The sequence below is a fragment of the Pseudorca crassidens genome, chromosome 12 (assembly GCF_039906515.1).
Source record: "Pseudorca crassidens isolate mPseCra1 chromosome 12, mPseCra1.hap1, whole genome shotgun sequence".
Taxonomy (NCBI): Eukaryota; Metazoa; Chordata; class Mammalia; order Artiodactyla; family Delphinidae; genus Pseudorca; species Pseudorca crassidens.
Genome location: NC_090307.1, coordinates 83959551 through 84431619, shown reverse-complemented (window position 1 = coordinate 84431619; position 472069 = coordinate 83959551). Strand labels below are relative to the sequence as shown.

Sequence of the window (472069 nt, the reverse complement as noted above, 5' to 3'; positions counted from 1 at the left end):
TGAAAAGGTAAATGTGACAAAGTGTAAATCATTGGTGACTCCGGGTGAAACATATAGGAACATTCTTTGTACTATCACTGCAACTTTTATGTAACTTTGAAATTATTTCAAAATAAAAAGTTGCTAAAATAACCTTTACACAGAAAAAAGTAGAACTGATTACATTAGGCCTCCTACATTTTGTTCAATTATCTCTTTTTTTTTTTTTTTTCAGCCGCACCATGGCTTGCGGGATCTGAGTTCCCCAGCCAGGGACTGAACCCCAGCCACTGCAGTGAAAGCGCCAAGTCCTAACCACTGGACCGCCAGAACACCAGGGAACTCCTGCCTCAATTATCTCTTAAGTAAACATTTCTAACACTGATGCAAGAAAAGAAAAAAGAGAGAGACACAGTAACTAGCTGCAACACACAATCTTTGAATTTTAAAAATAAAAAACTGGGCTTCCCTGGTGGCGCAGTGGTTGGGAGTCCGCCTGCCGATTCAGGGGACGCAGGTTCGTGCCCCGGTCCGGGAGGATCCCACATGCCACGGAGCGGCTGGGCCCGTGAGCCATGGCCGCTGAGCCTGCGCGTCTGGAGCCTGTGCTCCGCAACGGGAGAGGCCACAAGAGCGAGAGGCCCGCGTACCGCAAAAAACAAAAACAAAAAAACAACAGCTTTAAAAGACATTATTAGGGGACTTCCCTGGTGGTCCAGTGGCTAAGACTCCACGCTCCCAGTTCAGGGGGCCCAGGTTCCATCCCTGGTTGGGGAACTAGATCCCACATGCATGCCACAACTAAGAAATCCGGCATGCCGTAACTAAGACCTGGTGCAGCCAAATAAATTAAAAAAAAAAAAGACAATTGGTGAAATTTGAATATGGACTTCATATTATAGTGTATGGTTATTAAATTTCCTTAGTAAGATAATGGTATTGTGATTATATTAGAAAATCTTATTCAAAGGAAATGAATGCTGAAGTGTTTAGAGGTTCAGTGTCATGATTTCTGAAACAAATTTGCAAGTTGCTCAGGAAAAAAAGCTATACACACATATGTATGTATGTATGTATAAAATGAGAGAGCGAGAAAAAGAGGCAAAGTAAAATTTGAAATTTATTTTTCCAAAAAAAAATTGTTTTCCTATACAGTCGGAAACCAGAGCTATTGTTTAAGTCACTATATTAAGTTGTTATTATTATAATGGACCTAGATCCTGTCCCTTCATATGCTTTCATAGCTCTCAAAGCCTTTCCATCACCTCCACCTCTGCTCTCATCTCACCACCCCAGATTTCCGAGGCCCCTCAACTTGTCTCAGCTGCCAGCTGCCGCTTCCATCCGTTCTCCACACAGCAGCCAGAATAACCTACCCAAGGAATAACATGGTCACTCCGCTGCTTAAAAGCTTTCAATGGCTTTCCAGCACCTTTTCTTATCCCTCAAGACCTTTCTGATCCCTGCTTGACTTTTGACCCCCTACGCCCGCCCCCAACACACACACCTACACACACACACATCCAGCCACACTAAATTGCCAGCAGTTTCTGGCACATTTATTGCTCAGTCTCTCTCAGCACTGGGTCTTAGCACCTGCTCATCCCTTCTCTAGGACATCATCTCAGGTCAGGCTGGTTTCAGCTCCTCCTTTAAGATCCATCCAGCTCTGGACTTCCCTGGTGGCGCAGTGGTTAAGAATCTGCCTGACAATGCAGGGGATACAGGTTCTAGCCCTGGTCCAGGAAGATCCCACATGCCGCGGAGCAACTAAACCAGCGAGTCACAACTATTAAGCCTGCGCTCTAGAGCCTGCGCATCACAACTACAGAAGCCCGCGTGCTACAACTACTGAAGCCCGAGCACCTAGAGCCCGTGCTCCACAACAAGAGAAGCCACCGCAATGAGAAGCCTGCACACCGCAACGAAGAGTAGCCCCTGCTCGCCGCAACTAGAGAAAGCCTGCGCACAGCAACGAAGACCCAACACAGCCATAAATAAATAAATAAAAATAAAATAATAGGATCCATCCAGCTCAAACATCACCTCTCCTGGGAATCATCCTCTAACCTGCTCCAAACCTGGACTGTTTACTGCACTTTCCATCTGGTATCATAAATGCATGTTTACCTGTGTGTCCCACGCACTGAGGACTCAGAGGCTGTGAACTGAGGCTTAGCTTCAGATATCTGGCTGAGTGTTTAATCAAGGATTCTAAGGGAACACACGGAGAGAATAATCGGCTCCTTCCCTATTCCGATTGTTCTGGTTCATCTTTTTTTTTTAATTTTTATTGGAGTATAGATGATTTACAATGTTGTGTTAGTTTCAGGTGTACAGCAAAGTGAATCAGTTATGCATATACATATATCCACTCCTTTTTTTTTTTAGATTCTTTTCCCATATAGGCCATTACAGAGTATTCGGTACAGTTCCCTGTGCTATACAGTAGGTCCTTATTAGTTATCTATTTTATGTATAGTAGTGTGTATATGTCAATCCCAATCTCCCAATTTATCCCTCCCCACCTTATCCCCTGGTAACCATAAATTTGTTTTCTACACCTGTGACTCTACTTCTGTTTTATAAATAAGTTCATTTGTACCTTTTTTTTGAGATTCCACATGTAAGCCATATCATATGATATTTGTCTTTCTGTGTCTTCAGCGTACTTTACTCAGTATGGCAATCTCTAGGTCCATCCATGTTGCTGCAAATGGTAATCTTTTGTTCTTTTTATGGCTGAGTAGTATTCCATTGTATATATGTGCCACATCTTCTTTATCCATTCCTCTGTCGATGGACATTTAGGTGGCTTCCATGTCCTGGCTATTGTAAAGATTGCTGCAATGAACATTGCGGTGCATATGTTCTGGTTCGTCTTACCTGCAGTGGCCACAGGCAGGCAACATAGCCTTTGTTTTACAAAGCTACCAAGATGTAGGAGAACTTAAATTGTTTGCCTCTTCCAAACATCCATACCTTCCTCATTTTCATTTCAGAACAAGAAGGAGGCCAGGAGAAAGGGAATTGGGAAGTAGACCCGAGAGCTACCCACAAGACCTGGGCAGTCACAATCATATTCCCCGCCTCCAGCACCCTGCAGATCTTCCATATTTTCCCTCTGCCCTGGCCTACTGGGAGCCAGGCAAACTGGGAAGTCAATAACCCTCAGTACCTGCATCTATAAATCAAGAGGCTGGACTCCAAGTTCTTTTTTGGGGGGGGCGGGCCACACCCCGAAGCTTGATCTTAGTTCCCCGACCAAGGATCAAACCCGGGCCCAAGGCAGTGAAAGCATGGAGTCCTAACCAGTGGGCCACCAGGGAATTCCCTCCAAGGTCTTAACTGGTGGCAGGTTTGTGTGAGTTGGCTCACTGAGAGTTTTAAGAATTTTAGTTGCCGAGTCAGTTCAGGGCCCCATCATGAAACAGCGAGCATACTCAGAAGGGTATTTAAGGTATGTTTAATGAAAAGGTTATTTACAGAGTCACCGGCAAGTTTAAGGGAGCAAATAAGGGATAATGAAACCAGCTAGGACTGGCAACAATGGGGTGGGCTATCACCCTCAGATCTGAAGGGGCAAGGGGAGGGAGCAGTTTGGGATCCCAGAGAGGGTCGTAGCCACCCATAGGAGTGTGGTCTTCAGTAGAGGAACACAGCTAACGTTAAAAAAAATCTGAGGACTTCCCTGGTGGTCCAGTGGCTAAGACTCCATGCTCCCAATACAGGGGGTCCGGGTTCAATCCCTGGTCAGGGAACTATATTCCAAATGCCGCGACTAAAGATCCCACAGGCTGCATCTAAGACCCAGAGCAGCCAAATAAATATTTAAAAAATAACCTCTGGCAGAGGGGGCTCCCCCACCCCCCATCTCCCCACTGCCAGTCTCCTCCCGTCTCCTCTCATCTGCTGGAGCCTCTGATTGCCGGAGAGCAAAGGGGCTTAGGGCGTAGAGTAAGACAGAGAGCGAAGAGCCTTGGAGGGGCACACAGAATATCCAGCACAAATGCCAATACTTAAACATTGGGGAAAGTAAGGTGCAGAGAGCCACATAGTGCATGATACTGTTTTCATACAACAAAGTCATTTCCCCCTTATATGTGCCCGTAATATGCTTGTATATGATTGCCTAAGCATGAAGCAAGGTAGGGGATTATACATGTGAGATCGTTAATATTTAGTAGCTGGGCAGAGTAGAAAGGGCAGGAGAGAAAGCAATTTAGAAAATAGGATATTTGCTAATATGAATTCAGAGTAATTTAACACAGGAATAATTGTTTAAGAGCACAGAACTGTAACTTCAAGTGAGATAGATCATTGTAGATGCTGTTTCTAATGGCAAGATTTTGGCAACAACCTAAACATTTGGTTCTAGAGTTGGTTAAAATAATCACGACACAGCCTTTCAAAGAAACACACCCACACTTATGATCAACACAGGTATTTACTACCATGAACAGTGTTTACAAAATATACACAAAATGTCACAGAAAAGTATCATATGTTTATACATTTTTAGAAAGTGGTCTGGGTGGATATGCCCGAATTGTCCATGGTGGTTTTCTGTGGTTGAAGGATTATGAATGGGTTAGTTTTCTGTACTTTCTTTTTCCTTTTTTCTCTTTTTTTTTCACTTTTAATTATGTGTATGTTTTTCTATATCAACTTGCATTAATTCTGTTACAAAAAACAAAATAAAATATATATCTGAGCTGGTTAAATAGGTGTGGTCAGTTTGTGAAAATTCAGAAAGCCATATACTTTTTGCATTTTTCTGTGTATTATTAATCTTTGATAAAAATACTTTCTATCAATATCAAAAAACACACTCATAAAAAATGTTAGGGGCTTCCCTAGTGGCGCAGTGGTTGAGAGTCCGCCTGCCGATGCAGGGGACACGGGTTCGTGCCCCGGTCCGGGAAGATCCCACATGCCGCGGAGCGGCTGGGCCTGTGAGCCATGGCCGCTGAGCCTGCGCGTCTGGAGCCTGTGCTCCGCAACGGGAGAGGCCACAGCAGTGAGAGGCCCGCGTACCGCAAAAAAAAAAAAAAGAAAAAAGAAAAGAAAGAAAAATGTTAGAATACAATTATTTTTATTGAGATGAAAGCCACATGACATAAAATTAACCATTTTAAGTGAACAATTCATTTCGTACATTCACAACGTCGTGTAACCACCACCTCTATCTAGTTCCAAGACATTCTCATCACCCCAAAAGGAAAACCCCATACCCATTAAAAGTGACTCCCCAGTCCTCCCTCCCCCCAGCCCCTGGCACCCACCAATCTGCATTCTGTCTCTATGGATTTCCCTATTCTGGGTATTTCCTATTAATGGAATTAAAACAATTTTTCGGGGGGGGGCACACCGCGAGGCTTGTGGGATCTTAGTTCCCCAACCAAGGACTGAACCCAGGCCCTTGGTAGTGAGAGTGCGGTGTCCTAACCACTGGACAGCCAGGGAATTCCCCAAAACAGAACAATTTTTAAATCAATGGATTTCACATAAAAATTCAAATTTCCAGCTTCTCTTGAACAAAATCTGGCCAAACTAGCCCACATCCCCACAGGGGATAACTGGCTGTAGCTGAGTAATCATCACTCTTGTCGACAAGGCGTGAGCCTACGACTCCACAGTTCCACCCAGCTCTTCTCTCTTCTACGTCACTCTCCTGGCTTCTGGGGCATTTGGGTTTCAAGACCCAGGACTAATGACTACTCAGAACCCCCCGCCTTTTTTAAAAATATATATTTATTTATTTTTGGCTGCATTGGTTCTTCGTTGCTGTGCGTGGGCTTTTAATTTTATTTTATTTTTTATACAGCAGGTTCTTATCAGTTATCTATTTTATACATATTCATGTACATATGTCAATGCCAGTCTCCCAATTCATCCCACCACCACCACCACCACCACCGCTGCTTTCCCCCCTTGGTGTCCATACGTTTGTTCTCTACATCTGTGTCTCCATTTCTGCCCTGCAAACCGGTTCACCTGTACCATTTTCCTAGGTTCCACATATATGCATTAATATACGATATTTGTTTTTCTCTTTCTGACTTACTTCACTCTGTATGAGTCTCTAGATCCATCCATGTTTCTACAAATGACCCAATTTCATTCCTTTTTATGGCTGAGTAATATTCCATTGTATATATGTACCATATCTTCTTTACCCATTTGTCTGTTGATGGGCATTTAGGTTGTTTGTGGGCTTTCTTTAGTTGTCGTGAGCAGGGTCTACTCTTTGTTGCAGTGCGTGGGCTTCTCATTGCAGTGGCTTCTCTTGTTCCGGAGCATGGGGGCTTCAGTAGTTGTGGCAGGCAGGCTCTAGAGCGCAGGCTCAGTAGTTGTGGCGCACGGGCTTAGTTGCTCCGTGGCATGTGGGATCTTCCCGGACCAGGGCTTAAACCCGTGTCCCCTGCATTGGGGGGCAGATTCTTAACCACCGTGCCACCACGGAAGCCCTCAGACCCCTTTCATCTGTAAAAATCTTGAAGATCTCCAGATGCAGGGAGACACACCAGAAAAAAATGAGAAACTTGGACTGGGAGTAGAGGGAATGAATCCCAACTCTACCACTTATAGTATGAGCCACTTAGCTTCTCCAAGCCTCAGTTTCCTTAACTGTAAAATGGGTATAATAATAACACCTACTTCATAGGGCTGTTATATTAAATGCAAAGCATTGGACACATGGTCACTTCTGTTCCTATAGGTACCAAAGACTCATAAGAGCGCTCCCTAATATTCAGAAATGGAAAAAGGGAGTTCAGAGAGGTTAAGCAATATGTTGAAGGCAACACAGCAAATCGGAGGCCAAAGCTAACTCCCCTATTGCCCTTGTGAAGAATGAAAGTCAGTGTTCTGAACTGAAGGGTGTCAGATGTTCAAAAGTTTAGGGACTTTGGATGGTAGGGACACAGGTTCAGTTCGAAAGGGATCAATGGCTGATCTTGAGTAACTGCACCCTGGGCTTATGCAAATAATGGAGCAACTGACGAGATAGTTGTTTGGCCAGAGAGGAAAGAGAAAACCCTTTGATGTGCCCTGGGCCCTGATGTCATAGCAGTTGCTCCTCCTCCAGGGCCACTGATGTCCTCTGCCCTTTCCCCAGTCATGGGGGCCTCCCGCCCCCTAAACCTCAGGCAAGCAGAGCAGAGCAGTTCCTACAGGCTCAGGAGAGCCCACTGTGAATTCTTCAGGAAGTTTGTAAAAAAATTTTTTTAAATACCAGATTACTTAAAATTAAATTACGTATATTAAAAATTACATTAAAAAGCAGAAAAAAATTAATATAAACTTACATCTAAATAAACTATCATGAAAACAAAGGTAATAAATGCTCAAATCTCATCATTTCCTAATTATTTCACTACATTTTAGTACTACCTAGGCTTTTGCCTATTTTTCTGTGTGATATGTTACTACTTATACTGTTCTCAACTCCAAGTTCAAACTGCCTTACGTTGGTAGTTTGAAACTGGCCATAGGGGTACTTATACCACAGAATTCAGCAACTGCTACAAACTAATGCTTAATTGTTGTATTGACTGTCTAGGGCAGGGGTGAGCAAACTATTGGCTCTCTGTCCAAATACGGATGCTTGTCTGTTATTTTGGTTTTTTGCTCACAGCCTGGTTTTTGTTTAATTAATTAATTTTTAATTTATTTTTGGCTGCATTGGGTGCGTGCAGGCTTTCTCTAGTTGCGGCAAGCAGGGGCGAGTCTTCGTTGCAGTGCACGGGCTTTTTTTTTTTTTTTTTGGCTGTGTTGGGTCTTCACTGCTGCCCGTGGGCTTTCTCTGGTTGTGGCGAGCGGGGGCTACTCTTCATTGCGGTGCGCAGGCTTTTCACTGTGGTGGCTTCTCTTGTTGCGGAGCACGGGTTCTAGGCGTGTGGACTTCAGTAGTTGCAGCACGCGGGCTCAGTAGTTGTGGCTCGAGGGCTCTAGAGCGCAGGCTCAGTAACTGTGGTGCACAGGCTTAGTTGCTCTGCGGCATGTGAGACGTTCCCGGACCAGGGCTCGAACCCATGTCCCCTGCATTGGGAGGCAGATTCTTAATCACTGAGCTAGCAGGCAAGTCCCGACAATTTATTATTTGGGCAAGTCTTCATCTTATTGAGTCTCAGTTTCCTCACCTGTAAAATGGGAGAAATAATAGTGAGTTGAGAAGATAAAATAGGCACAGTGCTTGGGAGTGGCACACCCAGTGGGGAGAGGCAGGGGGTGCTGCCCACCCCAGGTGCAGGTAGCAAGGCTGGTCATGGAATGGGTTCTCCAGAAGCAGAGGCTGAGACAGAGTTTGGGGTACAAGATGTTTTTAGGTGTCAACACCAGTGAAATGAAGGGGGGAAGCCAGACTGGGGAGAAGGAGTAGTCAGTGGTGGAGGCCCAACAGGCCTTGGCCAACCCCAACCAGGGGCTCTGGAAACAGACTTGTGGGTCTTGAGTTGTCCCCCACTGGGCTGAAAGGGCCACCTTTCCACCCCTGCCTTGTTCAGCCACCAGGTGTGGGCTGCCCTGGGAAGAGGCGACCTCGGGCAAAGTCCGTGCAGCTGCGGGAGATCCCATAGGAGCTGATAGCCAGCCACTCCCCCCATGCCCATCCCCGCACTTGGGCAGCAAGTCCTTCCTTGAAGGGAGGTGGAACAGAATATCTATCTCCATGCCTACCCCAGGGCTGCACTGTCCATAGAGAATTTTAAAATAATAATAAAAACTGCTAGAAGTCTGTTGACTTTATCATTTTGTGCCAGCAAATCTCAACAATATCAATGCCAGTGGCTGAACAGACAACTGCCACTGCCCCCCACCTTGCTTCCTGATATTGAATAAGTGCTCATAGACAGTGTTGTTGTTGTTACTATTATTCTTAGTCTTAGTCTCTTTGTGTTAGTCAGGATTAGTGGTTGTAAATACCAGAAATCCAACTCAAAGTAGCTTTAACAAAGGAAGGGAATTTTTTTTTTTTTTTGGCCATGCCGCGCAACATGGGGGACCTTAGCTCCCCAATCAGGGATTGAACCCATGCCCCCCTGCAGTGAAAGCACGGAGTCTTAACCACTGGAGCATCAGGGAAGTCCCAAGAAGGGGAAATTTTGGCTCACCCAGAAGCATGCCTGAAACAGGTCACTCAGATATCAGGAATCTGTCTCCTTCTCTCATCCTTGCTTTTGCTGTGCTGGCTCTATACACAGGCACATTTGCCCTCCATGGAGTCAGACATGGGCACCACAGCACCATTCAATTAGCTCAGAAAACCCAGAGCTCAGAGAGAGGCTCTTTCTCAAGCAAAAGTCCCAGGGCAAACCCACATTGGCTGGCTGTGGTCAGGCACCCAAACCTGAACCAATCACAGAGATTCTCATTGGCCAGTCTTGGCTCACATGCCCCCAAACCACATGGACAGAGAAGGGAAAGGGATGGTTCCTCAAAGGAAAAGTGAGATGCTGTAGTTAAAGGAGGAATGGATGCTGGAGAGGCAAAACCAACAAAATCCAGGACACTGCTCAACGCCCCAAAGCCAAGCACAGAAGACAGCCTTCTGTCCTGGGCACATCAGACGCTGGGCACCCATTGCTTACACAGTTTGGGACACTGAGACTCAGAGAGGAGCTGGAAGTGGCCCAAGATCACATTGTCTCCAGAGCCCAGGGATCCCGTATCCCATGCCATCAACTCTCTGGACCCTCCAGGCCACCACTGATGCCTGGTGATAAAGCTGCCTGTCACCCCAAAGCTCAGGCACGTGGGCTCTGTGCCCCAAGAGATAAGAACCAGACCCACCCAGCTGGCCCTGCCCCACTGCACTAGCCCTGATAACAGCTGGGGACCCTGGCCAGCCCTCACACCCTCTGTTCCCCAACTGTTATTTCAGCCCTGTTGGGGAGTCTGTGGAGCCTGACAGAGGATGGGGAGGTTCTATCCACGGGCTTGTGCCTCTGAATCCTCATTAGTTCTGTCTGTTTGGGAGTCTGGAGTTGTAGATTCTAGGAAACAGGGCACAGGGCTGTTTAACTGTTTGGGGGTCCAATTTTCAAATGTAAAAAAAGCCTTTTGGTTTATTTATGTTCCTCAAATATAATAAAGAATCACAAATAGGCCACTGGGCCACTCCAGTCCAAGCACAGCAGCTATCCACAGCTTTTCCCTGTGCTGACCTTGAGCAGAAGCCTTTAAAGTCCTGATGATGTTGCAACTCTGCTATAAAATCTTCAAAAGCTCTTCATTCTCTCAAAGATAAAGCCCAAGCCCCCTAACCTGATATTTGAGACCCTCCCACATTCCTTATAATAATAAGCATAATCGGTAACTGTTAATGGAGTCTATCGTGTGCCAGGCATCAAGCAAAGCACTTTACGTACACTAGCTCAGATGATCCTCGTAACAACCCTATGAGGGAGGTACTACTATAATTCCCATTTTACAGATGAGGAAACTGAGGCTCAGAGAGGTGAAGTGACTTGCCCAAGATTGCTCAGCAGGAGTCCCCACCTCTGCCTACACCAGGGCTTTGCTCCCCGCTAGCCTGTCCACAGAGCCCCCCTGCAGGCCTGCAGTGCTCCTACCTCCCTCATATCCCCTCCCTGCACCCCCGCCAAGCCAACCCTTCCCAGTCAGCCACACGCCAAAGGAAGAGGAAGTTTCTCCAGGGTCCAGGAGGCTGGTTTGCTCCTGCTGCTTGAAAATGGGATTAGGGGTCATTCCCAAAGCATTTTCCAAAAACGACGACAGCATGGTGGGAAGTGGCTAGCATATAGACTTTGGAGAGAGTCAGGCTTGGGTTCAATTCTCAGTTCTGTCACTTTTTAGTTGTGGTCTAAAGGACACGCCTGTAAACCTCCATTTTCCAATCTGTAAAATGGGGATGATAGCCCCTATCTCACAGGGTTGTTAGAGGATTTAATAATTAAAGGGCATAGGGACTTCCCTGGTGGCACAGTGGTTAAGAATCTGCCTGCCAATGCAGGAGACACGGGTTCGAGCCCTGGTCCGGGAAGATCCCACGTGCCACGGAGCAACTAAGCCCGTGTGCCACAACTACTGAGCCTGAGCTCTAGAGCCCGCGAGCCACAACTACTGAGCCCGTGTGCCACAACTCTGAAGCCTGCGCACCTAGAGCCCGTGCTCCACAACTAGAGGAGCCACCGCAATGAGAAGCCCACACACCGCGACGAAGAGTAGCCCCTGCTCGCCACAACTAGAAAAAGCTCACGCACAGCAACGAAGACCCAACGCAGCCAAATATAAATAAATAAATTCATTTTAAAATAAAAAAAAGAAGAATCTGCCTGCCAATGCAGGGGACACAGGTTTGAGCCCTGATCCAGGAAGATCCCACATGCTGTGGAGCAACTAAGCCCGTGCACCACAACTACTGAGCCAATGCACCACAACAAAGAGTAGCCCCCGCTCGCCACAACTAAAGAAAGCCCACGCTCAGCAACGAAGACCCAACGCAGCCAAAAATAAATAAATTTATTTATAAAAAATAAATAAATAAAATAAAAATAAAGGACACAGCACTTAGCATGCTTAGTCTAGTGCCTGGCACATAAAACAAAGCGACCAGAAAATCTGAGTTTTTGTTGTTCTTATTATTATCTTTTTTTAAAGTGCTCTGCTTCCAGAGGTGACAATTTGAGACAGATCACACTCCTTCAGCTGAAGATCTTTTAAGTTAAAAAATCAGCCCCCCTCCTTAGATACAACACCAAAAGAAAAAATAGATAAGTCAGACTTCACCAAAATTAAAAAATTTTGTGCTGCCCATGATTCCAGCAAGAAAGTGAAAAGACAACCCACAGAATGGGAAAAAATATTTGCAAATCATGTATTTGACAAGGGACTTGATTCCTGAAAAGGGAATACATAAGGAACCATTACAACTCAGTAGTAAAAAGACAAATAATACAATTAAAATGTAGGCAAAGGATATGAGCACATATTCCTCCAAAGTAGGTATGCAAATTAAAAATAAGCACATAATAATCAACATCGTTAGCCATTAGGTAAATGCAAATCAAAACCACAATGAGGGGACATCCCTGGCGGTCCAGTGGTTAGGACTCCGCGCTTCCACTGCAGGGGGCATGGATTTGATCCCTGCTCGGGGAACTAAGATCTCACAAGACGTGCAGTGTCGGGGGTAAGGGGTGGGGGAAACCACTTCAATAAGAGATGCAACAGCTAGAATAAAAAAGGTAGATGACAACAACTGTTAGCAGAGGATGTGGGGAAATTGGAACTCTCATGCATTGCTGGTGGGAATGTAAAGTGGTGCAGCCGCTGTAGAAAACAATCTGGCAGCTCCTCAAAATGTTCAACACAGACTTACTCTATGACCCAACAATTCCACTCCTAGGTATATCCACAAGAGAAATGAGAACGTATGTCCACACAAAAACTCGTATGCTAACAGTCCTAGCAGCATTATTCATGACAGCCAAAAATCAACTCACCAATTGATGAATATGGATAAACAAAAATGTGGTATATGCATATGATGGAATAGTCAACCATAAAAAGAAATGAAGAACTGGCACAGGCTACAACATGGATGCACTTTGAAAATATTGGCTGAGTGAAAGAAGCCAGTCACATAGGACCACATATTGCATGAGTCCATTTATATAAAATGTTCAGAATAGACAAATTCATACAGACGGAAAGCTGATTAGTGGTCTTCTAGGGTTAGAGGGCAGGGAAACTGGAGAGTGACAGCTAAGGGGTATAGGATTTCTTTTTGGGGATACGGAGAATGTTCTGGAAGTAGGTAGTATTGATGCTTGCAGAACATTGTGAATATACTAAGTGTCATTGATAGTAAATTTTACATTATGTGTATTGCACCACAATAAATTGTTTTCTTTATTGAAAGATAATATCCATCCTGAAAGTACACAAATCTTAGGCACACACATCTCAATGAATGTTCACAAAGTGAACACACTTTGTAATCAATATTCCCAGCACCCCAGCAACCCTCATTGTGACCCTTGTGGTCACTGTCCTCTAAAAGGGCTTTAAGGGAGTTCCCTGGCGGTCCAGTGGGTGAGACTCCGCACTCCCAATGCAGGGGGCCCGGGTTCGATCCCTGGTTGGGGAACTAGATCCCACATGCCACAACTAAAGATCCCGCATGCTGCAGTGAAGATCCTGCATGCCGAAACTAAGACTGGGCGCAGCCTAAATAAATAAATTTTTTAAAATAAAAATAAAAGGACTTTAAGAAATAGAAATGACCTCCTTCCCTGCTCCCACACACCTCCCTCCTCTTCTTAGAGGCCATACTCATTTGGGAGTTTCTTGTTTTGTTTTCTGGACTTACCTACTCACTGACAGCTTATTATGAAGGACAAAGACATTTTTTTTTTTAAGAAAAAGGACTTTTTCACACCAACTTTGCGCCTTTCCACTCCCTGCTTCCATACAACTTATTTTAGTTGGGTTTCAATTGCTTTTATTGCTTTAAATAAAATTCTAGGGACTTTCCTGGCGGTCCAGTGGTTAAGGCTCCACGCTTCCACTGCAGGGGTCACAGGTTCGATCCCTGGTCAGGGAACTAAGATCTCGCATGCCTCGTGGTGCAGCCAATAAATAAATAAATAAATAAATAAATAAAATTCTGAAACTTCTGTTTGAGGTAACATGTTTAGAGAGCATAGCATAAACTCTTCTCTTTGTAAGATGAAGGAAAGTGTCTCTAAGCCCCTACTTTTTTTTAAGTTGCAAGTTTTTTAAAAAATAAATTTATTAAAATTTATTTAAATAAATTTAAATTGGCTGCGTTGGGTCTTTCGTTGCCGTGCGCGGGCTTTTCTCTAGTTTCGGCCAGCAGGGGCTACTCTTCACTGCAGTGCACAGGATTCTCATTGCGGTGGCTTCTCTTGTTGCGGAGCACGGGCTCTAGGCGTGCGGGCTTCAGTAGTTGTGGCTCGTGGGCTCTAGAGTGCAGGCTCTGTATTTGTGGCACACGGGCTTAGTTGCTCCTCGGCCTGTGGGATCTTCCCGGACCAGGGCTCGAACCCGTGTCCCCTGCATTGAGGCAGATTCTCAACCACCAGTGAAGCCCAGTCCCTACTTTTATATTGTCTTGTAACCAAGACTCAAGTCTTGTTCAATTTGTCAGTCAGCTGATTTTAAAGAGTTAATAAGAAGTGTTAACAAACTCTGGTAGACCAATGCTACGAAACTCTTCTCAAAAATGAAAAGAAATACAGTCCACATAGAGGCACCAACATGGAGGACCCTCAAATGCATGATGTTGAGTTAAAGAAGCCAGGCTCACAAAGCTGCTTGCTGTCTGACTCATTTATACGACATGCTGGAAAAGGCAAAATTATGTAGACAGAAAGTAGATCAATGGTTATCAGGGAATGGGGTGGGGGAGGGATTGACTATAAAGGTACACAGCGGTGAATGGGGGGGTGGGTATGTTTCTGGGTAATGGAATTGTTTTATATCTTGATAGTGGTTGACAGTCACGTGACTATATGTTTTCAAAACTCATAGAACTGTACGCTGAAAAGGGCGAATTTCACTCTATATAAATTACACTTCAATAACTATGACCCTCAAGAAGCCATTTTAAAACTTCTGAAATCATGTAAATCATGCAAATATTTTGTGCTGCCGAACCAGAAGGGAAATTAGACATGAAGAGAAGGAAATAAACTACAGCCTGGGCTGCTCCCCAAAGAAGAGGATTCCAAAGGGCAAGGCTGAACTGGTTCTCTTTATTTAAATTCCATTTGGGACTGATTCACTTTGCTGTACACCTGAAACTAACACAACGTTGTAAATCAACTATACTCCAACTACACTTAAAATCAACAAATACTTAAAGTTATAAAACTTAAAAATAAATAAATTCCATTCAGTGGCTGACAATCAATGACATGTTTTACACTGTGGAAAATTCAAATAAACTGAAAGAACAAAATTTTAAAAGATCCATAAACAGTGTTTTTTTTCTACAAATGGTAAGTTATAAAAAGTTATAAAAGGCACTGTTCTGTGCCTTTTTTTTTTAACTTAACAATGTATCTTGAAGGTATTTCCCCACCACTAGATAGAAAGTTTTTCATTCGTTTTATAGTTACTTAATGTTTCCTCGTATTTAACCAACCCCCTGTTGATGGACATTTAAGTTGTTTACAGTATTTTCGATGATGGCAGATGAACCAAGACAAATGAACAGGCTTATAAATGAGGGTGGGGATTCACGTGGGTAGTATCTATAGCGTGAGATCTTATGCCTTTTTTTTTGTTTTTTTTTTGCCATGGACATCTTTGGAAATCCTGCGAAGCCTCTGCCTGGTACAATGTACCAAAACTCCGGACTCCCAGAGGCAAGCAGATGATCTGCATAAGCCACATTGTGGAGTTTAAACCTGATGAGCTTCTCTTCTCAGTAGTTTGTCAATTACTCCTCAATAAAGCTGGGGTCGGGGGGAACAGCAGCTTCTCTTCTGCTGCAGCAAAACCAGAGAGCTGTGTCCCAAGTTCAGGAGACAACCGAAGCCCTCCCATGCCCTTTTTGTCATGTTGGCCTTAGAACACAAGCTGAGTCCCTCAAGAATATGCAAGTCATGGCAAACTGTCTCTAAAGTCAGATGTGATTTCACAGGAGCTCATTAGCAACTAAAGACTGTTTCCAAACCTCAAAAGTGTATCTCCATTTAGAGACTGGCTCTCTTTTTCACTGTCTCCTTTTTATTCTCAGAAGGATCCAATAGGCAAAAATCATAGTAATAATTGTTCTGTTTCCGATACTCAAAGAACTCAAATTCCAAGCTGCCCATGTGGCAAAATGCAAGAAAGTTTTGTCCCAGGGATGCTTTTTTTTTTCTTGCAGCTCTCCCTAATGATGATCCTTCTCATACTTACGAAATTATAATCATGTAACATTTTATATCTGCTTTAATCGTACATACATATGTAATAGCTATAAAACACAAAGCCATTAAAAAAAATTCCTCCCCCTTTATTTTCATTGCAAATCTATTTAAACCCCTAGCAATAAATTCAACATTCACGGCAGGGGCGGGAGGGGGGCAGGGGGTCGGGTGGGCGAGGCTGTGGCAGCAGCAGCTAGAGCATCCCCCCCTGCCCTTTTTTCCCCTCTGGTTTAACTAAAGCTTTTCTCCAGCTCTGGGAACAGATTTAACTTTTTTCTTCCCCCTTAGAGGAAAAACTAATGCAAACTTTCAACATCTGGGGGGCCACCTAAAGCTCACCTTTGGGAACGTTTGGGCTGTTCTTCCTCCTGTCTAGAGGAGAGAACAAAAAACCAAAGGCAACACCCACACTGGGCATTTCCCCCTCGTTTTGGTCTGTGCAGCCTGGAGAAACCACGGGGATGCAGCTAGTCAGCTCTTTTGGGGCTCCATCTGTTGCCGTCAAACCCCAGAGGTAATTTTTACCTCACAACAGGTTCGGCTGTAGTTAAGCTGCTATCTCACACTGCCGGCAACTCCACAGCCACCCAGGCATCAAAGGCTGGTCAACCATCCCGGGAGGCCACGCAGGCCACCCGAAGGCAGGTACTGAGTGCTCAGCAAGGTCTTCAGAAAGGAGCTCAGGGCCAAGGCCACCTTGGTCATGGTCATGAGGAAGAAGAGAGACAGTATTACACAGCTAGGAAACTCACATTCACATCTTAGGAAGGACATCCCTTGCAAATCCAACCTTCCTTTCCCAAAACAGTATTTCTGCCATCTTTCAGTGAGTCGAGGGTCTGTCAGGAGAATCCCACGGCTGCCACCACTGTGTCAGGGGTTCCCAATACCACCCCCAAGTCTGATGATGTATGAGGAAGGATCACAGGACCCAGCACATAGTCATACTCACGGCTAAGTTGTATTACAGCAAAAGGAGCAAACTCAGCCCAGGGAAAAGAAGTGTGGGTAAGGTCCAGAGGAAACCAGGGGCAAGATGCTAAGGGTCTTCTCCCAGTGGGGTCGCACAGGATGCACTTATTTCCTCCAGCAAGAGGTTATGAAGTGTTTACCAGGGAAGTGGGCCTGAGCCTTAAGCTCCAGGGTTTTCATGGGAGGCTGGTCACGAAGGCACCCACTGCACAGCACGTACCAACATCCCAGGCTCCCAGGAGACAAGCAGGTGTTCGGCAGAAGCCACACTGTCTGTACAGTTTAGGCCTCTTATCATTTCTGGGGATGGTGGGAACCTTCCTGAAACCCAAGTTCCTCGATGCCAACCAAGGCTCAACCTCGCAAGCAGGTCTTTCTACAAACAGCAGCCTCAAGCCTGCTGTGTTCACCCTGTTCTACACACCAGGGCACAGTGGAGGGTGAGTCAGTGAGCCCAGCTGAATAGTGGGCTCCTTGAGCTAGGCCTCTGGAACCCAGCTCCTAGCTCAGGAGGGGCGTGAACTGGCCACTCGGGAACGAAGAGCCCAGACAGCCACACCCACCCGCCGCTAACCTCTTCTCCAACTGGGCCCAGCCTGAGAGGGAGCATCTGGGAGGGGACACGGGGTCTCCAAAAACTGGGTCCTGCGGGCCCCCCTCCCCCACCCCTGCCCACAGATGGGGGAGGCACCTAGGGGTGTATCCCGAGCGTGACTGAGACCCACAGTGTTTCCGGGAGCAAAGTCCAGAAGGTAGGAGGGACGAAGACAACAGCCCTGGCCAGCTGAGCCGGACACTTGCCTTTGGCATCCAAGGCTGCTGCTGACACGCTTCCTTGATTCAGCAAACACTGACTGTGCCGAGGACACAGGCCAGGCCAGGTTCCGTGAGCGGGGGTTTGAGTCAGCTGCCGAGGTCCCCCTCACCCGGGACGGGAGGGCTGCGCGGAGACACCTGCCCACCGTGGAAACTTCTGGCCTGTGAGCGCCACTCTGGGCCACTTCCACCCCCATTTTCTCCGTTGGAAACCTAGACCCGGGAGACCAAGGTGGGCACTAAGGGCAGGCTGGCCCAACAGGGGCAGGATAAGGAGGTGGGGCCTCCTCGCCTGCCTCCAGATTTGCCCAGAAAACAGAGAAAAGGAAAAAGGTGTCTGGACTGCTGGAAGGGGATCCAGCTTCAGAAGCAAATAGGCCAGAGCTTGGATCTCTGTTCTTACCAGCTCCACAACCCCAGGGACATATGTTCCCTCTCCGAGCCTTGGTTTCCCCATCTGTCTAGTTGGGGGATCAATATCTCCCATTTGTCTAGAAGGCAAGACAGAGGTGAAAAGTGTGGGCTCTGGAGTTAGAATAGCCTGATTCCCATTCCAGTTCTACTCTGCCACTTGCTAACTGGGTGGCTTAGGAAAGTTCTCTGATTGTCCTGGGCCCCACCTCGGGGGTTGCTGACTAAAGCTGACCCATGTCAACTAAGCAGCTGAACCTCTGACCTGGGGCTGGGGAGTTCTGAGAGGGCTTCCTGGAAGAGGTGGAAACTTGAGAGTGGCCCAGGGGACCTAGCAGGTTTTGCTGAGGAGGGTGGGGAGGGGGACTCCTCCCTGCTACAAGCCCCTCTCTGCTCCCTGGTTGGTAGGGAAAGACATGGGAGGCAGGGAGGGAGGAGGGGAGGAAGAAAAGAGGGGAGTAATGTCAGGCACCTTCTTGCTGTTTGTCAGTTTTTCTCATATGAGAAATGAGAATGTTGGATTGAATGATCCAAGAGGTCATAACTTGCCAAGATTATGTTTTTCTGTATTAAAAAAAAAAAAGGCTTCTCACACCAAAAGCAAAAGCAAAAATAAACAAGTGGGACTAGCATCAAACTAAAAAGTTTCTGCACAGCAAAGGAAACCATAAACAAAATGAAAAGGCCACTTACTGAGTGGGAAGAAATATTTGCCAATCATATATTTGATAAGGGGATAACATCTAAAATATACTGAATATAAAGAACTCATAACTCACTAGCAAAAAAACAAATAATCGGATTGAAAAATGGGCAGAAGATCTAGACATTCTTCCAAAGACATACGTACAGATGGCAAACAGGTACATGAAAAGATGCAGAACATCACTAATCGTCAGGAAAACGCAAATCAAGACCACCATAAGCTATCACCTCACACCTGTTAGAATGGCTATCATCAAAAAGACAAGACATGGGCTTCCCTGGTGGTACAGTGGTTGAGAGTCTGCCTGCCGATGCAGGGGACACAGGTTCGTGCCCCGGTCCGGGAAGATCCCACATGCCGCGGAGCGGCTGGGCCCGTGAGCCATGGCCGCTGAGCCTGCACGTCCGGAGCCTGTGCTCCGCAACGGGAGAGGCCACAACAGTGAGAGGCCCGCGTACCGCACAAAAAAAAAAAAAAAAAGACAAGACATAAGCATTGGCAAGGATGTGGAGAAAAGGAAACCCTTGTGCACTGCTGGTGGGAATGTAAATTGGTGCAGCCACTATGGAAAACAATATGGAGATTCCTCAAAAAATTAAAAGTAGAACTATGATCCAGCAATTCTACTTCTGGGTATATATCAAAGAAAACAAAAATACTAACTCAGAAAGATATCTGCATCCCCATGTTCATTGCAGCATTATTTACAATATCCAAGATATAGAAGCAGCCTAAGTGCCCATCAATGGCTGAATGGATAAAGAAAATGTGGTGTGTATATATATACACAGTGTAATATTTTTTCAATATTTATTTATTTATTTTGGCTGCGCCAGGTCTTAGGTGTGGTATGCAGGATCTTTAGTTGCAGCACCTCAGATCTTTAGTTGTGGCATGCGGGCTTCTTAGCTGCAGTATATGGACTCAGTTGTGGCATGCATGTGGCATCTAGTTCCCCGAGCAGGGATCGAACCTGCGGCCCCTGCAGTGGAAGCGCAGAGTCTTAACCAATGGACTGCCAGGGAAGTCCCATAAACTTTTTTTTTTTTTAGTTTAAATAAATTGGAAAGAAAACCTATGAGTTATTTATAATTAGGACAAAATAAATATTACTCTCAAAAGACAACAACAACAAAAACGGCTAATGCAGGACATTTAGGGAGCCAAAATGCAAGAGGGTGGGGTGGGGTTGGCACAGTCCCTGGCTGAGACTGCCAGCTTCAGGGTCTTGGAAGAGTTTCCAGGCAAAGAGGATAGTTGATGAAGTCAGTTCCCCAGGAAGATGTCTCAGCAACAGAGTTTCTGGGGACGGACGTGGAGCTAGAGGCAGGGGGCTGTCCTGGAGCCCTCAGGTAAATGCCACAGCTGGCCAGCAGTTACCACTCCATCTTCCAGGAAAGTGAGCCTTGAGGATTCGGGTATGGGGGATGCTGGGGAGGAATCCAGGCCTTCCTCCTCCCAGGGCCGTAAGCTCCCCCTTCCCACCACTCTGGGCCAGGAGTAGGGCCACAACCTCTTTCCCAACACCCAGGCTGTGGCAACGCCAAGGCCTCCCTATTCTCCATCAGCCCCCCACGCAAAGCCCCAAAGAAACATAACTAATCATAACCAGCATTAACAGAGATTTTACTGTGTGCCAGATTCTATTCCAAAAACTTATGTTTATCTCATTTAATGCCCCGCTACACTACTATTGTTCCCATTTTACAGATGGGAGACTGAGGCTTAGAGGAGTTCGGTAACTTTCCCCAGTCACATAGTATGTAGACCTCCAGGATCCAAACCCCCACACCCATGCCTCTAACCACTAATGAATACAAGCTTTTTACCTAAATATAAACCATACACTTGCTACGCAAACAAGTGGCTGGCTTCAAGACCAGTCCCTAATCCCCCTCAAATTCTCCCTGAATAAGAATGCTGGAGCCACCTCTGCACCCAAGCTGGCCTTGGCTTCTCAGCTTTGGATTCTGGAGGGCAAAGATCGCAGTCCCAGCCCAGGGTCCTGGAAAGAATGTGCCCTTGGCTTCTGGCCCCGGCTCTGCCCCCAACTGGCTGGTGGCCTTGGGCGAGTCACTCCCCCTTTCTAGGCCTGACAGCATCACCCTGTCCAATGAGGCCGTGCCTGGATCAGAGGCTTCCAGGCCTAGGAGCTTCCAGGATCACCTCCCACCCCCAGGAAGGCCAGGAGGCCAGGGGCGGGACTTGCTGGGTGTTAAATATTTCTGTCCAGCACTCTGCTGGCCTCTCATCCCAGTCTTCCCAGGAGGAAGTGTGACCAAGATCAGTCATGGTAAGAGCCTGCCTGGAGCCATGGCAGCTTTTGCCAACGGCCACGGATCTGGAGTGAGATTTCCAGAAGCACCTTGTGTCCAAGTTTCCATGTCTTACTGTCCTTTTCTTTCTCCTTAGACGACTTACAGCAACAAAGGAGAGAAGGTAAGCAGGAGGGGAAATGTGGGGTCAGGGCCCCGGGAGACCGGGATGCTAGCAAAGAGCAGAAGAGGAATAATAGCTACAAGGGTTACGTGACGTTCTGGATGCACACTCAAGTTCATCTCTGCCCCCGCTGCCACGTCTAGACTGAGCTGGACTCAACCTTGCCCTCCTAAGAAAAACTTTTACCTCTTCTTAAATTCCTGCCAATCCCTTAATCCTGTCTGGAAGTTCTTTCTAAGGTCTAACTTAAATCTGTGTCGCTGCAGCATAAGGCTGTTTCCCCCTGTGAAACTTGGGCAGGCCTCCCAGGGGAGAGGGGGGCTCACCAATCCTGAGCCCACAGGAGCTCAGTTTCTACATGAGAAACCTTTCGAGGCTTGGCAAGCCTTCAGGGCAGCAGGGTGGGGCGGGCTGGCTTCTCCTCAGTTCTTGGATTGAGGGTGGGACAAGGGAGGTGGCTAGGGGACACCTCTCCACTTGCACTTTTCTAGACCCACTTCTAGGGACTAAGCCTTGCCCCTTCTCTTCTTCTGCAGCCTGAGAGAGGCCGATTCCTCCACTTTCACTCCGTGACCTTCTGGGTTGGCAACGCGAAGCAGGTAAAAGCTGGGCAAGGTGTTGGGAGTGGATAGAGGGCAGGCAAGGGGGCCTCTAGGACAAGGGCAGGTCTCCAGCTGGGTCTGTGATTGGGCCCTGGGACGGGAGGATCAGGGCCAATGTTGGGAGAGTCCCAGGATGGACAGTCACTCTTTGGATCCTAATTACACAATCAGGGCCACGGATCCCAGTGGGAAACTTACCTGAGATCAGCGTGGGCCAGGGACCAGGCTTTCTTCCCAGGAGGATCTCGGCAGCTGGGGCAACAGGGCAGATAGGCTTGGGGGACTGGGGGCCTGCCCCTCGACCCTCACGGGCCCGTCTGCAACTCTGTGATTCAGGCTGCGTCGTACTACTGCAACAAGATGGGCTTTGAACCCCTAGCCTACAAGGGCCTGGAGACAGGTTCCCGGGAGACAGTCAGCCACGTGATCAAGCAAGGGAAGGTGAGTCTCCGCCCAGGACCCTACCCATCCAGGAGGGCCATCTCTCTCCCTGCTGGTCTCTGAGCTCCCTGACAGCTCTGGCACCTCTGGGTGCAGGAGGCCAGGAAGCCCTTCCTCCAGGCGGCCCAGTGCTCTTCCAGGCTGCCCGGTGTGGTTAGCGGAGCGTGCACTGAGGTCAGCCTTCACTGGGCCCTCCACCGGCACCTTCGTACGACATGCAACAGGGACCTTCTTGGTTTGGTCTACTTCTCGGCCTGGCCCGACGCTGGTCTCACAGACGTTCAGGAAAAGTTGGCAAAGGCCTCAGACGTCAGACTGGAAATCTAAGCAGTGCCCTGGTCCATGGATCCCTGGGGCTCTCCCCAATGGGAGGCTTGACTGGCAGCTCATCCCAAGGCCCCAGGAGGGTCTGTCACGGGAGAAGCCCCCATCCCTCAGGACCAGAGGGGAAGCTAAGGCTGAGAAAGGACAGGAACCCAGGGTCAACAGTCCTGCCTGGCTGGGAAGAGGGGTCTTGTCCTAATGTCCCACCAGGGGTATCTCACTGGTGGGCAGGGAGGGGGGCCGGGGATGCACCTCTAGAAGCTCACCTGAGCCACCAGCCACACCTCCCTTCTCCTCTACATCTTAGATTGTGTTCATCTTCTCCTCTGCCCTCAACCCCTGGAACAAAGGTGAGGGGGCCCCAGAGGGTTCGGGGTGCCAGGGAGTGGAGACATGGTTTTGTGGGTGGGGGCTAGGGACACAGGGGTGGATCAGGGTTCAGGGAGGGGCCATGACTCCAGCGCCACCTGCCTCCCCTGCCGGCCACAGAGATGGGCGATCACCTGGTGAAACATGGCGACGGAGTGAAGGACATTGCCTTCGAGGTGGAGGACTGTGACTACATCGTGCAGGTGAGGCCGCACCTGGGCTGGTGTGGAGACGAAGCAGTAAGGCTCAGCCTGCCCTCTGTCTGCGACAGGGACCCCCATCAGTCAGGGCTGGAGGACACTGCCACGCTGGAGTGATGTGCCCAGATGTTGGCTGACACACACCTGAGTTCCAGTGACACCCTGCCCCTTAGTAGCCGTGCAACCTCTGTCTGAGCCTCAGTTTCTGCATCTGTAAAATGGGGATAACCACCTACCTCACTGAGTTGTTACAAAGAGGAAACGAGGTCACAATTATCATTTCTTGGGCCTGACTGTACCAAACGCTGTATTCAAGAGGCAGTTTAGATGTTCAGAGTGTAGATTCCAGAGGCAGACTGCTGGGTCTCTATCTTATTAGCTGTGTGACTTCAGGTGAGTGACTTAAATTCTCTGTGCCTCAATGTTCTCATCTATAAAATAGAGACAATTATAGTGCCTTTCATGTAATGTTGCTGTGCAGATTAAAGAGGCTAGTACTTACAACAGTGCCTGACATGTGATAAGCATAGACATGCAGTAATAAGGTTTTGCTAAATATCAAATACATGATTCATGCATGTAAGGCATTTGACAGAGGGTGTGACACATAGTAGGTGCTCAATAAATGTCAGCTTGTATTTGTCTTATCCAACCACCCTTTTTACAGATGAAGAAACTGAAGACTAGAGAGGGCGAAGGGCCACAGAGTGAGTTAGCATAGGACAGGCAGGACAGACCCCCACCCCCACCTGGTTTGTCTTAAATAGCCCCAGCTCTGGGCCTGGACCTCAGTTTCCCTATCTGCCAAATGGGCATGAGCCATGGGTGTCAAGGGCAACAGCTAAAGTTCGCTGGAGTTCCTGCCTGGGGCTGGAAAAACTGGAGGAGGCTGCGGCAGGACCACGCAGAGAGGATCCAGCAGCGGCAGCCAAAGGGTCCAGCACTGAGGGTCCAGCACTGACCACCTCCCCACCCCATCTCCTCTGCAGAAAGCCCGGGAACGAGGCGCCAAGATCGTGCGGGAACCCTGGGTAGAGCAAGATAAGTTTGGGAAGGTGAAGTTTGCTGTGCTGCAGACGGTGAGTTAACCTCAGTGCCCCACCTCTCTTGCTGTCAGCAGCCACTTAGATCCCAGGACCCCCCTCCGCAGCCCCTGACCCCATTATACCATCCCACACTTGTGCCTCAAAGTGCAGACATTCTCCCTGGACCCTGATCTCCTGTATTCTTGGCTGGTGTGCAGAGGCTGAGGAGGGCTACCAGTCACGCCTCTGGGCTTCCCTTCCTCCCCAGTGGGGGCTGATAGCATGGGGATGCAAGGAAGGAGATGGGTGGGTCTGGGGAAGGAGGTGGAAGGGAAGCCCTGCCCCACTCAAGCTATGTGACTTTGGGCAAATCACTTCACCTCCCTGGGACTCCGTTTAAATGAGCAAGTTACCACCTGCGTGGCCCACCTGTGTGATCTGCCACACGCTAATTAACCGTTCTGTGCCTGTTTCTTCAGCTATAACTCCTCCCACGGTCATTTAAAGGATCAAATGAGATGATTTGTGTATAGCACTTAGAACAACAGCGCTTGGCATATCACAGACACGCAGCAAAGATTACCTGATACAATCATAGGTCCTTCCTCCTCAAGATTTAATACAACTCAAAGATTGTTAGAATGATTGAAAAGGCCCTTCCATATAATTAGATCCAACACCCTCATCATCTTCATTCAGGCAACACATTTTAATCGAGCACCTATTATGTGCCAGGACAGCATCATGAGCAAAATGGCATCCCCGCCTCCACAGAGCTTCTGGTCCTGTGGGGCAGACAGACTGTCAAATTCCCAAATGTCAGACTGCAATTCATTTTGGAAAGGGGAAGTGACTTGCCCAAAATCACACTTGGAGTTAGGGCCAGGTCTGGGTTGGAACCCAGGGCTGTGTTGGCACCATGAAATGCAGCCTGGCCTCAGCAGGGGTGGGACCTCAGGCTGTTCGCCACCCACAGTATGGGGACACTACCCACACCCTGGTGGAGAAGATGAGCTACACCGGCTGCTTCCTGCCTGGATTCGAGGCCCCAGCATTCGTCGACCCCCTACTTTCCAAGCTGTGAGTGCCCCTTGGGGCAAGGGTGGGGTGCCCTCTCTTCCACGCAGAGGGGACAGAGCATCTTGGTCCCTGCTGGGGAGCCCCTGAGCATCCCAGGATGGCTTGAAGAGGCAGCATAGAGGCCAAGAGCCTAGGGTCTGGAACCCAACTGCCTTGGTTCAAATCCCAGCTCTGTCACTTACTAGCTATTTAACCTTGGCAAGTTATTTTTCTAAGCCTCAGTTTCTTCATCTGTAAAATGGGGCTAGTAACAGTGCGTGAGTTGATGCAGATAGTGTGTCTATAGTAAGTGCTATGGAAATAATGAGCAGTTACTGTTATTGAGGGGCTGGTGGAAGGAAGAGATTTAGGGAGTAGCCTTCTCCTCACCCCCTAACTGCCTCCCTCTCCCAGGCCCAACTGCAGTCTCGAGAGAATTGATCACATTGTGGGAAACCAGCCTGATCAGGAGATGCTGTCTGCCTCAGAATGGTGAGTCCCTGGCCCAAGCCCTTCCCACATGTGTGACAGGCCCACTCCCAGGTGTTGTCAGGAAATAGAGCACGAGGTGGGGCCAGGTTAGTCTGAGGTCACTGATTCATCTGTTCCCTGAAAAAGTGTCACCATGGAGACCAGAGGATTTAAGGCCCAAAGTGACCCACCGGTCTCCCTCTGAGGAACCTTGGGGAATCAACACAGGGGGTGTCACAGTCCAGGGAGGCTTGGAGGAAGGCTGTCACTACCCAAAGAGCATGTGTGTGCAAATTAGAAGCAAGTACCCTTTCTCAAAAGCACCTCCATCTGTTGGAGCGGTGCCATGTATACGGATCTTGTTATCAGATGCTTTACTTCCACCTAAAGGAAAATTGTCATAATAAAGGTACAAACCTATGATGTGCGTGATGTGAAAGGTGGTACCCTTTTTGGAGCCTGCTCAGGGAACAAATTCTGGAAGGTGGAATAGGGGCAGGGGGCAGGTCCCAGGCCAACATCAGAGCCATTGTGCCAGATGTTCCGGCCACCCCCCACAGGTACCTGAAGAACCTGCAGTTCCACCGTTTCTGGTCCGTGGATGACACGCAGGTGCACACGGAGTACAGCTCTCTGCGGTCCATCGTGGTGGCCAATTACGAGGAGTCCATCAAAATGCCCATTAACGAGCCAGCGCCGGGCAGGAAGAAGTCCCAGATCCAGGTGGGGCCTCCCTCGGGCCCCGGGGGCCTTGGCTGGGGAAGAATGAAGTAGGGAAGAGGTTTGAGGGCTCTTGCAGGGGCAGGGGTGTGGGTGACGGGGCCACTGACAATGGTTTCCTTGCTCCCCTCCCACAGGAATATGTGGACTATAACGGGGGCGCTGGGGTCCAGCACATCGCTCTCAAGACTGAAGACATCATCACAGCGGTTAGAAGCCCATTCCTGGTCCTAATTCACCTCCCATTCAGCTCCAGAGCCAAACTCTGCAAACTGAGTCAGAGGCTGGGGATGGGGGTGACGAGTGGCAGTCCTGGGTCCCCTTCGTCAGCCCAGATGGCTGACAGGGCTCCCTTACTGGCTCGTGCCATTCATGTGCAGGCATAGTCCCACCCTAGAGAGTTTGGTCTCTCTGCTACAGAAGTAGCAAGTGCCAGAGTAACAAGAAGCCTGGGCTCTAGACCTGGTTCTGCCAGTAACATACTGTGAGTCTTTGGGGGATTCAACCCCCTCTCTGGGCTTCAGCTGCATCAAATTGAAAATGAGGATATTAAGCTACAAGATCCACTAGATCCTTTCATCTAAACTAAATGTCCTGAGTCTATGGCTCCAGCCCTTGGGGAGGCTGGGTCCTACCTGTTCTTAATGTGGCAGTACGACCAAGTGGACAAGAGCCTGGCCTGTCCCATTCAGCCCTGGCCCAACCAAGAATTCACCATGACCATGGCAACTTCATTCATTCATTCACGCAATAGATGCTTATTGATCACCTACTATGTGCCAGGCACTGTTTCAGGTACTTGGGACACATTAGCCAACAAGACAATAGTTTCTACCCTTACGGAGGCACAAAACAAAATTAGTAAAATATCTCTGTTAGATGGCAGTGAGTGCTCTAGAGGAAAATCAAGCAGGGCCATGGACGAGGGAGGGTGAAGGACATTTTTTTTTTTTTAATTTCAAGTTTTTCTTTTTCTTTTTTATTTATTTATTTTGGCTGTGCCAGGTTTTAGCTGCGGCACACGGGATCTTCGTTGTGGCACGCGGGCTTCTTAGTTGCGTCATGTAGGATCTAGTTCCCTGACCAGGGATCGAACCCAGGCCCCTGCACTGGGAGGGCAGAGTCTTACCCACTGGACCACCAGGGAAGTCCCAGGACTTTGTATATTTAAATTAGGCGGTCACCAAAGTCCTGGCGCTAAGAAGGAGACATTTAAGAATGCAGAAGACATTGGGCTTCCCTGGTGGCGCAGTGGTTGAGAAACTGCCTGCCGATGCAGGGGACACGGGTTCGTGCCCCAGTCTGGGAAGATCCCACATGCCGCGGAGCGGCTAGGCCTGTGAGCCATGGCCGCTGAGTCTGCGCGTCTGGAGCCTGTGCTCCGCAACGGGAGAGGCCACAACAGTGAGAGGCCCGTGTGCCCCCCCCAAAAAAAAAAAATGCAGAGGAGAGAGGAAGCAGTGGAAATCTGGGGAAAGCGCCCCAGGAATAAGGGACATCCAGGGTAGAGGAAGGTTAAAGGAACAGCTGGAACAGAATGAACAAGGAAGAGAAGGGTAGGAGATGCGGTCAGAAGGTAGGAGTGGGGGCAGATAGTGAGGACTTTAAATTTGACTCTGAGACACCACCGTTGGTAAGCAGAGGAGTGACATGATTTGACTTGTATTTTAGTAAAATCCCTCTGGCTCCTATGTTGAGAATAGATATTAATACTTAATCTCTCAATGCCTCAGTTTTCCCAGCTATGAAATGGGGAGAACAATCATCTAAATGTCTCAAAAGATTAGTGCATCAACATAATGAGACAGTACATAGAAAGTGCTCGAGAGAGGCACGTAGTGAGGTCCCATAAATGTTAGTGATTGCTGTTCTTCCATCGGGACCCACAAGGCCCAAAGAAGGAAGGGGATGAGGTCACACTGCATCCTGGCAGTTTGGGGAAGCTGGAGTAGGGACCCTGCATCCTCCTGGCCCAGCACTTCCCCCTGGCTGGGAGTGTTGAGCATGGAGAGAGGATTGACCTTGACCCTGCTCTGAGACAGATTCGCCACTTGAGAGAGAGAGGCATGGAGTTTTTGGCTGTTCCGTCCACATACTACAAACAACTGCGGGAGAAGCTCAAGTCGGCCAAGATCCGGGTGAAGGAGAATATTGACGTTCTGGAGGTAAGGCCTCGAACAGGATCCTCAGTCAGCCGAGAACAAGCCCTGAGTTCCATCTTGCCTCACAAATGCTGTCTCAACCTTGCATCAGGCACTGGGATGCAGCCAGGAAAGCAGACCAGGTCCCTGCCATCATGGAACTTGCATTCTAGTGAGAAGACAGATGACAAATAAACAACACAAACACCATTGGAGAGAGAGAGAGAGTTGGTGCTGTGCAGAAACTTAAAACAGGCTATGACAGAGAGTGATCTGGGGCTGCTACATAGGAGGCAGTCAGGGAAGGCCTCTCTGAGGAGGTGACATTTCAGTGAAATCAAGATGATGAAAGGGAGTTGGCTGTGTGAAGACCTAGAGAAAGAGCAGTCCTGGCAGAGGGAACAGCAAGTGCAAATGTCCTGAGGTAAGAGCAAGCTCTGAGTATTTGAGAAACAGAAAGAGGGCCAGAGTGAATGAAAGGAAGTGTTTGAGGAGTGGCCCAGGTCAAAGAGGTAGGCAGGAGCCGATTCCTCTGGTAGGCTATTTAAGAGTTCGGATTTTGTTCTTCTGTGGCCAGAAACCATTGGAGGTTTTTCTGGTTTTGTTTTTGACATCTTTATTGATATTTAAGGCACAAAACATACATCATTTTTTAAAATACACAATTCAGTGGTTTTTGGCTCTTCACTGTATTACGCAGCCATCATTGAAATCAATTTTGGAACATTTTCATCACTCTAAAAGGAGACCTGAAACCTCTTAGAAACCACCTCTCAATCTCCCCATTCCACCTCCTCACCCTCAGCCCTAGGCAACCACTGATCTTCTGTCTCTATAGAGCTGCTTTTTCTGAACATGTCATATAAATGGAATCACATAATCTTTTGTGACTGGTTTCTTTCACTCAGCATCATGTTTTCAAGGTTCATCTGTATTGTAGCACGTGTCAGTACTTTGTTCCTTTTTATAGCTGAATAATATTCCATTGGATGAATAGACCACATTTTGCTTACCCACTCATCAGTTGATGGACATTTGCTTCCACTTTTTGGCTATCATGAATAATGCTATGATCATCTGGGTAACAAGTAGCTGTGTGGACATACGTTTTAATTCTCTTGGGTAGATACCTAGGAGTTAAATTCCTGGGTCGGTCATATGGTAACTCTACTTCTACTTTTTTTTTGCCGTACGTGGGCCTCTCACTGTTGTGGCCTCTCCTGTTGCGGAGCACAGGCTCCGGACGCGCAGGCTCAGCGGCCATGGCTCACGGGCCCAGCCACTCCACGGCACGTGGGATCTTCCCGGACCGGGGCACGAACCCGTGTCCCCTGCATCGGCAGGCAGACTTTCAATCACTGCGCCACCAGGGAAGCCCCACTGGAGAGTTTTAAACAGGGGAGTGAGATGATCTGATTTTGAAAGACCCCTGAATGTGAGGAAGATGGATTGTAAGGAGGCAAGAGCAGAAGCAGGGAGAGCTGTGTGGGTGCTACTTGGGTGGTCCAGGCCAGCCTTGGGTGGCTAACACAGGGGCTGAGGCGGGAGGTGGAGGTGTCTGGAACTGCTGCAGAAAAGGGTCTTTTCTTGGCTTTGGGGGTGCAGGAGCCCCCCCAAAGGGGGCTTTCTAAATATTTAGGCCTTTCTAAATATCCCACCATTTCAGGCTAGAGGGGCCAGCCAGCCTCCCCCTTACCCAGTCCCCTGTCTCCCACCTAGGAGCTGAAAATCCTGGTGGACTACGACGAGAAAGGCTACCTCCTGCAGATTTTCACCAAGCCCATGCAGGACCGGCCCACGCTCTTCCTGGAAGTCATTCAGCGCTACAACCACCAGGTACCACTAAGGACCGCCTGTCCCCAGCGGTTGGCTTTCTGGGTCCGCAGCTCACCTCCTTTCTCCCGCTCCAGGGTTTTGGAGCCGGCAACTTCAACTCACTGTTCAAGGCCTTCGAGGAGGAGCAGGACCTGCGGGGCAACCTCACCGACATGGAGACCAACGGGACTGTGCCCGGCATGTAGGCCGCTCTGGTGCCGCCTGACCCACCGAAGCCCCGCCCACCTGCCGGCGCACGGTGGGCCACGCCCCCTCGTCCTGGAACGCGCCCACTCCACAGGCCCTGAACAGCGAGCGAGCCCTCCTTACTGGCCGCTCCCTTTAGACCCCGCCCACCAGCCGCCTCCGGGACCTCCCACACACACAAGACTCCGCCTACCTCCTAACTCGCCCTCTCGGTTGGGCTGTTCAGTCTCCCGCCCTCCGGAATAAAGCGGACTGGGGTCCAAGGCGGTGTCCACGTGTTTGTGCCGGGCTGGAGCAGTGAGGTTCTTTGGCCGCCAGGGGGAGCTCAGGGCGGCAGCACTGTAGGAGACATCCGCGTTAGGAGTTCAGAGGCTGCGGGAGCCGAGGAGGCGCCGGGGGCTAGCGCTGGGCTGAGTAGGACCGCGCAGGTTGCGGGGAGTTCTGGAACCAAGAGGTGCAGAGGGCCTACACGCTAAAGGGAAAGACAGACAATAGCGTTTTGTAGAGTGGTAAATGCTATTAAGAAAATAAAGCGGGTGATGAGCTCGTGTAGAGGTGAAGGTGGGAGGAAGGACTAATGTCGATCGAGGGAAGGCCCCTCTGGGAGGTGACATTTGGGAGCCAGCCATGGGAAAATCTGGGGAAAGAGCATCCCAGGAAGAGGGTACAGCAAGGGTAAAGGCCCTAAGGTGGGACAAAGCTTGGCAGCATCCTGTCTGATGGCGTTCTGATCTCCAAGGATGAGCTGTACCCAACTTTGCTGCCCTGAACCCAAACCTCTGGACTTAGGAAAGTGTTAGTCCAGGGACTTTGGGGCATCATCCTCGCTCAGCACCCATGGCACATGGTTCCTGGTGTGAGAGCTGGTAGAAGGGATCTGCGCCCCTCAGCTTCTGCCCTCTACCAGCAGCACGGCAGACACCAGTGCCTACTCCCCCACACCCCCTGTGCAGCTCTACTCCCCCCAACCCTGCTCCAGACGTGGACTCCATTTGAAGAGAGCCTAGTTCATACTCAGGTGTGAATGGCCCTTGCAAAAAAGAGTGACACAGTTGGGAAAGGAGCTACTGGTCCTAAAACAGAAGGAAAATTTTCTTCAAAACTGGAGAAAAGGAGGTGGGGGCAAATAGGACCTCTTCTGCTTCTGATTTTGATTTTTTCTTTCTCTGCTTTTCTTTTTTTTCTTCGTTTTCTTTTCTTTTTCTTTCTTTTTTTTTTTTTTTTTGGCTGCACCGCACAGCCTGTGGGATCTTAGTTCCAATCAAGGATCGAACCCTGGCCCTGGGCGGTGAGAGTGCGAAGCCCTAACCACCGGCCGGCCAGGGAATTCCCTACTTCTGATGCTTGACAACCCTCCCTGGGGAGGAGTCAACTCAGAACTAGAAGCAGATGGATCTCAGTGTAAGAAAAAAAAATCGGAGTTGTTGTAATGGAGGAATTGGGAGGAATTTTTCCACCCCCCTCAGGTTATAGAAATCAGGGCTTCTAGGATCATGAATTCAGAAATGAAAAGAACAGCAGTGAGAAACCAGAGGAACAACGGCAGGTCCCAGGCCAGTGCTGCTGGCCAAAGATACCCTCCCTCTATTTTCCCATGGTTCATGCAAAGAAGGGAAATTCTGTAACACAGGGGGCTGCAAACTGGTAGCTCACGGGCCAGATCTGGCTCACAGATGTATTTTATTTCGTCTGCCTGATTTTAACAAATTCGAGTCAACCTTTCAGAAGGTCAGGATATTTCACATACAAACTCTACGGTTCTGGTTCCACCTGGGACAACCAGGCAGTTCTGGCCTTGCCTTCCTGTGCAGTGACAACCAGCTGGCACAGGGCAGTAGGTGCCTCTTCAGATGGGGCATGGACAGAGCCGACCCTCATTAGCTGAACACAGACTAGGGAGCCCCACTACCTGGTCAGCCGCTTACTAGCTGTGTGTGGTCTTGGGCAAGCTACTTGATCTCTCAGTGCCTCGGTTTCCCTTGTCTGTTAAATAAGGATAATACCTCCTAGCGCTACTGTTTTTTGGTGGTTGTTTTTTGTTCGTTTTGTTTGTTTGTGGCTGAGTGGTATGCAGGATCTTAGTTCCCCGACCAGGTATCAAACCCCGGGCTCCCTGCAGTGGAAGCACGGCGTCTTAACCGCTGGACCGCCAGGGGAGTCCTGCACTACGGTGAGTTTGATATCAAAGATGTTTAAAACTGTTGCTGGCACAGCCTCAGTGCTATGTGTTTGCTCTTGTTATTTCTAGAGAGGGGCCTGGATGAGGGGCTCTCGCCCAAGTCTACCTGGCACCTGCCCCTCTCCAGCACAGCCCCGTCTGCTCTGACGCAGACGTGTTGAGTTGAGGCTTCGCTTTGGCCCCCACAGCAGAAGCAGTGAAGAGAGGACTTTCCCTGTGGGACTGAGGGACAGAGGGAGGTGGATGCATTTGAATACCGTAGAAGAACCATCAGCCTTGGTAGCTGGGGGAAAGGAGAAGCCCAGGATTTCCAGCCTTTGAGCTTAGGTAACCAGCGGCAGCAGTTGTGGGTGGAGGCGTGGGATAGAAACGCCATTGATCGAGGTGGAAAATACAGCAGCAGGTTGGAGAGGAAAGCTGAAGGAAACTCAGATTGGCACGTGTGTTTCTTTGGTGAGCCTTGGGCTGGACGCCCTGGGTTGTCCCTGTGCTGCCCTGCAAGGCTCTGCAGCGTTTGCCTCCCCCACTCCCCCACCAGGTCTACCTCTCAGAGCTCATTTGCTTTACTCACCCTTCCCCGTCACTCAGCTGCAGCTACACAGGCCTCCTTGCTGGTCCTCAAGTACACCGGGCAGTCTTCTGCCACAGGACCTTTACACTCACTGTTCCTTCTGCCAGGAATACCTTTCCCCCAGGTCTCCACAGGCTAACTCCCTATCTCCTTTGACCTGGGTCTCCACAGGGCTGACTCCCTTTTCTCCTTTGAGTTTTGTTCACATGTCAGGTAAGTGGGCTTCCCTGACCACCCTGTTTAAAGTTTCGCCTCTCTCCCACTGACACCCACTTCTCATAGCTATTTTTCTCCTTATCATAGCATTTATTCTTCATGTTTGCCTGACTCACCCACAAGGACACAATCACCGTGAAGACAGGAAGTACGTTTTCTCCACTCCTGTAGCCCCAGTGCCTAGAGGAGTACCTGGCACATAGTAGGTGCTCAATAAATATTGGTTGAATGAATAAGCGAATGGCCAGCAGCTGCCCCTACCTTCTCTTTTCTGGCCCTGCCTGTCAACTCCTTTTCTGTTCCCACGAATCCAACTCTAGTGGTGTCCACCTGTCTGGATGGACAATTCCAAGAAAACAGCCCACCAATGAGACACCTCCCTTGCCTTCATTTCTTTGCTCGCAAGTAAGGCTGCAAAGAACGTCCTTGTACAGTATCCTTGCCTGCTCATGGCTCTCAGGTTCAATTCCTGACAGTGGAACATTTGGGCCAAGAGTTTATGTGCATTTTAAATATTGATCATTAACATGTAATTTTTCCTCCTAAAGGTTGCAGCAACTAATGCTTCCACTAACGGTGCGTAAGTGCCCCTCACCCCGCGCTCACCAACACTGGTATCTGCCACTTGACAGGGGAAGTGGTATCGTGGTATAATTTGCGCTTCCTTAGTAAGAAGTGAACTTCTTTTCAGTCACGCTGCTTTTTGCTGAGGTTCTGAGCCTGTCCTTCTCAAAGATAAGTGGACATCGTCTAACAAACTCTCCGTGGGTCCCTCAGTTACCCCACCACTGGATCAGGCAGAGTTGAGACCTATGGGGCACAGAACCTGTGGAATACCCACAACACTGCATACATTTAATTCTTCTCAACTGGTGACTGTTTTATCAGCCCCCTCCTGCCTCACAGACCGGAGTGATGTCCCCTTAGTGTTAATCATTTCTGAGGAACCACCTTTCCAAGATCTTCTAGTAATAGAAATAGGATATTTGATCTTGTTTCCTTTAATTGTAGACCATTAGCAGTGTTAGATACCTAAGGCTTTAAGAAGAGTTCTAGAAGGAAAACTTGAAAGCTGTGGAAGGTCTAGTCTGACTATAACTTGTCCCAGTTCAAAGAATCCACCTACAGGCTTAGAGTTTAAGAACAGCTGGTCTTACAGTGCTGTATGTCAATTACAGCTCAATAAAAGTGGAAGAAAAATATATATAGGTTTTTAAAAAAGCAGATGGTCTGAATGTACCACACCCCACCTAGCTCCTTCCACCCCTACCCCTGACTACCGGAGCACCCGCTCCTTAGCGAGCAGGGTGTGCCCCCAACAGAAAGAAAGAAGGAGGAGAAGAGAGAGGAGAGCAAGGGAGATGGCGTATCTGTAAGAAAAGTCAGTATATTTATGGTTTGCTTTATAAAAGTTACTATAATACAATGGTACATAGTATTGAATTCACAAAAATATGAACAAATATTTACAGCAAGACACACCCACAACGGAAACACTTCTCTTCAAAACAAGTTACGTACGATGAGAATCTATATGCACAAACATCCCTAAAACTTATGGGTTCTCTTCTTTGCTGGAGGAGGGAGGCGGCGGGGGGCAAGGACAAGAAAAAGAAAAAGCAGAAACCCCCAATTCTTCAAAAGCATTTTCATTTTTCAATGAAAATGAAGGCATTGAAAGAAAAATGAGTTGACACATTTCTGGCTATTGCAAGCCATTTCAGGGGTGGGACGGGGGGGTGGTGGTTCCTGGGGACAGGGAGGGTCCAGGCCCTTGCTCGCCCGTAGGGAAGGCTGGTTGGGCAAGGTGAGGCCAGAGTGAGGGCTGAGGCAGGACCCTGGACCCTGGTTTCCTCACATTACCCCTGCCCCACTTCTTTTACGGGAGGAGGCGACAGACTGAAGACAGCCCCTTGGGGGCTCCAGAAGTAACTTAAATCGGCCATCTCTACAAAGTACACATTTCCTCATGTGAAAAATAAATATTTCCTCAGTTGCACAATGAGGCAGAAAACCGCAAAAGGAAGAGAAGGTTGCCGCTGTGCCCAGGTCCCCCTCCGTGTCTTAATGCCACCGATTTCATGAAGATTGAAACCGGTGGGCATAGTCTCAAACAGAGAGGGCATGGGGTAAAGAAATTGAAAAAAAAAAAAGAAAAACACAACAAAACCACCAACGACAAAAAAAAAAGAGAAAAATAACAATTCTTTGTACAGAATTTACATGATAACAAGCTTGACACAAGCTGAGATACCAGAGGCTCCGGGCCTGCATCTGCAGGGTCGGGGCAGCCCCGCCGGGAGCTCTCCCGTCTTGGTGAGGATGACTCCTGGTCACAACAGTCACTTTCCATAAATTATTTACATGCCTTCTTTGCTTTCTGGGGTGCGGGGGACTTGCTTGTGTGTGTGTGTGTGTGGTTTTTTTTGGAAGTACAAAGAAATAAGCAAAAAAGTCTTCCCACATGTTTCTACAAGAAACAATGTTCCCGAAAAAAAGTCCTTTATGGCAGCCTATGTACAGAAATCTGTTCTGAACTTCAAAAACCTATTTTTTCCCCCTTTGTTTTGATTTTATACACGCACAAGAAAAAAAAAAATCCGTGGAAAGGAACTCTAAAGATGATGCCAAGGGTTAAAAAAAAACCAAAAACCTGTCAGACGTAGATCTGAGTTTTTAAATCTTTTCCAAGATTTTCCTTTCTCTGGGAGAAATAAATCTTCTCACTCTGAAAATAAATATGCTCTTGACTTCTTGGGGCGAGGGGCTTGCTGGCAGGGTGAGTCAGGCTACAGGCTGGGGGCGAGCGGGTGAAGCTTATAAGCAAACAAAAATACGCCACACGCGCATTCGGTCAGGCATTCGGTCAGACACCCGTAGTGGCGGGACTCAGGACCCGCCTGCCCTGGTGGGAGGTGCTTCTCTCCCCTGGGGGTGAAGGTGAGGGCAGGAGAGGGTAAGTAAACACAACCCTTCCAGCTCCCCCCAGCCCCCGCCCCCCCGCTGGCATTCGAATGAGAAAGTAAACACTGAACCCAAGATTTTGGGGGTGGAGGGGTGTGGGGTGGCAGGGAGAGCCCCAGGGGAAATTCCTGCCTGGGACCAGCGTGGCTCCACCAGGGTCTGCTGGGGGAGGGGGGAAGGTACCCCCAGGCTGCTGGGGAAGGAACAGACTGGAGGGGGGTCGGAAAGAGGGGGGTCTTCTCACTGAGTCCGCCGCCGGCAGAGAGCGGGCCTTCCGTAGTGTTCTGAGGTCAAAGCCGCCTGGCCCGACCCCCCTCCTCTGCAGCACCTGGCCCGGCGCCCGGGCCCGGAGGGTTCCAGAACGTGGACCGACACACCATCAAACCACGCAGCCCCTTCCTGGGGTCCCCACTCTCTGATTCTGCCTTCACATTTCAATGGTTAAAGCGTCTTTTCTCATGAAGAAGAAGAAAAGAATGAGAAGATGAAAACAACGTAGCAGCATTCATGGGAAGAGGCTGACCGGAAAGGGAAGGCTGGACAGAGAAGACAGAGAGAAAGAGGTGGAGGAAGGGGAGACGCCGGGGAGGTAGGGGGGTGGGGGGAGACATTTACACCGGAAACCAAAGTCCCGAAAGGAGCATTTCTTTAAAAAAATGAAAGAGACATGGGCTGAGAGACAGAGAAGCCCTTTCCCACTGAGGGGCCGGAGCTGCGGTGGGTCCTGGGGGTAGTGTTGGGGGCGCCAGGCCCTGGCACGGCTGCTGGGTAGAGGGACAGCACCTGAAATGGGGGTGGGAGGTGGGGTCTGGCCCCGGGGCCAGGGGTCCACGCTCGGGCGCCGGGGGCGGCTGACATCCCCAGGCACCGGGCCTAGTTGAGGGTCCCCCGGCAGTTCTCGGAGCCGCAGAGGCAGGGGATCTTGACGTCCTCGATGGGGAACTTGTAGTCGTAGGTGATCTCCTCGTTGACATTGATGTGCTGCTTCGAGTAGATGACGATCTTCTTCTGCGACTCCACGGTGATGACCTTGGCGTAGCAGTTGGGCTGTGGGTGGGATGTGGGGGGGAGGGTGAGCCGACCCACCTGGGACCCCACCCGGGCCCTCCCTGACCGCAGTCCCCCAAACCCGACCGAGCCCCGTGCTCAAGGCCTGATGTACTGGCCGCATGACCCCACTGCCCACTGGCCACCTGCCCTAGGCCTCGGCTCCCCCATCTGGCGGACCAGGGCCCCCTGTCTCTGATATTAAATAAGAATCATGATTGTCATAATAATAAATTTTGCAGGGAAATATCCAATTTACTTTTATACCGCAGGTGATCCCCAAATTTATGTTTCTAGCCCAGGCCCTACTTCTGAGCTCTAGAGAAGGGGTCAGCAAACTCCGGCCCCCAGCTGCCTGTTCTTGAAAATAAAGTTTTATTGGCACACGCTCATTCACTACATATTGCCTATGGCTACCTTTGTTACAATGGCAGTTAAGTAGTTGCTATGAGATGGTCTGGGCCACACGGCCAAAAATACTTACTACCTGGTCCTTTACAGAAAAGGTTTGCCTGCCTGCACTCCAGGCCCCCAGATCCAACTAGCTGCTCCATATCCACCTTTTGGCAGCTCAAGGAGACAACTTTGAGTCAGTAAACTCAGACCTAGGGAGCGGCCATTCCACGCACCCAGTCCCCCAAGCATCTGCCCCCCGCCTCCCCTCTAGCAGTGCTGGATCCAGCCCACCACGCCCAGCGGCTTCTGCCTCAAAGGGCCTCTTGATTCTGTCATCACTTGCCTGGACTGCAGCGGCTCCCGCTGCCTCTCTGAACTCGGAATAACTCCTAACCCAGCTGCCAGGGAAATGTTTCCAAAGGGACAGCAAATCCCGTCACCCCAGGGCAATAGCCGGCCTCGGCTTTTAGAGAAAGTTCTCAGCTCTGCTTACAAGGCTGAGTGACCCAGCCACCACCAACCCCGCCAACCTCATCCTCTCACCCTGCCCTCTGCCCCCTACCTCATCTCACTGCCCCTCAAACAGGTGTTCTCCCTCCCTGCCCCAGGCCTCACCTCACTCACTCATTACTGCACCCGGGTAATTCCCTCTTACCCCTCAGCTCTCACAGGAGACGCACAGCGAAGTCCCTACGGGCCCCAGGGTATGATCAAGTCACAGTCATGCGAGCTGGCACGTACTGAGCGCCCGCTGTATCTGCACAGAAGGCCTGCCCTCGGTAACCCGCTTGGTCCTCCCAACACCCCACGAGGAGGGACTGTTATCATCCCAGTTTTACAGATTAGGAAACTGAAGCACCGAGACATGAAGTGACCTGCCTACAGTCGCTCACTAAGTAGCAATGCCAAGACCTGAACCTACAGCCAGGGGTGCCTGTCCTCCATTTGAAGCTCCCCGTGCTTATATTCACGAGAGGACCACCCTTGTTATCAACGCCCACCTCCACACCCAGACCTGTGCCATGTCAGCCGTCAGTAGCCGAGTGTGACTCTTTAAGTTAAATTAAACACTCAGTTTTGGGGGCTTCCCTGGTGGCGCAGTGGTTGAGAGTCTGCCTGCCGATGCAGGGGACACGGGTTCGTGCCCCACTCCGGGAGGATCCCACATGCCGGGGAGCGGCTGGGCCCGTGAGCCATGGCCGGCTGGGCCTGCGCGTCCGGAGCCTGTGCTCCGCAACGGGAGAGGCCACAGCGGTGAGAGGCCCGCGTACCGCAAAAAAAAACACTCAGTTTTTTAGCCACACTAGCCACGTTTCAAGCGCTCAACACCACACGTGTATATCAGTGGACAGCAAGGATGCAGAGCACTTCCGTCACTGTCGAAAGTTCTACTGGCCAGCAATGCCCCAGAGGCATCGAAAACGCCCAGCACGGGGAAGGAACTCTGTTAATACCAGCTGTATGGACCATGTCACGAGCACCTCTGGTCTCATTATGCACATTTTGCAGATGAGAAAACTGAAGCTCAGAGGAGAACGGCTCCTTGGATAAGGCCTCACACCTCCACCTCCCTCCCCGCTATCCTTGTGGGCCCCGAGCTCGGGAAGGAGGCCGCGCCGGTTCCTGTGCCCTCCGGTTGTAGGTCCTCCTGGCACAGCAGCAGGGGCGGCTGCCCCGAGCCGGGCACTCACGTTGCAGCTGTGGTTGATGAAACGCGCGAAGTTGCCACACTTGGTGGCGTCGATGATGGTGTCGTGGTCCACCCGGAACATGTAGCTGCTACCGATGCCCTCGTCCTCGTAACGTTTCTCCCGCATGTCCGCAATCACCTGGCCAGGAAGAGGCCTCAGTCTGGGCGGGGCTGGCCGCAGCCCCACCCCGACACCTGTCCTGGCCGGCAGCGCTTACCTGGCGGATGTTCTGGCCCACGTACTCGATGACCATCTCGTCGGCTGCGATGGGCTCCATGGCGAACAGGCCCCAGTCGTGAATGTGACTCTTGCAGAATTTGAGCTTTTTCTTCCGGAACTGGGGGAGGGAAGGGGATGGGGGTGAGAGCCCTGGTTCCGGATTCTGTGGCCGCCCCGGCCGCCCCAGGTGGGGCCCAGCCTCACCTTGAGCTGGTTGAACTTGAGCAGGTCACTGTCACAGCTGCCAGTGAAGGAGGACAACAGGCGGCGCTGCTCGGAACGCCGCTCCGAGCCGGCCCGTGTGGAGGCGTGAGGCTGCGCTGGGATGCTCATGCCCTGTGAGGATGGGTACAAGGATGGGGACGGCGGGTGACGGATCAGAGAGGGGCGCGGCCGCCTGGGGGAGCTGGCCACAGGGAACCCGCATCCCCGTCTCATCCTTGGCAACCCCACCGTGAGCTCTGTGGCCCTAGCTTCCCAGCTTCCTTGCTCCGAGCTTCCTAATAGCCACCTCTCCTCTACGGGGTCCTTCCCGTCGGAATCTGAACGTGATCAAGTTCCTCTAATCTTAAACAAGACGACGCAGCGTTCTCTTCACTCTTGCTGTCGTTTCCCTTCTCAGCTAGATTTGAAAGCATCTCCGCTTTTTGGACAGAGATGGTGGGTGTCTGTCTACCTAACACCCCGTGGCTTCATTCAAAATCACGGTTCTTCCCAGCAGCCTCGCATCCCTTCCCTCTCTTGGCCTCCCTCTTCCTCTGTCCCCACCATTGACACCTGGAGCTTCACTCCCCTCCAGATGTTCTCCCGGGTCGGCTCACCCCTGCTGTGGCCTTTGGCTAACATTTCCATCCTCATGATGCCCAAATTTAGGTCCCCAGACCAGACGTCCCTCTCCCAAGCTCTCTACTGTACCCATATATCTAACCGTCCGCCAGACCTCACGACCTGGATGTTCCACAAACCCCGAAACTCAAACCATCCCAAAGTGGGGGTCCCACCTTCCTTCTCACCTCAGTGCTTGGCATCCAGCTACGCAGTCCCCAAGGCCGGACCCAGCAGCGTCCCACCCCATTCTGCCTCCTGTAACCAGTCAGGCCCCCCAGTCCCATCCATCTGACCTTCTAATGTTCGAATATTCCTGAGAGTCTTTCAAATGCATCTTCTTTTTCCCACACGGCCCCCCATGTCCAACCTACCCAATTTATTTCCTTAATTTCAAGAAGAATGAAGGAAACTTCTGGAAATGCAACTCAACTCTGTTCGTATCCCTGATTAAAACCCTTCGGAGGCTCTCCCCTACCCGCCCCTCACCTCACCTCTCACACTTGAGCACCCAGGGGAGTGGCACGCTTCGTGCTCCATGCACCGGCCCCTCTGGCTCCACAACCGCTCCCGGTGCCTGACACCCCCTCCAGGAGGGCCCCACCCTCTGCGCAGCCCGGGAGGCTCCGGGGTGTCCAGGCCCCGATGGCCGTACCTGGGTGTCCGTGGGGGGCTCGTCGGTGCTGGCGCGGCTGCTGTTGAGGTATCTGAGCTTGTCCTTCTTGTCGATGGTGTAGAAGCCCTCACTGCGGGCGCAGCCTGTCACGTGCTCCCGGATGCCGTCGTCCCGTTTCTTCTTCTTAGCTGAAGAGAGGCTGGTGGGTGGGTGTGGGTCAAGGGCCACATGGACATTCTCGGAGAGCCCCTCCCAGTCCTGCCTGGAGACCCGCCCTCCCGGGCCTGGCCTCTCCACCCTCAGACCCATCTGCAGGAGGCTGAGGATGCCCAGCTCCACAGCCCACACCTACACCACTTCCCTGCACCTGCCCACTGGCCAACTCCACCGTGGTCAGAACTCTGACAGGTACCCAGCTGCATGGCCTTGGGTGTTTTTTTTTTTTTAAACCACCCTCTGCCTCAGTTTCCCCATATGCAAATTGGGGATGACGATGCCCCGTGGAATGACTACAGATGCTTAGGCTGCTTAGCAGAGTTCCTGACACAGAGTAAATAAACTCAATAAACTCATTTGGTACAACAGGGATAAAAGCAGCGCCAACTTCATAGGGTTGTGGTAACAACCGACTGTGGCGTGGCATCGTGGCTGAGAACGCAGATTCTGGAGCCACATTTGCCTGGGTTCAAATCTCTACTCTGCTACTTCATAGCTGTGTGACTTCGGGCAGGTAACTTAACCTCTCTGAGCCTCGGCTTCTTCAGATGTAAAATGGGAATAATAGCAGCCCCTACCTCACTAGGCTGTTGGGAAGATTAAATTAGGCGATGAGAGGGAGCCAGGGAGAGTGAACCTTCTGTCAGCCCCTGCTTCTGTCATGTTGTACAATCACATTGTTACATTTAGCCCCCAGACCTGCCAATTCTGGCACAGAGGGCAGTGTTTAAAAGTGCCAGTGATGACTCTGTACAGAGCCTGGCACGGTGCCGGCATAGACACTGCTCCGTAAGTGACAGTGATGTGCGCTATCCTGGGAGGTGCAGCCCCCCCACCCTGCCTGGCAGGATATAGGGATGGTAGACCCAGAGCGTGTCATTGAGCCAGTCCATGCCGTTGTCCTGCTGCAGCAGACGCTCGTAGGTGACACACAGGAAGCGGATGTCCTCCTCGTCGATGCCGCCATTCCAAATGTCATACAGGATGGTCATCTCCTCAAATTCTGAGCGGGGCCGAAAGAGGGGCTGCGGCGGTGAGAGCTCGGGGGAGGCTGAGGCCACCAGGTCCTCGTGGCGCTTCTTCGGTGGCCGGCGCCAGGGCCCCCGCACCTTGGCCAGGTCCATGAACTCCTCGGTGACCTCGTCGCGCCCACGGGGACCCGGAGGGATGGCCTCAGAGGGCCACTGGTTCTCTAGCTCCTTAAAGGGCAGCTTGGTGGGCTCAACAGGTGGCGGAGGTGGGGGCGGAGGAGGCTGGGGGGGCAAGGGTGGGGGGGGAGCCGGGATCCCCGCGTTCCGGAAGTCCAGGGTCACGGTCCGGGGGTCGTGGGTGCTGGGGAAGACAGGGGTCTGTGGCTGGCCTGGCAGAAGCAGGAGGTCCCTGCCCAGGGGGGGCCCTCCTGGCGCCCGGACCAAGGGCCCATCCAAGGAGAGCACAGCCGGCGGGGATCGCCGGGGCCGGCCCGGCTTCCTCTTGATGGGGGGTGGGCAGGGGGCCAGCGGAGCAGGCAGCAGGGGTGGCAGCTGGGTGGGGGCCCGAGTCTGGGCCCGCAGGACGGGTACGGGCAATGCCAAGGGCAGGGGCAAGGGCAAGGGCAGAGGGAGCGGCAGGCCTGTCTCCAAGAGCACAGGGGAGGCCAGGGGGCCAGACCGGTCATCACGCCGGCCAGCTGGGAGGGGACAGACAGGCAGGAGCAGGGGCCCACCAGGCTCAGGGAAGGTGGGTGTGAAGCTGAAGTCCCGGCCAGGTGTCCTCGGGAGGCCCCCGCTGCTCAAGCCGGGGGATGGGGATGGGTAGGAGAAGGGGCTGCCTGGCAGCTGCGGGGAGCTCAGGGGCAGGCCACTGCTGCCCCCCGACGGCAGGGGCTCCCCACTCGGTGTGGCCGGCACGGCCTCTGCGCTCTGCGACTTGGCCAAGCTGCCACAGAGGCCTGGAGTACGTGGGGGCTGGTCCTCATGGGGAGGCTCCAGAGGGACTGTTGGGAGCGGGAGGTCTGGGGTCTCGGGCTCTGGTGGTGGGCTGGGTGGCCGGGGTGGTCGAGCGGGCGGCAACGGTGGCTGCAGGGGTAAGGAGAGCAGCGCGGGGGGCGCAGGCTCCGCTTCCAGGTTGTTCTCTGCAGAGAGGTGGGCAAAAACCAGACCTTTATTATTTGATTCAGATGTCCCTCAGCGCCCTACTCATGCTGCCCTACTATGCACTTGACACGTCTCTGGGTATGCACTCATACCCTCTGGGTCCCTAGGGGTTCTGTGAGTATATGGACTGTCCTCCTCCAGCTAAGCCGCTCAAGGACCGCTCAGCACCCGGCCCAGTGTCAGGCACACAGTAGGTGTCTGATAAATGTTGGTGGAAGTAAATCAAAGATGCAGGAGACATGGTTGTAGCCCTCAACACTGTCTTTAGAACGGTGTTCCTGTGAACCGGGAACATCCCATGGACCAAAAAAATGAGCTCTATCAAATAAAATCCAACAAGTCTCTTTGCTGCAGGACTTTTCAGAGCCTTTAAGGTTTTCTCTTAGCATTTATCTCTACTGTCACAGAATACATTTTCTAACTTATCTGCTGTCATCCATCACCCTGCCCCAGAGTGTAAGCCCCAGGTATTTTTGTCTGTTTGGTCCACTGTTGTATTATCAGTTCATAAAACAGTACTGGGGATGACAATAGAGGCTCAATTAATACGTTTAACAATATTCAAAGACCTGTGGTTCTATAGCCAAATAACACAGAATTAAACAAAATACAACGGGTTTCTTTTCTCAAGGACTATTACCGGTACAAACTAACCACATGTGGCTATGTAAGTTTATACTAATGAAAATGAGACAACGTCACAAATTCTGTTCCACAGTGGCACTCTCCACCTTTCAACTGCTCTTAGCAACACGGTGTCTAGTGGCTACAGTATTGGACAGGACAGAGAGAGAACGTTTCTATCACCGCAGAAAGTTCTATTGGACAGCACGTTTCTATCACTGCAGAAAGTTCCATTGGACAGCGTTGTTAGAGCCTTTAACATGCTTTGTGCAGCTCCACCAAGATGGTGGAGGGGGCAGCGTCCATGGCCTCTTCTCAACTGGCCCAGCACCCCGAGGCCTTCTCTGCTGCTTTCTGTCACTGAAATGACCATACACACCTGCATGCACCCACACGCCCTCTCCTGGGAGCATCTCATGGGACTAATTAATGGTCCAAGGACTAAACCCCAGGGAAATACTGACAGAGGAATGGTGACAGCAGCAGACCCCTCTGGGATCTAACAGGTGCCAGGCTCCATGCTGGCACGTCATAAGTCATCTCACTCTGTCCTCCCATATGACCTCATAGGGGAAGCACAACACACGGATCCCATTTTACAGATGAGGAAACTGACTAGTTAAGGTGAAGTGATTAGTATAAAGGAGGCTGGGCTCACTCTCACGGTGAGGACATCCTGCTTCCATGCCCACCACCCTCCCAGGGGCTGCAAGTGTTACCTGGGGTGGGCTCCGGGGATGGCAGGGGCCGGGCCTCCATCTCTCCAGCAGGGGGCTCTGGAGACAGCAACCTGGCCCCTTCCTGGTTCAGGCCTGGCTCGTCGGGGGGCTCCTTGCAGCCAGCCAGCTCCTCGACACCCACAGGCAAGGGAGGCTCTTCCAGCATAGGGGTCCGCGCCTCGGAGGCTTCGTCCTCAGCCTCGATGTCCACCTCCTCTTCTGGGACCAGCGACTCCGTCACGGGTGCTCCTGTGGCCACGTCCTCAAAGTCCTCGTCAGGGGCAGCGGGAGCCACGCTTTCTTCTGCAGCTGCCTCCTCCCCTTCCGCCTCATCTTCCTCCCCTGCTGCCAGTTCTTCTTCATCTTCGGAAGGTGATGAGGAGGACCCGGAGCTTGATTCGAAGTCAGAAGACTCAGAGCTCTCACTGGAGGACTCAGCTCCAGCCTTGGAGGTGGCGATGCTCACTGTCTCCTCTGGGCGGGGGACACAGGCAGGGGCGCTGTCATTATCTGCTGTGCTCCAGCCAGGTACTTCACCAAACGTCTCACAACTGGCGGCACTGGGCTGAACATAGCCCTCAGGTGTGTGTGTGTGTGTGTGTGTGTGTGTGTGTGTGTGTGCGTGTGTGCGTGTGTGCGTGCGCGCGCGTGCACGTGTCGGTACTAACTAGTCATCACGTTTTTTTAAACTGAGGTGAAATCCACATAACATAAAACTAACCGTCTTAAAGTAAACGATACAGTGGTATTCAGTATATTCACAATGTGGATAACTAGCCCTTGTCTAGAAGAAGCCCGTTCCCTTTAGCAATCACCCGTCTATCCACTGTCCCCTAACCCCAGCGACCACTAGTCTGCTTTCTGTCTCTATGGATTGACCCCTTCTGGACACTTCACGAGAAAGGAATCATAGGGCATGCCCTGTTTGTGCTTTACTGAGTTCACACTTCAAAGTCAAGAGATCTGCCCCCAGAGTATAGCTGACCATTGCACGGGCTCTGCGCTCTGCAGAGGAACCCCGGGCTGGGCCGGGAGCCCCGCTCACCTCCATCTGAGTCCCCTTCTTCCTTCTCACTCATCTCCGACAGGGCTGCGTCCTCGTCGTCATTCTCAGACTCGTCCCTGTCGTCGCTGTCTTCATCATCGTCATCCTGGGGGGGGAGGGACGGAGGAAAGGTGAGCCGAAGGGCCTCCTCCCCTGGCCCAGCACCCCAGGCCTCCCCAGCCCGAACGGTACCTTATCGGACAGGGATGAGGTCGAGGAGGAGGAGATCTGGCTCCTGGGGCCTTCCTCCTCCTCCCCCTCCTCCTCCTCCCCCTCCCCCTCCTCCTCCGCGCTTTCTCGCTCCTCCTTGTCGGAGGCTGAGGATGAGGGCGAGGTTGTCGAGGACTCCGAGGACGAGGACGCCGACGACGATGAGGACACCGACAGCGACTCCTTCTCGTCCTCCTCCCCGCCACTGTCCAGCTCCAGGGGCCGGGCTGGCCGCCGCCGCACACCCACGCCCTTGGGGTCCCGCTTGGCGAGCTCACAGGGGGCATCCGCCATGTCGCGGTCCCGCTCCCGCTCAGACTCTGTGGGGAAGGAGGGCTGTCAGAGCTGGGCCAGGGGCGCGGGAGAGGAGGAGACCCCAGCACCCGGCGAGCGGAGGGGCGCAAACCTTCATCCTCCTCATCCACGGAGGCTGAGGGTCGCAACCGCTTCTGGTCGCCAGACGAGGCAGTGTCCGGCGGCTCTTTCCTCTTGACCTTGAAGGAGGGCAGGCGGATGGCCCCACGCAGCCCAATGCTCAGGCCCAGGCCCTCGTAGCCCAGGCCCTCGCCTTTGCCCCACGACTCCAGCAGGCAGGAGGCGATGCGGTCCTTGGGCTTCGGCCTGTCTTCGTCCTTGTGCTCACCGGACTTCACCGGGGTCAGCGAGGCCTGGGGTGCAAGAGAGGAGGGGGAGGTGACCATGGTTACGGCGCTGCCACCAGCCCTGTCCCCTGAGCAGCCTGCCGTCCTCTCAACAGTGACAGCCACGTGGTAACTGGGCACTTCCTTTCCTGGAACCTACCTCATTTTGTGCCGACTACTCAGGACGCCCTCAGGGCCCCACTCTGCCTCCCTGACCCTCGGCTTCCTCACCTGCAAAGCGGCTACTACAGCTGCCCGCACCGGAGCAGGGACCCTCGCGCTTTGGAGGTTGGAACCCAAAAGGAACGCATTGTAAGTACACACCTGTGTCATCGACACACTGCTTTCACAAAATAACACTCACACTATTCTGCTTTGGGGGTCTGGGTGGCGGTGTTTCCAGTACGTGCCTGGGGAGGAGAGAGGCTGCCTGGCCGGGTCTCTGCCGCCCACCCACCTTGGCCATCCGCTCCTTCTTGTCCCACCACTCGTCGAAGGCCCGGAAGGCCACCACCTCCACCATCTTGCGGTTCAGGTCCCGCTTCATGATGGCCTTGAGCTCTTTGAGCACCACCAGCAGGACACCGTCCACCGTGGCCTTGTGCGGGTCCTCCTGGCGTGGCACATAGCCTGGTGGTGGCACTGACGGGTCAAACTTGGGCAGGGGTGGCCAGGGCTGCCCGCGGCCGGGGCCAGTGTTGCTAAGGGAGAAGGGGCCCCGGTAGGGCGGCAGGTTGACGAACTGCAGCCCAGCGGAGGCGGCTGCGGCTGCGGCGGCCATGAAGGGCGGGTAGGGGCAAGCGCCCTGGCCCGTCATCAGACGGCTCAGCATTTGCGTCTGCATCTGGAAGGACATGGGCATGCCGCCCCACTGGCCGCCCAGCACATGGCTCATGTCCACCTGCATCACGGGAAACAGCCCCGGTGGGAAGGGCGGCAACGGCGGCAGAATGGGCGGGGGTGGGACACCGGGCGGTGGTGCTGGCAGCGGTGGTGGGGGCACTGTCACAGCGGGGTGGGCTGGGGGCGGTGGGGGCGGTGGCGGGGGCAGAGGAGGGGGCATGGGGAAGCCAGGCTGGGGCGGGGGGGGCGGCGGGGGCGGGGGCAGTGGTGGGAAGCCAGGAGGCGGGGGCAACGGCAAGGTCGGGGCCAGCACAGAGGGAGCTGCCACAGCCCCCGTCCCGGGGGTCACCACCATGGGCTTGGGGCAGTCAGCGCTGGTGATGGGGGCCAAGGGCATCTCATCATCTGAGATCTCCATGTCCTCCCCCGAGGACTGCTGCCCCTGCAGGGAGAGCAAGGAGAGAGAGGTGAGGGTGAGCCCGGGTGGCCCAGCAGGCTCCCAGATCCCCCTGCTGAACACCCGCAGGTCAGAGAAGAAGCCTTCTACAAGACAGAGAGAGCAACGTGGCTTCCGCAGCTCTGATCCTGGTCCCCTCCCTTGCCAGCCACGTGGCCTCAAGCAAGTCGTTTAACCTCTCTAAGCCTCAGTCTCCCCATCTGCATGATGAGCACCACAGTACCTGCCTCACGGGGTTATCATGCAGATTCACTCATTCATTCATTCAACAAACATTTGCTCAGCACCTGCTGTGTAGCAGGCACTGTTCCAGGTGCTAGGAACACAGTGGTGAACAAGACAGACGAAATTACTGCTGTCTTGGAGCTGAACTTCTGGAGGGACAAGGCAAAGGATAACTAGGAGGAATGTGAAATATATAGTCCTTCATGGAGAAAAAGAAAGCTGGGAAGGGGAGTGAGGTGTGAAGAGGGTAAAAGATTGTTTCAATTTGAGAGACTCTGTTTCAATTTGCATTCAGAGAAGATAATACTAATAGTTGAAACTTCTCTAGCCTTTTCTACAGGCCAGGCACCTTTCTAAGCACTTTACGTACCTTAACTCAGTTAATCCTCAGAACAACCCTGTAAAGTAGGTCTGTTATCACCAGTTTTAGTGATGAGGAAGTTGGAACACTTGAGAGCTTAAGTAACTTGCCCAGGCCACACAACCACTAAGAGATGGAGCCCGGATTTGAACCAGGAAGTGGCTCACTAGCCTTTGTTCCCAGTTGGCCTGTAGTCTTCACTGTGGCAGAGAGGGCCTGGCAGAGAAGGTGACACGAGCAGCGGGGGCGTTTAGCAGTAGTGAGGGTGCACGAATAGGAGGTATGTCTTTACGTTTTTCCTTAGTTACTCTTTTCATATAGTCTTAGTACGGGCCGCGGTGGGGCTGAGTGTTGTCAGCACATAATATCTCGTATTTCTCATCCGCACCCTAACCTCACAACGTAGGGCTCTAGTCCAATCCCTTTTGACAGGTGAGGAAACACACTCAGAGAGCTATACATAAATCACTGGCCCAAGAGGCCCAGCCAGTCAGAAAGCGGGCTGGGATGCGAGCCCAGGGTGCCTGCTGAGCGAGGCGTCAGGGGGTTGTTGTGGGAATCCAGGACCGTGGCACCACGTGAATGGGAGGAGTCGAGCATGACCTGGCTGTGAAACGGGAAAGGACTTCTTTTCATTCAGACATGGGGCTTTGGGGAGGTGGATGCAGAGGCCTGGAACTGGAGGGGGGCACGGGGTCCACAAGGTAGAGGTGGAGCAAGAAGGCAAAGCAGGGGTAGGGCGAGGAGGGATGGGCTACCCCCAGGCTCTTGTGTCAGGACCCAAGGCGAGAAGGGGGCTCAGGCCCTGGCCTGGATGAACGTGGCTGGGAAGACAGAGCCTTTGTAGGTTGCCAGGGAGTGCATTTGAAGGCTGAGGGGGCAGGGTCTGTGCAGGCTGTAAGGTCAGAGGTCAGACGTACAGGTGAGGGAGGCTTCAAAGGGAAATGGGGGGCGGGGGAGAGAGAAGAGGAAAAGCAAACCTAAGGCAGAAGAAAGCCCCCGCTTTTGCTCTGTCCCCTCTACAGACACACACACTCTGCCTCTCGGGGTCCCACACACATGCTGAGGGAGGCTCTGGCAGGCTCAGCCTGATACTCAGGGACAGCGCCAGATCAGTCCTGGACAGCGCCCAGCAAGGCAAGCGCAGCACGCATAGGGTTAACGCCGCCACGGCTGCCAGCCAATCACAAGGAGACCCTGATCCAGCCCAGCCCGCGGCCCTGCCCCTCCCTCCGCCCCTCCCGCGTCCGGGGGCGGGGGGGGGGGGGGGGCAGAGAACCGGCGGGAACTGGCGGCTGAATATTCGGCATCAGCTCCAGCCGTGCCTGGAGCTTCCCAGGTGGCACCTCACTTAAGCCGAGATTAGTGTGAGGCAGCTACTCTCACTATCCCATTTCACAGATGACGAAACTGAGACTCAGGCGGGGAAAGTAACTTCCCTAAGGCCACATGACCAGTAAGTGACAGGGGTGGGGCTCAAGACTTAAGGACTGGAGCCGGAACTTTTAACTATCAGCCTCTGTGAAGAAAGGGAGTGTCCCCCTGTGCTGCTCTCCCATGTGGTCAGCCTAGGCTGGGATTCCCTCGGGTTCAGGCCGGAGGAACCCGGGAGCTGCTCTCCCGACTGTCAGCAGGGGGCTCCCGAGGGCCATCTTGGAGGTTATCAGTACTCCCGGGCTTCCCTGGGCTGATGTCCCGGGGCATCCCCGACCCCAGCTCTCTGGGCCTCAGTCTCCCCTTTCCTACAGTGACACCGTGGGAAAGCTCATTCCCTCTGGCTCCTCTGGGCTTCCCGGCCCTGGATCAGCCAGTGAGCATGGTTAAATAAACATCCCCTAACCTCCGGCAGGAGAGGGAGGGAAGAAGGGAGGATGGCAGCAGGGCCAGCAGCCCCCCCACCTCTGCACACCTGTCAGCTCTCCCTGCCTGAACCCCTTAGCGCCAGAAACCACTTCCCCAGAACAGCCTGGAGGCCCCCAGGAGCCCCAGCCACCTGCAATCCCCTCCCAGGCAAGCCAAGTTCCTCTCTGTTCTTCCCTGAGGCGGCCACATCGGCCTAATCAAAGGACTCGGGGAGGAGGGACCCTCCTCCCTACCGCCCACGGGGGGCGAAGAGCTGTGTCTGAGCTCCTGCTGTTCATGCCTGCCAGGCCAGAAGGGCCAGGGCAGGTGCCTGGACCAGGAGGGGGGAGGAGCAGAGCCAAGGAAGATGGCGGAATCCTCCCCCAAGGGAATGTGGCATGCAGCAGCACCCACCCCAACCCTCAGGCTGCAGTGAGACCCCAGAGGAGGATCTCTGGGTGGGCAGAGGGTGGGGGGTGGTCAACTCAGCCTGGTTCTGGCTGTGGCCCTCCCCCGGGCTAGCCCTTAACTCCTTCAGTCCTGGACGCAGGGGGAGAGGGAGGAGGAACATTTCAATGTCCTCCCTGCCCACCATGGTTTCCCATCTCTTCAGAGGGCACCAGGTTCTAGGAGACAGTGCTCCAGAGCTGCCACCTGACCTAGCTCAGCAGAACACTCTGGCTGATCCCTCTTCCCAAATCTGCCTGAGTGTCAGGACCAGTCCTGATCAGGTCCCAGCCTCCCAACAGAGAAGGAGGCCCCAAACCATCACCACAGTCCACCTCTCTGGGATCTCAGCAAACTCCAACCAAAGAAGCTCAAGTCAGAATTTATCCCCAGAAAAAGGTCTTGACTTCCCATACCTAGCAAGGAGAGCAACAGATCTAGGTCATGTTTCCCTTTTCACCAAAGCTGCTAGGGAGCTCAGAGCAAACCAGCTGCTCAGTCATAGCCCCTGGTGCTTTTCGTATTCTCTTTTCATTCTCTTTTTATTTGTGATCTGTTATTTTGGCTGCCCTAGCCCTGCTGCTTCTGTGTCTTAGCTAGTTATCTGACGGGGAGAATGTTTCAAGGAGGAAAGAGGGAGCCACAAGACAGACAAAACCAATCCCAGACAGAGATGGACAGACACCATGGTACCTCATCCATCTTCTCTGAGGTGGGGGTCCTGTCTCCAGCCAGGTCCAAGGCCACCTCAGTTGTCTGACCCAGAAGACCGGTAGGGTCTGGGGGGCCTGGCTCGGGTGGGGGCCGGGGCCCCAGGCCCAGGTCAAGCTCATCATCCTCATCCGAGTCGGGCAGTGGTGTGGGACTGATGTCCTCCAGGCCGGTGCTGGATGGGCGTGAGGAGGGTGGTGTGGGGCCTCGAAAGCCAGGCTGAGAGTTAGCGCCAAAGGGGGCCAGTGGGGAGAGCTGGGAGGAGGAGGAGGAGATAGGGCTGCCCTCCATCTGCAGCTCCGTGTCTGAGTCCTGCTCCCGAAGGAAGGGCAGCTTGGTGCGCTGCTCCTTCAGCAGCATCTCGATCCGTGAGTCCAGGCTGTCGTGGGGCTTCTCGGGCCCTGCAGGCGACGACTCCAGCGTGGGCGTACCAGGACTGTCACAGGGCTCAGGGCTCCAGCCGAAGGTCGGCCGGCCGCCCAGCTCCATGCTGTTGGCATCAGGGGGCGGGGGTGCAGGTGGCGTGCCTGGCTTCTCCTTTGTCAGGGGCTCAGTGGGCGGCAGGGGCGGGGGCACAGGTACTCTCCGGAACTCCACACTGTCACGGGCCCCAAAGGGGGTTGCGGCAGCGGGCTCCTCAGGGGGCGGGGGGAAAGGGGGTACAGGAGTCTGATATGGAGAGAAAGCCGACTTGAATGTGACTCCAGGAGCGGAGGCTGCTTGGGTAGGCGGTGGAGTGTGGGCAAACGTGGCTGAATCCTGTGGCTGGGCCTTGAATGGAGGGCCACTGCCGCCCCCACTGCTGCTGACTGCCCCGAATGGGAGGTCCACGGAGCCCCTGAAGGTGGCTGTGGCCCCTGCCACTGCGGTGACTGCAGAAGAGTTGTGGACATAATGATGCTCGTGGCGGCGGTTGTAGGCGTCCGTGAACTTGCTCTCGTGGCGCCGAGCCTTGAAGGTCACTGTGGGGTCCTGGCTGAAGAGGTAGGAGGGCGTGGGCTGGCGGCTGGAGTAGCTGGAGTCCTGCGAGAAGGGGGTGCCCAGGCGCGGCGTGAGCGGTGTGCCCTGTCCGTAGGAGTTGGGCGTGTCCAAGCGGCAGCTGGAATAAGCAGTGTCCTGGGAGAAGGGTGTCCCACCACTATTGGGGGTGACAGAGGATGAGCCAGAGCCACAGCCTGCAGACAGGCCACCATCTTTGAGGCGCTTCAGGGCATCTGACAGCTTGAGAGAGAGAGAGAGAGAGGTCTGAGATCACTGGGGGGAAAACATGCAATAGAATGGGACTGTTTTCCCCTCTCACTCCAGTTACCGGGGAGCTCGGAGCCAAACTGGTCACTCTAGAGCTGCAGCATAGTGAACGGAAGCAGCGGTGGCAGAGGGAAGGGGGGAGATTTAAGAGGAGTGTCTGGATGGTCCTCACCTTCTCTAATCTTGGGGTAGCCAATTATCCTCAGAGAACCTTGAGGGTTTTTCCTAATCCCTAAAGCAGAGTAAAGATAAGACCCTGACATCTTGGTGTGAACTGGGATTTCCTTCCTGCCCCAGGCTGTCAGATATCAAAGACCTTCCAGGTAGAGATAGCAGACGATGGTCTTGGAAGTGAGGGGGCGGCCAAGGGCCTTGTCCCTCCAACCTCTTGATGTTTTAGGGTTTAAATAGTGTAACACGTAGGGCTTCCCTGGTGGCACAGTGGTTGAGAGTCCGCCTGCCGATGCAGGGGACACAGGTTCGTGCCCCGGTGCGGGAGGATCCCACATGCCGTGGAGCGGCTGGGCCCGTGAGCCATGGCCGCTGAGCCTGCGCGTCCGGAGCCTGTGCTCCGCAACGGGAGAGGCCACAACAGTGAGAGGCCCGCGTACCGGAAAAGAAAAAAAAAAATAGTGTAACACGTAAAGTGCCTGATAAACAGCTGACCAGCAAGTAAGCAAAGACTGTTCACTCTGGAAAAGCTATTCCAGAGGGTGGCTGGGTTGATGCTGGGGTAGGAGCTGGGATGAGAACCTCCCCATGAGATGGTGGTCCAGGTGAGGTCCTGGGAGGCGGTGGGTGGGGAAGGAATCCATCTTGCTCTGGAAGGAGGGACTTGAACTCGGCTTTCTGGGGGCAGGGGTAGAGGGGTGCACGGGACACCAGAGACTAGGACCCTGGACACAGCAGTGTTTCAGCATTAACGTGGAAAGCACGTGGACTCTGGATCTCTGGGATGGGAATCCCAGCGTGTGCAGAGAGAGGGCTGGGGGCCGTGCCAGAGGACAGCTTTGGCAAACAGGGCTTTCAGACCCCCTGCTGGAAGCCTTGGTGGGCACAGCCAGGCTCCTTTCCTGGTGTCTGACACTGGAGATGGTGAAGTGGGGTGGGGGCCAGCCACATCAAGGGAGCTGGTGATGGGGTGGGGAGGCGGGGAAAGGACTGACAGCCATAAACCCACCTGCAGGGTCTCATTCACGATTGGAGAGACAGCATCCAGCTCGCCCACTGGGAGGGTTTGGGGTGTGTATCGGCCCGTGACCAACAGTTCGTAGAACCGCATGCGGGTTTCCCCTGTGGAAAAGGCAAGGGAGGGAGGACTCAGTGAGGCTCCAGGATGGGGCAGCCCGCACAGGTGGGCATCCTTGTAGGGCCCCTGTGCCTGGGGCCCCTGTGCCTGGGACCCCAGGCCTAGGGAAGCTAAGTAACCCTGACCAAGTTCCCACTTCTCCCTCTTTGTACCTCACTCCGGAGTCCGATCTGTTCAATGAAGCTCCTAAACTGTATGATTTTTCTGATCCTGAGATTCAGAATTTAATGCCTCGTGGCGCTGGGACTCCCCCAAATACAGAAATGCCAGCCTCAACACAAAGCCCCTTCCTGTCACCTGGGCCATGCCACCCAAAGAAAGGGGTAATCCCCATCCTCTCACCTTCCCACTTAACATCCAGGGCCTTGTAGCAAGTGAAGAGGAAACCCAGTGACACAGGAGTGACAGTTGTGTTGTTAACTCTCTCAGGTGCCTGTCAGTTTGTAAAATGCACTCTAGTACTGCGTTACTGTGAACTCCACAAGGTCCTCCCCCGGCCCACTGAACCACTCTGGTAACCCTCCACCCCAGCCCCACCCCCTGGCAGAGAGAGGCCTCTATAGACCAGGGGCCAGATTATCTATATTTATAGAGCCCTCTGAGGCAGCTGCTTACATATGCAAAGGAGACGCGTTCCTTGAGCTACTCTTTACCGGTCTCTTTCTTGAAATACAAACTTGGTGGCAGTCTCTAAGGGCCTTTTCTTTTTTTCTTTTTTCTTTTTTTTTGCAGAAATGAAATTTTGGTGAGGGCTGACTACTCCTTAAAATGGGCATGTGATGGGAGAGGGGCTCTACATTTGATTCTCAGGGAGAGGTCAGCCTGCAACCACCCAAGGGGTCTCCCCAACAGACTTGAGAAACTAGAGAAGGGGGGTGAAGGGCGCTGTGACTGGAACAGGAACCTGGCTTGTGCCCTGAGGAACCTCAGAATTAGGCACAGGTTTGGCAAGAGTTTATAGGATAACTGTGCCCACCCAGAAGCAGTATCCCTCCGCATCCCCAAGCAAGGTCTTAGAGACAGTCAATATGTGCTCATTATTAAAGGCGAAAAAGAAAGGATTACATTTTCCAGTCTTGGGTTTGGTGTGCCCGGGTTGCCCCTAAACCCCGTGCTCACGAAACCCTTGGAAGCCACTCACCTAAACCCTCCCATGCAGGGTCTCCCAGGGGACGTCCCAGGGGCTCTGGACCCAACAGTCCCTGCCCAGTCACAGGGCTGGCTGGGCCTCAGAGCACCGGGCACTTTCTTCTGTATTGGTACGAACTTCTCTAGAGAGGTCACAGGCAAACTTTAGGGGATGCCCTAGAGTCCTGCCAGCCCCCCAGCCAGCACGGAGGAGAAGCCTCCCAGGACCCTGAGGGTGGGAGGTATGGCTTCCCCAGCCCGGCTCTCCCAGCAGCCGCTCAGAGGCTCGGTGAGCACAGAGCGGGATTCCGATGCTTGGGAGGTGGTGCTGTCTCTTTAAGAGAGAGGAGGGAAGACAGTGTCAACCCTAGAGCACCGGGAGCAGCCCGCCCAGCTCCAACGGGAGCATTATCAATGAAACCACACTCTGGGCCCAGATTGGTTCCCACTTCCAAGGGGAAGGGGCGGCCTGTGGGGGAGGGGCACTCCAGATCCCTGGAGGACTCTCTTTTTAGTGGAGGGACTTACTCTTTGGATATTTAAAGGCGTTCTAGTGGCTCTCCGTCAGCGCCCCCACCACAAATAAACGAACCCTGCTTTCTCTCCTAACACAGACGGCAACACTGGGGACTGCCTAAACCCAGGCCACCAGGGCTCCGCGCGGGGCCCGAGGGGGTGTCAGCGGTGGGGAAGCCTCCGGGTGGTCCCTTGGGGTTCAGTGGCCAAGGACCGGCACATTTGGTAAATTACAGCTTGTCTCCTAGCAACAGACAACACATTTGGCTCCACGTGACTCTACCCTCAGGAGGGGGCAAAAGAAAAGGTTGTAGGGGGCACCTAAGGAAGAGTGAGGGGCTCCCCAACACTGCAAGAGGGCCTCTGGGAGAGGAGGGGGTCACACTGACAGGTCCTGTGGCTCCTCCGCGATGGCTGTCCTGAGCGGGCCTCCACTCACCTTTGGTGTCCAGCTCCACGTGGATGATATTGCCCATGACCGAAGTGCTGTGCAAGTGCTGAACCGCCTCCTTGGCTCCCCTGACCGTGGCAAAGACCACTTTGGCGATGCCCAAGTGCTTCTTGGTCTTGGGATTGTACAAAATCTCCACCTCCTCCACCTCCCCATACTTCTTGCACATGTCCCTCAGGAAGTTTTCACGGATGTTATCATTCAGCTTGGCAAATGTCACCTGCTTCGGAGGCACCGGGCCCACATAGAACTCATCGATCTGGCAGGGGACGAGGGGGAAGGGAGGTTGAGAACACTGAAACCGAATGGAAAACACAAAATTCCCCACTTGCCCGCCCTTTGAAAACAATGAAAGGTAAAAAATAAAAATTTTTTTTTGGAAAAAAAAATGCACGCGGGCGGGCCCGGGAAGCGGAGGATTAAATCGTTTGGAACGTGGAAGTCCTCTGGGTTCGAAAGGAAAGGGGAAAAAGAAACAGTTTCTCTTTCCCCACCCCCTACTCTATCCTCCTCTCCCTGCTGCCAGCGCAGGGGCGACCCCTTGGGCTAGGAAGTTGTACCCCTAAAGCCACAAGGCTGGGAAGGGGGGCGGGTCCCAGGGCCGAGCCCTTGGGCTGGCAGGAGCCAGGTGGGGACCCGGAGCCCCCAGCTGGGCGGGCAGGATACTGTATCAGCGCCTTGATTACAGTTTCACCGAGTGTTATTCTGTTTACAGTAGCCGAGAGGGGACACCCCTCTCTTTGCCATCTCCCCCTCCCCGCCAAAACTTCCCAGGCCCCGGACGGCGGGAACTCAGAATCCGGCTGGGCTCGGTCAAGACTGGCGTTATTTTCGAATTCGGGGCTTGGGGAGGGGGGTCAGGGGCGCGGGGCAGGGGGAGGGGCCCTACTTTGAATTTGGGCACCGACAGCTCCAGCTCCTTGTTTTTGGTCCAGATCCCGACGACCCGGGGATCTTCGACAATTTCCACCGGGCGGTTGCTGGACATCTGTGGGGAGGAAGCGGTGGGGGGGGACGTAATGGGTGGCCTGGTCCAACTCCCCAGGGACAGGGGCAAGCCCCCCCCCCCCCCCGCCCTTCTCCAGGCACTTGTCAAACTCCAGGACTACGGACCCGGCTGACAGTTGGCCGGGTGGTCAGGAGGGGGGTCCCCGGGCCGATCGGACCCTTCCGCCCCCACCCTCCTCGCCACGGCTCGGAGGGTGGGTGCGGGCGGCGGGGAGGCGCGCCGGCTACTCACCGCCAGGCTGAAATGCTGCCCATCGTAGCGGTACAGTTTATGATGCCCCTTTTTCAAAGCCGGGTCAATCATCAACTTGTAACTTCTCCAATGGTGGTTCCTCCTCTCGCCCGAAGGGCCGGGCTGCGGCGGGGGCTGCTGGTGGTGGTGGTGGGGGGGGTGACTGTTCTCCATGCCGTTAACCCAACCTGAAAACGAGCAAGTTGTTGTCGTCTCCGCCGCGGTGGCGGCGGCGGCCGCTTCTACACACACGCGAAGGAATCAAATCGTCCAGCCCCCACCCCCTCCCACCTTACCAGCGCGCCCCAAAAGGAGCTGTCTCGCTGGCTCCCCCCAAAATAAGAATGGAGCGAGAGAATAACCCTTCCGGAGAATTAGGCGCCCGCCCGCTCGGCCACCATCTCGGGGCGGCTGCGAGGGGCTCCCGGGGGCCCTTGGTGCAGACTGGCGGGGCCCGGGGCACCCGGAGGACCCGGGCTCCGGCCCATGGTACCCGCCCGGCCGCCCGGCGTGGCGCTAGCTCGCTCGCTCCGCCCGGCTCGGGCGCGGGGCTCGCGGCAGGCCTGGCGCCGCCCGCCCGCCCGACCGCTCGGCCGGAGCGGGGGCCGGGGCCGGGGCTGGGGGCTGGGGGCTCGGGCCGCCCGGCTGCCGGCAGCGGCCTCTCCCTCCCCGAGCCGCGCTTACATCCCCGCCGGGCGCCGGCCTCCCTGCGCCGCCAGCCAGTACATGGTGTCCCCCGCGGGAACCGAGGCCGGGGCGGCCGGACTGGGGGCCGGGAGGGGGGAGCGCCGCCGCCGCGGCTGCCGGGCCCGGAGCTGCTGCCGCCGCCTCTGCTGCTGCTGCTGCTGCTGCTGCTGCTGCTGCTGCTGCTGCCCGGGAGGCGGCTGGCGGCGGAGGCTCGGCTCCCAGTAGCCGCACATCCCACAATACACCGCTAAGGAGCCCGACCCGAGCGCTCACCCTCCTCCTCTTCCTCCTCCTCCTCCTCTTCCTCCTCCCCTCTCCTTCCTCGCCGCTTCCCCAGGCACTCTCCCGGCGGCGGCAGCTGCGCCGCCAAAGCCCCGGGCCCCAGCGGCCCCCCACCCCTCACTCTCGCGCTCCCACACTGCCTCCCCCCTCCCGGGGGGAAGGCCTTTTAATTTATTTATTCTGCTGGGACTTAGGTGGGGGGCTTGGCTGGCGGGGGAGGGGGTCTCCCCGAGCTCTACCTCCCGCGGCTGGGGTTACCCTCCGAGCCGCGGCCGCCGCGGCGTGCGCCTGGGGCCTCCAAAACTGTTTCCAAACTGCCAAAACCGGAGGTGGGCGCGTGGGGGCTCAGGGGAAAGGGCTGGGTTTTGGGGTGTGTGTCTGATTGTGTGTTTGGACGCTGGGAGCCGTGAGGGGCGGCAAGGAGGCTCCAAGACGAGTTGCAATCGAGGTATCTCGGCTCCGGCTTCCTCTTCTGCCCCGCGACCCCCTCCCCCCAGAGCGGAGCTGGGGAAGGGAAACCAGGATTTTAACCAAATTAGCATTCACATTCCTGGGAGGATGCAGCCCTTGCCTGGACCTGGGTGATAGAAGCTTCTTTCTGTTTTTATTTTTGGAGAGGAGCGCCCTGTAATTGTGAACACATGCTTCTCTCCCCGCACCCCCCCTTCCTCCAGTCACCGACGAAGGAGAGAGTCCCCCTTTTTTGCATTTATCTTTCCTTCCCCTTTCTTTATTAAAGGTCCGGGAGTGGCGGCGGCCAATCAGCGCGCGGCTTCCATTTTGTGAGTTCAACTCCAAGGCTCCCGGGCTTCGCGAGGACGCGTTTGTAGCCCCCTCTGCCTCTCCTGTCGGGCGGCCGAGGCGAGGAAGTCGCCTCGCTGGGGCTTCGTGGTGGTGTATTTCACATTGGGGCTCTTTTCGGGGTTTGTAATTTGGCCGTGGGTAGGTAATTGGCTGGAGCAGGGCGGCAGGGTGCGGCAGCCAATCAGCGCGCGGCTTCTATAGGGCTTGAGTTATTAGACGCTGCTCTCAAAACATCCTTCATCAGACACCAAGGAGAGGCCAACAGATGAGGGGAGCCATTTTTCTGCAATGGAATTAAATGGCCAAGTGGGTTTTTCCTTTGTTGCAAATGGGGAATGTTTTTCCTTTGACTCCACCATCCAGTTCAGGACGCCTCAGTGTTGTGTTTAACATTTGTCAACAGGCTAAAGGACTCACAATTGGAAGAATGAAGAAGACTTTTTAAAAAGATCTGGATTTTTCCTTATGACTTGGAATCCATCTTTGTCTTGTATAACTAGGTCATAGCACACCATTAATGTCAGCAGTTAACAATTTTGAATTCCAAAAAACCTAAGTAAACGACATATTTAATTTTTTTCCTCTTTTTTTTTTTCTTGGGTGGGTGGGGGGAGCTTGGAGCTGTCTTAATCTGTATTCTCTTGACTGAACAATAAATTTTTATATATATATAGTTTCCTCTATTAAACACTTAAACCTGGCCATCTTATTAACTCCTTCTGCTCTCTTTTTAACAAGGTAATGTTTTAAATGTATAGTTTTAGGACTAGCGAAATGGCAGCAACAAAAAATTGTAAGCAGTCGTTACTCTTTTAAGTTTTTTAAAAACCTTTTACATTGTAAGTACCCAGTCCATTCTGTCCTTACGCAGTGCAGTTTTCATTGTTAATGTTGCTGAGATGTCCTTAATTTTCTGAACCTTCATCTGCATGTATGTCTTTGTCGCTCTTGTCTAACATAAAACAGTTAAAATGCTTTTAGACGATTTTGCTTTTATACAGCTAGGGTTTTAGCTTTAAGCTTTTGAAAATGTTTATAGCAATAAATGCTAGTCAGCTTTCTTCCCAGTAACATGTACACTTTCTTTGAAAATCTATTTGAAGAAAAACATCTCTGTTTTTCTCGTCTTGGTAGGGGGGTGGGTGAGGGAAAGGAAGACCTCTTTGTGTAAAGAGACTAAAGCCGTCACAGGAAACTAGATTAAAACTGGAAAACAAGTCCTAGCTGGTTCGAGCCAAACACCATCGTTAACTCGGGGGTATTTTCTATGGTGGTTGGGATGGCCGGTGCGTCTTTTGCCTTTTGTTTGATTTGACTGTGTATTTTCGCCTTTTGTCTCTTAATGACGGTCACACCATTGCTATATCCAGAGCAGTAAACAGTCCTCAGCGAAGCCGCCTTTTGCCAACCCAACCCTGGAAAATTTGCAGAAGTGGAAGGAGCTGAAAATGCCATGAGAGTGTAACTTTAAAAAGGTAACAACAACAAAAAAGACACCACCACTACTCCAAATATTCCCAACTAAACAATCCCCCTAAAAGATATTTTTTACAATAACACCTCCAAAACCTCCGCCCAGCTTGATCTTCCAGACTCCATGGCACCGGGCTGAGCGGGTAAGTAAAAACAACAACAACAACAACAACAAAACTGCCTTTTACCCCTTCGAGGAAATGTTTTTTCGAGCAGGCCAAGGGCTGCAAATGTTTGGGAGCTGAGGGGAGAAGGTTTCAGGAGCTTCATGTTTGGCAGCCGGATCGGGAGGGGTGGGGGGGTGGGGACGAGGAGGGCTCTTCAGACCCTTTTGCCCCTTCTGCCCCGGAGGCGAGAGGAAGGTCTCCCCAGCGACGTGGGGCATCCACGGAGCCGCCTGCGCTCGTCCTCGCTTTTCTAGGTCTGAGCCTTGGGGGGAGAAGAAATTGAAGTGCTTTGGGGAATGGGGGCACAAAAGCCGAGGAAGCCTCTCCTTCCGGGCCTGGGGTCTCTTTCCCTTTTGATTGTGGGGGTCTCGCCCTCCGAAGCCGGCTTTTCGGGGCTCCGGGGTGCGCCTGCGCTTCCTGAGCGAAAAAGGACAAAAGGCCGGCGTCCATGTTGGCACCATGACGCAGCATCTCTCCCGCCTGCAGCCCGAGCGCTGCCTGTGCTCCCGGCCGCGCTCGCTCCTCCCTCCCAAACACGAGTTTTATTTTCAGGTTCAGAGCAGAGCCGCCGGCTGGGCCGGGGCCGAGGCCGAGGCCGGGGCAGGAGCCAGGGCGGGACTGCGGGTGGCTAATGGCGGCCGCTTTCTTCCTTCCTCCCTCCTTTCCCGGTTGTCGTTGGGAGCCCGGAGCAGGCGGCGGCCCCTCGGCCGGGCCGGGCCCCGAGAGCCCGCAGGACACAGCGCCCCGGGTCGAGGGGTGGTCACGGAGGCCGTTTTGGGGGCCGCGGGCCTGGGGGCGTCGCGCGCCGCGGCTTTCGCGCTCGCCTCTGCCGGGCGAGGCGGTCAGACGGGCGCCATTTCGCGCGCCGCCCGCGGCTCGGGCGGTGGCGGCCGCCGCGCGCCAGGCGGGAGGAGGGAAGGAGGCGGCGGGGCCGCGGGTGGGGGGAGGGGAGGCCGCCGCGGCGCCGCCCGCGTTCCAGGCCTCCGCCTGCGGGGACGCCCCTGGCCCGGGGAAACCTCGACGAAGAGCGCGGGTTCCGCAACGTCCTCGGACCCCGCTCCCGACCTGGGGGCCCCCGGGGGCACGAGGAGGCCGGCGCGGTCGCGAGGTCTTTTCTCTTCTCTCCCGCGCGGGAGCCAGTAGCAAAGGGCCACCGGGCCAGTCGGGGCCTCGAGGCCACCCCCTGACCCCGACCGGCTCCTCCAGAGGCCGTGGACTTATTCCCTGCGGCCCGGCCCTGATCCCAGGCCGTCCCTGCTGCCCACCCCGAGCTTCGGCGCCCACGTCCGGCTTCCAACCGCCCTTTGATAGCCGAGCCCGAGGGGCAGGTGGGCCCCTTTTGTCCCCACTTGGGGCGTGAGGCCCTCACGCTGGCCGCCGACGTCCCTAGGTGGCCGTCCAGGCACAGCCGGCCAGCCGGCGCTCTGGAAGGTGGGGTGGGGTTTGGGGCCTGGGAAAGCCGAGCGGGCCTTCCCCGGGATCCGCAGAGGCGGAGGGCTCTGGGGTAAACCCTCGCATCTCCGGCCCTTCCTGGGGGAGGGGATGCGGACGGGGCGGGCCTTTGGAAATGCAGATGAGCCGCCGCCTGCTGCTCGGCGCCCCGGCTGAACCTTGGTGATTCATCCACACCCCCCTCCTATTCATTCTGGAGTGAGGGCTGCCTTGGCAGCTGGGAAGGGGGGAGAGGCATTTGTAAGGCTCCCCTTCCCTCATGGAGACCGTATCCGGTTTGTGGCCATCGACGCCCTAAAACACCCTCCGATTTTTCCCCCCAGGATCATGACCGGAGAAGGGGCCCGGTACCCCCAGAGTGGACCGTCCTCCTTTGGACAGAAGCAGGCCTAGTTTGACAGTCCTCCCACCAAGGTAGGTGTGAGCCCTTTCCCAGCCTGCGAGAGATATTTGGGGGGCTTTGGCCTGGAGCCCAGGGAGGGCGGGCACCCCAAAGCTGCTAGTCTGGTTCTGCAGCCCTTCCCCCCCACAGATGTGTGGGACTGAAATCGGCTGCCTGCTGGGCCTGCTTGGTCCATCCATCCCCGCCTGTCGGCTTCCGTTGTCAGGAGTTTGGGGCGTGCAATTCTTTGCCATATTTAGGAGCATAGGAGAGGCTGCACTTGCATGTATTAGGTTGGCCCAAAAGTTAGTTCGGGGCTTTCCTTAACATCTTACAAAAGCCCGAACGAACTTTTTGGCCAACCCAATATTTCCCAGTTGTGTGTTTGGTGGGTGGAGTGCCCTGGATGCCTCTTCTGAAAGACACAGGCAGCTGCCAGGAAACCGGGCCCGGCCCTGGCCCTCCCTTCCGGCCTCCGCTGGGGGCGTGTGGGGTGACTGTGTGAGCTGGCCTCTTCCCCTCTGATGTCTGGCTGCTAGGGAGGTGAAGAACAGAAAGACCTGAGATCTGGGCCAGCTTTCTTTAAGAAAGAGGTTTCTTGACTCTTCCCCTTCCAGGGAATTCCCACGATTCCACCTCACCCAGGCCCCCCCCCCCACCAAAAAAAAAAGAAAAGAAAAAGAAAAAGCCCTGTTTGTAGAACGGGAGAAACCCGGATTTGAAACCTGGCTAGCCATTTCACCTGCTGTGACCTTGCGTAAGCAGCACAGATCCTCAGCCCCAGTTTCACCATCTGCACAGATGGGTCAGTGATTGTCAAAGTTGAGAGTGCAGCCGAATCACACGGCTGGCTCATTAGAATCGACTCCGAGGCCCGGTCCTTGAGTTTCTCATTCAGTAGGTGGGGCCTGAGAGCTTGCATTTCTAACAAGTTCCCAGGTGATGCTGATGCTGCCTTGTGGAGACATTTTGAGAACCTTTGGGCCAGGTAACACCTGGGGTGTTGTGAGGATCCAAGCATGTGCTCTTGGAACCCCGAACTATTTCTTGGTGCGGAGGTGTCGCTTCGTAGAGATGGCAGCTCTCTCCTTATTCTCCTTACGCAAGCTGACAGCATGCAGTTTCCCATTCTCTTTATCTCCAGGAAGCTCCGCAGTTGGAGACAGTGCGGCCCTTGATCTCTGACCCCTCTCCCACGTGATCTTTAGTTTGTGATTACTTTGATGAGCCATTTGGGTCCAGGTGCTGCTGATTGCGCCGCCTCCCCCGTTCGGGCCGAGGCTTGACTTCCGGGTCTAATAGGCTCTGCTCACTTTTATCCCGTCCTTCAGTTTGGGGGCTGGAGTGAGGACTGGGGGAGCCGTAGGGCTTGACCCAGAGGTTTTGTTGGGGGCGTGTTGGTGCTTAATCGAGGGAGGCTCTAAGGCAGGCAGCTGTGGGTTTGACTCTCCCCTGTGCTGGTTGACCTTGGGCGAGTCTCCTGTGTAAAGTGATGATAATGAAGCCTGCAGTAAAGGGTGGAGGGCGGATTAAGTGCGATTAAGGGGGCCGGCCTCACAGGCTTCACACCAGTTGGCCCCCCTTCGGAGGTGGCTGCGGGGGGTGGGGCTGGGCTGTCCGAGAGCTCCTCCCCCACCAGCCCACCTCGTAGCACGTGGCACAGCCTCAGGGCAAAGGGGAAGGCTGACATTCTGCAGGCTGGGAGCCAGCTCCATTTTTACTCCAGTGTGTGAGTTGGGATGGTGGCTTTTCCTCAAGTCCACAGGCTGTTGTTCCATGATGGGTCATGGTTTGGGGGGTTCCCCCCACCCGGAGAGTAACGTGACTCACCCAAGGTCAGGAGGTCACCACCGGCAGTCAGGATGAGATTCCAGGTGTCTTCCAGCCCAGCACCTGTGTGCATGGCACCCCCTCGCCCCAGCTGCTGGGTTATTCTGGGCTCCTGCCAGTGCTAGCTGTCTGCTGGCGTCACCGCCTGGGAGCTGGGAAAGCTATTTGGTTGAAAGTAACCAGCGTGGTACTCTTAGGTCCTTCTGGCTGTCATGCCTTGGCGCCATGAGGGTCTCCAGATAAGCTGGATTTGGTCCATGCTGTCTTTTGCTGGGGGGCAAGGGGTGCAGCCGACCACACCTGGCACCAGACTCCCTTCCCCCTACCCAGGGTGAGCACTTTGTAAAAGTTGGCGAGGCTCACATTATTAGTATCATACGAGCCTTTCCCTCCTTCCACAGTCTGCCCCAATCCGGCGGTTTAAATTCGGCTCTGCCATTGATGAGTTCATTCAACTCCCTGGATTCTCAGGTGACCTTTCTGCCCCCTGAGGGTGTCCTGCATCCCTTCTGATAGAGCCCTTGGGGCTCCACGGGGCTGGGGTCTTTATCTCCCGTGGGCGTTGGATAGTTAAATAATTGATTTAAACCTCTCCCTCCCAGCAGCAGCTTGGAGGGTTACAGCCAGTTCCTCCACTCCCGCCCTCGGAACAATTAGGGAACAATGAGGCGCTCCATTGTGGTCCGGGTGTGATTCTTGGAAGGGAGAGGGGTCCCGATGACCTGGAAGGATCGTACCCCTCCCCGCTTCCTTTTTTCACCCCCTCTTTCTAATTTCTTTGTCTGGCACGCCAGTACCTCCTAGGTGAAGGGAGGGGCGGGGCAGCCTATCAGTCCTCAGACTGGTTCCTCTGCCGAGAGCGTGGCTCCACCCACCGGTCGCCCAGCAAGTTCGGGGCGGGGCTGCTCCTGGCGCCCAGCCGGTGGAGCCTGCCTGAAGAGGGCCACGCCAGCGGAAGGGCGGCCGGAGGTGGCCGGACCTGCCTTCCTACTGGACGCCAGGGGCCCGCCCCTTCCGGCCCGTTGGGCGAGAGCCGAGGCGTGGAGTACGACCTTTTGGACCCCCTGGGTGGAAACTGAACCTCTGCCTGGACTGTGGAGATGGGCACCCTGCCATCTCAGAGGCCGCCTGGGTCCAGTGCTGTCTCCATCTGGCCAGTGACCTCGATGAGTTCCTACCCCTCCAGGAGTCGTGGTCTCTCCTGTGAATCAGGAGGAGGAGGTTGGCAGATAACCTTTGACCTGTCTCTGAGTCTGGCTTTGTGGAGGTAGCTCTTTGTACTCTGGTGGTGACTCCCCTGAGCCCACCACCACATGTTGAGCCTGGAGAGAGTCCTGGGACAGGGATAGACAGCCTTGATCCCCCAGGCTGCGCTGGGCCACCTCCCATCCCTGGGGCCCCAGAGGATGGTCGGTTACTTCTGTCTCACGTGGGGTGGATGACCCCTCAGGTGTGTAGTGACCTCCCAGAGTATGCTGAGGCACCAGGGAAGTGGAAGCCATTAGCATTGTCGTTAACGTCCCCGTCCTGACCTGTGCTGGCCAGACCTTGCCCTGACAAGACAGAAGTGGATCTGGCCCTACTTCTCTCTTGTGGTCAGTTGGCCTCACTAGATCCCAGGCCTAGATGTGAGCACAAATCAGTTCACCCCCGCAGATGCCACCTGCCAGCTCCCCTAGGCTTCTGTGTCTCAACAGCTTTGTGGCAAGAACCAGTTTAAAGAATTTTTTCTTACCCTCCTAAATCTCTCCAGGAATTCCTGGTGAATAGAAGAATGGCATGGGTCCTCGGAACATTTTGCAGGTAAGGGAGTAGGGCTCCCCGGGCCTGTGGGTGTTCCCAGTGCCTCAGCTGGCCTGCCCTGGCACAGCACCTCCAAGGAAGCTCCGAGCAGCTAGCCTGGCTGCCGGGTATTTTTAGCTACAGATCCAGCCCCTACACCACCACTGGAGCCAGGTCCAAATCAAACACGCTCCAGGCAGGGTGGGGCTGGGGCTCTGTGCCAGCCTCTCAGCCAGGCAGGGGTGGGTGGGCAGGCTGGGGCCAGTGTCAGCTGTCCTGCCTGGACCTGGGCCGGCCTGGGAAGACCTGCTTTCGTGTAAGTCATTTTTTCTGTTATAAGTTGAAATCCATTAGTTAGACAGAAAAGGTGGAAACCGAGGTCTGAGGATTTTGAGGAAAAGTTAAGTGCCCTCTCCCTACGGGCTGGAGCAGTTCCCACAGTTTGCTCAGAATGGGCAAACTCTAAGTGAGTTCTCTCAAGGCCCTTCCCAGATGAGGTAGTCTTACTCTCCCAGTCACTCCCTGAGCTTCAGGGTATCTGATGTGAGGTCAGGCCTGTGCCTGGCTCAAAGGTAAGTGGTCCTCCCCTCCCTCAAAGCCCTCTTCCATCCTCCCTCTCCCTGAGTGATGGCTTCCTCCCCCTCCTCTTCTGCCAGCCCCAGGCTGCCACTGTGTAGAGATGGCCCCAGCTCTGTCCTCACCAGCCAATCACAGCTCCCCCCTGGTCACCGGAAAGAGCTTTGGCTGGGCTCCTCTGTTCAGAGCCTCTGTCTGACACCCATCTTGAGCCTGATAGCCAGGCCCCTGTGATCTAACCCTCACCACCTTGACAACCATGTCTGGTCTCCCTCCTCATGCCCCAGCCACTGCCAAACCTGATGGGGTTTCCAGCCACCATGGATTTACTCAGGCTGGGTACCCATCCTACTTCCACTGGCCCTTCCTGCCAGCACTGCCAAGCTTAGTTCATGTGTTGCCCAGCTCTCAACTTCCTCTGAACCCCACGGGGGCTCCGGTGTCTGAATTGTTCTCGTCTCGCAGACTCCTTTAACTGCTTCCCCCAGGACTGAGTTCCTCAAAGGCAGGAACACAATTGCCTCTCAATAAACGTGTGCTGCAAAGAAGGAATGAATGAATTGCTGTATATTTGTCTAGGGGTGCTTGACCCAGCAGATGCCCTCTGGCCCGGTGACAAGAGTAGGGCTTTCCGCTTAAGAACCTGGAGCTGGGTCTTCTCTTCCCAGCTCTGGGCTCTTTGGGGGCTTCCTGGGGCAGTCTCTGCTGCCATCTGGTGGCCAGATTATGCCTTGCAGTCTCTGAAAACGTTGACCAGGCATTTATGGTGCCAGGTTGACGATTTCCTTTCCGAAGTAAAATTTACCTGATCCTTGCTGAGTACCTGAAAGTGGGGAATCTTCTGGGTGGGATGAGGGCAAGAAAATCCTGAATCCTGCCAGCCCTTCTCTGAGGAAACTGTCAGATGTCCTACCCCAGCTGGGAAAGATTCTGCTCTCTCACCTAGCCATGTCCCAGTGCCTGCCTGGTACATGCCTGATCCTGGGGGTCCCTCTGCCACTCCTGACCACTGGCCTGGTTTGTGCAAAAGACAGTCCAAGGGAGGGAAGGGGTGGGAGGCAGGGGTGGTTTTGCCCAGACGCCCTGATAGTACCTGGCCAGAGTGAATGCTCAGTAAATAGCAGTTTGGGTCCGGGGGTTGAGGAGAAAGCTTGGGATGAAGGATATGTGGCTGCTGGCTGGAGAACACAAATTTCTTGGTGGGAGCAGGGTTATCAGTCTCCAAAGTGGACGGAAGGGGGCCCAGCTGATCTCAACTAGATTTACCTTGACCTTCCCCTTCCCCTTCTCGACGGCGTCTTGCTTGGTTCCCACGCCTCTGGGCCTTGCTAGAAAGAGGTTCCCGCCCGCTTGGTTTGGGGCCAACCCTCGAAAGGGTTCTGGGGCCACTCACCTGTTACCAAAGTTGCCGCGCCGAGGCCATCGCTCGGCAGAGGGCGCCAGATCTCCACCTTTGGGAGGTGGGGTGATAGGTAAGCGGAACCGCTATTCCCCAACCCACACACGGGCTCACTCCCATAGGGCCAGACCACGTGGGCAGACAGGACCCCTATGCCAGGATCTTTCTTGGAACCACCGACGCTACCTTCTGGGGGAAAACAGGTCAGAGTGGACTTCCCCGAGGCCACATAGTTGGGGCGGGGAGAAGCTGGGGGGCTTTTCCCAGAGCTTGAGACCAAGGCTCCTCGAACCCGAGGGCTGGGGGGCAGTCCGCCAATCAAAGAGACCCTGCCCGATGGAGGAGGCCGAGTCGGCCAATCAGAGGGTCCCTGCCTGAAGACAGAGACTGCCAATCAAGGGTGCCAGGCGGGAAGGGGCGGAAACTATCAGATCTTGCTGGTTGGGGTGTGGGGGGCGCCGTGACTCGCAGGAGAGATGGGAGCTGCGCTTGCCGCTGAGCACTCCGTTTCTCAGTTGCCTCAGTTTCCCTGGGAATGAGAGGTGAAGACTCTGGGCCGAGAGCCTAGCAGGAAGGAAATAGTCTGGGAGGTCGACCCCGGCTGGCTGCCTGGCGGAGGAGGTGCCGGCTTCGAGGGCGGGGCTTCTCTTAGCCCCGCCCTAGGGGCCAGCCCGCGCCCCGCCCGCCCCGGATCGCTCAACCTTAGCGCTCTCCTCAGGGCGCCGCCGCCAGTGCTGCCTGCTCCCGGCTATGGACAACCCTGGGGCCCCAGCCCCGACTGCCGCCCCGGGCCCGGGCAAGAAGCAGCTGAAAATCGTGGTTGTGGGCGACGGCGGCTGCGGCAAGAGTTCGCTGCTCATGGTGTACAGCCAGGGGTCCTTCCCCGAGGTGAGGCCCGCCGGGGGGCTGGAAGCAGGCTGGGGGCGAGGGAGACGGGCTTGGGACCACTGGGGGTGAGGGACAGACCTCAGCCTGCGCCCCGAACCCGGACCCCAGGTCCCTGGCGTCCTGCGCACGGAGAGGCGGCCGTCACCCCGGGGCACCCCCTCGGGAATTCCAGAGCCCAGCAGAGTGAGGGGGGCTGAGCCGGATGGGGTGAAGGTGGGGGTGGGGATCCAGTCGGGCCCTGGGTCCCTGCCGCACCTCTTAAGAACCAACACTGCCCGTTCTCCGACAGCACTACGCCCCATCCGTGTTTGAGAAGTACACGGCCAGCGTGACCGTGGGCAGCAAGGAGGTGACCCTGAACTTATACGACACCGCCGGTGAGTGCGTCTGCGCGGCGAGGGTCCTAGGGTCCGCCAGGAGCGTTTCCCCTGAGGGGCATTCCCCGCCGGGCATCCCCGCCCGCCCTTCTGCCTCTCCCGGGGCCCTGACATCCCGTCACTCCTGGAGGCCGCGGAGGGGCGCTGGCTGGGAACCGGTTGACCACCGCCTGACTGGGTGGTGCTGGAGGCCGACAGAGGCGCCCCATCTGTAAAAGGAGGGTATTTGGAAGAGGTGAGTTCCTGAGCCACCCTCTTAGCGCTGATGTTCTGAGGGCTCACGGGTTCCTTCCTCTCCTATGGCTCTAGAAAACCGTGGGCTTTGCTTCTGCTTATTATGGTTCCAGGATTTCGTGTTACATGCTGTGGTCTCTTAGGATTCCGTGGGCTGCAGATTTGAGTCCCCTGGTGCTAGGGTTCAGTGGGCTGCATTCCTGGGTCCTATGTTCTAGAATACTTTGGGCTATAGATCAGAGCCTGTGACTCCAGGATTCTGTGGCCAACAGCCCTGAGGCTCTAGGGCCCTAGAGCTACACATTCTGAGTCCCATGTGTCTGGAATTCCATGGACTATGGTGCATGACTCTGAATTCTATGGTCTATAATTTGGAGCCTGTGGTTCTAGGATTCTGTGGCTACCGTTCTGTTTCTTCCTGGCACTGAAGAAGGAACAGAGCTCTAGGGAATGTAGGTTCTCTCTGCCACCTGCAGCTCCTAAGGCAAGTGTATTTATGCTAGTTGCGTCACAGTCATCAGCGTTCCTATTGTTGGGGGATGGGTGGAGGAGCACAGCCAACGGGAGGATTTGGGTAACACTGCTGGTACTGGTACCCTTGGGGAGCTTCCATCCTGCCCTGACGCCCCTCTGGGCTGAATCAACTTTGGGGAGCAAAGCTCAGGATCCCAGCTGGGGCCTCACCCAGCCTCTGTGACTCAGTGTTCAGTAATTTGCAGGGGACTATGTCATCAGGTGTCCCTTCCCCTGTCGGCCAAGCCTTGTATGTATGAGGTCAAGTCTTCCAGCTGGTCTTGGATAGGGCCAAAATCCAGGACCACCCCCTCCTGCCCACCGCTCCATAAGGCTGCCAGTGACATCTCTCATTCCACTCTGGAGAGGTTCAGGAAAGGGCCTCTCCCAGCCCCAAACCCCTCCTTCATTCCTGACTTTGCCATATGGGTGTGTCCCCCCTATAGTGGCCTCTAAGGGCCCTCTCTTGTTGGATGAGGGCCCTGCAGGGCTGCCCCCAGAACAGGGCCATGCCTCCAGCCCCTTGAACTGGGAAAGCCAAAGGCGTCTGAGGAATTCCCAAGGGCGTGGCCACAAGAGCAGTAAAAATCGTGGTGTGTCTGGGACACTTTCAGTTTCACATGTTTCCTGTCCGGGACCCAGGTGGGGGCAGGTTCATTAACCCCACTTTGTGGGTGGAGTGCTGGTGGGGCAGGGAGAGTCAGAGGGAAGATTTCACTCTCTTCCTTCCTCTGCCCTCAGGGCTTCACCGCAGCCTCCCTCATCGGACCCAGAGTAAGGATCACTTCTGGTCTTTCTGGCCTCACCCAGAGAAAGATGCTCAAAGAACTTATGAGCGTAGATTGTCCTGTAGAGGTTCTGGAAAGCTTCTACTTGGTATAAGGAATGATTTTCACTAAGAGCTACTGTGGGAGGGATGGGGAGAGCTCCTTCCCAAATCACCAGGAGCAGTGACCACTCAGGGCGATGATTACCTGTCCACAGCTTCCTGCCACATGCTTTGGAGTCAGACCTGGGCTTTGATGCTGGCCCCCCTGGCTGCGTGTCAGTGGGGGCACCTAGGCCTCAGTTTCCTTCTCTGTAATCAAGGCTAAAATAGTTGTGAGGATTACATCAAATTCATGTGACATGCAGCACTTAGTGCAGGGCCTGGCTTTTGCAAAGGGCTCACTGTCATTGTGATTTTTTTAACCTCCTGCCATTCAGGCCCAGGCCCCAGCCCAAGCCTATTCTTTTGAACCCGCTGCCTGCAGAGCTCTGTGCCGGCCCCCACCCTCTGCTTTCCCAGCAGGACTGTTCCAGGCGGCAGAAAAGCAGAGCTGGGGTTTGAACCTCTCAGTGGCATCCCTGGGGGAGTAGACTGGCCTCACAGTCAGCAGGATGGCCCAGGAGGGATATTCTGGGGGGAAGAAACGTGGCTGTTCCCTCAAGGGTGTCCCGCTGTGACTTGGGAAGCCCCACTGTCAGGAGGAGCATGAAGGAAAGCCTGGGTCACTCCTCTTCCACACGCCAGTGCCCAGTGTGGTGCTTGTCCTAGAGCGAGGCTTGTGGAATGAATGAATGAAAAAGAAACCTGGGTGCAGAGACACCCCTGGAGAAGGTCCTTTGTGATAAAGGTGATGAGATTCGTCTCTCTCTCTGGGGTGGACAGATATCCGAAAAAAGTGGCAGAAAGAATGGCCAGGTGATCAACTAGAAAAAGATAGAGACAAGGGTGAAGGGAGTGGCCCAGGTAGAGATGAGTAATGGTGGTTTTATTTATTTATTTATCTATCTGTTTATTTATTTATTTATGGCCCCGTTGGGTCTTTGTTGCTGCGTGTGGGCTTTCTCTAGTTGCGCGAGCAGGGGCTACTGTTCGTTGCGGTGCGTGGGCTTCTCACTGCGGTGGCTTCTCCTGTTGTGGAGCACGGGCTCTAGGCATGCAGGCTTCAGTACTTGTGGCTCGCGGGCTCAGTAGTTGTGGCTCACGGGCTCTAGAGTGCAGGCTCAGTAGTTATGGTACACGGGCTTAGTTGCTCCGCGGCATGTGGGATCTTCCCGGACCAGGGCTCGAACCCGTGTCCCCTGTACTGGCAGGCAGATTGTTAACCACTGTGCCACCAGGGAAGCCCCAAGTCTAGTAAAGGTTATGGTAGAAGGTTCTAGAACCTGATGGGCTAGACCCTATGGTGGGAGGTGGGGGGCAGGGGAGCGAGCATCTTTCCAGCCAACCAGTGGTGCTCAGAGCTGTGGGATGGGGTGCCCCCCCCCCAGAGGCTGAATTTCTCCACACCCAGGACCTCAGCCACAGGGGTCCGTGTGGGAGGAGAGTCTGGCTACTTGTCTCCGTCCTGCGGAAGCAGTTACAGACACCACTGCGGCGGGAGGGTGGATGGAGGGGTGATGGAGCTCTCAGTGCAGTGCGCAAAGGTGAAGGGGGCGGGCGCTGTGAGCACCCATTGCCCTAGCAGCTCATCTGCCTGCCCAGACACCCTCAGAGGCAGGAAGCTGCGGTGAAGTCTGAAGTTTCCTGGGCAGAGAGAGGGGAGGTGGGGGCGAGGTGGGATGTTAAGACACCAACCGGAGACAGAGCTATCTGGGCTTTGGGGTGGGGCATCACAGGACTGGCTGGAGTTGCCCCGGGAGGTCGGGGAGCTGTGGTCCCCTTCCCAGCCAGAGATGGGAACAGTAGGAAAAGTGGGGCGCAAAGAAGTCGCTGAGACAGGAATCACGGACAAGAGGGGTGCCTAGGAGCCAGGAGCCCTGGAGGCGGGGGAGCTGACGCTGTGGGTCTATGGCGCATGCGTGGTCTGAGCTCCAGACCGCGGTTAGGAGACACAGGTGGGCGGGCCCCAGTAGCACTAGTAAAAGTGGGTTCCTCTTCTGGCAGCTTCCCCTTCTCACGCTGCCTGCACCCCTCCCTCCCCTGACCAACACCCCGGCCAGAGATGGGAACCACGTGCCCTGTAGATGTCCTCTGGCAGATTTGGGGACCACTGTGGCCCAATGACACCCTCTCCTCTACCCGGCACCAGGTCTTAGAGACCATGCCCCCGGGAAGATGACTGTCATGGCAGAGCTTCCCACAAAGGAAATAACGCTCGCGTGAGCCTCACTTCCTCAGGCCCTGCGGCACCGCCAGCTTCAGGAAGATGGGCAGCTTCCGGGGGAGCTGTGGATCAGAAGACCTTTCCTCTCCAGAAGCAAATGTGTCCTTTTGCACATAACCCGAGGGGCTTTTTTTTTTTTTTTTTTTTTTTTTGCGTTATGTGGGCCTCTCACTGTCGTGGCCTCTCTCGTTGTGGAGCACAGGCTCCGGACGTGCTGGCTCAGCGGCCATGGCTTATGGGCCTAGCCGCTCCGCGGCATGTGGGATCTTCCCGGACCGGGGCACGAACCCGTGTCTCCTGCATCGGCAGGCGGACTCTCAACCACTGCGCCACCAGGGAAGCCCTCGGGGGGCTTTTTTAACCTCTCAAGCCCATCTGCAGAGGCCAGAGTGGGACCCCTGTTCGCCTCTGGGCAGATGACTTTGCCCCCTTTAAGCCTGGGCATCACTGTGAGTAAATGGGGAGGGTAATTGTATCACCTAGTGGATGGGAGGCCTCCTAGAGCTCGTGGGTCCCAAGATCTGCGGTTAGAATCCCCCACCCAGGTCCCCATTCAGTTTCTATTTCAATAGTAACCGCAGGCCCACACCTTTGCCCAGCATTGCTCAGCCTACAAGTCCTTTACTTCCAATATCAAGGGCAGGGTTATCACCCCCTTTTTCAGATAAGGAAACTGAGGCCCAGAGAGGGAAGGTGCCAAGATCATGGAAAATGAGTCTGAGTGGAGCTTGGCTCTCCTGACTCATAGGGGTGGGGTGTCCAGGACACTCCACTCCTCCCAAGGAGCCATGAGGTCGACAGCACCCAGAAGTCCATAGTCTGCAGGCGTGGTCCCTATGTGGAGGCTCACACTGAACTCCTGGGGAAAGCTGAGCCAGGCACAGTCAAGTCAAGAAGACAACTGGGGGCTTCCCTGATGGCGCAGTGGTTGAGAGTCCGCCTGCCGATGCAGGGCACACGGGTTCGTGCCCCGGTCCGGGAAGATCCCACATGCCGCGGAGCGGCTGGTCCTGTGAGCCATGGCCGCTGAGCCTGCGCGTCCAGAGCCTGTGCTCCACAACGGGAGAGGCCACAAGGTGAGAGGCCCGCGTATTGCAAAAAAAAAAAAAAAAAAAGAGAACTGGGAAGAGGCGATGGGATCTGGGCTGGCTACCCATCCTCTCCCAGAGTCCCTCCCTCTCAAGATCCCCTTGTTGGCAGCCTTTCCTCACTGGGTCAGGGTTGGGGCTTGTAGAGTGAGGACAGCTCCCTATCCTCTGGGGTGGATTGAGAGAGAAGCACCCCAATAGTTCTACCTATGGTCTTCTGTCCTTTATGAAGCTTCCCTTTGGCTGTGTGACGTTGGGCAAGTCACTTCACCTCTCTGTGCTTCAGTTTCTGCATCTGTAAATTGGTGATAACAATAGCAGTAGTGGGAATTCCCTGGCGGTCCAGTGGTTAGGACTCCGCGCTTTCACGGGCAAGGGCCTGGGTTCAATCCCTGATCGGGGAACTAAAATCCCACAAGCTGCATGACTCGACAAAAACAAAACAAAACAAAACAAAACAAAAACGGTAGCCAGTAGTGAGGAATCATAGTGAGGAGTGATGAGTCTATGCAGGTAAAGGGCTTTGAATGGGGCCTGGCATGTGATGAGTGAGAGCACGGCCAATAAATATTGTTGATACTAACCATTTTTACTGTTATTATCGAGGCTCACCTGCTCCTTACATACGCATTTCACAGATGAGGAAACTGAGGTCCAGAGATTAATTCCCAATTAGGAAGGCTTCCCGGGAGGACTGGAGCTTTTACAGCGTCTGGGCAGGAAACTGGCCTTGGAGCTGGGAACCCGTTGGTGCTTCAGCTCACAGGGAGCCTGTCAGTGACCTTGAAACCTGCAGCCCCACCCCCAGCCACGTGGGCTCCTAACAGGAAGAACTTGCCCGCCCAGCTTCCCGGGGGGGTGTGTGGGGGGGGCGACTGCTTAAATTAACACGGGTGGGACTTCCCTGGCGGTCCAGTGGTTAGGAATACGCGCTTCCATTTCAGGGGGCACGCGTTCGATCCCTGGTCGGGGAACTAAGATCCCGCGCGCTGCGAGGTGCGGCCCAAAAAAAAAAAATTAACGGGTGATGGAAGTGAAATGCCCTTGCAAACCTGAAAGCCATAGAGATGATTATTCCACTTTATTCACCGGCTCGTTTGTTCATTCGTTCATTCCCCAAATGTTTATAGAGCCTGTGTGCGCCAGGTGATCTAACAGTGAGGAGTACAGAGATGGCCTGTCCTCAGGGTCTTACGTGCTCATGAGGGACATCTCCCCCCACAAACAAAAACAACTGTGATGTCAGGTAGTGATACTTGCTAGGAAGAAAAATAAAGCCATAGCTGGTCATGGGACAGACTGCAAAGGAGGCTCTTGTTTCAGAGCAGTCTGGAAAGTTCTCTTGGAAGAGGTGACATTTCTGCAGAGACCTGAAGGAAAGGAGGGAGTGAGCCATGCTATTACCTGGGAAGAGCCTTCTAGAAGAGGGAACAGCAAGGGAGAGGCCCTGAGCCAGGAGCAGGCTTGGTCTGACTTCCTCATTCAACCCACTGCAGTCTGGCTCCGCCCTCATCAAGCTTGCTGCAGTCAGCACAGGCCCTAATTGCAAAGCCCAGTGGCATGTCTCAGCCCTCGTCTCTGCTAAGTCTGACAAGAGATGAACAACTTCTCAACCACCCACCAGCCAATAGTGACTGGACACCTACCCTGTGCCAGGAATGATTTTTAGACAGACATGGACCCTGCCCTCAGGGTGCTTACAGTCTCCCGGGAGACAGGCGGTAAACAAATGTGTGAGTACAGGCTGTGGATGGACTTTGCGTGGTGAGGGAAGGCCTCTCTGAGGAATCAGCCGGGCAAGATGGGAGGAGACGTCAGAACACCGTAGCCCCATTTTACAACTGCTTGTCTCCCCCTGCCGTGTTTCTAAAAGGGAATCAGAGTGTATGTGAGGCCAGAATTCTGAGCCGCATCATTACATCGTAGAGGCCCAGAACCTGTTTTTGCACACTACAGAGCAGAATAGAGCATTGCTGCGTATCAGCAGAAGGAACGCTGGCCTTGGACTTGAATGAATGTGGAGTCAGGCCTGGCTCTGATTCGGTGACCTCAGAGGGGTCAGTTCACATCTCATGTTTCTTTATATGTAAATGGGAGTATTCATAAGATCCCTGACTAGCACATCAGGCAGGTGGTTGTTGTCAAGGTTTCCTTTTTTTTGGCTGCGTTGGGTCTTTGCTGTTCTTTTTCTTTTCATGGGTCTTCGTTGCTACGCGCAGGCTTCCTCTAGTTGCGGTGAGCGGAGGCTACTCTTCATTGCGGTTTGCAGGCTTCTTCTCACTGCGGTGGCTTCTCGTTGCAGAACACAGGCTCTAGGCACGTGGACGTCAGTAGTTGTGGCTCGCGGGCTCAGTAGTTGTGGCTTGCGGGCTCTAGAGCGAAGGCTCAGCAGTTGTGGTGCACGGGCTTAGCTGCTCCACGGCACGTGGGATCTTCCTGGACCAGGGCTCAAACCCGTGTCCCCTGCATTGGCAGGTGGATTCTTAACCACTGCGCCACCAGGGAAGTTCCTGTAAAGGTTTCTTAATCATTTATAGGCAAAGGCACTCTAAAAAGTGTGATGGGAGTTCCCCAGTGGCCTAATGGCTAGGATTCTGGGCTTTCTCTGCCAAGGGCCCAGGTTCAATTCTTGGTTGGGGAACCAAGATCCCAAGGCCGCGCGGTCGCCAAAAGAAAAAGTGTGACGTATAAGGTGGCATTACCAGTAAGTAGTAGAGAGAAGGCAAGTATCTTGAAAAAGGAAATACTGTGGATGGTCAGTCTGAATGTTTAAAAATGAAATGCTAGGAAGGAAATGGGGGAAAAAATGAGGGAAAAGCATTCCAGGTGTGGCACAAGAGCTTGATAGGTTTGAGAAACAGCAAGGAGGCTGCCTTGGTTGTACTGCAGCGAGTGAGTGGGGCAGGAGGAAGGGGGATGAAGTCGAGACTGGTGGGCAGCAGGGTCATGTGGACCACTGGGAGAGGCTTGGATTCTCTGCAAAGGGCAGTAGGGAGCCACTGAAGGTGTTTCAGTTGAGGGGAGAGGGGTGTGATTTTACTTGTGTTACCATCCATCCAGCTGCCAGGTGGATAATGGATTGAGGGGCAGCAGGAGGCCAGGGAGGAGGTGGCACAGAAGACTGACGGTGGCTTGGATGAGGATAGTGCCATGCCATCCAGCAGAACTTTCTGCAATGATGGAGATGTTCCACACCCGCACTGCCCATTACGGTAGCCACTAGCCCCGTGGGGCAGTTAATTACTTGAAATGTAGCCAATGCAACGGAGAACCTGAATTTTTAATGTTAATTAACTCAAATAGCCACATGGGGCTAGTGACTACCCTATCAGAAAGATGTGGACAAAGGTCAGGAGAGGGGACATGTATGGGAAGGGGAGATGGGCTGGAAGAGCACGTTGGGCCGGTTTCCCACCATCTTACAAGGATCTCTCCAGCTTTCTGGTAATGAGGGCAGGAGGGCCTGAGTCTGCGGGGCCCTGACTACCCCTCACCCCTTCTCCAGTGTTGAGGGAACTTTGGCTGAGTGACAGCACAGACAGTCCTCCCGGCCCAGCCATCATTAGATCTGGGTTCCCAGTCACTGCACACCATCAAGGATCCCTGGGCTGAGGAGGGCCAGTGGGAAAGGAGATGGCGGCCGTGTCCTGTCATCAGCAGGGGTCTGGGAGCAGGATGTGTCCTGTTTGTGCTCTTGGGAGAGGCTGCTTGTCCTGAGAGGCCTTTGGCACGGAGGGATCAGAGGGCAGGTGGCACCTCCCTGGCACCCACAGGCTAGAGGATGGGGCAGGAATTCCTGGGCTCTGAGTTCTGTGTTCCCTGGAAGGTAGTCACCGCCTGGGTCTTTCTGCAGAGGTGGCCAGGGGTCGCCATAGGGCCTGAAAGACTCTCAGTTCTCACTGTGGTAGTTTTAAACAAAAAATAGGGCATGACAACCACGCACAGTGTGTGATCCCGGGCCTGCTTCTGAACTAGGGAAAAAAATACTACAGGACATTATTGGTGAAATCTGAATACAGCTTATGGATTGGATTAGAAGAGTACAATGTCAGTGTTGGTTTCTGAGTTTCATACTTGTCCTGAGTAGGTGAGAGGACGTCCTTGTTCTTAGAAAAACCGCATAGGAACTCTCCCGTGGGGGTGGGGGTGGGGGCGGGGGAGCCGAAGGTCTGCAGTTCCTTCTCCCATGATTCAAAGTGTATATATACAGATAAAGCAAGTGGGCAAAACGTAAGGCCTCGGTGAATCTGAGTAAGGGAGTTCTGTGCTCTCTGTTGTAATTTTTCTGTAAGTTTGAAATTGTCAATATAAAAAATTACTAAAAAAGTTTTTTTTTTTAAACCAACCGTCGCCCAAGCCCAGCCTTGGGTTCTGATTCAGGTGGTGCTGGGAGGGACCGAGTGTCAGAAGTTGTCAGTTCTTCCTGGTGAGTCTGGTATGCAGAGGGGTTGACAGCCACTGTGCCGAGTGGACCTGGATGGGCGCACGGTCTGTCACCTCTAGCATGCCCCCACCCTCCTCCTAGTGTTGGCAGGAATGGCAGGAGGAGCTCAACCAGAGGCCATGCACCTCTCAGCCGGGGGGGGGGGGGGGGGGGGCGGGGGGCGGGGGGCGCACTCCACGGTTGACTGCAGTGTCCTGGGCCTACCCAACCCCACTGGTCTGAAACTTCAGGGAGGGGAGGCTTCACTTCAGATTTGGCTTCAGAGTCTGCGCTATTAACCTGAGCACCAGGGATAAGGATGGGAGGGAGGGGTGATCATCACTGGCATGATTACTAGCAGTTTTTCCAGCACTTACCCTGCAATCAGGCCTATCTCTGATCACTGCATGGCTATTTTTTTTTTAATATTTATTTATTTGGTTGTGATGGGTCTTAGTTGCAGCAGGCAGGCTCAGTTGCAGAACGTGGGATCCTTTGTTGTGGCACGTGAACTCTTAGTTGCGGCATACATGTGGGATCTAGTTCCCTGACTAGGGATCGAACCTGGGCCCCCTGCACTGGGAGCGTGGAGTCTTATCCAGTGTGTCACCAGGGAAGTCCCTGCATGGCTTTTATCTCGTGTAGGACTGCGGGCTGCCACCTCTGTTTTTTTTTTTTTTTTGCGGTACGCGGGCCTCTCACTGTTGCGGCCTCCCCCGTTGCGGAGCACAGGCTCCGGACGCGCAGGCCCAGCGGCCATGGCTCACGGGCCCAGCCGCTCCGCGGCTCGTGGGATCCTCCCGGACCGGGGCACGAACCCGTGTCCCCTGCATCGGCAGGCGGACTCTCAACCACTGCGCCACCAGGGAAGCCCGCCACCTCTGGTTTACAGACGGGAAACCGAGGCCTAGAGTCTCTTGCCCAGGAGACCCCCAACCCCTCATGCATCGGAGCCCAGACAGGGGACTCAGGTAGAGAAGTAAGTGGTACCTCCCTGACCTCCACCTGCTGTCTGGTTTCAGGGCAGGAAGATTATGACCGGCTGCGGCCCCTGTCCTACCAGAACACCCAGCTCGTGCTCATCTGCTATGACGTCATGAACCCCACCAGCTATGACAACGTTCTTATCAAGGTAAGGCCCCTCTCCCAGCCTGCCTGCCTCTGGAGGAGGGGCTACGGACGGGGCCCCAGCCCTGATGCCCACCCTCTCCTTCCACAGTGGTTCCCGGAGGTCACCCACTTCTGCCGTGGGATCCCTATCTTGCTCGTTGGCTGCAAGACAGACCTGAGGAAAGACAAGGAGCAGCTGCGCAAGCTCCGGGCGGCCCAGCTGGAGCCCATCACCTACACGCAGGTGGGCCAGGGGCCCCTCCCCCGCCCCGCTCCGCTGCACCCCATCGCCAGGAGCCCAGGACACAGCCATGGCCAGAAAGCCTCCCAGGTCTTTGGCCTCTGCATTTGGTGTGCCTTAGCAGCCTTTCGGGAGCTGAAGCCAGCAGGATTCTAAAAATAATGATTTTCTTTTTTTTGCCGCCCCGAGCAGCTTGCAGGACCTTAGTTCCCTGACCAGGGATTGAACCCAGGGCCACGGCAGTGAAATCACCGAGTCCTAACCACTGGACTGCCGGGGTTAAGAATAATAATTTTTAGATATTAATAATGATAGGCCACTTGCCTGAGCACTTTACATTACTTACCTCATGTAATCCTTATAACCTTGAGGCAGGTACTATTAGCGCCCCCCATATTACAGAGGAGAGATGGAGACTCAGAGAGGTTAAGTAGCTTGCCCAGGGTCACACAGCTAACCTGAAGTGGAGCCAAGATCCCATCCCAGTCACTCTAGCCCCAGAGCCTGAGCCCTTAACCACCACCCTGTCCCATCTCCCCAGAGGCCTGGAAGGGCAGGCCTGCGTTGGAAAGCAGGGTTCCTTTCATGAGCCTGACCAAACCCTGCGGCCTTCTGGGTAAGGCATGGCAGAATAAAAGGAACACGAAGGAAAACTAATGAAGTTTAATAAAAAGGAACAGGCATTAATAAATTTGTGTTAGAAATACTGTTTTTACTCTAATAGCCAGCTCAGTTGCCCTAACTGCGCTTTTGGGAAGAGCAGGGGAGAGAAGCACGTAGGAAGCCCTTTTGTCTTGAGGCCTTCAACTCTCCTCACAGGCCTCGCAGACACAACACACCACCCCAGTTCTCGGCTGAAGTCAGCCCCCGTCTCTGCCTGAGTTCAGGGGAAGCGTGGGCAGGAGGCCAGGACAGAGCTCCCAGCAGCTACAGCCCACAGGCCACACCACACTGGCCTTCATGGTCCATCCGCACACACTGGGGAGTGCTGGCCCTGGGGTGAAGCATCCCCACACCGAGGCCTCCGCCCCCAGCAAGCCCCCAAATCTGTGAGGGGTCTCACAGGAGACCGCATGCTCCAGGCCCCTCGTCTAATCGCGGCCCCTCCCCCCACCAGGGCCAGAGCGCCTGCGAACAGATCCAAGCTGCCCTCTACCTGGAATGTTCTGCCAAGTTTCGGGAGAACGTGGAGGACGTCTTCCGAGAGGCCGCCAAAGTTGCCCTCAGTGCTCTGAAGAAAGCACAGCGGCAGAAACAACACCGCCTGTGCCTGCTGCTTTGACACCTCCCGGCGGGGCCCACGGCCCTCACGATAGAACTGAGAGGACGCAGGTCCCCAGCTCCAGACTACTGCCCGGATCCTGCACCCTCCCCAGCTCTCGAAGGGCACTCGGAGTCGGGCGTCTCCAGGGCCTGGTGTCTGGAGCCTGTGGCCAGGCTCTTGGAACATTCTGGAACTCTCTCCTTTCCCAGCTGGGGCTCTGACCACGAGCTCCCCTCCAGCCTGCATGGTGGTGGTGAGCGAGGGTGCTGGACTCAGTCCCTCTGTACCCTGGAACTAGCATTTGTCCCCAGGACTCAGGTGTGCCCTCATCACTACCAACCCCCAGCTGTGTGTCCCCTTCTGCACACCCAATAGGTCCTCAAAGCCTGTGCTTGAGATGAGAAATGACGTCTGGTATGAGGATAAATGTGGACTTGGCAGCGTTCCACACGGCCCCCAAGCCTGCTCTCCCCAGTCACCCGCCTCCCTGGTTTCCTGAGATAGGCACGGCTGCATCCTCCAGCTTCTTGCTTCCTCCCCGCAGGAACTCAGGCACCAGGATGGGACCGAGGCCTATCACAAGAACACAGGCCTCAGCCCCAAACGTGGGGGGCCAGCACCAGCCCCCTCCCTCCTCCCTGCCAAACAGAGGACTTAAGTCTCAGCCCTCGGCTTGGCCGCCATCTTTCCAGAGCTGGACGCACGTGAGGCAGAGAAGAACCTCTCTCAAAAAGCAAAAAGTATTATCTGGCTGATCCATGTGACCCTCGCTCAGTGTCTCCTCACCTGCAACCCCTCCGCTCGCCACTACTTGCCAGAAACCCGAGATGAAAAGTGACACCAGCTCCGAGTGATCTTGGGCAAGTCAGGTCTCTCTACAGACTGTCTGCAGAAGGACGGCACTGGCTCATTTAAAGAGTCATCGAGCTCCCGTCTCTCGCAGCCTCCAATTCTGCCAAGATGTGGAGATCTGGAACCAAGGCCATCCTGGCCTCCTGCGAGAACAGACTTGATTAACCCCCAGTGCAGATTCACTGAACCTCCTAGAAGGTCTGGGGTCAGGGGCCCAAGAGTTTTGAAACAAGTGCCCCAGGTGATTCTGATGCCCCAGAGATTGAGAGCTGGTGGCTCCTGAGTAAGCCCAGGGATCAGCGTTACCTAAGATGAGATAATGGCTTCAGGTGGTCCTGCCATCCCCGGTATCTCCTGCCTCAGCCTCCTCCGTTGCCCAGTGCTTCAGCGCCCACTAGGCCTGAGAAAGAGACTTCTGAAGTCTACCCCACCCCACCTAGGTTCCCCAAGGCCCTGCCGCGCCCTGGGGAATCAAGAGAGCATTCGGTCCAAGGCTCCGTGGACAAATGATGGTCTCGGACAGAGGTCCACAAACCACAGTCTGTGGGCCAAATCTTTATTTTTGTAAATAAAGTTTTAGTGAAAAACAGCCCATTCGTTTACGCGTTGGCTGCTTTTGCCCTCCAGTTGCAGACTAGACTAGAGTGAGAGACCATCTGGCCCTCACAGCCTAAAATGTTTGCCATCTGGCTCTTCACAGAAAAAGTTCGCCAACTCCTAGTCTAGGGCAAACCCAAGTGCCTAAGGGGCCAGATGGGAGACCCAAATGAGTGAAGTAGGGCAGGGATGAAAGGGAGTGGTGGGGCCTGTGGCAAATTAGAAAGCAAGCACCCCACCCTAGACAAGGCAGCTCAGCCCAGCTAGATGCTGCTCTGTGGGAATGTTTCTAGATCTTTCCATTTCTCTAGGGAAAGTGGAAATCTGGATTTTTATGTGGAATCTTACTGGGGGGAGGGGAGGGGAGGGGAAATTTCATACTTTAAAAGTTTAAACCCCTTTGACACCCAGAGCATGATTAGGGACACCATCTATGTACTCTGGTCGACAGGGATTTCTAAGTAAGTCGTTAAGGACGGCTGAGGCTCATATGAGAAGACGCAGAAAATGTAGCCAAACTGTTCGCTTCTTCACCCTCCCCACAGATACAGAACCTAACGTGAGGTGACCAACAGACCTGCCCTGGCCTCTAGAGTGTGGCCGCCGCCTCGAAGTGAGCCTGCTCAGACGCCCCCCACGGTCCAGAAGCTCTGAGGTGAAGGGAGGAAGCCTGAGCGTGGGTGACCTCCACGCTGGCTTACGTCCCAACCATTGCCGAGGGGCTTGACCCCACGCCCTGAGTGCTCACGGAGAGAATCTGGGAAGGTGGGCTGAGGGGTGGGAGTCATGAAGCCCCCAAAAGTGGACCCAAACTTTGAGAGGAAAAAAAAAAATAGCCCTCACACCAGCCAGACGATGCAGGGGCGCCCTCTGGTGGTGACCCTCAGAAAACCCTCCCGCCTCAGGCCAAGCCCTGGGCCTGTGGGAGGCAGGGCCACCTGGCGGCCAGCAGGCTGAAGACTCAGGAAGCACAAAGAGTACGAGGCACAAAGACACGGACAGCGGTTCTCCGAGAACCTGAACACCCGCGCGGCGGACGCGCGGAGGCCGGGAGCTTACGGCAGAAGCGGTGCCCCGGGGAGGGCGGCTCCCCGGAACACGGAAGGGCTTCCTTCCACCCGCCTGGGACTCAGTAAGTAGCAGGTCAGCGGAAACCCAACCCCAGCGAGGCACGTCCGAAGCCCAACCTGAAGGGCTCAAACGACAGGATGGGGGACAGAGGGGGACCCTGAGGCTAAGCCTCCCCCACCCCCCAGGAAGACTGACGCAGTCTCGCGGAGAGCAGCGGGGTAAGAGGGCGGCAGATTCTAGGGAAGGGGGTGCGCCGATATTAAATATGTCATAAATAGGGAGGCTGGGACGGGCTAATACTGCACGGACAGGTTGGGGTCACATTCCTCTTGTCCGGCCGGGGACCGGGGCCTCGGCTCTGCTCCCAGCGATGCCGCTGGCCCCTGAGGTCACTGCTGCCAGTGGCCACTGGCACTGGTTGGGAGGAACCCGGCAGCGAGGGTGTCGCCTGGGATCCCCTGCAGTCTCAAAGTCCGGGGGTCGAGGGGCGCCGGCCCCGTGGCTCACGGCTTCTTGGCCTCGCTTCTGTTCTTCTGGAGTTTGGTGTGCACGACTTTGAGTGTGGTCAGGAAGTTGCCGAGGAAGAGGACAAGGAACGTAAGCGCCAACACGAACACCTGGGCGGGCGGCATGCAGAGAAAGGGGTGCCCAGGGCAGGGAAGGCGAGGCAGAAAGCACAAGAGAAAGAAGGCAAAGGCCGCGCCGGTTTGGGTCAGCTCTCCTTGCTGAAATGCCCCCCGCGCCCCCCGGGAGCTCAGAACCCCCTTGGCACAAGCTACCTGCGAACTGCAGCGTTTGCCAGCAGAAGGCAGAGATCTGGGCTAACTGGGTGAAGGGTGTGAGTCCTACGGGGTCAGGCAGAGTCCTGGGGGGCTCCTCCCGTGGCCCCCCTCCTAGCGCGAACCTCCTTGGGTTTCTCAGACCACTGAGGGGCTCCCTGGTCTCCCGAATTCCCTCCCACGGTCTCCCAGGCCCCAGTTGCAGCGAGCTCTGGACTGCAGGGCCCTACAGGGCAGGCAGGGGGCAGGGGGAGCTGAGGAAGGAATTCTCCCTGAGCGGCCCCAACCTTCCTCAGGAAACCCCCAACCAATGCGCACACACGCTCCACACACACACCACAAAACACACACACACACACACACACACAAACACCATACCTGCCATTCTCTGCATTCCTCGTGGCTGGAGAGCTCAAATAACGTGATGGCATTGTAGAGCTGCCAGAACTGCAGAGAGGGGAGACAGGCACTGCTCAGCCCACCGGAGTCCCCTGGAGACCCACGTGGGAAAGCCCAGGGAGAGCGCCAAGCCCCCCAGCTTCTGCTGTCAACTGCCCTTGAGACACTGACAGCCCCCCCCAAAATGAAACTGGGGCACCCCGCCTGGGGTTGGGCGTGCTGGTGCCAAGGGCCGATTCTGGCTCTTGCCTTTGGCATCCCTGGACACTGGGGCCGTCTCAGCCCCAGGACCCCGTGGGGCCCAGCTCGGGGATGGCTGTGAGAGAGGGAGAGCCCTGAAGACCTTCTGTTCCCAGGAGGTCTGCCCAGTGTCGGGGATACCCACAAACTCCAGGGGGACTCACGTGGCCACAGAACAGGAAGGGCAGAAGGAAGGTGAGGCCTCGCCACATCCAGGACTGAAATCCTTCTGTGGGGAGGAAGGAGGGAGCGAAGGGCCCGTGTGAGGTGGCCCAGGCAGGCCAGTCACTCTGAGATTAGCCAGGTTCAAACGCACGGATGGGGGAGGGGCACAGCCCTCACCTCCTCCAGGTGGGTGAGCGCTCACTAGGAAAGTAACCCAGGAAAAAACATGCAGAACACCTGCCACCAGGCCTGACTGCCCTCACGCCTCAAGTCACTGTGAACCAAGTGGGCTGACAACTCTTACAGAACACTGATGTGCCGGCACTAGCTTTCTAGTAATTTCTTTAATTTGCACGGAATTTTGCATTTTATAATTGGCTTTTGCATGCATCACTTCAATCGAGTCTTGATGAAATAGAGCCTACTGTGCAGAGTAATTCGATGGAAATGACCATCTTAAAAGATAGAAGATTTTTATTAACCACACTTTCCCCTGAAAGTTTAGATGAGGAGTCTCCGATTTTTCCTAATGGGGCACCCACCTTGCTGAGTGAAAGTTAAGCACACATAAATTGCATAAGTGTAAAAACATTAGACTAAGATTATGTACATCATAAGACACAGACAAAAAATATCCATTTAAAAAGAAGCTAGAGGCCAGCATCCAGGGCCTGGCCCACAGCTGGTCTCGCACTTGTCAGCTGAAATGGAATCCCACGACGAATTATGAAAAGCAACTGTGTTAGTGTATATATGTCAAACCAAAGAAAAAAAAAGAAAAGCAACTGGGGTGAGGTCGGCAGACTGGCTTCGCGTGTGGCAGGTCTTGTCAGGTTCTTACTGGCACCTGTTCCCAGTGAGGAGTGCAGGGCGAGGTCTGGGGGAGCAGGGAGGGCCGGTGCTTGCCCCTCCACCCCCAAGGCTAGGCTACTCACCCACCGTGAGGTCCAGGTGATTCCTCTCCCCTAGGGCCCGCAGCCGGTAGAGGCAGCCCCTCTGGTAATAATATTGCAGGAACTGGACACAGCCTGCAGGGGGAGCCCAGCGCCCAGCTCAGGGACTGGAAGACCCAGCGACACCTCCACTGCAGGCTGGCAGGTCTCCATTGCCCAGAGGGTACAACCTCCTCCCACCCCCAACACACACACACACACACACACACACACACACACACACACACACACACACACACACACACACACACACACACACACACACACACACACACACACACACACACACACACACACACACGTCTGAACCTGCTTTTATTCCTTCAAAGAGAGCTCAGGTTATCTGAGACTGCAACTAAGCCCCAACTAGGCTAGAAACTTCTGGAGCTTTCCTAGGCATGCAGTTGGCACTCATCAGATGCTTGTTGGAATGGGAGCTGTGTGCTCCCAGCACCAAGACATGAAAGAGACAGTTCCATACAATGGGGTACTTCGTAGTCACTAAAAATTAAGGAGGCAGAATTCCGTGTTGACGTGGAAAAATACCCACGATAATTGTTAACAGAATATAAACTAGGTTATAAACAAAGCTGTGTAGAGGGATCCCATGTTTGTAGACTACACATAATGCAGTATATGTGTGTATATATATATATTTATGAATAAAAATGTTTGAAAGGACATAGATCAATTAACACCCTAAGGGTGGAATTATATGTAATTATATGTAATTTTCCTTCTTGGCTTATGTTTGTATTTGCCTGTAAGCAGGGTTTTATTTAAAAATTAAATTGTATTTTTTGAATAGGTAATATGCACTTGGCATCAGATTTAAGGGGAACAAACAGTAAAGAGTAAAACTCTCTCCCTGTCCCCCAACCACCCAATTTCTGCTTCTCAGAGGTAACCCCTCGTTGTATATAAATCCAGAGCTATTCTTAAATGAGAAAAAGAACATAAATTTCCATTTTGAGGAAAACAGAGTTAGTGCCCCCAACACCCCTCAGTTCCTGAAGGGTACAATTGGTCCAGTTCTGATCCAGGGAAGAAAAAGGCAGTGGCTGGAGATCCAGGGCGTGGGTGTGGGTCAGACATTGCTCTCTTAAGGCCAGGGGCTGGGCGGCAGGATGGAGTTGATGGGGGGTGGATGGCTCCTTCTGGATTTCTGGGACCCTCCCCTGTCCCTGGCCGACCAGGGACTTCCCCCAGTCTCACCTCCCTTCCACACAAGACACACCCTTCACAAAACAGACTCCATCGGTGAAAGCCACACCAAGCCTCCCCTGAATCCAAGCAAGAGACACTCACTCTGGAAAATGGAGAACGCTAAAAACTGATCGCGAAACTTCTGATAAATCAGTCCGTTAGGCCTGCAGAGAAGGGAGGGAAAAGCAAAGATGAGCCCCCGCTCTGAAATCATTTGTTCATCCCCACCCCATCTCTGTTCCAACCAGAAGAGAAAAGAAGATTTAAAACCCAATTCTACCTTCTTTATCACCATGTCCCTGGGGCTGGACCAGGTAATTTCCATCACTGCTTTAATCCATTCTACAACCAGGGGAGTGCAGGCAGGCATCTTGAAGCCTAAATTCCCACCGATTCCCCCTAACCCTCCATCAGTCACAGCCTCGTCCCTGTGCTTGTTCTGTCCAGACTCGCTTGCTGTCACCCCGGCCAGGAGGCAGACAGGACGTTCCTCGGAGAAGTCCCCAGCCGACTTGGGGTGTCCCTGCAGCCCCGTCGTAAGCTCACGCTTTACGTCATGGCCCAGATGTCAGGCCATAAGGCCCCTGCATCTGGACCCCTCAGCCACCACCAGTGCTCAGTTCACTGGCTCCTTGGGGAGAGTGAGCAGAGGCCCTGGGGCACAGCGGGGGACACTCACCAGGTCAGCATCACTCCAGACAGGAACGTGGACACGTAGTGGTGAGACACCCACCAGCCTTTGATTCTTAAAAGAAGAGAAGGAAAAGGAGCTCAGGCCAGGAGAGAAACGCAAGTGTCTCCCTGCTTCCCAGCCTGTGTCTGCGGGGGGGTGCCCTGTGACCCAGAGACAGCTCCTTGGAGGAAGAAACGTACCCACGCCAGGACTTCTCTCTTTCTGTCCAACGAGATGCACAATCACACAGAGACCCAGAGAGGCACTCGGGCCTCCAGCAGCTTCCCACTACCCTCAGAACACATCCCTAACCTCCTCATGACCCCAAGCCCCGCCTCCCCGTCCCCCCTCCCCCCACCCTAAGAGCCTCCAAGCATCCTTTTCTTTGATCAGGCCCCTTGCTTCCTCGAGGTCTATTATGGGCTGAATTGTGTCCCCCCCCCCAAATTCCTACGTTGAAGTCCTAACCCCAGTACCTTAAAATGTGAGTATATTTGGAGACACGGCCTTTAAAGAGGTAATTAAGGTTAAATGAGGTCATAAGGGTGGGGCCCTAATCCAACAGGGCTGGTGTCCTTAGAAGCAGAGGAAGAGACACCAGGGGTGAGTGGTCTCAGGAGAAACCAATCCTGCTGGCACCTTGATCTTGACTTCTAGCCTCCAGAGTCGTGAGAAAATAAATTTTTGTTGTTCCAAGTCCCTTAGTCTGTAGTATCTTTTCATGGCAGCCCGAGCAGACTAACAAAGTCTTTGAACTTGTTGTCCTCTCTGCTCCAAGACCTTGGCCTGCCTGGCTCCTGGTCCAAGTTCAAATTTCGGACCAACTGTCACCTCCTCCAAGAGGCCTTCCCTGCACCTTATCTAAAACAGCTAGACAGGGGCAGAACAGGAATAAAGACGCAGACGTAGAGAATGGACTTGAGGACACGGGGAGGGGGAAGGTTAAGCTGGGACGAAGTGAGAGAGTAGCATTGACATATATACACTACCAAATGTAAAATCGATAGCTAGTGGGAAGCAGCCGCATAGCACAGGGAGATCAGCTCGGTGCTTTGTGACCACCTAGAGGGGTGGGATAGAGAGGGTGGGAGGGAGACGCAAGAGGGAGGGGATATGGGGAATATGTATATGTATGGCTGATTCACTCTGTTATAAAGCAGAAACTAACACACCATTGTAAAGCAATTATACTCCAATAAAGATGTTAAAAATAAATAAATAAAACAGCTAGACAGCCCCGATCTGTAACACACTACCCTGCTTCATTTTCTTCATGGTGCTCATGCTATCTGAAATTATTTTCTTCTCATTTGTTTCCTGAACCCCGTTCCCTGCTCAAAAGAGCAGGGATTTTGTCTGTTCATCTGTGACACCTGGCTCAGAGCAGGTGCTCAGTAAGCGTGTTGAATAAACACAGAACACTCGCACACGTTTATGCAGAGCTGTAGCTACCTACGTTACCCCACACAGATGCAGAAAGACAACGGGCTGTACACGCTGCATCTCGCACCATCCCCGACGCAGCTTCTCTCTGGGAGCCCCATGCCCTAGGCTCATCTGCTCCTCCGTCTACAGCAGGCCCTCGCCCCAGTCAGTCCAGAAGCTGCGGGAACCGTGCCGTCAGAGCCCAGCGGTCCCCCAGCTCAGGGCTCTCACTCCACAGCAGGACAGGGAACCTGGCTGTCACCCGCTCCGCGGTGTCACAGGCAGCCCTTATCCTTCGAAGTCCCCGAGTGTTTCAGGCCTCTGCTGGGCTCCCCGGCCCCTCTCCAGGAGCTCAGTTATCGGAACATGATGTGGCAGCAATCTGCCCTGTCAAATGCACCCTGGGATGCCAGGAATTGGGACCTCGAGGCATCCACGTGGGAGTAGCACTCAACCTTTGTCTTTCCAGAACTCTCTCGGGAGAGAACTAGAGTGCAGCCAAGTGGGGAGATGGGGTCCAGGGAGCTCCTGCTCACCAAACGGTGGCACCTGAGGGTCTGCTGGTTTGGGGGACGAGCTGCTGGATTAGACTTTTCTTTGGAACTAAAATCATCCTGCAACTTGCTTTCTTGTCTCGACTCCCAGGCAGCTATCTGTGGACCTGTCACTGACTTCTTAAATGCGACACGACATTTCAGGATGTGGCTCTGCCGTTCCTGAAATGTTGCTATCATGCTCCATGATGCCACGACACACTGTGGAAGCCCCCCCGTGCGATGACGCTGTTTCTCCACGGCAGCTACCAGGAAGTACGCAGGATGGCTGGGTCGGTGGGCACGTGCGTGGTTACTTCTCAAATTACCCTCCAAAACGGCTATCCCCATTTACACTCCCATCCTCAGTAGAGCCTGTCGAGCTCCCCAAACCCTCACCAATGCTGGGTACCCAGTTTTAAAATTTCTCCCTGTCTTATTATGTGATGATTGGTGTGTCGTGGAGGCTTTAATCTGCATTGTCCTCATAAGTGGATCTGACTGCTCTTAAAACCTTCCAGCCCGAACACAGACATCATAAAAGCAGGAACAGCATCTTACCCCTGTCTTCTCTTTGCAGCCCTTCAACAGTTCTGGCCATTAAAATAAACAGAAAGAAAGAAATGAAAGGGGCCTCCCTGGCGGTCCAGTGGTTAAGACTCTGTGCTTCCAATGCAGGGGGCATGGGTTCGATCCCTAGTCAAGGAACTAAGATCCCACATGCTGCAGGGTGTGGCCAAAAAAAAAAAAAAAGAAGTTCTGGCCATAAACTGGGGGTTAAGGCAATGGCCTGTGGATGCCTGAGGGGCTGTGCTGAGGAGCAAGGTTTTAGGTGGCTCTTTATTACCAGCACTAACAGCATCAGGTAAACAGTAGGTACTCAAGAAATGTTGAAACGAAAAAAGTGATGTCCAGGAGGTGCAGCTGGTCTAGATGCCACCAGCACAGAGGTGACAGGAGACTGATGCAGGTGCCACGGGAGTTCACGGGACAGGATGAGACATCCGTCCACTTGTTTGTTCCCAGTCTCCCCTTCCCTGTGTCCCTGTCTTGCCCGTCAAGAGTCTACAAGGACCCTTGGCTCTAATTTTCTGACTGAAAACACAGCTGGCCCCATCCTTAGCCTTTCAGCTTGAAGAGCTACCAAGAAGTTTCTGCAAGCCCCGGAGGCCTGGCAAGCCCCACTGTCCTTTGTCCTACCCGCAAAGGTCCCTTGAGAAATGCCCTCTCTCTGTACAGGAACGGCTGGAGGCAGACACAGGCTCTGGGCCACAAGCTTGCCTGGGCAGCAGCTTTTAATTTCACAGCTCACTGTGCCCAGAGCCCAGCGCTGACAGATGCCACCAATAAACCCAGCTCAGCGGCACTGGGAGAGGCTAAAAATGGCCTCTTCCCCAGCGCGCACTCAGCAGCCCCATGGTCCATCTGCACACCCCAGGGTTCTGGGCTGGTTTCGTTCACATGTGTGTGTCTATATGACAGTGTTACTGTGATGTCATTCAGACACTGTACAATTCACCCATTTAAAGTATACAACTCAGTGGTTTTCAGTATATTCAGAGTTGTGCAAACACGACCACAATCAGTTTTGGGACATTCTGTATCACCCGTATCACCCCGGACAGAAAGCCGCACCCGTTAGCAGTCACCCTCTGGGCCCGTTCTGCCACAGAAACGAAGCCTGCAGGAGCCTGTGGGCTTTTTAAATGAGCAGACGGTAGATGCCCCAGGAAGGGTGGCACACTGCATGGCCAGCATGTAGGGACAGCACGTCCTGGTATCTGGGGATTGTGGCCGGAGAGCTCCCTTCAGGGCCCTTCAGCCATGTGTGCATAAGACCTGGGCACCAGTCACTATTCAACCCCTGGCTGGCTTTGAGCTTCGGGTCAATCTGGGCGGCTGGGGGAATGGCTTCTACACGGAGGCACCCTCTTGCCCCTGCCACCCCTACACCTCTGTATCCTAGGAAAGGCCCTTATAAAAACCCATCAGATCTAGGCATTGGTGGGTTGGCTTGCCAGAAAAGCCAGCGTGATTCCTGATTCATTATTCATTCTGGCCCGGAACTAGGGCAGAGGACATCTGTTTTGCCTGCCTGTCAATCACTCCCTATTCTGGTTCTCCCCCTTATCGTTCCTTCGGGGAATCACCTCACCCCCACTCTCAGTCTGGGTGGCTCAGTGGAGCTAAGATAACTGGGCACATCACCCAGAGCCAGCCAATCAGGGCCCTGCATCCCTCCAGCCACAGTGATTGGGGCAGGGATGAGCATGTGACCTGCACCTAGCCAATTGGAAGTCTGTCTCAAGATCACCCCTAGGCCAGTAGAGGAAAGATGCTCTTTCCTCCCGGACTGCTGATCTGGTAGAATGCTGGCCTGGGCTGCTGGGAGCCAGTGAAGGAGATAACAGAATAAGGAGAAGGAGGGGGGCTGTTACATTGTTTGAGCCCTTCTGACCTCCTTGAACGATTCATATGCTCCCATAAATACCCCTCATGTTTACTCCTATCAGGTGGTTTTCTGTCATTTGCAAAATTTGCAAGGGAGGTTGACCTGCTTATTACACTAATTGAGCTAATGAGCTACATCTCACATGGGAAGCATCAGACACAAACCAAGGGTGGCTCCAGCCCATGATGGGGGGCACCCTCCCCACACCCCACCTCTCCAGGCCTTCTTCCCCCAATACACCCCTAATTCAGGTCTCGGATGCAACTGGGAACAGGACGAAAAAGGCCCCGTCAGGCCAAAACTTGGGCAGCAGGCCTCCAGGAAACCCATATGGCTCAGTTCCAGCTGTCTTTCGAACACAGGTATGGCCCCAATGACCTTCCCCTCATTGCAGAGCTTGGGTTCAATTCATTTCTACATAGACCCTGGGGTGTTTACTGGGTATCGACTGTGAGCTCCAGAGGTAGCCCTGAGACGCTTCAGAAATAAGAAAGGTAGTATTCATACCAATCCGGACCCACTCCCTCTTCCTCACTGTGCTTTCTTGAAAGGGTTTCTTAGCTATTCCCTAATAAGTGCCAAGTGTGAGGGGAAACCTCACAGGCATCTCCCTTGCCCGCCCCCAGGAGAGGAATCAGCTCTGAGAAGGAGCTGGGGGAGGATGGAGGCTAAATACGCAACAGATGTTGAGGATGAGTCACAAGTTTTAATCACCCAGATTCCATCCACCTGCCGTGCCTCCCTCCCCCACAAACTGGCCACAACTCCCACAGTCATTCCAGAAAACGAGACACCTTTACGGGCCCACCCCACTCATTCCACACTCCCACCACCAACACATCTGTTGTCCCATCAGAGCACAAGCCCTAGGGAGGCCCCAGAAAAGGCCCCATTAAAGTGTCAGGAAAGTGAGGGGGCTTTGGAACCCCACTTTCCCCCTTCAGCCCTCCTCCCTGTTTTCTGGGTGTGCCCCACACTTGCAGGCACCTCCACTCAGTCCTGCTCCCTCCTCTCGGGGACCACCACCCCCTCCCCAACCACATCCACAGAAAAAAGTGACCAGGATAACTCTTACTAAAGTGTTAGTGACTGTTAGAGATGTAGCATGTCCCTGAACACTCTTAATATGAGTCCAGCAGAAGGAGGAAACTCCAAGGCCGACAGCAAGCCCAGGGATGCACAAAGAGAATTAGTAACAAGAAAGCCTGGCCCATTGTCCTGGGCCCATTTCCCCACTATGTACTACTCTGAGTCCCCTCCGACCCCACCCAAAAGCTGGAAGACACTATTCACTACAATTAAGGAAAACTACAAATGTTATTTATTTGGTAAGATTTTCTACTTCAGTGTTTCCCAAAGCATGGGGCATGTACCACCAAGTTTTAGATGGTACCTGAGTGTAACACTAGATGATACTGAATCACGTGGTGAGAAGTCATGTTTTCTCTTCTTTCCATTCTCCTGATTAAGTCAAGGAGAGAGTCTCAGTTAAATGCTAGGACACCTTTAATGCCTCTCGAGATCTGCTCATCTCCCTTTTTACACACATACACACGCTGAAGAGAAATAGCAGGCCTCAGGAAGGAAGATTACTGACTTCAATAAATTAGACAATGAAAATGAAAATCTATTTTTACACTATTTCCTCTTTCCTGCAATTGATGCTGCTTTTCCACATATGGTGGTGAAATAGTTCCCTTTTAAAATAAATTAATGTTTATTTAAGTAGAAAAAAAAAAAGGAAGGATGGATTTAAAATGTGAGAAAATTATCATCCAGGTGATATTGGACATGGTAAAAATGGTGTGCATGGGACAAGAATGAATGCAGTTTGAGAAACACTGATCTTTTCTAAAGGGCTACATGCTACAGGGCTGCATACCTAAGAACTGCTGTTCCCCTGGTCCTTACCTCTTGGCTCTACGTTCAGGGTAAGGCCCGGCAGGGCAGGGATATGCCATAAGAGACCACTGGGCAGAGAAGTAAGATGGTGGCAAATTATTTGGGGGTTTGGCAAACACCCCAATCTTAAACACACAGCTCCTGGCCGTTCCTTACCAGCCCCCAGGAAGGAGGAAGTGGGGAGGGGTGGGAGGTTGTTACTTTTTGTTTCAGGAAAAACGGACAAGAATGGTGTGCAGAGGTTCAAATGGACACCCCCAAAAGGCATCCGACCTGTGGAAAATGGGTCCTGCAAGTGGCAAGTCGTGGATCTTAACTCAGTCCCGAGACTCTCACTGCCCTGTGAGAGGACCATCCACTTTTCTCACCAGAATCCATTCAACCTTCTGGTGACAGTACCCTGATTTTCCTCTGCGAAACCATTCCTCTCCTGACACTCAGCTTCTAGGCTTTCATTGACAGCCCTGGGGGTGGGCACAAGGCTCACAACCAGCCAATCACAGCGGCGCATTCGCTGGCCACAGCGATTGGTTCAGAGATGGGCACGTGATCAGTGAGTGCCAGTAGGACCCAGTGAGACTCTTGGAAGAGAGGAACGTGCCCTATTTTGCTGGGAATGCTAGAAATAAAGATGTGAGCCTGGAGCGGCTGGGGGCTCCTACCTGGAATCTGAGAATAAAAACAGCACAGTAGAAGGCAAAGGTGAGAGACAGAGAGACACTGGGTCCTGATGACATTGTCTGAACACCTGGATTAAGCCTTACCTGAAGTCAGTGCCAATGGACCCATTCCTTGATATGAGAATATAAATTTCCTACTGTGTTAAGTAGTACATTTGAGTTAGGGTTTCTTGTAAGCAAGAGACTGAGCACAGCAAATGAGGTGCAGCAGCCGATACCGTTTTCCTCCTCCCTGGGTCTGAACGGTCATGAATACCCCACCCCCACAAGGAGGAAGGGAACGCAAGGCGAGGGTGACAGCCCTCACCTCCATGACAGATTTCCCTTTGGCTCCCCCATACCCGCCACAAAGCTGGGCCCCCAATTACCTCGAGCCGTTGCTGATGAGAATACTCTCCCGAATCGTCAGGGTGCAGTAATACCATACCAGCAGGAAGTTAAAGACTTCGTCTGTCACCCTGGCATAGAGAAACAGCGCCCGGGAGGGGGGGCAGGCATGAGAACCAGGGACGGCTGTCCCCGCCACCACAGCTGGACAGCAAACCAGGATGAGAACCGCCCACAGAGGCATGCCTCCAGAAACCCCCAGTGACCCCGGGAAGGCGGCGGCGTGTCTTCTCTCCACCTAGAATGCCCATCCCCCCGCCACCTTTCTACATGAATCCTACCCGCCCTTAAGGCTCTAGCTGAGGTTTCCCCTCCTTCCTTGACCGCTCAGCCCACGACAACCTGTTTCCCTTCTAAATTTGACATCTGTCTGATATGAAATTTCCGGTGGGATGACAAGAGAAGGACTTTAAGCAGGAAACCTAATTTGCAATTTTAAACTATCTGCAGTGTTAACTCCAGTGTAAACTCCTTCCATCCCCTTAAACCGTCTGTAAACTTTGCTGCACATACAAAAAGATGAACTTAAGAACTCCCTGGGCTTCCCTCGTGGTACAGTGGTTAAGAATCCTTCTGCCAATGCAGGGGACACGGGTTCGAGCCCTGGTCCGGGAAGATCCCACATGCTGCGGAGCAACAAAGCCTGTGCGCCACAACTACTGAACCCGCGTGCTGCAACTACTGAAGCCCGCGTGCCTAGAGCCCGTGCTCCGCAACGAGAAGCCACTGACCGCAATGAGAAGCCTGCGCACTGCAACGAAGAGTAGCCCCCGCTCGCCGCAACTAGAGAAAGCCCGCGCGCAGCAATGAAGACCCAACACAGCCAAAAATAAAATAAATAAATTTAAAAAAAACCCTGCCTCCTCTACAGTGAGCAGAACAGGCCTTAAAGGCAGGCAGAACATGGCAGCTAGAGTCGTGCTGTGCCCTGGTCAGAGGGGAGAGCCTTAGACACGCTGTGCGTGACCTTGACTGGCCTCAACTTTGCCATCTGTACAATGGGAAGGTTGACCCCCTCCATGAGCATTCCTGGGTGAAGGATCCTGGGACAGAGCCAGCAACAGACAGCCCCTCAGAGGGCTCCCCCGCCACTGGCTCTCTCTGACGGGCCCTCGATAAAGCCTCTATCTTTGACCCCAACAGGAAGCAGCTCTGTACCTCCTGCTGTCACACAGATCCATTTGTCGTGGGAACAGAAATGACTGCATGGGGAGGGAGAACACCCCCGATCTCCTCCATTCTATCCCTGAACTGGGAGATCCTTTTCCCCAACTACAAAGGCCCTGGGAGGGAAATGGGAGGATACAACTTTAACAATAATAAAAGACGTTGGGAGGCGTCTGGGAGAGTCTGTAAGAATGAAGATGAGAGACTCCTAATTACTTAAATGTGTAAAGTCCCCAAAGAAGAGATGACAGTTGAGTAGGGCCTTGAAGGTTAAATATACGGAAATGTGCTTTCATTAGTGTTGATAATAACTAAATTTGACCTGTTGAAATGGATACTTGTACCTATTATGCTCACTTATATTGTTCCACTTTTTATTTATTATTTACTTATTTATTTGTTATCTTTTGGCCACGCCGTGTGAGGCATGTGGGATCTTAATTCCCCGACCAGGGATCTAACCTGCGTGCCCTGCATTGGAAGTGTGGAGTTCTAACCACTGGACCGCCAGGGAAGTCCCATGCTCCGCTTTTTATTTTGTAGACAATTATAGCACAAATGCTACATATTGCATAAATGTGTATATTAAAATATCTGTTTAAATCTTAGACCAAATAATCAATTTGATATACTAAATGCTATCTTTAAAAAAGACATTGGAAGGTGTCTTTTAAGCTATGTGACCCTGTTTCATGGTCACAGATGACAGACTCTCAGCCCCGCTGAACCACTGCCTGCAGAGGTAGTCTCGGGAGGGTCAGGAACAGACTCTGGAGACACGGGGTCCGAGTTCCAATCCAGTCTCTGCCTCTTCCCAGCTGTGGGACCAAGGACAAGTCAGTGATTCTCCCGTGCCGTCACCTCCCCATCTGTGAAGTGGGGAGAGTCACAGCACCTCCCGGGTAAGCTGCTGTGAGCATCAGCTGAATTTAGAACAGTGCCTGCAGCCTAGGAAGAGCCATGGGTGTCCCCTGTCATAATAATTTGGGAAGCACCACAGGGCGCCCAGAGTCCAAGAAATGAGTCTCATATGCCTAACTCTGAGGAAATCAAAGGCCTACTTGACTTGAACAGGAAACAGGGGAGTGAAGATGGCCTCCCACTGCAGAGGGTCACTTAGATATCTCCAGACAGGAGGCAGCCCCAGAAGCGAGCGGTGGTTACCAGCATAGTTTCCACTGGTCCCTTCCTATATCAGTAAAGAGAGGAGTGAAAATAGTTTTATGGCCCTGGCACGTTAGGGACATGCTTGAGGTGCTGGTCTCAGTCTGCCCTGCCAAAGTGTTTGAGTTTCCTGTTGCTGCTGTAACAAATGAGCACATACTTAGTGGCTTAAAGGAACACATTTATTCTATTACAGTCCTGGAGGTCAGAGTCTGAAATAGGTCATCAGGTCAGAGCCGTGTTCCTTCTGGAGGTTCCAGGAGAGAATCCACTTCCTTGCCTTTTCCAGCTTCCAGAGGCCGCCCGCATTCCCTGTCTCATGGCCTCACATCACTCTGACCTCTGCTTCTGTCATCACATCTCCGACTCTGACCCTGCTACCTCCCACTTACTAGGACCCCTGTGATTACACTGGGTCGCCCGGATAATTCAGGAGAATCTCCCCATCTCAAGACTCTTAACTGAATCATCTGCAAAGATCTTCTGCCATGTAAGGTCACGCGTTCGCAGGTTCTGAGGACTGGAACACGCACATCTTTGGGGACCGTTATGCAACCTGACACACTAGGCGAACACTAACTACTGGGAACTTGCAACGCTGCAGGCATTTTACGTGGACGATCTCTCTGGACCCTTGAACAACCCCACAGGGCTGGCTCTCATGGCAGGTGCATGTACCCCACCCATTCCCATCTGCATGGCTTCCAACAGCCAGAACGTGCAACTCCTGGTGCGCCTAGAGGCTTTCTCAGGCCACCAGAGCTCACCCTGCTGGTGCCAGAGGCAGAGCAGGAGGGCAGGGGGATTAACACTCTCTGGGAGTCAATCCTTCCTAGACTGACAGCAGTCGGAGAATAAATACCACCTGCTCCTTCGCCCCTCGGGTGGGATAAGTGAGACACATCCTTCGCTGTCCCACAGTTCCCCAGCAGCACTGAACTCCAGGTGCCCACAGGATAACCCTTCCTTGTCTCACTTCCATTCCCCTACCAGTGTTTCCTAGGATCACCTCCCAAATAAACTATGGGCACTCAAATACTTGTCTTGTGGGGGTGGTTCCTTCTGGGGGAACCCAAACTAAGACAGTACTACTTCCCATTTTACAGATGAGGAAACAGGTTCAGAGATGAGCTGCCCATCCAGGCCCCCTCGCCTGCCCTATTTTTAACCCACAGAAGGCGTAGTGGGCTAAACAGTGTCCCCCCCCCCCGAAATTCATATCCACCCAGAACCTCAGAATATGACCTTATTGGGAAATAGGATCTTTGTAAATGTAATTTAGTTAAGATGAGGTCATACTGGGTTACTTTTTTTTTGGCCATGCCGCATGGCTTGCAGGATCTTAGTTCCCCGACCAGAGATTGAACCCGGGCCCTTAGCAGTGAAAGCGTGTTGTCTTAACCACTGGACCGCCAGGGAATTCCTGAGGTCATACCGGGTTAGGGTGAGCCCTAAATCCAACGACTGTGTCCTCATTAGAAGACCATGAGAGAGACACAGGGAAGATAGCCACATGACGACGGAGGCAGAGGCTGGAGTCAGTCTTGAACCAAGGGAACGCCAAGGACTGCCGGTCACCGTCAGAAGCTGGGAGAGGCAAAGGAGGATCCTCCCCTAGAGCCTTCAGGGCGAGCACGGCCCTGCCAACTGTGATTTCAACCTTGATTTCAGCCTTCTGGCCTCCAGAACTGTGAGAAAATATATTTCTATTGTTCTAAGCCACGCAGCTTGTGGTGCCTTGTTACGACAGCCCCAGGAAATGAATACAGAAAGGGATGGGAGACATGGAAATGCCAGGCCCTCAGTGAGCCTTAGATCTCGACAACACACCACAGGTTTGTCCTTTGAGGGCCCTAGAGGCCCCAGGGCAAGGCAATCTGGTTGCACATCAAGAACTTCTACCCCTTCCAGGGGGCATGTGAGCAGGCGTTACTGGCGTGAGCAGCCTTTGCCCTCCAGGGAAATGCGCCAGGCCTGAGGCAGCAGGCCGCCACGGGCCCAGGGCCTGAAAGAGCCTTTGTTTGGACACTCAAGTGGGCAGACCAGCAACTGGACTCCCAGCCAAGCGCCTGTCAGGAAATAAACCCTTGACACGTGGGCCAAATGCCCAAGCCACACTTGGGGAGAAAAGCCAGGGCCAGAGAGAGGAACGAAACCCCCGGGGCAGCGCAGCCTCAGCTCACTGGCCTCATCCTATGCTAACAGGGCAGCCGGCACTCTCAACCACAATGCTGGGTGCCTGGCACTGGGCAGAGCCACGCACTGTGTTAACACACTGAATTGTCATGACAACCCAGGGAGGCAGGGCCTGGTGTCATCCTCGTTTTACAGATGGGGAGACTGAGGCATCCAGAGGAAGCTGCCCATGGCAACAGCCAGTAAGTTTCAAAGCCAGGATTCAAACATGGGCAGTCTGTGGTCAATCTATTTCCTTCTTTCTTTTCTTCCTTTCTTTTTATTTCCTTCCTTCCTTCCTTCCTTTCTTTCTCCCCACCCTACCCCCCACTGCCTTTCTCTTTGTAACTTAGATATAATTCACATACCATAAAATTCACCCTTTTAAAGTATAAAACTCAGTGGTTTTCAGTATATTAACAGAGTTGTGCACCCATCACCACTATCTAATTCCAGAACATTCTCACCACTCCAAAATAAAAACCCATGTCGCCCTGAGCAGTCACTCCCCGTTTCCCCTCCCCCCAGCCCCTGACAACCACTAATCTGTTCTCTGTCTCTATGGTATCTGCCTATTCTGGACATTTCAAACAAATGGGTTCATATAGTAAGTGACCTTTCGCATCTGGCTTCTTTCACTCAGCATCATGTATTCAAGATTCATCCATGTTATAGCATGTGTCAGTACTTCATTCCTTTTTGTGGCCAAATAGTATTACATTGTATGGGTGGACCACTTGGGCTCTTTCTTAACTACTACGTTAAAAGGTCGCTTCAGCAGCCGTTTAGTAGATACTTGTTGGACAGATGTAGGGCAGACAGGACTGCTATTTCCCATAAGAAATGGTCCTTCCTGGGCTTCCCTGGTGGCACAGTGGTTAAGAATCCGCCTGCCAATGCAGGGGACACGGGTTCGAGCCCTGGTCCTGGAAGATCCCACATGCCGCGGAGCAACTAAACCCGTGCGCCACAACTACTGAGCCTGTGCTCTAGAGCCCGCGAGCCACAACTACTGAAGCCTATGCACCTAGAGCCCATGTGCCGCAACAAGAGAAGCCACCGCAATGAGAAGCCCGCGCACCGCAACAAAGAGTAGCCCCCGCTCGCCACAACTAAAGAAAGCCCGCGCGCAGCAACAAAGACCCAACGCAGCCAAAAATAAATATATTTAATTTTTTAAAAAATGAAAGAGAAAAAAAGAAATGGTCCTTCTTTACCCTACACCTTATCACACCAAATGCTGTAGATGCAAGAGAGACCTTGGATCCCTCTCTCATGGCCCTCTCCTCACCCCCGTATGCCCACACACACACACCACCACACCCCATCACCTGTAGTGAAGGATAAATCGACATGCCACAGCACCCAGGAGCAGGATGATGGTCAGGTAGAGCTTGAACTTCTCATACTCATCCTTGTAGGCAAATCTGCAGAGACAGACACCCCCAGGAAAGGTCACATAACTATAGCCCACCTGGGGGAAGGACCCTGACCCCATCAGATCTTGACCTGCTGATCACACTAAGGGAGAGACTTTGAATTAACGGTGATGATTAGTTAGGGAAAGAGGGCCAGTGTGCAAAGCTTCATGTCCCTGGACTCCTGGCTTAAGGTTCCAAGCCTGTGATGGGCAGGAAGCAGAGGTAGGGTCTCCTCCCCCAACCAGCTACTTCAGTGGAAAAGCCACGGCTCCATTTCCCCTGGTAACTGATGGATTTGGGGTGGACAGGACTGGACTGCCTACCTCCCAGGAGGAATGTGTGTAACAAGGCGTGGAACGGAGCAGGGGCCATTTCTCATGGGAAAGTGGCAGTCCTGTCCACCCCAGGTATTGACTCTGTGAAAGGAAGGAAGGAAACCTCCCCCAGGTGGTCTACCCACTGAGGAAGAGACCTCAGAGTCTCGTCCAAAAGACCAAAGCCAGACTCCCAACTGTGAATGTTTTTTTACTTATGCAAAAATACTAGCTTGGTCCCATTTCTCCTGAGTTGCAAGAGCAAGATGCCTGGATTCTGTAAAGCCAAGTGGAGGGTTGCCTGGGATACTTACTTGGCCTGGTTGCTGAGAAGGGTCACATTCACATTGCCGAGAACCAGATTTAAGTAGAGCCTGGAAGGAAAGACCTGTGAGGGTCACCATGTTAACAGCCCCAGGAGTGGTCCCCAACCAAAAATATCCAAGCTTAATAAGCATAGCACTGAGCACCGGATATTAGAAAACAGGGTGCTAAGCTCAGCAGTGAAAGCCTCACGTGGAGCGAGAATGAAAATGATTAAGTAGAGAACACGACAGCTGTGACATGACCTTCATGATTAACCCATTTCTCCCCATTTCAGCTGGCTTAGAGACCATATTTCCTAGCCTCCCTTGCAGCTAATGTGAGCACGTGACTAAGCTCCAGCCAATGAGGTGAAGGCATGTGTACAGTTTCTAGGTCAATTTAAAAAGGGTTCTTCCTAAGCATACAAATCTTAAGTATACAACATGATGAATTTTTATATATTTACATATCCATGTAACCAACACCCAGATCAAATAAAATGCTTCTAGCTCCAGGAGGTGCCCTCATGCCCCCTCCTGGTCAGTAAACCGCCCCCCCACCGCAAGGATGCCCACTGTTGTGTTAGCTTTCCCTGTTTCTGAACTTCACATAAATGTATACAATGTATTCTCTTTTATGTCTGGATTCTTTCCCTCAATAATAAGTCTGTGAGCTTCATCCACATTGTCTGCATCAGTGGTTCCTTCTTTCCCGTTGTGTATATTATTCTATGGAGTGGAGGTACCCAATGTAATTATTCATTCTACTGTTGGTGAACATTTGACCTGTTTTCAGTTTTTGGCTATTATGAATAGAGCTGCTGTGAATGTTTTATTTTTTTTTTTAACTTGAGATATATATATATATATATGAACAATGGAATACTACTCGGTCATAAAAATGAAATGTCATTGGCAGCAACATGGAAGGACCTAGAGATTATCATACTAAGTGAAGTAAGTCAGACAGAGAAAGACAAATATCATATGATATCACTTATACGTGGAAACTAAAATATGATACAAATGACCTTATTTACAAAACAGAAACAGACTCACAGACATAGAAAACAAACTTATGGTTACCAAAGGGGAAGGGGTGGGAGAGGAATAAATTAGGAGCTTGGGATTAGCAGATACAAACTACTGTATATAAAATAGATAAACAATAAGGTCCTACTGTATAGCACAAGGAACTATATTCAATATCTTGTAATAACCTATAATGGAAAAGAATATGAGAGAATATACAAATGTGTGTGTATAAAAATGAATCACTTTGCTGTACACCAGAAACTAACACAACATTGTAAATCAACTATACTGCAATAAAAAAAATTATGATTATATTATGTACATATGTGTGTATATACATATATATTTTCATCCCCCACTTCCTTCTAGAATGTAAGCTTTGAAAACGCAGAAACTTTGACTTATTCGGAGCTTTATCCACTGTACATAGAATGGTGCTGGGCACAAAGGAGATGCTCATGAAACTTGTTGAATAAAATAAATATTAAAAAAAATTTTAAAAATAAAGTATGCAACTTAGTGGTAATCATTTTGTAATGTACAGAAATATCAACTCACTATGTGTACCTGGAACTAAAAAAAAAATAAATAAATAATAAAGTGAGCTCATAAAAAATTTTTTAATTAAAAATAAATTATAGGGCTTCCCTGGTGGCACAGTGGTTGAGAGTCCGCCTGCCGATGCAGGGGACGCGGGTTCGTGCCCCGGTCCGGGAAGATCCCACATGCTGCGGAGCGGCTGCGCCTGTGAGCCATGGCCGCTGAGCCTGCGCGTCCGGAGCCTGTGCTCCGCGACGGGAGAGGCCACAGCGGTGAGAGGCCCGCGTACCGCAAAATAAATAAATAAATAAATAAATAAATAAATAAATTATACAATTTAATGGTTTCTGATATATTTATAATGTTGTGCAACGATCAGCATCACCTAATCCCAGAACATTTTCATCACCCCCAAAAGAAAGCCCATACCCACTATCAGCACATTCACGACTCCCCCCAGCCCCTGGCAACCACTAATCTACATTGCATCTGTATGGATTTGTCTATCCTGGACATTTCGTATAAATGGACTCATGCAATATGCAGCCTTTTGTGTCTAGCTTCCTTGCTGTGAACATTCAGCACCCATTTCCACCATACACACACACACACACACACACCCAGGAGTGGAATTTCTGGGTCGTATGGTATGTATGTGTTTGGCTTCAGTAGGAAATGGCAAACATTTTTGTAAAAAGGGATCTGCTTGCCCTCTGCTGCCTGACTCTTCCCTGTTTCCTGAAAATGAGATGGTGTGAGCCAGCTTTGGCCATGTAGCTGAGGACAACTCCCCAAGCGGGGGTGAAGTAGTAAGTTGGAAAAGGACCCTGAGTCCCTAGGTGACCTTGGGAGCCCACCACTCTCGGCCTTCAGGAGTCCACTCACCTCTGGACTGTTGTGTGTAAGAGACAAAAACCACGCATGTTTGAGCCATTGTGCCATTAGGCTTCTGTTACAATAGCCTGTACTCTAACACACTAATAAAGGTGCAAATAAAGGGTTATGAGATCTCAGGGGAAGAAGGGTTAATTTCACAGAAGGAGAGAGAGGGGGTTGGAAAGGCTTCACTGAGGTGGTAACATGTGAACTGGGCTTTGAAGGATGAGTAGAAGTTTGAGAGGAGAAAAGGGAACAGGAAAGCCTTCTTTCTAGCTATGAGTAAATTCTAGGGGCATTTCCCGTCTGGTGTACCTGGAGCAGAGGTGTGAAAAGACCATCCATTTTTCCCACCTAACATATAGTCCCCACTTCCTAGAAGGGCAGTACAATTTCCCTTCAGAGAATCACTTTTCCCCTAGGCTCTAGGGTAAGGCACATGACCCAGGTTCAGCTAAGGTGGTGCAACTTCCCGATTGGGTCAATAACGATCATGTGACACAATCTAGGCCAATAAGAATCAGTAACAGGACGTTTCCCAGAACTACTAAAGAACAAAGAGGCATTCTCTACTGGATTTGCTAAGTGGGTAGGATGCAAACCCAGAGCTGCTGGGGCTAGCTTGTAGAGAAAGCCTGCCTAAGAATAAAACTCATACACTGGAAAAGAGAGTAAAAAGAAAGCTAAATGAGAGACACAGCCTAACAGTATCATTTGAGCAGCAGGATCCAGCCATACCTATAGATACACCTGGACTTTACAGTTACAAGAGCCAATAAATCCCCTATTTTTAATTAAGCAACTCTGAGTTGGGTTTTCTGTCATTTACAGTCCAAGGACTCCTGACTAATGTTAACATGCACAGAGGACTAGGGAGATTGGAGCTGGGAAAGTGGATCTGAGCCACACTCTAAAAGAAGGTTATGCTGTTTCATTCTGTAGAAAGCTATCGCCACCCAAAGCCTAGAGTTTTTAACCAAATACAGCAAAAAAGAAGACAAGAGGAAGGGCTCTGGTAGAAGGCTCTGACTTAGGGCTAGGCCAAACCAGGAAGAAAGTCAGGGTGCTTCCCAGGACGTACTTTTAGCTGCCCACATCAAGTCATGATACAATATTGCAAGGATCTCTCTCTGGAACAGGGTGGCGGTGATGTCACTTGGAAGGAGATGGGACTTCTCTGAAGGAGGAAGATGGAAAGAACACAAGCTCTAGAGTCAGAATGTCTAGTGTTCACATCCTGGCTCAGTCACACCCGGTCTGAGCCACCTGGGCAAGATATTCCCTAATGTCTCTTCTCTGAACCTTGAAGGATGCGGATTCATGGACCTGACTCACCAGGTTGTTGAGGATGAAGTGAGTGACATCAGGAGAGCCCCCAGCACGATGCAAGGCATACAGCACGCTCTCCATAAATGTTTGTTCTCTTAAGAGAGAACACCTTTCCTCTGGACCCCAGGTGGCATCAGGAACGTGGCAGATCCCGGGAACCAGATCTTTCATCTTGTTCCTTGAAAAAGCCCTTCCAGGAATGTCACTACCACACGGGAGGGGCTGAGGTCCCCTCCTGGGTCCATGGAGAGATGTGTAAGGAAGGTTCCTTCTCTTTCCTGCCCTTGTTCCCTCCTTTTCACCTCCAACTCAAGCCCCAACAGGGAGGCAGGAGTCACACAGACCAGGTGCTCCAGGCCGGGGCATCTGCCCACAGCGCTGGGGGTTGGGGAGTAGGTCCCCAGCTCCTACCCGTTCTTCTTGGGCAGGTAGGCCTCCATGTCAAAGAAGACGTTCTGCCGCTCCTTGACGTTGGCGCCCAACTGCTGAATGAGCTCTGCCTCCTCCCGACTGGTGTGGCGCTTGTACCTGTGGTCAGAGGTGTGGGCGTAAAGAGAAGCAGGGGCGTTACACAGACTGCAGGAAGAATCTGGAAACTCTGGGTACCGCCCTCCCATCTTGCCATCACAATGCTTCTCACAACCTCAGTCCTCCACCTGTATTCTCTGCGTTTGATGCTGACTCCCTGCTAGTCTTGTGACCTTGGGAATGTCCTTCAACCTCTCTGCCTTATTTTCCATACCTCAAACACAGGGATACATCCCATCAGTCTTACCTTATAGACAATATCAATGTGAGAATAAAGTGAATAAGTGCAATGTTAAGCATTTAGAATACCGGACACAAAGTACAAGTTCAATGGATATCTACTGGCAGTACTACTTTCCAGGCTACTCTATAGGAACAACCTGAAGATTACTAAGAGTACAGACAGGAAGGATGCTTTGAAAGTATAATCAGTCAACCAACCAAGGTCTGACTGTTATTCTTTGGTGACACTTAATCTCAAAACCAGGAAAGCAAGTCATAGACACTCTCAGAATAGCAGGGCTCCTTGGTGTAAGAACATAACTCACGGGTCAACCTTCTAACTCAGTGGTTCTCAACTGGGGAAACCTGGGATGAGAGCACTTCCCAAACCATGAAGACACTGTCTGGGAACATTTTGGTTGTCAAGACAGGGGTAGAGGGTTCTACTGGCATCTAGTGGGTAGAAGCCAGGGATGCTGCTAAACGTCCGACCATGCACAGGACAGCCCCCAACAGCAAAGAATTATCAATAGTGCCACGACTGAAAAATCCTAGACAGATGAAAGACTCTTGAGTCCTGTCATCAGTAAGATGTGTTTTTCCAAGGGTGGTGATGTCATTACATGGAACCATCCACACTCTACACCATGACTAATGGGCCTCCATTTCCAAAATGGTCAGTCAAGGATAGGGGTATAATCAGTAACCGTCCCAAAAACTGTCCACCAGGGAAAGGAAGAATTGACCAGGATTCCAGAATTGTCACAAACTCTGGAATGGAGGCCCAGCTAAGTGACCTGGGACGAGCCACTCAGAGCATGTTTTCCTGCCTCCCTGGGGGGGGGTCACAGTATCCAGTGGACGCCTTCACCTGCAGGGGATGAGAGCACTTCTCAAGCCGTGAAGACACGGGATTAGGAAGTGAACAGGTGATCCTGGCCTCAGGAACTGAACTAAGTCATGAGCTCAAGCATATCCCCACCAGGGATGCCAGACTTCTCACCCCCTCCACCAGAGAGCCCAGTGAGGAGTGAGCTCCCACACCCATGAGAAGGATACTTGCTATTTACCTGCCCAGTAGGACTTATTAGAACACCTTTCCTCTGGGGAACTATGCCTCATCCTCGCCCCATCCCGTATGGTTCAAGTAGGGCTGTCCCACCCCCCAGGTCCATAAAGTGAACATATGACCAAGTCTTGTCCAACCAGAGTCTCAATGACTGGTTTGCAGACGGGTACGTGACCAATTCCAGCCAAGTTCTGGGATCATGCCCAGAACTTCTGCTGGTGTGGCCGAGCCAGGAGGAAGAAAGGCTGGAGGATAAAAGCCTGGCACTGCTGGTGGCCATCTCAGTGACCATCTCAGCCAAAGTAAAGCCAACCTAGAGGAAGGCAGAATTTAGAGGAAAAAAACAGATTCCTAAAAACACCCTTTGACCCCTGGATCCAGTGATGCCTGAAGCCACTCCTGGTTTTTTCCATTAAAATTTCCATTCTCTGCTCAAGCCGGGCCAGTTTTGAGTTGGGATTCAGGGGAGCCTTTGAGTTGCAGCCAGCCTACCTCTGGAGCGTGCGCTTCAGGTCCTTCAGTCGTGTCTTCTGCTTGCTGATGGAGCTGCTGCACGAAGTCTGGAGTGCGGTCAGCTCCTCCAGCTTCTGCCTGTAGATCCTGTGAATATCCTAAGGGACGGAGCAGCCCAGGTAGCGTGTGCAGGAGGACATAATGGGGTCATTTTTCAGTTTGCTTGTGTCTGGGGATGTGACTACAGCAATCACAGTTTCACAGTTAAGATGATACAACTATGGATACCAAGGGAGAAAGGGGTGGGGTGGGAGGAACTGGGAGACTGGGATAGACACTTACACATTACTGATACTACGTATAAAATAGACAACTGATGGGAACATACTGTAGAGCACAGGGAACTCTACCTACTACACTGTGGTAACGTAAATGGGAGGGAAGTCCAAAAGGGAGGGAACATCTGTATGTGTATGGCTGATTCATTTTGTTGGGCAGTGCAAGCTAATGCAACATTGTAAAGCCACCATACTCCAATAAAATTAATTTTTAAAAAAGAGAGAGAAAAAAAAGATGATACAACTACACCTATCAAAGATGTGGCTTATAAAATTGGGACTGGATTTGGGGAAGGCAGCACAGCACAGCACAGCATTTCTGTTATAAGGAACTACTGTTTTTTCCTGTGCAGGTTCCATCCTTCCTGATGGGAACAGCAACCAAATATGCCTTTGAGAGGTCAGCCACCTCTTGTCAAGTTTTAATCCAGATGGTTTGAGTAGAGCTAACAGTTCCCATGCCAAGAGTGGTCATGTGATCCAGGCCTGGCCAATCAGTATCCTCCAATCCCCTGGCAACTGATTGGTTCAGAGGTGGATACATGACTCAAACTGAGCCAATGAGAGTCAGCCCTGGGACTTTTACCTAGAAGTATTGGTTTAGTGATGCCTTCTTTCTCCTGGGTTTGCTAATCTGGTAGAAGGTACACCTGGGGCTGCTGAGTGGAGAGAGCCTGCCTAAGAATGAAGCCAAACGGAAAACAGAATTGAGACATGGTAAGAGACAGCATTCTCATAGCACCATTTCAGCCCCTGGATCTAACTGAGTCTGAATGTAATGCTACCTGATACTCTTAGTTACATGAATTAATAAATTTCTTTCCAGTTAGTCCAGTTTGAGTTGGGTTTTTGATCCTGGCAATGAAGAGAGCTCTTGCTAAGTCAACTAAGAAAAGGACACACCTCTTCCCTTAAAGCCAACCCTCCTTACCCCAGGCACAGTCACTCCAATACACTCAACATCTCATTCCTGGAAATAACCATTCAGGGCCATAAGGCCAGAGGAAATACAAGAGACTTCACCCCAATGCAGGGAGAATGGAACACAGTAATTTCTCGACATTGCTGCCACAGCACACCTCCCCCCAAATAATGCCATATGCAGGGAAACGACCAGTTTCTTCTAGAGTTTGATAATCTAAGACAAATACCAACAATCTGGAGAAAACAATATGGGGGATGGGGACCATAAAATTAAAAACAATAATGCAATGAACATATTTAAAGTGGCTGTTTGCTTGGGTGGTAGAGAATTGTATTAGCAGAGAGACAGAGAAAAAGAGGACGGTCAGACAGGGAGGCCACAGCCTAAACTCTCATGTCTGTCAAGCAGGTTCCTAGATATGAAGGTTAAACCAGAAAATAAGGAAAAAGTGAAGGCCCAGAAGTGAACAGATAGCAATTCAGAGCCACATGGAAGAACGCTGTGAGCAAGACCCCCTTGGCCCCCAGAAGAGAGGGCTCAGTCCCCTGGACTTATACAGTTTCCTCACTCCTTCCCGGGCCCCAAGAGAGGAAAACTGTGTCTCTTTTTTAATTTAACTTTTTATTTTTAAATAATCTCAAACTTCCAGGAAATTCCCTGGCAGTCCAGTGGTTAGGATACGGTGTTTCCACTTCAGGGGGCCTGGGTTCGATCCCTGATCAGAGAACTAAGATTCCACAAGCCGCGTGACGTGGCCAAAAAATTTAAAATAAAATAAATAATCTCAAACTTCCAAAAGAATTGTAAGAGTACAAAGAACTCCCCTATACCTTTCGCCCAGATTGACCAACTGTTAGCATTATGACATATTTGCTTTATTCCCATGTGTGTGTGCGTTTATGTGTGTTGGGTGTATTCTTTTTCTATATCAGGTAACAGTAAACTACAGCCCACGGGCCAAATCTGGCCCCCTGATTTTGTATGGGCAGTAAGCTAGAAATAATTTTTGCCTGGTTGGAAAAGATCAAAAGAAGAATACTTCGTGACACGTGAAAAGTACATGAAATTGAAACTTCGGTATCCATAAATAAACTTCACTGGAGCACGGTCCTGCCCATTCATTTATATATTGTCTGTGACATCACAGCAGCATAGCAAGAGTAGTGTGACAGAGACCACATGGCCCGCAAAGCCCAGAATCCTCACTACTTGACCTTCTTGCCAAAAGAGTTTGTCTACTCCTGTTCTAAACCATTTGGGAGTTAGTTGCAGACAACAGGCTTCTTTACTCCTAAATACTTTAGTGCATATTTCCTAAGGACATGACATTCTCTTATACATTCAGTTATCAAATACAGAAAATATAACTTTGATACAATACAATACTATCACCTCCAATACCATCCAAATTCAAATTCAAATTTGGATGCTAACTATCTCTTGAAGGCAATTTCCCCCCAGACCTGGACCCGATTCAGTTTGATGCCCTGTATTACTATTCATATCACTTTGGTCTCCTTTAGTCTAGACCAGCTTCTCAACTTCCGTCTTTTGTGACATCGGCATTTTTAAAGAGTTCGGTCCAGTTGTTCTGGAGAATGTCCCTCCACCTTGGTTTGTCTGATATTTCCTCATGATTGAATTTTAGTTATGCACCTGGGACAGAAATGCCAGTAAAGTGACGCTGGGCCCTCAGCGTCTCCCATCAGGAGGGACGTGGTGTCTGTGATGTTAACTTTGATTGCTTGGGAGAGGTGGTGTCCACCTGTCTTCTCCACTGTACAGTGACCAGCTTTCTACCTGTAATTAATAAGTAATCTGTACAGAGAGAGGCTTCAGTGCCAAAACAGTCCTCAATGTTCAACCAATATTTGCTGGTAACAAAGGAAACCCTCCAGAACTGGACGAGGAGGATGGGGGCAGAGAGACCCCCCAACTAAGCAGCCTTTGAGAATGTGGGGTCTTTGGACTGAGAGTCCCCAGCAATGCCAGCTGGGCCATGCCACCTCCTGGCACTCTTTGGTGTTGGGTCCCACCACAGCACGAGAAGACCAAGACTGAAACATCGGCAGCCCGATGCTTACCAGGCCTTCAGTTTAAATTAATATTTAATTTCACAAGTAAACATGAAGACATCATCCTCGTTAAAAATTAAAACACTGCAGCTATGGCTAGAGTCGGCTTTGAATATACCCCTATCCTGTCTTCTCCCACTTCTCCAGAAGTAACCACTGTTACCAGTTTCTTCTAGATCTTTTTCTATGTATTCTTCCAGACTGTATGTATCTATGTATTTCTATATTCCACATAGACCTATTTCTATATACACACACTTAACTATGTATACATATATATGAAAAATACACACTGTTGCAAAAACTAATTGCCCCTAATACTTATTCTCCTTTGCATCCTTTTAATAACAAGACCCTACTGAGTGGTAGCCAGGCATGTGGCTGTCCAGCTACAGACATTTCCCAGCCTCCCTTGCAGCTAGGTGTAGCAATATGACCAAGAGTTAGCCACTGGGTTGCAAGCAGAAGTGATGTAAGTTCTGAACCACATTTTTTTTTTAACCATTACACCTGCCATTTCTAGCTATTCAGTTTTCACATGTCAAGCCAACATTTTCTGCCAAGAATAACTGAACCACATTTTTATAAGGAATGGCTCGCCCTCCGCTCTCTCTTTCCCTGGCTGGCATATGGCAACAATGGATCCAGTTACCTTGAAACCAGAGATGGAAGCCACATAATACAAATGACAAAGCCCACTGTGCCCTCCTCAGCCAAACGAACCTGGATCCCGGGTGACCTCATGTGACAGGGCTTCCCACCTGTGACTGTTTTACAACAAGACCACCAAGGCTTTAGCACTCCTCACATAGAGAAGTGGGTTCTCTGTTCCCTCTCATTAAAAGTAGGCTTATGGCTGATTTGACCAATAAAATATGTCAAAATTACCCAAAAAGCAAACAATCTGATTAAAAAATGGGCAGAAGATCTGAATAGACATTTTTCCAAAGAAGCCATACAGATAGCCAACAGGCACATGAAAAGATGCTCAACACTGCTAATCATCAAATAAATGCAAATCAAAACCACAGGGAGATATCATCTCACACCTGTCAGAATGGCTGTCATCAAAAAAGACCACAATTAACAAATGTTGGCGAGGATGTAGAGAAAAGAGAACCCCTGTGCACTGTTGGTGGGAATGTAAATTGGTGCAGCCACTGCGGAAACAGTATGGAGGTTCCTCAAAAAACTAAAAATAGAACTACCACATGATCCAGCAATTCCACTCCTGGGTATATATCTGAAGAAAATGAAAACACTAATTAAAAAAGATATAGGCACAGCAGCATTATTTACAATAACCAAGATATGGAGGCAACCTAAATGTCCGTCAACAGACAAATGGATAAAGCTGTGGTATATATATATATACAGTGGAATACTACTCAGCCATAACAAAGAATGAAATTTTGCCATTTTCAACAACATGGATGGACTTGGAGGGTATTATGCTTAGTGAAATAAGTGAGACAGAGAAAGACAAACATGGTATGATATCATTTATATGTGGAATCTTAAAAAAATAAAACTAGTGAATATAACAAGAACAGACTCACAGATACAGAGAACACACTAGTGGTTACCAGTGGGAAGAGAGAAGGGGGAGATGGGCATGATAAGAGTAGGGGATTAAGAGGTACAAACTGCTATGCATAAAATAAATAAGTTACAAGGATATATTCTAGTAGAGAATGGACTTGAGGACACGGGGAGGGGGAAGGGTAAGCTGGGACGAAGTGAGAGAGTGGCATGGACTTACATGTACTACCAAATGTAAAATAGATAGCTAGTGGGGCAGCCGCATAACACAGGGAGATCAGCTTGGTGCTTTGTGACCACCTAGACGGTGGGATAGGGACGGTGGGAGGGAGATGAAAGAGGGAGGAGATATGGGGATATATGTATATGTATAGCTGATTCACTTTGTTATAAAGCAGAAACCGACACACCACTGTAAAGCAATTATACTCCAATAGAGATGTTTTAAAAAAAAAGGATATACTGTACAACACAGGGAATACAGCCAACATTTTATCATAAGCATAAGTGAAATATAACCTTTAAAAATTGTGAACCACTAGGCACTTCCCTGGTGGCTCAGTGGTTAAGAATCCGCCTGCCACAAAAACAGAAATATACATCAATGGAACAGGAGAGAAAGCCCAGAGATAAACCCACGCACATATGGTCACCTCATCTTTGATAAAGGAGGCAAGAATATACACTGGAGAAAAGACAGCCTCTTCAATAAGTGGTGCTGGGAAAGCTGGAGAGCTCCATGTAAAAGAATGAAATTAGAACATTCCCTAACACCATACACAAAAATAAACTCAAAATAGATTAAAGACCTAAATGTAAGGCCAGACACTATAAAACTCTTAGAGGAAAACATAGGCAGAACACTCTATGACATAAATCACAGCAAGATCCTTTTTGACCCACCTCCTAGAGAAATGGAAATAAAAACAAAAATAAACAAATGGGACCTAATGAAACTTAAAAGCTTTTGCACAGCAAAGGAAATCATAAACAAGACAAAAGGACAACCCTCAGAATGGGAGAAAATATTTGCAAATGAAGCAACTGACAAAGGATTAATCTCCAAAATATACAAGCAGCTCACGCAGCTCAATATCAAAAAAACGAACAACCCAATCCAAAAATGGGCAGAAGACCTAAATAGACATTTCTCCAAAGTAGACATATAGATTGCCAACAAACACATAAAAGGATGCTCAATATCACTAATCATTAGAGAAATGCAAATCAAAACTACAGTGAGGTATCACCTCACACCAGTCAGAATGGCCATCATCAAAAAATCTACAAACAACAAATGCTGGAGAGGGTGTGGAGAAAAGGGAACCCTCTTGCACTGCTGGTGGGAATGTAAATTGATACAGCCACTATGGAGAACAGTATGGAGGTGCCTTAAAAAACTAAGAATAGAACTACCATATATGACCCAGCAATCCCGCTACTGTGCATATACCCTGAGAAAACCATAATTCAAAAAGAGTCATGTACCACAATGTTCATTGCAGCTCTATTTACAATAGCCAGGACATGGAAGCAACCTAAGTGTCCATCAACAGATGAATGGATAAAGAAGATGTGGCATATATATACAATGGAATATTACTCAGCCATAAAAAGAAACGAAATTGAGTTATTTGTAGTGAGGTGGATGGATCTAGAGTCTGACATACAGAGTGAAGTAAGTCAGAAAAAGAAAAACAAATACCATACGCTAACACATATATATGGAATCTAAAAAAAAAAAAAGATTCTGAAGAACCTAGGGGCCAGACAGGAATAAAGACGCAGACGTAGAGAATGGACTTGAGGACGCGGGGAGGGGGAAGGGTAAGCTGGGAAGAAGTGAGAGAGTGGCATTGACATATATACACTACCAAATGTAAAACAGATAGCTAGTGGGAAGCAGCCACATGGCACAGGGAGATCAGCTCGGTGCTTTGTGACCACCTAGAGGGGTGGGATAAGGAGGGTGGGAGGGAGACGCAAGAGGGAGGGGATATGGGAATATATGTATGCATATCACTGATTCACGTTGTTTTACAGCAGAAACTAACACAACAATGTAAAGCAATTATCCTCCAATAAAGATGTTAAAAAAAAAAAAAAGGAATCCACCTGCCAATGCAGGGGACGCAGGTTTGAGCCCTGGTCCAGGAAGATCCCACATGCCGCGGAACAACTAAGCCTGTGCACCACAACTACTGAGCCTGCGCGCTAGAGCCCGTGAGCTACAACTACTGAAGCCCACGCGCCTGGAGCCCATGCTCCACCACAAGAGAAGTCACCACAATGAGAAGCCCACGCACCACAACAAATAGTACCCACCGCTCACCGCAACTAGAGAAAGCCTGTGCACAGCAATGAAGACCCAACGTAACCAAATAAATAAATAAATAAATTTATTTTAAAGAAAGTTGTGAACCACTATATTGTACACCTGAAACATATAGTACTGTTAAGTCAACTATACCTCAATTTTTTTTAAATGGCAGAAGTGACACTATACAATTTCTGAGAAAAAGTCACGGAAGGCCACGTAGCTTCTGCCTTATTTGCTGGAACACAAGCTCTTGGAACAAAATGTTCAACTACCCTGGGGCCACCATGCTGCATGGAAACCCTAACCACATAGAGAAGTCACATGGAGGCAGTCTGATCAATAGCCCCAACTAAGACAAACCTTGTTATTCCAGCTCAGGTCCCAGACATGAGGGTCAAGAAACCTCCAGATGATTCCAGCCCCAGCCATGTGAGTTACTCCCAGCCATTCACGTCTTCCCAGCTAAGGCCACTGACCTCATGGAGCACCGTCAAGCCATCCCCACCATGCCCTGCCTAAACTCCTGACCCACAGACTCTGTGAGCAAAATGCAATAACTGTTGCTTTATGCAGCAACAGATAACTGGAACACCACTCACCCTGGACCACATCCCACTCTGAACTGTTATGCGAGAAAGAAAGAAGCTACCTCATTTAAACCCTTTTATTAGGATACCTCTTTGCTACAGCAGCATAGCTTATACCCTAAAGCACATACTTCTGATTTTTTAAAATATATTAACAGTATCAGAATATAGATATGATTTCACAACTTTCTTTTCTCACTCAACAATATGTCTTATAGATCTACCCACATAAGAATATATAGATGTATTTCATTTTTTTTAGACCTGTGCAGTACTTCATGCTGTGGACATACAATAGTTTATTTAGCCATTTTCCTATCACTGGGTGTTTAGGTTGTTTCCAGTCTCTGACTATAACCGACAATGCAGCACTGAATAATATCCTTGCACTGTCTCTCTGGGGAAATGTGCAAGTGTCTCTGGGGAAGAGAAGTAGAATTGCTGGGTCACAGGGTACAGGCTTGATTTTAGTTTTAACAGATCTTGGCAAATTGCCTGCAAAGTGACTGTGACAATTTACACTCCCACCCACAGCATATGACAGCTGTCCTCCACACCTCACCAAGCAACACTCACTGCTATCCCGACTTTTTTTTTTTTTTGGTCACCCTGCAAGGCCTACGGGATCCTAGTTCCCTGACCAGGGACCGAACCTGTGCCCTCTGCAGTGAGAGCACAGAGTCCCAACCACTGCACTGCCAGGGAATTCCCCCCACTGACTTTCTTAAGGGCACTTTTCCGATGCTTCACTGGTGATATTTTCTGCCCAATCCTAAGGCATCAGACTGAGTAGGGATAGGAAGTCCATGGCCCTTCCCATAATTTTGTCCCTTGGCACATACAATCATTCCTGATCCCTAAGAGTTCTCAGTCTCTCTCTCTGCCATTGGCTAGAACCACTTCCCAAGGGAGATCTGATACTGGAGACCACACGTCCAGTCCACCCTGCCCTCGGCTCCAGGCTCAGGATTTGCCAGTCTTGAGGACAACGTGGGGTCTGGGGGGCTGGAAACAAGGCCCTTAGTGTGACACGCTCTCCATCCCCAGGGCACTCCTTGCCCACGCCCAGTCTCTGCTGATTCTACCTCATGCCAGTCCCACAAGCAGCAGGAAAGATTATCAACTCATTTCTTGGATTCTAAATTTTTTCCAGACCTGCTGTCTCTCAGTCTTTTTTCAACTGTGGCAAAAATATATAACATAAAATTTACCATGTTAATCATTAAATTAAAAAAAATTTTCTACTTGTAACAAAATACACATAAAATTTACCATCTTAACCATTTTATGTGTACAACTCAGTGGCATCTAATATGCTCACATCACTGAGTAACCATTACCACCATCCATCTCCAGAACTTTTTCATCATTGCAACTGAAACTCCAAACCTGTCACACAATAATTCAATTTCCTGTTCCCCCCCCAGCCCCTGGCAACCACCACTCTACTTTCTAGTTCTATGAATTTGACTCCTCTAGGTATAAGTTGAATCATACAGTATTTATACTTTTTGTGCCTGACTTATTTAGACATATCATCATGGCTCCAAGGTCCATCCAAATTGCAGCATGTGGCAGAATTTCCTTCCTTTTTAAGGCTGAACAATATCCTGCAGTATGTATATACCACATTTTATCCACTCATCTGTTGATGAACACCTGGGTTGCTTCCATCTTTTGGATATTGTGAATAGTGTTACTATGAACACGGGTGGATAAATATTTGTTCGAGTCCCTCCTTTTAATTCTTTTGAGTATATAATCAGAAGTAGAATTTCTGGATCATAAGGTAATCCATGTTTAACTTTTTCAAGGAACTGCCATACCGTTTTCCAGAGAGGCTGTACCATTTTACAACAGCTGTCTCTTTTTTTTTTTTTTGGCTGCGCTGGGTCTTCATTGCTGCGCGCAGGCTTCCTCTAGTTGTGGCGAGCGGAGGCTACTCTTTGCTGTGGTGCGCGGGCTTCTCATTGTGCAGCACGGGCTCTAGGCATGCAGGCTTCAGTACTTGTGGCACTTGGGCTCCGCAGTTGTGGCTTGCAGGCTCTAGAGCGCAGGCTCACTAGTCGTGGCGCACGGGCTTAGTTGCTCCGCGGCATGTGGGATCTTCCCGGAACAGGGCTGGAACCCGTGTCCCCTGCATTGGCAGGTGGATTCTTAACCGCTGCGCCACCAGGGAAGTCCCCACAGACCCTCAGTTGGACTTGTGCTTTGAGACGTTTTTTCCAGGAACAGGAGGATGAGCCACACTGAGGCAATCCAATCCTGCCTTTCATCCAGCCAGCCCTGTGTCCTTGAATGCAACTAGTCGCCAGATGGAAGCTTTCTGTTGTTTTTGCCAGCTCAGCAGCTGTTCCCTTTCTGGTTAATGTCCCTATGGTTTCTTTGGAGATCCATCCCTCCCCAACACTCAGTCCATGAGATCTGGCTAGGAGCAGGTTTACCCCAGGTTCCAGGGCAAATGACCCAGGCCTGGCCAATCAGAATATCAGCCTCCTGACCAGGCTGGCTGACTCAGGGACGAGCATTCAAAACCAATGAACCTCAGTGGGGGGCTTTTATCAGAACTGTTGGAAAAAAAAAAAAAAGAAACTCTCTTTCCCCTAGTTCTCAAGGTAGCAGGAGCTACCCCTGCTACCTTAGCAGAGCTAATGGGGCTGCCTTGCCTGGGAATGAACCCAACTGAGAGGAGAACAGGATGGAGAGGCAAACAAAGGCTGAGCCCTGACGGTTTCATTTAAGCCCCTGGATCGGCTTATATCTGAAGGCGGTACACCTTTGACTTCCCTATTAATGTAAGCAAACAAATGCCATTTTATTCTGTTTGGCTTTTTAAGAGGCAAGTGTCAGAATCTAGATTAACATGCCAAAGAACAGAGCTTTCCATCTGGGCAAAGTTAACCACACCAGGTAAGAAGAGAAGCCATAAATCTTGGACTCTTTATTACCAAGCTCTTGCCCTGGTCACTGTCATTTATTTTTATATTTATTTTTTGCGGTACACGGGCCTCTCACTGTTGTGGCCTCTCCCGTTGCGGAGCACAGGCTCCGGACGCGCAGGCTCAGCGGCCATGGCTCACGGGCCCAGCCGCTCCGTGGCATGTGGGATCTTCCCGGACCGGGGCACGAACCCGTGTCCCCTGCATCGGCAGGCGGACTCCCAACCACTGCGCCACCAGGGAAGCCCCTAAACCATCATTTTTTAACAACTTTATTGAAGTATAATTTACATGTCATAAAATTCTCATTTTAAGTGTACAATTCAGTGATTTTTATACATTTACCAAGTTATGCAACTATCACCACATCCAGTTTTAAAACATTCCATTATCCAGTAAGATCTCCAGTGTCTATGAGCACTCGCTCCCCACTCTTCCCTCCTCCCAGCTCCTGGCAACCACTAATCCACCTTCTGTCCCTATAGATGTCTTTTCTGGATACTTCATATAAATGGAATCATACAATATGTGGCTTTGTGTCTGGCTTCTTTCACGTAGCATACTGTTTTTGAGGTGTATTTATGTTGTAGTATGTATCAATTTTTATTACTACTCAGCACTTATATCACATTTTGTTCATTCATCTACCAGCTGTTAGACAGTTGGGTTATTTCCACTTTTTGGGTACTATGACTAATGCTGCCATGAACATTCATGTACAAGTCTTTGTGTAGATACCTATTTTCCTTCCTCTTGGATAGATACCTAGGAATGGAATTGTTGGGTCATATGGTAAGTATATGTTTAACTTTCAAAGAAAATGCCAGAATGCCAAACCACTATTTTTATTTCTAAACTAGGCAGCAGTGTATTGGAGCAAGGGAGACACTCACTGAAAACTGGGAGTTGGGTCTCTGCACACAGTGCAAGGAGTACCAGCTTATTAAACGTGATTGACTCCCACTTCAAGTTGCTACCTCCAAAAATAACCCAAAGTGCTGGGGGCACCAAAGCAGACAAGCAGCTATGGAAGAAAGGACTCTATTCTGCTGCCCGAAGCAAGTCCCAACCCCCCAACTATCTAGTTCAAGACCAAGCAAAGAAAACAGACACACTTAAGGAACCTCCATACTGTTCTCCGTAGTGGCTGTATCAATTTACCTTCCCACCAACAGTGCAGGAGGGTTCCCTTTCCAGCACACCCTCTCCAGCATTTATTGTTTCTAGATTTTTTGATAATGGCCATTCTGACCGGCGTGAGGTGATACCTCACTGTAGTTTTGATTTGCATTTCTCTTAAAAAACTAAAAATAGAACTATCATATGACCCAGCAATCCCATTATTGGGCATATACCCTGAGAAAACCATAATTCAAAAAGAGTCATGTGCGCCGATGCAGGGGACAAGGGTTCGTGCCCTGGTCTGGGAAGATCCCACATGCCACGGAGCGGCTGGGCCCGTGAGCCATGGCCACTGAGTCTGCGCGTCCAGAGTCTGTGCTCCGCAACGGGAGAGGCCACAACAGTGAGAGGCCCGTGTACCGCAAAAAAAAAAAAAAAAAAGAGTCATGTGCCACAATGTTCACTGAAGCTCTATTTACAATGCCAGGACATGGAAGCAACCTAAGTGTCCATCGACAGATGAATGGATAAAGAAGATGTGGCACATATATACAACGGAATATTACTAGCCATATAAAGAAACAAAACTGAGTTATTTGTAGTGAGGTGGATGGATATAAAGTCTGTCATACAGAGTGAAGTCAGAAAGAGAAAAACAAATACCATATGCTAACACATATATATGGAATCTAAAAAAAAAAAAAGGTTCTGAAGAAACTAGAGGCAGGACAGGAATAAAAACGCAGATATAGAGAATGGACTTGAGGACACAGGGAGGGGGATGGGTAAGCTGGGACGAAGTGAGAGAGTAGCATGGACATATATACACTACCAAATGCAAAACAGATAGCTAGTGGGAAGCAGCTGCATATCACAGGGAGATCAGCTCAGTGCTTTGCGATGACCTAGAGGGGTGGAATAGGGAGGATGGGAGGGAGGTTCAAGAAGGAGGGGATATGGGGATATATGTATGCATATGGCTGATTCACTCTGTCATACAACAGAAGCTAACACAGTATTGTGAAGCAATTATACTCTAATAAAGATCTATTTTTAAAAAAAGAGACGCACTTGATAAAATATCTAAAGATGGAGCTTTGGAGGCAGGAGGAAAGAGTATAGTTATAAGGTAAATATTGTCAGCAAAGAATCAAATGCTGGACTTCCCTGGTGGCGCAGTGGTTAAGAATCTTCCTGCCAATGCAGGGGACATGGTTTCGAGCCCTGGCCTGGGAAGATGCCACGTGCTGCAGAGCAACTAAGCCCGTGCGCCACAACTACTAAGCCTGCGCTCTAGAGCCCTCGAGCCACAACTACTGAGCCCACGTGCCACAACTATGTAAGTCCACACACCTAGAGGCCCTGCTCTGCAACAAAGGGAAGTCCATGCACCACAATAAAGAGTAGCTCCCGCTCGCTGCAACTAGAGAAAGCCTGCGCACAGCAACAAAGAACCAATGCAGCCAAAAATAAATTAATTTTAAAAAATTAATTAAAAAAAAAATTTCTCGGGCTTCCCTGGTGGCGCAGTGGTTGGGAGTCCGCCTGCCGGTGCAGGGGACATGGGTTCGGGCCCTGGTCCGGGAAGATACCACATGCCACAGGGCAACTAAACCTGTGCACCACAACTACTAAGCCTGTGCTCTAGATCCTGCGAGCCACAACTACTGAGCCCGTGCGCCTAGAGCCCGTGCTCCACAGGAGAAGCCACCGCAGTGAGAGGCCCACGTACTGCAACGGAGAGTGTCCCCCGCTCTCCGCAACTAGAGAAAGCCACGTACAGCAACGAAAAACCAAAGTAGCCAAAAATAAATAAATAAATAAATAAAAATTTCTTTCTCCGAGAGAAAACGCAAGCATCATACACTACTCAATTCTTCAGTAAATGATATTTGCATGGTCATAACCACATAAATGACTGAGACTATTTTTTAAATAAATTTATTTATTTATTTATTTTTGGCTGCATTGGGTCTTTGTTGCCGTGCACGGGCTTTCTCTAGTTGCAGCTAGCAGCGGCTACTCTTCGTTGCAGTGCGCAGGCGGTGGCTTCTCTTGTTGCAGAGCACGGGCTCTAGGCATGCGGGCTTCAGTAGTTGTGGCACGTGGGCTCAGTAGTTGTGGCTCGTGGGCTCTAGAACGCAGGCTCAGTAGTTGTGGCGCATGGGCTTACTTGTTCTGCAGCATGTGGGATCTTCCCGGACCAGGGCTCGAACCCGTGTCCCCTGCATTGGCAGGCAGATTCTTAACCACTGTGCCACCAGGGAAGCCCGAGCCTATTTTTTTTAATAAGCCTTTTGGTACTGTTAGGTTACTTTTTGGTCTCCTGCTCATTTTATTATGAAATATTTCAGACATATTGAAAAAGACAGAAAATCATATAATAGAAAACAAATATAACATTAATACCCATATTCTCACCCTCAGTTTAAGAAATAATAGGGCACAAAGAGTTGAGAGGCCCTATGTACTCTTTCTACGTGGTATTCCCATCTGCTGCCCCCAATGAGGGGAACCTCTATGCTGGTTATGTCCACCCCCACGCCCACCCCAGATCAATTCTGTCTTTCTCTGTGCCCTGGGAGGTTGACCTCTATGGACTGCATCTCCCAGGCTCCCTTGCCCTGCCTCCTACCTAGCCAATGGGATGCCAGGACAGAAGACTGGAGAGCGGGAGGAGAGAGAGGCTGGGGTATTGGTTCCTCCTGCCTCCTCCCTGCTTTGCTACAGCTTTTGACCACTGCAGCTCCTGTCCTGCAGCTCCCCTTTCCCTGCAACAAGCTCTGGTGACCGCCCCTTCCCTCTGCCCCTTAGGATGAGGACTGGTTCCAGCTCCAGGGACCTCGTCTTTAAACTGCCACACCTCTGTAAATAGTCCCTTCCTTAGACTTTTTTCAGTGACACCCATTTGGAAGAGTCATTTGCTTCCTGCCAGGGCCCTGCCCAAATCTCCACTATACTGAATCTGGCCCATATCACTCCCTTGCAAGTCTTTATATTTGTACTACATAGACATGTATCAGTAAGCAAAACATAGTGCTGTTTTGAATGCTTTTAACTTTATTATACATGTCATACTATACATACCCCTTGGCAACTTTTCACACAATGTTGCTGGGTTGTTTTTTTTTTTTTTTTGAGGTTTTGGTGGGGTTTTTTTTTAACATCTTTATTGGAGTATAATTGCTTTACAAGGTTGTGTTAGTTTCTGCTTTATAACAAAGTGAGTCAGCTATACATATACATATATCCCCATATCTCCTCCCAATGTTGCTTTTCTTTTTAAAATATTTATCCATGTTGATACATATAGCTCTAGTTTATTCATCTGATCTTCATACCACACTCTATGGATGTTCAGTGGAATTATCCATTCTGATGGACAGTTAGGTTTCCAGTTTTCAGCTGTTACAGAATTCTTATACATATCTCCTATTTGAGTTTTTAACTATGTGGATATGTATTATTTATAAAAATGTAGAATAGATCAGAGAGAGACAGACACTAACATTGGCTCTGTAAGCTGAGATACCCATAGCTCCTTTCCTACATGTCTGATTACCATCCTTTTATACCATGTATGGGAGACACAAACAATTGAATTTCTGCTGGAAGATTTGGAGATCTGCCGCCTCTCCTATCCTCTGAGGCCCCAAACTCTGCCCCACTGGGAAGATGAGGTTAATGAGTCCAGGTGCCAGCACAGCTGTGAAACATCTAGAGATGCCCTTTCAACACAACTTGGCTGAGTCACAACTCTTGAGTCAACGTTTATTGCAAGAACTGCCGGCAATCAAGAATTCCCTGGTGGTCCAGTGGTTAGGAGTCCACACTTAGGAGTCCGAACTCTGCAGGGGGCAAGGGTTCTATCCCTGGTCGGGGAACTAAGAAACTGCAAGCCACGCGGTGCGGCCAAAAATTTTAAAAAAAGAAAGAAAGAAAGAATTGCCAGCAATGGAATCATATGCCATTTTCAGACAGGGCCCTGGTCTAGGAACATTGCAAGTTGGTGGGCAACCCAGCAGACTGCAACAGAGCCATGGCCACCACTAAAATGTGGTCACTTACAGGTGTGGCTGGTGCTAAGTTTTCAAGAGACTGCATTTATATAGTTCTCCTTCCAAGGAATCAACATCAAATAAAGATTTCTGAATGCTGAATATACTGAACTAAGACTCAGTATGCCATGGAAACACTACCAAAGATAGCAAGTTGACTTCACCTAAACTGTATCAATTCTATACTGGGAAAGATTCTGAGTCATGCGCCAGGATCGATTAGTAATGTCTGTTATAGGAGCAGTAAGTGAGGGCATCAGCATGCATGTCAGGCATTTGGAAGACAGAATAACATAATGGTTAAGTGATTAGGCTTGAGAGTCAGACTGCCTTCATGTCCAGAGTCTGCCACTTCTTAAGTTTCCTCAGTTGTGGAAGAGCTAGGGGATGAGCTATATGTTAACAGGCATGTACTGGTTTTTGAAAATCAGCTTTACAGGTAGAATTTACATACGAATTCACCAATTTTCAGGTATACATAACGAATTTTGGCAAATACATATAGTTGTGTAACCACCACACAATCAGGACATAAAACAAAGGTTCCCAAACTTTGTTGGTTCACCACACCCTTAGCGTCTCAGTAAACTTTTCACAGAGTCCTTAAGCCAAATAATTGAAAAGTATTTATGTCCTACCAACTTAGTAGCCTCTTGGGGAAAAAAGAATACACAGAAATTGACAAAAGTATTTTTATTTCATTCAGAAGTAACCAAAATTATTTACGGATGTGTGTGCCTGTCGGGCTCTGCACAAAATCTCAAACCTTGGGAATAGATTGGACACTGTCATCCTCATTTCTTGTTCTAAATTGATTTTCACATAGTATTTAAATGATTTTAATCAGCCCCCAAAACCCAACTTCACAAAGATATGACATCATTAAAAAGATGTGTGGGGCTTCCCTGGTGGTGCAGTGGTTGAGAGTCCGCCTGCCGATGCAGGGGACACGGGTTCGTGCCCTGGTCTGGGAAGATCCCACGTGCCGCGGAGCGGCTAGGCCCATAAGCCATGGCCGCTGAGCCTGCGCTCCACAACGGGAGAGGCCACAACAGGTGAGAGGCCCGCATACCGAAAAAAAAAAAAAAAGATGTGTGAAACATTCTTTTTAATGACAGATATTGTGTTTCCCTTGAAAATTTAAATTATCCCACAGTCCCCCTGTGAGCTTGCTGCAGCTCCTTGGAGGTGCCTTAACACAGTTTGTGAGGCACAGATATAGACTGTTTCTATTACTCCTAAAAAGATACCTGTCCAGCATCCTTCTCTGTTTTTTTTTTTTTTTTTACTACCAGTATTTTGATTTTCCTTCATGGGACCACCCCTCCACCACTCTTATTTCACGTGGTTTGAACAGCACTTATCCCAGTCCTGGGCTCCAGGGGAGACATGTTAACCAAGACCCAGCCAATTAGTGCCACAGGGTCTGGTTAAGTAAGGGATAATCACATGACCCAAGTCGGGCCAATGAGAGTTAGCCCTGGGACTCCTGCCAGAATTACAGGAGAGAAGATGCTCTGTTTCTGAGGTCTGCTGAACTGGTAGATATCAGCCTGAGGCTGCCAATGCTCATCTTTGCCACAACATGGGAGAGACTGTTGAGAATGAAGTTGACATAGAGGAAACATACACACACTCACACACACAGACATCACTGAAGCACCTGGATCCAGCCTTGCCTGAAGCCATTTCCCACTGGACTTCCCACTACATGAGCCAATAAAACATTTTTGTTTTTTGGCTTAAAGCTGGTTCAACTGGGTTTCTGCCACTTACCACTAAGAATCCTTACTAACGCATCATGTTAAAGCACCGTACAAATGAAATGAGTCCCCACAAGTCCAAAAGCTTCCTTCGAGAGCCAAGGGTCTCAGGATACTGTTGGAGCCCACTGTGTTAGGAACCCAAAAAGTATCTGATGGATACAGCAGGCCTGGGTTCAAATTCTGGCTCCTCGAGTTTCAAGTTACTTAACATCTCTTAGCCTCACTCTCATCTGTAAAGCCAGGCTGTCGTTTAGATTAAATGGAATAATCCATGTATCATACAGTCAGCTCTTATCGTTGCTGCTATTATTGTCAGCCTTTGTTTTCTAGATAAAGAAAAGCTCAGAGAGGCGGCTTGCTAAAGGTCAGATGCTAGGCAGTGGCAGAGTTCAGGCCTGAACCTAGGAATCCTGACTCCCTGTCTGGAGTTCTTTCCACAGAACCCACTTCTAGGGAAAGAGGCCCAGAAGGCAATGCAAGATGGGAGAGAAACAAAAGAGTACCCGGGGCACAGACCTGCCTTGGGTAGTAGTTAAGCGTATACAGGCCCTGTCATGGATATAGAAAACAAACTTATGGTTACCAGGGGATGTGGGGGGAGGGATAAGTTGGGAGATTGGGACTGACATATACACACTACTATATATAAAACAGATAACTAATAAGAACCTGCTGTATAGCACAGGGAACTCTACTCAATACTCTGTAACAGCCTATATGGGAGAGGAATCTAAAAAAAAAAAAAAAAAAGAGTGGATATACGTATATGTATAACTGATTCACTTTGCTGTACATCTGAAACTAACACAACACTGTAAATCAGCTGTACTCTAATAAAAATTAAAAAAAAAAAGAGTATAGACTCTGATGTTCAATGCCTGGGTTTGAATCCTGAATCCAGTACTCATAAGCCGTGTGATTTGGGGTACATTTTTCACTCTGCAAGATGGGTATAACAGGATCTATTTCACAGGGTTTTTTTTTTTCAAGGGTTTTAATAAAATAATACTTATCTTCCTACTTCCACCCTGTCCTCCTCATGTCTATTCTATACACAGCAGCCAGAGGGATGCCCGTTTCATTGGTAACAAAAGCCAAAAATCTTACAATGGCCTACCCTGCATTTCTGTGAGGTCAGGGTTAGGGAGAGGCTTCTTCGGGCCACCTCCTTCCTGGGTGGAGAGGGACGAGGTTTCCAGAGATGCAAGACAGGAAATGCACATTAAATCACCTGCCACCACATCTGTAAGTGACCTTCTGTGGTCACACCACAGGCCACAGGGCCAAACACGCACTGGTCTCAGACTAATGCTCAATTCACCGGCATGGCCGAAACCGCAACCAGGCAAAACCAAAGTCCTCACGGTGACTCGACCTTGCCCCCGAGTCCAGAGAGGCCCTGGCAGATGCAAATCACAGGCAAAAGAAAACAGATCCTTTCCTCTAGAAAGTCCCAGAGATTATGACTTTTTTAGGGATGGGGAGGAATTCCAAAGACCTTTCAAATCCTCTAAGATCTGAAATTAGATTTCCTCTTTCCTCCCTTCACTGGAAAAAGGGAAGAAGAGGTAAAACACAAAGATATTATACATCATCCCAAGAAAGACAGAATCAGAGAGATATGAACATGAAACCCACAAATCCCAGATTCTGAGGCAGATATAGGCAAATTAAGACAGGCCGGGATTTTCTGGTGAAAAAAAAAGAGCCTTCCTATTGTTAACCTTGCCCACCTGCCTACCTGTTGTGACCTCCCTGTTCCCCAACAAATGTCTCATATCTGAAAGTCCACCCAACACAAACATAATGACAATATATACCCTACTTATTATATGCGTATTTCCAGAGACTTTCGTCTCAGGAGTTCAGAGCTCTTACATTTATTATGGGGGTTGGGGGGAAGGGTGAGAAGTCAGACCTAGTCCAGTCCAGCTCCCCCACTGCCGAAGACGTGAGCAGGGGACATCACGGTTTCCACCTGGTCAGTCCTTCTACAGCCCTTGCTGTGCACCAGGGGACAAAATCCAGGGTTAATTCCCAATTCCTCTCTGTCCCTCACACACCTGAGTCCCAGAGACACCAAGTAAGAACATAACAACAAGTCAAAAGTCTCCTTTATCTAATTGGTGTTAAGTGCATTAATTGCATAGCTCTGAAGCACTTCCCACCCTAATACCCTCCATGGCTCCACAGCTGCACATGACCTGAGAGCCTAGCAGGACAAAGCGTTAAGAAATAGCTGAGTCTTCTCGATGGCAGTGGAGCCTGAAGGGTCCCCTGGGAACTGAGTGGGCCCTAAGCCCTGGGCCTGAAGGAAAGGGCACGAACCCACACATGCTGGACAGGCCAAGAAAAAGTACCCTTCTGGTTCTGGTACCTTACTCTGTGCTCATGCCTGAAAAAGCACCTGCCTTCCTGCTCAGTCTCTCCAGCAACCCTCTCTCTATTCACCTGGACCTACGACATCATATCTAGAAAGACCCATCACAGACACCCTTGCCAATCTCCCCTCCCCTCCTCTGGACACAGTAAGAGGCCAACCAAACTGCAGACAAGAGCTACATGGACAGAGAAAATGTCACTGCTCCAGCTGAGGACAGGAAGGAGCGGGCTGGGGTGTTCCATGTGATTTAAGGCAAACAGAGCCCAACTCTGGAGAAAAGAGACACAATCCGGTAGCTGCGGAGGGAACAGCCTCATCTCCAAAAATGGTCCAGGCATCCCTCTTGGCCAACCCTAAGGTTTCCTGAGGCGTCTTTAGTCACCAAGGTAGATAGCTGAGGCCTCTGCGAACCTCCTATCGGAAACAACTTCTCCTGCCAGGCCCGCGCAGCGGCAATGCCATTCTCTCAAGGGGCCTCTTACACCCGCCCTCACCCCACCCAGTGTAAGGCTCTGGGCCAAATGGGTGAGGGCTGGGAGCAGCCTCTATCACTAAAGGAGGCAGCCCAGCTGTCACAAGTGACAGATGTCATCCACAACACCAAACTCGGCCTGCAGCAGCGTCGGAGAGGCGGGCACAGACACAGGAGCCCCAAAGACTGAGAATAGGGGTCTCTAACCCCTAAGCAAAGTCTACAGGTTCAAGGTGAATGGCTCCCAAGCACACCTCTCAAAATGGAGCTGCAGAGGAGAGGGCTGGCCCGCCAGAGTAAAGGACGAGTGGAGCTGCCGAAAGCTGGAGGGCGGCGGTGGGGTCAGGGGAGACCCCTGAGGAGGTGGGCGCTGGGCTTTCTCTTTGAGTCCCCAAACATACCTGTCCCCTCCGGCCTCCCCCACATGGACACGCCTGGAACTTCGCCTCAGAGGCCATAGACCAACTTTCTGCAGCGAAGGAGGTGCGCGGAGCAAAGAGCCGGCGCGAGGGCGGGGGAAATGGGGAGCTTCGACTCGGCGCCCAAAGGGGATGAAGAACTGAAATACTGGGAGATGGGAGGGGGCTGGCTCACGCGGACCACCAGCCCCCAGGGCCTAGCCAGGGGCAACCTCTGGGCCCTAATGGTTCCCACCGCCCGGGCTGGGCAAGCAGGAAGCGGAATACCCTGCACATCAGGTAGCAGAGTTTCAGGACTAGGTGGCCCGGTCCTACCTGCAGTTCCTGAAATTCTCCCTCCAGCTCGTGCCACTCGCGCTCGCAACGCTCCAGCTGGCCGGCCATGGTGCAGTGGTGCGAGGCGGAGGCGGTTGCTCCTGCAGCGTGGCGCGGCCGGCCACCAGCACCCCACGCCTGTCCGCTCGCCGGCCGCCTTCCGAGGCACCAGCTGTTCCTGCGCAGCGGGAGCCACGCGCGCACCTGACGTCACAGCCCCGGCCCTGGTGCCCGCCCCACCCCTCGCCGGGAGTCAGGCCCTGCGCATGCGTACGCTCCGCCCCGGCTCCGCCCCCGCGCGTCGGGGGCCTGCCGGGGGGTTGCTGTAGCTTTGCAGAACTTGGTAGGGTCTACGGCTGCCCCCCCTTGGGAATGCTTCTGCGCCTCCAGAATCTCTCTCGCCTAGTTTGGGTGGGGAACTTGTCCGCAAACCGCATTTGTAGAGCTTATTTTACTTAAATTGTGTGTATTGGGGGTGTCTGGGATCCGGAGGTAGAAGGGAGATTGCGGGGAGGGAGCATTGCCTTAACTGAGCCAAAGCCAACGACGGCCTGGAGAGAGGGCCCTGTCATCTCACATTGTCATTATTTACTTCAACCAATACATCCTAGATCCTGCCCTCTAAGACTCTAGGTGACTCTCTTGACAGCTGTTTCTGTCGCTCAAATGACATAACCACCTCAATGCTAATTGAATCCAAATTCCGTCACCTCCCGGGCGTGGTCCTGCAAGATCTATCCCTGCCTAGTTTTCGAGTCACATCTCCTATCTCATCCCTCTCGATAAGTACTCTCCAGCCACGGTTTTTGTTGGTTTTTTCTTCCTACCCTTGCATGGAATATTCTTCCCTCTAAATCTTCATATGGTTGCCTTTTTCTCATCATTCTAGCCTTAGTTCAAATGACACCTGTATTAGTTTCCTAGGGCTGCCCGAATTACAAACTGGGTTAAGTACCACAAACTGGGTGGCTTGAACAACAGAAATGTATTCTCTCACAGTTCTGGAGGCTAGAAGTGAGAAATCAAGGAGTCAGCAAGATCATACTCCCTCTGAGACTCTGAGTAGAATCTTCTCTTGCTTCTTCATAGCTTATGGTGGTGGTGGTCAACCCTCAGCATTCTTTGGCTTGCAGCTTCACCCCTCCAATTTCTGCCTCTGTTTTACATGGCCTCTTTCCCTACGTGCTTGTCTCTGTGTGTCCTCTCCTCTTATAAGGACACCAGTCTCCTTGGATTAAGGGCCCACCCTACTCCAACATGAACTCATCTCAGTTTAACTAATTACATCTGCAAAAACCTAGTTCCAAATAAGGTCACATTCTGAGGGAGTGAGTATTAGAACTTCAACATATCTTTCTGTGGGACAAAATTCAACCTGTAACAACATCTCTAAAAAAAAACTGTTCCTGAACACCCAACGGGTCATGCCTCCTCCCAGTCACATTTCACCTGCTTTATCTCCTTCATACAACTTACCATTCTATGGAAGTGTTTGTCTCCATGTTGGTTGCATGTTTCCCTCCATGGGTATATAATATAATCTCCATGAGATCTTAGGGATCTTGTCTCTGTTTTGGTCATCATTGGATCCCTAAAGCACACAGTAGGCCCTCAATAAATATTTGTTGAAGGAATAAACATTAAAGATCATCTACTGCAGAGGTTCTCAACTTCTGGGGTTCATAGACCCCTCTGAGAACTCTGCATGGGGAAAATGCACAAGAGCACACAGAGAAATATTTGCAGTTCTTATCTGAGGCGTGAAAAAGAGCGTGACTTACTCAAGATTCACAGCTAATTAATGACCAACTTTGATTTATGATTCTCATCTCTGGGGGTTGGGACTTCAACATATCTTTTTGGGAGACAATTGAACCCATAACAACACCTCTCAAAAAGGGTGAAACAGGATTTTTTTGCCAGCCTGTTATCGTTGACTGGATGTCAGATGTTGTGAAGTCGACCTTGTTGCCTTCCACCTCCCTTTTCCTCCTCCTTCTTTTGTATTTTAGTAGTTCTAAAAAATATTCTTGAGCTTTATATTGGATGTGGTTATTTGGAAACCATTTGATTCTTTTGAATCTTGCTTTTTTTTTTTTTTGGCTGCATTGGGTCTTCGTTGCTGCGCGCGGGCTTTCTCTGGTTGTGGCGAGCGGGGGCTACTCTTCGTTGCGGTGCACGGGCTTCTCACTGCGGTGGCTTTTCTTGTTGAGGAGCATGGGCTCTAGGCACGCAGGCTTAGTAGTTGTGGCGCACGGGCTTAGCTGCTCTGCGGCATGTGGGAACTTCCCAGACCAGGGCTCGAACCTGTGCCCCCTGCATTGGCAGGCGGATTCTTAACCATTGCGCCACCAGGGAAGCCCTGAATCTTGCTTTTATCACTTACCTGGGACCCAAAGAGTGCTCAGTCTGGAGCTAATTTTTCTCCACTACTGAGGCAAGACCAGTGCCCACGAATCATGAAGTTTTCCAGTCTGGCTGGTGCAGGAACAGGCTGTATTCCTGGGCCTATGTAGGTGCCACACACTCTTACCTCTGATCATTTCAGGTAGTTCTTTCCCTGGCCTCCGGTAGTTGTACTTGTAAGCATGGGTTGACCAGGGCTCAGCTGATCCTAGAGGGGACTCTTTGCAGACCTCTGGATTCTCCATGTGCAGCTGTCTCCTCTCTAGAATTCTAACCTCCTTGGTTTCCCTGGACCCTCAGTTCTGTCGTCTCAACTCAGGGGGTCTGCCAGGCTCCACCTGGGGTCCCCCTGCCCTGTACCATGGCCTGGAAACTCTCTCAAGACAGTAAGCTGGGGGACTTCCCTGGCAGTCCAGTGCTTAAGACTCCATGCTTCCAATGCAGGGGGCGCGGGTTCGATTCCTGGCTGGGGAACTAGGATCCCACAAAATGCATGGCACAGCCAAAAAAAAAAAAGACAATAAGCTGGACAATCACAGGGCTAACCCCACTTGTTTCCTGTGTCTCAGGGATCACCGTCCTCCATTGACTGATGTCCACCGTCTTGAAGAAACACATCATTTCATATTTATTTTCTCCATTCTTTTATTGTTTCAGGTGAGAAAGTAAATCTGGTCCATATTACTGCATCTTGGCTAGCAGAAGTCAGCATGATGCAGTTGAGATTCAGATGATTATTGTATGTTTCCGTAATTCATTCCTTTTCCCTTTGCTGAGTGTATTTCATTGTATGGATGGATCCATTTGTTTATCCGTTCACCAGTTGAGGTAACTTTGGGATGTTTCCAGTTTGGCTGGATTATAAACAAAAGTTTTTAAATTAAGTTTTTAAATATAGACATTTTAAATGTAAGTTTTTTTTTAAATGTAAGTTTTTAAATGTAAAATTTTTTTAATTAAGAAAAAGATGACAGTTTCATATAAAAATCCAGACTTTTACTTTCTCTTGAAAAGTGGAAAGATCTGGCCACACTGGGCTCATGTTCGTGCTCGGCAATGGGCTGGACCAGAGGAACACATGTCCGCTTCACAGGAGGCTCGCCAGCTGCCACAGTCCCCTGCAGGCTCAGTTGTACTGCCCTAGCCTACTTCATGTAGGCCGGAGACAGCTGAGATTGAGACTCCTGATACAATGTGTCATGAAGTTTGCAAAACCAGATAAATCACTCACTTGGTGAAAAAACAGAAAATAGTTTATTTAATTGGGGTTAGTAGAATCAAAAAGGAAATCCAGGGCTTCCCTGGTGGCGCAGTGGTTGAGAGTCCGCCTGCCAATGCAGGGGACACGGGTTCGTGCCCCGGTCCGGGAAGATGCCACATGCCACAGAGCGGCTGGGCCTGTGAGCCATGGCCGCTGAGCCTGCACGTCCAGAGCCTGTGCTCCGCAACAGGAGAGGCCACAACAGTGAGAGGCCCCCGTACAGCAAAAAAAGAAAAGGAAATCCAGGGCCTTGAAGGATGAATTAAATGTCACCAAGCAGAGGATTTCAGACGACGATCCCCCTTTACCTATGCTTGCAGCTGCTCGATCCTGGGCTGAAGAGGCTGGCCTTGCCCCCCAGGGAGAGCTAGGCAGATGTACCTTCTCTGCAAGCTGGCCAGCGGTCAGGTTGCAAATCTTAGGGACTGTTCTCTGTGGGGTCAGGACTTTACGTGCATTATTCACAAGCCTTTCTGTAGATGGCACAGGCTGGCCACCCCCATCAGTGTAGCTGCTTAGGTGCCAGAAGTATCAGATCTTACCTGGCTGCCACCCTGTCCCGGTTTCTGCCCAAAGAGCTTTCAGACTCACTCATCAGCTTCCTGGGGCTGGATGTGCCTCTTCTTAGGGATTTTGACCGTGATACGTGAGAATGGTGAGAATGTGCGTTGCAAGATTCCTCCCCCACCCCCTCCCTACACCACCAGGGGGAAATCTCTCCTATTTGCTTATTTTAAGGCACTCTACTTAGGGACCTACCAGCTGTAGAATTTGCTCAGTCAGCTGGGGAGAGTCATAAAAGTAGCAAACGGGAATTCCCTGGTGGTCCAGTAGTTAGGACTTGGTGCTTTCACTGCCCAGGGCTAGGGTTCAATCCCTGGTCTGGGAACTAAGATCCCACGAGCCTCGTGGCGTGGCCAAAAAATAAAGGAACACATAGCACCTACTATGTGCTTGGCGTTCTTCTATGCACTTTATGTATATGTGTTAATGCACTATGTATATGTATAATGCACGACGACCTTATGAGGAAGGACCTTTATTATCCCTATTCGACAGGTAAGTACTCTAAGGCATGGTTTCTCCAGCTTTCAGTGTGCTTTAAACCACCTCCTGGAGATCTTGTTAAAATGCATATTGTGATTCAGTAGGTTCTAGGAAGGATCCGAGATTCTGTAATTCTACAAGCTCCCAGCCAATACTACTGGTTCAAGGACCACACTTGAAATAGCAAGAGTCCAAGGTACAGAGAGGTGAAAGAACTTTCCCCAGCTCATCCAGCTACTGGTAGCTGTGTTACTTATGCACTGCAGGATGCCAAGAGCCTATTCTAAAATAAGAGCAGCTGCCCAGGGAGAAGTGAAAATTCCAGGGACTTTTCCTTCGTCTGCTTCCCACAAACGCCCTTGCTCAAAATAGTCCCTCCCACAAAAAAAAAATAGTCCCCAAGACTGTAACAAGCAATTTGTGCAAAGATGGTTATAGCAGCATTTTTCAGATCAGCCACACACTGGAAGCATCCCAAGTGCCCCACAAGAGGAAAACAGTTAAGTAAGCTGCAGTCTGTCTTGGGAATTCCCTGGCGGTCCAGTGGTTAGGACTGAGCGCTTTCACTGTGGTGGCCCGGGTTCAATCCCTGGTTGGAGAACTAAGATGGTACCGCACGGTACGAAGTGCAGCCAAAAAATTAAAAAACAGGAAAAAAAAAAAAGCTATAACCTGTCTATTTCATGTAATACTATATGGCTGTTAAAAATTATTATGGGAACTAAATGGATACCTTTAAACAGGTACATTAAAGCATGTTTAAGTAAAAAAGTAGATCTCCAAATAATGTATATATACTGATTAAAGTTATATGATCATTTGTGTACCCTGAAAGAGATTGGGTGAATTTAGTATAACAGAAATGGTCCAGCATATGGTGGGAGGGAAGAAGGAAAGAAGGGAATTGAAAGAATTTCTCTTCCAATAAATAATATTGGGGCAAGTGAAAAAAAAAAAAAAGAAAGAAATAGTCCACCATATAAACTGATGGAATTTTCTTTTTTCTGCTAAAATAATTTTTAAAAGAAGAAAACAAAGCAACAAAAATTTATTGGTGGCACTAAATAGAGCAGTTTTTTGGTTTTTTTTGTTTTGCGGTACGCAGGCCTCTCACTGTTGTGGCCTCTCCCGTTGCGGAGAACAAGCTCTGGACGTGCAGGCTCAGTGGCCATGGCTCATGCGCCCAGCCGCTCCGCGGCATGTGGGATCTTCCCGGACCGGGGCACGAACCCGTGTCCCCTGCATCGGCAGGCAGACTCTCAACCACTGCGCCACCAGGGAAGCCCCAATAGAGCAGTTTTGATAGACGGAAAACGTAGAGGCAAAAGGGTTTTAATAGTCTGAACACAGTAGATTAAACCCAGTTTTTTTTTTGGAATTTTTTTTATACAGCAGGTTCTTATTAGCTATCCATTTTATACATATCAGTGTATATATGTCAATCCCAATCTCCCAATTCATCACACCACCACCCCTCCTTTAATGTTTTTCCTGAAATGTTGTTCAGGTGTTTGATAGAAATTTTAAACCCCTATCTTTCTGTTCACAGGTTTATAATGTAAACAGTATTATCTATAAAAATTTATTTGTTTAATATTTACTCTCCAGGTATCAAAATGTCCTTTATGTCCTTATTCAGTTATTTGCATTACTGGGCCTACCTGGGACTGTAAAGTCCTGGCTGGCTGGGGCTGTGTGATTTACTAGTCAGACAGACCTGAGTTCAAATCCCAGCCCTGCCACTTGCCAGATGCGTGACCCTGAGTACATAATTCGCCTTCTCTGTAAGTTGGGGGTTGCTCTGTAGGATTGTTGTGAGGACTAAATGAGATGACGTAGGTAAAGTGCCTGATATGTAAGCACCAGAAAGCACTAACTTTATATATTTGGGTTTTAAAAAAACAAACATTTTATTTTGGGATACTTTTTTTTTTGGCTGTGCCGCACGGCATGTGGGATTTTAGTTCCCTGACCAGGGATCAAACCCGCGCCCCCTGCAGTGGAAGCACAGAGTCTTTTCTTTTTTCCTTTTTAAATATTTACTTATTTGGCTCTGCTGGGTCTTAGTTGCGGCATGTGGGATCTAGTTTCCCGACCAGGGATCGGACCCGGGCCCCCTGCATTGGGAGCACAGAGTCTTAACCACCGGACCAGCAGGGAAGTCCTGGGGTACTTTTAGATTTACAAACATAAGGGCAAAGATAGTGCAGAGAGTTCCCATTTACTCTCCTTCACTCATTTTCCCCTAATGTTGACAATTTACATAACCATGGCATCTTTATCAAAACTAAGAAATTAACAAAGGCATATTACTATGAACTAAACTCCAGAATTTATTCAAGTTTAACCAGTCTTTCTACTGATGTCCTTTTTCTGTTCCACGATTCAATCTGACACCACATTTAAATATCATGTCTCCATATTCTCCTGGTCTGTGATAGTATCTCAGTCTTCCTTGTTTTTTTCACGACCTTGACAGTTTTGAACAGTAAAATGTATATATATTTAATAATAGCTTTATTGAGCTATCAAGATGATTAACTTTATGTCTGAACTGACTGAGCCACGAATGCTCAGGTATCTGGTTAAACATTATTCTGGATGTGTCTGCAAGGGTTTTTCCAGAAGCGATTGTTTGGATCAGTAAACTGAGTAAAGCAGCTTCTCTTCCCCAATATAAGAAGGCCTCGTCCAATCAGCTGAGGGTCTGAATAGAACAAAAAGGTAGAGGAAGAGAGAATTCTCTCTCTCTGCCTGACCCGTTAAGCTGGGACTTCAGTCTCCTGCCCTGGGACTGGGATTTACACCATCAGTTCTCTTGGTTCTAAAGCCTTCAGGCTCAGACTGGAGTTACACATTTTGTTTATCCATTCAACTGTAAATGGAAATTTTTTTTCCACTTTTTGATTATTATGAATACTACTACTACAAACATTTGTGCACAAGTTTTTGTGTGGACACGTTTTCTTTTCACTTAGTATCACACTCAGGAGTGGAATTGCCTAGTCAGATGGCAACTTTAACATTTTGAGGAGGCAATAAACTGTTTTCCAAAGTGGCTGCATTTTACATCCTCACCAGCAAAGTACTAGGGTTCCAATTTCTCCACATCCTGGTCAACACTTGTTATTTTCTCTGTTTTACATTTTAGCCAACCTTGTAATTTTGTGTGAAGTGTATCTCACTGTGGGTTTTTTTTTTTAATAAATGTATTTATTTATTTATTTTTGGCTGCACCGGGTCTTCATTGCTGCACGCGGGCTTTCTCTAGTTGCGGCGAGCGGGGACTCCTCCTCGTTGCGGTGCGCAGGCTTCTCACTGCGGTGGCTTCTCCTGTTGCAGAGCACAGGCTTTAGGCACGCGGACTTCAGTAGTTGTGGCGCACTGGCTTAGTTGCTCCGCAGCATGTGGGATCTTCCTGGGCCAGGGATCGAACCCGTGTCCCCTGCATTGGCAGGCAGATTCTTAACCACTGCGCCACCAGGGAAGCCCCTATTTTTCCCATTCTGTGTGTTGATTTATATACATATACTTTTTAACTTATCAAAAAAATCTCAAACTTAAAGAAAAGTTGCAAGTACAGTACAAATAACTTATTTTTCAAACCCATTCAGCATAGATTGCTCATCCAGTTCACCCCATCACTCCTGAATACTTTAGTGGGCATTTCCCACAATCAAGAACATTCTCCTAATCAACCAAAGTACAAGCATCAAAATCAAGAAATTAACACTGATACATTACTCCTTCTAATCCTCAGACCCCATTCAAGTTTCCCAATTGTGCCAAAAACGTCCTTCATAGTAAATGGATCCAATCCAGGCTCACCTGCCGTGTGTAGTTGTCATGTCTCTTTAGTCTCCTTTCATATGGAACAGTTCCTCAATCTACCTTCATCTTCCTGCTCTTGAAATTTCTGAACAGGACAGGACAGTTACTTTGTAGAACTTTCCTCACTTAGGGTTTGCCTAATAGGTCCTCTGATTAGACTGAGGTTAGGTATCTTTGCTGGGACAACCGCAGAAGTGATGCTATTTTCTCCTCACTGCAGCTCAACAGGTGGCACAGAATTCCAATGTGTCCCACTACTGACGACGTTCACTTTGCTTAAGGTAGTGTTTTCCCGGTTTCTCCCCTGTCAAGTTACTCTTATTCCCTTTGCAAGTATTTTATGGGAGATACTCTAACTACGTAAATACCCTGTTCTTCATCAAACTTTCCATTTATTTATATCAGCATGAATTCATGTTTTTTATCTTAGTCAACGAGTTATAATCCATTACTATAACTATTTTGATGTTCAAGTTGTCACAGACTTGGCCACTGAGATTCACTTTTAGCTGACTTCTTTTTGATAGATCCCCAACATTCTTCAAGCATTTCCTTACTTTTTTTTCTAATTTATTTATTTTCTATTTATTTTATTTTTGGCTTCGTTGGGTCTTCGTTGCCACGCAGGTTGCGGTGAGCAGGGGGCTACTCTTTATTGTGGTGTGCGGGCTTCTCATTGAGGTGGCTTCTCTTGTTGCGGAGCATGGGCTCTAGGCGCGTGGGCTTCAGTAGTTGCAGCACACAGGCTCAGTAGTTGTGGCTTGCGGGCTCTAGAGCACAGGCTCAGTAGTTGTGGCGCACGGGCTTAGTTGTTCCGCGGCTTATGGGATCTTTCCAGACAAGGGCTCGAACCCGTGTCCCCTGCACTGGCAGGAGGATTCTTAACCACTGCACCACCAGGGAAGCCCGCATTTCCTTACTTTTTGACACAAAAAGATGTTCCAAGCACATCTTATACTTTCCCGGCTCCAACTCTGAAATCAGCCATTTCTCCAAGCATTCCTGGTTCTTTCCAGTGGAGAATGGCATTTAGAAACCAAGTTGGATTTTTTAATTAATATATTTATTTATTTGGCTGTTCCAGGTCTTAGTTGTGACATGCGGGATCTAGGTCCCTGACCAGGGATCAAACCTAGGCCCCCTGCAATGGGAGTGCAGAGTCTTAACCGCTGGACCACCAGGGGAAGTCCCACCAAGTTTGTTTTGTTTTGTTTTTTGTTTTTGGCTGTGCCATGCAGGATCTTAGTTCCCTGACCAGGGATTGAACCCAGGCCCTTGGCAGTGAAAGCGTGGAGTCCTGACCACTAGACCACCAGGAAATTCCCTAGAAACCAAGTTCTGGGTACTTGGTTGTGTGTGTTCATCACTATGGGATGTCACTATTCTCTTCTCTCTGAGGACAGATCTAGGGTCTATATTTATATATTATGCATGTATATATGTACACATTTACACCTTTATTTATAACTCTATTTATAAATATTGAAAACCATGACTTCACACCAATATCCAATTCCAGTCCACAGAGTTCATTCTAGTTTGTCCCTTTCCAGATTCACTATTCCCCTCTCCAGCAGTGGGAAACCTGGCTCCTGTCATCCTTAATATATTTACTTATCTGATCATTCCTCCTCATATGTAACCAATCTCCCATGGCCACCACCATCCTGTCCCCAGTCCTCAGGCCAACCTTGCCCCAAATAAATCTTTGATTTTTTAAAATATTTATTTATTTATTTGGCTGCACCGGGTCTTAATTGCGGCGTGCGGGATCTAGTTCCCTGACCAGGGATTGAACCCCGGCCCCCTGCATTGGGAGCGTGGTGTCTTAACCACTAGACCACCAGGGAAGTCCCCCAAATAAGTGTATCTTAATGAGAAGGATGATGAGTACGTTGATCTCTTTCTTTGGCTTAGTGTCCAGATTAAAACGTCTTTTTTTCTTATGTGAAAACTTACCCAACCTCCAGTGGCCATTATCAAAGAGATGTGAGTGGAAGGAAGTGCTTGATAAAGATTTAGAAACTGAACACTTCCTAATTCGTCTCAAAAGCCATCTAAGAGGGCTTCCCTGGTGGCGCAGTGGTTCACAGTCCGCCTGCAGATGCAGGGGACACGGGTTCATGCCCCGGTCCGGGAAGATCCCACATGCTGCGGAGCGGCTGGGCCTGTGAGCCATGGCCGCTGAGCCTGCGCGTCCGGAGCCTGTGCTCCGCAACGGGAGAGGCCATAACAGTGAGAGGCCCGCGTACCGCAAAAAAAAAAAAACAAACAAAAACAAAAGCCATCTAAGAATGTTTGAGGAATGTATTTATTATTAGACATCTTTGCTGTCCTCATTTGTTGCAGACACAAAAAGCGCTATATCCTGGGTCCCAGTCAACCCTGTTATTTTGGAGGCTCTCTGTCAAGCAACAGGGAGAAAACATCCAGTGTCTTCGATGCATTTGAAGAATTAGGTCTGACAGTTCCCTAATGAAGCCATATTTACCAGGTTCTTTTGTATAATGGTGGATATTGGAGGAGGATTGTAGGTAGTGGGAAATTCACCAAAACGTTTTCCAATCACCAGGAGAAGTGTTGGCTGCTTTTTGGTTTTGGTTTGGTTTGCTTTTGTGCCTGCAAGACTAAATCTTATTTAATTGCGCCACCTGCTGGCAACTTCACAGAATTTCTTTTTCTTCCAACAAAAGGCAAAACTCAACAAAGATTTATTCACAAATAGTCTTTTTTTCTTTCACCTGAAAAACTACTACTCACAGAGCTGGGGTGGTGGAAATATGTCAACATTCTTCATCTTTAGTAAAAAAAAAATTTGCTTTCCACATTTTCAACAATGAGACTATATTACCTTTTTATGGTGACATATAATGTATACAGAAAAATGCATAAATTGTACGTGTACAGTTTAAATAGTAATCATAAAGAGAATCTGTGTGACTAAGACCCAGGTCAAGAATAAGACATTGCCAACAACAACAACAAAAAGAAGACATTGCCATCACCTTAGATAACCCCAGACCCCTCTTCCCTGATACTAACCTTCTCCCTCCCTTCCCCTAAGGTAACCACTATCCTGATTTGGGGGATAATCATTTGAGCATGAATTACTTTTAAGCAGAAAACAACTAAAGTATTAAGTTTAAAAAATAATATAGGGCCTTCTCTGGTGGTGCAGTGGTTAAGAATCCACCTGCCAATGCAGGGGACACGGGTTCAAGCCCTGGGCCGGGAAGACCCCAACATGCCGTGGAGCAACTAAGCCCGTGCACCACAACTACTGAGCCTGAGCTCTAGAGCCCGCAAGCCACAACTACTGAAGCCTGTGCGCCTAGAGCCCATGCTCTGCAACAAGAGAAGCCACCGCAGTGGGAAACCCGTGCAACCGCAATGCGGAGTAGCCCTCGCTTGCTGCAACTAGAGAGAGCCCGCGCGCAAAAATGAAGATCCAATGCAGTCAAAATTAATAAATAAAATAAAAAGTTATTAAGAATTTCAGAACAGTGACAGCAGAATATTAAGCCAAGCACAAGGCACTTCTGAGCATGAGGCCCTGTGTGACTCCCCTGTGAGGAGGGTTGTACTAACTGGTGTATTTTGAGTCCATTTAAGGGTTTCCTTGTTTGCATTTTCATTATTTTTCTGTTCTTTATGAGGTACCTATGAAACAGTTCATTCCTTTCAGGGCAGGTCCATTCTTGGCTTGGGACTCTTCTAAGATGCTCTGTCTCAAGGAGAAAACAGTTTAAAGAGAAGGTGGCTACCCAAACGAGAAAAGCCCAGTAATTGTCTGAGCAACTTCCTAAGGAAACCCAAGAATCACCTTTCCTTTCCTTTTCATGGTTTGCATCCTTAATTAGAATTCATAACTTGGCAGTTGGGGAGGTTTTACTGCCTGCCAGGTTGAGACTTTCTTAGACAGTTTTCCCAACTTCTCCCTGTTCAACCAATCACTGTGGTCAAAAAGTCACCTTCTGCCTCATCCCCTGCCAGCACAGCAAGTTCAAGAAAACACAGTGGTTCCTGGCCACTGGATTTGGAGCCAACCTTCCTCAGCCTGGCATCTGGACCTCCTCACTCCCAGTCTACCCCCACTCTGTTCATAGGGCGTTCAACACGATCTCCCATGTTGTGTGAGGCCATCCTTCCACTTTGGTCAAGACAGTGTCCGGAGTCACTACACTATCATGCTTACCTCCAGGACCTTGCCCAGGGTATTCGTATCCCTGAACCCTGCCGTCCTTCCTTTCTGAGTGTGAACTCGTCAAGGACAGGGGCTGAATTATATTCATCTTTGAATCTCCAAAGATAACACGTTTTCCACAAGGAATCAAGTTGATGAACTGACACAGGGGACTTCCAAAACATTTCTAACTTTTACGTCACAAAATCACACTTACCTCTATGCACACTTGTTTCTTTTCTGGCTCTTATTCAACATCTCTTCCTAATGATTTCCTGACTGGGATTCCTGACGAGGACCTACTTTTATGTGGGCGAGAAGGTGTGCCTTATTTTTTTTTTTTAAATAATACTTCTTTTCAACCTGGCACATAGTCACCCAAATGTGTCCTTATTGAGTCCTGAAGTCTTTCAGAATATAAGAATTCATGGTGGGACTTCCCTGGTGGTCCAGTGGTTAGGACTCTGCACTTCCACCGCAGGAGCCCAGGTTCCATCCCTAGTGGGGGAACTAAGATCCCACAAGCGCCGCGGTGCGGCGGAGAGAGGGAAAAAAAAAAAGTCATGGGGAAAAAGAAAACAGGGAAAATTCTTTCAACCTAAAACCTTTACTTAACTCACATGTAAAAAAGAATAGTCTTGTAAAACGTTTCTAAAATCGAAAATTAAGTTCCAGTGATCACATTCTGGCCTTACATTTCTAGTTTCCGTAATTGTGCAGCAGGGCATTTGGGCGATCCCGAAATTCAGCTTTCCATTCAGCCACTCTTGCCGCGCTTTCTCCCTCCGCCCTTTCGGCTTTGGAACACGATCCCGCCCACTTCCGGCAGAGGCGTCCACAGCGCAGGCGCAACTCCTGGAGCCATTCACCGACCTCCTGGTCTAGTGCCGAAGTACGCGCATGTGCAAGAGAGGGGCGGGGCTGGTTAATTGGGAGGGAGAAGGCAGGTCCACGGAACTCACGCGACTGTCTCCGCCCACCTAAATAGGCAGGAGCAGCCGAGAACCGCCTCAGGGTTAAGGCAGCGCACGCGCACTGAGTGAGGAACGTGGCGAGGAACGAGGGCAAGCCTTTACGCACGCTCATTTAAATAAGGCAAGCAGCTTCTCGCGTCAGTTCTTAACCCGCCTCCTTTCTGTTTTACCCGCCTCTGACTTTTAAAGGGCCAGAGATCTTTTTCACCGAATTGCTTTTTAAAAAAATTTTTTTTGAGAGCCTTCTGTGTGCCGGGCCCAGCTTACATTGTCTTCTGTGTGCATTTTCCAATTTTTCCTTTGTAATACGTGTCATAATTACTTTAATATGTATATTTTTGCGTAAATTTCTTTCCCCGCCCTAATTGTACCATTCCCTTGGAGGCAATTCTCTGAAATGGGAGGCAATGTGGTGTTCTGAGCAGGTCTTCCTAGGTCAAAAAGTCTAAGATTGAATCCTGGCTCAGCCACTTATTTTGCTCTTTTACTCTGGGTATCTTCCTTAACTTTTGTGAACCTAAGAGTCTGCAGATTTTTAAAATGAAGGTAAGGCTACCTACCTCCCTCATAGAATTGTTGTGAAAACACACGTACATATTTTTAAAAACTCTGTAAAGTACCAAGTACTGTGCCTCATACCTGCTATCTATTAAATATATAGTAGTCAGTAGTCGTTAAGTGGAATTAGAAAATAGCTTTATTGTTTCTGTAACATGGTTCCAGATGGTTCTTCAGGAGGATTTAACTAATTGCCAGGATGGCTAGTGGTAGGTAATGGTGCATATTTCCCCACAGTGTTGGCAATATCACAGTCCATGATTTTTACACATTTTTCTAGTCTAGACAGTATGTAATGCATGGCAGGGTTATTTTAACTTTCATTTCTTTAATTGCTGGTGAGGTTGTGCATATTTCCTTGGGATGATTTATTAGCTGTATTTCTTTGCCTAAGAACTATTTTCAAACACCATAATTTCCCCTGGCTTATCCGGGTAGACATTATGTTAGGTTCTGACAGAGCATTTCCTTGACCAACTTTAAAAAAAAAGGATGGGGAGCTGTGGGCAGTGAAAGGAAACCTTGCAAGGAAGGGATAAAACAAGAGATCAGAGCTCATCCCTGAAAGCAGCACTGTCCAGTAGAACTTTCTATGGTAAAGGAAATGTTCTGTATCCACGCTGTCCCCTAGGAGAGCCAGTTGCCACAAGTGCCTACTGGATACTTGGAACGTGGCTAGTACAACTGAGGAATTGACTTTTTACTTTTATAAAATCCTTTGATGGCATAACCCTAGAGATTAAGAAAGGAGAGAAAGGAGAGGAAAAGAGGGGTCCTATAGAGTCACTCAGAAGTGACCTCATCCTGTTTGGGGAAGGAAAAGCACCTCTTACTGAGGAGGCTGTAAAACATTTAGGATCTAGTCTCTTATGGTCTTACATCTTGACCTTAGGATTGATTTCTAGTACTACTGTGCTGTAGGTAAGTGGCTCAGTTGAGCACAGCTGTATTTGAACAACTTTGATCCCCTAGTGTGGTAAATGGACCCAGAGGTGACCATTTGTAAAAAATTTGAAAAAATATTTCCATTGTTCCACTTTCAAAAATATTGCTTTTGTTAAACCCAATGTTTAGTTTTTCTTGTAATACATTTTGTTAACCTGTGTAAAAGGATTAAATTTCATTATGGTTTTTAAAATGCTATTTTTATGTGAATTTAAGTGCAGCCACATATTGTTTTTTAAAACCATATGGTTTACCACTAATTTCCCAAAGTTGCAATAAACTCTAAAAAGAAAAAAAAAGGTGGCCTCATATATACGATGGGACTCAAATTTAGACTTTTGGCATCGTTCCCAAGGGAGAGTCCCAGAGAGTCAGTCGTGACAAGAATGGTGTTCTCAGTTTGCAAAAATCTATCAAGCTATGCACCGAGGATATTTCCACTTTTATGTATGTATTTTATACTTCAGTAAAAATTTAAATAATATTTTCTGCACTTTGTGTTACCCTCTTTAGGCACTTCTCTGATTTTTAATTTAGCAGAAGTCTCAAAAAAAAAAAAAAAGTGGCCTGTGACTCTCTCTGGACATCTGAGAGCCCCTAGAGGGCGCTCGTTCTGCACCGGAGACTTTTAAAAACAGCTTTATTGAGAGAATTCACCCTACAATTCACCCGTTTAAAATGTACAACTCGATGGTTCTTAGTATATTCACAGAGTTATGCACCCTTCATCAAGTCAATTTTAGAATATTTTCATCACTGCAAAAAACAAACAAACCTGCCCTTTAACTATCACCTTCCCATCTCCCCATCTCCCCCTTCCCAAAGTAACCACTAATCTACTTTCTGTCTCTATAGATTTGCCTATCCTGGACATTTCATATGAATGGAAACAAACAACGTATGACCTTCTGTGTCTGGTGTCTGGCTTCTCTCACTTAGCGTAATGTTTTCGAGGTTCATCCATGTTGTAGCCTGTGTCAGTATTTCATTCCTTTTTATGGCTGAATAATATTCCACTGTATGGATAGATGACATTTTTTATCCATTCCATTCTCTTTTTTTTTTTTTTTTTGGCCATGCCATTCGGCTTGTGGGATCTTAGTTCCCTAACCAGGGATTGAACCCGGGCCCCCTACAGTGGAAACATGGAGTCTTAACAACTGGGCTTCCAGGGAAGTCCCAATTCTAGCCATTCAGATCTGGCAAGTGATTATCAGAAGGGTGTACGGGACAGAAGACCTCAAGCTTGATGTTCCTGGCACTTCGGTATTAAGGAGTGGCCAGTCCATAGCACCTGCTCAGGAGCTTGTGAGTTATGCTACCAAATTCTGACTCCATAAGGAGAATAATCTCACAGATTTGTAACCTGCCCATCCAGATTGCCTGCCGAGGCAGATAAACGTTAACCTACCCCAGATTCTTCTCTAGGGGACAGTCCTTGCTTCCCCTGAGCCAGGGTTTGATTAGTGGTTGTAAAAGGGCTTCTTGGAGGGGTGAGACTGAGGCTTGAGGCTGTGTCTTAGCCTGGCCTTGGGAGAGAGAAAACTAGACCATTGAGGTGCCACTCAGCGGGTGGCAGGGCAGCTCTGGACAAAGCCACAGCACAGGGATAGTTTGCACCAGGATAGAACCTGCTGGAACAGCTGGCCAGGTACGTGAGTAGGAGAGGAGAATGCCTTGAGGAGAACCACAGCATCTGCGGCATGACTGGCCCTGGGCAGACTCCGGACCCTAGGTGAGCCAGTCATGAATTTGGGATTGGAATTTGGAAAGAGCCAATTAATTTCTGTGAGTGTTTGGAACCGAACGGAGGTGGAACCATGAGCATGAGAAAGCTGATTGGCAGAATGAGAAAGATGAAGGAGACATGGAGAGAGAGAGAGAGAGAGAATGGCTTTGCTGTTGGCAGCTTTCCAACACTCTTGTATCCTTAATAAATTTCCCTAATTAGATAGTGTGAGATGGTTCTCTACCTGCAACCAAAGGAACCTTGGATAAGGCATTAAGATACACTGTATAGAGGGGTGGGATAGGGAGGGTGGGAGGGAGGGAGACGCAAGAGGGAAGAGATATGGGAACATATGTATATGTATAACTGATTCACTTTGTTATAAAGCAGAAACTAACACACCATTGTAAAGCAATTATACCCCAATAAAGATGTTAAAAAAAAAAGGTACACTGTATAAGGTCTATGTCAATTACCTTCTAATGAGACAGAGAGACACCCAACAAATTAACTACAAATAATGTGATACATGTGGAAATTAGAGCAAAATTCCCATTCCAGTGGGAGTGAAGAGCAAAGCAGTGAAGGGGAGCCCACTGGTAATCAAAGAAAAGCCATCAGAACAAGACTTTTTTCTATGAGATGGGTAAAGAGCTTTAAAAATAATACTCAATGTGGGCAAAGGGTAAAGATGGGGGAAAAAACAGACACTCTTCTATTCTGTGTATGGAACTGATACAATCTTTCAGGAGGGCAATTTGGTGACATATATCAAGAGTTCAAAAATGCTCACACCCGGGCTTCCCTGGTGGCGCAGCGGTTGAGAGTCCGCCTGCCGATGCAGGCGTCACGGGTTCGCGCCCCGGTCCGGGAGGATCCCACATGCTGCGGAGCGGCGGGGCCCGTGAGCCATGGCCGCTGAGCCTGCGCGTCCGGAGTCTGTGCTCCGCAACGGGAGAGGCCACAGCAGTGAGAGGCCTGCGTACCGCAAAAAAAAAAAAAATTCTCACACCCTTTGACCCACAATTCTGTCTCTAGGAATCTTTCCTAAGGCAATAAGCTGCGATGCATAACCACATTTAAACGGAAGGACATTCGTCAGATCAACATTTATAATGGGGAACATAGGCAATAAATCTGATGCCCATCACCAAGAGACTGGTGAAGAAACTATCCAGGTGTTAAGATGATGTTCTTGAATGAATTTCATCATGGAAAACTGTGCCATTCTCTGGGTCCGTTGTGTTTCTTCTATGCTCACAAGTTGGCTCCAGTTTTGTAAAAAAGAAAAAATGTATATATAATATTTATATGATTTGTTAAGGAACTGCTTCCAGTAGAAACTGGCTAATAGATGGCGGGGGGGGGGGCGGGGGGGGCGGGGGGTAGTAAGTTAAAAAGCCAAGTGAGTGCAGCCTGATCCTGAGGGGAACTCTAGAGCAAAAATTATACCTTAACAAATATTCTGGGAATTCCCTGGCGGTCCAGTGGTTAGGGCTCCACGCCTCCACTGCAGGGGGCACGGGCTCAATGATCCTTGGTCAGGTTAGATCCCTGCAAACGGCCTGGCACAACCAAAAAAAAAAATTTTTTTTTTTTGGCTTCAAAGAGACAGACAATAAATAAGGGGTGTGTGTGTGTGTGCGTGTAGTGCTACAGAGAACATGAAACAGGAATGAGGTTGGGAAAGAGGAAAACGTTTCAGAAAGTATATATGGAGATTCCAGTTTTATTTTATTTATTTATTTATTATATATATTTTTTATAAATTTATTTATTTTTGGCTGCGTTGGGTGTCCGTTGCTGCGTGCGGGCTTTTCACTAGTTGCGGTGAGCGGTGGCCACCCTTCGATGCAGTGGCCTCTCATGTTGCGGAGCACAGGCCCTAGGCACGTGGGCCTCAGTAGTTGTGGCACGCAGGCTTCAGTAGTTGTGGCTCGCGGGCTCTAGAGCACAGGCTCAGTAGTTGTGGCGCACGGGCTTCGTTGCTCCGCGGCATGTGGGATCTTCCCGGACCAGGGCTCGAACCTGTGTCTCCTGCATTGGCAGGCGGATTCTCAACCACTGCGCCACCAGGGAAGCCCGGAGATTCCAATTTTAAATAGGGTGGTCCAGACAATCGTACTGAGGTGATTTGAATAAAGCCCTGGAGGGCAGGGCTTGATCCAGGCCGCTATTTGGAGGAAGAAATGGCCTGGCAGAGGGCACAGAAGAGGCAAAGGCCCTGAGGCAGGAACACGCCTAGCATTTTCCAGGAACCACAAGGAAGCAAGTGTGAGGCTAGAGCAGAGTGAGACTGGGCGCACAGAGTAGGGGACAAACTCAGAGAGGAAAGGGGAGGGAGGTGGGCAAATGACGCAGCGCTTTGAAGACACTGTAGGCACTGTGGCTTTTACTCTGAGTGGTGAGGGGAACCACTGTAGGGAAGTGAGCTGAGGAATGGCTTGGGCCGACTTGTGTCTATGTAAATCATATGCATCTTCCGGTGTGTAGGGGCAGTATAGCTTCCCTCAGATTCTCAGAGGAGTCTAATAAACCATCACAAAACAAAGAACACGGGTAATGTTGGCTTTCCCTTTAATTTTGCCCCTCTGTCTTTGCAACAAGGCAGAAAAGCCTTTGACACTTTCCTGCCAGCATCGGGCTTGGTATTTGCTCCGGGGAAACCGGGACGGGAGGGAAGCGGGGGTGGGGAGGGCAGTAACCTCCCGTGGCACACCGTGGCCCAAGCTCCGCGGATATCAGGTCTCCCGGGCTCGCCCACCAGCCTTTGGCCACCAGGCCGGTGCACCAGCCAGTACTCGACCTCCGCAGGCCCGAAGACGTCCTTCCTCGTCGCGGGAGGATCTACAGCCTTCCCCACACGCGGCCCCGAGCTCACAGTCTCCGCAGGAAGGGGCGGGCCCTGCCGGCTGGCTTTGCTGGGGCCCCGCGTTGCCATAGGGACCCTGGCAGGGCTTGGGACGCCGGAACGCGCGCTGCGGTCGATTGAGGCTGGAGGCTGCGGGCGGCGACTCCACCGCTCTCGGCCCAGGACTCCAGATGCAGGATCCGCCCGGCAGGAGAGCGCAGGTGAGCCGGCGTAGGTGTGACGAGGCGCGGGCTAGCGACTGACCCCCGGCCGTCTGGGCCCTGCTCCTTCCACTTTCCATGGTGGTAATTATTGTTATTCAGTATCAAAACAACACGAGTAGAGTACGCGCACCGAGTGGCAAAGACTTCTTTCCCTTTTTTTTTTTTTTTTTTTTTTTTTGTGGCCACGCAGCTTGGCTTGCGGCCACGATCTAACTCGCGCCCTGGCAGTGAAAACGCCTAGTCCTATCCTAACCACTGGACCGCCAGGGAATTCCCCAAAGCTTTCTTTTCCTATCAGGAGCTCTATGTATTAAGACCACAACCTCCTCTAGGGTAGCATCTACGTTCCTGAAAGTGTGGGACAGAGGATGAGTTACACGGATGAAGCATTAAGTATCACCCAATGACATCGTAAGAAAGTTATTAGATTCTGGGTTCTCTTACGGTTCTGAGTAAACCAAGGAGAAAGTGTCAGTTTGGGGCTAATATGGCATTAACACCTTTCTGAACATTTGCTAATCTCAACTGTAAGCCCCAGTGTCTAGCTAAGACTCAAGTAATGTTTGCAAAATCTTCCTTGGATAAATGTATTGATGTTTTAAGTGAATTAACTTCAATGTAAAGATTAATCATAGTACACATGATACATGCAAATGGGAGAAAAAAGAAAAACATTAAATTTAGGACCTGAGACTGTTTCCCTCTGCCCAGTTTTCACCCTGGCTGTCTTCCTTGCCTGGAGTGACTTTCCCAATTCCTAGGCATGATTGTCAAAATACGTACTAGCCAGTACAGTTGGCCAGCTTAGTCAGAATCACTGAGGCCCCTGCTGTGGCCCTACAGGGAACTCCTTGATAAGCAGGGCCCAATGCAAAATGAAAATGTGAGGCAGTAGCTCATACAGTATTAAGAATTTCAAAACAGCGACAGAGCCGAGACCAAGTACACGCCCCTCTAAGGACCAGGCCCTGTGCAACTCTTCAGGTTGCACACTTGTGATGCTGGTCCTGGGTGGGTGGATGCTTGGGACACCAAGATCTCCTGAAACCTGCTCAGCCCTGAGGTCATTCTCATTGGTCAATACCTCTGCCTGGGAATTCCCTGGCAGTCCAGTGGTTAGGACTTCGTGCTTCCACTGCAGGGGGCCTGGGTTCTATCCCTGGCGGGGGAACTAAGATTCCGCAGGCCAACATGGTGCGGCAAACAAAAACAAAAACAAAAAAGACTTCTGCCTGCTGATGGTTAAATAGTTCACTCTAGTCCCCCACCCCCATCCCCTCATTCCCCCATCCCTCCACTCCTCCACCCCCATCCTTGGCTGCTAGCACTGCTTGAGTGTGTGTGTGTGTATTTCCCAACTATGGAGCAGGATAGATGGTACCTGCTGAGGGGAAACAGAGATCTCCAGATTTGGAGACCATCTTTGTCACCTTGCACAAGTCCCCTGGAGAGAAACACATAGACATGAATGTCTGCACTGGGGACATGAAGAGCATAGACGGGGGGCTCCCAGTCTGGGGAGAGACCCAAACCCCACCAGGCAGGGTGGGGAGGAGAGCCCTGGTCTGATGAAAAACACCTAACCAGGCAGACAGGAAGAGTACCTAGGCAGAGGGCAGAGGGCAGAGGGCAGAGGGTGATCAACCATCCTGGTGTGCCTGGGACTGTTCCAGCTTTAGCACTGAAAGTCCAATGTCCTAGGAAGCCCCTCAGTCCCGGGCAAACCGGTACAGGGGGTCTCCCAAGAGGCAGTCTCTTCAGTTGAGGGGCTCTCCTGACAGCTCACAAACCCCTGCCAAGCCAGCCCCTAGGCTTTTCTACCATCCCGTCCACCAGGCATAGGGGGCGGGACCCAGGGGGCTAAAGTGTTGGGTGTTGAGCCAGTGGCGGTAGCAGGGGTGCCCCTGTGGGCTGTGTCATCACGGCTGTCTGCCAGCCCAGACAGAGTGGCCTGGCTAGGCCCCAACTCCCCAGAGTGGGTTGTAGTGTTCACGACTGAGGGCTCCAGGCCCGCATCCACGCTGGTTGGTCATACTGGTTATTAAATACGTGACTTTCACCCTCTCCCCCGGGGCAGCTTCTTGCTGATGTCATCACAAACCCCTCTGCCCTGTTGGTTTCCCTGGGTTCCCATCCCAAGCAATTGTGCCATCAGATCCCCCGCCCCAAGGGGCCCCTGGAGAGGCAAGGGAAGAGAGAGCCTCCCAGGGGGGTCAGTCCAGCACAAAAGAAAACTCCTCAGGGGCTGCTCATCTGCCCTGGGGACTCAGAACACACGTGACGCGTTCCACTTGACCTCAGACAGGTGTCTCCCTGGGAAGCCCCAGGATCCCGGCATTACTTACGGCAAACTGAGCCCCTGATGTCCCTAACCCTTTGCCAGCACACCCTGGCCCACAGAAGCAGCCACCATGCCTATCTCCAAGTGCCCGCCAAAGTCGGAGCCCCTGTGGAAAGCATGGGACCGGAAGGCCCAGAAGAACGGACTGAGGCACCAGGTGTTCGCTGTCAATGGCGATCACTATGTGGGCAAGTGGAAGGATAACATGAAACACGGTAAGTGGGGGACCTTCGGGGGCTCAGGTGGTGGGTCTGGGCCATGGTGGGCAACCGGGGCCAAAGAAGCAGCTTGCATAGCTCACTGGGGATATAACATGTATCTCTGAGGAGTGAATGCTGACTTGGACCAACCAGGGGCCTCCTCCTGCTGGGGTTCTGGAACCCAACTCGGCCCTGGCTTCAGCTGAGCAAAGGGGCCAGTAGGGGACAGAGCAGTCTTTAGGCACCAGCCACAGCCTCAGCTGGGACTCTCAGGACACCAGCTCATTCTCTACCTCTGACACCTGGGCTAAGCATGGGGCTGGCTAGCAGGAGGAAAAGGTGGCCCCCAGAAAGCAGCTTGCAACTGGGATTCTGGTCTTCAAATTCAGCCCTTCAAACCAGTAGGGGGCGAGGGAGGACACCCGCTATCCCCCACCCCCTACCCCCCCACCCCCTATACTTCCACCCCCCCACCCCAAGTGGCTGGGGCTCTGACTTTAACTGGGCTGGGCTCAGTTTAACTAGCAGGAAGTACGGGGCTCTTTGTGATACAAACTAAGCCCTGAAAAAAAAAAATAAGTTTTTATTCAAAAGAGGTGTTATGGCTTCTCAGTCCAGTCTTGCAATTCCAGATTCTCTGCTCTTAACCATTCTTCTCTCCTGCCTTCCTGCGTTAAGTGCTTGAGCCCATAAAGCTTGGTCAGAATCTCAGCTCCAGTAACTATGACCTTGAGAGATCTACTACAGTACTCCGAGCCCCAGTCTCCCCATTGTAAAATGGGAATAATACCTATCTGTTAAGAGATGACATCTATCAAGTATTTAGCCAAGAGTCTGTGCAGAAGGGAACTTCTGGAGTGTTCTCGGAGGGCTGACCATGGCAGGGATCACTACTTAGAGCTTCCTTGTCCAAGAAGGCCCCCAAAGTTGACCTCACCCAGTGTGTAACACAACACCCACCCTCAGCACTGACTTAAAGGCCAGGGTTTAAGCAGCTGCTTGGAGCTCTATGTGCGGTTAAAGATGTCTGCCTGCATGTTTCAATCCTTGTGGGCAGCCTGTGGTGTGGACAGAGCCCTGGACTTGGTGTCAGGACCCTGAAGTTCTGAGCCTGGCTCTATTACTGAGTAGCTGTGTGACTTTGGGTAAGTCATTTCCCATTCTCTGGACTTGGCTGCCCTACCTGTGATATGACCTTGTGGGCTGGTGTGGCCCTCTGAGTCCTCCCGTGTGAGCCCTGCCTCCCCTCAGACCCTGGAGGCATAGAGCTGATGGGGCTGGGGCTGCAGAAAGCAGATCTGTCAGAGAACCCAGGTCCAATGCCCCCTCTCTTGACTCACCTTTCGACCACGCTGAAGTGGGTTGCTGTAGTATAAGCAGGCTGGAAGCAGTCAAGAGAGCCGTCATTCAGGGCAAGGATAGGGTGGCCCCAGTGGTTACCCAGACCACTCACTCCACTAATACTCATTGTGCTCCTAGTCTGTGCCAGGCCCTATACCGGGCATCTGGAAGAATCCCAACACTCAGGGTCCTTCCAGTCTCACTGACAACCTGCACAGTAGGTAATGTTCCATTTTACAGATGAGGAAACTGGGGCTCAGAGAGAGGAAGTGACTTACTCAAGGCCACACAGCTAAAAGTGGTATCATCAGGATGTAAAGGGGACCAGAGAGAAGCCACGAAAGGAGCCATGAGAACATGTTTGAGCCGAGCCCAGAGGATGCAAATGATTAGCCAGGCAGGGGGGAGCATGTCTTCTAGATAGTGGAATCAGAGATGGGGGGGTGTTTTTCACTATTACCTCTTGTTCAAGGAACGGACTGGAAGCCAGTGGGCTGGAACACAGAGAAGGAGGGGAGAAAGGGGCAGGTTAAGAGGGCCAATCGTATAGGGCCTCTTAGGCCTTGGTAAGTTCTGCCTTCATCTGGGAGACAAACAGTCTCATTGGACCAACTTGGTCACATGCCCTTCACTGAACCAGTCACAGAGGCCTGGGTGGATAGAATACACTGATTGGCTAGGCTTGCCAGGAGGAGAAGTCAGCCCCATGCAAACCTGAAGGACTGAGAGGGAGGGCTGTGTCCCCAAAGGAAATAAACTAGAAGAAGAACAGATGTAAACAACCCTTCATCCCCTGCGATGTGACTGGACCCCACCTCAAGGGCAAAAATCATTGATATCATCTTTTCTATTTGCAGGCATTGTCCTAAGTGTTCTACATATATTAATGAATTTAGTGAACAGAACAACCCCATGAGATACTCTTATCCCCATTTTGCAGACGAGGAACCTGAGGCCCAGAGAGTTAAGTTACTTGCACTAGATCAAAAAGCTCACAGGGACAATGTTGGATTTGTTCCTGAGCTACCAAGGACCAAGACATGAGTTGGCGTGCATAGGTACTCCGCAAATATTGTATTCATCTCTTTGTTCAACAAATATTGGTCACCTACAACATGCCAGACACTGTTCTTCCGTGCTGGATATAGAGCAGTGAACAGAACAGACCAGTCTGTGCTCTTGTGGAGCGTACATTCTCCTGGAAGAGACAGACAATAGACAATAAATGATAAATAAGTGAATTATCTATTATGTTAAGAGCTGAGAAGTGATATCGAAAGAAACAGAACAGGGTAAGGGATTAAAAGAAGCTTATATGGAATAATTTTAAACGGGATGGTCAGGGTAGGCCTCATTGAGAAAATGAGATTTCAGCAAAGACTTGCAGGAGGTAGGGAGTGAGCAAATATAGAGGGAAGAGTTTTCCAGGCTAAAGGAGAAACAGGTACAAAAGCCCTGAGGCGAAAGCATAACAGGTGGGTTCCAAGAACAGCATGGAAACCACAGTGGTTGGAGGGCAGAATGGAAAACGGGAGTGGAGGACACAGAGGGGTTGGAGTAGTAGGAGATGGGTCTCCATGTGTGTTCAGGAGAACTGAAGAGATAAGCAGAACATTTTCTAAAAATCCTGACCACCTGGTGTATCCATTCAGTATTATTAAAAGATGAAGCTTGGGACTTCCCTGGTGGCACAATGGTTAAGAATCCACCTGCCAATGCAGGGGACACGGGTTCAAGCCCTGGTCCAGGAAGATCCCACATGCCATGGAGCAACTAAGCCCATGCGCCACAACTACTGAGCCTGCGCACCACAACTACTGAGCCCGTGTGCTACAAGTACTGAAGCCTGCGTGCCTAGAGCCCGTGCTCCGCAACAAGAGAAGCCACTGCAATGAGAAGCCTGCACACCACAAGGAAGAGTAGCCCCCGTTCACCACAACTAGAGAAAGCCCGCCCGCAGCAACGAAGACCCAATGCAACCAAAAATAAATAAATAAAAATTAAAATTTAAGAAAAGACGAAGCTGAAACACTGAAGAGGCAGATTTCTACTTGGGGTCTGCTATGTCAGTTTGGCTTCAGGGCAAAGGGCTGTAGAAATAGAACTTTTGGGGGGTTTTCCTGGGTGTTGGGGGTCTGGAGACCGGGCACAGACCCTGACCCAGTTCTTGAGAATTGTCCAGTCTAGGGGCCCCTGAGGCCCAGCAGACACAGCACCTGCCTCCCGGCATCCCCAGCCCCATAAAGGCCATGTCTACCATGTTGGTTCATCTTTGTGTCCCTAGGGAAAGGAACACAGGTCTGGAGGAAGAACGGAGCCATCTATGAGGGGGACTGGAAATTTGGGAAGAGAGATGGCTATGGCACCCTCAGCCTTTCTGACCAAGAGACCGGAAATTACAGGAGAGTCTACTCAGGCTGGTGGAAAGGCGATAAGAAATGTGTGAGTGGTTCCCATCATGCCCTGGGGTGTGGGCCAGGCTGAAAGCAGGCTGTGTGTGTGTGTGTGTGGGGAGCAGTCAGAGAGGCCTGGGAGAAAAGGGTGGGGGGATCTAGGGGAGGAGAACAGGGTTGCTGTGTGGGTGGGAGAAGGAAGGGGTGGGGGAACATCAAGGCTTCTCAGAACAAAACCCAGGAAACAGGAAGCAAGAGGAGAGGGCCCAGGGAGGAGCCCATGAAACCCTGTGGCTACAAGAAGCCAGCCAGGCTGTGAGGGGCCAAAGTCTCCTCCCAACCTCCCCACTCATTTCCTGGCTTTCTTTTCCCCTGGCATCCCTTTCTGAGAACCCCCCTTCTGTTGGGACTGGATAAGAGGTGGCAGTGGGGGTTTGGAAGAGTGGGAGCAAGAAAGAAAGCAGAGGCCACACCCTTGGCCAAGAGAGGAAGGTCTTGAGGGATAGAAACCAGCCAGAGGCATGCCCCCAACCCATCAACACCTGAATCCTCACCATAGGTCATGGAGACAGATAATAATACAGTATTGCTATGGAACAACAGCTACCGTAACCCTGGAACATGATATATTGTAAACTCTCACATCAACAAAACAACATCATCATCATCATTATTATTCCCGTTTTACTGATGAGGAAACAAGCTCAGAAAGGCGCAGAAGGTGAAGTGCCTTGCTTGGGGTCACACCACTGGCAAGTTGTAGAGCCCAGCATTTCATGATCTCTACTCTCAAAATGTTTATTGGCCAGTGGGGATAAAGCTCCCAAAATAAATATTTTACATATAATATGGTGCTAGGATAGAGGTTTTTACAGAAAGTCCAGAGGCAGTTCATTGAGAATTCAGGGCAGGCTTCCTGTAGAAGGTGACACCGTAAGATGCAAGGAGTTAGGGAGTAAAAAAGGAGAAGAGGAAATACCAAAAGGAAGGATATAATAAACAGCAAGGTGTGTCTGCCCACAGGGGTGGGAGTGAGGCCTTGAAGGTTATGTAGGGGATGAGGATGTTGAAGAGTAGACTTGGGCTGCATAACCCAACCTCTTCAGGTGTGATCTGCGGGGAGTTTGTGGTGATTCTCTGCGGCTGCATGATAAGTGATTATGTCCATTTTTCTGGGGAGAAAGTCCGTAGCTTTGATCTGATTGTCAGGCATCTGCGACTTTTAATAGGATCAAATCAGAGTTGAGGAGACGGGGCAAATGTGATCGGATAGACAACGTAAAGATCTCCTAGGAGCTGTATGGCAGATGCATGGGGTCAGGGAAGAACGGGAGAGTGGAGGAGGTAGACCAGTGAGAAGGGATGAAATGATGGTGGGCTGCAGGAAGGCATAGAGGAGAATGGACGGCCTGGGAGATTTTTCGATACACGACCGTCAGCTTGGATGTAGGGCTGGGGGAGGAAGCAGGGGAGAAGCCCAGGTGTGTGGCTTGGGTGCCAGGGAGGATGGTGGGAGTTCCTAGTGGTGTGGGACGTCGTGAACAAGGACACCTTCGTGCTTTCAGGGCTATGGGATCCAGTTTTTCGGACCCAAGGAGTATTACGAGGGTGACTGGTGTGGCAACCAGCGCAGCGGTTGGGGCCGCATGTACTACAGCAACGGAGACATCTACGAGGGCCAGTGGTGCAAGGACAAGCCGGAAGGGGAGGGCATGTTACGCCTGAGTGAGTGCTTAGCCCCACCCCAAATGGCCTGTGGATCACGCCCACCCGGCCACGCCCTCAAGTCACATTCCTCTGGGCCCCTCATGGCCACGACCCATCAGGCCAAGTCCCCGCATAGACCTGTCCCGACTGGGTTAAGCTGAATGACAGGACCCGGTCCTTGCCCTCAGGAAGTTTATACTCTAAAAGGGGAGCCTAACAATAAATATAAACAATTAAGACATTGTCTTATGGTCGTAATAATCATAGCCTACACTTATACAGCCCTGAGCTCATTTAATCCACAATGCAATCCTATAAGATAGGTGCTCTTACACCGCACTTTACAAATGAACAAAGGCACAGAGAGGTTAAGTCATTTGCTCAAGGTTACGCAGTCTGTTCTGAGGTCGGAAGTGCTAAGGAATTGCCCTTGAAAACAGGAAGACGTGTTGGAGAATGACAAAGGAGTTGGGGTCAGGGCTGTTTAGATTGGCTTCTGGTCAGAGACCGCCTCCCTGAAGAGGTGTTGTTTGAATGGAGAATGGAAGGAGGAGAAGGAAGCGGGATATGTATTGCGCTGGGGAAGAACATTCCCAGGCAGAGGAAAGAGTTCTGAGAAGCTCGCATTTGTATCAGGACTTAATCCATTCTCTACAAAGCAAACAGAGCCAACTTTTCATAAATTGGACCTTGTCACTGCCTTGCTTTCAACCTTTCCATAGCTCCCTATTGCCCTCAGACTCCGTTCAGAGGCCTGACTGGTCTGTGGGGCCCAGCATGATCTGGCCCTGCTCACCACTCCAGTTTCACCTCCCCTCTTCCCCTGGACTCCCTTCTTTTTGGCCATACTAACTTTCTTTCAATTGCTCCCACTTTCTGCCTCAGGGCCCTTGCACTGCTGTTCCCTCTTCCTGGAATAGAAAGAAGATTCCCACAGGGACTTCCCTGGGGGTCCAGTAGCTAAGACTCCACGCTCCCAATGCAGGGGGCCTGGGTTTGATCCCTGGTCAGGGAACTAGATCCCACATGCTGCAAGTAAGAGTTCACATGCCACGACTAAAAAAAAAAAAAAAAAATTCCCGCATGCTGCAACTAAAACATCCTGCATGCCGCAAGGAAGATCCCGCAGGCAGCAACAAAGATCCCATGTGACACAACTAAGACCTGGTGCAGCCAAATAAATAAATATTAAAAAAAAAAGAAGATTCCCCCAGATCTTTGCATTTGTACGTTCCACCTAAAGCACATTCTTCTCAGCACTTGCTTCCTTTCCTTCTTAGAACTAGGTGTATAATCTTGGGTGAACTACTTTGCATCTCTGTGCCTCAGTTTCCTCTCCTGTAAAATGGGAATAATGGCAGTACCCACTTCATAGGGCTATGGGGAGGATTAGATGAGGGAGTCTGTGTAAAGTGCTTAGAACAGGGCCTAGCACGTAGTAGGCTGTCGATAAAGCTAGTATCATTGCCCCTCCAGACTGTGAGCCTGCAGAAGGACTGGGAATGTGTCTGTTTTGTTCCCCACTGTTTCCCCAGTGCCTGCCATGTAGTAAGTAGGTACTCTTGGTGAGGACACAAACCAGAGCCCAGTCTCCTGAAAACTCAAGATTCCAACTTCCAAAGAGATTTTTTTTTTTTTTTTTTTTTGGCTGTGTTGGGTTTTCGTTGCTGCGAGCAGGCTTTCTCTGGTTGCGGCGAGCAGGGTCTACTTGCAGTGCATGGGCTTCTTATTGCAGTGGCTTCTCTTTTGCAGAGCACAGGCTCTAAGCACGCAGGCTTCAGTAGTTGTGGTGCGCAGGCTCAGTAGCTGTGGCACACGGGCTCCATGGCATGTGGGATCTTCCCAGACCAGGGCTCGAACCCGTGTCCCCTGCACTGGCAGGCGGATTCTTAACCACTGTGCCACCAGGGAAGTCCCTCCAAAGAGATTTGACTAAACCAAGGCATTGGGCAGCTGGGGAGGGTTAAGGGTAGCCACTCTGTCATTCTCAATCCCCCGTGCATCCGCCTCCGTGCCTGATTTCAGTGTGCATCTCCTAGTAGTAATAGCTTGCTTTCAGTGAGCACCTTCTGTGGCCCGCACAGTGAAGGAGCTCTAAGTGCACCGTTTCTAAGGCTTGGACTCTGGAGCCGGCCAGCCTGGGTTCAAATTCTAGCTCAAGCTCTTACTAGTTGTGGGAACTTGGGCAATTAATTTCTTTACACTCTCTCTGCTTCATTTTTCTCAACTGTAAAGTAAAGAAAAAATAAAGCTTAACTAGAGTTATTGTGAAGGTTAAATGAGGTTTATATTTGTAAAACGCTTAGCATGACACGGAATAGTAAGTGCTCAGAATCAGTACATCCTTGTATGAGCTCAGCAAACTATTGGCCAAATCCAGCCCAACACGTGTTTTGTAAATAAAGTTTTATTGGCACACAGATGTGCTCGTTCAGTTATGTATCGTCCACAGGCTGCTTTTTTTAAAAAAAATAATTTATTAACTTTATTTTTGGCTGCGTTGGGTCTTTTTAAATATAAATTTATTTTTTTTAATTTAATTTTGGCTGCGTTGGGTCCTTGTTGCTGCACGCAGGCTTTCTCCAGCTGCGGCGAGCGGGGGCTACTCCCTGTCGCAGTGCGCGGGCTTCTCATTGCGGTGGCCTCTCTTGTTGTGGAGCACGGGCTCTAGGCACGTGGGCGCGTGGGCTCTAGAGCGCAGGCTCAGTAGTTGTGGCGCACGGGCTTAGTCACTCCGCGGCATGTGGGATCCTCCCAGACCAGGGCTCCAATCCGTGTCCCCTGCACTGGCAGGCGGATTCCCAACCACTGTGCCACGAGGGAAGTCCCCACGGGCTGCTTTTGTGCTGCAATGGCAGAGTTGACCATGTGCAGCAGAGACCCTATGGCCCGCGATGCCGAAAACACTATCTGCCCCTTTGCAGAAAAAGTTTGCTGACCTCTGACCTAGAGTTCATCCAATACTCTTCTAAGTCCTGTCTGTGTATGGACTCATTTAATCTTCAGAATAATTTTATGAGTGAGGAGCTATTCTTGTCCCTGTTTTACAAATGAGGAAATGAGACAAAATGGTTCAGTGACTTGCTCAAGGTCACACGGCTGGTAAGTGTCTGAGCTGAGACATGTTGGCTTTATTATTATTATTTTTACACCACCACCACCGAGATCCAGTGGGAAGTGGAATTGATTCCCGATTAAGAGCCGGGGCTCCTGATATGAACAGGATTTGGTTTGAAACCCTGCCTCTGCCACTTCCTAGTTCTGTGACCTTGTGCAAATCAGTCAAATTCCTGGAGCTTTTCAAGTTCCATGTATAAAATGGAATCCTTCATCCTTCACAGAACTGTTTTTGTGAGACGTGAGGTCAGAAACAGCATGGAACCAGGCACAGAGTAAGTGCAGGAAGAACATTGCCTGTCAGTATTATTCGCTATATTTTTTACAGCTAGGAAACTATGGTGCTCATCTAAGTTCCGGGAGGTAGTGGAGGTGAGATGTGAACCAGGTCTGAAACCGGAAGTCGCTCACACCCCAGGGCTCTATGGCTTTCTGGTGGGCATGATGTCTGGCCCGGCAGTGGCAAGGGTCCAGCCCGGGTATATGTAGTCTGGCCTGGTTCTGTGGGCCAAGACCCCTGACTCCCTGTTCTTTCCCCCAGAGAACGGGAACCGCTACGAAGGCAACTGGCAGAGAGGCATGAAGAATGGGTGGGGGCGCTTCTTCCACCTGGACCATGGTCAGCTGTTCGAAGGCCTCTGGGTCGACAACATAGCCAAGTGTGGCACAATGATTGACTGTGGCCGTGATGAGGCCCCCAAGCCCACCCAGTTCCCCATTCCTGAGGTGGGAAGCTCTCCCGGATCCTGGGGCCACATGCAGCCCAGGGAGAGACAAAACAGCACCCACAGCCACACCCAGCCTTTCCAAGCCCAGCCCGGCCAGGAAACAGACACGGTTTTGTTTTCAGTCAGGGCGACCCCAGGGAGGCTGGCAGTACCCCCCCAAAGCAGGGAGCGCCCCGAAGGCTGGCAGCCTGGGCCTTCCATGCTCCCCAAACCAACCCCTGCTGCTTCCCTCCAGGTCAAAATTCTAGATCCTGACGACGTGTTGGCGGAAGCTTTGGCCACGTTCAAGAAGACACAGGAAGAAGGAGATTGATGCCAGGTGAGAGGCGGGCACACCTGCCACCCTCTGATGTGGTCTGGGTAGCTCCTGGGGTCTCCTCTGGCCTAGGGTCTCAGGGGCTTGACCAGAGAGGGTGGGTTTCTTGCCTCCCGCAGTCCTGCTGGTCGTTTTTGCTTCCTCCCCTTCAAAACTCTTTTCCCTGCAGAAGTCCTGCCAAATCCTCCCATTTGCACCCTGGGCTTAATCGGATTGGAGTCAGGTGGTCTGCTCGCCCTGGAGGGCCCTGGGCCTCCACTTGCCTATCTGTCTTGTGGGCCCTTGTTTAGTGCTACCCCTCCTGGTGTTGGTAATAAGTGGGGTCGAGGGGAGAGCATTGATACAGCATCTTGGAGACACCAGCCCCGCCCACCCCACCCAGCTTGCCCCTGCAGAAAGAACACCCGCGCTTCAGGAGGAATTCAAACCGGAGTCACCCAACTGCTTGGACCGGTGCAGCTCCCACTGGTAGAGCAAAGGGGGACTTGGGCACACACTCGGCACCCTCCGAAGGCACCTTGCTCCTCCCAGCACTGGATCATTCCTGACCAGTAGGAGGCCAGTGCTCCTCTCCCCTGCTGGCCTTGGGGACGCCTTTATTCTTGGACCCCATCCCTGAGCACCCCAGAATAAAGGAGAGCCTGGCAGCGTGAGCCCGGGGCCTGTGGTGGGTGGCCGGGGTGCGAGGGAGCCTCAGGAGGGGTTTCAGGTAGAGAAGAGGGGTCCCCATGGGTTGCATGAATTTACCTTGGGGCAGAAAGGGGTAGGTGCCTCCAGGTCTCTGATCTCTGAGATATTCCGAGAAGATGGAGTCTGCATCTGGGTACATTGGTCACTAAGATTTGGCATTAAAATGTGACCTGGCTTCTCAGCCTAACACAGGGGCTCCCAACCTTGGAATCCTGTGGGAGATTTAAAAGCTAGGAATGTCTGGATCCCATGCCCAGAGATTCTCATCTGTCTGGGGTGAGGCCTGGGCCTTCAAAAAGCGCCCCAGCTGACTCTCTGCAGCTGGGGCAGAGAACCTCTGACTTACTGGCTTTGTGATCCTAAGTAAGTGACCTCAGTTGCCCCATCTGTAAAATGGGACTTCAGATATCTCACAGAGGTGTTTTGAGGATTTTCTAGCAGACGTAAAAATAACACGTACTAAGATTAGTTGTAAAGCAGATTTCTGGGAAGGGCTTTCTATAATTCTAGACAACATTCCTGCAAGATAAGAGGAACTCTTACATAATGGGTAGGAACAGGAGTTCTGCAGTGACTCCTTGAGTGTGAATCCCAGCACTGACTTACTAGCTGTGTGTTCTTGTGTATGTCACCCAACCTCTCTGTTCTTCAAGTTTCCTTTCCTCTAATATGGGACAATAACAGTACTTACCACCAGGGGTTATTGTGGTTACTGGAGAATGAAATAAGGTGTGGTTCTAACCCGAGGGAGGGTGGTTTTGTCCCCCTTCCTTCCCCGGGAACATCTGGCAAAGTCTGGAGACATTTTTGGTTGTCACAGCTGGCAGGGAAGAATTCTACTGGCACCCAGTGGGTAGAGGTTGTGATCCTGCTAAACATGTTATGATGTAAACACTCTACAGAAGAATTATTCAACCCAACTTCAACGGTGTAATACCATGAAATAACCCTGAAATACCACAATGTTCATAAAGCCCTCAGCAAGTACCCGGCATATAGTGAAGCGTTCACTGATACTGACGTTCTCTCTGCCATCTAAATGCCAAGCAGGTGGCCCGACCCATGGCATCGTTCTCAGTCGGTACCTCTGAAGCCGGGAAGCTGAGCCTGGCTGCCTCTGGACACATAACCAACCACAGAGCCACTCAGTGCTAGGCCCAGCACTGACAGCTTTACACGGGTGCTCTCCCATGACCCTTCAACAACCTATGAGGTGTCCTGCTATTATTCGTGTCATTTTAGAGGAGGAAACTGAGGTTCAGGGAGGCTCACAAGTCACCAAACTAGAAAGTGACTGTGCTTAAACTTAGGCCTGTCTGCTCTTAAGGTGAGAACAGTGGCAGTGCGTATAGAAAACTACCATTTTTTCAGAAAAGGTAGGATGTGTACTTGTTTATGTATAAAATGTCTAGATGGGAACAAAATAAACTGGCAACAATGGTTGTCTCTGGGGAGAATTGGGAACCTGGGAACAGGGGAGGGACAGCAATTTTTCACTGCTGTGTTTGGAACCTATGAATGTATTATCTACCCAGGTCTCTGCAGAAGCAGGGAGGTGGGTATCTTAGGGGAAGGATGAAAGATGCCTAGGTTTTCTCTGGCGAGCAGTGGAGATTTTCACACAGGGGCACCTGCCCCACCCTACTCGGTCCCAGTCAGAGGGCCTTCTGGGGACAGGGGAGGGGTGGGTCCTGGTGTATATCATGCAGGACAGAGGCAAGCTGCAGTAGGATAAAGGGGTCCCCCTCCTCCGCTCAGCCCACCAAGCTGCTGTAGCCATGTCCAAGTCTGCACAGAAGGACAAAAGCTTAAGGCCACACTTTCCCACAACCAACTCTCACTTCAGCCAGAGCACTTGTGTTTTTATAAAACCACTTTCTGTATCAGGTTTATGGGACAGAATGAGCTGTCAAACACAAATGCCCTCTGGGGCCAGGTGAGTAACATATGAAGCTGGGCTGGTGTCACACAATAGGGAGTGGTGGGGACTGTGGCAAATACATCTCCTGGGTAAGAGGTAGCTGCAACTCAGCTCCTGTTCATTGTTGCTCTGCAAGAAGGCAGGCCCAGTAATGCTGCTGCTGGATCTTCCGATTTCTTAAGCAAAGCCAGAATCAGTCTACGTAAGATTTTTTGAGTGTCTAGGCTCTGAGCCAGATTTCCAGGCTCGAAAACATCCTCTTTGGACATCAATTTTTGTCATCTGCAAAATGGAGAAAAAATTCCTCCCAAAATGCATAACCTGATCATACAGATGAGGAAATATCAGAGAAACAAGACAGAGGCAGCATTCTACAAAACCACTGGCTCACGCATAGCACAGGGAGATCAGCTCAGTGCTTTGTGACCGCCTGGAGGGGTGGGAGGGAGGGAGACGCAAGAGGGAAGAGATATGGGAACATATGTATATGTATAACTGATTCACTTTGTTATAAAACAGAAAGTAACACACCATTGTAAAGCAATTATACTCCAATAAAGATGTTAAAAAAAAACAAAACACTGGCTCAGACTCTTCAAAAATGTTGATATTACAAAGGACAAAGAAAGGCTGTCCCAAATAAAAGGTGACTAAAGAGACATGACAACCCAATGCAGTGCATGATCCTGGATGGAAAAATCACTACAAGAAAGGACATGATTAGGACAAAGAGGGAAACTGAAAATGAATGTTGTTGTATTAGATAATAGTATCGCATCAATGTCAAATTTCCTGAATTTGATCATCGAATTGTGGTTCTGTAGAGGAATGTCCTTGGTTTAAGGAAGAAATCTGTAACTAATGCATATGGCTCAGGGAGAAAACATACTGTCATTCTCATTACTCACACTTTCAGTATTTGCAAATTTGCCTACTTGCTGAGGTCAAACAAGGTGACCCTCTGCCTTCTTTCAGCTCATGCTGTAAACAAGTATCCTTTTCACAGTCTATTTAGTGCTACGTTTTTCACATTTTGGTGCTTTTTGTTGGTGATTTCACTACTTAAAATGGTCCCCAAGGGTAACAATGAAGTGCTGTCTAGTGTTCAGAGCACAGGAAGGCTGTGATGTGCCTTACGGAGAAAATGTGTGTTATGTAAGTTTCAGTCACAAGTGAGTGATAGTGCTGTTGTGATAGCAATAGCGTGTAAGTTCAATGTTATATATAACATATTAAGGCGTCTTTAAAAAGAAACACACAAAAAACAAGGCTGTGTATTGATTGGTTGACAAAAATGTTGTGACCAGAGGCTTGCAGGAACATAACCCCATATTTCTCTTAGGAGAAATACTAATTCAGTGTTCTGTGACTATAGAACAGAACCACTGCGAATAAGAATTGACTGTATATATATTTCAGTTACTCTTCATGGAACTTTTGGGGGTAGGTTTGAAATTTCCCAAAATGTTGAAAAAAATTTTTTTGTTTAGAGGCTCACCTATTGGGGCACCAGGAGAAATACCAGGCAGTCCAGACCCAACAAATACAGACACAAGAGGAGGTGTCCCTTATGAGTATATTTCTGCGTTCGCACACGCACACACACGCACACAATCGACACTGAACGGGGAGGGGGGTCAAGACGGAAAGGACAGGAGGCACCCAGGTGGCACTGGCACAGGGGAGGAGGAGGGACAAAGGGAGCGTTTGTCCCCTCTCTGGCTCCCACCGGTGGCTTCAGAACAGGAGGTGAACCTGGAGCTGGAAGAACAGGAAGTGCTTATTCTCTTAGAGGAAAGTTTCAAAGTGCAGTAATTTCTCTTTAAAAAAAAGCCTCTTCCCTCCACTCTCTGCCCCCTGACAAAAGCCCAGCCCCCTATACGGGCTGTCCTCGAGGCTGGGCCGGGACAAGGTCGTGGGGAAGGGCGTAAGGCCAAAGCTCCGAAGTGCCCAGCCCAGGAGGGCTTAGGCATAGTGGCTGCCGGGGGTCAGGGGGTGGTCCCCTCTGTGGTCCAGCTGGTCCTGCAGGCGGGCAAACTCGGCCAGCTCATTGAGCTCCTGGAACTGTCGGTCCGTCTTATGGCTGACCAGTGAGCGGTAGAAGTGGACAGCAAAGACGATAAAGATCAGGCCGAAGGGCACCATAATGGTGGTGGAGGCGATGGCGGCGGCCTGTCCTGGGGTGATGCCGCCGGTGCTGCCGCTGACGTTGGCGGCTGCGCCGCTGGCCGGGGGCTTGCTGGTGGGCCGCACCTGACCCGGCTGTTTCTTGAGAGGCAAGAACTTGACCCAGCAGAGCAGCACGACCTCAGCCAGGAAGAGCAGCGTGCCGATGACAGTGGAGAAGGCCCAGGCCAGCTCGATGTGGCGGTGCATGCGCTCGTGGGGCGACTCTTTGACCGAGTTGAGGTTGTGCACGTTGCTCACCGCCTCAATATTGGGCAGGATGCAGGTGCTGATCATGAGCGCAAACAGGTGCACGGCCACCAGCACCGTGGTGCAGGCACTGAAGGCGATGAGCAGCCCCGGCGGGTAGTCGTGGTCAGCGTCCAGCTGCACCTCCACCATCGCCACCTGGGGTGGGGGGGGAGGAAGAGGTGGGCTAAGTGACAGGATAGTCATGGCTCAGAAGCTCTCCTCCCATCAAGCTCTGGGACCCTGGGTAAGTCACTTAGCCTCTCTGAGCCTCAGTGTCCATATCTGTATAATGGGGATAATAAGACCCACCCACTTAGGGTTGAGAAGCGGCAGGAAGTACTGGTAGAGGGCGCAGGCTTGGAGCCCGGGCTGCCTGGATTTGAATCCCAGTTCTGCCACTCACGAGCTACGTGTCCTTGGGAAAGTCACTGAACCTCTCTGTGCCTCAACTCTCTTATTTGTAAAGTAGGGATATGGTATCAGTTAACAGGATTATTTTAACAATTAAATGAGAGCTCCTGGTAGATGGCAAACACCTCCCAAATAGTAATCATCACAAATGGTTAAAATGGTAAGTTTTATGTAAATTTCACTATGATAAAAAAGTTTACATGAATGAAAAAAGGCTCCCTTCCTGTTGGCACCACACTCCCAATTCCCAAGCAGAGGTTTCTTATTGAAAATTATTCTATTTTTTAAAATAAATTTATTTTATTTATTTTTGGCTGTGTTGGGTCTTCGTTGCTGCGCACAGGCTTTCTCTAGTTGCAGAGAGCAGGGGCTACTCTTCATCGTGGTGCGTGGGCTTCTCATCGCAGTGGCTTCTCTTGTGGCCGAGCATGGGCTCTAGGCACGCGGGCTTCAGTAGTTGCAGCACGCGGGCTCAGTAGTTGTGGTGCATGGGCTTAGTTGCTCCGCAGCAGGTGGGATCTTTCCGGACCAGGGCTCGAACACGTGTCCCCTGCATTGGCAGGCAGATTCTTAACCACTGCGCCACCACGGAAGTCCCAAGCAGAGGTTTCCTCATGCCCTGCTCTGGGGACAAGGAGAGGGGTGGGGTGAAGGGATGAAGGCCCTCCCAGGTCATGCCTGGGCCCTTTCTGAGAACACAGTGCACCAACCAAGAAGGAATTAAGAGAGGCTTCCCAGAAGAGTTGGGCTCTGGCTGGGTGCTGCGGTGCAGTCGGCAAGCCCCAGGGCCATCTCCTCCTCCAGCCCCAGTGCTGGGCTCAGGGCCCCAGGGCTGATCCCCAGTTCCTGGAGACCTGTGGATCTGGGGTCACCAGGGGCATGCTCCAGGCCCGCCACCCACCTCCTGTCACCTGGGCCTTGCAAATCACCCCCATGTGAAGGATCCAGCTCATCAGATATGGGCCGGGAGAAGCAGGCAGTGGGCACACTGCCAGGGTCTGTCTGCAGAGGCTGGAGGGAGTGGGGAAGCAAGTGCCAATGGCAACACCATTAAGGAGAATGACCTTCATAAAGGGTTCGCTGTGTGTGCCAGGCTCAGAAGGGGGAGGCTTGATGCTGAAATGTACCCACGAGCCCCACACCTGCCCCGACCCCTCCTTACTCCGGGGGAGGGGGTGGGCTCCTTCCTTCCCAGCTTTCTTGTTTGTAAGGCCTGGCCCTGTTTGCTTTCATTTCTTGTACCTCCACAGCCTTCCTAGGCCTGGAAAGGCAGTGTAGGGCAGTGGTTAGGAGCACAGGCTCTGGAACCAGGTTGCCTGCTTTGAGCCCTGACTGCTCTGCCCTTTATTAGGCTGTGAGGCTCTGGCAAGTTCCTTTAAATTTCTGGGCCTAAGTTTCCTTATCTGTAAAAAACAGAATATTGGGGGACTTCCCTGGGGGTCCAGTGGGTAAGACTCCACACTCCCAATGCAGGGGGCCCAGGTTTGATCCCTTGTCAGGGAACTAGATCCCGCATGCCACAACTAAGACCCAGATCAGCCAAAATTAATCAATTAATTAATTAATAATTTAAAAAATAGAAAATTGGGGGAATTCCCTGGCAGTCCAGTGGTTAGGACTAGGTGCTCTCACTGCCGGGGCCCAGGTTCAATCCCTAGTCGGGGAACTAAGATCCCACAAGTTGCGCGGTGTGGCCAAAAAAAAAAAAAAAAGACTGGTACATCACTCAGAGTTGTGAGGACTGAGTTAATCCCACATTAAATACTCAGTGCCTGGCACAGAGTAAACCCTCAATAAAAGAGGCTTTACTATTATTATTGTTATTCAGTTTAAAAACCTCACCCTCAATCCCAGTGTCTCTATATGAAACCCGCTGGGTTTCTATCCTCCTGTCCAGCCTGAGAAAACCAAAGCCAAATTGGCAGCCCTGGGTTTTGGCTCCAGAAACACCCTTGCTTCCCTGGGTGACCTTGGTCAAGACCTTCCCTGTTGTCTCTGAAAAAGGAGGGTATGTGGCAAAATTAAGGTCGCTGTCTAGAGCTGATCTGGGGTTGGACACTTTGAGAATTTGGTGAAAATACTGGATACGCCTTAAGACAGCCAGGTATATACAGTCATATGACTTTGCAGACAATTTCAACAGGAGTCACAGACTTCTGTCTTAGAATTCCCACAACTGATGATTGTATAAACTTTTCATCCCAGGAGTTTGTAAAATGTTTCAAGCCCATCTAAATCTGGGGCAGTGCCATGAGGATTCTGACCATTTTTAGGATCACTCACTGGTGGCCTAAGGCCAACGCTGAGATTGCTCAGCACACGCGGGTGAGGGATGCAGGGCATCCGGGCAGGCCACAAGGGCACGGCAGGTTAAGGGCTGCACCCCGGGCTCCCTGGTCTCTGTCCCCGGGCCTGACCACACTGGAGAAGGGGGGCACCTCCGGCAGGGCGTACCTCCTGCCACGTTCCCCCCTCCCCAGCACTTCCTCTTCCTGTTTTGGCCTGCTGCCCCGGAACCTGAAACCGGAGAAGGGACCAGCAGGAGAGTCTGTTGCTTGGCTGCCTCAGGTCCACTGGCTACTAATTCACTCACCTGAAATGTCCAGACCCATTAGGTGCATCAGGCCCTGAGCTGGTTGCTGGGGGTCTATACGGCGGCAGGGGCAGGGGGAACGACACACACATATACAGGTATATGTTCTCTTAAGCCTGGTATCTCTACCTCTACAGAGCCATTAGGAGTGAACTGGCTCCTCCACTTACAAAGCTGGTAACCTCTCTATGCCACAGGTTCTACATCTATAAAATAGGGGCTGTTATGAGGGTTCAACAGATTAATGAATACAAAGCCCTTAGCACAAGATCTGTCATATATATATATATATATATATATATATATATGCTTAATAAAGTGTCAATGATTACTAGCAACATTATTATTACTTTTTTACAAATGAGGAAACTGAGGCTCTGTGCAAAGGGGGTAATACCATTTTCCTCACACCTGCTACTACAGACCGAATGTCTGCAAACCCTCTAAATTCATATTTTAAATCCTAACCCCCAAGGTGATGGTGTGAGGAGGTAGGGCCTTTGGGGGTGATTATGTCTTGGGGGTGGTGCCCTAGTGCCCTTACAGGAGAGTTGCCCCCAGCAGAGACCCCCTCACCACTCCTGCCAGGTGAGGACAGTAGTCAGTGTCTATGAACCCGGAAGCCAGCCCCTCACCAGACACTGAATCTGCTGGCACCTTGATCTTGGACTTCTAGTCTCCAGAACTGTGAGAAATAAACATCTGTTGTTTATAAGCCACCCAGCTTGTGGTATTCTGTTATAGCAGCCCAGACAGACTAAGACAATCACTGAGGGGATTAAATGAGGTCTTGACAGGGGTTTAACAAAGGGCCAGCCCCCAGAAGGTACTCAATAACTCTTAGTTAAAAAGAAAAACGCGGGGCTTAAAGTGGAAGACAAACAGCCCCTGCACGCCCTCAGCTGAGGCTGCTGGGAGCTGACCCTGTGTGCCCGTGTTCTGTTCCCTGGGGAGGGTGAGGGGCTCAGACCCCCCACTCTGGGCCTGGCCTGCTCCAGCTCCAAACCCTCGGTACAAGGAGAATGCGTGCCCCACGGCACAGCTGGCCAGATGGCCACCTTGGCAGGACAGGGACCACCTTGCCGGACCCTCAGGCTCTAGAGCCGTACACACAGCTGTTGGGACACACCTGGCCTGGGGACACCAGAATTTCCCCCGAGGTCTTGGGCTGGTGGGGAGCCTGGGCAGCTCAGCCTGTGACGCTGGGCCTTCTGAGGAGAAGGGGCCTTGCCGTGCTCCAGAAGAAACCCCATCATCCTCGCCGGACCCTACAGTTCCTGGAACTTGGAGCACGCTGGCGGGCTGTGTGTACCGTTCCCACATTGGGGACCAAGCTCAGTGTCCTGGGGCTGCGTGAACGAATGGCTGGCACAAATCATGGCTCCTGAGGAAAACTGTTCACAGGAATAAAAACTACTGCTTTTTTCAGAATGCGTCCCACTTTGGACATCTCCCCAAGGGCAGGGAGGGTAAAGCCAGGGGGGGCCATCTCGGAATCTGGCAGGCAACTCCCAGGGCCCCAGCTGAGTCCCAGAGAGATCAGATCAGATTGCAAGCAGCTTCACAAGGTAAATATAGCCAGAGTGCTGGGCCGTTAACCTAAAATAAACAGCTCCCAGCCAGCCACAGGCCTGCTTAAACCTGGCCATATGGGTCCTAAAGGGTGAGGGACGGCCAGCCCCACCTCACTCTGGTCCGCGGACCTCTTGACACCACCACCCCGCCACGGGGACACCAAACCTCAAGCACGAGCCAAGAAGAGGCTCCTGAGAAGGGCAGGGCCTGGCTGGCCTCGCTGGGTGTCTGCCCACCACGCCCGGATGCCAACCACTCTTCTCACTCCTGTTGGGCTCCATGGAGACCCCTGCCACCTGGCGCCGAGGCCAGGCCCTTCCAAGGCAGCCTTCCCATGCCTGGCCTGACCCGGGCGCCCAACAGCTGGAAGACACAACTCTCCTTTCCCAAGCCTGGGCTTCTCCTGTTCACTGGAGCCGCCATGCCACAGTCACCCTGGGTCACCGAGCGCTGCCTGAGCCTGCTGGCCCCCCCTCCGATGCAAACTATCTATTAAGAGAGGATTGAGGGCTCATGCAGTAATTTACAAACTCTTTTGACCACCATCGACCAGTATTCCAAAGGTTTCCCTAAATAGACACACACCCATTTATAACAGAAACAAGTTTCCCCAAACAATAATTACCCTGAAAGCGTGCTAACCCAGCCTCCTCTTACACGTGACGCATGCTGCTGCTTTCTGTTTCATTCCACTCTTATTCCAAAAAAAGAACACACAAAAAACCTGCCGGTTGCAAATCAATGTCACAAGCCACTAACAGGTTGAACCTGCAGGTTGGGGGGAGGGGGTAGAGAACAGGCCTAGCCTTTCTCTTCATCTGGCTAATTTTGACGTCCTCAGGTTTTTACCTTCCAAGTCACCCCTGTTCCATGGCCTCCCAGGTGAGGACAGGGCCATTCATTCTTTCATGGACTATTTTTTTTTGTGGCTGCGCCGCGCGGCTTAAGGGATCTTAGTTCCCCAACCAGGGATTGAACCCCTGCCCTCAGGAGTGAACGTGCAGAGTCCTAACCACTGGACCGCCAGGGAATTACCCTCATGGACAACTTTCATTGAGAATTTACTATGTGCCTTAAGGATCTTGTGGCTCCGCTGGAGAAAAAGCAGGAAGACAGCAGAATCCCTGCCCCAGGGAGGATGACAGGTACTAAACGTTTAGGCAAGTATTTTCAGACGGTGGTAAGTGTCCCTCCACCAACTCTCCTCCACCGCTACGCTTGCCAAACACGTTCTGAAGATGTAATGACACGTCTGGTTTCCTCCACTCTACTTCCCTGTTTCTCTAGCTTCCAGCACTGGGCCTTGTCCCTCTAGGGGCCTCACTAAACGAATATTAAAGGCAAGACTTGACCTTTGGGTATTTCAGCCCAGGGTTTCTAAAGTGTCCAAAGACAATCCTATGTAACCCATCGGAAACCCTAAGAACTCTCATGACATTCCTTTTTCAGCTCATCCTTTCAACTTTTCAATGTTTTTTGTTTTTTTTCCCGGTACGCGGGCCTCTCACTGCCGTGGCCTCTCCCGTTGCGGAGCACAGGCTCCGGACGCGCAGGCTCAGCGGCCATGGCTCACGGGCCCAGCCGCTCTGCGGCACGTGGGATCCTCCCGGACCAGGGCACGAGCCCGTGTCCCCTGCATCAGCAGGCGGACTCTCAATCACTGCGCCACCAGGGAAGCCTTCAATGTTGTATTTTTATGTACTTTTTTTGTTGTTGTTTTGATTTGTCTTTATGTACTTTTTTTTTTTTTAAATTTCTGGCCACACAGCTTGTGGAATCTTAGTTCCCCAACGAAGGACTGAACCCGCGTCCCTGCAGTGGAAGTGTGGAGTCTTAACCACTGGACCGCCAGGGAAGTCCCCTATGTACCTTTTAATACTTATGTTTCATTAGCACACATATCATTCATTACCATACATATACGTATACATATACACATAGGGTGCATACACATGTATACAAATACTGAACCTAGTGTTGACAATATTTTGAGCGGGGTGTGCACTCAAAAAGTTTGGAGACCACTTAAATCAGGGGTCGCCAAACTGGCCTTCAGTGTACTTCTTTGCAAATAAAGTTTTACTGGCACACAGCCATGCCCACTCATTTATCTAAGGTCTGTGGCTGCTTTTGAGCTAAAATAGCAGAATTGAGTACAGGTTTCCCCCTATAATGTAACTCTGAAACCTTTTGTAAGGTGAAATGGCCTAAAGGGATGGAGCAATTACCTTAGGAGACATCTTACTAACAGATGCACAAATAAACCGGGATTAAAGCACAGATGCTAAAAGACACAGCTCAAAGCTCTGGCGACCTGATGCCGAGATGCTGAGTGCGGTTCCGGGGAAGGGAGTTTGGTGGTGCCAGTCTCACCCCTTGGGGTGCGGCTGCCTCTATAACGGCTCACTGCAAATGCTGTTTTCGCTTTTTACCTTTCTTTGGTAAAAGTAAAAATTCTTTTTGGGTTTCTTTCAGGTTAGTGAAAACAGGTACTAACGTAGGTCTTTCGTAAAAGCGAGGTGGTGTAAAGCGAACTTTTGAAAAGTAGGGGACACCTGTAGTTATCACTGAGACTGTGTGGCCTGCAAAGCTGAAAATATTTACTTTATAGAAAAAGTTGGTCCGTTCCTGGGTTAGACCAATGCTCCCAAGAAGGGCTGTCAAACCACAGTCCCAGAAGATTCTCCTCTGAAGAGTTTGTGGTTCCATCCGTTTTCTTTTTGTTTTTTTTGGCCATACCGCACAGCTTGCGGGATCTTAGCTCCCCGACCAGGAATTGAACCCACGCCTTTGGCAGTGAAAGCATGGAGTCCTAACCACTGGACTGCCAGGGAATTCCCGTGTTTCTATCAGCTTAAGGCATCCCTTCTGGGGAGCATATTCAAGGCCTCCCAGAAGAAGTTCCACCAGAGAGAAACTTGCTCTTGTTTAAACTTTCTCAGTTTCATTTCTCCAGGGAATCGCCTTCCCAACATTGCTTACCACAGTGCCACCTTGGGAAGCCCTAGAGCTCTCCTTCATCAGCCCTGGATCCAGCAGAAATCAGCTGAGCTCAACAGAGACCCTGGCTGAAAATTCCAGACACGTGCCACAGGCACTTGTGAAGCTTTCCAAAAGGCTTCTCCGCTAGGCAGGGAGTGCCTTCCCCTTGGGACATTCAGCAAAGTTCCATTTGTACATGGCCCAGAGTGCAGAACTGCACATCTGGAAGACTTCAAAGGCCCAGTTTTCAACTAACAGCAAGGGACACGGTGAGAGGGTGGTTGAGTAGAAAAGACTCCAAGTCAGAGGGACTGGGGCTTGAAATCTACTAGCTGGGTGATCAGAACCTCTGTAAGCCTCTGCGGAGGTGACAGTACATATGTTTAAGAGCTGTTCTGAGGATTAAGTAAGAATGAAAGAAAAGGATCCAGGCTCTTGCCTGGTGTTCAGTAAATAGTAACATCTTCAACATTATTCAAGAATTCATCATGGAACTCCTCTGCTCCAAAACCTTCCATGGCTCCCCATTGCCGATACCAGAGTTCAAACGTCCCAAACAGCAAGTCAAGGCCCTGCACCGTCTAGTCTGGCTAGATTCATCTTCCTCTACTATCCCCAACACACCCTCAACTCCAGCCACACCACACTCTCTGCCTTTTCCTGGAGACCCTATAATTCCTCACCTTAGTAACTGTGCTCCTAATACTTCCTCTGACAGAGGGTTCTTCCCTAAGCCCTAACTCTACCACCCTCAAGGCTAGGCTGGAATCACATTCTTCTAAACCATTTAACCCTTATAAAAGAAGCCCTGGGAATTCCCTGGTGGTCCAGTGGTTAAGGTTCAGTGCTTTCACTGTCGTGGGCCCGGATGCAATTCCTGGTGGGGAAACTAGGATCCCACATGCCACAGCATGGCCAAAAAAAAAAAAGCAGTCCCAACATCATGGGAACAAGGGTGAGAGAGTTTCCGTTGTACCTGGGCCAGGTACTTTTCTAAGTGCTTTGCAAATACAAATGAATCCTCACACCAAGCCTATGAGGTTGGTATTACTATTACCCCCATTTTACAGAAGAGGAGGCTGAGGCCCAGAGACATTAAGCAATTTCCCCAGGATCTCACAGTTATAAGTGGTAGAGCTGGGGTTTGAACCCAAGCTGTCTGGCTCCAGAGTCCCGGTTCTTACTCTGCTCTACAATACGCGAGCCTCCCAGCTCTGTCCTCCCACCACTCTCTCTGGTGCTTCCTCTCCCGTAGCAGTGGGGCCACACCACAGTCACAGGGCCCCACAGCTTACCAGCCAGGTAACCTCGGACAAGTCATTCACTGCGGAACCACACCTACCGTCACTCCCCAGGCTGTGAAAATCACAAGAGATAGTACAAGGAGCATACTTAGTACAACGTCTAGCCTATTCCAAGAGCCCAATCGACAATGGCAATGATTAGCATGAGTAAAGAGCACCAGGACTTCCCTGGTGGGGCAGTGGTTAAGAATCCGCTTGCCAATGCAGGGGACAGGGGTTCGAGCCCTGGTCCGGGAAGATCCCACATGCCGCAAAACAACTAAGCCTGTGTGCCACAACTACTGAGCCTGTACTCTAGAGCCCAAGAGCCACAACTACTGAGCCCATGTGCTGCAACTACTGAAGCCCGCGTGCCTAGAGCCCGTGCTCCGCAACAAGAGAAGCCACCGCAATGAGAAGCCAGTGCACCGCAATGAAGAGTAGGCCCCGCTCGCTGCAGCTAGAGACAAGCCCGCGCGCAGCAACGAAGACCCAATGCAGCCAAAAATAAAATAAATAAAATAAAATAAAGAATCTGCCTTCCAAAGCAGGCGACGTGGGTTCGATCCCTGGTTGGGGAACTAAGATCCCACATGCCATGAGGCAACTAAGCCCACACACCAAAACTACTGAGCACGTGGGCCACAACTAGAGAGAAGCCCGCACGCCGCAGTGGAGGATGCCACGAACCGCAACTAAGACCCGATGCAGCAAAAATAAAATAAATAAATAAATATTAAAAAAGAAAAAAAGTAATGAGCACCATGAGTAATTTGTTCCTCATCTCCACGCCCCCTGAACTCGGAACGTGTCACAGAGGCTCAATAATGCCTTATGATTTGAGCCCTTCCTTCCAACTCATTTTCAGAGAAATTCCAAGCAGCTTCTGAACCCACTCTGGAACCTGGGAACAAAAGGGTGCTGGCAGGTGGAGAACTTGAGGAGGCAGATAATCCAAAAATAATTGATCCCAGGTCACAGAAAGCATTTTGTTTACCCTTCCCAATTATCTACTGCTTAGGCTAACGTTACAGGCTGCCCTTCCCAGCACACCACGATGGCTACGTGTGCTCACCGCGGCCCCAAGGGGACAGGGTCAGGCCGAGGCTGGCTGCCTCTTGCTGAGAGGTAAACTGAGGCACAGATGGCCCGAGTCATGGCACCCTCGGCTCAAGGAGCACTTGCAGGCTGCTGATCATGTGCTACATCCAGGGCCCCTGGTTTTAAGAGTCTGGGTGCTGAGCCCAGACAAGTTCTGCCATTTCTGGAAATGCCATCAGGAACGGGAATCTTGTCTGAAGACAATTCCTCAATCCTTCGTGGGCCATCGGACCTTGTAATGACTCCACATGCAAGTCCACGGGAGAACAGAATATGTGCCTCCTTTGCACACATGAGAAAACTGGCCCCGAAGACTAAAGCCGTTGTCTGAGGTCCCACGGCCTCAGGGCACCTGGCCAGGCCCTTCCACCCATGAACGGGGAGTCTCTCCATCCCCTCCAGGCTCTTGGGAGACCCTCCCTCAATCTCACCTTGTGCGCAGGTGAGTCTGGCATCCTCACCAACTCTCCCACCCTTGGAAATCAAAGGTCACGTCATGTCACTTCTTCTGGTGTTCCAGGTCTCTAGGAAGGAAGCCCTCTGGGGGCAGGAAGTTGGTTGTGCTGACTCACAGGCCAAGGGAGAGTAGTCCAGGAAACCTGCTCACCCTAGTTTCCATGGCGCTTGGCTGTGTGGCACCCCTTCCTCTCCAAGTATCCTTCACGAGGCTGGGTGGCTTTGGTGGGATCGGGATGCGGGCAGACCCGCCCTGCTGAGCACCCGCTCTCCACCCTAACGCCATCTCTTCCACTCATTTCCAGACTCATGGCAAATGCACTCTCTTGTAACTGCTTCCCCAGAACAGAGGCTGGTTATGGGGTTTAGCCTTCCCGGCTGGCAGAATTTTGGGGATTTCATCAGTGGAGCCAGGAAGCCTTCTCCACCCTGACTGGGTAAAATAAAGGTCCCCAAGAAACAGCCTGGGTGAGTCAAGGCCCACCAAGTGCCTCTGGCCACCCCTGCTGCCTGACTTCCCCACACTGTTTTTAGCAAGAGGAAGAGGGAGATGACATCTGATTAGGAGGCCCGGCTTCTAAGACACGATTCAAGAAGGCAGGAAAGCGTCACCCTTACTTCTCCTGGAGTGGGAAGGGGCCTGGGCAGCTGTGAATTTATGACCCCAAGAAAAAGAGGAATAGGCAGGGCTTCCCTAGTGGCGCAGTGGTTGAGAGTCCGCCTGCCGATGAAGGGGACGCGGGTTCGTGCCCCGGTCCGGGAGGATCCCACATGCCGCGGAGCGGCTGGGCCCGTGAGCCATGGCCGCTGAGCCTGCGCGTCCGGAGCCTGTGCTCCACAACGGGAGAGGCCACAACAGTGAGAGGCCCGCGTACAGAAAAAAAAAAAAAAAAAAAAGAAAAAGAAAAAAGAAAACAGAGGAATATAAGCATCCCACCATCTGAAACCCAGAGAGCTGCTGTGAAGAGCCGACACCCACCCCCTAACTGTAACATTTTATTTTGCTTAAGAGAAGTTTTTCTGCTCTATTTCTCGTTCCCTACAAGGCCTGGTCCTAACAGGTCCCTGGCAGGACATGGCTCAAAGCTCCATACACCACAAATGGTACAAGTGTCCAAGAGAGTTCTGGATGTCAGCCGTCCTGGGTTCAAATCCCGCTCCAGCAGTGAGCTGTGTGGCCTCGAGAAAGTCCCATGAAAAAACTACCTCAAAGAGTGGTCGAGGACTTAGTGCATAAGTTAGGGAACCTACACAGTGCCAAGCACCTAGTGGGTGCTTGGTAAGTGTCAGCTATTCCTAGGATTTGGGGCTGATAGGACAGCACCCCTTCATATAGACCTAAATTAAAAGCTAGAGTGACACTTCTTACAAACACACACATTCTCTCCTCCCCTCTCAAAGGCTTCCTCGATTAAATTCTGAAAGTCAGAGAAACTCAGTAGCAGCCTTCATTCACCAATTCAGAAACCGAGGCCCACATAGGGATTAGTCTGAGGGCGCACAGGCAGCAAGTGGCAGAGCCGGGAGAGCTCTTCCCCAACCTCAATCACCTGGCCTTTCCACCGTGGCCCCAGGGTGCTCTGGGACTGCTAAGGGCTTCTAAAAAGTTCTTGCTCCCGTGCATCGCCCACTAGTTTGAGGAGCACAGGGAGAGTGCCAGACACGCTCCTTTCCCAAGAAAACACGAAGGGTGCAGCCACCCCTCCCTTAAGGCCAGGGAATTACCTCACTCACTGGTGAGGCAAGAGTGCTCTGGGCTAAAAACCTTGGGGGAGGGGGAGCAGACCCCATTCATGCAGGCTGAGGTCACTGAAAGTGATTATCAGGGCTTGTTCTGTAGCTCCCTGCCCTGGGAGACTCCAAGATCCCCAGCATGAAGGCATCCTCGGGGCCACTTCTCAGCCCAACTTGCAGCCTCACCTACCCTACTCCCCAGAGGCTGGTTCTCACTCCGACCCAGCCCGAATGGGGAGCGGAAACTAAGTCCACCAGCTACATCAAGAAAGAGCCCATTCAACGGGAACATGTCCCATGCTGCTGCCCCACACCCAGTGACTCACTGGCAAGTTTCTGGAGAAGAAACTGAGGTGGGGAGCGGTTGTCAAACCCCCAGGCTGAGGCCTCGGAAAATGCCATAGGAGACAGGGTGTCGGGAAATCCCCTCTACCAGGTAATAAAAGAACCTGGCCTCAAGTGTGGGGGAACTAGGGAGACGCCTCAGGAGTCCTTTACCTCCCAACCTCCTGATACCTGCTTCCAAAGAGATCAGTCCACGTTATGTCTTTCCTTTCCCCCTGAACATCTGTGGGAATGTCTTCTTACAGATCTACGTCGAGGATCCTGCTGTTTCTCCCTCCTTGCTGCATCAAGCTTGCCCATCTGAAGGTATCTGAGCCCCCCAACCCTGGACATGTGTATGATACCGTCTCCCACATCGGGTGTCACGTGTCGCCCACCTCTCATGTCCAGCACCTCTGGACCCCTCCCGCGTCCACGACAGCTTTCTCCCAGCTCTTCCCTTCACCCCCAGCCCGCCTGGCCCGCCCAGCCAGCTCCCCTGTGGGCCCCGTCAAGTCTGCGGGTGACAGTGGCCAGACCTGAAAGGGGGCAGGGCACGGCGGCCCGAGCTCACCATGGCGAAGCCGGAGAGCAGAGCCGAAGTCCGGCTGGAGGCTTTGAGCTTGGCGCGGCTCAAGTAGAGCTTGCGCCAGGACAGCGCCTGCATGGAGTGCTCGTTTAGGCTCATCACCTCCGAGTAACTCTGGCCGATCCAGTCCGGGTAGGTCACGGCGGGCGGCGGGGGCGACGGCGACCCCGGGGGCTCCCCGTCCCCGCTGCGCCGGCGGCTCCGGCGGCTGCCGCTGGTAGTGTTGCCGCAGCTGAGGGGAAGCTCAGGGCTGTTGCTGCTCGGGGGCGGGGCGGGCTCCGGATGCATGGAGCACGCTGAAAAGGCGCGGGCCGGCCCAGGCGCCTGCGAAGGCAGCGGCCCCCACCACCCCTCGCACCTCCGCCTCCGCCTCCGGCTGAGGCAGCCGCCGCCTGGGCCCCTGCGCGGGTCCGGCCTGACCCGGCCGGCCGCTAAAGACGAGAAGGTCGAGGAAGCGACTACAGCACAAGCTCGCAAGCCCGCCAGGCCGCTTGCAAAAGCCCGGGTCTGCAGAGACGAAAGCCTGCGCGCGAGGCAGCGTCCCGGATCCCTGGGCCCCGGACCCCCGGCGCGCACCACGATTGGCCACCGCCGCGTGCTGATTTGCATGCTCCCCGCCCACGAGGGGGTGGGCGTGGCCTGCACGAGTCAGGTGACTCGTTCCATCGGACGGTACCGCCCACAGTCCCTGGCCCCGCGCCGTCAGCGTCCGCGCCTCTTCCTGGAAGTGCCCCAGCGCCCGGGCCTCACGGCTCTCCTGCTGCCGGCGCCTCACATCTCCACAGCTGCTCCAGTGGCCCTTCTTCCAGAGCTCGGACTCCTGGGTCGCGCCACCTGAAGTCACCTCTGGGCGCCTCCTGAAGCCCGTTTCCCCCTTGGAACAAGGTGACTCAAGGTCTGCAGAAAAAAAGCAGACTGTGATCTGGAGTTCATTCATTCTCTATTTATTGTGCACCTGCTGGGTGCCAACACTGTTCTGGGCACTGAGGGTAGGGTGGTGAACAAAATGGACAAAATCCCCTGCCTTCGTGGAGCTTACATTCTAGTGGCGGAGACACGCAAACACCGAGGAGTAAATTATAATAGTTTAGAAAGTGATACATGTATAGAAAAAAATAAAGCAGGGAAAGGGGGCACTGGTAGTGCGGGGGCTGCAATTTTAATTGAAAATGCTCTGGACAAGGTGTTTTGTTGTTGTTGTTGTTTTAGGGCAGGGATTTTTTTTGTCTGTTTTGTCCAACTCATTCACTTACAGTTCACTGTCTTCTGAAACAAGCCGGGGTGCAGGATCATAAACCCATTCAGTAAGTTTACTGCGCGCCTATCAAACGCTAGGCTGAGGGATTCCAAGAAAATGGTAACTTTCATGGAATCTTATAGTTTAGTGAAGAGAACAGGCAAACAACAAACAAAATAAGTTCACATCTTTCTGACTTGGTCACTTTTGAGCTGAGACCCGAACCAGCAGTGCAAAGAAGCAGGGACCTGCTTTCCAGGGGTGGAAGGGAACAGCAGATGCAAAGACGCTGAAGCAACGATATCTGCCCGTTGGATCATTAGGAGGCCAGTTAAGCTGCAGAATACTGGAGGGCAGAGGGGCAGTGGGGGTAGAGTAGTGAGCTAAGAACTGTTCCCTAGGGTATCGACTCCAGGAGGGCAGGGACCTTCACTGTCGGTTTCACAACTCTACCCCCAGCATCTAGAGTTATTGCTTGGCACACTGCTCAGTAAATATCTGTTGAATGAATAAGTGCGGGAGAGAAAGGAATGAGTGAAACTCATAATTAGCCCAGAGTCAAGTCACAAGCATGCGGCATTCCAGGTCAGCTATGTGAAATTTAACTCTTGTCACCACTAGAGGGCGCGCCTCCACTCACCCACATTATGGGCTAAAACTGAAGGCCCCCTCCTCCCAAGTCTCTGGGATTCTCCCAGAGACCTTTGTTTTTATGAGACCGGGAAACTTGGAATTTTAAATCTCACCCCATTGGGCTTGTTTCTTTGGTGGCCTTTGTACTTGTTACCTCTTTCACTTACCATCTGTGTCTCAGCTCAAATATCACCTCCAAAGAGAGACCTTCCTTCTCTGTTTAAAGTTGCCCCCGTTTCATGTTCTGTCCCCTCGCCCTGTTTTATTTCCCTTATAGTTCTGATCACTACAGTATCTGAAATCACTTAATTTATGTACTGACCTGTTTGGCTGTACTCTCCTCCCCCCGCCCCCGTCCCGGCTCCCCCAGGAGATGAGTGTCTGAGAGCAAAGTTCCCCTCTGTTTAAATTACTTCCTTATCACCCAGGGCCTCTCACAGGATATGGCGCACCGGAGATTCCCAATAGGAACAGGTTCAATGAAAAAGATAATGAAATGTCCTTGGTTCTAAGAGCCCCCCAACTCAGAATTGGGTACACACAACGTTTTGAGGGCCCATGGGGCCTGAGGGAGGCTAGCAGGTCTGGAAGGGAAGAGCCTGGAAGCTGGGAGGAAAGATTTGGTGATTAAGGAGGAACAAAAGAGGTGGGAGTGGCAGCTCAGCAGGGGGCTTTGGGGTGGGGATGGGGCCAGGTTCCTTTCTCAAGATCCTACATCATACGCCTCCCACTCTCCTAATTCTGTGCGGTTTGAGACCTACCATGTGCACAGAGCAAAAGAAAAGAAAAACAAAAATACTATCAAGACTTGGGTTGGTGGCTTGGGAGAGGGGTGAGCATCTGGGCAATTCCTGTTTCCTGCTCCAGGGTCCTAGAGCCCTGAAGGGCCAGTGGTTAATAACTTTTCCCCACTATTGTTAGAGCTAGTCGCGCCGTGAGATACACCTACCCCATTCCTAGCCCCTACTTAACAGAAACTGAGGCCCCAGAGAGAAAGCACCTTCCCAAAGAACACCAAACAAGCCAGTGGAGAATGAGCCTTGGAACCCCAGCTACCCATCCCAGCAGTGCCTCCAAGCACCATGTATGGGTCCCCTTAGTGGCTAGAGGGTGTGTGCTCTCAGCCTTTTGGGGTTTGTATTTGAAAAAGCCAAATAGAAATTTTCAATCAACTCTGTGTATGAGGGTATAGAGATCCAGCTGAAGGGACTGCTGCAAACTGCTTCACCACTGTGGCCAGTGGGCACAGCCTGGGGCTGACCAAAGATGGCAGGAGCTGCCTTGGGAGGTAGCAAGCTCCCTATCACATGGGGTAAACAAAATATTTAGCACTTAAGTAGTACTTATGAATGACAGGCGCTATTCCAAGTTCTTTATTAGTAAATAATTTATATACTTATTTTAAATAAATATATAAAATATATTAATACAATAGAATAATTGATACTTTTATTAAATACATTGTTATGTTAATATATCTATATTATCTTGTATTAAATATGTTAAATTATTTTGTTGTTTATTATTATTTTATTGTATTGAATATATTATATTGAACTCGAGAATTCCTTACAACAACCTGTTGTATTAATATCACCATTTGAAAAAATTGAAGTGTAGTCGATTTACAATATTGTGTTAGCTTCAGGTGTATATCACCATTTTGCTGATGAGAAAAATGCACAGAGAGCCAGTAAGTAGTAGTACAGGACATTAAACCCAGTTGGTGGGTCTCCAGAGTCTGGGGCTCAACTACCACCAAAGTCACCCCTACCCCTGCATCAGAATCTCCAGAGGTATTTTTTTAAATGCAAGTTACTAAAACCCACCAAAACAGTTTAGTTTTAGCAAGTTTTTTGGGTAAAGTTTGAGAAGCACCAAACTAGATGAGCTTTAGTTTTTAAGTACTTTTAGTCTTCTGCAGTGGTTAAGGTTGGCTGTTTCCTTGGCCACTCAGTTGCAGTGTGACCTTGGGCAAACTACTTAACCTCTCTGAGCAACCAATACCCTTAGCAAAAATAAAGACATCACAAATACCTATTCATGGACCCTGGACACCCAGAGTCTGGACACCCAGTCACCTTCCCGAGGCAGATTTTAGGAGGGGTAAATCTGATGCCCAGCTGAAGAGGAAATCCCTTGCCCGTTCCTGCCCAAAATGGCCTCAAAGAATTCCCCACTTTCAGTTTGAAAAGAGAGCATTCTGTCAGAGCCCATCATGGTTGCTTGCCTCTATTTCCTTCCCCCATCTCTGCCTTACCCTCTGATTGCTCTAGGTTTGAAACCCCTAAATTAATAATAATAAAAGAGCCATCATCTCATTTATTTATATTTATTTATTATTTTTGGCTGTGTTGGGTCTTTGTTGCTGCGCGTGGGCTTTCTCTAGTTGTGGCGAGCGGGGGCTACTCTTTGTTGCAGTGCGCGGACTTCTCACTGTGGTGGCTTCACTTGTTGTGGAGCACGGGGGCTTCAGTAGATGTGGTGCGTGGGCTCAAGTAGTTGTGGCTCGCGGGCTCTAGAGCGCAGGCTCAGTAGTTGTGGCGCACGGGCTTAGTTGCTCTGTGGCATGTGGGATCTTCGCGGACCAGGGCTCGAACCCGTGTCCCCTTATTGGCAGGCGGATTCTTAACCACTGCGCCACCAGGGAAGTCCAGAGCCATCATTTCTTGAGCTCGTGCCTTTATAGACCAGTGCTTGTATACCTCTGGTGATGGGAAGTGCCCTCCTTCTGTACCAGTTATTTCTAAGAGTTCAAAAGTTCTCCTTCTGTGGAGCTGGTACAGGCCTCCCTGTGACTCCTTCTGTGTGTCACACAGAATGTGTGAAATCCCTCTGCCGCCCAGCCCTGGTGCCATCTCCACAGGACATCTGGAAGGCAGCATTAGTAAGTGATCCAGGGGCTTTCAGAGTCAAAGAATTGGGTGATGGAAGCAGGGGACTGGTTACAAGATTCAGAATTAGGGTTTGTGTTGATTTCAAAATGATTCTCTGTGCCTGAAGCTCAGAGACCATGTCCAGGGGAACCCCTGCCCTGCCTCCCTGCTCCCCAGGCCCTGGGCTTTTAGGGCTCACTCTTTTCCCTGGTCAGAAGCCATTGCTGGGACTGTGTGTTTGTGCTCATGCCTTTTATGGTTAGTGCTTTTTCTGTCCTGGCTAAGAAATCTTTGCCAACCCCAAGGTCAGGGAGATATTCACCTATGTTTTAAAATTTTTAAATGTAGATTTTTAAAAAGCTTTAGAGGGACCTCCCTGGTGGTCCAGCAGTTAAGACTCTGCACTCCCAATGCAGGGGGCCCGGGATCAATCCCTAGTCAGGGAACTAGATCCCGTATGCCCTAGATCCCACATGCATGCATGCTGCAACTAAGACCCAGCACAGCCAAATAAATAAATTAATAATTTTAAAAAAGTTTTAAAAAGTATAAAGCTTTAGAGTTTTTCCTTGTATGTTTATGTTTACGATCCATCTCAAACTGATTTTTGAGTGGAGTAAAATTTCCCTATTGAAATGCATGGATCATTCTGTCAAAAATCAAGTGACAATACGTGAGGGTCTGTTTCTGGATTCTCTATTCTATTCCATTGCTCTATTTGCTAATATGCCAATATATACTTTCTTGATTACTCTAGCTTTAAAATGTGTTGAAGTCAAGTAGGTTAAGTCTTTCAACTTTGTCCTCCTTTTTCAAAATTGGTTTGGCTATACTAGGTACTTTACATCTCTCTCTATATTTTGGGGTAAAATGTTGGGATACATTTTGGAATACATACATGACTTGGGAATCATTGCATCTCTTAAAGGGGTGGGGTCTTCCTGGAAATCTAGCATCCTCCATTAGAAATACAGGTCCGGGAATTCCCTGGCAGTCCAGTGGTTAGGACTCTGCGCTTTCACTGCCATGGGCCTGGGTTCAATCCCTGGTCAGGGAACTAAGATCCCACGAGCTGCGCAGAGCCGCCAAGAAAAAAAAAAAAAATAGGACCAACTAGGTCACACTGTAGAGACTGAGCACCTGGGTCAAGAAGGACTGTTATTAGTTAAATTGTGTCCCCCCCAGTACCTCGGAGCGCGATCTTATTTGGAAACAGGGTCTTTAGAGAGGTAACCAAGTTACAATTAGTTCATTACAGTGAGCCCTAATCCAATATGACTAGTGTGCTCATAAAAAGGGGAGATTTGGACACACAGGCAGGCCCAGAGAGAAGATGATTTGAAGAGACACAGGGAGAAGACGGCCATCCACAAGCCAAGGAGTGCCTGAGGCTTCCAGAAGCTGGGAGAGAGGCCTGGGTCAGAACTTGCCATGGAGCCTTCAGAGGGACCACAGCCCTGCTGATACCTTGATTTCAGACTTCTGGTCTCCCAAAGCATGAGACAATAAATTTCTGGTGTTCTTGGCCACCCAGTTTGTGGTACTTTGTTACGGCAGCCCTAGGAAGCGCATATACTTGCCCTAGAGTAAGTTGAGCTGGGATCTTCAGTCAGCCAAGGGACTTGAGTTCTAATAGGTTTATCAGGGAGTTGCAAGTGTGTTCAAGATGTCAGCAGAGATTAGAAAAAGACAAGCAGATTTTTGGAGCTGGGAGCTCCTCGAATCCCAGCTTTGTCAGTTTATAACTGTACCACTTTGGGCAAGCAACCCAACCTCTGTGAGACCCACCTGTCAAATGGGAATAGTAATTAATGGGGTTTGGCAGAAAGGGCTGCTATGAGTGTTCCACAAAAGAACATTTGTCTGGCACTGAGCACAATGCTCAATAAATGGTGGTTACTATTTTCCTTTTTGTGGGATGTGCTGTGCTCAAGGAGAGGGAATTGTTTCATTCCGAACCTGATGAATTGACTACTCTGTGAGTATTCACGAAAGGCAGAAAACCAGTGAGAATCCAACCAGGAAAAACAGATACTAGAATAGGGGAATTTATGCAAAGAATTGCTTCCTAGGTAATGGAAGAACCATGGAAGCACGCAAACAGGGGAGGGAGGGTAAAGAACCTACAGATGAGCGACAGCAGGAAGGCCAGTACCACCCCTGGGATTGGAGGGACCAAAGGAGGAGGTGGTGTTTCTGGTACCCAGGAAGGATTGAGGTCACCAGACAGAAGGTGGACCCACAGTGGGCCTGTCTGATGGGAGGTGGAGACATAGGAAATGTAGTTGCTACTGGAAATATTACCTGAGGCAGAGAGAGGGAGAAATACCCAGGCTTCTCCCTTCCTCCCGCCCACCAGGCTCCTATCACTGACTCCCATTGGTCAATCTATACAGGAAGTCAGTTGATTTGGCAGCCTGCAGAGGTTGGCCTTCCTGTGATACAGAGCTAAACAGAGGAAGGGCAAGGAATGGATTTGAGGGCAAACAAGCCCAGGCCCAACACTGGGGAGCTAGAGTTATATTTAATCTCTCTAAGCCTCAGATCCCCCATGTAGAAAATGGGGATAATGATATCTATGAGTATCAACTCACAGAATAGCTGACTGCATAAAACAAGACAACACGGAGAAACAGTTGAACCTGGTGCCTGCCATATAGTAGGCAGTACCCTGTAAATGTGAATGAATCATCTAGTTAGCTGTTTTCTGCTCAGAGGATGAAAGGGAAGAAGAGGACAGAGGCCTGGGAATAAACTCAAGGTACTGGAGCAATGCTGGTGCTAGTGATATTTTTATCTTGCAGACGTGCCCATCTGTCCTCTTTCTGTTCTAAGCTGGTGACTGTCATTCTCCTTTTAGAAACCCTGAGTCAGGGCTCACCACACCAAGTTCAGGGTAGTCTCTCCACTCCTTCAAAAGGACTTCAGTCCACTAGGTTTTTAGTTGGTGTCTCTGCATCCAACCGCTGCCAGATTTCTTTTACCTCCCCCGGCCTGGGGGTGAGCTGTTTCCGGGATCTCTCTCTGTATAATTAAAAAGAAAAATAGAACAGCAGATGTTGCCAAACACGTATTTAAAGTGACACCCTGGGTTCAGGGAGTGAAAAATAAAAACTTTTAAGGTTTAGATTAAAAGTCTCCATGCCCAGCTGTCTCCTGACCTTGGAATTTCTCCTCAGCCTGGCCGCCTTTAATCTCCTGCCCTAGCTTGTAAAAGCCTTTTAGACCGAGGGCATTTATTTCCCAAAGAACTATTCTAGCCTAATCACATAAAAATGCCCAGCATCCCAGGAACGGCTTGTCAAGTGCAATGTGGTTCTGCGGTTCTCTCCAGAGGCCCTGGAGAAGGTGAGGAAATTGGGGCTCTGATCACCCTAGGAGTCATCCCTGAGTCTTTGCTTCCCTTCACTGTGCCCTTTCTCCATCACATCTAATCCATCAGGAAACCCAGTCGACTGTAGCCCTTCACATTTTCTTAAAATCTGAGCTCTTCTTGTCAGCATCGCCTCTTCCATCTTATCCAGGCCACCATCATCGCTCGCCGAGAGGTCTGCAGTAACCTGCTCCCTGACGTCTCTGCTTCTAAAGCCATTCTGTAACAGCAACCAAAAAAAATCTTTCTAAAACAAATCTGACCCTGTCCCTTCTCTGGTTGTATTATTTTGCTGTAACAAAACTGCTGTAACAAACTACACAAATTTGGTGACTTAAAAACAGTACAAGTGTATTCTCCTACACTTCTGGAAATCAGACGTCCAAAATGAATCATAAGGAGCTAAGATTAAGGTGATGACAGGGCTGGTTCCTTCTGGAAGCTCTGAGGAGAAGTCCATTTCCTTGCCTTTTTCAGCTTCTGTACTCCTTGCCTTGTGACCCCTTCCTCCTTCTTCAAAGCGTATTAGTCCACTCTCTGCTTTTGTTGTCATATCTCCTCTCTTGAGCCCTCCTGTCTACTTCTTTTTTTTTTTTTTTTTTTTTGCGGTACGCGGGCCTCTCACTGTTGTGGCCTCTCCCGCTGCGGAGCACAGGCTCCGGACGCGCAGGCCCAGCGGCCATGGCTCACGGGCCCAGCCGCTCCGCGGCATGTGGGATCTTCCCGGACGGGGGCACGAACCCATGTCCCCTGCATCAGCAGGGGGACTCTCAACCACTGCGCCACCAGGGAGACCCCTGTCTACTTCTTAAAAGGACCCTCGTGTTTACATTAGGCTCATTAGGACAATTCAGGATAATCTCTCCATCTCAAGCTCCCCCCCACTTTGCTACACGCCATGCAGGATCTTAGCTGCCCAATGAGGGACTGAACCTGTGCCCTCTGCAGTGGAAGCGTGGATTCTTAACCACTGTACCACCACGGGAAGTCCCTCAAGATTCTTGATCACATCTGCAAAGCCCCTTCTGCCTTATGCGTAATGTATTCGCAGGTTCCAGGGATTAGGACGTGGATGTCTTCATGGGTCATTATTCAGCCTACCACGCCTGCTTAAAGCCCTCCAATGGCTTTGCATCTGAGTTAGAATAAAACCCAAGCTCCCTACCCTTGAGAAAAGGTACGAGAAAGCTTCATCTGACCTAGTGCCTTCCTATTGCTCCAGCACCATGCTCTGCCCCATCCCACCCCTTTTAGCTTACTTGCTTCTCACAGTTCTTCCAACAGCCAAGTCTACTCTTGTCTAAAGGTGTCTCTGCACATGCTGTTCCCTCTGCCTGATTGCGTTCCCCCCAGATCTTCACATGGCTGGCCACTTCCTCCCTTTTAGACTTTAGCTCAAGTCTAAAGAGACTTCTCAGAGAGGTCTTTCCCAGATTAATCCATCGCACCCACCACTCCCTGCTGTCTCTCTTATCACCTAAGTATACTTAATGTCAACATAAGCACTTAATGCTACTGTTTCGTTGTTGTTGTTGTTTTTAAGTTGTTTACTTATTTATTGTCTTATTTATTTAATTTATTTATTGTCTTTCTCTTCCATTAGAATGTGAGCAAATGAGAGAGGAAAACCTTTCCTTGCCTTGGTCGCTGCTGTATCCCCAGTGACTGGTACACAGTATCCTTGATAAATGTGTTTTGAATGGATGGATGGATGGATGGATGATGATGATGGTCTGGATGTCCAATTTGGTCTCAGGGCTTCAGTGTCCAGGATTCAGGCTCAGGATGGAGGCAGATGAGAAGGGCAGGAGGGTACTTCCTGTGTGCCAGGCCCTGTGCTAGTCTTTCCTTTATGCAATTCAACATTTATTGAACACCTACTGTGTGCCAGGGCTGGTGCAAGTTACTTATTCATGCATGATTTATTCAATTCTAGGAGCATTTGAGTGCCTACTGAATGCTAGGCAATGTACATTTAATAAGCCTCTACTGTATACCACCTGCCCCAAATTAGTGCCTGGGTACACAGTAGTTAAATAAATGTCTGAATCAATGAATGCCCTCAAGGAGTCCCCAGTCTGCCTGCTAAAATGGCCTGTAAATAAATAACTCTAACACACAAAGATAAGCCTATAACATGGGTGTGTTCAGAGTGCAGAGGGGGCCCTTATCACCTTGTATTGGCAGGTACCTTTCCCAGTCTTATCTTCTCACCTGGGAACTAGCTTTTTGAAGGTCAGGTAGACTCACCCCTCATTCACCTGCCTGTCCATCCCCTGGGCACCCAGGAAGGATCTTGCCTGTAGCACGTGCTCAATCAATGCCTGTTGTCTGATTACTGCTGATCCCCTACTGGCAGTTGTTCCTTCATTCATACCTCCGGCAAGAGGGCAGCAGCTCAGTCCTAACCCTGGTGCTGCTGGCAGTGAGCTGGGAGCCTCTGACAGGCTACCCACCCTCCCATTTGGCCTGACTTTTCCAGCCATCAGTGAAGGATTTGGTCTCCTTCCTTGGTGTAACTCCTTGCCTGGACTTCTATATAATCTATTATAAAAATTCAGGCAATGCACAGAAATTGTTAAAGATTCAAGTACTCACCATAAGGGATTCCCCTGGTGACCTAGTAGTTAGGATTCCAGGCTCTCACTGCGGTGGCCTGGGTTCAACCCCTGGTCGGGGAAGATCCCGCAAGCCATGCAGTGCGGCCAAAAACCAGAACAAAACAAATACTCACCATAGTCACAAGACTTTGCCTGATCTGACACTTTCCTTCCCTCCTTCCATTCTTCTTTTTTAAAAAAATAGTGGTTAGGGGCTTCCCTGGTGGCGCAGTGGTTGAGAGTCCGCCTGCCGATGCAGGGGACACGGGTTCGAGCCCCGGTTTGGGAGGATCCCACATGCCACAGAGCAACTAGGCCCATGAGCCATAACTACTGAGCCTGCGCGTCTGGAGCCTGTGCTCCACAACGGGAGAGGCCGCCACAGTGAGAGGCCCGCGCACCGCGATGAAGAGCGGCCCCTGCTTGCCGCAACTGGAGAAAGCCCTTGCACAGAAACGAAGACCCAGCACAGCCAAAAATAAATAAATTATTATTATTTTTTAAAATAGTGGTTAAAAAATAACATAAAATTTACATAACATAAAATTTACCATTTTAACCATTTTAAAGTGTACAGTTCTGTGTCATCAAGTACATTCCCACTGTTATGCCACCGTCACCAGCATTCTTCCCTTCTTTTTTAATAATAATTTAAAAATTCACTATTTGCTCATCGTCTTTTATTGGGGTCTTACAGTTAATGATCAGTTTGTTTGAATATTTACAAAGATAACTTTAATAATGTACCAATTGTTTTGATAAGAAATGGCTAATATGGAGTTTGGCGTAGTAAAATGAAGTTGTGAAATTACTTTTTGGAGTTACTGGCATGCAAAGTAATAAAGATTGTGCCACTGTGAGCAAGTATAAAAATGCAGAAGAATACTATGCAGTTCTAAGCTTAAAAAAATAGGAAATAAACATATATGTGGTTTAAAATAATAATATATTATTGTTATCAATTTAAGAAACAAAACTTTACCACTTTCACAGCAGCAATATGCACAATAGCCAAAAGGTAGAAACAATCCAAATGTCCATCAGTGGATGAATGGAAAAACAATGTGCTATATACATACCATGGAATAGTATTCAGTCTTAAAAAAGAAGGAAATTCTGACACGTTACAATATGGATGAAACTTGAAGACATTGTGCTCAGTGAAATGAGCCAGTCACAAAAGGACATATATGGTGTGATTCCACTTATGTGAGGTACCCAGAGTAGTCAAGTTCATAGAAATGGAAAACAGAATGGTAGCTTCCAGAGGCTGGGTGGATGGAGATTTGGGGAGAGTTATTTACTCACTAGGTGTAGAGTTTCTGTTTGGGATTGTTTGGGCTGAATGTTTACTTCCTCCTGAAACACTTTTTTTTTTTTTTTTCGGTACGCGGGCCTCACTGTTGTGGCCTCTCCCGTTGCAGAGCACAGGCTCCGGACACGCAGGCTCAGCGGCCATGGCTCACGGGCCCAGCCGCTCCGCGGCATGTGGGATCTTCCCGGACTGGGGCACAAACCCGTGTCCCCTGCATCAGCAGGCGGACTCCCAACCACTGCGCCACCAGGTAAGACCTGAAACACTTTTTTAAAATGAATTTATTTATTTATGGCTGCATTGGGTTTTCGTTGCTGCACGCGGGCTTTCTCTAGTTGCGGCGAGCAGGGCTACTCCTCGTTGCAGTGCACGGGCTTCTCATTGTGGTGGCCTCTCTTGTGGAGCACAGGCTCTAGGCACGCGGGCTCAGTAGTTGTAGCTTGTGGGCTCTAGAGCACAGGCTCAGTAGCTGTGGTGCACGGGCTTAGTTGCTTCACAGCATGTGGGATCCTCCCAGACCAGAGTTCGAACCCATGTCCCCTGCATTGGCAGGTGGATTCCTAATCACTGTGCCACCAGGGAAGCCCCTCCCAAAACTCTTATGTTGAAGCCCTAACCCCCAGTGTGATAGAATCTTTGGAAGGTGATTAGGTTTAGATTAGGTCGTGAGAGCAGGATCCTTATGATGGGATTAGTGCCCTTATAAGAGGGGGAGAGAGAGAAAGGTCCCTTTCCACACACATACCGAGGAAAGGCTCCACGAGCACACAGGGAGAAGGCAGCTGCTTACAAACCTAGAATTGAGTCCTCACTGGGAAATGAATCTGCTGGCACCTTGACCTTGGACTTCCCAGCCTCCAGAACTGTGAGAAATAAATGTCTGTTGTTTACGCCACTCAGTCTATGGAATTTTGTTATACTGGCCCAAGCTAACTAAGACAAGGATAATGAAAAAGTTCTAGAGTTGGATGGTGGTGACAGTTGCACAACAATGTGAATGTACTTAATGTTACTGAACTGTACACTTAAAAATGGTTAAATGATAAATCCTATGTTATACGTATTTTGCCACAATTAAAAATCAAAGTGCTCACCTCAGTCTACTAAAGTTGGAACAATACAAAGGTTGGCATGGCCACTACACAAGGATGACGTGCATATTTGTGAAGTGTTCCACTAAAAAAAAAAAAAAAGAAAAAGAACAATAGTAACAAGAAAAACCCTAACATTACCAGCATTTCTCATTGAAATTCTCCATCGCCCCATCCCAATCTCCTCCAACTCACTCCCCAGAAGTAACTACTATCCTCAGTTTTGGATTTATCCTTTACTGTAACATTGCTTTTCTATATACACTGTTTACTTTGGCCTGTTTTTCAACTTTATATAAACTTTACTGTGTGCCTACTTCTGCAGCTTGCCTTCCAGTTCAACATTTTTTGGTCAGAGTCATCTTGTAGACACAGGAGCTCTAGGTCATTCTTTTTCACTGCTGCACAGTATTCCACCTTATGAGGCACCTGTCACAGGCTTCTTCAGAGCCTTTCCGCCTCCCCTCTCAGGTGATTTCCTTTGGCCACTTGTTTCATCCTAACCATTAATTACTATGTTGACCGATTCTGCGTGGGCTCTGACCAAATGGCCTCCATCTGGGCTTCCCTGTGTGACACTGAGTGACTGCCTAGGTGCTCGCATGTGGGTAATGCTGAAGAATAAGGAAGTTTACACCCCATGGGGCAAACCTTTGATCAGGAGCCAGTAGATAATTCTTCTCCCTTCTTCCTCTCCCCAGAACTGTCCTAAGTTGCCAAATATGGCCTTTTCTCAGTACTCTCATTCACTCCCCCTCTTTCCCTGCCTCACTCCCCCTTTTCTCTACTCTTGTTTCCTTGCACTGCACTTCCCAATAAAGTAGTACTGCAAACTCGATTCAGACTCCGCATTCTGAGGAACCCAAGAAAGACATATCTGTAATGTGTCCACTCCCCTGTCGATGCACGTTTGAGTTGTTCCAAGTTTTCTGAGATTGCATACAATGCAGCTGGGGCACCATCCTTGTTCATGCTTCCTGGTGCACTTGCGTCTGTTTCTCTAGAAGGTTCCTAGCACAGAACTGCAGGATCATAGGCTGCATGTTCCTTCAGCTTTATCAGATACTGCCCAATTAGTTCTTAAAGTTCCTACTTATTTTTCCAGTTTATTTCATCCCTAACCCCCACCAGCAGCTCACTACATTTGGGTCATATGGGCCTTTTTTCAGTTCCTTTACTGTATGTGCTCCCCCATCATGAGGCCTTTGCATCTGCTATCTTTTCTGCTGAGAACACTTCCCCCACACTCAGCCTAACTCCTCAGAGCTCAGCTCTGTGCCTCACTTCCTTGGAACAGGTCCTTGATTTCCTCCTCAATCCCAGCCTGGGTCAACCCTTTCCTCACCCCACCCATATTATATATCTCGTAGCCTCATATACTTCTCTGCTGTGATTCACTGATCCGTTGCAATGTTCTATCTGTGCAACTGTTGGTACAAAGTCTCCCCTCGGCTAAGTTTCACTAGCCTGAAAGTTGTGACCACCATGTTTGTTTCAGCTCGTTGCCGTATCTCTAGCATCCAACACCATGCCTGGCACATAGTAGGCAATTGATATTATTATTCTAATAGCTATTCTATGTTCTCACTCATCGAACTCAGTGTGTAATTTTTCCAACATGTTTTAACATTAATTAGCAACTACTGGGGGCTAAGATCATGACAATGTAAACAAAATCCTGTTCCTTGAGGAACTCACGGATAAAGTTTAACAAACATTAATTGAGCTTGCTGGACCCTTACCTATTTTAAGTGCTTAGAGCTAAGCACTTAAAACTGTTTAATTGGTTCAGAAGTTACCCCTAGTCTGAGTGTTACTGTAATGAGTAATGATGACCATTGTTTATTGAGCACTTATTATGTGCCAGGCACTCTACTAAGTGCTTTGCATTTACCATCTCATTCGATCCTCACATCCTACCAGGGAGGTAGTATTATTACCTCCATTTTACAGATGAGGAAACTGAGCCTTAGTAAGGTGAAGCTACTTGTTCTAGATCACACAGCTAGTAAATGGTGCAGACAGATTTCTCAGCCAGAATGCCTAACTTCCTATCACAATGTTAAACTTCCCCTGTCCCAATTACGATGCTTTCAATTAGATTCCAGAGACTGAGTTCTTAATCAGAATGGTAAACTAACGATAGCTACCGTTATGGGGCACTTATTGGGTACTAATCTCTTTATATCCATCCATTTATTTATTCAACAAATATTTACTGAAAACTTACAACATGCCAAGCTCTGTTTGAGAGGCTGGGGGTACAGAGGCAAACAAAACAGAATAAAATCCCTGCCTTGCAGAGTTGACATCCTAGTGGGAGGAGAAAAAAAACTAAACAAAATAAATAAAATATATGATAGATGGTGATCAGTGCTACAGAGCAAATGGAAGCAGAAAAAGGAAATGTGGAGTGTTATGGCTGGTGGTTCTATGATCTCATTTCATCCCCCCAACAATCTATTATTTTTCCCATCATAAAAATGAGATTCAGAGAGGTGAAGTCACTTTCCCCAAAGGCACACAGCTCACAGGCTAAGTCTGAACTCTGGAAAAACACAGGAACCCATCATGCACTTTTTGCTGTGCACCTACTGAGTGCCTCGCGTTGGAAACAAAAGGAGCATCAAACTTTGTTCCAGTTCCAAGAGTTGAAGATCTGGAAGGCTGGTAAGTTAACCCAGGTGAGTGGAGGACTCACAAAGCAGTATTCAGGTGTCTATGCTTTGCTGGGGGCAGACATTAAGCATGGATTGCTTGTGGGACATGCTAACGTTGAGACTGGAGTCGAGGCTCAGGCTGACGAATCGATTTTAGAGATTAGGAGCAGAAGATGAAGGCCGCCTAGTTCATTTTGGGGCTGTTGGTGACCCAGAGGCCTACCAGTCCTTGCCCTGCCCCCAGAGCTGGCTCTGCACTCCACTCGCTTCTGCCCTAGGTCTCCAGCCTCCAGGCCATCAAGCTGAGAGATTTAGAAAGTGGCTAGTGACAGAGTGCTACCCAACCCCACCGAAAGCCACACTCACATGCAAATAGGGCCTCCTCCACCCCATCCAGCATTACCAGCTTGAGGGGCCTCCCACACTCTGAGGGTCTGGGGTCTGGGGTGGGATGCGTGTTTGCAGGCCTCAGCTGCCAGCGTTGACAGCTGGTCCCCTGCCCCCTGGTGGCCCAGCGGCTCGGTTTCTGCCCAGCAGATCTCATGAACCCTGAACCCGGGAGGCAGTCTGGAATAGAGTGGAGAGCCTGGGCTTTGGAGCTAGAAAAGTGTAGAGCATTGCCTCCCCCAGGCCACCACCTTGTCTGTTGCACTTCACGAGGGCCTCTTAGAACCCTTGCATCTTCTTCAAAGAGGTACACTTTAAGGTTTAGTTTATCAAGCTGAAAACAGACATATTTTGGAGTTTGTAGGACTCATTCATTCAACAGATGTTTGTTGCGTATATTTTATGAGCCCATCCCTAGGGGTTGAGGATAAGCAGTGAGTGAGACCAAGTCTCAGAGACTTCTCCTTTCAGTGAGACAGACAGACAGTAGACTATTAATACGTGAGCATTTTATTATAATTGTGAGAAGTGCTCTGGATGAGAAAAGGTTTTGTGCTAAGGTAAACTGGGCAAACTTACCTGCTCTCAATTTGCAATGGGCAAGATTTCTCTCTTCAGGCTGGGGATAAGAGCCAACGGTCCATCTCATTTCAGAACATCCTAGCCTCACCGGGATAAAAGGGCTGCTCTCAGGCATAGATAGGTGTTGCGGGGTAAAGAAGAGGGTTTCCTAGAAAGTCCGCTCTGTGTATGAATCTAGGAGGCACTTAATAAATAATTGGTGAATTACTGACTGTCATTTCGAGGAGGGTTAAAAAGGCATCTGCAAAGGGTGTTATACAATGGATCGCTAGGAAAAGAGAAAATCTTAGTACTTTTATTCCTAGCTTTCTGAAGGGGAGGAATTTGGGGACTAGCGTAGGAAAATTAGGGGTGCTGGACTTCCATTAGACACTTTTAGAGTAGGTGCTGGCACTGTGCTACCGTGAAGATACATCAATGAATGAGAGAGACGGGGTCCTTGCCCTCCTAGGGCTCACTGTCTGGTGAGAGCATAAGCAACAATGAAATAATGTCATAAGCATTACGAGGGGCCAGCAAAGAGAAGCCATCTCGGATGATGCCAGGAGGATAAATAAGAGCTATTATATTATTCTATTCTAAATATGAGGAGGAGGGCTGGCAGGAGAGAGTGCTCTGAGTGGAGAGAGCATAGGCCAAGGTCTGGAGGAGAGAAAGCAGCTTTATTCAAAGAACTCAAAATAGTTCGGTGTGTTCAGACTTTGAAGGAGACCTGTTGGGGAGACAAGGAATATTGGAGAGAAAAGCAGGGCTGTTGCACTCATCTCAGGCAGCCTTCCTCTTGGGGGAAAACTAAATTTCTTCTTTTTTTGGCCTTGCCACGCGGCTTGTGGTATCTTAGTTCCCGGGACCAGGGATCGAACCTGTGACCCCTGCAGTGGAAGGGCAGAGTCCTAACCACTGGAACGCCAGGGAATTCCTGAAAACTAAATTTCTTTCTTTTATTTTAAAAATTAATTAATTAAATTTTGGCTGTGTTGGGTCTCCGTTGCTGCGCGTGGGCTTTCTCTATCTGCGGCAAGCGGGGGCTACTCTTCGTTGCGGTGTGCACGCAGCCTTCTCACTGCGGTGGCTTCTCTTGTTGCAGAGCCCAGGCTCTAGGCACGCGGGCTTCAGTAGTTGTGGCACACGGGCTTAGTTGCTCCACGGCATGTGGGATCTTCCTGGACCAGGGCTTGAACCCGTGTCCCCTACATTGGCAGGTGGATTCTTAACCATTGCACCACCGGGGAAGTCCACTCTTTCTTTTTAAAAAAATATTATTTATTTATTTATTTGGCTGCGCCAGGTCTTAGTTGCGGCAGGTGGGATCTTAGTTCCCTGACCAGGGATCAAACCCACGCCTCCTGCGTAGGCAGCGCGGAGTCTTAACTATTGGACCACCAGGGAAGTCCTGAAAACCAAATTTTGATTCCACAACTAGTTAGGCTTATGAAGTCCAGGTGGTCGCCTTCATTTTAGTGAAGACACACCATTTACTGACCACCCTGTTGCAGAACTTTGGCTCATTCAATTGTCATATTATCTCTTATACATTTGATATCATGACCCCCATTTTACAGGTGGGATAACTGAGGCTCACCTTGGGCCCTTGGTCCAAGGTCATGTAGCTCATTACATCTGGGAATTTATTTTATTTATTTATTTGGCTGCGCCGGGTCTTGGTTGCGGCACGCAGGATCTTTGCTGCTGTGTGTGGGGATCTTAGTTGCGACATGCAAACTCTTAGTTGCAGCATTCGGGATCTAGTTCCCTGACCAGGGACGGAACCCAGGCCCCTCTGCCCTGGGAGCGTGGAGTCTTGGCCACTGGACCACTGGGGAAGTCCCACATTTGGGAATTTAGAATGTTCCTTTATGTAAATACTTCTGTTCTAGCAGTTTTTTTACATGAGGTAATGCATGTAAAAGCTTTTTTGTAATAGAACCATGTAAACATGAAGCATTATTATTAGTTTTGCTGGATTTCTGGCTCCATCCAGTTCAGCCTGCAACATTCAGGGAGTCTAGGAAGGGGCAATAATGAAAACCAAAAGCCCCAATGGCCTCTCTTAATATTCCCCCATGTCTATTCTGGTTCCCTCTCTGGGGCACCTCCAGATGTTACCTTCTGCCAAATAGAGTTTGTTTCTCAGAAGTTACAAGACGTGGGAGGTTAAAAAACAAAAAACAAAACTAGCAGCATCAATAACTATAAAAACCCTTGCAGCAGCCTGAACACAAAGGGTTTGAATTTTGAACAAAGGGCAGGGTGAGACGGAAAGTTAATGCTGACACATCCTCTCTCCAGCTGTGAACTGGGGGGTCTGAGGGCTGCTGCAAAGGTCATCTGTCTCTACATCTTCGGGCAGGAAATGCAATTCAATCCTCTCAATGACTGATTGCTCTGTAAGATTAATGGAATCATCTCCAGCATTGGTCTCCGTTCTGACAGCACAAAAAGTGAATCAAACTTCTCTCTCCTCCCCTCTCCTCTTACTAAGCAAGGTCAGCTGATTCTGCATTTTAAAAGTTCAAAACTTTTCTCCAGGAAATTTGTCCCCGGGTGTTTCTTTGCAGGGCGAAACTCTTTCTTCTGGGGTGAGAACCGAAGGTGGCACTTGAAGGTTTGGGGAACTTTCTAGGCTTTTCATCTGTCCCTGCTTCATCTTTCAAAATGAAGTGAATGCACAGGGCATGATCGTCCCTGAAAGGGTTAACTGCCAGCCCGGCTGTCCAGCCCTCTGGGATTGCCAACCAATGATAACTTAACATGATGAAGTAATGCTTGCATTTTGAGTTCCATTGGTTAATACACTTGTCCATCAATCCAAAGATGCAAGTTTTGAAAGTATCTTTGAACTTTCATGACTCTCTTCCTGGCGTTAACCCCTTGGTTAACTCACCTGTTATTTCCAAGATTCCTTCCAGTTCTCACGCAGGAAGGGAGATATTAGAATATGCAAAACTCTAGACATAAACCTGTCTTCCCCAAATGACCAAAGCCCGACACTAAGGCCATGTGTAATTCTGCTCTTTCTTACTCAGATACTTCAATCCACAAGGACTGAGGAGCAAAACAAAAACCCAAACAAACAAAAGTCTCTGGGAACTACAACCACTTTAACTGTAATAGTGTGTGGTCTGTTGTCCCAGAGTACTTATTGAATTGCAAAAATAACACAAAATATGGCAAAACTCTAAGGTTTGGAAAAGGTAGGTGCTGGATACACAAATCCTTGCTATATATATATTTATTTTCTCTGCATTTCTTTATGTTTGAAATATTTGATAAATTTAAAAGGGCATAATGGTTGTTAAAAATGCAAGTAATATATAAGTATAGACTATATAACCCCCTCAAATTTTCTCCTCTCCTCAGAAGTTATCAAACAATGGTTTGTTATTCTATTCAAGCCTTTCTCTTTCTCTCTTCCTTTCTTTCTTTTTCTCTTTTGCATATCTATACGTTACCTATATATAGTTTGTTTTAACATAAATGGGATCATTACATACATGTTATTCTGTGACTTATTTTGATTCTTAACCAATCTTGAATTTTTCTGTATCACAACATTCAGATTTACCTCATCCTTAAATATTTTAGAATGAGGCAGTTCTACAGATCACAGTAAATGAAAAAGGAAGGGGAAGGACAGTGTATATTTGTGTGACACAATAATGAAAGAAGATACATGTAGATGTTCGTAAGAGCATAAACCATTTCTAGGAGGGTACACAAGAGACTTGCTAAGTTTTCTGGGGATGGGAGTGTGGAGAGGAGAAACTGGGGGTGGGAGAGAAAGAAAGCAATTTAAAAACAATTTTTAAATAGTGGAACATTTCATAAATACAATCGAATTTATAAAATATTTATGTACTCTTAAAGAATTACACTCAGCTGTCCACCATCTAGATTAAGAAACAGAAAATCACCAGTACCTTTCACTGTTCATATTCCCTGCCCCAGAGTTGAGTTTTTTCCTGCATTTTGTGTTAATCACTCCTTTGCTTTTATTTATGCTTTACCACTTATGTATTTATAACTAAATAATATTTATTTGGTTTAGATTGGCCTGATTTTGAAACTCATAGGCTCAAAAAGCACAAATAAAATGAAATTCAATTTTGAGTAGGTAATACATCTATATAGTATAAAATTCAAAAGGTACTGCAACATATAAAATGAAATTAAATCTATAAGGTTCAAAATCAGGCAACACTAATGCATATACATGGTAAAAGTTTCACACTGTACCAAAGAAAAAGTTTTCTTCTCTTTTCCCAGTTCTTTTCCCCATTCAAAAATTGTATTTCTTTCCAAAGAAAATTTTCTGTGCATATAAAAAAAAAATGTAGATATAGATATATCCCCTTTGGTTTACATAAGTGGTCATCACAATTTAGTATCATTCTGCACCTTGTTTTAATTTAAGGATATCATGAAATCATTTTACATCAGTATATATAGAGCTACCTTATTCTTTTTAATGATTTGATAGCATTTCATTGGGCAGATAAATGGTCCAAGAATTATTTAATCAGTTCCCCAACTTTTAGATCGTTTTCAATCTTTTCCTGATGGAAACAGGGCTACAATGAACTGCATCTTTGGGTTTGAGTCTGACAATAGGATATATATCAGGAAGTAGTTATCCATTTCTAAGGCTTCCTGCCCCATCACCAATTATCTGTCCCTGAGAAGTTTATTGGTCAGATCTGGGTAGCTGGGACAATTTTATATCCGACTGGCATCCCCAGGTGCCTACAGTGCCATGCTCTTGCAGGCACTCAGAATGGGTGGTTTAAGGGCTAACACTCCAAACATTCACATTGTACCAGATGGCTCCTACTAGAAAAACTTTGCAGATATTCCTGGCCTCCTTCCCCCGAGATGAACTCTGGAAAACACTCTAAGGTTGCACTGGACTAGTGTCCAGTAAGATAGACACTAGCTACATATAGTTATTTAAATTTAATTAAAATTAAATAAAATTCAACATTCAGTTCCTTTATCCCACGAGCCACATTTCAAGCGCTCAACAGTCACATGTGTCTAGAAGCTCCTATATTACACAACACAGACATAGAACATTTCCATCTGCATGTTCTATGGGGCAGCCCTGCAGGGAGTTATAGTGAGAAGCCTGTGGGCTCTGGATTCCGAGCCTGGGTTCAAATCCTGTCTTTGCTATTTCACAGCCCTAAAATGTGGGCAGGTTACTTGACCTCTCTGTGAGCCTCAGCTGTAAAAGTGGGCAATTACAGACCCTCCCTCAGAACTTTGACGAGTTTTCAGAGATAGCAAATGTGAGAGGCTTTGCTCAAAGACATAGTTAGCTCTCAAAAATCAGCAGCTATTATAATTATACATGAATATGACAGCTTCAGTTTCTAACAGTGTGAAAATGCTGGATTCTAAGAGTTCCATAGAGTATCAGCCCTTCCTAACTTGCTTGGGAAGCTGGCGGCCCACCCCTTGCCCAGCCTGGAGTAAGTCTACAATCGGAGCTGGTTTTTCTACCTTCTGTCTTTAGAGCACAGAGCCGCTCAATCAACCTTTGATGAATGAAGAAATGAATGAATGGGGCCAATACAGCCAGGATCTGACTGGGCCTTTTGTAAGAATGAGCAAGAGGCTCCAGGAAGTCATTATTATTATGCTTCAAATACAACTGGCCTGGTCTTTTTTTTCCTGCAAGAAAAGACAAACAAACAAACAACCCTCTCCTGGGGAATCACCTTAAGCTTCCCTCTGCTCTCTCACCTACAGTCCACTCCTCGGGGACAATTAGCCAAGGAAGGAGCTCAAGGGTCTTGGCCCTTCCCCCTTCGGCCCAACATAACCTCCTCCCCCCACTTTGAGCAAATGCCTGGGATTCTTTCAACAGGAGGACAAAGCCTTTCATCTGCCAATTACTGATAAAGAGAAAATGCAAATATTGCTGGGAAGGTGATCCATCAAGGGCCCCACATTTATTGAGTGACCACTTAGTAGCGGGCGGCAGGGTAGGCATTCTGGGGGCGTCAAAGGGGAACAAACCCCCGGCTGGCCCATTCTTCTCTCTGGTCCGTGGTTTCCTGGCGGTTTGTAGAGGGAGGGGATTAAATTAGGTGACTACTCAACCCCTTCCCACTCTGACAGGCCAGGAACTCCCCATCGGGGTGATATATGGACTTAACTGTTTTTACACTAAGGTGTCTGCCATTGGGTCTTTTCCTGATACCAGCTTTTGGGGACACCATGAGACCACATGGGGAGGCAGTAGGGTCTTTGGGAGGAAAGAAGAATTAAGACCAAGTGTTTTATTTCACAGTTTTGCTTTCCTGCACTTAACTCATGACCTTCCAGCCCACTGCACCCTCCTTTGAACAGGTTTATCTCATTATGTGGGAGCAGTGAAGATGGTCAATATCCAAAACAAGGATGTGATGGCAGAGCCAGGCTCCAGTCTGAGCCCCAGCAGCCCCATTTATATAAGCTGTGTGATCTTGGGGATTGGCTTTCCCTTTCTGAGTTACAGTTTCCTCATCTGCAAAATGAGGAATAACAAAACTATTTCCCTTAAAGGGTTCTTGCAAAAGAGAGAAGCAAATACAACGGTCCCTGGTTCTTGACAGAGGCTGAAGGCAAAACCCCTCTCACGCCCATTAAGCCAAGGTGGGCGATTTCAGTTTGGAAAAAAATTTTGAAGTTCGCCAGCTAGTGGACTTGGATTAAAACAGACTTCAACGAGTAGTCTTTGGAGGGTGGGTGGAAAAAAACACAGAAAGATAGGACAGGAAACTTCAAGGTGAGTGAGGGGGAAGCTGTCTCTTACGCTGACGGCTCACATCTGATCTCTGATGGGGAAGCCACTTCCTCTCCACTTATCTGTCTGATCACTGTGTTGACACCGGGGAGGATATGAGGGTAAAACAATCAACCAGATTCAGAACTTCTCTGAGCCTCAGTTTCCCATCTGCAAAATGATTTGCTCCAACTATCCCACAGAGTTCATGAGAGAAGTAAAATTAAAAGTATGGGAAGTTTGTTTGCAAAGCCTGTTATGAGCAGGTATAAGGCTCTTTTACTGTAGCCCTGGTGCCATGTCATCTCATCGTGATCTTTACCTCCAAGATCAGGCCTAGTTGGGCTGGAAGAATGTTTAGGGCCAGCTTTTCTCACAACCAAAGTCGACCTGACTGTTGTTCATGATGGACTTACAGGATAACACGTTTAGGATTCCAGTTTTGGGGGTGGTCACAGTGAATGAGGTATGTGGACAGCATACTGAGATCTAATGATACTCCATATTTGTACAGAGGGTGCCCATGCCTCCGCCAAGAAGCGCTGTAGGCTTAATCAAGGGGCACCCAAAGTTCCCCGCGCCCCATCCCAGCGCCTCGCACCTTCCCACCGGCATTTCTCCTGTAAACCGCCAATAAGGGCTTACCCTTCGCATGTTTGCCAGCTGCGTTAGGAGGCGCCAGATCCGATTCTCTCGGTAGTTCACTCCTGAGCATCTATTTCCTCCGCTTGGCGAGCGCAGGGACCTTTAAAAAATGTCCAACTTCTCTTGCAGGGTTTGTCGCCTAGTAAAGGACTCCACAGACGCGGGCAGAGTGAATGAATGAAAGGCAACGTCTTCCGGTCAGCTCGGGTCTTAAAAGGCTTTGGTCTGGCTGTATTTCCTGTACCTGTGTGTATGTGGATCCTTATCTTTGAGTCCAGGAGTTTAAAAGCTATGCAGTCCGTACAGGTATGGAGCTGCGCTAATTTCTTCCTGAGCCCCCAAATGCCTCCTCCGTATGGCAGGTCCGCTTATGGGGATCTAGAGAGGATCCCCCCAAAAAAAGACGTAGTAGAAAAGAAAAAAAATTATATATACACAAAATGTTTTGAATTTGGGTCGGCCACGTAGGTAACGAGGTGGGGTGAGTGAAGGAAGAGGAAGAGGGGTAGCCCGTGGGGGCCGTGGGCAATGGGGGCAGGGATTGAGGTGGGAGGTCGTTTTTGGGGGGTGCCAGGCCCCGGGGGCTTTCACTCCAGCATGCTCGGCTTGCATTTCCGCGCCTCCCGCTGAGGCCAGCCGTGCAAATCTGCACCTCCCTCCCCACCCCCTCCCTCCTTCCCTTCCTCCCTGCCCCGCCATCTCCGGGATGCGCCCGCCGCCTGCAACTCAGCCCTTCCAAAAGTCAGCTCTGCACACAACTCCCGGGCGGCGGCGGCGCCTGCGTGCAGAGGCGCACTCGTGACCCAACAACAAAACAGCGATGCCAGGGCGCTAACGGCGCCCGGTGCCTCCCGGGCGCCCTCCCCGCCCCACACCTCCTCAGGCCACCGCCCCCGCCCACCCCCATCCCGGGCCGAGTGCCCCCCCCCCAAGCCGGGCCGCGGGCTCGGAGCGCGATCGGCAACAATGTTTACGTTCCGGGGATTATGACGTCGACGCCTCCCCCCACAACTGCTGAAAATGGTTTCCTAGGACTTTGCAAACGGATCTGCTTAAGTGTTGGTGCAAAACTTTGTAGATCTCGGCTCTGGCTAGCTTTATTTATTTATTTTTTGGTTTGTTTTCTTTGGTCTTCCCTCCTTCCCCCCTCCGCCAAAATGCAGGGGGCAGGAGTGTTGACAATTAATTGGTGAACTCTCCTAAAAAAATGGAGGCAGAGAAAGACTCTGGAAGAAGATTGGTGTGTAGCTTTTTTTTTTTTTTCCAAATCTGTATCTGGTATATGATAGATCTATTTTTTTTGTTGTTGTTTCTTGCTGCCTTTTCTTTCCTTTTCTGTATTTTGCAAGAGGACCGGAAAAAAATATAATAAATTGCATGCAAAAGGAAGCAAGCAGCTTACTCCTCCAGTCCCTTGTGAGGCTCAGAGTCTCAGACACTTAAGTGGGGAGGTGGTAGCGGGGAAAGGCGTGGAGGGGGGGCTCAGCGGGCTCGGGTTCGCCCGGAATCTGGGGGGCTGCGGGGCTGGGCGCTCGGCGGTGGAGGGAGGAGGCAGGGGATGCGGGGAGTGGCGGGGGATTCTCCTTAGGAAGTGAGTGTGCGCGCGCGCTTGTGGGGAGATGAGACAGCTGCTGGTGCGTTTTGGGGTCTCCGATGGGAGCTTTGTGGCGGGCCGTCTGCCTCTCCCCCTCCCAAGCCCCGAACCCCCCCTCCCATCTCTTCTTCTTGCACTGGCGGTCGGTCGGCGGGGGCGGCTGGGGTCTCAGCCCTTCCATTTCAGCTTTCCAGCTTCCCCCGTAGCTCGGGGGCGGCTCCAGTCTTAGAAATGCCGCCGGTCCCCGGTTCCGGCTTCCCGGCTCTGCCGCTGCGGCCGCCAGGGCTGCTGTTAGCGCCGAGCCGGGCGCTGCGGCGGCTCCTCCCGGGGCCTACAAATGCCCCGCCAGCCCGTGCGCCGAGCCCCCCTCGCGGGTTACATAACCAGGCTCCCGGCCGAGTGGGCAAAACCTAACACCTCTCGGGGGTGGGGGGCAAGGGAGACTCCCCCAGATATCCCTTCCATGGCCTCCAAAGATGCAGGAGGGGAGTGCCCTGTTTAGGGCGCAGCTTGACCCTGGGGGCGCTGGCCCCTCTCATTATGCCCATTTTCAGCATCTTTGGCTTTTGCGCAAAGTTGCTCCGGTCGCAGTGGTGGGGTGCAGGGGGCGCGCGGCTCCTGCACCTGTTCGAGCTGGGCCCAGGGTGAGAGGCGACCCCCACTTCCCCCAGTAATGTCCCGGGCTCTCTGGTTTGGGTCCCTGCAGCGCCCGATTGACCGCCAGAGATACGACGAGAACGAGGACTTGTCGGACGTGGAGGAGATCGTCAGCGTCCGCGGCTTCAGCCTGGAGGAGAAGCTGCGCAGCCAGCTGTACCAGGGGGACTTCGTGCACGCCATGGAGGGCAAAGGTGAGGCGCCCCCTCCTTGGGCAGTCCTCCGCGGCGCGGCCCGAGCGCACGTGGGGAGGGAGCTGCCGGTGGCTGGGTTCGTATTTCGCGCCCGCGTCCCCCATTCCAGGGGATCCGGTGACGAAACGAGGCCGAGCACTGGGGGGGGTGGGGTGGGCTGGGTGGCGAGGGAGGAGGGCAGGCGGGAACCGGGGCCGGGCGTGGGCCTAGGCCCGGCCCGCGCCCACCACCAGCCCCAGGGTGGGTAGAGCCAGGGGGCCGGCGGACTGAGGGACCTGGGGACCGACGGGCAGACAGATGGACGGCGGGTGCGCCGCGTTCTACCCCTCCCGGAGCCGGCCCAGCTCCTTGCGCTGCACGAGGTGCAGCCGATGGGCTGGAGCGGGGCTGGGGCACCCCAGGGGTATTGGGGTGGGGGACCCCCAGGCCTGTAGTCTCTCAAACCCCGTGACATTTCGGGCCCTGCCAGTTAGGACCTGGCGCTGGGGACGCCCCCGGTCACTTAGTGACACCTCCTCAGGCCTGGGGTCTGCTGAGCTCCATCACCTTGTGAGCCCTGCTAGATGGGAGCAGGGTGGGTGACCTGGAGGTGTTGGCTGGATCCCGCTTAAGCCTGAGGTCTCTAGCCCTGCATCCCTGATGCTTGAAGTGGGGACTGTGGGTAAGAGGGTTATCGCCCCATCAGGCTTCAGGCTGCCCCCTGGCAGTTTGAGGTGAAGAGTTGGGGCACCCCCCTGGGAAACAGGGTCTCTTCCCAGGGCTGAGGCCTTGAGAGCTCTGTCCCTCTTGTGGGCCCTGCCAGTTTAGAGCAGAAGTTGGAGAAGCCTCTGGGGTTTGGGAATGTCACCCTAGCCTGAGACCTTCAGGGCCTACCTCCCTGACCCTGGTACTAGCAAAGTGTCTGGGAGTGTCTTCCAGACTTTGAGTTTATGCTCTGTCTGGCTTGGGTCTAAGGCCTGCAAGGCCCCCGGTTTGGCCTGTGGGATTGGGGTTTTGGATTTGCCCTTCCTACTTAGGCATCTCCCTATGCCCTTCTGGGGTTTGTAAGTTCATTTTTGCCCCTCAGACATTTGGGTTTCCTTTACATTACTCTGTTCCCATTTTGTTTATCCCCTTCCCCCTTGGAAAACCCTCCCATCCTTCAGTGAGCTGATAACTGGGAAGCGCCTCCCGCCTCCAGGTTCCGGTTGAGTGGCTAGGGCTATGGGGTTAGCTCCTAGGAGAGACCGCCTAGCTTTGCATTTTTGAAGTTTCTCTTTTGTGCCCATTGCTTCCTGGAGTGCCGGGCTTCGGTGGTAGGGGGTAGTTGTGCGAGGAGGGAAGAAGAAATTTCTTCCAGCCTGCCAGGTCTTAAGAGAGCCTTGCACCCAGAGGCCAGACAGTTCAGGGGTCTAGTCTCAACTACATTTAAATTTCCTTAGCACAAATGGGGTTTTAATTCCACTCCTTCCCCATTTTTCTTGAGTTGTTTGGCGGATCGGAGGAGAAAGCAGTATGCAACTCTTCCTGGTCATTGGTGAGGAATTCTCTGCCCAGGATCTCAGTGTTTTCTCAGGCTCATTTGAGGAAGTTGAAGCTGACCCTGGGGGTGGACTCTGGGTGTGTGTGTATGGGGTGGGCTGGGGGTTTCCAGCGAGGGAGAGCCCTTAAATCTGCTGTCCAGGCTCCTTTCAAGAGAGAGGGCTCTAGGGTTTTTGGTTGTTAATTCAGATCTTGCCCCAAAACTCGAGGGAGGAGCTGAGAAACAGAAGGAGCCCTTAGCCTGGATTCAAAATAGAAGCTTCTTAAACTTCTCTGCCTTTAAATCCTTAGGAATCCCCATTCACTGGGAGCTCCTGGGGATCTGAGCTGCTAAGGTCAGGACTTTCCCCGGCTCTGGTTTTGTTCTCTCTCCTCTGAGCAGAGTTGCCTTGGCCTCTCCCTACCCCCACTCCCCCAAGCTGCCCTAGTGAACTGTTCCCTGGGGCAGGGGCTTCAGTGGCCTGGGATCTCCTCTATCTCCCTTCTGACTGGCCAGGGAGGGCTTGTGCCTTTGTGAATTGCTTCAGTTACCTGAGGATTTGGGGATATGAGGATTTATCTCCGCCTCCCTCACCTCCATATTTAGGGATATGGTTGGGTCAGATCCCCTACTTTTGGAACTCAGGAGGATGGAAGCTAAGGCTTCCTTCGTGCTCTAGGGCTTTGGATAAGGATGTTGGGGGTCTACACTAGACAAGCGTCAGTCAGACAGGAAAACTACGCGGTGAGTTTTCTTCAGGCCTCACTATGTCCCCTTCACACAGTCTTCACCTGGGGAGCATGCCTCTTGGTTATCCAGCTGAAGCAAGTGTTCTGATGGCTGCAGCAGAATTTCACTATTAAGGCAGCAAAGCTGTGCCCAGTTCCCTAGTTATTTTGGCACCAGATACACAGTTTCCAGGGAAACCGGCTTTTCCCCCCTCCCCTTCACCATGCAGGATATTACAATAAGATCTTCCCTGATGCTCGGCTACAATGAGAACCCTCCTCCCAGCCTCCTCTCTGGGGCTTCAGATCCTCCCAGGTGGCATTCTTCAATTTTGCAGTTCCTTTACTTTCTGAGCTCAGCTTGGGATGTGTTTCTCCATCCGTCCCTCTCTTGCAGTGATAACTGGGCTGTGTGGGGCTCTTTCATGAGGCTCCCTCCCCAGTTCTCTCCAGCCTTGGGCTGTTCATTGACAAGTTCTGACCCGTGGGGCATGCAGGCAGTGACTGAGTAGGCAGAGGAGCTGATAGTTGGCATGGCTTCTCTTGGGCTTTGCCTAATCCATTTCCTTGTCATTTTCTAGGGAGCTCTTGCCCTTTGGGCTGGTGTCTGCATCTAGTATAACCCCTGCCCCTTCCTCCATCGTTTTTCTTCCCCTAACCAATGGATCATGGTTCATTTGCTCCTTCATGACTTAACCAACCTGTTTTAATTCCAATCTCCAAACAGATTTCAACTATGAGTACGTGCAGAGAGAAGCTCTCAGAGTTCCCCTGATATTTCGAGAAAAGGATGGCCTGGGAATTAAGTAAGTTGCTGAAACCAATTGCTTCTTCCCCTGTCTCTTTCCCTAACACAGTTTGTGGCTTGGGATGGATTTCTTCCACCCTTTTCTTTACCTCTCATCACTGAGAAGGATTTTTCTTCATTATTTGGGGATTGTATCTCCTTGTTCAAGGCCTGACAGAGGGGAAAAACTCTTTAAAGATGAGTCTGGATTTTCAGAGAATTTGGATGGAGAGGTCACAGGGTACTTAAACAGCGTGGACTTTTTTCCCCCGACCCACCCCAATTACACACAGTGACTTCCTGAAGAGAATTGTGTCCTCCCCCTGAATCAGGAAACTGAGGCAGGGCCTGAGCTGCAAAGGGATTGGCCAGCTTCTGGGCCCAGAGGCAGGACGCCTACATGCATATTTTCTACTCAGACTTGCACTATGTGGGAAACTGGCCCTTTTCTGTGGAGGGTGTGTTTCCTAGGATGCTAGGCCCTCGTCTCCCCTTTCGGCTTGGGCCCCAGCACCTGCCTCCCGTGGGGTCTTGTCTGTTTTACATTCTCTTCAGAGCTTCCATCCGGAGGCTGGCTGGAAGAACAGGTTTCCACCCCTTGGGCAGGGGTGGGGGAGGAAGCTAAGGGCTTCATCACAGCCTCCCTCCCTCCACAGCATCTACTGCCATCATTCCTACCAACAGAAATTAAACCTTTGGCATCACTATTAATTAATAGTGAACCTCATCACAGTCATCATAGCCAGTGTCACCAAATCCCTGGAATTGGTGCGATATTTTTTTTTTCCTCTAAACTTAAAAGGGGTCCCTCCCACCCTCCATACAACTCCTTATGGAGAGTATTTTCTAGAAGAGGAGCCACAGAGAGGGCTACCCACCCTAAAAGAAAGCAAGCGTTTGAATGCCCAACTCTGGCGGCACACTTCAGTCTTCCCCGGACATGTGGCAGGGGGACGGTGGATGTCCATCCTCTTCTCTGTAGCTGTGCTGAGTTCAGGTGTCAGGGAGAGTGAGGGTCTGGTTTGCCGTTGAGGTGAGGAAGCTGCTGACCGGTTTGGGGGGTGACCCTCCCGCTGAGTTATCCCATTTTGGACTCCCAGCATGAGAACCAGGCAACTCTCTTGGAAAAATGGCCTCCCTCTGCCCCCATTGTTGGGTCTAACCCTGTTATTTCTTCTCATCAAATGTCTGTGTTCCTCTTTTTCGAGGATGCCTGACCCTGATTTCACAGTCCGAGATGTCAAACTCCTAGTGGGTAAGTTGCTGTGTGTGTGCGTGGCCCAGAGATGCTGAATTGGGGGGGCGTGGTAGTGGCAGGGGACGAGGCTTATACCACCTGCCTCTTTGGATATTTAACTGCCTCTGCAAAGAAAGTTCCCATGCGAGGAGGCAGGAGCAGGTGTGAGCTGCAACCATCTCATTCTGGAGAACGGGTCAGATTGCAAAGCCGTAAGAAGCTGTTTTAGAGGGTGTTTGCCAGTGCAGTTGTATGAGGCTGATTTGGACCCTAGCCTCCAGCTTCGGTGTCATCAAGGCAATCTTAGCTCTCTCCTTTGCGTTTGTTTGTGGGTTGCTGGGTAAACACTGGGTGCTGTGTGACCCCTAAAAGACTTTCAGAACTTTCAAGGGGAGGGATCATTCTTCCTGCTTCTTCAGGGTTCCAGACAGGTCTAGGGCAGGGCTTGGCGCTGAGCACCTGCAGAGCTCGGCTGGACTCACTGAGTGCCCCGGACTCCTGACCAGGTAGTGGGCTGCCTTTCAGATTTTACAGGAAGTTGGTCAATACATCCATTCTTTCCAGAAGTGTTTCTCAAGTAGCTCCTACGTGGTAGGCTCATTCACAGCTGTGAGCAGGACAGACAAGATCCCTGCCCTCTTGGTTGGAGTGACAGGCAACAAAGAAATAAATAGTTTTAAAAAAATTTACGTCTTTTCAGAGGGTGATAAGGGATACGAAGAAGTAAAGCAGGGTAATGGGGTGGAGCTTGCTGGAGCTGTGTTTTGTTTTAGGTGGGGGGTGGTCAGGGAGGGCCTCTGGGTGGAGGTGATGAGGACGTTTGGACAGAGACCTGACTGATGAGAAGCCAGCTGTGGGAAAGAACATTCCAGTTGGAGGAATGAACAAGGGCAAAGGGTGGAAGGAGTGAGGGGGGGAAGTAGTAGGAGAGGTGGGAGAAGTTGCAGGGCCAGGCCCACATAGGACCTTCTAGGCCCTGGTGGGGAATTTGGGTTTAACTGCTTGGGTGATGGGAGGCCACTGGGGAGTTTCAAAGTGTGGTGAGGTGGGTAGCTTTGTGATCTGATTATTTTCTTGGGGGGGGGGGAATTAAAAATATTTTTTAAATTGAGATAGAATTCATATACCATAAAATTCACCATCTAACCATTTTAAAGTGTGCAATTCAGTGGTTCTTTTTTTCTTTTTGGCCACGTTGCATGGCTTGCAGGACCTTAGTTCCCTGACCAGGGATTGAACTTGGGCCACAGCAGTGAAACCACTGGACCGCCAGGGAATTCCCCAGTGGTTCCTAATATATTCACAATGTTGTGCAACCATTACCACGAACTAATTCCAGAACATTTTCATCACCCCCAAAGTGAGCCTTGTACCTCCCAAGTCCCCTCTCCTTCCATCCCCTGACAGCCAGTCTGCTTTTTGCCTCTGTGGGTTTGTCTCTTCTGGATTTTCCATAAAAGTGGAATCATAATATGTGGTCCTTTGTGTGTGGCTTCTTTCACTTGGCCTCATGTTTTCGAGGTTCATCTATGTTGTAACAAGTCTCAGTACTTTATTACTTTTTAAGGCCGAACAGTATCCCATTATATGGATAGACCTCGTTTTGTTTACTCATTCGTCTGTTGATGTACATTTTAGTTGTTTCTACTTCTTGGGTATTATGAATAATGCTGCTATGACTATTCATGTACAAGTTTTAGTGTGAACATACATATTCACTTCTTTGGGGTATATACGTAGGAAGGGAATTGTTGGGTTATAGGGTAACTACATTTAATCTCCTCTGACAGTTACCAAAGTAGCTGCGCCATTTTAAATTCCCATTAGCAACATACGAGGGTTCTAATTTCTCTACATCTTTACCCACACTTGTTATTGTCTGTCTTGTGTGTGTGTGTGTGTGTGTGTGTGTGTGCCTGTCTGTCTGTCTGTCTTTTTTTTTTTGTTTTTTTTTTGCGGTACGCAGGCCTCTCACTGTTGTGGCCTCTCACGTTGCGGAGCACAGGCTCCGGACGTGCAGGCTTAGCGGCCATGGCTCACGGGCCCAGCCACTCCGCGGCATGTGGAATCCTCCCGGACCGGGGCCCGAACCCGTGTCCCCTGCATCGGCAGGCGGACTCCCAACCACTGCGCCACCAGGGAAGCCCTGTCTGTCTTTTTTTAAATTTTATTTTATTTTATTTATTTATTTTTTTCTCTCTTTTTGATGCTAGCCATCCTGGTGGGTGTGAAGTAATGTGATCTGATTTAAGCTCTATAAAAGCTGACTCTTGTGGTTGTATGGAGAATGAAGGCAGCTGACCAGTGGGTGTGCAGAGATCCAGCCTGAATTATTATTATTATTTATAAAATTAATTAATTAATTTTTGGCTGTGTTGGGTCTTTGTTGCTGCCCACGGCTTTCTCTTGTTGCCGCGAGTGGGGGCTACTCTTCGTTGCGGTGCATGGGCTTCTCATTGCAGTGGCTTCTCTTGTTGCGGAGCACGGACTCTAGGCATGCGGGCTTCAGTAGTTGTGGTGCACGGGCTCAGTAGTTGTGGCTCGCGGGCTCTAGCGCGCAGGCTCAGTAGTTGTGGTGCATGGACTCAGTTGCTCCGCGGCATGTGGGATCTTCCCGGACCAGGGCTCGAACCCATGTCCCCTGCATTGGCAGGTGGATTCTTAACCACTGCACCACCAGGGAAGTCCCCAGCCTGAATATTGACCCAGAGATGTGTTAACTCAGAAGGGAGAACCAGGGACTTCCTTGGCGGTCCAGTGATTAAGACTCAGCACTTCCACTGCAACGGGCGCGGGTTCCATCCCTGGTTTGGGGAACTAAGATCCCGCATGACATGTGGCGGAAAAAAAGAAAAAGAAGAAGGAGGACCAGTTGGCTATAAGGAGGTGCTGCTGTTGACAGAAGGATCTCAGTTAACTGGTGAGGGCTTGCTCAGGAGATAGATTTTTTTTTTTTAAGCTGGATTCTAGAAATGCTGAAGGAAGTGGACATCAGAACAGAAGGAGGCAGCCTTCCAGCAGTGAGCAGAAGATGGGGTGATGGACCCCGTAAATCAAATCTTGGCACAGGTGACTCTCTCTGGTGCCTCAACCCACCCCCAGCCTTTGTTGTTGGGACTCAGCTCTGCTACTTGGCTGAGTGATTTGGGGCAAGCTACTCCTCAGCTACAAAATGGAGCTAAGAGCAGAACCTGCCTCAAAGAAGGATCCTGTAAGAGAATGAATGAATGCTTAGCATTATGGCGGATGACGAAATGGTCCCCATTATTATTCTAATTGCAGAATGTGGATCCGATGAAGTTCTCTTTATGGACAAGGATTAAAGCCAGATTCTCAAATCTGGGGATCAGGGAACATCACAGTCTCAGTAATGTTGCCCTCACGCTTTTGAAGAATTTTCAAGCCCTTTGTAGTTTTGTTATTCTCTGGTTGTATCCAGGCTGCCTCTTTCCTTGAGCCTCATTCTTCTCATTGTGAGAGCGAGGGGATTCAATTAGATGGTCCTGACGTCCTTGCCGGCTCTCAGAAAAGTCTAGGATGGCAAAGAAAGCGGGAATAGTGAGACTTCCCTGGTGGTCCAGTGGTTAAGACTCCTTGCTCCCAGTGCAGGGGGCATGGGTTCAATCCCTGGTCGGGGAACTAACTAAGATCCCGCATGTCGCACAATGCCGCCAAAAAATCCGCCCAAAAAGTGGGAATAGTAGTAATACCTGCAGCCTATGTCTCTTGGCATTTCTGTAATGATCGAACGGATTGGTGAATTTTCGTGCTTTGTAAAGGTATAACACCGTGAGGGATGCCTGTAATGGCAGTTAGCAGCGGGTAGGATTATTCCCACTGAGAGTGCACACAGGCTTCTGGAGAGTGGTGAAGGGGAAGATTTGTCATAGTGACATAAGTGACAAATGTTAACTCAATCTGTCCTAAGCAAAACAGAATTCAGCGGTTTACGTAATAGGTTCAGGATGTGACCTTAGGCATTTCTAGATCCAGGTGTGCCAAGAAGATCTCAAGATCTTGGCTCCTACTTTTCATTTTTGCTTCCCTTTTTTTGGCTTCCTCTTTCTGCTTCATTCTCCGGCAAGTTTCTCTCCACATGGCAGCTAAAATGGGGAGCAAAATCCCACACCCAGCCTAGCTGAACCATGTGGACTGAGAGGGGGGAAGGAGTGACTCCCCAGGGTTGCTGGGTGACGTAACCATGTCCCTAACACAAATGGGATTTCTTTTTTGTTTTTCGCCATGCCACATGTCTTGCGGAATCTTAGTTCCCCGACCAGGGATTGAACCCATGCCCTCGGCAGTGAGAGCGTGGAGTCCTAACCACTAGACCACCAGGGAATTCCCACAAATGAAAGTTCTGCTGTGGATGGCAGAGTATGGGGGAGGCTGGACCATCCCTCGTAGTTAGTGGGGGATCTCAGCCTGTCTTCTAGCCTCTTGTCCCCTCCCCAGGCCCTGTATCTTGGGAGGCGACTGTCTGAGAAGCGGGTGGTGCACAGCCAGCTATTAGGGCAGACTCTTCTCTAATCTCCTAAAATTGGGCTTTTTTCTGTCAGCCCTGTTTATCTGCCTGCTGGAAGACCGGCACCTAGCCTCTGTTTTTAGCTCCTCATCTCTAAAGAACCAAAACAAAAAGTGGTGGCACTGTGCGATTAAAATGAAAGCTTTTTTCTTGAAGTCTAATATGCATATAGAAAAGTGCACATATAGTAATCCTGTTGTGAAAATTTGTATAATTTTAACAAATTGAACACACCAGGGTAATTGGAAGCCCAGGGTCAAACCCCCCTTGAATTCCCATCCAGTCACTCCCTCCACTGTTGTCCTGGCTTCTTCTAATAGTGTGGATGAATTTTGCCTGTTTTCATACTTTGTGTTAGTGGAATCATACAGGGTGTCTGTCCTCTTTTGGTTTTGGCGTTTTACCACTCAACCTTGTGTTTACGAGATTCATCCATATTGTTGTGTGCAGTTGTAGATGATTTATTTTCATTGCTATATAGTTTTCCATTATGTGATTATTTCACAATTGATTTATTCATTCTATTAGTGGGTACTTGGGTAACTGCCAGTTTAAGGTTGTATGCATAGTGCTGCTATGAACATTCTAGGCATGATTGGTGAACAAATGGATGCATTTCTGTTGGGCATATACTTAAGAGCAGAATTGCTTGGGTCAGAATTTACGTATATGTTCAGTTTTAGTAGATCCTGTCAAGTAATTGTCCAGCGGATTGTTCTGGTTCTGATTGCACCATATCCTTACCCAGAGTTGGTGTGTTCATCATGTTCATTGTAGTCATGCCTCCATGCTGATGGGAGTATAGTTCTATTTCACTGTGTTTCACTTGTCATTTTTCTAATGATTGACGAAATTGACCTCCATTTCATATGTTTATTTGCTATTTGGATATCTTCTTTTTTTTTTTTTTAACGCGGGCCTCTCACTGTCGTGGCCTCTCCCATTGCGGAGCACAGGCTCCGGACGCACAGGCTCAGCGGCCAGGGCTCACGGGCCCAGCCGCTCCGCGGCATGTGGGATCTTCCTGGACCGGGGCACGAACCCGTGTCCCCTGCATCGGCAGGCGGACTCTGAACCACTGCGCCACCAGGGAAGCCCCTGGATATCTTCTTTTATGAAATGTTTGATCAAGTCTTTTCTTCATTATTTTAGAGGTTGTTTCTTATTTTAAAAAAAATTTTTTATTGAAGTATAGTTGATTTACGTTGTGTTAGTTTCATGTGTACAGCAAAGTGATTCAGTTATACCTGTGTGTGTGTGTGTGTGTGTGTGTGTGTGTGTATCAGATTCTTTTCCATTATAGGCTATTATAAGATATTGAGTATAGTTCCCTGTGCTATACAGTGGGTTCTTATTTATTTTATATATAGTACTGTGTATCTATTAATCCCAAATTCCTAATTTATCCCTTCCCCCACATTACCCTTTGATAAGCATAAGATTGTCTTCTATGTCTGTGAGTCTGTTTCTGTTTTGTAAATAAGTTCATTTGTATCATTTTTTTAAGATTCCATGTATAATTGATATAATATAATATTTGTCTTTGACTTACTTCACTTACTATAATAATTTCTAGGTCCATCCATGTTGCTGCAAATGGCATTATTTCATTCTTTTTAATGGCTGAGTAATATTCCGTTGTGTGTGCGTATATATTATATATATATATTACACACACACACACACACACACACACACACACACACCACATTTTTATCCATTCATTAGCTGATGGACCCTGAGGTTATTTCCATGTCTTGGCTATTGTAAATAGTGCTCCTGTGAACATTGGGGTACATGTATCTTTTCTAAATAGAGCTTTCTGTCTTTCGGGATATATGCCTAGGAGTGGGATTGCTGGATCATATGGTAACTCTATTTTTAGTGTTTGGTTTTCTTTTAAATTAATTTATTTTTTGGCTGTGTTAGGTCTTCGTTGATGCGCGTGGGCTTTCTCTAGTTTCAGCAAGCGGGGCTACTCTTCGTTGCGGTGCACGGGCTTCTCATTCCAGTGACTTCTCTTGTTGCAGAGCATGGGCTCTAGAGCACGTGGGCTTCAGTAGTTGCAGCACGTGGACACAGTAGTTGTGGCTCGTGGGCTCTAGAGCACAGGCTCAGTAGTTGTGGTGCACAGGCTTGTTGCTCCACGGCATGTGGGATCTTCCTGGACCAGGGCTCAAACCCGTGTCCCCTGCATTGGCAGGCGGATTCTTAACCACTGTGCCACCAGGGAAGTCCCTTTTTTTTTTTAAGATTTTTCTCTTTTTTAAAATAAATAAATAAATAAATAAATTGGCTGCATTGGGTCTTTGTTGTGTGCGGGCTTTCTCAATAGTTGCAGGGAGTGGGGGCTACTCTTCATTGTGGTGCACGGGCTTCTCATTGAGGTGGCTTCTTTTGTTCCGGAGCACGGGCTATAGGTATGCAGTCTTCAGTAGCTGTGGCATATGGGCTCAGTAGTCGTGGCTCCCGGGCTCTAGAGCACAGGCTCAGTAGTTGTGGCACATGGGCTTAGTTGCTCCGCGGCATGTGCGGTCCTCCCGGACCAGGGATTGAAACCGTGTCCCCCGCATTGGCAGGTGGATTCTTAACCACTGAGCCACCAGGGAAGTTCCTATTTTTAGTATTTTAAGGAACCTCCATATTGTTCTCCACAGTGACTACACCAATTTACATTCCTACCAATGGTGTAGGAGGGTTCCCTTTTCTGCACACCCTCTCCAGCATTTATTATTTATAGACTTTTCGATTCTGGCCATTCTTTTTTTGCAGTATGCGGGCCTCTCACTGTTGTGGCCTCTCCCGTTGCGGAGCACAGGCTCCGGACGCGTAGGCTCAGCGGCCATGGCTCACGGGCCCAGCTGCTCCGCGGCATGTGGGATCTTCCCAGACCGGGCCACAAACCCGTGCCCCTGGCATTGGCAGGCGGACTCTCAACCACTGCGCCACCAGGGAAGCCCTTCTGCCCATTTTTTGATTGTTTTTCTTTGGTTTGTTTGTTTGTTTGTTTTGATATTGAGTTGTATGAATTGTTTGTATATTTTGGAAATTAAGCCCTTGCTGGTCTCATCGTTTGTGAATATTTTCTCCCAGTCTGCAGGTTGTCTTTTTGTTTTGTTTATGGTAAAGATTGTCTCTTATTGTTTGTAAGGTGTATCAGTTTGCTAGGGCCAAACATAACAAAGTACCACAGAATGGATGACTTAAACAACAGAAAAATTTTTTCTCATAATTCTGGAGCTGGAAGTCCAAGATCAAGGTGTCAGCAGGGTTAAGTTTCTTTGAAGGTCTCTCTCCTTGGCTTATAGACGGCTGTCTTCTTGTGTCTTCCCATGGTGTTCCCTCTGTTTGTATCTGTGTCTAATCTCCTCTTCTTTTTTTTTTTTTTTTCGGTATGTGGGCCTCTCACTGTTGTGGCCTCTCCCGTTGCGGAGCACAGGCTCCGGACACGCAGGCTCAGCGGCCATGGCTCACACAGGCCCAGCTGCTCTGCGGCATGTGGGATCTTCCTGGACCGGGGCACGAACCCGTGTCCCCTGCATAGGCAGGCGGACTCTCAACCACTGTGCCACCAGGGAAGCCCTAATCTCCTCTTCTTATGAGAACACCAGTCTTACTGGATTAGGGGCCACCCTAAAGACCTCATTTTAATTACCTCTTTAAAGACTTTATCTCCAAATACGGTTACTTACTGAGTTACTGGGGGTTAGAAGTTCAACATATAAATTTGGGGGGCACAATTGTGCCCAATGTTATGGGCACAATTCAGCCCATAACATAAAGGTTCTTTCTGTATTCTGGATGTTAGTACATATTCCAAAATCATCTCCTACTTTTCACACTCTTAAAGATGTCTTTGAACTAACAGACAGTCTTCATTTTAACATAGACCATTTAGCGCTTTCTGGTCCATTAGTTTGTTTTGTGTCTCATAAAATTAAGAAAATTTTGCATACTCTGAGATCACAAAGATATTCATATGTTTTTCTTGAAAAGCTTTGGTGTTTGAACTCTCACATGTACATATGTAGTTCATCTGGAATTGATTTTTGTGCTTGGTATGAGATAGGGGTCAAGATCCTTTCTTTTTCCTATATGGATATCCAGTTGATTAGTACCATTATTGAAGAAACACCCTCTCCCCATGGCACTGCATCAGGTGACTTTGTTGTGAATCAGGTGACTGCATCTGTGTGGGTCTGTTTGATGCTGTAATCTGTGCCCCCCACCCCCAGGATCGCTAGGAGAGTTCATGTAAAAAGACTGGGATATTTTCACATCTATGGGTTGGGAGTTGGGGGGATAGGGAGATTGGGGAAGAGATAATTCTTGCTGTCTCTGAAGGTGCTTTAAACCCTCTGAGAAAACGTATCCATAAAGTACAGTGTCCCCACTCATTGTCTGTTCTTATGTTACTGAGGGTTGGGAGGGCCCATGGCTATGGGGAGACTTGCATATTATCTCTTTACTGTATTTCTAATGAGGGTACTGTCTAATGAGGGTACCCAAGCCAACTGATGCTTTCTTTGGCCCCTTTTCTTAAAAAATCTTCATGACAAATCACCTCATTCAGTATTCATTTATTCATCCCATTAGAATAGTAATCACCTATCTTTTACTGTATGTTTACCATATGACCTCATTTTGTCCTCACCAATAATCATAAAGTAAGTGTTATGTTCTGTTTTCCAGATGGGGGATCTGAAGCTCAGAGGGAGCTGCTCACACAGCTAGTGGGCGGTGGAGACAGGATCCAAACCCAGCCCCGGGTGCTTCCAAAGCTCATGCTTTTGCTTTATGACTTCCTACTCTAATCCTAACCCTCCTCCATTCCTTTTTTTTATAAATTATTTATTTATTTTTGGCACTGGGTCTTTGTTGCTGTGCGGGGGCTCTCTCTAGTTGTGGCAAGCGGGGGCTACTCTTCGTTGTGGTGCGCGGGCTTCTCATTGCGGTGGCTTCTCTTGTTGTGGAGCACGGGCTCTAGGCATGCGGGCTTCAGTAGTTGTGACACACGGGCTTAGTTGCTCTGTGGCATGTGGGATCTTCCCGGACCAGAGCTTGAACATGTGTCCCCTGCATTGGCAGGCGGATTCTTAACCACTGCGCCACCAGTCCATTCATTCTTCACTCACAAATTTACCAGGTGTCTGTGTTGTGTCTGGCCCTGCAGGAGGTGCTAAGACTCGTCAGACATGGGCTCTGCCCTTGACTGGTGGTATTTAGGGAGAAGACTAAATTATTACTCCTTAGAAATCAAAGGTAGCTGATTTGTCCCCAGACCTTATTTTTATTTTATTTTTTGGACCCTTTTTAAAAAAAATTTTTATTGGAGTATAGTTGATTTACAAGGTTGTGTTAATTTCAGGTGTACAGCAAAGTGAATCAGTTATATGTATACATATATCCACTCTGTTTTAGATTCTTTTTCTCATATAGGCCATTACAGAGTATTGAGTAGAGTTTCCCTGTGCTATACAGTAGGTCCTTATTAGTTATCTATTTTATATAGAGTAGTGTATATATGCCAATCCCAGTCTCCCAATATATCCTTGCCCCCCCAGACCTTATTATTATTACTAATATTTATTTTTAGTATTTATTTATTTAGGTTGCTCTGGGTCTTAGTTGCAGCAGGCAGGCTCGATAGTTGTGGCATTCAAACTCTTAGTTGTGGCATGAATGTGGGATCTAGTTCCCTGACCAGGGATCAAACCAGGGACCCCTGCATGGGGAGCTCAGAGTCTTAACCACTGCGCCACCAGGGAAGTTCCTAATCTTTTTTTAAAAATTGAAGTATAGTTGACTTAACAATATTGTATTAGTTTCATGTATATAGCAAAATGATTCATATATATATATACATTTTCCATTATAGGTTATTACAAGATATTGGATATATACACTACCAAATGTAAAATGGATGGCTAGCGGGAAGCTGCTGCATATCACAGGGAGATCAGCTCCATGCTTTGTGACGACCTAGAGGGGTGGGATAGGGAGGGTGGGAGCGAGGCTCAAGAGGGAGGGAATATGGGGATATATGTATACTTATAGCTGATTCACTTTGTTGTACAGCAGAAACTAATACAGCATTGTAAAGCAATTACACTCCAATGAAGATTAAAAAAAAATAATAAAAAAACACAAAAAGCAAGATATTGGATATATTTCCCTTTGTTATACAGTAAATCTTTTTTGCTTACTATTTTATGTATAGTAGCTTATATCTGTTAATCCCATACTCCTAATTTGTCCCTCCCTCCTTCCTAGACCTTTTAAAGTTGGTTTAAAATCATAGACTTCAAAAAATTTTAGGGAATTCCCTGGAGGTCCAGTGGTTAGGACTCTGCGCTTTCACTGCCAAGGGTGCAGGTTCGATCCCTGGTTGGGGAACTAAGTCCCGCAAGCCGTGTGGTGCTGCCAAAAAAAAAATAATAATAATAATAAAAAAATTTAAACTTTGGAAGAGTTTTTAGAACTCGCCTAGTCTTGCTTTCCCATTTCACAGGTGAGAAAAACTGAGGCCTGGAGAGAAGTTACTTGTAAGTTGCCCAGACAGTAGATGGCACATCAGATTCAAACATAGGTTTGAATGTCAGCAGTTGGGAAGTGAAGCTTGTAACAGAATCCAAGAGGAAATGTAGACTTGGGTGGGGTTAAAGATGAGTTCAGTTCTAGACACTTTGAATTTGAGCTCAGTAGTGATGTTAAGGTTGGACAGATATGTGGGGGAGGCATCCACCTGACAGGACAGATGGAAATGCTAGGAGGGGAAGGTACATGAGGTCAGGAGAGCTGAGAATCCCAAGGGAGGAGGGTTTCAGAGGGGTTCAGTTATGTTCTCAGGTATGTATTCTCTCTAAGAGAAATACCCGCCTCATTGATTTGTTCTGTTTCGCTTTTCCTAGAAATCTAGTGCTCTGTAATCAAAATCTTGATTTTGATTGTGCTAGGGGCCTAGGGAAACTGTATTTGCTTCTGTCCATTATTTGCCTAATAGGAATCACTCCCCTGTGGGGTAGCTCCTCAGAGTGTAAATAATAGTGTTAACTACTGTTTACTAAGATCTTATTATAAGCTGAGAATCTGTCCTATATTTTTTTGTCCAATCACATAAAACCCTATTTATCACTAGCCCCATTTAAAAAAAATAAATTTATTTATTTATTTACTTTTGGCCACGTTGAGTCTTCGTTGCTGCTCATGGGCTTTTCTCTAGTTGCGGCGAGCAGGGGCTATTCTTCGTTACAGCTGAGGGCTTCTCGTCGCGGTGGCTTCTCTTGCTGCGGAGTGCGGGCTCTAGGCACATGGGCTTCAGTAGTTGCGGCGCATGGGCTTAGTTGCTCCGCAGCATGTGGGATCTTCCCAGACCAGGGATCAAACCCGTGCCCCCTGTATTAGGCAGGTGGATTCTTAACCACTGTGCCACCAGGGAAGTCCTTGTCTTGGGGATAATTTTAAAAGTTGAAGGGGTCAGAAGATATTAGTGCTTAGGGAAAGCCTGCAGACCTTTGCAAGCATCCTCTTATTTCACAAAGAGGAAACTGAGGCCTAGATCTGGAAAGCGATTTGTCTCAAGTTGTGCAGTGACTCAGCCCTGTGTCCTCTCTTTCCTGTACCCTTGCACCTTCAATTTGGGACAGCGTTTTCACTAGGATCCCCACTTTTAAGTTTACAAAGTGCTTCCAATAATTGTGTGAAGCCACTAGGGCGGGTCCTATTATCCCCACTTTGCAGGTGAGGAAACAGAGGCCCAGAGCGGTTCAGGGATGTACCTAAGGCCTCACTCCACTGAAGTAGTGGAGCAGTATTTGAACCATGGCCAGTGCTCTTGATAATAAACTCTGGCTCTATGAGGTGGTTGAGGAGATATTCCCAAGGAGCAGAAAAAAACCAGTCCAGAAGCTTGAAGATGATAGAGAACGTTCCAGAACTATGACGTGGGACACTTGTGTGCAGTCTCTGAAGAGCGGGCTCAGTGGGGGTTTGGAGTCAGTGCCCGTGCATGCTTTATGTTGGCCTTCAAGGTGACTTTCCACAGCCTCCTTCCGGCTCTGAGCCCGTGGCTCTTGGAACTGACTGATGGAGCCTTCAAAGCAAGGGCCATGGGGCCACGGATTAATTTCTGCAGCTGGAATTTGTTGGATGTGTGTGTAGCCTGTGAGCTCAGAGAACCAATGAGGAGGGGAGGGGCTGCTGCTGAGCAGGTGGCCTACTTAGGAACTCCAGGCACCGCTCTGACGTGGAAAATTTCTCCTGTAACCCCTTGACTTCAGGAGCGTGAGTTTCAGCGCTGTGGATCCCTTGCAGGCTCCAAAAGGCACCTTGTCCCTGTCCCCTGCCCTAGGGGTGGCTGCTCCCCAGGACTTGGAGTACCACATTCCCTTCTTAGCACCCATCTGTCCCTTCTGTCCCTTTGGGCCACTTGCCTCCCGCTCGGAGACCCAGCGCTTATGCCCAGCTCCCCTTTGCCACCAGTGGCAGACCGGACTGGAACCTGAGAAGATGGAGGCCCGGTGCTTAACCTCCCAGCTCAGCCTGGAAGGGACTGGCAGGCCTCAAGCGTCCCCAGTGACCCCTTGGGCGAGCGTCTCCATCTCTTCCCTCTTCCTTCCTTCTCCTCTGCCCAGTTCATATTTAAGGGATATGATCTGAGTGTTTAAGAACTAGACTACACAACATTGTAAAGCAACTATACGCCAATAAAAAGTACCTAGAAGAAAAACTAGGCTAAAAATCAGTGTGTTGGCCCTGGAAGAGGACCTAAAAATGACCTAACCCAGTGGTTTTCAAAGGGAAATCTCAGGAATCCAGTTCTGAATTCCTACCCCATTCCCACTTCAGCCTGAGCTGCTTGTTTTTATTTATGTATTTGGCTCTCATCAAAGCTTCTGTTTGAAGGAAGAGATCTGCGGCAATGAAAAAAAAATTATAAAGGCCGACTTCTTCCTGCCTTTTCATGTGAGGCAGCTGAGGCCTAGAGCAGGGGCAGTCAGGGTTGCTGGGACTAGGGCTCAGTCCAGGGCTCTTGGCGCTGTCCCAGGGCCCTTGAGGCTCCCACTGCTCATTCTGGGGTCTCCTGTGAGCCATCACTGATGGAGAAACAAGCCAGGCACCTGTGCCTCCAGCCTGGCTCTTCAAGTGAGCATAATGAGCCTGGTTGGGGCTGTGGCTTCAGAGCTGAAATTGGTCTCTCTGAGAAGTCCACATGGGGGAGAAAGAGCTCCCTTTCACTTTCTGTCTGATTGGGACCCTCTTCACTTTGTTTTTTGTTTTGTTTTTCTTGTGGTACGTGGGCCTCCCATTGCTGTGGCCTCTCCCGCCGCGGAACACAGGCTCCGGACGCGCAGGCCCAGCGGCCATGGCTCACGGGCCCAGCCGCTCCGCAGCATGTGGGATCTTCCCGGCCCGGGGCACGAACCCGTGTCCCCTGCATCGGCAGGCGGACTCTCAACCACTGCGCCACCAGGGAAGCCCCCCTCTTCACTTCGTATTCAGAGCCACATGGATATTTCCATACCTGCTTAGTAGCTGGTGGGTAAATGTGTCGCAGACCCTACCATGTGCCAGACATGGTGTTAGCCTCTCTTACATTGAAGGGCCCGTTTTACAACTAAAGACCGTCCAAGTCTAGAAAGGGTAAGTGAGTCCCTGAAGCCATAGAGCTAGTAACAGCTGGAACTTATAAAATACTTCTGATTGGAGAGGATTTTGAAAAGTAACAAGAGTAGACAGACGGGGTGGAGTGGTGGTGGTGGGATGAATTGGGAGATTGGGATTGACATGTATACACTCATATGTATAAAGTAGATAACTAAGAGAAAAAAATTCTATTAGATCACAAAATCTAAAAAAAAAAGGATAGACAAAGTATAATGAACTTCTGTGTACCCATCATTCAGCCCCAATACCCATGAATCTGTGGTCTTGCCCCTTCCGTCCCCCCATCCACTTCCTCTTTTTGTGCAATATTTGAAGCATATTGAGACATCATGCCATTTCATCCCAAAAGTTTTCAGTATATAGTTCTAAATGTATATAGTATAGTTGATTTACAAGAGCAGGGGTTTTTAAAAACGTAATCACAATAGCATTATCATACCTAGCCTTTTTTTTTTTTTTTCCTCAAAAAGCTTCATTGTTCCCATTTGGCCCAAGGCTTGGGAGAGGGCTCCAAGGTGGTTAGAAAGCTGCCCAGTGGCTGCATTGAGAGGCTTCAGGCAGAAGCCCTGACACCAGAGGGTCTCTTCAAAGGCTGCTTCAAAGTCTCCTAGTCCTGCTTGAGGGTGAGCGTGTCAAAGAGATCCTGGCCCAGCCCAGCCTGGGGACCAGCCAGCCTGCGGAGGTCAGTCAGGTGGTCACCCATCTTCTTGATGAGTTTCACCTCCTCACTTAGGGAGTGGCTCCGGGGAGTCACAGAGGTGGGGGGCTGCATGGCCAGAACCCAGGGCATACAAATCCAGAAGGGCCTGGTTCAGGTTCTCCATGAGAATGGTGGCTTCCGTAGCGTCCTGGGTTTTACCCCACTCATCTTGGGGTGGCTTCTGCACGCTGGTTTTGCGTTTTCAAGAGGTGCTTGGTGCCCTCGTGCTTTTCCTCTGCCAATTCGTGGAAAAAGTGGCCCACGCCCTCCAGAGTCACCCCCTGGCACATCGTCACCGTTGAAATAGAAGCCCAGAGAGAGGTAGGTGTAGGAGGCCCTCAGATGCATGTTTACCAGGCGGTTGATGGCAGCCTCTACTGCGGTGGAATATTTCTGACGCATCTGGGAGCTCACAGTTGATCGGTAATAAGGAGCTAAGCGCAAAAAATGATGTTGGCTGGTCCTGGAGGCCCCTGATGCCTGAGTGGTTCGTTCTGAAGGTTACCACTGGAAAAATGGCTGGAGGGTGGTTGGAGGCTGGGGAAATGGGCGTCCCTGGGTCTTTTCCTTCCAAACATTGTTGAAGCAAGAGACGGATGCTCAGGACCATGGAGTGCACTCTCACACCTAGTCTTTTAAAAACTAGGAACCTTAAAAACTAAGGAATTTAAAAAATTCCTTAAAATGAGTAAATATCCATATACATTGTTCAAATTTCCAGTTGTTTCATATATAGCATAAATGTTACTTTCTTTTTTAAAAATATTTATTTATTTATTTAGGCTGCACCAGGTTTTTAGTTGTGGCATGTGGACTTCTTAGTTGCATGCATGCGGTCTAGTTCCCCGACCAGGGATCCAGCCTGGGCCCCCTGCATTGGGAGTGCGGAGTCTTACTCACTGGACCACCAGGGAAGTCCCTACTTTGTTTTTAAAGTGGTCTTTATTTATTTATGGCTGCATTGGGTCTTCGTTGCTGCGCGCGGGCTTTTTCAGTTGCGGTGCGCGTGGGCTACTCTTGGTTGCGGTGCGCGGGCTTCTCACTGCGGTGGCTTCTCTTGTTGCGGAGCACGGGCTCTAGGCGCGCAGGCTTCAGTAGTTGTGGCTCATGGGCTCTAGAGCGCAGGCTCAGTAGTTGTGGCGCATGGGCTTAGTTGCTCCGCGGCATGTGGGATCTTCCTGGACCAGGGATCCAACCTATGTCCCCTGCGTTGGCAGGCGGATTCTTAACCACTCTGCCTCCAGGGATATCCCCCTACTTTTTTTTTTTTTAACAGTTGTATGAGTCAGAGTGTAAATAAGGGTCTTGCATTGTGATTGGTTGAGGTGCCTTTTCAGTCTCTTATTAATAATCTCTGGGCTCTCCCTCTATCTCCCATTGGATTGTTTGACCTGTAGAATTTTTCATTGCCTGGATTTTGCCTTGGAGTAGCTTAACATGCTCTTCCATTCTCTGTTGTTTCTGTAAATTGGTAGTTGGATATAGATGCTTGATCAGATTCGGTCTGTCTCTCTCACTCATTCATTCATTAGTTCATTCATTTTATTCTGACTGCCTCATAGATCCATCAGGAGGCACATGTTAGGTTCTCTCTCTCCCTCTCTCTCTCTCTCTCTCTGTTGTTAGCAGTCATTGATGTCTGTTTCCATTATTTTATCAGGGGCTGCAAAGTGGTGATGGTCTAATTAATTCTGTCATTCCTCCCCCCGCCCACCCCCATTTTTTGGGGGGGGGGCCATGCCATGCTGCATGCAGGAATCTTAGTTCCCCAGTCAGGGATCTGATTAAACTTGTGCTTCCTGCAGTGGAAGCACAGAGTAACCTTTTTTTAAAAAATATTTATTTATTTATTTATTTGGCTACTCTGGGTCTTAATTGCGGCACGCGGGATATTTAGTTGCGGCATGCAGGCTCTTAGTTGCCGCATGCAGGATCTAGTTCCCTGACTAGGGATCGAACCTGGGGCCCCTGTATTGGGAACGTGGAATCTTAACCACTGGACCGCCAGGGAAGTCCCTCCTTTGCCATTTATTGGCTGGAATATATTTATGGAGAGAAACTTTTCCTCAACTGCTGTTTGCTTCAGAGCTGGCCTTTATCTCAGATTCGTCAGACTCCTAAGCCAACGGTCACTTCAATCCGTATTGTTCTGCTTCCCTAGGAAGTGTGCTAATGTTCCTGCATTTCTCATCCTCACCTGTGGGCTGGAACCCAGTGGGGTTGAATCGGGTTACTGGTGCACTTGCGTTTCCCTGGAGGTTTATGGAGCCCAGGCACCCAGAAGAACCGACTTCCCTTCCTCCTCCCTCTATTCCCACTCCAACTCCTCCCACCAGCTGAGACTTCCAGGACACCTGGGGAGCCGGATGGAGCTCCCTGCACACCGAGGAAGCTATTCTTAGAAGTGCTCCAGATACAGCCCCTCGGCCTCTCCCACCCCCAGGCCTCTGCCCTCCTGTCCTGCTCAGCCCCAGCTGCTCCTCACGGCTCTAACCACTCCAAGTCCTGACTTCCCTTTTTGGCTGAGGGTGGGGCAGGCCGAGGTGGGTCAACTGGGGACCTGTACCTGGCTAGGAGCAGAGTGGGGCGAGGGTGCACAGGGAGCCCTGGGGATTGTGTTGGGGAGAGGGGGTCTGGAAACCTTGTTAGTGCTCAAAAAAGTAAAAAACAGGCCTTTTCTACCCACATCCTTCTTCTGTTCAGGAGAAGAATTGCGTTAAAAAAAAATTTATTGAGGTGAAATTTACATAACATAAAATTAATCATTTTCCCGTTTTCTTTTTTTAAAAAAAATATTTATTTATTTTGGCTGCGCCAGGTCTTAGTTGCAGCATGTGGGATCTTCGTTGCGGCCTGCGGGATCTTTAGATGTGGGCATGTGGGATCTTTTAGTTGCGGCATGCAGACTCTTGGTTGCAGCACGTGGGTTCTTTTAGTTGCAGCATGCAGACTCTTAGTTGCGGCATGCAGGATCTAGTTCCCTGATCAAACCCGGGCCCCCTGCGTTGGGAGCGCAGAGTCTTACCCACTGGACCACCAAGGAAGTCCCAAAATTAATCATTTTAAAATGTACAGTTCAGTGGCATTTAATACATTCACAGTGTTATGCAACCATACCGTCTGCTGGTTCTAAAACATTTTCAACACCCCGAAAGGAGATTCACACCCCTTAGCAGTCACTCCCATTCCCTCACTCCCAGCCCCTGGCAACCACTCACTTACTTTCTGTCTCTGTGGATTTGCCTATTCTGGACATTTCATGTGAATGACATCATGCAACATGTGACCATTTGTGTCTGGCTTCTTTCCCTTAGCATCATGTTTTTGAGGTTTATCCATGTGGTAGCATGTATCGCTACGACAGATCTTCCTCGACTTATGATGGGATTACATCCCAATAAACCCATTGTAAATTGTAAGTTGAAAATGCACGTAATACACCTAAGCTACCAAACTTCATAGCCTCACCTCGCCTACCCTAAATGTGCACTTACATTAGCCTACAGTTGGACAAAATGATCTAACACAAAGCCTATTTTATAATAAAGTGTTGAAAAGCTCATGCAATGTATTGAATACTGTACTGAAAATTAAAAAACAAAATGGCTGTAAGTGTTTCGGTTGTTTGTGATTGTGGTTGACTGGGAGCTGCGGCTCCTTGCAGCTGCTCAGCATCACAAGAGAAGATCATATCACTAGCCCGGGAAAAGATCGAAATTCAGTATTCCAAGTACAGTTCTATTGCATGTGTATCGTTTTTGCACCATCTTAAAGTCAGAAAACCTAGGTTGAACCATGGTAAGTCGGGGGCCATCTGTACTCTCCTTTTTATGGCTGAATAATTTATATTTTTTATTAGGTATGTTTTAAGTGGATAGGAGACTTTTGAAAGAAAAAAATATTTTTTAGAAAAACCAACTTTGTTGGTCGTTTAGTGCCTAGTGTTTTTGTTTAATAACAGCTTTACTGAGTTATAATCCACATACTATACAATTCATCCATTTAAAGTGTACAATTCAATGGTTTTTCATTTGTTCACAGAGTTTGTGCAGTCATTGCCACAGTCAATTTTAGAACATTTTCATCGCCCCTCATAACCCGCCCCCCATCCCCCCCACTAGCCATCCTGATTATGTTTTAGGATGGTAAGTGGTCAGTCCTTTTGGACTGAGTGGCAGAGATTTAACTGGCTCTGATTTCCCACCACGTCACTTTCTCCACCTGTAATTATAAATGAAATTGGCCAGTTAGGTAACACTTCCTACTTGCAGGCACTTCTCAAGAATGTTTCATGTACATTATCTCATTTAAGTCACAGGACAACCCCATAGGTTGGCTGCCATTTTTGTCCCATGTTACAGATGGGGGGAAACTGAGAGATGCTAAGAGGTCTGAGGTCCAGCTGGGGTTCAAACCCACAAAGTCTTAGCCTAACCACTGTATTGTACTGATGGGGCAGCTGAGCTCCAGGCCTTTAATGCCGACTTGCACCAGCCTCTAGGGCTGTGATTCCCATCACCTACCTGCTCAGCAAATCCCCTTCCTCAGGGGGCTTTGCAGATGGGACCCTGAGCAAGGTGAGGGAGGAGAGGCAGGAGGAGAGGCAGGGGAGGTGGAAGGCTGGAGGCCAACCAGAAAGCGGAGGGAGCTTGGGGGCCTGTTCTCTTCCCCTCCCCCACTCTAACATAGCAGGTTCTCTGACAGGTGGGCTTTCCAGAACAGCTGAGCAGAGCCCACCTGTTCCAGGAGCCCTGGTAAGGAAGGAGCCGGCACTGCCCAGAGCATGACCAGAATTTCCAGCAAAGTTCAGGGATGCCCCCTGGTGGATTTGCACTCCTGACTCAAAAACAAAGCGGTTCTCCAAGGCTTCCCTGGATCTGTGGGGCGACGAGCCAGCCACTGAAGGCGGGGATCATTTTTCAACCTTAGCCTGTGATCAAGATTCAGTATTGCAGAGGGCAGAGGTGGGGGTCGGGGGTTAAGAATTAAGAACCTGGGTTCTAGCATAAGATGGAATTGGCTTCAAATCCCAGCTCTGCAGCTCAGTAACTGAGCATTTTGGGGCAAGTTAGTTGTGGTGGAGGGAAGCAGATGGACTGGGGAGGGATTCGTTTTAAGATTGGAGAGTGACTTGGTGAGGAAAACTGATAGGACCAGGTAACTGAGCAGACAGGGTGTAGGGTGAGGCATATGGGGGATGCTAGGGCGGAGCAGGTTTAGTTTTACGGGGCCTCCCAAGTAGGATCTGCACCCCCAGCTGGCTGGAGCCACCAGCCTGTGGATTCTGCCCCCAGGTAGCCGGCGGCTGGTGGATGTGATGGACGTGAACACCCAGAAAGGCACGGAGATGAGCATGTCCCAGTTTGTGCGGTACTATGAGACGCCCGAGGCCCAGCGGGACAAGCTGTACAACGTCATCAGCCTTGAGTTCAGCCACACCAAGCTGGAGCACTTGGTCAAGCGTCCCACTGTGGTAGGCGCCCCCCCCCCCTGCCCCGGCTGCGGTCCCCTCCCCGGCCAGCACTTGGTCAAGCATCCCACCGTGGTAGGCGGCCCCCCCCTCGGCTGCGGTCCCCTCCCCGGCCACCTTCCGCCTCCTCGGGCCACCTTCCACCGCCTCGTCTTGCGCGAGCGCTGGCCCAGGGGTAGGGTGGGAGGCGTTTGGAAGCGGGATTAGGGTTGAGGTGTGGTGATGGGGTCCAGCTTAAGGGCACTCGGAGCCAGGAAGTGCTGACGGTGGCCTGGCTGGATTTCAGGTAGACCTGGTGGACTGGGTGGATAACATGTGGCCCCAGCACTTGAAGGAGAAGCAGACGGAAGCCACGAATGCCATTGCAGAGATGAAGTACCCGAAAGTGAAGAAGTAAGACTGCCTGGCTGGTGGCGGGACCTGGGAGGGGGTGGCTTTCAGCCTTGTGGGGGGCGGGGGCTGGAAGTGAGCCTGGGCTGAGACCACGGCCCTGCGGGGTCGCTGCTGGGACGTGAGGGCTGGGGGTCCTTGGTGTGGGCAGGTTGGCATCTTGCTTCCCTGGAATGCAGGGGCTCTGCATTCTGCTCCGGGTCTGGATTCTCCATCCAGATAGTTCTTTGGCCTCCCTGCCAGCTCTCCCTGGGGGGATGTGATCTGAAGAGGAGGAAGAGTAATGGGAACCATCTCTGTGTGCATCTGTGTGTGCGTGTGTGTGTGTGCACGTGCGTGTGTGTATGTGTACTTGTCAAACATTCGTTTTCTCCCTCCAAGTGACAGCATGTCCTGGGAGTGGATTTTTAGGGGTCCGCCACGGACCCTTTACTTTTGACAAGGGCTGGGTAGGGGTCTGGTATTTTTTGCTTCCCGCTGTTGAGACCTGGGACCTCTGATTGAGAAGAACCTTTCCTGATAAAAGCCAGGGGCCACTTCCTCACCAGACATTCCTTAGAGAGACGGTGCCCTCTAAGCGGGAGGTTGGTGGTGGGCTGGGAATGTGGCCACATCTAATTGCAGGGACATCACTACATGTGGTGTGACCAGCAAGTCCTGAGACTGATTATTTAACATGGGCAGAGGTAGCTACGAGCACCTTCCATGTTCTAGGACTTGCGTGGCGGACCCTTGGGATGAGAAAGTCACCTTGGGGCCCGTACCATCTCAGGCCCTCTGTGTTTCCATCTTCAAAATGAGAAGGAGATGCTGGTGGTCCAGGCAGAACTATTGCTTTGGGCTTCCTAGAAGAGTTGGCTCTGGTGACTCCAAATCCATTAGTACCTCTCTGCTCAGCCCCACTGCCAGGAGTGACCCCAGGAGCTCAAAGACTGTGAACTTTTCATTCACTCAGCCCTTCATTTAGTGCATATTGAATGCAAACTCTGTGCCAGGCTTTGTAAGGGAGGCCAGCATGCTGGCCCTGGGCTTCTCAAGGTTTTGCTTTCAAACTCTCTCTCTCTTTAATTACCTCTCAGACATTTTTTTCTACCCTCAAAGCTGAAGCTCCTTACACCCCTTGGATCTGGGCTGCCTCAAAGGGAAAGATTGGGCTCAAGGAGGGGTTGGTAGGAGGGTTTTCAATTCTGTTTTGTTCCGATCCGATCACATCAAAACTTATGGAGCCCTTGGAACAGGGAAGTAAAAGATGAACAGGACTAAAAGCCCCTACCTTCTGGAGAATGTGCCATTAACATGAGGGTAAGGTGCAGCTCTCATCCTAGGCAGAGGGAAACAGGTTCCCAGAAGGCAAATGGGGAGAGAAGGAATCCTTTTGGGCTGCTGGCATCAGGAAATCATCTTGGAGAGGATATTGACCTGGGCTTTAAAGGACAGAGGAGATGGGACGGGAGTTGGGAGGGATGGCAGTAGGCAAGTGCCAAGGTCCTCGATGGAATCACGGAGGCAGAGCTTGAGGAAAGAGTGTGAGATTCAGATTAATGAGAGGCAGATCCTGACCCTCGTTGATTGAGTGATTGATTGATTCAGCCTATAAACTGAACACCTGATTGGTGTTGGGCACCGGGAATAGAGCAGGGAGAAAACCAGATGAGCTCCCTGCCCTCATGGAGCTTACAGTCTATTCAGGAGACATGTTAATCCAACAGTCAGAGAAACAAATGGAAATTTGCAGCTGTGATGAGGCCACAAGGCAGAGACCCTCAGTGCTATGGGAGCGTGTACCAGGGGATTCACTGGGTTAGGGAGGGCAGGGCAGGCCACCCTGAGCTGCAGTCTAAAGGGGAGAAGAGCTACTTAAGTGAAGAGGCCTGGGAAGAGCTTTTCTGGCTGTGTGCAGAGAGCCTGGAATGGTGGGGAGGGCTGGGGACAGGACGGGGCTGAAGGACTTGCCAAAGAAAGGCCAGTGGGGCTGGAGCAGATCAAGGGAAGGTCAATGGTGCAGGATGCGGGGTGGGTCAGGCTGACAGGGCCTGACAGTGTCATAGTGAGATGTCTGTATTTCTCCTAAGAGCAGTCGGAAACCTCTGAGATTTTAAGCAGAGAGAGGTATGTGTTCAGATTTGTATTCTGCAAATTCTGCAGCTGCCGTGTGGATTGAAGGAGGTGGGGGCAGACTGGTATGAGGAACCACTGCATCATCTAGATGAGGGTTAGAGGAGAGCACAGGACAAACAGGGCATGTATTTAGGAAGGTAAAATAGACAGCCTTGGGTGACAGATTTCAATTAATATCTACTTTGTCTCTCTGAGATATTCAGTATTCTACACTTTATTGAAAGATTCCTTTAAATAGTAAGTTCTGTTAATACGTTGAGAATTCTATCTAATTACCAGAAAAAGGCTCACACACAATTTTCTAGAACCACATGTCTTGGACATATTGGTTGGACTATGTGGCAAATAGATTTACAAACCCTGTCAGTGGCCGTGGGAACTTGTTATAGGATTTGAACCTTGTTAGGAAGGAAATTGTCACCTTGGAAGTGGTCCACTTTGTTCGGCTGAAAAGAATGCTGATTTCAGTTAATAAGCAAGGTAAAAATCCCATGATGATGAAGTCCTCTGGGATCATAGAATGGTTCTTTGGAATTTAATTAAAACGACACTTTCTAGAAATCACAGAGCCTCCATGCTGGAGGTGCCTGGAGAGTGGAGACAGCTGAAGGGCCACCTGAACTGAAGGTTTGCAGGGGGGACAAGAGGAGGGTTACAAACCCATGACTGACTTCTCCCTGGTTCCAGGATTTATGTCGTTTGATCATGGTGAGGGGGTTAGGAATTTTAATGGGTTTTGGTTCAGTTATTTAAGACAAGGGGTGGAGACAGTTGTCGAAGGGGTAGTTGCAACTTTGTGGGAGACAAAGATTTCTAAAGAGTATACTAGTGTGGGAATTCCCGGGCTGTCCAGTGGTTAGGGCTTGGTGCTTTCACTGCTGTGGCCCAGGTTCGATCCCTGGTTGGGGAACTGAGATCCCACAAGCCACATGGCGTGGCCGAAAAAAAAAAAAAAAACAAGAAAAAGAAAGAGAGTATACTAGTTACCTCTTGCTGCATTTACTTTGTATTTTGTGCAAGACACTCTTTTAAGTCGTTGGTAGAATACAGTGAATAAACAAAGTCCCTCTTCTCATGGAGCTTGTATTCTGGCTGGGAGAAGAGACAGGCCAGCAAACAAGTGAATAATATAATTTAGGAGGTGATAAGTGTCATGAAGAAGCAGGATAAAGGGAAAAGATGATGACAGGGTAGGCTGAATATCAGCTGTGCCAATGCATTTCTGCCACGGCCTCCCCCCAACCCTGCCCCTAATTGCTGCCCCACAGAAGTGTTTTGGCTGTACAGAATTATTTGTCTTGGAAAATTCCATAATCGTACAAACAGTGACAATGATTTGGAAGTACCCCTGTATTAGTTGTTTACTGCTGCATAACAGATTACCCTAAAACTTCACAACTTAAACAAATTTATGTCTTAGCATCAGCTCACAGCTTCTGTAGGGCAGGAATCTGGGTGTGGCTTAGCTGGGTGATTCTGGCTCAGAGTCCTGAATGAGCTTGTGTCAGAACTTAGACCTGGGGAGTTCCCTGGCTGTCCAGTGGTTAAGACTGTGCTTTCACTGCTGAGGGCCCAGGTTCAATCCCTGGTCGGGAAACTAAGATCTCACAAGCTGTGCGGCACGACAAAACAAAACAAAACCCAAAACTTAGGCCTGGGCCTCAGTTCTTCACTATGTAGGCCTCTTCATAGGGCTGCTTGAGTGTCCTCATGACATGGCAGCTTCCTGCCCTCCGCCAGAAATGGTTTGAGAGAGAGCAAGGAGGAAGCCACAGTGCCTTTTATAACCTAATTTTGGAAGTCACATACTGTTTACTTCTGCCATATTATAGTAGTTAAAAGCAAGTCACGAAGTCTAGCCCACACTCAAGGGAGGGAAATTTGGCCCTGTCTCTGGAAGGGGTGGGGAGCTCTCAAAGACTTTGTGGACAGGTTTTAAAACCTCTGCAATCTCCTGGGTCTATGACATGGGCACACCTTTTTCACTTAGGACTGTTGGGTATTTTAACACATTCCAGAAAGAAATTAGTGAGTCTTTTCTGTTCTCACCTGCTCCTGTAGCCCACTGGGCTTGCAGAAATGAGGTTTGCTGGTGTATTAGAGATATACAGTGGACTGAAAGAGCTCAAAAGCCCAGCCAAAAGGGGATCCTGTGTAAAGCCTACATTTGGCCCCCCAAAATTGAAAATTGACTGCATTTTCTTCCCATGTGCTTTCTGGGGGTATGCAGCTGAAACAGGATGAAGACAGGCACTGGGATGACCAAGTTTCGGGGCTGCCTCTGTCACTCCCTGAGCTATGGCAAAGCTTTTATCTCCTCTTAGAGACTCAGTTTTCTCTCCACAAAGTGGTGATCCTGTCATCCCTGCCCTGCCTCCCTCCATGATGTGGGGAAGATGGAGCCTGCAGTGGATGTGAAATGTGGTTGGGATAAGATGTTTGTCTACGTGGCCTCCTGTAGACACACAGGGGCTGCAGCTGCCATTGGAATCCTGGCATCCTCTGCTTTTTAATCTACCTTCCCTCGCATTTGCATAGGGCATCTCTACAGCCGATATTTAATATTTACCGGCTCACTCTCATCAACCGCGTTTGCTGGCATCATAAATGATCGTCCCTGTGTAATGTATCACATAGAGAAACTGACCTAGAGAGGCTGCTGATGTCACATGTGGGCCACGCCCCGGACCCTGGTCTCTGGATTCCTGGCTTTTCCCTTCTACCTCGAAAAGAAGAACAAAGAGAGCCAGCCTTTCCTGTGGTGCCATGTATGGCCCCAGGTGCTGTGTTAGACCCTTAGCACCCAGATCTCAATGATACTGGAAGCAGGTTACTATCCCCATTTAACAGACAAGGAAGCTGGAAATCATAGTGGTTCAATGCAGTAATGGATAGAGCAGCTGAGTGTAAGACAGTAGGGGCTGGTGTGGCTCTGGATAACTGGAGAGGCAGCCTTTAAAAAACATTTTTTTTAAACGAGTGCTGGCCAGACCAAGCATATCTAGGGCAGCTGAGTGTAAGACAGTAGGCAGACCAAGCATATCTAGGACCTGGTTTGGTCTGTAAGGGCCACCAGTTAGAGGGCCCTGACTAGTTTTAACAAATGAGATGCTGAGATCCAGAGGGGGGAAAGGATTTGGTCCCATGTCACATAGCTGGTTAGAATAATTATAGGGCTGTTGCTGGGTACTGCACTTACACAGATGAATCTGGTGTGGTCCCTACTCACAAGGATCTGGGCATTTGTGACTTAAAAAGTAATATGGGGGAGTTCCCTGGTGGTCTAGTGGTTAGGATTCGGTGCTTTCACTGCGGAGGCCCGGGGAACCAATCCCTGGTCGGGGAACCATCCTGCCTGCTGCGTGGTGCAGCCAAAATAAAAAATAAAAAAAAAAGAGAAAAGTAATATGTCTCCCATGTGGACAGCCTGATCCTGTTGTCAGGGCCTTCTCCTCTCTGAGTTCATTTAATTCAATGACTGGTGCTCAAATCCAAGGTCGGGGATTGTCTTTGTCATTACTATCTTTTCTTTTAAATAGGCAAAGCATACATAAGGTAAAAAATTCAACCAATTCCAGGGAGTTTACAGTTTAACCTCACAGCAGGCCATCAGGGAGGTACTAATGGGTGAGCCATCCAGTAAATGACACAAGGAAGCAACACCCTGGGCCGGGGCGTTGACCACCTTTAAATGGCTTAACGTTCAGTTCCCTAAAATGGGGATTATTAGGTTGTTTTAAGGATAAAATGGTATCATGCATGTAAGCAGCTATTATTATGAGCACTTGATAATTGGAACCTATTAATTAATAATGCTGGGTAGCCCAGGGAATGGGATTTGGCCAAAGAATCGAGAAGTTTGATTTCTGCCCCTGCAGACACCATACCACCATCTCCTGGCCCCCCTTGTGGTTTATGGGGGAAGGGTGGGATGGGAAGAGGGCTGTGGTCCTGATGAGCGTGCCCTGGAGGGGGGACTTCTGATGTGAGCTGGACTGACTTCTTCAGTTAGTGGTTGAGGTTTGGCTGTAACCTGCACACTCTGCTTCTTGAGATCTTGGGATTTACCAGGGACACCTGGGGAGAAGGGCTGAGAAACTCTGAGACAGGCTGCTTGGGTAAGCACCCCACTACGAGGGTAGTGATCAGGGTGAGTCACCACCTCTGAGCCTGTCTTGCTTTCTCATCTGTAAAATGGGTACAGTCCCGCAAATGACCTTACAGGGCTGTTGTGAAGATTGGATTAAGTAATCAAAGTGTTTATCTCAATGAATTCCCACAATAGTTCTATGATGTGGGGTTACACAGCTCCTAAGGGGGCAGGTAGGGGCAGGCGCAGGAAAGAGCATCTTAGATTGCAGATGAACGTCAGGTCACCTCCCTGCCCCCAGGGCAAGGAAGCTGCTGAGAGAGGGGAAGTTGTTGTCCAAGGTCACAGCTAGTCTGTTTTAGGGCCAGAGCCGCATCCCTGATCTCTGGGCTGCCATACCCGGCATCAGACAAGCCCTCCACCCCCTGGCACTGGTCCTTTCTATAGCTTTGCCCCGAGGGGTGCGTTTCAGGAAGGTGGTTTTGCTGGGTCGTCGCCTTCAGCAGCAGGACGGCGTCCACCCTCCCTGAAAACGGGCGTGCGGGAGTCCCCGAGCGCCTGCCAGTAGAACGGAGGTGGGGAGAGCTACCCTCGTGCTCCCACCCAGCCCGGGCGAGGGGGCGGCCGTGGGCGGCGGCGTCCCCTGGCGCTGGTCGGGCGCGCTTCCCTGTCGCCGCCGCGGCCTCCCTCCGCCTCCCTGGCAGCCGCCGTGCCGCGCGGGTGTTCAGTTTCTGCGCGGGGATGAGCGCAGGCTGCGCCCGGCTCCCCGAGAAAAGAACGAAGCGAGCGAGGGCTCCGCGGTCCTCGACAGGGGCCTGGCAGCACCGTGGAGGGGGCTCGGCTCTGGTCGCCGGGGCCGGACGAGTGTCGAGCCTCAGCCGCCAAAGGGGACGCCCGGGAGCCGCGCTGCAGTCGAGGGTAACCGCGGGCGGGGCTGGGCGGGCGTTCCTGCGCTGCGCCCCGCGGGCCCCGGGCTGCCCGGGAGCCCCTCACTCCTTCGGGGCGCACCGGGGCGGGGTGTGGGTCGCCTCCCTCCCGCGGGCTGCACGGCCGGCGTCACGGAGCCGCTCTTTGTGTCTCCCGGGGCTGCGTGTAAGTGTGTAGCGTGTGTGCACGCGCGCTCGGCGCCTCCAGCCCGGTCACCCGGTGCCAGCTTTCCGGGTCCCCCCGCCAGACCTTTGCCCGAGGGGACGCCGCCTGGGCTGCCGGGGGAGTTTCGCTAAGTTGGAGGGAAAAGGGCGGGGTGGGGCTGCCCCGCCTCCCAGACCCGAGGCAGCGCCCCAAAGTTGGTGCTGCAGGTGCAGTGCCCCCTCCTACCACGCTCCTCCCCAGCCAGCCCCGGCCTTGGGAGGTGGGAAGCCCCCAAAAGCTTAGGTCGCGGGTGCGGGGTTTTCAGGCGCCAACTTGGAGGGTGTCCTACACAGATGCCGCCTGCGCCGTGAGTGGGGGTGTCGAGGGGCGCGGCTTTCCGGGCAGGGGGCGGCCGAGGCGGAAACCAGGCCGGCTGGCCGGCCGCGGTGAGAGCTTAGCGGCCGTGGCACCGAGCCGGGGTGCCCATGTGACTGCGGTGTGCTTTGGAAGAGGAAGCTGTTAGAGGTCAGTGCAAAGGCGTCACGCCAGAGCGAGCGAGAAGCAGGAGTGAGGGGGGAAACGCGGAATGAGTGCGGGTCAGGCGAGGAGGCAGGCGGGGTGACGGCTGCAGGGGCCCGGGACAAAAGCCGCCCCGTCCCAGCTCCCCTGGCCACCCTAAAGCGTGCACTTGCCCGGCAGGAGGGGCGGTCCAGGCCTGGCAGCCAGGAAATGAGGGACATGGGAGGAGGGGCCTTTCATGGAAAGGCGGGGCTGGAAGTGGCTCCCCCAAGCTCCGAGGGGCCTCGGAGGGTGCTGGAGGGTGACTGGGAGGGCAGAGCAGACGCAGGCTCAACTTGGAGAACTTTCCCTTGTACGCAGCAGCCGCAGCTCGCAGGGATTCCGTTTCCGCGTGTGCTGGGGAGGCTGGAACTGCGGCAGGAGATTGGCAGGTTGAAGGTGGACGACCTGTTTGGCCAGGACGACCTGTTTGGGGAGACTTGGGTCCTGGAGCCCAAGAGCCCAAGAGCCAAGCTCCTCTCCTTTCTGCTTTGGGCCCCTGGGTGGGTATCCAGCTGCAGACTGAAGGAAGCACCTCGCCTTTCTCCACCCCACAAACACTTAAATTGTTTCCCCCAGACTGTGTTCTGCTCAGGCCTGGAGGAGGTGGAAACCAAGGTTAGATTAAAGAAAGAGAAGAAGAAAACCGAGAGGAAGAGTGGTTTTAGGAAAATGAGGACTAATATTTTGAAGTGGTGCTTGGAGAGAAGAGGCCGGCGTGGTCCATGGGGGTGGGGTGGACTAGGGCTTTAGCAGGCCCCCTACCCCTCCAGTTCCTTGGAGAGAAGAGAATCACCCAGGCCTTCAGAGTGGGGACCTGGCTTGGGTGGGCCGGGAGGAGGCAGCAGGGTGTGGAGGCGGAGCTGGAGCCGGAGCCGGAGCTGGGACTTTAACAACCCCAGCGCCAGCAGCACAGCCCGCGCCTGTCTTCGTGACAGGGCTGCGTCCTGTGCTGTCAACTACACCCCTCCGATGGGGTTGCTAGGCAGCGGGGCTCTGATGTGCAGGAAGGCCTTCTGATTTGTCAGCCTCCTGCAGACACATGGTTAAGGCTCCTTCCAGCCTATCCGGAGGAGGGACGCGGGGCACGCCGCGTGCATACTGCCGAGCCCCGGGTCCACCTGAATGTGAGGTGCAAAAGGCAACCAGAGGGAGGGGGCGCCTGGAACCCTCCAGCCTCCTAACCAGCTCAGCCCACGTCCCCCCTGGCCCCCACCATTATCTCCTCTCAGGCTGCTGGCTCCTCCCTGCCCGACCCCGCCCCATTCCTCTCCTCTTCCCAAACCATGGAAAAGCAAAGTGCAGCGGGGAAAAGCGGTCAGTGGGGTAAGCGTGTGTATGCGGGCCTCCGGAGGTGCGAAGGTGTGGGAGCATGAGCCGTGGGGGACTGCCCCAGCCGTGCTCTTGTGGCTTTTGGGGGAAGGGGTGGGTGAGAGGGAGGGGGCCCTGGCACTGCCGTCTGCCAGGCCGGGACCTGGAAGCCTGTCTGTCCCCCCTCCTCCTAAGCTCTGCTCACCCCTAGGAGGGCAGCAAGTGGAGGGAGGAGGGAGGGGACGGGTGAGTTCCTGTAAGGAAGGGTGGGTTGTCTGGCAGTTGCTAGAGCTTAGAAGGGGGGCTGCTGGCAGGTTTCTTCTCCCGAATGCCCTCCCTCTGTCCAAGCCGCTCAGGGCCGGGCTCTCCTTCTCTAACTCCTTCCCTCCCTGACTCCTTCCCTCCCTCTCTGCCACTCCACCCCCCCCCCCCCCACCCCGAGGGTCTTTATCGCTTTACTTTTTTTTTTAGCAGCTTTATTGAGGTACAGTTCACATACCATTCATCCACTTAAAGTGTACAATTCAATGTTTTTTAGTATGTTTACAGAGTTGTGCAACCACCATCAATTTTGGTACATTTTTGTCACCCCACAACGAAGACCTGTACCCATTAGCAGTCACTCCCCATTTCCTCCCAATACCCCCAGCCTCTGGCCACCACTAACCTACTCTCTGTCTCTGTAGATCTGCCTACTCTGGACATTTCATACGTGGAATTATACACTGTGGTCTTTTATGGCTGGTACCCTTGTACTTCCAGCTGCATTGCTTACTTTGCAGTCATTTGCAGTTTGCCTTGCCATTTAACTTTCCCAGGGTCATGCTCCCTTAAGAGTGTTTCATCCTTAATGGCAGGGGTCTTATGCTTTTCTCTAAGTGCCATGCCTAGCTCTGGGCTGGACCACTGGTTGGCTCTCAGTACATGATTGTTGAATGAATGAGGAGATGAATGGGGACTAGTAATTGGCAAGCTATGCAGGTGGTTTACAGCTGAATTCCAGAGGGCCCAGTTGCTGCAGAGGGACCTGGCAGCTTGGGAGAACTGCAGGTATAGGAGCTGGAAGGAGCAGAAATGAAGCCTCTTGCTTGGGTAGGAGGCAGGGGTGGGGCAAGAGTAAAAACCGTCTTCGAGGAAGGAACCAAGTGGCCTGTGGGTTGCCAGCTCTCTCTCTCGGGAACCTGAAAACAAAAATGCCTCTCCCAGCCTTGGGGGCAGGTAGCCAATGCTTGAGATTCGCCACCTGATCACAGGGGCTTCCCCCATGGGGAACTCCGATTAGATTTGGGTCTAAAAAAAAAGAAAATTCCCCAGTGTCAGCGTTTATAAAAGGGCAGCAGGTCAGGCATCTCTGAAGCTGTTTGCTCGCCTCCTGTGATTCAGGCATTGAATTGTTTTTCTGCTTCCCCGCCTCTGTGCTGCAGGTACTGTCTGATGAGCGTGAAAGGTTGTTTCACTGACTTCCACATCGACTTCGGAGGCACTTCCGTTTGGTACCATGTTTTCCGGGGTGGGAAGGTGAGTTGAGTCTCTTCACATCTCTGTACACGCCTGGCTGTTTGTGCATGGAGGGGCTCGCTCGCCTTTCTGCTTCTGCCCCCGCCTCCAGCCAGACCCCACCCTGTGAGGACTTTCTCACTCTCTGTCTTCTTCTGGAGGGAAAGGTCAAGGTCAACTCTTTTGCATCACATCTGGTCACCCTTTCACACCTGCTTACCCAGTCCAGTGTCCTACGCATCTTGGGCCAGATTAGAACTCCAGATGTGGCTCCCAAGAACCTCCAGCATTTCATTTCCCCCAGCTGTAATTTCAGCTCCAGCACTGGGACCTTTTAACTTAAAAGTCTAGTTGCCTGCAAGAACAGTTTACATTAGGGACAGACATCACCCAGAGAAAGGGCGTGAGGCATGTGTTCAGGGTGCTCCTGCTGTGTCTGCTCCTGTGTGCATGTCCACGTGGGGACGTAGGGGTCCCTGCATGGAGGTGGGTGCTCCTTGAGAATACGTGTGTGCTGCCCTGCTCCTCTGGGTCTGCGTGTGCATTTGTCTTAACCGAATGTGTTGGAAGAAATTCCGGGTAGGAAGTCATCCCTCTTGGTTCCAGATGTTTTTCCTCCTTCTCCAGAGCCAGCACAAGCTGGTTTTATTTATTGGGCCATTTTATCCTACAACTTAGGAAATTCCCCTTCTTTTCCTTCCCCCACCTCCCTGACAAGCCCACGGCTCAGGAGAAAGAATGTTCCACTCAGTCTTCCCACCCTGGTGTTTCAGCTGGAACGGAGATTCTCTAAAGGCGGGCAAGGGGTGTCCCAGAAGGGCGGTACAGCCTTCTCTGCCACCCCAGAGACCCTTTGGGCCTGGTCCTGGAAGGGTGTCCGGGGATGTGTCCTCCCCCATCCTCCCTGCTCCCAGGCAGGTGGGGCTGTCTTCTGGGTTGTGGCAGAGCCTGGAAGAAATCAGAGACTTTGGCCTGGATCTTTAACTGATTGCTTCTTTTTCCTTCTAAGATCTTTTGGCTGATTCCTCCAACCTTGCACAATTTGGCACTGTACGAGGAGTGGGTGCTGTCGGGCAAACAGAGCGACATCTTCCTGGGAGACCGTGTGGAGCGATGCCAAAGAATTGAGCTGAAACAGGGTTACACATTCTTCATCCCTTCCGGTAGGTTCCCGCGAGGCTGGCGCTGGGCTCTTAGCAGCCTCCTGTTGGCCGGGTGGCCTCAGCCAGGCGTTTAGGCCAAGTGATGGGGTTTCTCTGGGCCTCCTTGCCCTTGGCAGTCCCTGAGAGAAGGAGAGAAGCAGGCCTCAGGCTGCAGGGAAAAATAGCCTCTCACATCTTACCTGTTTTTTCCTGCCTGTGGGCTAGAATTCTCTCTTGGGGAGAAAGCCTCCTGAGGGCCCTCCCTCAGGGGAAGTTTGAATGCCTTCCTCCAAGATGCCCTGCTGAGATTTCTGAGGGTGAGGATGAGGGTGGTCCTGTGGGGAGGGGAGGGGCAACTTTATCCTGATGGCTGGGGAGGGGAGAAGGGGGAGTTGGCCCAGGGGAAGAGGGTAGAGGGGAATGCACCCAGAGTGGCAGCTTCCTTCCTGCAGAACAAGATGAAATGTAATTGGGATCAAGGTCAATTTCTGTACTTGGACTCGCCCCTTTAAAAAAAAAAAATTAACTACAACTATAGCAGAGGGCAATAATTAAGAGCATGGGCCCTGGGGCCAGAAAGCCCCGCCCTAATTCAAATTCCTGCTCTGCTGCTTACAAGCCTGACTTCCTGGAAATGACTTAATCTCAGTGCCTCAATGTTCTCATCTGTAAAATGGAAGACTTCCCAGGTGGTAGTGAGGACTGAGTGAACCGAGACCTATTGGCCTACAGCTCCTGGGAGATGGGCTGAGGGCTTTTGGCCAGTTACAGGCTGAGTCACTAGTGGATGTGGCAGATGACCTGGGAATCTTAGGCTGCATTTCAGTGGAAGTGTTTTACCCAGCATGAGGGAGGTGACAGTCCCACTGTATAGAGTGAGAGGGTCAGGCCACATGTAGGAGACTGTGTTCCTCGTGGGTTGTAATGACTTACCCTCATGGGTAAGTCAACCTCGAAAGAGAGAAGAGTCTGGATACCACATCAGGTGAGGTGAATTTGAAGGAGAAATTGGGTTGTTTTACCCAGGAAGTGAAGGTGTATGGTAATGGCCATCGGCCAGTTGAAGGATCATATCTTGGAAGACAAGGTATAGCCAAGTGGTATTGGAATGAGTTGCTCTGCTAGGCACTGAGCTCCCCGTCACTGGAGGTACACAAGTAGAGGCCATATGCCAAGGAGCCTGCAGGGAAATTGCCACTGAGTGGAAGCTTGGATCTTAGGGTCCAAGGCCTCCTTTGAGGCCACTAAGATCCATTGGATGGAGAAACTGGTCACACTTAAGTTGGACTGGAGTTGGCCTCGGGTCTGGACATCGAGTCAGTGTCAACTGAAGGGGGAGCGGTTGTGGTGGCAGTTCCCACCATGGGGATGGGACCTGCACACGCGGGCTCTTCTAGAAAGTTGGGCAGAGATTTCACTATTGGGGAAGTTTGGGATTTGGAGGTGGCGGGGTTTAGTGGGGGTGACTTTGTTGTCAGGGCCCCAGGTGCATCCTTGGAGCTGCTTGACCCCGGGAGGGGAGGGACTGCTGCTTGGGACAGGAGGGAATTGTAGTTGGTGGACAGCATTTATGGAGCACAGCCTGGAAGGAGGTGGTATCCTGCAGCGTGTTCAAGGCCACTGCAGGTGTGGGAAGATTGGCCCTGGTAGATTCAAAGGGAGGCTGGCGTGCGCTTGGCCTTGCTGCCGTCTTTGTGACTTTGGGCTGATCTCTTCCCCTCTCTGGGCCTCAACTGTCCCATCTCTACAGTGGGGGCAGGGTGAGGCTGAACTCTGGGATCCTCAGGCTCCCTCCCAACTCTGTCCCGTGAGTGCAGGCCTCCTTAGCCTCCTTGGAGGACAGGCGTTTTTCTCGCAGGGCCTTTTTCAGAACCGAGAGGTGGCCCATTGCTTTCCCCCGATCTGGGATGGGAAGGGTGTTCATTTTGGTGCCTTAAGCAAGCTGGAAAAGGTCTCAAGAAGCAGCATCTAAGCCCCAGCAGGGGTGTGACTGTGTGTTGAAGGCAGGAAGAGGGGACGTGGATTTGAACTGCAGCTGGTAGGAGTCTATTTAGAATTCAGCAAAGACTTTTGGCCCTAACAGTCTTGAGTGAGACACCAGGATTTTTTTCCTGGATTTTGGGAAGCAAAAAAGGGACAGTTGGAATTTGTCACCTTCTCAAGGGCAGGGTGTACATGTGGTTCCCAGACATTGATTTCATGAAGTTAAAAAAAAAAGGTGGGAACTGATATCAATGTTATTATCTTGTAGTTTTGCTAAATATGGGCACTAATTTAAAAAAACAACCTGTCAGCTACTTTTGCTGATGTTTCATGAAAGGAGGACTATTCCTGACACTAAAAAAGATGGGAGTACATAATTCCAGAATAAAGGACAGTCACTACTTGAAATTTGATGGGTTTGAGTTTATGAGAATCTATGCCATCTTCATTTTTCTTATTTTGTTGTCAACCAGTGAAAAATAAAGGACCAGAGTTTTGGAGTCACTGAACTAGCTGAGCATCTTGGGTCCTCACACCCTCTGAACCAGAGACACATCTGAGATTTGTGGTAGCTGGGATGTGGCTTTGGGGAGAGAGCCTTGGGGAATCCCGCCACTGCACATGAGCTTTTGGGTGTGGAAAGTGGAGAATCTAATTCTGGTATTTCCCACCTCTGATCTGGGTTTTCACCTCCACAGTGTGACCTTAGATGTGCCCTACCTCACGCTGGCCTCAAGCTTCCCCATCAGCTCTGTGAAAGCTCGTGGATGCCATTGGGTTAGGAAGATTTTAAGTGTCACAGTATCTTTGTGAGACTTGGTTTATCTTTTTCTTCTTTTGTCTGAGGGTGAAGGGGTTGGGTGCTAGCTATGCTTCAGAGGTGGTGGCTCTTCAGGCCTTGGGCAAGTCTGAGAAACAGTAACTCCTAGCTATTTAACAGTATAAATAGGACCTGATCTCTTGGACCTGAGATGATCTATCTGTGAAATGGGTACAGAGCAGAGACGGGCTGGCAGTGAAGCAGGCTGAGGTGGAGGTGCTCTGGGAAACTGGGGAATTGCTGCTCGGCTCCAGCCAGTTAGGGCTGGAGGGCCTGGTGGGCCCAGCTTCTCATTTTTCTGGAGAGGAAAGCACTTCAGATAGCCTTGTGAAATTTCCCCATTTTTTTTTTTAAACTTTATTTATTGTTTTGTTTTTGTTTTTGGCCACATTGGGTCTTTGTTGCTGTGCGCAGGCTTTCTCTAGTTGCGGCGAGCAGGGGCTACAGTTTGTTGCGGTACACGGGCTTCTCATTGCGGTGGCTTCTCTTGTTGCAGAGCATGGGCTCTAGGCACATGGGGTTCAGTAGTTGCAGCACATGGGATCAGTAGTTGTGGCTCGCTGGCTCAGTAGTTGTGGTGCACAGGCTTAGTTGCCCCGCGGCATGTGGGATCTTCTCGGACCAGGGCTCGAACCCGTGTCCCCTGCATTGGCAGGCAGATTCTTAACCACTGCGCCACCAGGGAAGCCCGAAATTTCCCCATTTTGATAACACAGGTGGGTCAAACTGTACATGCCCCTGGGTCTGATGCAGCCTGTGGCCTGGCAGTTTGGGACCCTGGTACCAGCTATGAGGTCCCAGAGAGGAGAGGCCATCCTGGCTTCATCCTGGCAGCCACAGTGCCCAGCCCCGGGCCTGGGCCAGCACAGGGAGTTCATGGATGCTCCTGAGGGCCGTGGGCCTCTGTGAGGCACCCCTGAGTTCTGGGACCTTTGGGTTTATCCCTGCAGCAGCCACACAAATGTGGGTCAGGGGCCTTTTCATTCCGAACCCTGAGCGTTTGGGCGTGGGTCAGACACCATGTGCCCCCGCGGCCTTCTCGTCCCTTCATGTCCCAGAGAATACCCGTCAGTTGGTTTTGTGGGTCGCCTGATTTCCTTTTGTGGCTGGATCTGTCCCTTGTCGCGTGGCCTGATAGCCTTTGTTGTCGCCTTCATGTTGTTGGAGACTCTGGCCTGGAAGCAGGAGGCAGATGCCAGCATCCTCGGTGCAGTCACCAGTCTGGGAAAACTTGCTCTCTCGTGCTTCCTGGGATGCAATGAACGAGTATTGGGAGGGTGGATTCAGATGGGGCTTCTGAATGCTTTATTTCCACTCCCTGGTTCTTCCGGAGGCAATTGTTTATTTAAAAAACTTTTTTTTTTAAAAATCTTTTTATTTTTTTTAATTTTTAAAATTTTTTGGCCGCACTGCACTGCATGTGGGATCTTAGTTCCCCGACCAGGAATGGAACCAGCGCCCCCTGCGGTGGAAGCGCTGAGTCTTAACCACTGCACCACTAGGGAAGTCCTAGAAGCAAGCGTTTAAGTAACGGAGCGGATGTGAGGAGGGCTGGGGGCAGGGGCTGGGCAGTGACTCTAATCCAGGCCAGGCTGCCTGACCTACCTGCGAGGCACTGGCCTGGGGAGGAGAGGAGAATGGAGAGAAGCTTCTAGAACCCCTGGAATGTCAGTACAGATTCCCTGCCCCTCTCCTTGCAACAGCACCTCTCACATCAGGGGAATAGATGTAAGTCAAGTGAGTCTGCGTTTCCAGAAGGGAGAGTCCGGGGCTGATGAATGCAGATTCACGAGGGTGCCGTTCTTTCCAAAGCCCTTGTGATGGACGGGACTACCACGAATATCAGTGGCAGTTGCTTCCATGGTTTGAGTTCGTACAAGGGAAGCAGTGGTCTTCTTCATTTCACACGGGCACGTGGAGGCCAGGAGAGGGGACAGGCAGGTGCCCCAGGCCACGTGGTGAGTCAGCACTGGGGACAGTCTCCAACCCAGGCCCCCGGACATGGGCGTTCATAGGCATGAGGTGGGCATGCGAGGAGCGTAGGAAAGGGACCCAGGAACCTTTGTCCCATTCAGGCTTCACCCCACCATGAGCATGTGCTTGAAACCCGGCTGTCCTAGGTCCCAGTCTTAGGAAATGTTGCTTGAATAATGCTGATGGTGGTAACAACAATAGTAATAGACAGTGTGGCTCCGCTTGGTAGAAACAAAAAAAAATGTACAGTTGAGAATATCAGCTGGTACACAGCTGAGGCGGAGAGGCTGAAGCAGATGTGGAAAACGGGACTTGTTTTTTTTTTGGCCTCGCTGCGGGGCCTGCAGGATCTTGGTTCCTGGACCAGGGATAGAACTTGTGCCGCCTGCAGTGGAGGCGCGGAGTCTTAACCACTGGATCGCCAGGGAAGTCCCGGAAACCGGGAAACCGGGACTTTAGAGGCGCAGCCGCACTGCTGCACGGGGTGGGGCGGGGGGCAGGGAGGTGGTGGGGAAGGAGCCCAGGTAGCTCCGCAAGGGCACACCTGGCGGGCAGAGTGGTGGCCAGAGCTGTGGGCGGGTAACCGCAGAAGCAGGTTACATAAAGCCTTCGCTCCTGTGCTCCTGGCTGGCGGGTTGCCCCTGCCCTCCCCTGAGCACCACCAGCTCTGTCCCACCGATCGTCCCCAGCAGGGGAGGGCCCACCGCCCAGAGTGTTGACACAGATGCCAGCAGTGGCCTCGCAGCCTCCGAGCTCTCTTCCCAGGTGGCAGCCCGGCTCCCGGCAGCCGTGGCCACCCGTGGCTGCCCGTGACTCAGGCTCACCGAGGAAAGAGGCTGGAACTGCTCCCCCTCGGCGTGGGCGGGGAGGCCTCTATACTTTGCCTCCGAGCGAATGAATTAGCCTCAGGGTTGTGGAGAAGGCTTGGGATCTCAGGTTGCCCCTGTCTGTCCCCTTTCCTCTCTGCTGACCCTCTGTCTTTCACCGTGAGTCCCTTGGCCTCTGCCTGTCCTTGTCTTCGCTTCTGTCTTTCTTGGTTCCCTTTTTGCCTCCCCTCCGTGTTCGCAGGCCTGTCTCCCGGGACTCCCAGGCCTGTGCTAATAAGCCTGTGATGTAGCAGCAGTGCAGCGTGGCGGTTAAAAATGGAGCCGCTGTCACTCACCTGCTGCGACATCATTCAGCAAGTGACTTCCTTCTCGGAGCCTCGGTTTCAGCATCTGTAAATGGGAGTGGGTTATAATGCCACCCCTCCCCTCGCTCTGCACTGTCCAGTACGGTAGCCAGGAGCTGCATGGAGGACTGTTGAGCACTGGACACACACGTTCAATCCATCATTGAAGGAATTAGGCGGCTTGCTTTGTCTCTAGCCTTCATGGACCAAGCGGAGGCCAACTCCCTGGGTCCCAGTCCTTACAAGTGACTTCAGTTTTCTGTGGCTCAGCCTTCTCGTCCGTAATTTGGGGGTGAATGTCGCGTGTACCTTGGAGGGATCTTGTGAAGATTAAATGAGAGCAGCCCTGTAAAGCCCTCAGGCCAGTGCCTGGCACAGAGGTAGTCCTCGGTTATCCTTCTCATGATTGCAGTGCCAGCCTTCGGCCAGGAGCTCAGGGAGATGAAAAAGCCGTGCCCCAAGGTGCTAATAAGCTGCAGTCAGCAGGAGAGGGACTTGGGGCAGAGCAGGAGCAGAGCTTCTGCAGGTGCCATGTGGCAGAGGAGACCGCCTGGAAATGGGCCTTGGAGAGTTTTGATGGCAGGGGGTGGCTTCGGGCAGAGGAGGCATCTGGGTTCTGGCAGGATGTCACGACCCTTAGTTGTGGCCCCGAGCAATCCTTGACACCTCCTGAGATGGACGGTCGCTGGGATGATGAGGAAAAGGCTTAAGGACATATGAGTAGGCTGAGTGAGGGGTTTTCAGCTCCCTGGCCTGCAGGGGAGAGGGACAGGGCCTGCCTCTCTGTTGGCTGCTGCAGCCAGGTCCATTGTAACACTTGATCACCAAGGTCTTCAGGACAAGGGGGTTGGTCTGCAGCTGCCCAGGACCTACTTGAGCTAGCCAGGGGTCACTGCCAGCCGCAGTCAGTGGGGCTGCGGGTCTGGGTCCTCTAGGCCAGCCAGGACCTCAGCCCTCTGCGTCAGGCAGCCCGAGCATCCTCCCTCTGGCCCTGGGTGCTCACCTGGGCCTCCTGCGCCCTCCTGCATGTGGGCATAATGGGGGCCCCCAAAGGGCCGGTGGCTGACCCTCTCTGTGCCCTCCCCACCCCAGGCTGGATCCATGCAGTCTACACCCCCGTAGACTCTCTGGTGTTCGGCGGAAACATTCTGCACAGCTTCAACGTGCCCATGCAGCTGCGGATCTACGAGATCGAGGACAGAACGCGGGTGAGGCGGCTTCCTTTTCTTCTCGTGGCCACACCGGCCCCCGAGCTCTGCCTGGTGCTTGGGGCGCATGGGGCGGTCATTCCGAAGCCCTTCCTGGTCCCTTGTCCCTCCTGCTCCCTGCCTCAAGCTGGGTCTTGGTCCTGGTTCTGCAGGGCAGGGGGTGCCCGCGAGAGCCCCACCCAGAGCCCCGGGAGTTTCTGTTCACCTCCAGGCTGGTGACAGCCGAAACCCCCTGTTGAAGAGGAAGTATCTCTTGAGAAAGCACCGTGAGATGTCAGGAACCGTGCCTCTTCCTTCTTCCCACGTGTATGAAGGGATGTGAGGGAGTGGGGGGATTTCATGGTTGTTGTGGTGGTGGTTTGGAGCGGGGGGCGGGGGCTGGACCTTGGAAGGTAGGTCAGGTCTTGACCATGTGGGGGCCCCAGATGTGATGTAGGACCCCGAGGAAGCCAGTGTCTGTGAGTCCCCCAGGGACTATCTGAGTTCTGCCTCAATGTCTGCTTGTGGCTGGCAGGGGGGCGGTCCCCTTTTCTCCTTGATGGTTTCTCAGACACTGCATCCCACCCCCAGCCCCATGCCCTAGGAGCAGGGGCCAAGGCTCAGGTACCTGACAATGGGCCCTCTGCCGTGCTCTGTTCCACTCCATGAGGTTCCTCTGAAAAGCACTGGCTCTTCCTTGCTGGAACTTGACCCAGCGTCCCCAGGCATTTGAGACAGGTCTGAGAGTGGGAAACTGGCGAAAACAGGGCCTACTTCTTCTTTTCTCTTATAGTTCTTGAAATATTTCTTCTCTCTTTCTTTTTTTTTATTGAGATATAATCCACATACACAAAGTGCACAATTCAGTGGCATTGAGCACATTCACGGTGTTGTGCAGCCATCATTTCTAATTCTAAGACATTCTCATCACCCCAAAAAGAAACCCCATACTCAGTAGCAGTCGCTCCCCATTCCCCCCTCCCCAGCCTCTGGCAGTCACTGGTCTGCTTTCTGTCTCTGTGGATTTGCCTGTTCTGGATATTTTACGTAAATGGAATCATATAAAATGTCCTTTTGGTCTGGCTTCTTTCACTTAACATCGTGTCTTCAGGTTCATCTACGTTGTGGTATTTGTCAGTGCTTTGTTCCTTTTTATGGCTTAATCATATAACATTGTATGGATAGACCACACCTGGTCTTTTTGGGCTTTGCCTTGGAGTTGACTTTTTTCCCAGAGAGGGTTGTCATGCCCGGACCCTAAGGAAACATCTCATAGAAGCAGGTGCTCTGTGCCCAGGATTCATGCCTTTCTTGGTCTTGTTTCCAGGCCTTGGTCTGCATGGAATCACATACATGAGTCAAAGTCTTAGCCAGTGTGTATGCATCTGACCTTTTTTTAATAGCCCCAGTGTTGAGGGACCTCTTCCAAGAGTTTCCTGGGGACCACTTTGAACCATATTCAGTGGGCAGGTAGGTGTGTTAACAAGGTCAAATGCACATTCTTCAGATAGGCTAGTTTGCTGCTGGGATGCCCAGATCCGCGGAGACTGGGTCTTGCTTTGTGGATTTTTGTGCCTCTCTTTTCTGTTGCCTGCCTACCATCCCTTTCCCGGTCTGGCGGGGAGGCCAATCCCTGCCCTGGTTTGGGGGATGCTGCCCTGTGGCGTTCTAGAGAAAGGCACCATTTGGGTATGAGTGGTCATCTTATCATCTGGGTCAAGTGTTGTCTGGGACTCTGGCCAACTGTTCTTTGGCCAGCCCTGAAGAATGGGCCAGTTTGTGTGTGAGCAGACAAGTAGGTGTGGGATAGAAAAGGAGAAAAAAGTCAAGCCCACAACTTTCCAGGCAATTCCTGAAAGCCAGAGTCAGGCTGGGATTTCTAAAGGCTTCAGCAACTCACTTGGCAGCCGTCCCCCTCCCCCAGGGAATCTGGATCATACATCTCAGTGGATTTGGGCCCCATCATTCCGTTAGGAGCCCGGATCCCCTCCCCTGTCTGTGAGAGGTGGGAGGGAGGGTAATGGAGTAGAACCCCGAGCACCATGCTGAGCTGCCATGGAATATCGCACCCACGTGGAGATGAGTGTGGCAGCTCCCCCTCCCCCAAGGCCCACTGTCCCTGTTGTCTCAGTGGGCACCCCATCTGGTTTCCTGAAGCAGGTGGACGGGCGGGGGGCAGGCGGGCAGGCAGGCTGGGCGGGAACCAGCGGCAGGCTGTTTAATCTGCTTTGATTTCTGGTCTTTGGAGAGGGCTTGGCTACAAGGCCCAATTGTTTATGTCTTAGGAGCCAAGGCAGACAAAAGATGCTGGGAAGAGAGAGCACTGGAAGCCAGATAAAATGCCAGGGCTCCTTGTCAGCTCGCTACAACTTAATTCTTTATATCCCTGCGAGCTTTCTTAAGAAGGTTATGGCCATTTAAAAATAGCTTTTCAAGAGTCCTAAAACATGACTTTGCTTGGAAACCAAATGCTGAGGGTGGGACAGAGGAAACTGTCAGTCTCTAAGCCCCATGGTGTGGGTTTGTTTTAGAAAGATAATTTGCTTTTGTGGCCCAAGGTGGGGGACCTCCCCATAGAGACCAGGGGAACCCCAGTGTTCTCCTATGTGTAGGAAGCATGTCTTGCTCTCATGATTTGAATTTTTCTGGGCTGCATGATAGGTGACTTTACCCTGCTGTCCATAAGGCAAGCACGCACAGGTGCAGGCATTCTGGGACTGGGGGGTTTTTCATTTCCCGACCCCCTTTTGTAGATTAAATCTTTCCCCTCTCATTCTAAAGATAAGCAGAGGGGTGAAGAGCTACACCAAAGAATGGTTGTGTTGCATGTTTATTATTTGAAGATAACATCTCGACAACTCTCACTACCTATTTTTAACTCCAGTTAGCTTGATAAGGGATAGGAATGGTCCAATTGATCATTAAACTGCCATCTCTCTTATATTTATCTTTTTTTTTTTTTTTTTTTCCCTAATGGCTCTAGTGAAAGCAGCCTTCTCAGGAAAGGTAATGCCAACATGCCCTATTCCCTCTCAGCCAGTGAATCTATTTGGAAATTGCAAATAATTTACCCTTCCTCTCACCTTTCCCCTACCATTGGATTTTTTTTTCTTCCATTGACTTTTTTTTTTTTTTTTCCAGGAGAAAAACAAATTTTAAGAAACTTCCCACCCACCCTGATATTTTAGTTTTTCAAGTCCTTGAGACCTGGGAGTTGTAGATGCACCAAAACATCTTTGGTTCTGATCTCCTAAGGTCACTCAGCTCCAAGAGGAAGGGCTTAGGCCAGGTGCCACTCAAATGAACCTTGGGGAACTCAAACTGACCCCTTGAGACCCACTGATAGATTGATTACCCACCCACAGGCTGGGAGCATGGCCTGCTTTCTGACTGCCTTGCCTTTCGGTGAACAACTCAATTTGATGAGGCTCTGAAGCTGTCAACAAATAATGTTGAGCAATCGTGTGTTTAATGTTCCCAGGCATGTGGCTGAAACCTTTTGAAGGCGAAGGGTGGAAGGCGACAACCTGTTTGTAAGTCAATTCTTTGCAAGTTTTGTTCCCTGTGGTGCTCTCTTGGAAAAAAAAAAAAATTAAAAAAAATAAAACGAAAAAGAATTTGAATTCCTTCATCAGCATTTGTTTTCACCCAGCTGGTTTCCCTTGGGTTCAGCAACAATGAGGGGAGACTTATCTTCCTCTCCTGAACTACAGCCAAAAAAAAAAAATTTTTTTTTTTTCCTAACCTAGAAAGATTCTCAGGCGCCATGGTGCCCATCAGGGCAGATTGGCTCAGACGGTTTCCCAAATTTGAAAAGTCAAAAGTAACTTGAGTGTTTTACCAATCAAGTCGGGAGATGTGAGTGAGGGTCTGAGAAGAGGCAGGCCTGCCTGTCCTCAGCCTGCTCTGTAGGTTTTGATGATTTGTTTCAAAATTGCTTGGCCCTTGTTCTGGAGTGGGGGTGGGGCTGAGAACTGCCCCCTCCCCAAACTCTCTTCACAGGAGGACAGGGTCTGCCTCAGGCCAAAGAGCCTTTTTCTCCTTTTCAAACTCTGGAGGACCCTGATTCAATGACTGGAAAAAGATGAATACTCTCCCAGCGATAAAACTGGGGTTCTCGGGAAAGTAGCTGGAGCCAAGGAAACCGCTCGATGATGTTCCCAACTCCATGCATCCCCCCGAGGAGCTCAAAAGCATGTGGCGGCCAGGATCTCATTCCAAAGCGCACCATCCACCAGAGGCAGGGAGGTCAGATGGACCCAGGACGCAGATGGGAGACGCGAGGCGCCCCCAGTGTGGGAAAAAGGCCTCGCAGCTGGAAACTGAGTCAGTGGGGCCTGGGGTGGATGGGGAACTGGAGCTGAGACTCTCAGAGGGCAGGGTGGGGGTCTTTTCCAGGTGGGCACTGAGAGACACAGGAAAATAGTATTTTAGGGCAGATGGAGCACCTCGGTGAGCTTGTATTCAATTCGCCTTCCTCCCAGATGTAGAATGTCACCTGTTGGTTGTGAGCAAAGCAAGGTGGGAGAGTGTGCTTCCTTGACATTCAACTCCCTGAGTTCCTGGAGGACAGGAGAGGTGAGGAGGGGTATCTGGCTCCTGCACAGGTCCTTCAAGGCAGACCCATCCTTGGTGAGAGGGTCCAGGAGTGAGTGTGGACATGTGGGATCCATGTGTGGCCTCGCAGAAGAGGGCCCAGACATGGGAGACAGGGACCACCTCCCACCACCCGTGCCTGCTCGGGATGTAGTTTCTGAAAGGCTGTTCCTGTGCCAGGGCCATCAGTGGTATTTCTTCCTCCCCATGTCTTGCTGCCATCTCATCGGTGTAGACCCCGTGCTGCCACCCATCAGAATCCCCCTGGGGCTGGGCCTTTTCACAGCTCTGATGCACAAAGCTCTCTGCACCTATACCTCCTCCCCTGTAAGAAACAGCCAAAAGGGGATCTCCAGCTGGACTGCTGCTCCAGACCCGGGGTTGTGTTCCCCAGTGTTAGGATGGTCCAGAGTCACACCAGGAATTTGTGTCAGAGGGAGTCATCTGTGGAGATACAGGCTGGAAGTGCCAGGTGTTGTGGGGGAGGAGCAGGAGGTGGACCCCTCTGAGGCCCCACCCCTGTGGTAGGAGAGGCCACGCCCCCTCCATCCTCATTGGTCCGCCTCCTGTGGCCTCCCTCTTTGGGTATTGGATATGCTTGACTGCCTGTCTCTGCAAATGGGTAAGGTTTGGGGTTTGATTTCTGTTTTTCAAGGTGGGAGGGAGGGGTAGTAGAGTCAATGCAAGAATTTTGGAGAACCGGCAAGGAGCCTGTACCTGTTGTAGCTAGAATCAGGCAGGGGCTCGCATCCGCAGGTACCGCACCCTCTGTCAGCAGGTCAGGGGACAACTCTTTTTCTCTGCATCTCACAGAAGCACAAAGTGGACCCCGTACAGCTTTCCCTGTGCAAAGCTCAGGGACCTTTGAAATGATGCTCTTACATAGGCCTCTTCACCCGCTCTTCCTCCTCATTTGTGCATGCTGGTATCTTGCCCCTTCCAGCACTTCCCTCCAGCCCACCCCCCATTTTTCCTTCCCATCATTTGTGCTCTTGCTAAGATTATGAAAATAACTCCCACCCCCAGGAACTTTCCCCTCCCCCAACCCCAGTGCCGTTCTCTCCCTCCTTTCCCCTCTGCCGTCCAGAAACTGACCTGTGCACCTGGATCTTTGCTTTCAGGTGCAGCCCAAATTCCGTTACCCCTTCTACTATGAGATGTGCTGGTATGTCTTGGAGAGATACGTGTACTGTGTGACCCAGCGGTCCTACCTCACTCAGGAATACCAGAGAGAATCAATGCTTATTGGTGAGTGAGTCTTGCAGTCCGACCGCCTCGACGGCTCAGCTGGGGCAGGAATAATTCTTTTCAGTGGGGCTTTGGGAGTCCTGGGTTCTGGGAATTCTTTTGAGCCTGAGTGTCAGCAGATTCCTAGAGACCCTTGAGGAGGGGAGGGGAAGACATCCTTGTCAGTTTCCCACTTGGAATACAGAGTCCAAGAGAAGGAAATTGTGACCCCAACAGAGTCATCTTGGGGGCCCCCAGGTCTTGCTAGTTGACTATGCAGATGTGGAGTGGGGCCAGTCCTGGGCATGGTTGCTGAGACAGGCTCCCTACAGAGCAAAGAATCCTGGTTCTTTTTTTGAATCCCTCCCTGGACACCAGCTGATTCTTTTTTCTCCCTGTGTTGGGGGTTAGGTTTTTGTCTATATAGAAGCAGACCTAAGAGATGCAGCCAGTCCCTCAAAACCCAGGCCAGCTATAAGGCAGAGGGAGGGGTGACCAGGGCTGGGGATGCAAGCTTGGCAGAGCAGTGGGTGGTTTTGACAGAGGCAGGGAGAGAGCGTTTATAAGCCACAGCTGCAACGCCCTGCCCTGCTGCCATTACTTAAAGGGACATCACCCCCCCAAAATGGCTCAGTCCTTGAGTCTTGACTCACAGGCACCCGCCCTAAAGTTACATCTAGCTGTGACAGCCCCGAAGAGCGATCTGTAGGAAGAACATCCTTCTTCCCCTCTGCCTCTGAGCTGTTACTGCCGAAGGGTTTTCCTGGATGCTAGAGTCACGGTGCCTCATTCACTGCATCTTTCTCATCATGGGATAGAAAAACGTGACTGGTCTGCCTCCGTTAGGGTCTGCACGATTTTTCCTGCAATCTCCAAGAGTTTTAGATTCTTTTTTTTTTTTTTCTCACTCTAAGCCTCTTCCTTCCTTCCCTTGACTCCCCTCCTGACTTTAGGGGTTTCAGGGCAGACATGTGATGGGGAAATGTTTCTCCTGGGGTCTTTACTGGGGAGTGCCTCCTGGAAATTCAGTTCTGTTGGCTGGGGGTGGGGTGGGGTGGGGGTGGTTCTCTTGTGAGTTTCATTCCTGTTAGATGATTCAGGCGTTGAAAAATACCAAAATCCTACAGCTGGCTCTTCTGAAGTTTCCAGCCGATAGGAGATGGGAAATGACTGTGAAGTAGTGTGACAACCTCTGTTGTTGCAGTAGCTACACGTTCCCGTGGGGACCAGAGGCTTGATTTTGTGGCAGTCCCCAGGACCAGGAAACTGAGGGTCACTTCTCTCATTTGGAAATTTAGGGCCATAGAAGAAAGTTCCCGATTTCATTCCAGGCTAGAGAGGAAATGTTGAGGCAATACTTGGGTCATTGGTGCCCACTTTTTTCTTAAATTTTCTTGCCACTGTTTCCCCCTGCCTCTACAGTCCATCTGCCAAAGAGAAGGGGGGACGTTTGGGAGACGCCTCACTTTTTTTGAGTGCTCGTTGTGTGCCAGGAACTGTGCTCTGTGATGCCTTATTTAATCTTCACTACAAGCCTTCAGGGGAAGTATTCTTTGCCTATATTTTGAAACAGCATTCTTGGGATATAGTTTATATATCATACAATTCACCCATTTAATGTGTACCATTCAGTGGTTTTTAGTCTATTCCCAGGGTTGTGCAAACATCAGCACAGTTTTTAGAACGTTTTCATCGTCCCAGAAGGAACTCTATACTCCTGAGCTACCACCTCCTCCTCTCACCCCACGCCCATGCCCTCAGCCCTAAGCAACCCCTCATCTACTTTCATTCTCTATAGATTTCCTCCTGTTCTGGACATTTCATATGAATGGAATCATACAATATGTGCTCTTTTTGCCTTATTTTTACACACTGAAAGGTACAATGCCAGGTGTGTTCAGAGGTGAGGCAACCTGTCAGGGTACACACGGCTGGGGAAAAGCAGAGCTCTGACTGACCCTAGCCTTTCTAGAGCCTGAGGGAGGCAGAGGCCATTAGAATTGTCAAAAGAGCTGATCTGCAGGGTAAAGGGGAGGGGTAGTGCGTGGGGGTCCCGGTTACTTCCAACAGGGAGTTTGGGGTGTTCATCTCAGTCTTTCTTGTGACATTCTCCCCCCCTCCCCACCCTGTAGATGCCCCAAGAAAACCCAGCATAGACGGCTTCTCATCTGATTCCTGGCTGGAGATGGAGGAGGAGTCCTGTGAGCAGCAGCCCCAGGAGGAGGAGAAGGAGGGGGAGGGGGAGGAAGAGGAGGAGGGTGCAGATAAGACGCCCAAAGCTCCCACCGATGGCCCTGCCTCGCCCAGCAGCACCCCCTCCGAGGACCCGGAGGCCCCCGGGAAGAAGCCCAAAGCCCCTGCCATGCGGTTCCTCAAAAGGACTTTGTCGAATGAGTCAGAAGACAGCGTGAAGTCCACCACGGTGCCCATAGACTACCCCAAGACGCCCACCGGCTCTCCCGCCACCGAGGTCTCTGCCAAATGGACCCACCTCACTGAGTTTGAACTGAAGGGCCTGAAAGCTCTGGTGGAGAAACTTGAATCCCTCCCGGAGAACAAGAAGTGTGTTCCTGAGGGCATCGAGGACCCCCAGGCACTCCTGGAGGGTGTGAAGGTGGGCAGGGGGTCACCTTGGGCTGGGCAGCTGAGGAGGGCCGGGCAGGTTCCTGAGGTCAGCTCAGCTCCGGGGGGCTTGGTGCAGACTGTCCTGGGGGTACGTCCATGTGCGGAGAGGGGCCTTTGGTCTAAGCAAGCCCATCTAGGGTGTCCCAGCAGAGGCCACTGTTGAGACTTGCAGGGGGATCTCATGGTGGAAGCTGGCTCTGCAGTTGACAATGAACTTTCTCTCAGGACTTGTTGAAAATCTGAGGCTTCAAGGGAAGTAGGCGTTACTGCCTACAGTGCACCGGTGGTGCTGTTGTTGGGCCTGGGGACAGACTCCTCCATCCTGGTCAGGAAGACTTGCTGCTCTGGGCTAGCTTCCCCTGGAGCATGCTTCTGTTTCATGTGAGCAGGTTGTACATCCCGATTGTCTTGTAGGTAGCCAGTTAAGAGCCACCTGGCCACCCAGGATTCAGAGGTCTCCAAGTAGAGCCTAATTATTGAGCAAACTCATTGAGCACCAGCTGTGTTGGCCATGGGAGAACGGGAATCAGGCAGATAAAGAAAATCAGGAGGGAATTCCTTGGTGGTCCAGTGGTTAGGAATTGGTGCTTTCACTGCTGTGGCCCGGGTTCAATTCCTGGTTGAGAACTAAGATCCTGCAAGCCGTGCAGTGTGGCCAAAAACAAACAAACAAAAAAGAAATTAGGAGACAGGGAATTGAGTGCCACAGTGTGTACCCAGGGCATGGGAGTGGTGTGAGGGGACACTTATTGGCCACACCAGGGGCCAGGGCTCTGGGACAGTTATGCAGTGAGGATTTGAGTTGGGCCTTAGAGACTGCGTAGGAGTCCTCCAGATGGGGAAGGATGTTCTAGGCAGAGTGCAAACGTGCAATGTATTTAAGAAACAGAAAATACATTGGGAGGCCTTGTCTTGTGGTAATCATAACATTTGTTGAAAGCTTAGCACCTGCCAGGTACCAGTGCTAGGGAAGTGGTAGGTACCCATATCATCTGCACTTAACCAATGATGAAGTAGACTTAGGGAGGTTAAGGGACATGCCTGAGGTGACAGAGCAGGTAGATAGTAGGGCTGGGATGAAGCCTCCAGAGTGCCTGTGTGGATATCACTACTTGAAACTAACTGTCTCCTGTCTCAGCATTGGTAAGGCTTTTTGATGTGAGGCCTCAGAGACATTTGGGCTTCCTTCTCCAATGTCTGATTCTCAGACATTGGAATCCAGCTGCCTGCTGCTGTTGGAAACTGAATTTGTCTCTTCTTTAATGGCTGCAGACTCAACCGAGGACTTAATTAGTTCATTTGTATATTTGTTTGTTTAGAAAACATTGTGTCAGGCCCTGGAATCTAGAAATATTAAGACTGTTCTGCTGCCCTTGAGGTGTTCAGTGATCAGGCACTGAACTCTTGGGGTCTAGTGGAGGGGAGACCTGGGGCCCAATCAGGTAGCTTAACAGGTACCACCAGCAGAGGGAACTGGTGTACAGGGTCTTTAATCCAGGTTATGTCTTACTTTATATAGCAGGTGTACCCACTATAGGTAACCACAAAATTAAAATCTTATAACTCTGGGAAATTGCCAGGTAAAAGAACTCTGTGGTCAATGTCCCGACAAAACAAATCTTTACTTTCAAATAGGTCTTTTTCATTGACTGTTTTGGAGGTTGCTGACCTCTCTTGAGAGTTTTGTGAAAATACGCTTATACACACAAAATTTTGTGTGCAATATCAGGGGGTCTTGGACTCCTGAGCCTATTCCTGGACCTCAGAATAAGAACCTCTAATCTTGTGGAATGGAGTTTTTGGGTTTCCTAAAGGAAATATTGGGTTTCCTAAAGGAAACCTTAGACTTCTGTCATGTGGCTACTTTTTTCTTCTAAGATTCTATAAAGTGAAAGCAAGCTATTTTCATTAACAATAAAATCACTAATAGCATTAAGTTTCCAAAATGTTGTAAATGAGTTAAAAAAAAACCATTCATCTGAAGAGGAAATGTTGTTCTGTGCTTGTGAAGAGCCTTTTTTACTTTGTTATGTTTATGTGCAGTGTTCCTGGTTGGTCAGATTTCTTTCTAGGGATAGGACTCAGACCCTTGTATCCCTCACCTGTACCCACCTGATCGACCTCTGAGACTGGATTCAGCCTAGGCCTCGTGATGGTGTGAAGGAGGCCTAGGGTAGGGGCTTAGACAAATTTCAAGGATCCCAGTCTGCATCCTCCCCAACCGCCACCATGGGGTTCAGTGGCAGCTCATGATAATATGTGGTAATGAATCTCAATTACTGTCTGTTGTTGTAGATCTTTTTCATATATAAACTCATTTAAACCTCCTAGCAATCCTCTGTGGTACTTTTGTTACCCCCATTTTACAGATGAGAAAATTGAGGTACAGATAGGTTAAGTAACTTGCCCAAGGCCACACATACTGCTCGATGGGGGAGTCCATGCGCTCACACACTAGACTGCTTTTTTGGCCGCTATAGAGAAAGTGATTTTCTCTCTTCTCAGAGGTGACTCTGAATTTAGCGGGAAGGTAATAAGGTGACTGTTTGGACTTCCTTTACAGAACAAGCAACAGATCTGTTTGGTCCTGGGACTAAAGTTGTAAATTGGCAGTCCCAGGGCCAAATCCAGCCTCTAGGCATTGCATTTGGCCTGTATAGTATTGAACATATTTTTGTAATTACTTGCTAACATTAAAAAATCAGGAGAATAAATTAAAGAAAAGTCAAGAAAGTTATATAAAATATCCTGGCTATCCTGGCTCATGTTCCTGACTGGCTACAAGCAGCAGGAAGTGAGTAGCAGGTGATCTCATACACCCCAGTCCCCACCACTCCCTATTGTCTCCCTAATGTCTACTTACCATTTGGCTCACACATCTCTTTTTAGTATAATCTAACCATTTAGCTTACTTATTGAACTTACCTGTCTCCAGAGATATTTATGGTCTTGAGCCTTGTCTGAGGAGGGCCTTTTTCAGGCTAAAGAGCTTATAAGCTGGGTGGACAGGTCTCCTTAGAGCCCCATGAAAATTGGAGCCTCTGCTAGCACCTCTGAGTGCTGTGTGGCCTGTATGGGGGAAGTGGACAACTCGTCTTTTCCAGAGTAGGTAGATAGAGCTACTTCCTTGCTCTCTGGCCAGGCCATTAGCCCCAGTCCCTCCCAGTCCCTGGAGACGCAGAGGAGGTTTTGAACCCAAGACTGGCCTCTAGAGTGAGTGTTGTCCCAGAAGGCGAGCAGCTTCTTCCTGGCTGCACGCTTAGGTCCCTTTGTTCACTCTTCTCAGATGTTGGGGTTTCTTTTACACTGGCTGAGAACTAAAAGTCAGCTCAGGAATGTGGGTCCAAGACAGAATTCTTAGCCGATGCCCACTGCCTCCACTACCGTTGAGTGAGTTGTGTTTCTCACCAGTGGTGGTTCACCCTTGACGGTTGATCAGTTATGATCTTTGGCTTGTGTTGCAAAAAGATGATGTCTTTTTTCCTTCTCTCTCTTTCTCTGGGACCTGAGAGATTGCTGCTAATGGTGGCTCATGGTAACCAGAGCCCCTGGGATTAGAGACAGTCCCCAAAGTAAGTCAGTCTCCAGATGGCTAGGTTTTAGCTTTCATCAAAAACCTATTTTTTCTTTTCATTTGTAATGTATGGTTTTGGTTTTTTTAAAAAAAATATTTATTTATTTTTGGTTGCGTTGTGTCTTCATTGCTACGTGGGCTGTCTCTAGTTTTGGTGAGCGGAGGCTACTCTTCGTTGCGGTGCGCGGGCGTCTCATTGTGGAGGCTTCTCTTTGTTGCAGAGCACGGGCTCTGGGCATGCGGGCTCAGTAGTTGTGGCTCGCAGGCTCTAGAATGCAGGCTCAGTAGTCGTGGCGCACGGGCTTAGTTGCTCTGCAGCATGTGGGGTCTTCCCGGACCAGGGCTTGAACCTGTGTCCCCTGCATTGTCAGGCGGATTCTTTTGTTTTGTTTTGCGGTACGCGGGCCTCTCACTGCTGTGGCCTCTCCCGTTGCGGAGCACAGGCTCCGGACGCAGAGGCTCGGCGGTCGTGGCTCATGGGCCCAGCTGCGCCGCGGCATGTGCCCAGGGCACCGGGGCATGAACCCGTGTCTCCTGCCTCGGCAAGCGGACTCTCAACCACTGTGCCACCAGGGAAGCCCCTGTCAGGCAGATTCTTAACCACTGTACCACCAGGGAAGTCCCTATGTTTTTTAATTGCAGTAAATTATATACAACATTTATCGTATTCATTAGTTAATTAATTATAGTTACCAGATCACCAGTTTAGAATCTTGAAGGAAGAAACATTTACCATTTTAACCATTTTAAAGTGTACAGTTTAATGGTATTAAGTACATTCACAATACTGTGCAACCACCACCTCTATCTAGTTCAGAACTTTTTCATCACCTGAGGCAGAACCTTGTACCCATCAGCAGTCTCCATTTCCCCCTCCCCCACAGTCTGCTTTCTGTCTTTATAGATTTACTGATTCTGGATATTTCATCTATTTAAGAGTTTTAAGTGTAGGGAGTTACCTGGTGGTCCAGTAGTTAGGATTCAGGGCTTTCACTGCTGTGGCTTGCGTTCAGTCCCTGTTCGGGAACTGAGATCCTGCAAGCTGCGTGATGTGGCCAAAAGAAAAAAAAAGAGTTTTAAGTGTAATGTTGTTAAATGATCAGTGTAAAAATAAATAAATAAATAAATAAACATTATAGGCTAGAGGATAGACAATGTCCCCTTCCTCAATTCTCACATCCTGGAAAATAACCTTTGTTAATCACTTACTGAATGTACTTCTGGAGCTTTCCCCTCACTCCCATGTACACAAACATATAAATTTGTTTTAAATTAGTTCATACTTGCTTTTGTCCCTTAAAGCTTGCTTTTTTGTGTCTATTTCTATAGGTCTAGTTTACTCTTTTTGTGGGCAGGACTTTTGAAAGTTGAGTTTTTCCTTGCAGCCATGCTAATGAGAATACCTCAGTGACCCTATGGTTTAAGCAAGACCAAGTGAGCTCAGTTGGACCTTGAAAACTTGACTGGGAGTGGGGGGGGGGGTCTTGATTTAGATTCAAGTCAAAATGACCATCTACTTTTTTGCTTTTTGACAGGAAAGGAGATGCCAGCATCCTGTAAAAATCTAAGAAAGCCATTTCCTTCCCCATCTTTGTGAAACTCTTTGGGATTTGGCATTAAGGTGCCTTAAGTGACTCCCTTCTTTTAAGACAATTATTCTGTGGAGAGTGCAGGATACTGGCTTGTGCGTAATGGCAAAAACAAGAAATCAGGACACGAGAGATGCTTGAATTCAATTTCAGTTTCTGTTCTTAGCTATTTGCTGTGTGGCCTTGGGCAAGTCATACCACCTTTCTGTTTACCTGTATGTAAATCTAAGATATTAGACTAAATGTGCTTTGTCCTTTCAGGGATCAGATTCTGTTGGTTCCTTGGCCATTCTTAAGTGTATAACTGATTGAAATCTGAGTATTCTCACTGTAAAATGGGGATAATAACAGGGACCTAGGTCACTGAATTATTTTGTGGGACAATGAGGTAATGAACACTTAGCTCTCCTAGTAAGTCCTTGGAGAAAAATTAGGTATGCTTAGGTAATGGGCAAAGGAGAGTCAGACTGGCTTTGACCAGCTCCCCACCCTTCCCATGCTCTTTCACCACCTTTCAGCTTCCCCCATCCCTGTTTTAGGTTAGCGATTACCGTCTGTATTAGTTTCCTAAAGCTGCTGTAACAAAGTACCACAAACTGGCTTAAAACAACAGAAGTTTATTGTCTCAGACTTCTGGAAGTCGGAAGTCTGAAATCAAGGCCATGCTCACTCTGAAGGCTCTGGGGGAGGATCTTTCCTTGTCTCTTCCAGTTTTTCTTGGTTGCTGGCAATCCTTGGAGCTCCTTGGCTTGTAGCTACAACCCTCCAGTCTCTGCCACAGTCTTTACATTGGCACTCTGTGTTGTCTGTGTGTTTCTGTGTGTCTTCTCTTCTCATAAAGATAATGTCTGGATTAGGGCCCACTCTAATCCAGTATGACCCATTTCCCAATAAGGTCACATTATGAGGTTTTAGATGCACTTGAATTTTGAGGGGCTCACTATTCAGTTCATTTTTTTCCCCTTTTATCTCTTGGATTGGCAATCATTAATCGGTGGACAAAGTAATTCCTAGTGAGATGGGAGTTACCCTGCATGCTGTCCCTCCTAGAGGAGTCTATACTTTCAGCTAGAACTCCAGAGAGCTGAGGCTCCTGATGGGAGGGTAGGAGGGCATGAGGCCATTTCTCTAATCATTTGTACATGACTTGAAAATAACCAGATGCATTACAAGGTTGTGAAGGCTTGGGCCTAAGTGCGCAGTGACCACCGAGATAGGAAGTGGGAGGGTCTTTCTCAGATATACATTTGCAAGGTGATTCTGCAGCTGTCCTTGTTAATTAAGATAATGCCAGGCTCTCTTTCCTATCATTCCATGCTCTTCTGGCTGCCAGAGTGTCAGCCAGGGGTGGAAATGCCAGCTCACTATAGACAGCCACCTTTCTTATTGCATGGAATTATGGGGCCTCACAGAATTATGGGACTGATGGAATTGTGAGGCCACATGGAATTGTGGGCCTGCATGGAATTATGGGGCTGCATGGAATTATGGGACTGCATAGAATTATGGGGCCACATAGGATTGTGGGTCTACATGGAATTATGGGGCTGTATGGAATTATGGGACTGCATAGAATTATGAGCCACATAGAATTGTGGGGCAGAATGGAATTAGGGGGCTGGAAGAGACAGTGAGGGACCACTGCTTTCAGATGTTACTTAAAAAAAAAACACAAAACCCACTAAAAAAGAGATCAATTGTATTGTTCTTTCATTAAAACCCAAATAGGAAAGAAAATAATGCTAAATTAAGAGTACATCACCCAAACAAGTGTTATCTTTTAAGACTAAAGGTTGTGGAGCCAGGCTGACTCCCCTGTACCATCCATTAACCAGCTGACTGCTCTGGGGGAATGCAGTAAAATGGGGATAGTAAGAATCATGCCTCATCGAATTAGTGAGGGGACGTGGATAAAGAAAGAAAGCCTTAGCACAGGGCCTTTAAGTGCTCAGTGAGCTAGAGCTGATATTATTTCAGACACCGTGGAGTGAGAACAGGCCCATTTAGGGTCAAGTGTGAGAGTCTGTGAAACCCATGACTGTGAAAGGAAGGTGTGTACAGCTTTTCTCCCTTGGGATCATCAGGTCTGGACCCCAGAACACACCTGCTTATCTAAGTTGCCCTTTCTGGGTCTTGCTCTTTTGCAAAACAGTGAGGCGTAGAGCCCAGACCTCCAGCACTGTCAGCTTTTTAAAAATCTTCACACCCCTCCTGCTTCAGAGGAGCCAAAAGGCGGGAAGCCAGTGGGAGGGCTGCAGCCTGGCTTTCTCACACCCTGAGGATGACCCAGAGCATAGAAAACAGGGAGCAACCAGATTCAGCCTGGCCAGGGGGGTCAGGCCTCCAGAATTCACCAAGGCTCTTCTACTGGGGGCTGCATGTAATATTGAGCCCTGTGTTTGGTATTTTTGCCGGGCTGTGAGTGGATAGAGGGTTGATACAGGGGTGAATCCTGTCACCTAAGGAGCCAAACAAGGTACGTGTTATTCTGAGTCTGCTGCTGGTACCACCTCAGGAGAACGAAGGAGAGCAGTGAGGGGCCAGAGATCTGAGTTCCAGACACCTGTGCAAACTCTAGACTTGAAAAGTGGGTGGGTTGATCCATGCCACTTGGGGTTCCTTTTAGCCTAAAACTGACTTCTGGGTCCCTGAATCACATTTTTATCCCCACTAGTTATATAGCTAAATCAGCTTTTAAACTGCCCTTCAAAATTAAATAAACTTAACATTTTTTCCCTATGCTTAGAACTTGTTAAATGGATGAATTCTGCAAACAGAGGATGGGGACTGTGTATCCCAACAGGAAATATGGCATAAGCCAAAAGGGATCGGCTGACATTTGTTGAGCATTTTCCACATGCCAAACACCTTCCATGTATTATGTTGCTGGCAAGGTGGGGACTGTTATTATTCCATTTCTTAGATGGGAAACTGAGACTCAGAGAGATGTGACTCGCCCAAATCATGTAGCTAATAAGCTTTTTTTTTTAAAAAAAATTTTTATTTATTTTATTATTTCTTTTGGCTGCACCAGGTCTTAGTTGTGGCATGCGGGATCTTTAGTTGCAGCTTGCGAACCCTTAGTTGCAGCATGCATGCGAGATCTAGTTCCCTGACCAGGGATCGAACCCAGGCCCCCTGCATTGGGAGTGCGGAGTCTTACCCACTGGCCCACCTGGGGAATCCCGTTAATAAGCTTTTAATCATGATGCACTATGGCAAGTGTGGTCTGTTAGTTTCCCGTGACTGCCATAACAAATGACCACAAACTTGGTGGACTGAAACAACAGAAATTTATTCTCTAACAGTTCCAGAGGCCAGAAGTCAGAAGTCAAGGTGTTGGCAGGGCTGTCCTCCCTTGGAAGGCTCTGGGGAGGATCCTCCCTTGTTCTTCCAGCTGCTGGGGGTTCCTGGTGTTCCTTAGCTTGTGGCTGTGTCACTCCAGTCTCTGCCTCTGTCTTCCCATGGCCTTCTTCCTTATGTCTGTTTGAATCTCCTTCTCCGTTCTCTTATAAAGACACCAGTCGTTGGATTTAGGGTGGACCCTAAATCCAGGATTATTTCATCTCGAGATTCTTAACTAATTATATCTGCAAAGCCTTTCCCCCCCCCCCCGGAGTAAGGTCACATTCACAGGTACCAGGGATTAGGACTTGAACATAGCTTTTTTTTTTTTTAATCTTTTTTTTTTTTTTTTTCTTGGCCACACCATGAGGCTTGTGGGTTCTTAGTTCCCCGACCAGGGGTTGAACCCGCAGTGAAAGCACGGAGTCCTAACCACTGGACTGCCAGGGAATTCCCTGAACATAGCTTTTTGCGAGACACAGTTCAGCCCAGTACAGATGGGTTTTTACAGGCAGGCACAAGATGGTTGGGCTGGAGTGGAGGCAGGGATCTTGGGAGACCTAAGGTGCATTGATGCCTGGTTGCAGGGGTCCTTATCTCTGGCCAGGAGGGACCCCTGAGACTGCTGGTTTCCCTACAACAGCAGCGCGAGCTGCTCTATGCCATGTTACTCTCCCTCTACTGGCCTGTGGTTGGTGATTCTTTCCTGATACCTGCTTCTGCTTTATTGTCACAGTGTTGGTATTTTTAGTCACAGTTATAGATGGAGTTTCTAATTATTAATGCCCCATTCTGGGGAGCAGTGGGGCCTGAATCCAGTGTTAACTGATAAAGCTCTTTGAGAGAAGTTGGCATAAGGAGGAGCAGAGGCCCAGCACATCCATTGTCTGTGGTTATCTTGTTAAGTCAAAAGCAGGGCAGTTTGCATCAGAAAGGGCCTGGTGGCCCCAGTCTTTCTCTTATAGAAAGCCTGCCCTATTCATTCCTACTCAGAAGGGTTGTATGGTATAACCCAGAGTGCTGGGCTGTGACAGGCACCCAGGCTTCCTAGTCTCTGCTTCCAAGAGCCCCAGGGAGTGTATAAATGCTAGCAGAGCCCAGGGAAGACAGTGACAAGATTCCCTCCCTTCAGCACAATTTATTTCTCAGAGAGAAAATCTCCAATTAGAATAATCTCCTCTTCCTGCAGCCTGTCACATACAGAAGAAAAATACTTCCCTGTGGGCCAGAGGCCAGAGTGCCCCCTGGTGGCCACTGACAGCCACACATGGAGAGGAACTCTGCTTCCTTCAGGAAGTGTGTGTATGAGCTCCAAGACTCAAGGATACTTGGCGAGGTCTCTATTAATTTTAATTATTATTTATCATTATGTATTAATTATTAATAATACTTATGCCTTCAGTAATAGTTTTTTAAGGGTTTTTTAAAAATTTAATTAATTTATTTTGGCTGTGTTGGGTCTTCGTTGCTGCGCACGGGTTTTTTATTGAGGTGGCTTCTCTTGTTGTGGAGCACAGGCTCTAGGCACGCGGGCTTCAGTAGTTGTGGTGCACGGGCTTAGTTGCTCCGCGGCATGTGGGATCTTCCCAGACCAGGGCTTGAACCCGTGTCCCCTGCATTGGCAGGCGGATTCTTAACAACTGCACCACCAGGGAAGTCCCCAGTAATAGCTTTTTTAACCAGCCATTCCTCTAAAGAGGCCTTACTTCAATGCTTGTGAGTTACTGACACCAACTCTGATACTGAAATGACAGGAAATCTTGAGACAATTCAGAAGGAAACTCAAAGCAAACCAAGGCAAGTGGGCATTATTTTCAGTCACATGCAGAGCAGTGTTTGTAAACTGGTCACCCATGGCCCAGGCCAGCCCACAGATATATGTGGCTCACAGTGTTTTTTTTTTGAAATTTTCAGTCAGTTGCCAACATTTGAAATTGGAGAGATTTTGTTTTATTTTATTTTTAAGATTTTTTTTTTTGATGTGGACCATTTTTAAAGTCTTTATTGAATTTGTTACAATATTGCTTCTGGTTTTTTTTTATGTTTTGGTGTTTTGGCTGCGTGGCATGTGGGATCTTAGCTCCCCGACCAGGGATCGAACTTGCACTTCCTGCATTGGAAGGTGAAGTCTTAACCACTGGACCACCAGGGAAGTCCTGAAATTGGAGAGATTTTAAATAAAACTCTGTATCTTTGATTTCTTCTGAAAAACCAGAGATCTGGTAGGGTTCATTTCCACAGGAGATTAATAAGTTGAAATTGAGAAGCATTTGCCATCTTTAAACTGGGCACGTGGTCTCTAGTTTGCCATACGCTGCACTACTGTCTGTCACTCTAAGAGTCCATTTATATTTTCCTGCTTGGTTCCTGGAGGCATTTGAGTTTGTTACCCCCCAGCATAGAGTTTGAGATTGGGATAAGGGGGCAGAAAATCCTGTGGAAGTCCTCTGCCCCCCAACCATAGGGTAAGATATATGTATATAGCTTTGGCTAGACATGGAGCATCTTCCTGAAAAGCTTTTTTCTTAATGATTGGTGTGTGTCGGGGGCAGGAAACATTATTTTTAGAAGGAAACAAACCCTGATGTATTGTGGAGGAGGGTGTGAAATTCACATGGGTTATTAAGAACTATGAAATGTCAACAAAATTTCATTCCTGTGCAGGCCCACTTTGGTCACACGAGCCTCTTCTGTGATGGGGGGGGAATGTTTCAGAAAGGCTTTATAAAGGTGTTAGTGGCTGAATGGTGTTAGTTAGTCCCTCTGTCTGTTTTGCAAGGAATAGGTGGGGATGATTCACTTCTGTATTTGTGAGTCGAATGGTAAATATGAGCCCAGATTGTCTCTTGGGTGTCTTTTTTTTTTTTTTAAATTATTTATTTATCATTTTTGGCTGCATCGGGTCTTAGTTTCGGCAAGTGGGCTCTTTGTTGTGGTGCGGGCTCTTCGTTGCAGCACACGGGCTTCTCTCTAGTTGTGATGCACGGATTCCAGAGCACATGGGCTCTGTAGTTGGGCACGCAGGCTCTCTAGTTGAGGCACGCAGGCTTAGTCGCCACGCAGCATGTGAGATCTTAGTTCCCTGACCAGGGAGCGAATCTGCGTCCCCTGCACTGGAAGCCAGATTCTTTTTTTTTTTTTTTTTTTTTTTTTAAATAAATTTATTTTATTTATTTATTTTTGATTGTGTTGGGTCTTCGCTGGGCGTGGGGGCTTTCTCTAGTTGCAGCGAACGGGGGCTACTCTTTGATGCGGTGCGCGAGCTTCTCATTGCGGTGGCTTCTCTTGTTGCAGAGCACGGGCTCTAGGCACTCGGGCTTCAGTACTTGTGGCACACGGGCTCAGTAGTTGTGGCACGCGGGCTCTAGAGCGCAGGCTCAGTAGTTGTGGTGCGTGGGCTTAGTTGCTCCATGGCATGTGGGATCTTCCTGGACCAGGGCTCGGACCGTGTCCCCTGCACTGGCAGGCAGATTCTTAACCACTGTGCCACCAGGGAAGCCCAAGGAAGGCGAATTCTTTACCACTGGACCACCTGGGAAGTCTCCTAGGTATCTTTTTAATAGTGGGGTAGGGATCAGTTGGAGACATTGCTGACATGGTTTCCTGAGGCTTTATCACTCAGTGTTACTGGTTAGGTTCGTTGTCAGATGGACCAGGTCAATGCCAGTTTTCACCCACCTCTCAGCTGTGTGACCTTGGACTATATCACTGAACCTCTCTGAATTTTACTTTCTGCTTTTGTGAAATGGGGAGAATCAGCCCTACCCCACAGATAGGATTATTTTAATGTCTAGAGCAAGCACTCAACAAATGTTCCTAAGAATGGTCATAAAATCACATCCAGCTTCATAGCCTACAATCAAGGTGTAGATGTCACTGTTCTGCTCCCAGGACACACAATAGGAAGCTGTGGCTTACCCGAGGTGACGCCGGTTGTAAGTTGTAGAACCTGAACCCAGATCTTCTGAGTCTAGAACTAGTGTTGTCCCAGGCAAAACAGCAGAAGTTTAACTAGTGAGATAGTATGTCCCCAATCTGTACTTTCTGGAACCTCTGAATCCATTCCTTAGGGAGGGACTGCCTTGCCCCACTCCTTTCTCCCCTTTTTAAAAATTGTGGTAAGATATACATAACATAAAATTTATCATTTTAACCACCTTTAAGTGTTTAGTTCAGTGTCATTAAGTACATTTACATTGTTGTAGAACCATCACCATCCATCTCCAGAACTTTTTCATCTTCCCAAACTAAAACTCTGTATTCAGAAAAAAAATAAAATAAAAAAGTAAAAACACAAACAAGAAAAGCCCCTCTATATCCATTAAATAATAACTCCCCATTTCTCCCCTCCTCCAGCCCAGCAGGCACCCTTCTACTTTCCGCTTGTATGAATATACTGCTTTAGGGACCTCATATAAGTGGAATCATATGGTACTTGTCCTTTTGTGTCAGGCTTATTTCCCTGAGCGTAATGTCCTCTAGGTTTATCCACGTTATAGCATGTGACAGAATTTCCTTCCTTTTTCAGGCTAAATAATATTCCATGGTATGTATATTATACATATTATTTATCCATTCATCCATCGGTGGACACTTGAGTTGTTTCTACCGTTTGGCTGGTTTTTGTTTTTCTTTTAATTTTTTTTGATGTGGACCATTTTTAATGTCTTTATTGAACTTGTTACATTATTGCTTCTGTTTTATGTTTTGGTCTTTTGGCCATGAGGCATGCGGGATCTTAGCTCCTTAACCAGGGATCGGACCCACACCCCCTGCACTGGAAGGTGAAATCTTAACCGCCGGACCACCAGGGAAGTGCCCTGTTTTGCTGCTGTGAACAGTGTTGATATGAACACGGCTCCCTTCCCTTTTTCAGAGATGGGCCGAATGATGCAGTCGTTGAAGAGTCTTCACCCCTTACTGGCGGAGTGGTCTTGGACAATTCCCTTCATCCCTTAAGCCCTGCTTTTCTCATCTGCACTGTGGAAATGATGATAGTTCATCCCACAGGGTGGTCAGGAGGATTGGGTGAGAGCGTAGATATGAAATATTTAGTACGGTACCGGCCACAAAGCAAGCACTCAGCACTTCTTACTCTCATACGTTCATTCAACAGAACATGTGCCTGCGACAGTTACCCCTCACCTGGCTAGTCTCACCTACCCCGAGTGGTGACCAGGTGGGTAGAGGGCCGTGGGAATGACCCACTCAAGTGCAAGTTGTGAGAGGTACAATGTCCGCAGTGCATGTGAAAACAATAATGAAAGAACAAAGCTGATAAAAAGTTGGTTTGATTTTGTCATCATCAGGAACTGGCAATTCTAAACAATGTCAGTGATGAAATATTTCTTCCTCCAGGCACGATCCAGGGAGCGATCGTTGCCAATGCTCCCAGCCTTTGGTTGCCTCATACACTCCATGTGAATTCCACACCTGAGTTGCATTTTGTCTGTATACTTGTTTCCTTTCTGTTGTATTTCTTTTTTTTTTTTTGCGGTACGCGGACCTCTCACTGTCGTGGCCTCTTTCGTTGCGGAGCATAGGCTCCGGACGCGCAGGCTCAGCGGCCATGGCTCACGGCCCCAGCCGCTCCGCGGCACGTGGGATCCTCCCGGACCGGGGCAGGAACCCGCGTCCCCTGCATCAGCAGGTGGACTCTCAACCACTGTGCCACCAGGGAAGCCCTGTATTTCTTTTAAAATATGCTGCATAGGTGTTAGAAAAATTGGCAACCTAACAATCCTGTTTTCCTTTATTGTAGCTGTTTCTACTGTCTGATAGGCATTTTAAAAATTATTTTTTATTAATAGACTTTATGTTTTAAAACAGTTTTATATTTTCAGAAAAATTCTACAGATAGTACAGAGTTTCCACATAACCCCCACACTCAGTTTCCCCTGTTATTAACATCCTATGATAATAGCATGCATTTATTACTTTTTATATATATATATATAAATTTATTTATTTATTTATTTCTCAGAGTTTGCTTGTTTTTGTCTCCCTGGACAGATAAGGTGTACGGGTTAGGCATTTTGTAGAGTCCCTCTTCGGGGATTTGTGGCTTTATTTATTTATTTATTTAAGTTATTTACTGGAGACTTACTGTAGGTTAGTCATTGTGGGAAGCTGGGGATATGGCAGTGAGCCAAGACATTTTATAGATAGCATTTATAAATCATTGACATTGACTCTGGGACTTGGAGAAGGTTGTACATGCTGAGAATTGAACCCAGGCACCCCCAGAGGCCAAACTGTTGACCACGGTGTTGTTGGCCCCCTTCTGTGGGGAGAGGAAGGAGTTGTTCAGGTGGGTTTGAGGTAATAGGCACGTTTTAAAAAATTTTATTTATTTATTTTAAAAAATTATTTATTTTACTTTTTATTTTTACGTATTTATTTATTTTTTGCTGCCGCACAGCTTGTGGGATCTTAGTTCCCTGACCAGGGATCAAGCCCGTGCCACCTGCAGTGGATGTGTGGAGTCTTAACCACTGGACCGCCAGGGAAGTCCCAACATTTTGAAAAATCGGGCAACCAAATGATGATCATAAAAGTAGGAAAATAAGTAGATAAGTTAGAAGTGAGTTAGATTCTTTCTGGTGAAGATTTGGGAAAGTGAGTTAAAATCATCTTCACCTACCTTTATCTTCTGAGCTCTTCTGCTCTTCCTGTTAAGTGCTACTGTGCAACTTACTCTGTTCTTAAATGTCTCTGCAGGAATGTTTTGTACAATCCAAAAATTAATGGTCGAGGTAGGCCAGTAACGAATAGGCCAGTAACACATCTGTGTCCATCCCTAAACACCTTTTTATGGCATGCTGTGGGTGCAGCCAAAAAACCCATGTGTGACATGGTCATGCGGCAGGTAGTCTGGTGCCAGAGAGCAGGGTTCAGGGGCTCTGTCCTCCTGGTCTGGGGCGGCATCAAAGTCCTTTGAGCATTTCTGAACCTTGGTTGCCTCACCAATAAGTTAGGGATGATTCAGTGGAGTGACATCTTACACCTTGATGAGATTCTAAAGTTAGCAGCACACAAGGCCAAAATCTGGTAGAGTCAGGATTACCCTGAAAAACCTTGAAACCACCCACAAAGGAGTGAACACCAAGTGCCTGTGTGGGAGACCCTCACACAGTCTGGCAGTATGTCCATCACAGCCCATTTTTCTGCCAGCACATGGCTAGCAGACTCCAAGCTTAGTCAGAGCAGATTGAGTATCTACTTGTGTTTAGGGCCCTTGATACAAAAAACAATGACATGTCTTTACACACCAGGATGAGAATACACATGGCTTGCCGACTGATGGAAAACCAGAGGCAGGGCTCATGGGTGAGACCTCGTGGTTGCTTTTGTTTCTCTGAGTACGTAGCTGAATTGTGTACATTAGAGGATCAGTTGGGTCACTGCCCAGCCCCTTCCGAGAGGACTTGGTAAGGATTAAATGAGGTTGGGTCCATGAGAGTCCCTGGAGCTCTGGACCAATGTTTGGTGTCAAAAGTATGATCAGTGAGTGATACATTCATGCAAGTCATAGGGAGGTATGTGATTTGCTTTTAAAAATTTTTTTGGAGAAGGGGATGTTCTGTGTTTTGTGGATGCTGGGGAAGCCTGGCTGCTTGGTTTCTATTGAGTGTGTGGGTATTGGTGGAGTTGGGGGGACAGGCAGTGACTCTGCAGAGACTCTGCTGGGTAAGGTGCAGCCTTCAGCCCCCTTCAGAGACATCCCCTCTACCCTAGGCTAATATGGCTGCTTTGTTTCACCACAGAATGTCCTGAAGGAGCACGCGGATGACGACCCCAGTCTGGCCATCACTGGGGTTCCCGTAGTCACTTGGCCAAAGAAGACTCCAAAGGTAAGACACAGATCGCTCACAGCTGGGAGACCATAAATCCACTGCTTTTTCACATCTCCTGTAAGATGAATGTTGGCAGCCTTTCAGGGGAAATTCCTGGGAGAGGGCACCCCATTTAAGATGAATGGTGTTGATGAGTTGTTCATTGCAACTTTTTTTTTTTAAAACGGATCATTTTCCCTAGCTGTGGAAACTGCAGGCACTGCCCCCTGGTGGTCACTCAGAAAACTGGGGAAGTGATGCCTCACCTTTCTTCCTTTCCTCCCCTCCTTTCTTCTATATTTCCTTCCCTTGACCTCTAGCTGCTTTTTGGGCTGTTTTCTCCTCTTCTGAAAGTAGTTTTTTTCTCTTTCTAAATGGGTTGATGCTGGGGAATTCCCTGGCGGTCCAGTGGTTAGGACTCCGCGCTTCCACTGCAGGGGGCACGGGTTCGATCCCTGGTAGGGGAACTAAAATCCCACATGCCTTGCAGTGTGGCCAAAAAAAGAAAACAGGGTTGATGCTCACCATGAAAAATTTGATCAAACAGGAAAGGACAAAGATGCTGGGAAGAATAGTAGTGACGTTACTGAGAACTTACCAGGGGCAGGTTGCCTTGCTTAGTGCTCTGCATCCCCTGTCTTATTTAGACTCCAGCAATCCTGTGGGATAGACACTTGTGATTTCTTTTACAGATGAGGAAACTGAAGCTTAAAAAGACGAAGTTACTTGTTAGGTTACTTGGCAGAGCCAAGGATGCAAAGGTCAGTCTAACAGCAGAGACCAAACTTTCAACCAGTGCCCTACTTCGGCTGCACCACTTTCTTGAGCAAGTTATATAAGCTCCCAGAACCTTACTTTCCTCATTTGTAAAAAGGGGTTATACCAGTACGTACTTCAAATGGTCATTGTGAGGACTAAACAAGATAAGGCATGCAGAGTCCGTAGGACAAGGGCTGATTCATGGTAAGTGCTCTAAGTGTCAGTTGTAACCTAAGCAGCCTTCCTGTTGATGGGTATTTTGCTAATTTCTGATTTTTTTACTATTATAAAAAACACTGAGAGGAACTTTCTAGATCTCTACTGTCCAAAAGGGTAGCCACTAGTCATATGTTGCTATTGAGCACTTGAAATAAGGCAAGCCCAAATTGAGAGGTGCTGTCAGTATAATATACACAATAGATTTCAAAGACTTAGTACAAAAAAGAACAGTGCACAATACCAATTTAATTTATTTTTTATATTGATTGCCTGTTGAAATTAGGGTTGCCAGATTTGAAAAGGAAGCCCATTTAAATTTGAATTTCAGGGCTTCCCTGGTCTTGCAATGGTTAAGAATCCGCCTGCCAATGCAGGGGACACGGTTTGAGCCCTGGTCCGGGAAGATCCCACATGCTGCAGAGCAACTAAACTCGTGCACCACAACTACTGAGTCTGCGCTCTAGAGCCCACGAGCCACAACTACTGAACCCACGTGCCACAACTACTGAAGTCCGTTTGCCTAGAGCCTGTGCTCTGCAACAAGAGAAGCCACGACAGTGAGAAGTCTGCGCACTGCAACGAAGAGTAGCCCCCACTCGCTGTAACTAGAGAAAGCCCCCGCGCGGCAACAAAGACCCAACACAGGCATAAAATAAATAAATAATAAATAAATTTATTAATTAATTTGAATTTCAGATAAACAGCAGATACCTTTTTTTACTATAAGTATATCCCATATAGTGCACGTGATATACTTATGCTAAAAAGAGTTTTTGTTCTTTATCTGAAATGTAATGGGGCATGCTGTATTTTTATTTGCTAAATCTGGCAACCCTAGTTGAAATGATCAAATTTTGGATATATTAAACAAAATGGATTATTAATATTCACTTCACCTGTTTCTTTTTACCTAGTAAAATGTGGCTTCAAAAAAATTTTAAAGTACATATGTGGCTCACATTATATTTCTATAGGACAGTGGTGTTCTGGGTTATTCATTTCACTTTTGTTTGATTATCTTCTTAGGGTATATTCTTTTTCTTGGCCACGCTGTGCGGCTTGTGGGATCTTAGTTCTCTGACAAGGGATTGAACCCGGGGCCACGGCAGTGACAGCACCGAGTTCTAACCACTGGACCGCCAGGGAACTCCCATTAGGGTATATTCCTAAATGTGGGATTGTTAATGGGGAAAGCACTTGTGGGTATTGAATTCTAATTCTCTTTGAAGCTTAGTGGGAACTGAGGTGGCCATAGGAATGAAAAGGAGTTGCCTGCACATCTGCCTTTAGCTCCCCAATCTGTGGATGTTGAGTGGGGTTCTAGAGTTGACTTTCCCCTACATGGGCCATAAATAAATGTCATTTATCAGACCACAAACCATGCTTGCAGACACAGCAACTTGAAATAGCCCAGCCAGGTCCCATGGCTGCTTTGAACCTGCAGAGGAAACGGTGGCTTTGCCTTGCTACCGCCTGCTTCCCTCCTAGCTGAGGAATTGCTCCACAGGACGGATTAGGGTTTATAGAGGGCATGGGCTTGGCTTTTTTTTTTTTAATTTAAATTTTATTTATTTTTTTATACAGCAGGTTCTTCTTAGTTATCCATTTTATACATATTAGTATATACATGTCAATCCCAGTGTCCCAGTTCATCCCCCTACCCTTCCCCCCCGCCACTTTCCCCACTTGGTGTCCATACGTTTGTTCTCTACATCTGAGAGCATGGGCTTTTAAAGAAACACACTTGCCACTACTCACTGTAGTCTCAGAATTAATGGAGGGGTCCAAACCAGCCTCTGGGGGAAATCACTTCAGGACCACAAATGTGCCCTGTCTGGAGTCACTTAGCCCACTCCTCAGGGGCTTCTAGGCATTTTTTTTAAAAAAAGAAAGCTCTGCCCCTTCTCCTCCCAAGGCCTGGAAACAGGAAGCTGGCTTCTGGTGGGAGTAGCCCTTATTTAAGATTCCCTTGGAGGACTGGTTTATAAGCACTGGTCTGTACATAAGTTGGGCGTGGATGGTATCAACACTGGTGGGAGAAATTGGAGGCCTTAGGCTGGCTGGGAGAGAGTGGGGGAGGGAGAAGTAAGAGCCTTTGACGTTTAACAGTGCTTGTGGGGTGCCAGGCTTTTTTTTTAGACACCTTATAATGAAACAAATAGAACTCACATACCTTACAGTTCTCCCACTTAAAGTGTACAATGAAATGTTTTTAGTATGTTGAAAATATTGAGAGTTGTGCAACCGACACCACAGTCTAATTTTGGAACGTTTTCATACCCCCTTAAAAGAAGCCCCATTAGCGGTCAGTTCCCACTCCCCCAAGCCGCGCCTCCCCCAGCTGCTGGAAACTTTGTCTCCATGGATTTGCCTATTCTGGACATTTCATATAAATAGAATTGTACAGTATGTGGCCTTTTGTGACTGACTTCTTTCACTTAGAAGAACGTTTTCAAGGTTCATCCAAGTTATATATCTTTCAGTATTTCATGCCTTTATAGGGTTGAATAATATTCCACTGTATGGATACACCACAGTCTGTTTAGTCTTTCATCTGTCAATGGGCATTTGGGCTGTTTCTACCTTTTGGCTATTGTGATTGATGATGCTATGAACATTCATGTACAGGTTTTTATGTGAACATATGTTTTCACTTCTCTTGGGTAGAAACCTAGGCATAGAATTGACTAGTCAGATGGTAGCTCTACAGTGAAGTTTTTGAGGAACTGCCTGTTTCTCAAAGTGGCTGCAGCATTTTCTATTTCTCCCAGCAATTATAAGAGTTCCAGACTTCTCCACATCTTTGCCAACACCTATTATCTGTCTTTCTTTTTTTTTTCAAAAGCACATTCCCTGCATTCAAATACCTTATTCTTTTTTTTAAAATTACTAATTAATTTATTTTTGCTGTGTTGGGTCTTTGTTTCTGTGCGAGGGCTTTCTCCAGTTGTGGCAAGTGGGGGCTACTCTTCACTATTGCGGCCTCTCTCGCTGGGGAGCACAGGCTCCAGACGTGCAGGCTCAGTACTTGTGGCTCACAGGCCCAGCCGCTCCGGGGCATGCGGGATCCTCCTAGACCAGGGCTTGAACCTGTGTCTCCTGCATTAGCAGGCAGATTCTCAACCACTGCGCCACCAGGGAAGCCCTATCTGTCTTTTTGATTAGAGCCATGCAAGCACAATCATTTTCTTTTTAATTTAGTTAGTTTTCTATAAATTATTTGAAGTTTATTGTATGAGTTTGCAAGGGCCGCTGTGACAACGTATCTCAGACTGAGTGGCTTAAATGACAGAATATTAATTTTCTCACCGGTCTGGAGGCCAAAAGTCTGAGATCACGGTGTTAGTTGGCAGGATGTATTTCTTCCTTCCTTCCTTCCTTCCTTCCTTCCTTCCTTCCTTCCTTCCTTCCTTCCTTTCCTGCCTCCCTCCCTCCCTCCCTTCCTCCCTACCTCCCTTCCTTCTTTCTTTTTTTCTTTCATAGAGCTGAAGAGTCTTTTTTTAAAAAAATTATTTATTTATTTATTTATGGCTGTGTTGGGTCTTCGTTGCTGTGCATGGGCTTTCTCTAGTTGTGGCGAGCTGAGGCTACTCTTCGTTGCGGTGTGCAGGCTTCTCATTGTGGTGGCTTCTCTTGTTGAGGAGCATGGGCTCTAGACACATGGGCTTCAGTAGTTGTGGCACGTGGGCTCAGTAGTTGTGGCACGTGGGCTCAGTAGTTGTGGCTTGTGGGCTCTAGAGCTCAGGCTCCGTAGTTGTGGCACATGGGCTTAGTTGCTCTGTGGCATGTGGTATCTTCCCGGACCAGAGCTCGAACCCATGTCCCCTGAATTGGCAGGCAGATTCTTAACCACTGCGCCACCAGGGAAGCCCGGCAGGATGTATTTCTTCTGAGGACTCTTTCCTTGGCTTGTAGATGGCTGTTGTCTCTGTGTCTTCACACGGTCTTCCCTTTGTGTGTGTCCTAATCTTCCCTTCTTATAAGGACACCAGTCATACTGAATTTGGGCTCACCCTAACGACCCCATTTTAACTTAGTTACCTCATTAAAGACCTGTCTCCAAATACAGTCACATTCTGAGGTGCTGGGGGTTCAGACTTCAACATATGGATTTTGGGAGGACACAATTTAAGCCCATAACATGTATTATAAATTATACAAAAAGGAATAAATAACATAATAATGAATACCATGACTCCCCCCTGCCCCGACTCAGCTCTAGAAATAAATTATTGCCAGTATAACCAAAACCCCCCTGGGTATTCCTTCTAAATGTATGCAACAGTTTTTAGATTTTATTTAATTCTTACATCGAGGCTGGGAGGGGGTTAGGATTGTCTTCATGATACAGCTGAAACTGGGGACTCAGAGAGGTAGGCTGGTAAGCCTGGGGCCACACAGCTTGTGAATCTAAGGTGTTCATCCCCAGATGTGTCCCTGCGCCTGAGGAACTCAATGAAACGTGGTGGAGGGCAGGGGGAGGGGAGGCTGGCTGCTATATTTATGCATTTCCTGGCTGGTGGGGTTAAAAAGTTAACAGGAAGGGAAGAAGTAAGTAAACGACTGACTGCCTGGGCCGCCCGGGGTCTCTTGATTCCCAGGTTTGCAGTCGGCTTCCTCCCAATTTGATGCAGGTTGGGTTGAAAGATCAAGGGTGCTCATTGAGGCTGTCAGGATGCAAAGTCGGGATCGGTACTGGGTCTGGCTCAGGTTACTTAAGCAATTAATGCTAAATGATGATTAGCAAGAAATGCTTTGATCTCCCACCTTGCCTCCCGGAGAAGAAAGTCCCCTTCTGGAACTGATTAGGTGCCGTGAGGTCATTTCTGATGTGGTGTCTTTCAAATCAAAGATGCCACTGAATCACCCTCTGTCACAGTTCCCCTGATTGGCCGTTTTCCCCAGTAGTGATGGATTTGTTTTGATCCGTCTGTACTCTGGCCCCTTCCTTTTATGACCAAGTGGTAGGATTTGGGGGCCTGTCTGTGACCTTAGAACCAAGCTGAGGGAACTGAACTTCTTTGAGGCCTGACTTCTGACCTCAGCCTTATTAGCAAGTTGACCTTCTGCCCACCAGCCAGACGCTTGTACTCAGCCAGCTTGTGGGTTGGTTCCCAGAGAAGGGAACCGAGGAAGGAGGTGAGATGAAGCTTTCCTGGAAAGCGAGCATGTTGATGCATTTGCTTCTTAATCTCTAGTGGCCAAACCAGGCTGCCTCTTGAATTTCAATTATTGGCAGTTTTTCCTGAGTGGAAGAGCGGAGAGGCTGGAGAGTATACCAGTAAGAACCCTGACGGGGACATGGGGACAGCCCTCTTCAGCAGTTAGTGGATCAGCTCCCTCACGGGGACGTCACAGGAACCACAGGAGGAAGTCACACACACACACCTGATGTCTGTGTCACCCTCAGTTCTGCTTTGTTTCTCTTCCCCTTCCTCCACACTTGGTCATTCAGATCTGGGAGGCCTGAGAAGTCTGGGGTCCCCTGGGAGTGACACACAGCCTTTCCCTGAAGGACAGGCACATAAGTCTGTAAAAGAGGCCCCCATGTACTTCCTGTTCCCACTCTGCCCTGCTCCCAGCTCCTGTCTCCCCCGAGTAATTCAGCTGATGATGTACAGTTGAGGAGGGAGGATGACTGCCATTTATAGTTGCCTCCTCAAGGCCAGATAATTTTCTAGAAAGGCAGTGTGGCCTAGCGAGGACCAGTCCTCAGGATGGTGGCATCTGCTTCACCTGGGGAATGTTTCTGGTTTTTTTTTTTTTTTTTTTTTTGCGGTATGCGGGCCTCTCACTGTTGTGGCATCTCCCGTTGCAGAGCACAGCCTCCGGACGCTCAGGCTCAGTGGCCATGGCTCACGGGCCCAGCCGCTCCGCGGCATGTGGGATCTTCCCGGACCAGGGCACGAACCCGTGTCCCCTGCATCGGCAGGCGGACTCTCAACCACTGCGCCACCAGGGAAGCCCCTGTTTTTTTTTTTTAATACAGTTTCCTGGGCCCTACTGAGACACTCTGATTCAGTAGGGGTGGGTGGGACCTGGGAATCTGCACTTTCTAAATGCTTTACAGGTAATTCTCATGCACAACTAGGGTGAACTCTGGGGTCAGATGCACCTGGAGATTGACTCTTGGCTCGGCCACTTACTAGTTGTGTGGTCGTGGGCAAGTCTGAGGCTTAGTTTATTCATCTGTAAAAAGGGCCGATAGTGCCTTTCTTACAAGTTCGCTGTGAGAGGCTCTGTAAAATACCTCTATAGTAGCCTATCAGTCAGTGATAGCAATTATACTTTTTCATAATTATGGTTTATAAGTAACACTAATCCTGAATCTGCTCACCCAGAAGGCAGAAATAGAAGACACTGAAGGAGGAGATGGATCAGAAGGAGGTGATTGGTTTAGAGTCATTTCCTATCCCTAAATTATTATTGGCTGGGACAAACACTGAATCTCAAGTAAGGGCCTCCTGAATGGCTTAATTTCACGGAAGTAGTCACAGCTGGCGTTTCCTGTGATGGGGCTGGTTTAAGAAAGTGTTTCTCCTTTAGGTCCTCCACACTCTATCCGAGGGAGAAGTCCTAGGCCTGTGAGCGGGAGGGTAACTGTTGTCTTAGAATGTGCTGAAAGAGGCCTCGTGAGAGGCTGGTGGGAGAACGGGAACAGGAGATGCTCAACAGGTTGGGGGAGGCCGACAGCAGGGACCACAGGGCCAGGATAGCAGAGAGTGGACAGCGGGGAGGGTGTAGTGAGGGAAGCAGACAACAGTCTGGGACCCTGTCTGGAATCCCCAGGGCTTCCTGAAGTGACAGCTAAGTCATTTGTGGAGTTTGGAAGCTGGCAGTTTCCCAGGAGTGTAGGCAGCAGAAACCCCTGATCAAAGAATACCCACAAAAGATGGTCTGCTCAATTCTGGGTAATGTTCTCTCCAACATCAGCAACAGAAAAATCCCATTGAAAGAAGATTGTTGGCGGTCAAGGGATGCCACGGTTTCTTACAAGCTGAGACCCAGGTCTGACCAGTTATTTGAGCTTGGATTCCAAAATCCTTAGTGTCTGAACCATATGACAAGGATCCCATCAGGGCCCCCCTTTTTTCAGTGGTGTGAACTGAAGCCAGAAAGTGGAAGTTTGTAGAGTCACCACACATGAGATCCAGGCAGGAGAGAACAGTAACCCTCCCTGATGGCTTTTTTTAAAATAAATTCATTTATTTATTTTTGGCTGCATTGGGTCTTTGTTGCTGTGCGCAGGATTTCTCTAGTTGTGGTGAGCTGGGGCTACTCTTTGTTGTGGTGCGAGGGCTTCTCATTGCGGTGGCTTTTCTTGTTGCGGAACATGGACTCTAAGTGCGTGGGCTTCAGTAGTTGTGGCACATGGGCTCAGTAGTTGTGGCACGCGGGCTCAGTAGTTGTGGCACATGGGCTTAGTTGCTCCGTGGCATGTGGGATCTTCCCGGACCAGGGCTCGAACCCGTGTCCCCTGTGTTGGCAGGCAGATTCTTAACCACTGCACCACCAGGGAAGTCCTCTGATGGCTTTTTGTAGATAGAGTCTTAACCGTCTTCTCCCTGTGTCTTTGCATTGTCTTCCTTCTGTATGTGCCTGTGTCCAAATTTCCTCTTTTTATAAGGACACCAGTCATATTGGATTAGGGCCCTAATGACGTCATTTTGACTTGATCATCTCTGTAAAGACCCTGTGTGTAGGGGCTTCCTTAGTGGTGCAGTGGTTAGAAATCCACCTGCCAATGCAGGAGACACGGGTTCGAGCCCTGGTCCAGGAAGATCCCACATGCTGTGGAGCAACTAAGCCCGTGCGCCACAACTACTGAGCCTGAGCGCCACAACTACTGAACCCTAGGTGCCTGGAGCCCATGCTCCGCAACCAGAGAAGCCATTGCAGTGTGAAACCCATGCAATGCACTGAAGAGTAGCTCCCGCTCGCCGCAACTAGAGAAAGCCTGCGCGCAGCAACGAAGACCCAATGCAAAAAAAAAAAAAAAAAAAGACCCTGTGTCTAAATATGGTCACGTTCCGAGGTGTTGGGGGGGGTAGGACTTCATGTGAATTTTGGGGCAGACACAATTCAGCCTATAAACTTGTCACACCTTCAGTGACTCTCCATCTTCTTTATTTTTTAAAAAAATTATTTATTTTTATTTTTGGCTGGGTTGGGTCTTCATTGCTGTGCACGGGCTTTCTCTAGTTGCAGCGAGCGGGGGCTGCTCTTCGTTGTGGTGCGTGGGCATCTCTTTGCGGTGGCTTCTCTTGTTGCGGAGCACGGGCTCTAGATGCGTGGGCTTCAGTAGTTGCAGCACGTGGGCTCAGTAGTTGTGGTGCACGGGCTTAGTTGCTCTGCAACATGTGGGATCTTCCTGGACCAGGGCACAAACGCTTGTACACTGCATTGTCAGGCGGATTCTTAACTGCTGCGCCACCAGGGAAGTCCCTCCATCTTCTTTAAAGTCATCTCCCAAATACTTACCCTGGCCTTGAGGTCCCATGACCCCAGTTGTTGCTCTGCTTTAGAATCTCGTGCTGGCTTCTCTTCTCTACATTGCAGGGGAACTGAATTACTCCATATTTTCCATCTTCTTGACAGTCTTGGCCTTAGCTTATACTGTTCTCCTTCTGGGAATGCCCATCTTATTTTGCCACATATGAATTCTCTCCGTCTCGAGGCCCAACCTAGTTCCTTCTTTGCCAGGAAGCCTCCTGAGCTGGATCTCTTCTAGCTGTGCCTCCAGATTCTCTCCAGCCTCCTCAAGCCTTCTGTGTGGGCTGCATCAAAGAGGTTCCTTGCATCTCTGGCTTTTGGTTGGGCTCAGCCTAGGGAGGGAGGTACTAGCAGGAGATGGGAAGACAGGAGGAGAGAGAGGCTGGGGTATTTATTCCCCCAGCTTTCTCCCTATGGGATCATTGCAGGTTGGCTGTCTCCTTCCATTGGGGACCACGGCTCCTATTTCTTGTCCTTCTCCAGCTTTTCTCTCTGAATTTCTGGTAACAGAGGGAGGTAATGGCTCATCACTGTCCTTAGGCTTGGGATGCATCACCATGCCTTGCTGGCTTCCGTTAACCCCACTTGTACTCTGCAAATTGAGCCTCTGTTAAACTCCCCTCCATGACCTGGTGTGAGGGTGCCAGGATGCCATCCATTTCCTGTCAAGATCCTGACTGGTAGATAGACTTACCCCATTTCTCCCTCTGCTGGACATCCACATTCTACTCTGCATTTTGTTGCATATCTGTGTTAAGCTTCCGTTATCTTCTTGAGACGGCAGCTCATCTTATTAATTTTTTCTTTGTCCATTTTTGTATCCTGTCATGCAAGATTGCTCCCAGAAAATGTTTATTGAATGAATGAACTTGATAGCAAAGTTTCCCCAGAGCTTCTAAAAGATGAAGTTGTATTCATCAGTTCATTCTGTTTGTCCTCTTTCACCTGCTCTGCAAATGCCTCTGAGTCATCTCGTTGGTGAGAATAAGTTTCTCTCCTTACTTTAATTTGTGTGTCCCAGTCCCAGCCAACTGTTAAAAGAACGGTAAATAGAAGAGAACTAAGAAGGGCTCTTGGTAGTCCCTGGACCCTTTTGTCCCTCACACTTAGGCATCTCCCTTTATCCTCCTGACTTAAAAAGATCTTATCTCTCACCTGGAATTTTTCAGCCATCATCTGTATCATTTTAGAACCACTTTATTGGAACTTTAAGACAGTGTTCAGCTGAAATAACCTGTAATTAAAGTCTGCAGCCCAGGATTTCTTTCTTAGTCTGATAACCTGCTCGGCTGTCTGTGTTAATAATGCCAAAGACAAATTTTTGGAAAGCAGTTGAGATATTGAGGGCTCCTGCCTTTGGTGCAGTAATTAGAAAGCCAAGCAGGCACTGTAAGTGATTGCTTGCCATTATCATGGTTATATTTCTGGAACAATGGTCTATCCTTCAAAATTTTCTTTTTGTCAAATGCCATTGTATATTTCCTATTTTAAAGGAGAATACTTGATCATTGACATTGGGAATAAGTTGTCATGTTCTCCCCGCCACACTCACTACCCTGCCTCTCTAATTTGGCTTTGTTAGGACAGTGGATATGTGTGCAACCAAATGATGCTGTGAGATAATCTGCTGCTTCCCATATTTGGGTGATCTAGAGAAAAAAGGGGCACAATTATGTGAACACAGGTGAAACGTTTGCATTATTTAAGTTTGATTCTTGTTTGCAAAGGTGGGAAGGGGAAGTATATTTATTGGGACAAGGGGAACTTTATACGCAAAGAAAGTAGATGGGAAGTGAAAGCAATAGTAAAACCTGCTCTAAACCACTGAACTTCTCCACCAATGAATGTAAAGGACTAAACAGCAAAGCACTTTGCAGGAGTGAAGAGATAGTCTCACTTATAAGATTGATTTTGTTGTTGTTGTTATTTAGATTCATTTCTCTCCTAGTTAATGTTTATGGTACAAGATGGCAGGAGGGGCTGGGTTGGGGACTGCCCTGAGGAAGCTTGTTGATTTGAATGTTCCCAATTGATTGATTCTTCTGCGGGAGGGTGTTGTTTCTTTGATTTCTTTATTATTTGTTATTTATTTATTTATTTAAATGGCAGTATAGTTGATTTACAGTGTTGTGTTAGTTTCTGTTGTGCAGCAAAGGGATTCAGTTTTATATATATAAATATTATATAATTTTCAGATTCTTTCCCATTATAGGTTATTATAAGATATTGAATATAGTTCTCTGTGCTATACAATAGGACCTTGCTTTTTGTTTATATATAGTAGTTTGTATCTGCTTATCCCAAACTCCTCTCCTAATTTATCTCTCCACCCTCCTTTCCCCTTTGGTAAACATAAGTTTGTTATCTATGTCTGTGAGTCTGTTTCTGTTTTGTAAATAAGTTCATTTGTATCATTTTTTAGATTCCACATATAAGTGATATCATGTGATATTTGTCTTTCTGTTTGACTTACTTCACTTAGTATGGTAATCTTTAGGTCCATTCCCCCCCTCCCACCACCACCCCGTACGCGGGCCTCTCACTGTTGTGGCCTCTCCCGCTGCGGAGCACAGGCTCCGGACACGCAGGCTCAGTGGCCATGGCTCACGGGCCCAGCCGCTCCGCGGCACGTGGGATCTTCCCGGAACCCGTGTCCCCTGCATCGGCAGGCGGACTCTCAACCACTGCGCCACCAGGGAAGCCTAGGTCCATCTTTTTATTTTATCTTTTATCACATCTTTTTAAATTGTGGGGAAAGATATATAACATAAAATTGACTATTTTAACCATTCAGTGGCATTGAGTACATTCACATTGTTGTACAACCATCACCACCATCAGTCTCCAGAACTTTTTCATCATCTGAAACTGGAACTCTTAATCCCTTAAACACTAACTCCCCATTCCCCCTTTTTCCAGCCCCTGGTAACTTCTATTCTACTGTTTGTCTCTGTGAATTTGACTCTTCTAGGTACCTCATATAAGTGGGATCATACAGTATTTGTCTTTTTGTGACTGGCTCATTTCACTTAATATAATGTCCTCAAGGTTCATCCATATTGTAGCTTGCGCCAGAATCTCCTTCCTTTTTACTTTTTTTTTTTTTTAAAGAAGATGTTGGGGGTAGGAGTTTATTAATTAATTAATTTATTTTTGCTGTGTTGGGTCTTCGTTTCTGTGCGAGGGCGTTCTCTAGTTGTGGCAAGCAGGGGCCACTCTTCATCACGGTGCGCGGGCCTCTCACTATCGCGGCCTCTCTTGTTGCGGAGCACAGGCTCCAGACGCGCAGGCTCAGTAGCTGTGGCTCACGGGCCCAGTTGCTCCACGGCATGTGGGATCCTCCCAGACCAGGGCTCGAACCCGTGTCCCCTGCATTAGGAGGCAGATTCTCCACCACTGCGTCACCAGGAAAACCTCTCCTTCCTTTTTAAAGCTGAATGGTATTCCATTGTATGTATACACCACATTTTATTTAACCATTCATCTGTCATTGGACACTTCGGTTGCTTCCACCTTTGGCTATTATAAATAATGCTGCTGTGAACATGGGTGTATAAAACTCTTTTCAAGTCCTCATTTTCAATTCTTTTGGGTACATACCCAGAAATGAAATTGCTGGAATCATAGAATAATTATATGTTTAATTATTTGAGGAGCTGCCATACTGTTTTCCACAGCGGCTGTATCAATTTATATTCCCATCAATAATACACAAGGGTTCCAGTTTCTCCACATGCTTGCTATTGTTATTTTCTGTTTTTTTTTTGTTTGTTTGTTTTCTGATCATAGCCATCCTAATGGGTATGTTATTTCTTTTTAACTAACTTAATTTTTTATGCTGAAGTATTCTTTAGAGAATTACAGACGTCATGACAATTCCACCCCTAAATGCTTAGGTTTGCATCTCAGAAAAAGAAGAATATTTTTCTCCATACCTGAAATAACATTATTACACCTAGCAAAACTGACAATTCCTCCTAATGCTGGGTCATATAAATTATCTTTTACAGCTACTTTGTCCCAACCAGGATCCAATCCAGGTTCTTCATTCTCTCTTTTAATCTTGACCTTTTCAGGATATTGATTGGTAGGGAAGATGGAACCATGTCCTGAAGAATATCTCACTTTATGCATTTGTCTGATTGCTTTCTTGTGGTGTCATTTAGCTTTTTCGCTGTCTCTTGTAATTTCTGTAAATTGGAAACTAGGTCTAAAGGCTTGGTTAGATTGAAGTTAAATATCATGGATTAAGGTGATGGTGGTCTGATTATTCCCCCATTATTCAGTTATGTTCATCCCTCTTTTCCTCCAGAGCATAATCTGGAAGGGAATACGTGGCGCCTGTGCTTCCCTCTACCATTCAGTTTCAATACCAGTTATCATTCTTTCCTGTATGAATAATTTTATCAGGAGATGAAAATGAAGCTTTGGGACTTCCCTGGCGGTCCATTGGTTAAGACTCCCCACTTCTATTGCAGGGTGCGCGGGTTCAATCCCTGGTGGGGGAACTAAGATCCCACAGGCAAAAAAAAAAAAAGAAGAAGAAGAAGAAGAAGAAAATGAAGCTTTGAAGTTTTTTCTGTAGAGCTTTCCCTCATCAATTGGAGCTACCCTTAAATACAGTTCCTCCTGATAAGGCAGCACACAGGCTTAATTCTTTCCCTTTAAATACCAATTTTCAAACTAAGGAGTTGGTATAATGGCTGCTTAAAATGGTGACAGATGAGTTTTGTCAGACTTCTTCTATTTTGAGTGTCATGGTAAACTCGTGAATTTTCATAGACCCAGGGGGCTTTTAGAGGCAAATTGGCCTGCTGGAGATGAGCCATTTTTAAAGGAAAGCAAGAATGTAAATGAAGAGAGTTCCTTGGGAACAGCCAAAGTGTGTATGAGTGTGTGTGTGTCTGTTCCCCCCATCCCTACTGCTGACCATACCAACCTGTGTGTATTTGCATTTGTCAGGTGTCCCTAAGTGAAAGGCTTTCAAGTGCAGTCAGAGCCCATCAGATCCCCACAGTGACTGTTAGCAGCTCATTTAAGAGGTGATTCAACTATCACTTTGGTTTGGTTAATTTCAACCTGCTCCAGGACTTAGGGGCTACATTTCCTAACCAGGTTACCTTTTAGGAATAGGAACTAAGATCACTCTTAAAGGATGACTGATGAAAAGAAAAAAAAAAAGTATATATATGTGTATATATACACACACACATACACACTTTTTAAAAATTGAAGTAAAATTCACCTAGCATAAAACTAACCATTTTGAAGTATGAATTCAGTGATATTTAGTATATTCAGAATGTTGTGCAAGCATCACCTCTTTCTAAATTCCAAGATATTTTTATCACTCCCAAAAGAAACCCCATTCCCATTAGGGGTCACTCCCCATTCCCCCTCCCCCCACCCAGCCCCTGGCAACCACTAATCAGCTTTCTGTCCCTATGGATTTGTCTATTCTGGATATTTTATATAAAGGTAATTATACAGTATATGGCCTTTTGTGTCTGGCTTGTTCCACTTAGCATCATGTTTTCAAGATTCATCACATTGTAGCTTGTGTCAGCACTCCATTCCTTTTTATGGCTGAATAATATTCCATTTTATGGATAGAAACCATATTTTGTTTACCTATTCATCAATGCACAGAATTTGATTTGTTTCCACCATTTGATCATTGTGAACAGAGCTGCTAACTTTAATCCTCTTTCGCCTCTTTACTGTATGCTTTATCATCCCATTTTGAGTAAGCTTTGGATTTGGTCTTTTGGGTGCTCTGGTAAGGAAGGAAACCAAGGGGGAGAGTTGGTCTTGTTAAGAGAAATATTTTTAAATTACAAAAGTCCTGGTTGTAGGCCCGAATTATACTGGCATTTTATGTATTTTTAGCCCCTATTTTCTGGGGGTGGGGGGTGGGATTGTAAAGTGCATCCATTAATCTTGTCTGAATTGTCTGAGGGCTCAGCCTTAGCCTGGATTTTTGTAGGGAAATGAATGGAGAAGGGAAGTAACTTTCTAAGGTCAGTGATTGAGTTGGAAATGGAGTGGATGGCGGGAAGCATTTCTCAGATCTATGCCAGTCACCTGTTAAATTAGCTAATTAAAAAAAATCCTGCGCACAGTCACAAATCTTCCAGGGAACGTAAATATTCATTGGTTGATCTTGGTAATTTAAGGAGACAGTATTAGGAGAGGAACCTTATTTAATGGAAAGCTTGGTCTCTTTAAAGGACCCATGTGACAGATATATGTGGGTTTTAAATGCTTGTGGAATGATTCTTCAGGGGGAAAATAAAAAGCAATTAAATAACATTAGTAATTTACTTAAGAGAAATCACTGTAGCCCTTGGTCTGTCATACGGTCACTCTTTGAACCATAGTTTTATCCAGGCAACCCTGGAATTAGTTCTAAATTGCTGTGTGACACGATGCAAAAATTTCTCTTATTTATGTTTTATTAGAAAAATAACTCTGCAAAAGACCTTGTCCTTGTGCTGTTAATGGGGAAAAACCTATTGAAGAACAGACAAATGGTAAAATAGCTGAAGCATGCATTCTCTATTGCTTGTTAAACATACATTATTACGTGTATTAGGAAGCAACCCTTTGTATCATTTCTGTTCCTTCCTTAGGGACACGTTTACAAATGGTGTCCCTTGGTTCAGGAGCGTGCCAGCCAGTTACTGGTCTGGACACAGAGAATTCATTCTCTTTCCCTGACCTGATCCTCTGGAAAATAATGTTCCCAAGCTTTAGCCATGCCCTTTGTGACATGGGCACAAGGAAAAGGGCCACGTGCCAGGGAAACCCTCCCCTATGGATCCCAGATTTCCAGGGGGCACTTATCCAGTCTGTCCCTTTGCATTCCTGTTCCTGGATGTGGGGATGGAGAGGACTGGAGGGGATGGCTGCCCTCTTCCTTTTACCTTAGGTCACTACCTGTCCCTGCCCTGGGACAGCCTGCAGTGCCCTTTGGTGGCTAAGTCTGGGCAAAATCTCTGGGCAGACTGGGATCACTCCCGGTGTCATGATCTGATAGGCAGACCAGAACATTAGATGACACTCAGAGAGAAAGCAGGGAAATGGGTGATGGCTGTGACCGAGGCTGACTTGGCTTCCATCTGTTTTTGTTTTATTTCCTCACCATTTGATGAGACTTCTGGATCCTCCTGGTTCAGGACAAGCACCAGTGCCCTGGTGGCATCAGCTTTGGGGAACTCTTTCTAAGAATGTAAGCCTTGGCTAAGTGGAGCTGGGAGACCATTCAGTTCTTAGGGTCACTTGAAAAGGAGGTCAGAAGGGAGAAAGCACGAGCCTAAGGCACAATATAAATGCTAAATTTTAAGGTAGCAGTTCTACTGTGCAAATGCTGGCATAATGTATTTTATATACAGTCCAGCACACTATTAATACAAAACAAACGTTGGATAGTTGTGTGTACCAGTTAGCTAAAGGAAGCTTGATCGAGGAAGTAGAGATGTTAAGAGGCCCTTTGCAAGTGTCAGAAAAGGAATTTCTTTAAAGATGTTAGAATGGTGACTGCTGGCAGGAGCCTTGTTAGAGTCTGGAGAGGACCCACCTCCTTCCCCATCAGCCCCCACAGATCCATCAGACAGCAGACTGGTTACCAAAACCATGCCTACCCGTCCTGAAATATCTGAACTAAGAACACAGAATTTGCAAAATTTAGTAAGGGACAGTTAATTTTCTGTGTAAGTCTGAGTATTTCACTTGGATGATTACACTGGTTTCACTTGGCATCCTCCTCCAGTCTCTGGCACGAGGCATTGGTGCGATGTGATTAACAGCCCAGGCTGCAGACTCCAGCTGCTTATGGGTTCAGATCCAGGTCCTTTCACTTCCTAGCAGCGATGTGCCTCAGTTTCCTCATATGTAAAATGGGTGAAGAATGGAACACTCCTCACGGGGTTGTGTAAAAGAATAAATGAGATGTATCTACACCACACTTAACATGGGGTCTAGCCCTTCAATCATGCTTAGTAAACATTAGCTGCTGTTATTGTCCGGACCCCTGGAGGGGGTCTCTGGATGGTGTTATGTAAGGAACCCTGGGCTTCAGAGCTACCTCCTAATTTTCTTTGAGCCTCAGTTTCCTGACCTGTAAAGTGAGAGGGTCTGGTGAGGCCCCTTCTAGCTCAGAAATGATGTGACGGAAGGAAGTTTTGTGTTAGCTGCAGCTTCTGTTTATCAACACTTTCCCTTTCTCTTCTTTGAACTATCATAAATGAGAACTTTTTAATTCCTTAAATACAGAAGTGAGCCTTTGAGAATTCTCAGAAGAAATCAGCCCAAAGACAAGTCTAAATATTCTTGCACTCCTGATACGGAATGAGAAAGACCTTTGAGAAAAAGTCCTGTTTCCATACCTCTCTTGAGGTATTATGATATTTGTGTATCTCTGTACCCTTGCAGTTTTGACCAATTACAGTGAAGCGAAAGCATGATTAGCATTTTTTTCAGCCTCTCTTTCTTTAAGGGACTTCCTTCTGGGTGGAGTGGCCCCTAAGAGGTCACGGGATACATCAGATACAGACTTCAGTCCAGACAAGGTAGTTTTATAAAGGCTGAGACTTTGGGGGGTGGACTGAGATGGAGGGGGGTGTATTCTTTTCAAAACCACAAGTTTTTGTTAACCTTGAGTGAATTGTGAAAAATGTAAGAAGGGAGAAAGGAAACTCAGAACAGGTAAAGAGCAGGTCTGCTGGGATTTTTTCCCCGTAGTGGGTGTATACATTTCAGAGGGACTTTAGATCCACTCAGTAAAACTGACATCCCTATTTATTCACTCCTGTAGACTCCCTGCTAGAAGCCTTCTGAGTTTTATGTCCACTACACATTCTGCCTTCCTTGAAAGCCCAGGCCATGACCTGCCTATGGGTCCCTTCTGTTCTCAGAGTGGATTTCATGGCCAGTGGCCTGGGCATGACTAACAGTTGGACGACACTGCACAATTGGTCACCAGATTTCACAGCTAATGAGCTTTTTCTTGGGAAAGCCTCTGATCCTTTGGTTGGGCAAACCTTCCCATTTTACAGATGAAGAAACTGGTGCATGTATGCATGTTTAGTGTCACCTTGGACGTTCCTAGTTAGATGATGAGTATGCCAGCTACCTAGCTAAGTCGCTCTGCTCCTTAGCTTGAGTTTACCTGTGGTTTTGATGCTTATAACAGCATTGATCACTCTACCTAATGGTCACTGAGCTCCTCCTTCAGAGTAAGGGCTGCTGGCATAAGTGCCCCCTAGACTTTTTTTTTTTTCCAGTTAAGAGTTTTCTGCAAGGGTGGGCTGCTTTAGGAGTAAGCATTAGGAATGTTTCCAGTTTAAGAATTTAGAAACCCACACCTTCTGGGCCAGCTTCAGGCACTTGCCAGTCTTCTGGTAGACTGGGTTCTGGCCTGCCCTCACCCCTTCCGAGATCGACCCCTGGGCACCTCAGGAAGCGGGGGTTCCTGTCCAAGAGAGTGGGGCGCCCACCTCAGGGAAGAGTGCATTCATGGTGTTCTGTCTGGCAGCCTCCAAGGCAGGCAGCTCGATTGGAACTCCTGTCTGTACCACCCCACGTTTTACGCTGATTCCCTCGCGACCTGAAAAGGCAAACCTGAGGGTAGAAGAGGGCAACGTTAGGGGACCAGCCCAACACAACTGCCGGCGTCCTGGGGAACTGGCTCCCCAGACTGTACCCGGGCCAGCGGGCCTGCAGGGGCTACGGGACTCCCGGGTTCGCAGGCATACCAGGTCCTGGTCCCAGAGCTTGTGCAAACCCGAGAGCCCGTGTGCCCGCTGCTGGGGGGCACAGGGACCCGTGCCTGGTGTCTCGTGCAGGGCCACTCCCCATGACCGTGCACCCCGGGGCTCCTGCGAGACGCCCCGCAGGACCACACAAAAGACCCCACCCCAGGTCGGGCGTGTATTTCCTGTTAGAGCAGCGGCGGCGTGCAGCCACCCATGTGCACCCCGCGGCGCGCGGGCCGGGCGGGGCGCGGGGCACGCCCCCACGCAGCCCCAGTCCCAGAGCTCCGGCCGCGAGCGGCCGCCCTCGGCGGTCCCGCCCCCGTGTCACCGCAGGCCGGGCTCCCTTTGTGTGCGGCCCGAGCGCCGCGGCCGCGCCATTGGCCCGCCGGTCCGGGGGGCCAGCCCCTTCCTGGATCGCCTCATGCATATGCATGAGCCCCCCGGCCCTCCCCACGCCGGCCCCTCTCCGCCCCCTCCCGCGCGGGCGTGTGAGGCGCGCGGCGCGGCTCCCTCCTCGCGGCAGCGGGAGCCCGAGCCCGAGCCCGAGCCCGAGCCCGAGCCCGAGCCAGGGCGAGCCGAGCCTGCTCCGGGCGGGTGGCGGCGGCGGCGGCGGCGGCGGCGGCGGCGGCGGCAGCGCCGCTCCAGCCATGTCAGCGCGCGCGAGCCTGGGCCCACCATGAGCCATGGCCATGTCCGTAAGCGCCGAGGACGACGACTATGAATCGGAGCCGGACCAGGTCGGTGGCCCGGGGTGGGGCTGAGGGAGGGACCCGCCGCCCGCCTGCCCGACCTCCCGGACCGAGTGACTGACGCGCCCGGGCGGCCGCGACGCCTCCGCCGCTGCCACGATGAGGAGAAAGTTTTGCAGCCGCCGCCGGCGGGGCTGCCAGGGCCGGGCCCGAGCGGGGCTTGGAGGAGCGCGGCAGGCCGGCGGTCGCCCGAGCGCCGCGGGCCCCGCAGCCGGCCGGGGCAGGGGGCGTGTGCGAGCGTCTGTGCGCGAGGGTGACCGGCCGTGCCGCGGGGACAATGTGGGCCTCGCCGTCGGGCGGGCCCTGCGGGGCGCGGGCCACGGCCGGCGGGCAAGTTGCGGGCGCCGGCGCCGGCGGCCGGGCGCGCCTCGCCCTCCCCTCGCGCCCTCGCCTGCGGCCCACGCGCGTGCCGGCCGCCTTGGGCGCACCCGGACCTGCGGGCGCCGGCGCCTCCTTCCTTTCTGTTTCCGAAGTTGCACCGGGACCCTCGGCCTCTGGGCTGGAGGACGCCCGCGGCCCGGAGGGTGGGCGGCCCGGGGCCGGTGGGCCCGACGGCCCGAGCTTTTGTCTGGGCGCCGCGCGCCCGCCGCCCACCGTGGGCAGACGGAGACAGGAAGGGGTGCGAGGCTCGGGCCGGCGCGGGGAATCCGGAACCCAGCGAGTCCGCTCCACGGCGGCAGCGGCGAGAGGAAGCCGTGACCCCAGATGGCAGTATTTGGCCTCGGTTGGATCTAGAAGGGAAAGCAACGTCTCTTGGGACCAGGGGGGGAGAAATCTGTATAAAACAAAGCCTTGGGTGTGTTTACAGCGTGAATTTACTCCGGGAAGATTCGTGTTTAGGAAGCAGGGGAAGAAAGTTGATTTACGAAGTAGAATCTGCACGATATTTGAAACAGGGTACGGGCTAGGTAGACTTGTCTGAGGAATAAAGCATTAGACGGGTTGAGTTATCGTGTGGACATGACTAGATGAATAAGATGCTTACTTATAAGCTCGGGTGCATTTCCTCAGTGGAATGAAGATGTTTTGGAATGTTGAGGCCGAGATGTAGAACGTTTTTTCCTTCCGTCAGGCGTCGTTGAGGAAGTACTATATATGCTGCATTTGAATCGTAACACACATATTATTAAGTGGTTTTATATGACAGAGACAAAGTTAAAGTGTATTTTCTCAGTTTTGTTGGACGTTTTTCAGGCTTATGTATATTACGAGGTGATCCTGAATCTCACTTGTCTTATGGATCGGGGGAACCCAGAGACAGCCCAAACGGTTTTGGCTTGGAACTTTAATCAAGTCAGTAGGACAGCATGCGAACGGTTCTCAGTTTTTGCTGCTTAGTTCATACCTCAACTCTTGGTCTGAAAATTTTCAGTTCAGTTTGGATCTGCCTAATCCCTGCCAACAGTGTACGCTTTCTGCAACTGGTCATTCGTAAGACCCTTGTTTCAGTGTTGACTGCACTTTGGTGTTTCATGGGTGAGGTTCCTGTTACCTGTTTTGTTTTGTTTTGTTTTGCGGTACGCGGGCCTCTCACTGCCGTGGCCTCTCCCGTTGCGGAGCACAGGCTCCGGACGCGCAGGCCCAGAGGCCATGGCTCACGGGTACAGCCGCTCCGCGGCACGTGGGATCCTCCCGGACCAGGGCACGAACCCGTGTCCCCTGCATCGGCAGGCGGACTCTCAACCCCTGCGCCACCAGGGAAGCCCTTGTTTTGGTTTTTTAATTCGACCACACCCTGTGGCCTATGATAGATATCTTCTTTGACACTACATCAGATAGGACTCCTTATGTCTCCTTTTCACTTACTGCCACTCCTGAGAGAGACTTCCATCACGTGAGGACCCGTACTTCCTGTAGCTGGATTTGTTCCCTCCTCCTCTCATCAGTCAGCTCGATCGCGGCACTTCTGGAGTTGTTAGCAACTTAAGTTCTTCTGGTTGCCTTGTTCACTTTATTTATTTATTTTATTTATATTTTTGGCTGCGTTGGGTCTTCATTGCTGCGCACTGAGTTTCTCTAGTTGCGGTGAGCGGGGGCTCCTCTTCGTTGAGATGTGTGGGCTTCTCATTGTGGTGGCGTCTTTTGTTGCAGAGCACGGGCTCTAGGCGCACGGGCTTTCAGTAGTTGTGGCTCACGGGCTCTACAGTGCAGGCTCCGTAGTTGTGGCTCACGGGCTTAGTTGCTCCGTGGCATGTGGGATCTTCCCGGACCAGGGCTCGAACTCGTGTCCCCTGCATTGGCAGCCGGATTCTTAACCACTGCGCCACCAGGGAAGCCCGCCTGTTCACTTTAAGATGATGCTACCACTCAGGTACATTGAGGGAGATGACCTCTAAGCCAGGCCACTGGGCAGCAGGTTTTCCCCATAGTCGCAATAGAGAAGTTGGCTGTCAGCCATGGACCCTGCATTTGCCGACCCTCCGGGCGGCGGCTCACTGCCGCTTGTCTCCCCTAACCTTTCCTCAACTTTTATTAGCCCCACAATTTCTTGGGCCTGAGAAGAGTGGCTTCCTCTAAGGACCTCTAAGGCATCTGTGTCTTTGAAATTGGAGCCAGGGTCTCTGGAGTCTGTAGCTCGCAGGCTGTAGACCCCACTCTTCTCTAAAGAAGTCTCCTTCGGGCTTCCCTGGTGGTGCAGTGGTTAGGAATCCGCCTGCCAATGCAGGGGACACGGGTTCGAGCCCTGGTCCGGGAAGATTGCACATGCTGCAGAGCAACTAAGCCGCTGTGCCATAACTACTGAGCCTGCGCTCTAGAGCCCACGAGCCACAACTACTGAGTCCACATGCCACAACTACTGAGCCCGCACGCCTGGAGCCCGTGTTCCGCAACAAGAGAAGCCACCACAATAAGAAACCCGCACACCGCAATGAAGAGTAGCCCCCGCTCGGTGCAACTAGCGAAAGCCTGTGCACAACAACGAAGACCCAACGCAGCCAAAAATAAAAATAAATAAATAAATAAAAATTAAAAAAAAAAAAGAAGTCGTCTCCTTCAAGGAGGGGTGGAAGTCTTGTAGTGTAGGCATGCAGGTATGCTCAGCCACCTACTGTGTGAGAGGTCCCAGCGGAGACCCTGTTGGGACATATCTGTTGCCCAGTCTGTCCCTGCAGCTGAGCCTAGCCCCTCACCCTTCATCAGAATTTTGCCTGCTCTGTCTTAAAAGTCTGTGTCCTTCCCTCGTCCCCACTCGAGGCTGGTGTTCAGTCCTGGGTGGTATCAGGCTCCCTTATGCCTGTCCCGCTAGGCTGGCCTGTCTGCCCCATGCCTTCCCACAGCAGCTTGGGTTTCCACTGCTCCAGATGTTGGGCCCGGGGCAGGAGAGACCCTTGGCTGGGCCTTCTCCCATGGACTTCCTTTGCTTCTCCAGTGCAGAACATGCTGGAAAATTCTTTAGCTCTGCTTTTTAGTTTGAGGAGATGCCACTCAAAGAAGGACTCTTAGTAAGGAGAATTCCATCTTGTGTTTTTTTAACCCCTGAAATGAAAATAGAATTATTCCTTTTTTTTTTTATTTTTTACTAAAAATGATTACTGCCTGTTTGTTAAAAAAAATAATTAGAGGGAATTCCCTGGCAGTCCAGTGGTTATGACTCCGCACTTCCATTGCAGGGGATATGGGTTCTATCCCTGATCAGGGAACTAAGATCCTGCATGCCGTGTGGTGTGGCCAAAATAAAAAAGAAAATTAGGAAATTATGCTGAAGAAGATCTCAGAAATTTATATGGCTATAATCACTGTGTTACTCATTATAATTGCTTAAAGAGTGAAATTTTCATATGGGTCCCTGAAGCTTCCCAAAATTACATACGAAAGTTTTGTGACTTTGTGCGCAGGGGCATTTTTCTAGGGAAAAGGTCCTTAGCTTTCCTCAGATTCTCCAGAGGTCTGCCCATCCCCTGGGTTTCTGGTAGCTCCTGTGTTTTCATTCTCTTGCTCCTTACTCTCAGGATGTAAACAAACCAAAGCCCTCCCTGGAGTCTGCAGGTGTGTGTTAAGGGCCCTGCAGCGCAGCTAAAATCCAGCTTTTCCTGGGATATCCATTATACTTGAAGATTTGGGAACAGACATGATGTTGAAACAAATTTGTTGTACAGTTGAAGGCAACGTTAGCACGACAAGGAATTCCACGCTGTTTGGGGCTCTGGCTACCCTTCATGGGGCTAAGCGTCAGTGTGCTCCTGTTAGCAGCAGTTTGGTGAGGAACAAAGAACTGTCTGAATTGTAAAAACAGACAGCCACGTTTACTGTTCTTCTGACTCCTCTTGACAGTTGAAACTCTAGCCCGCTGCCTTCTTGAAACTCTTCCCTGGCTCCAGTGATGCCACAGGCTCCTGCTGCTTTTCCTGCCTTTCTGGCCATTCCTTAGCAGGTTGCTCTTTTTCACCCAGCCCTTGGATGTTTTCAGTCTTGAAGGTACTGCCCAGGACCCTCTTTTCACTCTGCCCGTTCTCCCTGAAACAACCTCGCGGACTTAAGTATTAAGTAGTTCAGCACTACGCGATGCTGATCCCCAGCTGTGTATCTCAGCGCTGGTCCCTCCTGGCTGCTGCTGGCCACCTTCCTTGGACGTCCCGTGGGTCCTTCAGATTCCATGTGTGCATGGTGGTTTCTAGTTCTCTCTCCTGAGCCCCTTGTTCTTCTGTCGCACAAGCCCGAAACCTCAGAGTCTTCCAGGACTCTTCCTGCTTGCATGCTCCCTGTACAGTCAGTCTCCTGGGTCTTCTAAACCGGCTCTGCTTCTAAAACATCCCTGAATCATCCCCTCGTCCTCATTCCTTCTATGGCTTCTACTCAAGCCTTCATAACTCTCATCCCGGACTGCTGTAGCATCCTCAGCTCATCTCCCTGTCTTTCATCTTGCCCACCACCAAAAAAATTCACTCCCCCCAGTGTTGCCAAAATACGATCATGTTGCTCCTGCATGTAAGTCCTTTAACTGCTCTTACAGGGGCCACTATTTCTGTAATGTGACGTACGGGGCCTGCAGGTTTAGGCTCCTGCCACTTCAGGGCGGTTTTCCAGCAGTCATATCAAGCTATTCCTTGAATGTGTTATCTGGTTTCACATCTCTATCTTACTCTTCCTTCTGCCTAGAATATTCACTCCCTAACCCCACCCCTACTCCTGGCCTGCAGTGTCCTATCCTCCCTCTAAGACTCGTTTTAGTCACTACCCCCTGTGTCTGACACTTTTCCCAGCCTCCCTTCCCAGTGAAATGAGGCATTCCTTCTGGGTCAGCATTGCCAGAGCCCAGGCTTTAGAGCCATCTCCTGGGTATCTCGGCTTCTCATTTATTGGCAGTATGACACTGGGGAGACTACTTAACTGCACTGCGCCTCAGTTTCCTTATTTCTAAATGGAGATGATAATAGTTCCTACCTCATAGGTTATCGATATAAATATTGAAAAGAGTGTTGCTTCAGCACATGTTAGCTTTTGATATTATCATCACTGTGTTGCAGTGTGTTTATGTGGTAACATGTCTTTCTTCCCCCAGACTGTAGTGCCTTTGAGAGTATGGAACAAACACATCTTACTCATCTTTGTAGTCCCAGCACCTAGCATTGAGTCTGTACATAATTCACAGCCAGAAAACAGTTGGGTGGGTAGGTGGGTGAAAGTGTGAGTGAGGGGGGTGAATGAATGAGTCTGTAGCATAGATCACATGCTCTACTGGCTAGTGATGTCGCACATTTTTTCATGTGCTTATTGCCTATTTGTATATCTTTTTTTCGGGGGGAGAGAATTATCTGCTTAAATCCTTTGCTCATTTTATTTAATTTATTTATTTTGGGCTGCATTGGGTCTTTCTTGCTGCGCGCAGGGTTTCTCTAGTTGCAGCGAGTGAGGGCTACTCTTCGTTGTGGTGTGCGGGCTTCTCTTGTTGCAGAGCACGGGATCTAGGTGCACGGGCTTCAGTCGTTGTAGCACATGGGCTCAGTAGTTGTGGCGCACGAGCTTAGTTGCTCTGTGGCATGTGGGATCTTCCCGGACCAGGGCTCGAACTCATGTCCCCTGCATTGGCAGGTGGATTCCTAACCACTGCGCCACCAGGGAAGTCCTCCTTTGCTCATTTTAAAATTGGGATATTTGTCTTTCTATTGTTGAGTTGTTTTATACCTTAAGGATACAACCCTTACCAGGTGTATAATTTGCATATAATTTCTCCCATTCTTCTTCATACTTGATAGTGCTCTTTTAAGCACAAAAGTTTAAAATTTTTTTTATACTTACAATTGTGTCTTTTTTTAAACATTTTTATTGGGGTATAATTGCTTTACAATGGTGTGTTAGTTTCTGCTTTATAAAAGTTTAAAATTTTGAAGTCCAGTTTATCTTCTTTTGTCACCTGTGCTTTTGGTGTCATATCCAAAAAATCATTGCCTCATCCAAGGTCATGAAGAGTTACCCTTATGCTTTCTTCTTAGAGTTTATGTTTTAGCCCTTACATTTAGGTCTTCTATCCATTTTGGGGTTAATTTTTTATATTGTGTAATGTAAGGGTCCAACTTCATCCTTTTGTATGTGGATATCCATTTATCCCCACACCATTTGTTGAAAAGTCTGTTCTTTCCCCGCTGAATTGTCTTGACAACCCTGTCGAAAATCAGTTGGTCATAAATATTGTGAGGCTTTATTTCTGAACTCTCAATTGTAGTTCATTGATCTGTATATATCCATCCTTATGCCACTACCACACTGTTTCGTTTACTGTAGTTTCATAGTAAGTTTTGAAATCAGGAAGTGTAAGTCCTCCAACTTTGTTCTTCATTTGCAGGATTGTTTTGGCTATTTCAGGTCCCTTGCATTTCCACATGAATTTCATCTTAATTTTTAAATTTTATTTTATTTTTGGCCATGCCACACGGCTTGCGGGATCTTAGTTCCCTGACCAGGGATTGAACCCAGGCCCCCTGCAATAGAAGCGTGGAGTCCTAACCACTGGACCACTAGGGAATTCCCTCCACATGAATTTTAGGATCAGCCTATCAATTTCTGCAGATGAGCCAGCTGTGACTTTCGTCGGGGTTGCATTGAATTTGTGGACCACTTTGTTTCCACTTTATTTGGAAACTTCTCTGTTGTTTCCTTTAACAGTATTATCTTTCAGTCCATTAACATGGGATATCTTTTCACTAATTCAGGTTAATCCAAGTAATGTTAATTCCAGTATTTTAGAAATTAGGGATTGAAGGTTCTGCCTATGAATATTCTGGAGAATAGGATCTGATAGGAGGCACTTAGTTAATATTTGTGGAATGAAATGAACTACCTCAATAGTATTCCTTTTTGTTTTTTCTAGTTTTTATTTTTGGCTGCGTTGGGTCTTCGTTTCCGCTCACAGGCTTTTCTCTATCTCTAGTTGCAGCAAGCAGGGGCTACTCTTCGTTGCAGTGCACGGGCTTCTCATTGGGTGGCTTCTCTTGTTGTGGAGCATGGGCTCTAGGTGCACGGGCTTCAGTAGTTATGGCACTCGGGCTCAGTAGTTGTGGCTCGCAGGCTCTAGAGCGCAGGCTCAGTAGTAGGTGGTGCACAGGCTTAGTTGCTCCGCGGCATGTGGGATCTTCCCGGATCAGGGCTCGAACCTGTGTCCCCTGCATTGGCAGGCGGATTCTCAACTACTGCGCCACCAGGGAAGCCCAATAGTATTCCTTTTTAAATTTTATTTTTAAAAATATTTACCAATAGTATTCCTTTTAAGGACGATACTTGTGAGATGTTGATGGAGAAGAAGTGTTGGAATACTAAGATTTGTGTGTATGGGTGTGTGGACTCAATTTTCCTAACCAGATGGAGCTGAGGATATGAGTTCTGGGCTGATAAAATCAACAAACGGCTTTGGGGTTTGGGAGGCTGGTTTGTATGTGAAGTCAGTGGATGCCATCGTTCCCTTTTGCTGAGAAGAACATTTCAGGCTGAAATTAACAAAGGGGCATTCTGGGTTACTTGAATGAATAGACGCACAGGTAGGATAGAGCAGAATTGAGTATTGGTTTGTGAACCTTTAGATGTCACCGAAAAGAGGTTAGGACAGAAGCCAAAACGAGGCATGTTTCACCTTCCCTAATAGAGACCCTTCGATGTCTTTCTTACCTGTTGATTTTCTCAGTGGTCTTTAGGAGGATCCTGCATTACAAGTGTTGCTCAGTTGACTCCTGACCAGCAAGCTGGCCCGCGAAGCTGCAGGCAGCATCAGCTTTTCTAGCTTGTTTGGCAACCTGGCAGAGAGGGCCTGAAACAAGGTCTTTGGAAACAGCCACCCTTATACCTCTTCCTTCAAGACGTTGTCATTTTCCAGGATGTCTCAGCTGCCATCGAGATCGGGGCGGATTTGGTTTTTTTCATCGTTTGGAAAAGTGCCTCTTCAGATGAGAATGAACTTTGGAAAGCACAGGAAGGTGGGCTTGTTTCACAGTCAAGTACAAGCTTTGTGACTGTGGCCGGATCGACCCAACTCTCTTACTTTTGAGTGGCCAGAGAGGCTGGAGGTGCTCAGCTGCTATGTATACCTGACGCTCCTGAGTGGGAGGCAAGAGCCATGTTTGGACTCCTGAAATTTTTTCTTTTTCTCAGTCCTTCACCAAAGAAACTAGTTCTTACACTCTCCTGCTCCAGGGTCAGAGTGTGAGCCCTTCACCTCTGGTTTTGTCCTTGGAGCCTGAACCATGGGCTGCCTTCTCTGTACCTGACTCAAGGCTTTGAATCGCCCACCCCTTGGCCCATGTTTCAGGGATTTGAGGAGTGGGTTGCTAACAGGATGTGTGCTCTTTACCAGAGAGTCTTCCAGGCTGTGAAGAGAGGGAGAAACCTTCCTGGTCTCCATTTCTCTGGAAATTGATGTGCTTCTCTGCACCTCCTGTTGGCACCTGTCCTACTAAGGGCATCAAGGCACTAGCTGTGGGCCCCTTCCAGGGCGTGTGGTCAGTTCCCATGGACTCTGGGGTCTCTTGTCCTACTTGGCCTGTGCATCGCTGTGGTTTATAGTGTTTAGATGTGGTTTTAGGGTTTAGACGCACATCCTCTGCTGGCTCCGTGACCTTGAGCCGGTCTCTTAACCTCTAGCTCCAGTTTCCTCATCTGAAAAATGGCATCTCTCGTAGGGTTATTATTGGGAAATTAGGTAATATCATATGTAAAATGAAGAGCAGGATGACAGGCACTTGAAAGTACCCACCGGCACTGCTGTCACCGTCCGTGTCATCCCTGCTTCTACTCAGCACTCCTTGCTGCTTAGTTTTCAGGTCCACAGTCCCTTACGTGCTGTTCTCAAATCTAAAGTCTCTGAAAACTGATTTTTTTTTTTTTTTCCCCATTACTCATCTGGCAGCAAGACCTGACCTGAATTGACAGGCGGTGCCACGGCTGCAGAACTGCCCATGTCCATGACTAGGGGCCCCAGACCTCCCTGGGCTGTGGTGCGTGGGGAGGCCCTCCACTGCTTACAGGAGGAGTAACTTGCATTGGGGCAGCCCCTCACCCCACCGGGTGGGGTGGCTTGTGGGAGGGGCAGGGTCAGGGCACAGGGAGGTGAGGACACGTGGGCCAGTGGAGCTGGGTCTCCTTTCCTCTTTGGGGTTCAGAGCAAGTTGAGAGGGATGAAGATCCAGAGCCGCAGCGCTTCCTGACGTGGGTGCCTCACCACCAGAGGCTTCGCAGTTTCCTTGAATGCTGCAGGCTTTTGGGGAAAAAATCTGAGGGAAGGGATCCACTTGAGGTGTCAATACCAAAAGGTGTATGTGGGACCTTCGGGTCTGCACAGGGACCATGGCTCTGCAGGATAAGATGATGGGGGTCAAGGCTTGATTCTCGGAGAACCATGGACTGTTTCCCTTGCTGATGTGGTTGTAAGTTTCTAAGCAGCCCCAGTAGTTTGGGGGTGGGGAGCTGTATGCATTGTGGGAGAGGGGGTCCCTGGAAGGAAGATCTTCTGCACTGTGGTACATCGTAACAACACTTCGGGGCCCAGGAGCTAGCGAGCGATGGGATTTTGTTTAGGGATCCACATATGACAAGCAATTAAAATGAAAAGCCTGAGATGGACTGAAGCTTGTTTAATTGGCTGAGATGGGCTTTAAGCTTTCGATGCCAATTAGATCAGATAGTTTTGGGGTGAGAGTGTGTCTCTCTGACGGAGGGATGAACCATTTTTCAGCAAACTCAGAAAGGTGCTTCAGGTGAGACACTCTCCCGACCATCCTGGTCCTGCCTACTTCTGATCCTGGGTGGACAGTGTCCCAGCGGCTGGTCTCTGATCCTGGTTTGCAAGAGGTTCTGGGGCTGGTGGCCAGGTTGTAAGGACCTCAGAGCAGGACATGTGGCTGGCTTGTGCCCTGTTCAGCATTTAGTACCACTTTCTGTTCATCTGCCTGTGTTTCCCTGAGTCACAGGGAGAAGTTCTCAGAAATCAGTTCCTTAGGGTTTACTGTCTCATTCTCTTGGGGTCTGGTTTATTGAGCACATGCTAGGTGCCAGCCATCTTGTCGAGGGACAGTGGTGACAAGACACCCTCCATAACTGCCTTTCTGAGTCCCTGTCTCAAAGGGAAGACCCATGAGAGAACAGACAGTTATGCTGTGACAGGGGCCCAGTGCAGGGCGGTCAGGAAGGGCTGCCAGGAGAAGGCAGTGTTTGAACTGGGTCCTGCAGCCTGAGCAGGCATTAGTCTAGTGGGGCGGGGAGGGGTGGGTGTCCCTGGCAGAGGGAACAGAGGCGGATTGTGTGGCCTCCCTGCGGAAGCACAGGTAGCCCGAGGAGCCTGGCCTGACGTGGGGCGGGGTGGGGGGGGCGCAGAAGGCTCTAGAGCCAGGTGTACTGCTCTCCAAAGCAGGGTGTCCCTGTCAGCTTCCCAGGGCTGCCATAGTGGAGCACCACAAACGGGGTGGCTTAACGTACGGATGCCAAGGGAGGAAGGGGTGTTGGTGGGATGACTTGGGAGATTGGGATTGACATATATACACTATTGATACTATGTATAAAATAGGCAATCAATGAGAACCTACCGTATAGCACAGGGAACTCTACTCAGGGTGACCTAGATGGGAAGGAAATCTAAAAAAGAGGGGATATATTTGTACATAAAGCTGATTTACTTGGCTGTACAGCAGAAACTAACACAACATTGTAAGGCAACTATACTCCAATGAAAATTTAAACAAACAAACAAAAATTTAAACAAACAAAAATTTAAACAAACCCAGAAAAACTGGGTGGCTTAAACAAACGTATTCTCTCACAGTTCTGGAGCCTAGAAGTCAGAAGTCAAGGTGTTGCAGGGCGGTGCTTTCTGTGACGGCTCTAGGCAAGGACCCTTCCTTGCCTCTTCCAGCTTCTGGCTTTTGCTGGCTTCCTTGACGTTTCTTGGCTTGTAGATGGCGGCATCCCTCCAGGCACATGGCCGTCTTCTCTCTGTGTCTTCACATAAGACTTCTCTGTGCTTGTGTCCAAATTTACCCCTTTCACAAGGACACCAGTCCTATTGGATTAGGGCCACCCTCGTGACCATATTTTAAAAGTTTCGTCTGTAAAGACCCAATTTCCAAGTAAGGTCACGTTCTGAGGTTGTGGGGTTAGGACTTCAACATATCTTTTGGGTGAACACACTTCAACCCATAACCCCCCGGACTCGGGGCCTGGCCGGCCCTGCGGGCCCCCATCTCACCAGTCCTGTGTGTGCTCCCACAGAACCGGGCCGTAGGTCGGCCCAAGGGGAAGCTGGGCCCTGCCTCTGCGGTGAAGTTGGCCGCCAACCGGACCACGGCGGGAGCTCGCCGGCGCCGGACGCGATGCCGCAAGTGCGAGGCCTGCCTGCGGACGGAGTGTGGAGAGTGCCATTTCTGCAAGGACATGAAGAAGTTCGGGGGCCCCGGGCGGATGAAGCAGAGCTGCATCATGCGGCAGTGCATCGCGGTGAGTGCCCCCAGGGGCGCCCCTCCCAGTGGCTGCGGTGCTTCTCCCCCGGGAGTGGAGGTGGCAGCCCTTCCTTGGCTCCTGAATGCAGGCCCCACCTGTGCCTCAGGCCAGTCTGTTCCTCTGCTCGTTGGTCTGTCCAGTCCCTCCGCTTGAAGAGAACGTGGCCGCAGCAGAAACCCCGGAGGGGTGCTCCCTCCTGGGAAGAAAGGGGAGACTAATGCTGTTTTCAGATTCCACACTGCAGGACTCTGGGGTCCTGCCATGTGCTCAGGCTCCCTTTCCTTCATAGTCTGCTGGTCTTATAACTCCTTCCTTCCCTAGATGACTGAGTACTTTGAAGTCTCTGCCATTAAAGATGTCAGGGCAGCCTGTCCTGTCTGTGACCCTGTTGCCAACATTTATGGTCCAGTTCATGATGGTTCTGGGCCCTCCCTTCCTTCCTGTCCTGCCTTCGAAGTCAGAGGTCTGGGTGGAAGGTCAGTGCCCCTCCTGAGGGGGCCGTCACAGAGAAGGAGGACTGATTTATGGTGTCCAGGAGGAGCTGGGCCGCTGGAAAGCTTGGCCTGCCCCTCCAGGCCATCTCGCCTGGCCTCCAGCCTTGCCCCAGGACAGGGCAGTGGTCTCAGGCTCTGGCAACTCAGCAAGGTCCTGGCTCTGCTCGTGTATCCCCCCTGCACACTCTCAGGCATTCTGCCTTCCTTGGGGCACGGCTCCAGGCCCCGGGGTCCTCCCTGAGGGAGCAGTGATCTCCGTGCTCCCACAGGAAAGCAGTCTCAGCAGGAGGGACAGGATCCTTGGCCCTGGGCAAGACCCTTACAGGCCCAGCCTGGCATCAGGCGAGGCTTCCTGCCTGGCTGCTGATGCCCCTCCAAGCTTGGGGCACCTTCCCCTTCTCCCTCCAACACATACTGCTTGTGTTTTCTTTATGTCTGTCTTTCTTTTTAAAATTGTGGTCCAAAACTTATACACTTTACCATCTTGACCATTTTTAAGTGTACAGTTCAGTGATATTACCTATATGCTCGTTGTTGTGCAAACTGATCTCTAGAACTTTTTCATCTTGCCAAATGGAAACTCTATATCCATTGAACAGCAACTCCTCCCCCAGCCCTGGGCAACCACCTTTCTACTTTCTGTTTCTAATTGTGACTACTTTGGACACCTCATGTAAGTGGATTCAGGCAGGATGTCTCCCTCTGTGAGCTTATTTCACTTAGCTTTAATGTTTTCAGGGTTCATCCACATTGTAGCATGTGTCAGGATTTCCTTCTTTTTAAAGGCTGAATAGCGTTCCCTTGTATGGATGTGCTGCATTTTCTTTATCTGTTTATCTGCTCATGGACATTTAAGTTGCTTCCACCTCTTGGCTATTGTGAATAATGCTGCAATGAACATGAGTGTGCCAGTATCTCTTTGAGATCCTGCTTTGCATTCTTTTGGATATATTGCTATATCCAAAAGCATATTGCTATATATATATATATATATATCAATCAGAAGTAGGATTATTGGATCATATGGTCATTTTGTTTTTAATTGAGTAATCTCCATACTGTTTCCCACAGTGGTTGCTCTATTTCACATTCCCACCAATAGTGCACAAGGGTTTCAGCTTTTCCACATCCTTGCCAACACTTATTTTTTTCTTCTTTTCTTTTTTTTTTTTTTAAAGATGATGTTGGGGGTAGGAGTTTTAATTAATTAATTAATTTTTGCTGTTGGGTCTTCGTTTCTGTGCGAGGGCTTTCTCTAGTTGTGGCAAGCGGGGGCCACTCTTCATCGTGGTGCGCGGGCCTCTCTTGTTGCAGAGCACAGGCTCCAGACGTGCAGGCTCAGTAGTTGTGGCTCATGGGCCTAGTTGCTCCGCGGCATGTGGGATCCTCACAGACCAGGGCTCGAACCCTTGTCCCCTGCATTAGCAGACAGATTCTCAACCACTGCGCCACCAGGGACGTCCCTATTTTTTTCTTTTTTGATAGTGGCCATCCTAATGAGTGTGAGGTGATACCTCACTGTGGTTTTGATTTACATTTCTCTGATGATTAGTGATGTTGAGCATCTTTTCATGTGATTGTTGGTCATTTGTAGGCCTTCTTTGTACAAAGGTCTGTTGAAGTCCTTTGCCTATTTTAAAATTGGATTGTTTGTATTTTGTTGTTGAGTTATAGAATTCTTCATATATTCTGGATATTAACCCCTTATCAGATAACATGGTTTGTAAATATTTTCTCTCATTATGTACGTTGCCTTTTCACTCTCTTGTTTCCTTTGCTGTGTAGACGTTTTGCAGTTTCGTTGCTTGTGTTTTTGTCACCTGTACCAGGTCATTTGAATGGATTTCAGGGAGTTTGAGCGCCCCCTTGAAATTAAATACAGATTTTTATATGTGTGCCTGTGTGTATGTGCATTTTTCTGGAGTGAGGGTCCATGACTTATTGCATTCTGTCATGGTTTAAGAGAAGTTGTCCATAGGGACTCTGGGTTTTGAGAACAGTGTCACCTAAAACTTGGCATGTTAGCAGTGCCCCAGGACCCTCTCTTCCTCTTATTTTTTTTTTTAATTAATATTTTTGGCTGTGTTGGGTCTTCATTGCTGCGCGTGGGCTTTCTCTAGTTGTGGCGAGCAGGGTCTACTCTGTTATGGTGGGTGGGCTTCTCATTGCGGTGGCTTCTCTTGTTGCGGAGCACGGTCTCTAGAGCACAGGCTCAGTAGTTGTGGCACCCGAGCTTAGTTGCTCCACCGCATGTGGGATCTTTCTGGACCAGGGCTTGAACCCATGTCCCCTGCATTGGCAGGCGAATTCTTAACCACTGCGCCACCAGGGAAGTCCCCGTCTCTTCCTCTTTAGCCATACTTTCTCTTTCACCCTCACCTTCCCTCCAGTGACCCAGGTCCAGTTACAGGAAGCTGTCTCTGCTGTCACCTGTTCTTTGCAGCCCTGGTGTCTGGCCCAGTGCCTGACACAGGGATTGTCGGTTGAAGGAAACCTCACTTTTGTGTGTGTCTTCCTCTCCAACCTGGGACTGATGGCAAATGCAACCTTAGCCCGACCCTCACTTGAGGTCCTTGCTCTTCTTCCAGGCTTCGCACTTTGTTGGGGCACTTCCTGCCATGTTCTACCCACCTCTGACCCAGGCAGGCCCACCTCTACTACTCTTCCAGGCCCTTTTTCCTGATGAGTGAGTCTCTCTCTTCCCATGGCGGAGGCTTCCTCCACAGACTTTATCCCTTCCCACTGCCCAGCACCCTCTCCCTGTAGCCCTGGCTGGGTTTCCCCTCCTGCAGTAACTTTGCAGAGACTGGTTCTGTCTCTCCTCACCTACTTCAGAGTCTGAACGAATGATGACTCTTTTGCCTTCAGTGTTCTATCCATTTTACAGACTTTTCCAGTTATTGGTGGAGTGTATATCCCAGCTTATTTGAAGCTATTCTAACTCAGTTTAATAAAAATTGGTTGTGTGTTTCTTCTGGATCCCAAGTACTGGTAGGTGGACGTTTATAAGGAGGAGAGAGTGAGAGCTTGTCCGCAGGGGTTTATAGTCTAATACATCAGCGCTCAAACTTTGTGGTCTTGGGACCCCTTTGCTCTCTTAAAAGTTATGAAAACCCCAAAGAGCTTTCATTTATGTGGGTTATTTATTTATTAATATTACTGTAATAAAAAATTTTAAATATTTTGAATTCATTTAAAAATTATAAGAAACCCACTACATGTTAACATAAATAACATTTTTAGGAGAAATAACATCTTCCGAAACAAAAATGATTAGTAGGAAAAATAGCATTGTTATATGTTTTTGTAAATCTTTTTTATGCCAGGTTCAGTAGAAAAGACCTAGATTTTCATATATGCTTCTATATTCATTCTGTGATGTTGTTTTGGAGGCACTATATGAGGAAAACCTGGCCTCATAAATATGTAGTTGAAAAAGGGAGGAGTCTTTTTTGGTGGGTGGGTCTGCGCTGCTCAGCTTATGACTGTGAAAGCGTGGAGTCCGAACCGCTGGAAACCGCTGGACTGCCAGGGAATTCCTGGGAGGAGTCTTTTTTTGTTTGTTTGTTTGTTTGTTTTATTGTTTTTTGTGGTATGCGGGCCTCTCACTGCTGTGGCCTCTCTCGTTGCGGGGCACAGGCTCCGGACACGCAGGCTCAGCGGCCATGGCTCACGGGCCCAGCCGCTCCGCGGCACGTGGGATCCTCCCGGGCCAGGGCACGAACCCGTGTCCCCTGCATCGACAGGCGGACTCTCAACCACTGCGCCACCAGGGAAGCCCATGGGAGGAGTCTTTTAATAGCCTTTTCAGATAATCGTGGATATACTTCTCATCCACCACCAGAGCTCAACAGGTGGCAAGTGCTTAAAGGTTAGTTGCAATGTGGAATCTGAATCTGTATCAGTGAACTTTTCCTACTGTTACATTAAAATTCATTAGTCGTTCTTGCCCCTCATTTGCTTATGCCTAATGTTATAACATCAGATATTGGTCATTTGGAAAACACTGGCTCACTGAGTTTTACAGATTTTCCAAATAGGGGTACATAGTGTTATACAGTGTTTAAAAAAAAAACACACATTTGTTAACACCAGCACCAGTGTCCTCAGAAAAGTCTTTAAGTATCAGGAAACTGTCTAGTTCACAGTGGCTGATGTAAGTTTTCCAAAATTCTGATTTTTGTTTGAAAATTCAAATTTCATCATCTGCAACAAATGTTTTAAGTGATATTTCTGAAAGTGACAGACTTACTTATTTCATCTTTGAGAAGATGTGCCAATACCCTTTTTTTTTTTTTTTTTTAAATAATCAGTCATTCTTTCAAGTAAAATGGTGTTCTATGGAGAAAGTGACCAGTTCAGTTCACGGCTTGATCACAAGAGCTTTTCCTTTAGATAGCCGTCATCCTTTGGTGTTCAGCTGAAGTAGTTGATGCATACTTCCTATTTTGTCACGCAGAATATTAAAAGAATGTGTACTCGGAGGTCAGAGTTTTAATAAAATTAATTATTCTTACTGCTTTATCAAAGATATCCTTAAATGAAACTGGTGAGCTTTTTAAGGAGCATGTGGCCAGGAACGGCCCAGCGACTGCCTGGGCACATTGGAGCCTCTGCCCTGACAGGTGCCAGCAGTCTCACCCATCAGTGCAAGTGTCAACACAGTGAAAAAGGCAGATGATGTCTTAGTGGTATTCTGAAGATAGTTTGACCTCCCTGTAAAGTCTTGAGGACCCGGAGTTCTTAGACTGTGCTTTGATAGCCGCTGGAGAGATGCGGCCTCAGCCCCTACAGATCTGGGCTCGGTTCATGCCCCACCTCCTCCTGCAGGTCTTTTCTCAGAGGTCAGGCTGTCCCTGACCTCTGCGTTTCAGATTAGCCCTCCTTTCTCCCACCTCACTGCTGACCTGGCCCTCCTTGCTTTATTTTTCTCCATTTCCCTTGTCACCATCTAACAGACTCTTCTTCATTTTGCTCACCTCCCTCCACTAAAATGTAAGCTCAGGATGGCAGAGACTTTTATCTGTCTGGTTTAGTGCTATAGCCAGCACTTGGAGTGGTACCTGGCACGTGGAGGTAGTAGCCAGATAAGAATTTGAATGAATGAATGAATGATGGGCAGTGCCTGGGCTGGTTCTCCCCCAGCTCCTGGAAGGCCCGAGGCGAGTACCTCATTGCCTTTGATGTGTTTCCCATGGGGTCCCGGCCGTGCTGACCCCTGTGTGTTCTCCCCGCTCTTCAGCCAGTGCTGCCCCACACCGCCGTGTGTCTAGTGTGTGGCGAGGCAGGAAAAGAGGACACAGTGGAAGAGGAAGAAGGCAAGTTTAACCTCATGCTCATGGAGTGCTCCATCTGCAACGAAATCATCCACCCTGGATGCCTTAAGGTGAGCAGCCTCGGGGGCATCTGGCTGTGCCGCCTGGCGCCTCACCCTGGGCCTCTGGTGGTACTGATGCTGCAGGGGTTTGGGGGGTGGAGGGGAGTGAGACTAGGTTCCCTCCCTGGAGGACTCTGAGTCTGGGGGATTCTCTGTGTCCGATGATAAGCTGAGGGCGAGAAGGTTCTGGCGTCGCTCAGACCTTGCACCCATGTCTTTGAGGGAGTGAAGACACACACAGACACACACATTCCACCTCCCGGGACCTCAGAACCACAGAGAGTTCCCAGAGTCTTGCACCTGGGCCAGAGGGAGAGAGTGGGTAGTTGGGCTGCTCTCAGGCTTCTGGGAAAAAAGGCCTGGGCCAGGGGAGGGCAGGTCCTGTAACAACAGGTGGTTGCATTCCTGTCCCATGTGCCAGGAACCTGTTCCCTTGGTGTGCCCAGGGCAGGACTGCCTCCTGGGGACCATCGTGCTGTGCCTGCCTGTCTTGGGCAGCAGGTTCCACCTTTGAAAGGAAGAGACTGCTCTGGGCTGACACATACCTCATACCTCTGCCTCAAGAGAATGTCAGCCTACTTGGCACCTCCCATCAGCCCAGCTCTATCTGTGTTCAGAGAGATGAGAGTGGGCCTGCCCCAAAGGGTGCTTCAGCTCTGAGGTGTCCGTCCCCTTTCCCTCGGTGCTGGTAGTGGGGTTTGTCGTGACACTCCCCTCTCCCCAGCACACACACCTCCCCCTCTGAAAAGGGGTGCTATGCTTTTCCCCTGGCCCCTGGTTACTTCTCTCTCTCCCGGATCAGAAGCTCCAGGGAAAGCACATCTCACTTGCTGATAACCACGCACCCAGTTCGGTGCTGTTAAATGACTGAATGGTTTGTGGGTCCTTGCTGGGTGCCAGGCCCTGAGCTAATTGCTTTCACTAGGTTAACTCATTGAATTCTCACATAACTCCAGTGAGAATAGGCACACTCCATTTTATGGCTGAGGGCACTGGCCCACAGAGATGGAGTGATTTGCCCAGGGTCATTGAGCTAGGAAGAGGCACTATGAGGATTTGAACCCTGACCTGAATGCAGAGCCACCCATCTTAACCGCTCTTGTTTTCTCTTGGCCAGAGGTGGTATGGAAATGGCTTTTGGGAGGGGGTGTTGATGCTTTTGGAGGAGCTGGCCCTGTCCACCCCCTCCCTGCTTGCTGACTGGTGTGTGTCCCTCCCAGATTAAGGAGTCAGAGGGCGTGGTCAACGATGAGCTTCCAAACTGCTGGGAGTGTCCAAAGTGTAACCACGCCGGCAAGACCGGGAAAGTGAGTGCCGGGCTCCAAGTCCCAGGGGTCAGCCCGGGAGGGGGTAGACCTTGGCCTTGCCAGACCCAGCCTGTCTCCCCGCCCACGGTGATGTCGGCTTGAGGGGTACCGCGGACTCGGGGGCAAGGGCACGTCCAAAGATATACAGTTCGTGTGTTCCTTCTCTGTTTTTGGCCTACAAGCAAAAGCGTGGCCCTGGCTTTAAGTATGCCTCAAACCTGCCCGGCTCCCTGCTCAAGGAGCAGAAGATGAACCGGGACAGCAAGGAGGGGCAGGAGCCTGCCAAGCGGAGGAGTGAGTGTGAAGAGGCGCCCCGGCGCAGGCCAGACGAGCACCCCAAGAAGGTGCCCCCTGACGGCATCCTGCGCCGAAAGTCAGACGATGTGCACCTGAGGAGGAAGCGGAAATACGAGAAGCCCCAGGAGCTGAGTGGACGCAAGCGAGTACGACCGGGAGGGACGGGCAGCGAGGGGTGGCCTGGCTGGTCCCGGGTGCAGGGGCGCGTGGGCGGGGGCGGGGATGGGCAGCGGGGAGAGCCGAAGTCACGGAAGTCCTGAGAGCCCGGCCCGAGAGAAAGGAGGGGAAAACCAGCGAGTCACTCCTCTTCCCACCCCTTTAGGCCTCGACGCTTCAAACGTCCCCCGGTTCCTCCTCTCACCTCTCGCCGAGGCCCCCTCTAGGCAGCAGCCTCAGCCCCTGGTGGAGATCCAGTCTCACTTACTTCCAGCAGCAGGTGCTCCCACGTCGCCCCGCCCTCCCCAGGCCCCGGGGACTCGCGAGTCCCGGGCCGCCCCCGCCCCACTGGTCCTCGAACCCAGTGCCGCAGACCTCCAAGGCACCTGTTCACCGTAGCTTCCCAGGCCTCAGCCCCGAGGCTCTGGCTCGTGGTTCCGGCGTGGGGCCTGGGAAGCTGAAGCTGCCGCGGGGAAGCCCTGTGGATCTGGGGAACCTCGGAGGATCCTGGCGGCCCCTCTTCGCCCACCGGCCCTTCCAGCATCAGCCACGAGGTGGCGCCTGGTTGTCTTCTCCTCGTTCTAGCCATTAAGGCTCGGCCGGGAATCCTGCAGACCCTGCCTCTGGGACAGGCTCCCTGAGCCAAGTCCGACGTGAATGGGCGACTGCATATCTCTGGGTCTGTCCAGGGGTGGGAGGTCAGTTGGGTGGGGACAGCTCTATCACTCTCCGCCAGTTCCAGCTTCTTCCTTAAAACCAGCAGGCAGGGCCCACCCGTCTGTCAGAGCAGAGAAGATGGGATTTGTTGGGAAGGTGACCCTCCAGCCTCTGTTGGTGGGGCTGGGTGTAGAGGGGACCAAATCCCATGAACGCTGGGAGCAAGCTCTGCATCCTTTCTTTTCTGTGACAGCTAAAACCCGGCAAAGAAGATAAGCTTTTCAGGAAAAAGGTACCATCTTCCGCCCTCGCCCCAGGCCTGCTCCTGGGGCAATGGGTCCTGGGGTGGAGGGTGGGAGGCCTGGGTGGGCGCAGCCCCGGGTCTAGGGGCTCATCCCCCCACGCTCCCCCTCCTCCCTCAGCGGCGGTCCTGGAAGAACGCTGAGGACCGAATGGCTCTGGCCAACAAGCCTCTCAGGCGCTTCAAGCAGGAGCCAGAGGATGACTTGCCCGAGGCGCCCCCCAAGACAAGGGAGAGCGACCACTCCCGCTCCAGCTCCCCCACCGCCGGCCCCAGCACGGAGGGCGCGGAGGGCCCCGAGGAGAAGAGGAAGGTGAAGATGCGCCGGAAGCGGCGACTCCCCAACAAGGAGCTGAGCAAGGAGCTGAGCAAGGAGCTCAACCAGGAGATCCAGAAGACGGAGAGCAGCCTGGCCCACGAGAACCACCAGCCCATCAAGTCGGAGCCTGAGAGCGAGAACGAGGAGCCCAAGCGGCCCCTGGGCCTCTGTGAGCGCCCTCACCGCTTCAGCAAGGGGCCCAACGGCACCCCCCGGGAGCTGCGGCACCAGCTGGGGCCCGGCCTGCGCAGCCCGCCCCGAGTCATCTCCCGGCCCCCTCCCTCCGTGTCCCCGCCCAAGTGCATCCAGATGGAGCGACATGTGATCCGGCCGCCCCCCATCAGCCCCCCGCCCGACTCGCTGCCCCTGGATGATGGGGCGGCCCACGTTATGCACAGGGAGGTGTGGATGGCCGTCTTCAGCTACCTCAGCCACCAAGACCTGTGTGTCTGCATGCGGGTCTGCAGGACCTGGAACCGCTGGTGAGGGGCACCGGCTGAGTTTGGATGGGGGCACCAGGGGGTCAGGCTGAGGCTTAGACTAGGCCAGGGATGGCGCGTGCGTCCCCACTGGAGTCACTCGTGATGCTCTTTCTTTCTAAGCCCCGTCCAGCTTAAATATCCTCCTCAAAGAGGTCTAGCAGCTACAGTCAGTGTGGTCTTGTCAAAAGAGGTGAACCCTATTTGCTTTCCTGATTTAGCTTCTTGGAAGATGAACTGAGGACCAGGGGGAGCCCTTGTCCTTAAAGAGCTAGCCCAGGTCACGAGTGCCGTGCCAGTTCCTCATCTTAATCCCTGCTTTGATAGTTCCCAGCTGGAACGGTCTCTGACCTTGGCCAAGTTACTTACCTTCATCTGTGAACAGGCATGATGCAGGGTTGTTTTGAGATATGGCCTGTGGAGGGTGTAATTAAACCCCCAGTAAATACTTTACAGCTTCTGGTACTTTCCATGGGGGTGGGGGGGAAGGGCTGTGACAATCAGAGCAGAGGCTCTCAGGTGCCAACGAGACGGAAACTAAACAGAAGGGTCCAGGGGACGAAGTTAAGGAGCCTCCCCCTGGGCTTGGTAGGTGGGGGACTGACCACAGCTATGCATGGGGCTCCCCAAGAGAGCTCCCAACTCTGATGTTGCCCCCTCTGCTGGGCCTGGCCCCCAGGTGCTGTGATAAGCGGTTATGGACCCGCATCGACCTGAACCACTGCAAGTCCATCACACCCCTGATGCTGAGCGGCATCATCCGGCGACAGCCTGTCTCCCTGGACCTCAGCTGGACCAATATCTCCAAGAAACAGCTGAGCTGGCTCATCAACCGCTTGCCTGGTGAGCACTGGGCCAGGGGCCCTCAATGTGCAGTAGCAGGGGCTGGGGTGTATCACCTGACCTGCCACCCCCTCTCTGTCCCCCGCCAGGGCTCCGAGACCTGGTGCTGTCAGGCTGCTCATGGATCGCAGTCTCAGCCCTCTGTAGCTCCAGTTGTCCGCTGCTCCGGACCCTGGATGTCCAGTGGGTAGAAGGACTAAAGGACGCCCAGATGCGGGATCTCCTGTCCCCGCCTACAGATAACAGGCCAGGTGAGTGTCCGGGACAGGGGTGTACCCAAGGCATGGTCACAAGAAGGTGGTATGACCAAGCTGTGCCGTTGGATCTGGTTTTCACCACAGACCCCATCTGGTACTCATGTCTTCAAGCCTTTTCTGGTTTCAGCCCCTCTCGACGCAGAGCTGAGTCCCAGCTGCTGTTCTTAGTCAGCTTTGGGTACAAGAGGGGACCCGTGAGAGGGCAGAGGCTCCCAGAATGCCACTTTGGGAACTCTGTGCATCTCACTGCTTCTATGTTAATTTGTCCTTCGTTGGCTTTAAGCCTCAGGCATCGGGGTCAGTGTGGCCGGACAGGGCCTCACGGGATGAAGCCCTCCTAGGTCGGGTTGCAGGACTCACTGCTCCCCACCAGTACCTTAAATGAGGAATCTGTGGTGACCCAGAGATGCTGTGCTGTCTGTACTCCAATTGGCTGAGCACTGTTGGGTGGAATGCAGGCTCTGTGTTTCTAGGTCTTCTGACTTTTAAAGAATCTACAAGGGTAAAACTTGATGTGGAATATTCCGATTTTTAAATGTTGGAACCAGTTTTGATCTTTTGGGGGAGACACTCAATGGCTAAATGAGACCCAGGTGTTCCACCTGGCTGGTAGGCCTTGTAAAGTGTCATGTCAGGGTGACATGTTGCCTCTCTGTCCTGCCCCCTCAGGTCAGATGGACAATCGGAGTAAGCTCCGGAACATTGTGGAGCTGCGTCTGGCCGGTCTGGACATCACAGACGCCTCCCTGCGGCTTATCATTCGCCACATGCCCCTGCTCTCCAAGCTCCACCTTAGTTACTGTAACCATGTGACTGACCAGTCCATCAACCTGCTCACCGCTGTGGGCACCACCACCCGAGACTCCTTAACCGAAATCAACCTGTCAGGTCAGTGAGGGGCACCCATCGGGGTCTGCCCAGGACCCCGGGGGACAGGCTGGGCATTCTTCATTCGAAAGGAAATACTTGTGGGCCTGTTGCTATAGGGTCACAGTGTTAGACGCTACGACACACCAGTGAACAAGACAGACCCACGGCCTAGTCTAGAGGGGAAACACACATTAAACAAATAAGCGTTATTAGATTTTAAATAATTGCTCCAAAAAATAGTGCTAGTAGCAGTGAGCGCACATGAGCACATAGCAGTGGGTCTTGACCCAAAATATGGGCTAGAAAAGCTTCCCTTGGGTGCTGTGGACGACCTGGCGCCTGGCAGCAGGGGGTGTGGGAGAGTAGCCGGCAGTGAGGCCAGGCTGGGCCAATGGAGTAATAAGCAGCTTGATTTCTGCCATGGTGGTTGTTGCTTATGTGTCCCCCTCCTGACCCTGCTATCAACGGGCCTGTTGTTGACAAGAAAAAAACCCCACAGTGGAGTCCTCACTCTCCCCACTTACTGATGGGGCTGGAGTTGGTTCCTAAGGACTTGGGGCACAACCAGCGGGGAGGTGGACAGAGGCAACGCTGCCTGTTTTCAGCCCAGTTAACCCAGTTCTCATCTCATCGCTCAGGATGGTCAGATTGGGCGTGTAAGATTTGGACCAGACCAAAAAAAAAAAGGAGAAAAGAAACTTTTTTCTTCTAGAAATTACCAAGTAATAAATGATACCCTCACCTCATTTAAATTACATTTTGACACAGTCCAATCTGATGTCTGGCTTGGTCAGGATTCACATATTGTTTAGCTGTTTCCCTCTCTCCATCCCACATTCATGCCTGAGAAACGCCTTCCTGTTACCAGTACCACATCCGCGTGGGAGCTGATGCTGTACCTTAGTGCCTAGGGAGCCCACCCTCCTCCTTGGGGAGTATTGGTGGCGAGGTGAGGGGGGAGGGGGGGTGTTGCATTCCATGGAGGCAGAAAACAGAGAGCCACACTGAGGTGAGCTTTCACCAAGACCCCAGCTCCAGGCTCAGCTCGTGGTCTTGAATTGATGCTGGGGCCGCCCCGTGGAGGAGGGCCTGGGGAGCATCTTGTTCTAAAGCGCTCGGTAGTAATGAACTCTTTTCACTTATTCTAATTTAATTACTATGCATGTGTAGCAGAGATCCCAGTATAAATCCCCCTCCCCTGCAGCACAGTCCATGATGTGTTTGTATAAATCATCTTTTTCCATTTTGTTTTCCACCACAATCCTTTGAGGTCGTCTTTTTGTCTCAGGATCTACATGCAGATCTCTGCGTTTGCATTAAGAGCTGTGATGTATATGAAGCCCAGTCTCTCTCATACCCAGTCTCTTCTAGATTCAGTTCTTTTTAAAATGTTTTCCCCTCCTGTCAGTATAACTAGTTCATGATAAAATAAGTCTCTTCCACAAAATGGATGGCACTTGACATGTTTCCAGATCCTTCATTGTGGTTGGAGGATCAGGTCTAGTGGCAGAGTGAAGCCGTGGTTGCTCGAGGTGGCCCTTTGGCTTCCCCTTCCCTGCCCCTGATTCTCACCTTGAGGCAACCACCTTCAACTCTTGAGCTCTTTGTTTCTGTTTACCTCCATTTTTTCCAAACAGCAAGCCTACATTGCTATTTCTTATTGTTTTTTGTTTTTCCTTTTCAGATGCTCTGTGTTTGTTAACTTGCTATGCAGAGAACAAGGATTACTATTCTTACATTCTCTTACCCTGCTTCCTTTTCTCCCTTCATCTTCCCAATTTGTGGTTAAGTCACTATTACTTACCTTATTATGGCCATGTTAGTATTGTCCACTGTTGAGCCAGTGTGTATTATGGGTATGTTTCCTTTCTTGCACATGTTTTTGGTTTGTTTTCCCTAGAGTTAATAATTGTCTCATTTTTGTTTGGTTAGTTTCTATAACAGACTTGAGTACTGTTCTTTCCCCACGTGAACTCGTCAGGCCCTCAACCAGTCTGTGTAGAAACCACCCTCCTGGACTTCTCTTCCTCCTGCCCCCACTTGAACTTGGCTGTCTCTGCCTGCTGCACAGCTCCTGTCCTGGGACTTCCTTGGTTTCTGTCTTGTGCAGGGACCCTTCCTTCCTTGGTCCCGTATCTTCTTTCTTGGTTTATCTGTTCGTTTGGTAGAGGACATCTTCCAGACCTTATATGTCTGAAAATGGCTGTATTATACCTTCATGTTTAATTGATAGCTTAGCTGGTTATATAGTTCTAGTTTGGGAACCATATTGTTTCAGAAAGTGGGAGGCACTGCTCCTTTGGCTTCTGCCTTCCAGAGTTGATGTCCAAAACGATTTGATTCTCCATCCTTCAGTGAATATTTTCTCTCATTGGAAGTTTGTAGAACACGATCTTTTTATTTATTTATTTAAAAAATTATTTTTTTAAAAAATTTAATTAATTTGGCTGTGCCGGGTCTTAGTTGCAGGATACAGGATCTTCGTTGCAGCATGTGGGCTCTAGTTCCCTGACCAGGGATCGAACCTGGGCCCCCTGCATTGGGAGCGCGAGTCTTAGCCACTGGAGCACCAGGGAAGTCCCGTGTAGGACATGAGTTTATCTCAAAGTTTTTTGCAGTTTTGGTTGGTGAGCCTTGGTTTGAGTCCATTTTCAGGGATTGTATTGAGCATTCATGAGTGCTTTCAGTCTCTCAATTTGGTTCTGGAAAATTGCCTTGAATTATTTAATTTCCTTCCCTTCTGTTTTCTTTCTTTAGTAGTCCTCTGATACCTTTAGTTTTTTTTCCTTTTTCCCATCTCTGTATCTGGTTTTCCTCCACTTATCACAGAATTCATATACAGCTGACCCTTGAACTAGTTAGGGGCTAGGGGTACAGCCCTCCTTGCAGTAGAAAATCCAAATATAACTTAACAGTTGGCCCTTGGTATCCACACTTCCTCCAAAAACTCAGATTCAACCACTAATTTGTAGCCTGTAGTATTTACTATTGAAAAAAATCAGCATATAAGTGGACCCGCACAGTTCAAACCCGTGTTGTTCAAGGGTCAACTGCCATGAGTTTTTCATTTCTGCTTTTTGTTAGGTTCAAACATATGAAGCTGCTTTTTATGTAGGTCAGAAAACAGTCAAATATTGGCAGTTTTCATATGGTTTAGCCTATATTTTTAATTTTACAGCTATAGTTTGTTCTCTGAACTTTCGGAGAGTGGCATGTTCTTGTTTCTTGCATCCAGATATTGTCGATCCTGAGGATACTGATGGTTTTTTCTTTTCTACATAGACCATACATTCCTTCAGATGCAGTCAGTGGGCCTGCCTAAGGGGCCCTTCTCAGATTTAGTGTCAACATGAGGTTGTCGGCTCAGGTGATCGGAGGCTCTGGGGACACGGTGGGAGCTGGTCTGCTGTGGGTATCATTGGGTGGTCAGCATGGGTTGTTTTCTTTGGGAAACCCAGACGTGACATCTGTCAGTCTTTCCTCTTAAGCTGGTCAAGGTTGCCAAAGGACACTCTCTTCCTTGACCTCCCAACCGAAGGGCTCAGGCCGGGCTGCCAGGGTTCTAGGGCTTGGCAGGGAAGGAGTCTGGAGGTCTCGACAGTCAGCAGGTAAATTTCCCTGTAACCCCCATTTTTCAGGGGGTGCCCCTGCCTTCCACAGTGCCTGGTGGTGCCTGGTCTAGAGACTTTCTCTTGCCCATCAGAGACAAACTCCCCTCTTTTGCTGGGGAAGGGAGTTTCAGCCTCTTACTGCTCCTTAAGTAGATTTTCAACCAGTCCTTCTGTCTCTAACCCCATCTTTAGCCCCACTTTCGTTGTACTTGTTGCTTCCAGTACCTGTACCTTTGAGGTCTTCTGTAGAAGAAATCTGCTTCTCTGCTTTTCCTTCAGCCAGTTTGGGGTTAAGCTTTCTCAAGTCTAGTGAATGTTACCTTTTCTCCAGCTTTCTAAATTAACAAAATTTTTTTTATTGTGGTAAGATACACATAACATAAAATTTACCATTTTAACAATTCTTAAGTGTCCAGTTCACTAGCATTAAGTACAGACATGTAGTTGTGCAGCCGCCACCACCCGTCTTCAGAACCTCTTCTTCACCCTGTCAGAAACTGTACCCACTAAATACTAACTCCTCACTCCCTTTCCTCTCCTGCCCTCAGCAACCACCATTCTACTGTCTGTCCCTGAATTTGACTCTTCTAGGTACCCCACATAAGTGGAACCATACAGTAGTTGTTTCCTTCAGGACTGGCTTATTATATATACACCACATTTTATTTATCCATTCATCTGCTAATGGACACTTGGGTTGCTTCTGTCTTTTGGCTATTGTCAGTAATGTTGCTGTGAACATGGGTGTATAAATTCATTGTTCTTTGGGTATATAACCAGAAATGGACTGGCTGAATCACATGGTAATTCTGTGTTTACTTTTTTTTGAGAAACTACTATATTGTTTCGCAGAGCAGCTGCACTGTTTTACATTCCTACCAACAGTGCAAAGGGTTCCAACTTCTCCACATCCTTACTTTCTGGGGTTTGGGGTTTTTTGTTTGTTTAAGCGAAAACCATGCTAATGCATATGAAGATCTCAGTGGGGTCTTGACTTGCATTTCCTTAATGATTCGTGATACTAAGCATCTTTTCGTTTGCTTATTTACCATTTGTGTATCTTCTTTGAACAAATGTCTATTCCCGTCTTTTGCCCATTTTTTAATCAGGTTGTTTGTGTTGTTGTTGAATTGTAGGATTTCTTTATATATTCTGGATATTCATTCCTTAACAGATACATGACTTGCAAATATTTTCTCCCATTCTCTGTTGTTTTTTCACTCTTTTGATAGTGTCCTTTGTACAAAAGTTTTTAATTTTGATGAAGTTCAGTCTTTTCCCTTTTGTGGCCTGTGCTTTTGGTATCATGTTTAAGAAACCATTGACAAATCCAAGGTCACGAAGATTTCCCATGTTTTCTTCTAAGAGTTTCATAGTTTTAGCTCTTACGTTAAGTCTTTGAATAATCTTAATTTTTGTATATGGTGTGATGGGGGAGGGTGGTCTAGCTTCATCCTGTTGCATGTGGATATCCAGTTTTCCCAGCACCATTTGTTGAAAAGTCTGTCTTTTCGCCCACTGAATTGTTTTGGCATCTCGTCAAAAATCATTTGACCATTTGAGGGTTTATTTTTGGGGCTCTCAATTCTGTTCCATTGGTGTATATGTTTGTCCTTATGCCGGTAACACATGCTGTGGCTTTGTAGTATTGAAATCAGGAAGTGCGAGTCCTCTGACTTTCTCTTTTTCAAGGTTGCTTTGGCAATTCAGGGTCCCTTAAATTTCTACATGATTAAGATGCATTTTTCTTTTTCTACAAAAAAACCGCTTTTGGTATTTTATAGCAATTTCATTGAGTCTGTAGACTGCTTTGGGGTAATACTGGCATTTTAATAATATTAAGTTTTCTAATCTGAACATCGGCTGTCTTTCCATTTATATCTTTTAATTTCTTTCAGCGTTGTTTTTTAGTTTTCAGTGTACAAGTCTCACTTTCTTCGTTAAATTTTATTACTAAATGTTTTCTTTTTGATGCTATTGTAAATGAAATTTTCGTGATTTTCTTTCAGATTGTTCATTGTTAGTGTATAGAAATGCTAATTTTTGTCTGTTGATTTTATATCCTGCAGTTCTGCTGAATTAGGGGTGTGTGTGTAGGGGTGGGGTGGGGTGTATGTGTGGGTGTGTGGGGGGGTGGTGGGGGGGTGTGGTGTGCGTGTGTGGGGGGGTGGGTGTGGACTCCTTAGAGTTATCACATTAAGGTCATGTCATCTGCAAGCAGATATTTTTATTCTTTTCCGTATCATTTTAAAAATTTTATGCTTTGATCTGCCTAGAATTTATTTTGTTGTGAGGTATAGGCCACATTGTTTGAGGTTTGTAATTCTTAACCCAGATTGTCCTTTCATCGGACATCTATTTTTCACTCTTAAACAGACTTTGTTTAACCCATCATGGGCCTATCCATAATATTCCCCACACAACCAATTTTAGTGATGATGAGGAAAGGTCTCCAGCTTAATATACCACTGAGATGAAGGAATCATTGGGCTCAGGGTGGGGACTCAGCCTCAGTTGGATGCGAGCTGGCGTTGCAGCCCGTTGACTGAGGATTCAGTTCTAAAAGAAAACAGTGCTACAGAAGCAAAGTCCAAATTGAGAGAATTACTCGGTTGAAGAGCACATCTACCGGTGAGGGTGCGGTGGAGGGTTCTGAATTCTGGTTTTGCTCCCTGTGGACAGAATCTTTCCGGCCCCTTCTAGCACATTGGTCTCCTGCATAGGTTTGAGGCAAACGTCCCACCGTGGGCGGGCAAGCACATGGGGCCTCTGTCTAAAGGGCTGGTGCCCAGGGGAGTGGGAGGATCCCAGGATGACCTTACAGGTGTCCTCACTCCCCCAGCACTTCTCCCCTGGGAATAGGCAGACTGCGCACAAGAACCTGCAGAGAGGTGTTTCTCAGCAGTAGAGTAGAAGTGAAAAGCAAGCTATTTTCATATATTGTGTGATCCTATCTTTATAAAACAACATAGACAGGACGTACTGATGTGAGAATATATACATATAAGGGGCGGCCATGGGGTAGGAGTCTAAGCAGTTTCACTTGGAATGTGTGGATGCTTTTCAAGCATATATGAAACTTCTATAAGTGGTAGATGAAACCATTCTGCATTTGAAGAGAGCTTTCCAGCAAGGGCAGTTGCTGCTCTGTTGCTGAGTGCCTGGGGGTTGGGGAGGGCCCTCGGCTGCACGCTTCCTCCACCTCACCGTGTGTCCTCTTCCCTGCAGACTGCAATAAGGTCACTGACCAGTGCCTGTCCTTCTTCAAACGGTGTGGGAATATCTGTCATATTGACCTGAGGTACTGCAAGCAAGTTACCAAGGAAGGCTGTGAGCAGTTCATAGCCGAAATGTCTGTTAGTGTCCAGTTCGGGCAAGTGGAAGAAAAACTCCTGCAAAAACTGAGTTAGTCCATGGACAAGTATGTAAATATGGGGTGGGTGAGGGGAGGGGACGTGGCAGGGGAGGGTAAAAGACTTTACAAAAACTAGGGCTTTTATTTTCAATTTGAAACTTGGAACAACAGACCACAGAACGATTCCATTTTGCAAGTCTCGCTGAGGGAGAAGCCAGTCCGCCACCGTTTTGGGGTTGAGTGAGTCAGGCGCTTTCCTTTGGTCTTTCTGAATCAAAACTGCACTGCTTTCTGGACCGTCTCTAAGGCAGCCTTTATCAAGAAGACATTCCTGTCGGAGAGGAGGATGGACTTGGGAGAAATTCTCTTACTGGAAGCATGAGCTTAGGAATTTTTTTTTTTTGGTGGTGGTGTTTTTTGTTTTGGACACCTTTTTCCTGGCAACTTTGGGGTTTTTGGTGTCAACATAAAATGGACCACACACCACAGCTGCCGTCTTGACATGTTTGTTTGGTTTTGTTACATCTTACATTATGCAGAAATATTTTTGTACAAATTGTTCAAAAGTTATTTATGCAAGGTTTGAATGCATACCAGTGTTTTTATTGTTTTGAGATTGCCAACTTTCCTGGTTTCCTTCAGGTAGGAGAGAACTTAACCTGTACGTCATACGACTCCGTCTACACACGTGCCCAGATCTGGCAAAACAGGCTAAGACCTTCCAGTTAAAAGCATGTCTAACTGGAAGTTGAGAGCCTGCTTTGTATGTCAAGAAGTTACATAAGCATGTTGTGGATATGTGTAAATTATAGTCAAAGTGAGACACTTTGCTAAATTTCCTCTGTATAGAATTCACCTTTTTCTCAAAATTTTAAAATTCAGACTTCAGCCTTTGAACTCAGGAGGGGTTTGCTCCCGCATATGAGCTCTTGTACTCTACATAGATCTAATTTATACAGTGAGTCAAGAAGTTGAATAAATGATCCAACATAGCCTTTCTTTTCCTTTTTTCTCTCCTTTGAAGTGTGAGTTGAGTTCTCGTTTAAGGTTTAGAACATGGCTGTTTCCTAGTTGTAAAGTTATGCATTCATAAGTGCCATTGTTGTAAGGTGGTGTTTTCCTAGACCTTCCCTGACGCGGTTTTACCTTTGTTGAATTTGTATAAACAATTGTACAAAAAAAAAAACACTCTTGGACTTGGAGGGTTTCTGTTCTAGGGGTGGACTAGAAATTTGACTAGGAAGTCCAGAGGCAGTAGTCTCAACGCCAGTGTATATACTGTTTTGAAGCCAAACAAGGTATAATTTCTTACTCATCTGAGAAATGCGGCAGCCCCTTGGTACGTGTTTTTTCCGTCTTCAGAAAGAGATCTTGCTGTTTGTAGCTAATAAAGGTAACGGGAAAGAACTGTGCTACACTAGTGTCCATGTGTAAGAATTAGGTACGAACTGCCTTAAGGGGCAGGGTGGCTTACCTGTTTGGGTGCTGCTGACCACACCCGTGTACAATAACTTCCACAGCCACTTGGCATTTCCACTGCCAAAGGGGGACAGGGGTTCATTTCCTCAGCCTCCACTGGACGCAACTCAAGGAGGCCACATCCTGCACTGGTAACCTGGGGCTGGGGTGGTGGAGGCACCTGGTTAGGCGATAACTTCCCCAGGTGGCAGACATAGAAACCAGTGAGAAGTAGACTTTAGATCACAGGATTTTTATACTGGAACAACTGCTCTAGTCATCTGAAAATGAAGATAACCCAGCTTCCTTCCTCAGGCATCAACAGCAACATCAGACTTGGGACTCATGGGACTAGCCTTTCCTGCTGTGGTAGTTTTGTACTACCCCTGCCCCCCATCCTTTTTTTTTTTTTTTTGCCACGGTGAAATGGTTTTACATCTCATCTAGTTTGTACCGCTGCCTATTAATTTAAATCCAGAGATACTTTCTGACTCAAATTGGAGACATCTGAAGCTGTTGCACCCCAGAATTTAACTCAGGAGATGCATTTAACAGAGGTTAAGATTAGTTTAACACTCTGTGGTTTATTTATAAAAACGTGGCTTACCTTTGCAAGCCTGGTCATTCATCGTGGAGCACCCACACAAGAGGTCAAGTTGCAGTCTTCTTGGCGGCCTGAGTGCTGTGAGCCTCCGAGTAAGAGTCACCCTCACGTCCAATAAAGGCATCTTCTCCCTTGGGAACCGTTGAAGGAGGACGGTGGTTTTCAAGTGGAATCTCGGCATTAGAGGGCCCTCTTTCCCCTGTAATGTTTCCAGGAGCACACAGGTCAGCCAAGAGAGGAGGTGAAGGAAGGGCTGCCAGGGCTGAGCAGCCAGAGTTTCCATAAGGACACACCACAGAGTAAGGACAGCATCTCTCTAGGCTTGAGATGGCCAAGGCAGTGCACTGGTCACAGATGACCTTCCCCCAAGTGTACTGAACAATCCAGTTAAGATTATACCCCAGTACAGTCTCGACCAGACTCATTCCTTCAAAAATGAGCTTTAGATGAGGCCAGGCCAAGCTAGGTGCCTGCAAACAGCTGCTCTGAGCCCATACACTGTATCTGATGAAGTAATGGAAGGACCATAAACCAGAGGGACCACTTCTTGTAAGAGGATCATAACTTCTTAACCCAGGAAAGAGGAGAGGCCATAATCCTCCTTCCTCTAGGCATCCTGGCCTTTACAAAGGCAGGCACCACGGCCCATCCAAAACATGGAATGACATCCTTCCATCCTGTGAGGACAAGGACAAAGAGACGTCATTGCATTCCATTGTGAACTTCCAGAATTTTATCCATATGATAGATGACCTATTCAGAAAAAGATGCATGGCATGCAGCTAGAAAATGCAGATTCCAGGGAGGAATGTTTGCCCTCTGCCAGATAAGTTAGTCCCTTGCAATTCAGTTATTCCAAGTGTCGAGCCTATTAGGCTAAAAATTTGTTGGCTTCTCATTGAGCCAAGGTTATTTCAAAATGCTACTTAAGAAGATCCACCGTTGAGTTTTTGTTCATTGCTGAAACAAGCACCTGAAACTATAAGTCCAAAAAGAAACAGTAAACAAGCTGTTCTGAGACTATGAGCAAATAAATCTCAATTTTCTAATTTAAGATACACCAACACCTGCTGCTCAGCTTCTATTTCAGTGTGTTTACCATCACCCACTGGCCTGGATTTGAAGACTTCTCTCCACCAAATTAGGGATTTGTGGGGAACGATGAACTTCTGGAGTTCACCGTCTCAGGAGAAGTACAGACTAAGTGCTCCTAAGGCTTCAGCAGGGGCTGAGCTTTTACTGTCCATCTGAATTGTAGCTAATACCCACCCTGGGCTCTTCAGGCAAGCACAGGAGAAGGGTATTTAGAATATCCACAAGGCTTTGATTTACATGCTCTGACACTCAAAACCAGAAAACGTAGAAAGGCAACTTTTTTTTCACAGCTAGCCAAACTTTCTGCCTTAAGCACAGAGGGGCAAGACTGTTTACCTCCTTTGCTGTAAGTTTCAGGTCTTGTTGATTGACTTCTGGATCCTGAGCACCTGAAGGCATGTGTTAAACACTGCAGAGTCAAAAGATAAAAAACCCACAGGACTCAGCCAAGAAGTTACGTAGTTTCCTAAAAACATACCTGCCCACAAGCCATGGGAATGAATCCACAGTTGGTCTCAACTAAACCAAAAAACCACCCTGATTAGAGCTGGACCTATTAAGAAAAGAGATTTCAGATCATTAATGTCCCAAGAACCTTTTAGCATAAGCTAATGTCTCAGGTTTCTCAGTTGTGGTATTAGAAGAGGTAAGAAAAAGTCATCAGAGCTAGGTTCAAATTCTGATGTGACTTTTTTTTTTTTGGCTGCCCCACATGGCTTATGGGATCTTAGTTCCCTGACCAGGGATTGAACCGGTGCCCTCAGCAGTGAGAGCGCAGAGTCCTAACCACTGGACCGCCAGGGAATTCCCTATGGTGACTTTTTAACTGTGAGATTTTCGACAAGTTCTTTAACTTCTCAGAGATCAAGTTCCCCATCTGTGATGTGAGGCAATATCTATTTCAGAATGCTGGAGGTAACCATAAAGCACCTGGCAAAATACCTGGTCACAGTATGTGGCAAATATGTAGTTAAATTTACTGGTAAATTAGCAGCCAAGGTAGACAGGTACAACATCTTTGAAGGTGCTCCTTTCTCTCATGAAGAATGTACTAGACCAGGCCTGGACACCCATTCATGCTGCACCGAAGTGAATTAGGAACTGGCCAGGACAAATGTAAACAAAAGCATTTTTTAAAACCTAATTTTATTCCTAAAGTTCAAACTAGCTAGTGGGTAGCACTGAAAATACACTTGCAATATATAAAAGTGTAAACTGATTACACGTTAATAAAGAATTTAACACACACACTTCTCTAATGAAGGAAGCTAGATGCAGCCCTCGCTATAAAAAGCTGTACCTGAACAAAAATGGACATGTTTAGTCTCAGGCCCTGGTAGTTGACTATAGAATGTCAGTTGTTCCCAATTACGTTTAAACGCAGAAATAGCAACAATGTGGAAAATTACATTCATCAAATAGTAGCATTTAAAATATACATGACTAATAAAATGAACATTCAGAGGTGCCCCTGTTCAGCGTGTACCATGTCGGCCATTTGCAGACAGTGACCTCATCCAAAGAGAGCAGAAGTTTCAAACATCTGAGTAGTTTAAGTTAAAAATAGGATGAAGGAGAAATAAGAGAACAAGATAAATGTCCTCCAAAGAGAACAGTAGCTGATGCCATAAGCAGTCTGACTTCGGCAATTAGTAATCAGAGATGTGTGAAGAAGCCCAGCAGAAACTGGGAAACTGAGCCAGTCCTCCAGCTGACAGGCATACAGCATGGACCAGTGTTGCTGCAACTTAGGATGAATCTTTCCTGTCCCCAGTTAGTCGTGAAAATAATTTTTAAAAATAGCTTCAGATTTTGAACAGGAAGTTTCCAGTCCCTTCTGTGCACTGAAACGTCTGGGATCGAGCCTGGGGGGTCCTCGGCTTCAGGACTTGAAGACGTGCACGGCGCGCACCACGTACTGCCGGCAGATGGGACACTCGCTCATGCGCTTGCCGCACTTGGTGCAGGTGACCATGTGCCCGCACTCGAGCAGGACGCAGTCGATGATGGCGTCCATGCAGATCCGGCACAGGCTGTCGTCTTCCTCGTCCTGCAGCTGCAGCCGCTCGCCATCTGAAAGGCAACAGAGAGCTGGGGCTGCGGGCACGGCTTCTGAGTGACCCAGAGTGACCCCACTGTAAGAGAAATAGTCCCTGCTTCTTGGCACATCGGTTCCTTCCACTAGAAATGGCAATAATTATACCTCATAGGATTTTGTGAAGAATAAATGAGAGATACTTACTTAGCTTAGGACCAGGGATGAAGTGCCTAACACATGTTAGCTATTTAATTCTTTTTTTCCCGCCCCCGCCCCTATTTAATTCTATTTTACATCTGTATATAATACAAGGTTTTTGTGATAGCTTGCTTCTATAAATAAAAATGAAGAAGCCCTAGGCTGTCCTACACACGGGCCTCAGAGTCAGAACACGATTCGAATTTCCAGCCCAACTGTGTGGCCTTGGGAAAGTCACAGGCTCCAGAGCCTCATCCTAGTAGGAGGAGGAGCTTTATTTCTACACCAACGGGAAAGCTATAGAGTCATACATCAAGTAGCCTGTAGTTGAGGGACGGCACCCCTTGAGCCTTGGAAGCATCTCAAAATTCATCTGTGTTTCTGGCTACGATGGTACTGTTGGGAGTCTGTCTAACTCAAAAGGCATGGGACATTCTGGTTCTGAATAAGAAAGGTTCAGAATGAGTTTAAAAAGTTCATTGCAGCCTGAGATTTGGCCATAGAGCTATGGACAGTGAGGCTTCCCTTTGTATAGGTCACAGAAGGGATTAATGGGAATCATGAAGAAGGTTAGAAAGAACCAAGCAGGAATTCAAGCTTGAAAAGCGAATAGTCCCTGAATTTAAGGAAATAAACACTGTTGTGTCAAGAGAATCTTCTCATCTGGGGTCCTAGTTCATGGTCCATACCATTACTGGAAAGTGGGGAGAAAGGATCCATGAATAAGATAACAGATGAGCCTCTGTAGGCTCCAATGATTAAGATGCCTGTATCTGCTACTGTTGCATCATCTTTGAAGTAGGTGTGGGACTTCCCTGGTGGCACAGTGGTTAAGAATCCGCCTGCCAATGCAGGGGACACGGGTTTGAGCCCTGGTCCAGGAAGATCCCACATGTCTTGGAGCAACTAAGCCCCTGTGCCACAACTACTGAGCCTGTGCTCTAGAACCCACGAGCCACAACTACTGAAGCCCACGTACCTAGAGCCCGTGCTCCACAACGAGAAACCACCACGGTGAGAAGCCCGCACACCGCAACGAAGAGTAGCCCCCGCTCTCCACAACTAGAGAAAGCCCATGCACAGCAACAAAGACCCAATGCGGCCAAAAATAAATAAATATATTGAAAAAAGAAAAGAAATAGGTGTGCCAAAATACTACTATCTGCATATTCTGGGCATAAACCTGTTTATCAACAAATGCTGTATTATAACCAGGTTTTAAAGAAAAAAACTCAAGATGACACACGTTAATGATGGGAGGACTGTTTTCTAGATAAGAACATAATATTTGTCAGTCTGAACACCACTGAATTCTTTTTTCTTGCCTATAAATGCTCTGTGGCTTGGCCCTGTTACCAGCTGAGGATTTCTGCTCCATGCTCCATCAATAAATAGTTCAGAAGTTCTTAACCTTAGCTTTTCGTGACTTACAAAGAAACCTACTGATACTTGATGTTAAGAACTACTTAACATCCTGGCTCTAGGGAATTTTTTCCCCCCACTGTTTGATTATCTCAATTGTAGCTTTTAAATCCTCAGTACTGGCCTGCCAGACAGGTTAGTGAGAAAACAAGCCTTTCTTAGATAAAGGAATTTCATTAGAGTTCTAACAAATTATGACCAGAAAAACCAGACTGAACAAAAGATTATCTAACTCATTGGCAATGGTGATCTCAAAGCCAACATCACATAATGAACTTACTGCTTAACAGATCTATAAACAAGTTTATATAACTAATTCACACTCAATAAAAGGATACATAGGTTTCTCAAAAATAAAGTGGACTTAACTGACAGAAACAGGCCAGTTTTTAAAGGCCTAAAGAAAGCTACTACAGGGAAACAAAGGAAAAATAAACCTACATGACTTTTGATTTTCTTCGTTCTCTTTGTATAACCGGTTTACTTTCTCTACTAGCTCCCATTTTTCACAACAGCCAGAATAGTTGACAAAATTCCGAGCCAGGATTTCCTTGAGCTGGCGCACGCTCATCCCTTCCACGTCTTCAAGGCTTGACAGGTCAGACAGAGAAGCTCTCACTCTCTTCTTAGCAAGGCCAGATGTCTGAAATCACAGAGTGTGTCCATTACCTCTGTTCCTGCAAATCCAGCAAGGAAAACAGCATGCTGCCTTCACCCTACAGTCATCACTGGCCCTGGAGATTCTCCCCAGACTTCTCACCAGTTCTTGAAGTGTTTTATGTATTGTGCTGCCTTCAAACCAAAAGAAACATCCTGTGCTAATCTAGCGACAGTCCACATGGGCATTTTCCCTGCCTACCAAGGTGACGTGTCAGGGAAACCAAATTTTATAGGCAGTCTCACCCGCTCCTCCAAGTTTTCTTCATCCTCGTCATCATCGTCGTCGTCGTCATCATCTTCTTCATCATCATCTGTGTTTGCTGAAGCTATTTCACTTCGCACCTACACACATAATACATATTAGGTCAGGAATCATTTTCCTAATGGTACCAACCCATATTTATCACTGGAGAAAACCCTTCCAATAGATCCTCCCCAAGAATGACTCTTAATACCTGGCATACTCCACACCTTCCTAGGATCCTGAGTGCTGCTGCCCCTCCCAAAGAGTTGGGCACCACATGATTCGATAAACAATTTACCTTCCATAGTTATCTCAAAAGTCAAATTCCTATGTGCGTGTGAATTTTTAAAATCTAACCATAGTATTAACTCCCCAGAAGTTAAGAAGGTCCCATCACAGAATGTCAAAGCCAAAAGCGTATGGAATTGCACTGTGTCCTTAGCAAAGGACCTGCAGCTGGCTGGTTTAACTGGAGCCTCTAAGATACAGGTAGAAACTAAAGCTCTAAGATCAGCCCTAGTGTCAAGGGTATTTGATTTCAAAGATCTCAATCCTACTACCTCATGCTTAGACATTCTAATTCCAAACAATGCTTTCTAGACTAATTCACTGATGGTTGATGCCATTTCTAGTTTTCAGAAATTCCTCAACAATCAGATACTCTTTTCTTTAAGGAGAACAGAAAGCCTAGGACAACGCCCAATTTCAAGTATTCTACCCCACTAGTTCACAAACACTAGATTGTATCATCCAAAGACCCACATCTCCCAAGTGGTGTCATATACTCAAAAGTGACACAAAAGTCAGATGTGTCTTACCTTTGCATCATAATTATGCCAGCTGCCATTTGGGAAAATAATATAACTCCTAGCTTGGGCTTATCTAATTGATGACTCTTTAGAAAGCAACTAGACCACATTTCCCTCTGCTTCTAACCTCTTTCCTCAGAGGAGAAAATTAAATGTGGAAATGAATGTTCAAAACAATTCTTTCAGCATTTTAGAATCATTCATATATACAAATTGAGTATTAATTACAAGACTTTGCATATTATTCAATTAGTATGCCCAAGGACCTCACTGGGACAACATTCTGCACTGGCATTTCTTTGAAATGAGTAAATAACCATATCCTGTCACTAATTCAGATGGCTGTTTCCCAATATCTAAATTAGAACAATTTTACGGTAGCAAGGCAACTGGGCATTAGGTTAACTTATAGTTTCCATGGTCACTGACACACAAATAGTCCTGCAAATGTTTATATGCTACATTTGACAGTCATTATTTCGACAGCTAGTATTTAACTATATAAGAGAGGGAAACTGAGGTAACTAAGGTCAAGAGACTGATGAGCTCTTTTTGGGCCCTTCAGGCAGCATCTGAGCTTGGAGCCTCACATCAGGAGAGCCTGCAAGTGCAGAGTTCAGCAGCACGTGGAACCTCGGCTCAGCAAGGAGTCTTCAGCCCTAAAGCCCCCTCCATATGGGCGGAAAGCAGACGACATGCCAGGCCCTCGGGGTAATTACACCCTCGTACCTGTGCCAGTACTCCAGATCCTAAGGTCCGGTCTCCACCCATAAGCTCTCCCTGAAAGGAAGACATGGTAGCAGATGGGGCTGTATAGTTTGAAAAAAATGAATGTGTAAAAAAGCTAGAAGTCTGGGACCTTGAGGAATTCAGACTGCTCGTGTCCAGGTTGTCCTCAGAGCCCAGCCCACGGTGACACAGTACCAGATCTACCAAGTCTTCTTTCTCTCGACAGGTATCGATCGGTATGTTTCTAAGAATGAGATACTGCCGTAGATCCTTCACTTTCAGTCTCATTAACTGAGGGCGCTGAAAAGCTGTCTCTTGTAATAAGTGACAAGTGGAACATCTACGGAGATTTTCTTGTAAGATCGAACAAACGGAGCAAAAGTCTTTCTTGCAGTCACAACATACATGCTGAAGAAACAGATAGGAAAGAAGCATTTAATGAGAGCCAGATACAAGCCATTGTGAAAGCACTAGTTTTCCTTTTGCCTTCTATTAAAATTAAATTTTAGTTCTTATGAAGTCCCCCATGGCACCAGACCCATGGGCATTTTCGTGTTCTAAAAGTGGTGAAAATCAAAACAGTCACTGCTGAGGCAGTTTGGATTCACAGAAGTTCAAATACAGACCTTTAAGAAAAACATACTCTTGTGTTAATGAATTAAAACCTTTCCACCCCTTCGGGCAAACGTAATTAGCAAAACAGAGCTGTCTTGAACCACATGGAGCAGAAAGCATGACCACAAACTCTCTTCCTGCTCTTTGCCTATGTGAAAATTTCCCCATTTAAAGAGAAGGGGGACTGCAGGCTTCCCTGGTGGCGCAGTGGTTAAGAATCGGCCTGCCAGTGCAGGGGACATGGGTTCGCGCCCTGGTCCGGGAGGATCCCACATGACATGAAGCAACTAAGCCCGTGTGCCACAACTACTGAGCCTGCGCTCTAGAGCCCACGAGCCACAGCTACTGAACCCATGCGCCACAACTACTGAAGCCTGCACACCTAGAACCTGTGCTCTGCAACAAGAGAAGCCACTGCAATGAGAAGCCCGCGCACTGCAACAGAGCGGCCCCCACTCGCCGCAAGTAGAGAAAGCCCACGCGCAGCAATGAAGACCCAATGACACCAAAAATTAAAAAAAAAAAAAAAAGAGAGAAGGGGGAAAAGCCTAACACAGGGAAAGAGAAAGGCAACTGATCTCTCAAGGTCAATCCAAGCAAACAGAGGACCCCACTTATACAGTAATCTGTACCCTAGAGCCTTAATCACAATCAAAGCCATTCCACAAGCAAAACTTAAAAGAAGACATGATGATGTGGTCATTTCTGCTTGGGGCATTGTTCCCACAAGCTAACACCTTGTTTGTTAAGTATTTCAAAGGACTGGATTGACAAGCCTGGGAGATGGCCCAGCAATATGATGGTTCTCAGAAAGAACAACTTTCTGTCCTAAAGAAAATAACGGTTTTAGCTGTTATTTTGCATGTTGAATCTTTAAACAGTAGCTAATGTTAATAGACTCATTTCTTCACTTGAGTTAATGTGGGTGGGGATACATTTTTTGAAACTTGAGATCAAAGTTATAGTAAATCTTCTCTGAACAAAATTGCAGACTAATTAAATCTCTTGCTTCAGAACATAAGAATCAAAGTGTATGAACAGGTCAGAGTCCAGAAGAAAGAATGGCTGAGCAACATGAGAAGCAACAACGTCTAGTCAGAAAACCTGAGCAGTGATACAGTCTCTGCAACTCAGCACTTTTCTAAATGGGGAATGGTTATTAGGACTTTTTGATATTTGTATAAGAAGAAATGAATATTCATTAGTATTCAAAATAACATACAATCAAGAATTGTGATACATGTGTTTTTTTGTGTGTAACATTTCATCCAACTCACCTTCTTTCTAAAGACTGAAAATGAAAGTCCACAGGCTTTGCAAACTATATTAGGCCCTTCTGTAGGTGCTGGTGGGTAAGTGGTAAAATCAGAGCTCGGTGTAAATCTGAATGGACCAGTGCCTCCTGCAAATCCTGACTGTTGGCCCCTGACAGCTCCAGTCCCCATGACTTCATTCAGCAGCCCACAGCACGAAGCCCACATAGACGTGGCACCCGCCTGGAAAGGAACGAAAATAGGCACCAGTTTAAAGCTGATTGGAACCTGGGCTCTCTGGGATTCTCGGGGAATGCCATTCTGGAGAGGCACGTTTGCCCTAAATAATTCCGAAATTATTCTTTTAAGCATCAAAATTTTAAGCTATTGGGAAGTGGATAATATTCTGGTATTTACAAAGAATATTTGGCTTTGGGGATACTCATGATATATTGTTAACAAAGGAGAAGATACAATATGAACCCAATTTCGTAAAACAACAACAAAAAACACATATGCTTAGAGATACACGTGCATGCACACAGAAGAAAAATGACTAGATGGAAGTAAGTGCTGTGCAATATTTGGGATATGCTTACACCGAAAAAAGCTGTTCACTGTTTATCTGAAATTCAAATTTAACTGAGTGTCTTGTATTCTATCTGGCAACCTTAGACTGGTGACTACAGCACCGTTCTATAGGCTGAGGCAGATTTTCCCAGCTGTCATTTAGCAGAAAGAATATAAATTCTAATTACTTAATTTCATTAAACTTCTGTCCTCTCATTTGTATCTGGGCATAATAAACTATGGCATGTGGAAACTTTTTTGATTTTTTAAAAATGACTGGGAAAACATCAAAATGCCAGTTGAAGTGCTCTCTAGGTTTTCATGTATATCTCGTATAATTTGTTTTCCCCTGCTTTCCAAACCTTTATAAGGAATATATTAATTTAACATTAAGGAAAATATTTTAAAAAAGCAAACTGAGAATACTGAACACAATTTCTGATGACCTGATAATCATAATGACGTTTTGAGGTGTAAGGGCTATTTGCCACTCCACTAAGTGGCTTGAAACTAATATGCTGCCTTTTATGTTTTTTCCTCTCATCTCTTCCTTTTCTGTGAATCACCACTGCTATCACTATATCTACCTCTAGCAACCTGTCTCTCCTTTTTTACTGCATTCAGAAACCTGATAACCAAGCTTGTTAGAAGTGTATATAAAAATACATTTTCAGTGAGGGCTCAAGGCATTTTCCTATGCTTAAAATATAAAGCTACACTGTTTGGAACCAATGAGCTTTTGCCCCTTGTCCTACTACTTATGCATATTCTAGACTCTAGATAATGTGATAAGTAATGGAAGTCCAGGTAGGTGAGGTCTTATTAGTTAAAATGGCATAACAAAGGCACTGTTCCATTTATTTTATTATCTAATTCTGTCAAACATTTACTGCTTGTCCAATGAGCTCTTAAAAAAATTTTTTTTAAACAACCTTAAAAGGCTATTTGGAGGGACTTCCCTGGCGGTCCAGTGGTTGAGACTTCGCCTTCCAGTGTGGGGGGTGCGGGTTAGATTCATGGCTGGGGAGCTGGGATCCCACATGCTTTGTGGCCAAGGGACCGAGGCATGAAGCAGGGGCAATGTTGTAGCAAATTCAGTAAAGACTTTGGAGATGGTCCACATCAAAAAATAGTAATAATGGGACTTCCCCGGCGGCGCAGTGGCTAAGAATCCGCCTGCCAATGCAGGGGACACGGGTTCGAGCCGTGGTTCAGGAAGATCCCACATTCCGCGGAGCAACTAAGCCTGTGCGCCACAACTACTGAGCCTGCGCTCTAGAGCTGGCGCGCCACAACTACTGAAGCCCGCGCGCCTAGAGCCCATGCTCCACAACGAGAAGCCATGGCAATGAGAAGCCCACGCACCGCAACAGAGTAGCCCCCGCTCGCCGCAACTAGAGAGAGCCCGCGCACAGAAATGAAGACCCAACGCAGCCAAAAATAAATAAATAAATAAATAAAAGAAAAAGAAAAAAAAGAATCTGCCTGCCAATGCAGGGGACACGGGTTCGAGCCCTGGTCCGGGAAGATCTCACATGCCGCGGAGCAACTAAGCCCGTGTGCCACAACTATGGAGCCTGCGCTCTAGAGCCCGCGAGCCAGAACTACTGAAGCCTGTGCACCTACAGCCCGTGCTCTGCAACAAAAGAAGCCACCACAATGAGAAGCCTGCACACCTCAACGAAGAGTAGCCCCTGCTCACCACAACTAGAGAAAGCCCACGCGCAGCAACGGAGACCCAACACACCCGGAAAAAAAAAAAAAGAAAGAAAGAAAGACAGTGGTTGGACTCACCAGGAGAGCCTTAAAAAATACTGGTGCCTGAGTCCCAGCCCCAAGATTCTGATTTAACAGGTCTGGGGTACAACCTGGGCCTCAGAATTTTTTTTAATTCCCTATGTGATGTGAATGTACAGTCAAGGTTAAAAGGTTAACACCTGCTCGGTCTAGGGGATTTCTCCTTTCTGCCTACATCATTTCAGCTGGAGAATCACTCAGATTCCCAAATGGAAGGGGCTGTGGTTACTTCTGAAGCCTGTGCCTCTAGAGTTCTAGAACCAACATCTCTGCCACGTGCTCCTCACTACCTGTGTAGGTACCGCCCCTTCACACCCCCATCTCCAAGTAGTGGGATTTGCCTCTAGTGTTTCCTTTCCCCCTCTGGTTTCCCCTAATCCTTTCAGAAAGGATTAGCTCAGAAGGCCTCAGCTGAGTTTTTAACAATTTAATCTGATTCTTATATCAGTTCCTTTCCTTTTAAAAAAAAAAATTTTTTTTTTTTTAATGTTTTTGGCTGCACCACACGCGCATGTTTTAGTTCCCCGACCAGGGATCGAACCTTCCTGCAGTGGAAGCTCGGAGTCTTAACCACTAGACCGCCAGGGAAGTCCCCAATCAGTTCCTTTCCTTTACCACATATCAGCCTGGAAGTTAAGCTGAAATTTGGTGCCCTCCTTCATTTTACTTGCTCTTTGCTTTTTGGCCCAGATTTCTTACTTCCTAACTTATTCCTCTACATATTTTCTTGGGTGAACTCTCCAATACTGGGAGAAAGACAGTGATTTCTGGGTCTGTCAAAAAGCCATTTGGCAAACTATTTTTGTCCTTCTTCACCCCCAAGTTGAAGAATCCACCCAGAAAATGAATCTTCCAAACTTAGGGTCCATCTCCCTGCCTCCGGTTAGTATGTTTCATCTTCTTGTACTTTCCCTTAAAGTCCTAATTGCCTGAATTTCTTCTGCGTGTCCCCTCAGGGCACAGGGATCCCTATTTAAGGACTATTACCTTGCCCTAATAATGCTTTGAGTGTCCTATACTGACCTTTCTCCTCTCAAATCTGTCCAAATTTCTGTTAATACTTGATATAACAGTCCCATTTTTCAAGTGACAGAATCTACAAAAGCAATTAGGGAACAATTTAAGAGAGCGTTTTCCCAACAGTTTATTGAACGTGTGCTCTTGGGAAAGGGGCGGGGAGGCGAACATGAATTTATTCTCTGAGCTCTTGACTCTCTGTCTTTGTTATATTTCCTTAGAGCCCAGTTACCGTACCTGGTAGGGTCATAAACAAAGAGCTTCCCCTTTTTGCACCCTCCCCTTAAAAGCTTTAGAGACCCAAGTTCATGTTCTCTCTACTTCCGTCGTCCCTATCCTCTAAGATCTTCCGCCAGTTTAATCAGCCTGCATTCCGTTATTTTTCTTTTATTCACACTCTGCTTACCTTTTGATAGTAAGATTGAAGCGTATTTTCCGAACTACTACCTTTCCACGAATAAAGCCAAAGTCTGGATCTCTGCTATGATCTGGGCTTATGTGACTAACAATTCTAAACCCTACTTGGGACCATGGTTGACAGCAGGACTCTACAGACTAAACCACATGAATCCAAGAGGTGAGAAGGATGGTTACATTTCCTCTCTTGACCATGAATATGGACCATCAAAAACAACATAGAGAATAACCGAATAAGGCAACCATCTACTTACGTCTGATACAAAACTCCTAGTTTAGAGAATTTAGCTGTGTTTCTAGTTGACTTTCTAGCCATCAATGACTACTGAAAATAAATGACTTTTTCTTGATAAACCTAATCCCTTTCCTAAACATCCTGTTAGACTAAAATTGCTCCTGAGTAGATTAGCCATGGAACCATGGCCTGCCAGGCATCAATTAAGAACCAGATCTCATATTAAAAACTTACATGGCCCACAGAAAGAAATTAAATTGTAAAGTCTCCTGTTTGGACTGCCCCAGACACCTAGATCTCTTCATGTTATTCTAGTATCCAATGCCAGTTCTCATGTTTTCAAAGACAGTGAACCAAGATTTTAGGGAGCCAATAACACTACATTTTTTTCTCACTCCCATTTTAAAACTGAGTAAAGAAATAAGACAAACAGAAATTTAAATATTTGCTTTTTTACTGGTAACACCAATTGGAGAACATGACTTTAGCTCTGCAGCCAACTGGTCTTGATAACATGCCAGCCAGCCACCAGCACAGCTGACCAACAGCAGCTTACCATCTAGTTGACCAGAGTCCCTTCCCTACCCACAGGAAGATAAATCTGAGAAAGTCTCAGAAAAGTACTGAAGCAAGCATGTTCAGCTCCTTTGCTAAAATCACCAACATAAAAGTTCGTCTTGTTCCTTCCTAAAGAATGAATTAGAAATTCCCTCCCCTCTGTAGGAGTACAGAGGAGGGGAGGAGACTGTGATCCACAACTGTAAACACTTTGCAGGAGAGTGGGACTGACAGTTTCCAGTGCTGTGACACTTATTTCCACAATAGCACCACCACCAATTTTTTAAGCACTCTCTTGGGTTCCTCAGTCAGATTCACACAATACAGGCCCATTCTGAATCATCATTTCAGTCAACAAAAGCAAGAGGGAATGTGTTCTTTCTTTGCAAGAGCAGTAGCCCAGCCTTCTTTTTGGCAGAGTGCCAGTTTTCAAATGGCTCAAGGTTCAGCTGTCTTTTGATTGTGCGTGTGCGTGTCTGTGTGAGATCTAATGTGCTTTCTAGAATATCTGGGGGTTGGGGCGGGGAGACGTCCAAAATGCTCAACTTACAGAATTAACAAGTTTACTACAAACTTTGAATCCTATTCTAAACTACATCAGGATGTGATCCCTTTTAATTATTCCACCAAATGTAATAGTAGCCAGGCAAACTAGAATGAAGACCAAGAAAAGCTGTAGTGATTTCCATGAAGATTAAATGACAGCCAGAGAGAGAGAGAGAGAGAGAGAGAGAGAGAGAGAGAGAGAGAGAGAGAAGGGGGAGTAGGGAAGTTGATGGGTTTGAAAACAGCAAAAAACTAAATGATCATAGTCTAAATCATTTGCTTTTGATTAAACTAGGTAAACAGCAGTAATCATAATGCCACCTCCTAAGAGTTGCTTGCCTCAACTCTAAATTAAATATGGTAATATTTTACACAGTTATTTTAAGGATAAACCTAGAAGTTTCAATTTCAAGAACATTAATTTTCTTGGATGCTGTAAGAAGCTACAAGGACCAGGCAGGGATTCAGTTCTTCCACCAGTGGAAGCTTCTTCAGAGAACTCAATCACCACAAGCTTTGTCTTTAAACTCTGAACAACCTTCAGTTTGCTAAAACTCAATGTCCTTATGTTAAACAATATGAAAAGATGTTTCAAATCTCAGTACCAGTGATATAAGAGAGTAAGTTTTACAGTTTAAATTTCAATTAGGTTAAACTTCCCTACAGAAATTAAAGTAAACCAGAAGAAACCATTAAGATAATAAGCAAAAATCTTTACTCTATTTAGAGCCACTGGAGGAACAGTTCCTTAAAAAGGGAAAGAATTTCTTACTGAAACTGCTGCTTCAACTGAAATACAATACACCAGGAACTCTGCGATCTTAATGATTAAATATCAGGCTATATACCACAAAGGAGGAAATTCTACATCCTAAGTTCTTTCTCTCATACCATTTGGACATTAAGCAGGATGCAAAAACAAATGCTGATCTTAAAAATGTAATATTTTTAGGTAAGACATTTGGCCAAATTGATTGATTTTTACAAATAATGTGTTCTGGAGATCATAAATGTTACCTTCTTCATGTTTGGGTTTTGTTTTCTTTTCTTAAAACAGTATACTTGGTACTTCCCTGGTGTCGCAGTGGTTAAGAATCCGCCTGCCAATGCAAGGGACACGGGTTCGATCCACGGTCTGGGAAGATCCCACATACCGCGGAACAACTAAGCCCGCAGGTCACAACTACTGAGCCCATGTGCCACAACTACTGAAGCCCGCGCGCCGCAGCAAAGAGCCCCTGCTCGCCGCAACTAGAGAAAGCCTGAGCACAGCAACAAAGACCCAATGCAGCCAAAAATAAGTAAACAAAATTAAAAAACAAAACAGTATACTTGACCCTTAGCACCACTCCCCCACCTTTCAGAGAAAAGAGGAAAAAAAAAAAGGAAAAGGAAATTACATTAAACAGATTACTTTCGTCTTGATGTCTTGTTTTGAGCTTGGAAGAATGAACATAATTAGTACAATTAAGGGTGAGATCAATATAAATATGGGAAAACAGGAAGGAGATTAAATCAAATTAGCATAAGATACTAATTTGGATTTTTTTTAATCCCTTATAGGAAGTTAATTAGATGCTACTCTAAGGTAAAATGGTTACTTGAATCTTTGAGACAAACCTATTTCAAAACAACAGTTTCTAAACAACAAAAAAAGGCAAAAAAATTAAAGGAAGAAAGTAAATACCCATTCTACACATATACTAAAATCAGCTCCTGGTCCTGGGTTTGTGTGAAGATGTACTTATCTGATTGCTTGGCTTTTAAATTAATTTTAATTCCACTGAAATTTTAATTTAATACTTGCTTAGATGAACATTCACATGTTAGAATTCCATGACATCAGGAATTAATGCCCCTGCCCAGAATCTATAGATACCGCAAAATTAGACAATTTCAATATGAAACAAAGTTAATAGCCCCAATCCTAAATTTTGTGAATCCAGTTTTCACGAAAACTTAAATGAAAAGCAGTATCTTCATAACTGTCATCTTGTTCAGACTGATGTCTATTTAGGTCTGCATTTTGTTTCATAAAATATACCTTTTTATATTTTCAAATCCCATCCAACTTTGTTTCTAAAATTTCAACTCAGAAAGCAGTATCCTCCACCTAAATTCAAAAACACTTCTGAAAAAATTTCAACACTGTACTTGCCCTTAATTCTCTCCTTCTAAACCTTGTTTCTTGATAGGTCACAAATTTAATATTTACTAATAAAGTTACTGACATTCTTTGAGGCATTATGTATAAAGATCCTTTATTGGTTTTTGGATCTTAACACACAGCGGGATGATGGTTTTCAGGAAAGAAAGCTAGTTTTAGATATTTTAATAGGTATTCTAAGTTGAAATATTTTATAGCTGAACTGGGAAGTTAAAAAATATGCTCTTTGAATATCCTCATACTTTAACACCCAGTTCGGAAGTTACCTATTCCAAAAATCTTCCTTGCTTCCTAGAGCCAGAAAAAATCCTTTCTTGCTCCTGAGGGTTTTGCATTTTTTTGATACCTTACATCAAATTCTGCCTCATAATGTGGTTTCTTGAGAATGTCTCTTCTCTTTTGGTTGGCAAACTCCTAAAGGGTGGGATTATATTTTGAATTACTTCTACGCATGATATATTCCTCTTAGCTAACACATAGGAAATGCTCAACAAAATATCTTCTTGGGGCTTTGTGAAGGTAGAGGTTTAGCTAGCAGTTCACTCTGTTATTTTTCTTACCCACGCCAATCACACCTCTTCACTGAGATTAATGAAATCAACGATGTCTGAAAGAGTATCACCTTATGACTCACCCCACTTGGTTTGAATCAATACGTGAATTGATTGTTGTACCCAGAGCTCTTTAGAACTCTCAGCGATCAAGTTGAGAGAATCAGCTCCCAAAAGTAGGCCAGAACCTCCCCCCTCCCCCCTCTTCCTTAAACTTCTCACTCAGTGATGCTCCCACGCTCTCACACCCACCGTGAAGACTCAAGCTGTCAAATTACTTGCTGCGTACCTAGCAGCGATGGAGACACAACGGGTTTGCTAAGAGCTCTAGGTCACGGCCCCTGTGTTAAGCCTGCAAACAGATCCTTCAGGGTGGGATCCCCGCCCCGAGACATTTCTAACCAGTTAGCCGGGCCCCAGCCTCACGACTCCCCGCACAACCCCTTTTCCCTTCGTCCTGCAGTTTCCGTCCTGCGACAGTCCCGTGGTGCTCCCAACATTTGGGTTAGTTCAAGGACTCGGGGCGGGAGAGGGCACGCTGTGGGCAAAGGCACGGAGGGTGAGGCGAGCACCAGGGGGTCTGCCTCCGGCCCCCGAGGACACGGACAGGGCCCAGCGCGGAGAGGGGCCCACCAGGCGTGAGTGCAGGGCGGGCCCGGGCTCTCCCCCGGCCTCGGGCTCGCTGACGGAGGCGCTGTGGGAGTTGGAAACGTCCGGGAGCCCACGACATCCGCCCTGCGGGTCAGGGCCCCAGAAGCCGGCGGGGGACCCCCCTCCGCGGAGCTCTCCGAGGTGCCGGCAGGGTAACCCCTGAGGCGAAAGGAAGGCACTTCGAGCGCACTGGCCGGATAGGAGAGGAGAGGAGAGACTGCCCGGCCCCACCGGCCCCTCACCTTCATGGCCGCGACCGCCGCTTCTGGGTCGGCTCTGCCGAGGAATTCAGCACCATAGCAGAACCTACCACAACCACCTTCCTTCCTTCTGGGCGGCGATACTGAGGCTCCCGAGGGGACCCAGCGTCCAGACGTAAGGGGCGTGGTCACGCCCGCCGCGCGCGCCCGGGAAGATCGCCGAGCGGCGGCCGACTCGGCCAATCCGGAGCTGACACTCGGGGGGCCGGTCACCAAAGCCAATGAAGTGGCGGGAATGGGGCGGGGCCTCCGTCGCAGCCTGGAAGGCCGAGAAAGAATCCATTCCGCCCCAAGCAGAGATGGGCGGGTCTGGGCGTGGCGGGAGTCACCGAGCGGTTTTCTCCGCGGTTTTCTCCGCTGGATCGCTGAACTTGGAGTCAGCGTACCCTGCAGGAAACTGCAGCAGAGATCTGGGTTCAGGGCTGGGTGGTCAAGTTCCTCTGGAGATGAGGGCGGGAAGGGGCGTGGTAAATTTGAAAACGCCGGTTGGTTGGAACTTTTTTGTTATAGCGGTCAAAGCAGGGCCTCGGATTTCCTCCCCAGACATTCACGCCTCTCACAGTCGGTAATGACCTCAGGTCTCCTCTCTGGAGGGCCTGGTAAGCAGTGGCAGCTGCGCACGCAAGGACGCGGCTTTAAAAAACGTTTTATTGAGAACACTTGAAGAACCAACTGTTCTCAAATCCCAGCTGCTCTTTTAGAGCGACATAACAAAATAACCAAATCCTAGCACGGTGAGAGAATTAGGGTGAGCCCTTGGAGTTGACTTTATTTGGACAGAGAAAATTAGTTTGTAAATTAAAGTATCGATTTCTTCAGGCTGACCTGATGACACTCCGTTGGTTTTCCGATACTTCTTCCTCTCCTCTCTTAACTCAACCAGTACTTAAATAAATATTTAAGTAGAGAAAGAGATATGAAGATGTCAATTCACGTCTCATGAGAACCTGACTGTTCTATTCCTTTTGAATAGATTTGCTTATATGTACTATGTCAGTTTAAAACACAAAGCCACCCCACTTCCTTAGACTGCAATAATACTTGGGGTTTTTTTGTTTATTTATTTTTATTTCTTTATTTTTTCTGCTGTGTTGGGTCTTTGTTGCTGTGCACGGGCTTTCTCTAGTTGCGGTGAGCGGGGGCTACTCTTCCTCGCGGTGCGTGGGCTTCTCATTGCGGTGGCTTCTCTTGTTTCGGAGCACGGGCTCTAGGTGCACGGCCTTCAGTAGTTGGAGCACGCGGGCTTGGTAGTTGCAGTGTGCTGGCTTAGTTGCTCCAGAGCATGCGGGATCTTCCTGGACCAGGGCTCGAACCTGTGCCCCCTGTACTGGCAGGCAGATTCTTACCCACCGCGCCACCAGGGAAGCCCAATACTTGTTTTTTAGCTTACTTATTTTTCTTGCTTCAAGCATTGCTCAGATAATATAATTTAACATCTATAGTCCTGGATTTTCTTCTTTGGAAAAATGCAAAGAAAGCCTTTCATTCACCATGTGGGAGCAGCAGCTGAGCCTCAATGGAAGAAAAAGTACTAATTCTTCTAATGATCCAGGCACAAAGAAACTCAATAAACACTTGGTGGTGGTACAAAGTCATATTTCTCCCTCATTAGAAAGGAAGCTGGCAGGTCTACCTGAAGAGTTAACGATTAAGGACATGAAAAGATGCTCAACATCATTAGTCATCAGGGAAATGCAAATTAAAACCATGAGATACGACTTCACACCCACTAGGATGGCTAAAATAAAAAAAATAATAAATGCTGTTAAGGATGTGGAGAAATTGGAACCTTAATTACATTGCTGGTGGAACGCTAAAACGGTGGATCTGCTTTGGAAAGCAGTCTGGCAGTTCCTCAAAATATTAAACATAGAATTACCATATGACCCCACAATTCTACTCCTAGTAAAAACCTAAGAGAAATGAAGATGTATGTCCATCAAAAAGCCTTATACATAAACGTTCATAGTGGCATAATCACAATAGTCAAAAAGTGGAAACAACCCAAGTGTCCATTATTTGATGAATAGATAAATAAAATATGGTCTATCCATACAATGGAAAATTATTTAGCCAAAATAGGAATGAAGTACTGATATCTGTTATAATGTGAATGAACCTTGAAAGCATGATGCTAAGTGAAAGAAGCCAGTTACAAAGACCACATATTGTATGATTCCATGCATATGAAATGTCCAGAAGAGGCAAATCCAGAGAGACAGAAAGTAGAGTAGTAGTTGCTTAGGGTTGAGGGGGTTAGGGGGAAATGCTAATGGGCCCAGGGGTTTCTTTTGGGGGGCAATGAAAATGTTCTAAAACTTATTGTGGTGATGGTTGCCCAACTCTGTAAATACACTAAAAACTATTGAATTGTACAATTTAAATGAGTGAACTGTATGTGAATTATATCTCAATAAAGCTATAATCATAATAAAGATATTGAAAATCAGCAGCAAAAAAAAAAAAAGTTAATGCAGCTGGAGAGTGACCAGAGAAAAGCAATAAAAACAAAACAAAACAAAAACCAGGAGTAGGGAGAGATTGTATTGAAGACCATTTTAAAACCGCAATTCTTGAAGAAGACTTGTCTTATTCTGTGCCTAACTTAAAGCAAAGCTCCCAATAAATGTTTGAGTGAATTCTTTCTTCTGGAAGACTTAGAAGGAATATAATATTGAAAAAAATAAGGGAGAAAAAAATTTTCAAATAAGGAAGTAAATAGGGTACACATGAGTTCACAATTGCTAAATACTTGAAATTGGAATGTCCTGAAGCTTGAGAGGCATTTTTCTGCTTAAACACCATAGTTTTTCAGTAAAAGAGACACATTATGTGATCAAAATTTTTTCTTTGTTTCAAACTTTATATAATGACACCTCTCTTTCAACTGTGTACTAACTGTACCAATTGGGGTTCAAGAAAATGTAGTCTGTTGCTAACATAATCATCAACAGCCTAATACTTTGTATTTCAGAGTAAAAGAATTCCCAAGATGTGGGATAATTTATTGCATCTAAACTACTTGCTTAATATGTAATGGGGCTGATCTCTGAGTTTGTCTTTTTTTAATCCCTCAAAAAAATTCTTTTATTGAATTCACAATGCACTCTTTTATTTATTTATTTTTTTAAGGTCACTGCAGTAGTGGTTGGAATAAGAGGCTGAAAGGATTTTTTTTTTTTTTTGGCTGCATTGGGTCTTTGTTGCTGCATGCAGGCTTTCCCTAGCTGAAGCAAGCGGGGCTACTCTTTGTTGTGGTGCACGTGCTGCTCATTGTGGTGGCTTCTCTTGTTGCGGAGCACGGGCTCTAGGAGCACAGGCTTAGTAGTTGTGGCTCATGGGCTCTAGAGCGCAGGCTCAGTAGTTGTGGTGCACAGGCTTAGTTGCTCCACGGCATGTGGGATCTTCCCGGATCAGGGCTCGAACCCATGTCTTCTGCATTGGCAGGCAGATTCTTAACCACTGGGCCACCATGGAAGTCCCATAACGCACTCTTAAGTCAAATAATTTCAAAAACCCTTTCTCAAATTCAAGAAGCAGCAAAAGTTTTATTAAAAATTTTAAAAGTTACTGAATAAATGATTTCTTTCAACATTACGTGTACTCTTTAGACAATAGGGTAGAAGAATAGCAATTTTTATTCTAGCAAAGGATTGTCTCAAAGGTAGTAAATCATGAAGGACCATATGAGCCTTTTGCAGAGTTGGTTAGCAACTTGCTGTACTAAGCCATTTCTTATTTTGGAAAATTTCAAACATATATGAAGTAAACAGAATAGTGTAATGAACTCCCATATATCCATCACCCAGTTTTAACAATTTTCTGCATTCTGCCCTTCTTGTCTCACTTCCAGCACTTGCATCTCTCCACCACCTCCCCACCCCCACCCCTCATCTGAGTTAGCTGCATTATTAGATTAGTGCCTGACTCTGGTTGCCTAGATATGAGCCAAACAAAAGTAACTGAGCCTTGTGTCTGGTTTGCTATGTTGTTTATTCTTGGTCACCTTCACAAATACAGTATAACCATTTCACCCAGTCAAGATAATCCACCTTCTTTGTGGCCACTGCTTAAATTTCACGACTTAAAAGACCAAAGGGACTCTCCATCCTCTTTTTTTTTTTTTGCGCAGTACGCGGGCCTCTCACTGTTGTGGCCTCTCCCGTTGTGGAGCACAGGCTCGGGACGTGCAGGCTCAGCGGCCATGGCTCACGGGCCCAGCCACTCCGCGGCACGTGGGATCTTCCCGGACCGGTGCCCGAACCCGTGTCCCCTGCATCGGCAGGCGGACTCTCAACCACTGCGCCACCAGGGAAGCCCTATATATTTTTTAAAAATATTTATTTATTTATTTTACTTTTGGTTGCATCGGGTCTTAGCTGCGGCAAGCAGAATTTTTCGCTGTAGCGTGCAAGCTTCTCTCTAGTTGTGGTGCTCGGGCTCAGTAGTTGCCCCGAGGCATGTGGGAATCTTAGTTCCCCAATCAGGGATCGAACCTGCGTCCCCTGCATTGGAAGGTTAATTCTTAACCACTGGACTGCCATGGAAGTCCCCACCAGAACTTATAACTGGAAGTGTGTACCTTTTGACTACTATCAAATGACAAAACTAAAACAATTTAGTAACAAGTTCAATGTCCCTAATTGAAGAGAAAACAATCTATGGATTGGGGGAGTACAGGACCTCACAAGCAGTGGAGCACCCTTCCCAAAGGATTTTGAGTGAGAGTGAATTTTATAGAGCTGTTACACGCAGCAACATGGAAACAGGGCATGACTGGCTAGGAGGTGGGAATTTCCTTATAAGGCTAGCAGATCCTATTTTCTAGGGTGAGGTAAAGTAGCTAAAGCTGAGTTAGAGGATTGTGATTGGTGTATTCTAGGTTTTTTGGACAGGTATTTCCCATAAATGCAGGCTGACTTAGGTTTAGATTTGTGACTTGGGCTGGGCCCCTGGGGTGGCCTCCATTTTGTGGGTCTCAATATATGAATTAACTTTATCACCACCCTTAGCCATCCCATTTATTTAACAGTTATCTCATGGAATGGTATAGCTTGAACAGGGTCTTACTATGGCCTAGAGATTCAGGACTTAATAATGAGAACTTCAAGGTTTGCTACAGAATTTTTGAGCCACAAGGACCCTTCAAGGTGACCTTATACCCCCTTCTCTTTTCATAGTTGAAGAAGCTGTGTCTCAGAGAGTCAAATGTGCTCATCTACCTGCAGGCAAAGCTGGGACCAGAAGCCAAGTCTCTAGTTTCCAAGTTCATGCTTTTTACTGGCAACTTAGGAAAAATCTGATCAATCTATGCTCTAAGTTTGCAGACAATCCAGGCCTCAGAATCTGGAGCTGTCTGATAACTTTGCTTGAGGTGGATTTTGGGAATTGTGCCTGAACAAATCTTATACTCCAATCAATAAAGCCTACATCAGACAAAGAACTAAACATATATATTTTTTAAACTAAGAGAAAGCATTATTTTATTTACCCCAGATGTAACATGAAATAGGTTTGGGATTATAAGCAACGCGGAAGTTATCAGAGGCAAGATCTATGGATGTTTATATATCTATGGATCTATGGATATATAAACACTTAAGACTTTTAAACCAAAATATGTTAGTAAAATAATCAAAAAATGAAGTGGGAGCATAGAGAAATATATTAGATGAGCACTAAGACAGCTATCAAAATATTATAAACAGAGCTTCCGGTTTCCAGTTCTGCACGTAAGGAGGTTAGAAGTTGCCACTCTGTCCTACCTAACAAGTAAAAAGCAGAACAGACTGACAGATCAACAACTCTTTCTGAATCCACAAGAGAGGAGAGGGCACAAAGAAAACCACTGCCCCCAAGTTTGACAGACAAGGGAATACAAGGAGGCTTCCCAGAGCAGAGACTCAGGAGATGAGGGGGCCAGTGGGCAACAGTGCCTGAGCAGGGAAACCTGAACTATAATTGATTCTGAGCGTTTAAGACTCCAGGGAAACCCAGTCATGGAGGGGGCCCAAAATATCGTGAGATTCACCTCCAGGAGTTAGACAAGGTTCCCACAGTAAATATCAAAGAAAAATCTCCTCAGACTTGTGGCAAGGAGAAGGAACCACTTTGAAATAGCCAGAGCACTCTGTTTTTAACAAGGCCTGTCCTCAGGACAAACTAGTTAACCAGAGCCCAACCCACTGGTGTATCATCAGAGCCTAACTGACTTGGGGCAGGGAAACACACAACTCCAACACACTCTAGCCGTCCTGCGGGAGGTGGGAGAAAAAAACTGAGAAACACTTGTGAAGTTCACAGCCCAGAGGCACAGGCTCCTTAAAAGCCTGAGACCCGATCACAGGGCTATAGACGGCTTCCCCTCTCCCTACAACTCATCACCACTTCACTAAAGGCCTATTTACAGTAGTTCCTTTTACCAGGTACATCCTGACTGGCTATCAAGAAAAAATTACAAGGCATACCAAAAGGCAAAAAACACAGTTTGAAGACACAAAACAAGCATCAGAACCAGGCATGACAGGGATGTTGGAATGATCAGACTGGGAGTTTAAAACAACTATGATTAACATGGTAAGGGCTCTAATGGATAAAGTAGACAGCATGCAGGAACAGATGGGCAGTGTAAGCAGAGAGACAGAAATCCTAAGAAAAAACTCCCAAAATGCTAGAGATAAAGAACACTGTAGCAGGGACTTCCCTGGCGGTCCAGTGGTTGAGATTTTGCCTTCTACAGAGGGTGCAGGTTCAATCCCTGGTCAGGGAGCTAGGATCCCATATGTTTCGCGGCCAAAAGGCCAAGGCACGGAGCAGAAGCAATATTGTGGCAAATTCAATAACAACTTTAAAGGTGGTCCACATGAAAAAAAATCTTGGGACTTCCCTGGTGACGCAGTGGTTAAGAATCCGCCTGCCAATGCAGGGGACACGGGTTCGAGCCCTGGTCTGGGAAGATCCCACATGCCGCGGAGCAACTAAGCCCGTGCTCCACAACTACTGAGACTGTGCTCTAGAGCCTGCGAGCCACAACTACTGAAGCCCGCGCACCTAGAGCCCATGCTCTGCAAAAGGAGAAGCCACCGCAATGAGAAGCCCACGCACCACAACGAAGAGTAGCCCTTGCTCGCTGCAACTAGAGAAAGCCCGCGCGCAGCAACGAAGACCCAACACAGCCAAAAATAAATAAATTTTGAAAAAAAAAAAAGTAAATGGATGGAGAAATGGATGGAGCCAATTCTGTGCCCTACTTTCCACTCAACTCCATCCACTTCTCTCACCCCTCAGCCATGACCCATGCTCAGGCCACTGCTCTTACTTTATCGCAGCTGCCTCCCTGCTCTTAGTCTTGCCTACTTCCAATCCATTCTCTGCCCCGAAGAGAAACTGTCTTTCTATACTGTAAGTTGGACCTTGTCTCTTCCTGTTGAAAATCCTTTGGGGCTTCCCCATGGCTTCATGATAACATCCAAACTTGTTAAAATAGCTTAACAGGGCCTTTCCTGTTCTGTGCTCTGCTCATCTCTCCATTTGAAAAAAAAAAAAGTAAATGGATGGAGAAAATATACCATGCTAACACTAATCAGAAGAAAGCAGGAGAAGCTCTATTAATTTCAGACAGAGCAGACTTCAAAGTAAGGAAAGTTATCTGGGCTAAAGAAGGGCATTACATAGTGATCAAAGGGCCAATTCTCCTAGAAGACATAACAATTATTAACATGCATGCGCCTAACAAAACATTGACAAACTACACGAAGCAAAAACTGATAGAACTGCAAGGAGAAAGAGACTAACCCACTATCATGGTTGGAGCTTTCAACATCCCTCTTTAAGAAATGGACATATCCAGCAGGCAGAAAATCAGTAAGGACATAGTTGAGCTCAATGACACCATAAATCAACTGGATATGATTGACATCTATATACTACTTCAGCCAACAACAGCAGAATACACATTTTTCTCAAGTTCACATAGAATATTCACCGAGACAGACCACATTCTGGGCCATAAAACACACCTTAACAAATGTGAACAGTAGAAATCATACAATGTCCATTCTCAGAAAACAGTGGAATTAAACTAGAAATCAGTAAGAGAAAGATAATTGGAAAATCCCCAAATATAAATATATAAGGTGAATACTCATATATCACTCAATAATTGATTAAAAGAGATGAACTGATAGTTAATACAGAAGGAAATACAGACTGCATAAATGAGAGAAAATACAGGTCATGGTTAAGAGTCCAGAATCTGAAACCAGAAAACTCAGATCTGAATTATAGATTTCCCATTTCTGAGGTGTGTGACCTTTGGTAAGTCACTCAAACTGTTTTCTCATCTGAAGAATAGCCATAATAATAGTACTTATCTCATAAGGTTGTGAAGGTTAATTATATGTGTGTTTGTTTTTAAAAATGCTTTAAACAGTACCTAGCACAATATCCATTGGTAGCTACATGGAAATACAGTTCTGAGTTAATGCTATGGGTAGCATTGTAATAAATAGAGAATAATGTGAACATCTTAACAAGGGTTTTTCAACTTCAGCACCAGTGACATTTTGGACTTGAAAACTCTTTGTTGGGGGTAATTTCCTGCTCATTGTAGTATATTTAGCAGCATCCCTGGCCTTTAACGACTAATGCCAGTGGCAACCCCTCCCCCAGGCTGTGACAATCAAAAATCATCGAGAAGTACCGGTGTAAAAGTCACAGATGTGAACCTCCACTCTCTTCCCTTGGATATTTTGTCCCCCCCTCCTGTGGTTTCCCTTCCATCTCTCTGAGCTGTTTATTCTCAGTCTCCTTTGCCCACCCTCAAACTCCGGTGTTCCTAAAAGTCTTGTGAGTCTCTTCGCTTCTCACTCTACAGATTCTCCCCGAATGGCCCCAGCCAGCCCTGTGACTCCAGCCACCACGGTCATTCTAAGGAACTCCACATATAGATCTGCAAACCATTCTCCTGAGACCATGCACATCTGCACCATGTCCCTCAAATCTGCCTACTCACTTCCCTCCCACCTCTGCTCCTTTTCCTGGGTCCCTGTCTTGGCATATGGCTCCACATCAGAGACCTGGGAGTCATCCTTGACTTTGACTTCTCCCTAAATCCCATATCCAGCCAATTCTGTGCCCTACTTTCCACTCAGCTCCATCCACTTCTCTCACCCCTCAGCCATGACCCATGCTCAGGCCACTGCTCTTACTTTATCGCAGCTGCCTCCCTGCTCTTAGTCTTGCCTACTTCCAATCCATTCTCTGCCCTGAAGAGAAACTGTCTTTCTATACTGTAAGTTGGACCTTGTCTCTTCCTGTTGAAAATCCTTTGGGGCTTCCCCATGGCTTCATGATAACATCCAAACTTGTTAAAATAGCTTTGCAGGGCCTTTCCTGTTCTGTGCTCTGCTCATCTCTCCAGCCTCACCTTCCACCAACCTCACCTCACAACCTCCACTCTAACCATAATGAACTGCTTGCACAGTTCAGTACGGGTCACATTCTCTCCTGCCTCTGGGGCTTTGCACATGCAATTTCTCTATTTGAAGGAACTCCTCACTTGGTTATCTTTAATCAACCTTTAGATACCAGCTCTGCATAGTTTTTCAGGAAAGCTTTCTCTGACCCCTAACACCGGGCCAGGTACCCTAATGTACGTGCACATAACACTCTACATTCACTCTGTCAAAGCATTTGTCACATTGTATTGTAACTGCTTTTTTGGGGGGTGGGGGTGGCTGCTTCTGCTTCAAAATTGAGGTACAATTAAGATATAGAAAAATGCATGGATCTTAAGTGTTTCACCCTGCGTGTTGGTGACTGCATACACCCATGTAATCACCAACCACAATATACAGAACATTTCTATCACCCCAGAAAGTTCCCCTGTGTTCCTCTCTAGTCAACACCCTCTCCCACCAGCAAGGCAACCCACTGTGTAACTTTCTTGTCTGGATAGACTGGAAGCTCCATGAGGGCCATGACTGTGTCTACCTTCTTTAAACATTTCAAAATCTAGCACATAATGAGCCCTCATTAAATAAGGGTCCACAAATGGAACATTGATAGAATGGATAGAAAACAGAAGTGATTGTTGATTGATTTGGATATTTTGAGGGTTAACATTGCTAACTTTAATAACAACAGTACCTGCGACAATGTTTACAAATTTTTTGGAATAATATTTCCTTTCTGTTCCATAGCTAACTTCAGCAGTTCTCTTGATCTCACCATGTACTTTTCACTCCTGCTAACACCCCACGCTTAGTGAGAACATGAATTCTGATTTAGAGGAACTCAAAATCAAGGCTCTCTGCTTACTTAGATTTCTTTTTTTGTGCTCCTGACCCCTGCTTTCTTAGATTTTTTTTTAAACTTTTTTTTTTTTTTTTAGATGTTGGGGGTAGGAGTTTATTAATTTATTTTAATTTATTTTTGCTGTGTTGGGTCTTCGTTTCTGTGCGAGGGCTTTCTCTAGTTGCGGCGAGTGGGGGTCGCTCACTGTCGCGGCCTCTCTTGTTGCGGAGCACAGGCTCCAGACGCGCAGGCTCAGTAGTTGTGGCTAACGGGCCTAATTGCTCTGCGGCATGTGGGATCTTCCCAGACCAGGGCTCGAACCCGTGTCCCCTGCATTAGCAGGCAGACTCTCAACCACTGCGCCACCAGGGGAGCCCTCTTAGATTTTTTTTAAAAACCTTTTTTTTGGGACTTCCCTGGCAGTCCAGTGGTTACAACTTCGCCTTCCAGTGCAGGGGGTGTGGGTTCCATCCCTCGTTGGGGAGCTAAGATCCCATATGCCTCGTGGCCAAAAAACCAAAATATAGAACAGAAGCAATATTGTAACAAATTCAATAAAGACTTTAAAAATGGTCCATATCAAAAAAAATCTAAAAAAGAAAAACTCTTTTATTATTAAATGCTTTTGTAGATGTTTATTAAACCTCATACAGTACTTATTAGCATATAGAATGAGGTAAAATAAAGGAAAACTAAATGTTATCGTACCGAGTCAGTAACAAGTGGAGAAAATAGAAGTGCCTTGTCTTCCTGGGCCTTTGTGCAGGTTTTATACCTGTGCTGGTAAGGAGAGCCTTCTCTTGTTTAAGTTAAAATTCAATGGTTAAGCATTCCATCCCCAATAACAGTTGCTAAAGTCAAAATAAAGCTTTGTAATTCTCCATTTATTTGAGAGAACTTTGAATTCCACAAGATTTGAATTTCACACTAAAGTGAATCAAATTTTAAAACATATTTCAGTCAACTTGCCAAATATGTATAATAGTATCACATCAAACAACTACAAAAATGTGAAAACATAACATTTCAGACTGGAGTGTTTTCTAACACCGTCAAGCAACACTCCAGTTTTCAGTAGACCCTGACTGGAGGTCCCACAGATTTAACATAATTCTGACACTGTCTACCTGGAAATAACATCAGATGCCACAGGTTAAGGGCTCAGTCCCACAAGACTTCCTCCACTTCAGATGCCCATTGCAAGTCCAGGTGGTCACTTGTACTTCTGTACTGGTTATAAATTGGGGTTCCCATGATCCCCTCCTCTGGACAGATAATTTGCTAGAATGGCTCACAAACCTAAAGGAAACATTTATTTACATTTACCAGTTTATTATAAAGGATATTGTAAAGGAATGCAGATGTACAGCTAGATGTAGAGGTACAGAGAGCAAGGTCCAGAAGGGTCCTGAGCACAGGAGCGTCTGTCCCCATGGAAGCAGGGGTACCTTCCCAATCTTCCCAAAGGTTGGTAGATGGGGCTGAAAATCCCTACCCTCTAATCAGTTGATCTCTCTGGTGACCAGCCCCATCTAGGGACCCCCACCCCAAGTCCTCTCATTAGCATAAACTCAGGTGTGCTCAAAAGGGACTCCTATGAATACAAAAGACACCCCTATCAATCATGAAATCCCAAGGGTTTTAAGGGCTCTGTGCCAGGAACCTGGGGATAAAGACCAAATATATTTATTACACCACACAGACATTCACCCACAGATATCACCGATAGGCCTCAGTCATCACATTCAGCAGAAGCTTCCAGGCTGACAATGTAAATCAAGTCGACTTTCCCCACAGTCTTAAGAAGTGCCAGCAGGATCAAGAAAGCAATAAATGGGACTAAACCTCCTTCCAAAGGCCTTAAGAAACACAGTTATTAAATCTCTCATTGCGTGTGGTGCTCTGCTGTGCTAAATGATTCACAGAGAGAATTAGCTAAGCCTTGCCTCTTCTCCCCAACAATTTACAATCCAAGGCAGACAGGCCGACGCTCATCCACATTACAAACTGGACAGACACAATGGAATACAAACATCCTCAACTCATAAATGAACAAGATCAACATTCAGAGACGGAGATACTCAGATGCTGAGATAAGGAGAGTCGTCTTGAAAAATTCCAAGTTCAGGCTTAGCACTTTTTTCTCTTCACCACTACCTTCATTGATAATCATATAAGGATATATAAGTGCCTCATAACTGTTCCCTGAAATGTCAGTTTTTGTCCACCCTTACACTTCCTAGGGTCATGATGCTTGTAGTAATTTTGTATAGATCACGATTTCGAATGATATTCCCTAACACACATCTGTATTTTTTTTAAAGCTCTTTTAAAAAAAAATATTTATTTATTTATTTATCTGGTTGCACCGAGTCTTAGTTGTGGCATGCGAACTCTTAGTTGTGGCATGAATGTGGGATCTAGTTCCCCAACCAGGGATCGAACCCAGGCCCCCTGCATTGGGAGTGCAGAGTCTTATCCACTGTGCCACCAGGGAAGTCCCTACATCTGTCTCTATTTTATTTTATTTTTAAATTTTTTATTTATTTAATTTTTTTGGGCTGTGTTTGGTCTTCGTTGCTGCGTGCAGGCTTTCTCTAGTTGCAGCGAGCAGGGGCTACTCTTTGTTGCAGTGCATGGGCTTCTCATTGCGGTGGCTTCTCTTGTTGTGGAGCGCAGGCTCTAGGTGTGTGGGCTTCAGTAGTTGTGGCACACGGGCTCAGTAGTTGTGGCTCATGGCCTCTAGAGCGCAGGCTCAGTAGTTGTGACTTGTGGGCTTAGTTGCTCTGCAGCATGTGGGATCTTTCCCGGACCAGGACTCCAACCCATGTCCCCTGCATTGGCAGGCAGATTCTTAACCACTGCCCCCCACATCTGTCTTTAAACAGCCTTTTCTTTTGAGCACTATTGGAAAGATTTCCCAAACAGCTCTTTTGACCTTGAATTGAAGATTTTTTTGTTTCAACTAACTCAATTCTACTTGATTCTTATCTCTTCTAATTCCAGGTAACTCTTGATTTAGAATGGCCTCTTTTATTTAAATAGTTTTTTCATCATGTGACACTTGAAAAAAAATACTTTCTTGTGAAGCAGGATGAATCCTAGGTTAAGTTACAAACAAGGTAAAAGGGTAGATTTAAGAAAGGAATATTATATTATTTGAGATACAGCAGCTTGTCTAACGAGCCACAATTGAAGACATATGTGCATGACTAAAGTACTAAAGAGTCGCATTTGATATTAAATTACTTATAATCTACTGTATTTTTAATTATGATTAAGACCTTGGCTTTGACTTTTTGATCTTTTTAAGATCTTGTTTGACTTTTATATTCTTTCCTCCTGAATCAGGATTGTTTAGTTTCAGGTAACTGACCCCAATATGCCACCCAAAAAATGCTGTAAAATAGTAACTCGACTAAACAGGCTAATCTAGCAAGAGGCTGAGCTTAATCTAGTGCTCTCACACTGGCACCAGAGCATGATTTATTTCTCATCATTTCTCACCTCCACATTCTTCATGTGGGCTTCATTTTCAAGCTGGTTTTCCCACTTAAATCTCTAGACGGCATCCTCCAGCTCCCAGACCTCACCCTTTTCTCTTTTCTGCTTGGTGGGAAACAATTTAAACAAATATCCAGGAACTGAATCTGATTGGTCTAACTTGGGTCATGTGCCCATCACTAAACCAATCACTATGGCTGAGGAGTAGGAGACATCCATTGGCTGAGAGTGGGACCAATCCCACCCAACCCCATGGCAGGGAATTTCCCACCATATCTAAGGATTGTTACATAGAAGAATCCTTCTCTGAAAGCTTCTCAAGTTTTCTTTTTAACTATATATGTGGTAGTGATGCCCAAAGAACAGTTCTTGGAATTTTATCTTGACACTTTTATCTCTGGGTGTGAACTTAAAGTCCCAAAGTAGAAAGCTGGAAACTCCAAAACTTAGATTAAGAAAAAAAAAAAAAGTTTTAATTCACTCTGAAAATTATCTTTGAAATGGCTTCAAATGCCTGGCTGAGTAATGTGTAGTTTCTAAGTTAGGCAAAGGGTTGCTATAAAAAATGCTAGCAGGGGCTTCCCTGGTGGCGCAGTGGTTGAGAGTCCACCTGCCGATGCAGGGGACACGGGTTCGTGCCCCGGTCCGGGAGGATCCCACATGCCGCGGAGCGGCTGGGCCCGTGAGCCATGGCCGCTGAGCCTGCGCGTCCGGAGCCTGTGCTCCGCAACGGGAGAGACCACGACAGTGAGAGGCCCGCGTAACGCAAAAAAAGAAGAAAAAAATGCTAGCAGGTGAATGACATAATCCAAGTTTGATTCTTTGATTGATTTTAAATGAGTGACCTCTGTTGTAATCCCTGGCTTTTTAAAATTCTTGCCCAACCTCTAAAGCACTGCTCTCCAAATTTTATTTCATATCTAAGAATAGAAATAACCTGGAGAGCTAGCCTAATAGAAAGCTTTTTATTTATTTATTTTTAGTTGTCTGATACCACTGTTCATCTCTACTCTTACCAAAAGAGAAGGCAGCAAAGATTAGGATACCTTTCCGAATATATCAAAATCTTTATTCGCTATCAAATCACTCTGGCAGGGAAGTAAGAATTATCTTAAGCAGACTTATCTTGCTTGGAGAGAGTCAATGTTTTTTCTTTTAATGTTTTCTTTCCTTCTTTTTTTCCCCTGCATACAAAAAAAAAAAAAACCACATTAATTGTGGAAAATATGGAAAAGCATATTTAACGAAATTAAAATCACTCATAATTCTACTACCCAAAGATAACTAAGACTAGCATTTTGATGTATAGCCTTTGACAACTACAATAGCAATAATTAACATTTACTGAATCCTTTAAATATGCTAGACACTATGCTGAGCATTGGAATATGAATGTTCTCATTAAATTTCATTTTTATAACCATTCCATGAGGTGCATGCTTAATTAGTATCCTCATTTTATAGAGGAGGGAAACTGACTTTTTTCTATGCATGTATATCCATTTTTAGAAATTTGGTATTGTATACACGTATTATTTTCTATTTAAAAATATATCATGGACATTATTCCAAGTCATTAAATATTTTCTACAAAATAATTTGGTTGCATGTGTATTCTTCCTATGTGTGAACCATAACTTATGTCTAATTTCTATTGATGAACTTTAGGTAGCTCTCACTTTTTCATTATAATAACACTACAATGAAGAGTACATTAATAAATCATCATGAGTATTCATGGTTATTCTCTAAGGTTAAATACCCAGAAAGAGAAAAATAGAATAAAGAATATAAACATTTTTTAAGGCATTGATACGCATTCCTAAATACGTCCACTGACATACTGTATCAATTTGCATTCTTACCAGTCTTGTAAAGAAAGGCCCTGATTCCCTGCACCTTAATTAGCACTTATTTATCAATTTAGTTAAATCTTGTCTAATATTGTATCTAAATTATGGCATCTTTCTTGTTTTGACTGCATTTCTGTTACTTTTGGTAGGGTTTAACATTTTTTCATCAAACCAAATATTGCAGTGTCTATATGCTTCAGGACAGATGAATCTTGTAACAGATAAATAGGCCTTCAGCCTGAACTGGCTTGGAACTGACTCTTGAATATGAAAAGGTAGATCCTATAACTGTCAAATCTTAGATAGCCATATTTTCAAATACCTTCTAAAACATATTGTATATACATCTCTTAAGATTTTTCTTAAACTGCTTTTATTTATTTATTTATTTTTGGCTGTGCCATGTGGCTTGCAGGATCCTAGTTCCTCGACCAGGGATCAAACCCGGCCCAGCAGTGAAAGTGCCGATCCCAACCACTGGACCACCAAGGAACTCCCCATTAAGATCTTTTTATTTTTACTGTGTGATGAATATATCAGACTCCACTTCTTAATAAGTAGAGTTCTTTTACCCTGCTAATGGCTTTGTTTCTCCCCCAAAATAGGCACCCTCAGTAAGCACCTCAGGGTTGGGCTACGCTGGATTCTATGAGCAGTGAGAAAAGTTTAAAGAATTAGCAATTTCACTCCTAGGGATATACCCAAAAGAATTGAAAAGGTACTCAAATAAATGTTTATACATGAGCATTCGTAACAGCTCTATTCATAATAGCCAAAAGATATGTATAACCCAAATGTCCATCAATTGATGATTGGATAAACAGTAGATGTACGTGTATATACATACATATATATATATTTTTAATTCAGGCATAAAAAGAAATGAAGTACTAATGCAGGTTATAACACAGTTGAATGTCAAAAGCATGCTAACTGAAAGAAGCCAGACACAAAATATCACTTATTAAATGAGTCCATTTACATGAAGTGTCCAGAATAGATAAATCTACAGAGGTAGAACCACAGATTTGTGGTTTCCAGGGACTGAGAGGAGGGAGGATTGGCCAGAAATTGCTTAATGGGTATGAGATTTCCTTTAGGGATGATGAAGGTGTTTTGGAACTAGGTAGAGCGGGGGATTGCACAACATTATAAATGTACTACCTGCCACTGAATAGTTCACTTTAAGGTGGTTAACTTCATCCCAATTTTTTTAAGCAAAAAATTAGTTTTTCCTTTCATTTTGGCCTTGTCACAGGCTTTATAAGCACTTTAATATATTGGGGGCATAAATAATATTCAAATTATTTCTTTCCCCTAACAAATTTCTACTGTCAATGCTTATTTAATAACTAATATTTACGTGTAGAAAATTACTAGCATGATGTTTTCCCTCTTAATTTCCTCCTTAAAGGCTTTCTCTGGAAAAAAAAAAAGTAAATCATGTAATTTATGTTCTCAGGATAATTTGTACCTGGAAAGGAAGAATCAAATCTGAAACTTACCATTTTCCTCCCTATTACTCTAGAGTGGCTGTAGAGGAGGTTAAGAGATTAGTTGAAATTTACATTTCAAAATGGGTTCATTATCAACAGGGGAAAAAACGAAATATTCAATCATCTCTCCAAGACTTGCACTTGGCACCTGTTTGCCAAATGTATTTTTCCTGTTTTAATATTATACTGAGATTGTGTGTGTGTGTGTGTGTGTGTGTGTGTGTGTGTGTGTGTAGCATGAAGCAGAATACTTATCATTTGTGCAAGAGATATCAGGAATCAGGTGTATAGTTTTGAAGGTATCCCAAAATCTTTGGGGATAAGTCCCTCAGTTTCGTGTGAGTCTCCACTCCATCCTCATCTGCACATCCTCTCTACTCCCTGCCCATTCCTCAGATATTGTTCACTCCCACCTCACTCTGAGTGAGACTGAACAAAGGGTGTTCATAAAATATTTTGGAATGAATAAATAAATGAACACACTTGTGCCAAATGAGTGTCGAAGACTTGCTCCAAGAAATCATTTCAGCTGGGGTGGTCAGGCAAGTTTTCTTTTTTTTTTTTTTAATATTTATTTATTTATTTGGCTGCATTGGGTCTTGGTTGTGGCACTGGGATCTTTAGTTTCAGCGTGCGGGATCTAGTTCCCTGACCAGGGATCGAATCTCGGCCCTCTGTGTTGGGAGCGCAGAGCCTTAACCACTGGACCACCAGGGAAGTCCCCAGGCAAGTTTTCTATTACAGTATGTCTAGGTTTCTGGGGGAGATCCTCATACAACCTGACCCATCTGGTGTCTCCAGGCTTGTTTATACAGCTGTCCTCGTGGCTTCTCCTGCAGACACTGAGACCAAATGACACTTCAGGTAAAACCAAAGAAATTCACCACTTATCCTTCAAACTGGCACCGTTCCTAACTTTTATATCACAGCTGATGAAAGGGCTCTCTAACACCAAGGCTTAAGTTTGGTAATTTAACATTCTTTTTGATCATCACTAACTCCTCTGTAATACAGGCATATCTTGGAGATATTGCAGATTACATTCCAGACCATCACGATAAAACTGAGTCACGTGAGTTTTTAAAAAAATACTTATTTATTTGGCTGCGCCGGGTCTTTAGTTTCGGCATGCAGGATCTTCGTTGCGGCGTGAGGGATCTTTAGTTGTGGAGCGAGGGATATTTAGTTGCAGTATGCGGATCTAGTTCCCTGAGCAGGGATTGAACCCGGTCCCCCTGCACTGGGAGCTCAGAATCTTAACTGCTGGACCACCAGGGAAGTCCCAGTCATGTGAATTTTTTTGGTTTCCCAGTGCACGTAAAACGTATGTTAGGGAATTCCCTGGCGGTCTAGTGGTTAGGATTCGGCGATTTCACTGCTGTGGCCTGGGTTCAATCCCTGGTCAGGAAACTGAGATCCTGCAAGCTGCTCAGCTCAGCCAAAAACAAAACAAAACAACCTTATATTAACACTATACTGTAGTCTATCAGGTGTGCGTTAGCCTTATGTCTAAAAAATGCACATACCTTAATTTTAAAATACCTTACTGCTAAAAAATGCTAACCATCATCTTATGCTTCAGTGAGTTGTAATTTTTTGCTAGTGGCTGCTGACTGATCGGGGTGGTTAGGGGGCTGTGGTAATCTCTTAAAATAAGACAACAGTGATGTTTGCCCCGTTGGTTGACTTTTCCTTTCACGGACAACTTCTCTGTAGCATGCAGTGCTGTTTGATAGCATTTTACCCACAGTAGAACTTCTTTCAAAATTGGAGTGAATCCTCTCAAACCCTGTCACTGCTTTATTAAGTAAGTTTATGTAATATTCTAAATCCTTTGTTATCATTTCAACAATCTTCACATCATCTTCATCAGGAGTAGACTGCATCTCAAGAAACTATGAGGGATTTCCCTAGTGGTCCAGTGGTAAAGAATCCGTCTTGCAATGCAGGGGATGTGGGTTGGATACTTGGTCAGGGAACTAAGGTTCCACATACTGCGGGGCAACTAAGCCTGTGTGCCACAACTACTGAGCAAGCGTGCCTCAACTAGAGCCTGCGTGCCAAAAAACACAGAGCCCATGCACCCTGGAACACACATGCCACAACTAGAGAAGAGAAAACCTGCATGCCACAACTAGTGAGAAGCTGGTGTGCCACAATGAAAGATCCCGTGTGCCTCAACGAAGATCCCATGTGCCACAACTAAGACTCAACACAGCCAAAAATAAATTAAATAAATAAATAGTATGGAGACACAAAAGACCCCGAATAGCCAAAGCAGTCTTGAGGGAAAAAAGTGGAACTGGAGGAATCAGACTTCCTGAATTCAGACTATACTACAAAGCTACAGTAATCAAGAAAATATGGTACTGGCACAAAAACAGAAATATAGACCAATGGAAAAGGATAGAAAGCCCAGAGATAAACCCACGCACCTATGGTCAACTAATCTATGACAAAGGAGGCAAGAATATACAATGGAGAAAAGACAGTCTCTTCAATAAATGGTGCTGGGAAAACTGGACAGCTACATGTAAAAGAATGAAATTAGAACACTCCCTAACACCATACACAAAAATTAACTCAAAATGGATTAGAGACCTAAATGTAAGACTGGACACTATAAAACTCTTAGAGGAAAACATAGGAAGAACACTCTTTGATATAAATCACAGCAAGATCTTTTTTGATCCACCTTCTAGAGTAATGGAAAAAAAAACAAAAATAAACAAATGGGACCTAATGAAACTTAAAAGCTTTTGCAAAGCTAAGGAAACTACAAACAAGATGAAAAGACAACCCTCAGAATGAGAGAAAGTATTTGCAAATGAATTAATGGACAAAGGATTAATCTCCAAAATATATAAACAGCTCATGCAACTCAATATTAAAAAAACAAACAACCCAATCAAAAAATGGGCAGAAGACCTAAATAGACATTTCTCCAAAGACATACAGATGGCCAAGAAGCACATGAAAAGCTGCTCAACATCACTCATTATTAGAGAAATGCAAATCAAAACTACAATGAGGTATCACCTCACACCAGTTAGAATGGGCATCATCAGAAAATCTACAAACGACAAATGCTGGAGAGGGTGTGGAGAAAAAGGAACCCTCTTGCACTGCTGGTGGGAATGTAAATTGATAACAGCCACTATGGAGAACAGTATGGAGGTTCCTTAAAAAACTAAAAATAGAACTACCATATGATCCAGCAATCCCACTACTGGGCATATACCCAGAGAAAACCATAATTCAAAAAGACACATGCACCCCAATGTTCACTGCAGCACTATTTACAATAGCCAGGTCATGGAAGCAACCTAAATGCCCATGGACAGATGAGTGGATAAAGAAGATGTGGTACATATATACAATGGAATATTACTCAGCCATAAAAAGGAACGAAATTGGGTCATTTGTAGAGACGTGGAGGGATCTAGAGACTGTCATACAGAGTGAAGTCAGAAAGAGAAAAACAAATATCGTATATTAATGTATACATGTGAAACCTAGAAAAATGGTACAGATGAACTGGTTTGCAGGGCAGAAATAGAGACACAGATGTAGAGAACAAATGTATGGACACCAAGGGGGAAAGCTGCGGTGGGACGGTGGTGGTGTGATGAATTGGGAGATTGGGATTGATATATATAGTAATACGTATAAAATGGATGACTAATAAGAACCTGCTGTATAAAAAAATAAATAAAATTCTAAAAAAAATAATAAATAAATCTTTAAAAAATAAATAAACCAAACGATCTCAGGCCCAGGTGACATGGCCTCACCTAAAAAAAAAAAGAAACTATGAGAAGAAACTCCTCAGCCGTTCAAGTTTTATCATGAGACTGCAGTAACTCAATCGCATCTTTAGTCTCCACCTCTATTTCTAGTTTTCTTGCTATTTCTACCACATCTGCAGTGACGTCCTTTACTAAAGTCTTGAACCTCTCAAAGTCACCTGTGAGGGCTGGAATAAACTTCCTCTGTACTCCTATTCATGTTTATATTTTGACCTCTTACCATGAATCAGGAATATTCTTACTGGCATCTAGACTGTTGAATCTTTTCCACCAGTCTTTCATTAGCATTCTCCCCTAAGGCACTGGAAAATTTATCCACCATCAAAAGACTTCTCCATTACTTTTGATGAGCTCAGCTTTGGGGAAGAATAAGTCTTGACAATCCAAACCATGTACCAGAGGCTAGTAAAAGTTAATGTAGCTTTCAAATCAGCAAAGGAGATCGCCTTCCTATGTGAGATGTGGCTGAGTATATTCAAGTAATAAAATGTTTCAGTGAATGAAGTGAATTCTTATTGGATGGTTTTAAAGAGACTGTTTCTTGGCCTAGAGTATCCACCTCTGCTCTGTGATTTGGATCTGTTTGTAGTACTTTCCTCAGTATTGCAAACTTGAAAATTAAAAGATATCAAGCCAACAAAATTATACACATACTTTAATTAATTTCATGGTAAAATTTGCTTGGTTTAACTTTCAACAAAGATCCAATCATTAATATATTTAACAAATATTTATCGTATGGCTATTATATGCCAGATGCTGCTGTATGTATGGAGATTCAGCAATGACCAAATATAAGGAAAATATACTGAGGTGACATCAAAATTATCACTCAGTTGTGATATGATAGGTAATTTTGCTTTTTCTGCTTTTTCCTTTCCTATATTTTCCAAGTTTTCTACAATAAGCATGAATTACTTTATAATCTGAAAAATATATGGTTATGTAAACATTTAAAAATAGATTCAGTGTCATATTAATGTTCAATATCAGTTTAATTTGAAGGTAGGATAGTGATTTTTTTTTAAGTTATTTTGACACTTTTTTTTTGCCCACACAGTGCAGCATGCGGGATCTTAGTTCCCAGACCAGGGATCAAACCTGTGCCTCCTGCAGTGGAAGCGCCGAGTCCTAACCACTGGCGTACCAGGGAATTCCCAGGATAGTGATTTTTAAAGCTGTTAAACTATTATGCTTTTATTACAGTTTTTCTACTGAAAAACTACTTACGTTCTATATATCCTGATCAGGATAACAAGGGTAAGTATTAATATGTACCTGATAAACCAATTAAAAAGTGGAAATTGACCATATGGCTCTATCTTGTACGTGCAAGAAGGAACTAAAGAGACAGATTTTTCCATGTGTTCCTTAACCCAGCCGGGTTCATTTGCAATAACACTCTACACGTATAAATACATAGATATGCAGTCATAATGATTGCAAAATGAGATAAATCAACTCAATTAATTTTTTAAATTGAGGTAAAATACAAATAACAAAATTCATCATTTTAAAATGTACAATTCAGGAATTCCCTGGCAGTCCAGTGGTCAGGACTCAGCGTTTTCACTGCCGGGACCTGGGTTCAATCCCTGGTCGGGGAATTAAGATCTCACAAGCCACACGGCACAGCCAGAAACAAATAAATAAATAAAATAAAATGTACAATTCAGTGGCATTTAGCACATTCACAATGTTGTGCAACTATCACCTCTATCTAACTTCCAAAACAATTTCATCACCTAAAAAGAGGCCCCATACCCATTAAGCAGTACTGCACTTTCTCCCCCACCCCCTACCCCCTGAAACCACTACTCTGCTTTCATCTCTGTGGATCTACCTATTCTGGACATTTCATATAAATGGAATCACACAATGTGTGGTCTTTTGCATTGCCTTCTTTCACTTAGTAAAATGTTTTCCAGGTTCATACATGTTATAACATGTATCAGTGCTTTATTCCTTTTTATGGAGGAAAAATATTCCATTATATGGATATACCACATTTTGTTCATCCGTTCATCAGCTGATGTACATTTGGGTTGCATCCATCTTTTGACTATTGTGAATGCTGCTACTGTGAACATTTGTGTACAGATTTTGCGTGGATATATATTTGTATTCTCTTGGGTATGTACATAGGAGTGGAACTGCTGTGTCGTATGGCAAATCTAAGTTTAGCTTTTTGAGGCACCGTCAAACTTTTCCATTCCCATCCGTAATGAATGCGTGTTTCAATGTCTCCACATCCTTTCCAAAATTTTTTTTTTTTTTTTCCCGGTACGCGGGCCTCTCACTGTTGTGGCCTCTTCCGTTTCGGAGCACAGGTTCCGGACGCGCAGGCTCAGCGGCCATGGCTCACGGGCCCAGCCGCTCTGAGGCATGTGGGATCTTCCAGGACCCGGGCACGAAGCCGCGTCCCCTGCATCGGCAGGCGGACTCTCAACCACTGCGCCACCAGGGAAGCCCCCAGCATTTGTTATTGTCCATCTTTTTTATTACAGATATCCTAGTGGGTGTGGAGTCTTACTATGGTTGTCCCTGTTTATGGCTTGTCTATGTCTGAACTAGTGTCTCTTTCATCACTATTTTACCAGCGTCTAGTTAAGTACCTAGCACGTACTAGATGATAACAAAATATCTGGTGAATAAGATAATTGATAACCACTGTTATTTTTGTGTTATCCTCCTACCTATTTCCTCTGGCACATATAAGTTTTGTCAGGGCGCATTAAAAAAAGAGCTAAATGAAACTTCCAAACTTTGAATTAAAAAATTAGCATAATGAATAAAATACAAATTTTAAAGGTGCAAGTTTAACTTCGTTGCTTTTTTTGTTGCTGTTCTCAGTGGCAGACTTGCCATTACATTTATTTATTTATTTACTTACGGCCGTGTCACGCGGCATGCGGGATCTTAGTTCCCCGACCAGGAATGGAACCCGAGCCTCTGCAGTGGAAGCGCAGAGTCCTAACCATGGGACCACCAAAGAATTCCCTAACTTCTTTGCTTTTAAACGCAATCATTTTTGAATTTAATTTTAATTATTTTCAAATTAAATGAACAAACTGGGCAGCCCCCTTGGCTGTTCAGACCTTGCCCGAAAGCTTCGACTCACTTTCACTCGGTGCCAGTCCACGTGGAGCGGGAACCTGCTCTCCTTCCGCAATAGTTTCTGTAGGGACTCAGTCTTTAGGTGCACCGCCTTTGCCCCACCCGCCACAGTACTTCTAGGCATTTTGATTGGCTGTAGCGCTCCCTCGTGCTCTGGTCTGGTTTCTCTGATTGGCCGACGGCGTGCCGTCGGGAGGATGCCAGTTTCCTGGGATACGGCGCCGGCGGGCGGAGGCCTAGGGCGGTTGGTGGCGTGCTCGGAGCGGGAACCTGGCCGCGGTGCGCACCAAGGCTCCTGGACGTAGTCCTGGGGCGCCATGGCCAGCGTCCACGAGAGCCTCTACTTCAACCCCATGATGACCAATGGGGTGGTGCACGCCAACGTGTTCGGTATCAAGGACTGGGTGACGCCGTATAAAATCGCGGTCCTGGTGCTGCTGAACGAGATGGGCCGCACTGGTGAGGGCGCCGTTAGCCTCATGGAGCGGCGGAGGCTCAACCAGCTGCTCCTGCCGCTGCTGCAGGTGAGGGGCTCCTGCTCATTCAGCAAACCCTTACTAAGCACCTGCTCTGTGCCGGACAGCTCCTTGGTTGGGGGCACGGGGGTTCATCGGACACTCTCTCTGCCGTGTAGTATCGCGAAAAATATAGTTAATACCACCAGCTAACACTTAGTGAGTACTTAACGATGGACCAGTCACTTTACATTCATTTTTGGGGAGCAGGTTTATATCTGGCTCCAGCATTTATTAGCTGAGTGACTGGGAGAAGAGTTATTTTCTCAGATCTTCCGTCTTCTGTAGAATGAGTTTACATGTAGGCCTGATCGTTGGAGACACAGCTACAGGCTCTGTACCCCAGAAGACGGTAATAAGTGGTAACAATGACATAAAAGTAACAGCCAACATTGATTGAACACTTACTGTGTACTAAGCACGTTACATGTTTTATTTCATTTTGCAGACTGAGGTTGTAGCTCCACCACTTACCCACTGTGCGACTTGGGCAAGTTCCATAACTTATTTGGGTCTTTGCTTTCTCTCTGTAAAATGAAAGCAATAATAGAAACTGTCATGTGATGGCCGTATTAAGTTAGAAGATCCATGGGAACACTTTACAGTGTACGGCACATGGTAAATGCTCAGTCAATTTTAGCTATTTTCATTTTAATCTCATAGGGATAGGGCATGCACTTTCCCTTATATCAGTTGTGGCTTTTCCATTTATTTGTGTGATTATATGAGTGCTGTCTCTCTCCCCTACTAGACTGTAACCTACATGAGGGCGTTACTTTGTCCTATTTTTGTTCACCCTTGTATCCCCAAAGCCTAGTACTGTATAGTTTATAAAGGGCTTTTTTTAATCCATCACCTTTTATGGGGCAGGGGGAGAAGGGGTACTGAGGACACAGGTTAAGTGGCTTGCCCAGTTAGTTAAATAAAAGTAGTGGGTTCCCCATAACTTGCAGCTCCCAGTCCTATCTACATTACTATTATAAGTGCATTTCCCCATTATTCAAATAAAAGTCATAATACTAAAAAATTTGATAGAGAAAAGAAACAAAACAATAATTCTGGTGTCTTAGCTCATGTGTTTTTCTGCCTTTGTTCTTGCTGTTTTTTGTGTCTTGGATTCTCCTTCTGTTTTTTTGCCTGGCTAACTATCATGTAGTTTATTTTGTTTTGTTTTGTTTTGGCGGCGGGGGGCGGGAGGCGGAGCTGCACTGCATGGCTTGCAGGATCTCAGCTCCCTGACCAGGGATTGAAGCCGGCCACAGCAGTGAACACCCGGAATCCTAACCACTAGGCCACCAGGGAACTCCCACTACTGTGTAGTTTTAATCAATGTGTATATAGAATTCGTCTAGCAAAATTCCAGCCTTTACTTATTTGCTTATTGTTTGGCTTTAAAAATTAGCTAATTTTTAACTACTCAACTAATACATGAAGATTCATTGTAAAAACTTTAAATGATGCTAAAATTGATGGAGTGAAAGGTTATGGTTCTTCTGCAGGCCCTCTAACCCTGTTCCTTCTCAGAGATTATCACAGTTAATGTTCCTTCATTCAACTATTTATTTATTTATAAAATTTATTTATTAATTTATTTTTGGCTGCATTGGGTCTTCATTGCTGCCCGTGGGCTTTCTCTGGTTGTGGCGAGCAGGGGCTACTCTTTGTTGCAGTGCGTGGGCTTCTCATTGCGGTGGCTTCTCTTGTTGCGGAGCATGGGCTCTAGGAGCACGGGCTTCAGTAGTTATGGCGTGCGGGCTCAGTAGTTGTGGCACACGGGCTTAGTTGCTCTGTGGCATGTGGGATCTTCCCGGACCAGGGCTCGAACCCGTGTCTCCCGCCTTGGCAGGCGGATTCTTAACCACTGCTCCACCAGGGAAGCCCCATTCAACTATTTATTGAGCAACAGTTCAGAATGGATCTTTCTAGACCTTTTGCTGTGTGTATCTGTATATGATTATAAGTATATATACATATATCCTTTTAATTTCTCCCTTTTTTTATTTTTACATGAATGCTACTTCTGTTCTACAGCTTATTCCTTTCACTTAACAAGTCTTGGAGATCTTTTCTTGTCAGCATATTTGAGTAGATCTACTTCATTCTTTTTAATGACTGCATTGTTTTCCACAGTAAGAAAAGAAACATAATTTAACTCATGCTTTTAATATTAAAATTTGTAAATTAAAAATGAACTCTTTATTCACGGACTTATAGGTTCTTTTTAGTTTTTCTTCATTTCAAACAATGCACATGGAACATACTTGCCCCAGAAGTGGGATTGCTGTGTTATCCACATCTAAAATTGACCTACTGAACTTACTGTTCCCCAAATATTCAGTGTTTAGTTTTAAACCTCAGCTAGGTTGTAACCTTCTTGATAGCTGAGGTTGCATACTCTCTGTCTCTAGTGGTACCTTTTATGGACTTGGACACATAGTATGACTGCCTACCTTACAGTGTTTTGGGGAGGATCAAATGAGATTATGTTTATGGAAAATAGGACCCCTGTGTTTGTATAATGTTCTCCAGGTTACGAAACAATTTGAATTATTTTACCTAATCTTTGCCACAAACAAGGGAGGTTATTATTATCTCCATCTCACTGATGAAGGAAACTAGGGCTCAGGGAGGCTACAACTTTGCCATGATTGCAACACTGAGAAGGAAGGAACCTCAGACTACAGATTCTATGCTTTTTTTGCATTTAAGTCATTCCTCCAACTAAAAGAGAATGCTATGCAAATATGAAGTATTACTTTAGCGTTTTATGCAGATAGGTTTTTTTCTCTTCCTGATTTGAGATTTCATATTTGGAATGATTGTAAAGCAGAGAGGTTGATAAATGAATTCATGTTGCAGATGTTTATCAATCTCCAGCTTTTTAAAATTTTTCTGTAACCTTTCTATCTCTCCTTTACCCAGGGCCCAGATATTACGCTGTCTAAACTTTACAAGTTAATTGAAGAATCTTGTCCTCAGCTGGCAAATTCAGTACAGATCAGGTAAGCTTCATTTTCTTCTGTTTATATGAAAAGATGTCAAAGTAGATAAAAATTAGAAGAGGGCACATGGTGATTAATTCCTTAAAAAAAAACCTTTATTATTCTAGGTTGTTTTCTTAAGTACATGTATTTATTTTTTTTGAAAAATGGATAGCATTAAACATACGGCTTAAAAATTTATTATTCTGTACAGATCTACATTGCTCCTTTCAGCTATTGCAGAGAATTTCATTTTTACTGGCTGATATGTAACTTTGAGAAGTTTTATAATCAAGAAAACATCAGCAATGATGCTTTTCAGAATATGGGAGTGACATTTTGGATTATCAAATTTGTTTTGTGTGCCACCATTTTATATGAATCTCTGAATTGTTTTTAAAATAGATTTATTTTAGGTGATTGTGGAATATGAAATGTGGGAAGATGTTCAAAGGGCCTTCCTAAAATGCACACCTCATTTTTCTTGTTCAGAATCAAACTGATGGCTGAAGGCGAATTGAAGGATATGGAACAATTTTTTGATGACCTTTCAGATTCTTTTTCTGGAACTGAACCAGAGGTTCACAAAACGAGTGTAGTAGGTATGAAGTTCTTCTAAGGAGAGCAGAGAATATTTTCACTGAAGTGAACTGCTCTTTAAATCACATCTGTCATTAATCTGCTGTATCTGAGCACATACAGTGGGGATGTTGGACATGTTATAGTTTGTATTCATCGCCTTGCCATTTTGACCTGTGTTTAAATAATTGTCTTGTGGAAAAGCATCTTCTGTTTTGTCTACTGTCGTCAGAGTATTAGCCTGGTCGTGGAGCCTTTTAGGGTTCCTCAGCTCTTTCTCACAGTCCTCTGCTCACTTGTCCACATTGTACGACTGAGTCAGGGTCACCAACTAAACTTTTATGAAGAGAGGTAAGTAAGAGTAGATTACTGATATAGTTTATAAGGCGGGTATATATGAAGTTTCTTGACGCTTTGCTGTTAGCGGTATAGTCATACTCCATCCATCTGGCATTTTTTTCCTGGTAGTTTTTATGTTACTTACCCTCAGTTATTTATTGATCTTCCATGTGCCAGGCTCTGGACTTTAAGAGAGACTGGAAACTTCCTCTTATGGAGATTGCTTTCTTGTGGTTGTGGGCAGAGGAGCAGGCAGACAGTAGAAAGTAAACAAATAGGATCACTTCAGATGTTGTAACAGTCACGGAAGGACACATTGGCTGGATAAAGAGTGGAGTGCGGGTGGGAGGACTGAGGCTTGAATATAAAGAGAAAGTCAGCTTCGTAAAAGGTGGTAAAAGAAGGTTCTATGCGGAGGGGAACAGCAACTGCAAGTGTCTTTTTTTTTTTTCATTATTTTGGAGGAAGAACTGCAACAAATAGTCATCAACTTTTTGTAGCCTGGATTTCAAGTTAATGCCTTCACCTCCTCTCTGTCTTGTTTCATAGGTTTATTTCTGCGTCACATGATCTTGGCCTACAGTAAGCTTTCTTTCAGTCAAGTGTTTAAACTGTACACTGCCCTTCAGCAGTACTTCCAGAATGGTGAGAAAAAGACAGTGGAGGATGCTGATATGGAACCGGCCAGCAGAGAGGAGAGCGAAAGAAAAATGGAAAAAGAAGAACTTGATGTATCTATAAGGTAAGTTGGGTTTTTCTGGCGGGAATCCCTTTCCTGTGAAATAGCATCATTACGGGAGCAGCAAATCCTCATTCATCCAGCAGTAAATCCTCATTCATCCTCGTTCTGGATGAACTCATTCATCCAGAGTTCATGTGCTGGCTGTCATCTTTTTGTCCCTCCAGATCCAGGAAATTCACCCTTACGGGCTGCATCAGTAATCTCCTTGCCTTCTAACTTCTGATTGAGAGGCACTGGTGGGAGATCCAGAGGGTCAAGGAGAGTGAGGTCAAGGTGTTGATTCACTGACTCCCTTCCTTCGGGGTCACGGTGGGCTGGCAGTAGGGTCACAGCCTCTGTCAGGTGGCCTGCTCTGCATACCTCGGGGGTCTAGTAACTGGGGAGGTTTCCCAGGCCCGGTGCAGAAGGTGCCCCACTATTACCAGCCCTGGGAACTTTATTACCCGCTATGGCTTATCCATCCCCTGCCCCTATTTTTGTAACTGGCCCTTTATTAAACTTTTCTCAAATTACGCCATTTGAATATGCCATTTGTTTTCTGCTGGGACCCTGAGTGGTAGTGTTCATTATATCACAGTGAATTAACAGTTGATTAATTCAGTGAAAATTTATTGAATGCCTGCTAAAGTTTAAGCCTGGGGATGTAGTGCCACTGCTCACCTAGTTGTTTAAGCTCAAAGCCTAGGCATGTCCCTGTGTCCTCCCCCTCCTTCACCCCTGCAGCCAGTCCTTCCGCAGATGCAGCCAATCCTTCCTCCTCAATATGTTTGGAATTAGTTCACTTCTGTCCATTGCCACTGCTTCCCCTGTGGTCTAAGCACCGAATCTCTTTCCTGGATGACTGCTCTAGCCTCCCGACTGCTTTCCTTGCCTCCACTCTTGTTTCCTTACTATCAGTTTTTCCTGTAGCATCCAAGGGAACCATTATGATGTAAATCACACCACGTGTTCTTATGCCCCAAACCCTCCTTGACTATACATGGAATTTAGACAGAAATCTGAGCTACTGTGGCCTCATTACTTGCATGATCTGGCCCCTGTCATCTTCCCTACCTCTTTCTCCTTACTTTCCATTCACTGTCAGAGTCTGTCTGCTCTGGCTTGCTTTCAGTTTCTTCAATACCAAGCCGAGGTCTGCCTTAGGGTGCCTCGCAGGCTCTCCCTGGCTTCTTACCTCGCTCACTCTCTTTCACCGTTCACTCCCTTTCACTGTTCAGATCTCAGCTCCCGTGTCCTCACACAGGCCTTTCCTGACCACATGTCTGAAGTAACCTTCATCCTAAATACTTCCAACTTCTTTATTTCTTCCATAGCTCTCCTCACTAAGTAACTTTTTGCATTTATTTACTTAGACTCATTTGTATTTGTCTTTGCACCCCTTCAAGAGCTAAGACCCTTCTCTGTCATATTTCACCTCATGTTCCTCAGTGCTTGGCTTGTAATGTCTGTGAATATGTGTTGGATGAATGAATGCAGAGAATCAGAACACATTATTCATCGCCCACACTGGTAACTGGCCCCATAAAACACTTTGTATTGACTTCCCTTCACTGTCTCACGTCCCCTCTCCCCAGCTGTTACCTGGGATCACCTCCCAAATAGACTACTTATATTTGGAGGGAAAAGCATATAAAGTGTGTGTGTGTGTGTGTGTGTGTGTGTGTGTGTGTGTGTGTGTGTGTTTTGTATTTCCTGATCTCAGGGAGCCCACAGTCTGGTGAGGAAGACTGGCACCCAAACAGATCACTACAAGTAACAATGTGTTCAGAGCTCTGAGAGAAGTAAGCCCCACCTGCCCTATGTAGGCTGGCTAACCCCCTTGGGGGCTGGGGGAGGTCTGTGTGTGTAGCCAGAGAATATTTCCCTGCAGTTCCTATGAGTGACCTTTGTACAGTTATGTGATTTGTTCAGCACACTCTGGGAGCAAGAAGACTGTAGTACCAGTAAGTACTTCCAAAAACTCAGAGTTGCTCAAAGAGGCTTCTCATCTAGTGGAAAGGCAGAACCTTGTAGGGTTGAGTCTGGCCCTGGAGTCAGACCCCTGGATTTGAATTCTGGCTCCTCCACTTATTCCCTTAAGACCTTGGGCAAGTCACCCTCTCTGTACCTCAGTTTTCTCATCTGCAAAATGGGGCTCATGTCACCTCCTCAGAAGGTTATTTTGAGAATTAAATGATAAATCTATATGAAGTGTTTACAACTGTGCCTTTAAACATTTGACAAATATTCACTATTCTTCTTCTCTAATTTCTCTTTTGTTTAATTCCCCTGAGGAAGGGCTCCAGGAAACAATGTAATCTTTGTCCTAGCTGCTTTATATGCTTAAAGTAGCAGAATGTCAGTTCTTCAGAAATGTTAAAATTCAAACTTTTCTTATTTAGGTTTGACTTTCTCCTAAATTAATCTGATTTAATTAGGTCTAACTGCATCGTTTTCTTTTTATTCTAATCTAAGAATTCATTTGTGTGTAATAATAGTGTGTATACTGTTAAGGTGTATGGTTTCAGAAAATAGTGTGCATTTAGTAAACTGAATTTCATCACTGAAATAGAAGAAATGTATTATTTAAATATTATTCTACTTAAGTATTATAATTCTTTGTCCAAACAGAGATGATTTTGACTTGTTACAGGATTTTTAAAATTTCATAATGTGTATTTACATACATTTCTTGATTCTTTTAAAAAGGAAAATTTCATTTTTTTCTTTTTGTGTTCTTTTCTAGTGTTCTATTGCATTATGAGAGGCTTCTCACTTTAGCCCTTTCATTTTCTTCCTTCCTTTCTTCCTTTCTTTCTGCCCTCCTTCCCTCCCTCCCTTCCTTTCTTAGTTATTGGAATGTTTTTAGGTCTTGCTTTCTTCAGGGAAATTATTTTTCTTGCCCTAGAAATTTGTATTAAAATTAGAAAGCCCAGAGTAACATTGACTAGCTTGCAAATCTCCCATCCTACAATGAAATAACTACTGTTTGAAAAAGGGGGGCCCACCTGTTAACTTAGAAGGGAGGGAATATTCAGTGAATGAATGTTTATCAGGTGTTTTTTAAAAATCCAATTACAGAAGAAAGTACAGACTGACATTTAGCTTCAGCTTTTCATTTACTCGTTGTTGCTACAGGCAGCATTTGTTTCCTGCAATAAGAGAGGGGGGCTTACAGGGTTACACCTTGTGAGTTTGCAGTGGAGGCTACTAGTCTGCAAGCTGCTGGAGCTACATCTTCTCTGTGCTTCTAAAAAGACCTAACAAAAGTAGAAGTTCTCTGGCATTTCTTCACTTGCCAGTGATTTAATATAAATCTCCCAAATTCATTAATTTATTCAGCACATACTTATTCAGTGGTTCTGGTGTGCCAAGCACTATGCTAGCTGCTATGCTGTCAGCGCAGAGGAGAAAGTCCCCGTCCTCATGGAGTTATGTGGGAGGGTCAGGTAATCGAGAGGTAACTAAATTAACAACTAATGTAATTTCAGAGAGTGTCAGTGCAGGAAAGGAATGACTGGGACACAGGGATACAGAATAACTGTGGGGTGCTGTCAGGGAAGGGCCCTTTAAGACTGGGAGCTAGGTGACGAAGGAGCCAGCCCTGAGAAGAGTTGCCAGAACACATGCAGACTCACAGCCCAAGACGGGACAAGCTGACATATTGGAGGGACAGACGGAGGACAGTGTGGCCTGAGCACACAAGTCGGGAGGAGGGGTTGGATCACTTCTCCGGTCACACACCTCAGAAGGGTTCAGGTCCTCATGGCCTCCTCGGTGTTAGTAACTGTTCCCAATCTCAGTCCTTCCCCTCCCCTGCTTTTGTCTTGTCATCACCCTGCTCAGAAGTCTCCAGAGGTTCACAAATTCTCCCAGCCTGGTATTTGAGGCCTTCCACAGTTGACCTTTCTGACCTTTAATTTCTGTTCCTCAACTTGGATCCTTTACCCCAGCCAGCCAGGTGTGCTTGTATCCCTCTGACAGGCCAGGCATTTTCCCATTCTGCATCTTTTGGTTTCCTTTCCTGGAATGCCTTCTTCCTTCCTTGTCATTTCTTCACTCCTTGCCAACTTTCAGGGTCCTCACCACTTCAGCTGGAGTGATTTCTCCCTCTTCTAAGTGCAGAGATCATATTAATTCTTGGTATTTATTGTTTATTGCCATCTTTTCACATGTGCTGGTCTTAACCCTCACCAAGACTGTAAGCCCATTAAGACATTTTCTTGGGGGACCTAGACTTGTGTTTTATGCATTGCAAGTACATAAACACCCCAGTTTGTTGATTGTTTAATCCTATGTTATATATTTAAAAATTTCAGTTATAGTGGGTGATTTGAGCCCTTTAGAGGAGTTTCCAGAGTCCTTTTGAGAATCTGATGAATGCCATGTACTATCCCCACATTAAAAATGCATATTTTGCAGTTTTACAAGGTTCATGGGCTCCTAAAGCCCATCCGTGGACCCAGGTTAAATGCCTTTGATGTATAGCACTTGTAAGTTTAAAGTTCTGTTTCAACTGGTAATGGGATTCATAAACAAGGTATACTTGAGTCCTTTTCCTAAAGGAGTAACCCCCTTCCAAAGTTGAATACATTTGTGGCTTTTTTTTTTTTTTTAATTTATTTATTTGGCTGTGTTGGGTCTTAGTTGTGGCCCTCGGGATCTTTGTTGCCACGTGCAGGACCTTTAGTTGCGGCATGCGAGGCTTTTAGTTGCGGCATGCGGGGTTTAGCTCCCTGACCAGGGATCGAACCTGGGCCCCCTGCGTTGGGAGCATGGAATCTTAGCCACTGGACCACCAGGGAAGTCCCCCTTTGTGGCTTTTTAAGAGTTACTTTCTCTGGCATGTGTTTGAGGTCCTGAGGAGGCAAAGAAGGAGTCAGTAAAAGGATGGTTTGGGCCATGGTATTTTTACTTGCTGTTTCCAAGCTTGTTCACGTCGGCCACTGTTGCCACCATGGAAGCCAGAGCCAAACTTGATCTTCATTTATAGCAAATGTGTTTGCCTTAATTTGCAGCAATTTCGTTTTATGTGATTCTGGTTTTCTCTTTCTGTTTTATTAACCTTATTGTTCTTGTGTCCTGTGTTATAAGCTACCTCAAGTCTTTTTTGGGGGAAGGGTTTAAGTAAATAAAGCATTTGGTAACAGTGAGCATCATGGACCTTAGAGGAGGGTGGGACCGGGAGTGGTGTGTCCCATTTCTATCAGATCCTTGTCTGTCTCTAGCCTTTTTGTGTACAGTCATATTTATTTCAAGCCTTGGGCTTACTTTCTTTGAAGGGTATGTTAAGAGAAAAGGGCTTCTTATTGCCCAGACATTTAGCTGTTTTCCACTTGAGAACTTGGCCTGTGAATTTTCTTTCCATTTCCCTCCAGGTCACTGTTGTTTCGCTGATCTTTGTTATGCTGGTCAGGGCTGGTCCTTGGCAGCTCCGATACCTATAGAATCTGATATGCTTGCTGCTTTGTATCAGAAACGTAACCAAGAGAATATCAGAGCAGCTCTTCCCAAAGTGTTTTCTGTGGAACACCAGTGCTTCTTGAGAGATGTGAGGAAAGGATTCTTCATTCAGATGAGTTTGGTAAATGGTACATTAAACAAAAGTGAATAAAGTGTCTCTCTGTTGGATTTCTCTAATGTGTATCATGAATCTCCCAGGGAAGAGAGGGTGTACAGCTTTCCCCAAGTGATTTAACCTCAGCAGCATTTCGTTTTCTTTTGGAATACCTGTTTACATATTGTTTACATGAAACAGTTTGAGAACTGCTGTATTAGACACAGAGTGCTTATAAAAATATTATTGATGAGTAAATATTGATTTTTCTACTTATTGTAATCCTGTATAGAGAAGCCATTTATTCAGAGTCATGTGGCAAAAGGGTATTATTCATACTTTGCTCTCAAAAGTAAGACTGTGCATGTATAGATTTCTCAAGTCTAGATTTATATCAGTATATTTCTTATTTGTTGGTTCTGTGTGATCTAAACTTCCAGGCAAATGGTTATTTCTTAGATAACACCTCTTTTTCTTGTTCTGGAATACAGCACCATCTTATATGTGTAGCGAGGAGTTAGAGACTTTTTATTCATTCATTTCTCAAACTCTGAGTGCCCATTGTGTGCCTGGGGGACTGGGTGTTCATATACAAATATAAGTAAGAACAGCCAGTGTGGCAGTGCTAGATGCAGTGATCCCTATCTCTGGGAGACAGTGGGAGCTCAAATGAGAGATGTCAGGAGAGATTCTTGGAGGATATGACACTTGAGGTATTCTTGAATGATGGATGGTACAACAGTGCAACAGTGGATGGAAAATGGGCCCTGCAGGTTGAGGAAGCAGGGGGGCATCTTGGCATGATAGGAGATTGTAAGGAGTTCATCAGGGCTGGGGTGTGGGTAAGAAAGAGAAGGCAGAGGAGAGAGGTAGGAGCACTCAGGAAGCATTGCACCTGCCCTGCTAAGCAGTGCAGACTTTATTCTGGAAGGTGATGAGATACCACAGGAGCACTTTAAATCAGGGACGATAGACTTGCATTTTAGAAAGATCATGCTGGAGGCTATGTACAGTCGAAGTCTACATCTGTCCATAATTATATCATGTGAACTTCGGCAGGTCATTCAACATCACTTTTTAAGCATGTCTTTTCTATTCCTGAGAAGAGGGAATTAATTTTAAAAGTTTTTAAACTTTTCTGATGAAGAATCTATTTGACTTTGTAAAGCATTATCATTTTCACTGTTGTGTAATTCATTATTATTATTATTATTTTTTTTTTCCAGAGAAGAGGAGGTATCTTGCAGTGGGCCTCTGTCCCAAAAACAAGCAGAATTTTTTCTTTCTCAACAGGTATGTTCTGTAATTGGTCATGAATTTTTTTTTAATCCTGTGACATTATATGTCATGACATGTTTGTTATGTGAGTAGGTTTATTAGTGAAGCAGCATTATTCTTATTCTTGGTCATTTTTTCTTTACTGACAATACAGTTGTAGCTATGTGTCCCTTCCTATTTTCTGTGTGATTTTATTTCTCTGTTAGGGTCATAATGCGTGTTCATTTATTAATGGTGTGTGACTAACACAGCCCAAAAGTGTGATTTAGAAGACCTACTTCCCTTTTCCCCAACACTTTATCATGGACATTTTCAAACAGAAATACAAATTGAAAAGCATTATATAGTGAATACCCATATATCCATCATCTAGATCCTGCAATTAATATTTTGCTCCGTTTATCATATATCTACCCATATAGCCACCATTTCATCTTATTTTTTGATACATTTCAAGTTGCAAGCATGGGTACACTTTTACCCCAGACATTTCTTACTGGTGTTTTTGAGCCATACTTTTTCCTTTTTTTGGTAATATAAGCTGGATGTTTTTCTCCCATGTTATTTTCAGCATAGAATTTTGATTTTTGCTCTACTTTTCTAGTTTTCCCTATTTTTGTTATTAATTTTCTTTCTGCAGAAAGATGTAATGTTTAGATCTAGATGCAGGTGATAGAATCACTCCTACAGATGAATACTAAACAGATTGAAAAACTCATCTAGACAATTGGTTAACTGTAGAGGAGAAAATAGACCTGGATCTTCACCTCATCTTTGCACCTCAGTACTTTACAGGTGGATTACAGGCTTAACTATAAACATTTAAGGTTATAATTAGACCAGGAGGAACTACATATTAACTTTTTTTTTGAATTTCATTTATTTTTTTATATAGCAGGTTCTTATTAGTCATCCATTTTATACACATAAGTGTATACATGTCAATCCCAATCTTCCAATTCATCACACCACCCCTCCCACTCCGCCGCTTTCCCCCCTTGGTGTCCATACGTTTGTTCTCTACATCTGTGTTTCAATTTCTGCCCTGCAAACTGGTTCATCTGTACCATTTTTCTAGGTTCCACATATATGTGTTAATATGCGATATTTGTTTTTCTCTTTCTGACTTACTTCACTCTGTATGACAGTCTCTAGATTAATCCATGTCTCTACAAATGACCCAGTTTCGTTCCTTTTTATGGCTGAGTAATATTCCATTGTGTATATGTACCACATCTTCTTTATCCACTCGTCTGTCCATGGGCATTTAGGTTGCTTCCATGACCTGGCTATTGTAAATAGTGCTGCAATGAACATTGGGATGCATGTGTCTTTTTGAATTATAGTTTTCTCTGGGTATATGCCCAGTAGTGGGATTGCTGGATCATATGGTAATTCTATTTTTAGTTTTTTAAAGAACCTCCATACTGTTCTCCATAGTGGCTGTGTCAATTTACATTCCCACCAACAGTGCAAGAGGTTCCCTTTTCTCCACACCCTCTCCAGCATTTGTCATTTGTAGATTTTCTGATGATGCCCATTCTAACTGGTGTGAGGTGATACCTCATTGTAGTTTTGATTTGCATTTCTCTAATAATTAGTGATGTTGAGAAGCTTTTCATGTGCTTCTTAGCCATCTGTATGTCTTCTTTGGAGAAATGTCTATTTAGGTCTTCCGCCCATTTTTTGATTGGGTTGTTTGCTTTTTTAATGTTGAGCTGCATGAGCTGTTTATATATTTTGGAGATTAATCCTTTGTTCGTTGATTCGTTTGCAAATATTTTCTCCCATTCTGAGGGTTGTCTTTTCGTCTTGTTTGTAGTTTCCTTTGCTTTGCAAAAGCTTTTAAGTTTCATTAGGTCCATTTGTTTATTTTTGTTTTTATTTCCATTAATCTAGGAGGTGGATCAAAAAAGATCTTGCTGTGATTAATGTCAAAGTGTGTTCTTCCTATGTTTTCCTCTAAGAGTTTAATAGTGTCCAGTCTTACATTTAGATCTCTAATCCATTTTGAGTTTATTTTTCTGTATGGCGTTAGGAAGTGTTCTAATTTCATTCTTGTACATGTAGCTGTCCAGTTTTCCCAGCACCACTTATTGAAGAGACTGTCTTTTCTGCATTGTATATCCTTGCCTCCTTTGTCTTAGATTAGTTGACCACAGGTGCGTGGGTTAATCTCTGGGCTTTCTATCCTGTTCCATTGATCTATATTTCTGTTTTTGTGCTAGTACCATATTGTCTTGATTACTGTAGCTTTGTACTATAGTCTGAAGTCAGGGAGTCTGATTCCTCCAGCTCTGTTTTTTTCCCTCAAGACTGCTTTGGCTATTCGGGGTCTTTTGTGTCTCCATACAAATTTTAAGATTTTTTGTTCTAGTTCTGTAAAAAAAATGCCATTGGTAATTTGATAGGGATTGCATTGAATCTGTAGATTGCTTTGGGTAATATAGTCATTTTCACAATATCGATTCTTCTAATCCAAGAACATGGTATATCTCTCCATCTGTTGGTATCATCTTTAATTTCTTTCATCAGTGTCTTACAGTTTTCTGCATAGAGGTCTTTTGTCTCCCTAGGTAGGTTTATTCCTAGGTATTTTATTCTTTTTGTTGCAGTGGTAAATGGGAGTGTTTCCTTAATTTCTCTTTCAGATTTTTCATCATTAGTGTATAGGAATGCAAGAGATTTTTGTGCATTAATTTTGTATCCTGCAACTTTACCAAATTCATTGATTAGCTCTAGTAGTTTTCTGGTGGCATCTTTAGGATTTTCTATGTATAGTATCATGTCATCTGCAAACAGTGACAGTTTTACTTCTTCTTTTCCAATTTGTATTCCTTTTTTTTCTTTTTCTTCTCTGATTGCCGTGGCTAGGACTTCCAAAACTATGTTGAATAATAGTGGTGAGAGAGGACATCCTAGTCTTGTTCCTGATCTTAGAGGAAAGGCTTTCAGTTTTTCACAATTGAGAATGATGTTCTCTGTGGGTTTGTCATGTATGGCCTTTATTATGTTGAAGTAGGTTCTCTCTATGCCCACTTTCTGGAGAGTTTTTATCATAAATGGGTGTTGAATTTTGTCAAAAGCTTTTTCTGCATCTATTGAGATGATCATATGGTTTTTATTCTTCAATTTGTTAATATGGTGTATCACATGGATTGATTTGTGTATATTGAAGAATCCTTGCATCTCTGGGATAAATCCCACTTGGTCATGATGTATGATCTTTTTAGTGTGTTGTTGGATTCTGTTTGCTAGTATTTTGTTGAGGATTTTTGCATCTATATTCATCAGTGATATTGGTCTGTAATTTTCTTTTTCTGTAGTACCTTTGTCTGGTTTTGTTATCAGGGTGATGGTGGCCTCATAGAATGTGTTTGGGAGTGTTCCTTCCTCCGCAGATTTTTGGAAGAGTTTGAGAAGGATGGGTGTTAGCTCTTCTCTAAATGTTTGGTAGAATTCACCTGTGAAGCCATCTGGTCCTGGACTTTTGTTTGTTGGAAGATTTTTAATCACAGTTTCAATTTCATTACTTGTGATTGGTCTGTTCATATTTTCTATTTCTTCCTGGTTCCGTCTTGGAAGGTTATACTTTTTAAGAATTTGTCCATTTCTTCCAGGTTGTCCATTTTATTGGCATAGAGTTGCTTGTAGTAGTCTCTTAGGATGCTTTGTATTTCTGTGGTGTCTGTTGTAACTTCTCCTTTTTCATTTCTAATTTTATTGATTTGAGTCCTCTCCCTCTTTTTCTTGATGAGTCTGGCTAATGGTTTATCAGTTTTGTTTATCTTCTCAAAGAACCAGCTTTTAGTTTTATTGATCTTTGCTATTGTTTTCTTTGTTTCTATTTCATTTATTTCTGCTCTGATCTTTATGATTTCTTTCCTTCTGCTAACTTCGGGTTTTGTTTCTTTCTCTAGTTCATTTAGGTGTAAGGTTAGGTTGCTTATTTGAGATTTTTCTTGTTTCTTGAGGTAGGCTTGTATTAATATAAACTTCCCTCTTAGAACTGCTTTTGCTGCATCCCATAGGTTTTGGATTGTCGTGTCTTCATTATCATCTGTCTCTAGGTGTTTTTTGATTTCTTCAGTGATCTATTGGTTATTCAGTAACGTATTGTTTAGCCTCCATGTGTTTGTGTTTTTTATGTTTTTTTCCCTGTAATTGATTTCTAATCTCGTAGCGTTGTGGTCAGAAAAGATGCTTGATATGATTTCAGTTTTCTTAAGTTTACCGAGGCTTGATTTGTGACCCAAGATGTGATCTATCCTGGAGAATGTTCCGTGCGCGCTTGAGAAGAAAGTGTAATCTGCTGTTCTTGGATGGAATGTCCTATAAATATCAATTAAATCTATCTGGTCTGTCGTGTCATTTAAAGCTTGTGTTTCCTTATTAATTTTCTGTTTGGATGATCTGTCCGTTGGTGTAAGTGAGGTGTTAAAATCCCCCACTATTACTGTGTTACTGTCGATTTCCTCTTTTATAGCTGTTAGCAGTTGCCTTATGTATTGAGGTGCTCCTATGTTAGGTGCATATATATTTATAATTGTTATATCTTCTTCTTGGATTGATCCCTTGATCATTATGTAGTGTCTCCTTCCTTGTCTCTTGTAACATTCTTTATTTTAAAGTCTATTTTATCTGATATAAGGATTGCTACTCCAGCTTTCTTTTGATTTCCATTTGCATGGAATATCTTTTTCTATCCCCTCACTTTCAGTCTGTATGTGTCCCTAGGTCTGAAGTGGGTCTCTTGTAGACAGCATATATATGGGTCTTGTTTTTGTATCCATTCAGAAAGCCTGTGTCTTTTGGTTGGAGCATTTAATCCATTCACATTTAAGGTAGTTATTAATATGTATGTTCCTATTACCATTTTCTTAATTGTTTTGGGTTTGTTTTTGTAGGTCCTTTTCTTCTCTTGTGTTTCCCACTTAGAGAAGTTCCTTTAGCATTTGTTGTAGAGCTGGTTTGGTGGTGCTGAATTCTCTTCGCTTTTCCTTATCTGTAAAGCTTCTGATTTCTGCATCGAATCTGAATGAGATCCTTGCTGGGTAGAGTAATCTTGGTTGTAGGTTCTTCCCTTTCATCACTTTAAGTATGTCATGCTACTCCCTTCTGGCTTGTAGAGTTTCTGCTGAGAAATCAGCTGTTAACCTTATGGGAGTTCCCTTGTATGTTATTTGTTGTTTTTCCCTTGCTGCTTTCAATAATTTTTCTTTGTCTTTAATTTTTGCCAATTTGATTACTACATGTCTCGGTGTGTTTCTCCTTGGGTTTATGCTGTATGGGACTTTCTGCACTTCCTGGACTTGGGTGGCTATTTCCTTTCCCATGTTAGGGAAATTTTCAACTATAATCTCTTCAAATATTGTCTTGGGTCCTTTCTCTCTCTCTTCTCCTTCTGGGACCCCTATAATGCAAATGTTGTTGTGTTTAATGTTGTCCCAGATGTCCCTTAGGATGTCTTCATTTCTTCTCATTTTTTCTTTCTTTATTCTGTTCCACAGCAGTGAATTCCACCATTCTGTCTTCCAGGTCACTTATCCGTTTTTCTGCCTCAGTTATTCTGCTACTGATTCCTTCTAGTGTATTTTTCATTTCAGTTATTGTGTTGTTCATCTCTGTTTGTTTGTTCTTTAATTCTTCTAGATCTTTGTTAAACATTTCCTGCATCTTCCCGATCTTTGCCTGCATTCTTTTTCCGAGGTCCTGGATCTTCTTCACTATCATTATTCTGAATTCTTTTTCTGGAAGGTTGCCTGTCTCCACTTCAGTTAGTTGTTTTCCTGGGGTTTTATCTTGTTCCTTCATCTGGTACATAGCCCTCTGCCTTTTCATCCTGTCCATCCCTCTGTGAATGTTACATATTAACTTTTAACTGATCTCTGGGTGGGGAAGGACTTTCTAAACAGAAAAGCTGTGGAAGAAAACACGTAGGAGATCATTTGATTTTTCAGCATAAAAATGAAAAACATCTACATGTCAGTACATGTTCTAACAAAATTAAAACTCAAACAACAAAACGGGAAAAAGAGTTGCAATACGTATGACAAAGGGTTAATACTTTTGCTTAAAAAATTGTAGTTTCAAAGCCCATTTGATGATGAGACAAATTTATAATATATTATTACATGAAAAAAGCAGGTAATAAAATGATATATTCTAACTTTGTTAAAAAAGTATGCGTATATATATGTATAAACACATACATACACACACACACACACAGAAAAAAGACTGGAATGAGATACACTGACAAAAAAATAGTGTTATTTCTGGGTGGAAGGATTGCAGATGATTTTTGTTTTCTTCTGTATGCTTTTCCATATTTTTGGAATCTTCTATAATGATATAATGAATTCAAATATAATTAGAAATTATTATTATTCATAAAGAAAAATTTGTCTAGCTAAAATTGAAGAGTCCATAACCCAGTTAAGTACTAATCATTAATTTAGAAGTCATTTTCTACATATTTTATATAATCATTGCTGGTACCATCCATATGAAACAGATAACCAGGAGTAGGGCAAGTGTGCATCTCCCTTTGCCAGGCTGGATATACATACTTCCTGCCTTAAAGGCACTTACAGTCTGGGGGTGGGGTCAGCTGGTACTTTTAATATAATTTGATAAGTACTGCAGGAAGGGTTAGTGCAGGGCGCTTGTGGGAGCATGTCGGTACTTACAGGACCTTATCTAGTTTAGAAGGTGATAGAAGCAGGTGGCTGAAATCTAAACTGGGCCCTGAAGACTGAGCAGGAGTTTGCATGGAAGACTATGTGGATGGGTCGTTGGGAAGCTTAGAATTCCAGGAAGAGGAAACAGTGTTCTGCATGGTCAAGAGGAGAGTGTAGGTGCAGAAAAAAAAGTAATCAGATGATGCTATTTAGTATACATGTCCATATGTTTATTGGTCATTTCTTTCTACTGAGTAGTCATTTTTAAATTTCAGGCTTCTTTGTTAAAGAATGATGAGACTAAAGCCCTCACTCCAGCTTCTTTGCAGAAAGAGTTGAACAACTTGTTGAAATTTAATCCTGATTTTGCTGAAGCGGTGAGTCTTTTCCAGAATTTGTTGCTAAGTTGGAAAGCAGGGACAAGACTGTTCTTCCTATTGAGTAGTCGTGCAAATGAGGATTGGCCGAATGACCCAGGTTCTTGGAAAGAAATCATGTTGTTGGCACTTAAAGGACTCAGCCTAGGTTGCAAAGCTTTCCCTCCCACCTCCACCCCTACTGGCCCCGGGGGGATTTCTTTCTCTAGTTGCAGCGAGCGGGGGCTACTCTTTGTTGTGGTGCGTGGGCTTCTCATTGTGGTGGCTTCTCTTGTTGCAGAGCATGGGCTCTAGATGCGTGGGCTTCATTAGTTGCGGCATGCAAGCTCAGTAGTTGTGGCTCGTGGGCTCTAGAGCGCAGCCTCAGTAGTTGTGGCGCATGGGCTTAGTTGCTCTGTGGCATGTGGGATCCTCCCGGGCCAGGGCTTGAACCCGTGTCCCCTGCATTGGGAGGCGGATTCTTAACCACTGCGCCACCAGGGAAGCTCTGAATTCAAGTTTTAAGATCTTTAGTTTTGTACTCACACTGTTCCTTAATGCCTGAGCTAGGTGATTCCCCCTCCATCCTGACGTATCACCCATGGATCCTAATATAACCAGTGGCGTAGTGGATGAATATTCAGGATAAAACTCTGACACAAATTCTAATGGAATTCCCTTTTTTCGTTTGGGTACACCTTCTGGGGGGAAAGTGTACCCAAACCAGCTAATGTACCTTAAGCCTATTTAACCCTGCCTGTGGGGAAAAGATTAAGCTAAACTATGACCATCTTGTTAAAATGGTAGGGGATACACAGGTGTTTGCAGCCAGTGGAACTCTCTGAATTATTATTACACAAGAGGAAGCAGAGCATTTAAAATATGTTGATTGTTTCTTCTTTTAGCACTACCTCAGCTACTTAAACAACCTCCGGGTCCAAGATGTTTTCAGTTCAACACACAGCCTCCTTCATTATTTTGACCGCCTGATTCTTACTGGAGCCGAAAGCAAAAGTAATGGGGAAGAGGGCTATGGCCGGAGCTTGAGATACGCTGCTCTGAACCTGGCTGCCCTGCACTGCCGCTTTGGTCACTAGTAAGCTTATAGACTTTTGTTCATGCGGAAATTGAAGAAATTATCTCTCAAATGTTAATTGAGATGTATTTTCTTTTTAATATGCTGTATTAAAAAAAAAAGAAGAAGGAAAAGGAGAAAAGAAAGAGCCTGTTCAACCTGGAATTGTCAATAACTTCTAAAGAAGGAAGGTTTTTGCAGTGAACAGAAGTTAATGAAAACCTTCTGCCCAAAGAGTCTGCCCCCTGGTGTCACTATTTAGCATTACCATCCAAGTACACGGCCTCTTTCTTTCTTTACTTCTAAGAATAACGGCCACTGAATTAAAAGGAAATTAGGTCATTAGGCCAGAGATTCCCAACAGGATTTTTCAGAGGTAATAATGGGGATGTAAAAGTTATTTTCAGTATTTCAAAAAGCCAAAAGGAAGTTGTATCTTTACTGCATAAAAGACTGCGTGGCTTACCGAACGTCACGTTTGTGCTTTTGGTTGGAATTCAGGCAGCTCAGTGCGTGACAATGACTTATGCCATTGCTAAGATATGCCTGTGATTTTAATAAATAAAAATTGGAAATTGATCAGTTATTATTTAGTAAAGACTTAAGAGGATAAAAGCTTTCAAAATATGGAGGCTATTTTGGAAATAATGAAATAATGTGAATGAATAATGGTGAAAAGGTAGGAAATTACTAATTGAAAGAGTCTCTCTGCCTCCCCTGTGGCTTTTTCCCATTTAAGAAAAATATGGTTTCTGCCACAGGCATCTTTGAATAGAGACTAGAGTGTGTTAATGGAAGTATAGTGTTCCAAATTCAAGAATTGAGACTTCTACCCCTTGCTCTATGGCCCAGGCAACAACCAGGAAATTCTATTAACTTCTGGTTGTCACATTTTAAAAGGGACATAGACAAGCTGGAGCTTGTTGGGGGGACAGCCTTACTGGAGGCATTCAAAGCCATGTCATATAAATAGTGTGGGAAGGATGTGAGAATGTTTAGCCTGGAAAAGAAATGATTTAGCCAAGCATGTGTTTGACATCTTCCTGTAGTGAAGGTCATGTGAAAAGGGCTTAGATTGATCGAGGGTGTGACTACTAGAGAAGATAGGGAGCTGGTAAGTGCAAGTTAAAGGGCAAAACATTTTTGCTCCTTATAAGGAGGAGGTTTCCTTGTATGGAACCCTCTGAGAAAGGTGTCAGCAGAGTGCTCATGTGTGCAGCAAGGGTGACATTAAGGGAATCCAAGTGTCAGATTGATACTTGAACCAAAAAATGTTTAAGGGTACTCTGAACTTCATGATTTTGTGAGATTCCATATTATCTTTTAAGAGTCAACTTCTTTTTTTCTGCCCAGCTTTAATAATCTCTTTGATCAGGGCCTTTCATGTTTTATGTACTCATAATAAATAGCAGCACCATTTGTAATATTTGCCAGTAACCTATCTCTGTGTTACACACAGCTTGCCCTAGGGTTTGGAAATTTGTATGCAGTCTGCTAGATACAAGTAATTAATCTGTTGATGAATTTCTCTATATTTACAATATTATCAGTGGATAGGCAGCTAACTGTATGGAATTAATTACTAATTAATATCTGATTTACTCAACTCCAGGCTTCTTTATTTTTAGTCCTGGAGTTATGGGCTTGTATAAATCTTTCTCACTTAGCTAATAGGATTGTGAAGATTTCTTGAAAATCTTTGTAGTTGCTTATTGAGCATCTACTATGTACTAGGCACTGTTCTAGGTGCTGGGGATCAGGAGTGAAAAAAAAGAGGAAAAAAAATACCCCTGTTCTCATGGAGCTTACAGTGGGGGAGATAAATAATAAACAGCACTAAACATAATTATAATGAATCAGGTAGTGATAGGTCAGGATAAGAGATTAGAGAGTGATGATGGGGAGTACTATTGTTTTCATAAGTAACACTCTTCTTCCAGATATACACACAAATCACTTATTTGTCAATTTGTAAATTTCTGTTTAAATAGTAAGGTAGCAACTTGGCCCTCCCTTACCTCTATTAACTTAATATTTGAATAGAGATTTAAAGGAATTGAGGGAGTGAGTAATCTGTGCATTATCTGAAGAAAGAGTGTCCTTATTAGCTAGAACAGCAAGTTCAAAGGCCCTGAGGCAGGATTTACTTGGCATGTTTGAGGAGGAGCAAGTAGTGCGGTTAGAGTGCTGTAGTAAGGGGGGATAGAGGAGGACGGGGTTGTAGAGGTGGCAGGGGTCAGAGAGTTTAGGGTCCTGTAGGCCCGAGTAAGGACTTTGGCTTTTACACTGAATGACATAGGAAGCTGTTGTTTAGAGGCTACAGATCTTTCTGCTCTGGCATTTTGCGAACGGTAGACAGCCAATGCATTTCAGACCTTACAACCAGTTTGCCTCTTGCTCTTTTACTGAAAATTTTTATCAGAGGCTTTTCTGATTAGCAGCAATGGAAAACCATAGGTTCTTTAAGGATTTGCCAGAAACTTTGAAGTTTCTGTGTTGGTAATCTACCTTTTCTTCCTACCTGAGAAAAATAGTCTTTCTTTAGTCCTGTTTTAGCATACTATCTATACAGTTCTCCCAAAAACCTTTTTTCTAAATGTAACATTATTTATTTGGTCATCAGATGTTCAACAAAATTAAATCAACTGATATTTATTGAGGGCCTGTGTGTAAAGATATGCTTCCTGCTTTCAAATAGCTTATATTCTGGTGCCTCTCAGCATTAAAAGGGATTTAAAAGAAATGTAAAATAGGTAAAAATGTATCTGGTTTCTTTATTCAAACAGGTAATTATTGAGGAAGAATTCAGCTGTTAATTGATTGTGTGAGGCTGTTGCTCGTGTTGATAGAAAATTTGACATTAATTTTTCCCTATGTAAGTGCTACCCATAGAATTTCTGATTCTTTTTTGAGATCCTCAGTGATCCAGTATTTATAGAACTTCTGTGCCCTCTGCAGGTTGAAGAAATAAAACTAACACAGATTAAATAAATAGAGGGTGGTGCACAGTAGTATTTAATTAAGCACCACAGGCAGGTAGCATTTCTGTGGGCTTTTTCAGAAGCGAAGGCCCAGTGGGGCCAAGAACAGTTGGCTGAGTTTCCACAGAAGTTGCGAGGTTGGGGGACACATCCCAGAGGGAGGGGAACCACATGAGCAGAAAGAAGACATCTCAGAAGGGAAAATCCTCAAAATACTTTTAAAAACTAGTATTGAAAAAATTATAAAAGTATCAGATCCCATAGTTAAAAAAAATTTTCAAATGATGCAGAAGCGAAGGCAATGGAAAGTAAAATCTTACATCCTCTCCTTGTCCCTCCCCTCAGCAGTAGACAACTAAAAAAAAAATCTTAGGAGCTGGGATGAAGAAAAGCCATTCTTTCATGTCCCTTTTAGTAGAAGTCCACCTTAGAAGGGACATGTTCTGTATCTCCACTGTTACTGTTTCTTACCGCTGGGGGAGGGGAGTGCCTCTGAGGGAATAAGCCCGTGGTTTCAACTTCCAACCCAGAGGCGTGCACGCTGGTGAATTACCGTACAGATGACTTCCTGTTACTGTTGCTTGTACATGTTTGTGGTGGTTAATGAGTTATTAATGTTCAGTCTGTCATTAGTCAACAGGCAGAGCTTGCCCTGCAGGAGGCGATTAGGATTGCCCAGGAGTCCAACGATCACGTGTGTCTCCAGCATTGCTTGGTGAGGCCACCTTCCTGTCTTGGAAGTTCTGCCCTTGGGTTGAGTTGGCTTTCGAAAGGGCCCGTTTGAATTGGGAGGTCCTCAGCAGTGGTGGGAAACTAGTTAGGGGGTCAGGGAAATTCAGGAAAGGCAACCCATGTTTATTTATGTTTCTTAATTCTTGATGTCCATTTTACTTTGGAGGCATTTCTTGTCTACAAGTTTTAATGCAGCTTGCCATGCAAAGCTGCCGCATCAAGTGTTGGCATTAACAAAGGTGTTTGCAATACTGGTAACTGGATAAGACCTGGTCCTGTCAAAGCATCTTCACCAAGCACAAGTAGAACACAGACTTCAGCAACCACCTGAGCATTTCACTTTCTCAGTTACAGGCCATATGGGGGCTTCATGCTTTTTTTCTGGAACATTTGCCACTCACTGCTCTCAGAGGTGAAGAAGATAAATGGCTTGATTATTTCAGTCTGATGGTTTTAATATGTTTGATGGGTTTCATTTAGGTTTATAATTTGTGAAAGTGTATTTTAGAGGATTTATCTTGTCTGTTGTTAATTTGTTCTTACAACCATGCTGATGCTTTCAACAGAACATTAGCCATTATTATTGTTATGATACATTTTGATGACTTCTCTTGCCAGAGCTGGCTTTATGTGCTGGGACAGAAGAGATCCGATAGCTATGTTCTTCTAGAACATTCTGTGAAGAAAGCTGTACATTTTGGGTTACCGGTAAGGCTCATCTTTCTGTGAGATTGTTTAAACAAATGGTATGGTTTTATTCTTGGTAGTTTCATGTGACCTTAATTATTAAACCACTAAATTCTCTTGATGTGTTTCTCTCTGCTCCCTTTATCCTAATAACATCTGTGAAAGTTGCATTTATCAACTTGATGAGATCTTTGTTTAGTTTATTATCAACACTAACTTACACATATTTATTTAGAAAATTTTTAGGGAAGGCTTATTTTTAAACCAGGGATTGGCAAACTCTACAGCCCATGGGCCAGATCTGGCTCACTGCCTGCTTATGTATGGCCCTCAAGCTAAGAATGGATTTTACATTTTTAAATAGTTGGGGGAAAAAAAACAAAGAAGAATATGCGACATAGACCAACTGTGGCCTGCAAAACCTAAACTATTTACTATCTGGCCCTTTACAGAACAAGTTTGCTGATCCTTATTTGAAATAATAAACAAAGCCAGGAACCAGTAGACCTGACCAGCAGATTTGTCCTTTCTCATTTTGAGTAGCAGGGAAGGACCTGAATTATATTCCTCGATGACAAATACTGAGGGGCATTGAAAGGGCATAGTCTCTACACATGAAATAGTAATGACTGTTAGAATCTAGATTACTATTGCTCAAAGAACCTTATTCTGTCTAAAAAAAATTTAAAAATAAATGATAGACTTCTTAAGCACAATTTTTGTTACGGATTTAAGTGGACTTTTTTTAGTTGAGCTTTCATCCTTGAAAATTATACCAGAAGTTAATGAAAAGATAATTATGCTCATAATAGGCAGCCTTTCTTAATCTCCTACCACATAATGTGCCCAGCACTGTTTGATATATACTATTTAATTTTAATCCTTAAAATAATTCTTTATGATGGGTGTGATGCCCATTTTACAGATGGGCTTGTCTAAGAAGCTAAGTGACTGGCCCCAGGTCACATGATAAATGGCAGAGGCAGTGCTTAAGTCCAGATCCATTTAATTTCAAAGCCCTGGCTCTTCCCATTGTACTATTACCCTCTCTTCCATCCCCAGTTTTTCAGGAACATATCGCATACGGGTCAGGGTCAGGCTTACAGGTACTTTCTTTTTAAATAGTGCTATCATTGTGCATGTGCTGAAATGAAATATGCCAAATTTCTGAAGAGCAAAACAAAATTTTGTCACGTAATCTCTATCATGAGTCGTGCGTATGTCTGTCCCCTTAGTACCTCGCCTCTCTGGGAATACAGTCCCTAGTTCAGCAGAGAGCTTTTGCTGGGAAGACCGCAAACAAACTTATGGATGCACTAAAGGACTCCGACCTCCTGCACTGGAAACACAGCCTGTCAGAGCTCATCGACATCAGCATCGCACAGAAAACAGCCATCTGGAGACTCTACGGCCGCAGGTGGGTCTTCAAGGCTATGAGGGCACGAATCCTTTTATAGATGAGCTGAAGCCAGCAAATGGGTTCTGTGAAGGCCAAATGGATGGAGGTTGTTTGTACAGGGGATTAAAGAAAGCGCTTTAGAATTTTAAAACATTTTCTACTTTGCACAGACTTTGCAAAGATTTTTCCTATGCGCATTTTTATTTACTCCTCCCAACAGCTCTGGGAGGTAACTGGGGGGTGATCTCCATTCCAGGATGCATAGGACAAGGTTCACAAATCTGATCTGCCCCAGATCACAAACGGATTAACAAGCGACAGAGCCCAGACTCAAGCCCAGGTCCTCTGACTCCAAGCACCACGGCCCTGCACTCTGAGATGGGAACCTCTCTTCCTGTTGGCCAGGAGGCATGGGCCACACTCACTCAAGCCGAGCACCCCCTTAACCCAAAAGCTGCTATGTAAAGAAAGTTGCTTCCCTGTTGCCCAGGGTGTATTCTCTGGACTGTCTCCAGCTCTGTGTGTAACTCCCATTTAGCCTCCTGTAGCCTGGAAGTAAACTTCTGAACCAGATTTTTAGTCCTGGAGCTACCTCACCTAGACAATATGCTGTTTCTAGGAATTCAGTCATGAAAGGAAGTGCCTATTTTATCAGTCTTGTTTTTGTACTTGAAATAATTTTTGGCACGATGTGGTCTGAAACAGCTGCAGACACTAGCCACTGCTTCCACTGTCAGAGCAGCCAGTGCCAGGATGGCATCAGGTCTGAATTTACCCGTGAAAACTAATTAACATACTGTGACCACAGGGAAAATTAGAGGCAGTGGGGCGGTCTGGAGCTTGGAGCTCCCAATTGTGCCATAACCACTACGTTTTCTTTGGGGCTGCACATCCAGGATGCTTTTCTGCTCTCCTCGTCCCGAGGACAGGAGAACTGGCTTTGGGAGGCAGCTGCTCCCCGGAAGCCAGAGCCTGCTTCCTCCTGTTTCCACCCAAGGTAACTGTAGGGTGTGGCTGAGGGCAGCCTGTGTCTCTTGACTGATGGGGCTTCCTGTGTCTCCTCCCCAGCACCATGGCCCTGCAGCAAGCCCAGCTGCTGCTGAGCATGAACAGCCTAGAGTCGGTGAACGCAGGTGTGCAGCAGAACAACACGGAATCGTTTGCTGTGGCGCTGGGCCACCTCGCCGAGCTGCACGCGGAGCAGGTGGGCAGGTGGCCGGGCCCTGTGCTTCTGGAGCCATGTAGGCCCCGCCATTTCTGTCCTCTAGTGCTTGAGAAAAGCACTGGACGGGTCTGGTTGGATGCAAGTGGTTGGAAGGGTGAAATCCCACCAGTAGAAATGGACTGGGTGTGGAGTCTGCAAGGTTTGTTGAACTTGGGATCTCTTTCGGCATCAGGGAAGAGAGTGAGAGGTCAGCTGTTTCTATGTACCAAATGGAATAAAAAGGAGTCTTTGAAATTTAGGGTGGTAGAGCTGTGTTTGTTTGTGGGAAAGGGAAGAACATAATAAGAGTACAGCTAAGATGACAATAGCCAAGGTTTGTTGTACATTTGTCCTGTGCCGGGCCCTATGCTTAGCGATTTACATGTATCATCTTCCTGATTCCTTACAGTAGCCTCGTAAGGTCAGCTTTATCATCACCCCTATTTCACAGAAAAGAAACTGAGCTCCAGGGAGCTAAATCCCATACCCACAGCCAGTAAATGTCAGTGTCAGATCTTCAACCCAAGTCTGATTGACTCCAAAGAAAGACAGTTGGAATAGGGCATTACCTTTACTTACAGCCCAAGTAATTTCACACGATTCTTTTTATAGGGGATTGATTAAAGGGTCTCTCATGATGCTCTAGGCTTCCTTTCCCCTTTGCTCAAAAGTATCTTCTTCCATGGGAAAAGGTCAGGGAAAGCTCTTATCTAAAGCCCTCCAACTAACTTGCTGCCTTGCTATAAGCACATTTCCTTGATCATATTATTTTCTCCACCTCTTTGTGGTATAATAATGATCGTTAGGTTGCATCCTAACACTCAGTATTCCTTAATCTGCATCCTAAAATCTTTGAGTGGTTTCCACCCCTTTCAGAAGTCTATAAATACTTCCCTCTACTAGACATACTTTAGCATTTTACAATCCTCTAAGTGGCTGTGTAAACAAAGGGCATGGATGGGCTCTGGCTGATGGCGTCTGCCTGCACCTCCATCAGCTGCTATCTTCCTGTATCTGGGAAGCAGCGCCTGAGCTCTCTGACATTAAAACAGCAGACCAGCTGCTCTTGCTGTTTGCTTTCCTCCAGGAATGTTGCACATTAATCACTTTCTTGGTCTTTTTCCCCCCTCGTAGTGGTTCTGGAACGTCTTTAACGTGGATTCTTTTCCTCTGCTGGTGCCTTGGTTAAGTGGAGCGTTTGTAATAAATGAGTCAGTGAACGTTCAGTTAGGCATTTGGTACGAGCCTCACGTTGACTTTTTTCCCCCAACAACTTTATTGAGATAGAATTCACATGCCATACAATCCACCCATTTACAGTGTCCCCTTGTGACTTTTTCAAGTAGGATTCTCCCCACTGACCCCAAGCTTAAAGAGTGGAATAACTTCCCTTTGGTTCTCTTTGAGTGATGTAGGGTAGAAATTATTTCATCTCCTGGAATGGAGAACCGCTTTACGAAAATCTGGTCTTGGCTCAATTCTTTAGCCTTAGCTTTCTCCAAGTTCAGTTGTTAACAGTTCTGTGATTTTTTCTGGGGGTAATACCATGCTCTTTGGGTCTGTATTAATCTTTCTATCTCCGGGCTTATGTGAAAGACCTGCTGACGCCATTGTTGCCTGGCTCCAATGGATGTGCTAGGAGACCTCTAATTATACAGCTAGAAGACAGTCAGTGGCCACTTTATTTCAATTCAGTCTCTTTCCCCACCTCTTCTCAACCTGCCTTAGAAAGACTTTTCTAGTGTCAGAACATTGACCATGTAGATAAACCCACTGAGCTGATGACTGTCGCATTTTCAATTATACAGGTTAGACTTACACCTATGAAATTAAGCTTGGCCAACTGCGGAGAAGGCAGTTTTATCATGAATTTCTATTTGCTCTTTTATTTCCTTTGTGTTGTGCTTCCAGTTGTGTCCTGAAACTGATCTCTAGATAAACTGGATGCTGCACTTTGCTGTGGTGGTGACTGGGGCTTGGGTGAACCTAGAAGGAAGTTATGGGGTCTGAACTGCTGTTTGTGAGCTTCCTCCTGCAGCCCAGAGGAAGTGCTAAGAGATCCGGCCCCCTTTACTCTTTCTGCGTAACTCTGGTTCATCGTGTCACATTCCTCTCCCAGCCTCAGGAAATGGCAGGTCACAATAGGAATGTTTTGGGGGAGTGCTGCCGTGTGCACTGTTCTCTCTACTTGGCCTGAAGGTTTGACAGCCATCTAGATCCACACGCCCAACTCCGTATGGTAGTCATGAAAATAATTGGCAAGACTGGCCCGTTAAAATCACAAGAATAAAAAGATTAATGATCTTTTATTATAATTCAGTATACTTTTGACTTAATTCACTTCAAATGGAAGTTCACCTGTGGTCTAACTGAGCTTCTATATAGACTGAAGATATACTACCTGACCAAAGGATAGGGACAAATTGAAAAGCTTTTGGGGGCTTAATAAGATAGACATTCTAGCAATATAAGAGTATAAAAAAGACATGAACATGTATTCACAGAAAAAACATAAATGATTATAAAACATGAAAAAATTTCAATCTAGTCATTAAAGAAATTCAAATTAACACAGTGAAATAACCAATTTCATCAAACAAATAGGCAAAGAAGCTAAATATCAGGGGAGGAGAAAGGTGTAGAATGCTGGTATAAGAGTACTTGGTATGGGCTTCCCTGGTGGCGCAGTGGTTGAGTGTCCGCCTGCCGATGCAGGGGACACGGGTTCGTGCCCCGGACCGGGAAGATCCCACATGCCGCGGAGCGGCTGGGCCCGTGAGCCATGGCCGCTGAGCCTGCGCGTCCAGAGCCTGTGCTCCGCAACGGGAGAGGCCACAACAGTGAGAGGCCCGCGTACTGCAAAAAAAAAAAAAAAAAAAGAGTACTTGGTACATTTCTGTATGGTAATTTAGTAATATACCTATCAAAAAGCTTAAAAGTGCCTACCATTTAGCCCAGCAATTTTACTTCTAAGGTATTATCCTAAGGAAATAATTGGACAAGTATGCAAAGATGTATCCACCAAGATAATCATTCTAGCATTTTTAAAATGGAAAAAATTGGAAACAATCAAAATATCACAAACTAGGAGTTTTTGGTGTTTTTTTTGCCGTACGCGGGCCTCTCACTGTTGTGGCCTCTCCCATTGCGGAGCACAGGCTCCGGACGCTCAGGTTCAGCGGCTGTGGCTCACGGGCCCAGCCGCTCTGCGGCATGTGGGATCTTCCCGGACCGGGGCACGAACCCGTGTCCCCTGCATCGGCAGGTGGACTCTCAACCACTGCGCCGCGCCACCAGGGAAGCCCGGAGATTATTTTGATTGGACTATAATTTATTTACCTAATAAAATACTGTGATGTATAGATTTATTTGTTGACACTGAAAAGATTCATTCATTCAAAAAATATTTATTGAGTACCTACCATGTGGTAAATAGGCAATTTACAAAAATGGTATGTATACTTATTTTTGGAATACTTATATGTTTTATATTCATGTGAATATGAGAAGTTCAGAAGGATATGTGCCGAGAAATTACTGTGATTATCTTTGGTGGGATTAAAAGTAATTTGCCTTTTTCTCGTTGTTCACATGTATTTCGTAAGTTTTTTTCCTAGAGTGAACATGTATTACAGGTGTAATTAAAAAACAATTTTTTTAATGTACAAGTGAAATACATTAGAGCCTAAGAGAAATGGCCCCTTGATACTTGACAGTCTCTGCCTAGGGTCATCAGGCTGCTGCGCCAAGAACAGGTGAGTCATACTCATGTCCTGTGAGTGGGATCGCAGGTGTGGTGTCAGCACAGGCGTGCTAAACAAATCGTGGCTTTCTATTTTAGGGCTGTTTCGCTGCAGCTTCAGAAGTGTTAAAGCACTTGAAGGAGCGATTCCCACCTAACAGTCAGCATGCCCAGGTAACCTGCCTTTTGTGTGTCATCGATTTATTTTTGAAAATACCATTTTTACTGCATTATTGTCAAAATAGGGTATTTTAGAGTCTCCCCTCAGCCTCTTGTGTCTTGGTTCCTTTCTGTGACGTCCGTGCTTTGAGGTCAACATAGGAGACTCTGTAAACTGCGTTCCAGAAGGCTGAGGAATAACCTCTGAGAAAAGATTAAAGTAGGGTACTTTTTTCATTCCTGTCTTCGTGGTTTTAAATTAGTATTCCCTATACCTCTAACTGTATGGGAGTAAGCAAAGAAATCATCAGTGTCCTTTGATAGATCAAGAATTAGGTCTCCGTTTTGTTACTCTGTTTTCTCCTACTTGGCAGCTTTAACCTTTTCCTCCCAGAATTGAATAACCTTTTGGCAAGATGTATGCAGAGGGAATGAACTTTATAAAGCAGTCCTAGGCACTCTGTTCCTTTTTGCACCAATTTCCATCTCTGATGGGGCCAAGAAAACTATTACGAGGGGCCTCTTTCTCTTCTTCCCCTTACCAAGTTTCGTATTAACTAAATTAGGGAATTTGAAATCATGAGAGACCATGGCCTGGGAATCTCCTACTGTTGGTCCCTGAGCTGGGGGTAGGGGGGCTTCCGTTCACATGGGTTGCTGGCCCCACCTCATTAGATATGGTGTGAATGCCCGTCTGCTTATGAGCTGTGCTGGGATCTCACTGCTGCTGGCTGTGATCTGAATTCAGAGTACCCAGATGGAAAGGTGGTAAGTGAACAAAATAGAAGCTAGCACCCAAGGATGCTGTGGGGAAAAAGAATTAAGCGTGGTTCTGTGGTAGTGCTAATGTGATGGAGCAGTTTCGGTTACTGTTCTAGGCATGTTTTAAGAAGGTGCACAGTAAAAAAAAAAAAAAGACACAATTTAACTCACATTCTAGAAGAAACATGTATGGCTGATAAAGAGATGAAAAGATGCTCAGCCTGACTATTGATCAAGGGACATACAAATGAAAAAATAAGGAGGTATTTCATACCCATCAGACTGGCCAAAAGTAACATATCTGACACCACCAATTGTTGGTGAAGGTGTGGAGCAATGAGTCATGTCATACACCGCCGGCGGGGAGTGTAAACTGGTGTGACCCATCTGGAGAACAAATGGGCACTGTGTTAAGGAGAAGGTGCATATGTCCTACAGCCCAGCTTTCCCACGGCTTGCTGTATACCCAGGGTAACTGTTGCACAGCACAGGGGGTGATGTAGGGGAGTGTTTGCTGCAGCACTGTTCAGAAGAGTGAGAAAGTGGAAGTACCTAAATACCCATCAACACAAGAATAGATAAGTTGTTGCATATTCATACAGTTGAAAACTATTCATCAGTGAAAAGGAATGAACTAGAACTACTTGTATTAACATGTTTAAGCCTCCCCAAAATAATGTTGAGCTTAAAAGCAAGTTGTCAAAGGATGCATACAGTATGATGCTATTTATTTATACAAAATTTAAAAACATGTAAGATCATACTATATATTGTTTTTTTTCATACTATATATTGTTTAAGGATAAGTAAATATTTTGTAAAAGTATAAAAACATGATTGGGGGGACTTCCCCAGTGGCCCAGTGGTTAAGACTCCTCGCTTCCAATGCAAGGGGTCTGGGTTCAATCCCTGGTCGGGGAACTAGGATCCCACATGCCGTGCGGTAAATAAATGAATGAATGAATAATCAATCGTCATAGATCACTCATTAAAAAAAATTCTTAAAAAAAATGGGAATGATAAACAACAGATCAAATGCTTCCTTTGAAAACAGAAAGAGGAGAATGGAATTTGCAAAGTACCTCAATAATGTGCAATAGTATCCAAAGCAAGTAAAGCAAAATGTTGTGATTTGACAAAGTTGATGGTTGCTATACACGTTTTGTTATTTTATTCTTAGTGCTTTTTCACAGACTTGAAATATTTAAAAAAAAATTTTTTAATCTAAAAAAAAAGTGTGTGAATTGTAAGGATATTTGTTAAGCAAGCGAAAATACTTTTATATTTCTGTTGAATAATGAGGTGAACATCTGCCATTCTGTTCTTTTTTTTTTTGGTTGTGGTGCGCGGGCTTCTCCTTGCGGTGGGTGGCTTCTCTTGTTGTGGAGCACAGGCTCTAGGTGCGCGGGCTTTAGTAGTTGTGGCTCGTGGGCTCTAGAGCACAGGCTCAGTAGTTGTGGTGCATGGGCTTAGTTGCTCTGTGGCATGTGGGATCTTCCCGGACCAGGGCTCGACCCCGTGTCCCCTGCATTGGCAGGTGGATTCTTAACCACTGTGCCACCAGGGAAGCCCCTGCCATTCTGTTCTTAACTGTGTTTTTTTTCTTACTAGTTATGGATGCTGTGTGATCAAAAAATACAGTTTGACCGAGCAATGAATGATGGCAAATATCATTTGGCTGATTCAATTGTTACAGGAATCACAGCTCTTAATAGCATAGAGGGTGTATACAGGTAAGAAATTTTGAAAACTCCAACCCCAGAATGAAGTAGTTCTCAAATGGCTTTATTCTTATTTGTTTTGTGTGTGACTTAATTGATTAACTTAGGAAAAAAACTTTTTTTTCTATTTATTACCTATTTATTACAGACCATTAGAAAATACAAATAAACAAAATGGAGAAAGTTAAGTAGTACCCAGAGATAATCACTAACATGCTATCTATAATTCCAGACTTTTTTCTTGTGTGCTTGTATGTGTGTGTGCACACATGTGCTCACACACACACACATACACACAATTTTTTTTTCTCTTTTAAGAAAAATTATATCAGACACAGTTATTCCCCTTGGGAGGTTACAATTACAGTCTAATTGAGGAAATAGAGATTCTAAACCTGAAAGTGACTCTGCTTACAACCCTTGCAAAACATCAACATAACCATTTGTGTTTATTTTGTTTCTGTGTCAGAAAAGCAACTGTACTACAAGCTCAGAACCAAATGTCAGAGGCGCACAAGCTTTTACAAAAATTGTTGATTCATTGTCAGAAAATCAGGAATACAGAAATGGTGATCAGGTAAGGGAGGGCTTTTGTGCATCTCACCTAGGTGGTACTTTGTGCTGGTTATTGTCATCCCATGCCTTCCTCTTTGTGGGCAGTGTCCTGCTGTCTGTGGCAGAGCTGTACTGGCGATCTTCCTCCCCTACCATCGCGCTGCCTGTGCTCCTGCAGGCTCTGGCTCTCTCCAAGGAGTACCGGTTGCAGCATTTGGCCTCTGAAACAGTGCTGAACTTGGCTTTTGCCCAGGTAAGCTGATCTCTGTTTTTATAGCACATATTTGTGCTCAAGAACTGGTGAGTCTGTTACTACTCTTTGGTTTTGAAAAGCGTAGTAATGAGCTTTTGCTTCTTAATATTGAAATCTGGGAAGGTAGTGTCACTGTGCAAGCCTTCCATGGAAGTCTGGAGTTGTGAACTTGGTGACAAGCTGACACCTCCCAGTGGTGCTGGCTTTACCGAGCTGTGTATTTACTAAGGAGGATGCGCCTCTTCATTGAGGACATTTGCATCATATTAATGACTTAGCTGGCCCAGAGCTGTGCTTGATTTAACAAGAGAATGAGTAAGGAAATGAGAAAGTCATGTGTTCATTGAAAGGTTTTGGAAGTTAAATTGTATTTTATGTTTGTTTTCTGTCTCCCCCTGTAGAATGTAAAGACCATGAGAGAAGGGACTGTTTTTTCCCTGCTATATCCTGTGGTACCTAATAGGATCCACACATAGTAGCTTTTTAATAAATATTTATTGAATGAATGAATTTTGAACTTACTGGAGGAATTTACTAACTAAAGCAGAGGTTCCCCAAACCATGCATCAGCATTATTGGGGAGATTTAAAAAATATCTGCATATCTGGCCTTGCCTCAAACCTACAGAGGCAGAATCTCTAGGGGAGGAGCCTAGGAGTCTATTTTCCTTACCAGCTTCCCCAGTGATTTTTTTTCTTAATTAAGATAAAATTCACATAACATAAAATTTACCATTTAAAAGTATACAGTTCAGGGCTTCCCTGGTGGCGCAGTGGTTGAGAGTCCACCTGCCGATGCAGGGGACATGGGTTTGTGCCCCGTCCGGGAAGATCCCACATGCCGCGGAGCGACTGGGCCCATGAGCCATGGCCGCTGAGCCTGCGCTCTGCAGCGGGAGAGGCCACAACAGTGAGAGGCCTGTGTACTGCAAAACACACACACACACACACACACACACACAAAGTATACAGTTCAGTGGTTTTAGAATATCTACATTATTTTGCAAACATCACCACTGTCTAATTCCAGAATATTTTCACCACACCAAATAGAAAGCCCAGACCCATTTTTTCTAAAGCAGTCACTCCCCACTTCCTCCTCCCTCCAGCCCCTGGCAACCGCTAATCTATTTTCTGTCTCTGTGGGTTTGCCTGTTCTGGATATTTCATATAAATGGGATCATACAGTGTGCGGCCTTTGTGTCTGGCTTTTTCGCTTAGCATCATGTTTTCAGGATTCATTCATGTTGTGGCATGTGTCAGTCAGTTCTAGATTCCTTCTAATGGAATACTGTTCCATCAGATGGATACACTACATTTTGTTTATACATTCATAAGTTGATGGACATTTGGGTTGTTTCCACCTTTTGACTATTATAAATAGCTCTTAACATTGATGTACAAGTTTTTTTCTGGATATATGTTTTCATTTCTCTTGGGTATACTTAACAGTGGGATTGCTGGGTCATATAGTTCTTTGTTTAACTTTTTGTGGAACCACCAAACTGTTTTCCACTGCGGCTATACCATCTCATATTCTCACCAGCAATGTATGAAGGTTCCACTTTCTCTCTATCTTTGCCAGCACTTGTTATTTTCCATTTTATTAGTGTGAAGTTATATCTCATTGTGGTTTTGATTTGCATTTCCCTAATAAGTAATAATATGGAGCATCTTTTCATGTGAGTACTGGCCATTTGTGTATGTTCCTGGAGAAATGTCCAAGTCCTTTACCCGTTTTTAAATTGGGTTGTCTAATTTTAGTTTTCAGTTGTAAGAGTTTTTATATATTCTGGTTGCTAGACGCTTATCAGATATATGATTTGCAAATATTTTGTCCCATTCTCTGGGTTGTCTTTTCACTTTCTTTTTTTTTTTTGTGGTACACGGGCCCCTCACTGCTGTGGCCTCTCCCGTTGCGGAGCACAGCCTCCGGACACGCAGGCTCAGCGGCCATGGCTTACTGGCCCAGCCGCTACGCGGCATGTGGGATCTTCCCAGACCGGGGCACGAACCCGTGTCCCCTGCATCGGCAGGTGGACTCTCAACCACTGCACCACCAGGGAAGCCCCAGAGATTCTTTTATTTTTTAATGTTTGCTTTTACAGCTATAAATTTTCTTCTGAGCACCGTATCCTATAGGTTTTCACTGCATCCCATAAGTTTTGGTATGTTGTGTTTTTGTTCATCTCAAGGTATTTTCTAATTTCCCTTGTGATTTCTTCTTTGACACTTTGACTATTTACGAGTGTGTTGTTTAATTTCCACATATTTGTGAATTTTTCAGATTCCCTTTTATTACTGTTTTCTAATTTAACTTCATGTGGTCAGAGAAGATATTTTGTATGATTTAAACCTTTTAAAATATGAGTGTTATTTTGTGGCATAACATATGGTCTATCCTGGGAGATGTTCCATGTACATTTGAGAAGAATATGTGTTCTGCTGTTGTTGGGCTAGTTGGTTTATAGTCTTGCTCAAGTCTTCTATTTCCTTGCTGATCTTCTGTTAAGTTTCTATCCACTATTGAAAGTAGAGTATTGAACTCTGAAACTATTATTGTTGAACTATTTCTCCCTTCAGTTCTGTCAGTTTTTGCTTCATATATTTTGGGGTTCTGTTGTTTGGTGTTAATATGTTTATAACTGTTGTATCTTCTTGATGAATTGGCCCTTTATCAGTATATAATGTCCTTCTTTGTCTCTTATTACAGTTTTGACTTAAAGTCTATTTTGTCTGCTATTAGTATAATCAGTCCAGCTCTCTTTTGGTTACGGTTTGCATGGAATATCTTTTTTTACTATCCTTTTACTTTCAGCCTATTTATGTCTTTTAATCTAAAGTGAGTCTCTTATAGATAACATATAGTTGTATCATGTTTGCAAAAATCTGTTCTGCCAATCTCTTGCTTTTAATTGAAAAGTTTAAACCATTTACATTTAATTTAATTATGGATTTGAAAGGATTTACTTCTATTTTGCTATATTTTTCTATATGTCTTACATCTTTTCTTGTTCCTCCATTACTGTTTATTTTCTGTTAAATGGATGTTTCTAGTGTACCCTTGTTTATTTTACTATATATTTTTGAATTTTTTAAAAGTAGTTCCTTTTCTCCTAGTGATTCTTATACAGCTAGTTCAACCTTTTTGAATCATCAATGTAAAAGATTTTTGTAAAGACAGAAACCTTTCTATAATGTAAATAATTACTCCCTCCCTTATCTATTGTAGCCTGAAACCGATTGCCACACATTATGTTTTCTAAGAGTGTGGTGCACATTAAAGATAGTACATGTCAGGGAGAAAGTAAGCCAGACATTGCCATTCAGAAGAGAAGAGCCAGAAATGAAGCCCTTCCTGTAGTCGGCAGTGGGTGTGGGTGTGTATAGCACCATGATGTTTCTTTTTCAGCTCATCCTTGGAATCCCAGAACAGGCCTTAAGTCTTCTCCATATGGCCATTGAGCCCATCTTGGCTGACGGGGCTGTCCTGGACAAAGGCCGTGCCATGTTCTTGGTGGCCAAGTGCCAGGTGGCTTCAGCAGCTTCCTATGAGCCACTGAAGAAAGCAGCAGGTAGGAAACCATACAAAGATTGTTAGGTAATACTATTACAGAAAACTTGTAAAGAAGAAGAAAAGACATTAAACTTGGGACAGTATTTAAGTTTTGAGTGTTCACAAATATATGTTATAATTTCATGCAGCATTTAAAGTGCTTTCACTTGCATACTTGCATGAAGGTTGAGGGCAAGTGAATTGTTATTTTAACCCTACAGAACTAGGTGTGAGGCTGGAAATCAGTACTAAAGACTTAGTGGTGTTTTTTTGTTTGTTTGTTTGTTTCTTCTCAAAGAGTAGAATGTAAAAGTTTCTGGTATATGTTAAATCAATAAAAATAGATATTAAGCTTCGAAAACTATATGTGAAGCATTGAGTTAAATATGTGTGGTATTTTCCCCATTTTCCATCAGTTCTTGAGGCCGCCATTGAGAACCTCAATGAAGCCAAGAACTATTTTGCAAAGGTCGACTGCAAAGAGCAGATCAGAGACGTCGTTTACTTCCAGGCCAGACTCTACCACACCCTGGGGAAGACCCAGGAGAGGAACCGGTGTGCGATGCTCTTCCGGCAGCTGCATCAGGACCTGCCCTTTCATGGGGTGCCCTTGATAAATCTTCTCTAGTGAGAACATCCCCACTGGACCACTGTGCAGAGTAGATGATTTTGGACTTGTTCATACTCCCTCCCTCCATATAAATGATGTATTTGATATCTGTCTTATCAATAAACTGCATTCTGATTAGTTTGTCTTATTTTGTTGCTAAAATATACGTATTTGTTTTTTGTTTTCCCTTTTCTTTCTTTTGATAGCAAAGGATACCAACATTCTGTTAATAAGTGGCTGGTTTATTAATAACTTAGTGCAAGTGTTAAAGATTATGTTCTCTCTGGGCAAAGTTGCCAATATCTTATTAGCAATTGTGCACACTCTCCACCAGTGTGTAAATTCATTTTGCACCTATGCTCAGACAAGAGCTCTTTCGGGTATTGGTAGATCTCTTGAGGGGGTTGGTGCAGGTTTTTCGGAGGCTTGGATTTTCCTTTGGAAGCTCCCCGGTTTTGTTCTGCTGGACTGGTGCTTGGGTTGGGTCTGTGTGTACTTGCAAGCACATGTCAGTCCCTGACTGGAGATTAAGATGGGAAAGATCTTTTTATGGTTTTTGGACCAATGACAAGAAGCATGTTTCAGTCACTTTCTGGGTGTTGGCTTTCTCATATCTTCTGCATGGGTATATTTTTTCTATACTTAATAAATCAGGGATGATAAGGAATTCATCATGAATGAGGTGATTATAAGTTGAGAAAGGGTCTGAAGCTCAGAGGTATGTGGATGCTATCACTCAAATATACACTGATTTACATATCTCAACCCTGCAGAAGCCAGTTATTGCTCTGTTTGTGTATTTATCTTACCCTTCAGTGTTCACAGAAAAATCCCCGTGTTTCAAATCCAAAACAGCAACCAGGAACCAACCAAATTTTGCAGCTTCTATCAGTGGCTCTTTCTCTGTTAAATTTAAACCTTCGGATGGGAAATAATTTATCCCCAGAGCTGTTCAAAACAGTGTAAAACAACTCCCACTCATTAGGGTGCGTTTGCTGGCGAAAGACAGCTGCTCTGAAAATAAGAGACTCAGTGTGGAGATAAAGACACTAATTAGTATGTTGATGTTTAAAAATCTTTCCTTACATTTATTTGAAAGGTTATATATGTAGATGGTAAAAATTAAATATTGTTAAAGGCTGTATAGTAAGATGTAATTCTTCCTCCCAGGAAGTAACCATTATTAATCAGTTTCTTTCGATTCTTCCCATATATTCTCTAATCTGATGTCATTTTTGGTCAATGTACTTAAGCTCCTTCCAGTCTAAGAAGTGATCTTACTCTGCCTCAGTGTAAGAAAGTTCAAGAGATGGGGTGACATAAAAACTAAACATCATTACACCTGACCAGGACCAGCTACATAATTTGTGGGGCCCAGTGAAAAGTAAAATTACAAGGCCCATATATATATATATATATATATATATATATATATATATATATATATATAATTTTTTAAATTTATTTATTTTTGGCTGTGTCAGCTCTTTGTTGCTGCATGCAGGCTTCCTCTAGCCGCGGGCGAGTGGAGTAGCGGGGGCTACTCTTCGTTGTGGTGTGCGGGCTTCTCATTGCTGTGGCTTTTGTGGCAGAGCACAGGCTCTAGGCGTGCGGGCTTCAGTAGTTGTGGCACGTTGGCTCAGTAGTTGTGGCTCACGGACTGTAGAGCGCAGGCTCAGTAGTTGTGGTACACGGGCTTAGTTGCTCCCCAGCATGTGGGATCTTCCCGGACCAGGGCTCGACCCCGTGTCCCCTGCATTGGCAGGCGGATTCTTAACCACTGCGCCACCAGGGAAGTCCCGAGGCCTATATTAAGTGGAGCGTTAAACCAGGTACGGGGCCCTTCTAAACACACAGCCCTGTTTGACTGCACAGTTGGCATGCCCGTGAAGTCTCCTGCCTAACCCTGCTCTCAGCCTGCTGCACATTCACCCTGCCAGGCCTGCATCCAAAGCTAATAAAAAGAGTCTGAGACTCCCTGCCATCTGTGACTTAGATTTGTTGGCTGGAGCCTGGCTTCTTCAGGAAGGAACAGTGCGTTAAATGGAAAGTTGGAAACATCAGAGTGACCCAAAAACTCATAACTGTCTGGATTACAGCTAATTATCTTTTTTCCTGGTGGAGCATTTGGTGGGAGAAGGAAGAATCAGAACAGTGTAATTATGGGTGGTTTAATGTAGGGGTATAAGAATCAATGATTTGGTTAAATGGAGAAGGGGTTTGGTGAGGAGGGAACTAAAAGTAAATAACCAATGGGCATTTGGGTCTATACCAGAGGACTGAGGATAGATCCTCAAAGGGGAAGAGAGGAGTGGGGTCATGACCCACGCCAGTGGCTTGCCGTGATGGAAACCCTCCCCAGCAGGTTGGGTGTTGAGTGTTTCCAGTCCTGGGGCAGGTGGGAACAAACAGCTTAACACTTACAGAGTGTTAAATTATTTTCATTAAATATTAACACATTTAATCTTCATAACAGTCCTAAGAGGTAGGCAATAGTAATAATCCCCTTTAACAGACAGAAACTGAGGCATAAGGAGGTTAAGTCACTCACAACCCAAGCTCACACTGTTAGTAGGTTGCAGGGCTGTGAATCCAACCTTGCTGGTGCATTACCCTAGAGCTGTCTGCTCCCAGAGTTTTCAAAAGTACTTTACTGTTTGGGGGAACATTCTTTTCGTTTGTTGAAAATACAATGGATAAAATCAGTTGTCATTTATCTAGTGCCCAGGATAGGCCAGACACTGTGCCAGGTACTTTCACACATATCAATACCATTTCTAATGCTTGTAAGCCAAATACCATTTTACAGTTGAGGAAATTTAGGCCCAGAGACGTGGCCTGACCCAGCCCCCTCAGCAGGGAGGACCAGTCAGGATTCAGTGCAGGTGTGACAGCTTCCTCAACCTACATTCTTTCTCTCATCACCAGGCTGCCTTTGTGTTCACCTATGTATCTTGAACACTTCTACTTGTTTAGAGTGTTTCAAACTTTGTCATTTTGGGGTGGTCACACTGATTTTTTTCTTCCTCATAATACAGCGAAGGCAAATGAAGAACTTCATCTGTGCTCCTGCTGACGTCTTTTATGCTGCTGTTTATGTTTGGGACTAACAAACATATTAATCTCACTGCCTGTTGAGGAGAAACAAGAAACTTCTCAGGGTCTTCTTTCTTTCTTTCTCCCTTCCTTCCTTCCTTCCTTCCTTCCTTCCTTCCTCCCTCCCTCCCTCCTTTCTTCCTTTATTTCTTTCCTTCTTTCTCTTTCTTTCTTTCTTTCTTTCCTTCCTTCCTTCTTTCTTTCTTTCTTCTTTCCTTCCTTCCTTCCTTCCTTCCTTCCTTCTTTCTTTCTTTCTTTCTCTCTCTCTCTTTCTTTCTTTTCTTTCTTTTTCTTTCTTTCTTTCTCTCTTTCTCTCTTTCTCTTTTTTTATCCCAGCAATTTTCTACTGTCCTGTTGAGTGGGAACGAATTCAACGAATAAATCACATTGGTGTGATTAATCCTGCTGTCTCTATCCGGGTGTTCAAGATTTGGGAGGTGGAACATTCCAGTGGACAACGTGAGTAGAACACAGAACAGTTCAGAAAGGAAAAGACAAAGTCTTGGCAGGAGTTTATGATGCTGTGCTAGTGGGCGAGATAATTTGAAAGCCTTGCTTTTCATCCTCCCCCGCCCCCCCCGTGCTATCCAAGTTTTCTTAAAAATAAGATTCAGATACTTTGTTTACTTATTTTCTTGGCAATCTGTGTTGTCAAGAGAACAAGAGCTGTTTGCCTAGAATAGGTTTTTCTGGTGTTCTTGGAGGAGAAAAACTCAAAAAGCAAAGCCAATTTTTATTTTCATATCTCTAAGAAGAAAACGGTTCCCTTGAATGGGACGACTCCTATCTTAAGAGGGGCTGAATGTCAGTGAAAGGCAATTGTGGTTTCTCTGCTTTGTTCCAATTCACTTTAATAAGAAAGGCACATAATTGATGGGGTTTTTAGCTCTGTGCAAAGTATATTAATAGTTAGCACCTTTGAGTGCTTAAGTGCCAGCACTGAAGTATTATCTTTTTTTTGAGGTAAAATTGTTATGTAACATTGTATGTTTCGGGTGTACAGCATTATGATTTGACGTCTGTGTGCATCCCACGGTAATCATCACCAAAAGTCTAGTCACCGTTCATCACCATACACTTGGTCCCCTTTACTCATTTCCTCCACCGCCAGTCCCCTTCCCCTCTGGTAACCACCAGTGTGTTCTCTGTGTCTAAGAGTTTTGTTTTGTTCTTCTGTTTTTTAGATATATATGAGTGAAATCATATTGTTTCTGTCTTTCACCCTCTGATTTATTTCACTTAACATAATACCTTCATAATACCTTCCAACCACATTGTTGTAAATGCAAGATTTCATTCTTTTTATGGCCAACTAGTATTCCATTGTGTATAAATATATCTTCTTTATCCATTTATCCATCAATGGACCCTACACACAGTATCGTATTTAACCTCAAGCCGAGCCTGTGAGCTCGGTTTTTATCCCCATTTGACAGCTGATGAACCCAAAGACACTCATCCAAGGCTTACAGACCTGGTAACTAGCGAAGCTGGGATTTCAGTTAGGTCTGACTCCAAAGTCACTGCTTTCTACCGCAGTGTTGAAGGTAAACAAATGTTTCAGTGTGGTATCTATCTGTATTCCAGGAATGAATAACTCTATTGGCAAGTCAATGCAGGAGTGAAAAGTAAAGACTAAAGAAGACAAGGTGGCTGAGCATCAAATAAGTGGAAGAGTCCTTGCTGTAGGAGCTCAGAGAGGGGAGAGGTCAAGGAGGGCCTAGTCACAGCATTTCAGGAAATTCTTCCAGACAGCAGTGGGTCTTGGGCTTGAGTTTGGATTTGAATGGACACTTTCTTAACCTTTCTCACATAACTGGCTTCTTTACATAGCTGTATGTATCAATATATCTAAGTGTCTGCCTGTGTTAGCTACAGTGTTGTAATAAAACAGGCAATTTAGTAACAATGTAAACATACAGAATTGCGCATTTTAATAAGCAACAGGAAAAGATCAGTATCTGTTTTGGTTTCTTTAAAGCAGGGGTTGCCAGACTTTTGCCCAGGGGCTGAGTCTGGCATGCCACCTATTTTTATATGGCCCACTAGCTAACAATGGTTTATACATTTTTAAATGGTTGAAGAAAAATCAAAATAATAATATTTTGTGACATGTGAGAATTACATGAAATTCAACTTTCAGTGTCTGTAAATACGTATTGGAACACAGCCATGCCCATTCACTTATTTTTGTCTGTGGCTGCTAGAATGGCAGTTGAGTAGTTGCAACAGAGATAGTATGGCTTGCAAAGCCTAAAATTTTTACTATCTGGCCCTTTACAGAAAAAGTTAGCCGACCCCTGTCACAGAGTCAGACCTGTTCAAAATGCTCCCCATCAGCCACAATAAATATATTTTTTGGAGAAAATAGAAAAATATAGAAAAATACAGAAGTCTGCATCTGCTAGTCAGAATTGACTGTTGTTAATTAACCTTGTGCCATTTGCTTCAAATCCATTTACCAGTGAAAGGCATAAAACTTTACAACATTCCTTATGCTCCCCATCTCTATTCTTCCTTGTCTTTGTGGCAGACTGTCATTTGCACTCATCCCCTTTGACTTTTAAAGCCCTTGTATGGAAGCTTTGGTCTGTGAACAGTATAGACTGTATTCTGCAACTTACTCTTTTACTCAGCATTTTGTTTTTGGCTCTCCCCATGTCTGTACAAACAGATATGATGCATTCACTTAAACTATTGCATCATATCCCATCAAATGGCTATAACACGTTTCATTGATCCATTCCCCTGATGAACATTTAAGACAGTTGTTCCCAGGTTTTTACTATTACCAACACATGCTTCCATGTTGAAAAACATCAGAAGGGGCGGTCATCTTAGCGGAACACTCTGAATTGCTTGTGAGCGCCCCTGCAGCATGAAAGGGACTTTGAACCTTTAATTAATTTGGCCCTTGACTCAGGACTGAGCTTTGCAACCACCCAAGGACTGCGGCGTCAGGCAGCCCTTGTGAGGTCTTCTTTCGCCCCTCCTCCGAGTGCTGTTACCCAGCTGGGACACTAAACACACTCTAAGGGCTCCAGCAAAGTAGGGCGGCAAAGGGGTAGAATGTTTGGGAAGAATATGATGTATGTCACAAAAAAGCATCTAAGTAGTCTTCAGGAAAGCCAGAACTTCATTGGGTTTCCTGTAGTTTGGTACATCCGGGTGGAGGGGGCGCTGGGAAAGGAACACAGTTCCCAGCCTTTAGGGCGAGCCCCGAACAGCGGTCTATGGGGAGGCAGGTGCGGAAGGGGGTTTCCGCGAATGGGTGGTGACCCAAAATCCAGGCCTCATCCACCGCCGGGCGCCTGGTGCAGGGGCAGCAGCCAGGAGACGGGAGCTGAGCCTCGAGGCGGGGCCCCGGGTGACTCGCAGGCTTGGGAGGGGCAGCAGCCGGGAGACGGGAGCCGGGCCTCGAGGCGGGGCTGCGGGTGACTCGCAGGCTTGGGGAACTTCCCGCAGCTCAGACGCCGCCCTGCAGTCCCTGCATTTGACTAAACAAAGCGAGCGCAGCTGGCGCGTCCGGCCTGCCCAAGGGTGCCCCGGCCGCTGCGGGGAGAACCGGGGCAGGTGACGCCGCGGGCGGGGGCAAAGTTACAGCGCAGTCTCCCGCGCTCCTGCGCCCCAGCAAGGTCTCTGCCCTCCTCGCGGGTCCGCTACCTCTTCCGACCCCGCTCCCGTTCCGGCCTCACTTCCCCCCCACCTCAGCCTCCTCCCCTTTCTTCTCCCTTCCCTCTGCCGCGCCACTACTTTCGTCTCCGCCGCTCCCGCCTCCCTCCCCTCCCCGGCGCGGGGCCGAGCCCTCGGGGGCGCGCGGCGGGCGCGGGCGGCTCCGTGCCGAGGTTCCCAGCGGCAGCAGCCAATCTTTGCGCAGCCCGCGGCAGCGTCGCGCCCGAGCCCGGACCCCGCGGTTCCTCCCGCCCCCGCCCCCCGCGCACCCGCCGGGGCCGCGGAGAGGAGCGCGCGGCCGTGCCGAGCCCAGCGGAGCTGAGCCGGGGGCGCAGAGCGCGGGAGGCGGCGGCGGCGGCGGCGGCGTGGAGCCCAGGTGAGCTGGCGGGAGCTGGGCCGCGGGCGGGGGACGCAGCCGCTGCAGCCCCGGAGCCCTCGCCCTCTCAGGGTGCGGAACCACGGCCAGGATTACAGACAAAGCCCTGAGGCCGGCTCCAGGTTCCCAACACCTAGGGGACCCCACGTGCGCCGCCCCACGCCCTGCCACGTGGGGACGCGGCCCCCGGCGCCCCTTCCCCCGCGTCCTCGGGGCACCGGGGTCCTGGGGGTGGCCCCCTCGACTGGGCCGGGCAGGGTCGGTCCCGGAGTTTTGAACCATTGTTACCGGGGGCCGGGGCAGTCAAGGATCTTGGAGGCGGCCTAGGCCCACCCCCTCGCGTTTGACAGGTGGGGAAAGCTAGGGCGCGCAGGCGAGGAGAGGGCCAACGGACTTTGCGCACCCCCGTCCCCGCTCCCCTCTTGTCTTGGAGGCACACCTGGGCCGTGGTGGGTTGGACACCTGGCGGCAGGACCCTAGACCAGCAGCTGTGGGACCGGGGTCTCTTAGCCTCGCCTCAGTCGGCCCTCTGCCCCCGCCCCCTTCTCTCAGCCGGAACCTCACAGGCTTGGTCCTTTTGACCTAAATTCACCTCGGGGCCGCTGCCTACTGTGAACGCGGAGAGCTGCCTTCACCGGCACCCTCCGCCTGACTCTTGGGCTCGCGGGGATGCTGGGCCCGGCCCCGCTCAGCGTTGGGTCTTGGTGCCTGGGGTGCCACCCGTTCCAGCCTTGAGCTTTTCCTGGCTTCCCCACCCCCTGCACTGACCAGTTTGGGAAGCGGGGTGTTTTCACAGCTCTGCCAGCGGCCCTGCTTCTCTCACTTGGCGCTGAAGAGATTGCACCGAAGCCCCTCCTATCTCCCCGAGAAGGTTGGGGCAGAGGGATGGTGCTTGGGGGGCGGGGATCTCAGTGCCATCAGTAAGAGGGGCACGCTGGCCTGGGGTGAGGCAACTTTTACCTTCCTCAGTCTGGAAGTCCCACAGTCCTGGAGACAGAAACTTCTTGTGCCTTAGAGCTTTGCTGTCATTTACCACTCCCCCTCCCCTGGCTCTGCCCCCAGGAGACAGAGTAAGATAGCTCTGTCCGGAAAGACTCCCTTGTTCCTAGGGGAAGGCAGGGGCAGCAGCAAGGGTAGGCCTTTGGGGGAGATAGCCCTCCCCCCCACACAAACCACCTCACAAAAGCATACACTTTAAGAATAAACAGTGTGGTGCATGCTATGCAAAATGCAGCTTCGTGGTGGGTCCTGTAACTTCTTTCCAGATTGCTGGTCTGAAACTCTTCCTGTATAGAAAGCAGCCATTTGTAGGGAAAGCACACAATGTGTTTTTGTAATAAAAAGTGATAGCCATCATTTGATGGGCCCCTAACTTGGATGATAATAATAATAATGTTCATAACTAACATTTATTGAGTTCTGTGTGTTAGATATTGTGCTATGTGTTGCAGGCATTATCCCATTTACTGCCTACCAAAGTCCTGTGACGCAGAGATTTTTATCTCCATCGGAGAAGTGAGGAAATTGAGGCTAAAAACAATCCTGCCGTATTGCTAGGAGTTAGCCCATTTTATAGAAGGACTCAGAGAGGTTAAGTTACTTGTCCAGGATCACACAGCCAACCCAGGCATGTCAGGTCTTAAAGCCTTTGCACTTTACCACCTGTTTTAGAGCAGAGGCCTTTGCAAGGCTGCCCTCAGGTTCCTGGGGAGCCCACATATGTTTGCTAAAACAACCTAAGGAGTCATGGTGGTGTGGCTGATCGACGTGGGCTTGTGTTTGTTTCCAGGTTGTTAGTGGGCTGGTAGACAAATATATTCACTAATAACTATGCAGTAGTTCTCATCGGGGGTGGTTCCACCTTCCTGGTGAGCGTTTGGAGAAGTGTGGGGCGAATTTCGGTTGTCAGAATGATGCTGAGCACTCCTGACTTTTGCTAGGCAGGAGCTGGGGATGTCGCATATCCTGCAAGCAGGCCAGATTCACAGCAGGCGTGAAGAATTGCCCTGCCCTGAATGCCAGCAGTGCTCCTGTTGAGAAATACCAGGAGGAATAAGCACTGTGGGAGTGAGGAAGCAAAGGGCAGTGGGGGTTCTGGAGAAATCCTTTGTGGCAGGTGTGAATCCAGGAGGCTTCCTGAAGGAGGTATCGTTTGTACTGAATTTTGAAGGATGGGCTGAAAAGTGGAGATTGGATGGGAGTAGGAGGGGAAGGGACTAGGACGGGATGACCTAGCAGAGGGAACTTTCTGGAGTGACCCGGAATGCCCTCCTTGAGAACTGCATCCAAGATGGGCTGTTGGGTGGGGAAGCACCTCTCTCAGGAGGAAGGGATGGGCGGGAGGGCCAGGCCAAGCCTGTTTTCAAGGCTTTTGGGCTCAGATTTTAAAGTGGGCCGCAGAATCACCCTTACCCCATCATGAACCCATTTTATGGAAGGGCTTGGAGAAGCTAAATAGCTCGTTCAGGATCACTTGTGACCTCCGCAACATGCCGCCTTCTGGTGGTTGTGGGAAGCATATGGTTCCCATTTCCTTTCCTGATCCCGGGGATTTCGGGCAAATGCTATTTCAGATTTTCCTTCCGGTCAGAGGGCCTTGTTTTGCTATTTTTTGCAGATGTTTTGCTTTCCCAGTAGCTCCTCTTCTTTGGACTGGGTTAGAGAGCCCAGATGTGGGGTTCACTGGCTCCATGGTGCTGCAGTGGCCTTCAGCCTCACTTCTGTGCCTTCTTTCCTGGAAGACTGAGGAAATTGCATTTCCCTTTGGAAGTGACTTTTCTTCTTTCAGGCTGTGCTTGTTACAACTTTACTGACCTGTTAGCAATATGTGACCTTTTGTGTCTGGCTTTCATTGAGCATAATATTTTCAAGGTTCACCCATGTTGTAGAATATATCAGCGCTTCCTTTCTATGACCGAATAATATTCCCATGTATGGATATACCACATTTTGCTTATCCATTCATCTTTTGATGGACATTTGGGTTGTTTCTGCCATAAGAGCTTCTTAAGGCCACTTTGACCATTCCTTTGTCTCCACAGCCCCCAACTAATAAACCTCTGGGCACAAAACACTGTGTTGTCACTGAATTTGCAGGGAGAGGGTGATGGAAGGAAGGCTTTCCAAAATCAATTGGAGACAGCTTCCTGGAACAAGGTTTTCGAGACTCCCTTAACGCCACTCCCACCTGCTCCTCCACGAGAATCCTAGCTTTCGTCTTAGCCTATCGCCTCCCAGATCACCTCACAGGTATTACAAGTGTGATTTTCAGGGAGAGCCTGGATTTCATTCAGTTTCATCCTTTTCTGTCACGATTTGTTAAATGTAGGTCCCATGTGATTTTATTGGTATATATTTTGTGAGACCTTTTTCCAGGTAAGTAAATCCATAAAGTAGAGAAGGCCTCACCAGACAGTTGGTGCTTGAACCCTGTGGCCAGGCACGGAGTCAACTCAGTCTCCTGATAGCTTTGCCAGGAATGCCCTCCAAGGACGTGGAAATGGAGCAGCGTGAAAACTGAACTAGGAGGAAGTCTAGAAAATTCCAGCCCCTCAACCCCTCCCATTTGATGGCTGGGAAAAGTGGAGGGCAGAGAAGAAGGGAGAACATGGTCTTTTTAAAGAGAGCATCGTCTATGAGCCATGTTGTGTGCTGGGCACTTTTTTTTTTTTTTTTTTGTGGTACGCGGGCCTCTCACTGCTGCGGCCTCTCCCGCTGCGGAGCACAGGCTCCGGACGCGCAGGCTCAGGGGCCCAGCCGCCCCGCAGCATGTGGGATCCTCCTGGACCGGGGCATGAACCCGCGTCCCCTGCATCGGCAGGCGGACTCCCATCCACTGTGCCGCCAGGGAAGCCCACGTGCTGGGCACTTTTATAGAAGATTGACTCTACAGCTGCCCTTTAGGTAGGTTGCTGCAGCTTCATTTTACAGCTGAGAAAATCAAGGCCCAAGTCCCCTGAGATCTGTATAGTTTCCTGACATACCTTCTAATCCTGAGCTCTCACGTCTCCCTTGGCCTCCTTATGATGCCAAACGATGCCCGTTTTCTCATGGAGTGGAATCCACATTCTCCAGGAGGTTATGGTGTGGAAATAATTTCCAAATGCTTGTGCTCTCAGGAAAATAAGATTTTGAATGATTATTTTTTCTTTCTTCCCTGATTGGATCCCTTCCCCGATAAAACCAAAAAGAGGGGCATATTTAAAAGGAGGTGAGCGCTGTTAGACTTCATAGGGAAGACCTCTGGCTCTGGCATTCCCTGCTGGGGCATGCTAGTGACCAAAATGGTGAAGGAACTATTTTAGCTGCCAGTGTTTTCAGTTTCAGTCATGTGCGTAGTGTTGCTGCTGAATTTCCCCCCTCAATTATGAACCATTTTAAGGATAGAGAAAAAACCCAAAGTTTTGTTTTGTTTTTGACTGGCTCATGGTTTTGGACGGCTGGAAGGAGAACCAGGAGGTGATGGAAACGGGACAGAGCAGGCCGCTGGCTCTGGAACCCTGATGATCTTTCATTGAACCCACACTTTGGGGAGGGGCTGGTGACAAGCCCTGCCCTGGGAACCGAGGAACACTGGGACTTGGTCCTTGTCCCTTAGGAGCTCTTGGGTGAGGGTCTGGAACTGTTGGGGATCGCTTTGGAAAAGATGAACAATTGTAGCATTTTTCCCTTTTGAAAAGGAAAGAAAATTGGAAGAGTCTGTTGTGCCCTTACCCTCACCCCATCCTGAAAGCTGCTGAGCAACTATTTTTATGTTGTCCCTTTTTATCCCGTTGGCTTCTGTAAATAGTTGAGAGATGGCGGTTGCAGAGATAAAAATGCTAATTCCAACCTGGAGAGGAGCGACTGATGGTCCCCCAAGGAAATGGGGGGAGAGGCCAAGGTCTTGCCCCTCTGCTTGGGCATGAGGTAGGAAGTGAGTGGGAGTGGGTGGGGAAGGGACGTTGTGGGAGGTGGCTGAGATAAGCCTCTGCTGGAGAAGTTTAAATGGGGAACCAGTGGTTTGGGTGGTGGGCAGGGTGTGGAGGAAAGGACACCTCCCTTATGGGTTTCTAAAGCTACTTTGGGATTTTGCCGTTAAGGCCTCTGGCAGAAAGAGATTTTATTTAGATTCTTCCCAGACAGTTCTCCTGCCCTCTGGGTACAGGTGTCAGGGACAGGGTTGGACCCCGGGAGCCAGCTCCCAGCCCCTCTTTGGCCCTGCCTGGGGTTGCTTTGTGCTGGAGGCTGGGGAGGGAGCAGCTAGATTTAGCATCACCTCCAAACAGCAGGGAAGAAGGAGGAGAAGGGCTGTGAGTGGGCGAGGCCCGGATGCCTGTGGATTCCCAGCCAGCCCCCTCCCTCTCTGATTTGTCAAGCTACAGAATGTTGGAGGCAAAGTCTTTTTCTTTTCATTAAAAATTGAAATTTCAGTTGTTTCCCAGCCTCTTCCTTAGGTTCAGTGAAAGACTGGGATGGATTCAGTAGGAGAAGAGGAAGGAAGTATGATGGTCCCCACCTCCCTCTTCTAAATACCCCCAACATCCACACCCACACTCACCCATTCACACTTACTGGCTCTTCAAGGCAGGGGCCTCCTGTGCACACCTGGCTTTAGGTACCGGGTGTGTGATGCGGGCCGCTTCTCCGTGATACTTCATGATTGACCCACCAGTAGCTCCCTAGGAACTCTTAAGGCAGTGGAGCTTCTCGCTCCGCCAGCATCCAGGGCCGAAGGGGACACATGTCAGGGGTCATGCCCTGGCCTAGCCTAGAACCTGCTGGGCTGCCTGGGAGAGATCATCTCACCTCCCTGGGTCTCAGCCACTCCTTCTGGAGCCCTAGTGCGTTGATTATGAAAGCTGTGAGAGTGCGTGCAAAATTCTTGTGACACAAATAAGGATGCGAAATTATGTGCACACTTTGCTTTTAATTTTGTAGAAAATGATGCATATGGATAAGAATTAGAAGGGAAGATGAAAAGAGTTAAGTTGGCAGGTTGTGATTAGAAACAAAAATTTTATTTTAATGTAAATTAAAGCCAATTGAGGGGCTTGAATTTGATAGCCGTTGAAGTACTTTCTTGGCAACAGCTTCTGTTTAGGGAGCATTTGCTGTGTGCAGGGGCCTGTGTGGTAGGTGGGGTAGGTATTGTTATCCTCAAGGTCAGCAGCTAAGGAGAAGGGCTGTACCCCTGATCACGATGTGCCCCCCTTTCTAGGAGCCTTTGATTTCACACCTGTGCCCTCCCAAACTGCTGTGTGATTTGGGGCAAGTCACTCAGACTCTCTGTGCCTCAGTTTCCTCATTGGTGAGATCATGATAATAGTAACTAACTCATAAGTTTATTGTGATGGTTAAATGAGGTGATACAAGCAAGGTGCTTAGAATAACGCCTGGCACTTGGCCAGCAATAAAGAAGACTATTCATCACTGTTACTGTATCTACAACTACTATGGCTGCCACGGTAGTGATGTGATTCTTGTGTTAAAAGTACTAGTCAGTTTCTTCCCTTCATTTCATCCTATTCTTAAGCCCTTTCCTTCCCTGTTTTTGATTTTTTTTCCTTTAAAATTAAAAAAAAGAAATTAAGAATGAGTTTGGAAGTTCTTGTTTCTGCCAAACCATCAAGGTGAAGGCTGTCAGGGGAGTTGCAGCTGCCTGACAGTTTGGCCTGGTTGGGAGCCTTAAGGTGTAGGCAGCTTATCATCTGGCAGGGAGCTTAGTGGAAAAGCTTTTCTGTCAGTCAGCTCTGTGTCATCTGTCCGTTAGGACCTTTGATTGTAAATGACAGAAAACCAACTGCAAACTAACTTAAGCAAAAATGGGAATTTATTGGCTCATGTAGTTTAAAAACTCCTGGGGTAGGTGGGCTTCAGGCATGGCTGGATCCAGGTGCCCATGCAGTGTCTCCAGTTTTAGTTCTTTTCTATCTTTTGGCTCTCTTCTCTCTCTGTCAACTTCATTCTAAGGCAGGGTTCTCCCAAGCCCCTGGTAACTCTAGAAGTACATCTTCATTGCTCTGTGTGCCACAGAAAGAGACATTCTTAATACTTCCACAAAATCCTAGAATAAAACTTAGTAGACTGACTTGGGTCACACATCTACTCTTTTTCTTTTTTTTAATAAATTTATTTATTTTATTTTTGGCTGCGTTGGGTCTTTGTTGCTGCATGTGGGCTTTTCTCTGGTTGTGGCGAGGGAGGGTTACTCTTCGTTGCCACGCGCAAGCTTCTCATTGCGGTGGCTTCTTTTATTGCAGAGCACTGGCTCTAGGTGTGTGGGCTTCAGTAGTTGTGGTACACGGGCTCAGTAGTTGTGGCTCGCAGGCTCTAGAGTGTAGACTCAGTAGTTGTGGCGCACAGGCTTAGTTGCTCCGCGGCATGTAGGATCTTGCCAGGCCAGGGCTCGAACCCGTGTCCCCTGCACTGGCAGGCAGATTCTTAACCACTGCGCCACCAGGGAAGCCCCACACATCTACTCTTGAAACAATCACTTGACCAGAGCAATCAATGCCCAGTTAACCAGACTTGAATCATAGTGGAACCCCTGAAGTTGATGGCACGGACAGCTCCATGGAGTCACCTTTCACACAGAAGGATGGGTTCCAGACATAAATCAGGCTGCTGTTATCAGACTAAAGGAACATAGAGTCTAGGCCAGCTAAAGAAAGCGTCTGACCTTCTGAGTGGCCTTGGGATGAATGAAATAAACAATGACCTCTAGCCAATATTTATTGAGTGCCGGCAGTGTTCTAGAAAGTTCTAGGCCCTGGAGTCCAGCAGTAAACAAAAAGGCAAAGGCACGGCTCTCACAAGTTAAGTCAAATCGATGTCTCTGTGCCCATGCATGTCTTTCCTGAATGCTGTAGGACACTGAGCCTTCACACTCTCCCCTCTCACACAGGTTGGATCCAGAGGAATGGGCTAGATATTCCCCTTTGTTAGAGATTTTGGCTAAGCCTGGACTTCATTCCGGATACAACATGTGGACATTGCAAGGCTGTACCTGTAATTTTTAGCCCCTTTCTGAAAAACTCAGACCAGTTTTAGCTCTACTTGGAACCACTGCATAACTTTGGACAAATTAGTAAACCTGGGCTTCCCTGGTGGCGCAGTGGTTGAGAGTCCGCCTGCCGATACAGGGGACGCGGGTTCGTGCCCCGGTCCGGGAGGATCCCACGTGCCGCGGAGCGGCTGGGCCCATGGGCCCGTGAGCCATGGCCACTAAGCCTGCGCGTCCGGAGCCTGTGCTCCGCAGTGGGAGAGGCCACAACAGTGAGAAGTCCGCGTACTGCAAAAAAAAAAAAAAAAAAAAAAATTAGTAAACCTTTCTGACCCTTCATTTTCTTATTGGTGAAATGAAATTGTTGGAACAGGTGACCACTGATATTATAGCACTAATATCCAGTGCATCTCAAAGTAGGGCCTGTAGGGGTGAGATAGGTCATGAGAGGTAGAAAAGGGAAGGACATGTAATAGGACACTCAGCCTGTCCTTGGTGTTGGGGAGATGAGGGGAAGCAGTGAGGACTGTGGCACGCCGGCGAGCATATCTCCTGTCCAAAGCTTCAGGGAGTTTTTACCAGGAGTGAATAGAGGTCCAGTGCTAACAGTGTCCAGTTCTTCAAGAGACTCTGGAAATTTTGATTTTTTTTTTTTTTTTTTTTTGCGGTACGTGGGCCTCTCACTGCTGTGGCCTCTCCCGTTGCGGAGCACTGGCTCCGGACGCGCAGGCTCAGCAGCCATGGCTCACGGGCGCAGCAGCTCCGCGGCACGTGGGATCTTCCCGAACCGGGGCACGAACCCGTGTCCCCTGCATCAGCAGGCGGACTCCCAACCACTGTGCCACCAGGGAAGCCCGGAAATTTTGATTTTTATCTGAACTCTCCTGGCTCTAAAATGTTGGCATCTCATTCAAATAGTTTTAAATACAGTGTAGGCCAAGCAAAATACATCGGTGGCCAGATGTCACACGATAGGGACTGTTTGCTCCGGGGACTATGATGGGATGGGGTCTGTGCACACTAAAGCCAGCGCTGTCAGAGTTCCCTGGTTGTCCAGTGGTTAGGACTTGGTGCTTTCACGGCCGAGGGCCTGGGTTCAATACCTGGTTGGGGAACTAAGATCCTGCAAGCCTTGCAGTGTGGCATAGACAGACAGACAGATAAAATAAAGCCAGCACTATCCCTCGTGCCCTCTGCCAAGGAAGGGCCCTTGTCTCTGGGGAGACAATCAGTTTCAGTGCCTCTAAACTAAAGAATATGCAAGGGAAGACAGTTGTAAGAGTCTGTGTCACTGAATTTGATACGACTGCTTGTTTGGGCCAAGGCCCCGCATCTGGAATATTCCAGCTGGTGTCAAGCCTCAGCGCTGCATCGGCTATACAACTGAGCCTCCCAGGTCTCCCACTTAAGTATTGGGAAACACCCTCTGAATCCGTGGCCCCTGGGGCAGCAGGCTTCTGTGGTTGGGAGGGGAGCTGTGTTAGTGTGCTGGGATTGCCTTGACAAAGTACCACTAACTGGGCAGCTTAAACCACAGAAATGTATTATCTCACAGTTCTGGAGACCAGAAGTCCGAGACCAAGGTGTTGGTAGGGTCGGTTCCTTCCAGGGGTCATGAAGGAGAATCTGGTCCGTGTCTGTCTCCTGGCGTCTGATGGCTGCTGGCAATCTGGCGTTCCTTGGCTTGTAGGTGCAGGACCCCAACCTCTGCCTTCACGTTCTCATGGTGTTCTCCCTGTGTGCGGGTCTGTCCAGATTTCCCCCTTTTTATAAGGACACCAGTCATATTGCATTAGAACTCCAGCATATCTTTTTGGGGGGCCACAATTCCACATCCCATAACAGGTGCCGAGTGGGGTCCCTATGGCTTTGCCTGGGACACCCCTCCTGCTCTCATCAGCTTCCTACAAAGCTCTTGTGCTCTGGCCCCTCCAGCCTGCCCATCCACCCTCACCCCCTTCCCAACCTCGTTCAATCCCAGGAGTCTTCTTTCTGTTCTCTCCGCTCTCCCACCTCTTTCCTGCTGCGAGGCCTTCTCAGAATGTGTTTCGTCCTCCTGGAGCGAGTTCCCGCCCCCTTAGCACCTACTCACCCTGTAGGTCTCAGCCTAAATATAATTTCCCCAAGTGAGGCCTTCCTTGACTCACCCCCTCCCATTCAGATCTCCCCTGGGTCCCTATGTTGTTCTTTTTTTTATCTCATCCTGGTTTTCTCCTCCAGTTTGTGCTTATAGAGTCACTTGTGCCCCTACTTTTCAGAAATCACATCTGTTTTGTTTATCTGGCACATAGTAGGTCCCTAGTAATTACTTGTGGAAAGAACAAATGGGTGAGTGGGTTTCAGTTTCCCCAGGTGAGAGATGTGGCTGGCCAAGCCTGTTATCCCAGGGAGGACATTGTCCCTGGCCTTGGCAGGCTCCTCACAGCTATTTTGGGCCTCTTTGTTGTCCCGTGTTGCCCGGGACCTCAGGGGACCATGCAAAGGGTGTATCATGGGTCAGGGCATGTCACGGGCCCACTCACTGGCTACTTGCTGTGCTGCAGCTCCCGTGGTGGTGGCGGCTCAGCATTTGGTAAGCAGGCGCAGGTTGGAAAATGCCCCCAAGATATGGGAATGTGTTTCCTGGAGGCCGCTGGCACTTGGCTTCCTGGCAGAGGAATGAGCGCTCCTTTGTTCTGGCCTGGAGCCGGGTTTATCTGCTCCAGGAAGGGTCTGGTCCTCCATGGAGCTGCCTGTGAGAGGGGAGGGAGGGGAGCTCAGGGCTGCCAGCCAAGGGCAATGGGGAGGCTTCAGGGCCTGGGGAAGGACCCATGTATTGGGGCAGGAGGCTCGGGGAGGGGGCTTTTGGAATTTCGTCAAACCTCGGCCCCCCCAAAACTGAATGCTTAGCTGTCCCTCCCTCTCAGAGGGCCTGTGAGGATTAAATGACCCAGGCAGAGCTGTTTCAATGTTTGGTGAAGAAATGCTCAGTTGGATGTTAGCTGTTATAATGCAAACCATTGTCTTTTTGTATGATTTTTCTGCTCCTGGGAGTGTTGGTGGCTTTCAACAGATCCTTAAAAGATGTGTGACCTCATACGATCTGTGACCTCAGAAATGGTCAGATTCTGGCCTGGACTCTCTGGGGTCAGTGGTGCTGAATGGCCAAGTCCTTGCCTGCCAGGCCTGCTGCAGACCAGTGAGGGGCCTCCAGGTGGCCTCGAGGCACTGTGGTCTGTGTCCCTTGGGGCTCTTTCCTGAGACCTGAACACACCTATCCCTCCAGCACAGGGGCCCGCACCTCTGCCTCAGAGCCAGCCAGTGCATTTTTTCTCTCCTTTTTCCTCCAGGCCTCAAGGGCCAAGGCACGGAGCCAGACGCCAGCTCGTCAAGGAGACTGATTAAATGCAGCTTTGCCGGGGGTGGATGGCTTGGTGTCCTTGGCCTGGAGTGGCGATCGATAAGCAATGGTTTTTCTGTTGGCAAGAAGAAAAATTCTCCATTAACTGTCTCAGGTGCTGCCAGACTAGTTTTCTTTTCAGGAACTCTGCAGCCATGTCAGAGGTGGCTCTGGGAGGGAGGACGGGCCAGTGGAGGGGAGGCAGGCCCACACTCCCAGGGCTACAGAACACATACAGGAGGAGGAACATTCTGGAGCATAGCCTGGCAGGTAGTAGGCATTCAGGAAGTATTTGTTGAAAGAAGAGCTTTTTGAGCACTTAACCATGCACCAGACATGAATACTGAGTTCTTAGTTCAGTTAGTCCTCATGACTCTTGGGTGAGTGCCCATTTTATAGAAGAGAAAACTGAGGCTGCGGCCCCAGGCAGTCGAACTTCAGGGACCCTGCTTTTCCCCTCCTGGGAAATAAGGATTATAAAAAGGATATGTAAAGGAACAGCAGCTGAGACCGTGGAGAACATTGAACTTGGGTTGTATTCTTTCACGGATGAGGAAGCCAAGACAGGGACACATTTAATGATTTCTTTCTCAGATACAGTCAGAGTGGGATAAGGGATTAGGAGATAGAGCCAACTGCTCGCTCCCTCTGCCTCGTGCCCCGGAGGTAGCACTCGGGCCTGATCATCCTAACTCCCATTGTGGTTATGGTTACTTTCCTTTAAAAATTCATTTCTGAATAGTTACTCTTTGCACACTTACTTTTACAAAAATAAAAGTAAATACAGTGACAGTTAAGTCCCTCCCACCCTGCCTCCCCCCCACTTCTGCAAACCAGTTGTCTTCTCTTGAGGCCACTCTTATCATTTTCTTGTGTATCTTTCCAGAAGTATGCTCTGCATATGATTATGTACGCGCGTATGACCCTTTTCCCCCTATGCCAACAGCAGCATCCGAATGCCTTGGTTTTTTCCATGCAACGGTGTGTCTTGGAGCTAATTCACATTAGGATGTACAGAGTCACCTCTTTTCAAATAAATGCATGATTTTCTCCTGGGCTACATGTACCTCATTTTATTTACTCAGTCCCCTGTGGATAGTCATTTCAAACCACACTAGCAAAATAATTTTGTACGTATATCATTTTTTTATGTGTGAGATTGTCCTTAAGGTAAATACTCCCAGGTGCAGAATTGGTAAGTCAAAGGTATGTGCATTTGGAATTTTGTTCGATATTGGTGACTTTCCCTTCATAAAGGTGATACTAATTCATACTGCTCATAGCCTCATCAAAATAGTGCTGTTATTATATTTTTTGTCTTTGCCAATCCAATAGTTGGAAAAAAGATATTTCATTGTAGCTTTATTATTATTATTTTAATTTCAGTAAAATATATATAACATAAAACTTACCATTTTAACCACTTTTAGATGTACAATTCAATGGCACTATTTACATTCAGAATGTTGTGCGGTCATCACCACTATCCATTTCCAGAACTTTTTCATCACCCCAAATAGAAACTCTGTACCCCTTAAGCAATGACTTGCTGCTCCCCTCTCCCCCGGTCTCTTCTGGTCACCTTTATTCTAAACTTTCTGTCTCTATGAATTTGCCTGTTCTATAAGTGAAGTCATACAGTATTTGTCCTTTAATATTTGGCGTGTTTCACTTAGCGTGCTTTCAAGGCTCATCCATGTTGTAGCATGTGTCAGAACTTTATTCCTTTTTATAGCTGAATAGTGTTCTGTTGTATAAATAGACCACATTCTGTTTATCTATTCTTCCATTGATGGAAACTTGGGACGTTTCAACCTTTTGGCTATTGTGAATAATGCTGCTGTGAACATGGGTGTATAAGTATCTGTTTGAATCCCTGCTTTCAATTCTTTTGGGGATATATATATATATATACACCTAGAAGAGGAATTGCTGAGTCAAATGATAATTCTACATTTAACTTTTTGAGGAGCCACCAAACCATTTCGTTGTAGTTTGAATTTGCACTTCTCTTACTATAACTGAGGCTGAGCATCTTGTCACATGACTGGGTACTTTGTTATTCCTTTACACTGTACTCTGTGTTCAAAAATTGTGCCATGTCCAGGCTGGCATGCTGTTGTTAGTTCCTTAGTGCCTTTCCCATTGATCTTTCCCTGTTCCACAAGGGACCCCATCTGCCCACGTCATGGTCCAGATTGCATACATAGAAGCTATTCCATAAATACTTATTGCAGGACTGTCCCAAGAGGGCGGGTAGCATTTCTCTGCCCCTCAACCAAGCCCTCCAGGAAGCACTGGCTTTCTGCTCCCATCTTTACTTTCCTCTGTATCCCCCCACTGCCACCCAGTGTCTTAAAGAGATATCATTTTATTCATTCATAAAATCCCTCTACTCAGCTCTCACTGTTTTCCTGGCACCTTTGTGACGTGGGTGATCAGCACAGAGCTGCCACTGTCTGCATCTGTGGATATACTCCCTGAATTCCAGTGGTACCTGTGACATTTGTCCAGCAGAATTTGTCAAACATACAAACCAAAGGTTAATATTCTGTCCCAGAGACAGAAGGAATTGACAGTCTAAGGGAGTGTGTCAATCTTTTTTTTTAATTCACATAAAATTAACTATTTAAAAATGTACAAATCAGTGGCATTTAGTCCGTTCACAGTGTTGTGCAACCACCATCTCTATCTAGTTCCAGAATATTTTCATCACTCCAAAAGGAGACCCCATACCTATTGACAGTCACTCCCCTTTTCCCAAACACCTCCCCAGCCCTAGGCAACCACTAATCTACTTTCTGTCTGTATGCATTTGCCTATTTAAAAAATTTCATACAGGGAAATTCCCTGGCTGTCCAGTGGTTAGGACTCTGCGCTTCCACTGCAGGGGGCACGGGTTCGATCCCTTTTTGGGGAACTAAGATCCTGCAAGCCACGTGACATGGCCAAAAAAAAAATTTCATATAAATAGGGTTATACACATGTGCCCTTTTGTGTCTGGCGTCTTTCACTTAGCATCATGTTTTTGAGGTTCATGCAGCTTGTAGCCTGTGTCGGTTCTTCATTCCTTTCTAGTCATATTCCATTGTGTGGACAGACCACATTTTGCTTATCCATTCATCTGTCCGTGGACATGTAGGTTGTTTTTTCCCTTTTGGCTGTTGTGAGTAGTGTTGTTTGGATATATACCTAGGAACGGAATTGCTCAGTCATATGGTAATTCTCTGTTTAATTTGTTGAGGAACCGCCAAGCTATTTGATGTTAACTTTTTTTAATCTCATGTTTGCCTTACATCTTGCAAGTACTAGCTGGGGGCTGAACTAGGGAAATATTAGATAATAGGTATGTTGAGCCTAGCTCCTCAGACGACACAAACTTCCCTGGCTCACACACTCTCTGCTGGTGTGACCCCTGACCCCCACTCCTCAGTTGAGAATCATTGGCCAGGCCAGGCCAGGGGACTGGACTCCTGTGCTCATGGTCTTTGCATTAGGAGACCTGGACAAATCCCTCTCACTCTCTTGAGCCTCAGTTTCCCCATTTACAAAATGAGGGTATAATGGCAAACCAACAAGCTAGGGTGCTTGTGAAATTATCCTGAGGTGTGGAAGATATTTTATAAACTGTAAAGAGCTGTCTGAATCATTGCTATTGTGAAGTGATGCAGCCTAGAGGTCACCATGTGGAAGTGTTTCATTTGGCCTGCCCAGCATTTTAAAATAATTGCTAATTAAAAAAAAAAAAAATCAAGAGATCTCACTTACCATCCTGGCTTTAGGGCTTCTCTTGAAAAAAAAAAAAAAAAAAAAGAGGGGTTGGAGAGATAACCAGACAATTCTAGGCCCCAGTCCCTGTTTAACAACAATTGGCTTGAGCTGGAAGTAGCTGCCACCTTTGTAGGAGGCATGGGTGCTCTATTTTGGGGTTTTCTCATACTTGTTTTCTACAGGAGTTGAATTTGGGATTCTTGTTTGTGTGACAAGGGGCTTTTAAGATGAGGAAATGTAAAACAACAGGGTCCTACTGTATAGTACAGGGAACTATATTCAATATCCTGTGATAAATCATAATGGAAAAGAATATAAAACAGAATGTATACATATGTATAACTGAATCACTTTGCTATACAACAGAAACTAACACAGAGTTGTAAATCAACTATACATCAATTTAAAAAAATGGATACAGTGAGGAAATGTGGAGTAAGCTCTTCTATATAGACGCAAAAGATTTCAGATCACACTGTGTTTTGCAAGATATTTTTTTCAAGGACGGCGACTCAAAGCAGGAATGAGGCACCAGTCTGGCCCAGCAGGAGAGACCTCCTTCCCTGCCCCTGCCGCACAGGATGGGGGCAGGTGACCGTTCCTCTCTCTGCAGGTGGCGCAGCTGCCGGATGGGAGTGCCCGGGCACGAGCGTGTCGCATGAGGTCGGCACACGCACCATGTCATCATGCGTCTCTAGCCAGCCCAGTAGCGACCGGGCCGCCCCCCAGGATGAGCTGGGGGGCGGGAGCGGCAACAGTAATAGCAGCGAAGGCCAGAAACCCTGTGAAGCCCTGCGGGGCCTCTCGTCCCTGAGCATCCATCTGGGCATGGAGTCCTTCATCGTGGTCACTGAGTGCGAGCCGGCCTGCGCTGTGGACAGCGGCCTGGCCCGGGACCGGCCCCTGGAGGCCCCTGGCGGAGAGGTCCCCCTCAACGTCTCCGGGTCCCAGGCCCGGCCCCACCTCTCCAGTCGCAAGCTCTCTCTGCAGGAGCGGTCCCTGCTGGATGCGAATGGGCGCTGCGTCTACCCGGCCCTGCCCCACTCGCCCGTGGGCTCTCCGCAGTCCTCGCCGCGGCTGCCCCGGAGGCCCACGGTGGAGTCACACCACGTCTCCATCACCGGGTTGCAGGTATGTGAGCGGCGGCCCCTGGTGCCCTGCCCCGCGCCCGGAATGTCTCCGCGTTAAGTTGGGCTCCCTCAGAAGGATTCCAGCGCAACCAGTTGATTGGGAAGGTGACCCCAGGAAACCCAGGGAGACGTCAATAAAGGGTGCATGTTGGAGCCAGTTACCGCTGTGGGCATCTGGGCCTCCACCTCTGGGCAGCCCTGGGAGACAGCGTAGGACACGAGCCCCAGAGTTATTCCACCTGAGGGCCAGTTATTCCACCTGGTGTAACAGGGCGGGCCTGTTACACCAACTGCTGGCAGTCCCTGAGTGTGGGCAGAGCATCTCGGGGACAGACAGAGCCTCTCACAAAGAGATGCACGTGCTGGCAGTTGGAAGTAGTGCTGGGGACTCTGAAATGGGGATGGCGGGTCAGTGAGAGGCCTCGCACCCTGACAAACAGCACGGCCCCAGTTGCTGAGTGTTTGCCTCCCCAGGCACTGTCCTCAGCACTGTACCTGAACTTCTCACTTGATCTTTACTATAAACTTCTGGGAGGTGGGTTGGAACTCAGATCCCCAGCAGGGTTCACAGGGCCTGATCCGCCCCCGCCTCACCTCCTGCCCCATCTCCTACCTTTGTGCTGCCAACTCACAGAGCTCCGACCTTACCCACTTCTTTGTCTTCCTCATTCCCTCCGTTAGGCCTTTACCCTTGCTGTTCCCTCTGCTTGGAACCACACCGCCCCCCCACCATCTTTGCAAGGACATCTCCATCTGGCTTCCAAGTCTCAACTCAAATATCACCTCCTCTGAAAGGCCTCTCATTCCACCCCCTCTAAGCAGCCTTCCGTCCCTGTCTGTCCTGTTGCTCTGTTGACTTTCCTTCACAACACTTGTCACCATCTGATTATCTGTGTGTTTGTTAAGTTGTTTATTGCCTGTTTCCCGCCACTGCCCCCGCCTCAGCTAGGATGTTAGGAACAGTCCTGTCCACCACAGGGTCCCCAGCACTGAGCACGCTGCCTGGAGCATAGTCGCTCAAAAATATTTGTTGAAGGAAGGAATACATTTTATTGGGGGATGCCTGGAAATCAGGAATGGCCTTCTAAAGGGGCTGATATTTAACCACACAGTGAGAGTTCACTGCAGGGGGTGAGCATGGCATGAGCAAGGGCCCTGAGGTAGACGGCATGAGCCCATTAAAAAAAAATTGTTATTGTTGTTTCATCTCCTAGTTTATTAACTAGCCACAGGCCACCTAGGTGACAGAGGTAGTCTCATTCCTCTAATATTTTAGTTTTAAAAGTATGATTACCATAACCCAACTAAGTACCAGCTATGTATACCAACGTATTCCTTTCCATAGAATTCAGGATAGGTCAGGGATTAGTTAACTGGAGTGTGGGGCCCCAAATGGGGGGCACTGTGGAAACAGGGCTGGAGAGCGAGTTCGAGTTTGTATCAGTTAGAAATGAGTCAGCTTAGAGAAACAGACATCTCCCAACAACAGTGGCTTTAACACAATAGGGTTTTTTTTTAACCATGTAAAATAAATCTAGAGCTAGGCATTGGGGATTGGTGTGGTAGTTGTGTTGTTGCTTTTACCCTTAAAACCTCATGATCTCAAGATGGCTGCTGTGGCTCTAGCCTTCACAGCTCCATTCCAGGCAGGAAGAAGGAGCAGGGAAGAAAGGCAAAAGATGTCTGCCTCCTAAGTCAGTCCTCTTTCCTGGAAGCTCTACCCAGCAGCTTCTGCTTATCTCCCACTAGCCAGAACACATGGCCACCTTAGCTGTAAGAGAAGCTGGGAAAGGAAGTTTTCTAGCCTGGAATGTTGCCACACAGAGTTCCACTTATAAGGAAGAAAGGAGAGACTGGTGTTTGGTGGGCAACTAGACAACTCTGCCAAGGTCAGAGCTTTAGAGGGTTTGAAGGTCAGGCTGTGAAGTCAGGACTTGACTCTGGAAGCAGCAGCGAGCTGGGGCTGATGTGGTCAGAGTGGATTCTTGGAAGATGAACTCAGCAGCATGTGGGGGCTAGATTATGAGGCAATGAGACCCCTTAGGACAGCTCTGCAGGGCCCTACCTCTGCCTGTCACATCCCTTCAAGACTCAGGGGAATGAAAACAATACTGGAGAGAAACACAAAACAAACTAAAAAGTCCACCAGTGAGGTGAGAGCTCTGTGGGCCCGTTACACAGCAAGTCAAAGATGCAGGTCTGACGTGGAACTAACTCCAGTCAAAGGAAGTTGAGAACTGATTTAGTGTGACACCGTCTATGCCTCCCCAACCCCATCCCAAAACAGTACGCTGTATTTTCTACAGATGCATGTATGTGTGCATTTACATAGAAAAGGCCTAGAAGTTTATACACCAAACTGATATCAAGGTTCGGGGAGAGGGATAGAATTGGGGCATGGGAGGAGTTTCAAGGGAAATGTTGGGCTTCTCTGTAACACTTGAAGTTTTGCTTTCTATCGTTTTTCTTTTCCCAGTTTTACTTCTTGTATCACTTAACATGTTCAGCCTAACTATACTGAGGTGTAATTGAAGTGAAATAAACTGCACATATTTCAGGTGTGCAATATGATCAGTTGTGATGTATGTATACATCCATAAAACCATCACCCCCATCAAGATCGCAGACATTTCCAGCACACCCAACAGCGCATCCCTCCCCCACCTCCCCTCTCCCAGGCAGCAGCCGACCTGCCTCTTTTCATTATAGATTAGCTTACAGGTTCTGCAATTTTATATAAGTGGAATCACTTAGTATGTACTTTTTTTAGCTTAGCTTCTTTCATAGCATAATGATTTTGTGATTTATCCATATTTTTGCACATATTAGTAGTTCGTTCCTTTTTATTGCTAAATAGTATTCCACTGTACAGCTATATACCATAGTTTGTTTATCCATTTACCTATTGATGGACATTTGGATCGTTTCCAGTTGTTGACTATTACTAATGAAGCTGTTGTGAACATTTGTATACAAGTCTTTGCATGGACACAAGTTTTCATTTCTTTTGAGTGAACACCTAGGTGTAGAATGGCTGGGTCATATGGGAAGTGCTTGTTAAGACACTGCCAAACTGTTTTCCAAAGAGGCTGCACCATTTTACATTCCCACCATTTGCCCTACATTCTGACAATACTTGGTTTGGTCTGTCTTTTTGATTTTAGCCAATTTAGTGGGTGTGGCTTTAATTTGCATTTCCCTGATGAGTAATGATGTTGAGCATCTTTTCATGTGCTTATTGATCATTTGTGTACCTTCTTTGGAGAAATAGCTTATCAAATCTTTAGCCCATTTTTAATTGGGTTGTCTTTTTATTAATGAGTTGTAGGAGTTCTTTTTTATTTATTTATTTTTTAAAGTTTTTTTCTTTTTTTTGGTTGCGCTGGGTCTTCATTGCTACGCTTGGGCTTTTCTCTAGTTGCGGCGAAGGGGGGCTACTCTTTGTTGCGGTGCGCAGGCTTCTTATTGCGGTGGCTTCTCTTGTTGCGAAGCACGGGCTCTAGGTGCGCAGGCTCAGTAGTTGTGTCTTGTGGGCTCTAGAGTGCAGGCTCAGTAGTTGTGGCACATGGGCTTAGTTGCTCCGCGGCATGTGGGATCTTCCCCGACCAGGGTTCGAACCCATGTCCCCTGCACTGGCAGGCGGATTCTTAACCACCACGCCACCAGCGAAGCCCAGAGTTCTTTATATGTTCTGGATACCAGTCTTTTGTCCACTGTAAGTGTTACAAATAGTTTCTCTCAGTCCGTGTCTTACCTTTTTTTCTCAGTAGTGTTTCAAAGAGCAAAAGTTTTAATTTTGATTGAAATCCAATTTATCATTTGTTTCCTTTTATATTTTGCACTTTTTTAATACAAAAAAGAACTTTTGAGAAACTGTTAAGAAAGTTTTGTTTGCGCTAAGGACACTCAGATTTTCTCCTCTTGTATCGCTTTACATTTTTTTACAGGATAACACAGTCATGGATTATTGTTTAATTTTAAATTAACTTTTAAAAAGTAAATAAATCAACTTTTTAAAACTGGGAAGAACCTTTAAAATGGGTATTAAAAGAGTACATACTATATAATTACGCTCTTACAATGTACAAAAGCTGTGCTGGTAGGGACTTCCCTGGTGATCCAGTGGTTAAGACTGCAAGCTTCCACTGCAGGGGGCGTGGGTTCAATCCCTGGTCTGGGAACTAAGCTCCTACATGCTGCGTGACACAGCCAAAAAAAAAAAAAAACAACAAAAAAAAACTAACAACAACTGTGCTGGTAGAAGGCAGGATAGTGGTCACCCTGGACAGGGGCCAGTATATGGGAGATGCTTCTGGGGAGCTGGGAATGTTCCCTTTCTTGATTTGGGTCCTGGTTAAGGTGTTTGTTAAGTTTGTGAAAAATGTATCTAGCTGCAAACTTACAATTCATATTCTACGTGTTTCTACTTATTTTCCAGGATTGCGTACAGCTGAATCAGTACACACTTAAGGACGAAATTGGAAAGGTAAATATCCCAGGAGCCAGGCTGGTTTTCCATACCTGCCAAGGATGTCTCAGGTACTGTGCAGGGAACCCCACTAGATTTGGGAGTGGGAGAGGAGTCCTTGGAGATGAGGCTGGGAGGGGGAGGGTTTTGTCATTTATGGTCCATCTGTTTTGTTTTATTTTGTTTTGTTTTTACAACGTTCTGTGTTTCTACAAAAGCTCACAGAGCTTCCAGGGAAATTCCATATCACCAACATTGGTGTTGGCTTTTTTTCTCCTTAAGGTACTCTCACATCTGTTTTTGCTTTTATAATCAGCCAATGGGCAGTATCATTGCAAGGGTCAAGAACTCAAATGCCAGTAGAGAGCAAGTGAATAATATAAATGAGGAAAACAAGCTAGGTATAAGACAGTAGGGAGTGGTGAGGACTATGGCAAACTGTTGACATGTGGAAATGATTATGGCTCCATATCCGTATCAGAATCTGGATTTTTATATCTGACCTGTTTTAGAATGTTGGCCACCAATTCAAACTTTCTAAAAACTGCAGATCCAACAACATACAGGGTGGATTTTGCCAATGGGCTGCCAGCAGTTTGCAAGCTCTGTATTAGGGTCCTCATTTTGCAGATCGTAACTTCTGGATAGTATGTCACAGGCATCTCCCTTTATCCAGGGCTCCTATGGCGTGGTCAAGCTGGCCTACAATGAAAATGACAATACCTACTACGTGAGTATCCACATCCCCCTCCCTGCCCCCATCCTTGTCCAAAGAAAAAGGCTCCTTTCTAGCACTTGCCTTCCTGGAAGGTTTTCTTAGCTGTTGACTCATTTGATGCTTAGGTCATGTTTATTCTGTGCATTAGGAAGGAAGTGGGGAAATGGGGAGGTGAAGTGATTGGCTCAGGAAGATTGAGTGAATTAATTCAGCAAACGTCTCCTATCCTTACTCTGGGCTACCCTTTCTACATCCTCCATAGCCCTAAGAACTGGGTGGTAGTGAGACAAACTGCCATGTGGCTGAGACTTTGAAATCAGTCCAATGTGGGTTCAGATCCTTGCTCTCCCATGTGCCAATTATGTGTCCTTGGACAAGTGACATAAATGCTGAAACTCAGTTTCCCCATGTGTAAAATGTCCCTTGCCCATCACTCCAGCTCACTTGTGTCTTGATTCAGTGGTAGCGAATCCCAAGGTTTGTGGCCTCCCAGCTGGGAGAGCTGACCTGGAACCTTGGAAGTACCCTCTGGCCTGGAGGGACCCCAGGACTCCAGCTTCCACACAACCTGTGGAGTTGACCCATTCCAGTGACAAGGTGCTCACTACATTGTCCTGCGGCTGCTGGGGCACTGACAGCTTGGGCAGGCCTAGGAGTGGAAGGAACTCTCCCTCCACCCTCCTACCCATTTTAACTAGGATGTGGGGTCTTTCCTCCCGCAGGCAATGAAGGTGCTGTCCAAAAAGAAACTGATCCGACAGGCGGGCTTTCCACGTGAGTTTGTTGGGCCAGAGCCTTTGTTCTTAGGTGCAGGGGCTGGGGCAATACAGAGAAGACCCACTGAATGATATCGCCTGCAGAGGTGTCCTGGGCGGATTCCCCTAAGACAGCGTTGGGCCTCCTGCTGACGTTTTAAAATTCATTTTCTTTTAAAAATATTTATTGAAGTAATATTAGTATCAAGTAAAAAGAATCCCTCAGAGGAAAACAGTTTGACTTCCTCAAAAAGTTAAACGTGCTATGACCATATGACCCAGCAATTCTACTCCTAGGCATATATACCCAAGAGAATTGAAAACACATGTTCACACAAGCTCGTACGTGAAGGCTCATAGTAGCACTATTCATAATAGCCAAAATGTAGAAACAACCCTAAATGTCTGTCAACGGATGAATGAATAAACAAAAGGTAGTCTGTCTAGTCAGTGGAATATTATTCAGCCATAAAAAGAAATTAAATTCTGATACATGCTGCAACGCAGATGACCTTGAAAACATGATGCTAAATGAAAGAAGCCAGACAAAAAAGGCCACATATTGTATGATTCCACTTACACGAAATGTCCGGAATAGGTAAATCCGCAGAGACAGCAGATTAGTGATTTCCAGGGGCTAGGGTTAAAAGAGAGTGGGGACTGACTGCTAATAGGTATGGGTTTTTTTGTGGGGGAGTTGAAAATGTTCAAGACTTAGTGGTGAGGGACTTCCCTGGTGCCGCAGTGGTTAAGAATCCGCCTGCCAATGCAGGAGACACGGGTTTGATCCCTGCTCCGGGAAGATCCCACATGCCACAGAGCAACAAAGCCCGTGTGCCACAACTACTGAGCCTGTGCTCTAGAGCCCACGAGCCACAAGTATGGAGCCCGCTCGCCACAACTACTGAAGCCCGTGCACCCTAGAGCCCGCGTGCCACAACTACTGAGCCTGCGTGCTGCAACTACTGAAGCCCGTGCGCCTAGAGCCCATGCTCCACAAAAGAAGCCACTGCAGTGAGAAGCCCGTGCACTGCAACGAAGGGTAGCCCCTGCTCGCCGCAACTAGAGAGAAAGCCTGGTGCAGCAAGACCCAATGCAGCCAAAAATTTAAAAAAAAAAGACCTAGTGGTGATGGTTTCACAACCTTGTGAATGTACTAAAAACCATTAAATTATATGTTTTAAAATGATGAATTAAAAAAATTGAAATACCATAAGGTATTTCAATTATATCTACAAAAATGCAAAAGAACAGAAGGGTGTGTAATGGAGATCAACAGTTTCTTGCTGTACTCCTCCCTCTCCCTAGAGGCAGCCCCCACTTTTAGCTCTTTTAGGAGCTGGTAGTTACTGCATGTGATCAGGTGTAGGTGAGCATATGCTGCTCCAGCATAAGCTCCCTGCCAGCAGTGCTGAGCAAAATGTTGGCTTGAGCTGAAAAGAGAAAGTGGATAAGAAGAAATATAAATCCCAAAACCCTGTCCTATCACCAGGACCCTGATTTATCCTGCTTATCTGAACTGAGCCAGTTAATATCCTTGTGCCATTATTTCTTGATTTATTAATTTTTGACATTTACTTCTGACTTCCTCTGAGGATGACTTAAACCACTCCTTTCCTCCCTTTCCCTAACCAGGCAATGAGGTGATACCACGATGTTCAGCTCCCTTGTTGTTACTACCCTTGTCACTTTCTTCCTTGTTACAGCAGATGCAGCAAGTATCTTTCCTTTGAACTTGCCTTGCCTCTGTTCACATCCCACTCTGACACCTGCACCTCTGCTTTTACTTTTCCAAGGCTGACACATCCACATTCTGTTCTGTTAGTCACACTTAGATCCTTACTTACATATAATATGCAGTGTAAGTGTTTTGACTGTGGACCTTTCCATCACTGTGACCTTTTGACTATCAGTCACTGCAGGGCCAAGCAAGTCCTTTGTTTTTTCTCTCATCAGCTCTTACTTCTTTTCCTATCCCGGACTTTATTTTATATCTCTGCTACTTCCATGAGTTACGGAGGTGAAGGATAATGTTTTTGTCCATCTTATGGAGTGGGAAAACTGAGCTCCAGAGAGGGGAATATTGAGATTGCTGAACTAGACCTCAGACTTCTTTTCCTTGTACCTCAGTGAACTCTTGATTCTCACTGTGGCCTGGGGAGTAGGACAGGAAGGAGAGAATTAACAGAAGGCTGGGCAAGGGGACTGGGTCTCCAGTGTTTCCAGCAGCAGAGGAGTCAGATGAAGAGAAGGCTGTTTAAAGCCCCTGGTGGGGAACTTCCCTGGTGGTGCAGTGATTAAGAATCTGCCTGCCAGTGCAGGGGACATGGGTTCGATCTCTGGGAAGATCCCACAACTACTGAGCCTGCGCTCTAGAGCCTGTGAGCCACAACTACTGAGCCAGTGCGCCACATCTACTGAAGCCCACGTGCTCTAGGGCCTGCGTGCCGCAACTACTGAGCCCACGTGCTACAACTGCTGAAGCCTGTGTGCCTAGAGCCCATGCTTCTGCAACAAGAGAAGCCACTGCAGTGAGAAGCCTGTGCACCGCAAAGAAGAGTAGCTCCCGCTCGCTGCAACTAGAGAAAGCCCGCGTGCAGTATCGAAGACCCAACACAGCCAAAATAAATAAATAAGTAAATAAAGACCCCTGTGTGGCATCAGCCATTCCAGCCCTTCTGAGAGCCCCCCACTTCATTTGTCCTGCCTACAGTCCCCCTCTGCAGAGGAAAGTCTCTTTGCCCTGACTCTGGGATGGTTCATGTCTCCTCCAGGTCGCCCGCCTCCCCGAGGGACCCGGCCAGCCCCCAGGGGCTGCATCCAGCCCAGGGGCCCTATTGAGCAGGTGTACCAGGAGATTGCCATCCTCAAGAAGCTGGACCACCCCAACGTGGTGAAGCTGGTGGAGGTGAGGTGGGGAGACACGGAGGAGAGAGGGAGGCATGATGATGGTTCAGCCCTGTCTCTGTTATTATCAAAATGCCATACCAGTGGTTTCCAGGGAGAGCCACATCACATCAAACAGCCTGTTGCAGGGCTGAGTGGTAGTTATTTCTCCAGGCTCCTTCACCCTGTTATTTTGTGTAATCCTCACCCCTCGCTCGGACTATTACTTCCATTTTATAGATGAAGGAATTGAGGCTCAGAGGGATACTGAGGCTTGCCCTTCACCTGTTTCGCTCTTTTTGGAGCTGGTTCTCCTTCTACTATACATATGTGTAGTTATAGCACAAAAGCAGCCATTTGCATGTAAACAAATGGGCCTGGCTGTGTTTCGATAAAACTTTAATTTCAGAAACAGGGGAGGGCCAGAATTGGCCTGTACGCTGTAATTTGCCAACCCCTGCTCTTGATCTCACACTTTGTGGCCTCAAGACCCTTTTAGGCTCTTAAAAATAATTGAAGAAGGCAGAAAACTTTTGCTTATGGGGATTATGTTTATTAATATTTAACACATTAGAATTTAAAACTGAGAAGCTAAACAAATTTTTAATTCATTTAAAAACAACAATAATCCTACACATTAACGTAAGTGATTTTTTCAAAGAAAAATAACAGAACTCTAGGTAGGCAAGTGCCTGGGTCTGACTTTTCCTCGAAGGGCAGAGCTTAGGGTTCCAGGTTGGCTGTCCCAGGCCTCTGCCTAGGATGCATCCCTTTCTCAGGGCTCTTGTCCTGTGACTCTTAGATGACTAGCGAAGGTGGGTGTGGTATGGGAAGAGGTGGGAGGACCAGTCTAGCCAAGGAGTCTGTCTTTGTTTCTTCCCAAAAGAAGAGAGATGGTGGCTGCAGGCTATCTCCACCTGTCATACCGAGTTTCACAATTTCAACTCACTGATGCTTGAGTCGGCCATCTTAGAGGAAGCCCAAGGGCACTTGGTTAGCGCATGTGTCTGGGTCCTGGCAGGATCTCCCCTCTCTCTGGTGCCCTGTGGTGTGTGGGCTCCCCACCCAACAAGACTCTGCCAGCTTTCCTGTTCATTCATTCATCAGACATTTCCTGAGCACTAGGTGCCTAGTCCTGTTAGAGTGCACCAAGGGGGCAACCAAGGTGGCTACAACATGGTGCCTGCCCTTTGGAGAGAGGAAGATAGAAGTAGTGATAAAATGAAAGCAGGAAGGCCGTAAAAGAGAGAAAGAAAGTGCTGTGGCAGTTCCAGGCAGGGAGACATCATTTCCTGCCAGGGCAGGGGGAATGGGGACAGGATTTGAATTTTCACCCTGATGACCAGTCCGTCGTCTCCTAGGAGACAGGTGGGATTCTTATTCAAGCTGAGACATTTTCCAGGAGAGGAATCTGCCCCCTCCTTTTCGTAACCTCCTTTCTGGGTATTTAGGACCCTTGAGGATTGGGCTAGAACGCGCTTATTTTCCAGATGGCCATTTGGATCACACACTGGGTTTTTTCCTGTGCCCTTCATCTTAACTAGGAAAAACGGTGGAAAGCGCAGCCCTCCCATTGGCAAATGCAGTCATGTGGATGATGCTTCCTCCCTGCTCATACCTTTTCTCCCTCTTCCTCTCTCCTGCTCTTCATCTCCGGCCTGTTCCATGTGGCTATGCCAACAGGTCCTGGATGACCCCAATGAGGACCATCTGTACATGGGTAAGAGAGCCCTTACTTTCTGCCACCCTTGCTCAGGCAGCTGCTCCTGCCAAAGCCCAGGGGTGCTCTCCAGGCAACCCCTGCCCCTGGCATCTCCCACCCTTTCCTGCTCCAACTGGGCCCCACACAGAAGGCTGCACCTCTGGTTCAAAGCAGGAGGTGGAATGGAGTTCTTGCTGGGACTTTATCTGAGTGTCCTATTCATCCATTTGCAGATATTTATTGAGTACCTACTGTGTGTTGGACACCATTCTAGGCACGAAGGATGCAGTGATGAGTACGAAAGATGAGGCCCTTGCTCTTATGAGGCTGGTATTCTAGTCAGGGAAGACAAATAGTCAACAACTACAGTCGGCCCTCCGTGTCCACGGGTTCTGCATCTGCAGATTCAACCAAGTGTGGATTGAAAATATTAAAAAGAAAAAATTTCGGAATGTTCCAGAAAGTAAAACTTGAATTTGCAAAAAGTAAAAATGCGCTGGCAACTATTTACATAGCATTTATATTGTATTAGATATTATAAGTAATCTAGAGATGGTTTAAAGTATAGGGGAGGATGTGCATAGGTTATGTGCAAATACTGCACCATTTCTTTATAAGGAACTTGAGCATCCGTGGATTTTGGTATCCACGGGGGTTCCTGGAACCAATTGCCCATGGCTCCTGAGGGAAGACTGTAAATAAAGCAGATAATCAACTTCAGATAGATACTCTGAAGAAGATTAAACAGGGTGATGTGAGAGAGAGATGGAGGGGCCACGGCAGAGAAGAGGTGACCATTTAGCACCTGAATATCAAGGACACAGCCCTGTTGCATCTGAGGAAGAGCATTCCAGGCAGAGGAAACAGCAGGTACAAAGGCCCCAAGGCTGGTGAGAGCTTAGTGTGTTTGAGAGAAATGGGACTGCAGGAGAGAAAACCAGGGAGAGGGGGTGGGGATGAAGATGGAGGGCCTGGGAGGCCGTGATGGGGCATTTGGAGCCTTGAGGGGCCATTGAAGGGTCTGGGCCCTGAACACTGAAATGGAAGCACTCAGGTATGTCCTCAGAGACCTCGTTTTTAAAAAATGATGAGGACATGGGGCAATTCTCAGTCAGTTCCCAGCATAAGCACTGATGAGGGAAGGAAGTGCAGGACTAATTCAAAGCTGGACAGCAGACTCTCAGGCCCAGGAAGGCGTGATCAACAGGTCACGTGTCCCGCTGTTGTCTGGCTTGGGTAGGCGTTCAGACTAGCGTATTAGCGTATGCATTTCGCGCGGGTACACATGACAGCCGGGAGGGGTGTTAAGGAGATGAGTGGTATGGGCAGGGCTAAGCCCAGCCTGTCTCCGGGATGAGCACAGGGTGATCCTTTGCTGCACAGGCAGTGGTTAATCATAAATAATGGGTCTGGTCTGGAACTAGAGCTCAGAGCTCAATTTCCCCTACAGTAGTTGCCATGGTTCAATTCCAAGGATGATGTCGTTGCTTAGGACATTTTATTTTTCATCACCCCCCCCAACCCAGGTTTTTATTATGAAAAATGTTAAAGTTGAAAGAAGAGTACAATGAGTACCTGTATGCCTACCGCCCAGATTCAACAGTTAGTAATTTTTGTCATATTTGCTTTATCAGTCTAGCCACCCACCCATCCATTTCTCTGTATATATTTTAAAATTTTATTTATTTATTTATTTTTGCTGTGTTGGGTCTTCGTTTCTGTGCGAGGGCTTTCTCTAGTTGCGGCGAGTGGGGGCCGCTCTTCATCGCGGTGCGCGGGCCTCTCACTGTCGCGGCCTCTCTTGTTGCGGAGCACAGGCTCCAGATGCGCAGGCTCAGTAGTTGTGGCTTACGGGCCTAGTTGCTCCGCGGCATGTGGAATCTTCCCAGACCAGGGCTCAAACCCGTGTCCCCTGCATTGGCAGGCAGACTCTCAACCACTGTGCCACCAGGGAAGCCCTCTCTGTGTTTTTTTTGCTGAACCACCCAAGAGTAAAAGTAGCAGACATCTTGACCCTTCAGCCCCTGAACATTTTGGCCTGCATCTCCTACATGATCACAATAATTCTACCGTTATTGCACCTGGAAAAGTTAATGCCAGTTCCTTAAGAGCATCTAGTGTGCAGGCCATATTCCAATTTTAGAACTTTAAAAACATTTTAGAAGGTACACATGAACAACATCAGATATGATAACTTTAAAAAATAGTGAAACATTCATATAATAAAAATATGGACATCACAGAATCATAATTTCTCAAAATGTGGTACCAACACCACTTTAAATATATGAGATGATTTTAGGTGGTATTTGGACCAACATTTAAAAAATGTTTTAGGTTTAATTTATCATTGCATAGGAAAAACTATAACCAGCACACTAAACTCATGATTTCCTGGATATTATTACCTGGGATAAGGCTAAAAGTTTTAATACTAAGTCAATTTAAGGAAAAGTGTGAAATAAACAATAGTTTACATGGTATATAGATATGGCCAGATTATAAAAATGGTAGGCAAACAAGTGAAGTTTGGGGAAATATAAAAGAAATCATAAAATGTAAAAGATAATTTTTGGCCCAGAATGGCATCCCCAGCATAATTTGCTCGCTTGGGGCCCCAGACCTGACACTGAATGGCTTTGGGCTGTTTCTGAGGAGATGGGTCGTTCTTTCAACAAACATTACAGTTTGTCAGGCCCTGTTCTAGGCTCTTCAAGGAATGAAACTCAAGCCCCCACCCCCCCACCCCCGCTCCCTCAGGGCACTTCATTGCTCTGGTGAGGATGGACAGACACACTCAGACCTAAGTATTAGGCATCGGCTTCCAAGGTGACAATATCATGGGAAGAAGCTAACCTGAGCAGGGTCACGGGAGTCAGGAGTTCCAGGTTGGGGAATTGGGAAACAGAGTGGCTCCTCGAGATGCCTCACTGAGGTGACATTTGTGCAGGACAGTGGAGACCAGATGGCAGAGGACATTTCACACCATTGTAAAACTTTTCCTTTCACTCTGAGCGAGAAGGGAGCCCCTTGAGGGTTTTGAGCCGAGGAGTTGAATGAGCGTGTAAAGAACGTGACCCAAGCCTCAAAGAAGAGTTTCCTAAGCCATTTGGACCAGGCACCTTCATGGACAGAGTTTTTCACTTCTTGAGGTGGCAGTGTGGGAAGGAGCCATGCGATTTTGGTATGTGATTCCAGCGGTTTTGAAAAAAAATCCCGACACTGTTATTTTTTAGTTTCCAGCCACAGCTGTGTGTGGTGAGGACAGACAGGGCAGTCTGTGAAGCCAGGTTGCAGGTATCAGCAAGGGTTCTGCAACTGCAGGCCTGACCCTCAAAGGGTAGAGAATACGACTGGTATTTCTTGGGGTTAAAAACTTTGCACCACTGCTCGGCTCCAGGAGCGGTTAAACTGTAAGTGACTGAAAATAGACCTGTTTCAACAGGCCAGCTTCCCTCATGCTGACCGAGTTATAGTGCTTGGGAGGAAGCACAGAAATTCATGAAGCAGCTCTTGAAAGTTAAGTTTACATAACCAAGGTGGGAAAGAGAGAGCTGAGGGGACCAGCGCTCCTGTCGGTGGGAGCCTTACCTTCAGCGCCATTACTTTTGCTTCTAACCACAGCCTGAAGCCACAGCAGATTTCCCCTAACTACGGTTTGGCCAACACTGGTTGATGAACGTGAAAACAGGGTGGGGCCCTGGGGGAGTTAAGTTCCTTTTCAGGTCAGAATCTTTAAGCCGTCTTTTTGTCTGAGGAGCTGGCTCTTTCCCCTTGGCCACCTCAGCCCTTGGACAACCTTTGAAACAACCCTTCTTCCATAAGAAGCTCCAATGTGGGTAGATGCTTCCAGAAAACAGACAATTCCAAAGTCATTCTCCACTGGATTTTGAAATTCACTGTGCTGTTTGTTTCATTTCCTAAGGTACAGCTTCATATTCCCAGTTATATTTGTACAAGCAGAACAAAATTAAAATAACTACACCACATGACCCAGCAATGCCACTCCTAAGTATATACCCCAAAGAATTGAAAACAGATAGCCACACAAATACTTAACATGAAAGTTCATAGCAGCATTATTCATAATAGCCAAAATGTGGAAATAACCTAAATATCCATCAGTTGATGGATGGATAAACAAAATGTGGCCTAGCCACACCATGGAATATTATACAGCCATAAAAAGGAACAAAGTACTGATACATGATACCACATGGATGAACCTTGAAAACATGCTAAGTGAAAAAGCCAGTTACCAAAGGTTGCATATTGTATGAGTCCACGTATATGAAATGTACAGAATAGGCAAATCTATGGAAGCAGAAAGTGGATTAGTGGTTGCCAGGGGACTAGGGGGAGGCACAGAGTTTCTTTTTAGGGGCTGAAAATGTTCTGGAAGTAGATAGAGGCGATGCTTTCACTGGAGGCAGTGGAATACTAAATGCCACTGAATCATGCATTTTAAAATAGTTTAACATTCTGAAAATTTCACCTCAACTTTTAGAAATGCAAAAAATAACCCACCCCCCCCAACAACAAAAAAAACTGTGCATTCCCTGAATATGATTTATGTAATACTTGATGGTTTGGGGGCGGTCCCCACATACACAGGGCTGGGAGGAAGCTGGCAGGGAGTGAGGCATTTGTATGTCGCACATGACTGTGAGTCAAGAAGGGCCCATTTAGGAGGAATAGGATGAGTTGGCCTTTGAGGTGGTGGGGAGATCTCCATCCCCCACCTCTAGCTCCAAGTCTTGGTTTGGATTGAGAATCACAGGAAAGGGTTTGAGGGCCAGCTGACCACAGAGTGCTGAAGAGTTGGAACAATGTTCTCCTTTTTATTTATTTATTTGTTTATTTTTGGCTGCGTTGGGTCTTTGTTGTGGTGCGCGGGCTTCTCATTGTGGTGGCTTCTCTTGTTGCAGAGCACGGTCTCTAGGCGTGCGGACATCAGTAGTTGCAGCACGCAGGCTCAGTAGTTGTGGCACACAGGCTTAGTTGCTCCGTGGCATATGAGATCTTCCCGGACCAGGGATCGAACCCGTGTCCCCTGCATTGGCAGGTGGATTCTTAACCACTGCGCCACCAGGGAAGTCCTATCCAACAATTCTTGATGTAGCCTGGCAGCTTGGAAAATGTGAGAGGGGTCATCGAAACCTGTTCTTGCTGTTTCTTGAATTGAAACTTTGCTAGGGTTCAGAAGTCCTCTAGGGCTACTTCTTTGTGCCTAAGTAAATTGATGTTTGGGTTGTGTCCCCTTAGACCTGTTCTGTGGCATAAGGTGGCTCAGGACCTGGGTGTGAGTGAGAGGACACAGTTTAGCATCACTTAGATCCCTGGGAGTCGCCCCCACCCACCAGGTATGAGAGGAAGATGAAAGGAGTCCAGGAGCCGCCCCCACCTGTCTCGGGTCTTCCTGCTTTGTTTTCTCTGGTAGAGGGTCCTCAGCTGTTTGAGGACTAGAAGTACAGCCAGGCTGGGGTCCCAGGGATACCAGAAATCTCTGACCCCTAGCCTCCTCATGGGAACTTAGAAAAGCAGAACCTTCCATGGTTTTGGTTCAGTGGACTGTTCCTCGCCCCAGCCCCAATGTTAGTTTCAGTGCTTCTTGGTGTTTCTAGGGGTGGTTGGGAGTTGGGGAGGAGGGGGAGGAAGATGGATTTCCAAATTCCCAGTGTAACCATTCACCCCCTTCTCTATCCTACAGTGTTTGAACTGGTCAACCAAGGGTGAGTGTCCCCATTCCCAGCAGGTGTGATGCTTGAAGCTTCTTGAGCTGCAAAGCTGAGTGAGGTGGTGAGAGAGGGCAAAGGCCAGCGTGTCTGGTTTGCTTTTCATGCATGTATCGACTTTTCAGGCCTGTGATGGAAGTGCCCACCCTCAAACCGCTCTCTGAAGACCAGGCCCGTTTCTATTTCCAGGATCTGATCAAAGGCATCGAGTACTGTAAGTGGGGCCTGTGGGAGGACTCTCACCCAGGGGGTGCTTAGCATTTCCAGGTAGTGGATGGAAGGTGGAGGGTTTCTTATTTCCCTCCCGGAGCACAGGGAGGTGTGCGGGAAGAAGAACTGTCTGAGCTGCAGAGAGACCTGCTGGGGCCATGCCTCCTGCGAGCAGAAACCCTTCTTCCTGCCACACAGAAAAATTAAGAGCAATAGTGTTAGTGACTGTTTATCCAGCACTTTCTATGTGTCCCAGGCACTGTTAAGTGCCTTGCATCTTCCCTTATTCCCAACAACCCTGGGATCCTTTTAATCTCCTGGAACCTTAGTTCCTCGTCTGTAAAATGGGAATAAAATATCTCTCGCCAGGTCGGCAATCCGCCAGGACATCAGTAGTTCTGACTGGTAGGGTGTCCTTTCTGCCTCTGGTTGTTAAACATGTTGACTCATACCCTTTGCCTATTACATAGGATTGTTGTGAGATTGAAATGGGGTGAATGGGAAGCACTTAACACAGGGCAAGGCCTCAGACTGGGCATTCAGCAAAGTCCGCTGCTGCTCCTATTACCAATGTCATCATTTCATCATCACCATCATCACCACCCTAGAAGTGCAGTTGGGTCTTCCAAGCCATAGGACTGTCCTCTCCCATGAGCTGACATCCAGGCAGGAACAGTTAGCCAAGTCCTCAGTCCTGTTGTGCTTCACACTTCAGATTGACCTGCTCCAGTCATTGTTGGTTTGGTGTTCAGGTTGAGTGGTGGCACTAGTAAATGAAAAGATGTTTGTCACAAGTCTTGAGGCTTCCAGCTGGGAGTCAAGCTCAACAAAAACTCTCCACGCACACGTGACTTAGACTGTAGCAGGCAGTTACCAATTGCTGTTGGCAGTCAGTGTTTCACTCCTCAGTTTGGAGGATGGGACTACTTCCTTAGAGACACTCTCCTTATCTTTCAGAGCTGTGGGTGTTCAGCAGGTTTGAGAGGGGAAGGCTGGGAAGGGCCTGGGACCCTGGGAGAACAGAGAGGTTCCTGCCTGTGTCTCTGAGCTGTGTGGGCCACATGGAGCTCCTCACGTGGTTTTCCTGCCCCCCTCTCTCCCATCCCGCCCCCAGTACACTACCAGAAGATCATCCACCGGGACATCAAACCTTCCAACCTGCTGGTTGGAGAAGATGGGCACGTCAAGATTGCGGACTTTGGCGTGAGCAACGAGTTTAAGGGCAGCGACGCCCTCCTCTCTAACACCGTGGGCACTCCCGCCTTCATGGCGCCTGAGTCGCTCTCGGAGACCCGGAAGATCTTCTCTGGGAAGGTAGGTTTGGCCCTGCCTGCAATGAGGAGTTCTGCCTGTGTTATGGTCCTTTCAGCTGTAAGTGACAAAAACCCAACTCACTGGCTTAAACAGTGAATCCATTGGACCATGTGAATGAGGAGCGGGGTGCGTTTGTTTTCAGGTTTGGCTAGATACAGGAATTCAAAGAGGAATCCATCTCTTAGCTCTGTTTTCCTTTTTTAAAAAAAAATTTTGTCTGCACCACGTGGCACACGGGATCTTACTTCCCCGGCCAGGGATGAACCTGTGCCCCCTGCAGTGGAAGCGTGGAGTCTTAACCACCGGACCACCAGGGAAGCCCCCTCAGCTCTGGTTTCCTGAATTGGTTTCCTCCCCGGGTGGATGGTCATCAGCAGCTCCAGACTACTTTCTACCCGTTTACCAGCCTCAATAGAAAGAGCTTTTTTTTTTATGAAGAGCTCCAGTGAAAATCCTGGGATTGGCTCTGATTGGCCCAGTATGGGTCATGTGCCCGTCCTTGAACCAATCACTGTGCCTGGGGGAAGTGTTGCTCTCATTGGCCAGGCCTGGGTCCTGTGCCCACCCAGAGGCATGGGGTTTGGGGAGCAGGAATAGTCTCACCCAAACTCCCATGGACTGAGCAGTCAAGAAGACGGGGTTCCCCGAAGAAAAGCTGAAGGATTGGATGCTGGACAGGTGAAAGCATTAGACGCCCTTTACTGCCCCTTGGCCCCTCACACGGAGCTCTTTGTCTTGCAGGCGCTGGATGTTTGGGCCATGGGTGTGACGCTGTACTGCTTTGTGTTTGGCCAGGTAACAGGGTGGGGTGTCCTGTATCCTGGGTGTTGTGGGTTGCCCCCTTGGATGAATAGTTATCTCTCCTTGCAGGGAGATAGAACTTATTCACTTAAAAAGTTATTTCATTTTATTTTCACCATTAGACCTGAATATGAAAAAAGATGCCTTTCCAGATACACATAGCTGTATATGATAGTCATATGTGTGACAAAACGAACTGTTAAAACAGAAGGATTGGCAGAGGCTGTAGAGGTTGTAAATACAGTAGTTGATGAATTTAGGGCAAGGACAGCAAATGTGCCACCTCTACCCTCTCCTAAACTGCAGATAGGCATCACTAGTCAATAACGGCACTCTTTCTTCCTGAGCCTGGTACTGCCTTGATGTTCTTCTCAACAGTGTTCCTAGAAGCTGTTGTTGGAGGACTAGAATTGGAATGGAAGTTAAAACCCATTTGGCATCATTGATTTAGGGAGTGCTGTTTTGTCTTCTTTCTGTTGTTGTTCTTTTGTTGTTTTTATATAACTGACATTTAGGGGCTTCTATTTTAAACTCTGAAGTTCAGGTTGATTATGTGAGGATTATTCCTTTTCATGAGCTTGTACTCCTATTGAGGAAAGCTTAAGAAACTAGTCCCATGAGGAAGTAAAGGAGTTTATAATCTCCTCCCCCCACCCAACATTTGATGAGAACATTTTCGATCATATAGCCAAGTTGTTAAGAATTGTACCTCCTTACATACACTTCAGCGTGCATTCATTAGCTAGAGCTCACTATTGGTGGTTTTCATTTTTTTCTTTGGGGGTAAAATTTACATATCGTGGAACATACAGATCTTAAGTGTACTATTTAATGAGTTCTGTCAAATTGATTGCACACCTGTGCAATCCAAACTCTTATCTCGTTACTGCTCTTAACGAAATCATTTTCCTCGGACAGGAGTGGACCAGGTCACTTTCTGTGACCTCTTCCAACCTTCTGAGCACCCCACATAAAGGTTTCTTTTTCCAGAACAATCCCTGAGCTCCTCCTGGGTCAGGCCCTCCACCAAGTGAAAGCATCAACTTGTCACCCAGGGGTGGTGCATGAACGGGCTTCAGAGTCAGCCCGGTCTAGGCTTTGCGCTTCCCAGGACACGGCACCTCTCTGAGCTTCTGGTTTTTTTCTCTTCTGTAAAATGAGAATCATATTTACTATATTTTATGGCTTCTGAGAGGATCAACAGAAATAATTCAAGCATTCATTAATTCAGCAGGTATTTATCGAGCCCCTACTTCGTGCCAGGGATGTTCCTGGGCACTGGGTGTCAGCAGTGAGCAAGACAGACAAAACTCTCTGTCCTCTTGGAGCTGATGTTCCAGTGCAGGAGTTAAACAGTGGACAAATTCTTTTTTTTTTTTTAACATCTTTATTGGAGTATAATTGGTTTACAATGGTGTGTTAGTTTCTGCTTTATAACAAAGTGAGTCAGCTGTACATATACATATATCCCGATATCTCTTTCTTCTTGCGTATCCCTCCCTCCCACCCTCTCTTTCTTTTTTTTTTGGCCGCACCATGTGATATGCGGATCTTAGTTCCCCGACCAGGGATTGAACCTGTGTCCCCTGCAGTGGAAGCGTGGAATCCTAACCACTGGACCGCCAGGGAAGTCCCCAAATACATATGTAATATAATGTCAGGGGGAGGTGCTATGATGAGAAATCACATGGAGGTGGAGGGGGTGTCTGTTTTAGACAGGAGCTCCGGAAGGCCCCCCTGAGCGGGTGAGCTTTGATCAGACACCTGAAGGATGGGAGAAAACAAGCCACGCAGATGTTGGTGGGAAGAACATTCCGGGCAGAGGTAACAGCCAAATGAAATGTTGGTGCTGAGAAACAGTACAGGGCCTGGTCCAGGCTAAGCCCTCACAAATCACAGCTGCTGCTGCTTTGTCTTTTGTACTGTTCTTTGTATTATTATTATTGTTCAACTGGCAGGTGGGTGAAAAGAGTGTTTGCTTTTGTATAAGTTGGTAAGTTAAAGCACAGCTACAGAGGAAAGCCAGTGTGGTTAGGAAGGCTCCAGCCCTTCTGGAAAGACAGTCCTGGTCCTTTTAGATCTTTGGGGAATGGGATCTGCTTTGTCCCTGGATTGGGCCACTGGGCTGTTTCTTTCTCTGCTGCAACCTGTGTGGAATGCTGCCTGCCCTTGCAGGACAGATGTGCCAGCCATTGATGGCCACCCTGTCCCTGACCTCTCTTTGCAGTGCCCATTCATGGATGAGCGGATCATGTGTTTACACAGTAAGATCAAGAGTCAGGCCCTGGAATTTCCAGATCAGTGAGTATTGTCCGTCTACCCCAAGTTGCCTTTCTCTCCGAGCCCTTGATGACGTCCTCCACCCCTGATGTATCTCCTATCCCCAGGCCTGACATAGCCGAGGACTTGAAGGACCTGATCACCCGCATGCTGGACAAGAACCCCGAGTTGAGGATCGTGGTGCCTGAGATCAAGGTACCTGGGGGCCGCTGCTGCCCCTTGGGGCATGTGCTGGAGGCTCAGCCTGTGTCCTCTGCTTGGAATTGTCTGGCTCAACCCTGCCTCGGTCAGGCCCCACGCCCCTCTGTTTACAGCACTGCGTCCTTCTTGGCACCACTGCCCTCCCATGTCCTGGGGCCTCTGGGGTGCTGGGGGCTTGTGGGGGAGGATTTGGGACTCGTGTTCACTGTGATTGTGGAAGTGGGATCCGCTGCCAGCCGAGGAGCTAGCGCTTGCTCCAATTGGCTTGGGCTGATGGCATCCACCCTCCCTAGACCGGACCAGACCAGGTTTCTGTGTGCTCCAGTGTGTGGCTGCTGCAATCCTGGGGTCTTTTTTTTTTTTTTTTTTTTTTTTGCGGTACGCGGGCCTCTCACTGTTGGGGCCTCTCCCGTTGCGGAATACAGGCTCCGGACACGCATGCTCAGCGGCCATGGCTCATGGGCTTAGTTGCTCCGCGGCATGTGGGATCTTCCCAGACAGGGGCACGAACCCGTGTCCCCTGCATCGGCAGGCGGACTCTCAACCACTGTGCCACCAGGGAAGCCCCTGGGGTCTTTTCTTAGACCCTGCCTGTCCCTTTGAGAAAGTACAGTTGGGGTGGGAGGAAGTTAGTGAGCAATCTGACCCCCCACCTCTGACCCCGGCCTGCTGAATTCCACTCTGTTGCAGAAAGCACTGTTAGAAGAGATCCCTACCCACCCCCTACAGCCCTGCCAATGCCACGTGCACACACATGGATCTTTAAGAAACCTAGAGATTTGCTTCGGGAGCTCCGAGGCACCTCAGCTAACTAGCAGTTGAAGAGGGGGCAGCCCAGAAGGTTACAGATAAGGGCTTGGACCCCAGGGGCAGGTGGTTGGGGGGCAGACCTCTGCCTGGGTCCTCTCCTGATTGTATCCTTCTCCCTGTGCCACCCCATGCCTCTGTTTCCCTCTCTGTGAAATGGGGAGGATGCTGCCTGCTCTGAGCTGAGCCTTCCAGGCATCAGGGAGAGTTGCTGAGGAGCGATGGGTGCTCCTCAGACAACCGTGCAACGCAGATGGCGAATTCCAGGCACTTCTGCCGAGACCTGGGGCCAGGTGGCGAATCCAGCCCGGCTCACGTTCTGGCCTCGTAACTTCCTCCCATTGTCTGTCCTTCGTCTGTTTCACATTTCCTCCCACCTCGCTCTCCCCCCAGCCTCTGCCTGGCTTGCCTGCTCTCTTGCATGCCTGACCTCAGGCCACTGCCTCTCCCCTCCCACGTCCCCTCCCTGGCTCCGCTCATAGGCAGGGTTCCTGGGAGCCAGTTGTGCCCGCCCCTCACCCCTCCTGTCATTCGTTGAAGCTGCACCCCTGGGTCACGAGGCACGGGGCAGAGCCGCTGCCATCAGAGGATGAGAACTGCACGCTGGTCGAGGTGACAGAAGAGGAGGTGGAGAATTCGGTCAAACACATACCCAGTCTGGCAACCGTGGTAAGGTGGGGCAAACCACTGCCTGAGAGCAGGGACAGAGAGCCCACCGCGGGCCAGCGAGGATGAGCTGGGATGTGGGCGGACCACTAAGAAGTAGACGTTGGGCCTGAGCGTCAGGGGATGGCCGGGTCTGCCCCTCACCTACAGCTACCAGCCTCTGGGCCTTGGTCACACGTCAGGCCAGGTGGCCCCTGCGTCTTCTAGTGCGAGCTCTGTCTACAGCCGGGTCCGAGGTTACTGTAGACAGGGGTAGCCCCTCTCTAAGGATTGTACTGCCCCTTCTGGAATTCCTGCTTTCAGAGCGTGTCAGGGGAGCAGGAGGGGAAGGACCAGGGCAGGTGCCCAGGGTGGCAGCTGGAGCCGAGGTCTCCAAGACGGGCTCCCCACTGGCTGGGTCTTCAGTCCCCAGAGCAGACGACTGAGCTTGTCTCATCTCTGCCCTGTGGGCAGCTGCCAGGGCTGGAGGCAGGGCCCCCACTTAACGTGCCTCAGAAAGCTCTTCCCGACTCCTGGGACCCCTTTTATGGCCTTACATTTGGGTCCTGACCCAGGAAGAAGGAGGTAGAATTGGAGTCCTCAGGCCTAACCTCGAAGACTCAGGGAATCACCCACTTGCCAAGCCTCTGCCCAGAGGGTGTGTGGCTCCAGGAGGGAGACCAGGACCCTCAGGGCCCTGGGGCCCAGGCTGCAGTCCTAGGGGCAGAATCCGGTGGGCTGCCCCACCGCGGCCACCTCGGGAGTCCCGGGTGTGTTTGGCCAGCGTCAGCCCCAGCAGGCAGGCACGGCCCTGGGCTCTGGGAGGGGAGGCTCTGCCGTGTCCAGCCTCGAGTGACCCCCCCCCCCTTTAGGAGCCCCCAGTGCTGGCTCCTTCGCTCCCAGCTTTGCACCTCACCCTCTGCTTCCCCACACACTTTCTCTCTCCCTCCAAAACCTGAGCCCCCGGGTGGGGCATCCATTCACATCTTCCTCCTCCTCCCCAGCCCGTGGCCTCTGCACGGTCTTTGCTGTTGAACACTCACCCACACACACCCCCTCCTTCTCATCCACCCGCTCGCTGCACCCACGTCCCGAGCCTGCCGTTGGGAAGGCAGCTGACGTCGGGCTCCCAGCGTCCACCCCGGGTTATTCTATTCCTGGTTGTGGGTATTCTTGGGAGAAGGCGTCTGACCCTAGAGGTCTGAAATAGGCATTGATTATTCAGGAAACACTTCTTGAACACTGAGTGGTTTCCCCAGGCCTGTGTTGGGAGCAGGGGATACAGAGATGAATACAACAAACATGGTGCCTGCAGACGCTGGGCAAAGAACCAACAAGTAAATTATGCAAGTAACAGAGGGGCTGCAAGGGGTACGCCTAAGAGGGGAATGCAGCCCAGGTGACGGATTGGAGGAGGCCTCTTGGAAGATGCACGCTGAGAGGATGGCGGGGTGTTAATCAGGCCGAGAGAGGGTAAAGGGCAAGGGCATTCCTGGAAAAGGGAACAGCAAACGCAGTGATCCTCTGGTGGGATCATGTCCATGAGAAACCTCAAGAAAGCCAGGGTGGCTGAAGCGGGGCAAAGAAGGGAGGGTGGCGTGAAGCTGGACGGGAGGTGGGGCCGGGGCACACAAGGCCTGAGGCCACAGCAGAGGTTTAAGTCTTGGTCCCAAGAGGTTTGATTCAGGGGAGCGGCATGATCATTATTGGCCTTGGGAAGGTCCCACGTGGAGAATGGACTGTGGGGGGCAGGGAGGAAGTGAGGGCTTCAGCAGCTGTCTGAGAAGGAGGGGCTGGAGCGGGGAGGCCCAGGCCCCCTCCTGGCACCCAGGGTGTGCCGGGCACGGGGTTACAGAGGTGAACAAGGGACAGTGCCAGCTCTCATGGGGCTCCCGGCCTCATAAGGAAGATGGATCTGGAAAGAAAGAATCACTCTCCTGTGCCATCACACGGTGACAGGCCAGCGGGTAGAGGAGCAGGCGTGGCAGGCGCCACAGGGCAGGAGCCCCTTTCGCTGGGTCCTGAGGACTGGGGAGGCCAGTCTCACCGGGGGGATGGTGGCTGCACAGGCTCAGAGGAAACAGGCCCTGTGTTCCAGGAACCACAGAGCTCGGGCCTTGGCAAGGGAGGGACCTTGAGTGCTTGCCAAGGGGCACAGCCTTCATTCTGTAGCTCAGCGTTTCTCTTTTCTTTCTTTCTTTTTTTTTTTAAATTGAAGTAGAATTCATGTAACATAAAATTAACCACTTGAAGTGAACAATACGGTGGCATGTAGTACATTTACAATATTGTGCAACCATCACCTCTGTAGTTCTGAAACATTTTCATCATCCCAGAAGAAACCCCGTACCTGTTAGCACTCACTCTCTGTTCTCCCCTCCCCCCAGCCCCTGGCATCCATTAGTCTGTTTTCTGTCTCTATAGATTTGCCTATTCTGGACATTTCATATAAATGGAGTCATACAGTATGTGATTTTTTGTGTTTGGTTTCTTTCACTCAGCATAATGTTTTCGAGGTTCATCCACATTGTAGCCAGTCATTCCTTTCTAGGGCTGAAAAGTATTCCATTGTGTGGCTAGAGCACATTTTGCTTATCCATTCATCAGTTGATGGACATTTGGGTGTTTCCACCTTTTAGTGGTTTTTTAAACACTTTTTTTTTTCCTTTTTAGCAGCAAACCCTTTAAAAAAAAAATCCACAAGCTCAGTCAGTACATGAAACAGTTTGAAGAGGCATCATGCTCTGCTTGGAAGGAGGCCAGAGCCTTACAGGGTGTTGAGGCCACCTCCTTGAAAATTCTTTCATGAAATACAGCAGGCACAAGCGTCACCACGAACCTTCCATGACTCCCTGACTGGTAACAGGATAAGTTCCAAACTCCTGTGGGTGCGAGAGACCAAGTCAGGGAGTAAGGGAATCAGATCTGGGTTTCAGAACGGATGGGCTGAAGGGAAGACTGGAAGGCAGAGGAGGGAAGCTGAGCAGTGGCTGAGGGACGTGATGGAGGGATATTACCTTCTCCCCAAAGATCCCCTCCTCTGGCAGGTGTTTCCCAGCCAAGCTGCGGACCCAGTCTGTCTTAGGGTGGATGGGGTGGGGGAAACCAAAGTGTTCCCACTCACGACAGTGGACATGCCAGCTCCCAGTGCCTCTCAGACTTAAAAAAAGGACTCTCGGGACCTCTGACCTCTCTTGCCCTCACACCACACCAGCCCGTGGACTGGCCACCCTCAGTGTCCTGGGATGTTTCCTCAGCTCCTTAGACTGAGACAGATGTTTCTCATCCTCAGCTAAAATGCAGCCCCCTGAGAAACTGGTACCATTTTGTATTGTTAGTGGGACTGTAAAAAACTGTGTAGCCACTGTAGAAAACAGTCTGGCAGCTCCTAAAAATGTTAAACATAGAGTTACCAAATGATCCAAGAATTCCACTCCTAGGTGTACACCCAAGAGAAACGAAAACATTTTGTGTGGAAAGTGTCCACACAAAAACTTGTACACAAATTGTTCATAGCAGCATTAGTCACAATAGCCCCGAAGTGGAAACAGTCCAAAGGATGAATGAATAAACAAAATGTGGCATATACACACAAAGGATTATTACCAGGCCATAAAAAGGAATAAAGCAATGATTCGTGCAGCAGTGTGGATGGACCTTGAAAACATGCTGAGTGAAAGAAGCCAGACCCCAAAGGCCACGTACTGAATGATTCCATTTATATGAAATGAGAATAGACAAACCCATAGAGACAGAAAGTGGATTGGTGGTTGCCAGGGGCTGGAGGGGAGGAGGAATGGGGACTGACTGCTAATGGGTACTGGGTTTCTTTTCGGGGTGATGTAAATGTTCTGAAATTAGACAGTGGTGATGTGAATATGCTAAAAACCGTTGAATAGTACACTTTAAAATGGAGACTTTTTTGCTGTGTGAATTACATTTCAGTTAAAAGTGCAGTGACTCCCATCCCCCTCCCAGGATTATACCTGGGAAGCAATAGTTGGTTACTTGTTGCGTTGGTTGTAGATGGCTTTCACCAAAAATAAAGGCCTGGCCTTGAAGATGAGACAGGTTGATGGGCCAGGAGGGCATGTCCAGTGATGGCTCAGGTGAGACAGATGGTACCAGGGTACTGGACGGACAGTACAGGCCAGCTCTCCTGGAGCACAGCGTCCCCTGGCAGTTGAGTAGGCAAGACTAGCTTATGCCAGGCCTTGAATGTCAGACTGAGGAGTTTAGACCTTATCTTGTTGGCAGCCAGGAGCCGTGGAGATTTGAGGAGCAGGCCAGTGAGACTTGTGATGGCTGTGGCTGCTGTATCCCTGGTGGGTGTCTCTCAAAGGCCCGCCATCAGCCACAAGCCCTGGGAGCTGGCAGGCAGCGGGGGTGGGCTGTGGGCAGAAAGGAAGAGGTAGATGGGACTCGTGGAGTCGCACGAGGGAGGATGCTGCCTGGAATCTCCTCCATGTGGCCGAGCCTCCTCTTCTTTCCTCCAGATCCTGGTGAAGACCATGATACGAAAACGCTCCTTCGGGAACCCGTTTGAGGGCAGCCGGCGGGAGGAGCGCTCGCTGTCAGCGCCTGGAAACCTGCTCATGTGAGTGTCCACCTGCCTTCCTCGGGGTGGGGAGCTGGAGGCTGAACGCAGGGCAGCCCTGCCCGGCCGACTCTGTGTGGGCCCAGCCCTGCAGCGGCCGTGTCCAGAAAGACTCAGACCAGCCCCACTGGGCACACTGGGGAGACCCGAGCAGCCGCTGGCTTTGGTTTTGCCCCACCCTGGACTCAGCCCGCCTCCTTTGCTGACAGCTAATCCACAGGGAAGTTTGACCTTTCTCAGGGGGACTTGCACTTTAACGAGGGTGGGGGAGTGGCTGACAATCAGAAAGGCTGTTTGACCCCAAAGCATGCATGCTTGACGGTGGGATTTTGTCCCTGCGGTGGGTGAGCAAGGCCAGTCTCGCTCATGGGACCCTGCGTCTCACGGCGGAGAGGTGTCCTGCTCCTAACTACCCTGGCAACAGCTCCGTGAAGCTGGTGTTCGGGGTCTGAGTGTCTCTGGGGTGGGGGACAGGAATTCCATGGGTCCCAAGTGTCCCTTCTCACTTCCCTTTTCCCTCCCCTCTGGCGATTCCAGCAAAAAACCAACCAGGGAGTGTGAGCCCCTGTCTGAGCCCAAGGTAACGCCTGCCTGCCTGTGCCTTAGCCTCTGCCAGGGCCTGGGGGCGGGGGCAGCTGCAGAGCACGGGGCATCCCCACCCAGGTGGACGTTCCTTCCAGCCCAGGCTGCTGTGCCCAGGCTCACCTTGGGCCTCCGGACCCAGGAAGAAAATGAGGGGCATCCAGGGGCTTGGACCCGACGGTGGGTTGTGCATGTGGGCTGAGGCTGCGGGTGCATGGCGCTCCACCCGGAATGCCTGTGAACTCACCCAGGTCTTAGACCTAGTCGGGTACCCACATGTGCTCAGTGCACGTCAATGGCATTGAAGCTGTGTCACGGCCGAGGCAGCCCCTGCTCTGGGTCAGCGATCAGAGCCTAGATCGGGCATGCTGCGCTCGGGGGCTCCCCCCTGGGGCTCTCCAGCATCCACCCTTTCTTCTCTGATGGGTTAAGACCTAGAAAATAAGTCCCCTTCCAGCCTGTTGCAAATGAGTGTGAGAGTCCCCTGCCTCTGGGGAGGATCCGGACCTTCTCACCAGTCAGCCAGCCTCTTTCAAACACATACCCAGCTCATTAGTCCCAGCGTCTCCCAGGACAGATGAAAATTTTTGTCCCCGCAAGACTGAGGTGACAAATACTTGCACCCCTGCTGCCACTTGGCCCCCACCCCATGCCTGTGGCAGGACAGCAGTCCCAGTACTCTGCGCACTGAGCCCAGCTCACCACCTCATTATCAGCTGGGAGCTCCAGGCAGCCATTTCTAAGTTTTAAAAGCAGCTTTATTGAGCTATAAATCACATACCCATTTAGAGTGTATAATTCAATAGTTTTTAATATATTCACAAAGCTGTGTGACCATCACCACAATCAGTTTTAGAACATTTCCATTAGCCCAAGAAGAAACCCTGTACCCTTAGCTCTCACCACCCACTCCCCCGTTCCCCAGCCAGCACGAATCTACTGTCGGTTTCTATAGATTTGCATATTCTGGACATTTCATATAAATGGAATCATACAGTATGTGGCCTTTGTGTCTGGCTTCTTTCACTCAGCGTAATGTTTTCAAGGTTCATCTATGATGTAGCATGTGTCAGAACTTCATTCCTTTTTTTTTTAAATTACTATTTTTTATACAGCAGGTTCTTATTAGTCATCAATTTTATACACATCAGTGCATGTCAATCCCAATCGCCCAATTCAGCATACCACCATCCCCACCCACCCCGGGGTTTTCCCCCCTTGGTGTCCATATGTTTGTTCTCTACATCTGTGTCTCAACTTCTGCCCTGCAAACCGGTTCATCTGTACGATTTTTCTAGGTTCCACATACATGCATTAATATACGATATTTGTTTTTTTCTTTCTGACTTCACTCTGTATGACAGTCTCTAGATCCATCCACGTCTCAACAAATGACTCAGTTTCGTTCCTTTTTATGGCTGAGTAATATTCCATTGTGTATATGTACCACATTTCTTTATCCATTCGTCTGTCGACGGGCATTTAGGTTGCTTCCATGACCTGGCTATTGTAAATAGTGCTGCAATGAACATTGGGATGCATGTGTCTTTTTGAATTATGGTTTTCTCTGGGTATATGCCCAGTAGTGGGATTGCTGGATCATATGGTAATTCTGCTTTTAGTTTTTTAAAGAACCTCCATACTGTTCTCCATAGTGGCTGTATCAATTTACATTCCCACCAGCAGTGCAAGAGGGTTCCCTTTTCTCCACACCCTCTCCAGCATTTGTCATTTGTAGATTTTCTGATGATGCCCATTCTAACTGGTGTGAGGTGACACCTCATTGTAGTTTTGATTTGCATTTCTCTAATAATGAGTGATGTTGAGCAGCTTTTCATGTGCTTCTTGGCCATCTGTATGTCTTCTTTGGAAAAATGTCTATTTAGGTCTTCTGCCCATTTTTTGATTGGGTTGTTTGTTTTTTTAATATTGAGCTGCGTGAGCTGTTTACATATTTTGGAGATTAATCCTTTGTCCATTGATTCGTTTGCAAATATTTTCTCCCATTCTGAGGGTTGTCTTTTCGTCTTGTTTATGGTTTCCTTTGTGTGCAAAAGCTTTGAAGTTTCATTAGGTCCCATTTGTTTATTTTTGTTTTTATTTCCATTAATCTAGGAGGTGGATCAAAAAAGATCTTGTTGTGATTTATGTCAAAGAGTGTTCTTCCTATGTTTTCCTCTAAGAGTTTTATAGTGTCCGGTCTTACATTTAGGTCTCGAATCCATTTTGAGTTTATTTTTGTGTATGGTGTTAGGGAGTGTTCTAATTTCATTCTTTTACATGTAGCTGTCCAGTTTTCCCAGCACCACTTATTGAAGAGACTGTCTTTTCTCTGTTGTATGTCCTTGCCTTCTTTGTCATAGTTTAGTTGACCATAGGTGCGTGGGTTTATCTCTGGGCTTTCTATCTTGTTCCATTGATCTGTGTTTCTGTTTTTGTGCCAGTACCATATTGTCTTGATTACTGTAGCTTTGTAGTATAGTCTGAAGTCAGGGAGTTTGATTCCTCCAGCTCCATTTTCTTCCCTCAAGACTGCTATGGCTATTTGGGGTCTTTTGTGTCTCCATACAAATTTTAAGATTATTTGTTCTAGTTCCGTAAAAAATGCCATTGGTAATTTGATAGGGATTGCATTGAATCTGTAGATTGCTTTGGGTAGTACAGTCACTTTCACAATATTGATTCTTCCAATCCAAGAACATGGTATATCTCTCCATCTGTTGGTATCATCTTTAATTTCTTTCATCAGTGTCTTATAGTTTTCTGCATACAGGTCTTTTGTTTCCCTAGGTAGGTTTATTCCTAGGTATTTTATTCTTTTTGTTGCAGTGGTAAATGGGATTGTTTCTTTAGTTTCTCTTTCAGATTTTTCATCATTAGTGTATAGGAATGCAAGAGATTTCTGTGCATTAATTTTATATCCTGCAACTTTACCAATTCATTGATTAGCTCTAGTAGTTTTCTGGTGGCATCTTTAGGATTCTCTATGTATAGTATCATGTCATCTTCAAACAGTGACAGTTTTACTTCTTCTTTTCCAATTTGTATTCCTTTTATTTCTGTTTCTTCTCTGATTGCCATGGCTAGGACTTCCAAAACTATGTTGAATAATAGTGGTGAGAGTGGACATCCTTGTCTTGTTCCTGATCTTAGAGGAAAGGCTTTCAGTTTTTCAACACTGAGAATGATGTTTGCCCTGGGTTTGTTGTATATGGCCTTTATTATGTTGAGGTAGGTTCCTTCTATGCCCACTTTCTGGAGAGTTTTTTATCATAAATCGGTGTTGAATTTTGTCAAAAGCTTTTTCTGCATCTATTGAGATGATCATATGGTTTTTATTCTTCAGTTTGTTAATACGGTGTATCACATTGATTGATTTGCGTATATTGAAGAATCCTTGCATCCCTGGGATAAATCCCACTTGATCATGGTGTATGATCTTTTTAGTGTGTTGTTGGATTCTGTTTGCTAGTATTTTGTTGAGGATTTTTTCATCTATATTCATCAGTGATATTGGTCTGTAATTTTCTTCTTTTGTAGTACCTTTGTCTGGTTTTGGTATCAGGGTGATGGTGGCCTCATAGAATGAGTTTGGGAGTGTTCCTTCCTCTGCAGTTTTTTGGAAGAGTTTGACAAGGATGGATGTTAGCTCTTCTCTAAATGTTTGATAGAATTCACCTGTGAAGCCATCTGGTCCTGGACTTTTGTTTGTTGGAAGATTTTAAATCACAGTTTCAATTTTATTACCTGTGAAGGTCTGTTCATATTTTCTGTTTCTTCCTGGTTCAGTCTTGGAAGCTTATCCCTTTCTGAGAATTTGTCCGTTTCTTCCAGGTTGTCCATTTTATTGGCATAGAGTTGCTTGTAGTAGTCTCTTAGGATGCTTTGTATTTCTGTGGTGTCTGTTGTAACTTCTCCTTTTTCATTTCTAATTTTATTGATTTGAGTCCTCTCCTTCTTTTCCTTGATGAGTCTGGCTAATGGTTTATCAATTTTGTTTATCTTCTCAAAGAACCAGCTTTTAGTTTTATTGATCTTTGCTATTGTTTTCTTTGTTTCTATTTCATTTATTTCTGCTCTGATCTTTATGATTTCTTTCCTTCTGCTAACTTTGGATTTTGTTTGTTTTTCTTTCTCTAGTTCCTTTAGGTGTAAGGTTAGATTTTTTTATTTGAGATATTTCTTGTTTCTTGAGGTAGGCTTGTATAGCTATAAACTTCCCTCTTAGAACTGCTTTTGCTGCATCCCATAGGTTTTGGATTGTCGTGTTTTCATTGTCATTTGTCTCTAGGTATTTTTTGATTTCCTCTTTGATTTCTTCAGTGATCTCTTGGTTATTTAGTAACGTATTGTTTAGCCTCCATGTGTTTGTGTTTTTTACATTTTTTTCCCTGTAATTCATTTCTAATCTCATAGCGTTGTGGTCAGAAAAGATGCTTGATATGATTTCAGTTTTCTTAAATTTACTGAGGCTTGATTTGTGACCCAAGATGTGATCTATCCTGGAAAATGTTCCGTGTGCACTTGAGAAGAAAGTGTAATCTGCTGTTTTTTGATGGAATGTCCTATAAATATCAATTAAGTCTATCTGGTCTGTTGTGTCATTTAATGCTTGTCCTTCCTTATTTATTTTCTGTTTGGATGATCTGTACATTGGTGTAAGTGAGGTGTTAATGTCCCCCACTATAACTGTGTTACTGTCGATTTCCTCTTTTATAGCTGTTAGCAGTTGCCTTATGTATTGAGGTGCTCCTATGTTGGGTGCATATATAATTGTTATATCTTCTTCTTGGATTGATCCCTTGATCATTATGTAGTGTCCTTCCTTGTCTCTTGTAACACTCTTTATTTTAAAGTCTATTTTGTCTGATATGAGAATTGCTACTCCAGCTTTCTTTTGATTTCCATTTGCATGGAATATCTTTTTCTATCCCCTCACTTTCAGTCTGTATGTGTCCCTAGGTCTGAAGTGGACCTCTTGTAGACAGCATATATATGGGTCTTGTTTTTGTATCCATTCAGGAGGCCTGTGTCTTTTGGTTGGAGCATTTAATCCATTCACGTTTAAGGTAGTTATTGATATGTATGTTCCTTTTTTTTTAATATAAATTTATTTATTTATGGCTGTGTTGGGTCTTCACTGCTGAGCGCAGGCCTTCTCTAGTTGTGGCACGTGGGCTCAGTAGTTGTGGCTTGCGGGCTCCAGAGCTCAGGCTCAGCAGTTGTGGTGCATGGGCTGAGTTGCTCCGCGGCATGTGGGATCCTCCCGGGCCAGGGATCGAACCCGTGTCCCCTGCATTGGCAGGCACACTCTTAACCACTGCATCACCAGGGAAACCCCAATATGTATGTTCTTATTACCATTTTCTTAATTGTTTTGGGTTTGTTTTTGTAGGTCCTTTTCTTGTCTTGTGTTTCCCACTTAGAGAAGTTCCTTTAGCATTTGTTGTAGAGCTGGTTTGGTGGTGCTGAATTCTCTTAGCTTTTGCTTGTCTGTAAAGCTTTTGATGTCTCCATCAAATGTGAATGAGATCCTTGCTGGGCAGAGTAATCTTGGTTGTAGGTTCTTCCCTTTCATCACTTTAAGTATATCATCCCACTCCCTTCTGGCTTTTAGAGTTTCTGCTGAGAAATCAGCTGTTAACCTTATGGGAGTTCCCTTGTATGTTATTTGTCTTTTTTCCCTTGCTGCTATCAATAATTTTTCTTTGTCTTTAATTTTTGCCAATTTGATTACTAAGTGTCCTGGCGTGTTTCTCCTTGGGTTTATCCTGTATGGGACTCTCTGTGCTTCCTGGACTTGGGTGGCTATTTCCTTTCCCATGTTAGGGAAGTTTTCGACTATAATCTCTTCAAATATTTTCTCGAGTCCTTTCTCTCTTTTTTCTCCTTCTGGGACCCCTATAATGCGAATGTTATTGCATTTAATGCTGTCCCAGAGGTCTCTTAGGCTGTCTTCATTTCTTTTCATTCTTTTTTCTTTATTCTGTTCCGCAGCAGTGAATTCCAGCATTCTGTCTTCCAGGTCACTTATCTGTTCTTTTGCCTCAGTTATTCTGCTATTGATTCCTTCTAGTGTAGTTTTCATTTCGGTTATTGTATTGTTCATCTCTGTTTGTTTGTTCTTTAATTCTTCTAGGTCTTTGTTAAACATTTCTTGCATCTTCTCGATCTTTGCCTCCATTCTTTTTCCGAGGTCCTGGATCATCTTCACTATCATTATTCTGAATTCTTTTTCTGGAAGGTTGCCTATCTCCACTTCATTTAGTTGTTTTTCTGGGGTTGTATCTTGTTCCTTCATCTGGTACATAGCTCTCTGCCTTTTCATTTTGTCTGTCTTTCTGTGAATGTGGTTTTTGTTCCACAGGCTGCAGGATTGTAGTTCTTCTTGCTTCTGCTGTCTGCCCTCTGGTGGATGAGGCTATCTAAGAGGCTTATGTAAGTTTCCTAGTGGGAGGGACTGGTGGTGGGTAGAGCTGACAGTTGCTCTGGTGGGCAGAGCTCAGTAAAACTTTAATCTAATTGACTGTTGATGGGTGGGGCTGGGTTCCCTCCCTGTTGGTTGTTTTGCCTGAGGCTACCCAACACTGGAGCCTACCTGGGCTCTTTGGTGGGGCTAATGACAGACTCTGGGAGGGCTCACGCCAAGGATTACTTCTCAGAACTTCTGCTGCCAGTGTCCTTGTCCCCACGGTGAGCCACAGCCACCCCCACCCCCCGCCTCTGCAGGAGACCCTCCAACGCTAGCAGGTAGGTCTGGTTGAGTCTCCCCTGGGTCCCGATGCGCACACTACTTTGTGTGTGCCCTCCAAGAGTGGAGTCTCTGTTTCCCGCAGTCCTGTCGAAGTCCTGCAATCAATTCCCACTAGGCTTCAAAGTCTGATTCTCTAGGAATTCCTCCTCCCGTTGCCGGACCCCCAGGTTGGGAAGCCTGACGTGGGGCTCAGAACCTTCACTCCAGTGGGTGGACTTCTGTGGTATAAATGTTCTCCAGTCTGTGAGTCACCCACCCAGCAGTTAAAGGATTTGATTTTATGTGATTGCGCCCCTCCTGCCGTCTCCTTGTGGCTTCTCCTTTGTCTTTGGGTGTGGGGTATCTTTTTTGGTGAGTTCCAGTGTCCTCCTGTCGATGATTGTCCAGCAGCTTGTTGTGATTCTGGTGTTCTCGAAAGAGGGAGTGAGAGCACGTCCTTCTACTCCTCCATCTTGGTTCCTCTCCCAACTTCATTCCTTTTTATGGCTGAATCATATTCCATTGTATGGATATACCCACATTTTATTTCTCCATTCATCCGGTGATGGACATTGTTTCCATTTTGGAGGCTATCACACATGAATAATGCTGCTGTGAACATTCTTGTAGAAGCAGCAGCTGTTTCCGTTTGTGAGGAGTTGGCTTCTGAGATGAAATTTATTGGCCACCGTAGGAGTCAGGTGCTTATATGATAATATAGGAAGACCATTTGGGGATCATTTATGCTTAAAAAAGGAGCAGGGAAAGCGGCAGGTAGCCATCAGAGCCAGTCATCAACAGCCTGCGAAGGCCGCCTCTGTCCCTGCCAAATTGTTCCCAGCCATCTCTGCAGCAGATGATGGGGTGACCCCGCCTATGCTTTGAGCCTCACAGGGTGACAGGGTGAAGCCTAATGGGCTGGCCTTTGCTGGGCCCTTCTCTTCTCAACCTCAGTTTTAGAGTTTGCCTCCCTTTTCCTGCACGTCTGTTGTTTATTTCACCTTTTATTTTTAATGAGATCAAAGTTGCAAGACACCAAAGACTGATATTGGCCCAGAGGACTTTACTGCCTCTTTATTCCCTCACCTCAGTCCCAGCAGCACCTGGGGATTACCTGCCCTTGCCCTCAGCCCACCGATGGGATGTTTTGGTTGTCCCAATGGTCCAGCACTCTGGAGCTCTTAGGGCTCAGTCAGTCGTTAGAGGCCTTGGGCCCATGGCCCACTAGCTGTCTGCAGGGAGACCAGCTGGTGTGAGCAGGCAGCTGTAGGGCCTCACTGGTTATCCAGTTACAACTCTCCTCCCAGGAGACTTGACACCCTATTCTTTGGCAGAAACGTAAAAGCCAGTGAGTGTGAGTTTTAAACAAAGAGGAGTTTCTTCCTAGGAATGTACAGACATCACGCGTGCCCTTCCCTCGTGCAAGGGCAGTTGCTCTTTGGGCCTAGGGCTCACAATAGACATTAGTCCTGCATAGCAAGCCCAACGGCTCCCCTTAGGAGGGGCATTGTTTGCTTGATGATGGCAAAGGGTTTGGGCCTCTCCTTAGGGACTTTCCCTCACGTTTCCCATCGCACTGCCCATGTCTGTCACCCCAGGCAGCTCTAGCTGGGGACACCAGGACACTTCTTCCCACCAACTTGGTCTCCTGCTCTGATCACACATTGCCGAGTTGAGGGCCCTTCTCTTCGTCGGAGGTGTCCCCTGGGCCTGTGTGCGGAGGGCAGTTCTGTTGACGACCGTTTCCTGAAGGCTGGCTATGTGCCAGGCCAAGTCAGGCGTGCTGCTCGTTGCCCCCAGGAAACGCACCTGGGGGCTGAAGACGAGCGTCACGGTTCCTGCCCTGCAAGAGCTTAGAGCCTAAAGCCCTTGGTGAACAGGCCCCAGTGTGGAGCCGACACGTGACTTGTGACATGTGCCATGATTTTAGGTGTTAGGCCCCGAGATTAACAGCTATTTTTATAGTTCCTTGCTATTTTTTGCACATGATGCTGGTTTTCCATTTACAGAGGGGATACAAAGTCTCCTTTGAAACTTTCATGTGAGCAAGAAAAACGGGGGGGAGAATCTAAAAGAAGTTAAGTAAATAATGTCCGTCCCAGGTGGTGCGGGGCCGCGGGAAACCTTGGTTCAGGGCCGTGCCAGCATTGCGCTGGGTCTTAACACGGGTTTTCTGTTTGGTGAGCAGGAAGCAAGGCAGCGAAGACAGCCTCCGGGGCCCCGACCCGCCTCCCGTGGGGGAGGAGGAAGCGCTCTTGTGAAAGGCGGCCCAGGGGTGGAGAGTCGGGGGGCCCTGGCCCCCGGCTCCGGCAAGCGGACGCATCCTCCGTGGCCGGACGAGGTGATGGAGTAGCTGCCGGACCTCGACCTCGCATGCACGTCTCACCTCCGCGGGCCGCGCCCTGCGTTTCCATAGCAGCATGTCCTACGGAAACCGAGCACGTGTGTAGAGCCTTGACCATCATCTCTGGTTATTGTTGTTGTTGTTTTTCCCATTTGTTTGTTTGATTTCTTTATTGTTTTAAAGGAGACAAAAAAAAAAAAAAAAAAAAGACGACTCCATGACATCGACCTTGGCCGCTGGCTGGCTGAATGGGAGGGTGTGAGGAGTTGCAGACCCAAAGCCACGTACATTTGGGGACACTTGCTTTTTAAAATGTTTTTATGCCAAAAATCCTTCCTTGTGAACTGAGAATCATGTCAGATATTCCAAGTGAATGTGTGTGGAGTTTGAAAATTGGGGAAAACTGGCAGGAAACTCTGGTGGTGTGGTCTGAGACCACACTCGCTGCATTTGAAAGGGAGGGGAAGAGCGGGTGTGATTTTGCACAAAACCCCAAGACCCGAACCGTGGCACCTTCTAGAACTGTGGACTCAAGGAGTCAGGACAGGGCTGGCCCTCAGTAGCTGCAGGGAGCTTCGATGCAACTTATTCTTAAGAAGGACTTAAAAAATTTTTTTATAAGTAGAGCTGTAGTCAGGAAAACGGAAAGGGCTTGACACCTAACAGCTTCACAGGGGGATTTTCCAGCCTCAGAGGCGCATTCAGTGGTTGTGGTGGAACATCTCCCCTAAAGGACTGAACGAGTGTGTTTCTTTATGACAGCCGCTCAAAGCTGAAACTTTTCTTCAGTAGTTGAGGGAGCTCTGGTAAATCTCTTGTTAAATTACAAAAACTTCAGGGTGAAATCCTACACTTCCATGTACATTACATGGCTTAAGAGTAAACAACAACAAAAAATACTTTCAATTTTCTAACCAGTCTGAACTCTAGAGCAGTTCAGAAATCATTTCGAGCTTCCAGGATCTCTCCCATGGCTTCAGGGATGTGATCGGAGTTAGAGCCAATGAAATCTATGCCTGTATATTAGCAGCTCACCTTGTTTATAACGTGTGTATTCTAGAGGCTGCTAAGGTTCTGTTTTCTTCTTAAATACTAGCTGATTGTTGTAGTCAGTGAAACATCTATCCAGTTTCTGGAGGGCCAGTTAAGAAATGCTTTCATTCAGCTGAGACACAAATGATCATCCTTACCGGCAAAGCTCTGTTTGGATCTATACAATAACTTTAGGGCACCCTTTAAGAGAAGATGATTGAAACCTAGAGCAGTCCTCAGGTCCACGGGAACCAGGGCTTGGTACAGGGAGTTCCTTTTTGTAGCCAGAAGTCCAGAAAGAAAAAGTTTACCTTTTTGACTTCCAACTAACCTTGGGAAGTTTGGCTGCAGTTCAAGTGGACTTCTTCCAGAGCCACACATAGGTGAGTGTGAAGTTCAAGAGGGAGGAAAATTGGAAGGGCTTCGTCTTCCTTCCTTCTTTGGAATTCCCAGTGCTCTGTGGAATCTGGCTTGGGGGAAACAGTGTCAGTAACTGGGCTCAGAAGGACGTGCTTTCCTTTGGTTTCTGGCTGATCAGTGCTGGTACGAGGACTTTTTGCAGAGAGACAGAGAAGCAGGCCTTGTTCCCCCCATCCAGCGCGTTCACAGAGCCCGGGTGTTCTTGGCGTCCATCAGTCTTCATAAGCTCTTGACTGTAGTTTAGCCAGACTTTTCTTGCTACCTTAAAAGCAGTACCGAGTTAGAGAATGCTGGTTTCCAAGAGCAAAGGACACCCATCTGCTGGAGGGTCCTCTGGCCTGCTTGCTTGCTTTCTGTAATCTGGTACTTCCTCTCACCTCCTGTGCTTGTTTAAATTTACAGGCTCCAGCCTTCCCGGGAGCAAACAGGGTCTGGTTAGTTTGCAGTAAGCACCTTGCAGCGGTTCAGGTCAACCAGTCCTTAGTCTTAGTCCTAGCCTGTCTGTTTGGACTCTGGCCTGGCCGAGTGGCTCACCCAGGGAGGGCGGGCAGCACGCAGAGCCTCTGCAGAACTCCTCCTGTGTTTACACAACTGCATCAGGCGACGCCATTTCTCCCACCACGAAACTCTCCGTCTAAGGGTTCACATGTGGAATGCCAGCGATCAGGCAGCACTGAGCTATGTAGGTGAGTGGGTTGGGGGAGGCCCACGTTCATTACTTTTTTTTTTTTTTAAACTAAGAAACACCAAAGAAAGCTGTGGAAAGGAACTGCCCCACTGAGAAAAGTATAAGCAGAGAGGGCTGTAACGTAAAGCATTAGAGCTACTTGGAGCGCAAACTCTTGGGGTTTGTCTCCACTCCTAAAGCACAAACGTTGATTTTTTTCAAAAGCCGGCTCTGTCAGGAAAGGGCAGAAGCTTTTCCAGGTAAGCAAAAAGGATGCCTATCCATCTCTTCCATTACTGGCTCATCTGTGGGACCAGTTTGGTGTAAGCAAGCGGTGGCCTGCACCTGTGGCTTTGGAGCAGCACATGTCCTCTACCCGTCTTCCTTCTGTCCTGTTCCGCTTCCCCATCTATTCCGCAGCCTGGCCGGTGGCTCCCATAAAGCCTTGTCTAGCCCCTTGTTGGCACTTGGGGCCTGAGAGGCCATCTCCCCTCTGGTCTGGGCTTTTCTGTGAGTTAGGGCTCCCCTCCTCAAAGCCTTTCAGGACAAGGGGGGGACAGCTGTGCATTTAGACAGGTTCCACCTGTCGCTCTCACCCATCTTCCAAGGGGAGCTTCACGTTGCCAGGGGAAAAGAACCAAGACCTCCACTCACTTCCAAGGTGCTAGGGAAGGTTTCAAGGTCGTTGATTCCCATCTTCTCTCCAGCTTTACAGGCCGAGTTTCGTGGGACTGCTGACTTTTCTATCCTGATTGATTTCATGCCCGATGCTTCTGTTTTATTCCTGATCCTTTCTACTATGCATTTTCCTTTTATCAGGTGTACAAAGTTAAATACTGTGTATTTATCACTAAAAAGTACATGAACTTAAGAGAAAAATAAGCCTTCGGTGTTTTTCCACAAATGTTTAAGCTTCTCTGTAAACTTGAAATAAACAGACAGCAAAATGGTGCAAAGCCTGGGCCTCTTCGGGATGTTTTTGTTGGTCGTTTAATTAAGTCAGTGCTCTCGAGGTCATCTGTCCTTATGTCTGTTTTCTTTCCTTAAGCTGACAGCAAGATCAGATGCCCATCAGGGCTGATGTACTCAGCAAATCCCTAATTTAAGCATGTCCTAGTACCTCGCTACTCAGAGTGTGGTCCCGGGATCAGCAGTGTCAGCATCATCTGGGACTGGGTTAGAAATTCATATTCCCAGGCCCCGTTTAAACAAGATCCCCAGGTGACTCACCTGTATGCTGAAGCTTGCAAAGCACTGCTCTGCCAGGCAGGTCACTGGCAGATAGGTTCTTCTGACGGAGACCAAACAGGCGAGCAGCTACGGTAGCAGTTTGAATCACACACTGAATACGTCCCGTGGGTAGGCATGCAACGTGACACTTCACCCGTGAGGTAGGTATTAACCCCATTTATGGATCATCATCTGTAAACCGAGGCTCAGAAAGTAGGCTGAATTTGTCAGCAGATTCAGTGTTCTGCAGAGCCTTGACGGTTGCCGGTTTTCATGGCCTCTGGAGACTATTTTAGAACGGTCGCTTTCTCCAGACTGCGGGCTGAGGGCTCCCTGTATTCTAAATGTGAACCTAGCCCACAGGATTGCTTTACTAGCTTTGGACTTCAGTTTTCTGTTATCAAGCGACAGTAGATG

The 472069-nt window shown here is 48.0% G+C and overlaps 10 protein-coding genes and 2 long non-coding RNA genes across 62 annotated transcripts; 6 read left to right on the top strand and 6 right to left on the bottom strand.

Annotated features, from left to right (window-relative positions):
• Positions 1-21015: 21015 nt before the first annotated feature.
• On the top strand, positions 21016-30869 carry HPD (4-hydroxyphenylpyruvate dioxygenase). The gene is made up of 14 exons (XM_067700968.1): positions 21016-21085; positions 21205-21231; positions 21768-21830; positions 22170-22274; positions 22906-22948; positions 23088-23170; positions 24157-24246; positions 25169-25272; positions 25666-25743; positions 26283-26445; positions 26580-26651; positions 28485-28607; positions 30303-30419; positions 30494-30869. Exons 1-14 carry the CDS (start codon positions 21083-21085, stop codon positions 30602-30604), a joined length of 1182 nt encoding a protein of 393 aa, XP_067557069.1. The 5' UTR covers positions 21016-21082; the 3' UTR covers positions 30605-30869.
• Positions 26361-30614, bottom strand: LOC137203909 (uncharacterized). Its single transcript, XR_010933368.1, has 3 exons — positions 30475-30614; positions 28464-28752; positions 26361-26477 (listed from the first exon to the last, which is right to left on the bottom strand). It is a non-coding gene; the product is annotated as an uncharacterized lncRNA (long non-coding RNA).
• A 4069-nt stretch (positions 30870-34938) lies between the features above and the next one.
• Positions 34939-58693, bottom strand: SETD1B (SET domain containing 1B, histone lysine methyltransferase). 3 transcript variants are annotated; one of them, XM_067700945.1, is made up of 17 exons: positions 58658-58693; positions 57698-57885; positions 57347-57445; positions 56446-56716; positions 54234-54346; positions 51788-53026; positions 47377-48204; positions 46685-46946; positions 46261-46598; positions 46069-46174; positions 45024-45497; positions 42399-43658; positions 41369-41535; positions 40093-40224; positions 39887-40006; positions 39670-39807; positions 34939-37582 (listed from the first exon to the last, which is right to left on the bottom strand). In XM_067700945.1, the coding sequence occupies exons 2-17, from the start codon at positions 57869-57871 to the stop codon at positions 37409-37411; spliced, it is 5895 nt and encodes a 1964-aa protein (XP_067557046.1). In that variant the 5' UTR covers positions 57872-57885; positions 58658-58693; the 3' UTR covers positions 34939-37408. The 3 variants fall into 3 exon arrangements, with proteins under 3 accessions (XP_067557046.1, XP_067557047.1, XP_067557045.1); XM_067700946.1 differs by lacking the exon at positions 58658-58693 and adding an exon at positions 58382-58596; XM_067700944.1 differs by lacking the exon at positions 58658-58693 and adding an exon at positions 57994-58136.
• A 29-nt stretch (positions 58694-58722) lies between these two features.
• Positions 58723-83202, top strand: RHOF (ras homolog family member F, filopodia associated). Of its 16 annotated transcripts, none has more exons than XM_067700953.1 (11): positions 58723-58995; positions 59406-59448; positions 60841-60945; positions 62886-62976; positions 66528-66577; positions 68654-68734; positions 69250-69419; positions 69709-69796; positions 80169-80278; positions 80366-80500; positions 81615-83202. In XM_067700953.1, exons 7-11 carry the CDS (start codon positions 69282-69284, stop codon positions 81777-81779), a joined length of 636 nt encoding a protein of 211 aa, XP_067557054.1. In that variant the 5' UTR covers positions 58723-58995; positions 59406-59448; positions 60841-60945; positions 62886-62976; positions 66528-66577; positions 68654-68734; positions 69250-69281; the 3' UTR covers positions 81780-83202. The 16 variants fall into 16 exon arrangements, with proteins under 16 accessions (XP_067557054.1, XP_067557055.1, XP_067557053.1 ...); XM_067700962.1 differs by lacking the exons at positions 58723-58995; positions 59406-59448 and adding exons at positions 59653-59776; positions 65176-65245; XM_067700954.1 differs by lacking the exon at positions 58723-58995 and having other exon boundaries at positions 59049-59448.
• Positions 81146-143452, bottom strand: TMEM120B (transmembrane protein 120B). 3 transcript variants are annotated; one of them, XM_067700948.1, is made up of 13 exons: positions 143358-143452; positions 131411-131525; positions 108713-108831; positions 106813-106929; positions 102631-102690; positions 101913-102008; positions 96057-96146; positions 88703-88768; positions 88126-88187; positions 86800-86892; positions 85864-85928; positions 85439-85507; positions 81146-84834 (listed from the first exon to the last, which is right to left on the bottom strand). In XM_067700948.1, coding segments are annotated over exons 1-13 (1041 nt in total). In that variant the 5' UTR covers positions 143360-143452; the 3' UTR covers positions 81146-84747. The 3 variants fall into 3 exon arrangements, with proteins under 3 accessions (XP_067557049.1, XP_067557048.1, XP_067557051.1); XM_067700947.1 differs by having other exon boundaries at positions 81146-84898; positions 143358-143443; XM_067700950.1 differs by lacking the exons at positions 131411-131525; positions 143358-143452 and adding an exon at positions 129935-130147 and having other exon boundaries at positions 81146-84898.
• Positions 143453-149517: 6065 nt separating this feature from the next.
• MORN3 (MORN repeat containing 3) lies at positions 149518-162089 on the top strand. 2 transcript variants are annotated; one of them, XM_067700943.1, is made up of 6 exons: positions 149518-149940; positions 152327-152499; positions 156110-156267; positions 157784-157943; positions 161584-161768; positions 162006-162089. In XM_067700943.1, exons 2-6 carry the CDS (start codon positions 152355-152357, stop codon positions 162081-162083), a joined length of 726 nt encoding a protein of 241 aa, XP_067557044.1. In that variant the 5' UTR covers positions 149518-149940; positions 152327-152354; the 3' UTR covers positions 162084-162089. The 2 variants fall into 2 exon arrangements, with proteins under 2 accessions (XP_067557044.1, XP_067557043.1); XM_067700942.1 differs by having other exon boundaries at positions 161584-161879.
• A 4170-nt stretch (positions 162090-166259) lies between these two features.
• Positions 166260-180879, bottom strand: LOC137203903 (calcium release-activated calcium channel protein 1). Of its 2 annotated transcripts, none has more exons than XM_067700939.1 (2): positions 180149-180749; positions 166260-167271 (listed from the first exon to the last, which is right to left on the bottom strand). In XM_067700939.1, the coding sequence occupies exons 1-2, from the start codon at positions 180449-180451 to the stop codon at positions 166663-166665; spliced, it is 912 nt and encodes a 303-aa protein (XP_067557040.1). In that variant the 5' UTR covers positions 180452-180749; the 3' UTR covers positions 166260-166662. The 2 variants fall into 2 exon arrangements, with proteins under 2 accessions (XP_067557040.1, XP_067557042.1); XM_067700941.1 differs by lacking the exon at positions 166260-167271 and adding an exon at positions 167679-168145 and having other exon boundaries at positions 180149-180879.
• A 23550-nt stretch (positions 180880-204429) lies between these two features.
• KDM2B (lysine demethylase 2B) lies at positions 204430-326696 on the top strand. 18 transcript variants are annotated; one of them, XM_067700917.1, is made up of 23 exons: positions 204430-204637; positions 206632-206776; positions 209733-209811; positions 211001-211047; positions 231215-231393; positions 231677-231783; positions 242353-242446; positions 243435-243588; positions 250608-250723; positions 256420-256546; positions 258658-259139; positions 275425-275511; positions 307154-307378; positions 313118-313261; positions 314473-314560; positions 314734-315002; positions 315179-315292; positions 315923-315961; positions 316092-316771; positions 317448-317611; positions 317749-317862; positions 318538-318756; positions 325578-326696. In XM_067700917.1, the coding sequence occupies exons 1-23, from the start codon at positions 204509-204511 to the stop codon at positions 325757-325759; spliced, it is 3984 nt and encodes a 1327-aa protein (XP_067557018.1). In that variant the 5' UTR covers positions 204430-204508; the 3' UTR covers positions 325760-326696. The 18 variants fall into 18 exon arrangements, with proteins under 18 accessions (XP_067557018.1, XP_067557015.1, XP_067557026.1 ...); XM_067700914.1 differs by having other exon boundaries at positions 204433-204637; positions 317701-317862; XM_067700916.1 differs by having other exon boundaries at positions 204435-204637; positions 314473-314559; positions 314742-315002; positions 317701-317862.
• On the bottom strand, positions 325827-327761 carry LOC137203902 (uncharacterized). The gene is made up of 2 exons (XR_010933366.1): positions 327179-327761; positions 325827-326035 (listed from the first exon to the last, which is right to left on the bottom strand). It is a non-coding gene; the product is annotated as an uncharacterized lncRNA (long non-coding RNA).
• Positions 327762-329988: 2227 nt separating this feature from the next.
• On the bottom strand, positions 329989-345727 carry RNF34 (ring finger protein 34). Of its 5 annotated transcripts, XM_067700936.1 has the most exons (8): positions 345581-345721; positions 342987-343069; positions 336854-337072; positions 335157-335369; positions 334962-335012; positions 333423-333521; positions 332961-333162; positions 329989-330934 (listed from the first exon to the last, which is right to left on the bottom strand). In XM_067700936.1, exons 2-8 carry the CDS (start codon positions 342993-342995, stop codon positions 330744-330746), a joined length of 984 nt encoding a protein of 327 aa, XP_067557037.1. In that variant the 5' UTR covers positions 342996-343069; positions 345581-345721; the 3' UTR covers positions 329989-330743. The 5 variants fall into 5 exon arrangements, with proteins under 5 accessions (XP_067557037.1, XP_067557035.1, XP_067557036.1 ...); XM_067700934.1 differs by having other exon boundaries at positions 334962-335369; positions 345581-345720; XM_067700935.1 differs by lacking the exon at positions 342987-343069 and having other exon boundaries at positions 334962-335369; positions 345581-345727.
• A 24153-nt stretch (positions 345728-369880) lies between these two features.
• On the top strand, positions 369881-408255 carry ANAPC5 (anaphase promoting complex subunit 5). Of its 3 annotated transcripts, none has more exons than XM_067700911.1 (17): positions 369881-370197; positions 373111-373190; positions 373662-373771; positions 374637-374829; positions 381592-381658; positions 388602-388703; positions 389588-389778; positions 393372-393453; positions 394089-394178; positions 395393-395574; positions 396625-396760; positions 400602-400676; positions 403035-403156; positions 403614-403721; positions 403805-403952; positions 407364-407526; positions 407924-408255. In XM_067700911.1, the coding sequence occupies exons 1-17, from the start codon at positions 369991-369993 to the stop codon at positions 408133-408135; spliced, it is 2268 nt and encodes a 755-aa protein (XP_067557012.1). In that variant the 5' UTR covers positions 369881-369990; the 3' UTR covers positions 408136-408255. The 3 variants fall into 3 exon arrangements, with proteins under 3 accessions (XP_067557012.1, XP_067557013.1, XP_067557014.1); XM_067700912.1 differs by lacking the exon at positions 407924-408255 and adding an exon at positions 404354-404427 and having other exon boundaries at positions 407364-407525; XM_067700913.1 differs by lacking the exons at positions 369881-370197; positions 373662-373771.
• Positions 408256-414709: 6454 nt separating this feature from the next.
• Positions 414710-471378, top strand: CAMKK2 (calcium/calmodulin dependent protein kinase kinase 2). Of its 7 annotated transcripts, none has more exons than XM_067700907.1 (17): positions 414710-414848; positions 431009-431526; positions 435964-436011; positions 436670-436723; positions 437434-437485; positions 440241-440374; positions 442036-442072; positions 447765-447786; positions 447915-448003; positions 449114-449313; positions 450055-450108; positions 452342-452415; positions 452502-452589; positions 453943-454071; positions 458544-458644; positions 459182-459224; positions 468148-471378. In XM_067700907.1, the coding sequence occupies exons 2-17, from the start codon at positions 431074-431076 to the stop codon at positions 468310-468312; spliced, it is 1743 nt and encodes a 580-aa protein (XP_067557008.1). In that variant the 5' UTR covers positions 414710-414848; positions 431009-431073; the 3' UTR covers positions 468313-471378. The 7 variants fall into 7 exon arrangements, with proteins under 7 accessions (XP_067557008.1, XP_067557007.1, XP_067557009.1 ...); XM_067700906.1 differs by lacking the exon at positions 414710-414848 and adding an exon at positions 415157-415261; XM_067700908.1 differs by lacking the exon at positions 414710-414848 and having other exon boundaries at positions 459182-459241; positions 468490-471378.
• Positions 471379-472069: the final 691 nt, after the last annotated feature.

Coding starts and splice junctions, on each gene's coding strand:
- MORN3 (XM_067700942.1), top strand. CDS start 152,355: ATGCCTATCTCCAAGTGCCCGCCAAAGTCGGAGCCCCTGTGGAAAGCA. Junction 152,500..156,109: donor GAAGGATAACATGAAACACG/GTAAGTGGGGGA, acceptor TTGTGTCCCTAG/GGAAAGGAACACAGGTCTGG. Junction 157,944..161,583: donor GGAGGGCATGTTACGCCTGA/GTGAGTGCTTAG, acceptor TCTTTCCCCCAG/AGAACGGGAACCGCTACGAA.
- HPD (XM_067700968.1), top strand. Junction 23,171..24,156: donor ACTGTGACTACATCGTGCAG/GTGAGGCCGCAC, acceptor TCTCCTCTGCAG/AAAGCCCGGGAACGAGGCGC. Junction 24,247..25,168: donor AGTTTGCTGTGCTGCAGACG/GTGAGTTAACCT, acceptor CGCCACCCACAG/TATGGGGACACTACCCACAC.
- ANAPC5 (XM_067700911.1), top strand. CDS start 369,991: ATGGCCAGCGTCCACGAGAGCCTCTACTTCAACCCCATGATGACCAAT. Junction 374,830..381,591: donor GAACTTGATGTATCTATAAG/GTAAGTTGGGTT, acceptor TTTTTTTTCCAG/AGAAGAGGAGGTATCTTGCA. Junction 394,179..395,392: donor CTGTACATTTTGGGTTACCG/GTAAGGCTCATC, acceptor CTGTCCCCTTAG/TACCTCGCCTCTCTGGGAAT.
- KDM2B (XM_067700914.1), top strand. CDS start 204,509: ATGAAAGGCAACGTCTTCCGGTCAGCTCGGGTCTTAAAAGGCTTTGGT. Junction 209,812..211,000: donor AAGGATGGCCTGGGAATTAA/GTAAGTTGCTGA, acceptor CTCTTTTTCGAG/GATGCCTGACCCTGATTTCA. Junction 211,048..231,214: donor AGATGTCAAACTCCTAGTGG/GTAAGTTGCTGT, acceptor TTCTGCCCCCAG/GTAGCCGGCGGCTGGTGGAT.
- RNF34 (XM_067700934.1), bottom strand. Junction 335,370..336,853: donor TTTCAGTCTTTAGAAAGAAG/GTGAGTTGGATG, acceptor CTGTTTCTTCAG/CATGTATGTTGTGACTGCAA. Junction 333,163..333,422: donor AAGAAAACTTGGAGGAGCGG/GTGAGACTGCCT, acceptor CTGTGATTTCAG/ACATCTGGCCTTGCTAAGAA.
- LOC137203903 (XM_067700939.1), bottom strand. CDS start 180,451: ATGCATCCGGAGCCCGCCCCGCCCCCGAGCAGCAACAGCCCTGAGCTT. Junction 167,272..180,148: donor TGCTCTCCGGCTTCGCCATG/GTGAGCTCGGGC, acceptor CCCCCACCCCAG/GTGGCGATGGTGGAGGTGCA.
- RHOF (XM_067700967.1), top strand. CDS start 68,289: ATGAAGGATATGTGGCTGCTGGCTGGAGAACACAAATTTCTTGGTGGG. Junction 69,797..80,168: donor GAACTTATACGACACCGCCG/GTGAGTGCGTCT, acceptor GTCTGGTTTCAG/GGCAGGAAGATTATGACCGG. Junction 80,279..80,365: donor ATGACAACGTTCTTATCAAG/GTAAGGCCCCTC, acceptor CTCCTTCCACAG/TGGTTCCCGGAGGTCACCCA.
- SETD1B (XM_067700945.1), bottom strand. CDS start 57,871: ATGGAGAACAGTCACCCCCCCCACCACCACCACCAGCAGCCCCCGCCG. Junction 54,347..56,445: donor CGTGGAGCTGGACACCAAAG/GTGAGTGGAGGC, acceptor CCTTTTCCACAG/GGGAAACCCGCATGCGGTTC. Junction 40,225..41,368: donor AGCCCCCCACGGACACCCAG/GTACGGCCATCG, acceptor CCATCCTCACAG/GGCATGAGCATCCCAGCGCA.
- TMEM120B (XM_067700947.1), bottom strand. Junction 88,769..96,056: donor CTCATCAGCAACGGCTCGAG/GTAATTGGGGGC, acceptor TCTTCTTTTAAG/AATCAAAGGCTGGTGGGTGT. Junction 85,929..86,799: donor TCACCTGGACCTCACGGTGG/GTGAGTAGCCTA, acceptor TCCTCCCCACAG/AAGGATTTCAGTCCTGGATG.
- CAMKK2 (XM_067700907.1), top strand. CDS start 431,074: ATGTCATCATGCGTCTCTAGCCAGCCCAGTAGCGACCGGGCCGCCCCC. Junction 437,486..440,240: donor CCGACAGGCGGGCTTTCCAC/GTGAGTTTGTTG, acceptor TGTCTCCTCCAG/GTCGCCCGCCTCCCCGAGGG. Junction 452,416..452,501: donor GCCCTGGAATTTCCAGATCA/GTGAGTATTGTC, acceptor TCCTATCCCCAG/GCCTGACATAGCCGAGGACT.